Here is a 509,821-nt window from a genome sequence, read left to right as displayed (position 1 = left end):
GGCTTTAGAAGTTTTGGAAAAGTCAGCACCACCCCATCCCCTAAGTGATGAGTATGCTCATAGATGCCCCCATCTCCCCACTCAGATGAACCATTCTTTAAATGAAACCACCCCCATCCTTGCCTGTTTGGCCCAAGGATTACTTCTAGAGTGATTGCTTTCCAAAGGAGACCCACTGAAATCATGTAATACTTCCCTGTAGACATCCTAGCAATAGATACATCATGATCATTACATCACTTTCAATAACTGCTTGTTCAATTGAGGGTCACAGCCTATCCGTGACGTAATAGAGAACTGTTGGACAAATCCACCCCATGTTTTCTTTCCAAACTGGGCTGATCTTTTGATCTGGAGATCCAGTGAAGGTTGTGAGCTGTGTGGGTCATGGTTGAGTTGGGGATCACCCATGGAGAGCGGCTCGGACTCAAGTCAGGACTGCTGCCAGTTCTAATTTAAGTTGGCACCTTCTCTGTTTAACACCTCAAGCAGGGCCCTCAGTCTCCTATCCTGGTTTTAATTACGCATGAAGGCCTTCTGAATTTGATTTAGAAGGCACACTTCATTCATGGTGCAGAAGGTGTCCAACTTTTTTCAGGCCTGGACAGAGGTGTTAGATGTTTCCAATTAATCATGTAACACCTAAAAGTGAACTACAGCACTGTAGAGCTGCAAAAGACATCCTCATTGTGAAGTTCCTTTTGTTCAGACACATTCATTTTATCTGACTAATAATAATGTAATAATTTAGCTGCTTTAGTTTAGGTGATTGATGCCAGCCTTTTTTGTGACAGGTTTTTGTTTAGTATAAATCAACACAACACAAAAAAGCATACAAAGAATGGGAGTGCACACAATAAAATAGGTAAAGGCCAAATGTTACAACATTCTAAGGTAATAAAAGGCATCTTTCTGTACTGTACATTGATTCAACCAAGCCTCCACAACAACAGTTTCTGTTGCATGTTTGATTTAACAGAATGTTAGGCTTTGCTCAGGCTTGTAAAACTCATTACATATTACATATGTAAGGGGTTTATTAAGGGTTCACATACTTTTTCCATCAATGACTGTTATTGTTTAAACCATTTGTTCAATAAAAAAATATAACAATGTAAAATGCTGTGTGTATTGTCTGTTAAATAAGACTGTCTTTATTTATTATTATGACTTAGAAGAAGATCAGATCACATTTTAGGAGCCATACACGCAGAAATCCAGATAATTCCAAGACTCAAAGTTCAAGACTAAAAGGGTTCAGTTCCTCCGGCTTGTCGAGTGGAGGGTAGCTGAAACATTTCAAAGGAAGAAAATAGAATAGAAGGGAATAGTATTTCCTGTCCTCTCAGCATCATGTCCAGTCCTGAGGCCTGAGACATGCACATTTATACATCATATTATCCAGTATAAACATTTCAGCCTTTTGGTTCACTGGGAAGTTGGGAGAATACTTTATTCCACCTGTTTGTGTGAATGTTAGTATTTCCAAGCTTCTATAATCACAACACCCAAGTAGCAGAAAGCAAAGATTAAACTGAGGGAAAAAAAGTTTAACTAATTTTCCACTTTTAATTAAAGGGAAAGGACTGATTACCAGCAAGCTCTCACGTCAAACTCCAGCTCATCCATCAACTCACAGTGTTCTTCTGAGCAAGAAAAGAGGCAAAACCAAGTTCCTCCAACAGATGAATCTGTCAGTGTTTTTTTATTTACATTTCTCTCCCCATACTTGTGCTATAGATACCTTTCTTGGTTAGATGCCTGATCATTTAAAAATTAAGGTTCAACTAAAAAAGAAATAATTCAAGCTAAATTAAGGGGCAGGAGTAACACCTTAATACAAGGCAAGAAAGGGGACCCCTGGTGATACTTCAGCCCTAGGAATATACAACCCCCCTCCTTATTTTACATGGTGTTGAGATGCCCTGTATATTGACACTTGAAACTTTTCCCACAGAGGAGTCTGGTCCCAGGACACCTCTTGTATTGCTTTGCTTCTTGTAACAAATGACATTCTCAACACCCTGGAGGTGTGTGAATGGGACACCATGGTAACTAGTGTACATGTTTACCAGTAGGCCCAAACGCGAACAAGGGCAGAGTATCTTTTCATCTAGTAGAGCTAATTAAGATTGGGGTTTAAAAAAAGTGGAGTACCATTGTTAGGGCTTAATGGGTTGTAAAGTGGACCAGGCAGGGAATTTAGAGGTCATTAAAAGCTTCAGGTTTTTTTTTAAAAGTGCTCCAACTCGATTTTCAATATTAATTTTCTGAACCCCCGCCACCTCCCACATCTCTACTGTTTTTCCACTTTTTAAATTTGAAGGCGTGCATTCTGATTTATTTGTATGCTCTCCTCATATTTTGGCGAATTCAGAAAAATCTCCTAATTTCAGCCCTGATGCTGCTTTCCAAAGAAGAGCTCTCTTCTTTTTCTCAGTGTCGATGGAAGAGCCCTAGCAGGCTTTCTTTTTTTGACTTTGAGACATCTGAACGATCTCTTTCCTTTCACAAAAAACATCAAATTATAACAAAGACAGCCTGGCCCCCTTACTCCACGAAGGCAAGTAGTTCTGCTTGCAGTGAGTGACAACACTGACTCCACAGCTGTAGGAACCCAACCTGCACCTTTTCCTGTTCAGGGGCTTCCTGAGCTTCACTTTTTTCATTACAGTTTTGCAGTCAATTAGACAACCATTAAAAATAGGAGCTTCTGTCAGAATGACAATTTATCAATACCAAGTCTTCAGTTCATCCTCACTGTCTGAAACCCACTCCAAGAAAAATGTTATCTGGACAATCGAAAGTCATGCATCAACACCCTTGAACCCTTAACTATCTCTTTTCATCTGGAAGGAGCTTTTTGTTAGCTCTTATTTTAGACCACAAGCAAACAATGACACAAAGCACCAGTGTGAATTGTTTTGCTGTGGCCTTCACATAGGATTGTTTGATGTTGTTCTGGTTGATATCTTTTGCACTCTGTCCACTGAACTGATGAGCTGAAACCTAAATAAGTCACATTTGAGCAGACCTTTTGGGAACCCATTGTCTGTTTCCTTAGATTATTTTCTGTTTTGGTATTTATTGTTAACTCTTGTTGTTTTTTTCCTTGACTGAATATTTTCAGAGTGTTTGTCATCAGCTCTAGTGGATTGAGAACTTGTTTCATAAGCAAAAAGGTCACTACTGCTACAAACATATGATTAATGATGTGCTGGGGATGGAAGTACTTTGTGGTATTAATTTGCACTGTTGTCAAAGGCATTTCATATTAGCAATCACATATAAGATCTCTGTTTAGACAAGATCTGTGTGGAAAAAGTCTGAGAATCCACACCAAATTCTAAGCTAATAATCTGAAAACAAATTGTTGAAGATCTGGAAAGGAGAGGTAGCATTTATATAATGAAATTACTCCCAGATATAAACCCAGGTAGAAGCTCATTTTTACTGTTTATAAGCATTGCCCTTATTATTTAAAATCTCTGGGAGTCTCTGGGAAATAACGTCTCTGTGCCAATTTCTCTCAGCAATTTGATCAAATTGGTGAAAGAATTTAGTAGTGACATGTAAAAAAGAGCTGTAATTGCAATTAGGCTTCTGTGTAAAATATGGGGCAGTACGACTCTACAGATACTTTAATCCACTGCATAAAAAGCCCCCTTTTCCTCTTTCCTCTCTGTATTAACCTCCCTCTGCCCTGTTATTGTGGTCCAGACCTGTGCCAGTCTTTGATACAAAATGTCAAATTTTCTGTAGTGCCTCCACAATAGAGCAGCTCCATCTGAGGAGAAAGCTACCTAATAGACAGCACAGTGAAGCCAGAGATGAGTAATTAGTTCTCAAGAGATCAAAGTGTTTTTCTTTGTCCGTACAATCTCCTGCTCGGCAGTGAGCGAAACCCTGCCCCGATTGGGCCTGTGCTGTTTATGTTTCATATCGCGCTGGTTTTTTTCAACCCTCCCCCTCATCATCTTCATTCTGATGTCTCACAGGAGTAAGCGCTGTCCCCTGCATCCCTCTCTCTCTCTCACTCTCCCTTCATTATCTGTGCATCGAGCTGCTTGAGGGGTTTGTCTTTGAGCGCTTTCCCTCAAGAGAACAGTTCACTGGAATGCACAGTCTCAGCCCTCGTATTTTAGGTGGCGGGAGGGGAACACCATCCGTAATGTCTCACAATGTGATGTCACACAATATGATGTCACACAACCATTTCAGCTATGTGTGCATCCTTTCTACTTTATAACCTCCAGCCCAGCAAATAGGAAGCTTTAGGATAAAGGACTGATGCCATTAATTACGTTCATTATAAAGATGTATCAGGAACTTTCAGCAAAGATGTCAGAACCTAAAAATCTGAATGCGGTTCAGTGCTTTGCAATGAATAAAAGAATGCAGACTTCTCAGGCAGTGTTTCACGCACTAGTGTCATTCAAGAGGAAAACCTGACTCATTCCAAAGCAGTGAAGATGTGATGCAACGGCTGGACATTGAAATCTCTTAAGAAAAATATACTCTGCTGACATCATGGAATAGTCTCTCTGAAATGCACTATGCTCTTGAGTCAGGAGCAATCAGCTGATGTATTGACTAGTGTCATCTGGTTGTCTTTTGAATCAAGCTGTTAATTAGAGTATGTGATGCAACTAGTTTTGACCTTAATCAGGCAGTTTTTCCTATCTCTGAAAGCGTACCTGATTTTACAAGAAATAACAGCCCCCAAGAATTTAGTGGACTGAAAATGGTTATTTAGACATACTGCAGTAAAGTTGGCTTGACCCACTTGGCTGATGGGCACCCCCTGGCTGGGACCCCCTTGTAGAGCAAGGAGTGAACCAAGGGGAGAAGGAACTCACATATAGTTATTTTAGAGTTTGTTTCTACCCTGAGGAAATGACATTAGCAAGGATTACAATTTAGGACAGCTTAGGATGATTGAATTTGGGGGTGTTATTTATCCCAAACTTCTAATGTAAACTACATTTAAAGATTCCTGAAATTTGTGTTGGATTGCAGTACTGCATACGGTTTCAGCCAGACTGCTGTGGCAGAAGGATTATAACCACAAATGCTGACGTGTGTCCGCTGCAGGGAAACAGGGTTTCCTTTGGTATTGAAGACACTAAAGCTGAACAAGAGGTCCAGCTATGACAGCTGCCCTATTTGAATGTTTCCATGGACCTGTATTTTTCCATCTCACATCATAGGCAACCATCTCCATTGGAGAGTCAGGTCCATTTAAAATGAGCAAGCCATCTCTGACTGTTGTAACTGTGAGCCTCCCTTAGCAGGCAGCAGGCAAACTACTATAGGGGCTGCTATTTTGCCTAAGCCAACAAACTAACAGAGTTCGGTAACCCACAGTTGGCTAGTCCGCACAACTTGTTTTAACACAATCCGTCCTAATAACACCATATACAGAAGAGGAAATTTAGAGATAAAATAAGGTCAAAGAAACTGGGAGCGTGTTGTGTTGTCGTCCCAGATTAAATGCAGAACCCTGTTGGATCCCCTCACTGGACACTGCTAGTCGGCAGATCACAGGCTGCTCCTGGGAGAGGCGGGAGAAATCCCCTTCCTAATTGTGGCGGGTGATCACACCCAGGCTGCCCTGCGCTAAGAGGCAGAAGAATGCAGAGTAAACAGTGCTTTGTGTGATCCTTCCCGGCAATCAAGGCTTTGCACAGAGCAGCGCCTGTTCTGAACAAGATTAGGGCACCGAGTTCTTTCTCCCCTCTTCGGCATCACTGAGGGACTCCGCTTCGTAGCTTTGTGAGGGGTTGTGGAAGGGCGCTGTGTGTGTGTGTGCTCGGGGAGAGGGTGGGGGGGCTCTGTTCTCTGTGTCAGCTGGCCACCGTTTTGACTGGGCAGCAGAGACATGGCGACACTCTCTATTCAGTCTTCTCTTTTTTAAGGAGACTGCATTTCAATGGGCCACCAGAGATGCTTTTGAGCGTGATCAGGCCAGACTCCTGGGTGGCCTCAATGTCGGGTGGGCCTGGGGGAGGAGACAATGTCTTCTTAATTGACTCGGACACTCTGGGACAGTGCAGGAATGCGAGGAGGTCCCATGGATGCCGGTTCCCGAGGTGGGGGGGGGGGTCATTCATGTCACAGTATAATGAGAAGATTTCAGAAATCAAGGTCTACCTGCTGAACCTAGATCTTTCTGGGCTGTTTGAGCCTGCGGGTCCTGTTTATTTTCATTTATCTGGCCGGCTGAATGTCACTGACGCAACTAAAAGATGATAGAAAACAACTGATCTTTTAATGTAAGGCATCAAGCAAAACATTCCCTGACTCAACCAAGGCTAATTCTCATTGTTCTTAATTTTATCAATCCAAGCTGATTCTATTGAAGTGAAAGTAAATTTAAAAGGTACTATTTCAAAGATGTCTTAATTAATATTTAGCCCCAAGCTCTTAATAATTAAAATCATGAAGAAAATGTGCATACACTTAGGACAGCTAAATAAACATAACACAAGATGTTGCACATGTAAAAACATGTTACACATGATGGTATTTTTATTCTGAATGTCTGGTGCACACAAAAGTATGAATAGCAGTCTGTTTCCTTCCATATTTCGGAGAGGAAATGGTTAATGCTTTCTTTTTCTTTACAGACACTTTCAAAATGCCAATACTTTTTCATATTTAAATGATTTGGCACTTGAAATCTTGCATTTTCTGACCTTCCTGTCCACATGACTCCCCTATTAAGTGAGAGGCTACATCAATTAAACAGATATTGCTATAGCACTAGTTTCACAATGCACAAGCATGCACAGCCCCCCTAACTTTTCTGTGCACACTGCTTTTTGCAGAAAACTTAGAAAAAGAGGATGTATATGTAGCACACCAAAAATATAATTCATCTCAACACTTTTATTTTTCAATTAAGATCTATTGTATAGAACTTTGGTCCACACCTGCATGCAATCAGGTTTCCTTTTACAGTAGCTCGCAATTTAATCATGAAGATCAAGAGGGGGCTTCAGAACACTAAATGTAGAATAACAGGCTTCTTTATGTTTCTTTGCTTACTTTTAAAGGGATCTGCTCTTGTGGTTGGAGACACTGCTCTCATGACTTCAATGAGGTAGGTAGGGTAGGTCCCCTTTTCAGGCCATAAAGGCCCATGGGAGAAAGGGCCACCATTTTTCTCAACCATCCAGCACCAGAGGTGGAGGTGATATGGACAACATCACGCTCCGGCCAGCTTATTACCCCCAGAAGGATTAACCCCCAGTCCTCATTTGGATAGCAGGCTGAGTGGAACTGGGAGCCAACTGGAAGGAATTAGAGCAAGCTACATCACTCACCCCTACCTGGGATTGAACGTGGGATCTTCCGGTCAGGAGCTAAACGCCCTTGCCATCTGAGCTACAACGGCTCCTCAATGTAGGAAGGTGCAGGATAAAAGTCTGCGATCAGCATCCTCCTGCTGTGTCCTCACCGTGTTTAAGTGCAACTGAGACCAGGTGAGACCGACTGAGGCTGAATGAGGGTCAGCTGACAAGAGACATAGAAGGTTTACCATGAGACAGCAACCCTCTTTGTGCAAACACACAGTGTAGTGCAAAATCTAACCTTCTCCCACACAACAACACAGACCGCTGTCTAACTTGACAGATTTTTATTGTATAATCAGCTGTGTTGACAGGTCAAATATGATTGTATGATGCAGTATTCTCATAGGTTGTAGAGATTTTGTTACCTATCTGTTACAAAACATGTATGAACTGAAGTTTGCTTGTGAAAAAACATATAACAAAATCTAAACATATAGCGCATCACATCAATATATTTCTATTCCAAACTGGAGGGGGTTGACAAAGCAGGGCAGCTAGCTCCTTGTGTGATCTCCACACAACATCAGGTGTTCCCAGTCTAATATTATTATTGATGTTACAATGAGCACCCCCTTTGTCATCCAGCGTATTTACAGTAGTGAGCTTTCTGTCCCTCAGCTTCCCATAGCAGGGACTGGAAACTCACAAGGTTTCCTCATCCTCACAGTGGATCAAAAAGAGATGACGAGACAGAGCTGGAAAACACAAAAAAAGCACAATTAACCAAATAGCAGCCTGTAACAGACACCATTCCTTTATCAAAATGTTTACAAATGCTCTTACAAGCATGATAATCTGTTTTTTTTTCACATTTCCAAAGGCTTGTTTCTGGTTCTATCCATCTAATCTATTTTACAAGGAAGAAACGTGCATGGTGTCAGATTATGTTGTCAAGACTAAACAGAAGTCACTGTGAATTATGTACATTTTGGGGAAAAAATGACCATTTCACATTGCTGGTAAACAGAAGTTTAAAAACAGGCTTCTAATTGTTCTAAAAAGAAAGTAGTCACAGACACCCCTTATTAGGGCATGATACAGCTGACCAGCGAAACCGACTTGCATATACAGTATGTTACAAGAAACACCATTCAGGGCTAGATTATTTTTTAAGAGCAAGCATACCTTGCTATGGCTTATGGGAATGTTAATATTAATTAGCTCTAGCAATTTCACGTTTGCCATTGCATCTGGGGTATATGTAAAATGGATCCATGAGACAGATTCAGCCAGAGTCCTCTCAATTGCCAGTGTAACAGCAACTCCTGTGATATACCAGTCATATTTTTCTCTAATTGTCACTAACTCTCCTGTAAGGATTTGTAGAACTTGCAGATTGTCAAACGATTATTGGTTTTGCAGGTGGACAGATCAGCAGATAATGTCGACAGTAGATGTCTATATTTTCTCCTGAGTGGTTTACAGGGCTTCTGTCTTAAAACTTGACCTTATTTGATAACAGATCTTTCTAAATGGGGAGGCACAGTGGCATCATGGTAAGCATTACTGCATCTCTGCAGTGGGGCCCTGGTCAGTTCCTGACCTGGGGTGCTATCTGTGCGGAGTTTGTATGTTCTGCATGTGTTCATGTGGCTTTTCTCTAGATATACCGGTTTCCTCTCACAAAGACATATTAGTAGGTTATTACTTTGCTTCTGGGAAAACTGACCCAGGTGTAAGCGTGTCTGTGTCTGTATATGCCCTTTGATTGGAGTGGCATCCTGTCCAGTGTGTATCCTGCCTACTGCTGGCTGGGACAGACTCCCGCTCCTCCGTGACCCTGAATTGGATAAAATGGTTAGAAAATGGATGGTCAGATATTCCTAAACAGTGCCGCGTGAACCTGGCACAGTTCTGGATAGCCATCTCTGTTGTATCTTCACATGAAGCAAAGAATGACATGGAGGCAGGTGTGGAACAATGAACTATATATATTAAAGTTTGGTTGTACAGAACATTACACTACCGATCTGACATCTTACTCTCACGCTAGCTCTCTTCAGCTGTCCTCAAGCTCCCCAGTTCTTCTTGGTTTTCTCCTTTGCTTTCTGGTGCCTAAACTATAACAGCTGGGTGTCTCCTACAGCTTAGGAAAATGGGGTAGAGCCATCTGATGGACTATTACTTGTAATTTTAATATTATGTATACGTTCCTTTATATATATATATCACTTTACTTCAATCTCTTTCATTTTAACCTCTATCGAGAGCTTATTAGGTAATGAAGAATGCAAGAAACAAGGGGAGATTGCTCACTTGGTTGTAGAAGGTGACTGACATGAGGATCTCAACTTGCAGTTAACGTGAGGTTTTTAAATGTATTTTCCTGGTGTCACTAACGTGTTCTTATTGCACAATTTCTTTTAATATAAAAAACCTCTAGCATATTGCAAACATCACTCCCAGAATGTCCAGAATCATGTGTTTTCCCCACAAACCCTCAGTGCCTGTTTGATCCATTCTGTGTGTAACTTTTGTCATAGGTATATTATTTTTATTTCAGTTTCTCATTTTAATATGCCAGGGATCTAATAAAAGCATCAGTAATATCCAGGTAATTAGATTTTCATACCAATACAGTTTGGCCAATGCAAGGCAACCTCAATTGTTTTATGGATACCTATAATGTTTAACTTACAGTATTGAAAGTTTTGTTACAGTGTTACAATGTTACAGTATTGCTTTGAAGTTACTTGTAACATAAGGTCTTAAAATAGATTTTTTTCTTCTCTGTGCTGGGGGATGAGTTTTTCCCCACACTTCACTGTGCAGAACTAAATTGTTAACTATTAGTTAACCGAGCTTGCATGCTCTCCTGTTATGAAATGAAAAACAATTCATGATGGCATTGCAGTATAAGAAATCATGCACTTCAATTACGTGAAGATCTAGTGCGCGAAATAACTAAAACATTAAAAATAATTACATTTACATCTAAGAGTTTTTAAAAGTAATTTTAAACTGTAAAAACGTTTTTTTTCGTGCCCTGTTTTCATTTATTTTTAAAACAATAAAGCCTTAAACCTGAATTAAACCCTTTTAAGAGGAAAAAAACTGGAAGAGATGCACTTTTCACGGCTTTTTCCAGTCTACACCTGGTCCCCCCATTGTTTGCAGCTACTGTACTTACAAGCTGACTGACGTTTTCACTGAACATCCAAGAGCCATTACCACTGTTCATTTAATGATGGATAAAAGGTTTGGAGATATAAAGCCCAATCCACTCTCGATACACAGGAATACAGCCAACGTCATTAATCGGTCCTCATCCACATTTTTAAGTTATCGTTCTTTGCCGGTTTGTTTAGTGGTGAAAGGCGGGTCCCAGACGTATCCCGGGATATAAGGTTTTCCCTGAACTACGAGAAACCGCATGTAATTGACAGGCTGACAGGCAACATTAAAATGATTGTGCCTTCAACGGCCTCGCTCAGCACTTTTCACCTATATGGGCATCCATCAGTAATTTAGAAAAGAGAACAACGACAAATGATACTTCAGGCCAAAGTGCTGGCGAAGGGCCGTCGGGTTGATACAATATAAATCAGCTGACATAAGGGGCCAGGCCGTGTGACCTCGGCATTTCCTGTCTATTGTGTCTTTAACAAAGTAAACAGCGGTCGTCAGACTGGGAAAGTTGTCGGTCGGGGAATTTCCTTGAATGAGTCTGGTCTTAAAAAAACACCCTCTTAACTCTTTAGAAAGTAGAACTGCCATCTTTCGATTGAGGATCTTTAAGGAAAATGCAGTGTTCTTTGCATTTGCTATTTCTGAGAAAACTGGTACTTTCAATGTGTAACACTCTTAAAATATAAAAACGGAACACCATATTCTTGTTTAAAACCCCAAGTCAACGTGAAAGCAAAGTAAAAAACAGCCCAATGTAATTGCAGAATTAATGTTCTTATCAAAAAACAAGAAAAAAATATAGATTTTCTTTAGACCAATAATTTATTTCTGTGGTATGCAGATGTTGTTCTTACTTTGTAGGATTATGAAATGCCTGAAATGCCTATCCTGGAGGTAAATAAAACTACTTGAAAACTGACAACTAATGGGAGATTTGACCTCCTTAAACTCATTAATGTGGTAATTCACTTAGCCACATTAAATAGTATTTGTTAAACCAAAGCTGATGGACAATGATAGCTCTTCTAGGTTTTCTGAACACCCACTCACCCCACAAAGTGATAATTTTTTTAGTGATGTAACTAATTGAAGTCAGGTAGGATTATTGAATTTCATAGATTTCTATTGAAGTTCAAAATAAATCTGCACTCCATATGCTGTGTCTCATTTAAATTTTTGGTAATAAAGTATTTAACTCAAATGTATTCTAAGAATTATAAGAATTTAGCCTGGATCTTTGAAGAAATGAGAGGTGGTATTTTTGTTTTCAGCGTCAAAGGGTCTACTGTAGTTCAGAACATGGATACAAGACACAAGTAAGCAATTTGTTTAATGTGCTGGTTAAACAATGAATAATAAAAAAATCATATTTGATTTTTGAAATGTGTCATCTGTATAAAGGGATATAGGAAATATCTATAATGCTAATCAACTGAATATGAATACAAGGCACAGAGTATATGTTTTGATAGGTAAAGCCTGATGAATTCCTTTCTTAAAATATACAAGAGATAACAATTTTCATGTTTTGATTACCGTCTGGGATTTGCTTTTGAATTCTTTAAAAATACATAACTTCTTTAAAGATTCTCCAAACCCAACTGCATCTACTATAAAGAAAACACCATAAGTCATGGTTTTCAAGGGTGTCAGATTCATGATTTTGCAATGATTTTCTTTTTGCCTTTTCTCCCCCCAGGATGAGAAAATATGACAGGAGTATTTAATTTTAATGTATGTGCTATCCATTGTGAAATATTAAGGGAAGGGAGATTTTGAAAAACAGTTCTCCCATTTTCATTAAGTTTTGAACCTTCTCCTTTCCCCTGTAATCAGTCGATACTGACTTTATCTGCAGTTGGGGCAAAGGGATTGTGAAATGGTTTGCAAGTGTATTTTTGTATTAAAGTCAGCTTAAATGTAGTTTTGCCTTCTAGGTAAAGACAACTTATTTCTCCCCTCCACAGCTACAAAAGCATCTGGTGTACAAAACTTGTACACAACGTTTGCATAAGGTCAAAATAACACAGCAGCACTGACCAAAGAACTTCAAAACGGGGACAAAATATCAAGGAACATGTCCAGTGAAGGAAATGATTTACTCAGTCAGCAATATTCAACCGCCCCCTCTTATTCATGTCTAAAATACATGTTAATTTTTCAAAATGAAAAACACATTTTGTTGCTGCTTAAGATGTATATGAATGTCTCTTTATTGGATATGATGTCTGGCGTGTTTTATTCATTCTATTGTGCTGCTTTTTAAGTGCAGCTTGGTTACTATGACAATGGCCCTTTGGAATGGTATTGTGGACGATGATATTTTTGTCTTCTCCCTTACAATATAAATAATGATGAGGCTCGGCTTGAGCACAAAAACAAAGTCCTCCCCTCCTTAGCAATTATTTAAAAAAAAAAACATCTAGTTTCATGCAGAAGAATGGCATAGAAACACTGCGTGCTTGTAAAGTTTGAATTAAAAAAAATGAAAACTTTGCCTTTTAAATTCAGGCAGAGTTTTGAGACATTGATACATGCAGTATTACAGCAATAATCCATACATTTGTATTCATACATTTGTTAACAATTACTGAAAGGGTTTTCCTAAAAAAAAAAGTCTAGGTCTTGTGTTCTATGTGGAATCACTGGGTTTCTTTTTGTTCCACGAGGTACAACATATTTTGTTGTAAAAAGAGACCTTGCCACTGAGTGCAGTAGCCCAGAGGGGTTTCAACCAACAGCCTCAACCCAGCAGGTTCCCCCAGAGAATGCTTCTCCAGCTGGTTAAGTTGCACAACTGTATAGTATCTGTCACTCCACCTTCACTCCAAATGGACAAACAAACAAGGCTTCCCCGGACGATTTTTAGGCTGTGCTTTGGAGGGGAGAGGTAAAGTAAAGGGGCAGAAAAAAGGCCCCAGTCCACTCACCCCCCTTCCCCCCAGGCCTCACCCTCACCCTCACCTCAGACCTCCTTCTAACACACCGATTCCAAACTAAAGTTGAAGACAGTTTGAGAGTGGTTCTGGGTGTTCATCTTTGCTTAGAAGGTTGCAGGGAGGAAGCAAAACAAAATGGCAGGGGCAACTAATGTCCGTTTCCACCCCCACAACATCAACAGGCCCCCCACGACACCCCCTCCACCCACCCCGCCCTATTCACTGCGCCTTCGTTTGGATACAGGAGCTAATTGAGTCATGCTCGGTAGCTTGTCCCTTTCACAATGCCTTCATTTGCAATGCTAATGGATGGGAGACAGCTGTCATCACGAATTAAACATGATCGCTCGAAAAGCTCGGAATAAATGAGTTTGCCTATTATCTTCTGGCCTTGTCAGAGCCCCCGTGCTTGAAGAACATGAATAAATGATACAGTCACCCGGAAAAAAAATAACTGAAATGAAACAAAAACATGAAAAGAAAGCATATTGCATTGTCCTTGTGCCTGTTGAAGCTATCTTGCCAATAAAAAACTGTATTAACAACATAGACACCTATATTATCTCAATTTAGTAGTACATATAGAAAAAAATGGTTTCCTTTATTAAGCAGATACTTGTAAGAACCCTTCAGAGAGCCTTCTTTTATTCCTGTACCATATGTGTACATAAATTAATTGCAGAGTTATATTATTAAAAACATAGCAAGTCTTATATTCCTGTTTTACTGCATAACAAATCCTTAATAGAAAATAATGCCATCCAGTTCCAGAAAAGTCTCATTTATCTGTTGTGTGTATAGTACTCGTGTAATAATCATAGATCTTTGCTTTTTAAAGCTTGGAAATAGAAAGCCTATCACATGTCAATAAATTGTAGTGGATTAAAAAGTGTAGACAAAATACACTCTATTAGCCTTAGATTTCTACAGAGGTACAGCTGAGCACAAGGCTTTGTTAGTAATTGTGGATGTGTGAAAGTGTATGTGTATAAATACATGCAATTTCTATAGTATGGAGGCTGAAAATTATATTTGTAAAATATCTGGGCTTTGACATTTGCAAGGCAAAAAAAGTCTGCCGATTTTTTTTCTCAGTGAACACAACATATTTAAATGGAAAATGAGAGAAAACAGATTTTCAACTTGATTTTTCCTTACTGTATTACACATGAGTTTTTACACAAAACTAAAGGATGTTTTGCCTGTAGCCTTCTAGAACAGCTAAGGCTGGTCCAACAACATGAGAGGCACTGGCCCAGCACTGGAATACCACTTATTTTGGCACCCAGACAACAGTAGAAATCCACCAATGAATGTGCCATCTCTGGCCTGCTTTGAGTCAGAATCAGCATTCTGCCTGGGAGAAAGTACACCCTTTCTAAAGGGAAAGAATATTAATGAACACAATTTATGTAAAACAGATAAGACAGTGTGCACATTCTCACTAACTACAGACACTAAACTAGCCATATTAATCTACAATATGGGTACTTCTGATACGAAGGTTGTGTATCTACAGTTACTGTATCAGCTGTTAAAGACAGCATTCTTTTTCTAACTCAATTTCAGTGAAATGCTTGGTCCAGATGGAACAATTAGAGTGCAGATGGAATTCTGGATCCTTTTCTTTTCTTTTTCTCACAAGTCTTGCTTCACATGGCGCAGTGATTTGTTTTCTTATTAATTCACTGCTTGTTTGTTTTTACGGAAGAATAATGAGAAATGTATTCAGAATCACAGACGCTCAGATGTGCTACTTACTGAAAACAAAAGGAGAGTAATGAGACGCGGAGAACCCTTTTTTTACTTAAGCAAGATGACAGAGACTAAGAAGTGCTGATTTTCATCGTTCCTGTCAGAGTTTTGAAAATGGAAAACTGGCATCACTGACCATACAGGTCATGAGTTTCAGAGACAATTTTACTTGGTAAGATTTCTGTGTGCAGCTGAGACAAAGGTGAAATAGCAGAAATATGTTAAAATAATGTGCTTGTCTTAGTGAAACATTCTGGAATATCAATCTTTTGATACATCTTAAGAGTCAAGGAAAACAAAAATCACCATGCAAGTCTCTTAGACAGATTTGTTCTATTGCTGCCAAGAGTGTCTCTGTATAGCAGAAAAGGTCTACTACTGTGAACTTTTAAGAATTTAAACAACAATATACAACAATATACTTTTCACATTCTACAGCTAAACAAAATACAAAGTTGCTCTTGATTGAAAACAACTCTTGGAATGTCTGTCTTAGAACTATGGAGGTATTCTTTTTGCAGTTTCTTCCATAAAGGCCAGCAAAGAACATGCATGCAGTTCAAAATGTGACACGCCTATCTGAAAAAAAAATCCAAAACTGATTCTGAAAAGTTGTTCTCACTTAATGCTGCAGATGTAAGCTTTGGCACTTTTTCACTTACAGTAATTCACAGATGACAATTTTAACTTCCACTTGTTTGAACAAACTAGTGTTCAATCACCTCAGGAAAATGTTCACTGTCCAATGCAGTAAGTGTACATTCTCAAAACAATTTTATTATACTTAATAAAGTAGTGCATGTTGTGTTCACAATGACTGCAACTGTGTATGGCAGAAAAATAAATGGGTATTTTCCAATCAGATTAATACAGAAGTGACAGTATACAGAATACAAAAGTGAGACAATTTCATCCATCTGTTTTCTAACCACTTCATCCAATTCAGGGTAACAGGGAAGCCAGAGTCTATCCCGGCACACGATAGGTGCAAGGCAGGATACATCCTGGATGGGATGCCAGTCCATCACAGAGACAGCGATGCAAACTGTACTGCCCGGAGAGGCCATTTCATTAACATGAACCAGTTGGCTTCCTTGAAGAGCCTGATCCACTTTTGACAAGCTTGCTCCAGAAAGCTGCAATCTGAAAGGGTTGCATCCAGCATGAATGTAAAAGCACCTTTCGGTGGTCTCCAGATGTTGGAAATGATTCCAGATGTGTGAATAAAGCCTGTCAAGGAGCCTCCTGGGAGCAGGGTGGATAAGATGCCAGGCTGTCACCCTGGGCCATCGCAACGAGGCATGGCCGTGTAAATACGGTTGCGATAAACAAAAGTAGAAGTGTTGATAGGCATCTCATCCATTTTAATCCGTTAATTGTGTCATGAATGTTAAATAGGCTTTTCAGCCTACTTGAACTTTCACAAAAAAATGCCAGGTTTATATTAATGATGCTATCACTGGATCAAGAGCTCATTATAGGAAGTATTTGTTGTTTTCCCATCCATTGTGCCAGGAAAGGGAAATAATTGACTTATTTTTCTGTGACAGTTTTCCCCTTTATTAGATAAAAGTGGGAATTAAGAGGGAGCTTATATCCATGTTTTTTTATCCTGCTTTGTACTATTTTCAAACTCTTTTACTTGAGTTCTTTCTGGTTTTATGTTACTTATTTCTGTCTGAACTGGTACTGGTACTAGTATTCTTACTATACTTCCATTAGCTCTACATTTACAATTCTTTATTTTGTCATTGTAAATATGAATATTTAAAAGGTTTTTTTTTATTTCATAAATGCTAAAGCCCAATAAGGCAACAGTTTTACTTCAGTAGCTCATCATGCTAATATGTACTGTTATTTACATTTTAATTTGTGAGAAGGTTTTGGTGTTCATTGTACTGTTCATGGAGATGTATTATTGAGTTCAAATCATGTAATTTAATAAAAATGTTGGATTCTGAGTATTCAGTTTTTGTGTAGCATTAAATTTGTCCAAATTAATTATTGAAGAATCTGCGTGACAAACACTTAATGACCTGACTTTAATTAACGCAAGAACAGTAAGAGGTGTGACCATGCCCTGCCATGCAGACCACCTGGTTGCTGCCACCATGACTGTAGGTGGCCTGTCAGTGAGAGACATGGCTCAGAGAACAAGACAGACCACATCCTGGAAGGCAGAGAGTTGAGAGGTATATGTTTCTGATGCATCTGTGCTTTTGTTTTCATACTTTGGAGTCTACAGTACAAGATGCTTCAGGAGGAAATACCCCTCGCACCCAGAAAATGACTGTAGCATTCATATTGTAACGCTACAGGATTCACGTAGGTGCCCTCACCGCTGCCACATCAGGTCAGCTCCCCACCATCGGGGACTCAAACCCAGGCCTCCAGCGTCACTCAACAGGGACCCAGCCTCTTTCCTGTCAGCCCGACAGCTGCGGTCCCTGCTATCCACAGGGAAGGGCGGTGACGTCACCGTTCTGGTAAGCCAGCTCTCGCAAGCAATGAAGGCCGTATGCATTACAAAACACAGTATTGACAAGGAGAGTTTAAATGGTATGGAGGTGTCATGCCATAAGTGTTACAGTATGTTGATTGTGGCAGTGTTCAAGCCACCCGGTGGAGTGGTAGAAGTGTTACTCAACCATTTACAGGTAAAAACACAAAAATGAAAGATTTTAAAAACTATTCATCTTATGAAGTCTCTGGCACTTTGAATCTCCTCACAGCTGCCGAGTTGAGAACAGTGATCAAAGATGATGGCATTGCGCTGTCATTTTCTAGTTTATTCTAATTATTGTACGGTGTTAAATAAGATGAGTACGTTCTGTATAGGAATGTAAATGTTTGCAGGCTGTAAAACTAATTCCAATCCTCTGCACTCAAGTGCATGTGCTAAATTGCTGTTTCAAAGCACTGCAATCTGCCGAATGAGAGCAGTTCAATGAATCACTATATCACAGCTAAGAAAATATAGCTGATGTAGCCCCATGCTGGAATTTCTGCTCATCATAAGTCTGATCCAGAGAACTCTTAACACTGAGCCAATGTTCGGGTAAAAAGGCACCTTCTACAAAAGAACTGAGAAAATATCATTATTATTAGAGTTTTCATTGGAACTTCATAAGTTTTATCCTTAATAGAAATGTGTTTACTTAAAAGGGTATTTATTACAGAGAGAATATGGTGTTTTTTCATAGCAACATGGACTTATATCATGAATGGATTTTAAATGTATTTGTTTTTTTCATGTTTTTTGTTTTGAGCTGGGATTAGGCCATCGTGCAACAGGTCAGTTTTATCCTACTGATGATGTGTTGTGGAGATAGTAACTGCTCAGCATGAGAGGAACCACAGGTTAATTATGATTGAGGGTCTCTAAATCAGAGTTCCCCACTGGTAACATTGGTTTATAGAATTAAAACTGTTGGGATTAATTTTGGCAATACTGCATTGAAACATTCCACTGTAACTTTAATGCAAAACCTTAACTCTACTAAATGCTAAACCTTAACCTAAAATAGTAACTATTTTTTCTCCTCACTGTACCCCTATAAAATAGCCTTGCTGTATTAATATCCCATAAAATAATCTTACATGTTTCTCAGATATACTGAAGTACTTTGTAGTAATTACAGTGCCAACAAACATATATAATTGAAGCATACCTAGAATTAGAATAGTATTGTCTTAAAATGGGTGAATCCTTTATCCAAGGCAAACAAAAATACATTTCCCTTAATAAATCTATACATTAATGTATAATCACATTACCTAATTATTTATAATTGACTACAGGTATAGATACATAATAATAATACGTACAGTATAATACACAGTTCACTTTATTCTGTTTACAGTTTAATACAGTACACAGTTCACTTTATTCTGTTTTGAAGGATACATCTGGAAAGTACCAACTGTATGATGGAAATGACCTACTTTTCTTGTAAAAATTGTCTTTCCTCTGCACTTGAAAGTGTGTGATGATCATTCATGGTGATGGTTCAGTGCATTGAGAGCACAGGTTGTGATTCTAAAGGATCTGAATTTAGCTTGAATGTTATTGAAGATTGTTCACAGCACATTTGAAATATTGTTGAAGCCACCTGTTTGTATTTAGAAAATAAATCCAAATAACTTGTAGCTCGGAATCTGCAAATATCATGTGTGAATTTAAAAAAAAATCAACCTTGTCATTTAATTGCATTAAAATGCAAATGTACATGCATTTGACATCAAGTCTGATTGGAAAGCAATTTCGAATAATCTACACTCTGCTTCTGTCCAGTTCATTTTACACAATGCATGGCTCTGAAGCACCTAATTTATTCATGCTAGCACTGTGTTTGAAATGCACAAATAATTCTTGAACAGTTTACAAATGAGCTCTGAAAAATGTACATCCATCCATTTTCTAACAGCTTTATCCAATACAGGAGCCTACCCCAGCAACCAACAGACGCAAGGCCGGATACACCCTGGATGGGACAACAATGAAGGGGATTCTCATTGTTTATCTGTGTCTAAAACTCTGCTGTTGGACAACAGGACTTAAACAGCTGTCTACTTCATTGAAATGACACCCAGCTTCCCACCTTTTTCAACTGTGCTCGTCTGTTGTTGATTGCTTCTGTTTCCAACTTTGGATCCTGACAAAAGTCCATGCTACCGCCGGATTACAGAGGGCTGGAACTAAATTGGGAAAACAGCGCTGGGTGCTGCTGACAAAGACCTTGGCTAGGCTGGTAATCCTTCATTGATTCTAGCAGTTGCAAGAAACGAAGAGAAAGGGAAAGGGTAGAAGGGGGTGGCTGGAGTATTATACCCCCACCTCCCCTGGTTCTTATTGAAACTTGCGACAAACAAGTCATTTTACCCTCCTTTTGCTTCCTGCCGCACTTGCTGTAGGATACAGAAGGTAGCCAATTAGCCTGGATTCTCTGGGCTTGATTGAGTATTGTGGGACATAGTGAGGGAGACGTGTAAACAGCCCTGATTGCCATTCTCCATGGCAGCCAAATTTTTTTCTCTCTCCTGTTTTCTGATTGCTAAAAGAAGTCCGTCCAGTCTTAATACAGGGGGAAGAGCCTGACATTTGCTTGGAAGAGTACAGACTGCACTTTTATGGCTAGTCCTTTTCCTTAGGGGAGGTGCAGACACTGATGGCTACCTTTCACTAAAGACATAATTACATACTCTCTTCAGTGCATGTACTTTCCCACTTAACACTGTTTGGCCAAGCTTGCATGCAGTTAAATGAGGTGGAAAGAAAAGCTTTGCTAGGCTGCAGGCTGTCATAGGTTTCCTAGCAGGAGGTCCATTTTAACAATACACTTCGAAAACCAAAAGAGATGGACCAATGTGGTCCATTTAATAGGCAAATTTGCAGTAACAGAACACGTTTGATTGGAGTTTGATGTAATGAAAGGGGGAAAAATGTTGTTTTGTGCTGCATAATTAAAAGCTAGAAGCTCTTTTTTTTGTCTTGTTTATGTGATTTGGTAAAGGTGCTTGTCTTAGTCTGGGCAAATGAAGGCATTATTGCGAGACAGCATGGCAGAAAAATTTAACATTTTAGTCGCCAGAAGCTACTTTTAACATGGCGCTGAAAATGAGATTGCGCTTCCTGGTTCAAAGGCACGTCAGGCACCGCTGCCCAGTTGTGCAGACGAAAACAATCCTTTCGACAGAGGTAGATTTGCTGTCATGTGGACTGTGTGAATTAACAAGTGGGTTTTCAAAGCTCTTCTTCAAGAAACAGATTCCCCCCTGTTTTAAAATTGTAACATTCTGGATCTAGCAACAAATATAGCAACATCAGTATGAAAAGAAAACGAGAATGTTTTTTCTGCCCTAGAAATTAAAATAGGCTAGGCAAGGTATTAAAATAGTATTTATCTGAAGTTATAGTGTTAGTGTGCCAGTGTATCCACAGCAATGAAAGACTTGGACTGCTGCGGTAGTAGCTGACGGTTTTAGTCAGGTGCACGACTGTCTGTCTTCACTGCTCTCCAGACGTTTCTGTCTCCAGTGCAGATTTCTAAACCGGCAGGCGTTCCCTCTCTTTTCCTGTTGGAACAGCCAAGCGAGGAGGGAGGCAGTCTGTAACACGAAAGCAGCCTCCGTGGTAGCTGTATGATAATCTGACCGCTGAGCCCCTCTGCTTTCTTCACCATCATTATAGACTCCTTGGTGAAGACGTTCAAAGGGGGAATTAGTCACGACACAATCTCCCTGACCTTTTGAACTCTTTCACAAAAACATCAGCTGCCGGGCCGTGCTTTCCTAAATCCCTCCGTATGTTTGAAACAAAATGGTTACAAAGGCCTCACAAAGCCCACACAGCAGGAAGGGGAAAGGGGAGGTGACAGCAGTGCAAAGGAGGGTCAACCCAGACCCCCAGTTTTGTACCAGCACCTCTTACACCAGACGAGTTTTAATTTGTTCTGGATCTACACACACAGAGAGGCCATAAGCACTGTAAGCTAGTGTAAACAGTTAACACTCTTCCAGGTAACATACCTGAAAATAGCACTTAAACTCCCAGAAACATTTTCATTGCTCTTTTTTTTACTTCTGCTTCCAAACCTTATAGTATGTTTTCACTTAGTGAATTTTCACAGTGAATATTTGGGAAGGAGGACTTGTGCCATGTATAATATCTCATGACACAGATGCCAGAAATTTAGTTCATTTATTTAAATTCTTGTCTTACATACTGTCTGTGCAGGTCCTGTTTTTCACTAAGGTTTTACTCTTATTACTGACAGTAAAAACTTTATCATTTGATTTCTGTAGCATGCAGATTTATTGAAATACTTTATGATTTAAAATGTATTGGATGCTTGTAGCAAGGTGGTGTTCATTTACCATCCTTAGTTATTATTGCATCTCAGTTTAGATGGGAAAACATTAAAACGTAACAACATGGTCCTATTTTCCTTGAAAGTGTGTTTCTTGTTATTTGACTTGGAGTATAACACTCTGTAATTCTGTAGTACTCATAGTGACTGTTAATGATATATTTTGTAAAGGTGACCATCACCTAGTATCTGAAAAGTGATGTGCACTACATTATCTGGGCCTATGATTTGCCATTAGCTTGATTAATTAATATGAATTGCATGTGCTTACTAAAGTCATCAATAAATTAATACCAATAATTTATCAGCTTGGTAATATTTTATGTTTGTAGGTAAAAGTGATTTTTAGTTCATTTCCTCTGCATAAAAAACATACAGTATAAGCAAAGAGGAGCAGGGAAAAACATGTTTGCAACCCAAGATGCATCACAGAGAATTAGCTCTGCCAAGTCAGCCCAAGTGGTTGGCGTCACTTCAGACTTCTTGTTCGCCAAGGAGGATTCTGCCCTCCACAGTGGGAACTGAGCTACTGTACACGAGAGGCCAGGCGGGAGGGAGATGTGTGTGTCTGTGTGTGTGTGTGTGGGGGGGGGTTCAATTATATCAGTTACTAATAAGTAGAGAAGGCCAGAGGGGTTCAGTGAGGGATCCAGGACCAGCACAGTGTTTCTTTCCAGCTACATTTCTCACTGCGGCCCCATCAGCTGAGTATCTGGCTGAAATAAGCAACTATGTCTCACTCATTAGTTGATTTTCTGGTGGACTATTTTTATTTATTCTTTGCTTCTTACATTCCAAAGAGGTTGACTTTCTCCTTCTTATCAGAGAGAACCAAAACTGAGTTACACTGCTTGTTGACATCCTTCTCAGAAAAACAGTGGATATGCTGGAAGAGTCTGAATAGTTTTCTGTTACAGGCCCTTTAGCCAAATGGCCATTTGAGGGAAGTACCCCAATAAATATCTATCTGCAAGTATCAACATCGAGTATGATCTGTGTAAAAAACTGAAACAACTACAGTAGATGATGAACACTGGCAGACATAAACGCTCTCCTCTCACTAATTGAATACAGCGACTATTACAATCAACCAGCACCCCCACCCAACTCCCCACCCCCCATCCATAACAAGTTGGAAGGCTCTTTTTCACTGAAAGACCCAAATGCAAACATATATACACAGAAAAAAAATCTCATCAACCTTTCAGGAGCCCTGTGAATTCCCTGGCTTGGCAGACAGAAGGCCTTCCTATGTGTGGAGCAGGATAAAGTACAGAGAAAGGAGAAAGAGGTAACAAACCCAGGCGCTGTAGGGGCTATTTACATGTTTTAATGAATGCTCTTCACGTCCTGGGGCCCCTGCTGCACTGTTCCTATCTCAGGCCTCTTCAAAGAGTCTTCAGCTGTGAAAGGTGCACAGAGAGTGGAGCTGTGCAGTAAAGCCAGGAGCAGACATCTGTCTCAGCACTGCTTTGCTCTCAATGTATTCAGTAAACAGCTAAGGGTTACCAAGCTAGAGGCTTAGAGTGTATTCCAGGCACTGCAGGCACCAAGCTTAATGTCTTTGCTACCAGTGTGCATAAATAAAAAGGCCAATTATCTAGTCATTACCTTCCATTGAACTAAGGGACTTCCCTTAATGGATATTTTCCACCCTGGAAAAACTTCCAAGGCCTGGGCTGATTTCATTTTAAGCCATGCCATGCATTTCATCCATATGATGATGTTTGGGGTGAATTAGTAAGAGGAACTAGGTGCTATCTTTGACAAAGAAATTTGCCTGCTGGAGGGATGAATGTTGTCTCTTCAGAGTTTTGTCTGGGATGGGGAGTAGTTTCTCCTTCGTAAAGAGCCCACAGCAGACATGGGCTCGCTGTTTCATGATAGGGTTTGTTCTTTGTATATTCTAGACTGTGAGCAACTCTTTTAAGTGTACTTCTCACTGACTGTACTGATTGTATTGTATGTATTGTATTGTTGTATTATTGTATCATTTCGTTACACTGTTGCTGTGTTGACTGTGTTAAGCTGCTGTTGTACTGCAATTATCCTCCCGGGATCAATAAAATATCTATCTATCTGGGGGAGCCTTTGTTTAATTATTTTCATTTTTGCCTATGAGGCCAAGTTTGTTTTTGGCACTTTTGTACAGTGTTCACAGTGTGAATGGAAAGGGAAAGGGGATGAGAGATTGCAAAAGAGCTAGCGTTTCTGTGTTTTCGCATGCTTGATCAGAAAATAGTGGCAAGCTGGCAGAGATGAAAGAAATCTTCTGGCGTGCTTAAAGGGAACTAAATTTTAAAATAAACAGATAAACACAAAGGAATATTTGATCAATACAGGTAATTAATATAATATTATAGAGCTATGCATGCCATATTAATATGTGCGGTACTGACAAGCTACGTAACATCACACAAAGAACATAATCTGGCAGACCAAGCACATTTAGAATATACACAGCACTTTTAGGTAGATTAGTCTTTTGCATAATGAGCTGCCTGAAAGTGCAAAATATTGATATTTATACAGCAGGTGCAGAGTGAACTCAAAGGAAAAATAGATTAATTATTAAAGATAAATTGGTTAAATCTGATTTTATCAGAGCGGAAGCACTAGATGAATAGCAGTCCCCGCTGTTTAACGTACTGTATATTAGAGTATTTGTGAGTAGCATGTCACCACAGCTCTATTCATTAATCTACACTGAACCAGACTGAACATTTTCATATTTACCATTTAGGAAAGGTTAACAGTAATTGGCAAGAATGCTGCAGTACATTTCTATGTAAATTCCCCTTTAAAAACTATAAAATAAAGATGGGTGCATCCTTTGCTGGGAGCAAATAATGTATTTTCAAAAAGCAAATGTATATGTCACGTTCTAGATACAAATCAGCCAGCCATAGAAAAATCTATTAATATAAGCAGTCAGTATTAAGCCTATAAAACATCATAGATAATACAGATTGTCTTGGATCTGCTTCAATCTTGATGAGGCACAGCAACAGCCCTGATTCATTGTGTTGGTGCAAAACCATACTTTTATCTGAGTTTATTTTCAAAATATGCTAGAGCAATTGAACAATGCAGGACTGGGACATAATGGCTCTCAAAGGGTTCTGTCTGCAGAGGTTTAGCCTGTTACCCAGCTCATTAAGGCAAGTGGCATGAAAATACTGTGTACCCTTTCAAGAAAAGGGCCCTATACAAGATTATGATAAAAAGATCTAATTGACAAGAAGGCACACAATAGGTATTTCTTCTTATTTCCACTTACTCTGCATTAATAGCTTGTCTTTGGGTAAGTTGAATCTCATTAGAATGTGCATAATATGCAAGAAATTAAAGCAACATCATTCTCGTGCACAGTGTTAGGTTGCGATATTTGAACCATCTGGGTCGTACATGTATGTTATAACAAGAAAGCTGGTCTTTGTCAGTAGTCCTGCTTGTTTTCGCTCTCTATTAGTGTTAAAAACACTACTTAAAAACGACACTATGTGCTGAAACATTTTAACCAAATCATGCGTTCTAATGTTATTTCAGTCTTACTTAAACCTAAAACAGAATTTTGTTTTTTTGTTTTTTGTTAATATTGTTATTGAATCATAGTGGTGTATAAGTATTCTGGCTTCTACAGGGTTATTAGCCAGATCTGATCAGGCAATCCTGGTTCATCTGTGTACACAGAACTGAACTAATGAACTAATGCAAGATCTGCAATCTGTACACTTTCTTGTGTGCTCATATGCTTAATAGTTCATTGTTGTTGTTATGCAGCATACTTAAAAATGCAGTTCAGTCACATCACAAAATTTAAAGTCAAATAGCCCAATGTCAGAGGCAGCAGCACAATATCTCACACTGAAACTGGTGAACTGTAATTTTTAGAAGGTTTTTACATTTTTAAGAACAGATATTTGAATTAATGTAACCTTTCATACCTATTCTGTCCTTCCTGCAGAAAAAGGAATAATTTAAATGGAGCCTGAGTGCTTTTTTATTGTTACATTAAGATAAATGAATAAAAACTACTTATAAAAGGTATGGCTTGGCCACAGAAGCATATTGTACCACTTTGATCTCATTACTGCAAAACGTAAATGTAAAACAGTCTTTCAATGTGTGTGAGCAGCACATTACCACCTAGGTCTGTGGCTAAAAAGCCAGTCAATCAATTTTCAAGGGCCTAATTTTCCAAATTGCTCGGTATGTAGATAATTTAAATAGTGTGATTTTTGTCTGATGCATAGTTTTGAAGAAACTGGCCTTACCCTTAAACTTTCTGCTTTATCCAGATTGTAAAAAACAGGTCACGGAAGAAATTCAAACTCACTTTACTTTTATGATTTGAGCATAAAGTTCTCCTTTGATGAATAGGTATTTTAAGCATTGATTCCTAAAAATTTTTCAGTATATTTTAGTTTCTAGCAGTTTTCTATTATAATACTAAATATGTGATATACTTATTTTATCTACGATCTTTGGTACCTTAAAAACTCTCAGTTTAGGCAGAAAATAACTTTTAACATCAGAAAAAAATCCAAAATGTAATACAAGTCAGAAATTACCTTGATTTTATTAGCAGGAATAAATATAAATGAGAAAGGAATGCATGTTGTGCAGAAGATAGAGACACTGTGTGGTGTAAAGGATGTGAACAGCAGAATCCACACAGGGTTTAAATATCTATTAAATTTTAGGTTTTTACATAAATCCCTGCACTCTTCATATACAGTACATATATATCAAAAAAGGGAATTGTATGCATAGCTGTATAAGAATGCAGAAATGCTTTGATGGTGTGTGAAGTCATACTGTTGATCCTGAAAAATAGAAAACCTTGTAGCTTGATCTCATCAAATCCCAAGACGTTAAGCAATTCTCCATCAGGTCAGCGCTGGAATTGAAGACCCTTTAATAAACCTGAAACTGTTATACTATACCACATAGAAATTCTAGTGATTCCAGCCTATTTTAAGAAATAGTCAATTACATGGACATTGTTAGCAAACTATTTCAAATGCGTCTTTTATCAAGTGATTTGCTTTTGCAAGATGCGTTTTCTTTGAACGGGAAATCGGGCTCTCTGTCGTGTGGTGTCGTGCAAGTCGTGACGGTCTGTGGCGTTTTGTTTACAACCCTCATTGCTTCTTTCTTTCTTGCTATGCACCTGCAGCCGGCCTCTGTTAACAAAAACGTTGTGGTTCAGGATGTTCATGAGGCTTAATTGGTTGGGTCGGCTGCCTGCTTTTTATATTACTATTACTGTCATTATAGCAAAGAATTAGATTCAGTAACTCAATCCCCTCTGCCCCCCTCTTGGTACACATCCAGATTTAATGAGCTCTGCTTATGCTGTGCTCTTTTATTAAGTTAAAGGGGAGACAAACGAAGCTTTACTTAGGACAGCCCAGCAATACACTCAGCTGTCCTGTTTAAAGACTGAGTTTTTCTGCTGGTTGTTTTCTGAGTTGTACAGAATGTTGCATCCTAGCCTGTGTGTGTGAGGTGAATTAGCAGTCCATCCATCCATTCTTTTTTTTTTATCCAATAGAGGGTCATGGGGAAGCCAGAGACTATCCCAGCAAGCAACGGGTGTGAGGCAGAGTTCACCCTGGACAGGATGGATGCCAGTCTATCACAGGGCACACAAACAGACATAAACAGACATGCTATCACTCATGCCAGAAGCCAATTAACCTTTCTGCATGTTTTTGGACTGTGGGAGCAAACGCACATGAACACAAGGAGAACATACAAACTCTACACAGATAACACTCCAGGTCTGGAATTTAACCCAGGCCCCCAGCATTGTGAGGCAGTATTGCTAACCTCTGCACCACCATGCCACCAAACTAACAGTCCTTTCTTTAATACCTCACCTTGCAATTATTTATCTGTCCCAGCTACTTGTTAGCCTGCTGTGATTGAGGTTGACCCATCCAATTGTGATGCACAGACAGTTTGTGATCAAAACAGGAGGCAGTCTCAGGACCATAAGTAATTGAAATCAAGTATACATTGCAAATAATGTTTTTTTATTAATGTTATTTATTAAATACCTCAGTTAAAACTGTATTTAATCATTGGATATAGTGTTCAGTTACCCTAAATTTTCCAACACACCTATTTTATATTTAATGTTTGTGATTGTTAAGAAGTGATACTGTAAAACAGTAGTGTTTTCAACTAATATAAAAGGCAGTTTTGACTAAAAAATGACAAGGGAATGGTATCATTCAACAAAATCAATGCTTACTTGGGCTCAATGCAATGGCTAATTAAGTAACAGACACCTCAGGGCATGCGTTATACACCATATTTGATCTTCAGTGCATTTTGAATGGACCCCTTCTTAAATCTCACATGGCAGCATTTTAATGCAAACTTAATTCTGGGATTTTTCAGGTCATGAGACACACTTATTCTGATTCTGATTCTATTCTTGCAATTCGCACCTGACTCAAACCCTATTTAGCATTTCCCATTCATCTCACTGTTGCTTTTCTTGTTTTGTTGCCTGACATGTCCAATTCCACACTTCTGCTGCTCATAGAGAGGACAGTTTTTGGACTAGGCAGCAGTAGTTAATCACATTTAATTAAGTAAAGTACTGTATAACTGTTGTCCAGATTTCTACATTATCTTTACCAGTACCCCTCCCTCCCCACCAACTTCCCCCAAAAAGCTGCCTCCCTGGTTCAATCTTTGCATGTAAGAGGAGTTTGTCACTGTTGACCGTATGGCAAGAGCTGTCATTTCCTGAGACGACACACCAAGATGTTAAGTACACTGTCCCTTTATAATCATCATCCCGTCTTGTCATAGTTTTACCAAACTATTGAATTCAACATAGCAGACAGATGGCCTAGTACAGCATTTCATTCTCATGAAGCGATATCAATCTGGATACACAAAGTGGTAAAGCTTTTGGAACTTTGAATACCTGACTGAGTATGGATTTGTTAATCTTTTCCTTATTTCTTCCCAGATCACTGGGAGCAGCACAGTGGATAACCTGCCCAGTCTCAGTGCAGGAAACTGAAGTACCACAAACACTCAATACAGCGCTTCAAAAAACACTAGCGGATGTTAATGCCCCCTCCAAACTGTTGGGATGTACATTTAATCGTCTTAATTACACTTTCATGGAGAACAACTCATTAGCAATTAAGACATGATGCTCCTCTCTTTTGTTTTGAACGACAATTTTTTCTGGCAGTAGATGTAACACATTACGTGGTGCAGGATGTAGATGAGTGATCAGCCTACAGTGAATGGAGTGGTTCAAGAGTGTAACCAGGAGGATGCAGAGGTTGATCCAGAGACCTTTTCTGACAGCTCAGAAATATTTTTGTTCAGCGTCAGGTAATCGTTTTTCCTCCTGTGATTCGTCTTTAACGGCCTGTCATGATCACTCCTAAATTATCAAGATTACTGTGATAAAATGTCTTTATATGGGGTGCTTCAGTAAAGCTGTTCCACTGCAGGAATCTTCTGCTTCTCAAAACAGCCTTTCAGTGCTGGGGTGCTATCTGCATGGAGTTTGCATTACCTCCCCATATTCACATCGGTTTTCGCTTGGTGCTCTGAATTCCTCCCACAGTCAAAAGATATGCTGGTAGGTTAATTGGTTTCTGGGAAAATTGGCCCTGGTGTAAGTGTGTGTGTGTTTGTGTCTGTGTGTAATGTGTGAACTGGTGTTCTGTCCAGGGTGTGTCCTGCCTTGTGCCCATTTCTTTTCAGGACAGGCCCTGGCTCCCCCGTGACCTTATATTAGACAAAGCAGTGAGGAAATAGATGGATGGGTGGATTCCGAGAATTGAATATACACTAAACTTTTCTGTTACGGTGTAAGACCACAAGAGGATCTGGCATGAAATTACATCACCAGCCAGTTTGATGTCATTGTCAGTGAAGAGCCTTCAGCTCTATGTCTCAGCACAGCAGATGGGTTGGACCATAATGGGCTTGACATTTTGTAAATTTAGCTGTTGAAAGGTAAAAGAGTGCAGGTTTGCTTCCATGGTCAAGCCAGCCAGACTGACACCTGCAGTCTTTTGTGTGTGTTTTCTGATCAATTCTAAGGCATTTTAGGACAGTACTGTTGGTTTGTCTGATGTGATACCTGATCATGGACTTACACAGTATACTTACTAATACACAAGGGATTTACAGTGAGTATAAAGGAGAATAATGATCTAACGTCCTAATTATAGTAAGGTGTTTCTTCTAACTTTTGAGTCAGTATAGGTTATCTCCAAGCCTGTTACTAAAGCAACTGCGGAAAATTTAAACTGAAAGACGTATGCTTGGGTGTTGTAATGTGGTCAGGATTTGAGTGACTGGACAGATTTGGTGAGCTTCTAGTCAGCAGGATTGTTGTAGAGATGCTAAAAAACTTAACCAAATATGCTGAGAAATTAGCTTGAATGTTGGTTGTTGATCAAGATAAAATTCATATTCACAACTGATTTCCATCAAACACATCAAAGCCTAGGGCTGACTGTGACGTGCATTATTTGATTTTATAATAGTGCACATTTAGGTCTGTATACTGTACCCCCCAACTTCAAATTCCTAAATAATTTTAGCCTTTGCGAAATAATAAATACTACTAAATTGTGGACATGCTTATTTATTTTTCTGATTTCTATTGCACCACAAACTTAATTAGCTGAAAAGCAGAGGGAAAACACTTTAATACAATGCATGATTGTTCTGACTAATAAAACGTGCAGTATCCAATAGAAAAAATATATATAATGAAAAAAAAAATCAAACTTTGATCTAAATAGGATTTAGAAAAAATAAAATCCGGCTCTGTGTTTGCAGCAGAAACAGATCCACAGTTCCGTGTGGAAGGCAGCCGAATAAATGATTCCAGGAACACTTGAGGAAATACATGTGATGGGGGAAGAGACAAAAGCCTAACATATCCAACAGATGCAGATCTTGCTTGAGCTAATGACAATCTAAAACCAGGCAGTGCTGAGATTCGGAGGTACTAGGGACTGTGGGTGTCGTAAGTGTGCATTGCAATTACCGATTATCTTATTAAACACGACATATACACAGAAAGTACAACACCAATCTGTTTCCTTTTACCTGACTACCTGACCTCTCTTTGTGCCGATATATAATGTATGACCCCAGTGTACTGTTTCTGTGTAAGTGCGCAAATGGTTTTGAATGTAAAGAACATTCTCAGAAAAACTACGGCTTTCTATATATACAGTAAATTCACTCATAAGCAGTACCCCAGCTGTGCTATAACATAGATCAGAGAGACTTGCTATTAGCTGAAACCTTTTCTTGAGTGATTGAATTACACAAAATGCCCCCCTTTTCCAAATAAACTAATTCGCTGAGTGCAGAGATGTTCATTTCAGAGCACTGTAGGTCTAACGGTGATGTTAGATTGCAGGTCTTTCTGTGCTTTGTTGCAGAAAAGGTTCCATTTTTTTCATCAGCATGCCTGAGTTTCAAATACGGGCACTTTAATTAACAGTTTCACAGATATGTCATAAAATCATGTTACTCTAGCTCCCTTTCTGCCAATATTCCCCTAGTGCAATTTGGAATTCTAAACTCTTTTTTTTATTTATTTCTACAATTTTGGCAATGTTCCCTAGCAGCTTTTAAAATGTGTCAATATAGACTCTTTTCATTCTAGAAATGTATGTGAAAATTCTTGAAATGTAAAATATATTGAACTGAACGTTTTAATTCTAACCTTAAGCCACAGTCCAAATGATTCCTGTTCATCAAAGGTTCTACTACTTTTGGAACTATCTGAATCGTAACTCCATCTTCACCATTCTGCTGTAGAGTGATTAGTCACCTGAATTCGTAACATGCTTTGAAACAGTAGTGTATACAGAAGGTATACATGTGTATACATTAGGTTCCATGAGTTATATCTGTTGTTAGATAACATTCTCAAAAAACGCAAAATTCTGCGTACACCTTCCCTTACACATAGAAAGTGAACATGCGTATTTTATGAGTGATCTTAGTGTTCTAAGTTCCTGGACCACCCAGCGACATGAACCAGCAGTGCTTTCCTGCTGCTCTGAAGAGGAGCATATGCGTCACCTCTCTCTTGACCAGCAGGGGGCACTGAAGAGGGGGGAGGTTTAGCCACCTCAGTAGATTGCTGCATGCTGCTCGGCTGACTTGAATAGAGTGACACTAACAGCTTGCTCCTACAAAACAAGCACGTTTCTCCCAACTCTCTCCTCGCCCCTAAGACTTTGTATCTCAGATGCAGTGGCAAACTGTATCTTTTTATTATTAATTTCCTATTAAAACGGATTTTTCCATTTTTTTATTGATGTGCCATGTGAGCGTACTAGTTCAATTGATGAAAGAAACAGTTGCGCATTATAAGTTATTCCGTGTTTGTTAATTGAGCAATTCGTATTTCCTGTCTAATAGTTTAATAGAAAGAATTAAATGTGCTAAAACATTTCTAACCTCCATTAGCCATTGCTAAAGAATTGCATCCATGGCTCTTCACCAGTAGATGGCGCAATCACACAGCACTCATGAATTAATACACGAGAGCAGTTGACTGCGGTTGCGGGCAATGACTTGAGAAAAGCTGTTACTCTCCTCCTCTTCACCACCTGATCTTTGCTCTCGGCCTGTGCCTCACGAGAACTCCTCCTTCCTCATCTCGCCTCCATCACTGTAACTCTGGTCCATAGCAGAAAAAGGAACCGAATACAGATGTTTTTAGGCTCTTATATTGGAACAGCAGTGTGGAGTAGGGGTTAGAAACGTGGGATATTAGAAAGTTTTTTGGTTCAAAATGCAGTTAAGACACTGCTGTAGTACTTTTGAGCAATGTTGGAATTAACTTGTTTCAGAAACAATTCCAGTAGATGCAAATGTTAGTCACTGTAGATCAATAAAAATGTTAAAAATATGTGCTTGTGTTATGCAAAAAAATATCAGCATACCAAGAGTTGTCATTTGTTGAGTTTTGCACACAATGTACATGTCTATATGCTGCAGAAATTATTATTATTATTATTATTATTATTATTAATAATAATAATAATAATAATAATAATAATAATTGCTTACACTTACATAGCGCTTTTCTGGACATTCCTCTCAAAGCGCTTTACAGGTAATGAGGACTCCCCTCCATCACTACCAATGTGCAGCATCCACCTGGATGATGCGACGGCAACCATACTGTGCCAGTGCTCTCACCACACTCCAGCTATCAGTGGGAGGAGAGCAGAGTAATGAAGCCAATTCATAGATGGGGATTATTAGGAGGCCATGATTGGTAAGGGCCAATGGGAAATTTGGCCAGGACACCAGGGCAACACCCCTACTCTTTTCGAGAAATGCCCTGGGATTTTTAATGACCATAGAGAGTCAGGACCTTGGTTTTACATCTCATCCGAAGGATGGCGCCTGTTTACAGTTTAGTGTTCCTGTCATTATTCTGGGGCATTAGGACCCACATGGACCGCAGGGTGAGCACCCCCTGATCGCCCCACTAACACCTCTTCCAGCAGCAACCTTTTTCCCAGGAGGTCTCTCATCCAGGTACTGACCAGGCTCACACCTGCTTAGCTTCAGTGGGTTGCCAGTTGTGAGTTAATAAATTAGTTATTATTCCATTTAAACTTCTTACAGAGATCCTGTTTTATACTTAAAGACGGTTTGTATAATGGATTTAGAATATTAAGTTTTCATCAGTTGATTTTCTGCCAATATTGAAGCCCATATTGGCTATTACTGTCCATTTTGATAATGTTTATTTACAGTAATAGTAGTTTGACCTGGTCTGCACAACAAATCAAAGTTACGGAAGGAATGGGTGCTCTCAGTGAGATGCAGCACTTAAATCTGATTAGAGAAATGCATCCTCATGTATAACTCAAATTTACAGAAATGTTTTTTAGTGATGTATATATCTTAATCTATGTTGGAGACCGATAAATGACTTTAACAAATGGAGAAAAACGAGTTTTAAACACCAGAGGTTTGTAGAGAATATTAATAAAAAATAACAATGACACTATATAGAATAGCATGCTGTTTGGTAGTATCAGGTGTATTAAAATATTGTTTGCAATGTAGTAAGAATTTAAGTAAAATTGATTTAAAAAAAAACTAAATCCTGTGTTATGGCAAGTGAACAGCACATTGAAAATGTATTCATATTTTGTGAAAGGAAAAACATCCCCTGCCTGTGAAATGTATTTATTCATATGAGTGCGTCTTGATTTGTCTTTATAAAATAGTATATAAAACGTCAGTAGCAGTGTAATGATGAGTCTGAATTTCTCATTGAAAAAGTATATAACCAGTTTAGGTTTTTCTTCTTCCATAAAATACATCCATATTCGATTGCTATTGCTAAATATTAAGATGTCACACAAACTACAATTAATGTAAATTCCTAAATTTAGGATTGCAATGTCCATCTTAAGGTTGTACATTATATGGATTTATATAACTGTACACTTTCTTAGCTCAATAATTATCCTCACATTGAGAGAATTTCTGAGATGGCCAAAGGTGAATACTTTTCTAACAAATACCTCTTAAATGTTCCTCTCATTGGCTTGGCTTAACATTAAGGATAACTAAGCCTTTCACACTGCTTTTAGCAGAATATAATCAGCAGTAGATGCCTGTCACCTGAACAGAGATCATTAACAAAGTATGAGGGCCCTGTGAATGAGGAAATCTCCTCCTTCACAGTGGTATAGTTGGTCCATTACCTTTTCCCAATTATTTGGAGTATTTTTGGTGGCTTTGATATAAAGCAAACCTCCCATTCTAACTGTCTGTGACTGTACCATAGCTTGTGGTGGGAGAACTTCTTGCTTGGTGTTCAAAAGCAGCAGTTGTAATCTGTGTCTTTTTTTTCTTAACACTTAAATCTCCTTACATCTCTATTTTTGTGCATGTTGAGAATGTTCATAATGCCAGGCCAAAATGTTTCTTTTTGTAGAACTGAACAAATGAGCAATTTTTTTTCAAACCCCTTAGTCTTGATTAATTTAGTGGATTTTTCTTCGTGTGCTGCTTGAATCATATTTACAAAACAACAACAACAAAAAGGAACCGTGCTTGAAGAGCCAGGCTGCTTCTCTGCTCTCAACTTAGAGGAGGGCTTGAGCTGCTGCTGACTGACAAAGCTGAGACTCTCTTTATATTCTCAGAGTTCAAGAGTGGGTCAGGTAAGTGTTCTTGTTGAAAATTGCATTAAAATGTTCAAATGCAAAATAGTAGGTTGTAGATCTTTGCCCTTTACAAACGGATGATTTTCAACACAGGTCAGTGGAGTCTGCTTTTTTATTTATTTATTTATTTATTTATTTATTTATTTATTTATTTATTTATTTATTGTATTTTAAAGTTTCCTTTCAGGGAAAAGAGCAGAATTCATTTTTTCTTGTGCTGAAATCAAGTAAGACATACTTGGTTCTCTTGGAAGTACTATTTACAGTGTGTTACAGTACCTAGCAGTCACAATTGCTACAGATTAGATAATCCAGCATGTTCTAAAGTGAGGAAGATTCTAGTACTTCAAAGTTTACTTAGAAGGTATTACAAAGTTCAGGGACTCAAATCGTCACCTTACTTAATTTCACCCCCAATGAAGAAGAAACTGTAAGAACTACACTCTGCTCTGCTAGCTGAAATGGCTGCTATACTCACACAGTCAATAGAGCAGCAGCCCTTAGTTGTCAAAACTGGGTTGGTGACAATGTGCTCAAAGGTTGCTGGGCTAGATTTTGACTCGAGCTGTCCAGTGGCTGCTGCTCACCAACTGATCTTGAAACTGATTTTGCTTTTGTGTGAACATAAGGGAATAGGAAAAGGAGCTTAATGCTCAAACAACTGGAAAGTCTGGAACGCAGGGCTGTTGACGAGGAAGGAACAGCATCTGCTCCAATGGAATTTTTGGAAGAAGAACTATTTCCTGTTTAGTTTCCAGGCATTGACTTTGAGGCAGGAATTGGAGGTTTCATTAACTATGATAGTTCTTTTTATTGATGGTTGTTTTTGAGAGCTCAGATTGTGACCTTAGTATTGTTCTACATTTAGTGATACTGTTCAGAAATCAATTTTTTACAGGGGCACTGTGTTTCTGACCATTATTATTTTTTATTTGCTGAGCACATACCCTTGATTGTGTGTCTCATTTTCTATTTCTGTGGGCAAAGTGGGACTTTAATGTTTTTGCATGGCTTAATCTGGTCTACTAACTTCAAACAGAAGTTTATCTGTGTATGTGATGTTACCTTACTTGGTGGTACATTTTCTGCTTTGATGTTTTGTGAATTGGAAGAGGGTTCTAACAGTGTTTTGACTTTACTGTATGTAATGATGGTGCACAATGTGTGACAGATTCTTCAAGAGGAGGGAACTGCATAAGGAAGCAGTTATGTATACTTCGGTCACTCAAGACATTTATTACTCCTCTTTCACACATGGTTCGGTCTCTGATACCTATGAATGCTTTTGAGCATATGTAGACTAAATTTTCCAAGTGTGTTTAGCTCATTCCTACAGTGAAAAAAACACAAATGCTACCATGTATTTCTGTATCCTCGTGATACAGGAGTCTGTACAAATATCTGAAAAAAGATATTTGGAGATTTGCTCAAAAGTATTACTATTGAGCAGTTTCCTTGCATGCAGAGAACTACACAAAAGGTGTCTTAATTGTATTACAAGGACATTTCTAAATTTCTATATAGGGATTACGAATTGAGGGACTGGGGAAGCTGGCATACTTGAAAACTAAAATGCCAAGAAAAAATCCCCTTTGCTTCAACCCCTACAATAATTGTACTTGATTTTTTATCTCCTAACTAAATACCTGTGGGAATTTTCCAAAACCGACATGATTCAAATGATGATATAAAAGCTGGCATGGATAAAGTATTTGACAGATCGAAACTAGAGGAGATACTGTAAGTGCCCTGTTTCTAGTACAAGGGAGCCAAGGTATCGGCTTCAACAAGAATCCACCCAGTCATGTTGGTGAAGCCAATACACTGGCTTCTTTCAAGAAGCAGCTGGATGAGGGCCTGCGATAAATTAGCTACTAACTACTAAATGTGCTAGATGGACCTCCTCTTACTTGTAACCAGTTCCTATTTAATGTCTTTACTTGATCCTTCAGAAGTCCATAGTAAATGACATTGATTTAGATCAGGTAACATAGCCAAGTCAGTCCATCTCTGTAGGCATCAGGGATCAACAGGTTTATCTTTCAGCACTGGTAAAAGTGCAGAACAGTTGTGCGGTGGTTACCATTGCTGGAGTCTTTGGTTCAATTCTAGACCTGGGGTGCTCTTTGTGTGGAGTTTGCATGTTCACCATATGTTATATCAATGAATTAAATCAGTAGACTGATCTATATTCACTAATCACAATGAATATGGGTAATTTATGGCTGTGCTAGCAAAACACCAGATTTCAAGGTAAAATGACATAGCCAGGCATCATTTGGAGAAATAAATTTTAAAATAGTGCCAAATTACATAATCAATTCCAGACCTGGGGTGCTATCTGTATGGAGTTTGCATGTTCTCGTCAAGTTTGCATGGGTTTCCTCTGGGTGCTCAGTTTTTTTCCTATAGTCAGAAAGACCTACTGGCAGGCTATTTGGCCTCTGGGAAAATTGGCCTGGTGTTAGCATGTGTTTGCCCTGTGATGGAGTAGCATCCTGGCCAGGGTGTATCCTGCATTGTGCCTGTTGCTTGTCAGGATAGACTCCAGCTTCCCCATGACCCTGAATTGGATGAAGTTGTTAGAAAATTGATAGATGATTATTCATTATATATTATTTTCTTATTGATTTTATTATAGTTTTCACAGAATGTATCCCCGAAATAGTTTTTTCCTGACCTCTTTGTTGGTTATGGTTGTGATGTTGTATTGTTTTGTAATTTTGTACATTGTTGTAAAAAAGTCAATTTTGACTTGAGTACATTTCTGTTGGTCTACAGACAGAAAGAGCTGGGCTAAACTGGAACACTGCCTTGTCAAAATAGCTTGAAAGAAAGTCTTAATAAAGACATGGTGACAGCTGAAGGCTACTCTTGAATTTATGACGCACATTAATGTGTATACAGAAAAAGATACCGTAAAGTCTTTTCCTGTTTAACTACAGACACAGCAAATATTAAACCAAAAAAACAAAGCTAAAAAAATTTCACTAAGGGCAATAACATCCAAGAATTTTAATGCTTTGAGAATGTTTGGAATACTTGGTGAGATAAGTTTGACTTAACCCGCTTAGTTACTATGCAGACTCCTGGCATTAGGACAACAAGGTTCAAACCCCGTTCAGACTAAGTGAACCAAGGGGTAGCAAGGCAGAAACTAGGCAGAGAAGGGACCCCTGAGACAAATGCGAAAGGAATCCTTTGAGTTCAGTATATGTAACCAGTTTTGTAATGATGGTGATTAGTTACAGATGTGTGAGATTGACTTATCTTTGGTATTCTTTCAGAACTTCAGTTAATAGCTAACTGCTAGGTAGCAAAAAGTTAGGGGAAGAACGGTCTCTTAAGTCTTATAAGTATGATATTACATTTAAGAGAGAGTGATAAGAACATGAAATGTGTAAAATAGTTGTTCTAAATAAAGAGTATGTCCTGCACGCCTATAGACCTCTTAGTTTTAAATGCATCCACCAATATGTTTTCAATACATTGACTGGCACTGGCTGGAGTTATATTATAGCTCCCATTTTACAAAAAGTATTCTGTGAAGGAAAACTGGGGATTTGATAAAACATATAAAGCTATGAATTACTGTAAATGACTTACTGACTTACTGTAAATGAATTACTGTTGTCCGGACTCAAAATAACTGTTTTTCGTGCTCCTCGTTTATTGTGTTAATTTAGTACCAGTCTACCTTACTTTTTTAGTTGAAAAACCCAGTTTTCAACTACATTTCTCACGCATCCTAATTTATTGAGAAATCGCCACCTTCGGGTTCGGGCTGTTATGAAATTTGATTAAGTTTTTTAATTGTTTGTATTGCACACTACACACATCTTCGTTCTAATCAAAGGAATATCGTGTTCTTCGGATTCTGATGAAAATCAACACACAACCATAGAAAACTACCAGGTCTAAACAGAAAAAATGCAGGACTCCGAGTTAAAACGGGTTCTGAGACTGCTGGTCTACGGCACCCTCAAACTATTTTTAGGATATCGATAATCAATGAAAAGCAGTTAATGTTACTTCAAAATTAAATGACTTGTGATACATTTAACTGTGAAACGAAACCAGACCAAGGTTAGTTTGAGGCAGCGAAACGATATAAATACAAAAAATGTAGAGCACTGTTACGGTTAAAATAGGTGTCATGCTTTATCTTCTCAGTCGACCACATAGGAGTAAGAACTACAGTACGTAGAAAGTAGAAAACTACAAGGAAAACAACGACCTAACATTGTTGATAACATGGCTTAAATTGTGAATGCAAAATCTCCTAAATAAGGCTAAAATTAATTTTGAATTTTAGAAAATGGTACGTAGTGTATTTCCAGAAAAGATAACTTGTAACCATGTACTAGGTGGAAGAAAGTTTTTAACTGTACGTACGAATAGGAGAGCTAACGATTTAAAACGCGTCCTGTTTCTTTTATTAGGAACACGCTCTCTCCAGCTATTCTGTTATAAATCTGGGGCTTTTGTTACAAAAATTACTCTTTCATCTATTTTAACCATCTACCTTTGTCTCTCTGATGAGGGCCGGCTACTTGGGCAATTTGCCCTGATTGTGTGTCTACACGAGAGCTCAAGTGGAAAAACTAGTTTACATATCTGAGAATTTCACAAGCTCTCCGTTCATCTGCACACGCACAAGCACGAAGTGAATCTCGGTGCACGCAACCTCAGGCCTCGCAATAGCGAGGGACTGTGTTTTTATTGTTATTAAGCTTTTTTGAAGAGTTATTGCATTTCAATGGTTTAAAAATACAGTACACGCATTATATATATATATTGCATAAATCAGGTGTAACATTAATTATGAGTTCATAAAATGTAGTAGCAGGTTTTATGTGAACCCAATATGTGACATAAAGAATGTATAATAATGGCTTTAAATGAGTACGTGATTTATACTATATACATAAACAAATATATACATTTTAATTTTTAATTTATGTTTTTTAAATATCAGTCACTAATCACTTTCTTTTTCGGATTGATCAATGCACATTCCTTTAAAATCCTTAAGATATTATGCCGTTAACCAACTGCCATTTGTGTTTATTTAAACAAGACCATGCATTTCGAGTCCTATTTCCTTTAATTTCTAGTCAACATTTGTGTGTTCTGTTAATATGTGGAGTGAAAACGAGCAAAGAATTCCGACTGAATTATAATACAGACGCGCAGTGGAATATTTGAAAAATAATTTAAATAATTGAAAGACGTTTTTTGTACACAATACACAATATATTTTTTAACCAATCGGATATCGAGAAGCATTACTTAGCTTTCACGGGAAACTAGAAGCTGTAACAGCTTCCTGGTTTTATCAGATGAACTGTAACGTGCGGATGAGAAAGAGGAGGAAGATACAGAATACAATGTGCTTTTGGTTAGTTAGTACACATCAAAGATACACTGCCTGTCTGTTACATGGGTAATTTCATGTTTTAATGTTAGCATTAAGAAGCAAAAAATCGATTTCTAAGTGATTTGGGATGCCAATTAAGCCTGCACTGTACCCAGACACAGTAAATCTAATAAGTGTCAATAGGATGCAGAAATAATTAGCAACTTTCATTTAAATAGAACTGTGGAGCCTTTGGGAATGATTACAGATGGACATAATGATGATTTCAACCAAATCTAGTCTAGTCAAATTTTTGCATTTACCTCTTGGCCAGTGGCAAGATCTAAGATTTGTATGTAGAATGTCCTAGAAAATATAGCAGTAAACGTGGTGATTGATTTATAATTTTTCAATTTTTAAGTTGTTTACCATAGAAATATGTCCTCAATTCAACTTGTTAGACACTTACTTGTTAGACACCTAGGCTGCTTAATTTTGGTTTCAAGTTTTTAAGATTATTTTCCCCCTTTTAAAGTATGTTAAATTATAATATATTCATATACTGTAAGTAATATAATTGAATTGTTCTTTATCAGGGGGATAACTTTACAAAGAATAATTTAAATAGTACCAGATATTATTATTTTGTCTTATTAATTTCATTGACAATAGTGAAATAAATATTTATAAAGTATAACCATGCATTTCTGTTATGCTCTGTATTTCTAAGGTAATGAGTGAATTTAAGAGACTGTGGTTAATTGGCTTCTGGGAGAACTGGCCCTGATGTGAGTGTGTGCATATACAGTATGTGTCTGTGAGCCCTGCAATGGGCTCATGGTGTGTCCTGATTTGTGTCCTGTGCTTGCCTGTATAGGTTCCAGCTCCCATTAACTCTGTAATGGATAAAGCGGTTAGACAATATTGAGACAAAGGATGGGTATTTGGTGAAAAGTCTTGGCCATCTTTGTGTTTATGAGTTTTTAGCTTTGTACTGTACAGAGCTTTTTCATGTGATGTCAATCAATATCTTGAAAACAGTAAATCAGTTTTTGATATTTTTATATAATCAGATTTGGATTGAGTACTAGTTTCCTTCCATCTCCCAAAGACAAGCCAATGAGATTAATTGGGGTCCCAAAATTGTTCCTGCGTGCTGTGCTGTGTTATTTTATGTTGTGTATGAACCCCTGATGGACTGGAATTCCAACAAGGGTGTATGTTTGATGTGTGCACTGTGCTTCTGAGTTTATTATCACACTTATCAGAAATGATATTGGATTTATATGGACCACAAACTTGCCTTATCTCCTTTGGAGTTCTAGAGCTGTTTTGTTTGCACAATTGATACATTTGTAAATTGTAATATCATTCTATGTTTGTTTCTGGATGTTTCCGGAAGTAGAGGTGTTAAATGCAAAAGAGTGAGTTGATACAAGGTGTCCCATTTATTTCGAATGCAATTATTTTTTGTAATTAAACAAAAAAGGCTGGTAAAGAAAACCACATTTTTAAAAAAATTACATTGAAGTACAAATATGGGAGTTTTGTTTTACTGTACGCTTAACACATCACATTTTACAGCACAAAACATTTTTGCATGATAATTCCTCTTTAAAAGCAGCAACACTACTACAGTATATTTAAAGTAGAGTTTAACCAGTTTAATTCTTGTTGACACATCGTAATCCATCATTCAAATCTTTGTGGGCTCACCTGTAAAAGACAAAAAAATAACATGAGTCAATGTTATAACTGTTCTCAAATATATTAAGTATAAAAGTGTCACATATATATTGGACACCCTTGTACTTTGTCTCTATAGTGCATAAGCTGCATTTATCAGAGGAGATCAATTTTTAATGGATTTATTGGACTTTGACATGTTAGAGAATTAAAGCTTTCTTGTTTTTGTATTGGTTATGCCACAGTTCTTATTAATTCCATTAACATACTTATTTACTGGTATGGTATCTGCAGGATTATGCAGGAAATTACCTGACAACACTAGCTGGCAGAAAGATTTCACTCAATCCAAGAAAAACAAAGTTTCCATAAAGTATTTTTGATTTAAAACATTGTATATACCATATGTTTATTAAATAAGTGTTATGGTCATACATTCACTGAAAAAATCCACTGATTGGTTGTGGAGTGATTTTTGTGGGTATATACAGTAAACATTGTTGTTTATACTGCTCATGAAAACAATCAATCCAATAGAGCACTAGTAATGACAGGTGACTGTTCTCTCCAGTGTGCCTCAACCACTCATTACTTAAACTGGAGCTGCTAAGTGAATGTGATTAGATATTTCTACACTGATGCTGCATTGATCAGATTTTTCTGAGCATATTTAAAGGATCTGTTGTCCAGGAAATTCAAAACATCTCCTGAACATTAAAAAGCCTTTATAAAACACCGTTCAATACAAAATATTACTATACAAAATAGGGAAAAGTACATATATGACTTTTCTTATTTCTTATTCAGATTTGTCAGGAAATTTGTTTGTAATAATTATGCTAATAAGTACATCACTTTAAAAAGCATTCAATGCATTTTGGATTTTTTGCTGTTTTGTAAATAAATAACATTTTCTCTGTGATTATAGAAATTAATAAGGCTGGATTAACTAAGCATCTTGCCATTTCTGTTTTCATTTCCAATTCTGCCAAGAAATGATGGTGTATAAGACGTATATTTTGCCAGGTTGTAGAAATCTATGAGAACTTTACTGTAAAACACAACTATGCCACAACTGTTGTTTTTAACTGATTTAAAAGCAAACCTCCATCCCCTGTATTTAGGGGAATGACTAAGTGTTCCATTTGTACATCTTACATTTTGAGCAGTATAGCATTTTGTTTTTCATTCCAAACTATGCTCACATGTGATATGCATAATGTTAGCCTTTGTGTTAAATTTATTAATACTATTATTAGTAAAAAACATTGTATTTTAAAACTGATTAGTTAAAAGACATCCATCCAATTGAAGAATCAATGCTTATATGATATAATGCCATTCCTTTAAACCCTGCACTCATCAAGAAGAGTTTTATTCCTTTAATATAAGATAAATTAAGTGTCTATTTGATCTTATTTTTGTTTTGGTTTCAGTGGCCATTTTGTCTACATGTGCAGAATGAAAAAGAAATCTAGCTCTGGGTGGCGCAGTGTGGCCTCACAGCGCTGGGGCCCTGGGTTCAATTCCAGACCTGCAGTGCTGTCTGTGTGGAGTTTGTATGTTCTCTCCTGGGTCATGCGGGTTTCCTTCGGGTGCTTTGGTTTCCTCAGGGAGCTCCGGTTTCCTCCCACAGTCCAAAGACATCCCGGTAGGTTAATTTACTCCTGGGAAAAATGGACCTGGTGTGAGTGTGTACATGTCATTGTTTGCCTGCGTCTACCCTGTGATGGACTGGCGTCCCATCCAGGGTGTATTCTGCCTTGCGCCCAGTGCTTGCCAAGGAGGGCTCTGGCTCCCCTGCCACTCGGAATTGGTTAAGTCATTAGATGTGTTTCAGGTATGTTGATACTTGAAAAAAGACCAGTGTTTCAGAGACTTTGATATGAATTAATAGACATTACTTAATTCCTGTGATTTATTCCATTTCTTTCAATAGCAATTAATTTCCTCCTTAGAGTTGCATACTAACAATGTATTAATGCTCCATTTTATCCTTTTTTTCAGGTACCTTTCTTTTCACACCTTCAGTGTGTTTCTTGCTGCTGGCTATAGTGACACATCTAACATGGATTTATGTGATCCAAGTTCACATAATGAGTCTGGGAATAATAAGCTTACACATAGGGGAAAATGAGCTTATACCACTACAGCTTTGTCCTGTTACGTAAATTAACTTAAGAGGCATTGATTGACTCATCTGCTATGCTGATATCTGTACAAAATACCAGTGATACATTGCTGTGTCAAGTCAGAGATTAAGACAAATATACAGCATTAAAGAGTTAGGTACTACTGTATGTGATATACTATGCTCATAAAAGTATCTGCTAGGAAGAAATTGCACGTCCTGTACAAAACTTGGGATAACTCCTATTGCTATTTCTGATACAGGCTTTCTAAAGATAACATAAATGTAACAGAACTAATCTAGGAAACTTGGAAGGCAGCAGGCCGTCTTGGTGCATCGTATTGAAACTTTCATGTTTTTCCCACTCTCTTCTCTTTTACTTCTTGAAGAGATTCCTATTGAGATGCAATACCCTTCAGTTAGAGGGAAAAAAAAGAGGGCAGAAAAGACAATACAATTAAATAATTAGTGCACCATGGGACCGCAGACAATTAAAACAATTATCTAAATTAAAATGACATTATGTCACAGCTGAAAATGATGATACCGGTGTCGCCTTTTAAAGCAATTTTCATAATTCGAATAATTTAAATTACAGCATATTCATTCATTTACGGATGATGAGGGATGAGAGTGGCTACTAATGAAATACAATCATTAGCATCTAAACAAAGTAATTGAAAAGTCCTTTATCCTCCCAGCTAGGTGATAAGATGTCTGAAACATCATCACCCTCCCACATAAAAATGCAAAAACAAGTAATTAAACCATAGACAAAGATTAAACCAGCCCTACGTATCAAGTGATGTACACGTTTGAAAACACCACTGATTGCCTTGATTAGGCTGTGGTGGCTCAGCTGATTTGTTTATGTTGCATTTAGCAAGTTCTTTATAAGAACATGGCAGAATAAACTCGGATAAATGGGATGCTATGCAGGAAATCAAGATATGTAGTAATAATAATAATAATAATAGCAATAGTGCTAATAATAAAAAACCTTAAAAAATCAGTGCTTTTGTTTTGGGAATAGTTTTTTTAATTAATCACAAAAATTCTATGAATATGTATGCCTAATTCCAGGTTGTCTGATTGAATTTGACACGTTCAGCATTCGTTTTGGGGTGGATTGTCTGGAAATCTACAGAGGGGAGTTCCACATTGATGTGAAATGATTCCCAATTATGGCTCGTTGAGGAGGGAAAAAAGGACTTGTCTCAGCGCGATAAACCATGTTTTTCAAATGTCTGACACATCTTGAATTCAGTGGTGCCTTAATTTGACAGATGATTCAAAGAGTTTCAGGATACCTCAGGAATGAAGTTGTGATAATTTGCTTTAAATGAAGGCGGATGTACAAAAACTTTCCAACTGGTGTTCTGCCAGTGAAGCATATTGTTTTCCTTCTTGGAGTCTTAGACCAGATTCAAATTAAAACTTTAGCCCTCCTACCAAACCAAATTATAGATCCCAGGTACTTGACAATGGTTTTGTGTTTGCTGGAGGCTTCTTATGTCTATGTGATGGAAATACCACATGAAGTGCAGAGTTTGTAATTTGCAATTGGTGGGCGAGTTGAAGCCTTCATCGAACGCAAGCCTCAGTGTGTTTCACTCTGTTACTTAACATAAAAATCATGGGAGGCAATATTCAGCCAAACAGCTGTGAAGAATTCCTGCATGTACCTCACTTGATTGAGAAATTATAGAAATATAGAAATTATAGACATGCACACTTTAAGGAAATAGGCCTAATCATCCTAGGAGACATGCAATTTGTTCAACAGAAACTCAGATTTTCAAATCGACTTTTCATTTAAGATTAAAACATTTCCATCCGGCATTGTAAAATCCACTAAAAAAGATGCAAAGCAGTGTATGTTTGGAAAAGAGAAATATATTCCACCGAATTTAACAAAAATAGCAGACCTATTTGGAGTTAGAAGAAACAGGGCTAACGTTGTACTGCAGTGAACAGTTTTGAAAAGTTGATCGAATATTTTTTGGTGAACAAGCTAAACCCCACTCTTAGTTGCTGCCTGGAACTCCTTAGGCCATTAAAGAAGTGAATAAAAGCACATTTGAGCAAATGTAATTAGTACCACTGACATTAATATTTCATTTGCCTCTGGACTTACCTGAATGAATTATATTTGTTATTCCAGAAGGGGCAGAAATATTTTATTTTTCATTTCAAATAATTTGGCAGAGTAGAAGGAAAACTGGAACGCTGTCCTCATATTTTAGTCTGCACTGTAAAAATCATGGATGCAGTAGCTGTCGCTGTCTCTTAATTAGTAAAATGGCAGGTTGAGCTATTTTCTGTAATGAGATAATAATGGATTTTAAATTAATCTGACACAGAGCAAATCATTCTAGAAGCTAGTCAAGTTTTTTTTTATATTGGGCGTCCTATAGTAATTAAAAACAAAATTGCCGTTGATTTTCAACAAGATGCATTTAATGAAAAACAGTGGTTTCATCCGTGTATGACTTTTTGGCTTAGTGCTATCTGAACAGACAAAAACCAAAGCAAACCTGCACAGTAGCTTGTTTTTCCTACTTAAGATGATTGTGCAAACACAAATGCTACATTAGCTACCTTCCAATAGACCTGTCAGTACTGTAATCCGGTTCTAAATGATTATTTTGCAGCAAAGTAACTATTAATCATTTGTCATTCCTAATGGGAGACAGTTTTTTGTGTTCAGATTTATACTCTAATACCACACCTCACTCACACAGTTCATTACTCATGCTGTTTGTACTCTCCTACACTGTGTAATTTTTACACTAGGATGTTTGTTTTTTTTATGAATTAATTTGTCTGTCAATCCAAATGAATTTATGACAATTGCAATGACCTGTTTGGGTGTCTATATATACTGTATATAGTTTGGCAGCCATTAATGCAGTTGTGTTTGCTGGAATAAGGGTCCAGAGATGTATGTACTTGGGATTTGAGCCCAGAATTGCTTATGGAAAAGGGTTTAAGGCCCTAACCACACTGCTGTTGTAATCTTATTATATTGCACAGTAAAGCATATGCACAAATCTGTGAGTCTTTTAATTCTTATTATTAACTATACAACGCACAGGCGAGATAAATATCAATGACAGTTACACACAAATATATACTTAAATCATATTGAGGTCTATACATAGTAATAAGAAATTGAAAGAGCTGTAAGAGATACTGTGTAGAGATCGGGGTGAATGAATTAACTCATGCTAAATGTTTCCCCCTCTTCCCCCTGTATACAGTATTACTCTCTTCCCCCTGTATACAGTGTTACTGTGGAGTTTAATTTGGCCATTTCCTAAAGTTGACATTTCAGCCAAAGTTCTCTCAGGAAGGTGCACTAATGCCCCAGCATGAGGCACGCTTACAGTAGGTGCCAAGCTGATGAGATGTGAAAGCTCGGGATCCATCTGGTTTGCAGATGTTGTTGAATGCATGTTGGCATTGCCCTTCTTAAGTCTGAATTCCAATTCATTTCCCCCTCCATGCATTAAATAGTACCAGATCCCCTTTTGAAAAGTGGTGGCCTATCCACTCCAGCAAGCACGCACCTATTTTGCTCGTCAACAGGATAAACTCTATAAAAAGAAGGAATCTACAATCCCCGGAGAGCTGAATATGAAGTAGCGGTTAACGGTATGCTTTCTGAGTGGCTGCACTTCAGAATGCTCCTCTCTTGCGCCTTAGCAGAAATCCCTTTTGTTTTTCACCTGTTCCGCGGGAGAAAACTTGCTAATATTCCATCACCCATCTTAACGTGAGGCCGTGTAGTGTGTGCCAGAGGAGGAGCCGGGAGAGCAAGAGAGAGGCTTCAGACACGGAGAACCTCAAGTCATTACCCAGCCACGCTGACCTCAGGCCTCTTCACCTGGCACCTCTTCCTACTCCCTGCAGGAGTACGTGGCAGTAATTTGGCACAAGGATGCCTCCTCTCTCTGTGTCACTCCGGCCTCCTCAAAGAAAAGTGTGCCAATCTATTAGAGGCTCCTGGAAGAGTCAAGAAGATAATGTGTGGAGAGCATGAAAAGAAGCTTTCTTCCCATTCATTAACAACCCACACCTAAAGGCTGTTCACTTATTTTATTTTCTGTTTTCCCCCTTTTTTGCCTCTTGGATGAGGGGATTTACTGAAAGACTACCCCTGACGTGAAGAAAGGTCTTTTCACTGCCTTGAGATAACAGCCTGGCCCTCTAAAGGTAAATGGGACCTGCAGATGAAACTGCAGAGAAAGTCACACATGCAACAAAAGAAAAGGTGAGAGACCTTCCTTCCTGAAGGAATAGAAAGTGCATCGCCTAGCAGCCCGGCACCCTTATTTTCCAATTCTATATGTACATTAAGTGTTGCCTGTCTTAGAGGTCAACATCTTTTTTTTCTGTTTCTTTCATTCTCTTTTTTTTCCCCTCCCTGTGGCAAATGGAAATGCTGTCCTTGGATTTCAAAAGCATGAATTCCCATTTGGTGTGCCCTTGATCTGACCCTGCAAAAGGCATTAAGTTTGGCTTATATTTAAGACATAAGCAGGGCATAAGCCCTGTTGTTTTCACTGAACGGATTCTGGTACTGGCAATGAGTGTGAGGAGAATGACTGCTGTTGTAAAAATATAGGGTCCCCCCCCCCAGCTTTATAATAGAGGTTCTGGCTGAGGATCAAATGATACAGCTTGTAATGGTTTCTGATGAGCTGCATAGACGTTAGCTCTGTATTATGAAATGGAAACTATGCTCTGATTACTGAATCACCCTACAAGATGAGATTCGTAGATCAATAAACTGCTAGCAAACAAATGAACATTTTTCATTTGAACTTGTGCCTATTTCTTTGTGTTCTAACCCTATGTTGTAGGAACCTTGCTTTGTGATTTCACTGTATTTCTGCACACACTCAGTAGAGGTTTGAATCTCAGTTAAAAGGACTTGTTCTTCATCTGAACCATTGTCATCTACTATTCTGTGTTATTATGTTACAAATGGTAAGTATTGGAAGCCCCTAATTAAAGTAATATCCCTTCAAAACATACTGTAACAGTGTTTCCATGTTTGCTGTTTACATTGTTTACTGAAAGTTATCAGTATACTTTGCTTGTGAGTTTATATTAAATTCTCATGGTGCTCATGTTTTAGAAATGCAGAATTACTTGAATTATTCTAATGAAGCACTGACCTTTAAAAGTTTATGAGTGTGTTTAAAATAGCTGTTTCACTTGTTGATCGAATCATTTGTCAGGCCAGATGCTGGTCTATTTAATATGAGAACTTGCAATTAAGAATAGCTCCAAAGGACTGGAGGCCATTTAGTCCACCTATCTCTTTTGGTAGTTAGTAATTAATGAATCTGATGATCCCATCCAGCAGACTGTTGAAAGAAACCTGGGCTATATGGCTAGTTTTTTTGTTCCACATTCCCACAACCCTTTAGGTAAGGACATGCCTCCTGTTCTCACTTTTAAAGTTTCTCACTTTTTTAAATGCACTTCCACTAGTGAAATTAGCCATTTATTTTCTCTATGGTGGTTTTAATCCTATCATGATTTTCTTCCCTTCAGAGCTCCAGTTTCCTCCCACAGTCCGAAGACATATTTTTTTTTCTTATAAAATATACTTTATTCCGAAAAAAAACACATCTCAAAAAGAAAACATCTCACACAATAACACTCCACAAAATTCAAACAACGGCGGAACGGCGGTGATTGTCCGTTAACAATCCATGCAAGGGTGGGCGGATTTGCGCTATTATGAGAGTCCCTCCAAACCCTACCACTTGCTGTAAACCATTAATCCCTGTACAGGGTCCATAGGCCTTTCCAGTGCTCCTTTGCCGTGGGGAAACCCCATTTAGCAACGTCGCGCTTCATCCTCCTCCTGAGGTCCGCCAGGATCCTCTCCTCCAGCTCCCTCGCTCCCCACTCGATGTTGTGCCGGATGAGATTGTTCCTCGCGTCCCACAGGCCTTTCTTTGTGAGGGACAGCAGCAGCCACATCAGGAACTGCGTCCCCCTGTCCAGTCCGGTAGGTGCCAGCCCCAGCAGAACGTACTGGTAACTGAGCACCGCACCCGTCCCCAGGAGTTGCATGGTGTTGTCCATTCTGCCCCACACCGCCTTGGCGAAAGGGCAGCTCCAGAACACGTGCTCCTGAGTCTCCTCGACGAAACACGTGTCCCGGGGGCAATGCGGGTTCCTGGTAAGCGAGTGTCTGTAGAGGACCTCTCTGGTAGCCAGTCTCTTGTGTACGGCCATCCAGTTGAGGTCCTTCAGTTTGTTGTCCAGTTCTTTAGGCTGCATCCTTTCCCAGACTTGTCTGGGAACTCGCAGTCTTTCGTCGGCGACCAGATGCCCCCTCACCTCTTTGTACAGAGCTCTGTGGTTGGTGCAGAGCTCTGGCTGTCTCGTGGCCTTGTACCTCCTGCTCCACTTGACAGCGTGGGTGTAGAACTTCGGTCGCCTCTCTGCCTTGGGCCCAGTGTTTGACCGCTGGACCAAGTGCCTCATCGGGACGGAGAGCCACAGCCTGACAAAGTACTGGTACTTGTGGCCGATGGGCTCCCGCAGCGCCTAAAAGAGGTTGCAGAAGAAGATGGAGTCAAGTTTCAGGGGGAAATGTGGGACATCTCGACCCCCTTCCTCGACCGGCTGACACATCCAGTTTCTCGTGATGTACTCGTACCTGCCGCCCCAGACGAAGCCGAAGATCATCCCTTGCAGCGCTCGTCTGAGTCTGGCCGGCAGCGGGTACACCACCGCCAGGTACACCAAAGCCGGCAGGACGTCTGCTTTCAACACCATCACTTTCCCCGTGTAGGACAGCGACCGCGTTTTTCACAGACCCAGCTTGGCGTTCACCCTGGCGATCCTCTCAGTCCAGTTGTTGGTCTCGTTGTCCTGGCTCTGGAAGGAAACCCCCAGTATTCTGAGGGGCTCCGTGCAGAGCTCGAGACCCTCCGGCGCCGTCGTCCTGTGCTTCCAGGGCCCGAAGAACTTCAGTTTGCTCTTTCAGCGGTTGAGGTTCGACCCCGAGGCTCTGGAGTATTGCTCCATGACCTGCAGGGCCCTCCTCAACCCCCTGTCCGACCTCAGGAACAGCGTCGTGTCGTCGGCGTAGTGGGAGATCTTCAGGGTTTCCCCCGCGCCTCCCGGCATCTCCAGGCCGTCGATGACGGGGTCCCGTCTCACCGTCTCTGCTAAGGGCTCTGTGAAGAGAACTTAGAGAACGGGTGAAAGGGGGCAGCCCTGTCGTACTCCGGATTCCTGGGGAATGAAATCCCCCAGGTTTCCGTTCACGTTCACTCTGCTGCCCACGTCAGAGTACAGAATCTGAATCCAGTGGCTGAAACTCTCTCCGAAACCGAAGCGTTCCAGCACCCTGAACAGATAGCTGTGGTTCACTCTGTCGAAGGCTTTCTCCTGGTCCAGGCTGACCACCATCATGGGCACGTTCCGGTCCTCTGCCCAGGCGATGGCGTCTCTGGTCGGATCGTCCCTCCACCCCACACGTCTGGTCGCTGTGGATGATGTGGGGGAGGGCGGTTCTCAGTCTGCCGGTCAGGAGCTTGGACAGGATCTTTACGTCCACGCAGAGCATCGTGATCGGCCTCCAGTTTTTGAGGTCGGCGGCGTCTCCTCCCTTGAAGAGCAGGGAGATGACGCCCTCCCTCATGGTGTCTCCGAGTTTCCCCCGGCGGAAGATCTCCTGCGCCACTTCCACCAGATCTGCCGCCAGGATGTCCCAGAAGCAGGTGTAGAATTCCTTGGGGAGTCCGTCCGGCCCCGGCACCTTGCCATTCTCCATGGACAAGAGCCGCCTTCAGCTCCTCGGCCGTGATCGGACCCTCCAAGTCCTCCCTCACCTCCTCCGGTACTTGTGCCGTCAGCCCCTCCAGAAAAGCATCGCCTGCCTCCACCTCCGTCTGCTTTTCTGAAAAGAGCTCCGTGTAGAAAGCGGTGTCCGCCTCTACTTTGTCGCTCTAATCCAGCACTTCCTCTCCATCTCCCCGTCTCAGGCTGTGGATCACCCTCTTTTTCTGGGCTCCCCGGACCTGGTTGAAGAAATAGGAGGAACAGGTTTCATTATTTTCATAATGCTCCCTCTGTGCCTTGACCAGGAAAGCCTTGGCTTTCTCGGTGTGCAGTTTGCGGAGCCTCTCCTTCAGGTCCCGTGCCCGGGCTGAATTGAAGGCTCCTCCCCCGTTAGCCGAGCTGTACTCCTCCTCGAGTTGCCTCTGGAGTCGTGCAGCTTCCTTCCTCTCCCTGGCCGCCTTCCGTCTGCAGTACGTCTGCACCAGGGTTCGGGTCCTGTCCTTCACCGACTCCCACCATTCCACCACGGAGCTGTAGCCGTCTCTCAGATCGACCCAGCTCGCGTAGTCTTTCCGGAACAGTGCCCTGAAGTCGTCCTCCAGTATCTCCCGGTTCAGCTTCCAGTACCCACAACCGAATGCCGGCAGGCTGGTGTAAGCCATCACCGTCAAGCGCTCGTGGTCGGAATACCACGCCGGGGACACCGTCGCCGAGACCAGGGAGCAGGTCGTGTGCAGGAAGATGTAGTCCAGGCGGCTGCACACTCCCCGGGAGTTTTTCCAGGTCGTTCCGGCGTCGTTAGGACGGCACCGTCTGAAGCCGTCTACCAGGGAGAACTGCTTGAGTAGCGACTCCAGCTCTGCCGAGCTAGCGTCGCTCCCCTTCTACCGGTCGACGTTGAAGTCCCCGCGGAGCACCACCTGTCTGTTGGTGGTGCAGCAGCTGGCCAGGTCAGCAAACACTTCCTTCCGGATAGAGGGTTCCGTTGGAGCATAGACGTTAATCGCTCTCAACTTCTGCCCCCTCCAGTCGATGTCTGCGACCAGGATCAGGCCCTGCACCACCGAGAAGGAGGAAACCAGCGTCATCTCTGGGTTTCCGAGGAGGATTCCCACTCCGGAAGAGTGGACCCCTCCTACGCTCCAGCATGATTCTCCCTTCGTTTATTCCCTGGTGAATGTCAGCTTGTCGCTTTCATCCTTCAGGTGGACCTCCTGTAAGAAACAAACTGAGAAAGACTTTGAGGCCAGATCATGAAAGACTCCCTGTCTTTTCACCGGGTCTCTCAGCCCTCTCACGTTGGTTGTTAGGAAGGTTAGTTTCACAGTCATGATTAAAACTAGTAAAAGTTAAACCTCCTCTCTGTACTTACAGTAGAAACTTGGGAGTCTACATCTGGACAGTCCGAAGACATATTGGTAGGTTAATTGGCCTCTGGGAGAAATGGCCCTGGTGTGAGTGAGGGTCTCTGTGTCTATCTGCCCAGTGATGGACTGTTGTCCCGTCCAGGGTGTATCCTTTCTTGTGAATGTTTCTTGCTGTGATAGGCTCCAGCTGCCCCAGCAATCCTGAATTGGATGAAGTGTTAGATGGGCGGACTATCAGTGTCAATCATTTTCTGTCAAATTGGCAGACACAAACACTGATGTTGATTTCCTGATGAGCTCCAAAGCATCAGTGTTGAAAGTTAATGTCTGATTTAGTGTAATCACATTAGTGTGATTACCAGAACATCAGAAAGGTTACAAATGAGTGGATGCCAGTTTGAGAGGATTCAGGCTGTCTAGCTCACGTGATTGCTACTAGCTCAGATCAGAATTGATCTGAGGATCTCATCCAGCCATTTCCTGAACGATTCCCAGGTTATCAGCTTTGACAATCTGGGTGGCTAGACTGTTCCAGACTCCCATAACCCTTTATGTATAGATGTGCCGTAATAATTTGACTGTTCTGTGTGTTGTGTGAATCGGCTATCAATATTTAGGTTTCTCATGAATCTTATTCCTTAGAACACTTACACCCCAGTAACAGGTGGCTGTACAGTGTTTAACAATCAAGGACAAGAGCCCCAAGATGAAAATTATGAATGTGGAATGTTGCCGTCTATTGATCTATGACCTTTTTCCTGTCAGCCCCTGTGCTTCTACACAGATGTGTAAGTGTGTCCTCAGACATTATAATAGCTTTGCAGTGGGGAGCAGTGGTTAGAGTCCTGGACTTCAAACTGGAAGATCATAAGGTCAAATCCCAGCTGAGACACTGCTGTTGTACCTTTGAGCAAGGTACCTCACCTGAATTGTCTCAGTAAAATAGCCGACTGTGTAAACAGGTGCTAGTGTACTGTAAGTTGCTTTGAATAAAAGCATCAGACAAAAAAGTCAGTAGTCTGAAGTGACAGAATGTGTCAGTGCAGTGACCTCCCCTTCTTATGCTGGCAGAAAACACCTTCTGTGTCACAGGAAACCCATATTGAGAGGCAGTGTGGTATCATTTCTGCATTGAACAATGTAATGTTTAAGGCGTAGCCCATGTCTTGAGCATGTCTTTTCCCCCCTTCTTAGTCTCTCACTGCTCTTACATGTTCCTGAAGTTTTCATGAATTTGAGAGTCATTCTTATGGGACTGCATGATAGCTGCATGAACACTTCGCAGGTTGTCACCACTGACTCAGTAGGCTGTCGCCAGCAGTAAAGCATGTATGCTCAGCATCCATCTATTAACCAGATAGTTAAAGGGAAATTAATAGTAGTGTATTCACAAGACCTATCTGATGTCTCGCAGTACTGGTAATGTAGCGTTTCCTTCATTTGAAGGCAGACATTCATAAAGCTAACTCTTGGCTCCAGCCCCAGTTAACTATGACCCTTTGGACACACAGAGACCTATTATGCATCCCATATGCTCTAGTGTTGAGCAAACATTCTTACAGCTGCCTTTAACACTTCTTGTAAGCAAACAAACTCTACTCTTAAGTATTTACCAATGGGCAGAAACAGTGACATCACCAGAGTTCTTTTTAATTGTGCAATTCATTGTAGAATAAATCTTTATACAGAAGAAATTGGAATTGTAGATGGGAATTGATCTACAGTATATAAAAATTAATCCAGGGGACCTTATTCCCCATTCCAGTATTTTAAGAATAAATAGCATTAGCATTTTTTATGGTTGTTCCATACTTAACGCAAGTTTGTTTCTGTGTACAGCTTTCACGTTAGGACATGTACAGTACGATGCCTGGCTAGGTTGTGCATTACTTTCTTTCCATGGATACTAGACATTATCGACCTCACATGATTCTGAAAAAAGAAATTAATGAAATGAAAACTCTTCTGAATTGAAATAAGATGTTCACAGTCCTTGCAGCGAAGAACACATCTTTTGTGGCTTTTGAGATGGCAGTGCGTTATTGTTTTAGAGCGCATAAGGTCGTTATTTAATTAATAAATTCATATTCTCCGAAGTGTAGTGTGCTATAGCGCGTGCCTGATTTATATACTGCTTTTCCCATTTAAAGGACAAGGAAGATACATGGGAGATAATTAACAGGTTCCGAAGCCGTTTAAAATCAGTTCGTTGACTCGGTTGATGGCCACCTTTTGGGCTGCATTTGTGTAAACTCGGTGTGGGGGGTTGAGGGGGGAGAATCGGAAAAGAAAGAAAATGAAAAAAAAGTTTAAGAAATTACCTTTTTAATCAAACGCGGCAATCAGAACGCTACCAAACAACATTACAGACCATTTCCAGTTCTTTTAATTTATAATCAAAAGCCTCAAAACTACACAGGTCATTTCTTTTCTCCTTAATGTCCTGATGAGTGCAATAAAGAATTAATCAAAGGCCATTAGGCAGTATTTACTACAAGGCTGGAGCCAGACAAGGTGCAAGGTTCTTTTCTTTCAGCCTGCAATTTCTGGTAAAGAGGCGAGCTGAAGACACAATAGCTGAATTTGATACACACATTTACCTTAAACCTTCTCTGAGGTAGGTGCTGTAGTATAGAAAGCCGGGAGGAGGGGAGTGAGGCTAACCATTCATAAATCGCAGCTGCTGAGAGCAGGATAATAAATCTATTTTTATAACTAAAAACTCGCAATCACGCTCAGTGCAGGTCGTGGGCATCCTTATGCGCTGCATGGGGAAAAAGAAAGTCTTGCTAGAGAAAAATGCACAGTGAAAGCAAAATAAACAAAAACCGAACAAAGAAAACTAATCACACTAAGAAATTAAAGCTAGCTCATAACAGCAGGATTTCCACTGTAATTGCCGGCACTCAGAAAGTAAACAGGGGCGCTAAACAGAAATTAGGCGATGAGAAGCATTGCTGTAGTCTGATGCCCGTTAGCTCATTTTTTACTGTTTCTTTTCTTATGAAAACTACTCGGACTTCGTGAGAAAGATTTGTAGGATCCCCCCTTTTTTAAAGCGGTTGCTATTGTTACAGAAGGGTCCTTTAATCTTGGATTTATATCCTCAATCTACGCTCGAAGGTCTATTAAATAACGTAGTTTGTTTTAAATCATCACCCTAACAGCCAGTGCAAGTAAAAAGATTCTGGTTTATGCATTGCCTTTGGTCTTACTTTAAAGGAAATTACCATAGTGGTGGCTTTAAAGGAGAACATCATATTCTCAAAGTAGCATCAGAAGTAAAGCGCGTAATACGACGTTTTGCACGAATACGGTGTTCATTCTCCCCTGGGATCTCTGGTGTTCAGTTGGGAACATCAGAGATTGATCCCACTAAATAAAATGAACTAAATGACTGCATAGAGAAATAGTTTAGAGCTAATTAGCTGTGCATCAACGTTCTGCTTTTAATCAGAAAGATACACATATCTGCCAGATGGCAGCAACTTGTGAATGGAAAGAGAGCATTTCTGTTCAAGACTTGGCCCAGAGCAGGTACAGCGGAGAGCAGTTCTGCATGTAATGAACAGACCTAATTAATCCTACACAAAGGCCAGACAAAATCCCCCATTGCATTATTAATGAACAAGAAGGTATTTTTAGCTCAAATGATGGAGAGCTCTTAATTTGCACTGTTACCTGCTTGTGTGTGTAGCTCCAGCTGATGGCTGAAGGTTAATATTTTCCAAAGCAGATCAGCAACCTGTCCCATATTCATCTTTCTATTGGGTAAAATATTTGTTTCCCCCCAAAAAAAACACTTTAAATTTCTGATAAAGTATAACTTAGCAACAACAACAACAACAACAACAACAACAACAACAACAACAACAAAATGAAATATGTCTCAACAGTGTAATGTCAGTTTTTCTTTTTAATTTGAGTTCCTTGGAGGATGTAGAATCAGGTGTTTGAGCAGGTTTCCATAGACCAACTATCTTGATTTTTGTCGAATGTCAGATTTGAGCCACCCTTCTCAGTTCTCTACTGCAAACAGGGGGTGAAAAATTAGATGTCTTATTTTTTTGGCGTTCTGGAAGCTTCTATCTCAGATCATTTTTTTCTAGTAGACATTTTTAAACACTGATTCATAGCTGTACGATTCAGAGCCGACAAAGCCTCATTGTTGGCAGTGTATTTGTTGGACAGTTTCCACTGCAATACTGCAGAAACAACAGATAAAGGAAGGACAGTATGAGAGATTCTTGAGAACCGGTCTTAAATCTGTCTCGGACTAATCCCTCGCTGACTGTTCTGGGTGGAAATATTTACCCAGGTTTATAGGCACATCCGGCTTGTCCTCCACACTGTGAGTGTACCCCGTGAGCCTCTGTCAAATATTTCACCCACAAGTCAACAGTGCCTGCCCACTAACAGAGAATGATCCCTCTGGGCCATTTCAGAGAGCTGTCATTAGCCCACTGATTAATTCCCAGCTGTGGCTAACCCACTGTTTGTCTTAGACTGGGCTCCAGCTACTCAGCTAATAAACAGCAGGCTGTGGTCTGCTCACACTAGGAGGATTCTGTAAAACACCCACAGGTGAGCTGAGGTGTGCAAATAATTCTGTGCTGTTATTTCTGAAGGGAACTATACCAGATGAGGAACAATTAATATGAAACTGAAATATTTTGTTTTGGCCTAAAAAAGCATTTTACAGCAAACATTTCATTCTCATGCCACACTCGTTGTACGTACAGAAGCTCGGGCTTCCACAAAATAGTTTTCATAGGTAACTGAGAAACAGATCAGTAATGGCCAGCTGTGAGAGCTTGAGGACTTAATGATACAGATGGTTAGGAATGTAAGTGTACTTCATTTTGTAATGTGGTGTGGATAGCGAAGGCAATTAAAAAGTTTCTTTGCTACCGCCAGCTAGGTGATGAACATGGTATTCCTTGCTAGCAAGTTACGGTATATGCATATAAGATTGCAGGCTATATGCAGATTGCTAATTTTTCTCTTAATATGCAGTTCAGTTCATTTGTCATATGCACAAGAGCAATGAAATGCTTATTTGCATGTTGATATTAACATGATTGTTAATATGATATACTGTAACAGACAATATTCCACTGGGAAAAGTTCAACAGAGGCACTAGTTAGCATTCCTGTCTCAGAGTGCTAGTTCCCTGATTGCTGTCCCTGAGTGCTGGTTCCCTCAATTCCAGACCGGGGGTGCTATCTGTGTGGAGTTTGTATGTTCTCTCTGTGCTTGCAGGGGTTTCCTCCGGATGCCCGGGTTTCCTCCCACAGTTCAAATACAAACTAGGAGGTGCATGGGATTCTCTGAAAATTGGCCCTGGTGTGAGTTTGTGTGTGTTTGTATCTGTCTGCCCCGTGATGGGCTGGCATCTGGTCCTGGGTATATCCTGCATTGCGCCAGCTGCTTGTGAGCACAAGATTGCCTGCCCTTCACAAAATGTGGGAGTTATTTACTTATTGATTAACTGTAGGTAAACTGAACTGAACAAACATTAGATGATTGCCTTCTCCACAGTAAACAGAATGAGAATGACAATATATCATGGCTTGATCTCTTTGGAGACTCAGTGTGCATAGTGCAGTCCCTCTCATAAAACACAGTAAGAGTAGCATGACCTTGCAGATTGATCTTCATAGATCTCAGCAGTTAGGCAATGTTGGGTATGATCAGTACTGAGATGGGAGATCTAGAAAAGTGTCTAAGGAGAACTGCTAACCTTGTCAAAATTCCACTTGAGGCTAAATGTACTTCTGAATTCCATAGGTGAAGTACTGTAATTTCTCCTTGGGGCTGCTGGTGCCTGATGGGTTCAGAAAGGGTGAACAATTCACTTCTCCATTGTGTCCTGGGGAAGAAGACAGTAAACAGAGGTCCTGGCTTCTTCTAGCCATTAAAGATTCCCCTGCACTGTTTGTGTCACCAGTGTTCTAGTTAATTTCTAGCTCTATAGCTGGCCTGCTTCCATTTTGGCCTTCAGCTGAACTGTTGAAGTGAATTCTCAATTATCCACCCAATGTGGCTGTTGAGCTGCCAGTGCAGCATGGCTGCTGTGCATTCCCCAGGTGGGTGCTTTATTGAAACCTGGATAAAGTTAGACTCCCTTTGCAGGTACAGGAGTAGGGGAAGCTCTGGATGCAAACAACTAGATGAAATGAGATTAAAAACATGCACATGCTTAATTAGAATCTCACTGCCAGAGATTCAGAAGGATCAGTCCCAAGTAACCAACCTAACAGCCCAGCACATCAAAGCTTTGGTAAAAGGGTCTAAGCAATTAAGGCACAATTAGACCCTGTAAACACTGATAAGTGAATGAAAGAAGTCCTTTTTGTGATACCAAATGCAAATAGTTAATGATGTTGACACAGTGTGTCAAGGCCTTTGCACAAGAGTGTTTAAAAGACAGGGAGAGACCTTCCCTACAAGCATAACTCAAAACTATAGTGTGTTTCCAATGGGATTTGGGCGAGAAAGCAGTGGTAGATGTTTTTCTCTTGAAAACAATGTGGATGTTTGTTTTCAGATCTCTCTTGAAAACAAACTGTGGAGGACTTGAGTTAAACAATCTGTATCATGTTTTTCAGCCTAGAGGGAGAATATTGTACTCTATATGTTTTCTTGAGTGGCATTAATTCTATTAGTTTTTTAATTATGCTATTTTGTAAGTGGAAAAATTTTGTACCAGTGTACTGATAAGCATTAGAACCAGAGACACTTGAATTGATAAGCACGTCTAAAAACTGGCTTGATAAGATCAAAATATGCATCAGTCATTCAAGACATAAGGACACTTCTGACAATTAACCTTCGCATCTAATTAATTAGCAAACTTCAAAGTATGTCTAAGTTATTGTATGTCAGTGTGACGTTAACCTCTTAAGCCTACTCATTAGTTCTGTAATAATAAGAATAGCGTTAATGTTGGGGTGTTCTGTGGTGTTCTCTAAAATGTTTTGAAAAACTTTTGACGAGAAGGTTCCTTTCAGATTCATTTTGTAAAATATTCTTTGCCTTTAAATTCCAACCTAGAGACCCATTTGCACCTGCACATTATTAGTTATATGGTTTACTATAGTAAATAGTTATATTTCTATATTTCATGTGTTGAATTCTTCAAGGTCTTCTTTTACACCACTGTTCACCACTATTGTGGGACCGCTATTCTAAATGCATTGTTCCAGGTGCATAGATTATAGGTTGCAGGAGAGCTGGATTCTCATAAATGCAAGTGCTTAGTCAGGAATCAGAATAAATCTGTATGTTATCAAGATTTGTGCATTTACTTTTGTCATGTTTCTGTAAGCCAACATGTACACATTATACAGTATGTAAGGCTGACCTACAGTTGGTCATTTCAGGATTTGTGAAGCTGTATTGCATTTTTTTGTTTATGTCCTCCTTTTCCAGGCGAAATGATTGCTGCTTAAGTTTCTTAACTCAAATCAGAAGAATATATACCCTAGGTAAGAATGTGTCTAGTTTCTCAGCCACTGTGGCAACTCTGTCGAAGTACTCTTAAACACAGAGAGTAGGAAGAGGCAATTGAATGTGATTACAGGCTGCTTTTAAGAGACTAACATGCTCAACAAATAGCAATTGCACCAGTGAAATGTGTCCATTACAAACCTTTTTCTTTAAACGTTTTGTGTAATAAACTGTAAAGACTGGCCATGTTAAATATTTACATCCAGTGTCTTTTATGTGAGCAACAAGGACACAGGTGATTTCAGGAATGACTACTGACTGCAGCAGAAATATTGATCTGAAACTCATTTCACACCTATTGCATTTCTCTAAAAATGAAGATTTTTTTATCATTTTGAGGGGATATACATGTACACACACTTACACTCAATTGCCAGTATAATTCGAATACTCTCAGTCTCAACAGACAATCTATGGTTGGTGGGAGACCATCCTTCCTTCCTTAGACAATGACAGAACTGGGGTCAAAAGAGCAATTAAATTCCACAAATTTCCCGCCCTTTACTGTGGGCGATCCTGCTAAACTCCGTCTAAACGATAGTGCTAAACTCCTGGTACCACGTATGTACTGTAAGCAGTCCTTGCTGCACACAAATCTAACATACTTGTTTGATTGGGTGTGGGGAATCAATGTTTTTGCCTGTGAGAGTGTGTGTATGTATTATGCACACAGACTTCATGACAGACTTCATGTGTGACTCAGTAATGCACATCTGCAACATTATGCAAAACTGATCCCTTCCCTCGCCGTTTTGATCTTGCCTCTCTGAAGGCAGCCCCACAAGAGCTGATTAACGTGGAGTTTCGGGCTCCAAGTGGCTTTTGCATAAGTAGCTCTCAGTTCAATGATCTGCTGTGCTGCAGTGCTGATTCTGAATTCTTTTCCTTCAAAACACTTACCTGTGTTCATGCAGTAAACGCACACTTGTGTATTTCCTCCAGCTGGCTATTTCCCTTTAGGACTAGAGGATACTTAATTGGGAAAGGGCATATTTGTAAAGGATAATCTGAATTATGCCCACCTACTAAATTACCCAGAGCACATTCAACAGAAACACTAAGCCGGGTTTGGAGATGTTGATGTAAAGCTGGAGTATGATTCTGTAAGTGGTATGGAAGCCATAGGAGGAAGAAAGGAAATGGTCTTTATACACAGTGTAATTATACCAATGTAACAGTCATGGTATATAAGGCAGCATGGCGGCGCAGTGGTTAGCCAGGCAGTCCTGAGGCCCTGGGTTCAATTGTGGACCTGAGGAGCATTCTGCATGGATTTTATATGTTTTCTCTGTGTTCACCTGGGATTCCTCCCACAATCCAAAGTTGACCCTGGTGTGTGTGTATATAAGATCAGATCACTTTATTAGCCAAATACAATTTATTGTATTAGGAATTTGTCTTTTCACATACCCTGCTCTCCATGAGACACATAGACAGGGAGAGAAGCTTGGGGTCAGAGCACAGGGTCAGCCATTTATATAGTGCCCTTGGAGCAGTTGGGGTTAAGGGCCTTGCTCAAGGACCCAACAGAGTAGAATTCCTCCGCTGGCTGCGGGATATGAACCGGCAACCTTCCAGCCAAAGGTGTAGAGCCTTAACCACAGAGCCACCACTCTGCCCTGCCCCACTGCTTGGTTCTTGCCATCTTCCTCGCTGCTCTTCCGAATCAGCACTAAAAGCAATCTGTGTGTGTGTGTCCCTCTCCTGTGATGGACTGGCATCGTGTACCCTGCCCTGCAGCTGTTCCTTGCCAGGATTGCCTCAGTTTCCCCCGCGATCCTGTACTGGATAAAGCAGTTAGAAAATGGATGGCTTTCCTCATGTTAATCGACTGGGGGGGTGGGTATCCATAGTCAGATGGAAAGGTAGATGGTTTTCAGATAGATAGAAATATGATTTTAATGTTAAATCTGTTTAAATGCTAACACCTAGAAGAGCAAACGTGTCAAACTTGGGTTTTCCCATGTGGTATTTCCATTATACAACCAGAAAAAAGAAGTCTGTCATAAACACTTGGAGGCTTTTTAAGTATTACAGAAATGAGTTGCGTTCATGAGTTGAGATCATGCCAAAGCAGGTGGAAACTGAGCATTAGTGAGCTATGGGGGAAAAAGCAGGCAATTACTTGAGCTTCAATCAAAATTGAAAAACCTTGGGGTATTATATTCGATTCTGGCTTAACATTCGACCGTAAAGCATACTGTCAAAACATCTTTTTTTCACCTTAGAAATATCACAAGACTACACCCTATGCTACCATTAACTGTGGCTGAAAAGCTGATCAACACATTTGTATTCTCTCAAATTGACTACTGTAATGCTCTACTCGCAGGGGTATCAAAATCTACTCTGAACAAACTGCAGTATGTCCAAAATTCAGCAGCCAAAATCCTGACCAGGTCTAGTGCAAGTGTTCACATTACTCCTGTCCTGGAGTCCTTGCACTGCCTTCCGATCAAATTCCGTGTAGACTTTAAAATCCTCATGCTCACCTATTAGGCTCTGCATAGCTTGGCACCTCAGTACCTGTCTGAACTATTATCACCTTACTCCCCACCTCGCAACCTCCGCTCTTCAAATTCTGCCCTCCTTACTGTCCCCCAAGCCCGTCTACATTGTATGGGCGACAGGGCCTTCTCCTGTTATGCCCCCAAGCTCTGGAACTCTTTGACCAAGGATATCAGGGAATCACCCTCTCTAAACTCCTTCAAATCCAGACTCAAAACCCTCTTCTTCAGAAAAGCCTTTACTTAACTGGTTCCATTCTTTACCCCTCTGCTCTTCTTAGTACCACCATCCACGGTCTCCTCTATATATTTTATTTGTGTCTTATCTTGTGTATTCTTCTTATTTATTGTTGTAGTCTTCTTATTTATTGTTATTGTCATCCTGTAAAGCGCTTTGAGAAGCCACCTTTAAAGGTGCTATATAAAATAAAGTTTATTATTATTTTATTATTATAATTAGGTATCCTGTGATTCATGCCAGCTCCTTTTCTGAGATAATTTTCAATTAGTATTTTTTTAAAGGCCAGTCTTGGGACCCTCATGCAAACACAGAACTAGAATAGAGGTAAAACATATAAGCAAGTCTAGCAAGCTGTAATAGGATAAAAGTGTACAATAAATAGAGTACTGTTCTGCGAAATGACTTTTGGTAGCTTCTCCCCTCCCACCACTATTGTTAATACAGTAATACTTTCACAAGAGTGGGTTTTATGAAGAGGTTCCTACAGTAGTTAATGACAACCACAGAGATAGTTAACAAACTTGGTCTTAACATGGCTTCATTTTATTGTAAAGGAACAAGTAATAAGTTTATTCCATGCTGAAAAAAAGAAGAAAGAGAACACAATGTTTCGGCCGTGGAGCCTTCTTCAGCAATTCATTTTATTGTATTGCTCTAAAGCAAAAGCAAAGGATTTCTCATCCACATGTCTTCCCGTATATGCTTCTGCAAAAGGAAAACTGAGAAAACATGGAGTAAGCATTACAGAACATACAAAAAGAGTGTGCAGAGCCTTGCTTTGTGATTGAATTACTTAGTTCAATTTTATCTATTGGGTAGGGAAAGTTTATTTTTACTTGTTGCCCAGGTTAAATATGTAATTTTTGAAACTCTACCTTTCTACCCAGAAGATGACAGAAGATCCGGACTATCCCCCTGATGAGGCAAAGCCTCGTGTTTTAGTTCAAAACACAGAGTGGAACAATGACAGACCACTGCGCTTTTCTCGGCTTCTTGGGAGCTATCGTCATAGCAACTAACAAGTGTAAGGCTCAGATGGTGGTGGCAACGAAGAGGGGGGTGGAGGTTGGGGGGGGGGGGGGGAGGTTGGCAGGGCACCTTGAGATTGTGGCCAGGGCTAATCAGAAATGGAGCAACATGACAACAATTACACTGATGAGAGTACAGAGGAAGAAAGAGATGGAAACAGACCTCTGTAGTGTTCACAATCCAGACCCCCCCCCCCAGCCAATCCACCTGCTTTTACCACTTCGCTTGCTTCCTTTCTCTCTCCGCTGTACTGTTTGGGTGCATTCTTCCTTCATTGGTCTACTCTCTCTTCTGTCTGTGTTTGTGCCTTTTTATTCTTGCACTGAGAGAAGGTAAAGAGACAGGAAGAGACTGTGGGGACCGTATGCCGAGCACCGGTTGCATTGAACTCCCCTTTCTCTTGCTGCCTACTTCAGAAGGGTTGAAGAGGGTTCAGGGAAGATGAGTCTTTCATGAGTGAAATGTGTAATGCACACTGCAGAACAGGCTTTGGCAGGAAAGAAGAGAAACCATTAAGGCTCATTGCCAGTTCTTGTTATGTTAATGGTTTACCCATCTTTTCGGGGGGTTGCGGGGGGAGGGGGGCTTTTGACCAAATATGTTGTTAAATGCCAAGGAGAGGCTAATTTTGTGGCACAGTTGGAAACAAGCATCCCTTTACAGTGTTGTCCATTAATTCAAACATTCACAAGTGGTCTCACAAACCCTAATTTTCTCTAATCGGGGACTACCTAATGTTAATTTAGATAAGTGTGTCTGAGATTGTGACTAATCGGGGTCTGTGAAACTACTCCTCACTCATGAAATGTATAGGTGACCTAAAAGTTGCAAGTCAATTGAAATTGTTTTGGCTACCTCGAAGTTTGTTGAATAGGTTGGCAGTTCATCCAAACCTCATTTCTAGAGGTCTTGTGCTGATGCATGAATTTTAAGTGTTCAAACAATTGAGTTAGTAAGCAACTTGAGATTTTCACATATGATATATAAGTGGCATGCATGTTTGCTTGCTAGGTATTTGCTATTTACTTTGGTACTTGCTTGTAGCTCACTGGGGAGCAGTGAGAAAACATGATTATAGTAATAAACATCACCAGCTGCTGTGGTACTACATCACACCATCAACATTCCCTTCTGGAAGTGAACAATTTCAGGATCCCCAACTGTGGTCCTCAAGGGGCGTAATTCAGTAGGGTTTGTAGGTCTCTTTAAATAATCAGCAGTTGCAAGCTTTGTTTCCTCTTGATGTTATGTGCATGTCAACACTAGCTTATCTGGAGGAAAAGTTTTATTCCGTCGCAGTTCTGCAGCTGAGGTAAACCTGTGGGAAGGAAGGTGCATTAAAAAAAAATCACAAAATTCCATTGGACCATTAAGCTTCTAAAGAAGGAAAATCATTAGAAGGTGCTGTCCAATTCAGACCTTCAGGCTATCTCAACTGACATGAACATTTCTGCTACAGTACATGTAATGCTAAGGAAGGAGAGCAGTTGCAAATCATCTCTGTAGGCTGTACACAGCATGATCGGAATGAGGAGAATGTATCAGGTGTAGAATCTTAGTTTTTTTGCATCCCATAATCTAGCCTCAGTATTCCATTTAATATTAATTAGCACTGAGCTAAAAAAGGCAGTGCAGCTGTAGTCCTGGCATCAGGAATTGAAATGTGGAGATCTCTTCAAACTGTGACTCTGAGATTACACACAGTGGTAGTTTAAGAATTCGCTTGGACAGGCAGAAGCATTTTTATAAAACTGTAGGAGAAAGAGCAGAAGGTGCTACATTGTCTGATCCCACACACAAAGGGATTAGGTGCTGTCATGACAAATCCCAGCTGTGCAAATTGCAGTCTTCCTTTTCCTGGCAGAAAACAGAATGCAGATTAGTGCTGATCCAAGTTTGTGAAGCCATTAGTCGACAGCTAAGCTTATTGGAACTACGTAGGAAAAGCAAGAAGTTCTATAATGGAAAAAAAAATCCTCATTCATTGTGAGATTATAATGAACTTAACATACAATAAATGTATGGTTATATTTTGAGAGTAGCCTCTGGTGCTTATTTATGTGACTAGCTCTGGTACTATGCCTCTTTCATTGTTTGAGTGAAACACCAAGCCCAAGCCATTAGTGTTATTCATGTATGCCTGCTTGCTCCCTGTTGTCATTACATTAGCCATTTGATTCATGGACATTTTTTTGATCAGAAAAGATAATGTGCAGAACACGCTACAGTGCTCTCCCATAGATTCTTTCTGATGCCTGAAAATGAAAAACAACCAGTTGTTGATGCTTATGCTGTTTGTATGTGATATGATTATGCCTCTGCACATCCTAGATCTTGACCTGAAAAAGTGCCAGATGCATGGCTTAGAGTTAAAGGGGCTGTTCTAATATACATGGAGAACAAAACCACAGTGGAAAACCACTAAGTACATCATTTCTCATGCCTGTGGTCACAAAGCCAGAGCTGCACACTACTGAACCTCTTTTCATATGCTTCTCTGATTCCTAAAAACTAGAGAATCAAAGTACAACTGTAATTCAACAAAGCACATTCCTTTTTAAGCATTTTTGTCCTACTGTCAGATGTTATATCTACCGCCTTCTTAGACACACCCACAATTCACACGGTCAGTGGCACACCCAACCTGCTACATCTGAAACAATCTATTTCTCCACATGAGGGCAAGTACATTACCCACTGGACATGTGGAATGGACCAGAGAGGAACTAACCACACAGATGATGCAGATTACGGGATAAATCTATGCCTGATTCCACTAAAGGGTCACTGCTGCCCAGGAAAGTGTCCAGCAAACATACGAAGATAATGATAGATGAATTATATTAAATAATCAAGCTTGGGTTTATTTCGTGAAAAGGCAACTCCCGTCCGCCAACTGCCTTCTATGTTCTCCTGGTTTGCGTGGGTATCTTCTGGGTCCTCAGATTTCCTCCCAATGTCCAGAGGCATGATATTAGCTTAATTGGCTTCTGGAGAAAATTGTGTGTGACTGGAAGGTTGTGGGTTCAAATCTTGTGGCTGGCAGAGGAATCCTACTCTGTTGGGCACCTGAGCAAGGCCCTTAACCCCAAGTGCTCCAGGAGCACCGCATAAATGGCTGACCCTGCACTCTGACCCCAAGCTTTTCTCCCTGTCTGTGTGCCTGTGTGTCTCATGGAGAGCAAGCTGGGGTATGTGAAAAGATAAATTCCTAATGCAAGAAATTGTATATGGCTAATAAAATTATCTTCTCTTATCTATAGTGCTCCACGTGCAGTCTGACACAGTGAATGCCTTTACTGGAAGAGCCACTCAGCAAGGCTCCTTGTTTTGAGACCCATTCTACTTTCCCCATTTAACATACCACAGAAACTCTGTCATCATTCTGCTTGTTCCCAGTTGTGGCACCTGTTTAGTCCCGGCAGCTGCACTCTAGATTTGAACTGCAGTGCCCTCCCAGACTCCTGAGCTGCACAATCTAGATAAATGTCCAACTGTCTTGGTCCCCTGACTTGACGTTTGACACTGACTTGACACACACACAAAGGGCAAACGGGATCAGTTGAGCAGGTTTTTGGAATGTGATGGATCATCATCAGATTATTCTGTCAATTTTGGCTCTAGCAAACTGGAATCTAGCTGTACTTGTTTCTATGAGAACAATTTCTGTGCATGAAGACAAAAAAGTGTAATCAATCTCTTAAAATAGATGTTTTTAGATACAACTAGATCTGCCAGCAAAGGCCTTTGTTTTGGAGAATTGAAAACAATTTGGAAGTTGTCCTTCCAAAAGGGCAGTAGAGGGCTCAGCAACTCAGGCACACACAGAAACCACATCCATGTTGCACATTAGCAACATATTTACTAAAGTGCTCTATTACATGAGTTGTGCTAGAACTCCAGTTAGCACACTGGGGTTTGTGCAACCCCCATAACATTGCACAGCAGAATTAAGGAGTAGAGTAGTTTATTGCCATATGTACATTGGAATTCTTAATTGCGTTGATCTCTCTAGACATACACAGTGCAATAGACAACACCACACAATGCAGACAGTTAAAACATAATAAATAATAACAACAGGAACAATAAATATGTTGTGGAACAATAAATATGTAGTTGTGAGAAAAAAAAACATGGTAGACCATGCAAAAAGTGTATAGTGCAGATGTGTATTGAGTCTGAGGCATTGCGCTGTTGAGGATGTGTACTACAGTGGGATAGAAGCAGTTCTTGAGACTAGTGGTCCTTACTTTAATAGTGTGGTACTGCTTGCCAGAGCTCAGGGAGGAGAACAGTTTGTGGCCAGGATGTTTGGGATCCTGAATGATGGAAGAGCTTTATTGTAAATCACATCCTATAATCCTCTGTGCCGTTGCCAGAACCCTTTGTAGTAGTTCTCTGTCGTGCATTGTAGTTTTGCCGTACCACACAGTGATGCCGCTAGTGAAAACACTTTCTATTGTGCTGCGGTAAAAGTTAATGAGGAACTGATTCCCCATACCGTGTTTCTTTAAGCACCACAGAAAGTGCAAGCGCTGTTGTGCCTTTTTCAGACTAGCTACAGTGTTGGGACACCAAGCGGTGGATGGATATCTGCAGACCGAGGAACCTGAAGCAGCTGACAGTTTCCACTGCTGTGCCATTGATACTGATTGGGGCGTGACTCCCTCTGGGTCTCCTGAAATCCACAATTAGTTCTTTTATCTCATTGACATTGAAGGCCAGATTGCTGTCAAAGCACCAGTACAGGTCCCTGAAGGAATACCTGAAGTAGAAATACCCAAACAAGACCTGAAGAAGGAAAGCATGGGATGGATTGAGCTATCATAGAACTATCATGGAGAAAATGACCACCTAGAATCCAGAAAGACAGAAGAATTTTGTTGACATGCCCATCCCATGTTGAAGAGCAAGACCAAGAAGAGAGCACAAGAAAAGAGAGCTGGCACAAGGTGGCCATCAGCCATTGAAGATCACCAATACGTGCTTTAGAGGATCATCAGCCCGTTGCATGCATTGCTAAGAAGACCTTCTTCACCTTTCACGACAGCTTTTGAGTCATAGCTGCCCAGCCCTCTCCCTCTGCATCTGGCTATTTTTAAGCTCCAGCCGGGCTGTGAATTAAACAATAAAACTCCTTTATCACTTTAAATAATACTTCCCTTAATTAGACCAACCTTTCTTTTCCATTTTTAGCAGATGGAGATTTCAAGTTCAAAGTAGAATTTTAGGAGTTCAAATAAGTGACTTTTTGGGACCTTTTCCAGCTGCATGCTTTTGCTCTTTTTCTCCTTGTCACCTCCAGGGTTTTCACCTAAGTGTGCCACATGGACACTTTGCATTCCAACAGTGCTCATTAACACACCTCACAACAACAGTGTCATTGATGTTCATAAGCTAGTCCCTTCACAGTTTGGGGGTTTATGATACTGGACATTTATGGTATTTGTAACACATGTAAACACTCCGGTTCTGATTTAAGACAAAATAAATCTAAACATCACACAGTATAATTCTTAACAGAGTTAGTTTTATCTTCCTGCAGCACTGAGTTGCAATCATTTATGTTTTGAAATGTTTAAGGATTCTTCCCCTTCCCATCTACTTCATTTACTACTTGATTTTTATAGAGCTTGAAGGCCTTAAAATGCACTTTGCAGAATATCTTGTAGGAACTTGGCAAAAACCCAAAGGAAGTGAGTGATTTCATATGGGCATATCCTAGATATTCAAAAACCCAGAAAATGTAAGAGAGAAGAGTGCCAAAGGCTTTAGACTGTGCTTTGATTGAACTGAACTAAAACCGCAATGGTGATTTTCTCCACAAGCATACGTTTCGATTAATTTAGATCAGCTAAATGAGTCCTGTTTCCTCTAAAGGTGAACAGCAGGTAGACAAAATGATAGTAGGTAAATTGATGCTGCTGTTTGTTTATGCAATTATGTGCATATACTGTCCCTTAAATATCTCAAGTATTTACATTTTCTGCTGACACAGGTTCAAGTGAGTGGAAATGTTTTTTTTATGGTTTTAATGCACTTTCACTTGCTCCGTATTGAACTATAATGAACACAGTCACTAATGATTGCTAATGCTGTAAGGCAGGTATAGTTCTGGAGGAACAGTGTAGAATACATAAAAAGAGATGGTTTTATTCATGACCATATAATTTTCTCATTTTTTTAATTAAAGCGTTGGCTCTTACTAATTAGTTCCTAGAGCATGACCTTAGCATTAATTGCGTAAAAAGATACATAAGGTGATCTTAAATAGAAGCATTCGCATAGGCCTGTAATTAAGGGTACAATTACACTCATCAGATCATTTAAACAGAGTCAGAGTTTATCTGAGTCCTAATACAAAATGACTACTATCTACTAAATTCAGAAAAAAATATTGAGAAAATATTCAATAAATATAGAATTAATATATATTATATTTTATATACCCCTACTAATGACAACAGTGTTCATACATCATTGATTAAAATGTCAATATATAGTTGCACCTACCAAGGGAAGTAGCACAGTTTCTATAGTCATATGTCTATATGTCTTCATATGAGCTGTTCAAACTCTTTCTTCAGAAGTTTTTGCTATTAAATGTTGTGTGTTGCAAAGAGGCTGAGCCCTTTTCTCCAAAAATTAAGAGCTTGAGAGAAAGATTACAATATCTAAAACAGAGTTAACATGCTCCTTTGCTTATATCTGTTCACTGGAAAAAAATGTTGGTGCCTTTGCTCAGTCATTTCTCAGTGTTCCTTCATGAAATGATTATTTTCAATATATTTTGAGTCCAAGTCTTTTAGTCCTGCAGCAAAATTGGAATGTTCTAATTGTTGAATATTATTAAAGGAAACAAAGGAAAGAAACAGAATATTCACAACAGAATAAGAGGTTTTGATTAGTCTTTTAACTCCCTTCTTCATCATAATATCATTAACCAAACAGCAAGCTATTGCACAGGATGGATTAAGAATGCTCTGTCGCATGCATACTGAAAACCATACTCAGAGCTGTCCAGAGGGGGGCACAGTCATACAGGTCTGCAGCTCTCTGGAAACAGGCAGCACAGGACTTCAAGACATCTTAGAAATGCGCAGCTGCACTCTTGGGCATAAGATCCAGTGAGGACCTGAGACAGTGTCATCACACAATATAGGGAAGCAGCCATGCTTTTACAAAAATACAAAAATATAAGCTGCCAATATCCTTTAACAGTGAAGAATCGAATATTATAAAAAAGAATATGGAAATTATTTTTCTTTTTCTTTTTCCCGTTTACAACCACTTTTGTGCAATATATGCCAGGGACCTGTGCAATACATTTATATTTATATTTATATCTATGGTTACATCTATATTTATATTCATACGTGTGATACGATTTTCTGTGTACTGTTCTGTTCTAGTTTCCTCTTGTGTGTCCGGACTGTGAGTAACTCTTGTATTGTATTGTATGTATTGTACTATTAGTATATAATTCGTTACACTGTGGCTGTGTTGTGTGTGTTAAGCTGCTGTTGCACTGCAATTTCCCTCACAGGATCAATAAAGTATCTATCTATTTCTATTAAAAAAAGACAATGTGAGATGGTTGTCCTGATTTGGGAAATAATGTAAAAGAACATGTGTTTGTGTAAGATCTTTAACCTTTTGAAATTAAAAGAAGGACTTATCCGAGAACCCCATCAGCAAAAAATTGAGGACTGATTGGAATGCATGTTTACCTAATAGGACTTCAGGACAGGGGAAAGAAGCATTGTGAGTTGCATGGAAATACCAGGAGGTCTAGATACAGAAAACACTTAATGCAATTAAATTAATGCAATTTAATTAATCTTTTTCTGCTGTCTTTGTTAGGCTAGAAATCTACAGGCTTCAAAGTATTGCTGAATATTTTCCAGCGAGTACTATGCAGGATGTTTGTTTTGTATAGTAGAACATTTGAGAGTTTGTGATTCCCTCTCCAAGAAATGAAATATCACTAAATCAAGCCAGGGAAATTAATAAAACTTCCATACCATAGCAGCATAAACCACTGCTTGTACTCAGAGCAGGCCACTCACATGAGAAAACGTCTTGAATTTAGAAATAATGAGTTCGCTATCTTATCTTGAATCAATTTTTGAAGTCTGATCTGCAAAGTCATAATATATTTATTTGATCTGCTTCACCCTTCGAGTCGACCAGTAGTAAAATCAGCATTTTTTCAAACTGCAATGCAATGGGAATCCGATTTCTTTACCAGAACAAGATGAAGTTGAAAAACCACAGAATTCAACTGTGCTGCTTTTAGAAAAAAATTAAACAATATTTAGTGCTTTTAAAAATAAAAACTAGTTTGCAAATGCTATCTTAACAGAAGATTTACTGCATTGAGAAGATAATGTTATTTTAGTACGAAAGACATTTCCACTGAGTATTTCAAAATGCTAGAGAATTGAATATTTGTAGAATATAATATTCACAAAAAACACAAAACAAAATACCAAAAACCTGCCCCAAACCTACTCATCAATGAACAGTAATATTTTTTCCTCACATTTTCAGGGTTACAGCTCTGCAGAGCTCTCTGATTCTGTGGTCTTTGTGGATTTTCCAAGGCTCACAATTATACATCTATACTGACCCTTTGGCTTGGGTGAGGGTTAAAGGTCCAATGCATGAGAGTTGTATAAATAACAATGCTTGTGACAGATTCAAAGTGCTGTAAAACTGCCACTTCCATGAGCATTTAACACCCTGAGAACTTTGGATTCCTCACATTTTTTTTATTTAGTGAATGTAGTGAACTATAAACTCAAAGCCTTCCCTGTCTGAAGATTTAAATGCTTATTGCACCAGACAAAATAGAAAATCTCAGATTCTTCCTGCATTATTATCAATTATATTAAGAATGATTTGGTTATTTGCATGTCAGTACAGTATTTGGGTAAGATATAATTTTGGTAGTAGGTAGTAAATTTTGTTTTTCCAAATACAAACATTTTATTCTCTGTCTGGCAAGAAAATATTCACTTTGATCTTTTCAGAACCTGCACTTTTGACCAGGTTGGAGATAACAGCCTTTTTCATTTAATCTTCTTCACCTCCTAGCTGCACTGGGATCAGCATTGTAGCACATCAACTCCAAGTGGGGCAACTTAACGAGGGAAGGAGTCATACTTTTCCTGAATGAGGCAATTGCACCGTCAATCAGCCTATTGGACAACATGGTTGGGTGGCAGATAGCATCTGTGGTTGGAGACTGCGCTTGGAGACCTCTTGCGGGGAGCTTCCTTTTGTTTTTGTATACGTTTTCTTAAAAAACTGAGCTGTGGATCATAGTCTCAATGCATTTAGGCTTTGTCCTGAGTAAGTAGGTCCACATGCAGCAACTGGAGATTAACTGGAGATGCTGAACACAGATTGGTTTTACAACGTGAGCTGAGACAGCTCTGCTTGTATAGACCAATAACTTTGGTGACCACTACAAATTGATAAACTACAGCCCACACAGGCCTCAGGAGTAAATTTACCATTAATTTACCATTAAATACAGCTCACAAGCCTATAAAGACAATTTTCAAATATGAAACTTGTCCTAAAATTAAACTGTTCCAGGTTCATTAGTGGGTTATTTTAAATTCGGCTGATTTTCTCTAGCTGATGCCTTTATTTCATGGTCATTAGAGCAATTACAATAAGTATTGTGTGACTCTCATCTGATTTAGTTTTTAGACTTAACTGTAATTTTGGCAAATAATTTTTAGTTTAATTTGTACATTTTCTAATTTTATTTTGTCCACCATTGAGAATCAGCTTTGAAGAGCCTGTTTTTGGAAGAGAAGGAATGTGTATTCAATGTATTGGGCATCAAAGTTCAAGGCCAGGAGTCTCCACAGTGTCTCACAGCATGGTGGCCTTCATAGACAGCCCAACTGGGCCTGTTGAAAAAGCATGTTGACATGAATAACCCGCAAGGGCATGTATAACCAAAAACAGGAGGCTCTTCTTTACACAAAGGGTAGTGGGAGTGTGGAAAAAGCTATCCAGCCATGTTGTTGAAGGTGATACCTTAGTTTCTTTCAAAAAATGTCTGGATGAGAATCCTAAGATCAATTAACTACTAACTACCACACAGGCTAGATGGGCTGAATGGCCTCTTGTCATTTGTAACCCTTCTTATGTTTTTATGAATCACCACTGAATGAGTGGGCTGTTTTTTCATGAGCTCCTTCTGTTATAGTAAGCCACGCAGATTGTTTCCTCGTAGTTAGAAAGTAAAAAACATGAAGACAGCAAAATAAAAAACAATCTAAAATGATTTATTTCATAAGGAAAGCTTTTTTCATATTAGGGCTGTTATTATTGTTCAATGAAGTCTAGGCCTCATACTGTATTTGAGATTATCCTAAATAAAATATTTAATCTCAAAAGGATCTTTGTAACATTTTCTCAAATTAATTTCTAGCTCAGATAATTACTTACTTTGTTACAACAAATAAAAATATATATTTTTGCACTTAAATCTTAAATATTTTAATGTCACAGTGAATTGTGTACAAAAGTAGTATTTTCTGTGATTTAAAGGTACATAGATAATTAGGACGTAGTTTTTTTTAAAAAAAAACATAATACTGAGATTGTAGTTTCTGTAATTTATGCAAAACTGTGCTGGATTCATTTGCTTGATAATACGGAGTAATAATACCCAGAAACAAATCTTTTTTTAAAAATGACCAGAAACATTATGATTAAGCATTCTTTGCTATTTGCTACAAGTTGTTACAAATTTGAAACCAAAATCATACTAAAATAAAAATTGATTAGCTATATATTGCTGCAAGGCTTTTAATAAATATGATTACGTAATAAGAAATCATCAGGTTGTTTCAGATAGAATTCTGAAAAAGCCAAAAATGCTTGATAGCTTTGTATGTGGTCTAAAAATGACATGGTAGCCCACAGATTTAATGGTTCCATATTCTATTGCCCTGATCACAACTCCAGACTAGTAAGTCCCTTCTTTTCTGTGTTGCACAAGGCAGCTTTTGGCCTCTCCACTTATTGCTTAGAAACCATTCTCTCCCAATAATCAGTCTTCAGCTGCCTATATTTGAGGCCAAGCCACTCATCTTGAGCCTGACTGAAGAGCTGCTTTAATTAACCATCATACCACAGATGTTATCGATTTTTCCCCCCCCTTCTCTCCTTCCCTACCCTCTGTCTCTGAAATGCAGTAAGAACATCATTTCTCTGGAAAACAGCCAAGATGCAGACTGGCTTGTTTTTTTTTTTGCTTTTTGCTTTCCTTAGCTTCAGACTTTACTCCTATTGCATACCTTATTAGTCTCAGGAACCGCTGAGTGCAATCCTGGATTAAGTCAGAAAATATTAAATTGATTTTTGCCTTGTTGACAGGAACTGGGGTTGACAGAGGGGTGGGTTATCTTGGGGTGGAGACTCCGAATCTGAAATGTAAAACCCATGCAGGCACACTTCTCTGTGTTTTCCAAAATGAATTCATTTGCTGTCACCTGAAATTTTGTGCTTATTAGGTGGCCCCTCGACTTTTGAGTCTCGTACATTGTTGGGTTCAGAAGCTCTCTTGCAAAATTCTCAGCTACCACAACCTTTCATGCAATTGTGAAGAAATTACTGCTGAACAACATGTGTGCCTGCTATTAAATATAATAGCATAGCATTGATTATTCATGGATTCTGCAGCTTTAGAGCAGCATTATGAAGTGGCATTGGAAACATATCTAATTTTGTGAAAGATCAATAGTTTGCCTTTATCTTCCTGTCCTAATACTTTTAGCAGCAATATAATATGATTCCTTCAAATATATTTTTGGTTCTCTCTTTGAATTAGTTTTAGATTTTAATTTTAAGTTTTTTTCTATGTTTCTAAGCATCTAAGCATGGCCTGCAAAATTGTTAGTCTTTAGGTACTGTGTGATGGCCCTGGGACTTGCTCATATGGTATGACTTGGTAGAAAGAAGGGATAATAATGGCAACATAAAAAATAACATTTTTGGACAACTCTTTCATTAGACACAATATTTTCCCTTAAATGTTGAATTATTTAATTATATTTCATTTGTTGGACTATGCTCTGTTTGCAACCTTGTTCTCCAGTGCAAAACGTTAGAAGAAACGTGAAAAAAAATCATTAGAAATGTGTGACTCAAGATTTCGTCCACAGCATCCAAAGAAATAACAGACAACATTTCTGTCTGTTTTAAAATGAGGCTAGCAGTGCATGACCTTAGTTATTTAATGGACAGGTTGTTTTACATTGTTTCCTCTGCCAGTGGCACTGTCTATGCCGTGCAGATATGCAGTTTGGGTCCTAGGATGTGTGATATGCTTGCCTATAAACGCAGTGAGAAAGTCATTATGTTGTATGTGTGTGTGTATGTGTGTGTGTGTTTTCCTGCTGGAGTGTTTTGTCAAAGTGTGGCTCTTTTGATTGCCTCTTCACTGTCTGTGTCAGGTGGGATGACGCCACGCTGCCCTCCAGAAGAAAGGAGATAGGCTGAACACCGCTCCATTTCTTTTCAAAACAAAAGGGGAAGAATTCAACGGAGACGGCCATTATGGAGCTGGGTCCCATCCACCCTGCTGCTGCTAGACAAACTCGAACCAGCCATCCAAGCTAATATTCTGAGTGGATTTGAGCTCGGAATAGTCCACAGGAGACGGAGCGTGATGGACATAGGAGGGAGGTTGAATCTGGGATGGAATTTATGGCAAATTTTCCTAAATCAAAAGGTTACCATTGGAATTTCAGCAGGTACCCATTATGGAAGAGCTGAAGGCCATTTAAGCTTTATTTCGGCTATTCAGGCCATATTTTGCAGAAATGGTTTATCTTATGGAACAAACTAAAGAACCTCTCTGAAATGTCTACAGAGTGAATATTACAGCCCTCCCAAGATAAGATGCCAGTGAACTGCTCAGAGCACAGCTCAAAACAAAACACTATTCTCTTGCCTATGGGATTGGTCATTATATAACAGCTCCTCTGTCGCAATAAACTGTCTGATACTGTTTATTAATATAGTCACAAGTGATTTTATTAGAAGAATTTATGTGATTTTAAATATTTCCAAAAAGCAAGCAAGAAACAACACCATATACCTGTCAAGCTACTTCTCTGCAGAACTTGAAAATTCAACACCCACTTTTTTAATAATGGAGTTGATTGCGTGTGAGTGCTGAAGATGAGGGTTCTGCACATTGCCAATTAATCCTGTGGTTGTAATATAAAGGAAGATTAAATAAAAACCCTTTGTTTTTATTATGAAAGGAAAGATTTGAAAAATGTGGTGAAATAAGGGAATTGCTGGGACTGTGATATACCCAACGAACTCCATGGCTTTCTGGTGCTTTTTTTGTTGTTGGTCTTAACACAAGCAAATGTGTGGCCCTTGCTTGCAAGAGAAATTGGTGTGAGAACAGTATGACAGTTTCAATGTGCATTTTCTCTGTTCAATTTGATCTGCACAGTAAAACAGAGCGTGCAGCTCCACTAGGGGTCAGCATAGAGCTAATGAGGTCAGCTGATGTTGAAGCCTTGGAGAGTCCATTAGGCAATGAACAGGTCACTCCTGGACAAATCAGGACAGTCATCTGAACATATTGAACATTTGACCCTCTCAGATGTGACTGACAAATGTGTAACATTCTCAGTCTAAATATATTTGACTCATTTAACTGATATATTGGGTTCAAATACAGCAATTATGTTTGCCTTGGACACAAATATAAGGATTATATTTGACTGGGGTTCAGGGATTAAATAAACCAACCTGTTCATTTTCTGACATCTCCACCAGTCTTTGACATCTCAAGTAAAGCCAGGAATGATTGTCTATACTAGTCCTCAGTTACCTCATGTTTGTTTAAATTAATTATTTAATCATTTATTTAAAGTCATCATCATTCTGCTATTGCTTTTCATTTCAGATTTGAAACTACAACTGCTTAACATAACAGCTGTAGTCAACAAGCTTTGTCTCAGTTAAAAGGTTAAATAGGATTCTGAGAAAGAGAGGGATGATATAAATTATTTAGTTAATATAATTATATTTTTTATTTTGGTCTAAATTTATATAATTTGCTTTAGGGTCAAATTCTGCTTTTAATGTACTCAAAATTTAATTTTAATGTTATAAGTTAGTTGACCTCTCAGCTGCCATATAACACCAATATATACCTATATCTCAGATGGAGGCTGAACCCACAAGATCAGAGAAGCTGAGATGTGAAATTTAACTACACAGCTGGGAATCAATTCTGTTATGTTGTGATTTTCCAAGGAATGACCCACAAATCAAAATCATCTTAAAACATGGCAAAACGGGGCACCATGGGATTGCCATGGCTGGGCTTTAATTACATTCAGCACTTTGAAAATACCATTTCATTCCTGCCAGCCAGTTTCAACTCTGCCCAATTAGCTCTCTTTGGCTTATTAATAAACAAAGTTTGCTAATACTAATCCCCTCTATTTTGGCAATTAAGAGAGATGTTCATGTTGTTGCACAACGTGTCTGCTGCTCTCTGCATACAAGCTATGTCTGATATTTAAAACAAAATCCTGTTTTACACAATACTGTTTTTATTGTTTTACATTGACTCTTTTTTTAAGTGTCAACAGTGGTCACAGAAACTTTGCCTTTTTTTAAATGTTTCTCTGAATTGCATTTGTGAAAAAAGACTTGACATTAGACTTGGTTTTCAAATCCCGTGTGTTCTGAGCTTTTCCACTCTTCCCAGTGTGCCAGATGGAATGGTATCTGATATCTTTCGTAATGTGGAAGTTTTGCGTTATATAAAAAGCAAATAAGCATTGCAAAATAGGTTAGATTGCAATGTCAATACAGACCTGAAGAAACATGCTATCTGAAGAATGCTTGTAAGCTATAAATTCCAGCATGAGGAATACGTCTGCAGTTTTCTTAAAAACCAATTAATTTGCAATGAGAATTGTATCTAGTCTCCTGACCACAAGCGCATTTCTTTGTTTTTTTTTATTTCCCATTAGTTACGTTTCCACAGAGTCGCACTGCAAACGAAATGTTGTTCTCCAGCTGTGGAGAAATGCCAGCCCCCCTCTTCTGTGCAGAAATGTCAGGTGAGCAGATGAAAGCCTGTTTGCTTTGAGATGGTCTTAGCCTCTGCTTGTCCAGTGGACGTAATGTAGGGCCCCTTTGTGTGGGATATGTCATGCATGTCCCCCTTCCATTTGCCCGTTAGGGTCCCAGACAGGGCTACTTGAACTAGACCAACAAAGGCCTACAGTCTGCAGCCCATGCATGTGAGAAAAACAACAAAGCATGCCTCTTGGAAAGGAAAAAAAACCTCTGGCATTAAGTGCAGTTTTTCAAGCAGCTCTAAAGCAGAAAATAAAATCAGCCGCCAACCAGTTAATTATTAATCATCAGAACAGAGTCCCCCCTCCCCAGTCCCCCCTCTCTTTTCTCTACCCCAAATAGTTACAGTTTCAAGAGAAGGAAAGAAGAAGTAATTTTTGCAGATGGTGACATTCATTGGGAGGGCAATCAGATGCTGAAGAGCGACTTGAAGCCCCTCTGGCAGCACTCATAGTCTCTAGGGGTGAATGATGCCAAGATTAGACCCCAGCAGGAGGGCTGAGAGCTTCAGGTGTGAAGCCTAATGGCTGCGAGGAGCCGAGAAAGATGGCGTGCATGTTTTTTTTTTTAAATTAAAAAAAGGGAACTTGCTTCCAAAGCAGGTGCAGAAGCCTTGTTTAAAAAAAAATAAATAAAAAAGTGCCCAAGCTACTGGGTCTCGATGCGAGTGTGCTTCTTGACTCGTCTGCAGCAGTGTCGTGCCCTGTAACACATCCTGGGTCTCATCAATAAAAATCCACAGAGAGCCGCACTGATCTGGGTGGAGTTTATACTGGGATCTTAGTTCCTGTTACAAGGACTTAACTTGTCACCTAAACTGCTAGTTAAGTTTTTTGTGATGGATCAAATACAGGACTTGGTCGTCAGCGACATAAGTATTGGCACCCTTAATCTCTAACACTTTTTTCTATTATGAGTGTAAAAAATCCTGTATTAAACTACACATATTCAATGGTGATAGGTCTTGTAAGTTCATATTGACAATCATTCATCTTAGCCAGTGGTACAGTATCTAGTGAAAAAACCTTTTTTCAGACATATTTACATTAAAGCTCATTAAAGCTCATTAAAGCTCAAAGTTCATTAGAACTGCCCTCTTAAAGATATCTTCTTTTCTACAGCTTAGGCTGCTTCTATAACAAACAAATTCTGTCACTTTTTATATTCAGGTTTGTCCTAATGTTATAGCTATAAGGTTATAGTTATAGTTGTGTTTCTCCATTTGGTGTTGTTACTGTGGAAATCAATGATTTATATGGAAGAGTTTGAGATTAATCAGTAACAATGCTTGCTTAGCAATGAAAATGTCACATTATAAATATCACATTTATAAATACAGTATTTCCAGTTGTTTCATTTGTTCATTGTTCTACATTTGAATCATTTTTCTGTGGAAGAAAATGCAATTTGGTTCCAAGCACATCATTAAATGTGAACTATGTAAAAAGCACAACATAAAAGTTAATAGCTGTCTGTCTGTCTTCCTTGGGGTTTACCTAAGATTACACATGATTTTTGTTTTCTGCTTTTACTTTAATGTAGGAGAGAGGTTAGCATCTGTGAGCTCCCAATGTATCCCTTATCCATCATCTCAGTTGAGGTTGTCCCTGGTGAGATGTTGCGTTTCTCTTCTTCATTTCCTCATAAAGCTCTGACCTTGCTTTGGAAAGAGTTCTTGATCAATGTGTCCTATCCCTTAGTTCAGTGGCTGTGTGAATGAAAAGTCTGAAATACCTTTATGCAGTACAGTATATGCATAAAATTGCATTTAATTGCATATAATTATTAAGTGGTCATATATCTATTGCAGTTTGCATTCCATAAGATCTCAGATCACTTTACACATACGGTAGGAGGGAGGGGACCCATTTCATTCACAACATATGTGTAATACCCACAACAGCCATTCTGCAGCAGCAGCACAAAGACCTCTTTCACCATACTGGGGAACTGGTTTGGAAATTCTGGACGAGAATAAAGAGCTCTACCTACTGGTCCACCAACACCACTTACAGCAGCTACCTGATTTCCCTTAGTTTTCCATCCTACAGTAGTACTGACCAAACCCTACCTTTCTTAACTTCTAACATTTGATAAGAGTGGACTACAAGGTAATGATACTGTTACACCTTTATCTCTGCCAAACTGGCCTCTTATGGAGTGATGTTTCACTTTGTGGATCACAATGTTGCATATTTGACCCCTTAAACAATTTGGCTTCCTGATTTTAGGCTATATTAAACTTGTTCTTCCTGATGTTTGCTGGGGTCAACAACTGCGCCAGTACTTCTTGATAAATGCATAAATCTTGCATTGAAGGATTTTGAAGCATGTGTATAACTTGCTTTCTCTGAGGATTTAGATTTATATCTAATAGTCTGCTCTGCAGTCTTACTAGCCCGCTGTAAAAACAATTGGCTTGGCATTTCTTAATTTGCAGGAAAAAAATCCTACATACTGTATATGCACAGAGTTATATCTTCCTGGTCAAGAGTATTGATGGTTTATGAAAGGCTTTGCGGCTCCTTTGTCTCTCTGTGTCTCAGAGATGATCGGTGAATCCTTTGATACGATATTAAAAGTTAGCAGTGAACAGCCTATGATTTTCCAGATTCCCACTTTGGTAAGCCTCTCTTAACAGGAGCTGGAATGTTCCTTTTCCTAGAGCTGTGATGTAACAGTTGTTGACAATCTGAAATGCACTAGAAAACTCTCCACTGAGTGGTTTCCTTCAGAGGAAGTCATTTGAATGACAACAGGGCGCTTTCGCCCCTTCCCGGCTTGTAAACATGTCCAGTAATGAGATTTACGAGTGGCTGCAGCATCGTGTCTCAGCAAAGAACATCAATCGTAACATGAAGTTCACCCCTGAGCTGAAAAGGCTCCAAGACATTGTTTCAGGCAAAAACGTAATTGAATAATAGGGAGTATTTCTGAGGGACTGGAGGCAGGGGAAGACTTATTTTAATAAGAAGTTTGCTCTTTGCTGACAAAACCAGTTGAGTGTTGCTCCCATTTCACACCAAGTGTGTAAAAAACTTCCTTTTAACGGGTTAGATTTACACAGTATGACCATAATCTGCATTATGCCATTTATACGTAAAAATAAAACAAGAATTGTGAATTGTTTTTTTTTTAAATTACAAATCAGAACATGGAGATACGGAAGGAACAGAGATCAAGGCTATAGAAACAATATAGATTTCAGAGCACAGGCAGAGAAAAATAGGAAGACTCCTATTGCCAAGCATGTCCTCGGTTTTCAGAGGTGCAGGCTTTTCATAAGAGATACAAACCATGCACAAAAGCCATAGTAACTTCTCAGATTTCCAGTTTTTTTTCCAATTTCTTCCAAATTGGAAATATCGGGGGCCTCCCGTTGATTTCTATTGGTCACGGCAGGCCCTGTCAAACTGCTGTGCAATTGGCGTCTTGTGAAAAAGCCCAGCTCTCCCACACTTTGATTCGGCTTTTGACTCGGGCCCAGTTTCAGTGTTGGCAAGCCTACTCTCGCCAACAGTGATCAGGGATCCACTGAATCCCCCAGGGCCTTGCTGCAAGACCGCTGCGACAACCGCCGGCACTCCCAGGGAGGGAGGTCCTCCGAGCGCTCTGCTGCCTGGCGAAATGGGAGTGTGACCACAGGTCAGGGGGGTAGGGGACGGGGGAGGGGGCCTTGGGGAGAGGGGCAAACAGTGCGCGGCGAGCGCGCTGTCGAGGCGGCTAATGCCTCATCGCGGGCGACATGTTGTTGCTGATGAGCGTGGATGATGTGGGGTTTTCTCCTAAGTGCCTCATCAGTATCCTCCTCATGCTCACCCTGCTCCGGCTCGGCATGTGCCCTGACTTGATTGTAATTGCTTGAATCTGCTCCTGCTGTTTCAGGAGCACAGAGCAATCCAGGCAATAAAACAGCCAGGATAGGCAGCAGCGTTAACCCTCCAGGGTCCTGGCTGCTGAAAGGGGGGAGAACACACAGGCGTATTTTGTGATTTTTTTTTCTCCTTTTGGCGAGGGATAGATACGGGAGGGCACTGCCTTGGGGGAGCGGATGTGGAGAGGATTGTAATGGGCTGAACTCAATGTATTTGGGCATGCTTAACAGGCAAAAGGTCCTTGAGATTTCAATTGCATTTTGGGAGAAACTGGCTTGGAAGAATGACAGGGCCTTTTCAAATGTCACATTTGAGGGGGGGGGGAAGAGAACCATACATGCTGATGAATACCTAAACACATTTAAAAATACCAAAAAAGAGAAATGCAGTTAAATAAAATGGAGATGAGTTACCGGTCCCACTTTTTTGTGTTTTTTTTTCCTTACCTGTTTGCTTCACTATCTCATGCTGCTGTTCTCTGTTGTGCCATTTTAATGGCATAAAGGTATTTAGTAGACTACATTTTGAACACAAACAGCAGTGCCTTTGTACATTTGTACATTTTTTATCTGTGCAGAACAGACTATTTTTAATGGAACAAAATACAATCCGAAAACCAAAACTTGCTGCTGGATCTGACTAAAATGTACGGAAGAAACGCAATACGTTTCTTGTAAAAATGCAATATTATCTCGTATAAATGCAAAAAAAAAATTCTCTGTGATGTCAATAAGCTTCCATGAAAATTTCTGATGTCTGTACTAAATATAAAGGGATGATTTTCCCAAACTACAGAATCAACCATTTAATAACAATAAAATCAGCTTATTTGGCTTTAAAGTCATCCTAGCACAGCATACATCATTCCCTATATGAGGCTGAATGTATGCACAGTGTTTCGCTAATGTGCAGTGATATAGTGTCATTATTATGAAAGCTCAAGTGGGTTCTAATTTGAGTGGGTGCCTCAAATTTCAGAACATTTCAAACATCTAATGGTATACTTCCTTAAACCACAGCACCCTTGGTACAAATGATTGATCACAGAATATAATATAATAAATATAATTCTATAATGTAACATTCTATATATGCATGTTTGGTTAGCATGATAAAGTGAAGTGTTTACGGATATTGATCACTTGCTTGTGGTGACATTTTGATTACTTGATCGCATCTCACCACACCATGTCTTATGTTGCCCATATTTTGAGACCCATTCTTCTTCAGCAGTTACCACAACAGCTGTGTCCGTGAAACTCCCCTGCCTTTCAAGACGAAAAAGGACTTCTCCAAGTGAAAAGAATCGCCGAGACCCTGAGACCTCCTGTGAGTGCTGGCCTCTTGCATCAGTGGGCTTTAACCCAGCCCCTGTGAGATGAGTTGGGAAGATACTGGGTATGCAGCACAATAAACTATTGCTAAATAATATCCTAGAATACTAATCCAGTTGTACCTTTAAAGGCAGCATATTGACTATGTATTTACATTTTTTATGCCTTAGTTCCAGCTTATGATGCACACAATGGATTGATCTCTTACCACGATTCCTGCACATTGCCTAAATGGTTTCACTGGTTCCAGTCAGTGCTTCAGCTATGAGAGCCACAGTATTACAGGTACATTGGCCCTGTGTGATCAGACTCTGGAAAGAAACAGACAAGCAAAACATATATTCATCCATCCATTTTCTAACCAATTTAAACTAATTCAGGGTCAGGGGGAGCACTGAAAAGCAATGGGTGCACGTCAGGATACACCCCGGACCCAGGACAGGACACCAGTCCACTGCAGGACACAAACAGAAACACAGACTCACACCGGCCAGTTTTCCTAGAAGCCAGTTAACCTACCAGTATAACTTTGGACTGTGGGAAGAATCCCACACAAACATGTGGAGTACATTCAAACTCCACACAGAAAACATATATCTATATATTAATTATGTCTGGACCAAGACAAATGATAATTATGGTAGAACTGAAAAAAACTATTGAAAAACTATTGAAAAATTAATATGTATCGCTATGTAAAATAAGTAGTACTGCAGACAAAGATCAAAAGATCTGAAAGCATGGCACTAAAGCAGTATGTATGTTGTTTTTTTATGTTAGTTAAGATGTTCGTTGTGGTAATACATATTCTCATTCAGAATTTCATAAAATGTTATGTGCTTATTGGATGCTTTATTTAAATACAACCCGTAAAATTCCTGTGATGTGACCTGACAGAGGTTTCTGATCCTTAGGAATCAGAAAATGACAGAAAAAATCCCTTTTCCAAATCAAACTTTCTTTTGGGACTGCAGAAGACTTTTTAAAGCTGGAAAGACTGGTTTGACATTCAAATCTGTGTGATGCACTACCTCTAATAGCAATAATAATAAGGAGGAACATAGCCTAGGTAACCAACAGGTGGTCTTTTTAGACCGTTGAGCAGTAACACTTGGGACAAAAAGGCCATGTTAAATGTGTCAGAATCTAATGTTCTTCAGAATCAAAAGGCTGTTTGCTTTCTTTTGTCCCTGTGGGAGATTCAGTCTTGTTCCTTATTGTTCAGGTACAAATGAGGAACAGTCTTTTTTGACATGGTGCCATAAATGAATAAGGACTGAGACTGACTAGTCAGCAAGCTTTTGAGGTTGAGCCTATTAAGAGCTCGTAATTATGAATGGATATGAATCTGTTCTCCAAAAAACAATACAGTTGTACAAGACGAAAGCCAGACAAGTAGAAAACTGCCCCATTCAGCACTTGCAAGTAACCTTCAAAGATTAGATGGAAGCTCAAGAATAATTGCAAGGTTCACAATGGACTAAGACTCAGCAGTTCGTGGGGATATATCCACTCTGGGCTTTTATCAAGTCAAGGTAAAGACCGCATTCTGAGCAGCAGTCAGAATCACTGTAAACATGAGACATATAATACTGTTCACGATGGGAGGAATGGGTCACTCAAAATGTAATTACGTTCCACCCTGTGGGAAACATTTCACACAAAAGATTTTTGGCAGCGAAATGGATTTTTTTCCCCCTTATTCTGGATCGGTCAATAACACAGAGTTTGAAAAGAATTTCGACGCTCCCCTAGCTGAAAGGCAGATGCCAATAGAGAGGTTATTTTTTTATTTAAAATATATAAAAATATATAAAAAATATATATATATAAAAAAAGACAAGTAAGGTGATCGTTTCTGAAGGCGCACGCAAAATATTTTTCTCACAAATCTTAATCCTCAGTGGAATGAGAGGTCGGCAGCATTCTAGTAATGCTCCTGCTGCTTTAGCGTATCGATTCCACTTTTAACTGTTCAAAATAACAGTAAGATATTCTGGTTAAATGCATAACCTGTTGTTGTGCTTGCTGCTCAGACAGAATATACAAAGCATGCTCCTGCAGTGGCTCCACTTTGAGATAGGGCTAGCAATCCTGTACTTCTCTATATATGAATGTACTTCTGCAGCTGATGGGTCACTTGAAATGCAAACTAATGCATTAGCTGTGGCTGTTGGCTATGCTGCTTTTTTCTTCATAAATACATATTATTAAAGAAATGATGTGATGGACTGGCGGACCTGTCTGAGGTGTATTCTACCTTGTTCCTTGCTGGAATAGGCTTTGGCTATGCTGCAAACTTGTATTCGACAAAGACGTTAGAAAATGGATGGATGGATTAAAGAAATGACCAACAACAGTCAATCCTGCTACAGCAGTGATCTTCGCTCCTGGTGCTCGAGAGGCTCAGGAAAGGCTCCTGGCTTCTATTTCACCGTGAGTACTTAAAACCATCATTCACTTAATGGCCATTAATTACCACTGTTTAACAACTGACAGGTTTGGGTAATAAAGCGTGTAAGGCTGTTGCTCTTGAGGAGCAGGAGTGAGGATCACTGTACTGGAGTATGAAAGTTCCCCTCAATGAGGCAATTGACCATGACTCACCATGCTGGCCATGGATGCTTGGTGAATAGGGACAAATGGAGATGCTGTTGAGATTGCTGTTGCAGGGCAGTGTTCAAATTTCTTGTCTTTGTGCATGCATTCTCTTACAACCTTCACATTTTCCTCGATATGCTGATTTCAGAATGCTGTTGCCTTCTTGACAGAACATGTGTCTTGTCCCTGAGTGGTGTTACAGCCTCCCCAGCTAATGATGAATGCCATTCTGCCCCTGCTGGGATTTGATCATGGCCACTGAATCACTCGGGTTATTCCCAGAGAGCAGAGAATTCCTCTGCTCCCAAAGGCTGCGTCTCCCGCCGTGGGGGAAGTTAGTGTTATCCTTCCAAGGAGGTCTGTGATACTTTATTATTGTTTTATGCAGTTTTGGATAAGAAAGTTAACAAATGTTGTCTTCTCTTTTATGTATAATTGGAGATAAAACAGGAGGTTTTTAATGCTAATTCTAAAACTAATGATTTGTTTCATTCTTCGAAAGTCATGTAATAACCTCTGAAAGGCAACTTACTGTATGAGGGGTTTGTTCATCAGTGCTATGTGCTATGTCCTTTTTGTACACAGAAACCCAAACCTAAATTAGAAAGAGAAAAAATTAGAAAGAAAAGTATAAGTGCTTTTATAAAATAAAACAAAATACAGAAGAAATGGGGCGAGTATTATTGTCAGGTGCAGTATAACTTCAACATCTGTGAGGTCATCTGTGTGTCATTTGTCTTGTTTGAAAAGGATGTCTTCGCCCCTGAACTGACAGGGGACAACTCCAAATTCTCCAAGCGCCCACCCTGTCCTGGACCAGTGACTGTACTGGGATCCCTCCCCCACACTGGGAGTGACTTTGCAGATAACTGGAACCTCCATTTCCCCTAACAGGACCAAAGGTGACTTTGCTGGATGTTGCCGGTGTTCATGTAACATATGTGTGTTGTAGTCAATACAGTTGCTGTTAAAGGTTAACATCGATCTAGGGCTTACTCTAGTCTCTGCAGTGTTAAGTGCACCGAGGATTCAAGACCTAACTTGCATGGAACAGTTGCAGCTTGCATGGATTTGTAACGAACAGTTCTATTCGGACCCTATGCGGACTACACGATCCAGGGAAAAGTGAAGAAAACACGGAGGAAAAAAGTTATGCAGGTTACGGGGATGAAAACAGTGGGCATGTCCTTGGTGCGCTGGTGTTCGGGGGAGGTGTGGCCAAGGCAAACAATCCAGGAAGAAGTCCAAAGGAGAATCCAAAAGGAGGCAAAAGTCCAAAGCCAGGCAGCCCATCCTAGACAGACGATTAAAACAGGAACCAGATCGGAACCGGCGGGGAACAGGAACAGAAAATAAAACCTTAACGGGACCAGGCGCTTCCAGGTCCCCAACTTGCCTGGTGCGGAAACCAGAGCAGAGCCCGGATTAACATCAGCTTCTGGCTTTTAAGGGGGGCTGGAAGGAGGCTAGAACAAGGGGCAGGTGCACAAAATCAGGTCAGAAGTGAAAGAGCCGGAGTGCCCTTAAAGGGGAGGGACTACAATCGTGACAGGATTGAGATGTCCAGTGTAAAAAGAAGCTATCATTCCTAACCCACAATGTGGGTTGCAACCACTCTGTCCACACCAAGGGCTTGAACCCAGGACCATGCAGGGTCAGTGGCCAGAATCCTCACTGTTGCTCCATCCTGCCTCCTTGCATCTGTTTGTTATTTAAACATTTACCTTTTTATAACTTAAGCCTTTAGCCTTGGGAACATAAAGTACCAAGATTAGGCAAATCAAATGAAGCAAAAAAAAACGAGCCTTTGGTAAGCAGTACTTCACAGATCAATTAGTGCACTGTCACACAAAACCTGGAGATCCAACAGATGTGAACATTAAACAGGCAAGCAAAGTGCTAGGCTGGGAAGCTGGAATGGGAGCATTGTTCACGTTAATAACCCATTTGGAAATTTTAAGCAGGACAATTTATACTCATTAACTGATATCACAGGGCGGTGTTCAGACAATGGGCCTTACAACAATGCTCCTTGTCTGCATTGTGTCTAGCACTGTGGACATATGCTTCACGCAGTTTTGTGTAAGCAAATGTTTAAAAGGTATGTGAAAGAGAACATCTCAAAGGGATTGTTTTACTCAATTACGAGAACTTAATTTACTTAATTATCCCAGTATGTCCTAGAAACTACTCCAGAGAACAATGCAGATACAGTACAAATTTAAGAATGCTTACATGTCAAAATGTATTGTCTTTAACTGTTAATTTTAAATGAGCTTTTTTCACTCCGTTCGCAATGGGTTGTCTCCTGTACAGTTAAACTACATTTTATATATTAAACTTCAAAATATACTTTTCATCTCAGGTAGGAATCTTCGTCCGGGAGAGTGGCTTTCTCTATCAACCTCTTATTCCAACTTATGCAACATGTCCACCGGTTAGTTATACAGCAGGAACCCTTTACTGAATTATTAATGAGTGAACATCAGTTTGATTACATTTCACTACATTACCTGAAATTATTGTCTAATTTTTGTATTTCTGTGCTCTTGGGAAACCACCATAAAGCTTTGTTTAATGTTTATTTCGTCTATCTAAATTATATGGAATAATAGTTTTGTTTTGCTATTTTGAATTTATTTTGCAGGGCTCTGCAGATACCTTAAATCTGTAGTTTGAGCTGTATATAATATACTGGGATGAGTCAGATGTTCATGTTATTTCCCAGAGTTTCATGTACTCCAGCCACCCCATTTTCTCTTTGAAACGTGTGGAAGAAATACTTTTATAGTTTTACAGCAGTATGAAGTGCATTGCTTATTGGCACCAGTGAAGCATTTTTTTTTCTTTACATTTATGATACAAAGTTGATTATGTTTAATAAATTGATACAGGTATAAGAATAGCTTACAATTCCCATTAAATATTTTCTTTCACACCAATACAGCATTCATGGATATGAGCAAAACTGTCTATATTCAATGTTTTAATGTTTAAATGTGTTTTTATGCTGGGGTAGGTGTTCAGCAAGTCTAAAAATATGTTGCTGTTCAATGTTCTTTGAGCATGTCTACTTGTAACCTAGACCAGGAACCTTCTTTGTATTGCTGTTTTCTTAAATGTCTAATCAAAAAAACAACTGTTTTTTTTCCTCTTCCCCATATAGCATAATGACACCCACAGGGCATACATTTTTCAGCAGAATTAACTTTAACCTTTTCATATGAGATGAGCTTGTATGGGTTTATCAGGGGCAGATTTCGTACTGTATATAGCAGTAATACAAATCAAGGAGAGGATGAAAAGTTGACTCTTAAACTATGAGGTAAACTTGTAATTGCCCTTTTCACTTTCTTCCAAGGTTTTATGTCTTATGGGTTATAAATGAAAAGGAGGAGCTGTACATTTAAAACAATAAAGACTTCAAACATAACTGATTAAATGCTGAATACACAAATGAATACATGGTTTAACAGACTATAAAGCAGAAGCAATGAAAAGCATTTGCATCTGTAATTTCTTGACAATAGCTGTCGTCTTAGAAAGCAATTCAGTCTGGATCTGAAGGCCATGATGTGCTGCTATATTATTACTAGTATTTTTATAATAACTATTTAGCAGATGCCAAAGTGACATAAACCAATCACAATTTGTACAACGAAGCATTACAATGACTGATATTAAATGTTTCACACTGAGTACAAAATGTGATAAGTGAAGAGTGAGATTTGTCTAAAATGGCCTAACCTTTCACTGTAAAACGTCTGTCAATAATCTTTTTCAGTGCAGTGTGATGATAGATTCTAGGTTATAAGGAAACCAAAAAGTCGCAGATGCAGTTTAAAATGTTTGTAAAAGATGTCATAACGGCACTGAATATTTTTCATAAAAGTCTGCTTGTCACTTTTTATGGATGCTGCTGTGTTAGGTGGTAGTGATAAATGTATTATAGCATGAACGTCTAATGCAATGCCAGATTTTGTATGAACTGTGTTGCCAAATAGGCTTTCAAACATGTAGTGACCTGGATTCTAGATTACACAGCAGAGTTACTTCATAGTAATGTCAACTGTTTCTCTGAGATCCGTATTTATCATTTATTATTCACACTATTGTTGGCGCAATCATATTGCTAACCTCAGTTTACAATGACAGCGGGGGCTGTTGCTTGCATCAAGAGATTCACAGTCATTCTACAGCTGTGCTTCAGTGAACAAGGTTTATGTCACTCTTTTCTAGTGAAAAGTCAGCACTAACATAGATACTATTGAACCCCGTTTTTATTAAACTAAACTGTGTAGGTCACATTGCGTTCCCATCTTATCTGAGTGTGAGAGGTCTCTATCCTACAAAGTCAATTTAACCTTTATGCTCATCTGCCTTGTGAGAAAGCTAATGACTGTAGGCATTTTGTTATGCACACCACTCCTTCTGGGTATGGCATTCATTGAGAGATTACACAACTCTTTTTTTCTTACAGGTTGTTCAATGGCTCCATTGTATCATTCAAGACACCGTCTACAAGAACATCACAAGTGTTAGTCACAATATAGCTGTCTAGCTTTGCAATAAACAAAGAAGACAATCTTTATTTGCACAAAACATTTTCAAAAATTAATTGAAAATGATCCGTGTGAGAGATTAGAAGTACACACACTGAAACAATGCAATGAAGGAGTGGGGGGGTCTATAATGAAACCTGAGGTATACAGTATACGATAAATGCTATAGATATACAACACAATTAAATGTAAGGATTTCAACTGGGTTGTAATGTACTGAACCTTTTTTAAATCTCAGAATTGCAATATTGTATAACTGTAGCTTATCTTTAGGGGTGGGTATCCATCCAATGAAATCCAATGAAAAGTAGAGATAAGGTACACACTATTTCCATATCAGACCACACACCTCACCAGCCATGCGATCATCCACACATTACCAGTCGAATATTTTGCCCTTTATAAAAGGTGTAATTTTCTTAAACTGAAAGTCTATTAGGGCTGTGTTTCAACCTCCAAAAAAATCACACAATTGAGTCATTTTAAGTTCCAATAGACTTAACAGCACTCATTCTCTCAAGGTCTCAAGCGGTCTTACCACATCATGTGTTTAGCAGTACCAATAGCAAAGTACAGCATCATTTAGTGTGTACAGTATATAAAATCTACTGAAAAATAGACATATTGCTAGGTGAGCAGCACAGTGGTGCAGCAGTTAGCATTGCTGCTTTGCTGTGTTGGGGCTCTGGGGTCAGTTCCTGGAGCGCTATCTGCTTGGAGTTTGCATGTTAACCTGTGTTCACATGGGTTTCCTCCCTCAATCCAAAGACATTCCGATAGGTTCACTGACTTCTGGGAAAACTGGCCACGGTGCGAGTGTGTGCATATTTGTGTCGGTGTGTACTCTGCGACAGACTAGCATCCTGTTAGAAAATGGATGGATGGAAGATGATATATTAACCAACCTTGTGAAAACCTTCCTACAAAACAAAACCTTCAGAGCTGATGTAAACCTGCTTTATAAAGCTGACAAGAATTACACCACCTTCGTCTTTTAGGGGGCAGTTGTATTATCCTTAAAATCAGCGTTTGTATTATTCTCCATTTCAATGATTTGGGCATTTCCTTGTTCACCCTTCCTTCACATCTTAATGTGTTTCATTGATTTTTCTGTTGTTTTGGTCATAAAACGCTGTTGGTCATATTTCAGATCGGAGCTGGGAAATGCTGTTCAACTGCTAGCTCTCCCAACATGTGCTTTCAGTGTCATTTTTCTGGACTGCAGGTAAAGCTTCATGGGAGAGATACACACCTTTGTGGGAAGGGACTGCTTTGCTCAAGAGGGACTCTAATGACCAAGAACAATAACCTTGGAATATGGTTGGCATATAATTTAAATAAGCAACATCTTTGTACTTTGAACATGATCTGGATCACGGCCTTCTAGATTCCATCATACCAGTGCTCATTATTACTTATTGAACTTATCACTTGGTAAGAAGTTCACCTGTGTTTTTAGGACTTAATCATCCACTAACTGGAAAAATACCTGTGAAGCTAATGAAAGGAATTGCTCATCCTTGTTTTAAATGCTAGTCTTCCCAGCTGCTCCAGTATATGGTGCTTTGGAATCTGCCTTCCTGTCTTTACATACAGTTTTATGCTACATTGAAATGCCAGATACAAAGTCTAAAATCCCAAGTTGCTTTACTTAAAGAGGCAATTAGCATTACGTGCCTCAGGTCAATGAATAAAATCTATAGCTTAAAATAGATACTTCATAGCAGATACTAGAAAAAAAAACAGCTCTTATCCTTAAATGCAAAACACTATTAAGGTCTTTTTCATTGAGCACTATAGGTTTAACTGTGATATAAGACTGCAAGTCTTCCTGTGCCTTGTTATTGAAAGGTTTTTCACCTACATTCCTGAGGTACATACAGGCACTTTAAGTATTGGTTTCACGGATAAGTCATGTAATAAAATAACGTTCCTATAACAGCTCTGCCAGAACTCTGCCAGTTCTGCCAAAATATATCCTAGTGCCCTTTGAATTTGTAAAATCTAGTTGTAATTACTTCTACAATTTTGACAGTATACCCTAGCAGCATTTTAAATGTATAAAGTTCTTATCTTGCAGTTTGGAAGCTTTTGTTATTATGCCTGAAATTTAAAATACATTGCATTGAACATATTTTCACATACAGTTTTACTAATACAGTATAGGAGACCTGTTGGAGGATGCATGCTGTGTTTGGGCTGCTTCCATTGAATAAGAAACACCCTTCCATAAGAACATAAAATAGAAAAGGGGAAATATCTTTTTTTGGTCAGATCATTCTGGCATTCCTGTCAAAATAAGCCTTACCTCAGACATCTTTCATGTGTCACAGTCAGCTACTTACACACAGCTCCCCTTTTCCTCATCTGTGATGCCAGACAGAACACTAGGAACCATTTCAACATGTTGCAAAGAGAAAATAAGGAAGCTCAATTCCATAGAGCAGAAACCAAGGCATGATTGCCTCAACGGTAGACCAGTGAGGTTTAACAATACATGAAAGAAACAGCATCCCACTTTTAAATTCTTCATTTGAAATGAAATAGGAAATCATTGATGTACAAAGATATGTTCTTTTTGGGGTTAATTGAGTTATGGTCACCACACAGTCAGTCTTCTGTTATACTTGTGAAAAGTATGCATTGACAATAAATATGAATGAGACTAGATAACTCGTCCATAGCCTACTAAACATGTAAGTACTCTACAGATCGATGGAAAGAGATATCCTGATCAATTATCTGGGGTGACACAAATGATCATGCAGGGCGGAGCGGTGGCTCTGTGGCTAAGGATCTGTGTCTGTGGCTGGAAGGGTGCTGGTTCAAATCCCGTTTTGAGCAAGGCCGCATAAATGGCTGACCCTGCGCTCTGACCCCAAGCTTCTCTCTCCCCGCCTGTGTGTCTCATGGAGAGCAAGCTGGGGTATGCAAAAAGACAAATTCCTAATGTAAGAAACTGTATAGTTACCGATAACAGGGCTGGCAGCTCTAACAATTTGCTATGAATTTTAACATGACTCTGATTAAGTAAAAAACTCATGCCTATAGAACTTTCTGTGATATTTTTTTAGGTTATATTGTAATGTTACATAGTGTTGCTGCTTAGCCTTAAGGCATTTTCCTCTACATTGATTGATGTTAATCGCATATCAGAGACAATTCTAAAAACAGGACACTGCACTCCTAGGTAACCGCTACTTTAAACAGGATTTTACCACTTTCCTTAACCTATAGTTTTGTGTTTACTGTAAAACTGTGTATCATTGTGTCCCAAGGATTCTTCTCTCTATCATTTCAATTATTATTTTTTTGCAGGAATTACACTGTTATGATCCAAGGTAAATGGATAAACATTTGTCCCAGCTATGAAAGGTTACAGATGTAGTCACCCAACCTATCGTATAAAAAGGGGAATGAAAAAAAACAAAGATTTAATATTGACTACTGCTCTTCTGAAAAGCCTTGACCTTTCTATAGTGAAACCTTTGGTCAATAAATACCAGTCAACCATCCATGAACTTTCTAGCTAGAAGAGCTGCCTAAACCACCTTTTTTTGTTCTCCAGGGTCCTAGTCATTGTTCTCACCTCAGGCAGCCATTCCAGCATTTTATTATAACTGTTCTTGAATGTGTATCAATATAGAGAACTTTCCTTTAACAGAACAGAATACATATGCGACAGCACAGATTGAAAAGAGAGAGAGGGAGAGAGGAAAAAAATCACATTCATTATTACAGTCTGTTCGTTTTTTTTCTCAAGTTATTTTGTTCGAGTGGAGGAGTCAAGCCGCGAAGGTTACAGCCTGTGAATTGGAAATGGCTTCACAAGGAGAACTCGTCAGTCTCCATCGGCAGAGACTCATTTACTTTCTTCAATAGCGTTGCCTTGAGCGCATTAATCTTCCCATCCAGCTCCATCAGGCTGTAGGGCTGGAATAAACACAAGCAATTTAGAGTCAATCACACAGACTGCTGAAGGCTGAAAAGTGAACAGAAGGAATCACACACTCACCTGAGGTGCTGACACCTTCTGCCTTTTATGTAGATAGCCCTGTTGCAGCAGAACAAAAAAAACAAGGAAGAGGTTGGTTAAAAAAAGAACTATATAGCAACTGTTAAACAAAAATGAAGATGCATTTAAGAAGACATTTCATTTTTTTAATGAAATAAAAAGTTTAACACCATCTCCTCTGCTATACTGCAACATAACGCGTCTTATTTACCATGTTTAAAAAAAGTGTGAGAATAGTCTCGTCCAGTTAACATACACCAAAACTGCTCTAGTCAGTGAGAGCTCCTCTTCATACAGCTGCTATGCAGACTGCTTATAAAAGAATGGCAATGACTCTTGTTTTCGTCCTCCTCAGTGTCCTGAGTAGCCAGTGTTTTTCTATTTTATACAGGAATTAGGTGAAAAAAGGCAACAGAATTTGAAGATTGTTTTATTCGAGTAACTTTTTACACATGAAAAAGTTACTCTTAATAAAAAAGTTGTTTTCTGTGACATTAGCTTTTAGTGCTTTCTTGGGTGGTTCACATTCTGTTGTAAACACCCACTAAGGATATGGCTATTTGGAGCATATTTGCAACTACTGAAAAGTACCAGTTATTAAAATGGCACTGTCTTTCAGGAACAGAGTCTGTCAAGCTTTACGTAAAGCACATAAATAGGTCTGCTTTTACTATGCCATAAATAGAACAATCAATAGCAAGCAGAATGTTATAAAACACAATGGAAAATGACTGCTTCTGATGTTTGTCCGACCACAAAATCACGAAACAGTTACAATGAACATTATAGGCATGGTGATTATAGGAGTATTTACAACATTACTAAAATTCCAATAGCCATTTTTAAACACAAATGTTGAAAGTGTAGTTTACGTTTTGTTTTAAAGCTACTGATGTAAGGGAGCAACAGTGTTTTTAACCACGGGGCCTGGAATACGATCCATGGAGATGTATTTAAATGAGATATACAGCTGCCTTGAAGAAAATAAAAGTTTGTTTGCTAATAGATTACGTTAACTTAAGACTTCAGGCATGTAAACTGAACTGATGAACTATTTTCCTGCCTGGCAGACTGACCACTTCAAAGTAATCCCTAACCAAACAGAAAAGAAGGCAGCCAGCTTCAACAAAAGAGCTTGCATTGAAAACATTTTTTCTTCTACAGTAACTAACCTCCCAAAACAATTAAGCTGTACAAATTGAGTCTGACTCCCCAATCGTAGCCAAACTGTTTTAGGTAGGCTGCAAAGAACACAGCACCAGACTGGACAAGCATGCCTGACCACCTCCAACATTACCTCCCCAGACCACAGAAAAAGTGCCACATGTTTCTTGTTTATGCTCTTAATCACTACTCATTGTCAAGCTCATGAGAAGAGAATGTTCTCATTTAACATTGTATCGTGATTATCTTCAAACTCTTCTCATGTTTTTTCTATCTGCATTAACAGGAAAATGAATTCAGTGGGCGCAAAACCGCTGTTTATTTAGAGATGCACTTAACTTTCTCGTGAAACATGGAGAAAATGAGAATCCTCTTAACTGTTCTAAAGTGAGGGCTTACCCTTAGCTGTACAAGAGGAGGCTGGAAACTCAAGTAGATTCACTTGCTAAGTTAGATAGCTGAATTCTAACACTGGTATTTTTTGGAAGGAGTGAATAAAAAAGGAAAAAGATAATCACAATTTATGACTAGTAGTTACTAAATATTTTGCAGTCAGGAGTTTACATTTTTAAGAGAGGTGGTACAGGGTATTGTACTGATTATATGCTAATAAAATCCTGTACGTGTGGTTATGATCTAGAAGAAACATTCATTTTATTGCTTTATGTCCTTGAATGCATTTATCTACAGGACTGTTTCACTATATATCTGGCTTCCTCAGTTAGAAGCTAGCAAATAAGCCCCATCAGATAATTTGTATTGTTCCATTCTTTCTTCCTGAATAATTTCATTACTGATGCATACTGATGATTTGGTTACCAATTAAGAACAAGACATTATATTCTACAAAGGTTATGATTCGTTCTCTTCTACCTATTGTGAATAATAATTTCAAGGTCTTGCTTTTATTACGTTTACTTAACCACCTTTGCTTTCATATATGGACACATACAGTAGATAACAGTTTTCTGATAGGACGTCTACTGATAAAATAATTAAACTTGCCGTGCAGTTAACCATCACTATGTCCTTCTCAGTTATTTCACTTTTGCTAATAGCAAAAGGAGTTGTGTAGGTCAAGTTCGACAACATATATGAAATCATCACGGAGAGTCACATGCATTTAAACAATCAAATGGCTAAAATAAAAAATGAGGGTACTGGCAAAACAATTAGAGAGAAATTATTTTAGATAACTACACAGCCTTATCTGAATTCTACTAGTGCAGGGCCTTTTCAAATCATGAAGTGAAAATGATTAGATTTGGCTACAAATAGTGGGTTTCACTTATGCTTAAGAAATCACTTTGGCTCATGATCAAAGATAAAAAAAAATGAAAATGAAGAAAATCCGCAAATCCTGAAGCTTTGTCATTCATTCTTACTCCTTGGAAATCCATGTACATACCAAGGATTGAAAATACTCAGGAGAAAGCCCCTCCAGCTCCAGAACTCTGTCTTCCAGCCTCTTCAGTCTTTGATAAATACTTAAAGGGACTGGTCCACCTAAAATGAACACAAAAACTAATTCTCCCAGTTCAACCTGTAAATTTTATATCAACAACATACAGTATATGACACTACACAACATTAAGAACATTTTAAAAACTATGTTCTCAACAGCACAAGACATGTTAATGCAACATAATGCAACAGGAGTCAAACCTACTCCTGTCTACATCCATGGGAGTGGCGTGGAGATGGTGGACTCGTACAAGTACCTGGGAGTGCACATCGACGATAGACTGGAATGGTCTAAGAACATCGAGGCCATTTATAAGAACGGACAGAGCCGACTTTACTTCTTGAGGAGGCTCAGGTCCTTCAATGTGTGTAGTAAGATGCTGCACATGTTTTATCAGTCGGTGGTAGCGAGTGCCATTTTCTACGCAGTGGTGTGCTGGGGCTCTGGGATTAGAGCAGTAGATTCCAAAAGGCTGAACAAGCTCATCAGGAGAGCGAGCTCTGTCATTGGGTCTGACCTGGACCCCTTGGAGGTAGTGGCTGAGAGGAGAATGATGTCCAAACTAGAGGCCATCATGGACAACTTCTCCAATCCCCTCTATGACAGGCTTGCAGGAATGAAGAGCACGTTCAGCAATAGACTGATTCATCCACGGTGCGACAGGGAGCGCTACAGGAGGTCATTCTTGCCGTCTGCCATAAGACTGTACAACGCATCCACCTTGCGTCTTGGCAGAGGCAACAGCGACAGTGACCTGTTTCTGGACTAAACGCATATACACATCTACTGCTACATCTGTTCTCTTTCTTTTTCTTTTTCCCGTTTACAACCACTTTTGTGCAATATATGCCAGGGACCTGTGCAATACATCTATATTTATATTTATATCTATGGTTACATCTATATTTATTTTCATATGTGTGATACGATTTTCTGTGTACTGTTCTGTTCTAGTTTCCTCTTGTGTGTCCGGACTGTGAGTAACTCTTGTATTGTATTGTATGTATTGTACTATAAGTATATAATTCGTTACACTGTGGCTGTGTTGGGTGTGTTAAGCTGCTGTTGCACTGCAATTTCCCTCACGGGATCAATAAAGTATCTATCTAACATATTACAAGTGAGAACTAATCTACACTGGGATTGTGATCCTATCGGCTGTATTATGTGCATTCTTCAACAGCTTGGAAATGTGCTCATTGTGTGCAGGTATGAGCAAACTACTCACCTGACACCAGTGTTTAAAAACACCTCATGTCATCGACAAAGGTGACTGGAAACTCACAACAAGAAACAGAACACAGGGGGATCAGGCAGGATGAACAGAAGACCGAGTGGCAGATGTACCTGGTAGTAGCTTGAGGTGAGCCTCTATGTTCTGTAGCCTCTCCTCCACGGCAGGGTTTCCACAGTCTGTGAGAACACGGCGCGGTCCATCAGCAGCATCCCCAGTTGATCCAGGCCTGGTCTGCGGCCCGTAGGTATTCACAACCCTCGTCACTACAACACAGCAACACTGAGTGCACTGCACTCAAGAGAGCTCAACCAGACATCTGAGCTCTTGTTGTACAAATCCAGTCCATTTCACTGAAACTTTTAATTAGGTATCAACGATACCCCTTGTTTTGGAAAGCTTGTGAGCCATAAACAAGCAACTGCATTAAAACAGTTTAAAATAAATGTAAAAGTAAACACGAGACTCTAAACATTCAGGAGGAAGACATTACCTTTAACATGGCTTTTGAATCCTGGGTATGGCGTAAATACAGCGTCAGTTCTGGCACAACTGTTTTCTATAAAACAGCAGACAGACATCAAACCTCATAATAAATATATAACAGACTTTGAGTTGTGTTTTCATTATAATCAGTCATCATCATTTCAATTCATTCTTGTAAAAAAATCTAACTTTGTGACCAAAGCTTACTGTAATGTACTGTACATGCAAATTTTGCCTTGTCAGCAAAACTACTGTGCTGAGATCGCACAAAAGAGACGCCCCTCACAGAAAGCATCACACATGATCCAAACTGTTCAGGCCATGTCTCAGCACAAGCTGTGTTCTCCTCAAACCTCATTTGTTCACACCACAACTGGCAACTCTTCTGCTCATACCTATTGACTGTTCCACTATTTGCTGTCACATATGATTTTCCTTTTTCAGTGTACAGCTGTTATATTTGAGTTACTCTGTATTTACGGCACTTCTGCACTATCTGAATTCCTGTACTGCACTACAGGGGGCAGCATTTAACAGTGGTTAAAGCACTGGACTCCATACCCTATAGCTCTCAGAGTTCAAGTGTCCACTGCAGACAGATCTGCAGTATTCTTGGGTCACGGACTTTAGTCCAATTCTTCCCACTTACTTAGCTATCCAAATTGGTGCCAGCAGAATGGAGGATATCCCTGTGATGGATATAATTTCTATCCAGGAGATAGTAGGCACAAACTACTGCATTACATAAGCACTGAACTCAATTTTTTTATATTGCAATGATTTGGAAGGTTTTCCTTGTATTTAACAGCTGCATCTTTTCTCAATGTTATTCAAGCCAAATGTCCTTTGGCTTTAAGCAGTCATGAAAATAATTTCTAATTTCAAGATTAACCTTATTCTTTAACATTTTTCCTTCTACTGTAATACATAGCAAAACTGATACATTTGAGGTATTGTAAATATATTTGAGAAATATTAATGGATTTTTTTTACCCGTATTGCTTTGGGGGAAAAAAATCCAATTTCCACACAATACTGGCAATTGAGGCTTATTCACATCGCAACTATGGTCAGCTATATGTGGTTTTGTGGAAGGCTTAGTTCGACCTGACATTTAAAGAAATTAGCACTCAGACAAACATTGGCAATCTCTGCTATCACAGGCACTTAAAACTACAATCCTTACCTTGATTACAGTCAATCACGTTGCAGAATTCTCGCACATTGTTTTCATTGATCTCCGCTTGCTTGCGTTCAATAAATGCAGATATTCGCCTATCAATCTGTGAAGTGAAATGAGTATAATATTAGCTATAGTTAAAGAAAAAAAAATCAATCCAGTTTCAGACAACTGGCAGTTATGAAGATAATACACAATCAGAATCACAATGCCATGTTACCAAACTACAACAAAAATATTTACTTTTCGATCAAAGAATACCAAAGTACTGAAAATCTCTCTACGAAGTTTATCCCATTACAATTTTCAAAAGGCTTTCTTTATCACAGACTTGAGAACCATTCAGGATATAAGGACTTCTACTACAGAGAACAAATGTACATCAGTAACATCACTTTTTTTGCCTTCACACTGCACCTCTGAATCTTAAATACATTTATTCCAGGTGTGTCCAACTCTAGGCCTGGTGGGCCACTGCGTCCCCAGGCTCTCATTCCAATAATCTCTTAATAAAACTGAATTTAAACTCAATTACTTTCTTAACTAGAGCTTTCTGATCATTTTTACCTACCTCTTAGGGTGAATCTTTTATACAGCGACTCACTAAGAGAGTCTGGAATTGGGCATCCCTAGATTCATGCAAACATGTTTCTCTGTAGCATATTATTCTCATAATGCCCAAGACAAACAGATCCATGTGTCATGTCTGTCACTGCCCATGCAGCCTTGAGCAAAATACCAGTAGCCCCACTCAAACAAAAAGGAGCCCTCCCTGAGACCAAGGTCAGGAGTAAGCTCTTCCACTCCAAGCCTTTATTCTTGATAATAATGACAGATTGAAATGATCTTTACTACATGGGATAATTAAGCAATTAAGGTTCAATTTATTTTCAATGCATTGAAATCATGAAAGTGCAGGACTGTAAAAGCCAAGGTTGATATTACCTGCTTTAAGGATACACACTGTTCTTCCTTAAGGCTGTATACAAGATAAATCATGATGATGAATTCTCAAAAAGCTGGTAGATAGCTTCCCTTTTCTCTCTCCAAGATATAACTGCAAGCCCCAGTAGTGTAGTTTTCCCTGACATCTCTCTAGTAGCTTCCTGCTCTTTTCACAAAGTGAAAAGGTAAATGCTAAAAATGACAATATCTGAAAACAAGAACCTGCAAATAAGCAGTGTTTCATGTATTTGTTGATGGACAGCATGTTCACCACAAATCAAGCTCTACCTATTTATCTGCTGCAAGGGGTACTAACCACTTTGGTTAATTAGCCTAAAGCAAGAAAATCTAAATCAATAATCCTAGCCTGCATCCAAACACTGCTGTTCATACTATGGAAACAAATGGGAGATCTGAGAATATTCTCAGATGTGGCACAAACTGCTTTTTACATTTACAAGGAATAGCTCTACTGTGGTATATTACCCTATATTGTGATATTTCTTTTGCAATGCATTCAATCCGTATGTGTGGAATTACGTGTGTGGATTTCTTTTACATTTCAGTGTATTTATTCCAGGGTGGCACGGTGGCAAAGTGGCTAGCAGTGTGGGTTCAAGTTCTGGGCTGCTATCTGTGTACAGCTTGAATGATCTCCCCGGGTTCACATAGGTTTCTTCCAGGTGCTCTGGTTTCCTCCCGCAGTCCACAGACATGCTGGTAGCTTCATTGGTTTCTGGGAAAATTGGCCCTGGTGTGAATGTACGCTTGCTGTGTGTCTGTGTTTGTCAGCCCTGCAATGGATTGGCATCCCATCCAGGGTTTATTCTGCCTTGTGCTTGCAGGGATAGACTCAGCTCCCCTGTGACCCTGAATTAGAAGAAGTGGTTGGAAAACAGATGGATGAGGCAACGCTCTGGCCCCCAGTTCTTGAGTCGCCCACCTCATCTCTGATCTACAGCATTTCTGGTGAATATTTACTAAGAAATCTTCCAAATTTCAATAGAAGGGAAGAGTAGTGAAATCGTACTTCTGCCTTGCCAGCTTTGATCTGCACTACGCTGTTGTCCACATGACCCTTGGACTCCTCTGGCTCCTTATTCCCACTGCCTCCTGATGAGATGTCACTTGCACTGCGTCCATTGACTTCTGATTTACCGGCTGTACCTTCTGCTGCTATTTTGCTTTCAGTTGACATCTTACACATTAGCCGCTGGAGTTTTTTGGACACCAACTAAAAAAAAGGGGAAACAAAAAACTGTTTAATCTAAAAAAAAAAGTTTAATTATGGACAATTTACAACTATCTTTAACCAACATATAATGTTACACAACCAATCTATAATGTCACATATGTAATAGCACAGGGGGAAACAGCTGTATTTTGACTATTGAAAAATATAACTGGAAGGTTGTAGGTTTAAATCCAAGTCGGTATAAATGGGTGCAAATGTAAGTCATCAGATATAAGCATATCAAAAATCAGTTAGGTTCCGAATAAACCCATCCAAACAAAAAACAGGGTGAATATACACCATAGGGAAAGGAATTCATTTTTTAAATACTTTACTCAAATACAGTGGTGTGAAAAAGTGTTTTCCTGATTTCTTTTTTTTTTGCATGTTTGTCACACTGAAATGTTTCAGATCATCAAACAAATTGAAATATTAGACAAAGATAACACAAGTAAACTCAAAATGCAGTTTTTAAATGAAGGTTTTTATTATTAAGGGGAAAAAAAATCCAAACCTACATGGCCCTGTGTGAAAAAGTGATTGCCCCCTAAACCTAATAACTGGCTGGGCCACCCTTAGCAGCAACAACTGCAATCAAGCGTTTGCGATAACTGGCAATGAGTCTTTTACAGCGCTGTGGAGGAATTTTGGCCCACTCATCTTTGCAGAATTGTTGTAATTCAGCCACATTGGAGGGTTTTCGAGCCTTAACCGCTTTTTTAAGGTCATGCCACAACATCTCAATCGGATTCAGGACAGGACTTTGACTAGGCCACTCCAAAGTCTGCATTTTGTTTTTCTTAAGCCATTCAGAGGTGGACTTGCTGGTGTGTTTTGGATCATTGTCCTGCTGCAGAACCCAAGTGCGCTTCAGCTTGAGGTCACGAACAGATGGCCGGACAATCTCCTTCAGGATTTTTTGGTAGACAGCAGAATTCATGGTTCCATTTACCACAGCAAGTCTTCCAGGTCCTGAAGCAACAAAACAGCCCCAGACATCACACCATATTTTACTGTTGGTATGATGTTCCTTTTCTGAAATGCTGTGTTACTATTACGCCAGATGTAACGGGACACACACCTTCCAAAAAGTTCAACTTTTGTCTTGTCAGTCCACAGAGTATTTTCCCAAAAGTCTTGGGGATCTGGCAAAACTGAGATGAGCCTTTATGTTCTTTTTGCTCAGCAGTGGTTTTCGTCTTGGAACTCGGCAATGCAGGCCATTTTTGCCCAGTCTCTTTCTTATGGTGGAGTCATGAACACTGACCTTAACTGAGGCAAGTGAAGCCTGCAGTTCTTTGGATGTTGTTGTTGGGTTTTTTTCTGACCTCTTGGATGAGTCGTAGCTGCGCTCTTGGGGTAATTTTGGTCGGCCGGCCACTCCTGGGAAGGTTCAACACTGTTCCATGTTTTCGCCATTTGTGGATAATGGCTCTCACTATGGTTTGCTGGAGTCCCAAAGCTTTAGAAATTGCTTTATAACCTTTTCCAGACTGATAAATCTCAATTACCCTGTTTCTCATTTGTTCCTGAATTTCTTTGGATCGCAGCATGATGTCTAGCTTTTGAGGATCTTTTGGTCTACTTCACTTTGTCAGGCAGGTCCTATTTAAGTGATTTCTTGATTGAGAACAGGTGTGGCAGTAATCAGGCTTGGGTGTGGCTAGAGAAATTGAACTCAGCTTTCCAAAGATGTGATAAACCACAGTTGATTTATGTTTTAACAGGGGGGGCAATCACTTTTTCACAAAGGGCCATGTAGGTTTGGATTTTTTTTCCCTTAATAATAAAAACCTTCATTTAAAAACTGCATTTTGTGTTTACTTGTGTAATCTTTGTCTAATATTTCAATTTGTTTGATGATCTGAAACATTTCAGTGTGACAAACATGCAAAAAAAAAAAGAAATCAGGAAGGGGGCAAACACGTTTTCACACCACTGTAAGCATGATAAGCTTAAACTATAATGCTAAAAAAAAACCTGTAAAAAATGAAATATTCAGTCTAATCAAATTCAAGAACTATGATAAATATAATTTACAACTGAGAACCGATGACACTTCTTAACCCAAAGGGTTGTGTAGGTTTTGGTTATGGGTTTAAAGTCAATAACCAAGCTTCTTTTGAGAATTGGCTGAATAAGATCCTTGGAGCAATTAGCTACGAACTACCTAACTGGCCAGGGTATTGCCACCTATCATTATAACTATCTTTATTCTCTTACTTTCTAATTAAATTACAAATCAGAATTTTTTTCCAAATACTTTTGAAATCCTGAAACACCCACATGTTTCAAAATGATGTAGTAAACAAAAAAAGACAAAATATAGTTTTAATCTACATTTGTAGAACAATTTACACACTGATGCCCCATTTATGAGGAGAAAAGAGAGTTTACATTATAATTTAACTAGCAACAAAAAATCTTAAATGTGTTGATTTCTTACCTGTAATTTGGAAATGTGACGCTGAATGGAATTGTACAGCTGTGCCGGCTGAGTAGCTGAAGAGAACTGCAGCTTGCTTTGGTCTGCGACAATTTGTAATACATCAGCTCCTAAATTAACCTTGAAAAAGACAGGGAAGTGCATGTGCATCAGTCAATATGCCAAATTGTTTTAGTACTACTCAATGCCTTAGTCCTGCTGGAGTTCAGCCTTCTATTTTCCAATTAGCTTTTTTCCCCAAAAAATACAGAACTGGTGCACTTAGGTAATATATCCTATCATAACAAATATGCTTCCCACAGGTATTATGTGAAACCCATGAAGAAAGATGGGTTTATATCATCACCATGTCTGCCTCATCACCACAACACAAGACAGGATTTTGTTTTGGAAGCTGAAGATGTCTGTTAACTGTTGAAACACCGTTGCTTGTTATGAAGACTTTTAACCAAGACATGGTTTAACCATCCTTCCTTCTGAATCACTTTATCCAGTACTTGTAAGCAGTTGTACCAGAGCCTATCCCAATAAGCAACTGGCGCAAGGCAGGATAAACCCTAGTCGGGATGCTAGTCTATCGCTGGGCACACACAGACAGACTGACACTAGAGATAAGATCACTGTATTAGCCATATACAATTTCTTGCATTAGGAATTCGTCTTTTCACATACCCCAGCTTGCTCTCCATGAGATGCACAGACAGGGAGAGAAGCTTGGGGTCAGAGCGCAGGGTCAGCCATTGTACAGCGCCCCTGGAGCAGCTGGGGTTAAGAGCCTTGCTCAGGGGCCCAACGGAGTAGGATTCCTCTGCTGGCCGCGGGATTTGAACCAGCAACCTTCCAGCCACACACGCAGATCCTTAGCCACAAACCCACCCCTCCGCCAGGGGGCAATTTTCCCCAGAAGCCAATTAAGCTAATATCATGCCTCTGGACACTGGGAGGAAATCGGAGCACTCAGAAGATACCCACGCAAACCAGGAGAACACAGAAACCAGAATTCCAGAAAGGTCTGGAATTAAACCCAGGGCCCCAGTGCAGCAAAGCAGCAAGCTAGCTATCGGGCCACTATGCTGCTCCATTGTTTAACCTATTTACTCTTTAATTAAAACCCAGATGACAAAGCCAGTCAGCAGTGAAGCACCCTTTAAAACACATTCAAATTGGCTTGCCATATTACATCAAAGAATAACGAAGGGAAAAAAAATCTAAATTGTAGGGAGGCAGTTTCCAGAAGTTTGTTGCCTTTTCACAAAATAAACCCTAGCTCGGTTATTTAATATAATTCATCAATCCATTATCGGAGAGCCACTTATTCGTAGCAAGGGGCCCGGCAGCACAGAGCCTATCCTGGAAGCATAGGGTGCAAGACGGAACATTTCACAGGGCATACACAAGCATGCAGGGCCAGCGAAGATACATAAATAGCCTTCCAGTCTCTGGAAGGTGGGAGGAAACCAGGACACCTGGAGAAACCCCACACAGACATTCAAACTCCAAACAGAAGGTGCCCCAGTCCAGAACTTAGCCCAAGAGCCAAGACAGCCTTGTCTGGCCTCTGTTGTCCAGCTGTGCCACACTATTCCTTAATCGATTTACCCTCCCTGTTGCCACAAAAGAAGAATTAACTGCATGTGCTTCAATTTTCTAACCGCTTAATCCAATAAAGGGTCATGTGGGAGCCGGAGCAACAGGCACAAGACACCCTGGACAGGATACCGATCCATCACAGGACACATACAGACACGAAACACACTCACACCAGGCCCACTTTTTCCAAAAGCCAGTTTTTACCAGTATGTTTCTGGACTGTGGGAGGAAACTAGAGTACCTGGACGAAAGGTACACCAAAAGAATAGACTCCACTTGAATAGTATCATAGGAACGGAACCGAGGCAGCAAAGCTTAGAAGTACACCACCGTGCCATCCCTGAACTGAATACGTGCCATATAATTGCAGAACAAACTAGTTCATTCACATTTTCAAAGTACAGTACCCTTTCATTGATTCATTTTCATTAAAAAATAGTTAAGCTCAAATAGGGAGAGAATAGTACCATATAAAATTCGCATAACGAGGCGCTTCGTACTTTGCAGCAAGAGCTTCACATGAGTTCTAACGTTATTGCAAAATATTTTAAAGTCATATTGGATTTTCTAAAAACGGAATAGCAACTAACCTATGATCACGGACAATATCTTTTTTTAAAATATTGAAGCAGTTGTCCAGTCTTAGTGTGAGCAATTGATTAATGACAGCTGTAGTTTAAACAACGGAGACTTACACGTTATGGAGGCTTTTACTGCGGGGCTGCAACTGTTATACACTCGTACGTAGTTCGTTTTACAATATGTACTCTACAGATTATATGTGTACACTCAAAAAATGTTAACACATGTTTAAAATGAGTAAACAGCAAACTAAGTTAAATATAACACAGTTACAGTAACTGCAAACCTTAATTGTTCTTACTGACAAGATTCCTTCTTATGCAACATTTAAGATTACAGATACCTGTACCGAAGCACAAAACACCTCTTAAAACCCACCTTTTATTTTTAACAGAAAGCTAGCTACAAGTCCCAACAATAATTAATAAGTGCAGTACATTTAACTTGTACGTGTTCTTCTACACTAACCTCTGCGCTAAACTGGGTCAAGGCAGTGAAGATGTCACAAAGACATTCTGTAACTGTGCCTGTAGGAGATGTTCTTGTCTCGTTCTTCTTTTGGTCGCCTCCTTCACAACTGTCTGCACTGGTCTCCACCGAATCAGCCATGACACCCTTGGCTCAGGAGTTGAACGTCGTGCCTGATGATTGGTCGATTAAGTGAAGCGAAGTCGCGCTTGAGTGACATCAATCCAGAGTCATCTGCTATTGGTGGAAAGACAGGGAGGGAAGGTTTTGGAGGTGAATGCAAAAATAAGTATCAACATTTATAACATTTCACATACATACAATGAAGTGGTCTGGGAGGTACCCTGTGTTTGAGCATTTTAAAATGGAAGAGGTATTTGCTGACTATTTCGAAATGCAAAAATATGAAAGCGGTGCGAACATTATTCTTATTTAATTTGTTTAATCTTTTTTCATAAGTTGAATTGATGTAGTAGTATGTACCCCTGACGATATTTTTGTTTGGAATTGTTATATGTACTCTTGTTTGTATTGTAATGTTTGTTCTTTTGTTAAGCATAAATAAAAATAAAAAAACATAACATTTACAATTGACTTATAAAACAAATGCAAATTTTCATATATTAACTTTATATCCAACTTGCCCTGTAACCAATAATAATTTGAAGCATATGTTGGATTTCTATTCCTATTTGGATTTTCAGATTAGAAAATAATCTGTATATTTTAAAGAGTGCTAAAGTACTAATAAGTGAAGTGAAGCGATTTACGTTATTTATATTTGTCTCAGGACTTTAGTGGTCAGTCGTTTTAGCATTTACACAAAAATGTCCGGTTCTTTTTTAACTATTGTAATTCCGACTGTTTTCATCAGATTAATAATGCTTTTATTTTATACCAAGATTTCGATTCTCGATAATGGAATGTCCTAACTTAAGTGTTCTTAACTCCAGTCGGCAATCTGACTCATTTTATGTTTTAAAGAACTGTACACCTTGTAGGACTGCTGGATCGATCCAATAAAGTGTTAAAGGAGCAACCCTTTAAATCCCCTGAGCCTTAAGCAGATGTTAATAATAATAATAATAATAAAAAAATCCTACTGGATTTCAAACCATGTAGTCTGAAAGTTAGGATGCCTTCATCTAGAGAACAATCTGTTTTTGCCCAAAATGCGTAGATTCTTTACTTCTTCTCTGAATGCAAACTATTGAAAATATCTAAAAGTTACTTTTGGCATTATGGCCCAATCACTATCTTTTTCTTCATACCCTGTTTAACTGCATGAGGTTGTAGTCTGTAATCTTTAAAGAATAGAGTGACTGTAATTTTACCACCATAAAAAAAATCAGTTGGCAAAAATGTCATTGGATGTACACATGAAAATAGGGGAAAGGAATAGGTCCACCTATTCAAAATGATACTAAGCTAAAAAAATTCAATATATTATTTTTGTTGAAATATACTGTTATTGAGTGAAACAGCTCACATCCGATCAGATATGAGCCATTTGATTGTGCAGTCCAGAGGTTTTTGGAATTCTTCAGTGGTTCTGTAAGAAAGGTCATATCAGAATGAACAGGCTGGAAGAATAACCAACAATGCAGGCTCCAGTTAGAAACATGAAGGAGCCTCTCTCAGACGTTCGGATAAAACTAGAAGGTTGTACAGCAACATGGTGAGAGGTGTCACATAAGAACATAAAGTTTTACAAGGAGGATTCTGGTAGCACTCAACCACCCAATGTTTTTTTGTGTGGGAAAAAAAGTTATTTTCTTTTCCAAAGGGAATTGTATGGATGGCAATGAAAATACCATTAGGGGAGAGAATGGGGGAGAAAAGCTAGAAAAAAAGGAGCTATAATAGTCATTATTCTATTTTGACCATATTTATTAATTCCATGCATTCTTTAAGGCAAATAGTTCCATAATTGTTACATGTGGGTACATTTCTTATGATTATTTAATCATAAGAAAACAGATAAATAAATATGTTTCTCCTGCTTATACAAGGGAGAGAATGACTTTCTTTTATGAGGGTATAATTTGAAGGGCATATCCACATATTAATGTTGTGTTCTATTAAAAGGAAAATATGATTAAATTCACAATGTGTGTAAGTGAGTGATACCCCTTTTTCACAGTGTAGCACATAAGTGCAGAAGGGAATCCCAGTTTTTGTGCAGCTGTATATGGGGTTATAATACTTCAGTAAAGGAGGGAGAGCCTTTATTGTATCTATACAAGAAGAAAAACAATTAGCTTTAATTCCATTAAATAGCATACCTAATGTTGTGTGACCTGATATTATAACAGGCTGTTATAACAATATTCTATTTGGCTGAAGAGACAGACTTGCCAGAAAAAAAACAACATTTTTTTATTTAAAATGAAACATTAAAACCATAGTTTCTAAAACAAATTGATTTTAAAGATGAATTAATTTGACTGCTATGCGTTTTTGTAAAACAAATGTTTCCCAAGGTTTCAGTGTAAACGTACTACACATTTTCCTCTTCAATGGAAAATATCTTCCCTTGTGCCTGAAAAGACACAACAAAAGGGTTTTGGCAAGCAAAGGACAGTGCTTCCTCCAGAACACACCATTACGGCACCAGTTCACGGCTAACAATGAAGAAATTAGGGGAAATGCACCACACTCGGTTATGTTCCACTTAATTATTGGTGTGAATTTCCACATCTGGCTAAAACTCTGATGTGATGTTAGAACATGGCTCAGGCTGGTAATATTCATGATGGGAACATTTGTTTGCACAACCAGCCTGGTCTAACGAGAAAGATACCCTAGTATTCTCCAATGAATATATAACAATGTTGCATTTCAAACAATTTGAAGTTATTTAAAGCACACTCGTTTTCTTTACTTCAATATTTGAACACATACATTTTTCAAATACCCGCTGGGGGAGTTATATTTTTAAAATGTTATGTTATTGAAGTGGCGTTTTGCAACAGTCATAGATCAGATGTCTGCTTTCATGTTTTAGAAACAAAGAAAAAGGTTAGGATTGTTTTTTCCTTCAACACCCCCCCCCCACACCCTCCCAGCCCTAATGTAAAGAAAAAAAGCTAAAATCCACAGACTTCCCAGTAATGTCAAAGGAAACAGAGGGGCTGGAAAGAAGAAGAAGGAAGCAGTGAGTTAAGAAGTGCAGAAAACTACAGGAGCCCTGGGAAAATGTGATACAGTGTCAGTTGCTGAATACATTAAGAAGGCATACTTTTAAAAGGGGGCTTTAATGTTCTGCTGTCGGTACAGTCGAGCTTTGGTGTTCCGCGTCTAATGGTGTCATGCATTGTTTTTTTTATCATTTTGACTTATTGTTCTTGGGCTTTTGTGGAAACAGCTAATTAAAAAAGAGACACTGCTGAGGGCAAAGGGAGGAAAAGGCTTTCTGTTCCTCAGGTCCTTATCTGTGGAAGCCTGCATACAAAGAGAAACCTGGGACTTGGGGGTTCCATTTAATGGTTTTCAGGTTAATAGTAGCACAAGAAAGCTGCTGGCAAGGTTTATTAATGAAAGGCCTGTCAAGGTAGAGGAGTGAGAGAGCCAACTGAAGCACATTCTCTAGGAATATTACAGAATAAAGGAGAGACTTGAATCTGTCCTTCAAACAGCTTGTAGAAATAGAGAAGAATGGAATAAATTAAAAAATACAGTGTTTTTTTTATGTGGGGGCACAGATGTTAGGTACTGAATTGTTGTACCAACCTCTTTAGCATGCTAGAAGATTATCACCAGACTAAGGCAATGTAGTAAAATTCTCCTCCAGCGCACCTCAGGATGCTGTTTTGGGCTGTAAAAAATGTCCGTTGAGTCATTTTACCAAAATCCGTTTTTTTTTTCCAAGAAGAATGAATGTAAGAAAAGAGAACAAAAATGAAGTAGTCATTACTGCTGTTTCCATGGTAATTAACTGTCAGTGAGTTTCTATGGCCAACAATGTCAGAAAAAGAGAAAAAGGAATAGATTCCTAATGACCATGGATGTATGCTCTTTGTTGTCCACAACCGAAACATTTTAGATGAAAACTGTGATACAAATTGGAGAAGCTGGAGAGTCAGCTCGTTCACTGAACTGCGACAGCACTACATCCAAAATGCAAATGATTTTGAACACTAAAAATGGGAAAGATTATATTGTCTTAGTAATTTACATGTGGTTATTGACTTAAAAGCCAAGCCGAAAAAGTAAACAGAAAATAATGATGCCATGCTGCTAACAACTGGACAGAAAAAAAGACAATTCCTTTCATGTTAACTTAGCTGATTTCTGATGTTTAATACTATTTCATCCTAAGGAGAGAAGACAGTCCTTATATAAGTGTCTATTATTATTCCTTTATTTTTTTGGCAAAATATTCCTTAAATGTTAAGATCTGGAAGTAGAAATATTTCCTTACTTGTCATAAAAGGGTTCCTGTTGTAAAAGGGGAATTTCAGACCTGCAGGTGTTAAATCTAGTCCAGTTTATTACTTGATTGAATCCTTACCTGAACTTTTTTTTATGTTTATGTGATTGGAACCTGTGAATGTTTTTGTTTTCATTGCAAAAGCTAGAGACCTTCAGTTCCTTATGAAACTGAATAAAATATTTGTTTAGATTTTTTAGATAACGAAACAGTAAAGCAGTCAATATCTAAAGGCATATTTAAAAGCCCGTTGACAATGTGTTTAGGCACATTGAAAACAATGAAAGATTCAAGTTAATCTAATTATTAGTCAATTAAGGGCTCAATTATCAAACTGTGAGCTCAGCTGGAAGGAAAGCCTGCAGGTGTGTGGGTCTCTAAGACCAGGATTGGGAACCCCTGCTGCAGGACATGTAAAATATTTATTATGCAGTTTTAAACTCCAACCAGGAAGCCAGTGTTAATACACTCGTCAAATGCTTCCAGCTGGTGATAAAATCAAGTTTTGTAAACATTACTGGCACACAAATCACATTGTTTTGAGCAGTGTTGTATTTCCATATTGAGTCTAGTTTCCTTTTTCTTGAATCAGGACGAACAAAAGAGTAGTTTGATTATTTTCAGCGCTGTGAATGGCTGGTTATGTCCTTACTGTTGTCTGCTGTGGTGTTTAGCAACCGACAGCAGGGATATAGGTATGACACAGGCCTCATCGGTCTGTCTGGCATGCTCTTCCTCAGGTATCGCTGCACATGCTTTGCTTCAGTGGAAAAAATGGTTAACTTGGTAAAAGAAAAAAAAACACCTGTGTTGTGAAGGTCTGAGAGACAGCTGCCAGTGTGAATGCCGAGACTTTTGTGTGTATGTGTGTGTGTTAACATGCATTGTCAGATATTGGCAGAATCTGTCTCTCCCTTTGCCTTTTCTGCAAGAATGCATTGACAGAACAGCTCCCCGTTTATAGAAATGTTGTCCATCAAGCTAGGGAGTACAGAAAACACAATGGTGTGCTTCTGTGGCCAGTGACTGTGGGAAACTTTTTCTTGGCTATTCAGATTTTTCCCCCTTTTTCATAGAACGAGAAGAGGCTGATGAAGGCAACAACAAAAAAGAACAATTAGGAGAACAAAACCAAACCCTCTTACAATTGAACTCTGGAACGCACTCTGGTGAGGTTAATAATTTTTGGAGGAATTAAGAAAAAAATGTGTTTTGTTTTGTTTTTTGAGAGGAGGGGGTAGTAATGTAACACTTGTCCTTTTTCTTCACACTCCGCCTAATTCCTCACCTCCTGGAAAGAATAAACTAGTGTGTCAACACCAACCTGGTGATTAAACGAAAAAAAGGTAAACCTCTATATTCCCACGCCGTTTTCTGGAATCACTGCAGGTGCTTGACTCTTTTTTTTGGTTTGATTCCTTTCTGTTGCTTGATTCTAAAAGTTACATTTAAGATGCAGAAAAAAACAAAATGAACAGTTTTAAAGAAACATCTGAAATATCCACATAATCAATAATGTCCATTTTTCCACTGCTCATACAGCGCAAAACATGGCTTTCTTGCGGACTGAGACATTTCAGTACTCACAGATTCTCAAAAATCTTGTCTCGCTTCCTTATTTTCTAGTCAAAGGGTGCCTATTTGTGAAACTTCGCATTATAAACAAGGACATTTTTTTTTCCTTTGCCATGGATGATTTTATTGAGCAAACAAGAAGTGTCAGACAATGTAAGGAGCTTTCCATGCAGTTATCCAATCTACTCCTGTTATCAGAAATGAGTTCCTACAGATCATCTCTGGGGAATATGCCTCTGGATTTCTGGAGATGAGGGGATATCTCGGTATGAGCGGAAGGAGATCTAAATGTACAGGCCCACCTCTACGTTTTGTTTTCAGAGCTGAGTACCTTCAGTTCTGGAGTGGATGAAGGGGTTAACTGATGGAGAGCTCACTCACATTTGGCAGATGTCACTGGCTGCTGTTGGCATCTCAGTGCCTGTGAATGCCCTAAAAGACCACCATTTTTCGATGGTCCTCTCACAAAAGCGAATGTAAACTCTGGGTGGGGGGGTGGGGGCAGTGGGATAAAGACTAACAGTGGCTCCCACTCACAGGGTTCAGATCAGCCACCTGCAGAAACCGAAAGGCCTCTCTCATTTCCCCTTCTGTTCTACAGGGTGAAGAAAGGAAACCCAAAAAACAGCACAAAAAAAGAGGAAAAAGAACGAGAGACCTCCGGCGTTGAAGTCAATCATTTTGCCTGGATGTGATTGCCTTTTTTTTCCCCCCCATGTTCCTCTGTTACTTAAGGAAAAAAGTTTTCCTCTCCAGCGGTCAATGATTATATGAGTGATTGCTGTGTCTGTTTTTTTTTTCAATCCCTTTTCTCACCAGACACCCAGCTCAAGCCCACCACCAAAGCTGTGATGAAAGCTGGCGCTTACTAGGGAAAGAAAGCAGGTGCCATCACTAACAGGCACTACCTGATCTGGAGGCATCGCAGCCTGCAGAGATCACAGCTTGTGACTGCTGGAGAGCTGCAGAAGCCCGAGAGAGGAGCAAGCAGTTCCACAGGCCAGATGGCCTCTTCTCGTGTGCAGCTTTTCTTATGTTCTTATGATGATGCACTTATCATAGATCAGATAACTAATTCATCTCCCTCTCTGTGTAAGTCATTTCTTGTGATCTTATGATTAACGATCAGCTCTTATGATTATGCAGTAATCATAGATCACATGACTAATTGATCTCCCTCCATGTAATTGTCATGGCCTTTCTTGTGTTCTTCTTATTATTCAAGGGTATTTGACCTCCCTCCATGGCTAAGTCATGTTTTACATGAAGCTGCCAAAGTTGTGCATATGTACTTTTTTAAAGTATGTTTTTTATTTTCATTATTGATGCAGATTGTTTTTCTTTACTGTACCATGGGTATATGAAGTTTGTTTGTTTGTTTTTTTTACAATTTTGTCTGCTTGTGGATTTCTCATAAATTTAAAATAAGCATCCGTTCTTTTCTGAGAAGTAGAAAGGCCCCCCTTTTAAAACAGGCTTTCACATAAATTTTCTTTCTGTTCCTCGCTATTGTTTTTAATCAGTAAATGAATGCCCGGCTTTCTTATTTCGTTCTCCTCAGAAACTTTGCTCAAAACAAAAGGAATGGATCCATGTTTTGTTTTACCAAACCTGGCTTGAAGGTGGAAATGCTGCATAAAAAAATAAGAGTGCTTTGAAATGATTTGGAAACCTAAAAGAAATCTTCCATATATTAAAATGGTAAAAATGCTCATCTGTATTGATGGAAGTCCTGAAAACTTCTGAGTTTCCACTAAGGTTTCTAAAACATCTTACACTGCCTCAGTTGGATTTCCTTGTATTTTAAGTATCTGCAAAGACACTTTATGCCTATTTTACGTGTTGTGCACTCTCAGTGGGAATGAAGGTCAGTCATGATGACTGTGTAGTGTTAAAGCACTCTCTGGACACAGCAGGAAAGCTTTGTCAGTGGATAGAGACACCAATTTCCCAATGAGGTGGCAGATTTGAAATCCAATTAAGAAGCTCATTGTGTGTCCTGAAGCTATTTTCCGTGTTATCAGGCAACCATTAATTACCTTTGCCATTGAGAGTGTTTTGTATCTCTGAATCTTCAGAGATCTTTGAATCTGTAGATGTCTTTTTGTAATCTTCTGTGTTTCTGAAACCAGCCATTCTGTTGTTGGGGCCTGGTGGATATGTTGAAATGGATCTCCTCAAAAAGAAGCCTCAATGACAAATGTGAAAGACGACTAAGGACTGTGGCCCTTTTGTCATTTGACCCAGGAGTGGAAAAAAGGCTCCAGCTGGAAGGCGTTATGGGTTAGATAAGTACGTCTGTAAATGCATCTTTGAATTTCCACTGCATCAGCACAATTCATACAAATGGGTTTACAAATCCAGACAATTACTGAAGTGCTGTGCTGTAGGAAGTCAGATGTCTACATCTGTGAGACAAAGTCATAAAAATGAACTTTTGTCACAAAATGATGGAAAAAGGATACAAAATGGTGAACCAACATTTACAAAATGGAAAGGAACATTCATTCAAAATTGAAAACTGTGGTTTCTGAGAGTCTGAGTTCAGCTACTAATAGCAAAATATGCAAGTAGTGATAAATGGCCGCACCCTATCTTTTGTCCTCATGTTTCAATGGTTAAAATAAGAAAAAAGATTAAAACCCATTCTTGAAATCCATACTTTCAATTAGCACCCTTACCCTATTTATTCACAGAGATTCTAACATTATGACAATTCAAATGAAATATGAAACAAAGACCTGCTTTTATGTCTCTTTCAAATAATCAGGTTCTTTGTTATTTTTTTAAATCCAGGTGTATTGCCTACTTGTTGTGAGTAACTTGAAGATTATAAAAGCAGAGAAGCATATTTTGACACTGCACAGGCACAAGCACTTTTCCTAAGTGGCAGTAATGTCAATGTGAATTACAGCATTGTGCACTGAAAAGATTGGAGGGTGTCAAACATTGGTCCATGACAGTAAAAAACCACAGGAGGAGAGCATCACAGGCAACAAGCCTCTTCACAGGGAAATTAGGATACAATGGCAGAGCAGAGCAGGGTTCTGGAGTTGAAGGAGCTGGGCACCACTTAGTAGTGAAAACAGAAATGATGATTTACACTGTGAACATTCGAGGTTCAAGGAAGCCAAAGAAATGTTTACCCAGCAGCTTTGTAAACATGGAGGCTGTGACCATTTACTGTAGATTCCACAGAACAGCCCTTCCAGTCAATTAATGTGAAACACTGAAGCCCGCTTATTTATGAGGAGCAGAACCAAGATATAAGGCTTTAGCCAAAAATCTGAAACATGCACATTTTCCAAATAAAATTTCATCTTGTTATTATGAAGGTAAACAAAATGTTGTTGGCTCTTTAATGAAGAAAGAAAGTTGATGTCTGAACCTGAACTTTATCATTTCTGTAGATTGAGTACCAGTTATACCTGAGTATCCAGTCAAATTCCTGGATATTGGGAAAATGAGTGGAGGGAATGTATTTACCATGGGTTGAACTTGAAGCTTGAAGCTCTATAACTCTGCTCCCTGCATTTTCATATAATAAGATTTTGTGTTACATTCATTCAGGGTGTGTTGGCAGAGACCTTTTGTATATACATTTATAATCGCCAATAACTCTTTGTTACACACTTGATTTGGAATTATCAATTGTGTGTTTATTATGTCGGCTCACAGCCACAGATCTTGAGACCATAACCATAGGAGAATGAAGAACTGTAGACAGACTCCTCTGACTCACCCACATTTGAGCTGCTCATGACACAGGCCTGTACTGAAGATATAGCACTGATTGGAGGGGGGAGTGCTTCTTTATTGACAGCGCCTCATACCTGAAGGAAGCAGCAGGGGCACTATGTCAATGAGAGACAAGAGAGCCCTGGCCGGCTTATGCCTCCTTACGTTTGTGTCAGTCAGTTGTGCACTTTCACTTGGGAAATCCTCACAGTCAGAGTCAGCTAGTGACATCATTTCAAGATTCAGGTTTAAACCTGTGATCATAGAGCAAAGCCTGTGCACCATCACCATTTGAGTCTCTCACAAAGGACAGACATTGTGATGGTAATGGAGATCATTCCACACTGTTATATATTATTAATTTCTATTGCTTTATGATGGGTACCTTTTACCCTTATGTAAATATTATTCCTTTATTTGTAGCTTCAGTTTCCAAATGCTAACTTTTCAGTGTTAACTGAGTTTAAGCTGTTACTTTGAGTTCCAACAAGTAATCCATCCAACCATTTTCTAGTTCCATGGGAGCTGGAGCCTATCCCAGCAAGCAACGGGCGCAGTGTGATTAGAAATGTCATTTTCCAAACAGCAGATTACTCCCTCTCCCCCTAAGCCGTAAGTGCTTTTCCTTGCCCTAGCTCTGCTAGAGATTTTTACATCACATGGGACCTAAAAATCCCCTGGTGTCAGTGCACTAAAAGACAATGACTATCTCTAGACACGAGCCTGTTAATCTCCATGTTCTGTCACTCCTGTCAGAAGGGTAGCAGCCTGCAGGGAAAAAAATGTGCTTTGGCAAATCGCAAATAGCCCCCTTTTTGGAATATCATTCAATAAGACCTCTTCATGATGCAAAAAGGCAAGCAGCAGATTTGTACAAGTACAACAGGGCTGTCAGTCTGTCCATTTTCACTCTCTCCTGTTAATTGCTTGTTAAAGTCCAGGGTTAGCGGTTGAAATACAAGAGACGTCTTTCTCCCTTTGCTCCTGTGTAATAACCTTGATACTTTTACAGGCTGCTCTACGCATTGATTCCCTCTTACCGCCAGGCTTTCTAATTATTTGTGCCTTTTTCTTCATTTCTCCATTTATTACAGTCCCCCGCTTTTCATGATGGATTAACCTTGTCTTTTTCACAGAACTAAATAAATGACAATAATCCTACAAGAGTTGATCAAAGGCAACAAAAATCCATCATGTATGTGAACGGTTGTATATGCTTTCATATGCTCTCCATAGATGTATTACCTCATGGAATACAGAGTTTCATTAAAGCATTAATGAAAATGGTAAGCACGTAATTAACTGTGCCTTTATTGTACTTTACTACAGTTTGTTTTTTTATTGCATACTCTCTGATCTTTCATAGACCTTGTAATGATTTCCGTCTATCTTGTAAAGAGGGTCTGTTTTGGAATACCTTTACGCCGGTGATAAGAGAACACTTCCACTGCACACCATTTTCATCTCGTCATGTTTTTTTTTAAGTTGCAGTCTTAAACGAGTCAATATCAGATGGAGGATATTTCCCTTTTTGGATCCCTTTGTTGAGTTTGTATGTTATTCCTGTGTTTTTCATGGGTTTCTTCCAAGAGCTCCAGTTTTCTCCCACAGTTTTCTCCCACAGACGTGCTAGTAGGTTAATTGGCTTCTGTGAAAACTGGCCCTAGTGTGAGAGTGTGTGTGATTGTTTGTACCTGTGTATCCACCATGTGATGGACCAGCGACTCGTCCAGGGTGTACCCTGCCTGGTGCCTGTTGGTCCGTCTCCCCTGTGACCCAGAATTGGAAGAAGCAGTTAGAAAATGGATGGATGGATGATTCCGAACCATCAGTCCCTTTCAGTTTCATATTCAACACTACACATCACCACAGCCCCATGTGAAAATATGAGAGAGACAATCATTCACCTCGTGGGCCAACTGGGATGTAAAGGCCATCCTGTCTCATTGACAACATGGCAAACTTGCACGTTCCTAACAAATCATACATACACTAGCCAACTTTAACCCACTTCAACCTGGCAGCTTCTGTAATAATCCTGTGCTGGTCCTTGCAGATTGCCAACCACAGTTGATTCCAGGCTGTGGGTATTTCTCTGAGTAACATCCTTAAGTATAGATGAGGTTAGCCCAGGGAACTATTTTACACTCAGTAGTGAAATTAGGACATGGGCTCCCAAATGGATACCAAAGGGGAACTCATTTAGGCTGGAGAAAATGAAATGTTTATTTACGCAAAGTGTTGTGGGTGCAGGAACAGGCTTCCTAGCCAGGTACTTTGGAATCTTTAGCTGGACAAGCTTATTGTTTCATCTAGCTGCTAAACTGCCCAATGAGCAAAGGAGGCCAAAAAGCTCCTCTTGTTTCCTACGTTTCTTATGTTCTGATTTCAAGGTTTTTCCTTTTGTTAGGAATGGTTTTGTATACATGACATGGCCAGAAAGAGTGAAACTGAGACTGCAGCTTATAAAACCTCAAGCAGGTCAGACTGCCATTTTGTCTACTTGTGCTTGAAGTGATGTAATGTTTCTCAATTCCCTGTGTGAAGTACAACATTTATTAAGGGGGTGGCATGGTAGTGCAGTGGTTAACATTGCTGCCTCACAGAGCTGGAGCTTGATTCCTGGGGTGCTATCTGTGTGGAATTTGTGTGCTCTCTCTGTGTTTGCATGTGTTTTCCACTGGCAGCTCCAGTGTCCTCCCACAGTCCACAGACATACTGGTAGTTTAATTGGCCCTGGGGTGTGTGCCTGTGTGCCCTGTGAAGGACTGACATCCTGCCCAGCGTGTCTCCTGTCTTGCGGCTGTTGCTTCCGCTTCCCCCAGACCCCAAATTGGATAAACCAGAAAATGGATGGATGGATATATCTGGATATAACTTTCTCTCTCTACATATAATCCTCTTTATTATTTTGCCTACATAACGTCCCCCACACACACACATACGAACTCTGAAACCAATTAAAATGCTGACCTTTCATACAAAGTAATGTTTTTAGGATTTACTTCACTCAATTAGCTAAGATCTATTTAAATTCCTAACTGAGCCAACATTTTTTTCATCTCTCCATTTCGACAGTGGACCTTGGTGCCAATCAACTATTAATTGCCTTTTATATTATTAGCTGCGCTGTGCCATTACCGGTGCTTGTCTGGCTAGTCCATTACCGTGTGCTGTGCGAGTAGCAATAATCAGCACAGAACTGGAAGCCTGTAGATGTTCAATAACAGTACTTAATAAAAATCATTTAGTGCTGAAATACAAGTGAGCACTTAACCCTAAAGATATTAAAAACTGATTGTTTGATGTACTGCAACAAATATGCACAAACTTCAGGAATAAAGGGATTCAGCAGACACATCAAAGAGCAGTCTGGACCTACATAGCCCCCTGTGGCTGTGAAGTGACACTGCACTGCCGCAGTGAAGTAGTGAAGTAATACACTTTATGCTTTTAAACCATAAACATGGAGTACTTGAATCAGATCAGTGACAATGCTGAAGAGGGGGGATTTTGGTAGCACATTATTATTATCCTATCCTGCTAGTGTTACACTAATGGCTGCTCGAAACAAGCTGTTTGCCCAAGTTTGAATATCTAATCATGCCTGGTCCTGTTTTATTTAAATCCCGTAGCACTAAAATGTTTGGTTTTCCTGTATTTGTTTCTGCGCTCACCTCTCCAAGAAATTGCCTGTGTCGATCAAAGTCAGGAGGGATTCAGTGAGTGTTGTTGGCTGACAGGACTGAAGAGTTGACTACACTCTCGACCACTTCCATACAAGAGGACTGATGCAAGCAGTGAGGTTTGCATGAATTAAACTAAAAAAACAAGCAAACTCCTAAATGTGAAAGGCACAGTTAACGAGCCTTAAAAATGTGAGCAATACTAGTACTGCACCTGCTTCAGGCACATTTTTGGTCCTTTTGGGTGATACAATCAAATGATTTTACATTAATCTGGGATGAGCTCTGGAATCGCTCCAGCCCTGGTGTGGGGTGGTGTGCTGGTGTATAGATATCCTCTGTCTGTGGTTGTGTGTGACATACATTGACCTGTATCACGCAAAGCAGTAACAGTAGAAATACAACTAAGTGGCAGGACACTACATTTCAGGCAGTCATCCTCAAATTGAAGTGACCACAAGCTGTATGGCTGCTAGCCGAAATGCAGTATAGACCCTTACTGGCATGAGTGAGACATTGAAATGTTTCTGTGAGTACTTATGGGGTCATGGCTAGACACATGAAACATGTTGGTTTTCAACAAAATTGAAAATCGTCAGTTATACCATTATCTGACATAAAGGACTTTTTGGCTTCTGAGCTGGTGCAGGAGCCAGGGTAGTAACATAAAGTTGTACAAATGAATAATTTGCCAGAAACACAAATGAGGAGTAAGTTGTCCTAGACAGAAAGTAGGAGCAAGCGTTCTTTCTTAGGGCCAGGATTCTGTTATTAGTGACAGAAGATTTCTGGTCTTCTTCCACTTCAGTCTTTAATTTCCCATTTGAGCTCATTGTTTGCTTAATTGGAAAGGTTAAATACTCTCCCTGTGCTTGAAAACCTGGAATTTTAAAGAGACCTAGAGAGTAACTTTTGAGGATCTGAGTTGGGCTCCAGTGAATTAAAGCGATCAGACATCCATCCATCCAGTCTCTAGCTGCTTCATCCAATTCAGGGTTGCAGGGTAATTGGAGATTATCCTGCCAAGCAACAGGAATAAGGCAGGGCTCAATCCATCACAGGGAAAACACAGACACACTCACACCAAGGCCAATTTTTCCCAAAGCCAATTAACCTACCACCGTGTCTATGGACCATGAGCATCCAAAGGAAACCCACATGAACATGGGGGGAACATGGAAACTCCACACAGGTAGCGTCCCAGGACAGAAATTGAACTTAGGGCCCCAGTGCTGCAAGACATCGATGTTGAACACTTCGCCGCTACTATATGTCTCCCACAAACAGAAAATAAAATAAAGTCTTTATTTTATGTACAGGTGCTAGAGACACAATTAAAAGTATAAATTCAAACTATGACTAGTTCTAGTCACCTCAATAAATGCCCCAGTAGTTAAGAGGGAAAAGGATACAGTTTTTTCTGCTGCTGATGTGCTGTTTGTTGCCCTAAATATCAAATTACACAGAATCTGCCCATGGGATGAGATTTAAAAACTGGTGTTATGGTTACCCTCAAAAGCAGATACTGGTACAGCAATTACAGGTCTTTTTAGTCTCTACCAGCTTTGCACACTTGCTTGGTGCAATTCTTAAACATTCTTCTTGGCAAATTTGCTTAAGTTCTCTCAAGCTGCTTAGGAAATTGCTTGCAGATAGTGGTCATGGTCATAGTCTTACGGAAAGATGAATTTCTGCTCTAGTTGTAGGTATTCAGCAGAATGCAGCAGATTTTCCTCTAGTATTTGTCTTTTTACTTCGCTCCATCAATTTATCCTTCTGACCTAACAAGCTTTCCAGGCCCTGCTGAGAAGAACCATTCCCACAGCATGATGCTGCCAACTCCATGCCTGACTGTAGGGATGCTGTTGACTGGGAGATGTGCTGTTTTGGGTCTGTGCCACACATAGCACTTGACATTTAGACCAAAATGTTCCAATTTGCTCTCATTTGACCACAAAACCTTTTACCACATTTTTACAGAATCACTCTGGTGATTTGTTGCAACTCTGAAATAGCTTATTTTTTAGTAATGGCTTCCTTTTTGCCACCCTACCACAAATGTTTTTTGTCTGAAGTAGCCTGCATCTTGTTGGATGATGCACATTTTTCCCCATGTCAGCCATTGAGGTGTGTAGCAGATCCCTTGACTGGTAGCTCAGATTGATCTAGGCAGTGTCTGGATGACATAATGTAGCTTTCATTTCATAATTATTTAGTAGACTGTGCTCACGTGGATATTCAGAGACTCTGATATTTTTTATACTCTTCTTCTAATATGTGCCTCTAAATTAATTTTTCCCCACCTCAGTTTTATGGTTGACTCTTTGCTTGACATTCAACACCTGAACAGGAAACCTCACAGAGATGAGTGTTTTTATTCTGAAATAATAAAACCCACTATTATTGCACACAGACAGAGGCCACTCAACTAATTGTGTGGTTTGTTAAGATAATTTTGTACAACTAAAGTAATTCAGGTTTGCAACAGTAAACTGTTATACTCATACAATTATAACTTTTTTTTACTTTTCTTTCATTTTAGTTGTCTTTTTACTTCTTTCTTTTTGTTTTTTGCTTTAAATGTATGGAGCAGATTGTGTTTCTAGCACATATTCATTGTTTCTTCATAGTGTTATGACTGCAGGCTTCAAAGGAACAGTGTGAAAATGTGTAAGGCTCTGAGCACTTTTGAAAGGCTCTGTGCTTCAGAAATCATCGTGAAAAGGCTGCTCTAATCCTGAAAAAGGAAGCATGCAATGATCCATAATACATTACTACTGTAATTAATTTTTATTATTTGTTGTTGTTGTTACCAATTTACTTGGCAACTTACAGTATAATTGTACCCATTTACACAACTGAACATTTTACTACAGAAATACATGAGAAGACCAGGGCTGTGGTCTCAACGTACAGTACATCTTTCAAGGTGAACCCGATAGCCTTTCAGGAGGTTCCTGAGAGGGGGGGCGGTCAGAGTTCAGCCACCAGTCGTGACAAATACCCTGCAGGTAAAAAGCAAATGTTCCTGTAGAAAATGAAAAGAAAATTGGGTCTAATTTGAGATGCACAGGAAGTAAAACCTGTGGGAGGGAAAACAACAGGGGAAACTGATTTACATAATTCATAATGCTTGATTAATAGGAATGCTTGATATAAACAGCTCCTGGCTGCTATTTACTTATTTATATTCAAGCAAAATTTGCTTAATTTTCTTCTAGAAATATTATTACTGTCATCATGATAATTAATTATTGTTATTGCTATCAATGTTACTATTGTTATTATTTTATTACTGGCCCAATTAGTTGTACTATCATCTCCATCAAATTTGTATGGGACATTTAAGTCAGTCAAGGATAAAGCATTGTATCTGATGTAGAAAGAACACAGGAATATATATTAATACACTTAAATCTCTTGGGGTTGTCCTGAAAAAAAGTGTCATTAACATCTTCCCTTTCTTGTTCATTTAAACTCACCCATTTAAGGAGTGGATGTTGATTGGATTTTGAAAGGTAATTTTTGAGTGTATCATAAATATACAGTTCAGGTTGGTCTCTTTCCAAACTTGCCTAGGAAACATTTGTGTTTGTGCTCACTCACTGTAATTGCAGTGCATTGGTAAGGGGCAAAATGTAGGACTGCAATCCCCAACTCATGTCCCAAGAGAGGTTAAGACAGGTACTCTTTTGCATATCTTCAAAACATGCTGAACTGCGTCCATCCATCCATTTTCTAAGTGCTTCTTCCAATTTAGGGTTGTGGGGAAGCTGGAGACTATCCCAGCAAGCAATAGGTGCAAGCTACAGTGCACAGGACAGGATGGCAGGTCATCGCAGTGTACGGGCCAGCTCCACCAGACTCTTTTTCCCACAGGCTGTCAGGCTCCTCGACACCCTGGTACCTACTGCATCTACTCTAAATCTGGAAACCTAATTCTTTTTTTGCCTAATGTCAGGCGTACTGTCTGATGTATTCTTTGCACAATTCTTTGCACAATCCTGTAAAGTAAATTGCACCATGCACATTGCACTTTATGTACCCTGTCAGAAATGTCTCTGTCTACATTGTCTATAGCATTGTCTTGTCAGTATCTGTCTGTATTCGCACCGTAGACCTGGAGAATGATATCTCGCTCCTCTGTATACTTGTATATGGCTGGAGTGACAAATAAACTTGAACTTGAACCAGGGCCAATCTTCACAGAAACCAATTAACCCACCAGTAGGTCTTTGAAGTGTTTTAGGAAAATTGAGGAAAGACACTGCACCTCAAGGAGAACATACAAACTCCATGTAGATAGCACCCCAGGCCTGTAATTTAACACAGGACCCCAGAGCTGCTAAGCAGCAATGCTAGTCACTGTGCCACCATGCTGCTGAAATACATCTCAGCCACAAAATATGGCCAAGGTGCACCGTCAAAAATCAGTATTTTAAGAAATGAGAAAATTGAACTGAAACATAAAATGTGGTACTTTCTGCTGTATTTTGAGGCTGTATTTTAAGGCTTAATTGTTATATAAAAAGGCTTGCCTCTTGTTCTTCCATGTAGTGTCCATAAGTGTTCTCTTGGCTTCACTCTTCATTGTATATTCTGAGGACATCTAATGGGTTGACTTCATCAGTGTCTCTTTTTAAAAAATGTCACCCTGTCCTGATCCTTTTTCATGGGTTGACATTGTTTTTTTGTACAAACATAAATGTTTGCTTTTCTTGCTGTGTGTTCATTAATAAAATAAAACTCATGAAATAAAGATAAAGTAACCATGCTGAACCGCTTTCAACAAAAACGCATGACATGAACAGAGGTTATCAATTAAAGACCACAGAAGCTGGGAGAGGGCAGATGGTGGTGCAGCAGTTAGCCCTGGTCACTGGGTTCAATTCCTGGGGTGCTATCTGTGTGGAGTTTGTGTGTTCTCCCTGTATCCAAGTGGGTTTTTCTTTAGGTGTTCTGTTCTCCACCCATAGTCCAAAGACAATACTGATAGGTTAATTGGTTTCTGGGAAAATTGGACATGGTTTGACTGTGTGTGTCTGTGTGTGCTCTGTGAGGGCTGGTGTGTTGTCCAGGGTGTACCCTGCCTTGCACCCAGTGTTGCCATGATAGACTCAAGCTCCCCCATGACCCTGAATTGAATGAAGGGGTTAGGCCGCTGAATGGATGGAGGAAAATTTGAAGACTGGGGGCTGACCTTTGTTTTCACCCAGGAAAAACAACAGCAACAGTTTCCTTGTTAATTAAGGAGTACTCAATTGAATCGACACACTTGTCTATATTAAATATTTAATTTAACAACACATCTTATGGGTGATGTGGTTTATGATGCAGAAATCAAGAAAATGCTTAATCACTGAATGAACATTTGAAGGTTTGAGGAGCTCCAAACCTGATGCAGAAGTGAACACCACACTAAGCTGCACCTATTGAACACTGTCAAAGTCACATGAGTCCTAATGGTTTTGTTCCCAATTGAAGCTTTTCTGTGGATGTTCACTGGGTCAAAAAAATGAAGAAAAAAAATTGACGCACATTGTTAGGAACATATGTTTTTAAATCTTCTTTTTTGCATAATTGCTAGCGTCCCATAGTTGGTTATAACAGATTATTTTTAGAAAATGGAAATGTTTTCAGCTCCTTGACTATACCTGTGCCCATCATGTTTAAACAAGAACCATTAAAATAACAAAAAACATTAAATTGTTTCCTTCAACATCTGACACAGGACCTTTGGATCGATCCTTCCGCAGGAATATACAGTATTTTTTCTTTTTTTCTTCCATCTTGTTCCTAAAGCCATTGACCAAGATGGCCGCCCAAACGAGATTGGTGCACTAGGGCCTGGTAGTTTTAGGACGGTTGCACCTGTCACCTGGGAGCCTGCGCTCTCGCACTCAGGATCAATTTACATAACCTCATTTAATGGTTCACAAATCAGGCCCATTAAGAGCAGCTAACAGGAACCGAGGGTTCTAATTTACTCTGCCTTTCACAGCAGAAAATTGTGAGGCTGGAGTCAGAAAATAAAGGAGCCAGGTCTTGGCTTTGATTGTTGATTGTGATGGTAAATGTATGGATGATTAGAACAGATTTCCCTTTATTGATTTCCTGCCAAAACACAGCATGTTGCAATGCAGAAAAGGGGAGGGGGCCCAGCGCCAGCAGTGGTAAAGTGCCCAAGCTGGAGGATTGCAGCCCCTTGTGTGACATCTGAAGCACTACAGAGTTATTAAATCAGGGAGACACGGCAGGGGGTGAGGATGTTTATTCCGGGTTAAAGGGCACCGTGCCCTCTCTCAGATCACATTGCAGTGATGCACAGGCTGGAAGCAAAACAAACTGACAGCCCATCCAAAATCCATCACACATCGCAGCACAATGGGCAAAAGGGAAGCATTTACCTCAGTGCTGTGCACCACCTTATAGGAAAGGAGATTCAAAGGCTGTAATAATCAAAGGGGGTTTGTTCCATCTATTGCTTGACACAGACTCAAGAAGTAATGTTATTACGGAAATCCACAGACTAAATATCCTGAAAAAGCCACGCTGTGGGAATAATTAGACGGGATCCCTTTTAAAGATAATTGCAGCCGTTCAAGATTAATTATCGTGGAATATCACAAGAGTCACACCTGAGTAACTCTTGCCGTTCCTTTCATTTAGGAAGGCATTCTCTTCTGTAATGAAGTTGATTAAATGAACAAAAATATCCACTAATTCATAACAAACATGATTTTAAAGTAGGACCAATGTCATATTATTTTATGGACAATCCCACCCAGCCCTATTTTTAAAAATGGCTACCTTATACCTACAATAGATACATATGCACGCGAGCTGTAAAAATTATGTTTTGTTCATAACCTCTTCATTAAGTGAGCTGACCTTGAAATAAACCTATGCCACCCATTTCAACACTGTTGCTGGTGCCACAGCAAAATGTCCAGCATGCATCTGGAAATGTCAAGCATAGGGTTGTGATGTACTCCAGAGGGAGAATAGACAACAGAGAATACTGAAGTGACTACAACGAGAAAACTAACATTCTACTGAAACGCAAGGACATATACGACTAATCCTAAACTAAATATTAAAATTTCCATGCGTGATTCATTATCATTTCCTTTTGTGATTCCATTTGCTAGTAAATACTACTTTGCATTAAAATAATATTATTTTTTGCTGGTTGTTCCACATACTCTTTACACTGATTCTTTAAACAGATTTAATAGTTCAGGGAAGGTTGTGAACCAGCAGTAGCTGAAGCACGCTGGACAGCCAGATGTCAAGATGCCAAAGAAACAGAAATATATCACATCACACACAACCAAATTTGCCCAAAATCTAGTAATGACTTGTTATAAAGTCTTGATCATGACACAGAATATAGAACACAGCTTCGTTTCGTGGAACACACATGTGAGATCAAGAAAATGTGTCAAATTTGGATGCTGAATGTAAAAGCAATTTTAAAAAACTAAAATCACTGATAATGACTTTGAGCTGTGCTCTGGAATCAGAGAATTCGGGAAATCGGGAGGTGAACATTAATGAAATTATGCATCTGATTAACTCTGGTCTTTCTCATTTTAATGATGAATTATTAAGTAGTCTGCCTTTAAGATTCTCCGTATTGTATAAATTACACATGGCTATGAAATATTCCAACCTTTTTAAAAGTAATTTAATTAAAAAAAACTTTTATGTATGTATGGGATTTAGGATTCACATTGAAACCTTTGAAGTGCACAAGAGCTTTGCTAATTTTAATTTTGAAGTTGTATCTGGGCAGCTGAAGTACTGGAATGACTGACAAACACAGAAACCCACTGTTCTCAATAAGCAATTTTGGAATACATGACTTGAATCAAAACTGTTCCTGACTTACTCTGTGCCATTATGCAACAGACATGCAGTGTTAATTGTAAAAATTTGAAACAATCGATATTATGAATACTATTAAATACCTTACCCATACGCCACACTTCCACGGTACCTAATGGGCATTTTTGAGTGGTAAAATATGATCCCTTAGAATGAAAGAATGATGTTTAGTTACAGCAAAACATATTATTCCACAAGCTGTCAATACTAAACAGTAAGAAACTGGATTACCTAAACTGAAGACACAAACATCTGCTAAGAAATGAGTACCTTATCACAAACCAGTGGTTCCTGAAGCTTGCAATATGAATGCAATCTGATAAGAAACAGAGCATTTATCTACTTCATGCATCTAAACAAGCAAGGCAACTGGGCTCCTTTAATGAAAAAAACCTTTCCCAGAAAACAGCTCTCCTGAAGTCCAGAAAATGTAGTATAGACACTTTGAACACAATCTTATGAATTGAATTTTTTCAATTATGAATTGATCTGCAAAGTTACCATTTTGACCCTTATGTATCTGACTTACACTCATTGGTAACAAAAGTGGAAGAATAACACACTATCTCTCTGAAGTCACACTGGCCCTGTTGAATGATGCATTAAGCTAGTTTCTCATTATTGTAAGATCTACAAATAGCTGTGAAATATTCTAACATTTTTAAAGTTAACTTACATTTTGTATGTTTGTAATGCATGTATTTAACTTGCTTAAGAAATGCTTTGTATATCTTACTACCCCTTTTTTTTACTGATATTGTCCTCAGGTTAATGCATTCAAATAATAGCTTTTTTCATTTAACTCAGAAGAACTGGTTCTACGACAGTTGCGCAACAACTTATATAAGCCATGCTCATTTAAAAATTACTGAAGGGTATCATTAGACTTTAAACACATTGGTTCATCGACTCTATCCTTAAGCTTGAAGTTGATCATATACAGTATATATAAGTATTACGGATAGATATATAACATTTTTCTATAAGTATATATAATATTATATATAATATATATATTGCAATTATATAATATATAATATTGCTCTAAAACTATATTTATTTTTTAAGGAAAACATTAATTGACATTAAGATGCCATATCAATCTACTCTAATAAAGCAAAATATAGCATGCTATTTGTTTCTTTATTTACCATACTGTTGCATTGTAACACATGATGATGAATGATTGTTAGAATGTCATCACATAGAGGAAGTCAAGTGCCTTTAAATTATACTCAGTCAGAATTCAATTTGGCAAGGACGGGCTCATAAAATAAAGGGTGATTCAAGTTTCCACTTGCTTGCACTAAACTTGTCACTTGTAGGTGGTAAAGTGCTTGTTGTGTTTGGGCTTAATTAGTCAACAAATCAGGCCCTTCTTGATTGCTTGTCTGATCACATATGTTAACACTTCACGGCTTGATGGAGGTGCTGACAAACCATGGAAGCATCTCTTGGCCTGACAAATCTTGTGCATCACACTCATTGGGCTGTGCCAATATTTATTAGATCACTGAGACTATATACCGCCACACCGCCCTGATATAAAAAAACACACCCGTGCACACACACATGCACACACAAATAACATAAACAAATGAGCACTGGTCTTTGTGAAGTTTCTTGCAGGGTTACAGTCGTCTGGGTCTTATCGGAGGGGTCATGGAGCAGTCGGTACGAGAGGACTATAAATAAGATAAGTGCCTACTCCTACAGGATGCCTTGAAAATTCATTATTTGATCCAGTTGCTTCAGATACCCCCTTTGAGCTGTTTCACTCAAGGATAATTTATGACAAGAGCAGAGGGGTGCTTGAAAATGCTATAGCAACTGGAAGGGGTGGAAGCCTTTGGCAGCAACAATGTGCCAGAGCACAACCATGATCTGCATTAACGACACAGCACAGGATTGTGCCTTGAGATCAGGAACAACAGCTCACATACGGATGAGAAGAAAGACAGCGAAAAACCATCTTCCAGAGCCGCTGACAAGAATCCAGAGACAAAAGTGGTTTGACGTTTTCATGTGGATTGCTCATGTGGTACAAGACGCTTTTGGCATAGACACTAGCTGTCGCTTATGTCGGTTTTGCAATTCACACAAAGCCCTTTTCCTTCCTAGAATGCTGGCCTTTATTTCTCGCCCCGATATTTGGTACATTTGGAAATGTAACAAAATGCACACTATTTGCCGACGATGCTTTTCAACGAGGCTCGGAGTCAAAGACTGTAATTTTAGGGTGGATCTTTAAATAACTTGTTTTTTAGAGAGTGACTCATATTTGGGAGATTCAGTAATGATAGAACGAGATAGAATCACAGAATGAACATCAACTGATAATAAAATATGATGTTGTATGCGAATATATTTTCACCTGATAGTACAATATGTAGCATATTTATAAACAATATAAAACCAAATATCAATATGCACTATATACACAGAAGAAATGGAACAACACCTGGGTAAGCAAGTCAAAAGTTGAAAGCAGGCAAATATTTATATGCTTCATACCAACAAACAAGACAAACCTATTTGTTCATCGTTTTGTCAAAGACATACTCGCCATACTTGCAGGGACAATTTCAGTGCTGAGAGTTGTGCTTCTGAGCAAAATGTGCCCTCCGATCTCTAAAAACTGTGATACAATCTTGATAACCAAAAGCCATGAAGAGCCCAGTAGAAACTAAGAAATGTGCAGAACTATTTCTAATTTGTACAAACTTCTAAAAAAATCATTTCTTGTATAATAAAATCAGCTTGATGATTTTTACAACCATAAAAATTGGAGAAAGCATTGCATCATAAGTAAAAGATATCCAAATCCAAAAGAAAATTTGACAGTATTCACATAGTAATGATTTAGGAAAACAGGCTTTATTAACAGAAAACTGTAGGTGGATCATGTCAGTGGTCTTTTTTTGGAGACTTCAAAAGGATTTCTGTTTCACTGGTCCAGTGTAGTGACTGAGAAACAAATTCTTCACATGAGTTCTCTTCCCTGAAGGACAATTTGTACGAACAAGCAAAAAAGTAAAAAATAGCCCCTGATCCTAGGAGGCACAGAATAGCTGACATATTATTTAATCTAAGTCTTACCCAATAAGAAGATTCTTATTGTATTTCAATATTGCTAAAGAGGTTAGGAAACTATCTCCTTGATTGGGTCACTAGTTCAGGATGCTGTGTGTCCACACAATCATCTAAACCACATCTAGTAAGCACACTTACCTGAGCTGGTTTTTCTTTAAGTATGTCTGCATGCCAATTAAGTGCAATTTATTCATACGCATACAAAGGGATTTTAAAGACAATGGATTTTCAGGATGTATGGGTTTGTTTCTTTTTCAAAGGAACATGACAAATACGATACCCTTCAAATGCCTGTAACAGTTTGTCACTCTATATACATTTTGAACTAAGGGTCACATGCTTTTTTTGTGTAATGTGAAAATCAGTTCTGGCTGTGCAATATTTTCCTGTTTATTTCCTATTTTATATATCTTTAAATAGTTTAGAAAAGGAAGTACATTTGCATTGTGAATTACATTACATTACATTTTCAATAGTGAGCAAAGCTTGAAAAAATGTTTAACATGGACATACTGCGCACACATTGAACACTTAGGTTTTATGACATCTACTTGAAAAGCTAATTAATTAGAGCACAACAAAATGGCAAATACGTGAAGGATCTTTTAAAACTATCTGAAGTGTGTATGACACATAACTGAACATGACACTGAAAACTATTAAGTCTGTCACACTGTATTAACAGGAGTTGTTTTCTTACCCTTTCTTATCGATTGCTGTGCTTAAAGAAAACCTTTGTGTGGATAAAAACTCTTCAGGTATAAGGGTCTCTAGTTAAATACACATTTGGAATGAAATATCCTGGATTCTCAATCCAATCAATGGATTGTTCATAAATCAATTAGATAATTGACCAATTGGTCTATTTGCATATAACCTTTTGATTTAAGAAATAAAAATAAAGATCATTTTGATGACTCTAAGGACAATGCACAGCATTCCCATGAACAATCCATATTATACAGTATGGACATCAGATTCCAGAGATAAACAGCGCTTTTCAAGAACTGCTATTCCTCGGAACATTGGGCTGAAAACTCTGACAGAACCACTTTTAAGCAATATGAGACTCTCTACAAGCAGTTGACTGAAAACCTTTTATTTATGAATGTTGGCTTAAACAGCCCGGAAGGCAGGCTGCCAGAAATAACCTGTCAATCTCAGCTTTTCTGGAACCTGTTCACCAGATACTGGCTGTTGTTGCTAAGGGTAGTGGCGCTGTTAAATTAGGTCTAATGAACTAGTAATTGCTGGAGATAGAGTGAACGGTTTCAAAGAAAACAAGGATTCTAATTGATTTGCAATTTGTTTTGCACATCGCATTGTCCAAACCACTATTGATTACCCCCTCTGTGTTTCATGCCGCATGTGTTTCCCTTCATTAACAGAATAACAGGTTACTGATTACTTTCCTCCCTGGGTTTAATGTTGCAGTTAATGTCTACTTTGTTCTCATGTCATGTCGTGGGGCAGAGGGGAATAATATGCGAGTGGGTGGCCTGGGCGAGGGAAGTTCACTAATGCTCTGCAGCAGAGTGTTCAGGGACTCAGTGAAAGAGGGATCAGTGAAAGGGTTAGAATAGCAGAACCTCTGGATTATGGCCTACTCTCTGCTAGGGCCCAGCATGTGGTTCTCTCTCCACCTCCCCACCCCAGAAATCTCAGCATCTGCTGGGCCACTTTCCACGCATTGCAGCACTCTCGCTGTAAAAAGCTGCTGTTCACTTGCAGAATTGTTTCTTTAGCTTTCTTCCGACAACAAAAAAAAACTTTCAAAATATCTACAGCAGGCAGAAAGCTGACCTTCCTCCAAGCCTTCTCCCCATCGTGAGGAGTTTTAATTCTTCAGTATAGCACTTTGTTTTTATTGTTCCAGTTCCACAAGGTCTCTGTTACTCTCCCCTAAGCCACATACCCAGGTTATTTAGCAGAAATAGTAACTTTTCCCAAGCTTTTTTTCCCGCATGTATGTAATAGATTAATTTTAAACTGCCTGTCATAAACGTTTGACTGGTTTTTCAGTTCTAAATAAAAGCTTGCTGAGGTATTTCCGAAGAATTAATAGTGCAATCTATTCTATAGGTCACTCGGTCTGGAGTTCAAAGACGGAATGAAGGTGGTTCATACAAAACTTTTAAAGCAAATAAGTGCTCCTGTCATGCCATAACAGATTTTTAATTGATTGATTATTTCATTTATTTTATTTAATTGACTAATTAAAAGCGCATCATTCAGCACCTTGAAATAATGAACACATTGTATTAAGATTTCTAATGTTAAATCCTCATTCAATTCAAGCTTTATTGTCCCCTAGGGGAAATTTGTTTTCCCTATTTTATGGAAATTTCCCTATTTATTTGTTTTATACAGTAGCTAGATGTCTTACACAGGTTTTCGTTTTTCACAGGACACAAAATCAGCCAGGTGCCATGCTAACAGATTGATAATAAGAGGTATAGCTTCAGACTTGGCACCTCTCAGGGCTTTGATTTCTGCCATGCAGTTTTAAAAAGGGCCTTCCTAGGGAAGTCAGCAGTGGTAAAGAATCAGAAGGGCATCCAATATGCTTAATTAGATATGTGATGAAGTCAAAACATGGCTTACAAACTGAATATTGTGAAACACATTGTTGCCTTGAAACGTTTCTGAATTCTAAAGCATGTGTGCTGCCTTTGCAGTGGTCTTAGTGATAAAGGCCTTAGAACTGAGGCTGATGTGAACCTGAACTAGTGCTGTCGATGGAGAAAATTGTAAGTCGGATTCGTAAAGCACGTGCTGTAGTATACAAAGTCACGTGCTGTAGTACACAGGAGAAGTGGCTGCGCACATTTTCCTCATAAAAGTGAAAGCTGCTGAACAGGATACACAGAGAGCATTTTGCTTGTCACTGTTATGCGGACTGGAAAACACCAAGGATGCAGGCATGACCGCAAAGATTTTGCGAAGATTGCCTTTGACTCAGGGAGCCTGGTGGAAACCGTACAGAAAGCCCTCTGAAAAGTTGCCATGTTGGAGCAGAGCAGAGCATTGGCACTCAAGTGGTTAATAGCAACTGCCTGTTGAGTTTTTCTGGGAACTGGGTCCCCCTAAGTCCCCCGCCCCCATGAGAGCGCTGAATTGAATGGACCAAGGAAAATAAAAAATGATAAGCTGTGCCACATAATTGCTGGGGAAATACAAAGACTACACAAAGCAAACTGCTGTGTTGCAAAGGGAGAATTGCATGTTAGCTAATTGTTAATTTCAGCAAATCGCACTGGCTAATTACTGTGGCACACACTTGCTATTTGCATGATGGACCAGCCACCTGCTTCCCTTAGACTTGGTGACTGCCAGAGCAAACTATATAATTACTGACCAACAGTGGGGCAATTTTTTGACTACCGTCCTTTTGTGTCCTATGAATACTCCGTAATGACACATTTTATTAGGGGGCAAATAGCATTTTCTCCCCTCTTTTTTAATGCACCGGGTTTTACAAACGAAAGCATCACAACATAAGGCCTTAGCTATTGTTAGATTGCTATACCCACACACTGCAAGATTAGTTTTTTTTGGGGGGTGGTGATGCTTTTCTGCTTAGATGCTGAATTAGTCAAACATATATTTTGTGCACTTTTTTTAGGCTTTTAAGCTATTAAAAGCTAAACACAACCAACAGCCAGTGGACATTACAGAGGAATGCTAAGATAAAAGTAAATTAGGTTACTGATGGGTCGCTATTTTTGATCACAAAATCATTTTTAGCCTTTCATGTGTTACCCTTGTGGGGTTGGGTGCTCCTATTTTACGTGAACTAATAACGAACAGAAGTTTTTCCTTTTAGTCTTTACCATTTACAAGTTAACACTACTGTTACAGGCAAGAGCTGTGACTCTTTCAGGCTGGAACTTCAAGACATCAAGCAGAAGAATGAACAAAGTGACCACAATGCAATTCACTCCTGCCAGTACACATACTGTACTACTTACCAACGGGACCATTTAGAGAGTGCTTCTTTTGCTATGAAGTGCTGAACAACTTAAAATGTTGCTCGACAGGAAATATTTGTTTGGTTGGTGGATGGGTACTTCTCTTAAAACAGATTGGAATGTGGCTAATCTTGGCCCACCTCATCTGAATGATAATCAAGTTTCGGAGGGTTAATTTCATGAAGAAGAGTAGACAAATCCTTCTTCCCCAGCAGAACTCTCAGCCAGCCATACTGTCACATTCTTCACTGCAAGGCAGTAGTGGCATCTCCTTTCCTTGTTTGGTCTATTAATCTGGCATTGAGGTATAATTTGTTTTCTCTTGTAACAGTTGCCTGCCGAATGGGGTTTCATAGCAGCGAGTCTAAATAAATTTATCCAGTTCAGTAAGCCTGTTGTTAAAGCCCACTGAAACCCAGTAGGTGGCTTTAAAGTCCTATAATTAAGCCCATTATATTAAACATGTCATTTGAATTTATGCACGTTCGCCAATCTGGGCAATATGCACCATGCACAATCAATCACCTTTTAGAAAGTAAAGTTTATTAAGGATGTCAAGGGAGCAGGCGATTAACTGGAAGTTTTGAAGGAGACCTCGAGTTAACATGGTTAGTTATGGTTCAGAGCATGACAAAGAACCCCTGCTGGTACTGTACAGTCTCAGGGCTTACTTAAAATCCAACTGAAGCACTGCTCTTGTTTCTGGTATGCTACCCTTGTCTACGTGGGAATTATCTCTTGTGCGTTGCTTGTTGGTTTTTTTACTCGTAAAGACGGGCAACAATTTTTCTGTCTAAAAGGTTTGTGGTGAAAAGACAAAAACAAAACAACGTCTCAAGCTATTGCTTTAGAACCCATGCAGTCGGATGTACAGTAGACATGTCTAAATAACAACTCAAAACACTTTGCAAAGCCTGTCCACTGACACTCCTGAAATTCTTATCTCCACTCAGAATTAATATAATAATTATATATTAATATATATATAATATAAGATAAATAATTATTTGTCTGTTACATGGGCAAAAACAGCATGTTGCAGAGATTCTGTCATTTGCTTTATTGTGCTGTCTTAAAATATTTATAATGTGCTATAATGTAAAATCTATCCATGCAATAGTGCAAGAATTTGAGTTTAAAGAATTTAAAGATGCATACTTAATATTCTGCATTTTTTAAAATATAATACAATTTCCTTTTGTATTATAAAGCTCAGATTCTACATACGGATTGAAAAAAAATGCACTGTACTGTACATTCCGCCTGTTAATTGACACTAGACTGTACAAATTCTACAGATGGTTGTAGTCTGAAGTATTAGAGAAAACTGTATCTATCTGCTCGCGAGTCTAAGCAAATTAAAAAGCAAACACAAATTGTGCCGCAGAAAACCAATCATATCAACAGAACACACCATAAAATAGGGCTCTAACAATCATCATCATGCTACGCATTGGCGAAACCTCACTGAAAATAAGAAATTGCAATTTTTGTGTATTTGTAAACCTGCCACCCCCCACCCCAGATGCAGGCTAATTGCAGGCATAGCCATTAAAGAGAATAATTTTCGCTCAGGAAACAAAACCAAATAAAGAAATAGGAAGGTATGAAAAGGACATTTTCACGTTTTTGTTCCTTGGGGAAAGCTCTATTCAAGGCGCGCTGAATACACAGCGTTTCATTGCTACAATGATTATACTGAAAGGTCAAGTATTACACAGCATCTTGTATTCCACTTTGCATGTTAAGCATTGCACTTCGCCAATTGACCCTTGGGTGTGCACGCCACACAATGGCTTCAAGAACTAGATAAAATGCAGGACAATTAGTGATACTTTTTTGCTACCAGTTGACAATAAGATTTACTAAAGGAGGTGATTGCAGTTACAGTATAATTGTCCTCTTTGTAATGCACATTAAGGTATGCTCACAGTACAGCAGGCTTTATGAGTATGCTGCTATGCACAAAAAAGAGACAGAAAAGAAAATTCACACCTTTCCCTCACTTGCACTGATGTACAAAAGAAACGCAATACTCTGGCCCAAAGAATTTAATCAAATATTTTAATTGGCGTTCACAAACTAAATCACAGAAGATGTGAGCCAAATAGAAATCAAGGAACCACGATGAGGTTTCAGTATGAAATGTGACACAATGGCCAAATTAAAGCATTGAGAAATGTTGAGTGTTGACATGATCAGCTTATAGGCAGGATGCTATGAGATGTTTCTCTACTCTTCGTCTCTCTGTAGCTGCAGCCAGCTGGCAATTGATGACATTGGCAGATCTAAGCTAGCAATATGGAGGAGTGTCAAGTGTTAGGACTGAGACCTGGGGGTTCCAGGTGAGTCCCTGTGGTTCCACACTTGAGCGAGTACATTGCTTCACTAAAACTTCTGCCTTAAGAAGTACATGTGAAATGGGCTTTGCAGAAGAATCAATCCAGTAATGATCATAATCATAGCAGTATTGGGCCTAGGAGAAAAGGCTGGACATGGCAAGACTGAAGCCATGCCACAGTAATCTTGTAAGCACTGAGTGGTCTTGCATTGTCCTGCTGGAAAATTGACACCTTCAGATTGGCCTGCAGGAAGAGCAAAACTGAGCAAAAAGGTCAACCCCAATCAGAACTAGAGATGTTCTTGAATTAAAGGAGATTCCTTCCCACATCATCACTGCCCTTCTAGTTGGGTTGAACAGCACAGCAGTAAGCATGACATCATGGTGAGTGTTTCCAGACCCATTGTCCCCATCAGGTCTGTGAAGGGCATAGTGCCATTATTACTGAATGGAACAGTCAACCTCTCCATCCGCTGCCACCTGAAATGCTCTTTGATCCATAGAAGAGGGGAGCTTAATTTCTCTCAATGACCAATGTTGGATGACATATGAGCACGCAAATCATCTTCCTGCACAAATGTGAACTACAGTCATTCTGATGATTTGCAGGTTATCTTTTCTTGGCATTTCTTGTGTTTTTGCCACTACAGTCTGCAAACAATTTCCATTTCCATGTTGTTTACAATATCCCTTTATACCACCTTCTGATTAAATTATTGCAATAATGCTAACTCGACTCAACCACCAAATTCCAAGCACCTGACATTTTCATGAAAACTCATATTTTATCTCAAGGAGTGGTACCAGACAAAACATGATCAAACCTGTCTGTTCACCATATGGAAATGTACATAACAGGTTGCATCTAATCTTTAAAGTATTGAGACCAATCTAAACTGTTACATTTTCATTGGTCATCAGTGCCCTTATAAGAGGATAGATTCAAGGCAATTGACAAAGGGAATTCACAGGGGAAAACCAATACTGTTTCATACAAAACATAAAGTCCATTTGCAAACAAGACTTTACATGTAGAAGATGCAGAGAGTAACCAGAAACACCTGATCAGTGAACCAGTTCCCAGAACACAATAAAATTACAATTCCATACAGTCCTATAGGTCTGATATATGAATCTATTCTGCATCATTATGTCGAGTTAGATCAGAAAGGAGAAGAACAGATCTTGAGAAGTGATACTGGCTGATACTGAATAATTGATCTGGCTGGAATTGAAAACCATGTGAAAAATGAAAACAATAGTGCACACACACCTCTCCCAGCCTTGCCCTCTACTTTCCCCTCTTGCTTAGTACAAACACTGGCGGTGCTTGGATAATTAAATAAAGTATTTCGAATTTATCACTGGACAAGAGAAGTGATTAGACTTTATAGGTTTTACAATAATGACTTTTTATTATGACGTGAATGACTGACAATACAAGCCTGGCAGAAACTGAGCAGCAAACGACCCTCTGTCTTTCCCTGCACAGTTGTTCATTCTGATGTGGTCAGGAAGGTTCAAGGTGCATTTAACCTCACAAGGACTCTTACATTACCTTTCTTTTACACAATTAGGTGTCTTCCCCCACTAAACTATTGTGATTTCATTTAAGATCTTCCAGCACACAGTGAAAGAGCTCATTGCAAACATGGCATTCTGCTCCACTTCTTTCCAATTAAATAGACAAGAATCTTCAGAATATTGGCAGTCCACTGGGGACAGCTCACCTACTTATTCAACCTACTGCAAGTTGAATAAGTACCACAAGAACAAGCGGTGTTGTGACAATGAAGATCATCCATCACTGTATATGGTTACAACTTCTTACGTAACATCCCTATAATTTTCATTTTCCTTTTTTACACCATGACAATTATTATTATTATTATTATTCATGTAATTAAGTCATGTCTTCTTAACTCAAACTGTCACTTCCATTTTGGTGCAGCAGAGGTGCCCTTGAGTTTACTGTCAATTATGACATCAACAAGTAGATGGCATTTCTTGTTCTTGAAAGTGAGATCAGAGAAAGGAGCTTGGAGCACACTCTAGGAGCACTGAAAGGAAACTGGCATCTCAAGTGTAACAACACTGGATACATGTTTAAGCCTGTCACATTCACATTATTTAAACAGCTATAGTATTACATAATGCTAAGTTGCTCTAGGATCAGATAACATCTATAAAAAACTAATAATTTTGTAAATGAGGAAACTGAGAGGATAGCACAGTGGCTAGCATTGCTGCCTTCCAACTCTGAAGCCCTGGGTTCAATTCCAGACTTGGGGTGGTGTGTGTGTTTCTTTCTCTTGTTCCAGTTTCCTCCTTTAGTCCAAAGACATTCTGGTAGGTTAATTGGCTTCTGGGAAAATTGGCTCTGGTGTGACGGTGTGTGTGCTTGTATCTGTCTGCGTCTGCCCTGTGATGGACTGGCATTCTGTCCAGGGTGTACAATGCCTTGTGCCTGGTGCTTGCCGAAATAGTTGTTTCCTCCCAGTGACCTGCATTGGATGAGGTAGTTAGAAAATGTATGACTGGATTAATAACTGAAATGAAATAGAAAACAGAAAAAACAGTCTTATGGGAACATGTTTAGGCTAAAGCTGGAGTAAATGCCATTAACTGCAAGTTTGGATTGTGCATGTATATTATATCTCCAGCAAACCCTAACTTGCATCGTTCTTTTGCTTCCTCTTCTTATTCTGTGAGGAAAACATTGGAGTAATTGAAACAAACAAAATATAATGGTTCAAATATGAATATTAGCAAGCAAATAGTTTCCAGGCAAAGAAAAACAAATCATCATACCCTGAATAAAAACAGCCTAAAATGTACTTACTCTGTGTTGCCTATCACAGTCCCAAGATAAGGCAACATTAGCAGAAATACAACAAACTACTTTCCCTTATATTAGTAGTTTTCCAAACATTTTCCTGCAATTTAACAGAAAATTCAGTGAGGCTTTAAAAAAACAGGGACTGAATGCATCACACATCTAGAAACCAAATGGTAGTTTTCTTTCCTTCTAGACCATGGCTGTAGATTTACAGTTTATACCGATAGTAAGATTTGCCAGTACTTAGCTTTCTCTGGTAGATTTCATAATGTGGGACAATTTACTAATTCCTATATATGTGTTTATTCAGATTCCCACTGTTTCAGAGCCCTAGTTTGAAACAAAGTTAAACATCTAGCATAAACTGTTAAATCGGGGATTGCAATATTAAAAAAAGGCTCTTTTGTAACAAAATGCATTCACTGTTCAGCTGTGATATACAGTAAGTTATTACCCAGAAGTGCCTCATTTTTATCTTTTAATTATCAGTGCATGCAGAGTCATGATATTCACAAGAAAGGAATATGGGTACGTTTATTCAAAAATTGCACTGACATACTGGCTGCTCTCCATTCATTTCAGACATTTCTCATGATCTACTTTTTTCACAGTTTTCTGCTACACAGAAACAACTTCATGATTAAGTCTTGGAACTAAGAAAGTTTTCTCTGGTGATAAAGATTTCCCTCATCAAGTAAACATAACATTGAACAGGGGTGCCAAACACAGGTAGTAATCTATCTGGAACTGTTAGTTTTCATTGGTACTCCAGTTTTGTTCTTTTCTTCTATTCACATATGTCAGTAAAATCAATTGGTGCTTACCATGAGCCATTGGTAATCAATCACCAGTTCCATGTGAAGGACTCTACTGTCCTGTCAAGAAAAGCTGATGATGGCACTGTTAATGACTTCTTTCATGGCTCCATGCTCACATCATCCTTGCAAGATGAAGAGTTTTAGACATGAGAGGACAGGTGTCTCTGAACTGAGTGTGAAACTCTTCACCGAGAACAAATTTCAAACCACCACCCTTATTTAATTCATATAAACAAGAGGTGAAAGATTCATTGTTGATCCAATTGAATATCTGATCAAGCTGACAGGCTATTAATTCCTGAGAGAAGGAGGTAAAAGAGAAACCCATGTATTGTATATGAACCTCCAGTTATAATTTATGATTTTCGTTAAATGGTGGCAAAAGACCAAACGTCTACTATGACACACCCCCATATTGAAACGATGCCACAGTATTTTAGCTAACTTTTGGTCTTTACAATCACCTCTGAAACAATGTGGGAAACTAAAAATGTGTAGTTAGATTTCAGCACCTTGGACAGTTCTCTTACAGTATCTGTTCTCGAACACATCACAACCCCCTGACAACGTGGGCGACGTGGATTTTCACGAATCCAGTAGTTTAATCAATATATCACAGAAAACGAATTATATGTATTATATTTGTCCACTGTATACTACGTATTTGGGGGATTAAACGGTCATAATGTCTGCCCTGTTCTATTGTATGTACAGTGCGACCCAGACTCGTCTTTTCTGTATGTATTCAGCTATTCATTGGTTTCAGTTATCAAAACCACGTTTGTGATTGTGCGAGCTTGCTCCTAGGCATATCTTTGCTCAACACTGAAAATACATATTTTACCAAACAAAGATACAAAATAAACGTGTCTTCTCTCAGAAAGAATAGTTTGTCAATATCATTACTTGCATTAACTTCATATAGTCTGTTTTGAACAAAAACATGTCGTATTTAAGAGGTGATAGCTATTAAATATATACGTACATTTCGTAAAAAATACATGAGAAATGTATTGTATTTGAACATTTTCAGACATGTATAAACTTTTGTGAAGTACCTATGTTCCTAGGACGATTTGTTTCACTTAAATTACATGCCTCAAAATAAGTTTGACTCTGTCGGTAAAAGTGATATTTCGTGATTGCGATTTAAGCACATTTTCAACACAATTTCTTGTAGAGTGTATTTAGACACGACCTGCCCTCGGATGTGTTTTGATCTGTGCAGAGGAGGAATAATCTAACAAAAAAAAGTAGGAAGTTCCATAAAGACGAAATCTGGTGAGGGATACATCTCAAATCAAGATAATTATTTAAGTACAAAAAATAATAAATTAACTGTAATCACAATCAAATTAGTTATCTAAAAGCAAAATCCCCAAGGCAACATAACATTAAAATGTTTCGATCCAGCTAGGTGGTCTCTACATTTGGCTTCAGAAATGATCAAGACTTAGTCACACAAATGATTATCCGGAACATATAAAGATTTTAAATCCTATACAGCGCTGGCAATATACCCGCTTTCTCCTTCCACAATAAAACATCGTGCTGCATTTTAAATGGAGATAAACAAAACGCGCAAACCCTAACTCAAATATGATTGCGCTGAGATTAGCCTCTAATTGCCTGGGGTTCATGTGGAATCCGCGGGATAAAGCCAGGAGAATCAGTCTGAGTTTTACAATGTTTCTGTCAAAGGAGAGAGATGAGAGCACACACGCTTCCAACAAGTCATTTTCAACAGTTACAAGCTTCTCACAAAGACCACACAGGGAGCCTAAGAGATGCAAATGTAATCTGCGGTCATTCAGTGGAGTCGAGAACAAAAACCGAGCTAAAACCTAATAGAAATAAAATCAGTTCTCAGTCGCCGGTGTCTGTTAGATTACATTAGAAAATGACTGAATCTGCACTAAGTTTAAAGGTAAATGTCGAAGCTTTCCAATGAGAATAACGAAAAACTAGGCCTGTTTTAACCTGCAGTGGCGGAGTATGTCCGCCCTGTTCCATCCGCAGCTGTAGAGGATGCAGGGAGTGTAGGCTAAAGACTGCGTTCTTCAAGGCGCAATCCCATTGACAGAGGGAGCACTCGACATATCTCGACTCGACACTGAAATGTACGGACACGTTTGTTGGCGCTTAAACGTTTGAAGGATCATGCCATAATTATTTCAGATTTTATTTAGGAAGGCATTTCTCTCGAAAAACAAATCTTCACTGATAAGGCTTTAGTAGTTATGGCTTGTTAAGTACAACATCCATGCACTAAACGTAAGAGTAAGGAATTGTTATTGTATTCGGTTAAGATAAATGGTCCTTGCAAATTCCCCAAGCATGTCAAATGAGTTAGAACTACTTCATTAAAATGCCTTCTTAAATGTCCTGCTGAAACTATGCAAATAAATAATTTATCCTGCATGCTTCTCCTTTTTTAAACCGCTGGCCCATGCGTTTCACTTTGCTTCGTGATTAAAAGTGGAATTTAACATATATTTGCAAACTTAATCAGCCCAAGGTCACCCATACTATGCATCACTTTACTCTGTTAAAATAAAAATACGTAGGAACACACTGCTTCTGCTGAGAAATCTGTCAGCAGAAAGGTTTATATTTTCAAAAAAAATACTTATTGTTGTCGTTGACAATTAAAGCCCTAAAATAATAGACCGTAAGTTGACCGGTTACTCTAATTGAACTCTTGATTGTTATAAATGACTGAATTTGTGTTTATTAGTATGATGCAAAAGCAAAGGAAATAGATGGATTATTTCTCCCTATTCCCGTTGTACTTCTTAAAATACATTTTTATTTATAAAAATGTAGTTTCAAACGTTGCTGAAGTATTTAGTTGATGAATTCAATTATTAAAAAATATTTACATTTAACGTGAAAATATGATGAAATATTAAAATAAAATATATTGTGTAGATATTAATTTGAACTTCATGGCCAGCAAGTCAAAACAGAAGTCTTACGAGCACAAAGCATCGAAGTCGTTTTGAGTTTGCAGTTATCAGTTATCAGTTATTTTTCTTTATGTGGTTGTGGTTAACATCCTTGTTAGTCGAGAGTACGATATTTCATTAATGGATCTGAGTAATTCTGAATATCCTTTGAATTAACGCGTATTGTTTGTTGCTCTGTTTAGATTGAGTTTATGATGTCGTATTTAACACATATTTAACACGTATTTAACACATGAAAACCAATTAACTAAAATGAAGCTTCATTTAAAAACATTAAGTTACTGGAATGAAAATAAAACACTTTCGGCTATTATTTTAGCCATCGTTAGAGCGGCCTTTTGTTTATTTTAAATATCGCTAAGGGACTTCAAGTTGTCAATATACTTTGCCAATCTATTTTTGGGTCTTTCATAGATACAAATAGCTTGAATTAGAAAAAAAAACTCTAAAAACGATGTCTTTTGATCTATACCGTGAATCTGACCATAAAGAAGATTTGGAGCACATCGTCTGTAGGCATCGGATTTTGATTCTGACATTGTATAAACCCAGGACATTGCAAGACCTGTGCTCCACAAACACAGGAATGTAAATGTAAATGCGTGTTTTTTTATCATAACCTGATCAAAATCGTGACGCAAAGTCTTTACTAAATATTTTCGACTTCGTTTGAAAGATTGAAGGTTTATGTTGTCCGAGCTTCGTCTTCTTTCCCAACCTGTTAATTCATTACAAACCCGTCACAGACCCTTTTGGTAATTATAGTTCGAGCTTGTTAACAATTTTTTGACCTACCAAATTCAGAAATTAAAATATAAGCTCAAGAAAACGCCTTCAGTAAAACATTGTATTTAGTTCTTCGAAATGCTGAAAAGGGTTTTTTGGATACATTCCGTAAATTTGATTTTATTTGGCGAATGAATTACTCAAGATAGCGGAATATAGAATCATATTCTCGTGTGTTAAGTAAAGTGAAAAGAATAAAGAGGCTGTTCTTGCCGAGAGCTTAATTTTTACCAATTCTGCGTTTCAATTACAGTCGAATTCCCTCCTCTTCAGACGTCATCTTGAGCATAGCTGCATCTTATTCCGCTTGTATCATACCTCAGCAGAGCTGTTTGTGGCGCGATCCAGTCTTTTGCAACGGCTTCGGCAATAATAATAACACGAACTTTATCGCCAGTGAGTGAAATCCACACCCCTTCTCGAAGGTGAAAATCTCGCTGCTTTACGTTTCCGAAAGAGATCACTGCAGGTAGACACACTAACTCAATATTCTGGGTCATGGGGTCGTCCTCGGTAGTCAAATATTTAGATTGCTATTTGTTACAAAACGGATATAAAGCAAATAAAACTTCCAGTTTCCTAAAATATAAACCTGCATAGATTGATGTTGTTTTATATAAGCTTTTACTGTCACGCAGAACTTAAAAGAAGCTTCAGACCGCTTTTATTGTTTTTTTATTATTGTTATATAATAAAAACAGTTCCCTGAAACAGTTTGGTGCAATTCCAAAAGTTTGAGACACATTTTTGAAGGGAATGCGGCTTACAGATTTCGAAAGAATACACGAGAAAGCATTTCAGCCTTTAAGTTTCCATAAAAATGAATACGCTATGAAAGAAATGAAAAAATAAAAATAAAACAACAGCAATTTGTGTTTAAACGTAAAAACACAACACGGTTGCGTTACTGTGAACGTTGCCTAAAGCTACTTGTTGCCTGCTCAGTTTATCACAATTTGTGCAGTTCTATTCCAACAGTCTTCTTTCGACATCATTTTGAATACTTAAAAAAACGTGCAAAACAAGGTATCCAGATCGGCCTTTTTTGGGCTCAAATATACTACAGAGAAATGTCATTTGGTGCTTTTTCAAAAATACAGTTGTGCATACAGTATATGAAAACGTACCTTTTGTGAACTCCTGAAGTTTGTGAACTCCTTTAAGTTTACAAAAGTATATTCTCCAAGAGTCCTAAAGGATTCTGCAGCATTAAAATACGTGTGAGAAGCGTGTGAGGGAAGCACTGCCTGGGAAGGAGATGTAATTATTAATTTAATTCTGATGTTATCCAAATAACCTTTTTATTGATTTTGTGTGTGTTTAATAACCGCTATACACAGAGGCTATTTTTAATGTAACCCAGTACGCTTGGAATTTTGAAAGTTCCACACTTCGTATTTCTGAAAATACCCTCCATATTGGGAAACAATGTTAACGCTTCGCTTGATTGCCAGATTAACCAGTCCTTACAGTCCCCAAAGTTTTAGTCATTTTCAAATAGTCTGTAACTCCACCTCACCAAAAGCAAGACAATCGCAAAATCAAAAAAATAAATGACTTGCTAATACAACCAGACGTTTGCTTAAAGCAGGATTTTAATAAGATCCCTAAATGGAGGAACAGGTGAATTCTGAACTTGTAATTAGCTCTATATCATAATCATGTTATATATCCTGTATATACCTTATAGACCCGTGGATACACAGGCAAATACACGTATGTATATATTTTTTTCAATACTGAAACAAACGACGCAATGGCAATGTGCTTTTTAAAGAATAATTTGACAAAGGTAATACTGATTGAACAACTCTTAACCCTAAGACACAGCCATTATAATCAGGGCCCTTATTAAATTCACAGCACTTCACTGTAGGTTATATACCGGAGGAAAGCAACGAATAAGGAGTAGGACTTCAGATGCAGCTAATCGCCACATTTTAATCGTCGTATACAGGCTGTGAAGGTTCATTACTTCAACGGACACATGTTTTTAATTCAAGATCAAGGTATGTATGTATCTGGATATATGAGGCTTTAGGTAAACACGGAAAGCGGTGCAACTCCAGAGCCCGCAGAAACATAATGGTGGAAATGGAAACGGGAGTCTACTTGTGTGCCCTCAATCCCAATGGAAGGCTGCCATGGAGTCACTGAAAAAGGACCGGAGTCTCTGACGTGACCAAGTCCAGTTCACTGGAGCCACTTTCCGATGTGGGACTTTCGTAATTGACATTATTTGCTAGGTAATCATACCGAAGAAAACGCCAACCGATCGCACGATACCACGGTGACACAAAAGATAAATTAATAAAAAAGTAATTAGTGCCCCATCTCTTTTATCGTCGTTTATGTCTCGCCATTGACAGAATAAAAAAAAAGAAATCGTACTAACATCAAAAGCCATGACGTGCCCTTGTCACCATTACTTGGTATTTAATATACATGAATGTTATACAGTATATATAAACACGGCGTATCGCACTCGTAAATACATAGCAAGCCTTTAGTTATAATTTATTGGACATTTTAAACCAAAAGCGAGCAATTAATGTGGAGATAAAATATTAATTTATTTTACCACTATTGTACAATGCAGCGCATAGTAACGACATTATCCATGAACAGTCATCTTAAATGATTCATCTTCTTTAGGTTTCTTTAGTGTATTTTGAACTTTAATATCAAAGGACATATGTGACTGGAAGTAACACCGACAGGCTCCATGGGATTAAATAATTGCCTACATTCTGTTGGACATTCTGGCAAAATTTCGACAGCGGACTAAGGACCACATATAATTCAGCGTCCTCGTTTGTATCTCAAGTAACTATTTCAAACATCTTGATTTTCAATTCTATAGGAAATAATTTACAAGACGACGCGTCCGTTTTATTGACTATTTCTGTACTAATGATAACGTCATGACAGTCCTATCCTGCTCTCTCCTAAAACTAAACATCTATTGAAATGTTCTTAAAATGTTCATTGGTCTGGCCTGTAATAGGAACAATGATAATTTGGTACGCAAATTGCATCTATATGTATAAACACATACACTTTTGATAAATCCGAAAAGGGCTGCGAATAATGTGAGGCAATTGAAATTGATACAGAAAGAAAACACTTAGGTCAATAACAACGGAAATGAACCTTAATCTTCATGAACACTTTTGATTCTTGTCTAACATTACCTAATCGGGTATTTCGATAGATTTACTTTGCTCCGACTTTACAGGATGACATATGATATACGTGGCAGTATTTTAAAATATGTTTTTGTAAAACGAATGGCTAAATATTACGTTTAAGGAAATACATTGTGTTTCAAATATTGCGTGACAATATTGCCTCATTGTTCTCCAGGTCTAGTGCTGGAACAGAATTTTCATATGCGAACCGTAGATGATGCTCCCTGTTTCTAAACAGATGATTATTTATTCAAATACAGCCTAAACGTGGATGCACGTTTCACAATTATAATGGTGTATGTTAATAAAATAACGTATGATAAAGATTTTCTAAACAGTGTTATGTACTTGTATGTAAAATCATAATTATTTTCTTACAGTTAATCCTAAAAGGACCTTCGGTTGATACATTAAAAACCGTGTTTTGACTTATGGTTAACTTCTGTGATCAATAGTGCACACTGGTATCGGTTTGAACCTTTCATAAGGTTTCCTTTCTTAAACACGTATTTGCCTTCTTCTGGAATGTGCAAAAAAATAAAACCTCAATAAAATCACAATCTAAAAACCATGAGCTACTGTATTTCCTTTAGGTAGATATCGATAAATTTCTACTAAACATGCAGTTTCTAGCTGATAAATCAGGCGCTCAACATAAACGACAGAATTTATGGAATTCGTTTCTCGTCTTACATAGAGTTGAGCAGTTAATTCCGCGGACTTGTGAGAACTGAGCTGCCGCACTAGTAACTACGTAGTTGTGTCAAGCAAATATCAGCGTGAAACCCAAATCATAACATTAATAATCTCTTTCACACTTAATTTTAAATGTGCGATTTAGTTTCTCAAGTAGCTCGAACCATTCTCGCATCAATTAAGCTTCGCAGAATTACGCCACACAGTAAGTAAATGATACTTTAACACCATTAGAGAGCTCAAGACCCTAGACACTTTCTAAATAATGCATCGCTGCTGCCTCCGTTTAAACGATTTTCAAGGGCGATTCATCCAGTTAATAATTCCGATTAGCTGAGCTTTTTTCTCTACATCAAGACAACAAATACGAACTGCTCATATTAAATTAGGAATTGTTAGTACACTTTAACGAAGAGGTCGCCTGTACTTTTAAATTTAAGAAATACTTTTTGATTATGATTTAAACCATGAAGATTATTTACAAATAAAAAAATCAGTTTGTATTATTGTTAATTTCCAGTGTTTACATCTTTCTTGGCAGTGGAAGAGTGAAAACGTCATAATTAAAACACAAATAAATTACGTACACAAAATCCATGCTGTACAATTTTACTAATGAATTAAATACATAAATAATTCACACCTATCAATTATAGCTCTTTGAATGCGCGTATACTGTTTAAAAATAGTTACAAGCACATTTAAATATTGTTCCACTGCAAACCTGTAATTAAAATGCATTTTTATTACATTTTTTTTCTGAAAGCAATACTCTCAGTCTCTAAGCGTCAGGGATAGACAACATAGCAACAGTTCAACCTCACGATCAAAATATCACTGACGGCTTCTTCAGAAATTCGTTTCAGGCAGCCCATTAAATTTCAGATTCTGTAAGTCGTTAGAGGGTTTTTCCTTCTCATTATCCTTGTTTTGTGGTTTATACGTATGTGCTAAGTTATTGCTGGTTGCTTTTAATCAATTCTTTACGCGCACACAAAACTGACGTCCCAGAATCGTTGAGCCGATTTAAAGATTATACTTATGCGTCTGTGGATTAGAGACCGAATTCATGTGCAATTATTTTTGCAATATTCTCAACCTGCGTGTTGAGATTTAGACTTCTTTCAGTTTCTTAATATATTGAGTGTTTTACCCTTCCACATTTCCGCCAACAAGAGACAACCGATAGCGCACAAAAAATAGTTTATGAGGTTGTTTAAGGGCTATACGGTTGTTTGGACAGGGATTTGATTGATATGTAAATGCCTTTTGAATAGTGTTTATTTGATCTCTCCTGCACCAAAGAGCGGTGAACTCACCTTTACTGATTCGCAGGTACGCACACTTAAAGAGACGCCGCCACCACGAAAAAGTCGAGAGAGGAGTTTACCTAACCTAATCTAAAAACTACAAAGATAAGACACTGTGTACACAATAACCCATTAATATTATTATAGAGGTGGTTTGTACTCGCAAAGAAAAACGGTCAACCTGTTGGAATGTTTCGCGGGTAAAACACGGCGTTCCGAGTAGTTCTGAAAAATAATTAATGATTGTTTTAATTACTGTAATGAGTGAATGATTCACTTTACTGCAGATGTGAAAACACGAAATAAAAGTAAAACCTGGGACTTGATCTCTAACGTCGCCACCAGTTTGCATCGAGAAACAATTCAGATCAAGAATACATAATCCAGATGGAGAAAAAAAACTAAACGTCGGATATATATATTGTAACGCTTACGGCCGACAGGTACTGTGTAAGAGCCGGCGTACCAGAGCAGGTGACCTGAGCCCCCGTTGCGTTACAATATATAAATAATACGTAGGAATAGCCGAAGAGTTCGTTACACGAGCTGGCACCGGCGGACCGAATTTCTTTCATGCTAACGATAACCTTTCACAGAATCGAACAAAAGAGCAACTAAACGCTGCATTCGCAAGAGAGACATTGCCATTGTCATTTACTCGAATCCCCATCATAACATCAACATTTTAATAATATCTGAATTCGTGACGAGCCCTACAGCCTGATCCATGATCACTACTGTTTGTGGACTTTGAACAGCCCTAGACGGCAAGCTATAATAGTAAACCTACGTCTAGCTCTGTTTAAATAACATGAGTATACACTTTTTTTCTTTTTGCTCGTGTACTACAGGGGGACTATTGCACTATTTATTAAATTCATTCCACGGCCGCATTGGGCCCTTTCAAATATTTAGTTTTCCCACACGCGCACACACCTTTGGCAAATGCGTTTTTAAGTCCTATCAGACCAAAGGCCAGTAATTTTCTTCCAGAAGTCCACCGATAACCCACAACTACGCAAAATTTTTTAGCTTCCAATGGTAAAGGCAGCAATTTTTGTATTTCAGCTTGCCAGTTATTATTCGATTTTTGTCACCTGTGCTGTCAAAATAAATTATTATGTTTGTCCAGAATTTTTATTTGAATGAACAGCCAATAAATTGCATTTAATAATAGTGTATTGATGCGGTATCTTTTTCCTGGTGCTCTAACGAGCATTAATGACATCCACTTTACGCTCAAGTTCAATAAAGGAATATGAATTTTATTTTCATAATTTATTAATAGGTTTGTATGACTATATTTATGCCAAATATCTATATAAGTTACAAGAAAATAAAACGTACGCGGTCAAATAACAGTTAAACTCAAATATAATACAAGCAACCTTCCAATGGCGATAAAAACTTTATACAACATAATATACAGTTTACTAAAAACTATGTATCCAATCCAAACCTTTTACAGAAATATACAGCTACGTTTTACATTAAAATCTATTAGAAATCGGAGCCACGTTATATTACCCCTATAAAAGTCTTTGATAGCCCACACAAAGGACGCGTCTGATTTAGGAATGGACTCGCTCGTTATTTCCCCAACACAAAATTGTATTTAAATGACATCTTCCTCGGCCACGTTGGCTCTAATAGTTAAAACTGGTATAAAAGAATATGGGATTGCTTTTCCCTATTCAACGCGATGTGAATACTTCCCACCTCCACGGGACTTTCTAGTTTGCTGATTGACTCGTTACCCCCTTTTTTAACCCAGTTAGTCGTCTGCAAATCCAACTGAAAGTAAATAGGATTTACTTTTTTTTAAAAGACTTTGGAACTGCAGCAATGGCTGTCCGAGTTTACACAACAGTCTGCGGCGGGGTTATGTCACCAGGTCCTGCCGTACAACAGAGCGGAGCAAGGCATAGCGGTGCCATATTCAGAACTAGCAGAGTTTAGGTGAGACAAACCGGACACCTGGCTCTGAAGAGACGAGGGGCTGGCGGAATGTTGAACTAAATCTGGAGAATGGCCGGCGCTGCCTGCTTGTTGGCTCTGATGCTGTCCCATCGCCGTGGTGCTAGTGGAAACCGTCATAACGTTACTCCCTTGCTGATGATGACTCTGGATGGCAGTGGTCGGTGTATTTGTGCCTCCCTGGCAGGGCTTGCCGTCCTTGACTAACACTGGCACAGCTACTCTTCTGGGAGACTGCTGCTGCTGCTGGCACGAGCTGGAGTCTTGTTGCATCTGTTGTTGGCTCACCTTATCTTTGGCTTGTCGTTTCATCTTGTACCGGTGATTCTGGAACCAGATTTTGACCTGAGTCGGCGTGAGGTGGATCATGCTGGCCAAGTGTTCTCTTTCTGGGGCCGAGAGGTATTTCTGTTGCTTGAACCGTCTCTCTAGCTCGTAAACCTGGGCTTGAGAAAACAGCACCCTCCGCTTTCTCCTCGGAGTGCTCTGCAGTGGGCCCATGCTCTTGCCGACGTCTGCCAAAGAACCCAGGCTGCCCATGCCACTCATATTCATTCCGGAAGATGACCCCATGAAGCGAGAAACTGGAGAGAAGAGAAAGGCGTTAGCAAATAAGAAAACAGAAAAAAAAACGCCATGCCTTTCTCCCAAGACGCCTCACAGTTTAGAAACGTTTCTGAGAATAAAAGTTCGCAACCACTACGGTAACGTTGGTTTCCATAGTAAAAAACAAACTAGACCACACAAATAAATTGTTTCAGTCACCCCTTCTGCGTCTGCACTGTTCATATTCTGTGTTTGAAAAATTAGAAAAAAACGTTATGCTCTCTCCTTTTCTGTAGTTTACAGAAAGTCCATTTTGCATAATAATAATAAAAAAAACATTCACATACAAAGTCGTCGGTTATGATAAGTAACAACGAGGTTTGTCAGTAGGGTTTATTGCGGCTGCTTTTTCGCTGTGGGCAATACAAAATCTTGTACGTAAGGAATACTTGGAAAATCGGATATAATACAATTATCATAATACAAATTTGAAAAAACGAATCATTGAAATCAATGATTTGACACGGTGTGTTAAATATAAGCGTCCTACATATTACTGGCTGACAATTAAACTAAAATGGAAAAACAGTCATGTATAAGTTATTTTATGTGATTCAACGCTGCAATAGGCCTTAGTATACAGGGAAAAAACTCCCAGCAAAAATCTGAGGGATGAAAGCAAGAAAGACGACGGAAAGAACACACAATAACAAAGAACACCGAAGTACATCAGTGACAACTCTGTTAATTTAAGTACCTCGGTGCAATTTCCATTTTTCGAAAAGACTCACAAACTATAAAATACTGAAATTCCTAAGAGTAACACTGATTCAGTCGTTATATGACTGATAACAAATCGTTCAGTGCGTATTCCTGAGATTCATTTTGAAAACCAAATCTGACTATGTAAATGGCGCAAAATGGTCACATTCAAACCTCCCTGAGAGAAACCCGCAATTCCATCTATTTTATTTAGGTCATTTTGTTCGGTTTTGACATTCCACAGATACAACGAGTTTATCACTTTGATGTTATCATGAGTTGAAATAGTTTTCTTTATACTATTAGCGGTTCCTTCCCGAAGTTTGACCGGGTGTGCGCTGGGTGCTCTCCATCATCTGCCCATATTAATTAGTCAGACTCGAGTTCCACTTACTTGTAGAAAAGCGCGGATCCGGATTGGCTCCGTACCACCCGGTGGCCGAGGTGCTGTTTCTCATGGTCTCCTGGTAAGGCGGAAGCTCGCTCATGTTGCCCAAGTTGCCGTTGCAGTAGCCCCCCATGGCAGTGTGAGAAAGCTGGGGCACCCCCGCGGCAGCCATGTGGTAGGTAGCGGGCACAGTCCCGTTGTGCCCCATGTGGTGTTGCTGCATAGCCGCCTGAGAGACCTGCGGTTGCCGGTAAGCTGTCAGGGGAGCCCCTAAATTGTTGCCCTCCATACTTACTTTCTTGTAGCTCTCCTCAAGGGGACTCAAGATATCGGAAACAGAGAAAGGAGTCGTATGCTTGGGACTCATCGACATTGTTCTGTGGCTGGAGGGGGAAAAATTAGAAGGCAAGGCAATCTTTTTTTTTGACAAAGCCCTGTTACTGCTGTCTCAGCGTCGATCTTGTTGGATGAACACGTAAGAGAGTGGCTGAAGTCCGCCTTAATTGGATTGAGTGGAGGCTCGGGGCTTTCTTTCGTTTGTTTTAGCTAGGCGCCAGGTTTAAGGCTGCCACCAGAGGCGGGGCGTAAGCAGCCAGGGCAACAATACAAAGAAGCCCTATCCACATCGCTCCCCGGCATAATTAGCTTACGTGCTGATCACAAGGTAAACACCTTTAAGTTTTCCCCTTGTCAGAAATGTGGTTGTGTTTTCTGCTATGTTAAATGATACGGGCTGCCTAAATGCTCCGTTGCCGATCCTTTGTAAACTTTAGTTTGTGGTAAGTGAAAGTTTGTGCAAATGGCGTTCTTTTAAAACGCAGCTCCTGCATTCAGCACAGATCCGAACACGTGTGGATTGCATTGTCAAGAATATCCAAAACCTGCAGTGTGTTAGGCGAGGAAGACATCGATAGAGAGAAGGTTTCCTGTCTCACCAATTTCTCGGTTTAAGAATAAAATTCACTTTAATGTATCTGTATACAGCACTATTATTTCCGTTATCTCCAGTACCCAGATTCATAGCCCAAGACTTTTGGTTAGGTATGTTCGTATCAATCTATCAAACTTATCTGTTCTATCAATCTGCATACAAGTACACAAACACTATATATACATAAATAAAAATGAGTAATGACTTAAGAGTTTAGGGAAACCACTTAATACTGGAAACAATTTCAAAAGCTTCGGTTGAACCCCTGACTTTTAATGGATCTGAGAGCCATCCAGTGATTGCACTTGTAAACCGTGTTTGCATTATGCTTGATCGTACTTAGAAATGCAAAAGTGCACTTGCGACTGTGGAGGAAAAAAAAACCCTAAATATCTCCTGGTAAAGTGGTTGCGTAAATGATTGACCGTATTGTGACTATGTTTGATATTAGGACATAAGGATCACTTTGCTTCAATTCAGAAGTCCTCATTCACCGGCCAAGAAACCCGCTCAGGAGAACGAAGGTTTCGGTATGAGAGTTAACATCAGCGAAGTAAAACCCTCCGGCGGTGATAGCACTTCAGTGCTCCGGGAGAGGTGAGCCCACGAGCACACGAAGCTCGAGGAAGCAGGGAAAAATAAAGACAGCCCCGCGGGTTTCTTTAAATCTTTCGGGTCTTGTCTGTGCATTGAAAATGGGCAGCAACATTTGTTTCTGTTGGAATCTGAGATGTTTCGAAACCTGTTAATTTTGACGTTAAATCATAGGATACAAAATGATTTATGGAAAGAGAGCAACGATCCAGTACATGATCAATTTCAGTTACGCATCCAGTATAAAGAAAATCAGAATTACCGTCAAAAATTGGAGGTTGTTTCAACGATGTTTTGATATAATTAACCACAACGTAGCCAAATGGTATTAAACTTCACCTGATGTGCGACTTGCGGAATCGTTTTATACAGGTTTACTTTAACGCAGTCGTTGTTTAAGAGAGCTTATTATTTTGTTGAAAAGCGCAAAATCGAGTTATACTGCATTTTGTTTTCGCCCGGTTCTACTAATTTATTGATAAGTTAATTGGTTGTCAGGTTCTCAGTTCAGGGAGGGGTAATTTTTCTTCGATGGAGCAATCCCTGAAGCTTATGGAACACGACTTTTACTAGTTCAATCAAGGAACCCCAGAGAGGATATACAGTACATCAGTCACCTGCTCGAGGAAGCTGAAAATGGAAATTTAAAGCGAGATATACAAGTTCCAACACTTCTGTGTAACTTTTCTCCTGTTGCAGGTGTTAAAATCAATACTAATTAAATTAGATACCCCACTGAGAATGAACGCATATATTGTGTATGGGTGTTTATAAAATGCTGGATTATTTAGAATTGCTAGCAAAGAACACAGAGAACAACAATACAGAGGAAACGCGATACCTAAACTCATAAACCTATTAAGATAAGTATAGCAGTTTTGGGTTGAAATCAGCGAACACTAACCATTTTTATTTTTCTAGGACTGGAACGATTTCTTGAGGCGTGGAAGATCTACGTTTAGGGAAAAATTACATTACAGTGTTGATTTAACTCAATAGATTATTGTTCCTGTTGCTGTGCCGTTTTCAACACTTTTTGGGTGTATATAGGAAGGGGAATACATTGGTACATAAAAGGGAGTTTAAAATGCTTTAACCTAAGCTCTAAACTCACATAGTCAACATGGTGTGTAAATATAGATCTTGGCAAACATTATATAGCATTTATATGTAATCATTTCAAAGCACTGACAGCTGGAACTGCATTGTGTGCGAGCAAATTCAGCAAATTCAGACTCTGCCATTAAAGAAAAAGATTCGTGATAACTTCTGGAGGACCTTTAAAGAAAATACTCTATAAACAGAAAAATAACTTTGGTATGGAAAATACTGCACCATTTTAATTCCGAATAATTTATTGAATGTTATACTATAAATATATGGAAACTTTATATAACATTTGATACGATGCATGTTATATTTCAGGGTTACATGAATGACAGTTTAATTATCCCGTTTTCGTTATCTGAACAGTTAGTTTTGTCAAATTACACTGAACATTTTCTTCCAGGAAAGATTATTATCAATACCTTTGTGCTGAATTCTTTTCTCACAAAGGAGGGGGCTGGGTTGGAGTTAAGGAGGACCGATGACACCACTACTGATGACTAGACTGAAATTCCCCAGTGTAACTAGTCATCTTTAAGGTCAACTGATACCCTCGGTCGTCTATGTTAAATGTTATTCGTGCTAGATTACTAAGCATCTCAAAATACAGACAGAAGGGGCTTCAATGGTTTTCGGGTGATTTAATAATACCAATGCTTCGGCTACGCACGAGATACAGAAGAATTATTACAATAATATGAAATCCTGTAAAGTTTTGCAGTAATATAAAATGTGAAACCCATAGCGACAGAGTTTCGCGTATTTTTCTAGTAAAATAAATATCCACAGAAAATAACCAAGAGCAGCACTCGTGTCGAACTACCAGTGATTCCGCTACGACTACTACCACATTCATCAAAAAGTATAATACATCCAGGGCTGCTTAAAAGGAAATAAAGGTATCTGCTTTATTAATGCTCGACATTTTGCATGCGCTACATTTAGTTGCTATAAACCTAATGCTGGTCAACACTGAAATACGGTTTGTGATTTTTGCTAACGAAACAATTTTCATGGCTAGGAAAGTATTGTTAAGAAATGTAACTTTTCACAAAATAAGCAAAAAAAGCATAACTAATTTAACATAATATAGCCGGTACGTTATTAGCCCTTTTTCACTTTGAAGAGAAATGGTGCAGATGAGAAGGAGAGTCTTTATTGTATGCCTGAAAACGCAAAGGGCCTAAGCATCCGAAATTCCCGAAACATCTGCACATAAATTTGCATTGCGCTTGTCAGTCGCCAAATTCTAACTATACCAATGAATCTTATTTCTTGCGTGTGCAAACACTCATCACACAATTAAGAGTAATTAAAATATTGTCTTAATGGCTTACATTCATTAAATGCTATCATGCAATTCCTTGTTACCTTCGGGTTTTTTTTTTCATTAAGGCCTAAGACGGCCACATACTGTAAGCAGTAAAGGTGAAAAATTACTTAACACGTCATTCATTAGTCGAATCATACTGTTATACTCTAGAGCATCTTACTTTTCATTATAATCTTTATAAATTTTGCAATAGTATCGGTAAGAGCAAAATGTTTTATGAATACCGGTCAATATTTCGTTATTTTGTATTAGAAGACACTGGTATAACTATTAAAAGAATATTTAAATTGTAGTTGTTTTTCGCATTAACAACAGAGCGTATTAGGCAACAACGTCAAAGCATTTAAAATTAAATTAATTTTTAATGTAGCTTGTGCATAGTTCTATTTTTGGTGTAATCGATAGATGATAAAACCTCTACATAAGCTCGCAATAAGTAACGATTATGGAACAAGCTTATGCTTAACGGTATATCGGGTACTTAATACAAATGCCATAATGACACAGGTCCAGTCTTTCCTATACGATATTTAGAGTATATCATGATTTAAAAAAAAAGTAATTGGCTTTTCGATATTTAAGCAAACCAAGACAGATATTTAATTGTGCTCCATATATGAAACAAAAACGACAGGTAAATACATATTGTACACATTTATCTCTGGATAATGAACAAGAGGTGGACACGTGCTTTCATTAGTACTGGACTACTGTTTAGAATTTTGTAGTTTCAGATACTTCCAACAAGCCAGAGAATATCATTCTGAAACTCCACGAGCAATATATATATACCAAACAGCAATTTATTTTATTTAAAATAAGTGGTTAAGCAATTAACCTGGGAAATTGAAGATAATATAAATCAATCTTCAATGTAAAAAAATAGTATTTTAAGAACAATGTTTCCCGCCTTACTTTTGAGGTACAGTTTCAGTACTGTTTGTATTAAAAACCGGTATATCTCATATACGAGACCAGCCAAGGAATGAAAAGATAGGCGCCATGTAAAATAAAGATTATTACGAGCCTGTCTTTAGAATCTTGCTACGTCGCACGATTCGCAAAATTCTTTATTTAAAACTCCTTCTACTGAAAGAGGTCGTTTTTATTCAGAGTTAAGAATAAGTATGTATTCTACCATTGCAAAAGCTTAGCTAGTGGTTATTTCTGAGAAATCGCAAGAGCCCTGCACTGACTGAACGTGGATGATACATTCGATGGAGTTTAAAACACCGAACTCCAAAAATGGTTTAACTGAAACTATTCCAAACCTTGTGCTTTGGAGAACGTAGCCTTGATGTCGTTAAATTTGGCAGTAACTGGAGTATCTTAAGAATGCTCTTTACTGCTCACTCTCCCATGCAAACACACAGTGTGTAGATACTATTGCATGAGACTAATGCAATAAAAGTGATTCTAAGACTCCACTTCTTTGGAGGAGAGAGATTGCTTGATGTCTCTGTACGTAAGTTGTCCGTTCAGCCTCAGCCGCCCACAGCGCAGTTAGTACTCTTGCTAGAAGACGATGAGGTCATTCTGCTTCAACCAGCTCGCGAGATGGATGGAGGGAGGAATTTTTTCATTGTACTTTATTGTTTAAAGCGTTCGTTTCTTGAACTAAAAAGACAAATGGTCCCGTGCCAGAGGGAAGATGATATTACGTGCGATTATGAAAAATATGCTTATGAACTTTGAAAAAGCACTATTATTGTTGCTGTATAAATTGTTGCCAAACAAAGGCTTGGACTATAACACAGAACGTGTCATTCTTACACAGTAACAAAAACATTACTCACGTTTATATAAACGTGTATAAACATTTAAATTATGATGTTTTTGCATACTTTGAAAGAGAAATCTCTAATGTCGTTCTCCTCCAATGTGTAGAAGACGTTTAAGCATAGCTACAGAATCATAATCATGCTGCTAAGGTCTTTTCAAAGACATAACTAAGACAGCAAACAAGAAACAAAATTCTCCGTAAGGTAACGGAATTGTCATTTATAACGTGACATGTGGTTGAAGAATCTATCGCACCAAATGATCATGTTTAAAAACATAAATAAAAAAAGGCAAGTTTTCATTTGGAGGGATGGTTTATTTCAGGTCGATGGTGTATAAAACAATCATCGTTCGAGCAGGTTTTTGTCAATGAAATTGTGGGATTTACAGATATTATTATAGAAAGACACTTAAGATAACGGGGATCATTGCTTTAACAAAACTATGAAAATGTGTATTTTACTACGGCAGACTGGAATGTTTCAATCGTTAAAAAGAGCTTTACAGAAAAAAAAGTTTTGTAAGTATGGATGATTTTGAGATCCGGGTAAATGGACGCCTAAAAGGATTTTTAAACTACAGGACAAGGAGATTAAGAAGGTTCAGAGAACGGCTACTTTGATTTTTTGGACATTTAAAAGACATATAACGACCTCTGCTGGGGACATAGTGTAGTTTTAATATGCTCTGCGCTGTTTGTTTTGCAGAGATGAAGATTTTGCCTTTCTGTCAGTGTATTGATAGAATATTGCAATTAGTTGGTTCTCTTTAATTCACAAAGTCAACTCAAGTCTGTGCCATTGTACTGTCTTCCATACAATTTCTAACCGCTTCATCCAATTCAGGGTCGCGGAGCATCAGGGCGTATCTCGGCAAGCAAGGGAGGCAGGTTACAACCTAGACGGGACGACCACAGACACACACAGACTCCCGCCAGGGACAATTCCCCCCGAAAACAGTACGTCGTTAAATTGTGTGTAAGAAAACCGACCTACCAGGAGGAAGTGGGCGGAGCTGTGGCTCTGTGGCTAAGGATTTGCACCTGTGGCCGGAAGGTTGCCGGTTCAAATACCGCATCTGCCAGAGGAATCCTACTCCGTTGAGCAGTCTTAACCCCAACTGCTCTCTCATGGAGAGCAAACTGGGGTATACAAAAAGGCGAATTCCTAATGCGAGAAATTGTATAGGGCTAATAAAGCGATGTTATGATGAAACGCATACGGGCAAGTGGAAAACACACAAACTCCACGTCCCAGTGTTGTAGACAGCAATACTAACCACCATGCTGTCCAATATACTATCATCCTAGGCACAAATTCACATTTAGTCCTCCTACCCTTTTGTCTCGTCCTTTAGTAATAACACGAATTCTATACATAATCAGAAATATAATTCCATATTAATTAATAAACAGTCTTCCTTATATCCTCCAGGGATATAATATCCAGGGATCTGAAAGCACATATCTGGGAGTGGGTCCCAACTTTGGTCCAGGTGTGGGTTTTGTTCAACAGTTAAGTTATTCATCACAGCCTAATCGATTTCAGTTTTCTATTTGGCTCCGATGTATAAAATTGCTTTCAGCTGTTAAAAGAAACGGTCAAATGTGATTTGCAATTGCCATCAGCCCTCTACCAATTTCTGAGTTTCAGAGCTGCCCTCGTCCAGGTGTGCGGCCTGAAATATAACCATCTGGAACTGCGGGAGGAAACCGTCTCACTGTAGGTAGACGTCTCTGGTACAATCTCATTCCCGCCTGTGCCTGTCCATCACCTATTGATAATCTAGTAAGAGCTGTTTACAGCTATAACACAAATAGAAAACTGAACTAAATTAGCCTGTGATTAACAACTCCGCTGGAGCAAAAACGTGCTGAATCAGTGCTCGGGGTTGGAAATCTCTGGCCTACATGTCGAAGAAGCATTTGTGCCGTTTATTCGCGTTTTCTTAATGTTAACTACTGAGGTTTTAAAAGAAAAGAGTAACTATAGTTATAATTTACTGTAACTACATTTTACTAATTGTATGTACCTACCGTTTCGACTATACCATTATAATATTGAATTAATACATTTGATCTACTACGGAGCAAGCAACGTTTAATTTACCACTGAAAAGTATAGGAATACCAACATTTGACCATTGAGCTTTTCTTTACGCTGCAGACAAACGACAGAAAATGTATGCCTTTCTTAATACTTATCATCGTGGAATTAAACTCTACTTAATCAGTTAAATCAGTAGTTATTGTCTTAGGAGACGGTAAGAAGATTTAATATTGCAACGCGCTGATTTGAGCAAATTCACATCAGTCACACGTAGACTACAACTGAGTAACACTCTCAAATAACCGAGATATACAGCTTCTTCCCTTAGAATCAACATATTGAAGAAAATAATATAAATGTACAGACCAGCCCTCATGTAGTACGTACACTAACCCAGAGGGAAGGGTATATGCCAAATTAATTTCTCAGTGTTCGTTTGCTATAGGTGTGTACCATAGAGCAATAATTAAACCTAATTACAGCATGCAAGGTAAAGGTAATTAGAACTGTGACATGTTTTCGCGGGGATATATTACTCCACTAATTACCGAGTTTCAAAAGCATCGCCTAATTAGATAAATCAGGACCTTTTTCTGTACTGGTACACGGTTATTACGGTCAATTACCTTTAATTATCGGCGATGTTTTCCGTTAATTCTTCAAAATGAAGCATTTTAAAGAGAGACTTTAGGATTATCTAACTCCTAAGGTCATCAACCTTGGTTGTAACTTTCCGACCTAAGTGCCTGCTTTTTCTTTTCTCAGAAAGAAACATTACTATTCAATTTTCTACCGTAGTCGTTTGCAAAAATTTGATTCAGAACAACAGTATTTTTTACAATGTTAAACCAGCCTACATGAACGGACGGCACTGTTCCGGACTGACGTACTAGACGCCGATATTTATGTCGGGCATTGCAGCACAGATTTTACTTCGTAATTCGCGTATTATGTCATTTCGTATTATTTCGAGAACGCAAATAATTATCGTCACCAGAGCCAACTGACATGGTGCGCCTGCTCTTTAAACCATACGATGGCGTTCCTAACCGGTATTCTGTTTTGGAAAAAAATATCCGGCAACGGGTAACTGAACTAAATTAGGAATTATATAGGACAAATAGACGGGTTCCATGAGTACGTTTTTATGCGAATTCTGTGCTGTGTTTAGAGTAATGGAAAACGGAGTGTGCAGTCCAGACCATGTTTCTGGGTCATTACTAGTCTTTCAAAAAAACCTTCATTAGACTGTGCTTGCAGCTCGACTCATAGCATGTCATGTCAGCTGAATACGTTGAAGAACGCCCTTGTTCTATCTTTTTTTAACGTTTGATATTAAAACCATAAACATACCGATTTACAGATTCTTTATTAACAGATAATTACTGGTAGAGGGAATTATACTATTATGGTCACTAGGAGTGTTGATAAAAAAACCTGAAGTACTAAAAAGAGGAAGATGATCATGGTACCGAAGATACTGTACTTCTGAATGATATACCCTACCTACACAATTTCGCATTAAACTGCTGTGTGATATTGCCATCTAGTGGTGTAAATGAAAAATTATTCAGAATTGAAAATGATCTTCAGTCTACTAATTGTATTGCAACATAAAACTGCAAATTGATTTACGTCAATAACACAATTACTTGGGTATAGCTGTTACTTTTACTGATCGAGTATACCGATATAGTATATCGATTGATTATATTGCACCATAATCTCCAAAGTTTTCTGAGAAAGAATGGAGTTTTAAGTTCACACTTTAAACTGAAAAAAAAAACAGTCTCACCTGGGCTTAGCTGACAACGTAAAGTTACTAATCTGTTTCGATTCGCCATATCGTTGAAAAAGACTTGCTGCTTTTAAATTAAACAGTTCTATTCAATTCTGCAGGTTTTGACGCTTTAAAAAGACCCATTTCCTGATAGAAAACATCACATAACATCGATCAATCAGTCTAGTGACAGTAGGAATAGTGAAGAGGTAATTAGATATTTCAACAGAGAGTCGGTGGAAATTAAATAACATTATAAGATATTAAATTAATATTTGTTCCGTTTTGTTCTGGAAGAGCAGTTCTACACGATGCCAAGATACCGGAAATCGTTACCCTCATACTGCAGTTCTTCATGATGCCTGTAGGTGGGGATAGTGGCGAAAGTAAGGGGGGGAATCCAATATGTCCGTGCTAATGTCATTTCACTATTTGGGAAAAAACGTAGCTGAATTCTTAAATGTGCACTTTATTGGAATGTCTTGACTTTCTGATAAAATAAAATTTACTAGTTCAAAGTAATATTTCAGGGTTTTTGCAAACAAAAAGGGAAGCCATTTGAAGTCCTTCCGTCCATTTTCAGTAGCTGCCGTGCTGACACGCGAGGCTCGTGGGACTCACGCCTCGTAAAGAACCACTGAGTCTTATTGCCAATCTAAAAAAAACATGAACGTTCTTCAACTTCGCAAACAACATAAAAGGTATATCTGCCGAGAAGCAAGTTATTTGTATTGAAGCACAAGGACAGGATTGTATTACATCAGCTTTAAAGATGACTTGCTTCTTGATGGGGTTTGCCCGCAATGGCTAAACGTGCTTAAACCATATTTAAGTCCTTTTATATGTTCAGAATAACAGAAAGTCTCGCATCAACAAGGAGCTGTCTTTCCCTGCACATACTGTATCTATTACTAATATTTCCACATAAGTTGTTGCCCCTGCTTGAAAACACTACAAAGATTTTTCGTTGCAGAAAAATTATCTTTGTAAAATAGTGAGCAAAACATCTCTCCCTATTTGAAGAGCCAAATAACTTACTGATAACTATTACATTCGCACCATTATATGAACATCTGACGTTTAACTGTATTTGAATCAGTTATTTTATGTAGACCTATATTAGAGACAAAATAAAAAATAGCCGTGAAATTGCAATGAAGTGCCATGAAATTAACTGTCGCTTAAAAGCCCATTCTGACACCCTAATTTCCCTTTAAATGCAATGTAACGTTTTGTATTTTTTATCACGACAACACTGTAAAGACGAGATGCTATTGTGTAAATAATTTAACAGAGGGAGATCCTTTTACAAGTCTTTCAATGGACACATTTCCTTTCTTTTCCCTAAAAAAGACGTAAAACAGCCCTGCAGGTCGTCCGCATTAGGAAAGTGAAAGTATGAAACAGATGCTCACGCCACCGACTAAAACTCATAATTAAAACAATCTAATTTGCTTACTTGAAAAACTACAACCGTTTCCATGTAACTGGTCAACAGTTCAAGACATAATAATGACTCTCCCCATATACTGTCAATTGCTATGATATATAGCAGCAGTTTAACTCTCGTATCTAACTGGATTATGTTAATTGACGCGTATTAACGTTTCACATGTGTTCCCAACAGCTGTTGTCTTTCTGTTTGTCAGTGGAACAGAGGCACACCAGAGAAAACGCTCTGGATATGTGGACTTCCAGGTTTCTCTTCAAAATGCCTTTGAAATCAAACCATTCATATGTATTGTTTACCCCGCATGACACGTTGAGATCCTACTGCAAGATCTGGGACTCGTATACTGTGAACCTGGTTGAGTCTGCAACAGGTTTGAAAAACGTTTTTTATCTCTATGCAAAATGTTTTTAATTTGAGCTAGGTGTTACTAATTTCACCATGGATAATGACTTTTTTAACAACCCCTTTCCTCCATTTGCATTGCTTTTAAAGTCCAATGACTCTAGGAGGCGTATCAGAGTAAATTACTCTTCATTGTGGACCTAAGAACAGAAAGACTACAAACGAGAGGAACGCACTATCTAGCTTATTTGATTCCTAGTATGTAGTAATGTATTGCCAGGGTATATAGGCTTCAATAACATGGCTGGATAGTTTTGACTTGCCTCAACTCTAATAGAAAGATCTGCGTAAGGCGACGGAATGAAGACGACTCCTGAGTTTTAAGGCCTCTGTTGTGCTTTATAACAGAGGAGGCATGTTCACGGAACGGGGATATTTAGCACGCAGGCTTAGTCAGACTGAAAATGGCGCACTAGTACCCAGTGCACTGTAATCATAGTATGGAAGTGCATTGCCAGTCTGATCTAGGAGGGCATCTGTTCTGATATTTTTGGAGGTCTCTTAACAATACAGTTAAAGTAGCTCCGTTAGAGTTTTGATGCTGTGCATCTTATATGGAACTCAAAAGCTAGTTTGTGCTGCAATAGTTTTTCAACTTCACGTTTCTTCACCTGAGTCCCTGACCCGCTTTCCTTCTCCCTGTATTTGTCACCACAGTTTGGAAATTGTCAGTAATTTCCTCGGTCTTTTGGTCAGGCGAATCAGCTCTGTACAGTACTGTACAGGGGAGAGTAGACAGACCTCTCTGAGCCGTATCTGTCCACTCACTGAGCCGGTCATCACTGTGGCACTGTGGTTCCATCACTCAAATCACAACACCATCTTGTGATGTATTGAGATGGAACCTGTAGCTATGCCACCCTTCAACCTACAACTGGCATCCCACTGATCCTGCCCAGTACCTTGATGGGAGACCTCCTGGGGAAGACAAAGGTTGCTGCTGGAAGAGTTGTTAGTGGGGCCAGTAGGGGGTGCTCACCCTGCAATGTGTGTGGGTCCCAATTCTCCATGTAGTGATGTCGATACTATACTGTATAAATAGCTAATTTCTTCAAATGAGATGTAAAACCAAGGTCTCGACTCTGTGGTCATTAAAAACCCCAGAGTGTTTCTCGAAAACCGTAGGGGTGTTACCAAACATGGCCTTCTAATTATGCCCCCATTACCTGTAAAGCTCTTTGAGTGGAGTGCCCAGAAAAAGTGTATTATTATTATTATTATTATTATTATTATTATTATTATTATTATTTTTGTTGTTGTTCTTTTTCTTGTTGATAACAATTGTAAAATACTAGAGAGGGGGAGTAAAGTAACATTAAGAAGAAAGCTAATTAGGCAAAATATTGTTTAAACCTGACAATTAGCATCAGGTACACTTGAGGTTTCCACAAACGTCTTTTCCAGTGATTTCATAGATGAGCAGAGTACAGCAAAGACCGCCATTCTGAATTTGGTTTGAAAAGATGAAGAATTTTAAAGTATTTTGGTGGCATTGGGAAATTCTGAAAAAGTTTCGGGAGAAATGTTACATTCCTGTTTCTCAGGACTTAGGGTACTTAGCACAATTTTACTGCTCTTCTGTTAAATTACAGGCCCATGTTTTTACTCTGTGTTCATCTATTTTAGACACTACTGAAAAGAGGTGCCCACTTAATTACTTCTGGATGTGATGCTGATGGCAGAGAAAGGCTGTACTTTGATCAAACTGTGGAGCCAGCACTATGGCTGGTATTTGCTAACGTGCCAGGTAGACCACAAGGAGTTGGACCCAGCAATTAATTTCAGTTATCAGCAGTGGGACAGTGGACGGAGCTTCAAAGAAGTCAAGCTTTAACTTCATATACGGTATGTTATAGTTTGGAGAACTTTGCAACAGAAAAGCAAAACAGAATAAAATCCACTTTAATTCGTATTAAATGGGGAGCCATAAATTTGTCCACTGCATTTCCTTTACACTCTTGATCTATCCATTTCCCACTGGTTTATTCAATCCAGGGTCACGGGAGAACTTGAGCATAACCCAGCAAGTGTAACAAAAGCGTTCTTTCAGGACACAATCCGGGGAAGAGTGAGGAAAATGCAAGGAAAAAAGCATGCAAGGGGGCTGGAAGGAAAACAGGGGGCGTGTCCATGGTGCGCTGGTGTTCTGGGTCCAAGGCAAACAGTCCAAAGAGTGTCCATAGGGAAATACTTGACGAGGCAAATGTCCAGAGCCGGGTGGTCCACCCAAGCCGAAGACAACTGGAGTTATAAACCGGAGCGGGATCCGGTGGAGGCTCAAGGGGAAAAAAGGGGGAATGGGACCAGGTGGTCCAGGTCCCGGAATCGGCTGGTACTGAAAACCAATGCAGAGCCCGGAACAGAGTGAGCGTCTAGCTTAACTAGGGAGGCAGGAATCGGGAGCAGATGCACAAAATCAACTCAAATGTGAAAGAGCCAGAGCGCCCTTAAGGGGGAGGGGCTACAATCGTGACAGCAAGCAATGGGAGCAAAGCAGGACACAACCTGGATGGGATGCCAGTCTATTATTGAGTACACACAGACACAAGCACACAGGGGCATGTGTACCAGCGTGTACTGTGGGAGGCAACTGGAGCACTGGAAGAAAACCCATCGTACATGAGGAGAACATACAAACTCTACACAGATAGCACCCTGGGAATTGAATCCAGACCTCTAGGCATCAATGCTAAACTCTGCACCACCCCTTACACTGTCCAGATGAAACTGCGTGATTAAGCAGTTCAAGTAGGGAGCTGCGTCAGCATGCGTAGGCTGCAAAGGAACAAGTAAAGGTTTATTCCATGCTGAAAAGAGAAGAAAAGAAACACAACATTTTTGGCTGTGGAGCCTTCATCTGGTGTCACACCCAAAGAAGGCTCCACAGCCAAAAATGTTGTGTTTCTTTTCTTCTCTTTTCAGCATGGGATAAACCTTTATGTGTTCCAAATGATTAAGCTTTGATAAGGTCAAACCCTGGGCCTGCTGACATGAAGACTCTGGCAAACACAATTAACATAAAAGACCAGATTCATTGATAGTGGTTAGGATTACTCTTCATAATTTAAAAGCCATTGTTGGCATGAGGTAGATCTTTAATTAAAACACGAACCCTGACTGGGATTCAGCAGAAGTGTTTAGCCATCTTGACTGTGATCATAATACTGTTGGATTCTTATTTAAACTGGCAGCTTCGGACATCATCAAGGCTGGAAATACCCCACACACTGTAACACCATAACAGGCAAAGCTATTGTTTAGTTGAAATCAATGTTCCAACTTAACAACTGAATACAACCCTGCATAGGGAAATCTCCTGTTCTAAATTAGGGTTTTCTGCTGCAAAAATGTTTTTCCCTAGGATATCCAAGCTATGGAGCTCTTTTAGATCTCAAAGAGTGGATCTACTCAGTTGTCTTTAATATGACTACAATGGGTCTGATGGAGATCAGTACTTACTGTAAAAAACAAACAAAGGAAGGAACGTTAATTTCTTACATGACTTAGTATTCCTCATATTTAAATGGAAAGTGGACGTTATGTTTACCATACACTGCACCTTTTGCTACAGAAGTACCAACATGAAAGGTTATCTTAATCTTTCAACACAATAATGCTCTTTCTCTCAAAGGAGGGATCACAGAAGACTTTCTGTCTTAGTCTGGCATCAGAATCATACTCTGGACTATTATTTCATCAGATATTCACCCTATTGAAGACAGACAAGGAGAGACAAGATGATGAGACTGCATTTTTGGGATGCTCACTTTCAATCTAATGGTGGACAGACCAAGCCTGGGTTAGTTATGTAAAATTAGGGTGCACAGCACAAATGCACAATAATGGGTTCAAATTCAGAGCTGCATCAACATGTAGAATGTGATGGAACAAGCAGGGGATCATTTCTTAATGAAAAGTAGAAACAAGGAAGAAAACCCTTCAGTAGTGAAGCCTTTTCAAAGTGTGTGAATGCACTATATCACATGTGGCTTTTGAACTTTCAGGTAAATGTCACAAGTCATATCATTTTTACATGTAGCATATTTAATAATCGTAGTGCTGGAGTGTTTTATGTGTGGAGTTTGTATTTGCATGTGATTCCTCCCGCATACTGGTATGTTGATTGGCCTCTGGGAAAATTGGTCCAGGTTATACCACATCTATGTGTTAACTAAAATAACACTTATTATTTAATAATATTAAAATAACCTTAAAATTGGCTGCTTTTTATTTGAAAGAATATTTGTAAGCATCAAAGGCACAGTGGCATCTTTCCATTCACTATTAAACACTGTGCTGCCTGCAAAAATATTCAGTTACCATACGCGTCTTAATATCTATCAAAGTAAACTTCATTATTGCAAAGCAATAATATTTTAGGCTATTTCTAGCTAGACAGCTTGTACTTTTTCAAAGAAAGGGGCAAAACAAATGTTGATGCAGAAACTGAAATGCAAGTACTTTAGACAGTCTGGGATCTAGCTGAAGAATCCTGTTAAATGTGGTATAGTTGTAAAGATTCATTTTTGCAGACAAGATTTACCTTAATTGTATATATACAATACCAAACAACCCAGAATTGCATACTACAAAAGCAAGAAAGATCAATCACAAAGAAAATATACTTGGGGTACGAGATAAATAGAAAATATACAACTCTTCCCTCCACAGCTCATAAGCACAATAATTAACTGCTATAAGCTCACATTCCTCTAATAATAGAACAATTAGGGAATACCTCAGCAAAATAACTGGGTAAAGCAGTCTTTACCCAGGGCAGATTTTAAAGATTCACAGATGAGTGCGTCTTGGTTCTCCACAGATCTCTTCCCTCAGTGGCTGGAGGCCCAGATGGAATCACAAACATCTCAACCTGGTAAACCATCTTGTACTGCAGGAACCCCACCTGCGTTCTGAAGGACATCCACACATTAGAGTGAGCTATCTATCCCGTGAGTTTGTCTGTGCAGCTCTCTAACAACAAGGTAAATATGGCCTGACCCAGGAGGAAATTCACAAGCTGCACTTTATTTTTCCTGTCCTCTGAGAATTTAACACCATTCAAAAGATTCTAATAACTGTAATATTTTATCACTTTGGAAAAAAAGAAACAAGTGGCATGTTGAGCCGATGTGTTTGTAATCAGACCATCAGTGCGAGGGTGGTCGGTTGGAATGGACTGGGTTGGACCTGCTGCACCTCCCAGACGATTGAACGGATCAGTAGGTACCATCTGCACCTATTCTGTTGTCTGCGCGTTTAACGTCATATCGCGTTTCTGCCAACACCTGTAACCTGAAACGGTATAGAGAACAGTGAAATGATACTCACTTATAATCCTCTGGCTACATCTAGGGAATGCGTGGCCACAGTGATGTATAGAACTCTCCATTATAATTCCACATAAATTAACGTTATCTATTTAAGGTTTCTTTTCATTTATAAGATGTCCTTTTATCTCCTTTTAAGAGCCGGTTGGCTAGGTTTCTCTGTGTCATTCATTTTCATCGGCTGGTTCAAGTCGCTTCCCTTACAAAACTGCGTCTCACCTTGGAGGGAGGACAAGGCGAGGGGAGAAGGATGAGGGGAAGCGGCGACAGGCCGGTCGGTAAACGTAGGTTTCTCGGGAGATTTCCGAGATGGCTAGCTCTGTCGGAACAGCGCAAAAAAAACAACAACCAAACAATCTGGCCGTATTTATCTGCTTTTGGGCCTTAGGTTGATTGATTGATTTATTTTTTTGTGCACGGAACAACACAACGATTTAGGACTGAATTAGAAGAGAAGAAACGTTTGGAATTCAAAATAAACAATCAGCCTAGAGGATTTCTACAACAACTGAACTCTCTAGCCGTCTGGGTCACGCTCATCGCAACGCAGACTTTTAAGTTTTAGCAGTTTTAAAGGGATTTAGAAACCTCTCCTCTAGAGAAATTTTCTCGGGTCAGCTCTAAATCCCGATTGGCCAATTAGCTGTTAAACATACACTCCACAGTCTAGTCCATTAGATCTCATTCTGAAGTTGTTTTTCCCCAGAAATCCTGGGTCCTTCCCTGTTCCATTGTTATAATAACAATCCTTACACTTATATAGAGCTTTTCTGGACACTCCACTCAAAGCGCTTAACAGGTAATGGGGACTTCCCTCCACCACCACCAATGGGTAGCCCCCACCTGGATGTAACTATTAACAAGGCCAATGCTAACAATAATTCTAGAAATTAAAAGTGACAATTTTGCTTTCAGAATCTTGGTTGATGTAAGTAGATTAACTCTAAAAAGTTAAAGACTTAATGCTCTAAAGACATTTCCTAACCTAATTAGCTTCTTTTGTTAAAAAAATATAGAACAGGACAATCTAATTTGGGCTGGGATATTCATTAAAAAATAAATGTTTTTAGTTCAATGAAAGGAACTCTTTCTGGGTACAAAGAGTAATGTGACTGCATGGTGTGAGTTGCCCATCACTGTTCACAGGTAAGGAACAGCAAGTCTGTTTGTCCCAGAGAAACCCATTAAACAAACTACAGTAATGATCTTTAAATCTCTGTCGTCTGAGCTTGACAAGGATCTGCACGTTTTAGTCTGTGTCATAAGACTTCTGGAAGGAGAACTGAGTCAGAACACTCAGTTCTGCCATCAACAATCTCCTTGCCTGTGTGGAAGTACACTGTCTGAGCACTTGATGAAGCCTGTCAAGCAAAGCCAGAGACTTTCTGTCACGAGCAGTTCTTTCAGGGCCCTATGCAGACAACACGATCCGGAAGGAAGTGAGGAATACACGAGGAAAGAGGCATGCTAGGGGCTGGAAGGAAAATGGGGGGGGCGTGTCCATGATGCGCTAGTGTTCAGGGGAGGTGTGGCCGAGGAGAACAGTCCAAGGGAGTCCGATGCAAATCCAAGATTGAAGTGAAAGTCCAAAGCCGGGTAATCCATCCTGACAGACACACAGAAGAATTAAAAACTGGAGCGGGATCCGGTTGAGGGTCTGGGGAAAAAAAGGGGGTGACGGGACCAGGCGCTCCCTGATCCTGGACCCAGATGGTCAGGACGCTGTAGTGAAGCCTATGCCGTCGAGCCGCTCCTGGACTTGCGGGTAGGCGGGCTTCCAGGCATCCATGTTCCAAAGCTGAGCTTTGTCCAAAGCTGATAGGCAGGAATGTCTGGTTTATATAACACAGGGGCTGGAACTGGAGACAAGTGCTGGAGATGAATGAAAACAAGGTAGGGCTGGAGCATCCTTAAGAGGAGGGGTTTACGATCGTGACACTTTCTTTCTCATTTGCCCAAAGGGAAAATGTCCTTATTTCAGTTGATCAAATAAAGCCCACCCAATGAACAGTAAATGCATAGACACCTTCTGCAGGAATGACTATACTGGCAAAGATATCATCAGAGAGCACCGCTTCAACATGTTCAACTGACATGTGGGACAGGCAAGACCACTATTAGTGTTCTTGGCTTGTGGAACAGGGGCTGAGTTGGTACTGAGAAGAGAATGTCCTTACAAATCTCTGTCTCGGCGTGAAAGGGAGAGCTCAATCAACCACTTGAGCTCGTAAGCATGGTAAAAAATACTATAGAACAATTTACATCTTTCAAAAAAGAGGAACATAACAGAATGTATAATATAATAATAATAATAATATTTGTGATCTACATGCTCTTTTCTGTCCAACTAAAATGAACCAAGACTGGTGTTAAGCTCCAAATTAAGAATTTTACCAAATAGTGAATGCCACAGAAAATGGTATGCTTGCCTGAAGAACACAACACTGGCTGCAAAGTTATATAACCAATTTGCTTGCACTTTTCTCAAGATCATATAATCCAAACCCCAGAAATGTTCTGGATCACATTTTTGTGGGCTATAGAAATCACTCTTTTCGGCAAGAAGATTAACATGTCTCCATGAAAACTTCAGACAGGCCCATACCAACCTGTCACAAGAGCGTCTCCTATTATTCCATTGACAATCCACCAATCCCTGCTGTTGTGAGATTCCCAAATTACTCCACAGACTCGACGAGGACCTGAAAAGAATTCTGTCCCTCCAGGTCTGCTTCCCCTTCTCCAGAAACCAGGCTAGACCCAGAGGAAGCTGCTGAGCTCCCTGTCTGTCACCCATAGCTTCTGTCGTAAACATGGTAGTGTAGTATCTCAACTCCCAGACGATTGTAGGCTGCCTACATGCACGGCCCAATTGGGCCAGCTTCCTCTAAGCAGTTTTCCGCTCAAGGATGAAGAAATAGTGTTGGTGCACCCCTCTGAGACAAACAGAGAAACGTAGAGTGCACTAGTAATCTCTGTACTTGTATGTCTAATACATCAAGTCTTTTAATGCTTCAGACCCTGAAAGAGCCTATTTCTTTTGTTGGTTCCCAGAGTTCTGTTGAGCTTTGTGATGTCCTCCTCCAGGGATGCAGGGACTACACTAATTACACCATGAAACATTCTGTTTACTACTGACAAGATAATGTAATCTGAAATTCGCCAACATCCCCTCATTGTATTAGAGATACAAAAAGCTTTCCTCTCGTCTTCGCCCTTCAAATAAGTTAGTATTACATTTTAGAGAAGATAAGCTTTCATATTAAATATACCATATATTTTACATTAATATCCTTGATTTAAAATACTCCCTCCATCTCATCCTTTGTTGAATATACGTTAATAATACAGTGTCTGTCTGTCTCCCCTCGACACACACCTGTCAGCTTAATAAAAGTCCACAAAGGAATTGGGATTTAAAGATTTAGGGAGAGAAAACACTTCTCCTGCACTAAAATAAAGGATAAACATTATCCTCTAGTTGGTGAGCCCAGTCTGATGGTTTATTATTCTGATATGTTCATAACATAGCATCGCAGCACGTATTTTCGTATGCACGCGATAGTGAAAAGAACCGCTTTCTTCATCCTTTCCTCCTTTAATGTTTAAGAATAAGTATCTGCTTTTCTTTCGATCTTTTCTTCTGACTGTAAGATGCAGTCTTTTAATGTTTTGACTAAGAAATTATTTCTGTCTGAGAGTGGCGCTTACTTTACTCATGATCATTTTTTCTTTATTTTGCATTTCAGGCCCGTAATCAGTCATTTCCCCTACCAAAGCTTTAATACAGATCGGAAGGGCCAGCCGTCTGGCTATCTGATTCCACTACTAGAATCTGATTCCAGCTACTCAAGGTTAGGCTTTCAAACAGCATCACAAAACATAATTCTACCAATATCATATAATAATAATTTATCCATACATTTACGTGGCCTCAAGCAAAGAGGAATAAGAAGACCATGAAGGGGAATCGAATACAAATCTATTAAGAGGTTCTAATTTAAACTACGATGCTACAATCAGCATTTTGATTTGAGACGTAAACTCGGGGCTCCTAAACCTGATTTTTTTTTAATGCGTTCCTTTACAGTACTCTGACATTATCATTCTGTAATTGGCCTTTTCTTCTACTTTCCTGTTATATAAATAAGGACAGTCAGACAACATGCGGTGCAGTATACGCCACGTCAAATTTCAACCAAGAAACAAAAACCCATGCCATACCTATATACTTAACTGGTCTGTCGGTTACGAGATGGAGATGAATTCATCTCGTTAAGTAAATTCAATTCGTGAGCGGAACGAATAGAGATTTACTAAGAATGTCAGCTGAGTTTGCGGGGGGATTCTACTTCGCTCACATCAATTAAAACGAAGATAATTTTCGCTTTTTCGCCTTAAAAACATATTTTAAAGACCAGCAAAGAGACATGTCACGGAACAGCGACCGTGAAACACTAGTTACGTTCTCTATTGGTGTCATTGAGGAGCCAGTTCAACTGTATCCGGAAAGAAACGACGTTTCGGATCAGGGGTCCCACTGCCTATAGTTGCGAGTGCTTTGCACCAGTTAATCCTTAATAAATGAAGAAATCTTCAGCACTTGGATTAATTAAGAAATTAACAATCAATACAATAAATTACCCTAGTCGAGTGATGTAGGGCTTTTTTTGCCCATGAAAACTCAGCTTTGACTAGGAATTCATTTTCCTAAGAACCGAGACGATGGAATTTGGGTTTAAGGGGATCAGAAGGAGGTAACGCTGATACCTCTATCATTAAACCATCTTGTACAACTTCGTGTAATGTTTTGCACTTCAAAAGTACAATAGACCTATTCCTTTAACTCGTTCAAAACGAACAAGCAAACATACATTTCTAAATAAAAACGCAACATCGATCACTTGGGGATAATGATGGTCACGACTGGTGACAGCAGACTGAAATAAACACCTATAAGATCAAACTAAACTTAACTGTAAACTAACCAAAGGCATTAAAGACAATGTTTTAAAAACTATATAGATCGCGCTCTCGTAGATCCCGACAAAAAGCTCTCCAAACATTTCTAATGAAAAAAGTGACATTTGTTTTACTTGGTTTTTTAAATTGGAAACGATCCCCGGTTGTCACCGAGGTTTCCCATCAGTTAGCAGTTCTAGTTGTGTTACTTTGGTTTAACTTCACTGAGGAGGGAGTCCTTTTTGTATGGGCGGTGTGATCGTCATAGATAAGCAGCATCAGGGGATGTTACAGCAGTTAACATTGCTGCTTCTCATACAGTGTGTGTCCCATCAAAGCTTAACAACAACAATTAAAAAAACCCAAGAAATTAACAAATATAAAATTGTTTTGAGAGCTCTACATATTACTCGACAATGAAATAGCATCAGGGCACAAAAGAGACGTTTAAATGAAGAACACAAAACAGAAATGTTGTGTTTTCTTTGTTTTTAAACTAATATTTCACTATATTGTTTTCCTAAATCAACTGAAAACATGTATAAAAGCGAAGTTAAGAGACAGCGCCGACAATCGTAAAAGAGTTAACAGTTATGCATACCATGAGTGGTATTGGATATGTACAGTTTAAAATTGTGATGTTTTTGTCATTTACAACATGTTATCCTGTATGTAAATAGACCGAGTAGTTTTAAATTCTGAACAATTATATTAGTCAAAAACAGTTACTTAACTTGACATTTGTTTTTAAGTTTTATTCTTACAATTAAAAATAATTATGAAGCTATTATGAAACGAATTAGCTGTTAGTACAGTAATGATGGAATTTGTTAAGCTAAACGCTATAATGCAGGCCTGTTGTACACAAAGGTGCAGAGAAACAAGCGAAGCAGATTGGGTGTAGACATTTACCTTCCATGTGTAAGTTTACTCACGTTTTTTGAGGAAGATTTGCTACCGGCCCTTCTCAAAATACTGAACCGACTCACATAAATCATCCCCACGTGCAGGCCTGCATAGATAAAGCTCTTTTGTGTCTAGTTTTCGAAGTTCCCAGGCTTATCCCTAACGAAATTCTGCAATACAGTTCCCAACACCTTCAGCCTCATAGAATCGTTTTGTTTCTTATATAATTCTATTTATACACGTAAAAATCTATTTTATTTATCATATTTATATTGTCCAAACCATTACGTCAATTAATATTATTTAAGATTAATAGTAGTGGCCTACTAAAAGCTTGCCGTGAAATATTGATGCTATTCCTGACTTTGTGCAGCGTAGCCAATTAACTAACTACTGTAATTAAGCTGATTCATTATCACCCCGTCCGTTCCAAAATGTGACATTTAAAGCAAATACATTTGGTTACTAATATAGATTAGCTGTCATCTTTCTGATATTTCAGTATTAAAGGTCGATAAAATCCATAAACAAAAAGTACTAAATACAAACAAATAAGTTGCCTTCTGCGTTTTAAACAGAGTCGTTTAAAGGTATTTACAAACTTTAGATGATAAAGATGAAAACTTTATCTAATAACCCGGTCCAAAAAGCACAGGTTCATATAACGTTTGAAGACTTCTTCGGCGACAAAGAAGTGTTACTCAATTCATCGATAGCGGGGCTCTATTACCACACTTAAGCATATTACGATATTAAAGATAACACAAATAAGTGGTTCAAGGTTTTGTCGTTGGAACAATGTACAACGTTTCTACAACAAACAGCTTTTTGTGTTAGCGAAATCTGATGTCACTTGTTTACCTGTCCATAAAAAAGTCAGAAAATAACTCATAATTATGAGGAGAAAAGAGAAGCATTAAGCAATTACCATCCTTTTCATTAGACCCATATTTCTCTCTCGAGTCTAAATAACGACTGGGAACACCCTTAAATGGCCGCTTTTGTCACCTTCAAGACTACAATGTTCTAATATACCATTGTGCTCTTAAAACCCATAAATTTGTCACTGGGGGCTGATTAAACACCAGAGAATTGAAACACTACGGATTTTGTCTTAGTCCCTTTGGGTCACACAATAGTCTTTTCAATACGAGACACAAAAAGGGAGTTTGAGAGGCGAAGCTCCAGGGAGACCATCCTAGTTATAGTCCCCTCCATATGGAATACAAGGTGGCCAGCAGGACAGAACAAAGGGCCAGGTGACAGCGGAGACTCACCACTCCGTCCCGTGGCAAGCAAGCATCGAATTAGGGGCGGAATCCCGGATTGAAATATTTCGCTTCTTCCTTTCGCTTTCGTACTCCCGACAGCTTTCTTCCATTAAAGTTTTTGATGCACATTGCTGAAAAGTAAATTACTCAACCTCCGAGGTTCAAATGAAAAATTCCGACTGAATAGCCATGCTGAGAAATCGTACCTGGTAACGAGTTATATTATAAGAAGAAGAAGAAAATAAATAAATATGCTCCATTTACAGTTAAATTCCCAAATAGATGAAAGCATTGTTAGCAGTTTCATCACTATTTCAAAAGGCAAAATATGAACTACCCCGTGAGGGAGTTTCAAAAATCGGCTTTTTAAACTGCGTCGTTTTCAAAATATTATATTAAATGTAGTAGTTCAGGTGGGTAGCTGCGTCAGCATGGGTAGGCTGCAAAGGAACAAGTGATAGGTATATTCCATGCTTTTTTTCCAGCATGGAATAAACTTATTACTTATTATATAAAATATCAAGTTATCGAATGGTTGAAACATAAGTAAATATATTCGCTATAGTGTGAAATTAGTCTTTTTTATGTGTCAGCCGTAGAAACTGTTCGCTGTAGAAAAATAAGGAGTTATTAAGCAAAACAGCCATCTTCATAAAGAACACACGACTTGGAGTTACAAGCGAAAACACAGTGCACCTTGTTCTAATAAATGCATTTGACATTCTTGTGTCGGAGGATATTTTTTTATAGAACAACGGTCCTACAAATGTTTTCTCATATGTGAACTTCTCCCATAAAAGAAAACCATTTATGAAAAAAAAACTTGGTAAAAATGCCAGAACTCCTAGAATATTTTGGGACTTTCCATGTCATAAAGTCATTTTTTCTCTCGAAAGCATAGAGCGTAAGGTGGCTCTACACCCTGAAAATAACGTCGGAGCATCGCAGAGCGCAAACACAGGGTCCTTTCAGGAACACAGCCTACTTAGCCAGCATGTTTCTGGAATAAGGAAGGAGCATATAAAAGGAAGGAATAAGGAAAAGAATCACGTCACAAAGAAAACATGCGAACTCCACATAGACGTCGACCCAGTCTGGAACTGGATCCAGGTGAAAAGATGAAGCAGCGACGGGGGGCAGTATATCGCCCTTCTAGCAATACGTTGTATACTAAACTAAAACATTTTGCCGATATGGTGTGTATAAGACTGTAAAAGGAATGAGGTTTAACTTTTTCTCTGAACCATATTCTCGTAACTTTGAAACGCAGCTTTACCATGAAGTCTAAACGAAATGTACAGTATTCGTCAACCTCATTAACGATGTTTCAATATACGTGTTTTGGTTTATTCTGACAAACGAAGGGATATTCATTTTAAACATTTGCTTGTTTTTCGGGTGTGAAGTTTAATTGACTGCACTTAATACATACTTAAAACTATCTGCTAATGTTTACCTATAACGATTTTGCTCTTGACAGTCATTGCTGCTGAGAATCAGAGCATCGAAGGGAGCGGCACCAGTGTGAGGTTGTGTGATTGGAATGGGACTGGTGATACCTGCTGCACCTCCCGGGCGATTGAATGACTCAGTAGTTACCATGCAGCAGGTACTACCCGGCCTATTGGTTGTCGTTCCATATACAGAACGTTCCACCCTCTTCCATTCCATGTTCTGATCATAATCGGATCGGGTGTCATGTCAGGTACCCAGGAGTTTGCAATATTGCTGAGTCAGAGACCCATTTTTGTACGCAGTACTGATGCTATTATCACAATTCCCCCTTTTTGTTGTGTGTTTTTAGCGTTTATCATCTTAATAAAGACACATTAGAGGAATCTCAGAAACTGGTGGGTAGCAGGCACTGCTAATTGTGTGCAAGTCCACAAAACCATCAACGAAAAGTAATCCAAGGAGGAAACAAATCGATCTGTTTTTTCTTCAAACGAAATGCAGCCATTTCTTTGTCGATTTTATTTACTAGAAAATACTTAGATAAAAATTAGTTTAGACAATGAAAGTCGCACATCTGTTACACAGACTACGACTTCAATTTCGGTTCGTAAACAAATAGCATTTTTTCTTAAAACAATGATCAACCTGTTGCTATTATTTAGCATTGGTATATAGAAAACTCGTGATTTCCATCTAAATACAAAATCACAGGCTGCAGACAGATCTTTTCTGAACTTTCAGTAACACAATGGTTTCTGCTAATGGGGTCTCCTTCGAAAACCGTTTTGATATATAGCTCTGAACGTCAGTGTCAGCTGCAGTCAATTTTGTTTTTTATTCGAAATAGCAAGCAAGAAATATTACAATTTATTCATTTACCCCTTTGAACGATTTATATATATGACGGTGATGCACAATGATATTTATTGTAACCTAAAAGGTGTTAAAATAATGTTACCAAAGGATATACAATGAATGATACGAAAAAACTCTTTATTAAATTTAACCGAAACATTAAAATGCGTTTAATTTTGGTTGCCATTTTGGTTGTAACTTCAAAGAACAAGATGTTGAGATTTTTTTTTTTATCTTACAGCGACAATACAAGAAAGACACCGTGCAGCTGCAAAATACTCTATCAAAGATTTAGTGCTTTTCAGAACAATTAAAAAAAAGAAGACCAGGTCTTAGGAATCAGCAGTTATGATTGTACACTGGAGTAGTTGGTAAAAGTAATGCTATTGAAATATTTTCATTGATACAGACTATAAAGCAAATGCATATCCAAAATTGTGCTTTTCTTAATAATTCCAAAATCTCCAATGACACATTAAAATAAAATCTATCATTGCTATTGCTATTAAGAGTAACCGAACTCCTCGAAAAACATAGCTCTTCAGTAATAAATGAACCTGTGCAAAAAAGTTCATAAATGTCCACATCAAGCTGAAGTCTTTGTTCCGAGAGGATTTTGCTAACGCGGGTAGTTTAATCCCAACAGACAGGCGACAGTGATTACTAGTTACTGTAAAATTAATCAAATGCAGTTCAAATGCTTTCTTGAGATTATAAGCTGCAATTCAAAAGCTGTACTGCAGTCCAAGACCCGACAGGTACCCCGGTTACCAAGCCCAGTGATGCCTGGACGCTGCAGGGCTAGTTAAGTGCTGATAGCCGGGAATCAATGTCAGGGGAGCGGCGTGATGAAGGGGCTGGTACCCATGGAGAGCAAAGGACGCGGGCGGTGCTGATGTGGAGATGCCGCAGCCAGGTTTGTCCTGAAACTGTGCCGAGTCGATGACGCAGGTGTGGCACGGTTTTCCGTCCCTAACCAGCACCGGTACGACCACCCTACGCAGAAGCGGGGTCTGGCTGAGGTCTGTAGATCCCTCGGTCCTGGCTCGTTTCATTTTGTATCTGTGGTTCTGAAACCAGATTTTCACTTGGGTCGGTGTCAAACTGAGAAGATGGGCGAGCTGCTCGCGTTCAGGGGCGGAGAGGTAGCGCTGCTGCCGGAATCGCCTCTCCAGCTCAAAGGTTTGGGCTTTGGAGAAAAGAACCCGTCGCTTCTTCTTTTTTTCGGCTTCTGTCTCTGAACTGGGCTCTGCTTTCTGGGTTGAATCTGGAAATGTCTCTGGACAGCTCTCGTCAGATGCTAGAAAGACACAAATAGTTTATACGACTCTCTGTAGGCAGTACTGTAAATGCATTTTAAAACAACGTAATTAACCACATTGGACGTGGTTAAGCGCCTCTATTGGATGCAAGTATCTTAAAAAAACGAATTATGCTAAAATGTCGAAGACTAATCTAATTTAATAGAACTATGCTTTAAATGTTTGAGAGGTTTTTAATCTAACGGAGTAAGTTACCTACGAAATGTCACCTTGAAGTCTCAGTATCTCCTCGCTTAAAAAAAGTGAACTTACAAATAAATATATCATTAACATAAAATAATCATTCCACAGAAACTTTGGCAAAGTAGAACATTTAATCGAGAAATATTAGTACACAATCGTGTAATAAAAAAACATTACAAATATCTTGATCTAATTAAGCTGTTGAATGATTATTCAGTCTGGAAAGTGTGTTTTTTGTGTAAAATTAAAATATCTCCAGATACTTACATAGGCAGTGACTTCTGTCACCTTCTGACCACTCAGAATATGAAGAGGCAGAACAGCTTTCTGGGGAATGACCCGCCTCATGCTCCGGTAAATCCAGAATACTACGAACAGTAAAACTGATTTTTGCAGAAACAGACATCATATAGCGATGCGTTGACGGTGCATACAATCCTTAAAAATAAAAAAAAACACCCAGAAACGAAATCCGACGACTCCGCTAAAGGAGAACGAACGGAGAATAGGAGGTGTGCGCGCTGTCAAATCGCAAACTCGAATATTCGCGTCGTTTACGCTGCGGTGTTTATATAAACAGCTCTCCGCACTCCAAACACTGGCGGCTTTCAGATCGTCCCTCTCCGTTGGACACTAAGCACCTGAATGACTCAAATGCCCAAGCCCCTGTGAGGGGAAGGTGTAAGAACCCAGAAGAATAATACAGACACTTCCCAATGGCAGCAGGAAACACGCTTTATCATTACATATTCAGCCTGATTAGCCAAAAGTGGGAAACAGATAATGGTAATTGTTGCGGCTGAACTACTTCTTGGGTGGTAAGTGACAACAACCAACCCCCCTCCCCAACTAACATTACAGCTATTTGCATACAAAGTGAACCATTAGCAGGCTGACTATATTTGATTTTACCAATTCATTACGGATGTTTCTGATCTTTTTTTGCACCAGGTGTATGTATGTATTCCACAGAAAGCTCGCGGAACGATCCAATTGGAATACACCCTAACCTAAAAAACATTCATATTTTACATATTCACATTTTTCAAAGGATATTTGCACAGGCCCTGTACGGTCTTGGGATTTTTAAACTGATTCGGAAAAACAAGTCAGAGTCTAGTGTTTTACTCGTGGGGCCCACAGTAGTTGAAATAATAAATCATTCGAAAGAACGGATTTTTTTTTAATAGACTTCCACGCAATCGTCTGTTTGAGCAACCAAGTCACACTGAATTATTCCTATTTTTGGTCCCAAACCGTGTAGGAATAAAGACGTTGAAGGTAATTTCTAAGTAAAATACACATTTTCTCGACATACAAACTCTTTATGAAATATGATTAATTTGCCCGTGTTTTAAACAGTCCCTCCCTTCCCCGCCATATTCTTCAATGCCGGATTTCTATGATATGTCGTAGGGTAGGTATGACGCAGCGAGATTAATTTTTAAAATACATTTCGAGGTCGGTATACAGGACTAAGAGGTCTTGGCCAATGTCCTGCATATTTCTTGAAAACGGACGGCCTGCTTTAAGGTTCCCAGGCAGCGCTTATTGCAACCACCTATCACGTGTGCCAGCCGAGAGTAGACTCGTTATCTTCCGTGCTCCGCGATCGGCCTCACAAACATCCTGGGTGGTCGAACTAAAGGGAACACAAATACACGCCAACTGCGAGGCCAGGAACAAAAGCGGGAAATGTAGCCCTAAGTCTTGGACCCGTTGGAAGCATTTGTTCCAGTCAAGATTTTGCATTTGTTCAGTGTCGGAATAATGCGTGATTGACGCCTCCTTACAATGTGCTTTAACTTTCTCGGATAAATCCGAGCTTGTTCCTTGTTGTCATGGTTTTCAATGGGATTCAATGGATTCGGGCCACTATCGACTGCTTCACGTCTACTGCAGCCAAGTCTATACACAGTTATTAGTTATGCGTTTCCAAACGGAATTAAAAGCCTTTTAATTTCTACTATCAAACGAAATCGTTGGCATCAAGGTTTTGACTTTGTGAATAGGAGGATTAAAAAAATCATGACAACGTTTGAATAGTTTTTTTATGACAACTGACTTTCACATCACGGGATTATAAATTAGATGTGCTTCACAACAGAAACATAATTCACCGAAATTTATGGTTTATTCATATGCACACGGTAGTTGGTGTTTCCCCCTTTTTTAACACAGATACTAACTTAAAAATGTAACGGTGAGAGTTTTCAAACGACTACAAGGAGAGGGAAAACATCTCCCTTTTTAAGGATGCACACAGTGCCTTTATTCATTAGCTACTTAAATTCGTTGACACACAGATTACTGTATGCTAGGTAGGCCCGTCACAAGTGTTGTTAAGTTTACCAAGGACTCTCAATTTAAGTGTAAACCTCGCAAGGGAAAGAAAAGTCATGTTCAGACGTTGAAATTCCTTACTTCAATGACCTCTCGTAGCCTCTTAATCTATTAAACACCCATAGACAAAAGTGCGCTTCGCGAAAAAAGTAAAGGGTACTTTTAAACTATTAAGGACTCTTCACCATCAAATATTTGCTTTGGTTATTAGAGTCCTTTTTGATGTTTCGTGTAATTCAAAACGTAATAACATTCTTATATCAAGTGTCCAGACACACTCAGGGACTTTGAAGAATATCATATCTGATCTCACCAGCAATCAAAATGGCATTTTTGTGTAAAACAAAACATGCAAACCTGAATTACATTTTTACTAGTTACATTTACCAAGAGCACCCGAAAGGTTGAAACAGAATGCAGAAACAAAGGCAAAGCCCTTTCATTAATTCAATAAAAACAAACGACAGGACAAACAACAAACACAAAAATAAGTTAGCAAACAAATAACACTGTTAATCGGATAGGCGTGTAACTACATTGTGAAATATGTGACTTAATTTTGGACGTTTGGGAGAACTGTTGAACGAAATTAGAAAATAGGATTCGTTTGCTGTCCGTTACAAGCTGTGAAAAAGGGTCAAAATGAGTATAATATATTAATTTCAATACAGCTTTCTCTGCAAGATATTAATATCTGGTCTAGGAGATTAAAAAAAACGCGAATCCAACTTGCTATTATTAAACTCGATTAATTTGCTTCCATTATCATTTTTGTTCTAATCAAACAATATTTTAATTTTGCAATAAAGACTTAAGATTAAAAGTTTGAAAGACACCATGGTATTGAATCTACAAAGTGGGTGATCTGAAATTTACAAATTGGGCTGATTTAGGCAGATCTTAATATCTCGGACACATTCATGTATTTTGTTTAAATACAAAGTCATTCTGAGTTATATGTTATTTAAATTTAAATTTATTTACAATATATACCTTCACAGGTTTTAGAGTGCTTTTTATTTCTAATTTAAATATTGTAGATATCTGGAACGAGAAATAAATAAGATGAATATTTGTACAATTTGTTTACTAACGATAGGTAGATTATTACAACACGCTTTTACATCATAACAATGAACAAGAGAATAGGTTAAAAACAACATAATTTGGTATTCAAACAGTGACAATTATTTTATTTTTCACATTTCACGTTTCATAGTGAAAAACACGGCAAAACGAAAACTTGGTACAGTAACACGTTCCGCAAAAATCTGTTCATTTTACCGCTAAATTGAGCTGTCCCCGATTATGATTAAGAGCTACCAGTTTTTGAAGGAGGTACCAAATAAAAAAAACTCGCTCTTGTCTGTATACAGATACTAAAGTTTCGTATTCCATCTTCATATGATATCAGCTTCATGGCAGGAAGTGGACTAAGCGAAATTGTTTTTAGATCTTGTTTAAATCTCTAACGTGCAAGCTTAGACTCGTGGCTACATAGCGTAAAGATGTGTTACTCTGTGAAAATCAAAAGAAACTGACATTATTTTGATAGGACACATCAGAGTGTCACTGTTTTTAAAAGAAGTACTGTAGGCCTACTTCCTGTTATGGAGATTTAATGATCGTAGTATAACCGGGTTTCTGACCGCGCACCTGCATTTCTCCCAAAAAAAGACTGTTCTATTCAAAAGCATCACCTTGGTGACGAGAGAAAAATAGAAACTCCGGGGGCTCACCCCTGACCCCCAGTGGCATTTTTTAAACGAGAGTTGGAGGAGACCAGCAGAGGTCCTAGTGTTGATTTAGTTTGTCGTTAAATCCTTGGAGTGACAACGTACCCATTCACAGAGAACTACTGAGAAAAAAAACACGAATACCGAATGGAATAGTGCCAGATGCATTTATTTTCATTTATTTACTGCACTAGCTGCTGAGCTCTGCCATTATTGCTCTGTAAATTGCAGAGTATGTCGTACTCATTGGGATCATATTTTTAAGAGTTCTCATAGATGAAAAGGCTGTGGCATTGCTAAATGTTTATTCACTTGCTATGTATTGTTTATTGACATGAAACGGTTTCTTATTTAAAACACCTGTAATGCAGACACCCGATTTTAATTCCTTTGGTGCTCGAAAGCTAGTAAAAAGTGGCCACAGACATATCTAATTTAGCACTTACCCATTAAGAAAGAAACACAGCGGTGACACAGCTCCTATCTGTTTTCATTACAAATAAGCCGTAGTAAATAAAATAAAGATAGCGTACCTCAAAAAGGTGCTTGTGTTTTTTCAATAAATCAGAAATGTACGATACTCTCAAAAGTATAATCTGGAAATCAAAAGAGAATAACATCAACATTAATGATTTTTAAAACGCAGCGTATCATATCTTAATTAATAAACTTCGGTGATGTGATCACAGACTTATATAGTATGCGTATAAACACGCGTCTTCATTTTAAGTTCATTTTGTTAGTCATGTTTAATTTGCCAACATCGAGAAAAAGGAAAAGGCGGAGGGAGGAGGGAGAGGAAAAGAGCGAGATTACGAGTTAAAATAACCGAAAGTTTATCATTAGGTGCATCTCGGGTGTTATTAATTTGTTAGTACTCAATTCAAACAGCTATTGTAACCTTGTTTATTTCTGTGGTCCAAAAAACCTAATATACAACGAATAATATTAAAAATATAGATTCCCATTACATCCTAATACTTAATTTTCCCATTGGCCAAAAATAAATCAATTTTATTATCGATATGAATATTTTATCTTAGATCCTACATTTTTAAAGATCAAATAAACTCTTTGGAGAAAATCAGTTTTTTCAAAAACCCCTCTAGCTCCTGACTCCGTAGAGAAAAACCGCCCGGCCCTCGAACTGTAGACACACAGCTCCCTCTAGAGGATACTTAGTGCTGCACTCTTCACTCAAAGTAGTTGTTTCAATAAGTAGGCCTACCAGAGTATCAATATCTTTAACAGGAACTCGGACCTCAATTTAGTCGGTAAAAGTTAACTAATATGTAAAAATAATATAAAAAACTTTTACCAGTTTTCACAGTTTTGCCATTTAAGATGTATAATTGATCTGTTTCTTTTCAAATAATCTATATTTAAGCATATAGTTTATTCTTGTATTCTTAAACCCTGATTTTAATCTTAATACCCTTACTTATTAGCAAAGCCTGTGCTTGCTTGTGTGTAATAGTTTGTTACAGGGGAGTAGAATTAAGAATTAAAAGACATTTAAGTATGAATCTAACAATAGCAAGCCTACACGTCATACAAGCCCTGATACTTGGCGGTAGTAGAACGATGTTTATGAGCAAATTGAAAAGATAGGGTGCCATTCAGTCCAACTTTCTTGTTCTTAGCATTTTATGAAACCAAGGATATCATCCCTTCTCAAACGATCCTAAGGCGTGACCTTGAACGCCCACGATTCTTTGTTTAAATAAGATCTTACTATTTTCAGTAATGATTTCTGCTGTCTTCCACTGTTCCTATTTCATTGGTGAACCTGACGTTGTCCATTGTGTTCAGGACTAAAGAGATTCAGCACCTCCATTCCCAGAGATGTCTTTTTTTTTGTCTACAGCTAAGCCCCTCCTTTCTCTGAAATGTGCGGGGTTTTTTAAGCCCCTTTTACTTATAACATTTTTAAGAGCCATGATTATGGCATAAATTTGGTTCAAGGTTATTTGTATGTGTTCTTCACCTCCTCCAGATGTAAATCAGTTTATAACTAAGAGAAAAAAAAGTCTATTGACTTCTGCAGCACAGGGACCAGAATGTCACTGTTTATTCTATACATCATAGAATTGTGGTCCTGTTTTAGAGGACTTCCTTGAGTTATCTAGAAGATAACAATGTCAAATGAACAAAAATAGCTGAAGCACATTTACAGATTGCTTCTTCAAGGCTACAGCTATATAATATAGAGCATGGATCTCCAATCCTTGTCTTGGTTACTCTTATAGGTCACTTGTTTTCAAAGGTTGTCACACCTGTAAGCTGTTGACGAATCAAGCAAGTAATATGTTCAATTAAGTGCTCTCTGGTCCTTGAGAGCTGAAGAGCACTTAGATTCTACACCCACTGCACATGATCACTATATGGTGGCATGCTGGCACAGTACTTAGCACGCTGCTTCCTTTCTGTGCTGGGTTTAATTCTGGACCTGCAAGGAGTGTAGATGTTTTTCCTGTTTTTCCTGTGTTACTCTGGATGCTCCATTTTCCTCTCACAGTGCAAAAAATAGTTGTAGATGAATTGGCTTCTGGGAAAATTAACCCTGGTGTGAGTATATATGTGTCTGTATCTGTCTTCCCTGTGATGAACTGGCATCCTGGCCAGGGCATACCCTGGCTTGTGCCCGTTGCTTGCTGGGACAGGCTCTGGCTCCCCCGTGATCCTGAATTGGAAGAAGCAGTTAGAAAATGGATGGATGATCATTAAATTACTAGGTGTCATGATTGTAATCCCTCCCCCTTAAGGGCGCTCCAGCTCTTTCACATTTTAGATGATTTTGTGTACCTGCTCCCTGTTCCAGCCTCCCTACAAAAGCCAGACACTCACTCTGTTCCTGGCTCTGCATTGGAACTCGGACGCCCAGAAGCCTGCCTATCACCAAGTCGCCCTACGTCCGCGGCTCGGAGGGCATTCACCTCCTATTGGCGTCCTGAACCAGCCGAGTCCAGGACTTGGAGCTCTTGGTCCCATTCCCCCTTTTTTCCCTGACTCTGACGGATCCCGCTCTGGTTTTTAACTTTGTCTTGTTCGTCTTGGATTGATCACCCGGTTCTGGACTTTTGCCTGTACAGGATTTCCTTTCGGACTGCCTTTGTACTGTTTGCCTGGACCACGCCCCCCCAAGCCCCTTCGTCACACCCCCCTGTTTGTCTACCAGCCCAGTTCCTCATCTGGTCCCTGTGTCTGTTCACTCCCTTCTGGATTGTGCTGTCTGCATAGGGTCCTGAAAGACGCATCATAATACTAGGAACTGAGATGAAGAGATAGGATCCCTTCATCCCAGTTAAAATGCGGAAAAACTCATGTGTAATGCTGGCAGTGATGGGATCAGGGTTATGATGACCTACAAAACCTACTAAATTGGGACTCTAGAAGGATCAGGTTGGTGACTCCTAAAACAGTTTCTCTCAATAGTAACCTCTCCTTTATAATGATGACCCATTGTCTGCTGGATTACAAGTATTAAATATGCTTTTTAAAATAATCACACTGAATGCTCTTAAGGTTGATAGAAGTGAAATATCAGCAGATTAAACAAAAATCAAAAACACAAAGATGTCAATTGCATAAGTATTCACCCCCTGAGTCAAATATATGGTGGAAGCACCTTTGGCAGCTCTTGCAACTGCAACTCTTTTGGGGTTTCATATACCCTATCTGAGAACAGGTCACCTCTTCAGGCATCCAGCTTGACTTGAGTAGAAACAGTGCAATGTGGAAAACATTGTCTGCTGTCCAGGCATTGCACCTCAAAGTATTCTCTGTTCCTCTTGCTACTGTGTCATCTGTCAAGGCCACAGATACAACTCAGATATTGAGATGGGGGAAAAATTGGGTATAACTGAACACTCACATTCTTTGGGAAGCATTTGCGTGTTAATAGTAAATTGGTGAGTCTTTCAAAGCCTTCTTTCAACATAACTCTTGGTTTTAATAACATTGCATATAGATGTCTTTATGAATTTAGGACTAAAAAATATTTAATTATGGACATTCTGAAAAATAAATATAGAGTTGTCAGTTGGCTAATATAGTGTCAGTTGGCTAAATTTTATTTTAAAATTACTTTGGCATTTTGTATGGGATCTACTTTCTCATTGAAATTTGAGACTTGTAATCTGTCTCTCAGTGTTGCACACACTTGATGTAATACGTCGGACAATCTGATGTGTCTGAAATGATTTATTTAAAGAGGCAGGTCTTGTTTCTCAGGCCATTCAGCTGGAATCTATGTTCAGTACACATAATATGTAGAGCAAAGACTTTGCAGCTAGAAGCTAAAGTATTTGACCTTACTATAAGGAGCCAGTAATGAAACAGTTTTAAAACAGCCCACTCTCATAGTGATGATTTGATGGTGTGAGTAAACAGCATCTACCAAGTATTCTGAATCTCATTATAATACAATAATTTTCTTTGCAGCCTCTTCTTCGAATGAGGGCTGATGAGCCCTATTCTTGGAGATTCACAATCCATTTGCTAAATGCATTATCACACTTAGAGATGTGCAGGAGCCACAGCCAATCACAGCAAGCAATGGGCTCAAGGCAGGGTACACCCTGGACAGTTTGCCAGTCCATTTCAGGGCAGGGCACACACACTCACACTAATGTACCAACCAGTATGTCTTTAGACTGTGGGAGGAAACTGAGGCATGCAGAGAAAACACATCCGAACACATGGAGAAAATACAAACTTTTTCTCCACCCCACCATGATTACCTGATTCTTAAAAACTTGAAATGTGATTTTTTTAAAGAGATTTGAAGGATTTTTTTTTGTTTAGATTAGAAACTCAGATATGACAGGAAATGCCAACTGTGGTTCAGTGAGCTACATTGTGTCAGCATTTTCATTAAGAGTAATTTACACTTCTAAATTAATCAAATTAGGTGTCTAAAGGACGATGATGAAAGGAAAATCCATAATTCCAGCTGAATTGTGGCTTTCCAAGACCTGGAATGGGAAAACATTCTCTTATATAGCCACACAGCCTCAAGATCTTGGTGAGCTTATCCTGAAGAGGGTAATAATAATAATAATAATAATAATAATAATAATAATAATGATGATGGTGATGATGATATTTACAGTGAAGTGTTCAGTGTTCTGTTTTACTAAGAACACTTTTTTAATGTTTAAATATTTATCCAAATCCTAGAATTCAGGCAGTTGAAATCTTTCCCATAATCAGTAGGACAACAAATGTGCAGGTCTATATCTTAATTTTCTACTGCTTTGCTATACTTGAATTGCGTCCGAATGAACCACATTTTAAATTAATCAACTAATCCCACCCAGCAATCCAGGACACTCGGTGAGAGAGGATGTGTTTAAAATTATTCCATAATAAAATCAGAATGTATTGGTTTTAATTTCAAGATTCGCATAATATGCCAATCTCACAATAATTGAACAGCAATTTATGAACGTTCTTTTTCCTTTTTTTTTTGCTCGATTTCTACGTTCATTTCTTTCTGTCCATTTTAGTTTTGGGACCACGTCAAACATGTTCTGTTTTTGATTGCTGGGGCAATTGTTATTTGATTAAAGTGTATGTGCACTGTACACCTCTAATGAACCAATACAAATAATGTAATTCAACAATAACGGCATTTAGGTAAAATGTGCAACGATATTTTTTTAAGTAATCCTTATGTCAACAATATAATTGATAGTTAACATTTTGCCCGAGACCTTCAGAGACAAATGCTTAGTTTTTGTATATACTGTACTTGAAAACTCCGAAAGTCTGGAATACAAACCCGTTGTATTTTTAATAGATTTTTAAAGAGCGGACAAAACCCCGAAGACTTCGATGTTCATGTTAAATTCGGTTTTCAAAATTACTTACTTTGATTTCCCCTTCTGAAATCTAATTTAATTATTCCGAGGAGGAATCGCAATGTTTATAGCTCGGTTTCCTGAACGAGCGCTGTCGGAGTACAGATACTACATGTAACCAATGGGAAATATGTCCAGGACACCGGGGTTAAACTCCTGCTCTCATCCGAAGGACGGCTCCTTTTTACAGTATGGTGTCCCCGTCATGCTACTGGTGCATTAGGACCCACAAAGACTGCAGGATGAGGGCTCCCTACTGGTCCAACTAACACCTCTTCCTTAGCTTAGCTTTCCCAAGAGGCCTCCCTTCCAGGTACTGACCAGGCTCACACCTGATTAGCAGAAATGGGTTGCCAGTTGTGAGTTACAACGTGATATACTGTAGCTGCTGGCTATAGCTATATGGCTAAACATATATATATATAAATGTTTTTCTTCGTTAGTCTTCGCAATTCTTATTCTTATTTATAGGTGCGTCTTTTTATGGCATATAGATCCGTTATGCGCGTTACTTAATTTTTACCACGTATGTAACTAGAAAGCAGAAAACGTTTGAAAGATGGGGTTAAAAATAATGTTTTGAAATCATATGATGTATCATGTGCAAGGAGACCTCAGCCTGTTTGCGGTCATATTAGTACTGTGTTGCTGTCAAACCCGAATTACCGAGTCAGTCACAAGAAACTGTTAATTTGAAAGGTGGCGTTTAGGCCCGGGTATTTACACGTTTAACGTGGATGTGAGAAACATTTATTTTTATTTGCTTTGCCAACACTGATTGTACCCATCGGTCATGCTAAAAAACACCTTGAATTGAATTGAATTGAGTTGAACAGCGCTTATTGCCCTACCGAAAAGTTCTGTTGTTTGCAAGAGGTAATTTATGTGGTGAGTCTGAACTTGGATGGTGCTTTTTTACAGTCTTCACTGCCATTACAGGATTAGAGGACTAATACTACTGTTAAAGCTTATGTTAAACTAAAAATCAACAATTTATAAGAAAGACAACGGAAGAGTGGAGAGGGCTATTTTTCTCAATTGTCGTCTTTCAGAATGCATATTTTGGTTTCACACAGATAACCGTCTTTACTTGGAATTGACAACCATCTCTTCGGGACTAAACAATCCTTAACCGTAATTCCATATCATTCTGAATTAGATCTATATTCTACATGGGTGTTGGTTTTAAAACCTAAAATAAGTAAACGCTGTGTTTTTTTAAGTTCAGATAAAAATAGTGAATCCCATCTTCAAAATCCAAAGGGATGATCCTACAGTATGTATTGTATATAAGACGCAACAAATTTTAAACGTTAACACTCGTTAACTCAGCAGGTGGCGCTGCATTCTAGTACAGTACAGCATCTAAACTAGTAATCCAATTTTTGCGGCATCGAGCTAGTCTGGGAACCCAACATTTTGCTTCAAAGCATTTTGCTACAAAGTGCTTTTTATCTCTCTTTCTTCAAGGAGATGACTGGGTTTTTATCATATTAACAAATGCTATGAATTAAAATCATGGTTAAGAAATCGTTAAGAAATCAAGACACACTAGTTGGCTTCTTAAAAACAGGTGATTCAGCTTGAAAAAAGGGTTCTTACTAACTCAGTGTATCAGTATTATTATTAGCACGTCATTTACATTTGTGTTAGAGGAAATACAATTTCGGACTCACAATACAATAATAATGATTTACATTTCAACACGTTGTCTGTTGATATTAAAATAAAAAAATATCGTGTATATTTTTTTAAAATTCTGGTTGCTTTTTCAATGCCCTTTAACCTGTAAGTATAGAACGAGAGCGTCACACAGTTGTGAAATCATACAATATGATTTTGAAGTTACTTAACACTGATACTTAGATTATTTGAAATACTGTAGGTGACAAAAAGTAAATTTAATCCTGGACAAGCAGGAAATGTAATATTTAATGATGACGAAAAACAGCTGACAAGACTCGCAGCTGTAAAAATGATAGATTATTAAAAACATCATAACCTTGTTTTTGTCCTCTTAAGGAATTTACTCCATTCAACTGAATTTCAGAAAGCGTTTACGTTTATGTTGAATCTGGCAGAAATATTTGTGTTAGCCAAAAATCAGTTGAAACTTGGTAAGAATACACTGACGTGCTCTAACAGCGTGGTGTCGTTTTATGCGTTGGCGTTTTATATACAAAAACATACAAACATATTAGTAACTGAAGTCCCTGTACCAATGCTTTATAATATCGTGGTAAATATTGACTCAAGAGAAAAGAGAATGTATATCGTATGTGATTCCCAATTACGTTAAATATTTAATGCACAATTAAATATTTAATAACAAAATCCGTTGGAAAGAGAATAACATTATTTTCTGCTTTTAAAGTCGCTTACGGAAATTTTAGAACCATTCCAAATGACGCTTTCTTATTGTCACTTCACACGCTGATAATCTTGCTTCTTTGAAAAAAGTTTTTCTATTAACGTAATTTCCTAATGAATTACGTTACGTCTCAGTGAATCATACACAATTAACGGTGCCGCTTTGCATGAGATATATTGAAGACTTGTTGAAAAGGTTCTTGCGCATCTGTCACCTACACGACAATGGAATTTGGGATTCGGGTAGTTTAAGAAACATTTGTTTAATGTACAGTATGTGGCATATGCATTATATTAATATAAACTAGAGAAAGCGTCACCCTAACAGTCCACTAATCCCGTTGCGACGGTAAAAGGGTCCTGAAACTAGCCTCAATTTTGAATGAATGAATTTATTGATGGAGGGTTCAATAAATAAAAAATGTTTGTAAACATGTTGTCAGCTAGTTCATCATTTCGCCGATAAAACACCCATTCATTATTTAGCGTGCATTATCTGGTTTCGATAAGCACTTGCTTAAAGTCTGTATTCACTCTCAAACACTTACCTTCTGTCCATTGTGCCAAACCATAGTTTTTATATTAGAAAAGAGAGAAATGTTAAATCGATTTCCACTTTCTCAGAAAATAATGGCACTTTAAAAGATATACGCAGTGTGTGCGTGAGTTAAGTCCGCCACCTTTCCTTTTCATTTATTCCTTCTTCTTGGCAAAACAAAGGCAGCCTATAGAAAAGCGAAGTAATTCATATAAATTGACAATGAAATGAACTGGTAATCAAAGTTCTTAAAGCAGTAGGTTATCTGAACTGCGTGTAGAAATATCCACACTAGAGTTCGGTGGAATTGGTTTTTAGTGTTGAATTTAGAAAGATTGGAAAACAGGTAAAATAACCATTTTGAAGATTTCGTTGAAATAATAAAAAATAGACACACCGTTAGATTAAATGGAACTAAACAACTAAATTGACACAAAAAACAGTTTCGAAAATCAGAAAATGACGGAATATATCACGTGAACTCAAATATCCATTATACAATCATATCAACGCTAACCTAAGCCGTATGTTAACAGTCTTGTTAAGAAATCTCGTGTTAGTAAGTTTATTTCCAATTATTGTTGAATTTGTAACATTTTAGTATAGAAAATGTGTTTATATCAGCTTAGTGTCCAGACTGTATACTGTATAATCTTCCAATGGAACGTTATTCGAACAGAACCACAACATCGTTAATAACACATTTTGTCTTCTCAAGAGAACTTTGTTAATTAAACGACTTTATTATGTTTCTGTTCTATTTTTATATATGTGCGAATTTTAATTTTACTTCTAAATTCGCATAAAGGTGGTTTTATTTTATTCTGGAAATTTGACATCTGACAAAAATCTGAACAATAGCACGATAAATGATTCTCGATAAAACTGTTTTTCAATTGCCTTATAATAAGTTAAACGTGTAGCACGTTTCGTGGTAAATCACAGCAAACCTATATATGTATATTTCTATATGTCGTCTTAGCAGTTAGACGCTTGTCAGAGAGATGTGCCATAGGTATTTTAGTTAAAGATAAACCTCATTAACAATATTCAAACCTAACAAAAACAACGCGGACGATGATGGATGACAGGCTTGACAGTCATTGGCAATGGGATGAAGATGGGATAAAACATACCTTTAGTGTTCTGCGTCTTGACTTATTCTCCCCAACTGTCTGGTTGTCCAACTGCAGATATTTTTCCGTTATTACTTTTGAAGGGATATCCTACCTCGGTCAGCAGTACAGACGTTGACTAATGGAAAAGGTACCACTGGCCTGATGGGTTAACATACAAAAGCAGTAACTCTTTAATATGTGCAAAAGGCCTTCAGACCCATGGCGTCCTTCTCGTAGTAAAATTTTATTGATGATCGTTGGAAAGTTATGGCGGCTCTAACGTTGTAAAATTCGTAATAAAACAGAAAGCAGTCATTAGTTCACCAGACATGTCTTTATTTATTTTTCGGCTGAACACTTGCTGCACAAAACAGAAATAGTAATACAATTAGGTTGTTATTGCTTTGTGACGCTTTACACAATTTTGTATTACAAATACTTCTCCAGACAAATTCTGAAATAAAGGAGGCAGACAAAGGGAGCGCTTGCACTGATTAAGTTGTTTAGTCACCGAATACAGGAACGAGGAAGGCTAAGCGTACACTCGCGCATTTCATTTTTTTTAGAAGAGTTAGGACAACCAGCAAAACAAAATTCGAAAGCAAATTCCGCCAACGACGTTTGATATGTGGCATTTATGTGGTGCGTGTAAGACCGTGTGTGCCAAACACCATGTTTAGCAATGAAAAGGAGGTTGTTTTAACCCATTAAGTCGAGTCTTTGAGGGAAACATTATTTAGAAACAATGTGGAAGTGCGTAGAAAATCGAGAACGGGGAGGCACTTCTTTACCCAAAGGGTTGTGGGAGTCTGGAACAAGCCACCAAGCCACATTGTTGAAGCCTGTACTCTGGCTTCTTTCAAGATCAGACCCTCGAATCAAACTACTAACCTCCAAAATTCTAGAAACAGATCAAGGAATTGTCCTGCGTTTTAATCTGTGTTCTTTTAAGGTGAAACACACCGATTTAAACTACTCCGTGATAATAGGTAAATACCACACGCTTTACCGACTGAGATTATTGAACCGATTTTCATCTCAATAAATTGTAGAGGCCCACTATTTCAACTAATGATTCCAAGTACGTTTACAATGATAATTGCTCAAAAGCGGTATTTCCACCTAATGTACGAGTTTAGTTTTGCATTATGCATATCCTAATGTGACGAAATTATCTGAATTACAGAAGATGAAATATTAAAGCACCTGGCCACAAGATTAATCTTCTTTTCTGAGACTGCGTACAGTTTTCAGTTAACTTCCAACAATACAAATACTCAGCCTAATTATGATGTTATACTGCTCTGTATTTATGTTAGGTGGATATGTATAAAGCTTTAATTTGTGTTTGTGACTTTCGAGCTAAAAGGTAAATGTGTATGTTTTCTAAAAAAAATCATAACGTAGTCTGTAAACTTATTACGTATCAAAAACAAATTTCAGACCAGAAAACAAAAACTGTAAAATATATTACTTTGTGTTCTTAGAAATGGTTTTATAAAATAAAAATAAACATTCCCCAGGAGAAACAAAAACGATTGTTCTAGTACCAATTAGTATAGTTACTAACTATACTATTTGTTTAGCTAATTAGCACGACAGCCTTGACATAAATTAATTTAAGAAGAATTGCTTTGGAATATTCAGCTACTGTACTTCGACTATCTTTATTTTTGTTGCGAACGACGACGGGACACATTTTAAGTGAACGTATGACAATTTTATTTCCTTTCACTAAAAATCGAAATGCGAAATATTTCTAAACAGTATTTACGTTTTATATCATTTCCAGCAGACTCAGCAAATGAAAATTCAATTAAATTCAAAATACTATGTATTAACTTGTCTTGGAAAGGCTAAGCTTCGAATAAACTGGTTACCGTAATAATACACATTCCATGAAAAAAACAGGAAAACCCATATAGCTGAAAACCTTACTAATACAATTGTAATATACAAATAGTCAAACTTGTTCAATAAAATAAAATGACTAAAATGACTAAAACAGAGTATAAACACACGCATACACAAGAAACAGCTGAATAATTGAACTTTGGGAAGTATAAAGAAACACTTATCTTTATTTTACTAATGTATAGTGTACATTTAAGCACCCACTTACAAGAATCTGACATTCTTCAATATTTAAACAGGCGGTCGGACAGCAAAATTCACTTTTTTATCTGGAAAATTTAATCACTGCCAGAATCTCACATAGCACGGCTCCCTCGTGGGTAACAAAACCATTAATACTATCTTTGGTCAGTTGGCATTTATTCCGATATATTTACCCGTAAGGATTAATAATCAGCATGACTTCTAAGAGGCACGGGAATGAAACCTGTCTAACTGGCCTTGCGCGACTACTGCTGATTCTCTCTGTCATTTATATCGCTTTTTTCTTTATTTGATTTTGATAGTTATTGTTGTAAATAGTCTAATACAGCTAAAATAACATTCAGAATAACACGAAGGTCAATTTACTGTGAATTTACAAGATACAAATGTATTGATGCATTTTAGATGAAGACAGTGCTTTGGTCATATATTTGCATAAGCCTATCGTTGAATGTAATTGTAAGGCGACGTAAAATGTATACCTACGTAGATGTACTATAGTACAGTTCAAATGTATGAACGAACAGTTTACAGGCTGCAGTACCTTCATGTTATGACGAGGTCGCCATTTAGTTAAGAAATTACCTCTCTACGGTAGAAAAGAATACAAAAATGACATTTATAAAAAATATATAAATGTCTTTATGAATGTAAACATTTCCCTTTTTAATATTACATCTGATCGTAACTTTATTAATTAAATTATTTTATAAATATTTTATTATTCAAATGCTACTGGTATATACAGCTGACATTTCGTATGTCTATTTAATGTTATTACATGTATTTTAAAGAGGCAGACTGGAAGAAAGAAAGAGTTTAGTGGTGTGGATACGATGTTACGTTACGTCGGCCTTACGCATGTGTGTGTCTTTCAGTTTACGGTGAAAATATGAACCTCCAATGTGCTCAAATCATCCTTATAATCTATAATATTATTTTCATTGCAAAGAGAAAAGAGCAGGGACTTTTCATATGCAAACGCTTTTATAATCTTATGTAACATCAGACTAGTCTACAATGATATATTCATTGTATAAAAGCGCAATTCACCGTTTGCAAGTGACCTATCAATTCCAAGCTATTTGCCACAAACCACAAAACTGTGGCTTCAGATTAAACCGAACATGTTTTTTTTTTTAAATAAAAATAAAACGCCTATCGTGAAATGTTAGAGAGGGAAATGCATTTTGTCGTTCAAAATGCATTTTGTAATTCGCATTGGAAACCATCCATTTTGTTTAAGGTAGTTGTTTTTCTAAGGCAATTGTCTATTCATGCAGTGAACACTTCTGTTATAAGAAACAGGACAGTAAGACTTCTGCGTGCTGAGATAGCATTCATTTTTTATTGTAGGCGGTGAAAATCCTTCAGAAGTTCACAAATAAGGTCACAAGGAACAAGGCGAATCCTGCCTTCAATTAAAATATATTTTATAGCTATGCTGTGTTTTTAAATTGCCTTTTTAAAGTGTCTTTTGGCAGCTTGATGAAACCGATCGGACATTTTTTTGAAACTACACTGATGTATTTTCTATCGACCTAATTTTTTTTTAATTGTGTCATAGATGACACTCCATTTTTATTCGTGGTCTTATGTTTTTCAAGGCGATTTGCAGATGAAACGACAATACATTTTCACCAGCTGAAATATATAGATACCTCGTGCCTGAACGAAGTGTGACTTTGCTTTTACTTGAAGTGCCTATACTATATTTATATAACGATGAGGGTTTTAGCTCTTATTGAATTCTTTGTGAAGTCGAAATGCTGTTTCTAAAATGATTTCTTCTTCTTTCCCTCTTAAAAAGACAACTGTGCTCTTTCAGAATTTGTTGTAATCTCTTGTTGTCTCAAGGGAAGCCAAGAGCGATTAATTTCTTGTGGTTAAACAGAGTAACACCCTCTGGCTAGCTCGCGACTTCTCAGTATTTATCAAATATTTTAAGAGTGGAATATAATCACGGAAGTTTTTATAAAAATATTTCCCGTGTGGTGACTTACAGTATTAATTTAAGACTTGACATAATAAAATAATACAAATAATATTGATTACAGTCACTCATCCTGTGGTAAAATATTATTTCTATTTAAGTCGAATTATGGTGTCATAGAAAAAAGGGATGTGTTGCTGAAGAATAATGATAGGCATATAAAGACTAAATATAACTAATATATATTTTCTTGGGCTTGGGCAGCGTTAAGATTCCATATACATTCCATTCTACATAATTTGTTATTGTGTTCAGCAGACTTGTAGGCTGAATAATTCGATAATAAATCATTTTGCAGTCAGATTCCTTAGCTTTCTTAAACGGCCTTCATTTGAAATTGATAGCTGCGAATCGGTACCATCCTTGTAAATAAAAACAAGAAAGACAAGTATAAGTTAGTTCATTTGCATTGAGATGACAAGTGTAAACCCCCCTAAATCTACTTCAATGCTGAAAATGCCGCTCATTTAACGTGGCTGAAAAGCAATGTCAATTTGTACAGAGGACACCGCTGCTTAAGAGATCTCATTTAGCAAGTTTAAATGTGATTAAGACACCAGTTTACCCGGCTGTATTTATAAACTTGGGATCATTTGGCTTCTGCGATATATCCCAGACATGCAACTTTTGCACCTAGAATGACACTTTCTTGCATCTGTTCACTGTAAAATGAATGAAACGCACCTCTCTCTTCTTTCCAGCTACACCAGTAGAGGTGTCTGTGTACTGCTGTCTTTCGACTCCTCTCGAATAAGATCCCGCCCAAGGTAAATGTTTTGGTTGTTGATTCCCGGCAGTTCACACAGCTGTTTCTTTCACGAGTCCGCTTCTGTTGCTGAAAGACAAGGACGGTGGAGTTTCACAGCAAGCAAGACTTGCCCAGGAATCTGTACTCGGCTGACAATGGTCCTGCGATAATTTCTGTCCAGACGATCAACCGTTAATATTGTATAGAATTAACTACATCTACCTAAGAAGTACATGACAAGACCATCATCATCATCACCAAAACATTTTAACATTTTTTAAATCCCGCTGTGAGCGAGACTAATTAATACGATTCGAATTAAATATTTCTAGATGCTTTCCCGTAATTAAGTTTACTAAGTAAATACTTTATGTAATAATTAAAAAGGGAATAGATTCAATAAAATAAGTCACAAAAGTAGAAATGGTGCATTAAATCGCTTCATTTTAGAAATAAATACAAAACATAAGAAAAGCAAAACTTTTCCACTTCTATCAGAACACCTCACGCACAGATTGAGAAACATCTTGTTATTATCTAATACTCTTGATACTTAAGGAATGCATGCTTCTTTCTCATTACTAAATAAATATGCTGTAAATTGTATATATCGCTAACGTGCTGTTTTCTTGCATTTTTAAAAAAAGGTTTTCAATGTATTTCTCATTTTAATCTTGGCATGGAAGGAAAGCGATCTTAAGTATATAACCCACAGACGTAAAAACAAAATGACGTGCGAAAACGCGTTTTATGACATTCACGGAATCTATGTTTCATGCATTGCTTGTATGTAACCAACAAGACAGCTTTATTGTCTTATTCATGATATTAAATATGGCCAGAGACACTAGATGTTTTGATCCCAGCTGAAATACACGCAATGCTGGAGATTTTCAATTATTTAAATCATGCTTAATAATTGTTTTATATTCTATTTTATTTTTTCGTATATTTGAAGTTAACTGACATTTATTTAACAACGTACCTACAGAATACGTAACGTTTTGTAACAAAAACCTAATTTTAGCCGAACCAGTTTGGGAAAATGTTAATTGCTCTGTGGTTAAGTTGGTATCTCCTGCCTACCCCCCATTCTTAATTTATATAGGGGTTCCCTTGTTTTGTGATGCTCAATTACTCTCCCAGATTTATACTCTTCCTTGAAAACATCTCTTAGAAGAAAAAAAATGGAGAAAAGTGAAAGTAGAATTTGACCTATTAGAATTATAGTCGATTCAAAGTACCCCAGGACAGTGCATGTAGTTTTTTTCATAAATCAGCAAACCTGTCTCCCCAGCCTCCCGTCGCCAGAAGACGAAATATACGGTCAGTCCAAAAGCGTGGACGAATTAATTGCTCACAACCGCGACCACCAGGAAGACATGAATTAAATAATGTCAAATAAGTCATCCTTGATATCAAACCCTGAGTGTCCGGAATCGTTCGGCTGAGACCCCTACTCTCCTCTGGCTGACAGTGGATGTGACCTTTGTTATTCCAGCCCACACTAAGCACCTCAATGGAAACAAGTTGAGCACGTTCACTCCTGACAAACATTATCCTTGAGCCACTGGAGACCCAGACACAGAAAACGAGCTCTTCCGACAAGGATACATCAGGAACACACATTGAGAAAGAAAGCGAGAGGGATAACAGAGGAACAGAAATCAGGACTGCAGTCATGTCAAGAGATCAGGTTAGGGAATCACTAGAATCAAAACATAAGAGGTGAAAGGCTTTGGGTGAAAAGACACATCTATAATTGTAAAAATAAAAACTCGGAAGTCACTGCAAGACATTGCTTAGAAATGAAAGCTAGCTACTCAGAAATATATAATATAGAACTAAACGTCATATATATATATGTGTGTGTATTATAACTTAGAATATAATGTATATAATAGGCCAATATATTGAAACTGCTAAACAGATAAGATCGGAGAAATATAAACATCTTCTGTATCCAGACCTAGAAAATGAAAGAAACATTATATATTCAAGAAATAACAAAGAAATTTGTTACATGAATCCATGAAGCAAGCGCAAATGTATATTTATATCCAGGCGTACGTTTATTCATATAAACAGCAATCGATGGTGCGTAAAAGGACTGAAGGCAGTTAAAATTCCGAAATTAAAAATTCGACGAAGCTGAGTATTGGTTCGTAGTGTGCACAGGAGTCGAACCAGTTCGAGACACTCCATTAATTGAGGCTTTTACACTGTTCAAACCAAGGTTTATCGAAAATAGATAGAAAGCCCCTACAAGATGCATTTTGGAATCTTTCACCTCATTGCTCCAAGCTCCAATTCTTTCTAACCTCCACGCTCAGTGGCAGAGACACAATATACAAAGGTAGTTTTACAATTGACAGAGTGTTTAGTTCGGTCAAGTAATGCATAAACGCACAGAAATATATCTTACATGCACGATTTAAATAGACCACAATTATCTAGAAAATGTTGCACACATTTCTACCACATTTGTTTTGGATCCCCAAAATGCCTCCTTTTGACCCTCTGTACTGTACCACGTGAACTCACTTTTGTAACTTAAAAGTCCTATATTTTAATTCAAATGAGAAAATATTTCGTTACCTGGAGGCCAGATAGTAAACGTTTCAGTCTGGATCAGGAACGAATATGCAGCTTAGTAATCGATGACTATTGAGAAAACAAAAAACGAATATAAACAAAAAAAAACACTATCAAGAGTTAAACAGGCATCTTGACATGGAATTGTATTGCTCACAATATGAAACTGTATTCATCAGATGCATATACCAGCACAAATAAGTTTCCGAATTACTGCACTATTTAAAATATTGCTATTCTATATTTCTGTATTTCACACAAGCACTACGAATCTGAACAAGAAAACAAATAAGACGAAAGCCAAATCTTTATTGCATCTCTTGAGGTGTTTACATAATGGAAATTATATTTTAAAAGTATTCATGCAAAATCTGTTTTTATTCCTTTTCATAGGAAGTACAAGCTGTTTTCTAGTAATGTTAATATTCAGTACTAACTGAAACATTAGACTAATGCCCACTTTTTGTTAAATTTAAAATATAAAACAAAATAATTAAACAAACAAGAAAAAATATGCAGCGCTAATTTTTCAAACGATCCGATTGTACATTATTTGGCAATAAATCTTTTCGGTTGCCTGCATCTTTGAATTCACCTAACTCAGCTTAGTTTACATTTTATTTTATGACTGCAAACACTGGAGTCTGATGGGTGCCTAGTGTAGCACCGAAAGCACAGTTACCATCTTTCAAAAATAATAAGATCTACTTCAAAATACATGTAGACAACTCCATAATACAGGCTCACTGTCGTATAAAAGAACTGAGTCAATACCACATCAGGAAATATTTAATTGTTTTGATTTTTCTCAATAAAAATGTATGACATTTCTTTAGAATGTTTCGTTCAAAATAAACTTTCTCTGACTTCTGCGTAAATGAAATACTACGTCGCCGATGGCTTACGTATCTCCATGATCCAGTATTTTTACGATTTGTTTAGCCAACATGGAATGACAGTTTAAAACAACATTATAACGCGTTTCGTTGTTTGAGTAAACTTACCATCCCTACGTTGTAAAATATGGATTTGAATAGAGGTGGGAGATCTGGCCTGCCAGGTCGAAAAAGATCGAGGAACTCTTGCCACAGAGCTGCGTGTCATGTCAACTTCCCTGGCCAATAGTAACTCGATTGGTGTCAGACTCCAGCTTTTATTGGCTGTCTAGCAATGCCAGGGAAAAAAAGTTTTAAAAGTCCGGCCCATCTTTGTATTAGATTGAAATGTAAGCCAGTCGCCTCTCTCGTCAGGAAACAGATTCCGATTTTACCTCTCATGCTACAATCTTTATTGCTCTTCCAGTGGAAAAGCGACTTTGCTCTCTTATCACCAGCGTCCAGGAGAAAAGGATTCCTGGCCCCCTGTCCCATTGAAAAGCGTAATTTACAGAACTCTGTAGTTATTGGTGGACGAAACGCAATGGGTAAGTAAATTCACCGGGAAAGCTTAGCTGTCAATTGGGATCAAAGACGGATTCCAGCTTGCTTCGAACCAGGGGCATTTACAAAATCTCGTGAACCGTGCGCCAAGGGTCGTCAACACCAAGACCGAAATGCCTTTCATGAACGTTAACATAATATAGAGGAACTGTATTTGAAATATTATTTTGTAGTTTTGTATTCCCGTACGACAGATAAAAACGTCCACAATTTTGTTCTGTGATATCACTGTCCATTTTCTCCTATACATGTTTGCTTTCGCAGTATGGACACTGCAACTTTGCTTTTTTCCTTTGTCGTTGTTGTTTTCATCATTTTTTTTCATAGAATTATATCATATATCACTGAACATTCAATGCAATCATCTGCTTTGAAGACGCTTGCTACATTTTCACTTTAAACTAATAACACGTTGTGATGCTAGTTGTGGAATTAAATGTTTCCGAACCGAAAAATAAAATTTCTTTAAGTGCAGTATCTTCACAAATTTAAATCGTTGTTTTCAGTATACCTAGTAACGGTTGATTTGTTGATTCTAAATGTGGTTTTCTCTTTTTTTTGTCTCTCTCCCACAATCCAGAACCTGCCTTTGGGGAGGTAAATCAGTTAGGAGGCGTTTTTGTCAATGGCAGACCACTGCCTAATGCCATCCGCTTGAGAATCGTGGAACTTGCACAGCTGGGTATCAGGCCTTGTGACATCAGTAGACAGCTCCGGGTTTCTCACGGTTGTGTCAGCAAGATTCTGGCCCGATACAACGAAACTGGCTCCATATTACCGGGAGCCATCGGAGGAAGTAAGCCGCGCGTCACTACCCCTACTGTGGTCAAACACATAAGGACCTACAAGCAAAGGGACCCTGGTATTTTCGCATGGGAAATTCGAGACAGACTTCTGGCAGATGGGGTGTGTGACAAATTCAATCTCCCTTCTGTTAGCTCGATCAGCCGGATCCTCCGCAACAAGATTGGGAATCTGTCTCAACAGAACCAGTACGAGTCCACTAAGCAGGCGCCGCACCCTCCTCCACAGCCGACTCTGCCCTATAACCACATCTACTCGTACCCTACTCCAATTGCTGCAACCGGGGCTAAAGTGCCTACTCCGCCCGGAGTTCCAGCCATCCCCGGACACATGGCTATGCACAGGATATGGCCCTCCTCGCATTCCGTCACCGATATTCTGGGCATCAGATCAATCACAGAGCAACAAAGTAAGCCATTCATTGTGTGGTCTAGCATAAACTGCATGCTAAGTACTATCACAATACAAGACAGCCTTGATTCTTCTTATCTCGTATCAGTGAAATGTGTAGTCCAAGTTTTAGTCTTCTGTTTTGGGTTTCTATTTCAGATACACGACAGCTTCTAAATTAATTCAGAATTTGTCGTAAACGAACTAATAATTATCCTTAGCAGCTTCTGTAGCAGCTAGAAAATTATGCTACATAAAATACACGGCTATACCTTGCACTTTTACAAGTACTGGTGCTGTTGTGATGTTACGGGATCCTGAATGGAACAAATTGTGGAAATTAATAGTTTTTACGCTGCGTGTTATTTCAAAGCTAAGCGCTCAAGTAACATAACTATAGTTCAAGCAGTTACATTAAAACAGATGGTTTAGGGCTTGACGTTATAATTAAGGAGCGGATGTAGAATATTAGTACCGGTACAAGGAAGGATAGGCGCATAGAGTAGATTCTCTTAACATTGGAATAGGGTGTTCAAATATCGCTTGTAGCTGTAGCTGAGATACAAGTAAACTTTGCCTTCCATTTTTACCGTCCGGAACGCGTGCCTGTTCAGTTATAACAATTATTTTCGGTGTATTATGTGTTTACTAGATTTCTCACGCATTCATCGATGTGTGTGTAGCTGCCTGTGCTTCCCTTTTCCATTTTCTTGCTCATAAAAAGGGAGCACATTTGTTTGGAATTAGGAATGAAAGTATTTTAGACTTTGGCACGCGCTTATTGTCACAGCCATATTCCATAATTTTAAAAATAACCTAAATAAAATAAAACGCCATAGTAGCAGATGGACAATTTTTTGTTGAGGCAGAAGACATTTACAGAAGCAGCAAAACATAAACGCCACGACAACTTTGTTTTTACAGACGAACCAAAATTAAATTCAGGGAGATTTGATAAAGCTGACTTGCCTATGATGTGTATTTCACGTATTCTTTAAGTTGTGTCATGTATACCTATTGATTGGTAATACGTCTGTCTTAAATGCTGTATGTTGTCAGAAAACATTGACTACATAGTGCTGATAGCTGCCCCATTTTTTAAAGTAATATGAGACCTCGACTTCAGACTTTCTAGCCTAGGCATAGCTGTACTAAATTATTTAAAAGCGACGCAGATTCGAACTGAACAAGATATACGGAAAAATACATTCTCAAAGGGTGTTTTTACAAACAACTCTTGCATTTCCAAATGATTTGCAGATGTTTGTGGCAGATTTTGAAAGCCGAAATAAACTGTACTCTACCTTCAACAAAGCGAAACATTTTTAGCACTTCCGTGAAAGTTCTACGATAGATATGTTTTGATTTTCTAATAAAATTTCAATCTAAATAATAACGAGAATTTTGAATTTAGAGATTTCTTATATATCAATTTCTCTATAAAATTGGGCATTACATTCGTTGATCCAAAATGTCAAGCTTCAGTGCTGTAATGGGCTTTTTAACACTTTTTAATAACACGCCTACATAATTTATAGCTTCAAAATGCATTACTGCTACAAACGTCTACTGCTTTGTATCAGTTTTAAATTCCTCATTTATACTAATCTAAGCGGACATACAAAATAAGCCTAACTTAGTAGTAGTCTTTTTTTGAAGGAAAGCTAATGTAGGCCTTATCTAGGCGACCTTTTTAGAATGAACGAGGAATTTTGTTTTTTTTTACACATAGACTAATTTGTGTGTACATATGTTGAGACTACCTTGCTCTGTAAATTCATATTTAAACAATATTTTCCAGTTTCAAGCAGGGATACATGAAACTCCAGGTGCTTCCATTTTTACAAAGTTAATTAGAGTTCTAAGAAATATTTTACTGTATACACGCAGGCTACTATAATTTAATGGAATGAAGATGTTCACTGCATGACCATATCCTTTTGACCTGTTGTTTTAAAGCATGTTAAGTGTTTATTTTTATTTTAACCGTTTTAATTCTAGCAGTTCATGTTCGAAATTTGTATCAATAAAATCTCGAATCACTCCCATTTCTGTTATCTCCGTAAAAAAATAATTTTGTATATTTTCGTAATTCAAGCTAGTCTAAAATAGAAACAGTTTATCTGTTTGTTCAAATAGACGAGTCAAGCGGATATCAATTTTTCGTAAAGCTATGGCATTAGGAATATATATATATATATCTGCAGGACCTCTCCTGTTGAATTCTCATTCTGAGCGATCATTTTAAATTAAATTGTCAAAGGTACGCGTCTGTTTTTGTACATTTGTTTAATTGTTACACATGGAAATTAAAACTTAAAAAAGTGTCCTTTTTAGAAAATAGACATAAATGGACTAAGAATCATACTACTAATCCCTAAATTTGCTGTGTTCAGATTTGATGTGCAAATCTCCTCAGTTCTGGTATTTTACTGATACCCTCTCCTATGTCTCTCCGTGTGCTTTGCCTTCAGTTAGTGACAGTTCCTCCTATCCCAGTGCCAAAGTAGAAGATTGGAACACACTAAACAGGACTAATTTTCAGCCGCCAACCTCGCCTGTACTCAATGGCCTGGATAAAGCTCACTTAGAACAAGAAGCAAAATACACACAGGTAAAAGCCCACAACTACTCCATTTATATATAAATTACTCTGTATTTATCGTCTAGTGAAGTAGCTCCAGAACTCGGAATTGCAGATTCACTTCAGACCAAAACTTCAAATGTGTGCGTGAAACTGATGAAACTTAAGTTTTTCTTGATAGTCTGTTAAAATGTTTTCAGCTAATGCTCAATTTAAAGTAGCACTTGTGTGGTTGTATGGTAATCTTATCTATAATGTGAATGTTCATTACGTGAGTACGTTTGTGTCAGTTTGTATGTGTGTAGGCCTCGAAGATAAGTTTTGTTATCTTGGTGTTTATTTTTTGCTCACAAAAAAAGTTAGTAAGTAACACAAAAAATAAAGTTACGAATGAGATAGTGATTAGACTCGAATAATTAATAGTTTATTTATATATCTTAAACTATTCATTGTGATCACAAAATGACTCACTCACTCCGTTAAGGATTACTGAACATTTACTGTATGGAACATGACAGCTAATAAGCTGTCACAGAGGAGTCATGATTAGTCGAAATGTTTTTTTCCCCTCAGTATAGGACGGGAAATACCCACTAAAAAACGAGTGTAGCCAACAGGTAAGTGTAAAAGCAGTGGAGCGGTTTTCGAGTGTAGTGAGGTGGTGTAGTGAGGCCTCTAACCTGTTCTGACGATTCACAGCAACTCAAGAGGAACTGTCTCTAACTGCCTTAATAGTGCCGCCGTGTGTAGTCAATCAATAAGAAGGTGAATTTCTGAATCCACGTGAAACGCAACGAGATCGCAGCAACAATTGTCTGCGACAAACTGTATTGTCGACGTGTATGCGTTAATAGCCTAACAGCAGTTCGAGATACCGAGATCCATGCATTTTGTTTGTGGGCTATTAGATTAGAAAATAAAAATAAAATAACAGTGTGGGCAATACTCCAATTATCACAGAAACGCACACCTTAGCCCACTAAGAGAAAAAAAGAGGATAAAAAAAAACCTTGTTTGGAAACACGAAATCACGTAACATTCGATTTTAATTACATTAATATAAGGTAGTTATGGTATTAAACTATTTGTATAATACAGAAAATGTTTATCATAAATAATTAAAAAACAAGTAAAGAAAATATAGACGACTGAAAATCACACATAATTACTCTAGAAACTACTGTATTTACGACGGATGCCATTTTAAGTTCGGAGTGATGAAATTAAAGCTTCCCTTTAAATGAGTTTCCTAAAGGATATTGCTTAAATAAAGATCTACACTGCAATTTATGTTATTTAAACAGGTAACAGTAGCAATCAACGGATTTATTCATACATCAATTACCTTAGCCTACATGTTTATATGTTTCTAACATTTTAATAAGATCTTCATTTATTTCGTTAAATGTGTACTACCCTAAACTTTTAAACTAATAAAATAAACAGTAGGTCATAGTTTCGAAGACGATTCTAAAAAAAATAAATTGATAAATAATCACAATAATACCAATTAAGAATCACTAAATTTTTTATATAAATACATTAATCTGATACCCGGTCTTTATCAAAATGAGACAACGTAAATCTTATATACGCACACTAGGACTGTGAAAGCAATAGACAAATGCGTATATATTTTTTAAACATAGAACGTATCTTGACATTTAGATATGATTATGGTAAACCAATTAACGGACTTGTTTAAATCCTGTTTTGTGTATTAGACAAATGCGTCTCTACAAAGACGTTCATAAGATAAGAATCTTTTCAAACAAGGGCAAACTAATGAGCTAAAACACAATATGGTATTCTTTCGACCTAAGCGTGTTTCAAAAATGAAATGTTTTAGCTACAGAATTGCATATAACACATTTTTTAAATATGACGTGTAGTATGTCGTCTAGCCTATATCAACATTAAAACTATCACAGAATAATACACACAATACTCGTGTGTATTACACAACAATACTCATACGAGACAAATGTCTTTTTAAAAGTCTTTTTAATACAATAATAAACCTTTACTGTTCAAGAATTAGTACATGTCTTTGATGTACCTTATTGATATAAAGTTACAATTGACTGAATGAGAAATAGCTCATTTTAGGGTATAACCGGGATAACCCCAAAATAACGTTCTTTTTATTATCTGCTACTGGTCTATTTGTTGTCCATTCTGTACTGTGTACAGCCTTTAATGTAATTAAAGTTTATTTGATAAAGGTTTATAGATATCAGGCGTCAGAAATATTTCGTAGCGCATGTACTGACATCTATAATTGGATTGTTTACCCAAATATGTGGTGTTCGAGGAAACAGGGTTTGTGTAATCTCGAGAGTTAATAGTTTAAGGTGAAGCAACGTGTTTCGTAGGTGTTACTGAGGACCATGAAGTCTAGACTTAGACTAGGAGGAAATCATCCTGACACCGAACGCAATTGGTTTTTTATCCTTTCAGTTTTGTTCCGCTTTTCCATTGTTTTTAACCGATTCACTTTTGTAGTAAAGTATTATTCTATGTTCCTGTCTTAATTCAGTGTTATGCACAGAAATTGCAAGAAACAAAAACACACAAAACAGCGTTTTTTGCAGTGTTGTGAGACAGAGATCCATACTTACTGTAAATGTACGGATTCCTGTTAGTTTCTACAATACAACCATAAATGCGTTGCTGTAATATTTCTGTTATTTCTTACCTACCGTTTAGTTACTTGTTCGTCTATCATAAATGATCAAATGCTTAATATGGCAGATCTCATTAAACGTTGTCATTTATTATTTACAGACCAATATAGAATTCCCGTGTTGTCATATTTCAGCCACAGCCACGCTTTAACTCCTTCTCATCTAACTTTCGCGTTATTAGCGTTATTATCTCCCTCACATTACTTAAAAGATTAGGATACAATCATGCACTAACTTAAGTTTTAATGTGTAACACTGCCACTTTAAAGTCCTACAATTAAGGTCAATTTACTTCACGTGCTGCAGTTGAATTTCACGGCCAAATGTTTATACATTGTTTTAAATAATAATAACGCTAATTTTCTAATACAATAAAACAATAAACCACCGTAAATCGCAGTACTGAAACCATAGCTCGGGACGTGTCTTTCAACACCTCAGTTACACTGACAGCTGAGTCACAGTTCTTACTGAACTGGCATAACTTCCGATAGGCAGCAACTGAGATTGATAACATGCATGATGGCCAGACTTATCTATACCTTTTGCTCGTTAGTAGACCTTTGGCAGGACGTTGCGAAATCTTCGTTTTTTAACCTTTAAAAATAACATGAAGGAGACACTAAACATATTAAAACTACATTCACTCTGCTTCAGCTAAATTTAGCTAAAATCCAATTGATGTATAGGGCCTGGTTTGGCGGTGACGAGTTTTCATTTTTTTCCCTGTTGATGGTTTTTAGGATAGCAGCTTCATTCTAATGGCATTTTCTATTAAATTTGTTTTGGAAAATAAATGTATGTGCCAGGGACCGAGTAGCTATCGCGCAGTCCAAAATTCATACTGCAGACATAAAGCAAGTCGGCTTTTACTTCAATTGTCAATTACATGCTTTTCCAATTCGTGCCTGGTGCTGGTTTCTCATTCAACATGTAGATTACTTATCCCAAGAGACTCCATATGCTGCAGTGATTTATGGGTCCCATTCTGAATTCACAATTAAATCATGGCTGTTAATGAGTTTCCTACCTGGAGTTCACAGTGAGTTGCTTATGTTGCTGGGAGACGCTTTAATTATTTTGCTGTTTTGTTTTTGTTGAAGGCTTCCTGAGCCGGTTCTGAAGAACGAAAATCCAACATGGACAGGAGCATTAGTTATTTTTTTTCTGAAGCATGTACTGTAAGCTATATTGTAAAAGCTGAAAGCATGATGAACAAACCCAGCGCTGTACACCGATTCAAAGCTAAACGCCGACACTAAAACGCATATTGCTTGCCATTACGTAAAATGTTTATGAAATTCCAAAACGCTCTAGCTTTTTAAAAAACGTTTTAGGGGCGGCTCAGAGGGTACAAGTTCGTTTTTCTTCGGATGACGAATAGACTAAATAAATCAGCCTGAAATAGGTCAATCTTTCTCTTCAAACCAAGCTCAGTAATAATGATACACGGCCCATTAGTTAACACAACATATTAGATTTTAGATACATTTACGGGCGCTTTTGCAATGTTTGGATATTGTTATACCAGTAGGGAGTAAGCTAGTGGATAAATTAATCTATTAAACTGGGTGATGCTCTCGGGTGGACAGTATACCCCCTCCTGTTGCGACTCCAGTACTACCGAAGCTATGCTGAGCGCTTTTTATAAATCAATGAATGGTCATTTGCTGAATAAGGTAAACTAGACTTTCTTAACTGTGATCTTAATATTTAAAATTAAGGCACAAACTCAGAAGGGGAAGTAGGCCTAATTTCTACATGGCGTGCAGTTAAACCCGTCTCGAATAAACAACTGCAAGTCATTACGAACAGTTGTACTGATAATAATTGTAATGCCCATGTCTAAACATCTAGATGTAAGTTATTTTTCATCCTTTGTACGAAAAATGGTTTAAGGTTTAATCTCATCGAAAACAGGCTTTCAGAAAAATAAAGCCGCGAATGACAAATTACTGAAAACACCTTGTTCATAATTTGAGGCAATAGCAAATCATATAGCAATTCCACATATTTAACGTATTATAATACGTAAACACATTTAAATGCCTTTACATATTACATTAGGAAAATACACCAACTATTGTTCAGCTCATCATTCACCATTATTTACGATACAAATAGGTTTATGGACTATATTTCCCAGAAGATAACGAGGTAATGGTCTAAACATTAAGTCTGACCTTCCATGTCATAGCTGAAAGTCTGGAGCCGGTGATAAACCATCCGTGAGAGTGCACAATTTTAAAGTGTACACAAGGAGTCATACTTCGGATGTCACAAATATATAGTCTGCGCAACACACTGCCCTTTTTTAATATAATCCACTCCCGTGAAAACAGCTTGATTACTTAATAGCAAATATAAAATAAAATAACCGTCAAGATGGCCCAGAACGCCGAGAATGTCTCGTCAAGAACAACTGCCTGACTAAAACAGAAACTGGGAGCTGTTAGCCAGCTAAGGTCAAAATTTAATTTCACTAAGCAGCAGTGTTACTGTCCAACAAAAGCGGAAGACTAGGCAAATATCACCAAAGTCTGTAAGACACAAGATGTGTTTTTTTTTGCTCAAGCTCGGGGCAATTGTAATACTGTTATAATTTTCTAATTATCACGCAAGCAAGCAAAGATTCTTTCATTTAAGTTAATTTAATTTAATTCAATTTCCGACATGATTTGAATACCGCCTACATCTAAAGTTAATACTTTCCGGTATTGTCTTAGAAGAAGAAAAAGCAGAAGAATAAGATGACTTTGTATAGCCTATGTACAGTATGTGTCTTTAGCAGGTTATCTGATACATTAAAATCCCAGTCGGTCTTTCATGTTTTAGCAACCTACACATTATAGTCAAGTTAACATATGAAGTGAAATGAATGACCATAAAGTGTCTCTTTATTCAAGAGAAGCCTACTTCCTATCTGCTTCCTATGGAGTGTCCAATTACATTTATAACAATCGAGAAATACAAATAGATAATTTAGGAGGGCTTATCAATAGGCCCACATTTTACACAACGGCTCTTCGAGTATAAACAACACCATAGATTTGCCAACATAAATTACACTAATATATGCAGCATTGTTACTTCTGAAACAAAGTAACATTTACGTCACTAAATTTCAAAGAATGTATTAAAAAAACAGCAATGTAGTTTTAATTTGAAGAACTTCAACGATTCGTAAGCTTTTCTTAAGACTCATAAAACTATTTTCTGAAAGCCTGTTCTCCTACATTTGAACGCCCTCAAAGTGAAAATAAAAAATGCATACTGTAGGATGGGTTACGATTGTTATCCTAACAGTACATATCTGTAAATCGATATTATATTTCTGATGCTCTGAATTATGTTATGCTTCATAAGAAAACAAAGTACTGCGGAGTACTGGGGGATGCATCTAATCTCTTTTCACAGCATCGAATTAGAATGGAAAAGAAAATTAAAACGAACTTGAAATAAAATTGAATTAAATAATTTTTATTATTTTTGATTTGTCATACGTAGAAGGGGGCGACGTGGAAGAGATTCAATGCAAATATGGATTAATAAAAATTTGTTTATGGATTTTTTTTCTGCCTTAAATATACTGCCTCACCATGGAACAGGGCAGTTGGTATCCTGTTCAATCACCAAAAGATGTCTGAGGAAATTGACAAAATGACACTAGATTTTGCATGTTAGTTCCTAATAAGGAGGACAAATTATTGATTAATCTTGCATTCTAAAAATATAATACTTATAACAGCCAAATTATCTTTTATGTCATTAATGCTTAACTAAACCAGACTTATATATGTTAAACATTAGCATATATTATGTCAAATATGTATAAATGCTTCTAATATTACTGAAAGGGTGCTGGCCTAGCATAATATGGCACAAAGCATTTGGTTTTGCTCCATAAAGTAAAATAAGACTCCATACTTTGATCAATGGAAAACAAAATACAGTTAAAGTACAGGCATTATGCCAAAACAGAAGCAATATCCATCCCTTGGAGTATCTATTCCCCAGAAACTGAAGAGTGTCTCTAATAGAAACTATCTTCAATAGCTTCGCTAAGTCATAGGCCACCCAAGATATTTTTTTTTCAGGCAATGTTAAGTTCTTATGCATTGTCACTCTGCCAGAAGTCAGTCTGCATGTCTCACAAGCCCTCTCTCTCTCTCCTTTTCTGTCAGGCGCCGAATGGATTGCCCACAGCGAACAGCTTTGTCTCAGCACCCAGCATGGCTCCCTACCACCCACCCACCCAAGTGTCACCTTACATGGCGTACAGCGCCACCACGTCGGGCTATGTGACAGGCCACACGTGGCAGCACCCCAGTGGCAGTGCCCTCTCTCCCCACAACTGTGACATCCCCGCACCCCTTCCCTTCAAGAGCATGCCCAGTGCCAGGGAGAGCAGCCACCCGGTCACAGCCTCCGTGCTCTAACGCGACGCCCGGCCCGAAGGCAGAGCTCGGAGCGCACAGGGTGCAGAGAGCGCACAGAAGAGCACACTGCAAGCCCAGTGCTTCCCTTCTCTGCTCTCCGACTGCTCACCCCATGGAACTTTTTGGGGGAACTTCCAGAAGCTTCTCATATCTTACATATACCCCATCCAGCTGCATAAGGACCTGCCAAAGGCCAATATCTTTTTCTTTTAGAAAAGATTTCTGCTCCTCCATTCCTCCCCTTCCTTTCCACAAGAAGGAGAAGCATGGAGTTTAACATCCTGTGCATTCCAGCACTGGCCATTACTGAGCACCTAATGGAACATGCTAACTCTAGAAGATATGACCCAGGTGGCCAAACAACCCTGCTGTTTTAAAGCATTAATTTATACAAAACACAGCCCATGGGGCTGAAGGCAAAGACATAATTTCCTTCTAATCTAGTTGTTAAGTCATTCAGTATATCTAGGAAAATGCAAGTCCTTTTTTTCTACTTGTTCATGTGCACTTCTGCCAATTTTGTCAAATGGCATTCTGCAACCTAAAATAAATAAAACATTTTTATATATTATGGTAATTTCAGTTTGCATACAAACTATTTCAGGGTCTTATTTTTTAACATTATCATTATTGTTTTTTTTATCTTATGCTCCTTGAATATGAAAGCGATTTTCTCCCCACTAAATAATCTTAAGAACGTCTAAAAGAAGATTCTTCAAAGTGGGTTATCAGTTAACATCAATCAATAACAAAATAAGATTTTTTGTAACTTTGGCCAGATCACCTTTATTTATTACAGACAGGAGAGTACATTGAGCAAAAAGTGTAATTAGGGTTAAGTAACATGAAATGTGTTTTAACTACAGTATGGAAATTCTCTCCATTAAAATGGAGGCAGACCAAATGTTTTTTTTCATGATGTGTGTATAATGAATTTTAAAGATTAGCTGTGCAAACTCAAACTTTGTACAATAAATCTGAATGCATCATAGATAAACAAAGTAGCTCTTTAGGGTAATAAGGCCCAATTTTAAGTGTACATGGGTGTCACATAATAAATAACACTTCAAAAGTGTGACAAAACCTGTACCTGAAAGTGAATAATGCATGTTTGATTATAAACACCACTAAAAATGCCATTCTACTGCAACTGTTATCCATACTGTTTTAAAACAACTACTTAAAATTGACCTTGATAAAAAATGTCAGGATATACAGAATTAATCAAAAGTAAAAAAAGCAACATGTTCTATTTATGTCTGAAAGGAGTGGTGTAATTGTGAAGACTGTTGAGTGGAAGAAACTACAATGGTCCTTTCTGAAATCAAAGCTGTACTTGACTGACGATAAAGCTTTATTATTAGATATATTATTATGTATCTTGTGTTTTTTGTAAATACAAAGAACCAGATTTATTTTTCTAAACTGCTGTTGCGTGTTTGCTTTTGTTTCTCATGCCTTCTCCTTCACCTTTAGATTCTGACACAATGGTGGGCTGACAGGTGGGCTCTCCACCCAACCTTGGCACGTCCGTTTAGATCTTGATCTTCAAAGAAAGGTTTTTTTTTTCACGAGGGCAGGGCAATCAGCAATGGGGCAATTCACTCTCTGTAAAAGAAAGAAGCTTCACATACCCAACATTTCACATCGATTTACACTTATGTCTATATATGTCTGTATGATGAATAAACAAAACACAACACCCAGATCTAAAAAAATTAATCAAATATCCTAAGCATAGATATTAAAACAAAATCAGAGTAGAGAATCAAGGTGGATTTTTTAGAATGGAAAGTGCCATACTTGTCCTTAGCACTAACACAATCCTGTGAACACTGATGCACAGACTTATTGAGTTTCATAGGCTGGCCAGATGGGGTTGTCTTATGTTAATGGTATTGGTGAGGTGGTTTGACAGATGTTCTACTCAGCAGAGATCAGGAGAAAATGCTGCCCATGGCACAATCTCAACATTGCTTTTGTTAAAGTCTTGCTATTGTGATCCATATTGTGGCACTGTATGGTCTTCTCTTCCTGGAAAAATGGTAATTCCAGGGTGGCTTGCTTGAACTGAAAAACTTTGGCTGAAGAAGTTTTGCTAAATATTAAGACTGTTATAAGACAATAAGACAATGTGCAGCGAAGGAGTTAAAGGAGATTAGAGCTGTTGATTTATACAGTTCTTCAAGATTCAAGGTTCCGGGTTTGATTTGGACCTTGTGCCTCTCTCTGTATGGAGATAACTTGTATAGAGTGCTCCCTGTGTTCATGTGGGTTTTCACCTAGTGCTTCCATTTCCTCCCACTTCCCTGAAGACATACTGGATAAGTTTGATGGTTTATTCTAAATGCATAATCTTTCATCCATCATATGGCATCCATTCAAAGGGCAGAGGAATTCCGTGCTCTCAGCCCTATACGTCTGGGATAAAACCCCAAATGGCTGTAGCCCTCATCAGGTTAAGCAGCCTTCTGATGATGAATGGCGACTGTGATTAGAGATTTTACAAGATTTTAAAATGAGCACACAGAACTCTGACTGATCCCCACAACTTCTACATCCATAATTATCAAGAGTTTTCATAGGCTCCTGTGCTCTTTGTTCAGACATGCATGTTTGGTTTTCTGCTGTATATTCTGTTCTTGGTGTTGTGTCCGGTGAAGCTCTATAAAATCTGTAAAGACTTCACATTTTGATGTGGCAGGGCATGGTCTCTACTGAATTTACAAAAATCTAATGCAGATAAACCAATTAAACTAATTTCAAGCGAGAACAATCAATTACAAATACATTTATAAAATTTAGTTCTTTAAGACATCACTACAGACATTTACTATATACAGTATATATAGTAGACTACTTAATACCACAAAAATGTGTTGCCTAGTGTAAAATTAACCTTGTTACTAATGCTTTTCTGGGTTGTACAAAATACTGAGTCTAAAGGGAATGCAGACAAGTTGATACTCCTCCAACAGCTTACCAGACTATTTTTTTTTCCTTAAAGCACTTAAAGTCTGTTCAGTGCTTAAAATATTTGGTCTCACAAAATGTTTCATAATGTAAAAAGACAATGGGAAACTGCTTTCAGCTTTCCACAGTTCATCATTCTCCCAATAGGACAAAACAGATCCATGACTCAAGATACGCTAAAACGTTTTGTCACTTCTGTCTTACTTGCTAGTCATTTGATACTTTGTATTCACTGTGGTGATATATGTACACCTTTTGTCTTCTCTGTTCTTCCTTGCAGGTGATTCCTTGTTTTAAAATTGATGTATTTTTGCTGAAGGTTAAATCACATTTAAAAAACAACAATTTTGGATTACCTGGTGTACATATGCTGAAATATGTTTGGTCCTTTTTCCATAAAGTGAGGTACTTGTACATTCCTCTCTGGGTGTCCATGTACAGTCCAGATGTGCAAGATGTCTATGTGATAGCCTAGGCTAAACATTAGACGTTATAACCAAAGAAATATATTCTAGGTGGCTTTTAAAATAACCTACAAAGAAAAAATGATTAAACAATTTGCTTTACATAGAATTTAAACAGGAAACACCTTTCTAATGTTTTGATACTTATGCAAATGCAGATGTTGGGTGTGTGGGACATAACATTATTTCATTGGGCATTATTTTGATATTCCTCACAGGAAGCATTTGATAGCTCCACTAGAACCAACTTCTATTATTAAAGGACCAAAAGCAAGGAATATAATTTAAAATGATAAAAGAGGCCCTTCACAATCACTTGATAATCTGAGCTATGGATAAACATTATTATTTCTTTCAGTGTAGCTCAATCTGAAATATATTTGCATGGGGATTTGACGTATGTGCTTGGGGTAACTGTATACTCTTAAAATATGTCAAAAATTATTTAGTTTAACATGAGCATGTAGACAACCTTCACAAATTAATCAAAAGAGAATGAGCAAAACACAACATATATTGACTGTTTCCCATGACTATTTGTCAAAATATGATGCTTGTGAAGACAAAATAGCTTTTAAAATATTAATATTGACACCCAGCTGTATACTTTGTGTAATCTACGAGCTAGAACCTAATCTAACATCTAGTTTATTTTTTAAATTGCACTGCGTGAAATATTCCTCTCTTGTGTTTCTTTATCATCTGTTTTGATGATAATAATGTTAAAAAAGATCTTACTGAAGTTTATGCTGTTGGTAAAAACATTATTTTGTATTTAAATAAGCATGATTCCAGTAATGATGGTTGAATCAGTGTTTAAAGATAGATGGTATTTGCTTTGGACTGCATTTCTGTGCTAGATCAGTGTGTCTGTTCTCTTGTTCTCTTTTTATGTGCTCAGACAAACAAAGGAAGGCTTCCACATGACAATTGTGATTGCACCTCAGTCGCATTCTGTTAAAAAAACATTTAAAATAAGATCATTTCTTAATGTTTATTTCCAAAAAAGAGGGCAAACAGTATACTTTCAGCCTGGTTAAAAATACTGTTCCATTTGTGCTTGCAGACCAAACATTTTCATTAATATGATATTCAAAGTCAGCAAAAAGCTGCAGATCTCATGAGTAATCAATTTAACATTTACTTTTTTTGCACAAAACAGTCGGATTTACAAATTTAGATCCAGAAGTTAATGAAATTTTGCTGTAGGGATCATAGGAGGCATACAGGCATATAGGCACAGATTAATTAAAACTGATTGCGTCATTACTCTGGAAGTTAGCTGTAAGGATGTTTTGAACCCCAAAGCAATTCTGAACGTGTGATTTCAACTAGAAGCTAAACCTCCTAAAGTCCATTGGGCTTTAATAGTGGGCTTTAATATTTCTGCCAGCTGCAATAATAAAAAAGAAGAGGGTCTCTCAAGACAGAACAGATACAACTAGTGGCAAAATGTATAGCTCTGGAAACTACAATGCAATTCTGAAGGGACAAGAGACTGTAGTGCAGTATTGTGCAGTATCTGCTTGACTGTAATTGGATGTTGAACTCGACTTGAATCCAAATGTTATTTAACAACTGTGACATCTTCATAAATGTTACTGAGAGACGGTGTGCATAAGAAATCGTTAAGAAGATAATACCAATGTGCCACATGTGATAAATGTACCAGAATGCTACTCTATTATTCATCTCTACAATAGCAGTAAATGGTCAATTAAAGAACCAATATTGCTATAACTTCAACATAAGAATGTGCATAAGAATTAAACTTATGGTTGACAGCCTTTATGAGTGCAGGAAAAATGTGTTGCTGAGGTCATGTTTCTATAGTAAAGACATTTGGCATAACAGTAATAAGCTTCAGGCGATCTTAATAGAGTCTTAACTGCAGTTTGGGAGGGATGATGACAACCAAGTCAATTTCACTCCAGCTGTTCCTAATCATAATATTTCTCAATACTTTTTCTTAAAGCTACTCATATCATACACAAACCTCTCTCTTTCCCATCTCTCTTCACGCATCCTTGCCCAGCCCACCTGTGCCGCTGTCCCTTGGTTCACTCCTTGCTCTGCATGGGGGCCCCGGCCCCCTCGTCCTCTGGCCAGGGGGCTGGCCCCTCAGACACAAAAATGAAACCAAACCTCTTTAAACCTAAACACTCAATACACATCCTCAAATGCATCTATTTCTTGAGTGTTGTGCCTCATGAAATATGTTGAGGGTTATTAACATCTTATATCAAAATTATGTCGACTGCTAATGTCTACCAACTGGCTCACAACTCACTGGAGCCGTAAATTCAGATGCTGAAAACGTATCTTGAATGTCACAAAACAAATGGCTGTACTCCACTGCTGTTTATCTAAAAACAGTATAATTAGCAGCTGTAGATATAAAATTATGATTCATATTCTGTAAGTGATATGTTACAGAAACCTATTTATTTTCTGATCATAAATGGTGTTATTTAATAGACATTCAGGAGGAACATTAATGATAATCTTGTACTTCTACTCTCCTACATTCTACATTCTACTTCAACGCTCCCCTGCAACTTATGCACTCTTAACTTAAGAGGTTGGCTCCGGAAAATAAAAAATATTGAAAAAAATGCTAAAAAACACATCAAGTAAGCCTATGAGAACTAGTTAGTGAGCCTATACATTTGTCTTATTTACTTTTATTTACTGTTTTCATACTTGTATTTTCTATATTGTATTACCATAAAAGGTTAGTAGGGGGTTTTATAAGGGTTAAAAGGTAAAATTTGACTATACACAAATTTGTCTTTATGTGCTATTCAAAATCCCTAACCCTTGCATAAGTTGTGTCCTTGTAAGTCAGCTGTCCTCACCAACTGCCCACAACTCTCTGCACATCTTTTCTAGCTCTCCTCCCTTCATCCCAACTTCACTTACACAGCTGCCTCCCTGTTTCATTCCTCATAATCAAGGGAGGCTGTGACAGCTCTTTTTTCCTCAACCAGGAATATTAACACCAGAGTAATAAGTATGCTATATTTATATGCTATGTTTGTTTATATGTGTTGTTTCATTCCTTATTAGAATTTGACCAAACTAATGACTATTAAGTTTAAGGAACTCAAACCCCATTTTGTATGCATACAATTCATGATATAGGGACAGTTACCTGTGTTTTCTTCTTATTATTATGTGACATCATTTGCTAGGATTCTGGGGAAAACAAGACCAAAAGTTACAATTCAGATGAAAAGAAGAAAGAAAGGCCTCATTGAGATATTGTGCCCTGTGCCTATTCTAGCAGCACTGTACAGGTTGGTAACATTACTCCAATGTCTTTTTATTCCATCTTGCTTGTCAGTGTCACCAGAACACTGCAGAACAAAACTGAAGAAAAGAAAACATCTCAAATGGCCTTCCTGGTTAATTTGAACTAGGTGCTTTGCATTTAAGACAGCTCTTAAAACAAGAAGCATCCATCCATCATCCATTTAACTGCTTTAGGCAATACAGGGTTGTTGGGGACCAGAAGTCTATCCTGGCAAGCAATCGATACGAGGCAGGTACAACCTGGATGGGACACCAAGGCACATGCAGACACAGACACTCACACCTGGGCCAATTTATCCAGAAGCCAATTAACCTACCAGTATGTCTTTGGACTGTGGGAGGAAATCAAAGGACATGGTTAAACCCACCTAAACAAGCTGACAACATACAAACTCCATGCAGACAGCACCCCAGGAATTGAACACAGGGCCCCAGCACTGAGAGGAAGCAAAGCTAACAACTGCACTACTGTGCTGATCAATAAGAAACATAATTAATTAAAAGCATAATAAGAAAAGTCAGAAAATAAGATAATGATAATACTGAAACACAGATCAGAAATATTCAATATTAGACATTTAGAAATGCATATGCTTATAGTTTCTAAAAAGTTAATAAAGTAAAAGCAAAAAAGTTATCACAGCTTCAGAAAATTTAGACAATCGTAACACTTACCCTGTCTAGAATTAACTAGAGTAATTAGCAGAAAAGACACACCTATCTATGTGTGTCCCTGATTTGGTCCCTGATTGTCAAATTAACTGGAATAGCAGGTTAAGTCAGTGGTTTCATTTCAGCTGCTGGGATAGTCTATCAGAACAGCAGAGCATACTTTCCTTCATGTCAGTTAACCCTCTGGACCTGAGCCAGGAACTAGCCTCTGCTACAACAGACTTGCATCGCTCTGTGCTGTGGTTAATCCAGTAACGACAGCTGAAAGGGCAGAAACACTTGGCTGTTGTTCTCAACAGCAGGATATGTCCAGCCAGTAGCTGTAGTTTTTCAACCCCAGCCTAACTCTTCATACATTCTGGTGCTAGGCAAGGTGCTATTGTATTTGTAAACCAGATCAGTGAGATGTGCTTACAGATTTGTGTGCTTTTTGAATACAAACACAAGTACTTTATTCTTTTCTTGCTGATGTGCATTAGCAGTTTAAAGATCCAAGAAAGCCATCACGACTCTTCTTGAATTCTATCAGTTTTGCTGTATTCACAGCCTTGTCTGAGCACGTTTCAACACCCACACACCTTTGTCTCATGTTATAATACTTTTTTTATTAAAACAATTTCCAGAATGGAACACAAATTGTGCAGCAGGATGATGTAGTAGTTAGCATTGCTGTCTCGCAGAGCTGGGGCCCTGGATTCAATTCCAGACCTGGGGTGCTATCTGTGTGGACTTTGTATGTTCTGTCTGTACTCCTCAGGTTTCCTCCATGTGCCCTGGTTTTCTCCCATAGTCCAAAAATATTCTTGTAGGTTAACTGGCTTCTAAGAAAACTGTCCCTAGGTGTGATTGTGTGTGTCTGTGTGTGCCCTGTTATGGACTGGTGTTCCGTCCATGGAGTACCCTGCCTTGCCTCCATTGCTTGTTGGGATAGACTCCAGATCCCCCCTGAATTAGAAGAAGAGCTTAAAAATGGAAGGCTGGAACACAAATGTACTTTATAAATGACAATACACCATTTATAGGAATTGAATCACTTAAAATAGCCAAACATGGATGTTGGCTGTATATGGGTTTGGCATCTATATGGGTTAGCTCAGCCAGATTTCAGATATTCTAAACTGAAAGAATAGTGATTCAGTTAACTATGTTGTTACCCAGGACAACATTTCATATTAAACCATGTTTTCACTGCAAAATTCTATAAGATAATCAAATCATTAAAACTTAATAACTGTTTTTGCAACATTACTAGTAACATTTAAGTAGAAACAACGGAGAAAATACAGTAAAGTATTTGCGAGTACAATAATCCAGCAATAAGAATTACTTTTGAAAAATCAGTAAAAACCCCAAACTATCAAGACTTTTTAAGACATTCTTCAGTGTTTACATTTACGCCGACCATGTTGTTAATTATTATAGTGCATTTTGCAGGAAATAAAGTAATCAAATCATTTACTGTATAAAATCTGATTTCTTGTTAAAACCCCAAGAAATTGAACTATTAAAAAAATCTTCAGGCTTCACTTTCTGAGTCTTTGAACACTGCAACCACAGAAATCAAGATTTCAATTTTAAAACTCTTTAAAGAAATTTCAAAGATGCCTCATTGCAAAACTATGAATAGCTCCTCCTTTGTGAGGAATGTAGCTATGTAATTAAAATATTCATATATTTTAAAAATATATGAATATTTTTAATTTAAACATTTTAGGGCAAATTCTCAGTGTTCTCAGGACACAAAGTCCTCCCTTAAGGAAGGGGAGATTTTTGTGGCACACAACTACTAACCAAGGCTTTTATAGAAATCTTGATCTTTTCTGTCCGGTTGTGCCTTTAATTAAATGGTCAAATCATGGTTCAAAAGGATGTAAACAATAAGACTGTTTTTGGAAGTATGCATAAAGCCTTTCTTATTTTTATAAGCCGTCTTAAATTAAAAGTAATGAAATGTTTTTTAAGCATCTTGTTTTTGTTGTTCTGCTGAAGAGGGGCAAAATTTGTTCATATTTTTTTAATATGGGGTACATCTTAATCTCATCTGGCTTTTGTACTAAATTCATTATTCCTTTCAAGAAGAGCATCATTCATGCTACAATTGGCAAAGACTGTGAACTGTAAGATACTTAATCATAATTAATTAAGATCATAATTAATCAAGGTCAAGTTTAGCATGTGTTGAATGTCACGTGGCTATGCTTAATATGACTTCACAAAGAATTGGATCAAATATTGACATTATGTGGACAGTTTACCACAACCATTTTCTAATCTTGAGGTATAGGAAAACAATGACAGACTGTAGCTGGCAACATTACTCCAATATATGGTTTGCATACTACAATAAAATGATGCTTTTAAGTAAACAAATCATATACGTAATTTGGCATTTGTAGCACAGAAGATAGCCTACTAAGACACTAAACTACATTTACATTGAAGCCTAGCAAAAAACAATGTAGCTAATATGACTGTGCCTATTCTAAAAACATAGTTTTACAACCATTAGTTAAATGATGCTTTCTAAAAATGTTATCACATGACAACATTGAAGGAACTGCTATGCAGTACTATGTTATTGAAATTCTCATATGTCTTTATCAATGCATTGCAGAAAAATCATAAACTATAGTAGAAAGCATACACTTTAAAATATTGGAGATTAAGCTAACACAATACAATGTACCAGTCAGAATACATTTTGAATATTGAGTTCAATTTTGGTTAAAAATAGTTTCAGAGACTATCACATTCTATTTAGTGTCAAATATCATTTGTTAAATAATCAACAAGAATGGTGATCTGCTCAGTTATGAAGTGGAGAAAGGAAGGCGATCTGATAATCGTAAATTATAACATTTAATAAGACCAAAGAAATGCAAGATAAAAACATTTGGTTAAATGTATGAGTACACTCAGTCCTCATTAAAGCACACTCATTTGACTGAAATATGTGCAAGTGACCTCTGGGACAGTTCCTAATTCTGCAGTGTGTGGCTCATCACCTCTTAAGTATGTGTGGAAACAAAGGAAGTTTGCACAATCTATAGGATTTTATGAGGTGCCTGGTGTTTTCATAAAGTGAATTTACAATAATAAAACATATACACGGTCTTGAGTACATAATGTGTGGAGTTTGCATGTTCTCCTCCATCCACATGGGCTTTGTCCCACGTCATGCAGTACTGGTTAACTGACATCTCTGTGTGCATGCGAGCAAGTACACCCTGCATGGAGGGAATGGAAGCCCATCAGGCCTGTAACGCCAATTCTGGCTGTGCTTCCTGGACAGGGCGCACAACTCTAACCAGGAATTACAGACCTTCTGATAATGAAAAAATCTTCTATTGTTACTATTTAATAATAAAAATAAGAACACACACACACAATTGTCAGAACTAGATGTAACTGTAAATTATTTGAACAAACTCATAAATTCTTCACTGCTGCAAAATAAGAAATTAGTGTGCAATAAATGTAAACATGTGACTGACTTCTGTCATCAGCAGAGGACAATCGCTGGTCTATCAAAACTTTAAGAATGCTGAGTGATGGAATGAACTGAAAACACAGTTACGTAATAGAAGGGGTTTACTCTCGGATAACAGCACTTGACATTTGCAAAAACACGGCTTCTTGAAAGATTAACCCCTGAAACAACCAGCTCCCACATTCTGAAGCAACTTGTGCCAGAAAAAAAGATCACAAACAGAATTTCTTGCATTTCTGCCATTGTGTCAACCTATTAACGCCGTCACTGATAAACAAAGCTCAATTCCGAAAGCCCCACGGTGAAAGACAATGCTTCTTTTAAATCTTCAAGCAGATATAATAATACCACTTGGGTTATTTCTTTGCATTGCATTGTTGGCGCGTGGGTGATGACAGCACAGACCTATGAATTCATGGAATATGGCAACATTGCACAGTGAACGAACAGCATTCTGACTCACAGTGAAAGTGTGCAAGGAAATAAGTGCGCAGCCAAGGGTGGAGAGGATGTGCTCTGTGATTATGCTCCAACTAAAACATATTCAAATCCTTAAATCAGGGAAGCTTTGATCAGTGCATGTAGTGAAAAGGGCTCATATGACACTTTCTTAGAGTAGCTCCTTTTTACACTGTAAAGGCCAAATATCAGTGCAGAGAGTTTCTCCATGTGGGAAGCTCATTGTGCCTTGTGAAGATTATGTCACACACCACCAAAAGGGAAACAGATTGATGCTTTTTCCCCCCAAGTTCCTCTTCTCATCAGATTCCCAGTGAAAACGTTGGGATCAAAATACCTGCAGGCACTTAATAGAAGGATTTGGTTAAATCTGCTTCAACTAGGCAGCAGCAGGAAAACTAAAGCCTGCACAAAGCTTTAGAAGGGATGTCCTACATGGATCACCCTGAAAACACAAGTGAAAGGAGGACAGAGTGGGATCTCAAATAATAACTTCCCATTATTGTCAAATGACTCCTGCTTGGGAAAGATGTTCAGCTCAAGCTCCAGGATTTCTAACGAGAGTCCGCATTGTACTGGACTACATCTCATTCACTTCTTTGCATCTGTCTCCGTTTTACACAAAGGTCTATTCCACATGATGGAAGCTACAGAGAGCCTTTCAGGGTCATTTGATTTAATCACATAGCTTGTTGTTTCATTTTAGTCCAAATGAAATAGTTTTACAGAAGGATAAAGTAATTTTCCAGTGTTGTTTAAGCAAGAAATACAGTTGCACTAGCAAATATATATTCTGTACCACATACCCCACAAGTCCATTAATCCATTGAACTCTGCAAAATGATTTACACTTTCAAACCATAATGCAAACCATTATGCTATCAGCATGGTATTCAAGGCTATGAGTAGTTTTTGGCAGAAGAGAAAACCTGATTAGTGATCCCTTGGTATTTTGTGAATTTGAAACACGAGGCTGCAGATTCGTTTGTCTTTAAATAACAAAGAAGGTGACGATTGCCTAAAAAAAACAGACAACTTCATTCTTAATTCCCATACGATACCAGAAGTTAAATGTATTGGAAACTCTGACTTATGAGAAAAAAATGCCTTTCCTTAGAATAAGAAGAAAGAAATCCCAACTACTCTGTAAAATGGCAAGCATTTGATGCCACCTAATTTTAGCTTTTTGGGTATTGGTATTTCTTAGCATTGTTATTTTAGCATTTGCTGAGCTATTTGATACATGAATGACTTTGAGTACAAAAAGGATAAAAGGAGGTAATTTTGGCTAAAGCTTTCTTGACAGCAGTTTATGATTTAAAAAACAACCAGTTTAAAATGAAGTATATTAACAGAGAAATAACTCCTTAAAATACTTATTCTTGTGTAGACAACATTATTTCCCATAATTAGTGCAAAAGTAATTAGGTTCAAGATTGTCCAGGAAATAGTACCTGCTGTATATAGACTAGTACTTTGACTGCAGTATAACGCAAGTAACAGACAATTAATTACTACAGGAAAAAATGCAATTATCATTGTCATATTATTCAACACCCTGAATCTTACACATGATCTAATTTTCTTGTAGTCAGGAATAAGAAAATGGTTTAGGTAAGTTATATTTAGACACAGCATTAAAAAGCAGCAATGACAAAAGGACAAACTGCAGTCACAGTAATGTAGACTGCAATCTCTATCATACTGCACTCAGCTCTCACTACAGGGAGGAGATACTTCTCAATAATAGCAGGCAAACAATGTTACCCCTATTTCAGAATTCCTAGGAGGGATTTATATCTTTTGAAAGACAAATGAGGTTATGGCAGGTTTGACAGACATTTTGACAAATATTTTACAACTGTGCCAAACAAATACACCGCATAACATTATTTATTTTTGCTGCTGTAAGGGAATATCATGCAAAAAACAGACAGCTTATAAATTCCGGGACAGTGTTTTTCAGTTGCAGGCATTATTTTTATCTGATATATTACTCACATATCTGTCACCAGACCCCTCGCTTGTATGCCTCTTCTATTTGGACCGAATCAAGCACATCCAAGATGGAGACTTCATCAATTGTAACCTTCTTAGGGACTTACATTATATGGTATATTTTACCGCAATACAATTGACAATTGTAATATTTATTTCTAAGTGCGCACTGTCCTTCACACAAACCTTCCCAAACAGAATTCCACTTCATTAATAAGAAATCATATTTACAATAAAATAGTACTTTATACAGGCCATCATCGACTTATTTAAGAGTTCGAGAGATTTCGAGAGTCGTGAATTTACCAGTGTAGTACTTCCATTTCGAATACCATCTCATAAATACGTTTTTGACTTGTGTCATGTTTGGTTTACACACAAATGCAGAGTTGAAATGAGAATTTGTCTGATGAGAATTTGGCACAATATTACTTTAAATAATATACCTCTCCGAAGAAAGGCATGAGGAAAGAGATTTCCGAAGAAACAATGACCAGGTAAAACACCTCGTGGTTCCCAAGTAAACAACTAGGAAAGGAGATGAGCAAAACAATCTATAGATTTTTAAGTTGTACATTCTCTTCGGAGTGACCTCGCATAGAAAGACAAAACTCACGAATGTGTCGAAAGTTCGATTTCGTTTTTCTCTAAAACACTTTACGCTATACACCCTTTAAAATAACGATATAAACTGATTCACTGAAGAAACGTCGATCTTTAAGGATGATTTGGTTTTACCTTTCAATAACCAGTTACATTGTACACGTTTGTTATCCAGTTGTTTCTTATGTATTTATAAGGAAATTCTCTTTTCTTAATTGACGCGTTTCTTAATTGCTTATATTTAGTAACAAGTTTCACAAACATACATAAATACTTAGTTACATTTGAACGGTCTGTGATCTACAGGGGGAAATCGAAGAAGTGCTTATAGAAGCTATTGTCCATGCATTTTTTAAATGCACACGCTCATTAAGTTTACAGGGTGTTAAACACACACAGTTCAGTTGAAAGACTGAGACGAGAAACTTGAAATATCCCGGCTGGCAGAAAGACTCTTGTCTCTACCCAAATGCAGATCTGCAGTCTGAGAGAAAACGAACAAAAGCAGGTAATGATGGAGCCATTTTAAGATAATTTCTTCTGTACACAAATAAATCCAAATACACCTTATATTTCATAAAGGTAAACAGGCAATGGTGCATTCAAATTTGAAATTCCCGGAAGTGTTTATTTTTGCATTTCTATTCAAGCATGAGTAGGCTGCAAAGGAACGACTAATAGGTTTATTCCTTGCTGAAAAAAATAAGAAAGAAAAAACAACGTTTCGGCTGTGGAGCCTTCTTCCACTGCTGAAACGTTGTGTTTTCTTTCTTATTTTTCTCCAGCATAGAATAAACCTATTACTTGTTCCATAACATTATATAGCCGCCTTCTCGCCTTCAGGTCATGCCTTTGCCCATTTCTCACGCACGTGACTTACACCCTTGCAGCAGTTTCCTAGCGAAAGCGAAGAGGGTGAAAGTGGAGGCTGTTGGTTAGACTGTGCTTCTCTCAGCTAATGGAGTTTCGCAAACTTCTAATACATCTGCCCATCTTTCGCATTCATTAGGATCTCACAGCACATCTCAAATAACAAATTCATGTTCTCAGGCCAGTTTACCTGCCTGCTGCTCATTGAGCCCTACATAACATGTGTTTTCCCAGAGAGCTGCTCTTCCCGAGGTCAGTGAGAGGGAGATGATACGAATTATGGAGGCTTTAATGGGAGATTGCTCCAATACTTCCGCCCTACAGTCTAAAGATAGTCTCCACATAATACAGGGCTGTCAAAGTCAATCCATTTCTCCTGAAGACAATCACCAAACGGACTTTGACATTAAATAAAACGAAACGAGACAATGTCTTTTATTTGACAGACTAAATTAAATTGCTACCAAGCGCATCACTGAAATCAGATGTGAAAAGTAAGGAAAAGGGATAAATTGCAAATCATAGAGAGATACATGGTTTGAAGATAGTATTATCTGTTAACGAAAAACAAAACTAGAGAGCCAAATCAGGCTTCACTGAAATAAAAAAAAAGTTATTAACATTACGTTTGAACAAAACTAGCGAATAATTGTTCTATTGACAAAAAATCAAGTGATCAGAACAACATTTTTTTCAACAACACAAGTTTCCTGAGTTGAACTGGAAGTATTACTGTGGAATAAAGACTGAAAAGAATAGACATTATCCATAGGCAGGCCTTTCCTATAAGTACATTGTTACTCACTGTGAGACATAGTGTGCTGGAAATAATTCTGGAAAGAGAGGACAAAGCGGGAATATAATTCAAGCTACATTAAGTAATTATGTGTTAACATAAGCACAAATAATTATTACAAAAAGAATGACAAGGACAAATGAACATCAACATTTGACTTGTAAGCTTGACATCTTGTTCTCGTATTCTCATACAGTTTATGAATGAACGACTGTGGAATGATGTTCTTAACACTTTCTGCAATTCTTCCACATTGTTTGGTTGCCTTCTGACTTTCTCAGCATTCATGTAACCCAATATGGCTTTGATGGTGTTCATATCAGGTGTTCATATTTGTGGTACAGGCCCCAGCATCTGTACTGTAAATAGTTCAGAACAGGTTCAATTCAATTTCAATTCGAGCTTTATTGTCCCCTAGGGGATATTTGTTTTACGGCACAGTCGAACACAACACAATGGCAAATACACATCATCAAAAGGGAAGAGAATACAGAAGTGTTACAGGAGAAAAGAAACAAGAGACAAGGTAGTTACTCTGCACTGTTTAAGAGTGTGATTGCAGTGGGAATGAAAGATTTTCTGAGTCTGTTGGTTTTACACCTGGGGGCACAGAGGCATCTTCCAGATGGGAGAAGTGTGAATTTACAAAGGAGGGGGTGAGACACACACTCTGTGATGGTTTTGGCTTTTTAGTCACCCTCTGTTTGTAAAGAATGCTTAAATTGATTTGATTATTCCAGATTATTTTGCCGGTTATATTCACTAATTTACCCAGCCGATTACAATTACCAGTACTTATGTTGCCAAACCAACAACATAACAACAACACAGGCGCTCACCCTGTGGTCCATGTGGGTCCTAATGCCCCAGTATACTGTAAACAGGCACCGTCCTTATGGATTATACATAAAACCGAGGTCCTGACTCTGTGGTCATTAAAAATCCCAGGACATTTCTCGAAAAGAGTAGGGGTGTAACCCCGGCGTCCTGGCCAAATTTCCCATTGGCCCTTACCGATCATGGCCTCCTAATAATCCCCATCTATGAACTGGCTTCATTACTCTGCTCTCCTCTCCACTGATAGCTGATGTGTGGTGAGCGTTCTGGCGCACTATAGCTGCCGTTGCATCATCCAGGTGGATGCTGCACATTGGTGGTGATGGAGGGTCCCCGTTACCTGTAAAGCTCTTTGAGTGGAGTGTCCAGAAAAGTGCTATATAAGTATAAGCAATAATTTTATTATTATTGGTTTGTCACCACAGTGGCAGTATGTGGAAGACCAATGAGACCCATTAATGGGGGATCAGATTATATCGTTTTTTGGCAGTTTGGGTGCCTCCAGTTTTTGCACTCCGGCGTAGATAATGCCCCAACATGTAATTTTTTGCAGTTTGTATGTTCTCCCTGTTTGTGTGCGTTTCCTTTAGGTGCTCTGGTTTCCTCCACCAGTCTAAAGACATACTGGTAGGTTAACTGGCTCTAGGTGTGAGTGTGTGTGTGTGTCTGTCTGTCTTGTGATGGATTGTTCTCCTGTTCAGGGTGTGTCCTGCCTTGTGCCCATTACTTGCCAGGACAGGCTCTGGCTCCACTGTGATCCTGAATTGGTAACAGTTGTTACAAAATGGGTAGATGGATAGACAATATTATTCTAATGTGCACTTTGCATTATATATCCACTTTGTCCCCTCTTACAAACCTTAATTCTAAAACTGTATAGACAGGAGAAGGAGTATGCATAAATACACATTCATATATCAAGCTTCTATTATTTTTTTTAGCAATAAAGTGTTTTCAGTCTTCCTTAAAAAGACATTTAGAACTTTTAATACATTTCTAACAGTACAACTGAACCTTTTAGTTTTAGTTTGTACAGCATGAGTAATTCAGGAATTTGTAAATATACTACTCACAAAATGTTCAGGATTTTAACTCATTCACTGCATTTTCAAAAATCTCTCATAAGAGCCAATCACATAAATGTAAAAGATCATTACCTTATTACTGCCAACAAAACACAGAAGATGACAATTGTGGAATTTTAAAGTAAAAATAGGGTCTAAAATCATATACCCCCATAATCATAAAATTCCAGAATGTCAGTATCAGAAAATACCCTTACAAATGTCAATAACAGACTGGCATTGATGGTGTATATTGTTCAATAGCCTACAAATCTGTTTTTTTTGTGGAGAAATATTTACATTCCAAAAATAAAAATAACGATTCTTTGCCCCACATGAACCCCACTTACCCATCCCCAAGTGGTTTCTCCTACAGGTCTCAACCCTCAAATAGAGTCAACAGCTACAGTGGAACCCCCATGAAACAAAGCTTTGACTGCATTCAGGCCTCCACTATCCCCTCACTGGACCCATGGATCCCAGCACTGGTCCTATTCAAAAGATTCCACGTGTAAATGGAATTCCACATACAAAATGTCACCCCATCCAGTTCCAGGCAATCATGTGGTTGAGGGTTGAGATCAGACATTAAGCCAATTGAACCCTAAACCCAATCAGTCAGCAGAGGTGCTTGCTGTCATTTCAGTGCAAGGTGAACTGACCTTCATCATGATACTGAACTGGAGCCTTGATAATGGCAATGAGAGATTTGTGATCACCAAATAGGTTATTATAACTAACCATGGCTTGATCTGTCAACAGCAAAGTCTGTTATCTAATGAGGTCTTTTTCTCATCCTTTTGGAAAGATTTTTTTTTTACCAAGACCCAAAACTCCCTACCTTTTTGTGAATAGCGTATATAAATAGTGGAGGATTCTTGCATTTTGTACTCCTGTTGTAGTTACACTCGTATCATTACATCTATCAGCAATTGTCTCTCCTTTTATAACAGACCAGACATTGATGAGGAAGTCGTTTTATTAGCATGATGATGGCCAAAAGTGTTCTGGGAAAATAGGAGTTTATTTGAAATGAGAAAACTCGGGCAGTTCTGGGTATTATTGTGAAAATGTACGTATTTCAGGTGCTGCTTAGAATTTGGAGAGAATTACATTTTTACTAGTAGAAAGTAACTATGTTCAGAGAAACCAATATAATTAACATTCTTTTAATTATATTATACTATATTAATCAAAATTAATACATTTAAAAACCTGCGTCAACTCAGAAATTTGATTATATTTATTAATTAAAATTATATTAAATTAATTCAAATGCTTGTGTTCGATATGGTGTTGTACATTGAGAATAGCAATAAAACAGGAATTCTGCCGTGACTGTGCAAAGAAAATGGTCCAATTCTGTATAAAACCTTTAACATAACTCTTATTATGCAAGAGGGTTATCCACTTTCACCCAAGATGCATCAGGATTTATTGCAGAAAGTTTTTTCAAATGCAGAGATCAGATTGAAGACATCATGAAATCTGGCATGACATTTCTTTGTTTAAAAATAATGTGTTTCCAGATTATGCGCATGTTACTTCGATAACGAAAGACAATGTGAGAATGTGTGAGGGCCAGAAAAAAAACATGCTGTACAAAATTTGGTATCTTCTTAAGTTAAAAGAAATCACTGGTCGGATGGTCTCAGATTCTTCCAAACGGGAGGAGAGTCCTTCACCAATTCTTCTGTAGCCACCCATATGTATATTCATACACTAGTAGCATCACTGCTCCCCCTGGACAAAAAAGAGAAGGTTGTTAAAGTACACCTAAACTAATGAAATGCTTTAATGCTACTGTGATTTGTCAACAGTATAAGAAATCCTTTAAATAACTTTGCAGCCTAGTGGAAAGTTTTGTCAGAAGGTACTCTTAAATCTATAATCCATTGTCTGGGGTTCTCCATGTGGCAAAATGGGCATTGAATGAAACTTGTGATGTAGAGTCTGGCGATCAAGTCTGGAGGTAGTTTACTCCAACAAGAAAGCAAAATTGCGTGGCAGAATTTTTAGAGAAATGGAAAAACATCTATTGTGTGATAATTTGCACTTTCAATCCTGATGGGCACCATTGCTCCCTTATTAGAAGTGATGTCTGGGACTTTCTTGAGGACCCTTATTTAACATCAGCCCATACATGGAGCACAGTATTAGAAAGAGCATCTTCTTCCACTTTTAGAGTATGTACAAACCATTTAATCCTCAAATGGTTACAAAGAGCCATACAGCAACTCAGAAATGAAAGACTTGGTTTAAAGGATTAAAGGATAGTCTTACACCTCTAGGAGTCTGGAATTAAAGCTGGATGCTCCAAAATATACATTAATGTTGTATTATGAAGCCACACTGAATTTTTCTATTTAATCATAAAAGCCACACACTGTACATGCTCAGTGCACTGAATAATGAGGATGGTCAGAGACACATAAATGTGCATTTGCAAATGAAAAAGTACCTTCATAGTTTGTCCTACAGGTATGCCCAACAGGGTCCTGTGGCACTATTCCCCGCCAAGCAGAGACTACACACTTCCAAGATAAATACATATGATTGAGCAAACAGATTTCACAGTCAGGACAGACAGTGGCTCAATGAGGGACACTTTTTTAAAGGAATAATCTATCCAGAGAAAATGCCTATGCATATAGACATCTAGCAGTCTTAAAGACACGAGCATTCCAACAGTCTGGTATAAAAAACGTAAAAAAGAACTAGCCCTGGAGATGCTGTCTCTAGACAACACAGCATTAAAGAACAGCATTATACTAAAAGTAAGTATTACCTGGTCCAAGTCGCATTATTTTAGGTATCAAGCCTTTGTATAAAGCTAAATACCTGCAACAGAAAAATAAAGCTTTGTTAGATGGCTGTTTCTTTGGTGAAGTCTGCATTTGAATAAAAATGAGGAGGGAGATCTGAAAAACAGACGGTGCTCTGATACTATTAGGATAATATAAAAACTTTAAGCAGCTTCAGGTTGACTTCAGAGTTTTACAGCTATACAAAGAGAGTATAATGTTTGCATTTTAAAATTAAGATTAGGTTAACATTTGTTTTTAAAAAATTGCGATTGAAAACATTTTTTGCCATGACTAACAACCCTCAAAATAGCTTAATTCAAGAAAAGACATGAGAAATCAGCTGCAGACAATTCAGGACATTTGTATATACTAGCACTATATATGAACAGGTAGCTATGAATGACAATGTCTTGCAATGCATCACTGATATAAAAAACACCAATAGTATGTCTGATTTTTTCCCATTCTTCATTTCTTCCAGTATTTCCTCAGCTTTTGTTTTTATCTTTTGTTTGGAAATTAATGGTTAAATTTGCTCAACAAAAGAGCAGGTATGCAGTTATTTGACAACCATGTAGTTTCCTAATGTGTTCAAGCTGATATCATTTCAAGCCATATTGAAAAGCAAAGCTCAGGCTCAAAGCTTCCATCTCCGGCTGCTACACAATTTCCCTTCTGATCGTGAGGGCCCTTTAATAAGGCTACCGTCCGGCTTATTAAAAAAAACTGAAATTGAACTGTGCAGCTCATTATGACTTGCAAAATGCTGAGCTCCTATAGGGCACACTAATTAGCTCGGACTGCATTATATTAAACAAGCTCGACTTTTTGATGCTTGGAGATGGTTACCACTAAACCAAATCCAGGCCTAGTGCATTTGATGTCAGAAAACAGCTCATGCATAGAATGAGCCAAAGTTGCTTTTCCACAAATGAGAATAGGAAGAACAATATTTGCTTATGCAGTTAAACATTATGTCTTTAAACACATCAGAAACCTTATAGGAAAGTTGAGTTGTGCAGGAAAGAATTATTCTCTGCACTACAATTTTTTAAATTGTATATTTTCTCACTTTTATTTATATCCCATGTCACTTTTGCAAAATACTATGTGCTGAACCACAATTCAGGATAATTTCTTAGCATCACTTCTGCCAGGCACAGCACATGTAATGGTAATTTCGTAACCACAGTTTTATTGAATTTTCAAAAAGAAACTAAAACAAACATGTATATAAAACAAATGGGATGAGGGGTAAAATCTACAGTTTACTATATAGAATTGAAAACTGATGTATTGTATGAACACTAAACAAAGAGTAAAAAGGGTTAATTAAGCCAATTGGTCAAAACCTTAATATCCTTCCCACTTCCTCTTGGGAAATATCTACAGAGCCCACCCCTTTGTGGTCATCATTCTCAACCCTTCTTCCACCCTAACCTCACCCTTGCAGCAGCTCCCTGGTTCATTCCTCGAAACAAGGAGGGGTTCTGATTGCCTGGTCCCTGTGGTCAGGGTGCTGTTCCCCCAGCTAAGCAACTTAAACCAACAAAGCAGCTGATTCAAATCATGCCTATTCTCCCTCCTAGACTAGTGTTGGGGCCAAACTGCTGAACACAATGTTAACATGGTTGTGCATCTTGCCAGGAAAGAAATATGTACAGTATATTAAATACTATAGCCAAGTGTGACTGTAGAGTCCAGGGTATCTGAATCTGCCCAGTCTGGCAAAATAGATGATTTGTGTGCAGTATAGCTTGTCAACACATTGCATGTGGTAAGTGGCAGCAAAGTGAGAATCATCTTTGAGCAGGAGAACTCACTGGCACAAAACAGGCAAATTTATAAGTACATCAGTAACATTCCCAAAAGCACCCAATTACATGGCATTCTCAAACCATGTTCTGGAAAGTCACTCATTCACTGAGTATGTTTAAGATATCGGCTACTAAGAAAATTGTTATTTTGAGACAGACACATTTACATGTAAAAGGAACAAGTAAAGGTTTATTCCATGCTGAAAAGAGAAGAAGGCTCCACAGCTGAAATGTTGTGTTTCCTTTCTTCTCTGTTCAGCATGGATAAAACCTTTTCTTTTTCCTTTGTAACCTATGCATGCTGACGCAGCTACCTACTTGAACTACATCGACATGTATGTACATTTTTCAATATTTGAGCTGCAGAAAGCAAGGTTTTTCAGCTTGAACAAAAAAAGAAACTGATTTACATGTCCACGCACACTACAGTACAACCCCCGGCCTTGGTTTGTGCCCCACATCATCACAAAATTAGCAGTTCAGCCTCTATCCATTATGCAGCAGATAAATTCATAGACTATGACCAGCTTTCAACTCTTTCAGTGTAATGGGTCTCATAGTGTAAGGAGACCCTTGTGGTGATGTCATGGTGGTGGGAGTGGGAATTGTGGGGGCTGGCCTTTTGGCATAGTGGGGTTGCCTGCTGATTTTGAGGGCACAGGACAATATGCCTGTGCTAGGAGGTGCCTGACAGACATGGATGAATTAATCTGAAGTCCAATCGCACATGCTAAATCAGCCATATTCTTGCAAAGCAGATCTGGGCAGTAACATCTGTCACTGTGCTGAGCTAAGATCTGCACTTACAGTATCAGGCAGTAGTTTTACAAATAGCCTCTCATCACTGAAATTGAGTCAGCTGAGGAACTCAGCTGCCACCCAACAGTTTGAACTGCTTTCTCTCGTGTCTCCTGTAGGAGAGACACACCTTTTTAGAGCTTAGTTGAGGAGCAAGTTCTTTTTAACTGGGGATCCAAGGATCACTGAGGACGTTCAAAGTGTGCTTTGCACACTGAATCTAGCTGAAAACTGACATTCTCCCTCAGGGGATCTGTTTTGATAATTCTTATGGTGGATCTACAATAATTTGATAACTAATCAGCATCATTTATAATAATATACACTGTATTCTGACCACAAATCAGGGGTCTTAATTAAGAGTAAATCCTTGAAAACAGGAACCCCGTTTGCCAGTAAAGTTGAAATCTTCCCAACTTATAAGATGAGTGTGTTTCTAGTTCTCCTTGGTCTGTTTAGAGGTCAGTGAGGAACTGGGTTCGACAGCCATTGGAAATACCACAACAAGAGACAGAACTGGCAATTCCCATTTTTTAAAACAGTCAATGTGGCTGATGATGCCAGTTACATTGTTTTCCAGGGTGATATTGTCACAGATACACACGTGTCAAAGGCTTAATGTGTTTTCAGTTATTACTGACTGTGCCAAGAACACCTCACCAGTGAAGGCTTCACTGGAGATGAATACCAGCTCACCAGATTGCAAGCTTGCCATGATGCATGGGGCTTTACAGTTGGAGAGTTTTATGATCTTGTTTGTTTTCCAAAATCAACAAAGCAGACACCTATCAATTATAAAAGAAATAGTGGGTGGTAAAACACAGACAGCAACAAAATGGCCTGAGGGCCAGGAATTTACTTAACAATGTCTGAAACAGAATGGGAAATATTACTGAATTGAGGTGGAGGTAGGAAAACATAATATTATTTTGGATTTTGGTCAGAAGGATACCAGCAGGTTTAAGATCAGTTTATTAGATCTGAAAGGACTTTTTAGCCAATATTTATAGTTAGTGAGAGTATTTAGCTAAATTTTGGCAGAAGCCTGATCTTTGCTGCCCTACACCAGTCATTTGAACAATCAGCACAGCAGTTAAAGACACTGACTCACCCAATCCATTTTCTTAAGGCTTTATCCAATGCAGGGTTGAGGGGAAGCCAGAGCTTATCCTGGCAAACAATGGGCTCAAGGCAGGATACATCCTGGATGGAACACCAGTCCACCACAGGGCACACACAGACATAAACACTCTCAAACTCAAACCAGGGCCAATTTTCCCAGAAGCCAGATAACCTATCAGTATGTTTTGGACTGTGGGAAGAAACTGGAGCACCCAGAGGAAACCCATGCAAACATGGAGAGAACACACAAACTCCACGCAGAGAGCACCTCAAGTCTAGTACAGATCCCAATGCTAAGCACTACGCCACCATGTTGCCCCTCACCCAATGTGTTTCAGTCACTTTGTTGTCAGTATACCAAGACTAAGGAAAAAGCTTTACTTTCAAAAATTACACATTGAAAGCAGTATGAATGAGTTGGAAAACACAAATGTACACTTGTGTCTCAGAAGAAAAAGGGTCTAAATCTAGGTCTAAATTCTCTTTTGGAGAAACCACATTGTGTGACCGAAAGAACCCTGCTATAAATTGAGTGAAAAACATTAAATGCATATTATTAATGCAAAAGGAACCATGTCTACTGTTTAATCAGTCTACATGAAAATGCTCTCCTCATGATGCCTGCCTTCCGGGCTTGCAATAAAATAAATTCAATATGCCACAAAATATTCAATTACGTTTCAGATGATTATAAACATGGTTATCAGATCACAGAGCTTTGCCTCTTGGGGCTATGAATGTAATTCAGTCCAGATATTTAAACAGCATCGTGGTATTTCGTTTCCATGCAGACTCTCTAGATGAACCTCTGAAAAAATGTATGGACCTGATAAGGCTCACATGTGCTCTTGGAGGCACAGTGCAACATTGGTCCTGCATTTCAAGAACCTTCCATTAATCCATTAGGGTCATTTCTGATTAATTTCTGTGGTTTCTTAAGCATTGTTACAGCAAATGCCTTCTATGAGTGTCCTATGAACTTTAAGCTATTATCATATATCACAAAAATGCACCGTATTAATTTTTGCATACATTAAACAACCACTAATCTATAAGGGGGGTTTGGAAATCATATTTTATTCTCAATTGTCATTATGCATATCTGATGCATATTGAAAGCTTTAGGCCAGCTGCTTTATGTAATTTGTGCAGAATAACAGACGTATATGGCAAAGCTATAATAATAATAATAATTGCTTACACTTATATAGCGCTTTTCTGGACACTCCACTCAAAGCGCTTTACAGGTAATGGGGACTCCCCTCCACCACCAGTGTTCAGCATCCACCTGGATGATGCGACAGCAGCCATAGTGCGCCAGAACGCATCAGCTATCAGTGGGGAGGAGAGTAATGAAGCCAATTCATAGATGGGGATTATAAGAAGGCCATGATTGGTAAGGGCCAATGGGAAATTTGGCCAGGACACCAAGGTTACACCCCTACTCTTTTCGAGAAACGCCCTGGGATTTTTAATGACCACAGAGAGTCAGGACCTCGGTTTTACGTCTCATCCGAAGGACTGCCCCTGTTTACAGTATAGTGTCCCCGTCACTATACTGGGGCATTAGGACCCACATGGACCGCAGGGTGAGCGCCCCCTGCTGGCCCCACTAACACCTCTTCCAGCAGCAACCTTAGTTTTTCCCAGGAGGTCTCCCGTCCAGGTACTGACCAGGCTCACACCTGCTTAGCTTCAGTGGGCTGCCAGTTGTGAGTTCCAGGGTGATATGGCTGCTATAGTGAGAAGGACAGTGGTTAGGTTGTTAAAAAGAATCAGTGCACTGTGAATTGGTTATGGGTGTGGGGATAACACATGTGTTTAGCCCAACATGACAAGATCTGAGCAATAGGTAGTAAGTCTGAACCTGGCCCAGGGAAGGGAGTAAGCCAGTCACATTCCAGAAGGGATAGGACTTTTTATGTGCCTAGATGGCCCGATGTCTAGATCCAGTCTCAGCTCCGAGACAAGGACAGTGACAAATTTCAACCTGATCTCGGAATACAGGACTCACCCCTCCTCTCTGTAGACAAGGGCCATGGTTTGAAAACAGCTCCGGTATTTGATCTCGCCAGGGACAGGCTGGGGACCCTGGATGCGACTCTTGGCCACGTCGAAGGGAATGTTGACACACGAAGAGATGGTTCCAGAAGCCAGTCCAATTGCAAACTTCCGCAAAAATTCCCAGGTTGGATCCTGTAAGGTGGAGGAGAGGTTGGTGTGATGTGGTTGAATTGAGCTCATTTTCTTTAGTGATTGTCTTGGGCCGACAAGGGAAAACTGCTCAGTTGAAGCAATGAAATTTCAACTTTCAGTGGGTTTTTTGGGCACTTGAGAAAAAGAAAGGAGAATCACATATTGTCAGGAACTGGTTTCTACGAAGAAAAATCAGAGCCTTTTGAAACATTATACACTTTAGTTTCCTTAATCCAAAAGAGGGAAGATGTTTAAATGAATTAAATACCCTGGGTGACTTCTGAATGAAAACTTTGCAAATTATCAGCAAAAATAAACTAAAGGATTCTAACCTGTTTTCAACAAACAAAACTTAAGCCACAAAATTGATAAGGTGTGAGTACCACAGACAATGGGTTCTCTTCTCAGAAGAGCAAATTTCTGATTAGGAGAAGTAATTATACTGAAATTACTGAAAGAACAGGAATCAATGCATACAGTTGTCGGGAGGTCAATAAATTAGAGGGTTGTTTGCCCTTTTAGACTACACTCCTGGCTGCGAGTAATTAACTCAAAGCAGAAATTATTACAAAAGAAGTGGTGTAGCCGACTACTGCACACTGCAATTCTTCACCGTTGGAAAAACCCGGACAAGACGTGTGCAGCTGTGCAAGCTCTCTCTGATGGTGCAGTTTCAATGGAAATGGCCATTTCACTTCCACGCCACCCAGTGCCACGGTAAAAAGAGAGAGAATTAATGGAAAAGCCTGGATGAAAGCCCAGCCATTTTATGGTAGCGAAGCATATTAGTGTTTCCTTCTCTCTTTGACTATCTGATTGGCCTCCTTTTCACACATGGTCTAAATTGCTGAAGTTCACATTTCCTCATGGAGGATTTATAAACACAGTTCATACAGGCAGACTGGCGAGGCATATGGGGATAATTTGTATAATTGGGCTCCACATCGTATAGGGGTATTACTGTATCAAAACAGTTGAGATCCAAAGCACTCTATTAGCTAATTGGCCAGAATATTTTACAAATGACAGGAGCTTCCACCTTGCTGCCTTCCTGAAATGCCTGTTTGTGTACAAGACCCCCAAATGGTAAAATAAATGGAAAGCTAATCCCAGACTGCTGTGTTTTTTGCAGTTCCCCAACACCCTGCCCCCAACCTCTCCCTCCCCCTTCTTTGTAAATTATAGGTCGCTTGCTGCTCTAGTTCAGATCTGCAAGAAATTCCTAGCTTTGCCTTCTTAATGACTGGAACACTGGAACGGCTACAAAACAGACCTTTTCATATCTGGAGATGGGGGTCAGCCAACCTTGAAATTGTCAGGAGATTTTATCAGCACTGTAGCTCCCGACCTCAGATACACTATGCTCCTGCCACCACTGTAATGTCAGTGACAACTTGAGTCACTGTTACGTGCCTCCACACGCAATTGAACGATCTTGTCAGCTTTAGCTGCAGTACGGTCAAAAGGCAACTTAACATTTTAATGAAATCTGTATGGATTTATACAGAAGCATATGTATACGTTGTCTTTGGAACTTTATAGCCTCCCAAAAATAATTTTCACTCGGCTTTTGACAGGTCTTAACTATAGCGTGCATTATTCATACCTTTGTTATGGACATGATTGTATAAACACATCACTGAATGGTACATTCTTCTGTCAGAGGAGAGAGGCAGTGGTACTAAAATCAATCTGCCAGGTTGAGGGGTTACAGGCATGATTCTCTACTGGTTGATTATTTTGTTTCTTTAATTCTTTTCAATATGCTCTTTAAGCATTCCTTCATATTGAATATAATTCATTATTTCAGTAGAGACAGAAGCTGCTTTTTGATCCAAATTTCTAAACGAATATACTCTAAACTATTGTTTCCTCTGTCAAGATTTTTTTAGTCGCATTAGTGGCAATTAGTTTAGAATAGTATTGCTTGTAGTATTAGTGAAATGTTTGCTTGAGCGCTTAATTTTACCAAGTTTTTCAAGAAAGCTAGCTTGAGGGGACATGAGGTTTTGGGTCTGCTTAGTAGATGACAAGTTTGTTAAAGAAAGGAAAAAAAGCAACAGTCTTAGCCATGCCTAAACTGTAATCCCCCTTAACAAAATCGAAGTCTGTTTCCAATTAGTTAATTTAAGTCAATTTAATGCTCTGGTTTATACATATAGAAAAGCGGATGGTAACTTTTCCATTAAACAAAATTAACGTCTGTTTAGAAGTCAGGCTCCTTCAAATCTGTAATGTGAGCCTTTGGTGATATATATATAAAGAGCACACAGGAAGGTATTACTGAGCCTTGTGCTTTTATACACTTACGTTGGTTATTTTTCTATAGGAATGTACTATTTATATTGTCTCTATGATCTGACAACTTACTTCAATAAAGGAGCTTTGTTTGAAGGCAATGTATATATATTCATATGTGCATAAACATACTAATAATAGATATTGACATAATTAATAAAGTTTTTTACAACCCTCAGAAATGTGTTCTTTAAAACTTGAATATGCACTTGAAACACTTGAAAATCCATGTATGCACTTTTATTGTTGTGTATGTTCTTATTTTCATAGTGAAAAGTCACTTTGTGGTGTTTTTTTTAAACAATCACCTAATTTCTACACGGAACCTGCTGTATCTCCACTCAACCTTTCTATATTACAGAGCATGCTCAATTGCCCATCAGAACAAAATGAACAGCTCACATTAGACATTGACATTGGAAATACAAGTCATTAACACAAGAAATATTACATATGAAGCCTGTGATACTTGACTGATCTGTACTACTTTAGGAACACATAACCTCTCAACTGATCAGGTAACGCATCAAGGCTTTCAGACTACAGCCTGTTCTGTACTGTGGCTCAGCTCTCTCTCTCTTGCAGAATGGACACTCTACCTGGGTTATTAATAGGCTATCTGTGAAGGTGTTCCCATTTGTGTTCAATAGGAGCTATTCTGATGATTTTCAGGAGGGTAATTCCTTCAAGGATAAAAGCTGGATCCTTTTTACTGGTTCCAGGAAATTGTTCACATGTTCTAGCAGAGTACAAATTAATATATGTAAACACAGTGTCCCTGCAACTATAATTCTCCTGGTTCAGCACCGCAGCACAGACTCAGAAATGGGGAACAACAGGACACCTAAAGGGGAAAAAAAAGGAAGTCTGGGTGCATTTTACCTGGCTGGCAGGGATCATATCCTTGACGTTGAAGTAGAACCCAAAGTAGATCATGTTAAAGACCCCGTGGCGGCCCAGAGTAGATGTCAGCCCCTTGTTGAGGCCTTTCAACCCAAACCCATTAGCGCTGATGATGTACCGAGCCTGAGCAAAGGTGGATGGTTGCTGCAAAGAGAATGCCGAATTAAATGGACAGCACCGTCGCTGGCTCCCAGGACAGCGAGTACTGCCACAGGGCAGTATTCAACAGATAAAGGTTCAGTTTCACAGCAACCGACATTCAGATTATCTGATTGGCCAGAGATCTGAAATGAACTACTACATTATAATAATTTAATAATATTAGGTCCACCATCTTCAAATATAAAAGTAAAGTAATAATTGCCTTTAAATGAAAAGTAAAATGTTTTTTTAAGCATATACATTTTATATACTTATACTTTAGCATAAAAACCACAAACATAAGTAGAAGAAAGCAGTGAAGGTTAAGATATTACTACTACTACTAATAATAAGTCACACTACAGTCACTGATGCAGTTTAGTGTTTTAAGTTTTAGTCCTGTTATTTATAGATGTATAAAGTAATTTACTCATTTCATTTAATGTAATAGTAAAGTATAACAGCATTAAACATAAAATGTAATCATCTTTGCTGAATAACGTGTGTTACAGTATTTGCAGAATGATTATTATAAATCTTACTAATTTATTATTATAATCTTACTAGTACAAATAACCACTGCTTAGGGGTTCTAGACTGAAAGCATTCTCAATGTTAAAAACACAGGATTTTGGAATAGTCTAAACATGTTACAGAAATCCAGTTGAAGCCTGATGTGTTACAATTCACAGGAACCCGTGCTGCCAGACACTATAAGAGCCTTGTACAGGGGTAAAACCGTACGCTCACACAACAGATCTGGATAATTACCACTGTAAATGCATCCCGGTTGGCCTGCAGGCTCACTTTGACCACCTCAAAGGGATTGACCACTATGGCCTCAGTCAGGCCCGATCCCAGTCCGGCCACCGACAGGGCCTGAAACAGAACACAGAGCACAGACGTCTTTCACACAGTGTGGACAGTGGAGTGAGTACACTGAGAAAAACTGGAGCTGTATGGAAAGAGACATCTTGCCCGATATTTCTCCTCTCTGCAAGAGCTGATGGTGAATGAGTAAGAAACTGATTACTGACTGTAATTCTGACAGTACCAGGTCAGGGTTTTCCACCTGCCACCTCATCCAGCTAAGCTAGCTCAATGTCGTAATTGAACCATTAATTCAAATAATGGAAGCGTGAGCATATGTGAAGCAGGCGCTGTTGTTCAGAAGATAATTCTGGCACTGCTGTTAGTAATAAACAGCAACCGATTCTCCCGGAAAACAGTTTGTTTTTCTTTACAATGAGGATTTGTAGGTTTACTGAACTGAGACCAGGAAAAAACCTCACAGGGAACAATATCACAGTTTAATCAAGTTCCCAAGAAACTGTGTTTTAACAGTCATCCTCATTTACAAACAGAAGGCTATTCTGCTTTGTGATCTTTGATAAAGAACAGGGATTATTCTTGTTCTCATCAGGAAGAAGACGAAAAAGGGAAGCAAGGCTAAAAGAAGAAGTAAGAGAAGAAGAAGCAGGAACAACTGGAATGAAGAAGTTGGAACATGAAAGCCAGTTTCCTTAGAAACCATTAATAAAAGTAAATGCTGCTGGCATTTGCCAAGGAAGAGAATACTTTTTCCAAGCAGGAGTGAATTTGTTTAAATCAACTAGATAGGCCTTAAATCAACAAGACAGATTAGGTTACACTGGAAACTTAAAACAGGCCATCTCACCAGATCTGCTTGGCAAATATTTGCAATGCACCATATTTGTCATTGTTTTATTTGTAACATTCAGAATACTCTTAATAAACCAATACCATCCCAAACATGAGCTGTGAAAGCCCGCATCACACCATATGGGTGGTGAGCCCTTTGGGAAATGAAAAAATTACACTTTTGGGCAGCATGTTGAGTATCAAACTGAAGAGATGACAGATTGCAGACCAATTGAAAATTAATAATATATATATAGTTAAATCTATAATTAATAATGTCACAGGTAATGTCACAGTCAGCTGAAGATTCATCGTAATTGAACAATGTTTCAGAACACCACATGGCTGTGCCACACACAGAGCAAACCTGGAAAATATTATCTCTATTTTGTTTTCGCACATAATTTGCTTTGGGAATGGGATGTTAGGAAGCTTTTTTCAGGTCTTTTTCAAGTGCATCGAATGGGCTATATCACAGTCAGAACAGAAAAGGTATTGAGTAGAATGAGAGAAGACATGATAATGTAAGAGGTTGAGTTAAAGTGGATCTGTTGAATGTCCTACAAAGCAGGATACAGCTGAAAAGCATATACGTAGTTCTCCTATGGTAATTATTTCTAATCCATTTTCTCTGTGCCTTTGTTTTTTTGGAGCACTGTAACTTAAGAGCACACTGTGGGGACACAGGTGGAAGGGATCTCTGAGAGGTTGGGCTGGGCCTGTCATTACTAACTTGTGGAAAACTGAGAACTATAGTTCTCACTAGATCTTTAGTAAATATTTGAAGGCACTTACCATCTCACTGATCCTCTCTTATCTGTTATATTTAAAATATCAACAGCAGATTTAAGCTTCTCTCTAGTTTTTTGTGGTTTAAAACGTACCATACCCTCTTAGTTCGGAGGTGGCTGTAAAACTAGGGGCATTTTAAAAATTTCAGGGAGGTTGTGTCAAATGTAAACTATTTAGATCTTTTTCCTCATCCACATAACAAAGGGAAGACTGTCCTGGACTGCAGTGCACTGTGGAAGGATGCTGAATCGTCTTGGGGAGAAAAAAACATGTATCAAATGGGACTGTTTAAAAAGGAGAGAAAATGCTTATAATCAGGACTTTGATAAGAGACCTTCTCTTAGTATGTTTCGTAGAAGATGAATACTTTCTGTACTGATGAGGGCAGTTAATATAATGAGATTGTGGTAGGTCAGTCATACTCATTCAGAGCACACTGTTATACTAAATGGCAAACTTTATTATGAGGCACATAACTGTTTACATTGCTTTGTTCTTAATGTCATACCTACTGAGTTCCCTCTGAAATATGCAGCACAGTATTTATAGAGCGATTATTAACTTCTTGTGTTGTTATAAATCATCCTTGCTCTGCCAGTCTACAAACATTGCACACAATACAAACATGTCAGGTTATGTGCTAATTAAACATTTTTTCTACTGAACATTAATAATGTTGCATAAGAGTAGTATTTCATGCTGAATACTCCACAGGGGGTACAAACATGAATCTCCATGAATCTTTTATGGAGAAGAAGATGGATATGAAAGGAAAGCATTGCAGCTGGAACAGCATTTCTTACTTGGGAGTATCAACATACTGTAAATATTTGGGAGATCCATAGTTACGTTAAATTATTGTGTCATGTAAACTGAAGTAATACAGTTCATCTTTTATTGGAAATTAAGACACGTCCCCAGTTGCCTTTGCTTCCCAAGTCATATGGTGCAACTTTTGCCTTCGAGTTTTAGAAACTGAAATCATACTGTGGCATGCAAAATCTAAACAAATATTTTCTTTAATGTGGTGAATTAAATAAACATCAAGGTCGAAATGCCAATCCAACAATGGTTCTTTGGAGAAAAGAGAAATTAAAGCCTCAGTGTTTCATTATATATGGAGCTTGATTTGTTATTATGAGAAAATGAGAAAACTGCAATTTTTAGAATGCGAAAAAAGAAGTTTTAAGCTCTTAGTTTTAAATCCCAGCAGCTGTACAATTGTTTTTTTTGTTCAAGATAGCATAATGTTTAGTGCCCTTGTGTCCATTCTTTTAAAAAGTAAAAAAAACAACAACCAAATCTGGGTCAAGACCTTAGCAGTTAAATACATTCTACTTTGTGCCTCCTGAAACCCCCAGTTGCTGCATCTGAAACTCGCTACTGGACACACACACACAAAACGTCTTGTTTGTCAAGTAAAGAAAAGACAGGGCACCAAGAGTATTTATTACTTACCAATCCAGAGGACAATGGGGTGAAACTCAATAACTTCTTATACTGTTCAAAGGTGAAGAACTGGAAAAGGAAACCAGAATGTGTGATCTGTCAGTTACAGGAAGTGTACTCAGTATCCTATTCTTGCCAACTCCTTCTGCAAACAGGCTTCTCTTAGCACTGCCGGGTGAGTCCCCAGGATAAAAGTGGCCATCATCTATCAAGAGTGGGGTTTGCCAAATCCTGACCTGGGAGAAATGGGAATCTGGACAAATTCTTGGAAACCTGCTTCTTGAAGAAACATAATACCCCCTGACAAAAAAAAAATCACTCCTAGGGAAGCAAATGATATTTGTATTTAGAATCCAACTGTGGTGAATAGTGTATGTTCAGCAGTTGTTGAAACTATAGGGGTTCCGTTCACTCCGCGCATATATAACAAGTATATAATGAAAAATGAAAAGTATATATAAAGGTCTAATCTTATTACACTACTTTTTTTACACCCAATGTAATATAAAGGAGCAATTCAAGTATCTTCTTTTTATAAGAATATTTGAATAGCTCTTTTAAAAGCAACCACTGCAAAGTGTTTTGTAAGAAAAAGAATTTCACAATAAATATAAATGCACAGCAAAGTATAACAGGTTGGTTTAATAGTGTTGGGCTCTAAATATTACTTCTAAAATGCCTGAACAAGAAATTAACACCAGGAAATGTATTTAGATTAATGAGCTCCTTTTTTATGTAGAGCAGTAGCACATTTGATATTTATTTATTAAAGTTATTTTCATGTTTTAAATTCAAACACAGATTAAACATAGCAGAGATATCAGGCCTGGAAATCTTTTCCTCACTCAAAGAGAATATTCAACAATGTTCCAAGCTCTGAGTGAAATACTGTACATCTTTCAATCATACTATATGGGAAAATGCATGTGCTCCGTGCTCTCAGAACCTAAACAAAAAAACTTGAATATACAAAAACTTTAACCAGGCCTGAGAAAATCTTAGCCACTTCTACTCTCTTCGATTTCTCAAAAAGCACTAAACCTCAAGAAACTGTTATGTCTTTTGATGAGAATTTAGCACTAGCCCGACCAGATAAACCAGTCAGAAGTCCCTCAGAGTGGGTGCTAAAAAGTTATAGAATTGTTTTAAAATAATTGGCACTCAACTTGCCAATTTTCTCCTCATATTAAAGATAATGCCCAGAAGTAGTGGTGTAATTTTTTGGGTATTGTTATCCATTATTTCAAGTGTTTGGTTTTAATTAGGTAGGTAGAAAATAGTCATTTTGTTTGTGAAAAGGATGTTAGCAAAATTAACTCTGGGACAGAATGATCTAGAGTCAGCTGTCAGCAGTCAGCTGGGGTTGCTAGTGGTCCAAGGAACACCTTTACTTTAAACGTTTTCTTGTTGGTTTGAAATTATACATAAAATGTAAATGGAACAACTTGCTTTGAAATACATCACTGAAGAATAGTGTGCTCACCTGTGACATCATTCTCAAACTATGTAAAAAAAGCAGGTTTTACCTTTACAGCTCTTTTCGGAGTCTCTGCTAGGATCGGGGGCAATATCCCCTTGTAAAATCCCAACATCCTGTAGAAATAAAGGAAAAAAAAAACTTTTGTAACTATCTAACACTTTTAGCTCAGGCTGGCATTATAGTTTGTTAAGGACCATCTTCCTCATTCTTTCTTTAACTCCAACATGTTACAATACTAAATTACATATTACAATAGCTATTACAAAGGCCTTCAATCAATCCACAATCCTTGATGATTATGACAGTTCATGGTCAGTTTATGTTTCTGTGAAAACCCTTGTGTGAACTTAATAACCTCAAAATTAGAACTAATATTGATCCCTAAAGAAATGGTAGATTAATCAACTTTTTCTTTATTACCCAAATATGTGAAAAGGGCAATAAATAGCAACCGAAGTACAACTGTACAATGCTCAAGGAAACAGAGTTTAATTTGAAGGACTGTTGGTTACTTTATAAGAAATGCACGTTAAAGACTAGATGACTTCATATTTAGAGGAGGTTTCAGGGGTTTTGGGGTATGAATGATTCTAACACACATCTCTTTAGTCCAGTCAAACTCTACAGCAGAGAATAAGTATTATTTCTACAGAGAGCTTTATTTATAACACACCAGGGTAAGGAGAATGACAACCCATTCATAAAGACAGGACTGTCAGACCCCCCTCCTCCCCTCTAATGAAGAATGAGCCAGGGAGCTGCAGAGAAGGTGAAGATCAGGTGGAGGAGGGGATATGAAAACATAATGCGTGTGTGAGTCAACAAGAAGCATGAGTGGGTGAGATTTGAGGCTGATCTCTTCCTATTTTTTTTAACTCCATATAGGGTATGTATTATTTATCACTATCAATGATTAATATTTACCAGGCTTCAGATGGAGGCTTCCAATCATTTGCAACATGTTAGTCTGTCATTTGTGAAGCACAAAAATGTGGTCTACAGGTGATTCCTGAAATAAACTGTTACTGAAGGATCAGGTTGGTGAAAATGAAAGATGATATCAATGAAAGCTGGCTATGTCTAGCATGAAACCCGAAAAATGCTGCTGCTCAGTTCACTTTCTTCCATTATTTGTAAATTATAAATACATTTATTATAGCAACAGAAACCAACTTTTTTACACCATTTTTTACAGTTGTCAAAACATGACAAAGAGTTATTTTTCTACCATGTAACAGGCATTATTTCTGAATGTTAACACAATAAGAGACATGCACTTAGTTCTGAAATTACAAAGAAACAATCTATTCACAGTGAAAACTAAGCATTCACATTGTCATAACTAATTAATTTGTGTATTAGGTGTATTAGGCTGGTACTAATAAAAATATTTGAAAACAAAAAATACATAAAACAAAATCTATTGTATCATTCTTAAGACCACCCACAGATTTAAAAAATGCTAAAGATTATATTTTGGTGAGTCAAGAAATTCTTTAGAGTAGGACAGAAAACAGTAAACATACAGTATTTATTTCCCTTCTTTAACAAATCTTGCGACTAACAGAACAGGAATAACAGGTAGCTTAGTTTAAACAAACACTACACCCACCTTCTGCAGATAAAACAAACAAAAAAAAAAGAAAGCTACTCTATCTTTTTTTTCCTAGGGAACAAGCTCAAAGATACCAGGTCTTCACAAACAAGAAAAGGAATTTATTTAGGCTTAAGGTACTCTTTTCTTTCTCATTTTTTCACGCCTTTCTCCCAGTCCCTGCATTTTTTGTTTCGTATCATTTTGTATCACCACTATCATTCACTACACAATATATCATACCTTTTCAGTAATAATTTTTTTTTGAACACCCATTTCATCTATTAAATGTAACAATGTCTGCACTTAGGTGAAGCACCAACCTGGGTGACTTGTGGCTAGATATTTAAGCAAGTGTAGAAACCTTGGATTTCTGTTCAAACCCAATGTACAGAGCCAGGGTTGAGCACAGGGAAATTTTGTTTGGCTTTTTTTGGCAGCAGTTCATATATGACTATTTTAGTGTCAATAGCTTGAATTCCGTGCCTATTCTGTGTGATTATGCACCTCTTACAGACCTCAAGCTGTTCCCTCAACTAAATAATAAGATTTTGCCGTTCTGCAGAAACTCTAGGTGAAAGCAAATACCATTCTGACCCAAATATGTGTCAGCCAGAATCTCTTCTAGCTCCTTCTCAACTTCTTCAATAAGCACATATCACTAGGACTTGGCTTTTTAAATTTGCTTCTCAAGAGCTTTGAGGAGATATCCTTCATATACATGCTTGCACTTTATCCCACACTGTTCTTAAGTAATGGGCATCATGGGACCGCAGTGGCAGCACTTGGGCCCTGAGTTCAGCTCCTGGGGTGCTATCTGAATGGAGTTTGCATGTTCGCCCAGGTTCATATGGGTGCTCCGGTTTCCTCCCATAGTCCAAACACATACTTGTAGGTTAATTGGCTCCTTTAAAAGTCTGTGTGTACGCACCTCTATCTGTGTGTGCCCTGCAATGGAGTGGCATCCCATCTAGGATGTTTCCTGCTTTGGACCTGTTGCTTGCATGGTTGGGCTCCAGATCCCCCATGACCCAGTTTGAAAATGGAATGAAAGACATTCTCACACAAATTTAAGCTGCATTACCAGTTTTCATTCACCTGCTTTAAAATTAAGACTTTACTGTACTGTCCACGTTTCTAGGTACTGTAGGTAACTTCCCTTTTCTTTTTGTTACTATGCAAACTCTTATTTTGTTAAAACAGAAGCCATTCATGAGTAATGGTGGTACACTAGTAAAAGAAACACACTGAATATTATTCAGAAGCAATTTTCTGTAACATTAAATTTCTTTAAATCTTGCAGCATCCCTTTCTTTTTGACCAGTGTACAGATTCGATTAGAAAAGTGAACAAAACTTGGGCACAGCAGCACAGACAGGACTGATATGCATGGTTTGCATACTGCATGGATGGAGGTGGTAAATGAGGCATGTCAAAATGCAAACACACCTGAAGGGGCATCATGTCAGCCGGCATTACAAATCACGGTGCAGGCCATGAGGCCTATGAGACCGGCCTGCTGCCAGGAAACCAAACTCATAACCACTGGGTGGAAAAAACGTGATGGTAGCGTGATGAAGGTGGCAGCGCAGGGTACTGGCCACTAACAGCTGCACAATAGACAACTACACACACACAGCTTTAATGCACTGTTTCCAAGTATGTGTGTGCCATTGTTTTGTGTCTGTGCCTGTCAGTGCCTGTCATAGAACGCATGGTGACTGCTTTCCTTCCTCCATTCATCCAGTTAGCAGGCGATGCTCTTCACAACCCCAGAGCATGGTTCATGCCATCAGGAAGGCAGAGTTTTGTTTCTGCAGGTGCATATGTAGTATGTGTTGTGGAAATCCATTTAACATCATTGCAAGCACTAGTTAGTTCAGTAGTTCAGCTAGACACTAATTAGAAAAGAGACGTGGTTCAAACAGGGAGTTTTACTGGGGTAACTCGCTTGGCTAAGGTGGTCCACAAAAGGAGCCAGTCAAGTGTGATATTTAAACGTACTGTAGGCGGTTGGAAGTGGGCGAGATTTGGGTATTGAACTTTTGTTTAAAACTCAATATCATATGTCTGACATGCTGGAACGGAGTGATTTATACAATTAGTAACCGATACTTAATTTTACAAGGTTTTCAATGTGTTGTGCATGCTTTTATATTGCTTACATTCACATACACAGTTACTATCATTTTCACGTATTGCCAGTAGGAGTAAACATGAAGCTAAGTAAGAGTGTACCTTTCTTTTTCTTCATTAGTAAATAAGGCTATCCTTAAGTCAGTTCTTCCCAAAGACAGACACTGAAAAGTAGCAGCTTGCTGACATCATTAAAAAGCTAGTAAATGACTCATTTTCTAGGCTAATAAATAAAAAAATCACAGACTCAAGACTACAGACTACTGCACAGCAATGGAGAAATACAGCACCTTGCAAAAATATTCCAATATTCCAGCCCTCCTCCAATAATGTCCTGTTTTGTTGTCACAAATAATGAATATACATATATTTAAAAAAACTAAAAACTAAACCATGAATGCACAAACTGAAACTTTATGGATGATAGACTATAACAAAAGTTATAGTTAACAAAAGCTGCAAAGACAAAGTCAAAACAAAAATACGCTGATTTCATCATGATTCACCTCCCCAGTCAATACTGGGTAGAAGCATGTTTGGCAGCAATTACAGCTGTGAGTCTTTCTTTACCAACTCAGGTAAAGAAAGACAGGATGGTGCAGTTTCCCTGAATGACTAATTTCCATCCAACCGCATCTTCCAATTTAGGGATGCAGGGAAACCGGAGTCTGTCCTGGCAGGCAAAAGGCACAAGGGGGGTACACCAGTCCGATGCAGGGCAGGCACGCCAACCTTGCACTCACACCTGGGGCCAGTTTACCCAGAAGCCATTTAACCTACCGGTTTATCTTTGGACTGTGTGAGGAAACTGGAGTACCCAGAGAAAACCCATGCAGTCATGGGGAGAACATACAAACTCCACACAGATAGCACTCCAGGTCCAGAATTGAACCCAGGGCCCCAGAGCTACAAGGCAGCAATACTTACTACTGGGACATTATGCAGCTCGAATGGCTCATTTCATCCCAGTTAATACTTGGACAAGATGCTGAAAGGAGGCCAAGTTGCCGACCAGTCAGGATTATACTGGAAACCATTTGGCTGGAGTGTAAGCTCTTTGAGCAGACAGAGCTCAGAGTGAAGCATAAAAGGTCAATACAGGCAAGCAAACAACAAGCTGGTTACTAAAATTTGTTTTTTGTGGGCAGAAGAAAGGAAAACAATAAAAAGTTGGCAATGAATCTTGTCCAAAAAACTGAATCACATGCAATTTTTATATCCATAAAGCTTAAATTTAATGTTTGGCATAAATTCACTATCAGAGGATACTAGTTTAACATAAAAAATATCACCAGCACTAAGTGCCCAGTTGCAACATTGTGGTAAAGCATGAGTATAAGTGGCTTTTTGAATTGCAGTTTGCTTGCTGATGAATAAGCATATGTTTTCTTCTTTACTTCTCTTTTCTAAAACAAGCAAAAATAAGTAGTTCTCCATGGATATCCATTTTTCTGCAAAATTCACTATTACTTGAGATTGTTCAACAGACAATAATTAAATACAACATTTTGAAAGAAAAATCATTGGTCACTGGCTTTGTATTCTAATTTTCAAAGTACTGTGTAAGTCACATAAATACAGTATATTCATTTTGTTAGTATAAGAAGTATTGTCATAACCATTATTGGCAATTACAATATTAATAGTTGTCACTTATTCTGTACGACCCAACATGTTAATTTCTTTTAGCTCATTCAACATTGTATGGAATGTGTAATTGACATCAACCCTGTTCCAGTTTCTGAATTTCCCTCATTCAGATGTACAATGTGAGCCGAAATGTAGCCAACTGGACCTCAAGGAGAAGGAAAAAAAAGAAAACACTCATTGTGTAAGTATTTGATACATTATCATTCCCACCTATGTTTGTTCATAATCTGTTGGTTATCTATGGAAAGCTTTTCAATCAGAAATAAGGGGACAATTTCTTAGTTAAGACGCTGAGGAGAGACTGCTTAGAGGTCTGTGTGCTGAAATAATATAGCTTAACTTGGACTTTCATAGGACTATGAAACTAAGGACTAAGTGCGGAAAAAGTCTCAATTACATGCATGAATTGCACTGGCGATTGAGAACAAGCAACTAGAAAACACAGGCTTCTTCTCGATTGAGAAACAGTGTCTTATGTTCTTGTAATAGTTGAGCTTTGAAATGGAAAGTAAAATAGTAAGATGGGATAAATATCTTCAAATGTGAAGCTGTGCCTGAGGCTAAACAGGGATATTTGTAACACCTTGACCTACACAGCTAACAGGTGTCTCTCAGATGAGTTTATTCAAATGCATCTGTAAATATTCACACAACAGCTGTCTGACTGGAACGAACATGTTTTTCAAAGCAAAGCAGAAGAAAAAAGTGAGTCAGTGTTTGGTCTTATTTTTTTCAGTTTAAAGTCCCTATTTAGATTGATGCATTTCACATTTACCTGTATAATCATACTCCCTGTTTCTACTCTTTAAAATCTGCAACAGAATCAATTTGCAATCACAATACAACCAACTGGATAAAGCATTCCAAGAATTATTCTAGAAATACCTCCTCTTTCCATTCTGTAGAACACAAAGCTGAGTGCATTTAAGAGCTCTGATAAGCAGACCCTTTTCAAAACAGCTGTACAGAGTTGAAAATGAGACCTAATGATTGATGTTGCCCTATTTGCAAATTACCAGCCTCCCACAAAACCAGTGTGTTATCTTTCTAAACCTTCCCAAGTAAACACTAAATAGTACATCATACAGGTATTAGAGTAGGTTTGACATACCTACCATGTTTTGCTTATCAAAACAGGTTTAGACTGAGGAGTAACCAAAGATGTTTTTGTTTCATGCATCAAGTGAAGTAATTGCTTAAGTTACAGTGAAATTAAAATTATTTAAGTCAATTTTCAATTACCATTGCCGTATGGCAAAAAAACAAAAAACATTGTGAATCGAACACACAACTATGCAGCTACAATCCCATTGGAGTTGAACGTCTGAACTAGGATGTCAGGACTATGATTTTCATAGCTGTCACTGTATTTGGTACATCTGATAATCTTGCATCAAGTTCTTCACGTGGTACTGAGTGTTTTTCCCTTGCATTCATTTTTCCTTAATTCCAAGAAGCAAACAATGTGAATTCCAGAAGCGTCTAGAAACTGCTGAAGTCTTTGTGAAACTACCAGATGACTAAAAAATTGGATAATTAAATAAACTGCATACATTTTTAATATATTTAGAGGGTACAAATACAATTGCTAAACACTTTGGGGGCTGAAAATGACATTTTATAGATGCACAACAAACAAGTTACTAAAACTAAAAAAATAAAACCTTTCCCTAGGAGAGTAATCATAGTTTTGTTACTTCGTGTTATTAATCATTAGCAGAGGTCATTTATACGTGTTTAACACACTATTCTTGCTCTGATAATGTATTACAGGTGATAAAGAATGTATATCTTATTAATAATGTGTTTTTGCAACCCATAATGTTAAGTGTAAACTACACTTTCACATTGTTTACAGATATATGTGTTTTTCAGGTTAATAATATTGTTGCTCCTATATTTGAGAAAATTCCTGTTAGCCAATTATATTGGTTATCTATACTTTCCGACACATTTTTAAGAAGTACCACATTACCTATTAAAGGTTATTTAATTAAGTAATTTATGTCAGCAACACCAATCAGGTATATTACTTTTGACTGGTACCCCAAATTTTGAATCCAAATAAACAATTGGCTAATTGTGCTTTCTACTGTCATTTGGGCACTTGCTTAAAAATTAAGTTTCAAGGTCCTATGCTATGGCTAAAATGGCTTCTGCTTTCAACAGTGTACTCTCTTTCTCATATGCTGATATTTAACACCATTACAATGTATACAGTGCTGACACTGGTGCATGGCCATCATCAGTAAACCTTCCCAGTGTTTTTGTGAAAACACACACTGAAGTCAATACGGGTATTCCAGTCTGATCGGAGTTAGGGGTAAATATTTTGTTTCAGTGCTGCAAACGACAGAAACAGCAATATGATGATTATGTGTGGTCAGGTTTTACTCTGTTCATCATTTTTCATTTCCTGCATATAGGCTCAGACATTTGATTCCTTCACAAAATAAACAGAAAAATTAACAAACAGGGCAGGCTTCACACTCAGCAGTGCTATTGTAGGCTGAAATCAATTTAAACGTGTATACACTTTCTCTTTTGAAAATAAAACTTAAAGAGCTATTTTATTTTCAGCAGCAGCTGTGATGTAAGGACAAAGCACAATACCCAGAGAGAATAACATTCTCTTCTTGCTTCCTGTGTTAAACATGTAACATTTATTCTAAAATACGGCAATATATTATATTTAATGTTATAATATTATTCTTATATATTTTATATGATATATGATATTTTAATTCTATGTAAAATAGAAATAACATTATGAAAAATTGTATATTATAGTATTATTTCTGATATTGCTCCACATTCTATGCTTACTTCCCAAAATAATGTCTCAAGACATAACACATTCTAATAACTCCTTTAAAAACAATTAGTACTGAAAATGAACATACATTACCAATGTTTAAACATTAACAAGAGCCACAGATATTCTCATGTTGATGAGACATCAATCTCCCTTTTATTACAATAAATTTGTCTTTAAACAAATAGTTCCTTTCACCCTCATATTCCTTTGTTTACAAATTCTCCAGATTTCAGCCAGAAACAGGAGTACCAGGAAATACATATTTAAAAACAAAATAAAACTGAAACCAAGATTGTTCATCTGTGAGGCTACCGAAAAGAAAACATATAATCTTTTTTCTTGGATTCAATTTTCATTAAAAAATATAGGTATATACGAATGAAGCAAAATGTTCTGGAACAGCTGTTTATGGCTGGAATGTATACATTTATAGTATTTTTAGGGTTCATCATTTCATCCTTAGGCTCTCCAATGAGAATGCTTGGTACTAACCAAATTAGGGGTCATTATCATTCTTCATGCTCTTTTGCATTTGATTAATTTGGTTCTTTTGATTGCTCTGTTAGCTTTGCTCTCATATTAACTATCAATAAACTAGGTGTTAAACTGTGATTTCTTGCTTCTGAGAAAGACGTTCACAGAATATGAACATATTATTCCTATAAATGAACGCAGATCTCCTGAGGCTATTCCTTTGCATCTTAAAAACAATACAGATATTGGCATATGTTTCAGTATTCTATTCTTGTCTCTCTGCTTTCAACACTTTCCACTGGGACGTCTTGCTCTATTAGGATGTCCAGAACTTTACAAACACATTGTGACTGTTCAAGTGCATTTTGCAAGTTTACCATTCTATTCACAGGATGGATGACATGGGGATCATTTTTCAATATCATCATCTTCAGCTCATCATGTTGCTTTTGTTGCATTTGGAGTGGGTTTATCATTCCATCCAGTCATTTAAGAACTGCTTCTTCCAATTCAGGGCTGCAGGGGAGACACAGCCTATCCTGACAAGCCACACAGATGTGCTCACAATCACACGTAGGTCTAAATGTCACAAATGTCAGTTAACTCTGTCGTTTCGTACAGATCGCCCAGAGGAAACCCACGCAAACACAGGGAGAACATACAAACTCCATGCAGATAGCCCCTCTGGTCCAGCATTGAAACCAGGGCCTCAGCTCTGTGAGGCAGTAATGCTAACTACTGTGCCTCCATGCAATGGATTTATACCAATGAATATCAGAATACCCCAGTGTCTCACTAGCAGACTTTGTCAAGTGAGACAAGGCATGTGAGGGACAAATGAGGATGTTGACTGTAAACCAATCCACTGCAAATGGGTCTTCAGTGTCAGGCTCTTCTTGTTAAGTGGTGGAACTTGACAGAGAGGAAAACCCCTTGGTCCCTGATATTCAGACATTTACCTGCTTGAATGTCATAGCAGATTACACATTTCTGATCTGGAGCAGAGCCTGCTGCTTTATGACTTTACTGTACTTAAAAATTCCAGCCTTGTCCAGTTTTATCATTGGGTCCAAAGAACTGAATTTTCAAAGGCAATTAAGCATTTAAAAAAAAAATAAAAGTGTTCAGGTAACACTGTAGGTGGACTGTCTCTAGGGTGTTATTGTTTGTTATTTTTTAGAGCATTAATCCTGTTCTCATGCTGTACTAATCCCCTTGGGATTAATTCACCCTGGCAATGATAGCCCAAATTCTCTAAATGCAAGAGCTGTTCAAGTCTGAAGTTGTACTACTGCTTAAATACAGGAGCTTCAATCATGACTGGAAAATGTATCCCATATTATACTGGAAAGCCATCAGAGGATGCTCACTCTTTCTAGAAAAATGGGAGGCATACAAAATCACCTGCTTGATTAGTAAACAATCTCTACTTTCCATTGTGAGTCTCTTGATGAAACAGTCCACACTCACGTCAAGTGAAATCAAAGTCTGACTCCAAAAACCCATGACATTCCCTATTAATAGATTGTAAAAGTGACAGCAGTACACGGTGATGTAAAATCCTATTTAGGAAAAAAGGCTAACACAGATGCAGCTAGAGCAGTATTTACCATCTTTACCGACTGTCTTGTTAAGGATTTCACCGGTTTATTTTTTCCACCTGCCCTCCCTCCCCAGTGCTTTCCTTACTCTGCCATCTCCAATATTTACCACACTGAATGCCTCAGTGGAAGTGACAGGGCACGCTCAATAGCAATTGCAATTAGCCATACAAACAAGCATTTCCTGTTGCAGCCAAGCACAGCTAGTGGTCCTGCCCCCCCAGCAGGTGGAACCGAAAGAGACTGAGATATGGGGGGGAGAGAAGGGTGCCTTCTTCTTGTTTCTGCCTTCACCCAGTTTTAGAATTTCTATCTTGAGCGTCACCCCATCTCTATTGCTGACTTGCAAACACACTGAAACAAGAGAAATGAAATCTAACCAGCTCCACCTTGCCCGGTATCACACTAAACAGGAAACTGTATGTGAATTAATTAGATATGCTTTGATGTTACACACTCTACAGCTTTATCCTGATGTGAGTTTGGCACAGGTAGGATACTTTCTATACACTTTGCTTTTCTAACTAACTTTAAATGGAGTATCTAGTACTGGATGTTAATGTTTTCCTTTATGACTTGTATTTCTGCTACTCAGAATTTTTAAAAAAATCAACCAGAATAGACAGTCCAATTCAAAGCATCAACAAGTTTTTACAATGCAAATATTCTTTTAAAAATTATTTTTAATGTGTCCCAAATATTTTGAAAACTGGAAAGAGCTTCATATTGACTTTAGGAACAGGTGCACAAACACCCCATAAAGTGTTTCACATAAGCATTAGGAAACTCTACACTAATCGATGGCGAACAATTTGAATATATTGAATTTGAATCCTGGTTTGATTTAAATGTAAACTATACACAGATCCACCCAGATTTACAAACCAAATGGGATTAAACCTGATTACAGAAGCTAAGACCCAGCTGTGAGATGAAGGTGTAGTTTAGGTCTTGGATGTTTTGCGTAGTTTGTTTCTTATTTAAATAAAATGATACAGGATTTCATCACAGCAGATACATTTGAACTTGGTTTATCTATTCATTTTTTTTTCCAAATAGCTGAATAGTTGAAAAAATAGTGAAAATGGCAAAATTGTAACAGTACACAAAAACGACAGCAAAATGTGATTCTTTATCTAAAACACAGAGATCTGGGCACATATTCTTACAGATGAGTTTAATTTCAAAGTTGCAGTGTCTCTGACTATGTTTTATGGATTTTTATGGAAGCGAGAGACCTTCCATTTACAAAATAATTTGAATTCATTTTCCTAAAGTTTTTATTAAGGTGAAATGCAAGAATTTCTAGGTAGAGAACTCGAACCAATGCAAAACATTATTTCAGTTATATCATTATATCAAACCCCGTCGTTTGAGATGTTAAATCGAGGTCCTGACTTTCAGTGGTCATTAAAGATCCCTGGGCATTTCTCGATAAGAGTAGGGAGTTATCCTGGTGTCCAGGCCAAATTTCCCCGTGGCCTCCAAATTGTCCCCATGTCTGATTGGTTTGAGATTGCCCTGCGATGGACTGGCGCCCCATCCAGGGTGTACCCTGCCTTGCGCTTGTTGCTTGCAGGGTAGGCTCCGGCTTCCCCCGACACTGTATGGTATAAAGCGGTTTGGCAAATAACATGACATGACATTATATCGAACAGTATAACATTTTAGGGCCACATATTCATCGGTTTTCAGTGCTTTGAGTTTCTTGAAAACTGTTCATAAATAAAATTGTAATTATTAATAATATTTTTAGAATTATTATTAATGAAATAGTCCAGCCTTGTGATGAACTGTACCCTGCCTGGTGCCTATTGCTCCGGTTCCCTGTGACCCTGAGTTGGAAGAAGTGGTTAGAAAATAGACAGATGGATTATTAGAAACACTAGTGTTTCACTACAGAAACATAGGTTTTGTTAGTTTACTTAAATCACTACCCAATTTAGACCCACGTGTGAGGTTTAAAGTGATCTAGTTTACCCTTAATTGAGCTATTATAAACCTTCCTTCCTAAAACTGAGCCACTGAAAATTTAAAGAGACCTACTGCTCAAAACAGTTTCCTAGATGTGTTTTCACTAACTCTGAAGTTTGTAAAATGCAATGCTAGCTTTTCTTTTCGAGAAATCCTGCACAGCCAGAGAGCATCATCTACAAAATATGTTTAGTTCAAAGGTAAAATAACTGTCAGTTCATCCAGGAATAATTCATTTCTATCAAATACATAAAAGCTTTTAACAGTTTGGGAACTGTATATTTAGGAGACAAACACAATATATTAAATATCAATGCAGATATAGAGTACGGTGGTTTTATGGAAGAATATCTCTTTGATAAAACAGAAAAAAAAACTATGAAATACTGCTACCAGCAGGACAACATTCAGTTCTGGTTTGACATTGAATTATGTCTTAAGATGCCATTCAGGAAATGGTCTACAATGACAACAAAAGCTCATGTCGCAGATACTACCGCAATTTTATGAAAGCATGATAATTTAAATGTTGTAAATATAACAAATTTGGAAGGTCACTTAGTCGTTTTATCCACAGCAACACAACCTCCTCTACAGCTTTCTAACAAATTACAATGGCTTCCTCTTCAATTACAGTACATAAACTGACACTGAAATGATATGGAGCAACACAGAGGAGTGTTATCTGTTATATCAGTAATGCAGGACATAACTTTAAAGAAGTCTTCACCACATTGATCAGGGTAGCATGATCCCATCTCACACTGAACTTCCCTGTTACAAAATACGTCACATGATCTTACCTAGTTTTACTTGTGGTTTTTGCTTAATAAATGTCAAATTCCAGGATGTGTGTATTTCAGCTCAGAAGCATTTTTCATTTTTCTGAGAGATCTTGGTTCATTTTCATGTTAAACAGTTTTTTTAACATCGTCTTTGGGACTGTTCTGCCATTTCATTTACGAGTCGAGACAACTGAAGGGAGGACAGTCACCAGCCTTGAAGCCTAAATCACATGCTCATGTGTTTTTTTTCTTCCAACAATTTGAGACAGCTGCCTTCCTCTCTAAATAGTCTAGATAGGTTTAGGACCAGTAAAGGCCAGTGAAATGTCATTACATATAATGAACATCCAGTGGCTTGGCTTGGATTAAAGAAGACCTTTTAGGAGACTTCAAAAAGGGATGTAGTTACCCCTGTATAATATTATAGCTTTCCAAATTGGGATCCACACTGAGAACATTTATGACCAGATGTCTATTTGCTTTATTTGAGTTAACAACACACGGCACTCTAGAGTTCACTCGCCTCTTCTGATAAAACAACTTAAATCTATTCACTTTTAAAAGACCATGAAGAAGCAACTGAAAGAGGAATCTAAGTTTAAAGGTCATTAAAAAAGGGAAAGGAATGAGTTTGTCGGGGGAAAATGCTTTTAAAATACATGACTGGGAGGGCTTTCTTTTCCTAGAGGCTCTCGGGTAGAAGGAATGACAGGTAGGGCATTTTAAGTTAACATTTCATCTTCATTAGTTCACGTAGTCTATCAAGAACAGAAATTCCAATTCATTTCAAAGTTCTGGAAATACCCTTTTTGTATATTACATTTTTGGCTTCACATTTTATGCCAATTTGTCAAACAAGTTTTTGGAATTAAATACACTCAGCTGTCTGTGGGGTTGAATGATGAGAGATTCGCATGTCAGAAATGCATTTAGTCTAGTGATGAGCAACATAAAATGAACAACTGAGGTTTCCCAATTAAAATAACTCAAGTTATCAACAGCAAGAATCAAGAACTGACAAGTGATACATCTCTCGCAATTTATCATAAATAGCCCCGTCTGGCACTGGGTTTTTGCAATGCGTTCTGCCTGAAGGAGAAATGCCTCGAATCAGTTTCAGTACTCCAATAAACTGTTTTGCAAACCTTTCACGCTCAACAACATACCTTGCTTTAATTTGCCATCGGTTTTCTTGTTGACAGTATCGAGGGATATTTAAACAGTAATATTAAGATGACTATTAAGGCTACCAAAAAAATTGATAGTCCACAAATGACACAAATGCTACTAGTATTACTTTCCATTCAGTCCTATTCCTTTTTTGTAGGCACATGTACTGTATATGACATCTTACTATAAAAACGTAATAACCACATTGGAGAACTCTTTTACCATAACAAAATATTATTTTTGTCATTATTTTTGGAATTCTTTAAATTAAAAAAATAAAAGGAAGTTGTCTGTGATCCACCAAAATGTAGTGAGCAATAAAAACTGCTACCAAGGACTGTAGTCACATGTACAACTAGGCTGTGTGCTGAGTACAGATGTCAAAGTTTGGACTTTTTCAAGACTAATTATAATGTTGAAACAAAGTCTACATTTTCCCTCTAAGGCCTGGTGCATATCAACTGAGCCCCGCGTCCTACCACTGAAGGCCGTTTATTTTTAATAATAATTTAACAAAAAAGTCCCGATATTATTTGTGTAATATATGGTTAAGTGGTTCAATCTGGTTCTTGTTCATCATGTTGATGCCAGAGGGTGATAATAGTCTTAGCAAAAATATACTATATATGATAATTGTTATGTAAGAATTTGGAGCTTTGCGAAAAAGAAACAATTCCTGTGTACAATAACAGACAGCTGCACCTTGGTGTGCTGAAAAACATAAGTAAACCCTGTCAGACCAGGATTAACAGCCCCAAATCCATTTTTTTTCTGAGTGGGAAGTTCATATTCTTTCTAAGTAAGAATTAAAGTTTGACAAAGCATGGATTCATCCTATTAAAAAATAGCCTAATTATTGAAAAAGTAAACATGATTAAATTAGCATATGCCACAACTGAACAGTAATTTGAAAGATTTTCCCATATTTGCACTATATATACAGTATAGAAATGTGATAACTACATTTAAAAATTCTCTGTTACATTTACATTTACATTACAATTAAAATGAAAAACCCTTTAGACTTAGAGAATCAGAGAAGCAGTGCTAAAATTCAGACCCACTAAGTGGGTAATCACTGTTATTTGTCTACACTCAATTTCACACAATGTATCTGAACACAGTTGGGATGCCATGTTGTCCTCAAATCTGCTCGTTAAATTAATGTTGTTGGAATTAAGTGAATAAAGTGATCCATCATATTCATATTTCAGAATTTGTTCAGAAGTACAAAGATGAGGAAACTTTTGGAACAAGTTGTGGTGGTCAGATGAGATGAAGGTAGACCTTTACCAAGCCATAGAAAGGTAAAATTGTGATGAAGGAAATTAAATTGCAGATGCTTCAGATAACACCATCCCGCTTGTGAAGCCTAGTGGAGGTAGTGTGATGGCTTGGGCATGCATGGCTGCCTCTTGAACTGGCTCACTGGTCTTTATTAATGATGTAACTCATGATGGCAGCAGAATTATTAATTCACAAGTTTACAGAAACATCTTGTCTTCTCAGGTAGAAGAAAAGGGCTGTGATTCACCTATCAGTCATTAGAGTGACCCAGAACATACGGCCAGTGCAACCATGGAGGTCAACAGCAGAAAAAAGGGAAAATCCTACCCTGGCCAAGTCAATCTCCAGACCTGAACCCCAGTGTGTGGGTACTTTACATGCTGAAAACTGAAGTCAGAACATTGTATGAACAAGCAAGAACTCACAGTGGCTGAAGCACAGCACATCAAATGATTCCAAAAAAAGGTTTAAAGGGATATTCAGCAATGTACAGACATTTATACTCTGTAATTTATTTTATGTCAATATATCCCAATATGTATGATCATTTAAAAATCAGTGGTATCAACACAAAATATCTGTTAGAATTTGGTCAATCAAACATATACATGGAATTACCTAAAAAGATATAATGTACTTGTTTCATTCATATTGATATTAACCAATACCAACAACATGAAACAATAACAGTTTTGACTTTGCTGTTTCTGTACATTTAGAGGGTGATAAAGTATAATGTTTGATCAAGAGATGTGTTGGGTCTTAGCCCTTGGGTGAAAGTAAGTGGTACCACGTCTTCATTATGTATCAATTTATACAAAGCCGACCGTTGTCTATACTTCTGTGACACAACTTTAATTATAATATATCCAAAAATAATACAGTTAACGAAACAGAACTCAAAGTGACTTTTAAGACTGGATTTGAAAATGCTAAAAGGACAGAGAGCTCGGTCTTTCAGTTTTTGGAGTCTCTTTTCAGAAACTGAAAGGTCAGAGTGTGAAGAGTGCAAACAAAAAGTAGTTATACAGGGATTAAAAGAAGACTGAACTGTCCACGCCCTTAAAAGTGAGCAGAAGTATTTTCATTTAATTTGAATTTAAGGCTAAAACAGGCAATATTTAATCCTGAATTTAAAGTTTGTTTATGAGCACTTGAGTTCTGAATAGGCTGTAACCTATTTAACAACGTGTTTGGTAAAAAATCATCAAATTACATTTATGTAGTGTAATACAACTGTCTGCTGGAGGACATTAATTGAAAATTTCCAAAAAGTATTACTTTATTTCAAAGTAACATAAACAATATTATCCTTTGGAAGTGAATTATTATGATGCAGTTATTAAGACTCAGACTGAGTAATTGCAAATGCATGCTTGTGGTAAATTAGTTCAATATTGCTTGTTCTGATCTTATAGGAACAGTATGTGGAATAACTGGCATATAATCTGCTGATCTGGAGACCCGGTGTGAACTAAGCAATTTAGTTACGAGATCTCCCCTTCATCACGCACCTAGGCCATTCCTGTTCTGCACAAAGCCATTTATTATCTCTTTATCATGGAAGCTGTCAAACTCGGCAGAGCTAGCCTCAGACAGTTAGGGTAAAAACACAAATAGCACACCAGCAGGTCATACCTATGTTTCTCGTAAACAGATGCACTTCACGATAAGTATGGCTCCATTAACGAACAATACAATTTCTTCAAACTTTCCATGCTCAGAAACATAAAAAGGTCATGGCACTTTAGAGACAGACGTTCTGACAATTCACAGCCATCAGAGTACTAACTACATATACTTATCAGATGTGAAATAAGTAAGATGAGTTTATAACCTGCATCCTAAATGTTCAAAGTTGACTGCTGGTATCCAACTGTTCCAAAAACATCATTGAGACTTTGCATTTTGAGTTAGATTTGGAGCTCAGATTTGGAGTTTGAGGCACATGGCTTTTTCTTAAAAAGAAAAGATTCACAAGCCATTTTCCCAACGTCCCTTTAGTCACTTACTAATTTTGCACTTGATGTTCATTTGGCAATTTGCAGTGAATGTAAAAAAAGAGAATCATTGTCAGAAAGTCTTTTATTACTAATAAGGGGCGCCACAGCCTGGAACCTATCTGAGGGGCATGAGGTGCATTTGGTTGCACATCCCTTTGAGGTGCTAACTTCTGCAATCCATTCAGCTCATCAAACTCTTAATGTGATAATTTGTGCTATTTTGCCTTTACTGCAGCCAAAGTTAGTTCTTATCTGGGAGAAGGTGTGGGTAAATTATTAAATTATACCCGTCATTCATATAAATCTATGAATAAACAAACACAAATTGCAAAAATAACTTTTGGCTTGGCTGTCACAAGACTTTTTTGAGGGGCCTGTATGTCTGCAATGTAGACATTACATCTTGACGTTTATACCACACCCAAAAATAGAGAATAATTGCAGCATCTTCATTAGCATGTTAACATCTGTATATATAATACATAAGATAAACAGGGTGGCACGGAGGTTAAAATGACTGTTTTGCAGTGCTTGGGCCTTAGGTTCAATTCCAGGCCCATGGTGCTATTGGTGTGGAGTTTGTATGTTCCTACTGTGCTCACATGAGTTTCCTCTTTGTGCCCCGGTTTCCTCCCAAAATACATACTTTTGCTTCTGGTCCCCCACGACCCTGAATTAGACAAAGCCATTAGAAAATGGATGGATGGATAACATTCTTATGTATTTCATTATTAATATGTCTACTCTGGAACACCCTACATTTGATGGTTTCTTTTTCTCTCAACTTTCGTTGGCACCGAAAAACACTTCTTGTTAATGCTACAGTGAATTAGAGCTCCGCTTCTCATCAGCACCTCCTCTCAACTTTCCTGAGAACTGAAGTCAACACTCCAATATGACATTTTAAAAAAATAAGACAAAGGCGTAACAGAAAACCTGGCAAACAGAACCCATATTCATCACCTCTCAGAAACCCGATACGAGTCAGGCCATACCGGCTTTTAATGGCTGAAGCCCATTAGTGATGAGACCTGCTGACTGCATATAGGGAGCCTGCCATTGAAGGATTGCTGAGCAAACAGCAACTGAAAAACTTGCACGCAACCTCCTTTCAACAGGCATGTGTGTGTGAGAGAAAGAGAACTGAGCTCACTTCCCACTACCTGGGAAGCCCTTCGCAGGCCTTGTCATTGCTAGTTAGGCCTCACAATCTCCTTTCCCACCCCCCCACCCCCTCACTCTGAGCTGCCACTACCCGCCCGTCATGGAAGGCTGACTTGAAGACAGGACGATGCTGGTCTAACCTCTGTAACTGCCTACTCTTCATGGTTCAGATCAGAGCAGACGACAAAGCTCTCTGCAGTGGCTGAAAACACGCTGTCTCTCTTTCTCATGACTTCTGAAAACCACCCTCATCTAGTTTTTTAGATTTTACCATCATAATCCCAATTTATGGCAGTGTGACACTTCCTTTACTTTCTCGCTTGGTTGCTGTTTTTAGAGCTGTTTTCTGGTTACTCCTCTGGCTCTCAGTGCACGTGTACAATTCCCAGTGTTCACCTCTCTGTGTGAGAATCGGTTTTTGTTTCGGGTCAAAGAAAGTGAGCTCTCAATCCAGTACCTTCATTTCTGGATGATGGGTACACATAAGTTTCATTTTCAAAACATGCTAACTTGACATTTACACAAATTTAACTGCAGTGCAGTGGTTAGCATTACTGTTCTGCAGTGCTGGGGGCGCTGTGTTTGATTCCTGGGGTGCTATCTGCATTAAAAAAAATGTTGCTATCTGACGCATGATTTCTTGCATAATCTGTTTTAGTTCAGGCATGTGGTATGGTAATAATAATAATAATTGCTTACACTTATATAGCGCTTTTCTGGACACTCCACTCAAAGCGCTTTACAGGTAATGGGGATTCCCCTCCACCACCACCAATGTGCAGCATCCACCTGGATGATGCGACGGCAGCCATAGTGCGCCAGAACGCTCACCACACATCAGCTATCAGTGGGGAGGAGAGCAAAGTAATGTAGCCAATTCATAGAGGTGGATTATTAGGAGGCCATGATTAGTAAGGGCCAATTGGAAATTTGGCCAGGACACCGGGGTTACACCCCTACTCTTTTCGAGAAACGCCCTGGGATTTTTAATGACCACAGAGAGTCAGGACCTCGGTTTTACGTCTCATCCGAAGGACGGCGCCTGTTTACAGTATAGTGTCCCCGTCACTATACTGGGGCATTAGGACCCACATGGACCGCAGGGTGAGCGCCCCCTGCTGGCCCCACTAACACCTCTTCCAGCAGCAACCTTAGTTTTTCCCAGGAGGTCTCCCATCCAGGTACTGACCAGGCTCACACCTGCTTAGCTTCAGTGGGTTGCCAGTTGTGAGTTGCAGGGTGATATGGCTGCTGGCCATATCACCCTGCTGGCTGCTGGCTGCTGCATAATATTTCAGCCTAACCCTGCCTATTCCAGTTTACTATTCAGGAGTTTGTGGTTGTTATTATAAAGTTTAAATGGGATCCAGTCAAAGGTTGGAAGGGACAGATGTGCCTGTAGCTTTTGATACATCAGTCACAGTGTTTCAGTACTTCAACCCCTCCAGCTGCGTATTTAGTATTCGAAATAGTGTTTTTTAATGCTGCAGTTACTGGCACAGTAGCACAGTGGTTAGCACTGCTCCATTGCAGTGTTGGGACCCCAGGTTCAGTTCCTGGGGGGCTCTCTGCGTGGTTTGTACTGTATGTTCTTCCTGTGTTCACGTGGTTTTCCTCCAGGTGCTCCAGTTTCCACCCACAATTCAAAGATGTACTTCTCGGGTAACTGGCTTCTGGGAAAAAGTATACTGTCCCCTGCAAGTGTGGAGGCTGGAGCTCAGTAACGCCAAGGTCCATCACACATGTCAGCCGTGATTTGAGCCTATTTCTCTAGGCCAGCAGCCAGTGTGCGTTGTCAGACTCAGGTCATTGTTCTCACACCAGGGAGACAGGCACTCTGTAACTTCCCATACTCCAGCAGACTTGTCTGACAGGTTAGTCCCTCATGAAGAAAAACACTCTTGGTAAAGCAACTCTTACCCAAACGTCACTCCCAAATGATAAATTAACTGTCTACATGAAGTCACCTGGGAGGCCAGGGTAAACAGGTGAATACTGGACGCGTTTTTAATGAGAATGGGACTTTTTTCAACTTGAGTCAGCTCTCACAGTGGTGTCCAGTTCAGAGTGTGCACCTTCAACATGTGTTCTCACTGTGACGGGAAACAGAGAGGGCACAATGAATGTAAATGAATCCTAGCAGGCATGTAAAATCACATCGGCGGTTAACTCTCACATCTGAAAATGTCTGACACGACCATTTGCTAAGGAAATTGAACATTTTGTGTTTGCCATTGCTCATGTTCGTTCCCACCAGACAGAGACTTTGGGTGCCGATGTGCAGTGAAGCAGGCATATAATTCTTGTGCAAGTAATTAATCAAATGTACTAGATTCTGCCAAATTCAGCCAGCAAGGAGACAAGCCACCATGTCAAAGGTGGAAGCATTATTCAACGGTACAGTGCAGATTAATTTAATTGTACCGGCATGAGCCTGGTCTCAGGATAGATGAATAGCTCCACCGCTTAAGTGGATTTATTTAATGGCTTAATTTAAAGAACCAAAGGGCTAGCTACAGAATCCAGTACATGTATAATGCACTGAAAATAAATAAGGAAAAAGCAAACATGTAATAGTCAACTACCAGATCACAAAGAGAAAAGAAGATCTTAAAAAGGATCTCAATCCATGCAGGTCGTAAACAGTGATGCATTCCATGAGTGCAAAGGTAAATTTTATGATGCTACAGATGATAAAATCTGAGGTTTTTGGATGAAGCACCACAAATCTCCATCTTTTATGCACTTAATTCTGTTGTTTTCCTATCTTACAAAAGCAAAAGTGACTGCGTGCTGTCAAGTACTGTATAACCCTTTGAGCTGACAAAAAAGTCTTTCTCATACACATGCTGGCCATTTTATCAGGGCTGGTGCTTCAATAAGCATGTTTACATGCAGTAACAGCAAAACCCAAGTGACAGCTCTGAGAAATTAATTGCTTTTTAAACGACACCAAGGCAAAAGAGAACACTAACTTAAAATGCTGATTCGAGAAAGTTTCTCACTTAAAGCCATCCCTCCTGTCCTTGACATACCCTTAGGACATACCCTTAGCCATTCTGACAGCCCGTTTCTGAGAGACTTTCCCAACATCTGATGTGTTAGTTGTTATGAATTACTCTTTATCGACCAATCTTGCCTTCAGCCCATTCACACTCATTGGCGTGTGTGTCTCTCAGTATGCTTGTGTAGAGTCTGCAATGTAATTACTGGGCTGTAACGTATATTGTATTTTTTTACATGTCCCCATATTAGATACCCAGAAAGGGAATATTATAGAATGTCAGCCATCATTTACGAAAGGATCAGATGCACCAAGACACACTACAGACAAATTAACAGGCTTAGCATTGTAAAAACATCTATGTAGCTACACCGAGCACAAACTGGGAAAGGCACACACCCAGCAGCAGAGCTACATTCATAGTGAAAGCGATCCACACGGAAGACCAGCCAGGAACTGATCAATTCAAATGTTTTCATAAATGTTAATAAATAGCATGATTAAATAAATTACAAAAATGACAGAATCATCGAAAATAAAAAATAAAATGAACTCTCATGATGATATGTACAGTATACGAATAGATGCTTTCAAACCAGGTCACTTTCAACATATCAGAAGTATTTGGAAATTCCGACAGTCTTAGAGACAAGAGTGGAAAATATTGGAGTGAAAAGGAGTGTAGTAGTGTGGATATTAGCTATGCATCAGAAGCTCTCTGTGTTCAGGCAGTGTTCTGCCTGGCTGAGTGCACTCACGAGCATGTCACTTTTCCACTGCTTTGAATCAACACCCCCGTCGAACAGCCAGCAGCTAGAAAAACACCATACAGAAAAGCCCATCTTCACTTTGCATAAAAAAATATTGACAAAATACTGGAGGACGTAACTATTTTTCACCTGTTCAATGAACCGAGAACAAGTGGATGCACATCTGAAGGAGGGAATCTGCTTTCAGGTCGGTAGGTTTTTGTAAGACGAACATTTAAGTAAGCCCCCTAAATCTCTTCAAAGCCCAATTGTCACAGTTGCATTAAAGAACAAGAGCTAAGGGTCTGAAGTGACGTACCTTTACCCTGCAAAAAATTCTGCTGGAAGACAGAGTTAGAAACAGTTTCAATGTGATGTGGAGCACCAGTCCTCTCTCTGCACTTCTGGTGTCCCAGTGAGAGACATAGGCTCAGTTTTTCCAAAAGAGTCAGCAAAAACTAAAAGAGTGTACTGTAGATGTGAAATTTAGTGCTAAACCATTGTCTGATACCAGACTATTCCGTGAACTTTCTGTGTGCAATTTGCTGACACGTGACTTCTGGAACATTACGAATGTCAGTTTGCACGCATTTATATACAGTTGTAGGCATACTTATTGACACTCCTCTTCTTCACAATGCTATGCATGATTTATATAAGAGGGGTATATGTTGCTTTTTAAACTATAGATATTTGAAAATGATCCATTTTTTCTATGAAGATCTATTTTGTATTTATTTATTCTAGGGAGTGATAGTTCAGATGATCTCTACGCACTGGATATGAATACAAAAGACTATTTTTGCATTTAAGACAAAAATACATCTAAAATGGGAAATGAATGATTAGATTCCATTGTTAGAATTCTCTAACTCTCTCATTGCCCTTGACAGTTATTTATCTTCCATTAAAAGAGACCCATTACTCCTGAATGTACTCCACTGTACTGACAAGTGCAGGGTTTAATAAAAGTTTTATTACATGCCCTTAAAACCTAAAAGAGCTTTTTAAGAGGGAGCAGAGACGGACGTGTTTCAATTGTGAGGTGATGTGAAGGGGAGTAAAATGTGGAAGTGCGCCTTCCTCAGACAGCAGCACTTTCCCTGATGAAGGATTCGGGTAAGTCATTCGATTTTGGTTGTACAATTCCAATTACCCCAAGAAAAACATCAAAGCAAACATCTGTCAAATGAAAACAATTCCCAATACTTTTCTTTGCTTATATATTGATATTATAACTACTCCTTTCTCTTTGGCTTGTTTGTTTCATTAAAATATTGGTCTGATTCCTTTTTACATTAATGTTTAGTTAAATTTCTAGAATTCCTCAGCATACATGTTAATTGCTCAATTATTCTTGAACAATTAGCTTCACTGGATGGGGTCTCTTTGATAATCTGGCATTCCTAAAGTAAAGGTAGGAAAGTCAGTTCTTTCTTATAACTTCTGAAGGATGGGCTAACAGGTATGGTGCGATATTTGTTAGCTTTTGAAACAAGCCAAGGGATGTCTTTTTTAGCAGCTGTATATGCAGGAACATTTGGTTTGCATGGCAAATAAGAACCTAAGCAAACAGATTATAGCAAAATAACATAAGCACTGTTAGAAATAAAACAGCAACAAACTGCCGATGGTATTAACCACTTAATTATATATTTTAAGTGTACTTTTATTGGGAGATTTTGCAGACTGGCTACATAGTCTCTCCCAAACACAGTAAAACACATTCTTCATTCAATATAGACTTATCAGGTTTCTTCTGCAATTCTGTTTTTTTATAGGAAAACACATCTGCGTGTGATATTGTCTTTCAGCTGAATTTTTGTTGTCAGTTAAGCGTAATGTGTCAATCAATTAGATTTCCAAAGTGTCTCTGGATTGATACAGTAGGTAGGGTAAAATCAGAGTTAGAAAGGTCAGATAAGAGGGGAAATAATTTGTAAGTGTTGGGTTATTAATCTGGATGAACCACACTCCAAAACATGCTCAGGCAGGATCCAGATTTTCTGGAAAGCTTGACGCTTTCACGGTATTTATTTAAGCACTGTTCCAGTGTTTATGTATTGTTTTAAAAGAAATTAATATTTACCTGACAATATTCCGTTTCTGTTTCTGAGATGGATAAATGACGTTACAAGCTGTCTTGTGGTCAAGCGTAATTTCCCTTTAAAGCTGGGAAAACTATGGCGGTTCTGCCAGCAGTGAGGAAGTACGGACTGAGAGTTGGAAACTCGCATTGCAGCAGGGTGCTGGATAATACACTGAACTGTAATGAGCACTATCTTAAGATGTCACTCTTTACATTAGAGCAACATCAGTGTGAGTGAACTACAGCAAACATCACAGTACAATTCAGTTAAGTGAAAGGCGAGCGAACAAAATGCAGCATTTTTAAACTGAAAAATTAGCTGTTTATTTGCAGAAAAAGGAGATGAGTTTCTGATATGTTATCAGGATTATTTTGTCACCACCAATAACTGTTTTACCCACCACTTTCACATTCTGGAGAATCTGCTTTGGATAGTAAAAAAGGGATCATTCAAAATATTAGTTTTCAACTAGATTAAATACAATTTCACAATGAGGTCTGTTTAGGAGACTTACAGACTTAGATACAAGAACTTGATGACTTGCATAAAAGGACTGTTTTTTTTACAATGATGAATTTGCTGTTGGACAACAAGGTTGTATTAAGATGTTAATACTAATAAATAAAGTTCGAACAGGACCGATATTAATAGTAACTATGACACATGGACTGTTCTGAGCAGAGCTATGCAAAGGGGAGGTGAGAGGGTGAGAACTAGATATAAACCAATAAATGGATGTTAAGTTACTTCTTTAAAGAGTGAAATTTATTAAATGAAATTTTGCCTCCATAATACAAACATAGCTTTTACAAAGAAGGTAGATAATTTCCACATCCAAGCCACAGAAACTCGTAGCAGGAACGCTGAAGAGCAGGAATAGCTGTTGAGATTTCAGTGTTGAGACTTCTTCAGGTGCCGGCACAATAGCTCAAGCTTTTCTTTCTGCTTTTTAGTGTGGGATTAACCTCTGCTTGTTGCTTTTATTGTTGGTCTGTTACTTCTTGTAAGAATGTTACTTTTCTTTGTTATCTTTTTGCATTTTTTGTTCTTTTGGGACATCCTTGTGCTTGTGTTTTCATTTGCCTTGCCAGACAGGCTGCCACACACAATCCCTACAATAATGACATCCATCCACCCCTGTTCTAAACGCTTTATCCAATAAAAGGTCACGGAAGAGCCAAGGCCTATCCTGGCAAGCAACAGGCGCAAGACAGGATACACCCTGGATGCGATGTCAGTTCACTGCACAACACACACAGACACCAATACGCATCGACTCACACCAGGTCCAAGTTTCTCAGAAACCATTTAACATACCAGTATGTCTTTGGAGTGTGGGAGGAAACTAAAGCATCTGGAGGAAACCCATGCAAACATGGGGAGGACATACTGTACAAACTCCATGCAGAGAGCACCCCAGGAACTGAACCTAGGGCACCAACACTGCAGTGGAGCAATGCTAACCACTGTGCTACTGTGCCAATTACTGGAACATAAAAAAAAAACACTACAAAAGCTACAGGGGCATCTGTCCCTTACAACCGAGAAGCCTCTTCATACATATCAGAAGAGAACCAAAGTTAGACAGGATCCCATTAAAGTTTATAAAAAAAACACAAAGTGCCAAGCTCCTGAAAAGTAAACTGGAATAGGTGGGGTTAGGCTGAAATATTACCAGATGAACTTTGTCAGATGATCACAATACATGCCTGAACCTGGACAGATTATGCAAGAAAGTTATCACATATCAACATTTAAAAGGACTGATTTAGGGATGGCAGGCTATTATAATAAAAAATATTTGATTGTTCATCTGGGTATGAAAATATGAACTGTGTCACAACTGCTCAGGTTCAGTTTGGACTTCCACTCCTTAAAGTATGGATCACTGTTCAGATCTCATGAGATTAAAGTGCTTGGCTTAGCAATTACACTGTTGACAGTTAATAACTGTGATAACCTGCTGCCTGTTTTGATGACACAAAATGATAACAGTGTTTCACCTAAGGCCAACAAGACCTGGCCTTTTTCACCATTTACGCCCAATTAATTGTGACAGATTACACATTTTCATATCCAGATGTATCATTTAAGTTTATTTATTACAATGACCTGCAGCACCTTAGCAATTACTCATCTCTGATTGTTTCTTCATCCTGGTATTTTACATGTCAACTTCTGACAAAAAAAAGATTTGTGTTAATTCATCTTCCCAGGTTACTACATGCAGTTTTAAAAGCTGAAAAGCTTCTTCCGTTAGTGATTTCTCATAGCTGTCTTATGTGATCATGTCTTATGTGATCAACGCGTATTGATGAGAGCTATAAAACTGATGAAGCTTACATGCCCGTTTGATTTATGTTTATTATAGTAAATAAAGGAAAAGAGAAGTGGATTTGCTTTAATTTGGTGTTTTCAATCTATGAAGATTAAAGATTGCCTGGGCTTCCAGTTTAAAACATTACATGTCATTTTCTGCAGACTCTTTTTCCCTGCGTATCAAATTCCTCCCATGAAACAGCTCATCCAGACTGATGGGAATGAGTATATTAGGCACATAAGTATGCACAACAGTTTACTGGTGTGAATTTAAATGAGATTAACATACTCTTGAATGGTGAAAAAATGTGATCAATCCAGTATGATTTAAAAAACACTTTAGCCACAATATGATGAACAATAAATGCAAGCTTATTTATCATTAGGCCCACCGTGTGTTAGTTATTAGCCTGAAAATCTGAAAATTGCAATGCTTACAACTTCTGTTCTACATATTCATAAGGAAACAAGATTCAGCAAAGTAGCATTGAGTCCACGGCATCGAAAGTATGTCGGGTCAGACACTTCATAGAAGTGAAGCCGTCTGTTTTTTACCTGTTCTATTTAATGCACAGGCCCTGCCTTTTTACAGCATAAAAGACATGAGCAGTGAGGCCCGTCGATGGGCATGTGCCCCTTGAAATAGTGCATGTGTGAAAGAGAAATTAAAGTTCAGTAAGAATTCCCTACTGTCACGAGCCAGAGTTAACCTGCACTCTTGCCCACTTCACACCAGATCAGTTTTATGTACACTATAAAGCTGTCAGCTCTCAATAAACAGATGTACTCCCAAGTGGTTTAGCTCAGGTCTGCAAACTGTCAATGAAAACAGGGTAAGCTTTCTAGTACAATGTGCTGCTTCCCAAAAATCTCCTTGCATCCAGATTTTGTACAACTAGAAATCAAAGGACCTGGTTCCATATTCCAGGGTTAAATCTATAGTTTGATTATCACTATACTTTAGTAGTTTGCTTTGAGCACATACAAGAGTTAATGTCAATTAATCAAAATGTTGTTGGCAACAGAAACCCCAAGGAAAAAAAATCCATATACTGGAAAAGTTTAAATGGGCAAACAGCAGTCTCTGAGCATAACCAAAAAATAAATAAGAGAGAACTTTTTTTCTTCTTTTTCCAAATATGCCTTGGTTTGTATACTGTGCACTGCCCCTGCTGAAATGCCAAGGTCAGCTAAAAAATGCAGCTTTCATGGTTTAACTGCGCACTGATAAATCTTTTGCGGATCCCAACAGACTTGAGGTCTCTAAAAGGAATATTCCATCTATTGTTTGCCAGATACATTGCTAGCATAGATGAAAATAAAATTAACAAGACCAATTGACTTTACTATTGATATACTGACCAAGAGTTCCTCTGTGGAGACCAAGGCTCCAGTTTACAAGAGCTTCCTGAAACTCAGTACCGTGCATTGCAAATGATCTGCGCAATACTAAGACTTCACAAACAGAAGAACAGTCCAAAGGCCATGTGCATTGAGGATACAGCACTTCTTTGATATAGGAAAATGATATTCTGGGACTTTAAATACAAAAATCAGAAATGGTAGTAGTTTAATTTTATGATTTAACTATCCTTAAAATACTTATTCATCTGTAGGAATACTTTTTTCTGTGTGACTTCAAACTCTTGAGGGAGTGAAGAGTTGTGCAAGGAGGTTATACTTAATATGTTGCAAATATCGAGGTATTGCTAGCAAACAGCACATAAGAGTATGTGATTGAAATGATATACAGTATTTAATCTATACTATACACTTGTATGTCTATCAATATTGTTCATCCAAAGTTACTACATTTCTGAACTAAATCAAAAGCATTTCTTAAAAGTAACACTCAGTTTACATAATGTAAATTACAGTGCCAGTAACAATGGTAACAGTTGCACTTAATAAGCATTAGGACATTACTGGAAAGCTGCAATACTTCTTAAACTGGGGAACACATATACACCTAGGGGACATGATTCAATGCACATGGTAAATGCAAATTAAGAAATGCAATTGACATAAAAATTCAATGACTAACAACACAATGCACATGTTGTTTTCGTGATGGAAATGTTCTGTGTTGTATAAACACAGCCCTGTGGCTTCTCTGAATTTTAATTCTACAAACATTATAGAAATCAAATCCCATACAAGGCAGTCAGCTGTTGCTGGTTTTATGGCCTGCACAGCAATTATAACAGTACAGGTCTACAAAAGCACAGAAAAAGATGCAATATCTAAAATCTCAATGGCAAGTTGCAGTAATACTGTATACCTTATGATATACTGTAGTATACTATGTTTTAAATATTTCAAATTTGTACAGTCTAAATCAGAGAGAAAGACTACTCAAGTCCCATTCTAGTATAATCTGGAGAACTAGTAGTAAAGCATGGATCATTTAAATTACAGCCAAAGTGCTATCTCTCTTGAATTCGTAGCCATTGGACTTGTGTGCTGTCACAGTTGTCTTATAATGTAAGAGGAACATTATATCAGGGTGGTGATGCAATAGCTAAGATTTTCCTATAACTACTACTTCTAGTGTCCACATCAATTTCAAGATCTGACACTTTGTGGCAAGAAAATTTTGCGAAGGGTAATCCCATCATAATTCTACCACACTCACCACAGAAACAGTAGTAATGTTCAAACGAAACCCCTCTGAAACATAATAAAGGCCATAGATACCAGCTTGATGAGAAGCATTTTATTCGCAGTTTACAAAAAGGTCTATCAGTTCACTGGCGATTGACAGCTTGTGCTTATGGTAACAGAGGAAGTGTTGTTATAATGGAACGTTCGATCCATTTCTGTTTGACATGCTAAACAGCTGTCATGGCTGCTATTGCTCAGGGCATTGACACGTTATAGCCTGACCCTATCCACAAACAGGCAACACAGCCCAGCAGGTGATTTGGAACAAGACGTATGTTGTTTCTTTTGGAAAAAATAAGAAGCCGGTGGTTTTCCAGTGCTGAGTAAACAAGACATTGGGAAAAACAAAAACAAGGATGCTGAAGGACAGTGATAAGGATCTGAAGGGTAATAACTTTCCCCACTCACTCCCAATAAGCACATGACCACATTTTGTGAATTTGAATTTAGTGGTGACAAATAAGTGCAAAAAATGAGAATGAGCAGAATACATAACAAGAACAGGAATATAAGATACTGGGAACTGGATCCCAAGAAACCAATACAATCCTGAAGAGCTCCTATAAGGTAACACTATGTTATGTTTAGAGAATGTTTATAAGAGCAAACTGGATGAGAACACCCAAAGACCAGGAGAATCTTTGGAAGCTCTTCACCCAGCAGTGGATCGACAGACTCATGACAATATGATTGAAAAGACCTAAATCACAGCAGTCCAGCCCTGGTCCCTGGTTTTGGAGAGCTGGTGTGTCTACAGGTTTTCATTCCATCTCTGCTCTGAATGAGCTAAACCGTCTGTTTACTAGTTTAACTGGACCAGTTTGACAGCTTCTCCCAGTACTTCTGGCACTGCTGGTTTAAAGAGACCATGAATACCTGTGGACACACTCCAGGTCCAAAATTGGACACCTCTGATCTGAATTTTTTTAAAAGATCCAAACAAGCTATAATGTCAGGATCCATAATGTTAATGTTCAGCAAATTTAATCTTATTAGCTTTCATTTATTTGGCATGACCTTACATTTAAATTTACTCATCATCAACAATTCTGAGGTGACAATGTGCGCCAATCCATTCCCTTCTCTCTTCATAAAAGTGCTTTGCATTTAGAACTGCAATTTCTATTGTTGTCATAATAAAAACTCAAGTAACCTACACTACACAATGAAATTACAGTTGAATGTTGACTGACTTCACTTTAGTCCGTAACTTGGTATTCATCCACCGGTACCTTCTATATGTTGAATACAGGTGACACCTTAGAAATAAGGAGTTTTATAAGGAAGGATATAAAGTTCATTTCATGATTTAAAACAGACATAAGGTTAAAAGCTTACCCTTCATTCCGGAATATGGTCCTGAAGCAGTCACCAAGACTCTTGTAACTGTTTGGGTCACTTCTCCCTCTCTGGATTTGAAACCTAGAAAAATAATGATAATAATGAGTGATTATGACAGCATAACAATTCCTCAGTAGGACTGATGAGTGAGAATGTTCTAAGAAAGGATATAAAGAGCTTTTCAGTCTCTAAAATGAGAAAGCAATTTCAATAGTATAAAAATTTCTCCCTTAATTCAGTGGGGGTGGCCTAATGTGGCAGGTAATCTGTCAGTTTTATGATTCCATCCCCATGCGAACGCTGCTGTACTTCCCTTCGATAAGGTTATCCAGTAGCTACGGCCAGCCCAGCTATAAAAGAGAGGACTAGCGTTGCATCTTGCAAAAGACTGGTATTCCCTTCATGGTGGGGGGAGTCACAAGCCCTCTAGTCTGCTTAACTTCACAAAAAACCAGGATGTTTTGGCCTGATGATTTGCTATGGTTCCGAATGTGACTTAATTTTTACCTCTTAATTCACTTACTAACAAGCAAGGACTTTTGCCATCAGTGTAACTGTTTTTTTTCTTCAGTGATCATCAAATGACATTGATAACCACGCCAATTCAATACTGACCGAACAAGAACAAGGCACATGCAAATAAGCTCATTTTTTTTCTTTCTTTTTTTTTTAGAGAGCATCCACTCGGCCTGTGCATTAACCGCAGTTAGAAATAATAAATAAGCCAGTATTCCCTGGCTTTCTTTTTATGAAGAAGACCAATGGGGCTCTCCCCCAGTCTAAAACCATACGATGTCAATTACAGCCATGTTATGAAGGCAAAACCTGCTTAAGGCTGGAATTCGGTAACATTGTAACAACCTGCATGCCTTTATGTAAATTTTTACAGGACTCTCTTACAACACTTCCCCTGCATTGGAGAACTTGAAACATTTACTTAACCCAAGGTGACCAATTAGTTTAACTTTTTTTACAGCAGGGTTTTGTTGCTGGCTGGTACTAGCGAACACGCTAGTAACACTTCTATGGTTACGTGTAAATTTTTAATATGAAATAGTCCTTCGCAAACCCAGTTGGAGTAGCAGCAGAGCAGGATAGGCCTGGCTAGTTAACAGAAGCCGCTTCACGGTGTTTTACAATGCTGCCTCTGGCATCGGGTCGCTGTCCCGATCATGGCAGTGGGGAGCTGCAAGAAAACTACATAAAACCACATTAAAGACTGACCTCAACCCCTTATAAAGCTCTCTGAGGTTCTACTGAAAAGAAAGAAGTGACAGCTTTGTTACAAAATCAATTAAGAAGACAACAGGCTTTTCATTTACTATGCTGTAGGACAGAGTCGCAGAAACAGTAAAGGAGCTAAAATCTCTGGAACACCTTCAGGAAAAGTTCACAACTGATCACACACTGCAGTGAAATATTGTTTTTTCCAGTCTTTACCTTAACATGGAGATGGCAATAATGTATTTTATATGATTATTGATAATGACATTTATTTATGTGCAAGGTATTTACACATTTGATACTCAATACACCTATCAAAAAATATCATTTCCGATTTTGTTTAAGATTTTTTAGAGACACTAAACTGATGGTTTGCAATTTGTCACATTGTTAAAAAAAAAGCAGAGACCTTCTGGCAAAACTGGAAGTAAACAATGTATTGTTTTTGTTTTCATTGTTTTGTACTCCGGGTATGTTTGTTTTATTTGCTTGTTTCTCATTAAATTTGTTTCTGAGTGCCAAATGAGCATTTATGATGTGTATGATGTGATGGTAAACAGTTAACACCTATATTTGCCACTTTATGGACTTACATTAAACTCTATACCAGGTAGCTTTTTCAACAGGTCATGTAAAAAGTATAATCATTTCTGTTCACCTCTCTTACACACTCTCTTTCCTTGGCATATGAAAGCCTGAACTGATTGCGTTTCAGAACGTGGCTAATTAGGAATGCCAGTGAGGGATACATTTAAACCCCAGTCAATTTCTGTCAGCAGCTTTTTTAAACTGGATTTGTTTTCTGCACTGTTGCACTGATGTGCATAATCTGTGGAGAATGTTCGTTCATTACAGAACCACATTCTGGACCTGAATTAAAGTATGCTTGAAAAGGAAAGAGGAGAAACACGGTTTTGATTAAAGAAGAACAAGAAATAACTTTTGAAAGTAAATGATAGACCTCCTCCAGCAAAGCAGAGGTTTTTTGGCACTTAGAAGGGAGGAAGGACTACTCTCTTCATGAGGCCACTTCATGGCCGCTGTCTGGTCAAAAGGTCACAAGGTAGCCATCTGACCGGGTCTCAGAGTGCTCCATAAAGACGACTGGATCCGATGTGGAGGCACCTCGCTGGATTTTATAACAAAAAAGATTAACATCCTGGAGGGGCGTCTCATGGAATCCAATTTTGTGGATTCCCAAATAGCTTGTAACCTCTGCTCAAGAAAATAGTTAAAACAGTGTCATAAACGGACTACCAACATGTATAAAGACAGAGCTTGAGAAGATTTAAGACCAGTGGGGCTTGTAAACAAATTTAAATCAGCCTTAATTAAATGCATATGACATCTGGTCAAAGACCGAATCTTTTTTCTGCTTTTTTGGCCCTGTGTTCTCTGCCCTGTTATCCAGAAGACCAGCTTACTTCTCTATTAGCCCTTAGAGCAGGAGACTCTATTTGCACGGTCCCACAACAGCTATTGAGCCCTGCCTTGACCTCCAGGTCAGCTCATTTCCTTGCACCTCTTTCTTACCCTGCCGTAAAATTTGGTTGGGATACAACAGTCAAAGGGAAAGAGATAAGTTAAAATGTTCTGATGAATGAAAGAATAGATCATCTGCTGATGCTGTGCTCTCCTTGTACACTGTCTCACAGCCCCAGCAGTGAGGGATTCAGATCCATAAAGTGAAAAGGGAAGCAAGAAGGTCCAGTCAGCTAAGTGTGAGTAACACTATAGTTTCATGTCAAGGTTTGTTTGAAAGCATTCCCCCACCAACAACACGGCAATCCAAACAAAGCTAATGTATTCGTGTTATTTGACCATTATTTCCATTTGTGTATATATCTCAGCCATACGCAAATCTACTGCCGAATTCAGAGATTATTTGATTCATCTCACCCTCCACATAAGCTACCGCAAATATTTTAAGAAAAATATATTTAAAGATATGCATGTCTTGAAAGCAAGAATTTGAAACCCAAAATGTTTCATTGAAAATGTTTCTACAAGGCTTAATCTGATATTGTGATACAGTGTGTGTATTCAACACACACAAATTATAATTTTAGGGTTTTTTTTAAACTTATTTTCAAAGCAATGGCAAGGGCTTCATTTAAGGTGCAAATGTAACTTTTAAAGAGAGTACACTTGATGCAAAAGATGTACATTTTGATTTGTCAGTTACTGAAAAGCAAAGGCTTCTATTCCTTCAAGCTGATGTATTCAGGGTGACCAAGAAAAGGGGAAGACATGACATTGTAAAACTATAGTATCAGATACAAATTAAAGATTTCTGAAGCTGGCTGAACAAAACCTATTCTTGTACAGTATCTTGTTGGTTTGTTTCAAGTATTAAGACATTCTCCTGGAATTGCTTTAAGAGTTATGAACAGAGAAAACCTACAGCAGACCAATAATTTCAGAAGATTAAATTAATCCTAGAAATTGTGTTCACTGCATCTTCTGTTGAAACACATTTATAACACAATATCACAAATGATACAGTGCAAAACTGAGGACCCCAGTGAAAGCACCACATCCCAAACCCCTCAGAATACACTGAAATATTCCGCAGAACTAGAAGTACTTGAAGGCTAAGGTTGAATTGTATCATTCCAAACCACCAAATGTCACTGCAAAGCAAAGTGCTAATTTCATTTGACTATACCCTTCTTTAATTTAAAATATTGGAATATTTAGTTTTATTTCTCATATAAATGTTTCATTTTTTAAAATCTAGAGCTCTGCAGTTCACACTAAATCTAGAGCTTTGATATTTTGCAACCCTTAACTCTTGATTTATAGAAGGAGACGAACACTTGAGTTTTTAAAAAGATGTAGCGCTCCAACCAATCCTGCTGTCTCCTGTGGGTGGATTGAGCAGTAAATCCTGATGGAGAAAGAAAGGCCCTGGAATTTCTTATCACTTCCAACTCTTCCATCGGAAAGTGCACAGACATTCCACATTCTTTAATAAACACAATAAAAAGCACAACCTCTCAACTCCAGATCGCTCTGTATTTAACACTTTACCCTCCCGTTGGTACAGCATGAGTGGGCAGAGGTGAGGGCAGAGTGGCAGAGGTGCTTCTTGGGTGAGTGCAGCGCTCGGGGCTAATAAGCTTGGAATCTCGTATAAAGGTCGAACAGTTAGAAGTCTGTAGTGCAGCCTAAATGAGCAGAGACTGCCCCTTTCACACTTTTATAGACACTGCACAGAGTTTAAGAGCAGAAGCAGGGCCCTGTCCTTTGGAGACCTTTAAGGATAATTAGTTTTCACAGGTTTGATAGGGATTTGCCACCAATACGTAATTTTAAGCAGACAGAATAACACACCTATAAACGCGAAGTACAAAGTGAGTTCTGTGCGTTCTGAGAAAGGCACAGCCAATTCATGTTTAAGAGACAGATACAGTACTTGCTTTCCACATGAGAAAAGATGGTCCAGTTGTTTTGAACTTAATTTGTCTTCTGAAGTCAATGAATGTCTCTCACTACAGAAACATACTATAGATTCACTTCTAAAACGGAGATTGGTCCTGCAACCCAATCCATTACGTTTGCTGATGACATTTACTAACATCATTTGTTGCCATCTGCACATCCATGAAGCTAAAAATTGTACTTTGTTTGTTTGAAAAATTGTACTTTCTCAAAAGGACACATTTTATTTTATTCTCTTATTTTGCCCTTTTTCTATCCTGGTCTATAAAGATTCTGCTGCAGAGAGTGAACTATACCCAACCGCCTTGCTTACTTCCAGATGTGGTTCTTATGTTGTTGAAAGACTTTCTGAGAATATCCATGTTTGAATGTGGATATTTAACTTATTCTTTCAATTCATTTGAATTGCCTAAGCCTTTATGAAAAGATAAACCTTTAATATGCCAATAGATTATTAATCATCATTTTGTTTGCGGTGGTGTTATTAAACATAAATATATGGAATTCCAAATGGCATCATAAAATACAATATTTTTATTCTTCTCTTAATTTCAAAGATTTACAGAAACAAAAACAGGAACACTGCTGGAACACTGCAATTGGCAGTAACAACATACTGTAGCAGAATCCTCAAATAATCAGTAGGCCAAAAGAGTTTAAGAAAGTATTGATTTAGTAATAATAATAAGCCTAACCATGGGTTTCATGATTTCTTAGTTTCTTACAAAACTTAAATGGGTAATCATCTTTTTTATTTGGGAGCTTTACATTTTTTCATTTGTTACAGCACTGCCGTTTGACACCTGGGCCACAAACCTGGATGTTAAAATACAGTAAATATAGTACAGCAGAGATTTCCATGGCAGGTCTGTGGAAACATTTTTATCAGTTCAGCAGAGAACCTATGAAGACACATGCTTAGATCAAACAGTAGAATAATTTTAGTAGTCAACAGATGCCTTTTTTCCTATGGTTGGTGGAGAGATGTGCATCCCTCTGCAATGCCCTTAGCTGTGTCTTCCAGAACCTGCAGTGCCTCTTGACCAACACATACAGTGCCTTGCAAAAGTATTGGACTTTTTGTGTTACAACATGGAACCATGATGTATTTAACTGAGAATTTTAACATTCATCAACACAAAAGTATTCTATAATGTCAAAGTGAAAAACAAATCCAGACATTTTACTAAATTAATTTAAAATAAAACAAACAGAAAATAATTGAATGCACATGTTTTCACCCCCCAGAGGTAATACTTGGTAGGACCACCTTTGGCAGCAATTACAGCTGTGAGTCTCTTTGGCATTGCACATCTTGACACTGGAAGTTTTGCCCAAAACTTCCTCTGAACAGGGGTACCAGGACCCACCCCTAGAGCCAGTCTTGGAGATGGAGTTCACTGGTGAGCACCTGAAGGCCAAGTCACCAGTTTAACCTGGCTGACTCAAAAGACGGCTGCCTGGAGCCACCTTAAGAAGGCTCAACACCCACAAAAGAAAGGGTGAGGGTCAGGTGCAATGCCTGACGGATCGTGATAATGATGGACATGACCTTGACAATAGAGACTGTCAAGACTACTGGGCTACTGGGACCTAATAAATTACTTTCCTGGCTGGGGGAAGAGGCAGGATGCTGTTGATCTCACCCCCACAGATAGTATTGGCTCTGGAACCAAACTTCTCCAATGAGAGAAGATTGATTACTAGTCTGGAGTAATCCAGAATCACTTCACAAAACCAGAGCTGCACAGAGGGTATTTCTTCTTCTTGGAGAAGTTGGGTTCCATGCTTGAGAGGGAGCCACCTAACAACTGCATAGTTCTACTGGGGACTTACATGTGCATTATTGCAACAAAACAATGAAGATACCCAGAGGGAGATTACTGGGCTGACCCCCAGTGGTGATCTGTTTTTGGACTCCTTTGATAGTCATGGATTATTCACAATGCAAACCATGTTCAAACACTGTCCATAACTGAAACTGGTTCCATTGGAGCTCTACTGGGCACACTCAAATGCATGGAGACCTTGTGAGTGTCCCATGCTGGAGAATCTATTTCTCTTGGCAGGCATGGAAAAGCTTCCCAGACAAATTTCCCAGAAGGAGATGGAATCTCCTGGAATGCACTTGAAAGAGAGTTATGATTCTCTATACTCTGCATTCTTCTACAACAGCCCTCTCCAGAAGAGGACTGCAATGGGGTGATAATGTTGATTTTACCTGGATGATTGCTATTAAAAATATAATGCATATGTAATTAGTTGAAAATGTAATCTTTCATTAATAGCTATAGTCAATAGTTAAATTACATATTCCCTTTCTTTTCAGAATTTGTCTAAAATGTTATAGAAAAGCTTTTTTTCAGTTTTTTATTGTCAAAAACCACATGTACTGTAAGCTTTCAGACAGAACAAATTCTTACAGAGGTGAATGTTTTAGAATTAGCTCTGAAAATATAAGGTGGCACAAATGCTGATATTCAGTCATACAAAGACACTTCCTTTTTTCTAATTTCCTGTTGATGTTCTGTGAGCTGTGTTTTTAAAGCACAGGCATTTCAACTCAATTGTAGCCAAACAAATGACTGAATTCAGGTGGAGGGGAAAGGGGAAATATCAGAACAAAATACACAGACAGAAAAGTAGCAGAGGTATAGGCAGGGGAAGAAGATATCAAAATAAGTGGGCAAAAGAGAAGAGATGAGGAGCAAGGAGAGGCGGGAAGATGATGTGAGTGTTAATATCAGCACCGCCGTGCCGTCTGCAGACTTTGAGGCTTTGGCTCAAGCAGTGGGTTGAATTTCACTCTCACCACAGGCCGACTGCTGCCTTGGGGCTCTGCAGATAATGAACCTGCCAAGGGATTAGCAAGGAAACACTTGTGTTTTTATAAAGTTTGTCCACTTCCCTTAAGAACCAAGTTCATCCTACATGACATTTACAAATGACTTTCCCTAGCTTAGCCTAATGGGAGTTTTGCATTTGACCCTGAACCAATAAGACATCAGATACCATCACCCATATGACTAAAATATGACCTCAGATATTGAGGAAAGGGCTTGGCTTGCAAACCCTCATACTAACGGTCAAACTAGCCGAGTGTTGATCCGACAAGCAAGGATGGTGAAGCACATGCAGCAGTTAGAATGCAAGTTATTGTTTACAAAATAAGCTCCTTAAATATACAGTGACAAATGTACACATTAAACCTGCTGTTACTGTGGACCGCCTATAAAACAACATTAAATCGAAGAGAAGAAGTGATTGGGGAAGGGTCAGTTATTTTCGAGATCTATTCCAACAAAAAATACTTGCCTTCAATTCTGCCTTGTGTCAGGTCTGTGTAAGAAAACAGCAACAAATCAACTGACTTTAACAAATCAGTTTCAATCCAATGAAGACTGAACAGTTTAATGCCCTAACAGGTTGGTTGCTTGGCATTACCAGCCAGCTGTAAATAACACAAGATTAACCCTCCTTGCTGTTTCTGCTGTTTTATTCTTTGCTGATTTTATAAAGCGATGCATGCAGGAAATGATCATACTCTCACAGTGAGGGTACTTCATCAATAAGCTTTAGGTGATACCTACAAACAAAGGAGTCTGACCTTGTGGTGGCCTTGTCAGATGTTAATTGTTGTATAAAAAGAACAAGGCCAGTACTAATAAGAAATGTTAAAGTGGGTAAAAAGAAAGCAAATTAAGATGAAAAGCAAAAGAAAAGTTTGGGGAATGTCAGTTCCTGGCTGTACTCAAATGGTAGTAGAAGGTGAAAATGGAATTAACCAGCAAACAGCTACTCCTGGACCCTTGATGGCACCTGCAGGCCTTCAGCAATGTCAGTGAGACTTGTGATGTTACTCCAAGTGGCGGTAGCTCACCCGTCAGGCACTTTGGAGCTGCCAGCACAATGATAAATGGCTCTGCAGATGGACATGTCAGCATGTCTTCCAGTTTGCTACTGGAGAGCAGTCTTATGTCCACTGGTGATCACAAAGCGGGTGGGTATATAATTAATAAAAGACACCCCAATTGGTCAGTGTGGTGGCTGTCTCACAGGACTGTCTTGGGTCATGGGTTCAAATCCAAATGGGCACCTTCTGTATAGAGTTTGCAAGTTCTCCCTGTGTCTTCAATGATATTTTTCAGGCTCTCCATTTCCTCCCACTTCCCAAAGACATATTGGCTTGGTGGACTGGGCTCTCTAAATTGTTCCCGTCTCATTACCCCACAATGGAGTGGCACTGTGTCCAGGCTGTAGTCCCACTTTACACCGTATGCATCTGGGATGAGCTCCCAGATTCACTGTCACCCACCAGAAAAAAATAATTGTCTTGCTGATGATGGGTGGATGCACTTTTTGTCTTCTAAGTAGATTCAGTTCTTGCTTTCCTTTTTCAATAAATTGTTCCAAAATCTAAGTTAATCTATTTCTTCCCCAGAGGTGGGTGAGGAACAGTGTTTAAGGTTCTGAACTTATATCTGGAAGGTTGTGTTCAAATTCCCAGTCTTCCTTAAGTAGTATATTTTGCTTTAAGTGTGCTAGTGTCATAAAACAAACTGAAACATTTCCATGGTAAGTAACATGCTGAAACCAAAAAGGTTTAAAGTCTCTGGACAATCCTAATTTTTAGATGCACAAGAGGGTTAACAAAAACATGGCAACTGTCCCGCCCAGAACATTACAGAGCGCACAGCCCCTTTGATTTCCTGCTCAAATGTGTGAGCTATCGCTCACTCTCTGCCCCCTGCCCTACCGTCTGTAAAAATATTGCAGAGACTGCATGGGCTCAGGCAGAAGCACAAAAAAATGAAGCTTTACCGGGTTCTTAATATGTTTAAAATGGCAGATTTTTGTACCATTTCTCTCATCGTTGTAATAAAATTGTTTTCCTAGGGCTGACTTCACTATGCCCTTTATAATACCTGCAAACGAACAGGTAAAGGTTTATTCTATGCTGAAAAGAGAAGAAAAGAAACACATTTTGGCTTTGGAGTCTGAAGACTCCACAGCCAAAACTATGCATGCTGATGCAGCTACCTACTTTATAATACCTGCCCTTAATGTCCCTAATAGGGCAGTGTCTCCTGAATGGAGTTAACCGTTTCATTCAGAAAAAAACTAGACACCACAAAAAACACAAACTCCACCAACAGCTATTGCTTTGAATCCAGGCCACAACTACAGTAGATGGATCAGTATATCCTGCTTGCAAAACTGCTGTCGGTCCGGGTTTGATTTTAAATTTCCATGCAAACATCATGGGTGAAGCTTTAAAAACTAAAAGTCACCATAAGGATACTTTGCTTTGTGTTAACAGGTCATGTCACGGCAGTCAGTAAAGATGTAGTATTAAAGGTTACACTTAATGAAAGGAACACGAGTTTCACTCATGTTTACTCAAAATGTATCAACATATATTTAATCTTTGAGCAAAATGCACTATACTGTAGGTACCTGTCAGACTTCAACAAGAATGCTACCATATTGTCAATATCCACTGTTTTTTCTGTTTTCACTGGGAAAAAATTCATTTTGAATAAAAACAATCTGAGGGAAAAAAAAATCTGTGCAACTAATGGGAAGAAGAAAACAAAAAATAGATGCAATACCCGTTTAAAATACACTTCACTTCAAATATGTTGATGATTTTATATAAAAAACAAGGTGGAACAGAGTTTTTAGGGAAAACAACATTGTTTAACACAAACATGTTTAATTTGGAACTTCCTGTACATTGTACTTTACAAAATAAAACTGTGTAGTTCACATAACCTGTAACAGGCTTACATTTTGGTGACGCACATTTTGACTGAAACGCGGTGACCGTTTAGAAGAGGAATTCAGTAGTTCAGTCTAATTCTCTTCAAACATGCTGTCGCCGTTTAAAGACATAGTGTATTTAATAGTTTAATACTTAGCATTAACCCGCATGGCTGAGAAATCCTCCCCCCTCACTTGCAAGGAATGAACTATGGAGGCTTCTGTAAGAGTGAGGGTGAGGTGGAGGGAGGGGTGTGAGAGAAAAGATGAGTGTACAGGGATTCAGCAAGAAAAAGGGCCTTGGATCAACAAAGTGACAAAAGCTAGTATTCAGGTTTACAGTGACCACTAGAGTTCTGCCCAGAAACATCATGTCATGACTTCTGGAACATTTCTTCCAGGTTTTGGAAACACTGTTCAACATTTTTTTTGCTTTGATGTAATTCTCTGTAGCTAATTCATTGGTGGTTAGGAATAGGTCAAGTTGTTTCTTGACCTGTCCCAGAGAGTCAACTTCAGCAACATAGGTGGGTAGTTTTTATGTCATTACCTACTAGGTTTTGCTTAAAGAACAGATACCTTTTTTCAGTTATAGCTGTTTTGATAACTGAGATTTTAAATTAACAGAAGATAATTTCATCCTCTTTCAATATGGTTTTACAGCACAGCTGAGTTATTGTACTCATTACAGTGGTGATTCTCCTCTTATTTGTCTCTGTTATTCCTTATGAACCATATTCAATAACAGTCCAAAAATCTGTGATTTGTGTCCTCCCAACTGGTCACAATCATATAACAATCCCTAACCAAAGAATCCCACTACAGAACAGGAAACTGTGATTTTTCATGGAAAAAAAACATTAAAAAAAACACTCAATTCCTGGGTTCTATATCTTCAATGGAGTTTTGCATTCCTGCTTCTCAGGATGAAGAGGAGGAGGCTACAGTGCTTGAACTCAGTGTGGTTCTATGGAGGGAGTCAATACTGAGTGCCTGCACTGTTACTAATTACTGTAATGGAATGTTCACTTATGCTGATAATGACTAGACACACACACACAAAATAACTAGAGAGCTTGAAATAATGTGCATAGAACACCTCAGGCAATGAGCAGAGCCGTTGTTTTCTTAACGATGCAAAATGATCTAAACTTAACAAGCTGAAATAATAGAAGACTAAAAAAATAGCTTAATGCAACAAATACACAGCCTGTTCCGCTCTAATCCAAGTCAAGAACAAAACGTCTTTAACTCATAAGGGCTTAATAGCTAAAGTGAAACAAACGTGCCTTTTAGTACAGTACCGCATAATATGAAAAGTATTTTATTTGGCAAAACTCAGAATGAGAAAAGGTCATGCAGTGTTTAAAAAGAAGCAAACAAAAAGTACAGTCTAGTCGTCAGGTAAGCAACAAAACAGGTATGAAAGGTTGAATAAAAAACCCTGAGATATTGTGGCAAAAAACATAGCAAAAAGCACAAATTGTCTTGTATTTCATCTGTCCTGCTGTTTCTTTTCATAAGCTTTCCTTGGAAATTACAAGGCACACCTGGGGGTAACAGGAATGTGCGCAAGTGAAGTGGGAAGATGAAGTTGTCCCGATTGTCTCTCCCACTGTACAGTGAGGATGTCATCAGTCAATGTCAAGCCTTCATCAAAGTGATTTTCCAAAAGATCGCTTTCAGACAGAATTACCTACTTTCATGCTTGCTGTGATCAAATAGAGCTCATGTTCTCATAGTTACCTTATGGCAGCACCAGATTTTTTTAATCATCAGCTGGTTTAAACAATAGTCCTTTCTCAGCTAAATCAACGTGACCTGGTGCGCCATTTACAATCTCCTACTTGAGACACTAATTTCTAAATGCCCTTAACACAGAGTGCAGATTGTTCTGTATCCTATGCTTTATTTATGCTGCTACTTTCCCCTTCTCCCTCAAACCTGAAGAAGACACCATAGTTGAAATGTTGTGCTTTTCTTTTCCTTTCAGAATGGAATAAACCTTTCCTGTTCCTTTGCAGATTAATCAGTATGTTTTTCATGCACAAGCTCTGCTGCACACTGAAATTAAATAAAACCTAATCTGCAGAGACTTAACCTCTCCTGATTTAAATTTATTTGATATTTTTATTTACATGTCTTGGGTCATTGACTGTTTGCAAAAAACAGTTTAAGCATATTTGCATGGCAAGGGAGAATGCCGGGTCTGTACTTTAGAATATAACATAGTCAACAACTGCAGTACAACAATAAAATGTTGATGTCTTTCCCCAGCTTTTTTGGAATTTGATGACACTACAGCTCATAAAAACACTGAAAATCTAAAGAGGGTTGCAGTGCGGAAATTTCTGTTCAATCCTTCGATGAAGGTCAGTCTGACAGGTATTAAAAATTATATATAAGAATATCATCAGTTTAGCTCAGCATAATACAAGTACTGAAATCTCCTTTAATCCATGACATTAGTGTCAGCTAAACCCTAATGCAGAATTATTGCAATTATTTCAGTTCAGTATCAGTTCTTATAATGCAGAATCTCTGCCACATGCCATCTATAACAATTTTTTTTTTTTAATTGGCTTCATTACTCTGCTCTCCTCCACACTGATAACTGATGTGTGGTGAGCTTTCTGGCGCACTATGGCTGGCGTCGCATCATCCAGGTGGGTGCTGCACATTGGTGGTGTTGGGGGGGAGTCCCCATTACCTGTAAAGTGCTTTGAGTGGAGTGTCCAGAAAAGCACTATATAAGTGTAAGCAATTATTATTATTATTATTATTATTATTATTATTATTATTATTCACCTGCCCCCCTTTATAGCCAGTGATGCAGGGAGTGTTGTGCTGTCTATAGACCATGGAGCAGCAGAAAAAACCCACCCACACTGCTTTAACAGACACACAGCACGTGTTCGGTTCTGAGTTGCGTTCTCTCAAAGACACTTAAGATTGAGGAACAAATATGGGGGAGTCACCAGGGAAAGGCACACTGATCCCCTTGTTGGCCATACAGAATGCAACAGCTCTCTCAGAAACAGAGAGCATGCTTCTTCAACTCCTTGCAGAAGCTGTTGGACCCAGACAAACAGTCATCATAAGCCAACACAGAAGAATCCTTTGGACAGACTGGCACATATGGTCATCTGGTCCCAAACCCACTCAACTTGTAAAGCTCTTAAAAGATGTGCTGTGCCCCTGATGACATCCTAATGGTCACTGGGGAGGTGTATCTTGTAGGAATGTATTCTTGTTTGGGAATGATTACTGGGTTTGTGCTAAATGAACATTTGAGACAGAGGTACAGCAATATTATATTGATTCTCACCGTCGTAAATTACACCGAGATTCTGATTTTAAAAGGCTACAAAGAGTTATTAGAGTAAGATCAGTAAAAGTGAATACATTCTGAAAAATTTATTCAATTTATTATTTATTCAGCTTTATCTTTTCATTAATTACAACAGGTTGAAATTTCTGACATTCCTTTAAACTTTGCTGACCATATATACTCAACTTACTCATCACTCACTGCAATATTGCATATATTTTGACTCCCTTATTAATATGTATCATAGAACCAACTGTATGTATTGAACAATATAACATATCTTCCTATTTTTAATTCACTCCTAGGTCTCCTAAGGCTCCTCAGTTATTTTATATCTCTTGCTAAATTGCAAAGAAACAATTGCATGTTTTTCCAAATGTAAAGGACTTTTATCAAGTAGGGCAAATCTGTATCTGGCCTCCTTGTAATGTTCTTTTCATCTCCCTGGCATGTGTTACTCTCACTTGCTTTCCATTTAGTGTGCGCTAAAATTGATCTGTTTATTGGTAGCATTCGAGATTAATGTTGCTGTTATTATGATTTGAGCAGTTCCCTTTTGCAGAAAGAGACTGAATTCTTCACAAAAATTTTTGAATTCTTCGCAAAATCACCTGGCTAAATAAAAGTAAATTAATAATTAGCTCAATCAGGAACAAAGGTTGGAAGAATTACCATGTGATGATCTACAAATCTGGTTGCAGGAAAAACTAGCAAAAGTGAAAGTGTTTTTGGAGTTTTTCCAGGTGCTAAACTGGGACCATAATAATCAATTTTCTTGTTTCCTAATTCAGTTTTGAACTCGGCCCTTAGAGGTGAAAGACTAGTTTAAAATCCCACTTAGAAGAAAACAAGTTTAGATCAAAGAAACTACATTGTTTATGAACTCACATAAGTAAACAGCATGACAGCTACTTGCACAAACCTAACACCAAGCAGAACAGCATCTCAATTTCTGCAAGCCAAATAATGAGAAAAAAGATCTACCAGGACCCACCGTGATCCAATTAAAACCTCCAGTTACGGGAAGAAAAAAAAAGAAAAGAAAAACTTTCACTTTTTAAGAAAAGAAAAGAGACATAAGTGGGATGAAGGAAGCTGCAAAGTATCATGTAAAGGCTAGAAATCAGCCATCAGTGTCTAGCCAGGGGATGCCAATCCTCTGTAATACGATCCCTACATAAACCATAATCTCCTTTTTATTTCCCCTAATGAGGCAGGAGTTAAAACAGTTGACCTGATCAGACTCAGATGGTAGCCCTGGAGGACTGAGCCCCCTGCTGTAAGCTTGGCCCGACACCCTTTGTTACCTCCAAGTGAGCTGCAACCAGCCTGTGAACCATGTAACTAGGTGGTTTCCAGGTTAATGAAAAGCTGTAACTCCATCCCTGGTGTCTCTGTGGAAGTCCAGGGCCCAGAGCACATGTGACAGACAGCCGCATTCCTGCCTCTGTCCACTAACTAGGCTTAATGGATTCTGGTGGTAGCATTGTGGGGGGGACGGGGGACGGGCATAAGTCTGGTCTCAATGCAGGACGAGAAAAAGCTGCCTAATTGGAGCTTGTTTTTGCTTGGGCACACTATAATGCAGTTAAAGACCTTGTACATTACAGAGGTGATAGAAAGTCAGTCATTCTTTGATTCCAAGGGGACCTTCAATAATAATACAAGGCAGCCAGTTTAAGCCAAAAAACTGTCCACACCAACAATAACTGTCAAACACGCAAACTTTTTTTTTCATTTTAGTCTCTTAGCTGTTTCCATTTGTTGAAACGTAATTTTTGATATCCTACAAGCACTATACAAGACAAATGCTACTTCCTGTGCACATCCTGAGCTTTAGTGTTTCTGATCCCCCATATTTGATAACAAGGCAAAACTTTTTTTTATATATAAGTTAAAAAATGTTTTCACTAAAGTTCCATTAAGGGAAAGACTGCTCTGATGATTCCCCTTAATTCCTCTCTAGAGGGGTAAACGTTTAATAAATCTTCCCCACTTCTGCAAGCTAGCTAATATCTCATAATCACTCACTTGATTACTGGGTTCCTGTTAGCTACAGGGCTTTTCTTCCAGCTGTGAAGCCTTCACTTGAATGATTATAGAGACATTCTTTAAGATCAATGATAAGTATTTGATATTTGTGCACCAACCACCAATGTCATTGTCTGCAAAAATCACAAAAAAATGGTGTTGAGCATTAATTCAACAGGAGCCACAGTAACAGTACACTAGTGATTTGCATGAAATACTTTGGTCTTTTCACCTGTAAAAATAATATTCTTTGAAAACGTGCATAATAAAAAGATGGGGAAGCTACACAGCAGGTGACAGAGGAAATTGTGGGAGAATTGTTTGTTTACCATACGCCCAAGGATGCAAAGCTAAGCTTGTAGTTTTATGTTTGTGAATAAAATCAGTTTCTGTTTATACAAGTAATGTTTCAAAGACAAACAAAACAATAACTAGCTGCAGTGGAAAAATAAAATTGTCCATTTCCATACAAGCACATTTGTTTTTGGAAGAACTTGAGAAAACATGTGGTTAACTTGGTTAATTGTGCAGTTTGCCACTCCTTGGTTTTCTACACTGCCTTACAAATTGTCATGTTAAAATTGGATATCTTTGGAAAACAAGATCTTTTTCCATGACTTTAGTGAAAAAGACAATACAACATTTTCTCAAATTGTCAGGGATAATAAGATGTGATATCTTGACATACACAACCAGAGAAAATCCGAAAGTTTTACTTTGAAAATGTAATACACATTTCAAAAACATAGAAGTCAAGCAACCTATTCTCTTATTGTCCATTTTTAGACTAGTGCACAGAATGTTGATACATCTTTAATAGTCACTTGAAATTCACATCACATCATTTAAACATATCTAACTATAATAACCCAAAAGTCTTTTTATTTGTAATCCAAGCCTGGTTGAGATTAGTTACCTTTTAAAAAAAAATCCTACATTCATGTAAAAAGGTCAAGACTGCAAAATGAAGTAAACAACCCAAGCTGCAGTAAAAACAAATCTGAAAAACAGAACAAAACAAAAAAAAAACGTGAGAAGGCTGCCAGCAGTTTGGTATTTCTTCAATTTACCACAATGGAGGACAGCAGCGTTGACCTTTTGAGAGAAATTCCTTTCTCTTCTTCCAGACAAGGAGAGTTCTAATTGACAAAAGTAGCAAATGTTACAATACTTTGATGACTGCCCTTCATAAAAAAGGTTCAGATGCTGCTGAAATTCTCTCACTTTTGTGGGAGTCTACCTTAGACCAGGACATTTACAGTGCATAGCTGTTATAAGAGCCTTTGCTGAATATACATCCATCGAGTTCTCCTATCAGACCTATACACCAGCCTCCAAACATTTCCATGCTGGACATCAGCTCCATCCAGTGCGTTTCCAATTAGTTTAAGTAACATTCGGTGTCTGCAGCTACGACAGCTTTCTGCTTAGTTTTGACAAAACTAAGTAATGGAGTTAGATAATGGTTGAAATGTTTTTTTCAGAAAAGGGACTTTGTAAATACATCACTTTCTGAATTCATACTTATTCAACACTCTGGGTTGCAAAGGAGCCGGTGAATCATATTTTACCATACAGATACGCATGTTTTTAATATGGACTCCTGATATTTGACTGAATTAAGAACAGACCCCTGTACTACTGTAAGGGAAATACGGTAATGCTTAATTCATTATGCTGAATCTAAAGTACTGCCTTCTGACCTTTCAGAACTCGTAACTTGTTCTGCACCTAGAAACAGGCAGCTATTTAAGGTGTAAAGAAAGACTATGGTGGTTGCGGTTAATAAACACTGTAGTGGGCTGGCCCTTCAAGCACATTTTATAACGCTGCTGAACATTATACTAGATTTACAAGGATAGTGAAGAAATGGTAACTGCTTTCTTGTCCCTCACTGTTCTTGTGTGTATCTTCACATGGGCTATTCCTCTGTGTTCTAGGCACTCAATCCAAAAGGTATTTAAAGGTATTTAAAGCACATTTAGAATTTCATATTATTGGAAAACCAATAGTCTAGCTTCACTGTGTCAGAATAAAATCACATTAAATTAAAACATAATGTTTTAACTTTGTATAATGAAGGGAAATGAATTTTGCTCTAGATTTAATGCTTATGAGTGGATGCATATTTTGTTTCACAAGTTCACTAATTTATGAGTGTATACGGGGAGCACTGCGTGACCACATTACCAAGTTGCCCTGTTGTGGGCAATTGCACAGTGTCAAATTGAATAATTTAACCTTAAAAAACAAAACAATAAGGCTGCCTCGCATTAAGGGAGTATTACAAAGAAAACAGAAAGTGTACTTTTAACCCCCAGATATGTGGTAAGATTCAGATTTAGGGGTTGTGATCTTATACTGCCCTCACTTTGCAAACCGAATGGACTTCACCTGTAATAAACGTTTACCTTCAGAGCCAGGTCATAAATCCCACTTACATATATGGGTATATGATATCTACTCATGTATATCCCCAGCATCCTGCTTCTTCCTTTTTTTCTTAGCGGTCGCTTTCAAAGAGCTGCTTGCTGACTTTAAAAGGCACGCCAAGAAGTTTATTTACCAAGAAACTGCTGCCGTAAATGACAGACAACCAGCAAAATTTATTGACATATCCAGGATTTATGGAGGAGGTCAATCCTGAGTCGTGCCCGTGGTCCCCTAGTGGCCTGCCAGAGATCATAAAGCTTTAGTACTGGGCCATGATCTGTTTACTGCACACCGTATGGGTGGGGTGTAAAGTTTTTTATCATTTTTGTTCCACAGCGCCAGCGGAGACACATCCGGCGTTTGCACAAGCCGAGCAGACGGACCAAAGTTCTCAGACTCGAAGTGGCAAGGCTGGTTTGATTTGGAAAAAGAAACAGTTACATAACAGATACAGAGTTTTGTGACAACACTGAGGAGACAGAATTGAGATTCCAAAGAACCTTACGTTCTTGTGAAGCTGACAGAAATTTTCCGATTATATACACCATGTGCAATCACCAAGCTTGTTCCATCTTAGATTTTAGATTTGACTTTTCCCAGCTAACTACAAGTGTGCTGGGTAGGTACTTTAAATCATTTTAGGATCTTTTTTAGACATAACAAATCCTATAGACAGATGATGTTCAATACTGCTGCCAGTTGTTGCAGAACACTGGAAGGAATAATAATAGTATAGTAATTTACTTTGTGCAGAGATCTTTTATAGACCCTGGCAGGTATATATAGATTATATTTAGTTGCTGTTTGGTATGGGAAGCAAGCTCATGACACAAAACCTTCTAAAGCCTGTCTGTGAAGCCCTGTTCAATGCTGAAATATGTCCTCTTCCATTTGCTTCCCATTAAATCTTTTCTCAAATTGCTTTTGTTGGAAGAGTTATTAACACAATAGAATAACACTGACAGAAAATGCCACAGAAAATCATTAAGATCATTAAAAAGACCACAACAATTGAGATATTAAGCTGCCAATGCAAATGTTGTTAAGTAAACAGCCCCGTAAAAAGAAGAATATAACCATAAAAACAGGATTCTTTGTCTCCAAGTCTTTTTTTCTAAAGCCAATACACAAATGGAGAAGCACAGTGGCTGAGGGACTTTCTGTACGGAATTTGATTCCACAGACATGGTGTTTGCTTGCTTTTATGATTTGATGTTTGTGTGATCTGCAAGGGACTGGTGCCCCATCAAGTTATATTCCCACCTTCCTCCCTGTGCTTCCAGGATGAGCTCCATTTTGCTATGGTTTTCCTGGCATTAGCAGTTTTCCCATAATGGATCCATGGGAATCTATGGATAATCTGGTTCAACATGTGGAGAAGGCTACAGTTCCACTCTGTTAATGACTGCTTTGTTTTAATTGTCTGTCTAAAAGCTGTTCCCTTTAACATTCTTCCCCCTGTTTTGGATTATGATAGTGGAACTTCCACAGCTGTTTTTCTTACTGAAAAACCAGAAGGACAAACTGGAGAAGCTAAAGGTTTTATATTATGGAGGAAAATGACCTCACACCTCTGTATCGCAGGATGGAATGAGAATATAAAAATAACTACTATTTGTTTTCTTTTGCTAATCTGCTGTTGTCACAACGATCTTTAGCCATGTGGTCAGAGGTTTATGACAAATGAGGGACAGGAATTCCACTGAAACACAATACAGCGCACAGAATGCTTGAGTGAAAGCAGAGTCTACAAACACTCTTCTTCATCATATAGTTATATGGCCTAATCCATCAAAGCTTTAACATTATTTAAAAAGATACATGGACAGCATGGAGTTATGACAGTTAGTATTACTTCCATGTTTGAGTCCTGGACTCAATTTCAGATCAGCACATCTTCTGTGTGGAGTTCTGTGTGGAGTTTGCATGTTCCCCTGAGAGTGAGTAGGTTCCCTGGTGTCTCTAAATTGTCTCTGTATGTGTCAGTGTGTGTGGCCTGTGAACTGGCGTTCCACTCCCCTCCCCCTCAATCTGCCTCCAAAAAATGGTTCTGAAGAAGGCTGGTATCCTTCTGACTGTGCTGCTTATTTACAGAAAGCATTTTTTGTTTTCCATTTCTTTTGTGTTATTTGATTTCAGGTGGAGAAAGCAGGTAGATTCTAGGTCATTTCATACTTTTTCTCAACTCAAGTACAAACTTACAGCCTAATCTAAAATCTATAAAGAAATAAAAGTTTTAGAAAACACTAAAACTACGAATAGTTATTACTAACACTTATGTACTTTTGCAAATTAAAGACAGAAATTGCAATGCTTTAGCATACCATTGCTGTGCCCATTTTCAAAGGCAGGCTACTGCACACGTACCAGTTTCACTGACGGCTGCAGTAAGTGGGTTTGGGGGATAAATATAATTGCATAACATGGTTGGAGTGTTGAAAGAAATCGAAACGAAATCTGATGAGAGGGAAGGGGGACTAATCAGCTGTTCAAGTGACTAGCCAATACAGAAACAGCTCTCAGTGTGTGGGCAGAAGGATCCTCACTGGACCATGGAAGAAATTGCTGTTCTGACCTTTCTCAGCAGATGTATGCTTGATTATAGTTGTTCTACTCAGAGGGATTTGCACAATTACAGAAAAACCATCAAAACTGCATACTAAAACAGAAATTGTAAAAAAGGCACCTGAGAAATGGACATTCAATGTTTAATTATTGAACTTTCCAAGATTACCCTTTGACTTATCACCCTTGCCGTTTCAGCAGCAGCTCAAATTCATTCAAACATCATAGCTTTGGGAGGTGGAAGGAATCACATTTAGAGACAACGCATGTGACCTTGTGTGGGAACATACAAACTCCACACAGAAGGTGCCCTGGGTCAGATTTGAACTCAGTCCCCAATAGTATTTAGGTAGCCGAACTAATCCTAATGCCATTGTACTGCACATATTCAAATACTATTTAATGAAATTTTAAAAGAATAGCATTTAAATGTTAACTGCTCCTTTTGAAGATGAGCAATGCTTTCCCAGAAGGGGTATGTTTTTCATCCATATCATGCTTAAGTGTCAATTAATCAATTATACTCCTTCCGCAAAAGCTTCCGAGACACCAAATTGGTGGCTGCAGCCACTTATACAAGATTCCAGAATAAAGAACAAGAGGTGAAATAAAGGTTTTTGATCACTGCTAATCTTCAAAAACACAGCTTTCAAATATTCAAATATTTTAAATTATTTGAAAAAATAAATTTGAGCCGACTTAGGTATCTTTTACCGTATTTGTGATTCAAGCATTTTTTCTGTTGAAATGTGTGACGAATGATAATAAAAATATTTGAAATGGCTATGTGTTTCTCGCATGAAGAAACATGAATCCCTAAAATAACAATTCCTAAGTCCTTAAAATACTCTCTCCCTCACATACACGCACTGAAGGATGAGCAATTCCATTTAAGTCAAATCATGAAGACCTATGACCTTCATACCCTAAACCATCCACTGACGTACAGGAGACCCACACACTCAGTCTTGCATTAATGTGTTTGAGATAAACACCCAAGAGAGTAACAAGACCCGAGTGCATGGATACACAAAGCAAAACCCAGATCAACTTCTGTTTGGCCAAAGGAAGGAAATGTTCACAGCTGGAGCCAATTCTACACAAATTGATCAGAGTTCCTTTCACCTTTCCTGAAGAGGAACACTGCTCCACATAGGATCTGTTTGGGAAACACATTTAATCAGCTCTATTCTTGGCATAAGAGAAAGAGTAAAGTAAAAAAAAATGTCTCCACTGATTGTGGATCTATCAAAAGGAAAGCTATATGGGGATACAAGGTGCACAGGAATATACCAGGAATATGCAGACCTTCCAACAAGGCTGGCTGCACTTCTCAAAATGGATGGTATATCAAAAATCGTTTGACACACAAACAAAGAAAAATAAAACAAGATGTTGAACAAGATACAATGAGATTCAAGCCATTGTGCATTAAAGGCACATGAAAAATAATAGATAAATGCTGATCATTTTGTTTTGTGGTCATGTACATGTACTGTAAGAAACAACTTGTTATACAGACAAATCCACTGTATGGTAACAAACAGAACTGAGGATACAGAGCTTAAAATAAAAGAACAGGCAAGCAATCGTACTTTAGTGTGACTCCAAATGAAGTTTTGGCACTTTAACAGTAAGAGGAGTAAACTATTCTCTCTGTACCCCAATTCCAACTGGATCTGATGATATCATATACAGTATGTGGAGCTGCAGTGAATATTTTTTCCATCTAGTTTTACTGTTTTGGTACAGTTTGGTACACTGTACACAGATTGCTGGATATACCCCACACAATAAAATCCTGAGTTAAGCTACAATTCACTTAGAAAGCTAATATATGTTTAATTTGTGAATGTTAACATTTGAGTGCATTACTTCTAGGCAAAGCATTTTCATGGTCAAAATATCTATAACAAAAAACAGAATGCTGTTTTTCACATAAAAACATTCATAAGAATAGACAACAATGTAATTCATGTTGTTTTTTGTTTGTGTTGCTGTCTTTTCAAAATTCCCAGAAAAAGACCAGAACGTTCTTTGTCTTTTCTGCTGGAAATCAGGGGAATGCAATCACAAGGCCTACCACAGCTCCAACAAGGAAGAGCCACAGAGCACCAGCAGCTCCATAATATCTGTGGTCAAGCTAAATAGGGTCGCCAGCACCCATATCACCCTGCAACTGACAACTGGCAACCCACTGAAGCTAAGCAGGTATGAGCCTGGTCAGTACCTGGATGGGAGCTCCTGGGAAAAACTAAGGTTGCTGCTGGAAGAGGTGTTAGTGGGGTCAACAGGGGGTGCTCACCCTGCGGTCCATGTTGGTCCGAACGCCCCGTTATAGTGACTATAATATACTGTAAAACAGGTGCCGTCCTTCAGATGAGACATAAAAACGAGGTCCTGACTCTCTGTGGTCATTAAAAATCCCAGGGCATTTTTAAAAAGAGTAGGAGTGTTGCCCCGGTGTCCTGGCCAAATTTCCCATTGGCCCTTACCAATCCTGGCCTCCCAATAATCCCCATCTATGAATTGGCTTCATTACTCTGCTCTCCTCCCCACTGATAGCTGATGTGTGGTGAGTGTTCTGGCGCACTATGGCTGCCGTCGCATCATCCAGGTGGGGGGTGCACATTGGTGGTGGTGGAGGGGAGTCCCCATTACCTGTAGTAGCACTTATTATTATTATTATTATTATTATTATTATTATTATTATTATAATAAATGCTTCTCTGTCACAACATGCTGCATATTCCAGCATACCTTGCGTTCAACAGCTTCGGGCTAACCCAAGTAATGAGCAGTATGTGAGCAGTTTGAGACACAGGCATATCATGGTGACTGGAGGACGCCAAAGACACCCTCACATCCATGAAGACAAGAGGTTGCTAAAACGGAGATAATGGAGTGAACGGAGAGAAAGCAAAGCGATAAAGACGGAAACAGGTGATCAAAATCAATATTGGAGCCAATATACTTATACAGTACATCCAATTATATATTTTACAGTTGGGTTAGCCCTTTGCTCTTAAACTTTGGTTTACAAACTCCACCAAATACAATTTACATGAGCATAATACATACAACTCTGAGTGCTTTTCATGAAGGATGATGGATTTTACTGGACATTTATTCAGACATTAGGCATCAACGTTTCCATGAATCCAAAACCACACATTGCACAGCTGAGCAATGCTATGCTTTTCACTCAGCACCATGCCTTCATGTCTGATTAGCTGTTCGCTGTCTTGGCATTGGCTGCTGTCTCTGAACTCACTCAGCGTTGTCATCAACATACTAAGTCTATCATTCCTCCTTTGGGTAATGCTGAGGGAAAAGCATGAGCAGACTTGCACTGGCAAGAGGTTTATAGGGAGCTAATAATGCACTATCAAAACAGAGCATTTTACAAGTAGATTGCATTACACCAATACAAATTAGACACACCAATAAAACGTATTAGAAAGAATTGAATCCGGCTGTGGATTCCGGTAGAACCTAACAGTATGTCTATGAACAGTACTTGCTGTGCTTTTTGAAGAGGTAAGTGTCTATGTTAGAAACCAATGGACCATACAACCTGCACAGCTACAATGTTATCCGTTATTTTCAGGAATTCTAACAAGGTTTATTGGAAAAAGCTGAAAATGTAGTTGAGGAAGGTTGAGGATCAGACAGTACAAGCCCCCTCCCCACCTCCAGGGACTCTCTCATATGGATTCAATATCAAGAATAAGCTTCCATGCCAAGGACTACAGAACTGTAAGATACAGACAATGTTCTTAATTCACCTTGAAGAATTAGCTGGGGCTTTTAAGAAAAAAAAAAACATTAAGGAGGGTTTCTATAATTCGTTCTTCAGCATTAATTTCCCAGCAGATCTTATAACTCAGTCAAGCACAATCAAATTCAAGATGTCAGCTTGGATTCCTTGCAGTATGGATGTGCGCTAGGGGGCGCTTTCCATCGGATGTCCCCCAACAGCTCAAGAAAATGCAATCTACTTCAGGCACATAATGATTAGGCCCTGTGAGGACATAACAGAGAGAAACACCCTTCTTGCACTGAATGCAAGGTGCTTTCCCGAAAGAGACTGCAACTTCATCTGTTGCAGGGTGGGTGGCATGGTGGCACAGTGCTTAGCATGGCGGCCCTGGGTTCAATGCTAGACCTGAAGTGCTATCTGTGTGGAGTTTGTGTGGTCACCCCATGTTCCTGTGGATTTCCTCTGGGGGCTCTGGTTTCCTCCCATAGTCCAAAGACTGGTAGGTTCAACTGGCTCTGATGTGAGTTTGTGTGTCTGTGTGTGTGTGTGTTTTTGCCTGTGTGCTCTGTGATAGGCTGGCGGCCTATGCAGAGTGCGTCCTGTCTTGTGCCTGTTGCTTGCTAGCATAACTTCATGCTCCCCCACAGCCCTGAAGCAGAGGTTATAAAATGAATGGCTGAATGGATCACGCAAAACTATGCCAGTACTTGGACAATGAACAAAAAATCAAGGATATGTTACTTAATTGTATTTGCCTAATTCTTATAGGTAACATTATTTAAAAGTTGTTTTAATTTGCTAGTATAACACCTTCATAGGGGGTACATAATATTATCTTCATTTATTACTATTTATCAGAACTGCTCAGTCTCTGACCACCTTTTACCTTCTCCTCCAGATTTATCTGTAGAAGATAAATCCTCTTTCACTCAAGACAGTATCAGTGGACATTTATGTGGACTGATCATCATTCTTTACTGTACCGAATGGCTCTTACCTACATGTAGCTAACTGCTGGGTGGACATGCACAAGCCTTGGCACTTGTAAGAAATACCTGCTTCTTAATTTTGACATTTGTATTTTTTACTTTCTGAATTTGAAAGTAGCCCTGGATAAGGGAATGTTTTAAGCAAATAATTAATAATAACTTTACTGAAGTTCGGAATCTTTTTTAATTTTCTTTAGACAAATTTAGACATACGGGATACATTACTATTTATGTTGAGCCAAACATTATGTTAAACCCCAACTCCGAACCTAAACCAGACATTTTTTATAGTCTCTGCTATGATTTATATTTGATATCATTAGGAATACTTGTATTGTTTCCTCCTAAATTCAACACAGAAGGAACATGACATCACAACCCTGCTGCAATTAATAGCTAAAGGGAGTAAACTCTGTCGATAACATTAAAGTTTAAAACTGTATCCATTTTAAAACCTCATCTTATTTTTTTAACATTTGGAGCATCCCGCCATAGAGCTTCTGTATCTTTCTAAAGTGAATTTTGTTGCAGGAGCCACCTGTATTGATATGAAAGACATTGTGCCGTGGGGGGGTCTGTCAAATTCAGCATTTGAAACTTTGATACTTGGTACTCTAGTATTGTTAATGATACACAGCTTACACTGTAGCACAGCAACACACAGCAACACACTGCCATGTCTCCCTCTTGGGTGTATGTTACCAGTCTATGAGATATGATGACATATAGAGCCAGTGGAATGGCTGACTGTACAACCAGCGTTGAGCAGGGCTGAGGTCACCATCACCAACAGGCCAACATTGTGCTGCATTGCTGTTTTGTAAAGTCTATTGATCTAGAACACTGAATACTGTAAGTTCTGTAAAACCTACAGCTATGTCCTTATGTTGCGTCTCTGTGTATTAACTAGACGGAAGTCTACGTACTGTATTCTTACAGACAGGCATGATGGTAAGGTTACAGAAAATATCAGGCAAATCTGTTCTGTGTGTATGACGGTGTATCGGAAAGTGCTTATTCTCAGAGCCGGGCTTTGAAGGGAGACAGACCTCAGGGTGAAAATATCCTGATGCTATGATCCCTCATCCAGGACCTTCACTTTAGGAATGTCGAGGGAAGACTGACATTGTTGATTACGGCAAACACAATGACTTGACTCTAAAACTTCGGCACTTCTTATCTTTCAAGCACTTGATGAATTCCAAAAGTGGCAAGCTCTGACACTGCAAATGGTGAGAAATCAGCTTCTGATTCAGAAGTGTCCCAGGACCAAGAGAGTGTGGCTCCAAAGCACAGAAACTCACCTGGTTTTCACCACATCCAGCGGGTGCATCAGGCAGATCTCCACCAGACCTGCAGAAGAGACAGAGAGTGTTACAGTATCTGTAAGGGCCCTGTCATTTTTAAAATGTACAGACTTGAAACAGAAATAATCCATCCATTGTCTAACCACAGGGAAGCAGGGAAGCCAGAGCCTATCCCGGCAAGGCAGGATACACCCTGGATGGGATGCCAGTCCATCAAAGGGCACACACAGACATTAACACAGAGAAGCACGGGCTTTGGGAGGAAACTGGAGCACCTGACAAAAACTCATGCAAACACAGGGAGAACAAACAAACTCCACACATATATTACCTTTAGAATTGCACCCAGGGCTCCAGCACTGTAATCCAGCAATACTAACCACTGTGTCACCATAAGTTACCATGGGACTAATATTTGAACTTAATTCTTAAACCAATGACCTTTTGAGATAAAGTTTTACATAGTAAGTACAGCCTTGCAGTAGTCATCAGCTTTGATAGAGACATGACTGGTCTGATGCAAAACAATAAGCACAAGATGGAGCAGGCACAAACACATCCACGGCTGGTTGCTTACAATGATACTGATGCTCAGGCACAACGTGTGTACTTATGGCAGAATGGAGCAACTCCAGTTCTCAAGGACAGCCCTTACAGATTCTTTTCAATTAGCAAAACAGATGAAGAACACCTGAGAAAACAGGTCATTTGACTTCTAACCCAAAGAATTACTGTACAACTGAAGAAGTGCTGTGGAAGAACTGAATGACTCCCTCATATTTGACAGTGTTTGTTTAAAAAAAATGTAGCAAAGGATGTGACACACTGAAGAACACTAACCATCACGTTTTTAACAATGAACCTTAACAAATCATTTCAGTCACAAGGCAGCATCAAACAGGCCAGTCACAGATTGAAACCAGTTAGAGTGTGATATTCCCCAACCCCTACGGCTCCGCAGTTTGATTTGTGAGTGTTGCAAAATATTTCTAGTTTAAAAACAATCTTGTACTTATAGACTGTTGTACTGCTCTGCACTGCAGCCCTTTTCCATGTCAATTGTATTGTATTTGTCCTGCACTTTATGTTTTGTATTTGTACACAGTTTCCTGTATTGTGTAAACAACACAGAAACTAACCCCTGTACTGAACACGCTTAAGACATGTCTGATTTTTTTTTCTATCAAGCATTTGTAAAGCACTGTACGTTTGTAATGCAAGCCTTATAAAATGGCTTGGATAAAGGCTCCAGCCAAAATCCACAATTTACAGAAGCTGCTCCCAAACAAATCTTGCCTCCTTGCATTCACCCAAGATGGATTATGGAGTGCAGAGTTTTCCTTCAGCAACAGAACGTGCATTAGGAAGTAATCTGCTGTCATAAAGCAACTCAGAAGCAATGTGGTGACGTGGCCCGGAAGTGTCGTGGTGAGGAACAGGGGCCGGGGAGAGCCAGAAGTGGTTTACCAAGACATGCTTTCTAAGTAAACAGATTACAAATGTACTCTTTGAGGTAAAATAAATTAAATGTAGCACCCTTTCTTGTCATGGAGTTTTCTTTTATCTAGATTTACAGCTCTACTAATTGGGTAGTGGATGGAATGGTACTGGTGACATTGTAACTTGATTATATGTATGTGCACCATGTTATTTTTTAATATAAAAATATCACAAGGTTAGTGGAATTTGGTGCCTGGCGTATGCAGTGTGTACAATCTGGTCTAACCTGCCATCCTTTCAGGCCCCTCTGACCCCCCACCCTGTGTTGCCCCCACAAGCATCAGTCCTGTGGAGTGACAAACCCATAGCAGTCTCATCTGAGAGCACGTGCCGTGTCAAATACTGATTCTGTCACATCCACTACTGAAACTCGAAACCCAGCAGTAATCCCTTCCATCGAGCCAGGAGATTTAGCAAGGAAGCAATATTGACTATTACACACTGTCCTCTTATACAAAATCAGCCTGGTGCCAGATTTCAACACCTCGGAGTGCCCAATTCACATCCCAACACAAGGATCAGACCCATAAGACAAAAGTTCATTCAACAATAACTGCTAGGCATAATCAATCTGACTCATGGGACCAGTGCAGCACATTGTGGTCTCGAGGACTTTAACCACCCTCTCAGGCACACCTTTACGACCAACCAAGTTGTAGGGTTGCAAGTTCTCCAAACTCCTCCTCTTTCTCAGGCAACTGTCTCAGGAAATCTTTAATACCTCTGATACAATTTGATTACATGATCACAAGGGGTAACCCTACCAGCCTGCACAAGGTATATGACTCATCAATACTCTCCTTGCACATTGCATGTAGATATTTTCAAGTCACTGTCACGGTTTCATTGTATGCCATTTTGATTTCTTGAAGCAGCCCTTTTGCTAACTGACTTTCAATCCTCCAGTGCATGTCTATAGGCAGTTCCTAATGCCAGTAGCGGAAGAGTAATCTGCTTGATTTCAGGATTTTCCTACAATCTTAAAGTGGGGGATTTAACATTTTTGCCTTGCATTTCAGTACTGCCCTTAACCACGGCCTCCTCTTGTATTGTTTGACCCTTATAAGAGACGTTTTGGGATAAAAATGAAATGTAATTATTTTAGTTATACTCTGCCCTTTTATGATACATTTCTCTTTTCCAGGACCATAAGAGAGAACAGAGGACCAAACTGGAAAGAGTAAAACTTCTTTTAATTAGTTCAGAAGGATTAATTCTACAAAGAAAATGTGATAGTAAAAACATTTAGGAACTGTTTGCCTACAGGAGGGAATATCAACTGGTGTCTCTGTAGAGCAGAAGAGATCTGTTTCCCTTGTCTTCTCTCTCAGGCTCAATGCACAGAAGGGGTTATACACCCCTGGCTATATGGGAGTCTTATTTGAGGACCCCAATATCTAAACTACCCTTCAGAATTTTCAAAGATGGGGAATTACAAAGGGTTTAGTTCTGTCTGGCTTGAAAAGAGGACTACAAAAGCAGAAACAGACCATGGAGACTGAAGCCATAACCATTTAAGAATCCACATTTATTGTTAATATTCCAAAGGTGGTTGTTTTGAAAAAAGTCAAAGTAATATCTTAGGGAGTAGCAGAGGTTAATGCTGAAAGTGTGAAGAAGAGCTGTCATACCTGAAGACAGCTCCACAGAAGAAGGCTTGCAATTTTTTTCTTCTGTTTTACCATTTAACGTAAAATTAGACCTTCTATTTCCTTTGAAGCTTGTTTGCTTGTGTAACGCCCTGTCATTATAGAATAGCTTATCTGAAATGTACAAGTTTCAATCATCGGAGAAATAATGAATTCATGATGGGAAAATCAATTTTTACTCACATGAAGAGTAGTTTTGTTATAATCCTCATAGATACTATTAGATGTGCTTTATATATAAACTAAATATTATTAAACATTTCCATGATAAGAAGGGTACTTTTGGACAAATAGAGTTCTGTTTTTAAATGATGATCTAAAGACCAGACCAAAAGATGATCTAAAGACCAATCACATACAAATCCTGACTGTGAAAATGAGACTTAATATAATATATATGAATAGTAATGATATTTTATTTTTTATTAATTTAGCCACTTTCAGTGTCAGATAATATCACCTGACACTAGAAAAAGCATCTTGTAAAAATATCTTTCTTAGAACAGGTTTTGTATTTTAAAGGCCTGGAAAAAGACATCCCCTTTCTCACCTTTTTATTTGGTATGAGAATCTTATATTTATCTTCTAGAAGACTCCTTAAATGTTGACATGATGAGGTCAATTAAGTAATTTTCCTCCCCATATTTTAAAGTAGTGTACAACAAGGGAGAGCGTTTTTTCATTGTAGTTTGAGCTAAGAATGTATATATAAACACACGCATCCAGCACATCCAGATCATCTGGAAAGCCTTTTATAATTCACAAAATGAATGCAGCATTATTTTTTTGTCATCTGACCACGAATACATCACACACTTACCACAGAACTTGGCTCACAAAATGAGCTAGAATAACTTATTTTCCATTAGCAGATTATTTTGTTTAAATTATTTGTTGAACTGCTTTTTTCTTTTAATATTTAAAGAGCTGTTTTTTTTGCAGAAGTTTAAAAATGCAGGAACACATAAAAAATAATGTTATTTAAGAGACATTTGGGAGGAGGTTTAATAGTAATCTTGCACTTGTACTCTCCTACATATAAATATTGCCTGGCTGCCCAAAACTCTGTGCACATTTTTTCTATCACTCCTCTCCCCACCCCAACATCACCCTTGGAGCTGCCTCCCTGGTTCATTCCTCTCAAGTGAGGGGGGCTGTGAGGGGCGTTTCCTCAGCCAGGCGAGTTAACACCAAAGTATTATGTAACTTTTCCTTTATATTCTTTGTCCAATTTACAGAAGATATTAGAATAAGACTGAAATACTGAAACACAAAACAGAGCAAACACAAATGTAGTTCTGTATATGTCTGCTTCACACACCATAGTGCAGAACATCATGCAAATGCTTGATGTCTGTACTGCCAGCATAGGATTACTGTGGTTTTGGTTGGTGCTCATTTTAATGTGGCAGGGCTGTGTAGCACACCAGTGGTGCCTTCTGCAGGCAGCCTAGCCCCAGGAGTAATTCAGAGCATGCTAAATTAAGACGCATGTGAAGGAAGCCGCAGAAATCTGCCCAGCATCTGCATCAGTTACTGTATGACAGACTGAGCTCCTTCGGTGTTTACTGCCATTCCAGCAGATGCGCGTCACTGACGTTCCATGTGCCTTGACTTTTCATGCTTTAACTGGAATAAACAAATGACTTCAAATCATACAGCACATGCTAGCCTTTTCACATAAAGATGCCACCAAAATTAAATTAGGCAAATTAAAACAACAAAGCTTCAAGATTACTGGTGCTGACGGAATATGGCCACATGAATGAAGCTCAAAGACTGAGGATGGCAAATTGACTGCATGTTGCCTCTCAATTGAGAAGAGAGCGCCCTGAGATCCACATTCTGTGGTAAGTGCTTGATGTATTCGTGGTCAGATGACAAGAAATTAATGGTGCATGCATTTTGTGAATTATAAAGGGCTTTCCAGATGATCTCGATGTGCTGGATGCGTGTGTTTATATATAAAATTCTTTGCTCAAACTGCGAAGAATTATAATGAATAAAACCTTCTCCCTTGCTGTACTGTTGTGTTGTCAAGCATATTACCCTGCTATCCATTAGCAGAGTGTAACAATGACAAATGTCTTCTGAAAGCTTCTGAAATCATGTGCAGCCTACTGACAACTAATGATAGTTGTCGAGGAGATCTGTTTTTGGATCTCCTTGTTTTTCCTGAATGGGCAAGAAGCTCAGTTGTATTTTTAACATGTAACAGAAATGACTGCTCACACAGTTCATACTGGACTTGTTATTTCAACACTACACAGTAAGTACTGCCTCTCCTGTCCTCTTGTTTATTTGGGACCTACAAGTCTACTTATGTTAAGACTACTTATGTTATGTTCCTCTTGCGATTACTTCTTGATTGTTGTAGTTTTCGGCACTATTACCTTTGAGAGTCATGTCATGTTGTGTTTAACTGTCCCATGACTTTCTTGTGGAGGAGGCTCTAATCTTAGAAGGGTGAATATCGTAGATAGTAGCAAAAATATGGAACCAGGGTTTCTTTTTGTCTGTTGTGCCTTCCTAATCTCCTGGGCTTCACTATTTTGTCTATGTCCTCAAAGACAAATAAATCTACAACTATTTTCTAGAGCCATGTTGAACTAAAATATTCATGAACATGTTCCTGTGTACAATTATTTTTATATACCTCTCAAAGAGTTAAATTTGAGCAAACATGTCATATCTGTCTTTCGCTGAATACATTAACATGCACCGACTGCATTATCAAACTACTGATGTCATTAGCAGTTTCATAATCGTCAAAATATATATATATACTGCATAAAAATCTAATAATAATGTGCCATTGTGTTTGTTTATTAAACCAGATTATATTTAAAAAATGTGGATGGAAACATACACTCCACGGATTGGTAAAATTGGTTAATAAATTCTAAACGATCAAGTTTATCAAGGCTATCATGCTAAACATTCTGACTTGAAGCCTGTCAGTGTTTTACAAACCCCAGTAAACACTCTCTGACTCCAAACATTTAAACCCCCTGACCAAAACCATTTTATTCCAATTCTCAGTGCAGACCTGCTATTTACTTTAATGATTTCCTTCACAAATTCACGATTGTATATACAGCTGTTCCCCAATATGTTTTCATTTTAATTTGGCTTTTTTAAATATATTGACTATAAACAGAATGGCAGGTCCCAGGGGCTTATTCAGGAAAACTCTTTAAAAACAAAAGTTTATTTGTACGTTGTGATAACCAGGGAACTGGAGGGTTAATCTTAGTCCAGAAATCAAGATTTAACATCTCTTACAATGAAGCTTTAAAACTTTGATATCTCAATTCACTGTGTTTGCTTAATGAACGGTAGGTATATTTGCAGAGGTTTGACGAAGAATAACTTTGTGAAGAAGGGGGTGAAATTTGCTAGGTTCACTTCTTCTTTAGCAGAGATTAATTCTAAACCATCTCCCAGGCCGGGATTACAGACATGTTTCACTGAAAGCTTCAATCTGAAAACAATGTGTTCTGTCAGACACTTTTTGCCAGCTTTTGTACCTTATTTAATTTGGACAACCATCACCATTTCCTCCAGCGAAGTAAAAATGTCATGTTGGCATGCTTAAGACCAGTGCAAAAAATACTTTAAAGTCTAAGGTGTGCCAGTGGATTGAGTCCCAGAAACAAATGGTGGATTGGGGTTGAGTTTCGTGCTCCAAAAATACCTGTACAGAAAATTTGTAGACAAAATGAATAAAGATAAACAAAATATTTTCTAAATCAAAGACCTACAGTAATAGATGATTATTTCAATGCAAACATGCAATGTGCAAAGTACTCTAGGACATATTTTTGATTGAACAACAGCTGTTCCAATGCAAATTCCACAACAATTTTCTCTCATCTCAGTTTATTGTAATTAAAGACTATGAATACAAGTACTCATGATCCAGTGATTCAAATATATTCTAACATATATAAAAACCTCATGTGTTTAAGGTGCACAGGAAATACAGAATGACTCAATGCCAAGTCTTCACAATCTTGAGAAAAGAACACTGATAATCAGCCGCTAGTAAGTTAAGATTTGTCCCTGCTCCTCTACTTCAGTGTATAGTTCAGCATATAGCCTTCAACTATGCTGAAATACTCTGGAGAGGTATGCTGGTAAAAAGGAAAAAATAAAAGGTAAAAAATGTAGCCAGAGCTATCTGCAAACAAGACATCTAGAGATTTGGAATAAATCCAAGAGCAATACATCCATTAATTTTCTGAGCAGTACATTAGGACAATTTGTTAAAATGACATTTCTGAGCTCAATCTATTCTCTAGCTTTCACGCATAAGTCAAGTCACCATAACATTTGCAAAAGGCCGATTAATTAATCATCACCGCCAGCCCTATTCTAAAATTAATCACGCTTTAGTAAAACGTGTTTTCCTTTCTCAGCCTCTGACACAGTGCAGAGGCGAATGATAGTGCAGCAGATGTCTCCACATTACGAGGAGACCCCTCTCCTCATGCCTCAGTCTGGAGGAGCCTTAAGCAACCTGGGCACTCAGTTTCTATTTGGGAACAGCATTTATCCTCTTGAAAGGTACAAAACTGGCTGTGGCGCAAGTAGCAGAAAAAACTTACAAGCCTTTGTTTGGTAGAGTATGTGTGTTTTACGCAAACAGGGTCCAGCTCTTGTCCCTCACTGTTTCAAACAGGTTTTTCTGGGGGCAACTGGACATTTTCCAGGGAAAGCCACCAGGAAATTCTAATCAATAAAACTTAAACATGAACCTTTAACAGGAAAAGACAAAATGTTGTAATTTATATGTTTTAAATAGCATGAAATATGTTTTAAATAGCCCATAGCCTGTGGTCTGGCACATAACACTGAATAAATGGTGGGTTGCAAATTAAAGCTGCTGCATACACTTAAGCAGTACTTAAGGAAGAAAAATAACAAACAAAACATCCTGATTACATGCTCATTTTGTCCTGATATTATCAATGCACATACTCTTGTTGCATCGATTCTTGTCTGACATATTTTTATAATATACTGTATGTGGTTTTCTCTTTGTGTTTTTATGTAGATTCTGTATTTGCATAGATCTCAGTTTTGAAAGAAATTGTTTCTTCTAAGGCTTCGTAAAAACGACTGGGAAGGAAGTGTGCTAAGAGAAGCAAACTAGTGTTGCCACTGATGAATCATGAAGGTGTGACGCTGCAATATTTCTTCTTGTTTCATTTCACTCACGCTTAAGAAACCTTTTCAGATTTTTCTCTTCTCACCCAGTTGCCATTTAGGGAAGGTCATTTAGGTACAAACAGTGGCATTCAGTTGCCCAAGAGATATATAACAGGAAACAGAACATAATGGCTGAACAAAGTTGATTTTTCCTTTAAAAGTTGCTACATAAAATCACAGAGACACTAGGCCCACCAAGAGTTTGAGAACATTGCCAGGAAACTACCAGTACCTGGTTGCCAAATAAACATTTAATATTTTTAAATCAATACTACATCTGATTACAGGGGTAATCAGCACCAGGAATGAACATTACTAACCGTATAACAGTTACTGTGTTATGCCTCCAAGTTATTACAAACCACCACTTGTGTTCTGTGTACTTGTACATCATTTAAGTACGTACTAGGTGACTTATGAGTTTGTCCTCAATCTCAAAAACAATCTTATAAATAATGGAACAACTCCAAACATTTTTAAAAAGCAATAATATGAGCCAGATTAATTATATGCACACACCTGTTTTTGACCCTGTAACAACAGCCTTCCTGGTTTAAAAGAACACTTCTTGTGAAAATACTGTATGGATTCTCTTGGATCATTAGAGATTCTTCCACCAGAGGCAAGTGGACAAACCGGTAATTGAACGCAGGACATAAAAATGACAAGGAAGGGTCTATTATTTTTTATTGAAAATTTTGGACAAACACGTCTGGATGTTTGTAAAGTAGAAATGCAACAAGAGTTGTTCAGCAGGTGGTAAAACATGCCGTGATATTACATTAATTTGGAATCTATAGTGACAAGCGATTCTGAGCTGAGATGGCGATGTGTGTCGAATTGGGTACAATCTCATCCAAGAAACTAATGAAACCCTTCAGGCTCAAGACATTCAAACACTAAACACCGTGTATGCGTCTGAAAATAGAAGGGATAATTTGAAAGGAAGTGTGACCAGCTTCACATTGAACACAATAAAATAACTCTGCTCAGAACACTCTGCAAGAGAAGGCCCGTTAAATTGTGTCTGTCCATATCACCCTTAGGTGAAAAGTGTTAAGTATTGGACATGAGCTGATTATACTGAGTACTATGGGTGTGTGCTGACACTTATTGAGAGAGGTGACTGCAAAGAAAATTCAGACCTCTGCTTTCAAATGAAATCATATCAAATGATATAAGAGATATGAATGATGGCATTGAAGATTAGCTTTTGAAAATAAAATTTAACAAAAATCCCCTGGACAAAACTACTGATGTTTGCAGCACAGCTATATCAGATTTTGTGACGTGTACTGCCGGAATAGGACACCGCTCAAAAAGGTACTTTGTTGCAATGATCCCACAGCAGCACAAAGGCAGACAAGTGCTTCCACTGCCTGGGTGACAACATGATTGAAGAGAGAGAAAACAAGCTGGCGTGCTCACAGAACTTTGCTGTGAAAATGGCCAGCCCCATGAAACCATGAAAAACAACTGTCTGGCTTCCAGGCATTTTGCTGCTTTGTGTGAGAGTAGAGATTCTGATCACTTGCACCACCAGTATCACAGGGGCAGGTGAAAGAGTCAACCTGTTGGACTTCCCTTGTGAAGTGAGGACGGAGTTGCATGAACTTCCCGATCAGAAAAGGTCTCCCTTGGCAGTTAGTTACACAGGCACTGAATTGTTTCGCCAAACATGGCCAACATCTCACTAACTGAGCCAGCCAAACCTTTCAATATAAACAGCACGAGATGTTTGGTTGCTGACAGAACTGAAGGGTTCTGTAAACTGTTCCCTGATCCAGCTGAAAAAGCCGTTGCCCAGTATACAGCTTTGGCAACCCAGCTTATGGAACGATCAGATGATGCTTCAGTTTACAAAACATGACCTTTCAGTGGCCAAGGATTACTATATACTGACAATGAACATTTATTTCACTTTTAACTGCTATACTTCTTTACAAGTCAAGTTCCAATCTTGACTAAGAGTAAAAAATAAAGTGCAAACAACTTTGAATTCCACTCTTCATTCTATATTTCACTAGGTAGAGAGAGCTAAATGTTTGGACAAAACGTCCTAGTATGTCTAGTATGTCTTGGAGTCTATGATTTCTCTTAATAATAATAATAACAATAACAATAATAAGAAGAATAATTGCTTACACGTACATATAGCGCTTTTCTGGACACTCCACTCAAAACGGTTTACAGGTAATGGGGACTCCCCTCCACCACCACCAATGTGCAGCATCTACCTGGATGATGCAATGGCAGCCATAGTGTGCCAGAACACTCAGCTATTAGTGGAGAGGAGAGTAGAGTAATGTAGTAATAATAGAGGGGGATTATTAGGAGGCCATGACTGGTAAGGGCTAATGGGAAATTTGGCCAGGACGCCGGGGTTACACCCCTACTCTTTTCGAGAAACGCCCTGGGGTTTTTAATGACCACAGAGAGTTAGGACCTCGGTTTTACGTCTCATCCGAAGGACAGCACCTGTTTACAGTATAGTGTCCCCGTCACTATACTGGGGCATTAGGACCCACACAGGCCACAGGGTGAGCACCCCCTGCTGGCCCCACTAACACCTCTTCCAGCAGCAACCTTGGTTTTTCCCAGGAGGTCTCTCATCCAGGTACTGACCAGGCTCACACCTGCATAGCTTCAGTGGGTTGCCAGTTGTGAGTTGCAGGGTGATATGGCTGCTGATCCTATCACAGACAGATATTTCACTTTGAGCATGAATATTGTCACAATGTGAGCTTTATCTTTTTTTATTGCAAACATAACATTGATGAGCCTGTCCAAAAAGCCTTTCATTCCTTCATAAGACAAGGTCCCAATTGTCATATTGATCTAGTTTGGCAAATATGAGTCACTTGCTTTTGTGGTTCACTCTCTGAAAAGGTTTCTTCTTTGCAACCTGGCAATGAATGCCACAGGCAAAGTCAACTGGTAGTTTCCATGGACATTGTGTCCATGTGTTGGAGATCATCAGCTGTTTCTTATCGATTTAAAGATGCCATACAAACTACTTATCTGACAAGATACTTTTCAGTCCTCTTTTTGACACAGTTGCCTCCATACCAACTTAAATCTTTTAATAATGGACACTACAGTGCACTACACTACACTACAGTGCAAAATGGAAGATTCCAGCTTTTTCTACTGAAAAAGGATGGAGGATGTTCGGTATTGGGCAAGAGCTGATTATACCAAGCGCTGTGGGTGCATGCTGAGAATTATTGAGAGAAGCATTCGATTGCAGTCTATGGAGCACAACGTCAGCCAAACTTTGACATGCCAGCATGACAATTATATAAAACATGCATCCAAACTGACAAAGAAAAGGCTAACTGCGCACAATGGGTTGGATTGGCCATCTCTAACTCCAGATGTCCATCTAATCAAACATTTGTGCTTTGAAGTCATAAAGGCAGTTCACAAACTCAACTAGAGCAATTCTGTTTGGAGTACGGATCAGAAATCCTCCCTCTGAAGTGCCATAGGCCAACAGCACATTAGAGGAGGCATCTTGTTAGTGTTGTCTATGCCAGAGGAGGATTTACAAAATATTAACTACAAGGATGTGAATAAATACGATCTTTATAGTTCCTGGAATATACGATTTTGCTCTTTGCAGCACTATAAACATTTTTAGAATTGTTTTAAACAAAGTGGGCACTGAATATTGTAATTAAATTTATCTAATGTACCTACCTGTCTTGTAAAGTTTTGTCCTAAATGAAACCACTTGCTCATGGTTGATTAGTACACAACACTGCAGGCATAATCAACCAAGACTACTCTGATAAAGTGTTTTCACTTATCACTGCAAAAGCTGAGTTATATTACACGTTGATAAGTTCATGTGAAATAACTTTTAAGATCGAAGCTCTCAGACATCTTTTGCTTGCTGATCTTTTTTGGACTTTCTCTGAGAATTCTATAAAATGTTTATGATATGGAATACTAAAACTGTATGAACTTTTCCAGATGCAGTCAAACTAAGGTATTGTCAAGTTTTAGCATAACCTCTCTTGGCTTGTACTTTATGCTCCCTACTATAAACATTCTATTTGTGTTTTTTATTGCTTCTTTACTCTGCCAAGTAACTGAATTTCTCCACCCATCCATTTAGCCGCTCACCCTGGATAGCCCATTACAGTAAGATGGAGCCCATCCTGGAAAGGAAGGGTGTGAGGTAGAATGCAGGACACCGGACAGAGGGAAAGGGACAATTCAGAACACAAAACCAAATTCAAGCAGCGTGTCTGTTAGAGGTGGGAGGAACCCAGACAAAATCCCCACAAATGCAACAAGACCATGCAAACTCCCCATAGATGGGATCAGACTCAAACTCAGGACCCAGGCTGAACCTAGAGAGGAATTCATTGCATCACCCAAATCTCCACATGCACTAACTCTGCACTACCAATGATGTCTGACTTACATGTTGTGTTTTCTTTCTTCTCTTTTCAGCATAGAATAAACCTTTACTTGTTCCTTTGCAGCCTACGCATGCTGATGCAGCTACCTACTTGAATTACATTTATTTTCCTTCTGTTCATAACTTGACAGTTCTAAATGTCTTTTCCCATGTCTATTTCTGAGTATTATCAATCATAATTTATACAGTTCTACCTGTATCCCAGGTACAGATATTCTGCAGCAGCTGCAGGCACAGGTATGTAAAATAATTTGGTAAGTGCACCATGGTCTTTGTGAAATATATAAAGATGAAGTACCTAGCTTTGTTCATTCCTGCATTATTTGTCCAAGAAATTGATTCCCCCAGTTTTAACTTTAAGAATTGATGTCTTTATATTTGAGGCACTAATCATTAATGGAATCACAATTCATTTCCATCATGTTTTTAGATTAACCATTTTCAAAAAGTCAGTGATTGCATAAAAACTAGAACACAGCATGGCTTGGAATAAATGCTTGTCCCTACAATTTACAGTAGTGCAGAGTCCATGCAAATGAAACTGTATAAAAGGAGACTTGTGGCTCTTAGCCACTTACAGCCTTCTGAAATAATGCAAAACATGACAAACACAATAAATTAGAACAATAGACCTTTAGGGTCAAGGATGTTAGTGAGGGCACTGAAGCAATTTTAGTTGGAGTCTCCTGCTTCATCTCTACCCACAAGGATGTTAACTGCAAGATACAGAGTGGATTAATTTCATTCAGGACCAAAGCATTTGCATGGGTTACTAAAGCTTTTCCAAGCAGCTTTTAATAAACACAAATACAGATCTTAGAGCTACGGAAGGCTACTTTGCGTGAAGTGCTAGCAGATCATTTTACAATCCACAATGATGGCAGAATGCAGTGCAGCTTTTGATGACAGAAATCCAATAAACACAATTTGAAATGATCCATAATTAGTGAGTGCAAGGCTTTCAAAAGACTGCATGTGTAGCTGGGTGAGATCTATCATCAACCTGCAGTCACTGTGCTTTGTGTACTGTCACTCATGGGACTTAACAGCTGTCCTAAATGAAGCCAAAGAGCAAACAGTTTAAAATTATTTTAGAATAATATAGTGATATCTTTAAATTAAGCCAGGAAGTGGCTGCCATGTAACTGCTTGTGAAGTGTGACAAAAACATAATGAATATTTGAAGGTTCAAAAGACCTCACAAAATGTGAATGCTTCTAATGTCTGAAACACGTTGCCAGTACCATTCAGTCCTGTTTTGTCAGCCTGCTGCATATCCTGAAGACTGGAAAAATCCAATTGCTCTCATTTCCCTCCAAATGGTATTTTTCCTTAAAGTATCATCATGAACAGTGACAACCAAGCCATCAGTCTAAGGAAGGCCAATTTCATCATTTAATATAAACAGTCTACAACTGAAATTAACATCAGTGTCTAATAAAAAGGTCTTTTGGAAATATGATACACAGACCTCTAAGTTCTGCTATTTTGCCCCAAAGAAGAGGTACTACAATGAAACATGTATTGCCCTTGCGACAGCCTCCTTAGTATAAATGCTTAAGACTAGAAAATGGCTTTATATCACTGAAACATCCTCACATTTTTCAATGGCACTAGACTTTGCCTACAGTACATGTAGAACTTGAAACTGCCTCAGTAACAGCAAGTAGACCATGGAGGTCAAATCTAGGTTACTTTGTGAATATGCTATGGCAGCTGCTCTCCATTCATTGCATATTGAACCAATCTCCATTCGAGAAAAATATGTAGGCAACGCTCCCTCCCACACATTCTCACACACACACATAGGTTGCGATTCCCCTGTACATTCAGAACACAATTTCTCCAAATTAAGAACAAAGCCTACTAAACCATGGACACTGTGCTTCTATAACTCTCTGTGGCTGGTGCTGCTGGAAAGGGACAGACATTGCTCTCCTGCTTTGACATCGTTAACGCTCATCTAATGAATCAGGAGGTAGTGGGGGCCTGCATTTTCCAAGACTGTCACTTCTCGGCTCTCTCTATCCCTCATTTCCCCCAGAGGGCCCTAACAGTTTTAAAACCAGGCCTCCTGGCCCGTATTTAACGGCCTTGTCCGAAAGGGGTCTGAGGTTGGAGCAGATCAAAGGTGTGCCACAGACATAAAGAACAGCTGTCATTCATTTGCCTCTAATTAACCACATCTGACCAATGGCGCTCCAGAGAGGCTCTCCTCACCTATTAGAAGTGACCTGTCTCTGAAAGGTAAGAGCGAGCTTGCTTTTTGTTTACACCTCCAAAAAACGCTTTCTTTTAATGAAAAGCACATACAGTAGCTCAGATTCTGTTTGATGACTTGCACGAGAACACAGTAAAGTTTGGGGAAAATCCCAGCAAAAAAAACAGTCAAATCAATTAAATACACCGGCCTCTACACGAAAGGTTTAGCTTTCACTCTTCATTAATTTTCTGATACTTCAAGAAGTTTTACAGCAGAGTAAGACTCAATAAAGCTTTTTCTGCAGCATTTTCAGCACTGGCTTTTAATTGGCTTTAAATTTCATATGACCTGAGAGTTTTAAACAGCAATGTTGATGCTGATACATAAATAACAAGAACCAAAACCAACATTTTTCAAACAACCTCACAGCAGTCTAAAGCTGAGACAAAATATTTTTTCTTTTTCCAATAATCCATCGTCTTTTAACAACTGCTTAGTAAAATACGGAATTGCAGTGAACGGGAGCTTAACCCAGCAGCAAAAACACAGAACACTGTGGACAGGATGACTTACGCTCCATCACTGAGTACTCCCATGCATACATATGGGGACAATTTAGAGATGTCAATTAACCTAGACAGCATGTCTTTCAAGTGTGGAAGGTAATAAGAGCACTTGACAAAAAATCCATACTGCCACTGGCAGAACATGCAAACTCCACACAAAAGGAGTCCAGGGCTGGAATTGAATTCGGGAACAAGGAGCTAAGAGGCTGCAGTAGTAGTCTGTAGAAACCACACCCCTGTGCCACCTTTTAACAATAATTTAATGGAAAATTAAGAAATTATGAATTTGAGGCATTACAGCATTAAACACCATATTGTGTACCAACTAGTTTTAGCAACGAAATGGCACTGTCAGTTTCAGTACCTGAAATAGTGCCTGAACCTGCTTACGTGGCATATTTAATTTAACACTTTAAATCCATATTTAAACACTAATGTGATCTCTAAGTTTATCTACTTAAGATAAGGTAAAATTAACACTTTGCTTTCTCAATTTCGTAATCTTCCCGTTATGCATGTGCTAAGTCAATGGTTTATTTATAGAACCTTCAGTTTATAAAGGCTGCCTAATCCTGTTTTCATTTGTCTACAAAAAGCTGGGATGAATAGCACTGAATTTTGTGATCAGCATGTGATCAGAAAATCTTGAACAGACATTATTAGCCTTAATAATACCACATACCAAAAGAAACAGAAAATATATACACTATTAAACATTGTGGCCATTTTGTACAGACTCCTCAGTGTAGACACATTAACGTTCAGTGTGTACCTTTTATCTGAAAAATTGTTAAGTGTTTTAGTATTGACACTATGTGTTGCATTGATGTCACAATTCCTCTAGCGCCAGAAAACCCAAACAGGACTCAAACTGGTTCATCTTACCCAGTCTGACCAAGTGCAATAAAGATGTCGGACAGGAAAATTAGAACATTCACAATTTTGATCTCAAAAAGATTTTTGGTTAGATTTTTGGCAGGGCTTTTCGTAACACAATGATAACTTCAAGAAGCCATTACTTCTAGTCCACTTTACCTAGCTTTTTTCCCCAGAGAGACAAGCCTGCATGGGATGATTATAGTTGTTTAAAAGATCTCATGCTTTCATCAGATTACATTACAACAACAATAAGCCATTCTGTTCCTCATTTCTTGGCACACACATGAAATAAAGACATTGTCACACCATAAATGGCTTATACATTTTCACTTCATATTTTTTAAGGTAACAAGGTAAGGTATTCATGTGATTTTGCAGCATCATAGTTCGTCTCATGTCTCCCAAATCATCATCTGACAATTCAGAGAATAAAGAAACAAATTGCTAGTGCCAACATATTGTTTAAGAGTCTTCTTCTTAAAGCTATTGGGAAGAGCAGATAACCACAGAAAAGCTGACAGGGAGATTTAGGGGTGAAGCTGATACTGACTAATGAGATGAAAAGGTGATTAGCACATTAATCTTTCAGTCAAACAACTGTCAGAAGTTCCTCTCACACAACTGTCATTCTTTTATTGTCATCACAGATCTGGTCTCATGCCTCATTTCTCAGTTTTCTGAATTGTAGTTTCACTATTTTTTACCCTATTTCACAGAACCTCAATCTCCCAAATCTCCCAGAACCTTTTCCAGTAAATCCATCAAAGTATTTTCCACTTCCTGCTGGCCCGCCTAATTATGTTCAGATCTGTGCTCATTTCGGCTTCACAACACAGCTCATGTTTCTCTGATCTTCAAGAGCCAGATAATAAACCTATTGGCAGCAACAGGCAAGGACAAGAAAAACACAATTGGTCACCAAAATCAGTTTTCATTAAATATATTGTTGTATCTTCTTTTGCTCTCTCATAAAGCATCTTTGTTAATATACCATATTTATTTTCATTTTCTCTGAATGACCAGCGCATGAACTATAACTGCCCACAGGACAACGTTAACCCTTGCTTCATTCTTTCCTCTTTAAATTTAATTATAGCTAGTGTTAGTTTTACCATTTATGCCAAGAATTTATCAAGTGCAGATACCGGTTTTCCATTATTATTTTTTTTTGCAGTCTAAGAGTAGCTGTTATATAACTCATACAAACTACTTTTAACTATAAATGATGAAATGACAGCTCTGTTTGAGAAAGCCTCACCTAGTAGCTCAATCACTTATATCTGCAAATAAAAGCAATTTTCAATTGATATTTTATTTATCTGGAGAGAATCCATGCACATCACCTTGTTTTTAGTTTCAGCACACTCACAGAAAAAAAAACAAGTTTTACAAAACAAAATAGTTAATATTTTGAATAAAACAAGAAACCTGGAATGCTAAGATATATAAAATACCTTTCTGAAATATACCTGATAATATCCCCACAAAACCTGTAACAGAATCCTGAAAAAATACAAAATAACCAACAACTGCTGGTCACATAAATGAAATTACTAAATACTTCAGCTCATACGCTTTGGGCAAATTGTAATGTGAGAGGAATGGTCAAAGCTGGCTGCCTATCCACCACACAGGAAATCAAACACTCCTGTGTGATATCTATTGGGGTTGCAGGCTGAACACACAGAAACAGGGACATAGACATAAGGACGTATGGGCCTCTTGGAGCACTACAGCGTATGAATTGAAAAGCAAAAACCTGAAAAAGAACTAGCTGGCAGAGCAAAACCTTAAGCTCTTGGTAAACAGAAGGCACTACACACAATCCACTGCAGCTAAACGAAATGGCAAACACGTCAGGGAAGCAGCTTTATCCTTCCAGCTCCCCTTCTCTCATAAAAATGTTGACAGATTGCAGTCAGCACTAAGCACACGGCGGCCCTTACTCGATAATGGGCTCTGACTGTCTGTCAATGACATGGGGTGCCTGAAGACCCCCCCCCCCCACCTCCCCTTCTCACCCCACCCTTTTCCAAAGGAAGACTAGCAGCCTGTGAAACAGCAGCACTTCTGCACAGTCAACACCACAGCCAGCTCCAGACAACCCCTTCTTCTGCGCTAATCCATGCACTTGTTGCCGAGTGCTCGTGTAGAAAAAAAGTCATTATTATTATTATTTTCTGACTTTCATTGTGCACTGCAGGAGCACTGCAGTTATTTGGCTAAGATACGTTATAATTGTCAATTATTTTTCTTTCAATGCTCCCCACCCCCCTTCATACTACTACTACTCTCACACTGTGCCAAACTACGACTTTCCTTCTGTCTTATGAGAGAACAACGCGCACACATCCACCGAACTGATGGCTCATGTCACAAACCGTGAGCCCCGCAAAGCCTATAGGGGAGGTAGCAGCCAACAGAGGACTGGTGCAGCACTCGCTGACTAAACTGCAAAGCATCAGGTAGAAAAGTATGGTGTTTCTTAAAACAACACCGTAATAAAAGAGCTTTTCCAGCAATACAAATGTTCTAGTGCACAATACACTCATGGCTCTAGGTGGAAGCACCAAGCGGAAAACTGGGGTGGTGCGGTAGTTAGCATTGCTGACTTGCACTGGGGCCCTGGGTTCAATTCTAGATCTAAGGTGCTTTCTGTGTGTGTAGGTTTCTGTGTATGTTCTCTACATTCTCTGTTTTCCTTCCACAGTCCAAAGACATTTCCAAAGACGGGTGGGAAAGTTGACTTCTGGGAAAATTGGCCCTGGTGTGAGTGTGTGCATGACTTGTGTGTATGTGTGCCCTGTGCTTAACCATCATCCTGTCCAGGGCACACCCTGCCTTGCGCACTTGGCTTGCCGAGATCCCGGCTCCCCCCTGACCCTGACTTCAATGAAGCAGTTAGAAAATGGATGGTTGGCAGCTGCATACCTGAAACAGTGCGCAGAGTCCAGTGTTCACTCTATAATGGTCTGAAGCTGTGTATTGTACTGCTGAGTAATTAACAACTAGTGGGGAGGAGAAAGGGCAGTGAAGACAGCAGTGGCTTACAGCACACTCTGTTGAGCACTAGCTAATTTACCTGCAGCAATCAATAGCACGGCTGTATTCTGTAAATCCTACTGAAGACAATGACAAGCCTATCATGACACTATGGAATAATAGATGGATTACAGAGACAGGAGTTCCCTCAGGGTTTGTAGGAGATTAGAACCACTACAGTGGCTCTAACTCACTGACAAATGTCACTGAACAGTAAAAAGGGATCTCTATGCCACAACACAGCCTTATCTTTTAATATGAAACAATATTATGAGAGGAGGCAGGGCTGCCATCTGGACCAACGTCTGTAGCTCGTTCCGCTCTGCCACAGAAAATATTTTACTTTCCATTGTTTCAAAAGGTTACTCGCAAATCGCAGTCATATCGAGCATGTGTCAGGCAGGAGTTTGTCCCAACAGCAGGGCAGCTCGAGTGTGGCACTGGCATGAGGTCTTCCACTAGATCCAGCAGATAAGCCACGACGAAAACTAGGGAAAATCTTAAACAATAAGCGATTGCTGATTACACACACAAAATGCAACTTAAAGCAAAAAAATTAAATGAATTAAAAAGGAAATACCTTTCAAGACAATGGAGAAAGTAGTAAAAAAATACAGTGTATGTTATTGGCATAAAATTATTTAGTGTGCAGAATCTCAAACATTTATTAACTTAACAAATAATCTATTTTCAGTTCTTATTTTGAAATGGCAATAAATTATATTCCACATACACTGCTTTTTTGTTTCTAATTTATTTACCTATGACAGATAGTTTCACCCTCTTGCAGTCCATCAGTGTGAAGCAATGCCCTGTTCAATTTTTAGTGGAACATTATATTTCATGGCTTATAATATGGTTACATATAAATCCGCATCAATGCTTGCAGTACTCCTATTTTAATTAACCAAAGAACATAAAAAGTTTAAGGGGAAGCAAGTTTGTCATGCACAAACCTATAGTGGGTTAGGAGCTTTGGGGCAATATATTTTCAGTCATGTGTAACACTCAAATACGTCCCCTGTTACCTCATCATAGAGGAACGAGAATTCATTTGATTTTTTTTCCCTTCAGTTTATAAAGGCTGTCTGTTTTCATTTGTCTACAAAAAGCTGGGATGAATAGCACATGTTATGAGAATAACGAGTAACAATTTTACAACATCCATTATCTCTTAATCATTTACTTAATAACAAATAGTAAACTTGACAGAACTGAAAATCATTCATTTATATTTAGATATAATCTGACGTACAGTGCACTCAATTATATTGGATGGTTTTTTTAAATGATTTAAACTGGCAACTTCTGTAACTGTCTTCTTAGTCTCACAGTATAATCTCACATTCATAGCACAGTTTGTGATATAAAAATCAATGTTGTTGCTTTATGATATGAATATGAAAATGGTATTTTGATGGCCTTCACCAGACTCCTTAGAAATTGACTTAATATCGGACTGTTTTCTAAAGAACTTAATGTAAACATGCAACATTTACAATGCTTGAAAAAGAAGATAATAATGAAATATTTTATCCCTATGTTTGAAATAATTTAATCAGTTTCCCGAGCTTTGCTGTTGCAGTTTATGATAGCTCCGAATCTTTAAAAGCAGGATATCATCACACAACTCATAATACTGAGCCTGACAACCAGCATGGAAATTGTTAGTAACAGAACAGTCTGTAATCATTCTCTACTGGTTCCCTGCTGAATGTGCCTTACAACTTTATTTTAGTGGGATTACAGTGCCAAACTACAACAGTTACATTCACTGTGCTCTTGTGAGATTTCCATCTTCACATTGCCCTCCAGTACTATGTAATACTGTAGTAGATATTAAATTTAAGTAGATAAAAATAACAAGACACTGACATACTTTTTCAACTGACAATCTGATCTGAATTGCCTGTTCCTGGTTGCATAAGGGAACTGAAAAAGAGGTGCCTTTCTTTGTTTGCCACATAATTTTCAACTATAACTTATTCATTAGTGCAAACAATGACATTTCCTTTCAGATTTCAATACTGTTTAGCACCTGGGGTTCCACAGTCAGGCATAGTGTCTTATATACTATTACTTGATCATTGAAAATATTTTCTGTGTTTAATACAGACAAGATTCAACTGGAGAACAAATATCTCCTATCCCACAGTACACTGCATCCCTGGTATTTCTAACTTTACTTCTAAGATTTAGAAAAATGTGGACATTTTCATACAACATTTTATAGTGGAATGCTTTTCAGGGGATTAATGTAGGGACAATAGATTATGTATCCTGAGAGCACACGATGCTGAAGGCCTAAGCAAACAAATTCTTCTTCAGAATTGTTGGCAAGAATCAAAGATCATAGCTACACTGAACATCCACACATTCATTTGGAACAACAAGAAAGCTATCTGCATAATTCCTCATGGTTTCTGTACATACACACAGGGGTTATACTATACTGGCCTCATCAAGAAAAAATATTCGTTTACTCATGTTGCAAATGGGCATTCCAACAGCGGCTGTTCTTGTTTGATTTTAAACTATTTCAATCTCAATCAAAATCCTGTGATTGAAGATCTATATAAATGGTATATAAATGTGTTTAAATATATGACATGCTGCCATTAGGAGATCACCCCTGATAAGGGTCTGACAGTTGAAACAGAATGAAAAGCTCAGAAGAGCAGACACAAACACCTCCACATCTGGTAGCTTGGCCTTGTGCAGCTTGGAGGAAATATTGCTGATGGCCACTTATAGCACAGGTTTAGAGGTACTGTTGGCAAACTTGATAAGTCTGCTTATTAATGCGCTGTAATCTGTATGCATATGCAGTACATACAAAAGTGCATTACAGTGTGGAAACATACTGTATGTACTGTACAAGATATACAAGAGTTGTGGTCAGTATTTAAAGATATGCATATACAGTATACATTTGTTTGTTCATTTTGAGTGCTAACAAAAAAAGTTAAAAAAACAATAAGACATGGCATATATTAACATTATTTGTTGTTTTGGAAGATAAAATATTATTAAGGGGGAAAAGGTTTATGTTAGCAGTATTCTTTTTCGATTTTGGAAACTCTTTTCTAAATGACATTAGGAACAGTTTAAGTTTTTAAAATCTAAAGTAAAAACACACCTGTTTAAACCGACTACGTTTTCTGAGCTGGGCTGAACGACCGGCAAATGTCCGAGTTTATCTGAGTACAAATCATGCCTTACACCACACTGGCTAGAAAGCAGAATAAACATACTTTTCACAGTTTGTGAGCTCAGAATATGGAATATGGGAACTATCACTCTTAGCACTTATCATTATTGTAGACAGCCACATCATGGTCATTACTGCCCAGACTTGTTTGGAAAATGGAATACTGAGAAGCTGTTACTTTATTTTTAACTTTGAGAAAACATTCACTTTCCAGAAAATGTGTAAGACTTTTACATTTTTCTGCGCGTATTACAGAAAGGCCATGGGCAAGTGAGGTTTTTAACAAACAGTTCTAAATTGATTTATGTGGAAGATCCATCCATTTGATTTTCTAAAAAAAGTGTCGCAAGCCATTTTGCCTTCTAGAAAAAGTAATACTGTACATGTACTTCATGTGCCCAAACTTTAGCCAAATGAATTGAGGACATTTGTTAGGTTTCCCATTTATACAGTAATTGTTAGATACTGAATACACTATTCATGTGCCACTAGTTTCTAAAGGACTTTGGCTCTATTTACAACAAAAAAGTAAATATACACTCACTTTCAAACAAGGAAATTGTATTTCATAAGAGCTGGAAGCATATACTTTTACAGAAAATTCTGTCCAGAAACAACAGGGTAATATCACCAAACTGCCCTGAAGCACCTAAGTTTTGCTGAAAACATATAGTACACCTTCAGAAGAATTTGAAACTGAATTGACTGGATGTAAATTATATCTCTTTTGCTCTTCACAGAAATACAGAGGCAGTCATTTGGAATTCCACTGACACAGAGTGTTGAACAGCATCGAACCATGCATCTCGGAAATACATTATATTTTATTTAAAGGTAAAACAGCAAAGAAACTATAATACCCAGGATACCACTTGTTCAGATATAAAAACTGTAAGATTAATCAATATTTTCACTAAGCATAATAGAAGATGTTTTCTCTATTTTATTTTCTGTATTTGTATGTGAAACTAATTTTGAAGGTGCAAAAACTGTCGTTAATGCATTTAATGGGAATGCACTGAAAATAATAAAGCTAGTCTTCTGCAGGCTGTAAAGAATAAAAGCTTCACCCAAGCCCGTAGACTTGTTGATTCTCTTACCCTGGTTGCTAAGACCTAGGCCTCTTTTTAGCAATTCATTTGTTTACTCAGTTTTGCCCACAGTTCTCATTAAGAAAGAAGTGGCTGAAACCTGAGTGATGGGAAACGATATCAGGATATAACCTTGCATTTTGTTTATTGCTATTTTTCTTCTCCCCCACCCACCCCTGCCAAAGAAAACACAGCCGGGTTCATCATGAGGTTGGTTAACACCTGCGCAAGGTATTATGGAAATAAAGCTGACATACGTCAAAACAGAAATGTGCCTGCTCGATATCCAGCTGTGCCAGGCATTGCAGGCTGGTGTAGCTTTAGCTGCAAGTGAATGAGCTTCAAAAATAAACAAGGCGACCTGTGTGCTCTTTTAGACATTAAACATCCGCCAGAAATGTCCATGACACTCTTGGCACAGTAGTGCCTCTGTACTGAAATCCCCCTCTTCAGAATGAATCTCCCCACCATATCTGCTTCAAAGGGGGCAGGTAGCCTTTTCACCAATTATTCCCTCTGAAAACTCTTATTTTTAATCAGTTCCCTAATTAACTTCTGTATATCTTGACGTCTGCTTTGAAACAGTGCAATCTCCAATGCAATGTAGCACAAACAAGAAGCAAACTCCGTTGTCTTCTTTTATAAATGGAAACTCAAATCAAGGCTCGTGCACTGTAAACCAACTATCAGAAGTTATCCAGCAAAACCCTACAATCTATTGTTTGCACTCTGTAGGAATGCTTTGTGGCCAAGGGGACCTGTAGGGTTCAATGATTAATCATGCACTGTGTTTTGTATTTCTATATTGTAATTTGAAATATATGATACTTGTAATTTGGAATAAATAAACTATAGATGTGTAGCATGCCTCATCATAACAAAAAAATGCAAGGTTAACTTAAATTATTTATCTCACGGATAAGGTGGTTTTGGACTCCTTCACTACACTATTTAACAGAACCTCTGAAACTTTAATGGAAAACATTTGTACTATATAATTCAGAAGTGAGTTAAGGATTTGTCATCTCTAAAGAAAAAAAGAATATTGTATTGGCAGTTTTGCTCCCAATAGTATTCACTTGTGGGAAATCTTCTTAGGGCTAAGGTGAAAGAAAAATCATTAGATTACCTTACAGGACATAAGACATCAGTGTCACGCAACCTCCTGTAATTGGTTTTATTAATCATCAATTTTTAAACACGTGGAACAAGCTGTTTTGAGCACTTAAACAGGCAACTTCTTTAATCAAGGCATTGAGAGACTGGTATTGGAAAATACCAACATAATGTAGTTCTTAAGAACTATTGTACAGCTGATCATTTCTGCCTGACATGAATCCAATCAACTTGGTACCTTCATCAAAACTCACATGAAATAATTAATCATCGTAGGTCACGAGATTCGGATAACGCTTCTACAATTGAATCCATTTGAGCAACCATGCAAAGGTGTTCCAGCATTCCTTGGTTGAAAGTGATAACCTGAGCGTGAGGGTGAGCTGGTCAGACCCCCAGTATGATACAAGCCCAGGGGTGACGCAGGGAAGGAAAGATTAATGACCCCTTATTTCTAAAGGGACCGGAAGTCTGAAAGTTTATTTTAAGAACATAAGCACATTTTCAGAACTCAGAGGCCATGTAGTTCTTCTAGCCTGTTTGATACAGTAGTTAAAAGCTAACTGAAGCGAGGATCTCATCCAGCCATTTCTTGAAATGAAATCTGGTGAAACCAAGGTTGTTAGTTTCAACAACATGGCTGTGTCCATCTTGCTCATCTTGCTTGGTGGTGCTGCCTACTTGCCCAGAGGAGATTTTAAACATCGCTTCGGTCTACATCAGGCCTTGAAAAGTAGGTGTTCAAGAACAGCACAGAGCTACAGAAAGCAGTGCTAAGGTTTTACTTACTGTAGTTTTAGTTAAAGGGCAGGGACACTACACTTCAAATAGAGAACTAAGATATGAGAGTCATATGGGAAGCCAGGATCAGAGAATGAGGACAGTTCCCCTACTGGAAAAGTGTCCTAAGGGCAACATTATTCCAGATCCAAACAAGCTGTATGCCTCTCAAAAAAAAAAGAAGTGAATTCATGTATGTGACATCTGTACAGCAAGCAAATAGCACATATGGATCATGCAGCACTGGCTAAACTACTTCCTCCTTCTTCAAAGGCTGTTCTCATTTACATTGAGAGATAATATTTAACCACAGTTCTAGAGCTGCCTTTGGCAGTCACACCTACCATGCAGACACTTCCTATTCTGAAGAACTTTTATTAATCATTTTAACTATGGATTTTTGTCCAGCTATTTTGTTTCATATAGTATTTGTTCCAATGCACAGTCTGAGCGGTCAGCACCTAATGTGTATGGTATATGTCACTTCCTGTGATGAAAACCACGTGTGTATAATACATCATGGGGCCCCGACTAGCTCTGTTGGTAGAGCATGAGACTCATAAACTCAGGGTAGTGGGTTCTTGTCCCACGTCGGGCGCCAGGTCCTCCATGTTGGAGGTTGGGCACAAGTCTAACAACCCTGTCCTGTAAAAAGCATAACCCGGAAGCCATAACGGGCACACATCCATAATACATTATAGTACTCTATTGGGTTTTGATTGGTGGAATTGGATCACATGATCTTTGGTTAAGAACTCCACTGTGTCTCAGGCATGAGAGAGAAGACAAGGGAAACAGCAAAAGACAACACTACAGCCAGGCATCAATGACAGCGAACCTTGGTAGAAACTCAATGAACCCCTTTTCAGCTCTACAGGGAGAAAGGGCAACAAGACACTAAATGTTTTTTACTTTAACATTTTCCGTGTTGCATTATTCCTTCTCTAGTCTGTAGTAATTTAAAGATTATTTTTCTCATTCCAGTTTGGACCTCGGTTCTCTTGGTAAAGTATTAATTAATTAATAATTGGTAATTGGTCTTATCAGCAACAATGATGAAACCACCTACAGGAGCGAGGTAGCAGAGCTGGTTGAGTGGTGCCACAACAACAAGCTCACACTTAACATCAGCAAAACAAAAGAGATTATTGTGGACTTCAGGATGCACAGAGGACGTCACACACCCATCATTATTCACGGGGCTTCAGTCGAAACTCTCAACACCTTCAGGTCCCTCTGCCTCCAGATCACTGAGAGACTGAGCTGGTCAGAGAACACTGCTGCCATCCTCACTAAAGCCCACCAGCGCCTCCACTTCCTGAGACAGTTAAGGAAGTGGGGGATGAGCAAGACAACACTCACCAATTTTTACCGTAATCCCATTGAGAGTGTCCTGACCAGTGGTATTACGGTGTGGTATGGTGGAGCCACAGTTCAGGACAGAAAAGCCATACAGAGGGTTGTGAGATCTGCACAGAAAATCATTGGGACCGAGCTACCCTCCATTGACCAGATATATCTTAACCGCTGCCACAACCGGGCTCGAGCTACACTTTGGGACCCAATTTATCCTGGTCACAATCTGTTTTCATCCCTGAGTTTCTGGTAGGAGGTATCACATAGACACACTCACACATGGGACAGTTTTCCCAGAGTAACCTAACAGTATGTCTTTGGATGGTGGAAGGAAACCAGGGCCACTTTGCATTCATCAACATTAAATTTAATTTTCAAATTGTTTCCCTAAACTAAGAAGTTTTAAAATCCCCTTCCTGCTTCCTCTTTTTGAAGCTACCGATATTTTTACTTCATCTGCAAGTCTAACTTGCTAACTACAGTATATCAGAATCTAAATGATTAAAATAGATCATAAAGAGACAGAGCCAAAAATCCCTGTGGCACACCACTGCTTACATCTGCCCAATTAAAAGTTTTAGCCCTTAAAATGACAATGTTTCCACTCCATTATCTGGTTCGTAATCCATGTATATACTGTACAGTACATTACCTTGGATTCCCATAACGTTTAATTTGAGAATTTACCTTTCATGAGGGTCCTTACCAAAAGCTTTCAGTAACTCTACATATCATGTATTATGCTTTATTGTTATGAAATGTACTTTTTACTTGTTCAGATAATTCTGATACGTTCAACAAAATCTTCCCTTTCTTAATCCTTTCTAAATTCCATCACTTGCCACTTGCATTATCTTTCCTCCCATCTGCCATTTTCCAATCTGTGGGTACAGTTCTCATTCTTAATAAGAGCTGAAATAGTCTAGTTAGGGGACGATAAATAACATGACTGGAAAAATACCATCAGACTGCAGCAAATTATTGTTTTTACTAAGTTTTAGTTCTAGTGAACTAGCTCCTGCAGAACCTCAGAGTGAGTTAAGCTAAATGTACCCTATACTGTTCTGTTTGAACTCCTTACCGAGGGGCATGTTAATGATCTGTTTTTTATTGTTAAAACACGTGAAATATTATTTTAGCATGTTTATCATTTTTTCATCTTCTGTTATTAATTCGCTTTTATAACAATTTAGCTTCCAGTTTTTAGTTATTTCATTGTTTATTTTTAATTTATTTGTTTACGAGTTGTTCTATTTACTCATTTCACTGCAATGAGTATTTGACTCTTTTGCCTCTGCTGCAATTGTTCTTTTCTGCCATTCTCTCTTGGCAATACATTTCTTTTTTCCTTTTTAAAAATGAAGTTTTTAATAAACACAATTTAAACAGATTTTACAAAATCACTCCGGCAATACTGAAATTAGAAACGTTCTGAAGCTTTCAATTTTTTTTTAGCATCACAACACGAGTTCATCAGAGTTAGTTGGCATTGCTTTCTTTGATTAATACCACCTGTTGGGCCTTTTAATTCCAAATCCAGATGTGTTTCATTTCTGTGCTGGTGATTTGAAGGAGACAAAAAATCTAACTTTAAAACCTTAAAACACACATATATTATGCAAACAAAGCTCTGGGCCTAGGAAGGAACTGACATTAGAAAAGAAGGAGTAGAAACACCCAGATTATGTGACAAGCAGCCGTGAAGAAGCATGTTTTGCAACCAAAAGGCTATGTATCATTCTGATAGGCATGCACATGAACAAACCAATAAATCACTCTGCTCTACAATCAAGCTTCCTGTCTTAAGAGAAACATCCAAGTAACCTCCAAACAGACTTAATTCTTTTCCCGAAAAGCTCAGAGAGGGCTTAGAAAAACATTGGGGGCCAGCTTTGATGACAACAGGATTTTATTACAGCCCCATCAAGTGTGCACTATCTACTTGCTCTGCAAACAAGAAGCATTCCAAAGCTGGCCAAGCTACTGGTATTGTAGCTTTATCTGTTATCACCTCTGTGGTGTCGGTTTCCAGACCGTATTTTCCCTGTTCTCAGGTCACAAGCAATGAATCACAAGAGATGAAAGGAAAGTTTTAGGGTGACCATGGTGGGGAGGAGTGAGGGGGTGTATGGAGGCTAATAAGACAGCAGGAGCACTAAGAAAAAAAAACAGTCTTTTTTTAACTCTTCTTGTAAGCAGAAAACTGTATACACCAAGATGAGTTACACAAAGCCTCCCATGTTTCTTTTGAATCCTTTTTTAACAGCTTTTCTCTTGGGTATAGCACACTTCCTGGAGAGACACACAAGTTCTTCACCTGACAGCCTCAGTCTCAGGCAGACCTGCCAGGGAAATAGAAAGGGTTTCTGTCCTTCACCGCCCATCATACATAACCTTCACCTCTCTTATGCTCATTTACAGCCAACCAAAACAGAAAAATGCTAACCTTCTCTGTTCTTTGTAAAGAGAAAACTCCCTCATGTCATTTTTGGTGGGAAGAAGATAAAAGCCTAATGACAGTACTTCAGCAGGAAGAGCAAAGTGCACTGGCTACAGCTGAAAATGAGCATGTTCTCGCTGAATGTGCACACTAACCCTGTGGAAACTCAACCACTGTTAGTAATGTCCCACGGGTCACTTTAGGTAACAGAAAATCTTGTCAGTATAAGATAAATGCACATTGTTAAAAATTAAAAAAATAATTTAATAAAAGTTTTCTTGGACAGAAAGACAAAAGCAGCTGAGTGCTGGTAAGCTAAACCAAATAGACATTTTGCAATTAGCAATGCAGCAGTTTTAAAGAACATCTTTTTTATTTACACTCCTTCCCCTGAGATCTCTTAGGAAATAGCTGGGCAAAATCCCTGGATTTAGAATCTACTAGCAATGAGATGTGAAAGGTAACCTAAATGGTCTTCTCACATTGTAACCTTTCTTAATTTCTTACTCTGTGAAAAAGCAATGGTAAGCTTCAATTTGTAACACGGAAGGTTATCAGGTTAAAGTGCTTAAACCCGGTGAATTGCACAGACACAAATATTGTACAATACTATTTGAACTGGCTGATGTAAGTATCTTTCTTTCATACAAGCATTTTGCAATTCAGGTGGGCACTCCTGGTAAATGCAGAATGTCAAATCAGAAAAGGGTTAGTTCTCTATGTTGGTTTAGTTCATTTTCTAGCCAACCTGAAAAACCCAGCTCAAGTGTCCAGGCCATTTCTGTGGCAACTCTGATTTTGGCCTAAAAACGTGCTGACTGATAACAAAGCAAATAAAAAAAAATGTCTTTCTGCCTTTTTTTGACGGGTACAGATAAAATCTCCTGTGGTTGCTCAAGGGCATATCACTAGAATCACATACAAGCACACAACATTACAAGGAAGAAAGACTAAGTAACAATAATAGAGAAGAAATACAGGTAAATATAAATTAAGTATGTGTGTAAGAGTGTATGTATAAACATTTATGTGTGTGTATTTAAGCGTGTGTTTGTATTTACATATGTGGGTGTTTGTGTGTAAGATTGCATGTGTAAACATGTACTGTATGTGTGTCAACATGTGTAAGCGTGTGTATACACATGTGTATGTGGGTTTATGTGTGGAAGATGTATGTGTCTGTGAACATGTACTGTACAGTACAGTATGTGTGTAGCCTATCTATCCCAGACCTCAGAAGAGGTCGTAAGACAAAAATACAGGGGAAGTCTTCCTTTAGGGGTATGTGATATTTTCCATCAGATTCGTCATCTGAATTCATTGCCATCAATACATTATGTATTACAGAAGATAGGGTTAATACAATTTGTTTTTTGTTTTCCTGCCCAGCAGAAACCTCACACCACGATGTTGACGGTTTTTTTAGAGCTTTCCACTTGTTTCCGAATCTCCCAGCCCTTATTTGCATTCTGAAATTTCATTGACTTTCTCTTCCAAAGGGCCTGCCAACTCATTGTCAAGTCAGATGCAAATCACCCAAGGGTCGCCCAATCTTTTACATCTGAGTGGAAGAAAAAAAAAGGATAAAATTATGCAAATTTTGGTGCCAACTATGTAAACAGGATGCATCTCTGCTCAATGTCTTCTGAATCACACTTTCCATATACATAGAAAACTATTATACAAATAGAAAACTATGACAAACAAAGCCAAGTATGAGAGAAAAACAGACACAGGGAAGATAAGGCTGCAGAGACTGGGCTTAGATATGATTGTGACAACATGGCAGTAGACCTGGGCTCTGAACAGTGGGTCCCAGGTTCGAAGGCCATATGTGCCACTAAGCACTCAAGCTCATCCAGATTCCTCAGTAAACCCACTGTAGAAATAGGCACCAAAATTAGTTTACAAAATAAAGGAATAGCAATCACAATAGGTTCCTTCTGATAACAACACACACTACGTATCATAAATTACTGGTAGTGAGAACCGAAAGATGTACAGTATGTATTAAGAATCAACTCAGTAAGTCAATAAAGGAGATGCAAAAATGCACTGCAGAACGAGATGTAGAAAGCATTCTACTCTGATACTAGCCCTAGTATTAGTTAATCCCAGATGATCCAGCTACACAGTACTGTAGGTGAAAGAGCAGGCAATCACCTGCAGTCACATGCAGAGAATTTATCAAACTGTATTAAAGGTTCGATGTCATTTCTTACTCTTTTAAATTGCATTATGTTCATATTTAAAAAGAAATCTTGTGGCCACTGTAAATCAAAACATCCCTGAAGTACGGCAAAATTTAACTCTAAATTATACCTCCCACTAAGAGAACTCAATGGGTTCCTCTGAGCAAAGTTGATAGATACAATACAGACACACACATGGTGATCTGAAAAAGTTATAAGAAAGTTGAGGAAACCACACATAAGAGGACATATAAAAAAACTGATGCTCTAGCACGTTACTGACTGCAATGAAAGAATATGAAGACATCCATTTTTACATAGACCAAGTTTACAAGAAGCAAATAACATCAAAAACTAATTTTCACTGGATTCCTAGCATGGCAGGCCTAATATTTTTTTCTCTTTATGGGACAAGTTAATGAGAAAAAATGATTTAGGAATTCAAAATCCACAAAGGCACTGACAGAGTCAACTCAATAGACTTCTGCAGAACAAACACTGAAATATCAGCACCAACTTTCAGAGGGCACATGGCATGCTTCCTACACAAAGGACTGGACAAGCCACGAGTGAACCCAAAACCAATAGGATCAATTAGCAACAAACAACCAAATGAGCTTGATGGGCCAGGATCTTTCCTTTTCACAAAACTCTTTGTATTCCCCAAAAGCCCCTCTTTTCTCTTCTTTTACCTCTTCCAGATCTCAGAATTTCCAGATTCTGTGTGCCACATTCTTTTATAAGTGAAGCTCCTCTAAAGCAGTGCATGGGTGTGTGCCATTAAAACTCTAGATTAGATATTGAAATCCCACAGTTTGCTGGTAAATGTAAATCCAGTCCCCTTCTGGAACATCCATGACCTACTGTATGATTAAAAAAAAGGACATTTAGACTGGAAATAACCTGTTCCAAACACAGGGTCTTAAATGCATTCTATCAACAGCACTGCCCTACATTTTGTCATCATGTGATTCATTTATTTTTTCAATTCTAGTCTAGTCAACCATATTAAATATAATTGAAGAAAAACAATGATCTTGCAGCTGTAAGATCAGGTGCTGCTTCCAGGCCTCTTGGTGCACATTGAGAACAGTGTCCCTTAGGGTGTGCTTTAACTTCCCACCTGCAGATTTCAAATAATGAGCATCCCTTATCACTTATAATTGCAACTATTTTGCAAAATTATTAGGAGAATTACAAACATTTTATTGAATCATCCCAACACAGGTAAATTAATTATGCTGATTAAAATAGGTTACAAACAGGGCTGATCCACAGGGGATCTACTGTGAAAGCCACATAAGTAGTAAGCAGTGTGTGTGGCCACTGCTGGAAACAGTACAACTCTACTGTGACACATGCATTGCACCAGATTGCTGATGGGAGTCTGTTCCATTCCTGGACAAGCATGTGCCTGTTCACTGGTCTCTGAGTCCTAGATGCCATTTGTCATCGTAGCTCATCTCACAACAGTTGAATGGGGCTCAGATCTGACAATTAGGACATCCATAGCACAACCGTCACACCCCCATCTCACAAGAAAGACATCTTCCAGGTGGATGCAGCACATTGGTGGCAGTAGAGGAGAGTCCCCATTACCTGTAAAGCACTTTGAGTTGAGTGTCCGGAAAAGCACTATATAAGTGTAAGCAATTATTATTATTATTATTATTATTATTATTATTATTATTATTATTATTATTATTATTATTATTATTATCATCATCATCATCATCATCTTCCAGAAGCAGTATGAGGGTGTGTGTTGTCCAGCTGGGATGTTGTCATGTCAGGATGAGCCCACAGGAAGGGCAGCAAGTGAGGTTCTGGGATCTGATCAACACAATGTTGTGCAGTCAGGTCATCACACTTGGACCATCCCATCAATCTTGGTCACGACTTTTTGGCTGCCAGATTGTAGAATCAAATGCTCAGATATTCTTACAGATGAAAACCCTAACAAAATAGTTGGAATAATTGTAAACACCCCTGAATTTGAGCTTGGTGGAAGCACCTTTCGATTGAATTACTGTACAGCCAGGTTACTCAAAGCCACTACTAGTGAAAAACATGAAGAAAGCTTCACACATGGCATTTTTCTGTTTTTGCTCATCAAGCAATTAAAATCAGCTTGTTAAATATCAGCTGAACATCTCTACAGAATTCTGTTTCTTTATAAAAATGGAAAATAATGTTGAGTGAAAAGAGCTAAACAATACAAATACGTTATATTGTACTTGACGCAGGGTTCATATTTTTCCAACAGACAAAACATTACAAAACATAATTCGAATAGAAGAACACGTGAGATAATTTTCCAGCTCCCTATTTTAAAAATCTATCCTCCACATAAAAAGCTGCTCATCAGCAATAGAACATTCTTTTATGACAATAGTGTTTGTCTTAATTTAATGGCACATTTTACATACAAGAAAAGAAAAAATCGGTAGAAAGCATGCAATTTGGAGTACAAACTGGCACAGTGGCCGAGATCTTTCAGAAGCTTTTTAATCTGTAGTTGTTTAGGAGCCCTACTGTAATTACCCACTGTGGCACAGAAATAATTGGTTTTTAAAAGACCAATTTTGTTGTGTGAATCTGACATCCTTATATTTGCTATATTCTAAGTAGGAATAAAAATGACTGTCCAAACAGAACAACAAATTTGTATTTGGGAACTTTATAACTTTTGGATAAACCATAAATAAAACATTCATAATTCCACAGAGAGCACATCAACATGTTAAAAGGAGAGTGATAAAAACAAAAAGCAATGGCCAAAGCATTAATAAACATTGTAGTAACTTGCTGATATGCTCACATTTGTGCTAGTTGTCTTTCTTTCCGATTGTCAATGGATCATCTGGGATTCAGAGAGAAACATTTTACTGAGCCTGGGGTATCTATAATCTGGGACAGTTCATCAAGTTTGTGTCCAGTTACATAAATGTCAAAACGTCAGTTTCAGACTAGCAGAGTCATTTCATGTTACGGCATGATATTATCACATTTACCTTTGGGAATAGTACAGGTTTTTAAAAGATACTTTTAAAACTCTCAGAATTTATCTACCAGTCCTAAACGTTTGCAAATGTGGTATTTTCTGTGTGCAGAGATGGAAAATCTAATCCGGCACATACAGTAGCAAAGATGAACTCTCCTGGTGTGCTTGGAAGTCTAGTGTTTTGTCTTCATGTTTTGTGCAATGGAGTGATCTTAAAGCAGCAGGAAAAGGAAACATTCCTTGTTGCTTCGGTGTATCTGTATTTTTTTCTGTCTCTTTCTCTATGGAAAGCGATTGCAGCTTATGTCCACATTCATACACTCCTGCACTCTGGGCAGGATTAACCTTGCTAACTGAAAACTTCTACAAGCCCTTGTGAAATGGAGGCCTTTACTAAGGATAAGCAGTTGTGTTTTAAAATACACAAGCACTGGTAGATGTGAAATGGCATCAGCGCCACGCTACAATGGTAAGCTAAACAGATCCGTCTCTGATAAAGAAAAGTGTTCTGAAACCTTTAGCCTGGCTACAGTCCCCCCAGGGGAGACTTCCTTATCCAGAGTGTTTAGAAGATGCACACACTTTCCCCACCAAAGAGCCATTTTAGCTCCTCGTTTAACCACCTTCACTTGAAAAGACCTGCTTTGTGGACTGAAAAGAACCTATCGTGCAAAACTGCAGGCTTGGCAACAACTTTGTAGATGAACCGTGCCACAGCCCCTGACGTCAGGTCCGCCTGTGGGAGGAGTGTGTGCAGCAGCCTGAGCGCTCTGGACTTTTTCCACCTCCTTTTGGCTGCACATCTGGGTGGCGGATCAAGGAGGGACATTTAAAGTGTTCAAGCTTCGTCGCCATTCTCTCTTATCAGGGTGAAAAGATTTCCATCAACTCTTATCAAGGTCCCTTATCTGAGGGATCGCACAACAAAGGGAAGAAGAGCTGTGCTGTCACCTAGTGGACAGTGGGAGAGAGAGGAAGAGACAGGAAGAGACCTATCTGGCATCTAGCAGGATTGCTGCTGTAAACAGCACAAGGTCTCTTACTCCACAGGAGTCCACAAATCAAAAGGTCATAGATTTTCCATCACTTCTATAAACAACAACTGCTTCAGAGTACATTACGCTCAAAGCATGAGTGAGGTGTTTTTGGACAACACTGCATAACACTAACTTTCCTGTTATGAAACTGGACCAATAACTTTCATAAAAAAGCTGCGTACATGCTTCTCAACTATTTACATTTTGAACAGCACGGGTTCCAGTACTCTTTAAGGCTTTGAAATGACTTTAATTCAAAAGGGCTGAAATTAAAAAGGCAAAAGGCATATTTTCTGCTTCATCCTCCGAAGCTGATCCAATAAAACAAATGTCCTTGGTAGCTCTGACTGACCTTGTGTTAAATGTAATGAAATTATTCAGAATAAAATCGTCAGATGAAAAAAAGTTTTACCATCTGCTACAGGGAAAAGGGCTGCACACAAAAGCTTTTTGTTTCAGAAGTAAAAAATATTTTCCTATTGCCTTAACTCAGTTTCCATTTTGAATTCAATTTCTCTATTCCAAGAATTTCTCAAGCATTTTTAAAATAAGATCTGCACCCATCTATATGTACCCAAATTGTAAGTTGTTAAAAAAGTAAAAAAAGACAGCAAAATGTGCATTTTAACAAATATTGAAACACAAACATTTACATATATTGAAGTACAATGATTTTCTCACCACAAAGTTATTCACTATGTCAGTTCAGTTGCAGTCACATTATACAACTGTCTGTACAGTTATTGCTTACTTACATACTAGAGAAATACCAGTTTACTTAGATGTTTTTGTAAGAAATAAACTCACAAAAAGTGTCTGTACTGTATAGTAGCCAATGTAGTAGCCAATAATTTTCATAGGCTTTAGGTTTTTTTAACTTCTCACTAATCAAGATTAAAATATCAAGAGAAATGAAATAAGGACAGTTCCTCCAGGGGCACTAAGACTTTAAAGGACTCAGAGTAACAGAATTACCATGTGTTCTCTGTCTAACTTTAATACCATTAACCATCCAACTACTGTACCATAGTAGGCAATGTATAATGTACAGACATACTGTACATTATAACTAAGATATATACATTTCACGTTAAAGCATGTGATTTCATCTGAAATTAAAATGATCTTTTTAAACAATTTGAATTCCAGAAGTCTTTCAAAAAGGAATTCCATATCTTCTAAGCACTTGTCAGAGGTTGTCATTGTTTTAGACTACAGCAGTTTCAGGAAAACGTGCTTTGTTATGAGATGATGAAATCTGAAATCAGCACAAACCCTGCCATCCAGCCCCAGTTTAAAGATTCAATTAAACTGAATCTGGACAGCAGGCTGTTGAGTGAGGAAGCCCAGCACACAGTTAAACAGGTACCTGAGTCCATAAAAGGTGATAATGGACTCAATTATTGGCAGGGAACAGCAATAATGAAGTTTTAGTGGGGCAGTAAATGCTTTAATTACTTGTTAACACCAAGTGTCTTTCTGGAGCTTAAGAAGCACTGGTAGCTCCCATGTGGCTCATCCAGGAGAAGGAGCATGAGATTATGTCCTATAAGCTAGAGCTTTCTAGTGCCAAACCCAGTGGTGGGGCAGAACTCACCAAGCAGCATTTCAGTGAGCAACAATGTGAAAGTCAAGTGTACTGACAGTGCCTATTAAAGCACAATATTGGTGAGTTACAAGACTTGTGGGAGCGTCTACTGAGAAATTTCTAGGACCAGCCAACAGCATGCATGAGACAGCAACTGCCAATAGAGGAGACCTTGCATTCTTCAACCCATAGTCTCTCAACCTCCACTCTGTCATTTCTCTAGCAGTGCGAAAACAGGTCACTCAAACTTGGCCTAGTATTGCATAGTGACTCAGTCACTCACTGTGGTTGAATCAGTCATGATGCAAAACAATATCACACAAATACTGCTTTCGTACAAAGATACATCCATATTTAAAGATATTATACATATCAATACGGTTGTTTTTGTGGGTCTGTAATTTTTTTAATCGATCAAATATATCAATCTAGATAGCTGTGTCAGCAGATAAGGTCTAACCTTAAATATGAAAGTATGATGCTCTTCATTTAGTTTTATGCACTAATTGTTAAGTAAAGTAAGAGAGCTGGTATTGCAGACATGGTAGAAAGAAACAGGCAGTCCTTAATAAGCGATATGTACTGTATCAATATTTGAAACTGAGTTGATTAGCACTTAAAAGCACTTAGAAGTTGAATAGCATGTACAGTAGAAGGTGATTTCATATTGCAGCAGAATGAGATGAAAGTAGATTCTAGAAGTTCATGAAAGAAACACTCTCCAGAAAAATCACAGTTATACACTTGTGTTGCAATAAGCACAATGTGCTCATAGATCAATCATTATACCCTTGATTGCTACTTTTTGGAACCTCTGTGGTGACAAAGGCTCTTACATTTTACACTGTTTCACAGTTCATCACTCTCCAGTTACCAAAGCAGTAAAGCTACAGTTTCTTTTCTGCCATTACAAAACAACAGCGCTGCTGACTGTAATGGAATTCAACATTGCACACGAAAATTAGTTACATAATTACTTCCTAATTTAAGGAGGTCAGTGGATTTTTTTTTTCCAAAAAAAAACCTGGCAGCACTCCTGTGGAATCATTGAATATTTTTTAAAAGGCAATTTCCTCCAAAACTCTATGTCAGATGTAAATTGTGCAACAGTGTTATCCGTAAGACAGAGACAAACAGGAATAAGTGTGCCCTTGCTTAGAAGACAGGACTGATCGAGGAAGACCAATAAAAAATACACACACTGCTGTAGAGGTTCAGTATGTGTTGTGCAGACATTACATCATTTACCAAATACTATCAAATGAATTAATGTACAAATATCAATAATACGGCTCCGGTTGATCCAAGGAAAAAGTGCCGTGTTTGTGCAGGACAAGGGGGCCTGCAGTGCATGGGGGTAAATACCAGCCATGCAGAGAAGGTGTTATTGTTTTGGGCACTGGCTTTGCTATGACAGATGTTTCTTAGTGAACTATTGACACTGAAAAGCCCGGTGAGAGGACTTTTCTGTTCAGCATGTGTGTCTGTTAGTGTCTGTTCTCTCCAAGAAAGTGTCTGCCTCGGAATGACTCAATTAAAAAATGATGCCCAGGTGATGAATGTTTTAACGGACAAAAACGAACTACACTCAATTTAATTTGGATGTCCAAAAGGAATGCAGAGTGTGCATTTATTAAGGAAAAGCCATGATAATTTTAACATTATAATTTAAAGAATAATAAAAACTACTAAATTAATTATATTAAGACAAGAATAAAAAGGTTATATTAAGACAAGAAGACAATATTTGTACAATATGATGCAAACATAATATAAATAACACAATTTTGTTTAACTAGTAGTTTCAGATATTGATAAAAAACTTTTTTAAACCGAATTTCAAAAACCAAAGTACATTTTATGCTGTCTTGCTTTTCGAGATAGACAATCACAGCCACCCAATGTTACTGTCATAGCTTAGGAAGCATAGGAAGGTATGAACTAAAAAGCAATAATTCTATATTTTTACTTAAAGAAAATAGATTTAATAATTAAATAGCTAGGACAAAAAGTAATGATAGGGGAACCAAGTCAGAGCTGTTCACATGAATAAGTATTTATCTAACAAGAGAGCAAGATGTAATGAAAATTGCTTTCAGAAAACAGCTTTGTGTTTGTAACGTTCCTTATGCTGCAGAAGAAATGCTTTGTTCTTACTACTAGACCCATAATTGCATTCATGGATCACTGAATAAACCTTGCCTATTTTGTACTGTACATTTGACTCATGAAACCCGATTAAGGAATATCGATTATGAGAGCAAAGGCCACACAATCAGATACTGTACATCCTGTCTGTTTCTGAAAGATCTCAGCACTAAAGAACAGCAGTAACCAACATCTGGGCAAAGAGAAAATGGAACAAGCAGTACAGTACACTTCCAAGCTGGGAGGTCTCTTTAATGACACACTGGGGACACTACCACTTTCCTGGCCTTTCGCCGTTTCATCAATGGAAGATCCTGATTTATGGTTCCTCCACTGAATACACATCTGTGACAAGGCTGAGAAACTCCTGTCCCTGTGGAACAGGCATCCACAAGCTGAACATCAGGCTGTCCACAGACCTTGATTTGTGCAAGGCACTGTTTCAGCTGTGTAGGTAAGCCAGGTTTTATATTGGAAAATATAAACACTGCTAACAATGTGGAACCCATGGCCTTTAAAATTGCTTTAAAATACAGATCTAAGAGTCAGGGAAGCTTCTAGTAGAGGCCTCAGTGGACATTACATCACATTCCACCATGCCTGTCTAGGTCGATAGGCTGGGATATTCCAGTAAATGCCTTTTTTAACAAAGTAGGGGGTGGTGTTAAGAGTTAGGTATCTTAGCAGACAGCTTTTCTCTACATCTTTAATAAGTTTGCGCCTGGATGTATGGCTATTAATACAACATAAGAAACAAAGCTAATTAAAGGAGCCCATGTTACTCTTTTGGTAGGTTAGTAGCTGGATTAAATTAAAATTGTGTTTAGTTATTTTACACAAATGCCCAGAGTTTGGGCCTGACCTACATGGCTGGGGCATTTATTCCATATAGTGTAAGTATTTGTGCAAAGTAACCTTTGTAAGTCATTCTCCATCCATCAGTTTCCAATTGTGATGTGTTGCACTAGTTGCTCTTTGTGTCAGCCTTGTCTATTCCCCCTAGGACATCTTACCTTAATTCTATCTCCTCTCAATCTCCTTCTAGGCTCTAAAAGACAACCGCTATACTGAACTTTTACTTTAACTCTCTTACCCTGTCCTTATATGATTATCCCCTGAGACTTATCTTGTTGAATGTCTGAAATCGAAAGTTTTAATATCATTTTTGTGGTATGATGATCAAAACGCAACAAACTATGCAATACTGTAAGTCAGATCTTACCTGTGCATTGTAAAGATTATGTCCTGCTCACCCTAGATTCTGCTCTGTGGGTTGAGCTAGCTGTGTTGTGGCATCCAGCTTCATCATTGTCAACCTGTCTCCCTTTGCTGGCTGCTGGAGAATCCAATCAGCTGGGCACTTGGAGCACCTGGAAGTTAGTTTACAACCACACCCGTCCCAGATGCTCTCCAGTATAAATACTCGGACCTGATGGGCTTGGTCACTGAGCCTGGACACTGAGCCTCTCAATCTTTGTTGCTGTATTTCTCTTGCTTTGCTTACTGTGTGTCTCTCGGCTTTGAACTTGGACTGAACCTCTACCGATCTCCCAGACATTTCCTAGCTCTTTCCTACAGTGCCTGCCTAGTTACAACCCTTGCTTGTTTCATATTTTAACCCTGGCTGTGTTTAGTTACATCATGCTCTGATGCAGCCATGCCACTCTTACCTTGGTGAGAAATACTCAATTCATGTGCATATACAGTGTATTACCGTGGACTCCTACTGCTTTTAATTTGAGAAGCAACCTTTTATAAATTACTTTCCAAAAAGTTTAGATTAAGCTCGAAGTGATTCCAAATCTATATTGGTTATCCTAGAAAAAACTCCCATATCCTAACCTTTTTGCTGTAACAGAAATAAATCTGATTGTTCTGTAGTTTCTTGGTTCAATTCAATTATAGTTTTTTTTTACAAAAGTGAAACTCACTCTATAATAAAGAGGTTCTCAAAGAACATCTAGAATAACATACACTGAAATACTGAAATAACTCAATTTCTTTAGCCTAAACTAGTGCTAACTTGGTAAAACAATTGACAGTAGAAACCCTGAAAATAACTGTGTTCATCTAGACAGGAACTCAAGACACAAGATGTCCTTGCTGCAAGAAAGACTTTTGCAGCAGTGCAAAATAGTGATGGTGGTGGTTCTGGACCTCTAACAAGACAATTTGTGGGTTCAAATCCCAGATGAGACACTCTTGTACCCTTAAGCAAGGTACTGAATTGCTCCAATAAAATACCAAGCTGTATAAATGAGTCTAAATTGAAGCTGCTTTGGATAAAAGCATCACATACTGCAAATAATTGAGTAATTCCGTAATCTCTGCTTTTCTGTGAACATGTAATTTTTGAAAAACAAGAGATTTCAACTTTTTCAGTCCCTTAAAGAAGCACCTGTGCAGCAGTCATTTTGCATCAAATGGAGAGAGACAGCAAAAAGAGAATTTAAGATTTCAGATGTGACTCTGGATTTGATGTGCTAGTTCCACATCTTACAAACTTGCTTAGGAAGTGAAGTACTTGGGCAGCAGTGTGATCATAAGAACACAAGAACAAGCAAAGATCAAAGGCATTTGGCCTATCAAGTGCAGTCTGCCAGATGTTTGCTACATCTTCAATTGTTCTTACTTCTCTTTTTTAAATTAATTGCTGATTCCACAGGTCCAATCCTTTTATTTTGCCATATTAGGAACAGGTAAAGGTTTATTATATCTTGGATAGAGAAGAAAAAAAACACAATGTTTTGGCTGTGGAGCCTTCTTCTTCTTCAAAACATTATGATCCTTTTAATAATAATAATAATAATAATAATAATAATAATAATAATAATTGCTTACACTTATATAGCGCTTTTCTGGACACTCCACTCAAAGCGCTTTACATGTAATGGGAACTCCCCTCCACCACCACCAATGTGCAGCATCCACCTGGATGATGGAACGGCAGCCATAGTGCGCCAGAACGCTCACCACACATCAGATATCAGTGGGGAGGAGAGCAGAGTAATGAAGTCAATTCATAGATGGGGATTATTAGGAGGCCATGATTGGTAAAGGCCATTGGGAAATGTGGCCAGGACGCCAGGGTTACACCCCTACTCTTTTCGAGAAACGCCCTGGGATTTTTAATGACCACAGAGAGTCAGGACCTTGGTTTTATGTCTCATCCGAAGGACGGTGCCTGTTTACAGTATAGTGTCCCCGTCACTATACTGGGCATTAGGACCCACATGGACCGCAGGGTGAGCGGCCCCTGCTGGCCCCACTAACACCTCTTCCAGCAGCATCCTTAGTTTTTTTCCCACCAGGTCTCCAATCCAGGTACTGACCAGGCTCACACCCGCTTAGCTTCAGTGGGTTGCCAGTTGTGAGTTGCAGGGTGATATTGCTTCTTTTCTTCTCTTTTCAGCATGGAATAAGCCTTTACTTATTCCTTTGAAGCCTATGTATGCTGACGCAGCTACCTACTTGAACTACATTTATTGTGCAAACGTTATTACAAGCATTCAACATTTAGATCATTAATATAAATTCGGAAGAACTGTGATCCTAGTACAGACACTTGTGATACCTGACTAACTATATCACCTCATTGTGCCTTCATCCCTTATCTGTAGTTTTCTATCCCTAAACCACTTCACAATCCACATACATTTCCCCAAATGTCTACTGCCTATAATTTGAGAATTCATATTTTATAATGAAATTTATCAGATGCTTACTGAAACATCTAAATACACCATATTGTATGCTCACCATGTGTCCATTAAAGTTGTGGCTTGTTCCAAGTCATTTAACAAGTTAGGTGAGTAAGTCCTGCATTCTCTAAGTCTTATTGACTATCGATTCTTTAGGATCCAGTTCTTATAAAGGTGATAATCTACAGTATATTAGTTCATAATTGTTCCATAACAATCTGAAAAATTGCTACAGGTGTATACAGTATTTTGAATCATCAGTTGTGACTACCACACCAATTATTGCATCCATGTAACACACTTGGGTACAATTACTTTCAGTTTTGTTACTCTTTTTATGGATGGACATTAGCAATTCTCTTTTCATGGGTACTACAGTTGTTGTGAGCAACTGATGGAAGAGTTGTGTGTATTATTATACAGTACATTACACATAATATCTTCTTTCCTTAGGTACAATTGGTAGGATATAATCAGGCACTGGACATTTGTCAATCTTGTGTGCTATCGGTAGTCTTCTGTGCTAATGCTGTTTAACACGGAACATTGTATTTCCACTGTGTGTGGCATGATGTCGATTTCATCCATGGCAAACACTTTAGTGAACAGAGTACGCTGCCCATTTTCAGCCATTGCATAGACTTTATTTACCTGGATACATTTTATTTTACATATAATTATGTTGCAGTTGTATTATTTATTTTATTCTCCATTACAATATTATTTTCTATCTCTCTTGGCCATTCTTTTGCTCCTGTTTCTGCAATTTGTTACTCCTTTTCTTTACCTACTGTACATCCTCTTCTTTTAAAAAAGCATTTTAGAAAGTGCTTTGTCTCCCCTTATAATGTTTGTAACTGATTTACTAAACCATTTAAGCTACAGTTTTTCAGCTGTTGACTTGTTCTTGGAATAAATCTGTTCTGTGCTTCAAGCACAATCTTTTAAATCTGTTGTCATCCACTCTTCACTGACTCCATATCTATTCTCAGTCTTCTTCTTTTCAGCTCTGTCACAATCTTTCACACTCTGCTTTCCTAACATTGCAAACTCATCTCACAAGCTCCACATCACTGCACCATAAGACTACTGGAGTCAAACCTTAAACCCTTTCGTAACATAAATCATTTAATACAATGTGGGTGTCTAGTGGATATTCTTTTTTCTTGTGTTGTGCATACTATGTTCATAGTATTGCGGTCTAATTTCCATCTGGTCTATCTGCCTTTAAAGTGGAGATCTAGAGACCTTAAACCATTGCTGTGTTTTATTAAATAGCCCTGATGTGTGCTTACTGCAAAATCATTCCAATTTGTATTGCTGTATGACAAACATTTGAAATCAATTTCTGCTTTCCTCTGCTGTGTTTGTGTTTCACTGAGGGCATATTGCCAGTTTTATACAATAAAGAAACTTCCTTGTGTTGAAATGATGGAAGACAAGACCCATAAACAAAATTGGATGTTAGTAGCATTGTTGAATTGGAAAAGAAATCCTGGAAGTACAGTATATCAGTAAGCTTTAATGGGTGGTCAGTTAGAATAAACTTAGTCATTCCGGTCAGCCCAACGTTGCGTCAGTGGTAAGTGGAAGAAACAAGGCCACACAGTTTTAGCAGCTTTTTATTTTGTGTTCATTCAGCCTAGTTATAAGATACAAGATCATTCACAGCAGAAAAGTATTTTTCACCAAAAAAGTTTAAAAGTATAAAAACCACCTCTACGGACAGCAGATGGAAGCTTTACTGTATATGTCCATGTAACTGCACTTGAAAAGCAACCATTCTGATGAATATGTTTCTGTAATATGCAACATGGACAACACAGTACCTACACCAAGCATAAAAACAGAGCCTAAACCAAAAACACACTAAGAAGTAAGCAAAGACATTAACAGCCCTAACAAGAGCCCCGAATTCCTACTACTGTGCCAGGTTTCAAGGTATTTGGCGGAAAAATGCAATTTTTCCAAAAAATCACATTAGAACTGTCCAAATTTAAAGAAATAACAGGGTGCCAGGAATTCATTAAACACCTGCTAGAGTCATTAAAAAGTAGAATCAAAAACAAAAACATTATACAGTATGTTAAGTTATAATGTTATCAAGAACACACACATATCCGATGTTTCTGGCAAAACTGTAATGATACAATTATACCCATCTGAAGCAAGAAAGCTGTGGAGTAAAGTCAGTAAAATAAAGCTGCAGGTTCTTTTTTGGCTCGGTCCAGTTGTTGAATACAGAGGTGCTGAAGCACCAGCCTTTTTATATTTGACAGCCGAGTATGAGAATAAATATTGTGGCAGACAGAAAGAGGGAAAAAAGTATTGTATTTCTAGAAAAAAATCATTACCAAGCAAATAAGTGATTGTAACGAGGTAATGATTAAGAGTTAAGGTAAATAGACTGGAGTTCTTGGCACAAGTACAGTTGAGGACCACCTCAGGGGTGCCTGTTTACCCGGGAGACAGATGAGAGAAGTTAAACAATACTGCTTGGCTGGCCAGGGAGGACAGGATTCTGCCTGCTGCTGTTCTGGAGATTTCCGGAATCAGGAGCACCTCTTCACTCAAACCAGTTGAGATTGTTACCTATTGGTGCCTTATTGATGCTCCTGTCCCCCAGATCAGAGGGGGTAACACAACAGAATCGCTGGGCAGTTTTGGGGAGGGGCATTCATTTCATTTTTCATGCAGGAGGTGAGAAAAGACACCTCCTATACTGTACACAACTATAAGCAAAGTAAAGGGAGGTCACTGGCATTCCACCTGATTAAGTACTGTAGTTTGCAGGATTCTTGTGGTTTTGCCCTTAATAAAATTAAACTTTATCAATCTGAAACCTGATTACCTTACTTTTGTACTATGCAACTCCAGGACCCTGCTGCATTCTGATAGTGTAAAACAATCTGAGGTGATCATCAACATGAGATATCCAAAATCAAAACTGGCCCTGGCTGTAACGACCAAGGAATTTCTGGCATTAAACAAATACACATCACATTTTCAGGTCTAACAATGAAGATCCTTTATTGAGGCTGCCTGGGCTCTCTTGGCCAGCTGCTGCAATTGAAAAAGGCAGAAGTGACAACGCAAACTCTCCAATTAAAATGGTACAATTCTTCACTGATATTTCGCTGCAGGAGTCTAGTCTGAACGTAACGCTATGTTCCAGGGTCATGAATGAATGCCTGCAGTATGCATACAGCTCAAGCAGATGATGTCATCCCACAAACACAGAAAGTTGTATCTCTATGTCATAGAGAACATTTTGTTTAGATGTAAAGAGCTAGTGTAATTTCTAGGAAGGTGTTATTTGAATCAGCACTGCAACAAGTAATTATTTGGAATTGGAGCAAGAATTTTCATTCATTGCGGTTTATTTTCCTCATGCATTTTAGTTTCAGCTTCAAACATTCTCATTCATCATGCTCCTCCATCCATTTTCTAACTGCTTTATCCAGTGCAGGGCTGTGTGGGATGCCGAGGCCGAACCCAGCAAGCTTCAAAAAGCACTTATAAATAGAAAATATGCTCAGTTACAGTACTTGAACTGCACGGCTCTCGATGGCTGTTCCACCCGACCATTGAGCTTTTTGTGCTTGGATGATCTAACAAGCACTGATAGGCAGAGGGACTGGTCACAGAGTAATGAAACATGATGTGTAGACGACAGCGTGGGGGGGGGGGGGGGCTGGGGAGGCCCACATTGATCCTAACGATTGCCAAGCGGCTGTGCTTCCCCAGGCTGAAAACAGAGAGGAAATGGACAGATCCATTTAACAACATGTCAGCCCATAACAAAACAGCGATTAATCACCGCTAAATTGTAAGCACCTGTAGAAGTGACGGGACCCCACTTGCAGCGTCCTGTTGCAGCAACGTGCTTCGGCGTTCTGGACGGCAGCCGTTGCCATGGAGGTCATCATGCGCTGTCCTGACACCCAGACGCCGGCCACAGACCCCTGGGGGCTGTTTCCGCAAAACAAGCTGTCCACACTCCAGGCTTTGTGTTGAGTGGAAAAGGCAAGTGAGGGTGATGGAGGGTGTGTGTGCTTGGGGGGGCATAAGATTTGGGAAACAAAAAAGGTTTGACTCTGCCTAACAGTTCTCTGGAAATTGGTAATTGCTTCTCTCAATTGGCAAAAAATGTGCTTTTTCTCCGCTGTTCTCCATTCTTGTTTAGTGATGCACTAAACTGCCCATATTCTGAGTTACATCAGATGCTTTTTACACCCTGTGTAGGACATACACTGTTTAATATTAAACTGCTGCTGTACTTCGGCCTCAACAATGAGGGATTGTTGAGAGATTTGTAATTCCTTCTATGATGAGCACTGGAGATCCTAAAGTGTCCTGTCTCCATTGCAACTACTTCATTAAATCTGGGCAGAACCACAGAAACATAACCTTTCAGCAGGTCTTAATCAAGGAAGGACAGACTTTATTCTGAATAGAAACATTTTGTGGTGACCATGATGGCTAACAGGATCTTTAAAGGAAGCACTGATCATTTTACCACATTCACAGAGCTGGGCTAAGAAGTGTGGAGTTGATATCACTGCAACAGTAAAAGGTACATTTTTCTTTGGCTTGCCCATTGTAAGTTTAGATTTTGCAGTGGAGGGTGTATAATAAGAGCACCAAGTGTTAAGGTGAGAAGTTTTACAAATGTTTTTACTGCTCCCAATACGTGTATGCAGATAGAAAGAAATTATTTTCTTGGATATTTTCTGGCTAACTATCTCACTCACTGACTGATGGACTAAAAGCATTACTCAGGAATCTTTTACCACTCTATCTTACAGAACTGTCTTCTTTCACATAGTGGTCCTCAATGATCAAATTCCAGCAACTCATGTCTTGATCCCAGTTCAAGTTTTCCCTAGATTGCAGAAGGTTAAAACGGCTATTGTAGAGCAGTGTGATCCATTTCAAGCTTTGCAAGATGCGTGGGAAGGCATGAACTGAGGCAAGAGAAAAGCAATACACTTTAGACAATTTAAAGTTCACATACCTGAAAACATTTGAACCTAAACTTAAAATATCCCAGCATTCTGGAAAGCCTGGAGTTTGCAAAACCCGAAATGGACCAGACAGCTACTGTACATAATGGTATCTATTTTCTGGAATCCCTAATACTTATTAGCAGCTAATTTGCCACGCTGTGCCTTCGGGCTTTCTCTCTGCAGGCGAAAATGAATGGAAAGAAAAAACAAACAAAGGAAAGCCAACAGGAAAAATGGCTCGAGGCCAGTGAAAGTTATTCAGAGCTTCTAGGAAATCCACCCGGCAGAAGCATGAAGGGCAGAGAGCCAGCAGCAGTGAGCGGTGACTATTAATTGCCTTCTGGACTTTGAGATGCACCACTTTCACCACTTGCACAGCTTTTAAGCTAGAAGGTTTGCTCTGGAAAACAGCAGTCAAATTCAGATATTGTGCCATCACCTTTTTCTCAATTCCCAGAGATGAAAATAACTTGTACTAATCTAGGGATCAGCTATTAAACCTTTATTGTCTTTGAACACAAAGAGAAAATGTGTTCAATGTCTTACCAAAACACCAGAAGGTAAACAGTATTAACTTTTCTACCACAGGACAGGGGTTTCTCCTTTCGTCTCTTAACCTCCTACTGTAACTAGTCATTACTAGTCACCTGTGAACTCCTGAGATATATGAAACTCATCTCGATTTCCGCTGTCTATTTCATCACTTTTATAAGCTGGTGAGTCTTACTGTAAGTCAATCACGTTTTGGTGAGTATGTACGCACTCAGTAGACAAAAAAAGCTGAAGAGCTGTAAAATATATTTTAACATGGTAACCGGTTACCTTACTGGATTTCCCATTTTCAGTTTCTTTTTGATTGCAAATACATGCTGTTAATCTCCTCCACCCTGTGTTTTACAATATGCAGCTCTTGACGGTCTGGGTGTTGTGCATGTGAAGTCTCACCTTTATGCACTGAATGATTTCCTCAAGCCCTCTATGGAAGATGCCCACTTCATGTGTGTGAATGGGGGTGACGACAAAGATTTACAACTGGAGAAGATCAGAAGGCAGATCTTAAGCTACGATCCCTTAAATTACTTAAAAGATACCATTCAAGCAAACATACAGTAGTACTATTTCTTAAATAAGACTCTCAGCTACTTGCCTATCAAGCCACTTCAGTTACAAATATGCTCAAGAAACCACACTTGACTTAAATCAATATTGGTGTGCTCACTATGGATACAGAAAAAGAAGAAAAAGATTGTTGCCCTTAAACAATCAATAATTAAAAAAAACATTTCAGTGATTTTACAAGTGTTCAAAAAAGAAATATTCCTGTTAAAACAAACTGCCTCTATCCCTCCATCTAGTTTCGCTTTGCCTTATTCAAATGTTCCACAGCTCTGTTTCAGTTTTCCAGTGTGAAATCAGATACAGCAGACTTAGAATAACTGAAAAGCGCTGGGCGATATCTGCTTCTCCATAAGATGAACATAATACTTACAAGGACGCCTTTGTTTGTACTTGTAAAAAGTCTGAAAACACTATCTATATCAAATTTTTTGACAATGCCAACTTATCAGGACTTATTTGCATTCAAAATGCCAAGTATGAAAAACATTTTCTGTCTTGGCCTGCACAATTTAGAAGAATTGTGTACATCTAATCAACCACTACTCTCTTCATAGACCTCATAATACATTGATTAGCTGAGGTGGCTGTCTAACCTTTAGAGGAAGTACAGTAGGCAACCCACCTGATGAAATAATACTTGCTTTCAAGTATTTTAAATTAACCAAAGAACTCCAGAGTGAAGGACACTTTCTGTAGCAAATGTAAGAGTGCTTTTTTATTACTAAGTCAATACAGTCTTTAGCTATTTCATTTGAAAAAAAAGGTTAATTACGTGTGCTATTTCTTTAATCACAGAAATGTTGTTCATTTTGCAGTGCCCAACTAAAATCATTGCATGTTTTTTTGAATGATTTAGTTCTGAATAAAACCACTGTTTCTGCATTTACCACAAATCAGTTTGCTCTTTTTCCATCCATAAGTATGGTGTGTTACTGTAGGTGGGACTTACAGAAAAAAAAAATCTTTATAGTACTATCCTTCTGACTGAAAGTCCAACAGTTGGTTTTACCAGGGATAAACGCCAATAACCATCAATTTGCTTTTTCACAATCTCCTTTCGACAAATGAAGCGGAGCAATTGACCCCAGAGAGGAATGACTTCGTGCCAGTTTCACACACTCCTCCAACCATTTTAGGTAGAAATTAACTCACCTTTCTTGCCAAACTTCTCTTTGTGAAGAAATACACACAAAAACACCTTTCTTACTTGTTCCAGACGTCTCCCACTAGCCATTAAGATGGTGGCTTTTGACCTGGCGGACAAGAGGCTTCCCAATTTTCTTGTCAGATAAAAAACGGTCAAGGCTGGAACAGCCAACAGCAATATGCCAGTTATGAGTGTTCCTTAGTGCCATCTCAAAGCAGCTCTATATTTATCAACAAGGAGCTGCCGCATTAAAACAAAAAGCCCTGATGAGTAACACAAATGTGGCACAAAACATCAAGTACAAAACAGAGCAGACACAAACACATCTGAGGAGCTTTGCCTTGTGAACCATGCATGGCCTGATGAAGAAGCTCTAGCAGAAGACCAGTATTTATCAGGCAAGTGTGAAGAATTATGGTGCAAACTACACAGTGTTTTGGATGTTCTATTCTACCAACCCAAGCCAACACTGGGAGGGGCAGGGAATATAAAACAGGCTATGTGGGAGAAAAAACTAAAAAAGAGAAATGGGCAGGGGAATGGAAATGACCGGTAGAACTGTCGATGCTGTAGGATTTTCTCTCCCCTTACTGCGGAGGGGCTGCCAAGGTTCTGGGCCTCTTCCACCTTGACGAGCTTTAAAGCAAATAGGCGGGCTTTGAAGAGACAGCTGGCCACTGTAAATTTCGCTGACCCTCGGTGGCGCTCACCGCGAACCCCCCTTCTCCCCCGCTAGCTGCTCGTCTCTGCGGAACTCATAGGACAACCTCGGAATCCAGAGACCAGCGCCTGACCAAATGAAGCGGTCTCGACAATGTGTGAATTTAGAGCCGTCGCTGCTGTTGTCTTTTCCCTACTGCACTGGCAGAGAGGCCTGCCTCCCCACCGCGAGGAAGACATAAAGTGAGTTTCATGTGGTCCCAGGGAGAAAATCAGTGAGACGATTGTTATCCATCCCCGCTGCAAAATCACTTACAGCTACCACACTTGAAACAGGCAGAGGGAGAAATGGGTATGTAACTCCATGTGGTTTACCCATAGTTTTAAACACTTTCAAAACATATACAGTTCATGTTGACCTTTTTAAGCCCACTGCTTCTTAGCAATGCCATGAATAAAACAATAAGAGTGGGCAACAATCTTATTTGCCACTGATTAATATTCCTAGAACTGAATTGTCAAAAACAATCCTATTGTAAGTTAACAAAGTCAATTTCAATGAAATAAAATAAAAGGTTAGCAACAATATATGCTGATCATTACCAGGTGAAGTTTAAACAACTGGGCTTGGTAGATTAAAAAAAAAAAGCTAAGAATGCTGTCCTGAATGACTAATGTGTTTTTAACGTGCTGCCTTTCATAATTTCTTTGAAAAAGCCCTGCTTTACAGCTTGAGCTAAGTGAGTTATGACCCTTTTTTCTTAGTCTATATATAATATCAATTTAGCTGGGCTGGCCTTGTTTTTAATCACCTAGCCCTCATAAACAACCCAAACCACTGAAGGCCCTCATGCAGGGACCCATCCAGGAAAATACCTAATCCTGTAGAAATGCCGGCACTAGTTTATTGATGCATTTTGGATCATCTTAAGAAAACCTTGGCAGTTCCTTGCCTGTAGGGCAGTGTCGGCAAGTTTGACATGGAGAGCGCAGGAGAGAGAGAGTGAAAAAAAGAAAAGCATGTCCGACACTGCAAGCAGAGGCCCAGGGTACCTGCCCATGCAATTCCCTCTCTCCAAATGTTTATTTTGGACTAGACTGTCGGCCAACTGGTTGCAATTGACCCTCTACAGGGACGAGTTAGGATATGAACATGAGACTTTTCCTTTTAAAAAAAAAAAGCATGCACACACACACTTGCACACATTCATCCCTCACCCCCACGCTCCCTCAAAACACACACACCAACACATTATCAGCCTTTAGATCCAGCCTTCCTTTCATTTCCAGCCTCTATGGTTTGGAGCCAAGCAGCTTCTGTCAAAGGGGGCTCAAGGAAAATAACAGGGTGTGGAGAATCGGGTTCAGGGGCTGATGCAACACAGAGTGAGAAGGGGACACACAACTTTCATTTGTGGTCTATAACACAGACCTTTTCTAGACGACGTGACTGTTAAACATAAAATTTTAGTGCCTGTTTGAGTCTCTTGGAATTAAGTGATGAAATGTCATTATGTAATACAGTACATACATCTCAAGCATTTGTCTAATTACAGTCTAGAATGTCAATGCAATATTAAGGGGGGTCCTTGTGCATATTTTCAAAGCAATACAACAAAAGTGAGAAAGCACAGTAGTACAGATGAAACGGAACTTCCTAATCCCCATAAACTACTCCATATGAGAACACCACATGCATCTGAAATGTTCCACAAATGGAAAAGCGTTTTTCTCTTCAAATGTAAGCGAGGTGTATTCTCTCACCAGCGTTAACGTACAAAAATTGACATTTTCAGATCTCCTGCCTGCAGCTGTACAGCCGCTGCAAGACCAAAGAATTTTATTGACCCTGGCAAGCAATTAAGATAAACAAAGACAGTGATAGTGGCAGTAGTGAAACTAGCAATACAAGTAGGCTTTTGCATAAAAACAAATATTGTGTGTCCAACATGTTAGAAAGGAAGTGCAAAATATTTCATTCAAAAATCCCAAAATACATTTTGGAAAATACGCTAAGAGTATCTCTCTAGCCAGCCAAGTAGAGATTTCTGTTCATGTATTGCTTTTTAGTTTTTCATTCTCAAAGCACACACACACATCCTTCTTAAATTATGCTCATTACTAGACAGAGGGTACACCTGAGTCTTAGCATAACAGTTTAGAGCACATGGAATGCCAAGTTGGCATTTTACTGCAGGGCAGTCATTAGTCAATTTGTCATATGGCGCACAAACACAAATTGCTAAATTATAACTACGGATGTGCAAACCTCCAATGGTTCTCTACCTCAGGCAAACAAAGTATTTCCAGGCTCAATAAATTTGCCAACAGAATCTAAGTTGCTGCAGTCTCCATAACTCACAGCGATGTGTTGTGTCAACAGGAGTTAGCGTTTTATTGCAGACTCCTAGCATTAATAAAGATTGATCCACAGTCACGAAGACAGGAATTTCTGTATCTGCTTTTGGAAAAAAAAAGTTGTTGTTTTTTCCCCATGAGGAGAAAGATTTCTGTCACGGAGCACAAACTTTCATTTCAGACCAGCAGTGAAGAAAATTCTGGGTAACGTTGTGCAGTGACGGATTTGTGAAAGCTGACGTGGACGTGTACAATTGACCGCATTTATTCATTCCAAAAATGTATTTTCGACCTTATTTTCTAGTCGCTTCATCCTATGGAGAGTCTCAGCAAGCTAAAGCCTTCACATGGGACACATACACACAGAGGAAATTAAGTAATGTCAATATTTTTTGTTACGAATGAATGCGACTATGGTCAGTTGTTGCAAAAATCCAATAATGTCGGCACCAAACATTGAATCCAATCATGTCTAAATGCTGTTAAATCTGAAGACATAATGACAATTCTTCATCCAAACTTGGCACTACTGGATAAAGTTTTGTTAACACCCATCAACAGGGAATCAAGGTATCGCCAGCAGTTACTCCTAAGTTACTCTTCAATAAATACTGGTTCAACATGACAATAACTTGCATTAAAAGTATGAAATATGACTTTTTATTCTTACTTCTCTCCAAAGTAAACATCTTACGCAATAATGACTGCTGTCCCTGAAAAGGTGCTTCACTTCAACATCAGATAAAAGTAAGAAAGAAGCTTTACTCAAGACAACTCCACACAGCAAAGAACCATTTCTTCTCCATCAAGAAAAATCATGACTTTACTTAACAGTATTTATTCTGTTACATAATATAAATACACAACCATCCCACAGCCTTTTTTTAACAACTAAGAGGAATCAGAGACTGTGGCAAATGGAACAGAATCCCTAGAGGCTCATCTGGAAAAATACCCCATCTCTAATAAAGGACAAACCCTCCCAGAGTTGGGATCAACGGGTCCAGCCACGTTGTGCTGCTCTCCCATTTTTGTAGGGACTGGCACCTGACCCAGACTCTACTTGGGTAGGAGGTGAACGGTATGGAAGGTGTCTGTCCTCTTAGTAACAGGTAGACCTCTCTTGGATTTTTAAACCAATGTTTGTTTTCAACTATAAGTCAACTCTCGGCTTTTATGAATGTTAAGATACCAATGTCAAATATCAAAATACTGGTTTTCATAGGATGTTTTAGGATTGATGCAGATGGTTTTGTTATTAAGGTGAGTTTGAAGTTAGAGATATGTGCCTTGGACATGGTTTATCATCAAAGAGGAATTATTGAGCAACTAAACGCAGGGTTATGCCTCACAACTTGCACAAAGCTGGTACAACACAATGCAGATTTACATCATGCTACAGTATGTTGTTAAACTTTACTTATAAATCATACTTTACAATCATTTGACAGAGTTTTGTTACCTCTGTGTCCTTCTATGAAACACATAAATCCAATATGAATAAATCAATAGTGCCTGTAAGCTGTGCTGCAGTATAGTTTTCACTTATTTGGGAATTGCCAAGACCCTCTTCCAGCCCCTGTAAGTAATAAGCAACAATACAACAGATGTTCATGGACCAGAAAGTAAGGCAATTACTGTAGCGACAGGAATGATCAATTCAGCAAACACTCTTTTAAAGCTATCAGATATTGTTATCCTCCTAGAACTCCAAATACACCAAACCCCTCTGGAAACAGGCAGCGCCTGAATCAGTCTAGATAGATTAAGAGCAAGGCCTGCCATGCAGTGAGTTGATTTGGAAGGCAGCGGTGAAGTCCTCAATTTCATGGTCAATGTAGTGAAGCCTCCCAGAACAGCAGGGCAGGAAGTCACAGTCGCAGAGCAGTGCTACCATACAAACGTACGGTTTTTGCTGCTGTTTGGGATCCACCAGTGAATCTTCCGTAAAGGGGATGTGGTAAAAGCATTGAAAGAGGCCCTATCAAGAGACGCAGGCATTGTGTATTGTACTGAACAAGGAAGACATCTGGGCAAATAAAGCCTGTTGTGACTCTGACGAGAGGTTAGCTCTGTCTGCTGTTCAAGACATTTCTTCCAGACAGACCTGTAGCATTCTCTTTAACAAACTGCTTGACAAGCATCGGGGATTCGCAAACACAGGAAAAACAGCAAATGAAATTTGAAAAAAAAAAGTAAATAAAAAGACAACTACCCAAACACCCGATGGCGTTTAATAATATTTAATATAGACAAGTGCAGAGATTTGCGTGCAGATAGTAACATTTAAAATTACAAACACAAAATGGGAAATATTGAGGAAGAAGAAGCTACATCATTTAGGGAAATCTTAAAATTGTAAAATGCACTTGTTAGACCACATTTAGAATGTTCTGTACACTTGTGTTCAGAACATTATAGAAAAGATGTTTTGAAATAAATCCAGAGAAGAGCAACCAGGGCTCTCCAGTCCTAGGCTAAAGGAAAGGTCCTACACTGATCGGATCAAAGGACTGAGCTGTATAGTCTTGAACGTAGAATATTACAAAGGGACCTGATACAAGTATTCAAAATCCTCAAAGGCACTGACAAAATCAACCCAGTGGACTGAAACATGAACTAGAGAACACATGGCAGTGAATTTCAAAACTGGGAACAGGAACCCAAAGGGTCCTTACCCAAAGGGTTGCGGGAGCATAGAACAAGTTACCCATGTTGCTGAAGCCAATGCTCTGGTTTCTTTTAAGAAACAGCTGGATAAGATCCCCGGATCAATTAGCTACTAATTACCAAACAAGCAAGATAGGCTGAATGCTCTTTGTTTGCAATGTTACTTAAGTTCTAATTCATGACAGGACAGTGCTTTATTCATAAGAGTAACACAACAAAATTTTATGTTTTCCCATTTTTATATGAAAAGACAATATATTCAATATCCAATATAGCTTAATTGAACAATGGGAACTTATAACCAGTTAGTTTTCATTTGTAAACCAGCTACCAAAGGCTTTTAAAAACTGAGTAAAAAAATGTTTTTACCTTGCAGCCAACATAGCCCAGTAATTACATTTGACACAGTATTATTTGTTTTTGTAGGAGCTGTGGTATGTTAAATCAAGTAAGGAATACAGACAAACAAAAATCCCAAAATATTAACAGTTCACATATATTTTTCTGTCTTTAAGAGTTTTCAAATGTAATTTGCATTTCTTTTCCAATAAATGAATATAAAATTAATGCACAGGTTTTTTAAAGCACAGCGATTCTCCTTTTTGGAATTAAAAGCCTATTTTGCCATCACAATAAACAAACATGCAGATTTCACATTTTCACCTTGGATTTTCAGTTAAATAATTCAAGGAAATAATTTTGTTGTATTTTTTTTTCTTCAGTGGCAGATCACCCGACTTGGCAATCCCGAAACAGTAGTAAAAGTCAAGTGTTTGATTGCCTCACAGAATCAAAGTGTTACAACTCACTAGCAAAGAAAATGGCTAAATGACTCTACAATTACAATAACTATGATCTCTGACCCTTTACCCCACCTCGCTATCCCTCTATTTGTGGTGGGACAGCCCATTTATGAAGCATTAAGCATTTACCAGACATCTGAAGCTCAGTGATGTACTCTGGGTGTTTACATTCACTGAAAGAATCCTAACCCAATGTATACCATTTAAGAGATTTTTAATAATACTTTTTAAAACCTTCCCCCAGCTCTCGCTCGGCTGTGAAAAAGGTTCTGTTGTTAAATGTCTTTTTTCCAGGAACCAAACCTCTTCCATGGCTAGAAGGCAGTAATTTGTTACAGGCATGAGGGCTGAAAGGCCTGTGTTATCTGGACTGGGATCATGACCAAATCATATCAGAAGAGGCAATGTTTAAATATAGACATAATTACCGCAATCATTTCTTGCTGTCTTTTTTTTAACCTTTTTTTTAGCCTTTCCTTTTCATACATCCACTTAATCCCATCTCTTAGTGTGGGCAAAAGCCTGACAGTTGCATGACAAGGAATGTTTCCCTTTGTAAAAGCCTACTTCCTCCTTGTGTAGTTTTAGACTAATTGAAATGTTTCCTATTGAGCTCAATCAAGGAGGCAATTGCCTAATTATTCGCTTATGCCTCACCAGCCCCTGAAAAAAGGGAGAAAGGAGAAAAAAAAAGAGAACAGGCCAGTTGAGTCAAAGTCCTTCCCTCTACTTTTACTTTTCATTACACAATCATTTTTTTTTGCTATACTTTTAAAGAGGTGCAGTTTACTGCAAACGTACCAAATCGTAAAACGTTTTACATTCCTGAAAACCGTTTTCTGTGCTGTTTCTTAGAGTTGGGAGTTTATGTAAAATAAAATCTGATTCTCTTACAGTAATAGTTACATGAGTTGAAATCTTAGAAGTGAACCACATCACTCAGTCAAATGTTTTTCTATAAAGAGTATTGATACAATCTGACTTTAATACAGTATAATGTAAATCCAGACACTAAAAAGACTTTTGCAGTGAATTTCTAAAAAAATCGGAATGCATTAATGCTGTAAACTCCAGACTGAATAAGAATGTCCATCTCCTCTGCAAAGTCTTTAAAACAGCTCCAAGCTTTTAATTTGTTTGGTAAAATGAAATCTGAGAAAGCTCAGTTTCCAAATCTATCACACCATTCGCACAAAGTCTCAATAAAAAATTCAAAGCTTTGTTAAAAAGCTGTGGAAATAGCAGAAACAGAAACAAAGCTACGGAGCTAAACATTTCTGTATCGCCTGCCATATAATCTGAATATGTTTTTCTTAGTCACTGAAGTAATGGTGCTGCTGATAAAACCATAGAACATCACCAAGGTGACGGATTGCATTTTCATGGGAAACAAATACATCTTGTGGATCGACAACAGAATTAGTCATGGGCAGAGATGTTTTAGTTTAGCTCAATGTTCAATAGCATAAGCGTGTATTACTGCACATCCAAGGTTAATTTAAATAAAATTAACTCATTTTATATGGCATTTTAAGCTTATTAAATGCTTTGATTATTTATTTCAAAAATTGATGAATTTTTTGTAACAAATGTACATGTGTAATACAATATAAGAATCAGAGTTTTCTAAGATGATGTTTGACAAAGCACTGCACTGCAAATTCAAATCCTCTATTTCACCTAATTTGTTTTAAAAGTTGGACAGATAAATATATCATATGCAAAAAAGATCCTAACACTGCCAGGAAAGCCAGTGGCCCCATGCCTGCTCTGCTCTGGAATCACTTAGGAGAAGAGCAATTCTGGGACTTATGGAACGTCCTTCACTGACAGGCTGAAGCCTTTTTATTCTTGAACAGAGAAGACTATGCAGGGATCTTGAATACTTGAATACAAGTATTCAAAACCCTCGAAATGATTTACAAAGTCAACCAAGTGGATTTCTTCTAAATGAACAGTGAAACACAAACCAGAAAAACCTAAATGGAAACTACACAGAAGTGCATTAACAACCAAAAGCATAAGGTAGTTTTCTACCCCGCGGATTGTAGAAGTTTGGAACTGCATGAGATCGTTGGATCAATTTAATACTAACTGCCAAATGGGCTAGGTGGGCCCTGTTTACTAAAAAATAAAATTCACGTGACATCATAAAGGAAGTGTACAAATGTCTACCATCTCTCAAATTAAATCTATAATTAGAAGGAAAAAAGATACCGGGGACAGAATATTTGTTTTCACAAAAATAAAACTTTACCCTCCTATGCATCAATGCAAGAGATAGCCCTGACAGGTGGGTAGAACATCAGACTGGACAGTTCAGCTAAGGTTAAGTTAACAGACCCACAGCGCTCCCCAAATAGAAAAGCTTGTTGTAAAATATTTCAGTCCCCCCAGAAAAAGTAAATAACCTGCGACATGGCTGTTTATTTTCTAATTTCAGCTTTGAACTGGATGTAGTGTTGCTACAGCATTAAATCAATCATTTAAATATATGAATAAATCAGGCCCTGTCTATTCTTAAGAACACATACCATAGCTCTATTCACCCAAGCAAGCGAGGGGGCCATATTTCAAGAAACATGTGCACCACTGTTGTCTAAACAACTCCTGCAAGATACTGGCCACCGCAAGGCCCAAAGCTCTGACTTGAGGTCATGGAAAGCAGCAATAATGCTCTCTTTCACAGCGCTGAAAACCGAGGTGCTTCAGGCCCATACACGCCATCCTTTATGACCCTCTGAGGGAGGAAACATGGCGCAGTCCATTCACACGAACTGGGTGGCCAGTCAGCTGATCGCTAATGGGCCGCTTACCATGGAGGGAATTCTTACTGCATTCTCTTAGCAGATGGCGGATGAATGAAAGTGCAGCAATATAGATTTTTATGAACACACACAAACCTGAGCAAAAGATGGCTCAGGACAAATGTAAAAGTAATAAAATACTGTAGGTTTGAACGTTTGTTTATGCGGAAGCTCTCTGAATGCTTTGGGGGCCAATCAATCTTTCAGCACAATGAAAGATTTTTGGCATGATTTTCTGTTTTAAAGCACCACACATACCATTTTAACTATTTTTTACTGCACTTCTTGGGTCAAAATCTTTTGTTTTATTCCTAACTAAACAAACAGAGTCTCAGTCAATACCGTTGACATGTTCTGTTGATGTGTTGCAATTACACAATGAGCTTTTTTGCCTGTTTAGTGGCAAGTTTAGTGCTTTTAAAACTAAGACACTTCTTTACACAAATTGTTGTGAGAGTAGTGAACAAGCTACTTAGCCATGTTGCTGAAATGTATACTCAGCTGCTTTTAGGAAATTTCTTACTGCAATTATTTGATCAATTAACTAATAGCAAACAAACAAGCTACAGTAGATGGATCAAATGATCTCTTATCTTTTTGCATGTTCTTATGCCTTTGTCATACTGTACTGTACCAAGCATTCATTGAAAGAAAAGCTAGAGAAAGTCTGCCAGTTTGGCAAAAGCCTGTGTCTCAGAATGCCAGAAAAATAAGACTCTCTACCCTAGTCCTCTTCTCTCGTGAGAGAGGAAAAAGAGAACAAGTAGGAGAGAGAGTAAAGAAAGCACTAACTTCAACGTTTTAACTCAGTCTAGATCACCCAGGTGGCCAGGGTCTCTGCAGCCTGTACAGATTACTCAGCAATAATGTAACACATTGTGGAAAAATTGAAACAAACGCAAATGTGATCAGCCGAGCTATCCCTGATTGGTACCACGCTGTATGATTAAATATAATTACAAAAACTTTTTCCAAATGCTCTAGCGGTTTGAAGGGGAAGGAAGGATTTGCAACTGGCTCTTCTTAGCAAGAGAGAACAAAAAGACAACTTAAAAATAAAATGTGTCTGCATGCTGCGTTCCTCGATGAAGAGTACATCTACGAAGAGAATTCTGCCTTTTTTCCTGTTTAAAACAAAGCACAAGTGGATTTGCCATAAACCTGTGGCCTTCTGCTATGATTACAGGCAGGGGAGGCCCTAGAATACCTGCCAGTCGCTTGTGCCCTAGGCGAACCCCCCTTCCATTAGCCAAACTGGTCAGTAAAACTTTATTTACTTTTTAAAGTAATTTTAAAACCAAGGTTGAATAATTCAGTTAGTTCAACGAAAATAAATTAAAATAGAGAATATTTTCAGAAGAGATTTTTACACAACAGCTAGATAACATTGCAGGCCTATTTCATATAAAAAACTTAACATTAAGAATGTTAATTATACATTTATTACAAATCTAAAGTCATCACAAACTAGTTTGCTTAAGCTGCCATTAGAATGAAAGTACAATATATAGAAAGAAATAAGAAACCTCTTCAATGCACTTAAAATGAGTATTTACAAAATACAAAAAAATATTCTGTCCTCTTAAAACAATTTTTGTCCCTTATGTTTTGCAAATTTTGCAGATTTGTCTGTCCTTTTAGATACAGTTTTCCAGTGATTTCATGTTCAATTGACATTGTGGCAAATCCGACAATTGTTTTATACCAAAGCAAGTATATTTTTATTAATTTTAGGTTTGAGAAGCTATGCTCCCCAGTATCTACAGAAAGTAGCAAAGTTAAAAGGTTACAAGAACTATGAAAACGTTTTCACAAATATACTTCAGTACTTCTCCAGAAGTGGAATGTCTGAAGTCTTCTTGAAACTGTCTGAAGCTTACCCACAAATCTGCAGTATCAGCCTTTCCAAGAGTCAATGTTGACTCCAGTTTTTACACAATTCCCTTATCTGTTTTGTTGTTCTTTCACAAGCTGTGGATATCATATAGAAAGCGAAATGCTGACAGACAGCAACTTACCGTAGGAATTTACTGTAAAATTGTTTTTGATTTTTTGCGGGATTTGAACTGGCAACCTTCCAGCCACAGGTGCAGATCCTTAGCCACAGTGCCACCGCTCCGCAGTTATAATCCTGAATGTCCAAAAGTGAAAGGGAGCCTGTTCTATAAATCCATCACCTAACCCAAGACCAGAACAAGGTCCACACAGTCCACCCTCAGCTAGGTAAAGAGCTCAGATTCTACCTTTGTTTTTTTATTTATTTTATGACCTCTTAAGCTCAAACAATGTTATCCAATGTATCCTAACAATTAATAATAATAAACCATATTTTATATAGAGCATTTAAAAGCGGCTTCTCAAAGTGCTTTACAAAAAGAGAAAAAGAACACAATGAAAGGAGATTACACAGAATTACACAATTACTTTGGAATACAGAATGAAAGCAAAGGAAGACACGAGACCAATTACATAAAAGCCCTTCTAAAAAAGATGTTTTAAGTCTTGATTTGAAGGAAAGGTTACTCTCTGATACCTTTAAGGATAGAATTCCAGAGCTTAGGGGCATAGCATAAGAAGGTCCTGTCACCCATAGTATGTAAACAGGTAAGGTGGATAGACAGGAGAACCAAATTTGACAAAAGAAGGTTGTGAGGTGAGGAAGGATCACAATAAGTCAGACAGGTCCTGAGGTGCCAAGCTACTTAGAGCCTTATAAGTGAGCATGAGGATTTTGAAGATGACATGAAACCTGACAGGAAGCCAGTACAAGAATCCAGGACAGGAGTAATGTGATCATTTGCAATGGTCAGGATTCTGGCTGCTGAATTCTGAACATATTGAAGTTTGTTCAACGTGGATTTAGATACCCTAGTAAGTGGGGTGTCTTAGTTATCAATTTCCGAGAAGACAAAAGTGTGGACCGGCTTTTTAGACACAGTTAGAGCAAACATAGGATGTAGTCTGTCAATATTTCTGTGGTAAAAGAATGGTGTTCTTTAAATAACAAAAGCATCTTTTAGAGTCTTACATATAAGCCAGTTATTAACTATACAGCGCTGTATAGCTAAGATTTTATTACGCTTACAAATTCCCACATTCTGGATTTATAAATCTGGGAGACGCTAACTCACGATATCATTTGTCTAAGGTAGTGACACACAGCGGTGTACCCAGATGGGTGTCAGTTGCCACCGCTAAATAAGTCTTTGTCACCCCAGCTGCCACCCCATTTTAGGCATCAGTTAAAATCCCATATTGTCAAACAACTACAAACAAAAGAAAATGCAAACATAAGAAACAATTACAATGCATCTTTACTGTTTATACTGTATACATAGCCTATATTGTAAATGGTTGGTGTTGGCAAAATCACTCCCATGCAGCTCGGTGAAAGCTGTTCTGTTACTTTAAATTATAAATACATTATGATGCAGAGAGGAATAGTAGCACACCCTTAAGTTGTACATCCTATTTTAGAAGGCATATAATGTCAATTTAAAAAGCCACCCCTATAGGTGTCCCTGTCACCCCAAACATGAAATCCTGGCTACACCACTAATTAAACAATAGCACTACAAAGAACAATGGCAATGTACCCTTGCAGAGTGCAGTGATGACACAGTGAGACTGAAGTTTAGATTTTACAGACTTGTAAGCATGTTTTATGCATGATAAAATTCTTAGAAATGTACAGAAATTGATTATAATTCATATCCCCTCCTTACACACACATAAATTGAAATAATTACATCTTTATTTGTATTTTAACATATTTTTAAATACATATTTTAAAATATTTTTTCTATTCAAATCTGGCACCCTATTTAATTTGGCAACCTAGGGGACTGCCTAGTTGTCTTGAATATATCAGCCGGCCCTGATTACAGGAAAAACACATTTCTAAAGACAGAACTGAATCTTATCTAATAAATCCGACCCTCAAGAAAATAGGTGTATTAGAGAACAGAAATGAAACCTTTCTTGTTTGCAGTCCTTGTGTTTATTTTCTCAAACGGCGCATATCAACATGGCCGTATGTGAAGACCTGGTGGTGCTCACCAAAGGCTAGTCTTGGATACAAAGACTGTGACCTCAAGGTCTTCAGTCCCAATCCCACACTTCCTGGACTTTACCGATCAATTACTTTCCCATTAGCAAACTGTGAGGAAGGATTTGGATGGTTAGAGGTCAGTTCACAGCAAGCAGGTGTCCATACTGCGAAACCCCCTGTGTAATAAAACTCCCAAAACTCCACTGTTGCTGAGACTCTGATCCACATCTTAGCTAGTGTCTTTCTTTCCACTTGCCCATGAGAAGTTTACAGTGTTCATTGACTTACTGTAGGAATTCCAAGCCATTAACGTAATCAGCTGACTGAATTCTTTTTTGCCACATTCGAGGAACAGGCTGCGAAGCATTCTGCACTAGCCAATGATCATTCTCAACTTTACCAAGAACAGGCAGCACTGGTACGGAGATCTGAACTGAAAATCAGCAATTAATCTGTACAGCAATCTAGCAGCAGACTGAACATGCTCCAGCACAGGACAGCTTTTAAATTGTCTGAACAAGTTTACAGTTTTGCACTTCCATGTGGGGTTAATTAGGGAAATAGAAACACTATTATTCATAATGCTATTAAAATAAAACGATGACAGCATTTGATTATTAAAATCTTGGAAGTGTGTATGTATGCAAGTGCAATTTCATCTTAAATATTCTGCAATCAAGATATGTGTGTGGAAGGAGAAAGAATGCTTTCTGAAGGGCTTGACACTGAAGGGGCTTTTCAGATTAGAATCGGGTCGATTTTTTTTTCGTTCTCTCAAAGCAATGTGGCAATGGAGGACAATTTGCACTCTATCCCAAAATGTTTGTGATATTAATAAAGACAGCTTTAAAAATAGGGGGGGGCACAGTGGTGCAGTGGTCCCCATTGCTGCCTCGCAGTGCTGGGGTTCAATTCTGGACCTGGGGTGCTACAGTATCTGTGTAGAGTTCGGACATTTTCCCTGTTTTCAAAAGGGTTTCCTCCTACAGTGCAAAAAAAAAAATACTGGTAGGTAAATGGCTTCTACTGTAGGTGTGAGTGTGTGTTTATGTCTGTGTGTGCCCTGCAAAGCACTGGTGTCCAATCCATCTTAATCCAGTTTGAGCTCATGAATTAGAGATCCTGAATTAGAACAAGAGGTTAGAAAATGAATGGATGGACTGCTATTTACCACTAACTTTTGTCTTTCAAGAAATGTAATGAATTCAAAGGAATTCGGACAAAACGTTCAACAATGACAATGGCAACATTTTGCCATTACTTAAGCAATATGTAAGTGATGCTTTTACAATCCATTTAAATATTGGTCTATAAACATAAGTGAAACCCAGCACACTACAAAACAGGATGATAAAAGCTGTCTAAACTATTTAACAGTCCCTTCCTCTGACAGTGACACACAAAAAAACTGTAAGGTCGATATTCCCAGAGAAAAATGCTGGCAGGAACGAGACTAAACTATACATTCTTCCCATGGAGTTCTTGTTTACATAATATAAAATTCAATTTTCTATTTAATTCTTAAATTTGGCCCATCTGCACAGCAACATATAATGTTCTAAATATATACAAAAGCATGGAAATGCCTCACTCAGTCCAAGACTGTATCCTGCGGTACAGGCATTTTCATCAGTGTGTTTGTCTTCCACACAAAATGAATATCAGATGCTCAATTCAGGGAAAGGGCAAGCATAGCACAAGGCGATTTGTGTTCGGAAAAAAAAGTGTATAAAAGATCTTTATCCCAGATAAATTAGTGCTACAATGTCTAGTTGATTAAGAACATGCTGTATGCCATATCACAGGTTGTTAAGATAAAGTAAAAGACGGAAGAAGTACAATACAGAAATTAAGTGGAACTGAGCACTGGAGGTCTCTACAGTGCAAAACCTAGACACATAATTTGATTTCTAACGTAAAAGTTGCCCTGTTTGTTGTTGGGAGACGGACGTTTCCTCGGCTGTTTCCCGTCGACACCGCTACTTAGGGAGACCATATTAAACGGGAAATCAAACGACGTTAACGAAAGGTACCCATTAGAATCCCAGCGCTGAAGAATTTGTTCGTCTCATTAAGCATGTAATGTTAATACCACATTCGCCATTAATCTGAAAAGAGGGAGGCAAATGCGTGCATGCGCAGATCATATTAAACCTGGAAAACAAATGATAATTACATGCAGCACAGATATGCAAGGGCAGTGGTGAAATTCGAAGAAGACGGGGGGGAACTTGATTAGGATGCTAATTAAAACCATGACATCGATTTAAAGAACGGACTGAAATGGAAGTCCTCTGAGACTGATGAGCATAATTTCAAGATCTGGGATGATTTGCTTTGAGGGTCAGGCTTTTGTATTACCATACTTGAGTGGGAGACAAACATGTCCACAAACATTTAGTATTTCTCGTCAAGTGAATGAGATCAGTATCATTACAAGGACTTTGATTCAGTTTTAACTTTTCCAGTTCAGGATTTATTTTCATCATCATCATTCTGCGGGGTCTCCTTAGGGGAACAATTAGTGCAAGCAGAAAAAATCCAGTCTACTACTCTGAAAGTTTTCCCTTAGCACTATTCATCTTATTATTACGACAATAGTTTTTTTGAGTGAGAAATGCCTGCAAGAAAATGTACTGTATAGTGTATGCACTTTCAATATAATATTTTTCCATCTGCTAAATTTGGGTAATAATGTGTTCCTTCCCTTCGTAAAACAAACTTTAGAAGCTTGCTTCCTGAATTAGACAAGCACTCGGAAGTATTTATGACATTATATCTGTGCTGCAGAGTATTACTCTTTCATGTTCTGTTATTAATTAAACAATAATATTACTTAATTTATAGACATTCAAACCTTTTTGCTGCAATAGAAATGGGTATTACCACGGTGGTTAAACAGTGGGTAAATAACTCACTGTTTAACCTTAAATGGGCCCCAATGACCCTCATAATCGCATCATAACTGTGCTATAAGACGTATTTCCTATAACAGAGCCACTGAATTGAAATTACACTCTCACCCATAGTACAGAATGTCTCTGGTAAGGAGCAAAGGCATCTTGCTGGGAGGATCAGCTACATATGTACTGTACATATCTGAGCTATCCTGAATTAGTTATTAAACAGAAATCTGCCATGTGATAGATCCTGATAGGCCTGAGGCAGGTGCACAAGACAGGTTTATAATCACATGGGTGGAAGTACTGCAGTACCACTGGACAGCGATGCTACTCCTGGAGGTGCTCACTCTAATACTGCTGGATTCTGCTGATATCATTTATCAGATTTGTATAATTTTTTCCATCCTTCAACTTTCTAACAGCTTTACCTTAAACAGGGTCACAGGAGTGCTGGAGCTTATCCTGGCAAGCAATGGGTGTAAGGCAGAATACACCCTGGATGGGACGCCAGTCCATCTCAGTGCTGACACACACACGCACCAGGGCTAATTTGACCAGAAGCTAATCAACCTTTGAACTGTAGGAGGAAACTGGAGCCTGGAGGAACCCACACAACCGTGGCAAAAACATACAGACTCTACACAGATAGCACCCCAAGTCCAGAATAAAACCCAGGGCCTCAACACTGTGAAACAGCAGTGTTAACCACTACACCATAGTGCCACCCATTGTATCATGTTTATCCCGAAATAATTCCAACTACAAATTCACCTAGAAAGAGGCAAGTGTTGCTAAATTTGCCTTGAGTGGCAGGATGGTGCAGAAGCAGTTAGCAGGTTTTTGGCAGTGCTTAACCTTTGACCTCTGCTGTCATCTGAGTGACACTGCCTAGGAACAGGCACAGCTCGCACATCCCTGCTGCATTAAGATGACTTAAGTTATTGAAAGGAACAACGTTTTTTAATAAGCCAGGATATTTACTTCAAAGATGGGAGTCAAGTGCAGCAGTGAGTCACAACAGTGGCTTCAGCAGCAAAGCATTTTAAATGGGATTTAATTATAGAGAAAAAATGTTTGGAAGATGTTTGTATTCAAAGTTTTGCGCTATTCGCCCCATTCTGTACTTCCAAGAGGAATAAAGTTTTATCGAAATTGGGTTAAATATAAAATTCCTTAAATATGATTCTGATCACACTTGTTTTAATCACCTCACTTTACTCTCTGAGGATCTTGAAATGCGACAGAGCATTGCTGATTCACGGCGATGATTCAAAGCGTGCTAAAGACAGTTTTATTTTACAGGCTCAATACTGCAAATATTCAACAAATGAATAAAGGCTAAAGACCAGCGACAATGAATTTTGTACAGCTCAGGTCAGTAAGGAAAGCACTGGGTGATGTTACGAAACTTCAGTGAAGCTGCTCTTTCCCCGGTAATGAAAGCTGACGAGAGAGTAAATCAAAAGGATTGCAGAAACAAATGAAAGCAGCTGCCTGTCCTCAGTCTGATTGCCCTTGATTTAGGTTAAGCGATTATTGCCCCAGTGTGGTTTGAAGGTTTCTCTGTGTTGCTGAAACAAGATAGCAGACAAAACAGCAACCAACTGCTCCATTTTCCTCAAATTTACTGCCCAACAATACCACTGCAAAGCACTCACTCCAGACACATAATCAACTTGAGAAAAAAAACATTTATGAAATTGTGCCTGGTTACTTCAACTTGCATGTCATATTTCCTTACAGGTTGGTGAGCAGACTACATGTTCTGTGTGTTTCACAGAGTTGTCGCTTAACTGAACTTAAGTTAATCAATGGCGTTTAGACTTGGAATGAAAAGGCCCTTTTCTTTAAAGTAATGAAATTCATACATGAAGGACCAAACCAGGCATCTGCATGAGAAGACTGGGAATATAACAGATTAAGACCTTATGGGATTTTAGTCAAGACCAGATTGTCACATTAGAGAAGCATTGTCTGACAAATTAGGTAATTGGAAAGGTAAATGAGTCCCAAGATGTGCAGCATTGTGCAGATTCAAGTATAATTTCCAACAGAATAACAATTGCGTTGAAATATTAAATGCATTGAATCCGAAAATGCTATAAATTCCAAACCACCTTCACAAGTTGAACTGCAGAACAAGACAACCTAATATTCAAATATAGTCTTCGCATTTTTTACAAGGTATTCATGCAAAAAAGAATTCATCCTTTCCACACATATGTGATTCAGAGTGTTGTATTGTATGCGAAAAAACTAAACCTAGGAGCATAAGATATTGCTTAATCACTAACTCCACATTTGACTAACTCCATTTTGGCTGGCTCCGTTTTAAAATCTTCTCAATAAAAATTATGCTATCATAAATTTGCATTTTTGCAGTGAAATTACAAACTGTCATTGTACGATACTCTATTAGGTAAAATTCAAATGCCCATATGATACCATATGAATTCTACAAAGGATCCCTCATGACAGAAAGAACAGAATAACATTGTTATGCTTGTATCTACCATAAGGAATGGCTCGGGAGAGACATCCAAACAGGTATTTCTTTGCGGGGGATAAAAAGCATTGAAGTAGCAAGACTGTGTATATTCTCCAATTTATATACAAGTTCAAAGTTGTGCTAACAAACTGCAGAGGAACAGCTGGATTACAGTATAAACCGTAGAATCATTGTACATCATTGTACTGTATATTGAGGCAAATGTAATGTAGGTTCAAATGCATAACCTCTACTGTTCCAAATTTATAAAGCCCATAGAACTGTGCAGCTTGTCTACTGTTTCTGAATCGTGGCATGTAACACATGGCCTATGTACTGTAGCACCATTGTGGAGAACAGAGAGAGATAATAATATTATTGTCATTTCTTTTTCCATTACATGATTTGTAAAATAAGGTAGCAACAACATTATTTGCTACCTAAGTCGTGATCACCCATGACACTTGTGAAACAATTTTGAAGTAGAACAAATCTAAAATCAGGGCCTTACAGCAGTGCTGTGTTGGCTTTTTTATGTAACTCAAACACAGTGTCAGCCTTAAATAACAGTATGGATTCCCTGGAGCAATCATCTCAAGTAAATGTTTTCTATAGATGGAAAAGTAAAGAAAACTTCAGCACATGGGAATTTTCTTCTTCTTCATAGTGATGCAGAGACAAATGTGGATGTCTCCTCTTCTATTTCCTATATTTTTTCTTTTTTTTTTCCCCAACCTTGCTTAAGACAAGCTTAAGTAATGGTAAAATACTTTGAAACTAAGAATCAAAAGACCATTCCCTCAAAAAATGAACTAAGGAAGTAAGGAATAATGAGCTTCCAGAAAGCTACAGATACTTAAATATTATTCAATGAATGACTGACAAATGGAGAGCAATAGTAATGGTTTATGGCTCAGAAACATACAAAAGCACCAGTGTTTTTATTAGGGATACAGTACATGATCTCTGAGAAACTCACAATGTGATAATTAAGTATCAATGAAGTCAACTAGTTACCGACCCAGAGGATTTGACATATGGTATTTTTGCTAGTAATAATAAACACCCAGACTTTGCTGTCTAAGAGAATAAAAAATCTCATAATATCTGGCCTATTTTTCCACCATATAAATATACTGTTTGACTAATTTTGCAGAGCAAAGTTAAGAGACATTTTGGGACATTAACCTTTATTTTGTAGGAATCCAACACAATGTCCCATGTTGTTTTAAGCCAGAAGATATATTCTTTTGTAGCACATTAATTCTGGGATAAAGTCCTGGGATACTATCTTCGGATACAGTCCTGGGATACTATTTTAGGATGTGGGCCAGTTTACTGGTGTGTGGCTGTGTGTTCACAGCTGCACCTCGTGCTTGAGTGCTTGGCACCAGCCCATCAGGTGTCCTTAGTGTGGCAACAGACGCGTCACAGAACGGTTCCACATGATTCAGCTCACAACATCCCCACCATCGGCACCCTGGTCTGCGGCCTCGTGCCTACCCAATTCAAAACAGAATCTGGTTTCGGAAATTATTATTAGCTCTTATTATTAGGAGCTATTATTAGGAGGAAGGTCTTCATTGTTCCCTTGGTGAGATAGAATCACGAGGGAACCCTCTTTTCAGGTCTGAAAGGAATTCAGGCAAGATGACTTTCATACCTGCATTTAGTCCATCTTCCCATTGGACACGAGCCAAGGAAGGGGAAACTCACAAATCTGGCATTTCGATTTCAGGGGTGTTTGTTTGGGTGTCCTGTTGTCGGGCCAAAAAAATTGGTGTCTATATTTTTAATTCCTTCATAACTCAGACTTAAAAAGTGCTTAAGAGAAATTAAAAAAATGGAAACTTTTATTATAATAATTTCCTTTAGATTGAAATGTTTGTGAGTCTCTAGCTTTGGCAAACCTGTTCCTTTGGGCAAACCACTCTGAGGCCTTACCCTGGTGATGTGCCACAGAAACCGTTTTTGTATTGCATAATAATCCTTGCCTAATGTAAGATCACTTTATTAGCCATACATAATTTCTTTCATTAGGAATTTGTCTTTTCGCACCCCAGCTTGCTCTCCATGAGACACACAGGCATGGGGAGAGAAACTTGGGGTCAGAGCGCAGGGTCAGCCATTTATAGTGTCCCTGGAGCAGCTGGGGTTAAGGGCCTTGCTCAGGGGCCCAACAGAGTAGGATTCCTCTGCCAGCTGCAGGATTTGAACCAGCAACCTTCCAGCCACAGGCGCAGATCCTTAGCCACAGTGCCACCACTCAGCATGGAATAAACCTTTACTTGTTCCATATTCAGTACATCTACGTATTCAAGCTTCTCCTGTTGGCACATACAGTTAGTTTAGGTGGAATTTTAACTTCTACTTCTACTTGTTGGTAGGAACTCCTATTTAGTACAATTTGAAAATATGTCCTTAATATAAAAATAATAATAAACATAAACATTAATTAACATAGCTAAATGAATTAATCAGTAACTTTCCAATGAAGAGTGTAATTGCAAAAATAACAATCTATAGAATTTTACAGTATTAGTAACACTGCAATTATGTAATTGCTATAGTTTGTACCAACGTACTAACTTAATATTTTGTCTGACATTCACATTAAATCTATATAACATAAACATTAATTGAATTGAGTGTGACGAAGTAGATAGATTTACAGTGCCAAAACATATATTAACTGCATAATGCAACTGTGACTTTCATAAAGCAAACAATTATCACACTTAATTAAGGGAGCACAGCTTTTTATTCATTCATTTTGTTCACTCTCTGGCTGTTTTCTTGTTTTTATGTTTTTGGTTTGTTAAAAAAATTCAAAACATCATGAATAAAAAGCTTAACAAAAGCCTTCTGTTAAACCAATTCTCCATTTCTTATTTCTGATGCACTTTCCCCACAGTTTAAACCCAAATATCTTATTCACAGGTACAGTAGCTTCATCAAGATTACAGTTCCTATTTTACATGCATACTTTGTTTTTTATTAGATGCATGATACACTCTTTACTTGTCTACAAAATCTACAAAATCTCTGCAAGATATTTGCCCAATGAATTTTCTTTTGCTGTGTTTGATGATTCTCCTTTTTACTAGTTTAATAATTATACCATAATCTAGATCACTGATTTAATCAAGAGGAGTAGTAGTCCATACAGATCCCTGTGATACTCCACTGTATCACTGTACTTCTTCTTTTTCACAGCCTAAGTCCCAGACTGTCCTGGGGTCAGCTGCTTTGGTTGCTCTTCTCCAGTTGTCTCTGTCGAGCACATCTTCCTCACTCACTTCACATACCTCCATATCTTTTCTCACATAATCTATCCATCTCTTTCTAGGCCTGCCTCTTCTTCTGTTACCTTCCACCTCAAATTCCATTACCCTCTTTGTTACTTCCTCAACGTCCCTCCTCATGATATGTCCATACCACTGTAACCTCGCCTCTCGAATCTTCTCAACCACATCCACCACCCTACATCGTCTACGGATTTCTTCATTTCTGATCTTATCCTTCACTGAAATCTGTAGAATCCATCTCAACATCCTCATTTCAGTTCTTCTCATCAAGTTCTCTTCCCTCTTTCCAACTGCCAAGCATTCAGCTCCATATAGTAGTACAGGTCTAATCACAGTCTTGTACATTTTGCACCTTAACTTTCTAGGAATTTTCCTGTCACAGATTATTCCAGTTATTTCTCTCCACTTGTTCCATCCAGCTTTCACTCTTTGTTTTACTGCCTCCAGTGTTTCTCCTCCCTTTACCAGTTTTGATCCAAGGTATTTAAAGCCATCAACTTGTTTCAGTTTTCCTCCATTTGTCTCCTCAACATTGGTCATAATATCTCCTCTTCTCTCCATTACCATTATTTCAGATTTTTCTGCATTCATTTTCAGTCCACCCTTTTCCAGACTCCTCTGCCATTTAAACACTTTCTCCTGTAGTTCTACTTCTGAATCTGCCATCTGCCATGTACTGTATCACTGTACATCATCCCTTATTTAAATGTTGGGTATTAACCATTAACCAGTTCTCCTTCCAAATATATTCCCTGAATGCCTACCAAACCCTCTATTTAAGGATTAATATTTTATATGGAATTTTACAAAAAAATAATCTAAGAATTTCTAAAAAAATCCTGTCATACATTTTGCTTGGCAGCACAGTGGTGTGATGGTTAGCACTGCTGCCTCATTGCTCTGGGGCTCTGGGTTTAATTCTGGCCTGGGGTACCTTGCATATGGTGTTTGCATGGTCTGCTTGTGACCAGATGGATGCTGTGCAGGTTAATTGGCAACTAAATTTAAATCCATATGGACTTACATATGATCCCCTATTACAGGACTAATATTTTTTTTCCATAGCCTTGTAATAGACTTATATGTAAGACTTATTGGCCTGTAATTGTTTGGTTCAGTTTTGCCAGTCAATGGGTATTACCTCTGTTTTTAGCCGATAATTACTAAATCAACATCACTTGTTTAAGCACAATTGGTATATATGAATACCATCAGACCTGGGAGATTTAAAGTGCCTTTAATATCTATTATTCTTCTCCCTCTTCTATCTATGATCACCTGCCTCTTGTATTATCCATGTTAATATTTAGTATATAACATTGAGTGAAAGTCATGGGATACACTAGCCACTTTGCTTTCATCATCTAAAACTTTTTTATTTGAGACACTTCATCCTTTTATGTTCTTTTGCTCTTGTAATAGTGTAGTAGTGTAATCACTCACAGTAAAAACTAAGGAGAGCTCATATCTCAGTTTTAACTTAAATGCAATGTTGTTCCCTGAAGCAGTTGAGCAAATCTATAGTCTGTTTTTTACTATTGGAAAACCAGCCTATAGCAACAGATGGCATATATAAGGCATCTGGTATTCTTCTGTGGTTACTGCTCACAGTATATTCCACTCTCCGGCTGGAATAAAGCAGCACTGTGACACTGGCTCTTACATCAACTCCAGAAGGAGCAAATAACACTTGAAGATTTAAAACTCAAATTTATTAGTACCACTCACCACATTCTCAGACAATAAAATGTCTCGGAGAAAAAAAAAATCCTCAGCATTACATCGACATCATCATCATCATCATCATCCTCCATGGACCAACTGCACTTTGAATTTGTTTTTCAAAAGAAAAATTAACTTGGGAATCCACAGCCCACCAACATTACTGTTGGATTATTATTTCTTCAAGGTTTATTTTAAACTTGCAATGGTTTGGCTCATTTTTTTTTATCCAGGACTCATCTTTCACTTTTGTCTTCCCCCCTCACACCCCAGAAATGCAGGCGGAAAGGGTTTCCCCACAGTCACCCTGGTCAAGCTTCTGGTTGACCTTCTGAGCCTCCCTGTGGCCCCTAAAACTCCCGTCCAGCCTGACCCCAGACAATAGGCTGCTTTATAGTTCTGGTCTGGCTCAGCCCCACCTCTGCAGGAAGACCTCAAGCTGGAAAGCACACAGCTTTGACAACTGTGGTCAAGGTGCCTGTGTTCCCGGCACTTAAAGACACTGGGAAATGGATGAGAAAGCTAACTGGGCTCGCATCTGGTCTCCTAATGGGCCACCGATGGTTCCCAGCCTGCAGAGGAATTAGCACTGTTGTTTTATCATCCCCTGTGTTACTTGTGCTGTTTATGTACAGCAATAAATGATTTTTTAAAAACATATTTGGGTCATGATGTCATGTACCACCAGCACTGAGACTCATTTTATAGTGCTTGGAGTCAAAATATACCCTTATACCCAGATGTGTGAGGTAAGATCACACTCACTCTCTCTCCCTTTCCAGTCTCTGGAGGTTCTCTATTTAGCAAATGGCAGGGGGACAGGACACGTACGTTTTTAAAGGGAAAACGGAGAAATATTTTATGGCCTGTGCTCCCTGCTCTCCAGTAAAATTCACACCCGGATTTTCCTACGCGGCATCTCCGACACCTCAGCCAATGATAACACCAAAAGCTGAAGCAGCAATCCAAACAAATGGTGCTTTTCAGGAAATGCCAGAATTCTACTTTATACATCATCTCCCCCCCCCCCCCTTGCCAAGAGAGAGGCCTGGATGGTCTACCGCACTCTGCAAAACAAAAAAATACATTTCTCCAAGACTGCTAAAGGGATCAGCCTGCTGCGAGCGCTCCCTAACATGGAGGGACTGAGTGATGACAAGGCTTGCTGTGTTGCTCTTGCCTTGTTTAAACGATATTTGTGTTGCATGTTGCTGACCCCCTGTTCACACTGCCTGTCTAAATTCATGAACCATACTTGAAAAGTCTAGTGCCAAGACCCCCACGCCGATATACCTGCTCGTCTACGGGCACAAATGTAGACTCACACTATTGAAAATGTTTGGTTATCATTGGACTGGACACTGGAATTTACTGCCACATATGGTTTGGACCACAGCCCTGTAAATATGGAGCCAATACAGATGGAAGATGTACCGCTTATGGCTTTATTCCTTAAATCACAGCGTACTAGCAATGGAGAAAACAGTAATGGTCTTAGCATATGTGAAGTTTGCATAGGATCCATGCATAGGCCATAAATATGCTTGTTTAGGTTAGGGCTATATATAATCCTATTATAAAATGCAAACAGAAATTATATTCACTGTTCATGATGATCTCTTTAGGCACCTGTTATTAATAATATTAAAAATATAATATACTGTAAATGTAAGTCTAAGTTATTACGTGACACCACGTGCCATTTTAAAAAATTTTGAATCTCAGCAAGCTCCTTTGCAGGAGATAGCACCAAGAGTAGGACTGATGTGACTGCAAGCCCACAGGCACCCAGGAGGCTTCAAGAGTTTCTGTTTCACAGATGGATCCCTGGTGTTGCGCAATCAATTGAACACTACTGAACGAGGAATCCTAGACCTAGACCGCTGGTGACATGACATTCTTCTAGCAATATCTGGGTCATTATAGAGTTCTACAGTACAGTAGGTGCTTCTACTGGCGAACAGCTCAGGAACCCTACAAAAAATGCACCTTAGAACTTACTGGCACAGTGGTTAATATTGCAACTTTGCAGCACTGAGGCCCCGGGTTCAATTCCTGGGATGCTTTCTGCGTGGAGTTTGTTTGTTCTCCCCTTGTTCAAGTGGGTTTCCTCTGGGTGCTCTGGTCCCAAAAATATACTGGTACAGTAGGTTCATTGGATTCTAGAAATACTGGTCCTGGTGTGACCATGTGCATGTCTGTGTTTGTGTTCGTGTGTGCCCTGTGATGGACTGGCATCCCATCCAGGATGTATCCGGCCTTGCACCTGTTTCTTGCTGGGATAGGCTCTGGCTCTGCCTTGACCCTGAATTGGAAGAATTAGAAAATGGATGGATGGAGCTCACTTAAGCTTAAAAACCTGATGCTAACTGGAAACAAAACAGACATTAACACTGTGAGTTACACTAATACGGACTATTCAGTAACTATCTTTTTCTCCTATACAAAAATACTAAAACACTGACCGCAATGCAATGCTTTAAATGCGAGAGAGGAACCTAAGCAAATGTCTGATTAGATAGATTATTTCCAATTGGTCACATGATTATTATTTCCTTCTGCCAACTCCAACTCTCCCAAGGATACATCACATGTGCGATCGTCATTAGAGTACGCTTAAACCTACAGTAACTCAAAAACATCACTGTTTTACAGCAAAAAATGATTCACCGTCTTAAGCAGAGAATGGTTTTTCATTGTTATACTTTGTTTTCAAGAAATTATATATCATGACAAATTTACTAAATAGATATGTGGTGTCAAAGCAACATCAAGCAACAGTAGGTCTTGAAATTCTACCTTTTTATGAACTTGTGGTCAACTTCTAAAGCAGCAAGCTTACTATTACCATTATTGTTATTATCACCATTACTGTAGCAGCATGAATAAAATGTTGCCCTATAACATAATGTATTATTATATTGTTATACTGAATATATACTGTATATATTATGGAGTCCCAGTGCAGTACACAAGTCTCCTCTCATTTGTAACCTGAAACCTTTGTGTTCAATGCCTGAAAGGTGCTATTTCCCTCTATTTTAAAGCAGACAATATCTGCTTTGTGAACTTCAAGCACTGAGAGTTGGAAAGAGCACACATTAACAAAATCACTGGAAAAATGTATTTTTTACATTTCTAATTTGTTTTAACCCCTCAATGTTCACATCACATAAACTGTTTAATTCCAAAAAGAGCAGTGTTTTTTTTTCAGTTTTTTGGGTGTGCAGAGTTGCTTTGTGGTAACAAACCACCATAGAAATGGCCAAACAATGTCTTTATCATTTTGTTAAGGTGTTAGTAATTCAGAATATTGTTTTTTGAAAATAATTATTGAATGCAATGCAGAAAATCAAATTCATTCAATCAAAATGAATTAACTTTTCAAAACTGTTTATTTGTTCCATACAGTAGTTTAAAGATTTCTAATATGGTGCTCCAAGGTGTCCCTTATGGATTTTTTTAAATGGACAATTGTAAGTCACAATAAGAAATGAAACAATGTTTTCCGTAATGCTTTCACCATGCAGGCAACAGAGCGTTAATTAAACAGTCATAGCCACAAGTGGGAAGGTGTAGCACAGAATTTTTTAAATCCCTATCTCTCATTATTCACTGGTCATCTCAGCACATGTAGTACAGAAGATTAATCATTTCTATTAAGCGGAAGTGCTCAGAAAGACCTTCTCTCCTCACAATTAAGGCGGCAGTAAAAGAACCATACTAAGGGCTGCTTTTTAGCTGAATCAATACTTACAAACCCCCCAAAATTATGCTTTAATTTCTTCATACATCTTTGGTCATGAACCTTAATGTAACAGTAGCTAGTCCAACATCCTTATTCAAAGAGTCTATAATGCTTTTGGTAAGGAAGTGTTGAAAGATGGGGAAAGCAAAACTGAGTACTGCTATTACAGCAGAATTTAACCTATGCGTTTCAAAAAGCAGCAGAGAAAGTAGGCAAGACTTGGCTCCCAATAAAACTGCTTTGTGTGCATTTTTTTCATAGCTCATTGCAGACATTTACACATTGAGTTTTACTGTACAGCCAAATTAAAAACGGAAGTCTGTTATATGTAATCTGAGGGAAAAAAAAATGTTTTACCAAGCAGAAATGGTGATTAGTTTTTAGTACTATTTAGTACTATGTAGCTGAAGCAGAGTTTATAGGATATGCAACAGTGTAAAATGTAAGAGTCCTTCTTATTTAAAATCTAAAATTCAGTTCTTACATTACAGCAAAGAACACTTTTCTCATTCTCCAGACAGAACAACATAGCACAAGTCAACTTCTCTCCCCTTTCAAACAGCAAACTGTATTTTGTACTGAACTTTTTATTTTGAGTCACTGAGCTTCACTGTGTCCATAACTATTTTGGGACTTCCCCTGGGTCACTGTATGAACTAACAGAATGCTGGCTTTATTCTGACATTTTATCTGTAGAAAAATTATCTTTGCAGGGCCGATTACACAAATATCAGACTGTAGTGCATTTAATCTCTCCCAGTGAGGCCAGGGAAGATACAATCAAGCAGACAAGCTGCCCGATTCCGACTGTGTGAGCAATTTTAAAGTTTGAGAGCCTCACTGATTTAGTAGAAAAAGCTAAACCGCACTGAGATATCATTTAGTCTGAAAGTAAAACAAGCATTGATAACTTTTTTGCTCCCCCCTTCGTTTGAGGAGATCCTATCAACCAAACCGACTGGATTTCTTGGGTGACTTCAAAGCTTATTTACAAAGTGTTTAGAAAAATGCAATGGAAACAGGAAAATAATGTTCTGATTTTGTAAACTTTACAACATCTGCTTTTACTTAGTGCCATGATACAGCGCAGTTTCCTGATGCTGCCTTTTTTTTTTCAAACTAACTAAAACACTATTCACTGTACATTTTCCCACAGTTTCTAACACTAGAATATACTTCAGGCATCAAAATAATGGAGTACTATAGCCAGCAGCATTTTGTTTGTACTGTAAGTGCAAAATGAGAAAACAAATATGTTCAAGACCTCCTGTGATTTTGACATTTTTCAAAGTTGTCTGACAACAAACTGAGGTTCTGTAAAGATCACAATGTAATGAAGCTGACTGTTAAGTCAGATGGCTAGTGGATCAGAAATAGTTTCTAAGTATTTTATAACGTGCCACTTCTGCGTGCTTCACTCTGTGTGATTTATAAATATGCTAAAGAGTCTGTATTGAGAACAACAGCGATACATGTCATTGCTAAGAGAGAGCCTTAGGCAAGTGGTGTCATTGATTAGAATGTGAGTTCTGATCTTATTACATGAAGCCATGTTAAAAGATTAAAGGATCATAATAAACTTGACCCAGAAATGAACTTGCAATATAAACAGACAAAATAACCACATCACCAAAGGATTTACAACTACAGTATAATTTTCAAGACCAACCTAATATTAAAGCAACAATTGTCAACTGATGATGATGAGGGTTATGGAAGCTAGAGACATGGAATCCTTTCCTTTCTTGAAATCAATTGCCAGTACAGAGCAAGAGAGAGTCACTTCTCTCTGCAAGGTCTACCCTAGAACAGCCTGCGTTCTAATGGTAATACTAACAACCTCACGTTGCCCCTCAGGGCAAGCTGTACCGCTTTGCCACTTAGAACTCAGTTTGAGGATGTACAAATTCCTTTCCAGTTTGTATTCATAGTAAAGGAGCTGGAGAGCAAAGAGCAATACAAAGACATGGAGGTTGTCAGTGCTATTATACAATGGGATCATTACAAATTGCTGGGGTTTCAAACAGCCCGAAAGCTCCCATTTTGGTTAATCGCACTCCCATTTCATACTTGACAGCTCTAATTAGAATTCAGACTACAGTATGTTCTTCAACTGCCATTCTGACAGTGGTACGGTATGATAAAGGATATTGGGAACTGTTTTAGTATATATGCATGTGATATAGGAGTATGGGCTAGATAGGCTGCTAGTATCCCTGGCTTGACAGCTTCTAAGATGGTTAAGAGGAGTATATTGGACGAATCAATGGTGTTTTGGCAGCACAAATACATGCACAGGTGTGCAAAAAAGGTTAGCAGCTGCTACAGTAGGAAAGCACAGTAGACAGAGGTTGCAGAAAGTTTCTTACAGCACACAGAAAATTGTGGATGAAATAATGCTGGCTTGCACCAAAAGTATTTTTCTCCTAGGAGAGAAATGCGATGCAGATCAGGAATTAGCCCAACATCTGAATCATACAGTAAAGAAGACTTTGATATTAAGCAGTACATTCAACATCAGCTCAGCTCAAAATCAGAACAAACTCTGAATGGGGTTTCCATGGCTGCTGTTTGTTAAATGGGTTCTTTTCAACATTTGTAATGATTTCGCTTCTTTAAAGGAGAGGTAATGTAGCCCCATTTGTCTTAGTGAAGTACAATACTTACTGTATGTTTATCCTATTACAATATTGTAAACTATGAAGTTAACGCAATACAGATGAAGTGTTTGCCATTGGGTCCTGTAAAAAAGGTTTAGTAGAGCAGTTGGGTAAGTTTGCCTTGTTTTCAGGTTCAGTGCAATGTTCTAAGCAACAAGTTTAAAAATGAATTTGCTGTTTACTGTATGGCCAAACGTCACATTACTTCGAAATAGCTTAAAGGCATTAACACCTCTTTGTGGTTCATTTCAATGGACTGGTTAATGTCTTGCGATACTTTTTTTAAATGTCACTTTTTCTTTCACTGCATCTCAGATTATGTTCACAAAATCATATGAGCCAATGATAAAAGGTAATTGCCTATACCTAAGGTATAGTGGCTGGTAAAACCCATATTAGACCCTGAAAGAATGAAAAACTATCAAAACACAGCATCTTTTTTTTTACTGTGCAGGAGTGACACAGCCCATCACCCTGGGCCACATTCTCAAGATAGAAATTTCAGAGCTAGCAGAACAGAAAAATGTAATAAACATACCACAGAAAGGACTAGAGATAAGAAAATGTACAGGAACATGTGAAGTTTAGTAGCAATATTGGATGGGTTACAAAGTTTTTATGGTACATTAATTCTGACTCAAACAGACAAAACCAAAAGTATTTGGGAAGCATTTAACTATTTAAACGACAGAAACAGCAATTCTTGACTTGCATTTTATATAAGGCCTTCTTCAATTCCAATAACAAGTAACAGAATGTAGTTCTAGAAATATTAGGAATAAAAATCTGAAAAACATTTATAAGTGATCCGAGTGCTGCAGAACTTTTCACTGCTATGAATAATACCAAATATATTGTTCTTTTAGATTGAGTGTAAGTATTTGCTTGGGGTTTGTGTATATAATTTCTTTCTCTATTATGTTAACTTTGTGCAGAATTGAGGATACTACAAAGGTACTAAGACACATTACAGTATTAATTTCACAGGACGAACTGTGAAAATAAGACTATTGTAAGACTGATGATGCGTTGTTGCAATAGTAATCCTGCTCAGTACAAGAGTACCCAAGGCATTCGGTGTCAATTCAATCCTTTCCGAAGTCACACAATTCAAACTACAAACAAGTGCTTTCTGAAAGGATTCCATTTCGTCCATTCGGGTAGGTTAGTAAAGAACAGAAGAATAAAATATTGGTTTGAATTCAGCTAGACTTGGAAGAAAAAACACAACATGTCGGTTGTTGAAATGGGGGCAAGTAGCCTAATACAACTACTTCAACCAAGTACAGATCTAATCAATAAGAGGAATTAAAAATTTAAGAGATGTCATTACCTTGCTATCTTGTTCACAAACAGTAGCAGGGCATAGGCAGCAGGAAGGATGTATCCCAAAATTACTAGTTTCAAACAATTAGAAGCACAGTAAATCAGTAAGCATGACAAAGTTATTACCACACAAGACAAACATCCCGACCTCTATAAACTTTGAAAATGCCTCATCACACCAAATCAATGAGCCTAATGAACTAGCTGTAGATAACTTTAAACTTTCCATTCAAGCAAATACCCAAGATGACCCTCCTGATCCCCAAAGCAGTCTGAATGTAAGCACGCCTCAAACAGAAGCTCTTTGACCATCTTACTACCGTTTTTACAAGGTACCAGGCGGAGTAACTGACTGAAAACTGCTTCAATAGCACTGTAAAAACTCCAGAAAAGCTGCAGGGAGTGATGTTTAAATCATAACACCATTGAATAAGTTCCATCTTTCTTACCCTTTCATTAGGTCTGGCATTTGCAGTTTGTCCAGTACATTTATATAAAATGTCTAATGGATCAACCACATCTTATGAATAAATGAAGCTTGTTAAATGGCCAATACCTGTAACTAAGCTGCCTATTGGTTCAACCTATGTGTATAATAAAGCCATTTGGCCAGGCTAAGTAACATCAAGATGTCCATTTCCTCTCTACATGGTATATGCCCTCTCTAGATCAAATTTTAAAATGTTTTGATGCAGACAGATATATGTCTGGTACAGTTTATGGGCTAAATGTTCCAAACTCATTTCCTCAAGTTTTCCAGAGGTTCCTGCGACAGGAAAAATAGCAGACGAGGAAAACAAATCGAAAGACGTTGAAGCCGAAACAAATTAACATGAGTGACACACAACAGAAGGGGAGCTGCCGCGATGCTTTGTTTCTAGATAAACCTCTTCTGGAAATAACTTCATCTGAAATGTGTTTTACAGAACAACAAAAAAGCACACCATACACTTGTATAGTTTACAGTGAATTTCGGAAGTCCTCAAAATGCTATAATTACTCTCAGCAAGAACAAGGCTTTAGTAAAAACAATGCGGTAACAAAATAGCGTGCTAGAATCATTGCAAAAATCAGATGTTTGTTCAAAACTTTGCTTAATTGGGACGACACAAATTAGCTGCATTATAACAGAGAAGTGGCACAAGTAGCACATTCTTTTGGTCTTTCAGGATTGCATGTTAATTTCTTTAAGCTTTCCGACCAATAAGGCATTATAAAGCGATGGAACCACAATGTTATTTTCAGCGTAGGACTGGGTGATTTTGCTTTCCCGAAATCCAAAGGGATGCATTTTAGGAACAGCACTTCCACTTATGAATTTACATCAAATCTTTTCTCTGAAGATCCTAGTCTGTCCCATTCCAGGCATTTCAGACCAGGATTATGGACAGCGAAAAGGACCACATGCCTGTTTTGGGGGTGTTGGTGGTGGTAAGCAGATCAGAGGGTTAAAAGTTGCTAATCTTTAGTTTGCTGGTCTCTGAATAAACACTAATTTCATGCCCCACTGGACTCAGGTTGTGTCTTTCCTAATTGTCCAGTAAAGTGACATCTTCCATCAGCCAGACCCCAGCCAGACCCTCCCCCCTCCCCCTACTACCTACCCCCTACCCCTAACCCCTTTCCTCTAGCTTCACCCATTTATTTCCGCCTTGCCCGAAATGATGATGAATGGTCCAAGCTCCATTCAATTACTGCAAATGTGCAAAGAAACAGAAACAATGCAAACTGGCCGAGTGCGCCGCATTCTTCGGAACAATTTAGGCTAATTAGCATCAACTTCTCCCCCATTCATCATGCTCCTTAAGAAATATAAACAAACTGTCAGCTCTAACGTAACAAACAGATCACCCAGCTACTTAACACAAATTATTCTTACATGAAAAGCTCCTTCTCAGGCAATATTCTCCTTCAGGGCATCTGGGGAACTAAAAGCTATTAAAATTGAAGACATATGTTCCAGTCAACTTCAACTCCCCAGATTGCAAGGGCTGCTGTTGTGACAGTTTTCAGTCAGACTACATGTTGCAAGTGGGCTGACCAAGGGTAGCTCTGCAGGCACAGTGTGCAGCTTCACAAAACCAAGCGTATTTGAAAGCAGACAGCCTCTCATAAAACCCAAGGCCGCTAATTTCAAAGGTGACAAATTCCATGATGCTTTCAGCTATAGATATGTTTGTACACACGTTGGTTCCCCTAACAACCTCACTGAAAGTGCATGTGTGTGAAACGTGCTTTGAAGCAAAAATTCTTGTAAATCCGAGGACTTTGTAGGGAACTTTAGGAGTTGCTGTTTCAAAGGTCAATAGTTGGTACAACACAACAAAAACAAAGGGGGAAAATGACTCAAATGGGTAGCAATTGCGTCACAAAATGAGGTGCAGCTTAAAACACAGATATCAAAGAGTATGTCAGAGTCACTCGTGTTTCATCAATCAAAAATGGGCTTTACTAGTCCATGTGAAAACCATATCTGCATGTAGCTGTGGCCTTCTTTTGCTTCAATACATTGTGAGTAATCAAAACATATTATATTTACAGACATAATTTGCACAACAGATAATTCACTGACTCTACTTAATTCAATAATAATTTAAATTACTTCAACCTTTAACCTGTTTACTTAATCAAAATAATTCAGATTTGTTTTGATATATTTTTAAATACTCCAGAGAATCTCTAACAGATGCCGGTAACCTCAGGTAGCAGTGCCCTCCAAAAAAAACACACACACACACACCTTGTGTTCACCTTGAATTCATGGCTAATTTCCACTTTTTCCATTTCCTTTTTGGAAGTTCTGTGCTGAGTGAAACACTCAACTAATTAACTTAGTGTTTGAACAGGCAACTGTCGTTATTAACGTTTGACTGCAACACTTTACCCACTGTGCCAAAGAAAAGGTGACGCCATTCAATACCAAGGGGTAAACTAGTGAGGAATGTCACGGTGGGCTGGAAACTTTACCTAAATATGCAAAAGGAAAAAAGACAAAAGGAATGAAGAGATTAATTAAGTTAGCCTGTTTTAATTAAACGGGTTAAATAATCTCAACCTTTCTCATGAGCTGTTCTTGCTGAACAATGCTTGTTCAGGATCACAACTCTGATGTTTTAGGGTCAATGTGAAATAGTGAAGAGGGGAAAATATTAAGCTATTTTCTTGGTTTACACAAACAAAAATATAGTCTGCTTGAACTTCAGATGTAAGATGACTTTGTTTATTTTACTGGCTTTACTAGTGTAGGTATAGTATCTGTACATACAATACCAATTTTGCTCTATTATACCATTCTATGCTCTACTTTATCATAACAAACAAAACAATGTAAGACCATAAAATAACATATGTTGTGAAACAGTACTTTTTTAAGGACTGTTTTTTTGGCAATAAAATGAGTGCCATGACATTGCAGGTAGCCCTCCTGGAATAAGTGTAAGTTACACTGGAAAATTAGCACTGGCGGTTTGAGGCCCTGAATTACAGAAGCTCTAGTGACATAGTTACAGTTATAAGGCAATCTAATCAACATACATTTCCATGATATTTCACATTGGCAGTCCAGCAACGGAATAAAAATAACTCTCCCCTGGCAGTCTTTTCCAGGTAGACACAAAAACTGCACTATTCAGCACCACCGTTTTTAATGCTTGGCCTCATTCTGCTTAAACAAAATAACCACTGAATGCATCCAGCATGGCATCATGGGGGTTAGCACTGTGACCTCCCAATCCTGCTTTGATTCCAGACGTGGGCACCTTCTATGTTGAGTCTGCATGCTCTCCTAGCACTCACATGGGACTTTGCCAGGTGATCCAGTTTCCTCCCATCTTCCAAAGACATGCTGGCTGGGTTACCTAGTGTTTCTAAACTATTTTTGTGTTAGAACCAGTATACACTGCAATCCAGATCATTGCTGTAGTCCTGGGAACTTTGGGATTACAGTGGTGCTACTGGGTAACCCCAGTGTCTGCTGCATTTTGCTCTAAATGAGTTCTTAAACAGAATCTAATTTATTTTCTTTTTGAGGCCTTGTTTTCAAGTAATTAAAAGCTGGACAAGATTTGGAATTACAAGATTTGGAAAAACACTGACTCATTGCTGAAATTGTCTGATACACTCCTACCTGTGATCACCTATTTAGAACTGTTCAGTCAGAAATGAGGAAACAAGCTCAAGTGGAAGTGTGAGTGCAGAGGAGTTCTGAGGGTTTTGAAAATAATACACATTGACTAGGATATGTTTAAAACCAAGGACTGCAGAAAAAAGACTAAACCAGCACCTAACTGTAACCCTAAATTAGCTTGTGATTAAGGGCTCAGCTGGAACAAAATGCAGCAGACACAGGGGTATGCCAGGAAATGGACTGAGAGCCACTGGCTTACAGAAAAGAAGGTGCATTTAAATATGCAGTAGGTACTGTACATACTGTAGTGTATGTATTGTATGCTTAAAAGATCATATTCTGCACAGTGATCTAGAAAAAAAGCAGATTTCAAAGTCTGTTGCATGCACAGTAGCACTGGTAAGCAAAAACTTACTGTCAGGTACCTAAATAAGGAAAACAATCTCCTTAAAAGTAATATCAAAGAAGCTCAGCTGCAATAGTGTTTTAGAATGGCACTTGGTGAATATAATTTCTGCTATCTTTTCCCTTTCAGCAGAAACAATTAATCAGTTTCCTGGATTTTGCATTATAAACAGAGGAAAATCTGCATTGAAAAGTAACCTCTTTTCCAAATTGCAGAAGCTGATCAACTGGAACCCTTAAAGAAGTCATTTGATGAAAGTCTCGAATCAATCGGCTTGACCTAGCAAAGAAGTAAAGTGGGCTGGTTGGTCACCAGTCTGTAGTCTTTCTGCGATCACACTCTTACAACTTGTGGTAGATCCTTATGATCTACCTGCCATCGATTTATTCCGCTTCTGTTTGTCAGTTGTGGAATGGACAATCTCATCAGACACAACAAAGGAGTGTTACAGAAGAATGCAAAAAGACAAAATGGGAACTGGGGGGAATAAATGACAGAAACTAGATGCTATCGAAAGGATTTCTAAAAGTCTCAGGCAATTATGCACATCTTTGTTTAAGCCTAATTCAATTTTCATAATCAGATTAAAAGAGCTCTTAGATTTAATTCAATTTGTTCGGTGAGACTGTTGCTCTTAATTTTCCTATCCCAGCCTCCTCCCAGGACAACTCTCTTTTTTTTTACCCCAGGTGATGAAGAAGCCACAGGTGAAAGGTCCATACAGGTAAGATAAATGGTGGAAGCAAGGCAGGCTATCCCCCCTCGCTGAATCATTTAATGTGCTTTTCTTTTATTCTCAGTCTTCTCCCACAAACGGTTTGCTTTTTCCTCCACAAACAGTAATGAGCCCTAGGCCTACAATCCCAGTGTGATGACAAGCTCTCCCCCAAGTTTGCATTCCTTTCCTTCCATTGGCATTTGTAAACCAAAGAGATAGATGTAATCAGCCACCCTCATACAAGAGGAGAGTCAAAAAAACTGGCAGAATGTTCTGGCATAAGTCTCAGACCACATTAGGCAGTTCTCAAATGCAGTAATACAAGGAGAGGGAGTGTGTGTGAATTTGTGTGTTAGGGAGTGAGGGGGGTGAGATGAGATTAGGTCTCAGCAGCAGAGAGCTACAGTACAACAAAGCTGAAAATACTAGAGTCCACACCGTAGCTTTGAAAATATATATATTTACAGATTAGCTTGATATTTTAACACCCTTCTCCTCACACATTGTTTTTTTAATTTAGGGGATTTACATTGTTGAACTAAGTTTGGTTCGCATCTGTATCAAAAAGAAAAAGTTAGCACCATATACAAATAAAGCAAACTAAGACACTACAAGTCTCCTTTAAATGTAAAGGACATTGTATGTGGCATTTGTATAACATTTCAGAAGCATATGATGTCTTACAGTTCTTCAAGCTGTTCTTCTGCATCTGAAATTATTTTGAGCCAGATTTTTGAATGCCTAAGTGTTTCAATGTATTTCAAGTCTGCACCACAGGCTGCAATTATACCTTTCAAAGGGCAGATTAGAATTAATTATACTGAATTAAGGACTATTACAGTACATGTTACTTGTGGTTTCAGAAATATCTTGTAGACGTAAATTAAGCAGCATTTTTTATTTTCAACTATTTAGGCCAAATGCATGTGTGTACAACAGTATCATCAGATAAAAAGATAAAATATTGAAGAGATTTCATACTGCAAGTGTAACTGTATTTAATCCATCCTGTATAACGTAGTCTATACTGCATTTGACAGAATGATAAAATATCTACATTTGCATGACTGTAGTTCTTAATAAATTGGACAAAAGTCTGATGAAACAGTGGTTTTCGTTAAGAAGCCATGATACTTCCTTAGTTATGAATGTACCCTGCAGAATAAGAATAAATTAATGACCAAAGGTACATTTGGGAATTCTGATGGCATATTGAGAAAAATCATAAAATTATCCAGCCGAGGAGACAAAAAAAAATGCCAGCAGAAAGCTAATTCAAACTCACTGTACTGTTGAGGACCAGCAATGGGACTCATTAAATCTTGGGACTGGATTCAGATACTTCTAATCTGGGAGTTTTCAGATGCTCTATTTCCAGAAAAAAAAAACGACCCTAATCTGCATCCTTGGAACAACTCACAGGCTATCCTAAACAAACCATTTGCTGAGGACGAGAGTATTTGTGTCAGGAAAAAGGTAGCTGCCTTCCGCTGTTAATTGCCTGCTAATTATCATGCATGTTCAATTCTTCAGGATCGAAAGGTGTTATTATAGTCTTAAATTAAAAAAAATAACCTGCCACTGCTGAGAAACACAAAGTATAGCAACAGTTGAAGATAAGATCAAGTCAGGCCATGCCAAGGAAGAGAGAGGAGGCTTTGGCCTCAGTGGCTTTTTTTGCCATTCGAACTTAAAGCAATCAAAAAAGATGAAATAGAGAATGTACTGTAATATACTGCCATGCTGGATCAAGAGGCACCTTCTGTGAGGCACCATGAAATACGCAGCTGTTCATTAATTTACATTAAAAAAACAAAGTTAACAGGGTTTGCAAGCGCATATGCTTAAAGACTTCAAACCTTCTGGGAAGGGATCAAAGATGTTGAAATGTCACAACTTACTGGCTCTAGGCTTCGCTGTTTCTGATTAGCCTGGTAGACGTTATCAGTAGGCTTTGACTTTTTAAAAATATTAAATTTAATGTGAGGAATTTAAACAATCTGAAGGAGAAAAGGTGAAATCTTTATTAGGAGCAACTTAAAAAGTACATTAAAAAGTAAACACTTCACAGCTGATTAATGATGAATCAGGATCTGGATTTATTTCAGCTTTAATTAGTTTGGTTAAAACATCATGCATTTAGGAAATTAGGTCATTGGGGGCAGTGGTTTTATTCCATAGGTTTGATACCAAAGAGAATAAAAGAAACTAGAGTAAAGCCATGTGACCGGTCTGCATGAAAACCACAAGGTCTGAACATCAGCATTCCTGCTGCATTCACGATTCCCTGCTGATGAGCAATCAGGCTCATTAGGGGAGCTCTGTGATGTTCACGAAGATGCTAAGGAAACTTCCTCCCCACATGTGTGGCGGGCAGCGCACATGTCAGAACCGTTTCCCTTCTCTGCAGAGCTTCTGCAGGAACAGATGCAGACAAGACAAGAGAAGGAAACACAGTGAGATCCTTCCCTGAGAGAGGCACTTCTTTCCTTTCATCCCCGCCCGATCAATTTCAAGACGATATTTACAGTACATACCCAGGCTCAGCCACCCACAAATACGCGCTCATGTACCGGTAATTGTAAATTACCTTCCTTCGTCCAACGACCTGTTTATACTCACACACATGGAACATCCAAATATAGGGGGGAGTTATAGTGAGCTCTCGTACAACAGGTGATTAAAAACCAAATTGAAGGAAGGAAGTGATTGCAATCCAGAAGCCACAATCCTTCACCAGTGGTTTTTCTTTCATCCTCAATTCTCTGAGCAGCAAGTACAAAACGCATTCGTACATTGTTCTGCAGCCACTGAGCAGACAGGACTAACACACTGCAAATTCAGGAGTCAGGATTGTCTTCGCAATTTCAGTGTCTTGTGGAGAGCATTCATTTCTCATGACGATGTTTTAGTAAACAATTGACTTCTGAAGAAAATGTTTGTAGTGATCTTGTTTTATAACCCAAATATTAGTGTATTACCACTGTTCTTACAAGTACCTGTATTGGATTTCTGATGTACTCAGATTGATGTATTGTATTATTATGGTACTTAGCGTTGTTGTAGTCTGGGGATAATTAATAATAATTGGTATCATTCCTGTGCATTTCTGTTAACGTGGCAAAAGGTGCTTTATGAATTAGGCCCAAAGCAACTGACAGCCACAGGTACCCATTTACCCTCACATGCATCAGTTGCATTCTGATGTTACAGTACCTTGTGATACTACACAATTGTATCTTTCAATTTAAATTACTAAACCACTCCCTCTTCCTAAGCCTACTGTACCTACTGTATTAATGCCTGCTAAAAAAAGGCTCCTAAAGCGGAACCTGTCACCAAAAAAATGTTAGGGATGAACGTTTCTAATCTTGGGATACAAATAACTTGACCTTGTTTTTGTCTAAAGACACATAAATGGAGGGGGGGGGTCAAAACTAGTAAAATTATCTCTAGAAGGAAAACATGGCAACATTCATGTCAGGTTTTAAAGTAACAGGTTGCAAACTGGGCCTGAATAGAAGACTTTTTTATTCATTCTTTTTTTTGCCAAAGGTGGCAGAATAGGTTAAAAAAATTAAACGGATTATGCATGAAGCAAAAAGGGGGTCATCTGGAGCTATATTATTAATTTTGACCTCTGTGTCTGTTCACCCGATGGTTCTATAAAATGTACAGACATTATGGGTTTATGTTGCCTTACTCCACAGGAGCTGGGCTGCGTTTCTCAACGTTTCACTTGAAAAATAAAAATAAGGAGTTGGCTACATGTTATCACCGTGACCCATTCGGCAGCTAAATTTAGCACGCATTGCATTTTGTGTCTGGCTCATTCGGTAAGCATTGTAATTGAACCTGAATCTGCAAAGCACCCAGGCATTCTGGGAAGACTCACACAGAGATGAGACGTTTTAGCCGAGGTGAGGGCTCTCTGGGAAGGCCGAAACAGTGATGGCTGAGGTTTCAAAACAGGCTGAGGCTGCGTTGCCGGCAGTGGCAATGCTGGCCCAGCTGTATTCCTCCTCCCCCACCCCCCCAAAAAAATCTTTCGGCATAAAACTGCCATGGCTGCAAATGGCCCAAATCGCTCCCGCTCCTCCAGACTGTAATTTTGCTTCTTCTGTGGGATCTGCTGCCTTATCTAGTAAGCATCTGGACCAAGGGCCTGTCATGTTGTGCCAATGAGAGGTCCTCTGTCAGTGTGCTCATTAGTCAGCCTCAGCAGACCCACCCCTCTCCCCCTGGATACACATCAAAAAAGCAGCCAACTGCCTCAGTCCCTCACTGGGTGGTCTGAGCATGGCCCAGTGCGGCCCGTGGAGCATGACATTTCGTGCAGATGATTCGTCACAAATACTAGGTATAATTTATTCAAATTAGGTGGCAGGACAGCAACTTTTACATCATGTCCTTCCAGAAATATACTGTACCAATGGCAGCTTTCTTAAGCTTAAAACCCAACCGTGTGGCTCCAACAACAGTTTTTACACAAAATGCACAGAGAACGTGCTAGAGCTGTTCTGTGTGTGCACTTATTTACAAGACATACAATTATACTGATCCACCAATCCAAAATCTTTGGTAATTTTGTGCTAGAGCATTTTTCGTTTTATTTTCATCCTCAACCAAGTTGCTCCAATCACTAGTTATGCTCTAGGCATACAAACATTTACAGAAAATATTGAGGAACTCACTGCACGCTCTATATGTTTTTGAAAACTTTTATTGGTTCGAGAAGTATAAAGTCTGTGTTTAAATCCAAAATCCAGCAGATTAATTCAAAAATAATACATAAATACATACCTTTGAAATATGGCAGACACTGTAGGACAGGCCAGCTAACCATGTCTGTAACTAATGGTCATTTGGCCACTTAATTAAGAAACTTAATATTAGAAATATTAGTCTTAAGATTTTGCCTTTTGCAATTTATGCAGTTTTAATTGAACTGCTTCATTCTTTTAGCTGGGTGGCATGGTGACACAGTGGTTAGGACTGCTCTAACTCTGAGGAGTTCTATCTTTGTGGTGTTTGCATGTTCTTCCAGTATTTGCAAGGGCTTCTGTTTCCTCCCACAGTCCAAAGACCTACTATAGGTACATAAACTCCGGGGAAAATTGGTCCTGGTGTGAAAGTGTGCATCTTTGTATCTTCTGTATGTGGGCTTTGCAATGGACTGGCATCCAGTCCAGGATTAACCCTGCCTTGCACTTGTTGCTTGCTGGGCTAGGCTCCAGCTCCCTATCACCTGTATCGGATTAAATGGTTAGAAAATGGATGGATAGACTGATTTTCTCTGGATAGACAACAGAGAAATCCCATGACAGACAGAAAAATCTGTTGCACGGACCTCTCAGCCATGTTTAATACTCTACCTGGACAAAAGATGAGAGGAACACAAGTATCACTGCAGACAAAATTATCTCAATGAAGATGATTAGAAACAGCAGAGCAGTGTGCTGCCTCTACAATAAGGTTTCTTCTTGTTTTAACATACAGTAGTTGTGGTCTCGGGTTGAATGACCTACTCTATCATTTACTAGCTATAGTGTCACAGGCAGCACAACATTGGATGTCTAGCAACTGCCGGGATGACATAACTTTGGTTTGGAATGTGAATAAAACAGAAATATTAAATTAGATAACAAGACGCATTAAAATAAAGTTCAAAATAATTGAGGAAGTGACTGTGACCATATCAAGGGTTCAAGGTCCATGTCAAGGTTACTTGAATGCCTCCCCTGCAGTGACTCAGCAGCCACAACATGACTGGGGAATTTCTTCCTGACACTTGCAGCCTCTTTGTGTAAAAAAAGCTCTCCTGTCCTCAGTCCTGTAACAAATACACTAAATCTTCACGCTCTAATTAATCAAGGGTAACGCTATGCAAAATTCATGGATAAATGCAAATGACTAGCTGCACGTTCTCTGCAGAACCTGAAGATGTTAATTCATTGAATTTAGCTCAACTAAAGACTTTTTAGAACAAAATATTATTTGAATGTGGTAATGTCAAAGATTGACTATGATACACATAGAAAATCACATTTTGCATATGTAAATAGGTATATAAGTAAATAATGTTTGCAAATAAAACAAATTAAGTCCAGAATGTGAGGAGTCATTTTACAGACAATTATGTGTACTGGTAAGCATACTGTATCCACAAGACCTCCACAGAAAACAGTAAAAAAAACACAAACATTTCTTCAAGACATCAGAGAACAGCAGCATCATAAAATAGTTAAACAGTGGAATACAAATAGTGGAGCTCTGAATGCTTTTTCTTGTGTAAAAGAACAACTTCTGGTTTACCCGTCTCTGATACTGTTGCCCACATACAAGACACTCTTCCGTTCAATCCAGCTGCTGTGTTGGGCCAAAGTCTATCGGATTTAAGGAAAGTAATGGTCATTCTCTCTGGCCAATGTCTTCCTCAGTGACAATGGAATCCAAATGAAAGATCAGTCAGCAAGAATACTGTCATATACTGCGGTTGTTACTGTCATGGGGTTTGGTATTTACCCTTGCCATACAGTTTCATCCCTTTTGTTCCTGATTGCATGTGTGCTCATGACGTCGAAATGCCTCTTCTCTGCTTCCTAAACAGAAGCTGAGAAGCTGAGAAGAGAAGAAAAAACCCTAAACCATACCTGTCTAATATATACAAGCCACAGTATATGGTACACAGGTGACAAGCACGCCTTTCCCAGCATTCATTGCTTCCCTAGCTTCCCAGCATTCATTTCAATCCCTCCTACCTGGTCACCAATCATGCAGTGGCTCTTCACTTCATTCCACCTAATGGGAATTTTTCTTTTCTAGCCTCACACTCAAGGCCAAGCTCTCATCCTCTTACTCAAGTAGGTCAAGAACTTCATGATCCAACTATAGCAAAGATTCACCAAGAGGGGGAATGCAGTTGGCTAAACATCACCGGGCTCCAATGACCTTGAAGTTCTGTCAGTGAGATACACATAGTGACAACTGCATAGTAACAACTAGCTCTGTTGTTAGTGCTATAGACTTACACTGTGAACACAAAGGTGTAGTCTGGGAATGCATTAAAATACTAATTTCTCACATGAAGTGTAAGAGATTTCATGGTGGGCCTATGTTCATTAAAAATCAGCGATACCAAGTTGTGGATGGGGCCATATAAAAAGAACATAGTTATTGCATTACGTTTTAAGAAGAACTAACAACTTTGCATTTCAGAAACTGTGATCTGTAAGACATTTTTTCTCTCTGTTTCATACATGCAGATCAGCTTTGCAATGAAGGTATTACCAGAATAACTTCAAATTCAAAATATTGTATTATGCTAACTGACTTCTTACAGTCAACGTACCTTAAATTAATCTTCTTCCCAGAAGGGCAGATTACACAAAGTGAGTCATTCATGCCGCATGAGGGGCTTTGTTTTGTGGTTTACCATGCTGTAATTTGGGACTGAAGCATGCAGGCCCTTCTTCATTTTCCCTCTGTGCAATATGCGGTCATTATAATCCTCTCCTTCTTTATAAGCCAATGACTCAATGCTTTTCAGTTGTGCTTGCTGTTGGGAGGATGGAGCTGTGGGTCGGTCCCATCACACACAAATGCGCTTACCTTTCACCTTGAATACGCCGAGCACAAACATTCAAGTGAGAGAGTAAATGAGTTTGACAAGTACTTTATCGCAATCAGGCACGGACAGTAAGAACAGATGACATAGATTGACTCACTCCTTTAACTTGAGAGGGCAGGCTTCAGTTTGGAGCTGTTGCATTGTCTAGTTTTTCATATGTGGCCACCCCTGTTGCTGCCCATCCAATCCTCTCCTTATCATGCTTTGCATCTTGGATTCTACCCAGCACCACCATGCAGCATTCATTCTGCATTATTCACTGCTTTCTGCTCTCAGATTCCCTTCACTGCCTGCCTTTATCCAAACTGCTTGTGCCGTTCCTGCACCCTGGGTGCTGACTGATGTGTATGCTGGCGCACACACTATACAAATTCCCAGTCTCTACTGCTTTTCTTTGTGCACCACCTGAAAGGCTGAGTTCTTGCATGCAAGTCCCTGCGTACTTCACATTTTCATTAAGATTAATCTCGGCCTAATTTCCATTATATCTAAAAAAAGGGCTTTTCTAACTTCCGGGTCATGGTTGTCGGGTGAGCCGGAGCCTATCCTGGCAAGCAATGGGAGCAAGGTGGGATATACCCTGGATGAGATGCTAGTCCACCGCGGGGCAGACAGACACAGACACGAATACACTCACACCAGGGTCGATTCTCCCACAAGCCAATTAACCTGCTAATTTATTTTTGGACTGTGGGAGGAAACTGGAGCACCTGGAGAAATCCCATGCAAACACAGGGAGAACATACACACTCCACATAGACAGCACCCTGTCCGGAATTGAACCCAGGAACCCAGGGCTCCGAGACGGCACTGCTAGCCACTGCACCACCCAGGGCTTAGAGCGGTCAACTTTGATTTTTGATGACGTGACACTACTTTAAAGGGAGTCAATTCATTTAGATGAATTAGATGATTGTGAAGTGAGTCTGTTTATCCGTGACTAAAACATGTCTAACAGGACACAATGGCCATTCATCCCCAAGCTTATGTCGCGCATTTCATCCAAACAAAAACTTAATTTAGCCTCTTGAAGCTTTGAGTTGTTTTTACCACGTGTTGAATGTAGCATAGAGCTGCCAACAAATGTTAGGTACAAAATATTTGTGCACAAATAATTACCGTATTACACACTGTCCTCTTAAATAAGGACAAAGTAGTAATAATCTTCAAAGTAGTAATAAAGAGAGTTTAAAAAGAAGGTTGACGCTTAATAGACACCCTAAAATGAAGCAACAGCGTTAAATAGAAAAGATGCATTATGTCCATGAGCACACTCTGAACTTTGCATTTATCTGTTCGGATCAGTGAAAACAACTCAAATGCAAAACCTTGCACTGTTCAGTACATTTCACACTGGTCTTAGAGACCCCTACAATCATTGTCCCTAAACAACATGGTTGTTAACTGACCATTCTTTCTTGTTAAGGCCCCTTTATTTCAAGAATTCAGTTTGTGGAACAAATTCCCATTAAAACAGCAAGTCATTTTTTTTTAAATCAGATAACTATCTGGACCAGTGACTGTCTGCCTCACAAATGCACTGAGCAAACATACAGATCACCATTGTGCTGCAGTATTTGTAGCCAAGAACCGTTTAATACATTGGAAAGGATTGGTATTGGCTTTTTAGTTATGTATTGTCTGTGTCCTCATTGAAGAATAATATCAAGAATAATATCCAGTGGAATAAAAATATATAAAAAATAAGAATGACATTTCAAAGCACTTTCATATTATTAAAACTGATAAATCCTTGTTTCTCATCATAGCCACTACTACTATTTTTGCAATAGTTCAATTCAAGTGGGTAATGAGGCCATTAAAATTGTAATTTATTTGTAGAAACCTACAGTAAGTCCCATGATAAGGCTGATTGTTAAGAAACATCGAAAAGCAGCTCTCTACTTCCCCCTAGTAGTAAATAGTTGGTACTACATCTTTTGGCACCACTACCCTGCATCCAGGGGCCAGAACAGCAGAATGAAGTAAACCACAGCATCACTCTTCAATTGATTGACACCTTGCACAGAAGACAGGAGGAGGCAAACACAAGACCTGAGATAAAAGTTTATTCTTCGATAACACAAACCTGGGGTGTCACAGGTACAAAAACAAATGAATGCACAGACATGCAGTTTTTAGCAGTAATATACGAGTTGGACCCGGGGTTAAAGAACACAAGCATGAAGCACTGCAGTAGAAGTCCTTTTGGTATTCAATGCCATCTTCTTTTATAGTCCTACTGACCTTAACCAACACTAAATGATGATTATTTTGAAATCCCCCACCCCAAGTGAGCAGGAATCATCCAAAGGGAGCTGCAGTGCTAACGTTCCTGTCAGTGCAGAGATATGTGTGCTGCTGACATAGGAAAGGTACTTTTTATAATAAGCTGTGATTGTGCAAGTGTGACCACACACAACCTTGTGTCTTGACACCTGCATAGCTCCTTTTTATACTGTGTTCCTCACCACATGTAATCTATAAAAGAGCAAGTAATAGGTTTATTCCATGCTGAAAAAAAGAAGAAGAGAAGAATAAAAGAAGAAAAAAAGAGGTCATTTTAACACAATTCAATTTAGCAGAGATCTCAGAGTATTTTCCCCAGAAAATAACAGGCTGATATTTTATACACGTACACTTATTTTTATTCAAGTTGACTCTTTAATTAGCTTCCTTTTTAGGACACAATCGTTTTGATTAGTTTATTTCACCAGACTAGGTTGAATACTGTTTATGCTCTTACAAAGGCATTTTGGAAATGGGACCACTTTTTGAAATTGAAAATGAAAAAAATCAGAGCACATTTTTACCCAGTTCTCTCCTTTTTATTTGGAGCAACCTGGTTCCAACAACACATTAACAGAAAACTGTTTTCTGAATCCCATTTCAGTTCTGGATTTCTAAACGTTTGTAACTCGGATTCTGTTCAAAAAGTGACTTTAGTTAGACTTTAGTGTGGTTTGGAAATGGTGCCTTTGAATACATGATCAAATCTCTATAATGGCTCAGTCTAAAATAAACTGATACAAATGGTCTTAAAGAAGCACTGAATGTTCATTTTTTATTCTCTTGTCAACTTTCATAAATTATATCTATAATGTTTTTATCATATTTTTAATTGCCTTTCTTTTCACTAGGAAACCTGATATAATAGTCTATCCTTAAAACATTTTTAAAAAAATCAAAAACACTTTAAAAACACTTTAAAAATTGAGCAGATTATTACCCATTGTTTGGCTGTTCTGTGTTACTGTGATGGACAGGCAGGTGATAACTTCAGCCAAGCAGCTCATCAGACCAGTGTTTATCCAATCTGGCACAGCACTGAGCAGACAAGAACTCTGAACTCCCTAATTTGGGAGGGATACCAGTCCATCCCAGTGTTACCCCCAAGCAAAGCTGCTAACATTTATACAGCTGGGTGGAGCTGAACCTGGACTCTGGAATGTGGGAGTCTGGAACCCAAACCACCTGCCCCCTCATCTGCCAAAGAAAAAGACACCCGAAGAAGGCTCCACAGCCGAAACGTTGTGCTTTCTTTCTTCTCTTTTCAGCATGGAATAAACCTATTACTTGTTCCTTTGCAGACTATGCATGCTGACGCACCTACCCACCCAAACTATTATATATTATGACTTGTAAGCTTTGAGCAGGAGGTCTCAGTGTGTTTCATTCAGATAAGCTATTTCATAATTCTGCAGTGTTAAATTGTTTACTAATTGTACGCTTACAAGCATAACATTTTGAATTTCTGGTAAAATCATATATTTTTTCAGATTGTTTCTCAACATTTGTTTACATACTGTATATGTTTTGGGGGAAATGTGAGCTGCAATGTGTGTGGATCAGAATATTACAGAACTCTAAAATACTAGTTTTCTTCACTTACTGTCTGCAATAGCCCTTTCATAGTACACAAGGGCCAAGATACTTATATACAGTAAGTATTCAGACCATTGCACAGTTTTTACATTTATTTGTTTTACAATTTGCAAGTCATGTAAGTAGCAATCACTATGTTATACAGTATATACATTGAACTTCACATATTCAAAGTAAGAATAATAAAAAAATAAACAGAATATGAATGAAAAATTGAAAAGTCATGACTGCATAAATATTCAAGTCGTTTTGCTGTGGAAAATTAATTGAGGTGTGAAAAATAACCATTATAAGCCACAGAATTAGCTAAGTGGCCTCAAGTCCTTGTGTCCTTGTTTGTCTCATACGATTTTAGAATAAATATACTAGTCTCTGTAAGGTTGCTCTGTCAGTAAATTTCAAGCCAAGATTCAACCATGAAGACCATGAAGCTTACAAAGCAACTCGGGGATAAAGCTCTATAAAGGCATAACTCAGGTCAAAAGCAAACATGTCAGCAACTCTTAATATCTCTTTGAGCACGGTGAAGTTCATTAAGAAATGGAAGGCACACAGACACTGCCTAGATCAGACTATTCCTCCAAACTGAGCAACAAGGCAAGGAGAACACTGGTTAGGGATGCCACTGTGAGACTAACAGTGACCTTGAAAGAGCTGTGACTTTGAGAATCAGTGGCTGAGATGGGAGAAACTGATGCATCAGTCGACAAAATGCCCTCGTCGATCTACAAAGGGGGCTTGTATAGAACTGTAAAAAAAACATCTCAAATCCTACCAACACACCTAAGCACCTAAGTGATGCTGCGAACATGTGACAAAAGACATGTGAAAATTGTAAATTTCTGGTCTGAATGAAAAGCGTTACGTCTGACACAAAGCCATCATAGTGCATCACTTAGCCAGCACCATCCCTACTGTCAAGCATTATGGCGCCAGCATTACATTATAGATTCAGATTTAGTGCCGGGAAAGAAAATCACCTTTCAGCTGAACAGTTACCCAAAGAACAGGGCTACTGTTACAATGCACTGGCATAACAATAAGAAAGTGAACGTTTTTGATTGAGCTAGTCCAAGTCCTGATTAAAATCCTATTGCGCATCCGTGGAAAGACACGGACCTTGCTGTCCCCAAGTCATCTCCAAGCAACTCGAGAAAGCTTGTGCAAATGTTCCAAGACAAATGGGCAGAAATTACAGCACATCAGTGCGCAAAGTTGGTAGATACCCAAAAAGGTTTGTGGTTGTAATACAGTAGCTGCCAAAGGTGATCTGACCAAATATTGAGTTCACTGGCATGCAGGGCCCCTGCTGTAGCTCTAGGTTTCTTGGGGCCTTATGCAAGATCTTGCAAAGGAGGTACTCCAGATAACCATATCCACATACACTACTGTTATCAGCTCCCAATACAACCTTATTTTACTACTTAGAACAAATAAATAACTAGAAAAATTATTAACCAGTTTTGAAGAACATCTAATAAATACATTACAAACAAGAACAAGAAGCACACATTTCAGAAAGATAACGTATTTTAACAGTGAAAGTAATAAATAGGAACTTTAGTAACAATAAATACAGGATCTCGGTTACATCAAAATTCTAGTAAATCATAACTTACAAGTTACTGCCCTGAAACCTTTGTAGAAAGGAATTGCAGAAATAAATATATAAATAAATAATAAATAAGTGCACTCAATAACAAGGAAGGCGAGATCAGTAAGGCTGAGCAAATGAGAAACGTTTATAAAAAAATATAAAAACTCCATAATTAAATCACCTAGATTTTCTGGAGGCAAAACCATTACATCTTCATTCAATAGTAATTGACCCATTGCGTGATTGATGCTCATGATGGCTGAGACTGTCTGAGACTGAGACTGTCTTGTGCCAGGGCTGGCCTCAGGTATGTTTTAATCAACTTGAGCTCTGAAAAATCTCCTCTTTGCTCATGCTGCTGGGAGAGTGACTGCAACCCCAAAGGGCTACAGGTTGGGTTTACAAATCCCCCATTTAATGAAATACAAGAGAACAATGTGTTGATGAAGTGTAATCAATGAACAGTATTTTGTACTGCACATCTGCTTTATACACTTTTGTTTGGCTGGGCAGTACCAATTTTTAGCCAGGAGACCAACACGGCAGGTGTACAATTGCAGGAAACATGAACCGGTCAACTTCTAGTAAAACACCTGAAAAGATCTATGTGTCTAGCTTGAAAGTGTGGCTTGTCTACCATTCCTTAGTTGCGTGGATCAGACAGACTCAAAAGCAGGTGAAATACAAACACATTACAGCAGTGACTTTATTTGATATAACTCTGTTTTTCAGATTGCTTGTCCTGCTCTTCTGCACTTCTGAAACAGACTTGCAGTACAGTACATACTCGATTCTGATTGGTCATTTTTTGACAGGTCTTCCATTGGGATAACCCACAGCAGCAATAGAAAGAGCTACTACAGGTAATGTTTTGCTCACATTTGAACGTTTCAATTGGAAATATGTTGTGTTGCACATTGAGAGGTCCCCTGGCAGCCTCGGGGCCCTAGGCAGTCGCCTAATTCGCCTAGGCCAAAGTCCTGTCATTTCCTGCGACTCATTATAGAGGCGGTAGCCTTCAGTTTGAGCATTCAGGTACAAAATAAAATATTAAACTTAAAAATGTGTATGCTTCATTTTGTAATTTCACAAAATGGGACATCATAGGAAGGCCTGCATACAGTATTTTTGCAAGTCACTGTATTTCTTAACTGACACACACCAGGTCAATATACATAGTGTGAAAAGAAGACCAATCTAGTGACGTTCTCCTTTTTTCCATGAGTCAACATTTATCTTTTTTCCTTTCCACTTGTATAATTGTTCTAATTTCAAACATTATTAAGAAACCCACTCTTTTTCTCTTTAAATATGGAATTTGTGGCTTTCCTGATGTTACTGCCAGGCCTTCCTTTGAAGGGATAACAATGTTGTAAACAATTTCAAAACAAGTCTTTCTTTTGGTTTTCTTCACATTATTAAATTCAGTTTTATCCTGCCAGGCTTTTTTCAAATGTCATCTTCTCCTACATTTGAAATAATCAAAGTGACTATAAATCTGATCCCTCAAATTAGGCTCTGTCTTAAACCACACTAACTCCAAGACTGCGCTAAAGATTTTTCCCTCCATAAAGTCAGAATTGGCCCTGATGCTCAACAAATCACATTATGATTACTGTACTGGCATAACAATATGGATCTTGATACAGTTAACAACAGAAAATGCTTGCTTCCCAGATACTAGATTGTGGTTTGATTGGGGGGAAAAGACACAATTACAGTCTGGCAACATTACAGTGTACTCCTGCATTCTGTCATTTGGTTATTCCGTAAATTGTGCAGCAAGGACAAATTTACCATCTTAATGAAGAAACTGTTTATTCTTTTAAACATTTTGAACATGTGGTGGTGAACAATTAAGATGCAATTAACCCTGGTTTGCACACATTTATTGTATAGCTCAAATTCTCATATCAGAATCTGGGATCTTTCTCTGCAGTCATTAAAATTACCATCTAATACTACTTTTAATTTGGCTCATTATTAAGATAATGTATCCCATATGAAATGGCTTACTAATTTTTAACAGTCATAACAATCTAATAAGGATAGGGAGTTAGGGAAAATCAGTCTCACTCTTCTTACTGGAGAAAATCTTCAGCTTTAAGTAATACTATGTACTAATTTAATAATTGCAATGGAGTAACAATTAATTCATAAAGAATAGATGAAAGGTATGCTTTTAAATGAGTTTAGAATATTTGATTAGAATCAAATAAAGCAAGTGCAAAATAAGTGGTGGCATTGCAGTGTAACAGGTTGTACTACTGCCTTGTAGTGTTTAGAAAACAGATGGATGAAAATGTAAAATAATTTGAATACAAAAAAGAGCCAGCATAAATGCAACATTATTTAGCCCCTCCTAATAGATCCACATGCTTTTTCTAAAATGGAGAATTAAAAGCCAGTTTGAGTGAGGAAATTCATATTTCTAAATGGCTTGAACTCTTTAGGACATTTTTTCTAGATGCCGGGCTGTTGCTTTGATCCACAAGGCAGAAACCCTCAGAGGCTTCATGTCCTGTTTAAAAGCAGACATCTGTAATTTCTCTGTGCAATCTGTAACAGGGTGAGCCAGAGTGTAAATTAAACTAGGATTTTTGTGAGTGATCCTTTGGTGCTTGCAATGTCAGCATCGTAGTTTGGAAGGGTCAGCCTGGATCTTTTAGTGCCCTGATCTTCAGTACAGGGTGAGTCAACAGGTACTGGTGGCAGCTTTTACAAAAACCTTTTCAAGCCTTATTTATATGCTGTTAACAACTACTTTGGCTGAATTTAATTATGAAGTGCTGTTTGTCAGTTTTTACTTTGAGGTAAAGTAAAAGGTTTTGAGGCTTGTAATGTGAAATTATGAATTCAAAGGGTTTTCCCAAAAGTTAACCTGATTATGTTCCCAAATTGCATCAATGAATTTGGTTAATGAAACATTTTTTTTAAATTCTGCTTTGCATATTCTCAAGTTCTCTAGCCATGTGCGGTAACATTTTTCAAGGGGCCATAATCACAATGCAGGATTCCCCCCACATCATTCTTGGTTCCATTTATTCCACGTGAAATAACTGCATGGGAGGAAGCGCACTTGGGGAAATCGGATCAAATTATGGAGGACACCCTATGTATCCCCTGTTCTTGACAATGTGTGGGTTTCCATCCTGTTTCTTTTTTCCACAGTTATAACCATGCTTTCAAACGTTTGGTTTCTTTCTCATAAAACATTTAACAAAGAAGTGCTTTGTGAGTTTAGACATGTTGTTTTCATGTGGTTACACAAACTATATACAGTAAATCTGCACTGGTTCATTAGAATACTCTGCTCAACTGCTCGCAAAAAACATGTTGACTGTATTTTTATTGCTTGCAGTATGGAAGAAAAAAAGTAATTCAATAGTTTTTTTTTTCTCCCAGAATAATTTCCTCTAAATCAGCTGTCTTGTCAGTGCTAACCCACACATTAACTAGGAGGGCAGAATCCCTGTGGTTATCCCCCAGATCCTGCAATTATGCCAGTCAGGTGTTTGCTCCAGAGGATAAATGGTGAATGGAAATGTTTGCAATCAAAGCTAGTAGAATATTTCTCTTTTTTTCTCCTAACTCTCAGATTAGTAGGAGGAGATCAGCTTTACAGGAAATGACTCCTGTACAGACAACCCTATGTTACCACAGTCACCCAGTCCTTAATTTTACCCTTATGGGTTCCAAACAAACCAGGCAAGCAAACGGCATCTTATTTTTAGAGATGAATCCAATCCAAATGCCAGTCGATTCGAAGCTTTGCGGGAAGCAAATCGGAAAATTACGGATTACTCTAGCCGGTGACTGCTCTCCACTGCAATGGAATTAGGGAGAAGGGCAGAGAACACGAAGTCCCACAAAACTAACACACTGCATGAAAACATCCAACTGTACACTTGCGTTTGCTGACAGGGTCATTCAGATTTTGCCCCCGACTACTTAGTCTAAGTGCTCAATTAAGCGTGGCTTGTTTAGCTGATTTCCACGTCCCAAGTCTTATTGCTGCCATGTGGAGCATGTTTTTTTTGGGGGAAATGGCGAAAGGGTCCTGAAACGCTCCTGGATTTTGGGTAGGCTTGTTTATCTTGCCCAAGTGCCCCGATTCTCTCCTGTGCCTTTCAAAGCCACAAAAGTCCACCTCTTCCCTTTTGACGCGCCTGATGTTGATAAATTTAATCTCCGAGCCTGGCCCCTAGGACTGGTAAGAATATTGTTGGGATTTTGTACAATGGAACTATCATGTGCGTGGTGCTGTGTGTTATTTCTTATTACAACAAAGAAAATAAACCTTTGGTCATACAATAGTAGAAGTCACACTGACAGATAAATGCTGCACTGCAAAAGCAGGTATATTCCACATCATATCACTCTGAGTTTGTGACATTTGCAGCAGTAAAAGTATGGTACCTTGCTACTAGTACTTTTCTAATAATAATTGTTATCTCAATAGCTGCACGCAGTGAAAGGTGCTGTATCCAGCACAAACACTATACTGCTGCCTTACTGGAACTTGAATGATGAAGGCTCTGAAAACATGTAATTTATATTTTATCTCACCAACCAAACTCTATTTTGTACATTTTCTTGAGGTTATTATTTAAGAATTAAGCACTAGTACCCCTTATGTCATTTGACTAACAGAATCAGCCTCTAATTTATTCTTATAGTGTATAAAAGAATACTGATAAATTTAAGGTTTTTATCCAAATCTGAAAAACACATTTGCCGACATCATCAAATGTTGTGATAGCATCAGTCTTTATACCAATATCCACTCCAGCTCTAGACAAAGATAACTACATTGTATTAAGCCTAGGAAAATTGTAATAAGCAAAATGAAAACATACTATTAAAGTATTCATATGGGAAGCAGCAGTCATGACTGATGTTTTTCATGGAGTCATAAATAATGAAAATTAATTTCTTTATTAATTATAAAACGAGGCATGCTTTCAGGGGCTCCAGAAATCTTACCGTGTGCCTTGAAGAACATTCACCTAATTAGAGTAACAGCTGAGTAACAACCATATGAATACTTTAATAGTATGTTTTCATTTTGCTTACTTCTTTCTTGACCAAAAGAAGACAGCATAATCTTCTTAATGTGCTGCTGAGCCCCAGCTGTAAAAAATTCCTATGTTACTCAAAAGTTGTGCTCTATGGAATTTGACTGTGCTCATTCCAGTGGAGTGGCCTTTAATAAATCTGTCTGCACACAGGCATTGTGTGTCACTAACTAGCATTTTGGCATAAAGCGCTTATGACATCACCTGAATTTAAACGATGGTATTGTTACGCAAAGTGTATATACAGATGATACCTAGATACTGTACAAATCAGATGGCCAAGTAGCTTACACTACTAGAAAACATTCTCTACTTATCAATTTCTGTTCAGTAGTGCTGATGGGAGAGACAAGGACCAAATACACGTAACTAACTGTAATGTAACCAAGAAGGATTTTAATTCATCACATCCTGGATCTGTCCCAAATTCAGAAACAACAAAGATCTGTTTATCAAGGCCAATTCGGATCCACTGTGCCACTTTTTTTAATGCTACAATTGACTAATTTTAATAATTGCCCCACGAAAATGAAAGATTGCCACGGACCATCGAATAGCCTCCCATGTTGAACAATCATAATTATCCAGTAATTCTGCTCTTATGGTAACAGGATAATTATCGTTATTGCTTACAGCAACCAAACATAGATGATAAATGGCCGTTTCTTATGGGAAGGTTTTTTTCTTTTCGTCCTTAAATAAAAGCAGCCGATGTTCTGTTTAAAGCCTCCCTCAAGTACGTTTTAAAAGTTCCTGGGAAAACTGCGCACTTTTTAATTCCCTTTGAATACCTTTCGCTTTGTGTTTCGAGGTCGCTCAGTCAATTAATTGATCGGCATGGTTATAAATCACTGATTAAGATAATGTCACCAGCCCGCTTTTGAGCAATACATTAAGACCTACCAGAATAAATCTTTCTGAAAGCTTGTATGGGGATATAACAAACAATGTCATGCAGTCGCTTTGCTACAGCAGTGGATGGGTGCAATCTGGACTTCCACTTCAAGTGTGCAATGCATTGCTTATTATTACGTTATTGTTTTAAACAAGTACAATTATTCATTCCCAGAGAGCAGGAGACTAAGTTGTATGGGATGTGAATGGTGCAAATTTCTTCAATACAAATCAAGCTAAAGCAAACAAAGGCTTAACTCAGGTTCTGTTGTGACCAAGAACATGAGCCGTTTAATTAACTATTAAGTTAAACTTCTAATGAGAAGAAGACTGGTGCTTACAGGCCCTGGCCTCAACTCTATACAGGTTTGTCTTCTTTTTCATTGCAAAACTGCAAAGTAAATCCTAAATCAGGGCTTTCATTAATCTTTTAGGAAGGTGCTCACGATGACATCCAATTAACTGGAATGTTTGTTCTCTTTGCTTGAAAAGGTTGTATGGAAGGAGAGTTTTCCAAAAGAGAAGACACAGAGCTCCTAACTTTGCAAAAATTATTAACAGACAGGCCTTTTTGCGTAGAAATACCAATTCATGTCTAAGCCATGAAATCCAGGTGTGAACCAACAAGTAAAACTCAAAACCTTCCTTAAAACCAAGCACATTAAATAATCATCAAAAGGCATCTGCCAACTAGTTTACGTAGAACTCTGTTATTTCTCCATCAAGACATAACAGATTAGTTATGGGGAAGAATGAGTCTACAGTTCACTTGATAACAGGTACCCACATCAATACCTGTATGCATTAATTCCAAAAACACCTGGGCGTTACTGTACGTGTCAAATTTGCTGCATCTATTCACTCCTACATGAGACGCAAAGTCTAGCATATAAGGAAAGATTTAAAGAAACGCTAGAGCACCCTTCCAAAAACAACATTACTTCAAACATGAGGTCATCTAAACATCTGTCTACAACATGTCCACCGGGAGTTCAATCAAAGCCTACTAAACCAGTACAATTGTTTCTGGAAATAAATATTAGGACTAATTCTGGCTCGACTGTGGAGGCCGATCAGACATTTGAAAGGAAACATTTATTGCACACATCTATGTCAGTGAATAATCTTAATAAAATTCTAAGTTTATTTTAAACAATCTATATTCATTTATTTACGTTTGAGGAAGTATTTATTTACAGCAGCCTAATCTTAGGCTCAGGGTCCTAGTGCATTATATTAAGGAAGGCTGCAAGCTCACTTTAAATAAACTTTAGTCTTCTGGTGCATGGAGAGAACTCATTTAAATAACAGGAGAATAATGCTCACCATCTCTGAAGACTGCACTTAATACAGTGCTTAGCTGAACCTGGTAATCAGTTTCAGCTTTCCAAACAGCTATGTCTGCTCACAGTTTATGAAATCTCATTTCATCATGAGTAATGATGAAACATGTCTGTAGGAAAAAAATGGGTAAAATTCTCCTCTGGTTGAATTTTATTGGATACAGAGAACAGCAAAACTGCTAATTACAGTACTCCATGTTAGTGTGTCCCTAATGTTGCACAGATTACAAAGGCTCAGGTTGCAGATTGGGTGTCTCTGTGTCACAATCAAATTTTGACATTTCTAATCTAACAGAACTGGGCTTTCCTTTTTTACTGCTTCAATCAAGTACATAAAAGTTTCCATGTTTTATAAGTAGAGGCTGTGTGGGGCTATTTGAACTAGTATCAAAAGGACAATTTAGCCAACCATAAATCTGCCGTGGTAAATGGATATCAAAATCAAATTCCCCTTAAAGCTTAAGTCAACATAGAAAATGAGCCTGATACAGCAGATGTAAAGGAAGAACCTTTATCTTTATTCACCAAACAGACAGGGAGATACATTGCCAAAGATTCCCTTCATGACTGTGTGCCTAGCAAGACTGCACAAGTTAAGCCAGTGTACCTAAGTCTAATCTAATGTTTACTACCAAGCTGCAATTCATCATCAATACCCTGTTTAAATATTACTCTTTCATTCTGTTTGTCTTTTCCAAAAGTTTGTACATTTTCTTTTGACAGTTGCGGCTTCGACTTGAAAGACATAGTTGGCTCAAAAATCCCAAACGATAAAATGGAAAACCCCCTCCCCCCCCCCCCCCATTTTCACTGTCCTTACAACTCGGATATAAGGAAATTCTACTGTTCAATGGGAATGTGATGATAAAAAGTGGGATTTAGGCCTTCATTGATACATTTTGAGTGTGCTTTTCCTTTTTCCAGAGCCAGCTTTTCTTCAAGAAAAATAAAGCATTCTGTCTTGATATACTGTAAGTCAATGTGGTTTAAATATTGTAAACACACTGAATACTAACCCACTAGCCCAACCAGTATGGGAAACATGCCTATTCCTGGTAAGGGTCATGGCCACCCAGAGTCTATTCGGAAAACACAGGGCACCAGGCGGGACTGCACCCTGGACAGGATGAACAGCCCATCATGGCGTGTACACGGACATACACAAGCACACTGGGACAAGGCCGACACCAACCTAGCAAGCGAGTCACTCAAGGAAATTAGAAAGAAGCAACCCCATGGAAAGAGGCCACTCAAAACACAGAGCAAACCCACCAACACCACCCAGAATCGAGCCAAGGACCCAAGAACTGTGAGGCTGCACCTCTAACAGCCAGGATACAATCACACCTGTAGACGTATTTTAATCAGATTTTGTGTCCTACGTTTTGCATTACAACAGGTTTGGAAGGCTCCAGCTTTCCCACCGCACTCCGAGTCTGTTAAACCGTTACTAGATTTCCATGTCTTTAAGATGTGGTTAGCATTCCTGCCTGACAGATCCAGTATTCCAGGTTCGAACCCGGCCTTGGGCGTCTGTCTGCATAGTGTTTATTTTTCCTCCTCATGCTCGCGTGGGTTTTTGCCAGGTGCTTCAGCTTCCTCCTCCCACCCCTGAAGGCATGTAGGTTACATTAATTAACGTCTCTAAATTGCCCCCTCCACTCCCCAGGAGGAATGCAGGTCTCCTCACTTCAGTACCTGACCATGAGAAAAGTAGCTTTGCTTCCAAATAAATCAATACATATAGTCCTCATAATTAATATTATTTGTACAGTGGGCGATACAGAGGGTAGTTGCCTCACAGCCTTGGGGCCTTGGGTTCAATTGCAGACCTGGGGTGCTATCAGAGTGTGTTTGTGTGGGTTTCCTCCAGGTGCACTGGATTCCCCCACAGTATAAAGACATACTGGTAGATTAAATGGCTTCTAGGAAAAATGGCCCTGGTGAGTACGTGTGTGTTTGTTTCCATGTGTGGTACAATGGACTGACATCCCATCCAGGGTGTACCCTGCCTTGCATCCGTTGCTTGCCGAGATAGGCTCCAGCTGCACAGCATCCCTGTATTGGATAAAGCAGTTAGAAAATGGACAGAAGTACATTTTCCTAATAAATATATTCTTGTTTGATCCCTGAAGAATATAGTCTGAATAAGAAATATTTCCCCACATGCTTCCTAATAATCCATGTCATTAAATTCAGAAATAATACACAAACACAGCATGTATATTTACAGTACATCCAGACATCAAACATGGCAATCCAGGCAAACATAGACTAGACACATATACTGTATGCATTTCCAAAGGGCAATGTTTTCACATACGGACAAGTGAAACGATCTACGGTTTAATTTGCGAAGTCTCTGCTTCAACCACAGAATGAAGAGTAATGTTAGACAAGACACGACATAACATCTTCACCGTGGCAAACACAACTATACATTAAGACAAACTGATACCCATTCTGACAGGCTCTGGATTCCTGAAATCACTGGTAATGACGTTTCTAAAAGTGCAAGAACAAACAAGAGAACAAGTGAAAATTAGGGAGTTTTTTTTTTCTACAAGGGTAAAAGTGTAGCAATTACAGCTATTTCAAAAACATACCAAGTAATTGTCACGCTTCCTAGTGTTAACTCTTTCAAGCCGGGCAAAGCACTGAAAAATAACCTTCAATTCTGAACTTTGGGGAACACTTAATTTGAAGATTATATGTACGTCCCATCACATCACCATGCACAGGTGGTTAAAGAAAAACAAAAATTCAAAAAAATAATTAAACTTATATGGGCATATTTAATAAAGTAGAGAATTTTAAAAATGTTCAACTGCCTGTAGACCGTATGGATCAAAAATGCTTTTTGTGTAAGTTTAAGTTATCTATTTTGTACATTACACTTACAATGTTAGTGTTTTAATCAGTTTCTTCTTACTAAAGCAAAACGGGAAGCAATGTAGCAGGTAAGGCTCTGGAAACTCCTAGGGTTGTAGGTTCAAGCCCCTGCTACTGACAATGCTGTTGTTCCCTTGAACGAGATACTCTACCGCAGTTGCTCCAGTTCACCCAGTTGTATACTGTAAGTGGGGACCAGCAATGCTGGGAGTTGGCTCTGTGATAGACTGGCGTCCAGTTTGAGTGTTACGATAGGCTCCTGCTCCCTCATCCTCCTAACACGGAAACCAGGATAAGACCTGGCCCGTGAGTTGCTAGGGAAATTACCTCATCGTTATATGAAACTACACAGACAGGCAGGATTCTGTGATTTTGCTTAGTGGTATCAAAACTGATTTTTAAAAATCACTTTCATGTAAATATATATTTTTGTATTTTCTTACATGGGGTTCTGAATGTCAGCAAGACCTAAAGCAATCATGCAGATTCACTGAACAAAACAGAGCCACTCAGTGTTGCACTAGTTAAACACATCACCTCAGTGTCAGGCAGTTAACAGAATATTGTCATCTACTGTATCACGGAACCCAGAAGCAGTTTCTTTAGCTTGGGCAAGAATATACTGTAGCAGTGAAGTAAAAGACACATATACTGCTGCTACCTGCCAGCTGTGGACTAGACCTCTACTAGAATTATCCGTCTGTAGCTGAGAAAAGGGTGTTCCTTTTTTCTTCTCTCTTTATTCATTTTAATTTATGTTAAAATACAAGTCCTGAGAGTTTCTTTGTAATTCATTTTAGGTAGTTGTGCCGAAAGGAAAAATAATGACCTTATTAGATGCAAATTAATTTCTATCGCCGCAACTTTACATTGTAAGCAAATTAAAATATCTGACATTCGTTCCAAATGTGCTTGACTGCATTTGAAATGTTTCAGTTCCTGATACTTTATTGAATAACACACGAGTATTCGTTTGCATTCAAAAGAGAGTTAATTTTTAATTCAAGGAGAACTTTTGTTCTTTCCAGTGTTTGAAGTTTAACCATCAGGGCTACAAAGACCACCTACTTTTAGAAGGGATAAAGAACAACAGCGCCACCTTCTGGGTCACCTGGGATTTAAGGATAACTTGGGGAACAAAAGTTATAAATAACTTCAACTAAAGAAAATAGTAATTATTCTATTAGCATGAACATAGTAATGATTTCATTTGTAAACACACATTATTCTTCATTATACATATATACAGCTGACTTGCCTGCCTATTCTTATTGGGTTATGAAAATGTGTGAGCTCATTGTAAAAGTTGCAAATACAGTACTTCAAAGAACACCGTTAAGCTCCAGGGAATTCTTCCACTATCTTTAATAATAACAACTAAACTTTGCTAGTCACCTAATTAAAATCTAAGGTCCCTTTCCTTGATGCTAATCAAATGAGTAAACAGGTGATTATTGTTACTGATTTCAAAGTATGTAAAGTAGAACAATGAATAAAGAAAAAATATTAAAACATTTTATTTCTTCAGTTTTAATATGGACTACACTATTATGAAGCCTGCTAGCAATACACAAAATCAATATTATTTTGACAAATTCAAAGGCTTTACTTTTTAGGAGGATCATTGAATCGCTATGCCATCACAGTGACACACAGGGTGTGCTACAATTACAGCTCTCGGTGCCAGTCCCAGTGCCACACACAGTACGAATACTGGCAGAGTGGAGTGATGAATGGGGCATTGAACTTGTAACTGACAGGTTGTGGATTCAAACCAAGGAGGAACACTGGTGATGTACCCTTTACTCAGACTGTTCCAATAAAACATGCTTCTGTATAAGAAAGCATTCTACATAGACTGTAAATGAAAATGTATTTTCAATTCACCTACTTAAAGGAGAATTCCTATTAGTGTCTTTACCATGTGATGATGATTACTATGAGGTGTTAGCCATGTGCAGTAGGCCACTCTTAGCACCAGTCACTTAATGCAGGTGTCTCCAGTGTTGGTCCTGGAGGGCTCCTGTGTCTCTGGGTTCTCTGGATTAGCTGGTCTCATTTTGTAGCTTCTCCCAGATCTTCGGGTCCTGCTGCTTTAGAGAGATCTAGAAAACCTGCAGTCACACCAAATCGTCAGGTTTGCCCACATCCGATTTAAAAGTGACATCAGCAAATGTAAACTGATATATAAATGAATCTGCAACAGATATGCCTTGTAATAGAATAAATCTACAGGCTGCATTCTGCCCCTAAGCTACCAAGTTCTGGACTCTTGCCCAACAATGAAAAGCAGATTTTACTGGTACAACCATTAGGGGACACCGATTTATTTTCTATTTTCTCTTTTGGCGCAATGCTGAATGGGATTTTCAGTGTCTAATCAGGATACACTCTAACTGCTTATTTCACTGCACCTAACACAACAACAACAGTCATAAGAAGAGTTACAAATAAGAGGGGGCTGTTTGGCCCACCTAACACATTTAGTGGTTAATCCAAGTATTCAGTGCTTCACATCAAACTGTGTCTTAATTAACAAAACATTCTTGCTACCAGACTTCTTGGACTAATGTTCTTTAGAAATGAACTTTAGCTAGTCCTAATTTTTGACTGAATAATACAGAATACCATAATAAAAAAAATCTGGCAAAACTTCCTTAATGGTGCTCTCTCTTACCACTGATCAGTAGGATGGTTAGTTAGGCCAGTAAATAATTTCAGGTAACACAAAAGGTGGTTTCAGACAGTAAAGACAAATCAAGTAAAATAAGTGACCACATATTCTCCTGCCCTACTTCTGAAAGCCCCAGTCCAGCAGGTTTTCTAAGTAACCATCCATCAATTTTCTAACTGCTTTATCCAATACAAGGTCATGGTGGAGTCGGAGCCGGAGCCTATTCTGACAAGCGACAAGTTCAAGGTAGATAAAACCTGGACAGGACACCTGTCCATCTCAGGGCAAACACACAAATACGCACATACTCACACGAGGGGGGGCAATTAAACTACCAGCTCATATCTGGACTGTGGGAGGAAACCAGAGTACCCAAGGAAATCTACTTGAACACAGGAAGAACACAATCTCCACGCAGATAGCACCCCAGGAATTAATCCCAGGGCCTCAGTTCTGGGAGGCACCAATGCTAACCTCTGCACCACCATGACACCTGTATCTAAGTATCCATTAAATCCCTCATTAGTTAAGGCTTAGAAAAATACTATTTTGACCAACTGCAGGCAAATCTTGAATCAAGTAATTTGCAGGCCATTGGAAACACAAATCTTTAGCTGTCTGAACACAACCTGCTTAAAACAATCAGTAGGTTACAGGTGTTCCTGACTTGTAAAACTGAAAGATTTGGGATAAGCTATAAAACCACCTGGGCTCTCCAGCAGTAGGATTGAAAATCCTACCAGTTTCTTGATACCACCCTGCTACAGGTTCTTCCAATTGCTGAATAAGCTACAATTAGACATAAAAAGGGTTGGCCTACTGTCACATTTCATCTCATATGGCAGCTCTGTTGGACCTTGAGATCGCTGGGGAGCCTTGAGGCTCAGAGGGGACTCTTGAGACATGAGCATATTGACAAACCACAATGGAAAGAAAATACCGTGCAAGGAGACTATTTTACCAAAGTTCTTCCAGATACACAAAAGAAAACCTACTCTCGACAAACCAACACCAGCTTTCCCCATAGATTCCTTTATAATTCAAACTATTGTAAATCAAACCCATGTGAGAATGCGAGTCTCAGGTCTTCCCAAACTATCTGAACTATCTGATCAACCAGTTCACCACATGTGAACCTATTTACAAATAGAGGCCTGGGTGCACTCTAGTGTAAGATCAGCTGAACCTAAGGAAACTGAACATTACTCTATTCTCCATGTATCAGTAGTAGAGATAAGAGATAAGACCACTTTATTAACCATATACAATTTCTTGCATTAGGAATTTTTCTTTTCGCATACTCCACCTTGCCCTCCATTAGCTACACAGGCACAGAGACGGGGAGAGAGAAGCTTGGGGTCAGCCATCTATACAGTGCCCCTGGAGCAGCTGGGGTTAAGGGGCCTTGCTCAGGGGCCCAACAAAGTAGGATTCCTCTGCCGGCCGCAGGATTTGAACCGGCAACCTTCCAGCCACAGGCGCAAATCCTTAGCCACAGTGCCACTGCTCCGCCCCTAAAGTATACAGTATATCCTATTGACTGATTGCTCATAAATGCTAGTTTATTAATATCACCAAGAAAGAAGCAGTTTTAACAATTCAGCCTTGCCAATGGCGAAATGGCACAGAATGCCAACACCAGAACCTCGGTAAGATATGGTCTTGGACAACTGATTTTGGAAAATGCTTACAGTGGCCTCGCTGTATCTGTTAGACAGGGAAAAAAATAAATCTTCCATTTCATAGCAGCATATTTACTTTCATTTTTTAATGTCCCATCTTTTTTAGGTCAACAAAAAAAGTGGGACATTTCAAGCTTCTCTTATTTTTAACTAATTTGTTTGGAGACCAACATTATTTTAAAATAGATCGTTTATTTAGCCTATTCAACCTAATTACTGCTTGCCTGCCACAACCATATTTCAGGAGTTCAAAAATCTGTAGTGACCAATCACACTTTGAAAGCACATTACTCAAATCTCACCCCATTCAATTTACACCTCTGGCACCTGGTCACCTACTGTCCCTGTTTATTTACTTTTGGGAACACTACTATAGAAACAGGGTATCACATAGTCCAAGTGCAAAAAATAAGACAGAAGTGCAACTGAAGCGCTGAGTGCTCAGCTTTGAGAAAATCACTGGAGCAAACAAAAAGCCCTCCTAATTACACTGCATCTGAACAAATGTCTACTTAAGCGTCCGGAATCCCTCCCCCGGGTTTCCCTTCATGAAAAGAATTTTAGCACCAGTCTGTACTATATTTTTCAACAAACAAGCAGGAATACACCTGTCGGCTTGGTCCACCAACAAAACCAGTTTTACTTGCGGATCAAGAAAATAACCATGTCCTGCAAGAATAGAAACAATGCCTTCTGTAATGTAATCTGTAGGTTACTCTAAATACAGTTTTAATCCCAGACAAAACAATGATGTGCTGGCATGCAAGACATTGTCCTTCCAATTGGAGCCCAGGATAGCTAAGGCAAATTAAAGTCCTCCCCACTCTTGCCTCCTGCCTTTAAACATGATCTTATGAAAGCTCTACCGCACGATTGAAGACTGCTGAAGGAGCAAGGTGCTAGATTCCAGTTGCTTCACGATTCTCAGCAGTTTGGGCCTGTCCCGGTTTAACCTAAGACAATGTCTTAAGAATGTAAATGAACAAGAACAACCACTGATAAAGACCTCTCAGCAAGGATGAAGGAAAAGAAAGAGGAGAAAGTCAACAGCCTAATGTTATTTTTTCATGATCAACACAGATTACCTAAAACGCTTACAAAAGCTCAATACCCCATTTTATTTAGGATTTGCTGAAAACATTTAAAGGACAATTCTAGCTGTTACATAGAGTTTAAAATGACCTTACTTTTCCAGAAAGAAAGCAACAGGGATGATATTTAGTGTTACACACTGCAGAAATATTTTATGGGGAGACTGAAGATCTTCTGCAGACTCAAACCTAATATATTTGTTTACTAAATGTCTTATTAAAGCTTCTCTTAAATTTCGCCTCACCTTTATAATTGGTTTGAAGAAATCAATAATATAATAAACACCCACCACCCCACAAAAAACATGTTAACCACCATGAAAATGTAAGATAAATGTGCTTCCTTCCTTGGTGTTGATGTAGTTTGAGAGCTTCACAGAAAATCCCTTTCTAATTGCTTCCCCACAAGACTTGTGAACAGCCTGGCGTTGCTATAGTCACACACTTTGTGGATCAGGTGTTAATGATTTCCACAAAATTTAACTAGCATTTGACAAGAGGACATTCTTGCTACTGTCAGGATACTTTTTCTATTAAATGAATGCAGTGTAAAAAGGAGCAAAAAACAACTGCAGTGCTCATTGTAATTTGTTTCTTTTTATTAAGGCTGAGATTGATTTTTATCTGCAGAAAGATTTTAAACCCACAGTATCCATTTTCCATTTATTTCACAGTTTGATTAAACCTGTCAACAACTTCTCAGGATTTTTAACACTTGTGTAACCCCAAACCTGTAGCACTCCTTGTTTGAGACCTGTGTACAACATACCTATTAGACCAGGAATCAATCCAGTTAATCGCAGTGAGGATGGTGCAGGTTCAGCAATAAGCAGCCAATACACTCTCAGTTCAGATTTTCCCTGGTCCTTGCTCCCTTTTCTTCAACCATGAACGTTTCAGCTTCTGTTCACAGCTCAATCCCCCAGATAGTACTTCTTAGAAACATACTGTAGGTCACGATGAACCAACAGAGATTAACCCTCCACTGCCTGCTAAAGGTGATGAAGCACTAATGCAGGAACAATCACACAAGACCAAACATCTCATCTTCTCGCCTGTAAAGAAACAGACAGACAGCCAGGTCCTTGTTCTAGGCTTTTGGAGTAAATCTGAGAACTTGCTAGGAATTTTAAATCTGTGGTAGATCAAAGCCATTGTCTAGCAACTACCATCAACCTATCTTGCATGGAAAGACACTTCTTAGGTCTCTGTGAACCTCGAGGTTTAAGTGTTTATTGTTGCAATGAAGAGGGCATCACAGTGGCATGTATTTAGCATTGCTGGCTTGCAGTGTTGGGGCCCTGGGTTGAGTTCTGGAGCTGGAGTGCTATTTGTGTGGAGTTTTTTATGTTCTGCCTGTGTTCGGACAGGTTTCCTCTGGGTGCCCCATTTACCGTCCACAGTACAAATACATATAGTATTAGTAGTAATTGGCTTCTGCAAAAAATGGCTCTAGTGTGACAGCATTGTGAGTGCAAGCATGTCTGTACTATAGATGTTTGTCTGCCCTGTGATGGATTGGCATCCCGTCCAGGGTGTACCTCCATCTTGTACCTGTTGTCCAGTTCCCTCATAACCCCCAATTCAGGATGAAGCAGTTAGAAAATGGATGGGTGGAAGTTGGAATGATAGCCAGAAAGGCCACAAAATAATTAGCATACTTTTATAGCTTCAGAGTGCACCAATGGGTTTCCACTGCACACTGTTCCAATAGCAGTAATTCTTCTTGATTCTTTTTTATTTATAAAAGGTCTCAGCTCCAATCCTTAGCCCATCTAATTTCATTCCTGATACAATTTCTGTGGAAAGTTATTTTGTAAGGCACAATACTCATTAACTATTGACATTATCACCATTTGCAAACATTTTAGTTCTGGAAAAAAAAACATTTTTTCCCAGCCTTAAGCATTTTAAACTTTAGCTGTGCAAAGCAAGCCATGAGACAGCATTGTTATGGAAAATACTTTAAATCGAATTTCATTTTCTGAAGTCTGAAGCTGGCATTTAACTAGAGTTACAATAAAAATACTGGAAGGAGATAACTGCACTAGAGCAAAAAGTCACAAAAAGTCCAACATCATCATATAAATGAATATAGGAAACAGTCACTCATTGACTTAGTAACTCTCCAAAAGAAGATGTCTGCCTGCAACTAACATCTAGTCACCACTTGTTTTAACAGATACGTTAACATCTTCTTAGCAATTTTAACACTTGTACATCATGCTTTTAGAACTGAGTCCCCTGTAGTTTTTTAAACAGTCTAAAAAGCTACATAACACCTGAGAAAAATCCAAGATGAATGGAGAACATTTAAAAATAACAAGGTGACTTAAAACCCCCACTGGCTTGCTGGTTTGCCAAGGAGTTTTCTTTTAACATGTAGTTTTATTACATTTCTGTTTTAATCTTCAAAATGCTTTGGAAATTGGATTCATCAAGTTCTATGTTTTTAACTTCATGTGAAATATCTTCTTTATTCCTGCAGCCCACACGTCTCCTTCTATAGTTATTCATAGCTACCTACTGTATCTACAGTATAAAACAGTCTAATTGCCTAAAACTAAAAGCTATACCTCAGTCCTTTTAAGATTGTATAGTGGTAGAACTCTATATAAGGGTCAAGCAAACGTTGAAAGGGGACTGCTTGTGCTTTCTGGACTTTAAATAATTACATTTTGTTTCATGACGCTGACCTGTGTCCCCTGACGTGGAGTGTTTGCAGTAATGACCTTGACTCTTCACTGTAGGACTGTATTTCTCCAATTTGTGTCTAAAGGGACCTTGTTTATCCAGGTGCCTTTCCCAAGCCTGAAACCTCTGTCAAAGTCCCTCTATGTCATTCGGTACAAAGAGACGACAACAACAAACAGCACATTTTGAAATGTTCTAGTCAAGCCCTCTTCTATCACTAATGTTAGCTCTTAATAATACAGCTCTGAAGTTTATACAGTCCTTAATATTTGGCTAAGGTAACTCATCCATCCATTTTGTAACTGTTTCATCCAATTCTGGGTAACCAGGCTTGCTGGAGCCTATCCCAGCAAGCAACAGGAGCAGGGCAGGGTACACCCTGGATGCGATACCAATGTATCGCAAAGAACACACATACTGTACACAAACACAGACACACACTCATCAATTTTCCCAGAAAACAATTAACCTACCAGTATGTCTTTGGACAATGGGAGGAAACCGGAGCACCCAGAGGAAACCCACACCATCATAGGGAGAGCATACAAACTCCACACAGATAGCACCCAAGGTCCAGAATTGAACCCAGGGCCTCAGTAGCATGAGGCAGCAATGCTAACCACTGTGCCACCGTGCTGTCCAGGCAACTTATGTTCAAGACAATCCATTAACTATAAAAACAATATTGTTTTTGCAGTGTAGAACAAAGTGAATATAAACAGTAAAACTCCAAAATGGATAAGTATTCACCTTCCTTAATATGGCAAAAGTTCAAGTGCACAAAAGTACTTTCACAAGTCACAAGTACTTGTACTCTGTGCAATAATAGTGGTCCACGTATGATTTCAACAATAAATCCACAGGTTTCTCAGTCAGGCAGCGAATTTCAACCTGATTGCACTATGAAAATCAAGAAGCTTTCAAAACAACTTCTTAAGAGTTATGTGAAATCTTCACTTTAAAACAGCATTCACATTGTCATGTCTCATTCAACAAAACAGGAATGGAAAGAACTAACTGCTTTCGCAAGGCAGTGTGAATCCAGATTTAGTGCAAAGAGATACACTTTCCACCCTTGCAAAGCATCATTGCCACATTTCCTCAAAGAAAACGGCATGCAAATATTGCTCTCAGGGATCTCTTAAAACAGGAAGGGGCGATTTTGGTAATAGATATTGATAATCATACCTTCAAAGTTCGTACAGAGATTGTAAAGTACGGACCCAAAATCATTTTAACACTTCAAGAAACTGAAAACAAACCTCTGGTAATGTAAAAAGAAAATGCTAGTTAAAGTTAGCAGCTCACATTAGCACTTATCATTTTTGTCTTTAAATATACGGTTTTTTTTTGGCTTTCTAGGTTGAAGCATCAGGGTTATTAGAAAACGTTATTTGTGGTTTTACACATCAAAGCAATCTACATTATTTTAGAAGCGTCAGTGGTTTCCGATCACTGTACTGAATTTTGAATTTGAAGGGAAAAAATGAAATTCTGCACTTTATACACAGAGTCCGTAAATATGCAGTGGGTGGAGGAATCAGCCAGGCACCCGTGCATTGTTTCTACCCAAAGCAGACCAATTCAGTTGACAAAACATCTACCTGTTACTTTTACACAATTCCTGTTGGAACCTATAGCCGAAGGCTGTATTAGTTCAGTTCATTAGAGTACCCTACACATTACTCGATTACACACATAATAAGAATTAGCAAATGCTAAAAGCACTTAAAAAGTTTGAGAACCGAAAGTTTTTACATTTCATTTTACATCTCAACAACATTTTACATCAAACACATTCTTGGCTTCAGAGTTATCTTACGTTTTATCATCATATACCACATAATACTTATTTATTTATGTTTGCGTGATAAACACTATCACTGTGTTATTTTCTTGACTTTACATATATACTAATGATAAAACGTTTTTTTAGATTCTAGGCTTATTTTTCAAACGCTCCGCCCAACAAGCGGAGGAACTGAAATGTTACGCGGAACCCAAATGTTGAAGCTGTAGTGCTAAGAAGTCTCCAGTTTGTCAACACGTCCATCCGGTAGTCTACTGGATTGCTTTTGTTATGAATTAAATTGTTTTGTCGTATTTAGACACATTACGTGTTTCTTTTTTTGCTCGAGTTCGGAAAATGCTTTGGACTATTGCCGGAGTCGAAGAAACAGACACATATAACGAAACTAAAATGCTCTGTCATTTCTATTACAAAAGCATTGAAGGCGAAAGTCACAGTATTAAGTAAAAGTATTTTCATTTTGAAAGACTTACCCGCAGAACCGCCAGCCATGATTTGGTGAGACGCTTCCCTTAATAAAGTCTGCTTCTTACCAGACATTTTTCCAACGTTGTCAAAGCTGCAGGAGGGAAAATCAAGGTCCGTGTAAAAAAGCCAGCCACCATAAAACTTTGAAAGGAGCCGGACTTCAAACCTTCCAAACCACGTTAACGCTTAGTGGATTGTATTCACGGGGGAAATTTAATGTAATAATCGTGACATATAACAACAAGTTTGTTGTTGTGACACATGCAAAGGCGGGATGACAGCGAGTTTCTAGAGATCCGTGTGTGAATTTTCGTTACCTGTGCGTCTTCGCTGTTGGAAATAAAAAAGTTTAAAGTGAGACGGAAGACCTCTGTTAAGTACAATAGTTTCAGATGGAAACACTGCAGTGTTACGTCTTCGCTACTTTCGAGCTGTTGAGTGTAGTGATGGCCTTTTAAGCGTGCAATAAACAGCTTAAGCAACAAAAGTTACTTATAGCCCTCTGCTGTCAAAGAACAGTACAGCCTCGGAGCACGAATTTCCCACTGCTGCTGTAGATAGCTAAAGCAATTAAATAGGATATGAGCAATTTGATTTAATGCAAGAACTATCTCCGTGTATGTACACTTTTCATATCTCAGTTAATTGTAAGAGTTCCAAAATACCAACTGTAAAGTAGAACGTTTTGATAGAGTTCTAGAGTTAACCTTTTCTTTGTTCTGACATATTCTGATACACCAATAAACAGTCACAGTCTACTGATTTGAATTTGGTTTTATTTTGTTTTATGGCTTTTACAGACAGCTTCTAGATATACAGTGGGACAAATGATATTAATCCTTTATTGCCCAAGAACATAAAAAATCTCATAAATGATCTGATGTAATTTGGCCCATTTAGCTCTGTTGTTTTTGCTTGTAGAAAAATGATCTAAGGATGTCAAACAGCCAATTCTTGAAGAAAGTTAGGGTACCAGCTTAGGCAACATGACTGGACAGCTTGTTCCAGACTCCCACAACCCTTTGTGTAAAGCAGGTCCCTGTTTTGTAAACACTTCCTCTTATTGTTTGGTTTGTGTTTCACCATTGATTCCGGATAACACATGGAACTGACTTGGGAATAAAAAATACCTATAATATTTCTTTATTAGCCCTATACAATTTCTTGCATTAGGAATTCATCTTTTCGCATACCCCAGCTTTTCTCCATGGAGACACAGACAGGAGAAGCTTGGGGTCAGAGCGCAGGGTCTGCCATTGTACGGCACCCCTGGAGCAGTTAGGGTTAAGGGCCTTGCTCAGGGGCCCAACAGAGTAGGATTCCTCTGCCAGCCCTGGGATTTGAACTGGCAACCTTCCAGTCACAGGTGCAGAGCCTTAGCCACAGAGCCGGCGCTCCGCCCACAGCTAATACTGTAGATCAATTAAGCATTGAGATCTGGATTTGAGGGTCACTTTTCTTACTGACCAATGTTAGAGAGTGGAGTGGAAACCATATGGAACATATGGAAACCACAACCCCTGTGACTTTTGAGGATAAGATCTTGGTAAAGTCACAGGGGTTTTGGTTTCTATCTCTTGTGTGTTTTCAGAACCAACTGATCGATTTGTGTTTTTGTAAATCTAGCTAAACACAACTAGAAAACCAGCAGGAGTGGACCTCCAGGACTGGGCTAAACCACCAGTGATCGCTTAAAGTATTGGTAGAACATTTGTAATAACACAAATACTGTATAGCCGTTTCCAATGAATTCTGTGGCTCTCAGAAGCTGTTGCGATCCTCTTTTCACCATCTTTTGACCGATGGCCAGAGGAATACTATGTAATTTCTCTCACATCTCCGTTTTTCTTTCTGCAGGAAAATGAGCTCTCCATGGTCTCCAGGACTCTGAGCGGGCCATGAAATCTTTTCAACGCTGTTCTCCTCAAAGTGCTGTGTTACGCTCCCTGCAGAGAGAAGCTTTTCCAAATGCACTGGTAATTCAGTCTGTGCATTTCATGAAGGAAAGAAGGTCTTGAAATGTTTGAAAATATTTTTAAAGTTGGAATTGCTTATGGGCGGGCGGCACCATGCCGCAGTGCTAAGCTTTGCTGCCTTGCAGCGCTGGGGCCCTGGGTTCTCTCTGTTTCTCCCCGTGTTTGTGCGGGTTTGCTCTGTGTGCTCCGATTTCCTCCCACAGTCCACAGACATACTGGTAGATTAACTGGCTTCTGGGAGATTTGGCCCTGCTGTGAGTGTCGGTGTACCCCTCTGTCCTATCCATGGTGTATCCTGTCCTGTGCCTGTTGCTTGTAGTGTTAGGCTCCATGTCCCCCTTGACATGGTATTGGATAAAACAGTTAGAAAATGGAATAATGGATAGATTTATTGTGGTCAATAAAACAGAAGCTGATTTAAAAACTTTAAAAACTTGGTTACAGCACCAAACATGCTGCAAGGCATTGGCTTTCCTTTAACAGAAGTGTACCACCTTTGTTTCAAGTTTGAAATGGATGTATATCAGGTGAGCAGTGAATTAAATAAGAGCTAATTGTTCATTTGGGACTTGAGGTTGTTAATTTTATTTTTAAATAAATGTAATTTACAGCTTGCTTTTGGCAGGATAATATCATTATTACTGTGACCTGCTTATACTCTTGAGTGTTCAGGGAATGACTCACCCTGTCATTTGGTCCCAGTTCGTGCGCTATGCAGCAGATGTACATTAATGGATTGACTTGGCTAATAAAAGTCCATTAATCTAAAAAATCATGTTTTGCTCATTAACAATTTCATGATTTTCCTTGGTTTGAAGTCCAACGTACACATGGTATTTCAGACTGATTTCTACATAAACCAGTGTGCACTGTACTACTTTTTAAAATAATTTTGTAAAACAATTCTCATTTACAACGGTATAATATAATTGTTTTGAAACACAAAATACAAGTCTAAACAAGAATCTGCACTTTTTATTACATCTTTACAAAATGAGCAATTGTTCAGAAAGATGTAAGGAAAACAAACAAAAACTCTATGCCTGTTTTAATCCTGATCATAAGAATTACTTTGCATTTATATGGTATTTTAATATCCCAGAGGATACAAAACGTGTTTTACGTAAGGGGGAACTCACCATTATCCACTACTCAAGTGTACCTGGGTTTCACATGGCACCCATTATGCGCCAGTAGCCCCATTATACTGTGGATCAGATGTTAAAGTGAGAAATTGCTCCTCAAATAAAAAGGATTCCAGGAATTTAGCTAGTGGACCAGGGATAACACCACTACTCTTTCAAATAGTGTCAGGGAATCTTCAAAGACCAAGTAGATCATGATCTCAATTTCTCACCCCTGAAGGACAGCACCTCTTATAGGACAGAGTTCCCTGTCACCATACTGGCATGGGAATTCTGCTCCTGTGGCAAGAGCTCATCCTACTAGTCCGTCAACTTCACTGCAACAACCTGGGTTTTCCTGAATGTCTCCAACCCCAGTACTGACCAGGCCCAGCATCTAAGATCTGACAAGATCCAGCTACAAGATGGAAATACTGCTGCTATGCTATTGTCTGTCACCAGGATTCTTCAAGAGATGGTCCGTTTCTGGTATTGTGTGGTCTTGATCTGGCTGCAACCATACCTGCTGGGCTAGCAAACTACTCATCATTGAGAGCTCCCACTCTTCCAGTTGAAGCAGGTCCTATGAGCTTGCCATTCACAAATTGACTGACGATCCTGTGAAGGGTGTGTTTTGGAAGAAAGCATGCCCTCTCCTACCCATGCTATGTTGCAATGTACAACTCTGTAAACCTGAGCCAATTAACTCCTGCTTCCATCCATTTTCTAACCCATTTATCCAATTCAGGGTTGCAGGGAAGCCGAAGCCTATCCCAGCAAGCAATGGGAGCCAAGCAGGACACACTCTGTGATGGACAGGTGTCCCATCCAGGACAGACATAAACACACAGACTTTTCCAAGCAGCAATACTAACCACTGTGCCACATGCTGCCCCCATTTGACACATCACAGTAGCAAATATGAAGTGGAGGCGCGTACAGTAACTAAAACCAAACTACACCACATGGTCATTTTTTCATGATCTTAAGGCTTAATTATAATTACTGCTTGTGACTTTGTGTGATGATCAGTGCTTTCTCTACACAGGTAAATAGAAAAATTGTCAACACAAACAAAGAAAATGGTGCACAAAATCATTTATTCCATCACATTCAGTTGCATGCACAGCATCTATTGCATCCCTGACTTAACACGTCCTCATTTTACAGAATATGATACAGCTGTTTTTAGTGTCAAGTCATGTTAATAAATTCTATTGCTATATTAAAAAAATCCAGCACCTCATGAGACCAAAATGCTCTAGTAAACTTACACTAATTATTACATTGTGCAACAGAACTAAACATTTTCACTACAACACAGCAAAACAATAATTAAAAATTGCAAATAAATAGGGCCATTTGCCACATTACAAAAGACAGTGGTTTGATCCAAACAAGATTCAAGTATTTCACACAAATAGGATTTGGACAGACCTTGGAGCTTCTTGATAGGTAGGAAACTAAACTAATTTGAATTTTAGTAAGCATCTGCATTAAGGAGATGAGATCCTCTGATTTTGTTCCATTAATACAGGTCACAGCACAGCCATTACAGATTTTCTTTGTTAAAGAGATAAGATCCTATTCAATCTATTTTTCAGAAAAGCCTCGGTGCATTATTGCAGGTATTTTAAAAGAACTATAGTCTATTTTATCTGATCGTGTACAGTACATGGCCGACTGTTAATGCATTTTCATTGTAGACAACATAGTGATGCTCCACACAGTTTACAGAAAAATATATAATTCTACATCTGAAAAATTCTATTTCTATTTTACTGCTGCTAAAACACCAGAAATGTTTTATTAATTTCTGTAGGAATTGTTCTCATGTTATGAGATGTCACATGTGGCCAGGATGAATTGACAAGAGTATAGCCAGTCTAAGCTGTGCATAGTAGATTAACATCCACATCTTTACTGTGTGGCTATACGGTATAACATTACAATATAACTGGGACTATCTGAAATAAAAAATGCCCTTCAGGCAACTGCAAAACCAAATACAATATAAAACCTTTCTGTTTGGGAAGAACTCAAGCATGTCTGTAAAATAATAGCCTTAAGCTATCAATACTGTCTAGTAACTAAAGGATCTGCAGTTAGTTTTACTTCAAGTTTGAGTTGTCTGAAATGAGCAACTTGGTTTTTAAATCTTGATTTGTACCATATACAACAGAAAAAAAACCTGTTAATTATATTAAGAACATGTTAATTATTATGTGCAAACAGCATGAACGCACTATAATTTTAAGGTCTTAAAAGGTGAATGTCTTTTTGCAATATGTTTTTCAGCGTAACACCAGATTTGGCTCAGGCACATAGCAATTTTAACATAACTGTGATAAATAAAAACTATCATATCAGAAGAGTGACAAGAATGTAGTCTTCTCAAAATCACTCTTTTACAAATGTACACATTAAACAATTTTGTGGATAACATCATCACTACCTGATACCTGTGCAAAGTAGAGAGCACTGCAATGATGGACAGGTGTCCCAGCCAGGACCGACATAAACACACAGACTTTTCCAGGCAGCAATGATCGCACTTAGTTAAATCTCACATAACAAATCTTTTAGTTGGTTACAGTAACAGCTACAAATCTCCCCAAGGCTTTTACATCAAACCTAGTGGTTTTTCATGTGACCACAAAGATGAAAATAAACTGCAAAGTAAAGGCCTCTGCTTTCATTGGCTGAGGTCAGCACTAATATCAAAGCACCTTAAACTAACACAAGGAATTCCTTCTCTGTTACTTTTATATATGAAGGCAGTTTTATATATCTTTAAAAGTTCCACTGCATAACTTGCTTACCTAAACTAGGCCTTCTGCTAATACAGCAATGGTCACCTTCTGGTGCATATTTCCACACTATATGGGTTGAACTCCGTATAAACAGAAGTTAACCCCAGGTGTGGAGCGTCTCTAGTGGTCAAATAATTTGGTGTTCGAGGTGCTTGGCAGTCACATGAGATGACTGAAGTCAGTGGTTTTAAACAGTCAGTGGTTTTTCAGCGAACGCTGACATTTCGATTGTTCACGTTTGAGAATCGCCCGCAAAATCACTCCAGTGTAACAGAATTTCAAGCAACGCCACAAAATATATACAGAACATGCAACCAATTAAAGATGACTTATCAGCTTGTCTTCTACACTGGCTGTACTTCAAAAGGAACTGTTTTTCTATCAGGTAGGCCTACAACGTTTGTTTTACAAAACAAAAAGAATAAAGAAAAAAGAAACAGACCCCAATAAAGACTTCAGTCTGGGATTTGTCAGAAGCAAGTGGAATGGAGTACATGTGCTGGTTAGTGTCTAGCGATGCACCTACTACAGAACCTATTCATCTCAACGGCATTGATGGAAATTCTCCATAAGTCTTTATTTCGGGAAGACATAAAGTGATTCAATACAAGGACCTTGTAACAAACTAGGATTGCTCCCTTTCTACATTTTACATTTATTCCCTACAAACAAATATCAGTGATGGGCATGTGACAGTGGACAACTGTCGTTCAGACCCTTTCAGCTTAATTTTTCAGGAAATGTAGGTATCAAGGTAGTATTAGAAGTCACAGTATAAAAGGTCATTTGGTCATGGCTTCTCATGTTGATGCCCCACAACAAGTCTCCTGATTAACACTGTTGATGTTAATAGACTGGTAGAACCCCCTATCTTTGTAGGTGTGAATCCTCCACCCCAAATCCCTCAAATTAGAAACAAGGCAGAGGAATTGATCCCTAGATTAGCCCCTCATCACCCCAGAAGTGACAAATATACAATTCTCTTCTCCTTCCCCCCAAAAAAAATTATCCAAAAAACACCCCACTAAATGCAAACCATGTCAAGAGAATGGGGTCAATCTTGTTACGACCTTTAATGTAACAAGATTGTTAGGGCCCATGTAAACATAGCACTGGCTCCAATGAGAAATCCATTCAAAGAATCACTTCTCAACAATTGCAAACCTTCAAGAGCCCTCCCTTCTTGGTCCTGACATGTCTCGTGTGGCCCACTACATCTTGAGTTCCTTTGGCTGCACGACATAGATGAAATTTGCAGTCCCTATGTTGTTATCACTGAATCATATCTGACTTCCTGCTATGTCAGACATGGTTGCTCTGGCAACCAGCTCTTTACAACAGCGTGGGTCCCTTGGTAGTGCGAGGCACAGAGGGAAAGTGTCTGTTGTCAATGTCCCAGAGCCTCTTCTCTCCTTTGGTCCCGTGGGCAGGAGTGGGAGAATGAGGGGAGGAGGACAGCAGATTGGAGGTCCAGTAGTTGATGTAACTGGCAATCAGAAGAGTTAATTCCAGGATCTGGAGGAAGACAAAAAGGTTTCTCAAAGAGGAACTTGCAACCCCCTTTCTGCTGATAACTGACTCTCATTAAATAAATACAAAAGGAAAGCCTATAGCCTAAACGCCTAGTTGTCATTAAAACATTAAGAATTAATGTTTAACATTATTAACATTAATGAACAGAACACGCCAGTAAACGTTAAAGACATTAATAGTCATTATTAGCTAAGGATTCTTAACTAATTTCAAATGGGGTTAAGAAAAGATTCCCTCTGTGGTTTACAGAACGTCTACCTGAAATTGTTTTAGTCCAGTTTTATGCTCTCTTGCAAAATAAGATTGGAAGAAACCGTTAATGTAATGGCAGCACAAACACCAGTACAAGTCTAAAAAAATAAAATAAGAAGGTTCAGAATATGTTTATTTTATAGTTCCAGTACAGGTAACTTAGAATAGCTATGGGTAAACCTCTAAATGTTCAATAAAGTACATTGATATGTGTAGTTAATGAAACCTGATCTAGATTTAAAACAAACAAAACATGGACTATTTGAGGAACAATAACAATGTTTTTTGTAGAGATTCTGAGACTTCTGCAAAATGTTTTCTTTGCTCCAGTGGTAAACCACACTTACCTTAGGCTTTGCCATTGCAAACACTAGTTTCTCAAGGGTTTTCTTTCCAGAGTTTCGGTCTTTAGCTTGGCTGACCACTATCATAAAATCATCATGGCAACCTCCAAAGGTGACCACGGACTGATATGAATAAGTCACCACCAGGTGCTGGAGCAGAAAGAGAAGGATTGTTTTAAAGATGCAGTGCAGTACAGAAGTTCGGATGTGTAACCACTAACTTAAACGTCATTCTAGTGAACTAATTAAGATTTTATTAAGACTTATTAAAATAATAACTTATTTTTTCAAGTTCAACTTATTAAAATAAACTTTGTTACGGATTCAGATTTTGTATTCTGGTTATTTTTAAAAAGCATGCAATGCCAAACCTATGTAACTCGAAAGTTCACAGCTCCTGCAGTTGTGGTGCAAGACTTAATATTTATTATTCCTCAGCTATTTAAATTCTCTTTAAGGAAGCATCAATCAAATCCAAGTCTGTCAGTTCCTTCTTTTGTTTTTGCTTGTTTTAGGGGAAGAGGTCCAATTTTTTTTTAAACCCACATGGATAGAAACAAACTCAGCTGCTCAAAATGTCACGCCAAGATTTTATTCCTACAACAAACAGTGGCTGTGGTCTAATTCATCTGCCTATGATGAGATACATGGATGTGTAAAGAATAAAAGTGGAAAATAAAGAAAGCCTAAACAATTCTGAACATTTTACAATTGACTAAAAGGTTGAGACTGGCTGTACCCAGATATACCCGACGAAACCAAAAGGTGCTTAAATACAGTAAATTAAGTATGAAGACTATTAGTAAAGAGAAGCTGCTGGATTTAAACGATGTTGTTTCGCTACTTTAATTACACCTAAGTTACCCAGTCAGACACAAATAAGACAAAATGTAAAAAGCAGCTTATAAACAGACGTCTTTCCCACACCATGGTGTTATACTCCAGCACGCTGAGTCCGTCCTCGCTCACGGCCAGCCAGAGTGGAGCCACCTCTAAGGGGGACGGGGGGACAGGCTGCAGAGACAAGGACAGGTTTAATCAGAGAGAATTATTCATTCTGTGTGTTCAGCCTGAGCCTTATGAGGATTAAAGAGGGACAATCCGAGCATGGGGGACCTCACGGATGAGGTCATTGTGAGGTCCAGTTTTGTTGCTGTGGGTTACATCTGGGAAAAGTTTTCTCACACAGCTTTCTTAGCTGTGATAGATGCTAGCCTGCTGCAAATAAAGGAACATACAAACCCAGTTTGTGGTTGATTAATACTTCCAGTTTACTGAAGAGGTGGAAATTGTAGCCCCATGTGAGATTGTAATAATAAAGTGTTATCTGACAGTATGTATGAAATAGGTGTATGTTCAAAAATGTTATGTACTATTACCACATGTGTGTGTTAATAGTGAATCTAAGCTAAAAAGCTCAGAGTAGAGTTCGACAAGAATTTGTGGGTTAAAACATTGTAGTAGAAAACATTGCTGCCCCTTAAATGGACTACTTAACTTCCTGATATTTGTTGCAAAGAACACAAGGAATCTTACAAATAAGAGGAGGACATTTGAACCTCTGTCATGCCTTCTGCAGCCAGAGGGCGCTCCTTCTCTGTCCTGTCCCTAGTTTCCTGTGCTTTTCTGTCCTTCTAGTCTCTCTCTCTGGGGTTATATATTTCCGGGTCTCTCATTCACCTTCACTCAGCATTGATGTTCGGATGTCCTGAGACCCACTAGCACCAGGTCGCCCCACGTCCGCTGCCTGCTGGCGTAGGTTTCTATACGACTACTGAACTGCTGAGCCCAGGCTAATCCCCCTTTCCGCCGCTACGCATATGGGTCTTTATCCACTCTCCTGCCTCTCCACGGTTCGTCCCTTCCAACATCCGTGACAGAATGCTGAGCCTCCTACTGACCACGCGAGCGGTGCTTTTTGTTTTTCCACAGTATTTTTTCTCTGGGCTTTTTTTTCCTCTCAGCTCTCCTATTCTAATTGCGGGATGTTTTTTCCGACTCCTGTGCCTGTGAGTGGGCTGCGGCCTGGCTTTCCTCTGGTTGTCTTTCCGGCATCCATGAATGAATGTTGAGCTGACCCTCCTGTCTGCATAGCTGGATATCATTCCGGTCATCCATGCCTGTTAGCGGGCCGTGTGCCTGGCTTTCCTCAGGTTGTCCACTCTGATATCAGCGATAGGATGGTGAGCCTTTTTTCCCTCTTCCATTCTAATTGCTGGATAACACCATCCTGACATCCATGCCTGTGAGCGGGCTGCGGCCTGGCTTTCCTTGGGTTGTCTTCTGACGATATCAGTGTTAGTCTGGTGAGCCTTTTTCGCCGTTCCTCCATTCTTATTGCTGGATATCACTCCGGTCGTCCGTGTCTGTGAGCAGGCCGTGTGCCTGGCTTTCCTCGGGTTGTCCACTCCAATATCAGTGATAGAATGTGAATGTGCCCTTTACCCAGTCTGCAGTATTTTTTCCCAGGTTTTTGTGCTTTTATTCTTGTGTTTTGATTTTTCACTTCCTGGTTTCCCCTTCTCTATGGTCCCCCTGTCCAGTGTGTCTTGGAACTTTTGGTTCTTATCTGTTTTTTGTGGTTTGTTTCCCTGGTCTCCCAGGTTTATATTTGTACTTGTCTTTTTTGTTTTAAGCCTCCAGAGCTCTACCTGACCCCCCTTCCTCTACCCAATAAAGGTTTATACCCTGGAGGAGGGGGCAGCTCTCAGTCATGGACTCCCGGAGGTTTCCTTTCAGTTAAATGAGGTTTTTCCTCCCCCTAGTGCTGTGCAGCTCACTTATTTGTATAGGCGTCAGGAGCCCCCCATGAAGGGGGAGGGGGTACTGTCACGCCCTCTGCAGCCAGAGGGCGCTCCTACTCTGTCCTGTCCCTAGTTTCCTGTGCTTTCCTGTCCTTGTGGTATCTCTCTCTCTGGGGCTATATATTTCCAGGTCTCTCATTCACCTTCACTCAGCATTGACATTCAGATGTCCTGAGACCTGCCTAGCATCCAGGTCGCCCTACGTCCGTTGCCTGAGGGCATTGGTTTCTATACGACTCCTGAACTGCTGAGCCCAGGCTAATCCCCTGTTCCGCCGCTACGCATATGGGTCTTTTTCCGCTCTCCTACCTCTCCATGGTTCGTCCCTTCTGACATCCGTGACAACCTCTAGCTCATTTGGTTGCTCTTAGCTAAATGACCCAGGAATATCATCTAGCTGTTTCTTCCAAGAAGCCAGGGTATCGGCTTCAACAACATGGGTGGATAACATCTTCCAGATTCCCATACCCCTATGGGTAAAGTACAGTAGGACCTTTTGTTCTCTGTTTAAAATGAACTTCCCTGTAGTTTTCACTTGTGTACGTAAAATCCAGTGCCAGAATTCTGTGTGCTGTTTTCATTCTAGCTTCAGCCTGGAATTGACATGCCATTTCACATTGCCTTTGCATAAGGGGTGTAAATTTCCAATTGGCCCTTACCAATCGTGGCCTCCTAATAATCCCCCTCTATGAATTGGCTACATTACTCTGCTCTCCTCCCCACTGATAGCTGATGTGTGGTGAGCGTTCTGGCGCACTACGGCTGCTGTCGCATCATCCAGGTGGATGCTGCACATTGGTGGTGGTGGAGGGGAGTCCCCATTACCTGTAAAGCGCTTTGAGTGGAGTGTCCATAAAAGCACTATATAAGTGTAAGCAATTATTAATTATTATTATTATAAGGACTCAACTGATCAAAGCAGGTGACAGCACACTCCTCTCGTTCCTGCTTTGACAGCGATAATAACCACACAACAAAAAGAAATGAAAAGAAAACACGTTTTTTTATGTAACTTGCATTCACTACAAATTTGCCTTGTCTGTCTGAGGCTGTGAGAAAACAGGATCCTGGCAGGAGTAAAAACAGGAGTGCACAGGGCCGCATTAACGCCCTTTTGTCCTAATTGATAAGGCCAGAAAATTAAAAGTGGGGAAAATGAAACTGATTTCTGTCTTTTCCGCCTGTGCTGGCGTTTACCTTTGCAGTGAAGAGCTTGGCTCCAAACAGAGACCACTTTCGGGCCACCGTCAGGTAGATCCGCACGCACTCTGCTGCACTGCAGCCCCGCAGGACCATCCACTTTGTGGCCAGTCTGTCAGCCAGCCGCCTGCCAACCAAATCCAAAAGCACATTCCCTCAACTCTGACATTTTCAAAGCAAAACGCACATTTAACATATTGTTCACACCCACCCACTGCGAACCTTTGACCATGTCTGATCTGCACCTATTTCTTTAACAGTTTTCGCTGGTGTTCCCCACGATACGTGATTTATCACCATCCACGGCTGCCTAAAGAGGAGCCGCCCAAAAAACAAGTCCCCTGTGAAGATGACACACTGTTTCCATCGCGGGAACAAGCAACTGTCTGGCAGGCTGCAGTGATGTTAACAAGCACTGTGCAGCTACCGCCAATCTGTCTCAAACTCAGTACAATAACAGACACTCGGGCCAGGTCTGCAATGGCACTGTGTTCCTTCAGATTTCCAGGGCACTTTGGAAACTGATCCCTGTTCTGCATGATCTCACTATTCCCGATTGTCTTGTAGGGCTGATCTCCCCTCTGGCTGAACTTGCTGTTTCACACATGTCTTCCCCTCCAGCTGGCTGCACTGACATCGCTTCCAAACAGAACCTGTCTGCCAAAAGTCAGATATTTAAACATTTTAAACTATCATTTTAAAGGCTTCGTTTCTGTTTTGTCATTCGTCATCTACAAGACACAGCCTCCAGCCCCTGCTTTTTACACCAGTAGCATCACGGTTTTACAATGTGTGTAAAGAGAGTGGACAGTGAAGTGTCCGTCTACAAAACAAATTCCACAGCAAAGCAGTCAATGCAAAAAAAAAGAAAAGAAACAAACTACTGCCAACTCTAAAGAAGAACATGTGATTCTTCTGAGGATGCACCTTGCTCAAATTGCTTTTTCTCTCTTAACTGGAAGTATAAATACTGTGGGGTGCCAAGACACATTTATGCTTCTAATCCTGGTTCCACAGAAACACAGTGTCTACTGATTTTAGTTCAAGCCGAGCTCTACATCTCCAGTACTAGCTGATAACTTATGTTAACCTCTTGCAAATTTAGACTTTCATTGAACCTATTTCCATAACCAGTCAGTGTCAGATACTGTATATCCTACTTCAAGGGCGCTGTTTCTAAGACCTTCAGCACACAAAGCTTTACACAGCCTCTCCTTAACTTACTGAGACTTCTGACTGATCTGACACAGGTGGGAATGACACTGAAGGCAGGCACATAGGTAAGCAGCAATATCACCTTGCAGTTCACAAGTGGCAACCTACTAGAACTAAGGGTGTGTGAGCCTGGCCAGTATTTGGATGGGAGACCTCCTGGGAAAACTAAGGCTGCTGCTGGAAGAGGTGTTAGTGGGGCCAGTAGGGGATGCTCACCCTGTGGTCTGCGTGGGTCCTAATGCCCCAGTATAGTGATGGGGACACTATATTATACACTATGTTTTGAGTGCTTATGATGACTGGGTAGACATCTAGAATTCTCCTGAAAATCAGACAGATCCACTGTGGGTTCTGAGTTTGGGTACCTGAGCTGTTCTGGGGTGCAGTCCTGTCTATAGCGCCGGGGATAGAACCGGTCCAGAGCCTGCAGAAGGAGCTGCTGCATCTTGGCCTGTGAGGAACCCCCAGGGCTAGAAGGTACAGGCCGGTCCAGGTCTCCATGTTCCACCTGGAGAGAGATATGGCCACCCCTTTAATGAACCTGGGAGAATCTTTATAGAGAAGCCCAGTGAAAGAATGGACAAACCCTTTCAAGGAAAAACACTAACACAGTGAAACCCAGAAACCCAGTAAGCTAACAGTTTGAGAAAAATGTAAAATGTACTGAAAGTATCATAGATAGACAAGTTCCTCAGAGAAACATCTGTAAGCGATATTTACATGTAATTCATGACCAACTACAGTCAGTGTCAAAAAAGTTTTTAAAAGGCTTGTTTCATTCTAAACACACATGCAACTTTGCCAGCACATGCAGTGTACCACCATAAAACCTAAGCTTTAGATCTCTGGTCTGGTTATGCAGCCAGTGATGATGGTGCGCCACTTGGCAGTATGCTTCCCTTTGAACTGAAATTCCAAACTAATGCCCAAGTGTGCAGTTGGGAAACGTTTTGTAGAAGGTGTTATATTTCAGATGAGGATTTAACTGGAGTTCCCGTGCATGCTGTGGAGTTCTTTTGAAGGTGTAAACCCTATTGTCAAACCCTGTTTGGCCTAATCCAAAAAAAAGGCTGGTCATTAGATCCGTAACAGGGTTCTATGCACACAGCATGTTACAAAAGTGACATTTTGATGTAAGGCATTATGGTAGCACAATAACTGTTGCAGTACTAGTGTACCATTGATTTCTCATATTTATAAACCAATCCAAACCAAACCAATCCATTTGAGCTTTCTAATGAAACTGAAAATCATCATCTAATGTCAAAATATTAAATTATAATCTTTGATGAATTGAACATACCAAGAATGCAATCAAGTACAAGCAGTAAACATTTTTTACAGAGGATTAATTGCTGTTCTGTTCAAAACAGAAAACAAATCAAAGATCACAATGAGTACTACAGTATCTTAACAAATTTAACAAATTTAGATGTTCCTTCCTAGAAAAAAAAACTAGACTGAGGTTAATTTTTCACAAAACGTCTCAATATCCTTGAAAGAAACATCACATTATACTGTAGCAAGTCATAACAGAGGATCTCACAAGAAGAGTGGACAAAAATTTAGAATGCCTACAGTAAGTTAATATATTTTAATATGTACAAAGCTTACTCGTGTATCACAAGTTGTGTTGCATATGAATTGCACACTACTGTATATCAGGTTATTTTTAAACTACACATCCATATTCCTTGATCTTGAAGGCCCAGTGTGGCTGCAGGTTTTTATTTCTTCTTAGTTCTTAATGAACTGAAACAGTTACTGGCTTAATTGGAGCTTCGCCCTTTTCTTTAGTTGCTGTTTCAAAGGGCCCCAAAAAGCCTGCAGACATACTGTAGCAGTTCTCCAGGACCAGGACTAGGCAGTCCTGTCATACACAAACAATCCCACACCTGGGACATGAGGGCAGCCATTTCCAGAGCCAGCTCCTTGTTGACAGGGAACCTGCCGTGCACCACTTCGTCATTGACCTGATATGCCAGCAGGAGGCGCTCTCGCTCCATCTCCCCTTTGGCCTGGGCACGGAAACACATCCTGTGCAGAGCAAATGAATCACACTCAATAGTGTGCTGTCTTGTCCCAGTAAGCAATACAGTGAGAGTTTTCTTCAAGTTCATCCTGATTTTCCCTCTTATGTAAAATATAACAATCTAAAATGGAAATATGAGTATTGAAATAATAATAATGCAGTATTGTACAAAGCGGTGTGTCATTTCACAACATAATGTACAGCTAAATAAACAATAACAGCTAAGACAACATATAACTCTTAATAAGCTTTTTATCTTTTTGACATTTTGATATATCCTACCTATGCATTATGATAATGTACATGAACAGCAAAATGCCGTTTCTTTTCTTATTGGAAATCCATTTTTGCAATGTAGTTTTTAACCAAATTGGAATGATGTCTTTCAGCATTCCAAAATAGCAGTTTCAAACTGGCATTGACCATATTTATAATATATTACAAATATATTAATTTATTTAAATAATGTTAACAACGAGTTCTTCAAAATTCATTTTTTTTCACTAAAATTCTGCTTAGTAGAAACAGGCAATGCATTAAGGCAAACAAGGGGGTCTGTGAATGAGAACCACCAAATAAGTGTACCTGCTCTTATAGGTCAGCCGAACAATCCTGGTTCCTTCATATTTTCCTGGGTGAAGTTCCTTCAATGCCTGCTCCCACTTTGAAATCACATCACAGATCTACAGCATGGATCAAAAGAAAATCTAACCACTTTGGCATAACAAACAATGTACAGACACCAACGAACCGAGCCAGCAGGTTTGCAGAAGGAAGGACAAAACCCAGTAAACACCCATGTGAACACGCACAAGAGCTGCGAGGCAGCAGTACTAACTGCCACACTGTCTGTTTAGAGTATTTGGTCAAACATGATTCATTATAAGGATATAATAATAACAATAACAATAATAATAATAATAATAATAATAATAATAATAATAATAATTGCTTACACTTATATAGCGCTTTTCTGGACACTCCACTCAAAGCACTTTACAGGTAATGGGGACTCCCCTCCACCACCACCAATGTGCAGCATCCACCTGGATGATGCGACGGCAGCCATAGTGCGCCAGAACGCTCACCACACATCAGCTATCAGTGGGGAGGAGAGCAGAGTGATGAAGCCAATTCATATTATTAGAAGGCCATGATTGGTAAGGGCCAATGGGAAATTTGGCCAGGGCACCAGGGTTACACCCTTACTCTTTTCGAAAAACGCTATTTCGAGATATAATATACAAAATAAATTTGACCATTGACCATTGTGTTTTATAACTCAGGTTGAACATCTGCCATTGATCAATGCCTTTTAGTTGTAAACCCGGGGTTTCACACTGGGTTTGTGCAGATTAAAGCCACAGCAAACCCGTGTTGTTGAAGGAGAGGCGCCGTGTCCATACCTTGACGTTCCCTTGCAGGCAGTGCTCCAGGTCCTTCCCGGAGGGGTCGTCCGTGAACAGCGCGAATCCCGAGAGTGCCGGCTTCCTCATCCCTGCCTCCTGGTTCAGAGTGTTCAGGAACTCATCTACTGTGGTGGAGCCGTCAAAGCCCACAACCTGAAGAGACATGGTGGGGTTGCAGGGGGATCATTGTACAAACTCCGCCCATCAATTTTCTAACTTCTTCATCCAACTCCGATTAGAGGGGAAGCTGTAGCGCCTATCCCGGGAAGCCATGATTGTAAGGCAGGATACACCCTGGATGGGACACAATCCATCGCAGGACACAAAGAAATGCAAACACACACACTCAAACTACGGCCAATTTTCCCAGAAGGCAATTAACTTATTGACATTTCTTTGGACTGTGGGAGAAAACAGGAGCACCCACTGGAAACACACGTACTCATGGGGAGAACAAACAAACTCCACACACATAGTACCTCAGACCCAGAACTGAACTCAAGGCCCTGGTGCTAAGAGGCTGTGCCACCATACCATATGTCTTTTTGCTCAACAGAGGACAGCAAAAGACATTTTGATCTTGAGATCAAAGCTGTCTGTTTTAATTTATGGAAATTTAATACAATGATTTCTGACAAGAAAAGGCCCTCCAGCCTAACAAATTTCCATTACTGTGTGCATTCCAGTCCTGGCAGTTGTGTTGAGTTTTGTGGGTAACTTTTAAAATCCCTCATAAAATTTGAAAGGTTTCTATGAAGTCTTTTTCAGCCTAGTCTAAAAAAAAAAGATTTTATTCTACAGTCTTATCTGATAAATCAAAATCCTCAAAGGCACTGACCAAGTCAACCCACTGGGTTTCTTCTGAAAGAACCGTGAAACATGAGACAGGAGGCACAAGAAGAAACTACATGGAGGTGCATTTAAAACTGAAAGCAGAAGACACATCTGTACACAAAGGGTTGTGGGAGTATAGAGCAAACCGATGCTAGCTCTTGCTCTACTGCATTCTGCCAATTGTACTGTACCTGGTAGGTGGAGTTCATGAAATGGACAGGGATGCTGAAAGGCAGCGAGTGGTGATAAGGGTTCCTCAGGAGGATGGACATGATCTCCAAGCGGGACGGCTTGGCTTCACGGTCTCCGTTCTGAAGCGTACGTTCCACAGACCTCTGACAGTAGATGGCATACTTGCCAACTTCATTCCTAACATGGCAGAAGAGAAAAGAGAGACTGCTTGTCACCAAGAGCTGCCAGTCAAAAATAACCCAGTTCATACAACTGTTTTCAACTCAGCTTGGCCACTAGTTATTCTTTGTTATTGGGCTGACACTTAAGTGTGGATATGCAGTTGTACTCAGAAGGTCAGAAGGCTTTGGAAAACAGTTTGCTGTGGCTTTCGGTCCTGACATTTTGTTTAAAATTAAAATTCATTCTACAAACACACAACTCTTCGATTTCCATTTTAATTTTGATTCCTCTTTCTGCAACAAACCATCCTCAGGCAATACCTTTTTTTTCTCCTTTTACTGCCTCAATGAAATCCCCAATGTTAAAAGCACAAAAGGAAAACATTCACTCAATATATATTTCAAATGCTTTAATAAAAATGTGTAAGAGGAATATAGAACAAAAAAACTTAAAGTACTTGTCCTACACAAACAGGCTGAAGGAACTGAACCTTTTTAATCTTGAACAAAAAAGACTATGAAGTGACATGATGCAAATATTCAAAATCCTCAAAGGCACTGACATAGTCAACCCAGTGGATGTCTTCAGAATCAATAGTGAAACATTAACCAGAGGACATAAGTGGAAGTGCATTTAAAACTGAGACATGAGGTAAGTCTTTACCCAAAGGGTTGTGGGAGTCTGGAACAAGATACACAGCCATGTTGTTGAAGCCGATACCCTAGCTTACTTCAAGAAAAGGCTACATGAGATCTCTGAATCAGTTACTGACTTCTAAAGGGGTTAGATGAGCCAAACTGCCTTTTGTTTTGTTATCCTTAGTTCTAAAGGAAATTGGGTTCTCAAAATCCAGGTCTGACAACCCGAAAAAAATATTTTCTTTTGCACAATAATTTGAATCCTGAGAACCTTAAGTCAAACTGAATTAAAGAGTCCTACTGCCCCTGACAAAGTAGCTGTATTTGTGAATTTCCAGTGCTGTGTATCCTGAGCTCCCTAGAATTGTTCTCATAGCAAAAAAACAGCCAGGAGAGAGTCTGCCACCTCCTTGTCAGCATACCTTGGGTCGGCGTGGCGTTGCAGATACACTCTCAAATACCAGAGGAAGTGATGCTGAGGCAGAAAGAGAGCAACACACACAGACAGCAGCTGCCAAACCTGGAAAAATAACACACAGTGTGGGCATGACAAAAAAGAGAAGGCTTTGGTATCAAATCACAACACAGTAAAATGCAACAGTGGTGTAGGAATGCCCTGCTTCTACGAGGACATACTAATGAGGCAGGTGTGTGTGGCCTCCATGGAGATATTGACTGGTGGGCCAGCACAAGAATATAGAGATGCCCCTGTGTCCTCAATATCTGGTCAATCAGTCAAGCATACACCACATGCCTGGTGGCTGCTTGACTGTCAGACTGACAGTCAGTCACTCTGCTTTAATACCAGCCCAGTTCACAGTTAGATAGGTATTTTACTGTCCACCGCTGTGGAAATTTGTCTTTGGCTGCTCTCACAGAAGGACAAAAAACACAATCAAAACATAAGAGTCCCATAAAATCTCTTTTAAAATCTCTTTTATTGTGATAAAATCACAATAACAGCATGTGACACATAAATAGATGGATAAAAAAATAGGTAGAGGGAAGAATACATTTTCATACTTTCATTGAGTAGTTTTATTGCAGAGGGGACAGAGGACTTCATATAAATGTTTTTATTTGAATTTGGTATCCTATATCGTCTTCCTGATGCGAGTATTATGAATTGAGAATGGAGTGGATGTGTGGAGTCAGCTGTAATGTTCTTTGCTGTACTATGATATAAGTCACAGAGCAGAGGCTGCTGTTTCCCAATTATTTATCCTGCCATTTTCACAATCCTGAACAGTTTGGTTTTGCTTTTCAACCCCAGGTTTGCATGCCAAACTGTCTTGTTAAATGCCAGGATGCTCTCAACAAGGCAATTACACAATTGAACTTAATAATAGGATTAAATCAAACTGTTTTTTCAATGGTTTTCAGCGCTTAAACACATTGGAGGTCAACTTTAAAGCTATTGCTTAACAGCTAAAATATCATCACAAACCTCTGGGTAGAAACATACTGTACTTACAATACAAACATTCTAATAAAATAGCTTGTTAGTTCAGTTAAGGTTTTAATTAAGTTAAAATTAAGTTTAATTAAGTAATTAAGCTCAGCTGGATTGAAAGCCAGCAGGTGTCTGGGCCTCTAGCACCAGGATTTGGACTCTTGTTCTAGAAACTCTACTTTTCTTTCGTAAAGATTCTATTGTAAATAATAAAAAAAAAATTCTAGAAGTATGAACACAAACTGACCCTCCAGCAACCTGCTCAGGACCAACCCTGTTCATAGCATCTACTTTAAGGTTCCAAAAACACATGCAAACCTATATTAAAACAGATCGCCACTAACCACATTACCCATTGGTCATTAAGAAGCATGTTTGCGTTCACTCTTGTAGCGTTTTGAAATGCAAAACAGAAAACAGCAGCATATTTTTAGCGGCGTATTATCTTTTCATCCAAATCAACTTTACCCCCCCCACTTTGAAATCATCAATTGCTAATCAACTTTGCTTTACTGCTACTGTACATACGCAGCAGTGCGGTAGGTCAGCTTGGTCCTGCTGCTTTGGGAAATCCCGATTTAAGTTGGCTTGTGACAGAGCTCAGACCACAACCGCCAACTTCTAGACTATTGGGCTCAATCTGCAGGTAGCAAGAGGTTTAAATGGAAGAGCTGCTCAAGGGAATTCTCAAAACCCGGCAGCCATAGAAAGATTTGTTAAGTTACGTAAAGTAGGGATCACAACTCGAGCCCTGGAGGACTAGAGGGTTTGTGGTTTTCCTTTCACTTAAGCCCATAATTGCCTAATTGAGCTCATTATTTGTTTAAGTGGAGAAACTGCAGCCTTTCCTTGTTCTTGAGAAACTGGAGATATAAATAGAATTAGACAACCTGCTGGACAGAGCCCTTGCATTGGACTCTGATGTACAGTATATTATAATAACTTTAAATTTAAAACACAAAATGTGATTTCTATTGAATTATACTACAATATTATTTCATTTATCAGAGTGGGAAAATGCCTTTGTCTTTGACTGCATACAGTATGCCTCTTGGCTCAATTTACATTTAAGGAAATTCCTTCTTCTAAAGCAGCCATTTACAGCAAGTTTCCGGAAAGACAGGGAAGATGCTGGTTTCGAGAGGAGCTTCTACTCTTCCAGTTAATCCTGCACCCACCTGGATGAGAGAGTAGTTCTGGGGCTGCCGGTGGCTGGTCTGTTTGATGAGCTGACAGTAGATCTCGTTCTGTAACTCTGGGTGTGTCAGGCATACTTGCAAAGCATTCTGGGCCAGGGACATGTGATAGTCAATGGAGGGTGACTCCACTAGCACGTTGATGAAGAGCTGACAAGACTGTAAGAGAAAAGGTAATTTTTGCCATTGGCAAATGAGTATTCCACAATGGAAGAACCTATGCAACTTTCATTCTTCCCTGCATCCGTATCTGAATGGGGAGAGAGACTAGTATTTGTTTGAAACTGGATTCCGGAGGTCCTTGAGAAAAAACTGGATATGACATTTGGAATGATCAATACGGCATGGTATTAAAACCAAAATGGCAAAGAAAAAGAAAACAACCTTTACCCTTCTTGTACATTCTCTTGAAATTTGAATCTCTCACTCTTAGAGTGCTTTAACAGTTTGTGACAGCAGGGGTCAGCCCATCATCACTGACACTTCATATTTCAAACATTACCCTGTCTTTCCTAGCATAAAGCAGATTTTAATAGCACAAAGACATATGAAGACTAAGCAATGTATTCATGCTTTGGCATAAAGTTTAATTCAATTCTGGATTACAAACATCAGTAAAAAAAGTATCCTTTAATAATTTCCCTTGCCCTTTAAAAGATTTTCCGAAATCCCTTAAATTAAAAACAATACCTCATGTTCAGTTTTAAAAAGTAAATATTTGGCTAAATGAAAAGATTGTGAGGCAAATTAATCTGTGAGGCTTTGCAATACTCTTATATTTTCCACTGAAAAACAATAAACTCACTTTCTTCCTCAGCATTCATGCGCTGGTAAGAAAATCTGGTTAATTTGTTTTAGCACATTGGTCCAATATTGCATAACTAAACACTCTTGCAAACACACAACTCTAACCACTGTAGGTTTAACACTACTACACTATAGGAAATCCACTGAATTGCAAACATAATCACAACGAACAGCAATTATGCAGTGGCTGAGAACATGAAGAAAAGTACATCTCATTGGAGTAACAGACACTGCTGTAATCTCCTGCTGCCTGGCTGACTGTCAACACTGTCTGTGAATGATATCTGTGGGGTGGTTTCTGGGACAAGTTCAAGGTTCTGAGATACCCATTCAAGTTTTTGGTCTGTCAGATGTCTCAGGAAGGAGAAAAAAAGCCACCTTTTACCCATCTTTTCCCATCCATTAGCTAGGACTTAAGGCCCGGACTCACAGCCACAAAAGTGCCCTGCCCTGAACAAATAATACGAATAAATTCATGTGGCATAAGAAAGAGAACAGAACCATTTTCAGAAGAAAAGATAGTGGAAACATTTTTAAAGCAGGTAAATTGGACTGCCAAAATAAGGCATGTTTTTTTCATATTTTTTATACAACATGAACATATGACTTAAACAGTGCATTTATAGAGCAGACAAGAAAACTGCTTTCTTGAAATACAGTTACCTTCAATAAAGGGCAATTGTAAACCACATCTGAACAGCATGTTTATAGTGAGCTCACCACACCCCAGCTATCAGTGGGGAAGAGAGCAGAGTGATGAAGCCAGTTCACAAATGGAGATTATTAGGAGGCCATGATTAGTAAAGGTCAGGGGGAAATTTGGCAAGGACTGCCAGGTAACACCCCTACTCTTTTCAAGAAACGTCCAGGGATTTTTATTGACCTAAGAGACTTAGGACTCTCATCTGAAGGATGGCGCCTTTTTATAGTACAATGTCCCCGCCACTATACTGGGGCATTAGGATCCACACAGACTGCAGAGTAAGCACCTCCTACTGGTCCCTCTAATACCTTTTCCAGCAGCAACCTTTGCCTTCCCAGGAGGTATCCCATCGATGTACTGACTAGGCTCACACCTGTTTAACTTCAGTGGGCTGCCAGTTTTGAGATGCAGAGTGATATGGCTTCTGGCAACTAGTGATACCACTGCTTAGGACTCTTTTTATGGCTGTTCTATAATGCAGTAAAGGAACCTGACTAACATGCTGGGATTCGTTCAGCACATTCTGAAAACCAGTTATGTTTCGAACGTGACATCCTTCCAGAACCTGCTGTCATTTTTGCCTTCCTAATTCATTTTATATTAGTAATAAAATAAATGTGAAATAAATAAAAAAAGGTTAAGTACCCAATGTCCTCCTCACAGACTAAAGAAATAGATTCTTCTCTGTGGGAAGAAAGGGCATGCATGTGAATCAGTAATGACAACGTACATGACCTTCCCTCAAGCTCTGTGGAGGGATATTGGGGTAAGCTTGTAAACATGTACAGATAAGTGCCTGCCCTACTGTTTCTACATGCCCTGAAGGAGTTTTCGAAAGTCTCAGTCAAAACAGAGAGCAGGACTGTTGTGAGAAAGTGACCTCACCTTGAACAGCTTCAGGGCCTCTGTCTGCAGCGCCTCTGAGGGCAGTGTGGTGAGTGGGGACAGCAGACCCTCCTTACTGTAGCACAACACAGGGTGCTTCCACATCGGGGAGTCTGGGGGGCACACAGCACATTATTACACTCTTCACAGGGCCTCAGCTGGATTAGAAATCATTGAACCTCTTACCACAGCTTATCCACCACACAACACATTTCCCCTGCTCTGGCACACATAGAGTTACAGTGATCTAATGTCACACCAGACTAAATGTGATCTACAGACACGCAACCATGTTTGTTTATTTGGTGAAGTTAAAACATTTTAAAATTGCAAACTTCAGCATCAAATTAAGAAAAACAGACAGATGGGGCTATCATATTATTGGGTATAATTTATATACAGTACTGCAAATCATCTGTATCAGGTCTACTGCTTCTTAAGTTTTATCACACAAATCAGACCATTTCTGGACTTTTCAGAACCAATTTTCACTCCTGGTCTTGTAAGGCTGCTGTGTCACCTGGTTTTCACTGGACGTTTAATGACTTTTTTGAATCACCTGCTCACTTACAATGTTCATAATAACCTTACAGTGTCGCAATGTTTTTTTACTCATCAACGGTCACAGGTTTATTTTTATATTTCAAGTCACCATACTGGAGCTTTGGGTTAGAAATTCTGGTCCAGAAGGAAAGAGCTACCAACAGGTCCATCAATAACCTTCACCAGGCCCAGCCTTGCTTAGCATCTGAGAGCTCACCCAGTCAGGTTACAGGATGGTGGACCTACACCCGACGGTTCAGGCACACAAGACGATCACAGACAGTCAATCACATCAGACTCAAAAAGTGGCACCATCTGGGCCGTGGGCTTGTGTTCCAGACAAGCCTCTTTAATGATTGAGTCACACAAAAAAAGCATTAGGCCTTGCGTCAGAGGACGAAGACCGAAGTACAAAAGGCGGTTTGCTTACCAGGGTCCCCATCTCGGTCGAGCAGTTTCCCAATGAGCTGCTCACATTCGGTGCCAACCTTCAAGTTGCCACTGCTTCCTGCCGCCACAGTCAGGTGGTAGAGCCAGGCGTCCTGGATGAGAGGAGAGAAACATCTTGAACACCCATCTGTTCACCGTGTGTACATATTGTATGACCTAAAGAGGAGCCATTTTGTCCACTTCTGGGTGATATATTGGAACATAAGAACAGTTATAAATGAGTGGAACCCATCCAACCCCTTTGGTACTGTAGTTAGTAATTACTTTAATTAATACCAAGATCTTGAAAGCAGGATCTTGAAAGAAGCCAGGGCATCAGCTTCAACAATATGACTGGGCAGCTTGAAAAGAAGTATGTTTGTAGTGTTCTAATCTTCATTAGGCATCCATTCAGAAAATGTTTCAAATCACTCACTATAATTCGCTTTGATAGGTCAAGGTCAATTTCCAGTAAATAACAAAATTTCATGAAATATAAGGGATGTTACTGTAAAAAAAAAGTTTGTACAGGTTGTATTAATTAGTATTGTTATATTTTTTTGTTAAGGCACCAATACAATCTACCCATTTTTCTTCTTCAGAATGGACAGTGAAACATAAATCAGGGGATGCAATTGAAGACTGCAGAGATGAGCATTTACAACCAACAGCATACGGAGCACTTTAGTTCAGTTCAATTAAGTAAAGATCTTTCAGAGCAAAAATCAGAATATCCTTCAGCCCTAAAGATTCCAGCTTAACTTAGTTGATCCATAACTCCTATCTCCACAGGGGCTCCCCCAGCCCATGGCAGGAGACCCCTGCTCCAACAGAAAGGAACAGCTGCTGGGGCACCCACCTTCTCCTGCTTGGTGCCGATCAGCAGGTAGGTGGGGCTTTGCTCCTTGGGGTAAATGACCAGGGTGTAGTGAGAGGACAGGAACCCCCGCCCCCCGGCCTCATAGTCCTCGTCAGAGTCACAGGATCGATCCACTTCCTCCACCCGCGCCTCCCTCACACGCAGCTTTCCCAGGGGGAACTGATCCAGGACACACGGGGACGTTAGAGCACAGGGCACCAATCAAAGACTAGACTGCAGGTCGCTTTTGGAGTGAGGTGCAGTAAACACAAAGTCTGCAAGCTCAAAAGGAAAGTAAATGCAGACTAACGTATAAGAGTTTATTCAGGACAAAAAACAATAGGCAGTACGTGCTTCTTTACACACAGTGATGCCTAGGTACTGTATGTTTCGCAAGCTGATTCTTGCTCTTTTTTTGCAAGACTGTACTGGGCTTTGAGTTTCATGATAAATGATCTGGAACATAATTTTATTGGAGTCTTTCAGATGATATGAAGACATATGTTTAGATGTTATCCATTTTGGAGTGTTTAATAAAATGAGCACTAAATAATTAGCGATTTTGGTCCAATCACATTCTTTGTGAAGGCATTTTCACAACATTGATGGGATTTGCATGATGAACTGCCTCCCCTGCAGAATTAACATCACAGTTTGGCTGTTTTTCGGGTAACAAATATTTGTTTTTTGAAAATCAAACTCAAATCAGTATGGATTGAATCACATAACTAAATGACAAATCTTGAAATATCAAACAGGCAAATAAGTGGATTAGTCATGGCGTGATACAAATGGTGGCAATGAACCTAAACGAAGCAAAGCAATTACAATTCCAATAATCATGCTAAAAAAATGAAACTAGCTCATAACAAATTCTACAGGAGACACTTTGGATCCAGGGAACAAACAGAAAAGGTAATGGAACAAGTAATCACAGAAAAACATGATCACAGATTATGCCTTCATTCAAAAATGTCTTTGGACAAACTTTAGAAGTGCATGTCAAACTAATTTATCCAATCCAATAACTGTAGCCACTAAAGAGATCTCCCACCTTATCATCCTGATTGCGGTAGTAGTAAAACACTTTCCCAATCAGAGAACACCATACTAGTTTAGAGTGGCCATGTTTCACCTGTTGAAGAACAATAAACAATAACACAGATTTTTTAGAACAGCTCAGAGTTTTGTCACATCATCAACTCTACATTCAAGCAAAGAAAAGCAGAGCTCATTATATGGTCAGATGAAACTAGTGAGACTCTTGATTTCGTAAATGTACAAAAAAGACTTTTTGAAATCTCTCACCTTGGTGAGCCAGCCTCTGACAGTGGGCTTGGCAGTAGTCTCCATGACGACAGGACTAGCGGCCTGCACCTTGAGGATGTTCTGTAGAACCCGAATCCACTCCTCCAAAATATTGGGAGAATCTGCTGTCAGGTAGTATGTCTTCTTCTCAGTGATAAGCTTAGGAGAAAACAAAGGAGTGTAACAAAAAGCATAATAGTTCCCATTTTTCCCATTTCTGTTTTTTTGTTGATCTTTTCAACCTTATTGTAAAATGTTCATACAATATGCCCACTTTAAAGTTGATAAACATTGGCATGCTGACAGCTCCAATGTGCCTTACTGGAGAGTTAGCAATGACTGGAGGAGTGATGTATCTCTCTCAGAGAGCACAGTAAAATCTAGGCAATAAAGCAAAGAAGAAAGCAAATGGCTCATCCTGTGACAATTCTCTAGCTTTAAATTCATTCATTACAGTCATTAAGATTCCATTTTTCTTGGGCACGGTACGGTCAGAACAGATCTCACCTGGAATGTCTGTGCCCCCTCCCCTCGAGCAATCCTGCACGAAGAATTCAGTTCAATCTGCCCCTGAGGTTTCCGGATGACATCGCTCTGAAAACATGAACACAAACAGAGGAAAATTAACATGCCCTCCTGAGCAGCCATCTTAATCTTCATCCTTATCTGGACACTCATTGTTAAAGTATAGCCCTCACCTCGGCAACGAGTGGCAACCAGATCTAGCACATTCCCCCCATACATACTTCACATCAGGTGGAGAAGTGAAAAAATTGCTTCACCCGTTGAATTCTTGGGAAATTTAGACCAGATTTCTCTAGTCCGGAGTGGAATTTAACAGGACTCCAGGATTAACGCTTCTAGTCTTAGGGGTCAGTGCCTTGGGATTGTAGTGATTTGGTTAGGGCCTTCATTTAACTTCCCAACCAAATGATATTTGATGCACTTTTGTAATGCTCTCTGTAGCTTTTAAGAAGTTACTGGATAAAACCGGGGAAAAAAGACAGAAAGAATTAAGTTCTAAAATCAAAACAAACAAATTTCCAGCTTTCCCAGAGTAAAATTATACTGCTGTGTTTTGAAAGCATAAGATGTAAATGTAGTTCTATGAAAAAACAACTTTGTTTTTTACATTTAGGCAGTTGTAGGAAATCATCCATCCATCAATTTTCTAACCACTTTATCCAATTTGGTGTTGTGGTGGAGCCAGAGACCACCCCAGCAAGCAACAGGTGCAAGGCAGGGTACGTGAACAAAACACCACTCACTGGGCAGACACAAACACAGACAAGTACACACTCACACCAGGGCCAATTTTCCCAGAAGCCAATTAACCCACCAGTATGTCTTTGGACTGTAGGATGACACAAGGAGAACATGCAAACTCCATGCAGATTGCACCATCCAGGACCCCAGCACTGTGAGATAGCAATGCTAACCACTGCACCACAGTGCTGCCCATAGTTTTAGAAAATCATCTGGAATTTTTTTTCAGTCAAAAATCCAAAGCAAATAATAACCCAGAGCAAAAACTTTTGTAAGTTTCTTTTCATAACTTTAACCTGGGAATAAACTGTTTGCAATGTATTGTTCATGCATTACAATCATTTCCAGTCTACAAAAATGTAATGTTAAACACAAATTGCTGGTTTACTCACAGGGGACTTGTAATATAAGATTTCACCATTCCTCAAAACAAACCAGCGTCGTTTCCATGCTTTCACCTGGCTCCCCATTTTCAGTAAGTACCCAGACTTCTCCAAAGGCTCCTGCTGGACATGGAAAGAGATGCAGGTCAGAAATCCTCACAACAGTATTCTTATAATCCTGTTTTATAGCAATATGAGTCATGTTAAAATTGTGTAACACACTAGTTAGGCTTCATTTAGAATACTGCGTAAAGTTTGGTCCCCATGATAAATAAAAAGATAACTGTTCTGGACATAACCAGCTACATTCTGGGGCTTAAGGGAATATCCTACACTGACAGGCTGGAGGAAATGAGTCTTTTCAGTCTACAAGGGCACCTGATAGAACTTTTCAAAATCTTAAACGTTATCGGTAATGCAAAACACAAACCGGTGGGCACAATTGGAAATGACATAAGAGCATATAAAAGTGTGAACCAGAGGAATTTATTTGCCCAAAGAGTGTAGAAGAAGCTGCCTGACTGAAGCGATAACCTAGTTTCTTTCACGAAACAGCTGGATGAGATCCTTGGACCAACTAGTTACTAACTACCAAACAGGCCAGATGGACCGAATGGATTATTTTCTCTCCTAAACAGAGGGAAACAGCACTCAGCTCAGCACACTCACAGCACAGGCACTCTCGCAGGAGTAGGTGGACGTCCGCAGTAGCTTGTGCTCTGGCTCGGAGTAGTCGCTGTCGATGGAATAGGCATCTGGCGGGATGGCGTAGTCACTCTCCGAGCTCACCGACGACATTGACACACCTAAACGAAGTACAGTATTCAGAGAGTCCATCTGGCTCCTTTCCTCTGTTTTGTCACACTTTCACAACGAGTCACAAGACTTAATTTTTTAGTTTTAAAACTGCTTGCTGAACGTTTTTTGATCATGTAAGGAATCTTAAAAGATATGAAAAATGGAAAAAGTGCAACAGTGTCTAAAACCGGCCAAATCATTATTTTATCAATACTGTTGTAGCAGCAACATGCATCATAATTGATGAGACGAAGAGTGTTCGATCAACCTAAAGGTTCAATAAACCTAAAAGAACTGCTAGTAAACAAGATCAGCTCATTCATAATTTATTACATTTAATAAATATACACATAACTGCTTCAGAAACAGCATATCTTCAATCACTATATATACGGAACTATTTTCTACTTGTAAAGCGGATCTTAAATTAAATGCCACTGCCTAGTGATGCCTTTTTCCTGAAGTCCTCTCTTCTCAGAATATTAAGTTTTTGCAGCTTTCTTCCGACACGTGTCTGAAATGAAAACAGAGTTGTGTCGGGACAGTGGCCTTGGGAGACACGCACCCCTCTTAACAGCGCGTGGGCTGCCCGGAGCGCTGTTTTTCTTGGCCTCGGGGCCCAGGGCCGACGTGCGGAGGCTGGCGAGTGAGCTGGTGTCGTCCTCTGATCCGGAGGATTCATCCAGGAAGGGGATGCTGCTGATCTGAGTGGCTGTCTGGAAAAGAACGTACAGTAGCTAGAGTCAGGCACACAGGCACTCCCACCTGCAGGAACACTTTTTTAAAAAGCCAGGCTGCAGGAGAAACCAAACAGATGCAAGCGTTTCTGCTTCACTGACGTAGATCCAGAAGCAGGTGAATCCACAGAAACTATTTATCTTAGAGCTGTTTCACCAAAACTAAGGCTCTGCTTCCAAACTATTGCTCTTTAAATGCAGATACAACCTTGCTATTGCCTGGTAAAGAACCAGACAGCACAAGCAGAAATGATGCGGAAGTGCATTTAAACTGAGAAAAGGAGACATTTCCTTACCCCAAGGGCTGCGAAAATGAATATGAACGAAGCTATCAAACCTTGCTGTTGAAGACAAATACCCTGCTTCTTTCAAAAAACTCCTGGATGAGATCTTTGGATCAATTAACTACTAACTACCACACAAGGTAGATGGGCCAAATGTCCTCCTCTCATTTGTAACCTTTCATGTGTTCTTATACATGCAGTAATAAAGACCTGTGATATGCCTTGTCAGAAGAACTAAAACAAGTCTACTTTATAGTTTCACTTTGGCTAACTACTTCTGGAGCAGGTCTAAAAAATTAATGTCATTTTCTGATTACCAGTCTTAAAACTGGAGTGCCACATGTCTTCCCTTTATTCCTCCTTTGGCTTGACGCACAGCCTAGAATACACCTTCTATATTGCCTTTTCTGTTCATAAGGTCATCAATCTAATACTTTTGTCCAAAAGCTCTTGAAATCCTGGCAAAATCCAGGATCTGTCTTCTGAGAAGCACTTCCAAGTAGTTTAACATGCTGTTTATGACGGCAAATAACATTAACACGTGGAAAAATCCCATCGATTCCAAGAAGTGGGATAAATTAACAAGACTTCACAGATCACAGTGGGTTCAAAAAGTCCTGTTGCCCAAATTTTCTATCCTGGGAAGAAAGAAGTTTCTAACCAGTGATGGAAGAATGAGGATGATCTGCCAGGGATGCATTTAATTCCTGTCAAGCAAACCCATGTTACAGAGAATGTTACAAAGATCAGCAGTGATAGGTTTGTGAAAGAAACAGCGGAAGATTAATTATCATTGTTCTGTGTTTCAGCTAGTGGTATTTGCATTTCCTAAACCACAAAGGAACAAGTAATAGGTTTATTCCATGCTGAAAAAAAGAAGAAAGAAAACACAACATTTCGGCCGAGAAGGCTCCACGGCCGAAACGTTGTGTTTTCTTTCTTTTTTCAGCATGGAATAAACCTATTACTTGTGCCTTTGCAGCTTATGCATGCTGACACAGCTACCCACCTGAACTACTATTTCCTAAACCACTGTTGTTTTCCCACTGCCCCCACATTGCCCCCCGGTCTTACCCCTTTGAGAGTGGTATACACCGGCACACTGATGTTCTTGTAAATGAGGTGTGTGAACGGGCCAGCAGCTGCATACAACGGCAAATGGGAAACTAAAACAATGAAGGGAGAAAAACACTCACATTCTCATCTTAACCAGGCTGTGTCCAGGGATATAGAGGTGCAGTTTACGTCTGTTAAGGCATCTAAAACACTACATACAGTATATAAAAGATACTTGTACATGAAACAATTACACTGTGCCTACTCTCCAGGCGTGCCTCTACTTTTAAACAACACAATAATTATAAAAAGGCCTCCAACTGGCAAAACGGGATTCTGAAAGAATAAAGGTCAACCCCCATCCTGTGTGAGCAGAGCCGTCTTTTGCAGTTAGCCTGAGTTTACAGATTCCACCCCCCTCCTTTTGGAAACCAATTTAAAGCAGCTGAGAGATAATAGCACAGTTCTGCCCCTAATTACAACTCTGGCACATCCTTTCATCAGCCACAGATTAAAAGGCTAAACCACCACCCCCCATACACACACACAAACACACACACTCCACCCCCCATCTTGTCATTTTAAAGCTCTAAGGGTTCGTAAAGCCCTGTGACTGGGAAGGGCCTCTGTGAACAGATCACACCTGCTCAGGTGCCCACCCACCTGGGGAGTGGAAACTTAAACAAAGCCTCCTGTCATCAGAGCTGCTGCAGCTCCTGCCTTCAGGCTGGGAAAACTGCCTGTGCAGAATGAGAGATCGCTGACAAACACCCCAGTCAGAAGGAAATGGCCTAAGGCCTTTCTCCCCTCATATCCTCAACACCATATTTAAGCCTTTGCCTAACACTGTGGGAAGAACTCCCACAGCTTTGTAGATGGTGGCATTTCTAACAGACACCATTTTTATTTTTCACCTTCTGCAAAACCCTGCTGAAACACATCACTTTCTAGAGCTATCCCCGAGTCTAAACAGCTGAAGGACATTTTGGTTATTTAGGTCTTTATTTTGCATTTTATATAACTCTAATAAAAATACATTATATATGAAGCTGAATTATTTTTGGTGAGAAGAAGTGGTTTGGAGAAAATAAGTATGCTGCTTCAAGGGGAGACCGCAGATATTTCTGCATTGGATTTAAAACCATAAAACCAGTATTGAACATCATTAAAATAATATTGAACAGTTGAAAATGACTTACCACCCGTCTTAAACTGCCCAGATTACTACAGTACTTTAACGGTCTTTAAAAGCTTTGGAAAACAGTACTGATAATATTTGGAGCACAACATTCAACCTACTTCCAGTCCTCACAACCCTTGTTACCTGATGTCAAGTAACATTATTATTCTTTAGAAATAAAATCTTGTTTTGCATTAAAACCGTATACATTGTACTTTCAACTGCCCTTTGCTTAAAATGCTCTTTGGTAGCACTTTTACTTTTAGCTTCAAAGTTTGCACACTACAAAGTTATGTACATACAGTATGTCTGGGATAATCAGAATGGTTTACTTTCGTTTGTTAGCTCTTATTGTAACCCAGAAGTGATATAGTTACCTCGGCTAGGGGACCAGTTTCCCAGAGTCACCTCTGACAGCCGCATCCCTGATTTGGCCACAGCATAGATCCGACCTTCCTACAAGAAACACAGGAGTCATGTTTCTCCAGATCCCATCCTCTAACTTCCTCTGCAAATTTCTGGTGTTGGGTGGGTTAAATGATCATTCTACAATTCCTGAAAATGGGAAGTCATATACCAGACTTTCGAACCATTCCAAAGCAAACATTAAGCTTCATCGTGATGCTTACCATGTCACATAATGAAAAACATACACTAGGATCTCAATTCAACTTCTTGATGAAACTTATTTCACTGCAAGATACTGGATATACAGTACCACATCCTCAGTTTTAACAGTCTTGGGGTTGTTATTATTAGTCAGTTGGTTAATTATCAGAAGAATTATGCAGTAGTTTTGTGATTAAGACATACAACAGGTCTGATTCTATTGCTTAGGTAGATATTTTCGAGATTTGAGCCTAATGAGCCAGAACTTGTCCTGGTTTCTAGTAAGAAAAAGAAATATCCTGGTGCTTGTTACTAAAAGCATGCCAGTTTTGTATGGTCTCCAAAGTTTCTCACGCCAAAAAACAAGCACGTGGACTAGAGAGATTTCTAAACTGCTACCTCTGTCCTCACTCTTCATCTAAACAGATCTGTGTACATATCTGTACCACATTCAAAAACTGAAACCAGGATAAAGTACGGAGCCAGCATGCACATTCCCAGACATCGCTTCCAACACTCACCCAAGATGGGAACCTGTGCAGAGGAGGAGTAGGAGGCTTCAGGGAGTCAGTATCAAAGAGTTCCAGTTCCTCCGAGAGAGGAATGAAGGAGACCCTCTCCTCAGCCAGTTCACTTTTGTGCTCCTCAATGTCCATCTTGTCAGGAACCTCATCGATGTCAGTTTCCTCTGGGCCCTGAGCAGCTGGAGCCAGAGGCTTAAAGCAGCTGATGTCAATGCTCACATTGATGTGATGTAGCTTATCAGTCCCTGGCTGCGGCTGGCTGTAGTGTTTCTTGGCCAGCTGGATGCTATCTCTGGGCGTCAGGGGAGTTCGCACCTTAGGCAGAGTCATGCTGGTCCCAAATGGGGCTGCGGGGCAGGGGGAGACGAGCTGGAGGGAAGAGGCCAAGGAAGGGGTGGAATGTTTAGGGGAGTGGACTGGGGTGTTGACGGGGCTCGGGATGTTGGTTTCACCAGACGAGGAGGAGGAGTGCAGGCGCTGGGAACGGAACTTGCTGTTCAGCTCATCGGAAGAATGGTCCCTCTCCGAGCCCCGCGACGGCCCTCTCTTCTCCACTGGGCTGTGGGCTTCCTTTCCGACCTCCAAGGGATGCTGTTTCTCAGTCAATGACCCTTCCGGCAGCTCTGGCCCACAGATTCCAGCAGCTGGGTCACTAGGAGTGTGCGGGCTGCATGCGCATGGAGGCTGTGGGCAAGGGCTGGCTGGAGGATTCGTTGTGACCTGGCAGTCAGTCTTGACCAAGGCAAAGGGACTGTGGACCCTCTCTCCTACTTCCTGGGTAGTCTGCTTCCGCACAGAGCAGGGAGAGCGAGGCAGGAGATCAGCTTTCTCATGGGAGCCCAGCAGGGGAGGAGAAGGAGAGGAGCAGTTCTGAAGGGATTCAAGCCCATCAAGCCCCTTCTTTTTTAAATCTGTATAACAAACAAACAAAAAAAGCATCTTCTTTAACGCTGGACTACATGCCCATACTATTGATGCGATTTATTTTGAGCACAAAGATTGAGACAGTGAAACAAGCTTTATTTTAATGAAACTCCTGCTCCAAATTCTGCAGAAGTAGAGCCTTTGTGCCGTCTTGAAAATGGGCAAATCTCAACCAGATGGTTGGATTAAAATTCAAAGGCCCATTCTAAATGATTTTGCCAAATGGACAGATCAGTTCTGTTTATGCTTTGAAAAAAAGAACGAATCGTTTATTCTTGGAAAAATGCAACACCCCAAATCACAGGGGATATCAGATCAATCAAAATGCCATTAACAGATGATTGTAAAAAATGCTAAGAACATTATGCAGTGTGAGGCTCACCCTCTCCACTGTGGATTTAAACTACTCCCATCTGGGAGACGTCTCTGTGTCCCAAGGTGTAATGGTTATAGACTCAGGAAATCTCAGACAACGTAAAACAACTCTTAACTCCTGAAACACCGCTATATTGTCTTCTTTCTGGGTGATGTCTGTCTGTTTTTATTTTATTGTTGTGCTGGATTCTGTAGTAAAACAAATTTTACCCTGGATGATAATGAAAATTGTGAAATTACTGAATTTCTTTGTCAAACCTTAAACATCAGGCTTTCCAATATTTCCCATTAGATCAAGCAATTAATGAAAATCCCTACTCTGGGTGTAAATGTTTTGACAAGAGCAGATTATATTTCAAATTGTAAAGCTCCCATGATGCAATTAAGGATTTCTGGGAAGAAAGTGTTCTCAAACTATTTCAGAGACATGAAGGCACCCCACTTGTTCCATAGCAAGGTGGCTATAATGTCTCAGTCTTTTCAAATGGAACTCTGTACCTTGTGTATTGAGCGTTGGAGAAGGCAGGAAATGAGAGGGTGAATGTTTTCGACCTTCCTCGAATGCCAGGGGACTAGAAGGGCTGGTGGATGCAAAGAGGGGGCTGGAGTGGCTGAGGAGCCCAGATTGAGTCTCTGGAGTTGGGGAGCGAGGACCAACAGGGGACCCTGGACCTTCTAGAAGTGCTGTGCAGAAACAAGCAGGGGTATTTTCTAATCCATATTCATAAAACTACGCATTACCACAAGCTATTACAATTTTGTTTTTAATGCAATGAAAATGCCGCAGAGATTTAATATATTAGGAGCCCCATATAAACAGTTCTGACATTGTAAAACTAAGAGCTTGTTTTTCCTTTGTAAAGAAAGTGTAACAGAAACAACAGTTTGCATCAGATGACAACTACACACTAAAAGAAAAGTCTCTATATAAGCTAAAGGCTATGAATAGTTTTTGCTCACCTTAAAACAGTACAAATCCTTGTTTGTACTGGTAGCTTGAACTTAAAATTAAAAAAACAATAAAAGATTTTCTTAAACAATTTATTTACCCTGAAGCTTGTCTTGAAGAACCAAAATCTGCTCGGCCTGCTTTAGGTTCGCAATCCTTAACTGGTGATTGTCAATTTCCAGCTGTAAGGACACATTTAATCTCAATTTAATGAAAGTAAAACAGAAATCTTAACAAAATGATGCATTTGGATTTGCAATGATGCATTTTCATCAAAGTGTCAAATGACACTTCATCCAGGACGACTTGTATTTGCACCTACTGTATACAAATACAACAGAATATTTAACTCAAACAATTCCAGTGAAGTAAGGTTGTTCAAGGGTACAACAGCAGTATGTCACCTGGGATTTGAATCCACAACCTTCCAGTTACAAGCAAAGGACCCTAGCCTTATTTAGGAAGGGAATTGGATATTTCCACTCACAGTATTTCCTTTGTGTAACTGATCAGGATCCTTACCTCACGCAATTTGAATGTCACCCATTCCTTAATTTTTGCTGCCTTTTCCTCAATGATCTTTGCCTCTTGAGCTCTCAGCACATTCTGAAATAAAAACAAAACGTAAATCAGTGTGTACTTTTCTCATTACAGCAGCTCTTGATAACTTTGGACAATGAAAAACATATAAATAAAGTTAAACAGATGAAAAAGTCAATAAGTATATACTGTATCACAACATTAAAAAGGAACTGGAATAGCAACATTAAGATTGTAAGTACCAAAACTAAAACTTTAAAAACGTAAATGTACAGTACATAACATTTCTTTCACTTGCCTTTGGGATTTTAAACATTAAAACTGTCTCCTTTTTAAATATTTAATATAGTTGTTAAAAGTAATATACTGTAGAAAACAACTCCTAGTTTTTCACTATCCTCAAAATTTGCAAAAACAATTCAGATAGAATTGTTCTTACCTGTTTCTCCAACTGTAACTCCAGTCTTTTGATCATCGTGTCCTTTTCTTGAATTTGATTAGTCAGTTCTTGGCATCTCCTGTACAAGGAGTTCTCTGATTCGCTGGGCTGTACATTTGCCAATTTGAGCTTTTCTTCCATTACTTGAACCTACAACAGTAAGCCACATCTTCACTTCAGGAGCTTTGCTAAAGCTGCGAAGTGATTCATTAAGTGCTCAGAGAGGTTTCCATTTAACACAGGGTAGTGTAAAAGAACACTGGAGCAGTAAAGAAGCATACCACTACAAACTGCACCAACAACAAAATTCTTATTCTGTATAACCTCAGGATATTGCATTTGATCTGTGAAGACTTGATCACCCTCTTCAGATGCTGAACACTACACATCACTTCACTTTCAATAACAGCTTATCCAATTCAGTGTTATTGTCACACACAGCCTATCCCAGGAAGCAATGGGCACAAGGGATACATTCTGGTTGGGACAGCAGTCCATCACAGGACACACATACTGTATAGGTAGGGATCCGCTTCATGCACCACTGGGTGCACATACAGTACTGTATGTGTCAGCGGCCCTGTTACACATCAAATTGGGTACAGGAAGAAAAAAAAATGCTTCACCAAATAAATTTGAGGGGGAATTGTAAGGATCCAAAATGAGAAAACTCAAAAGTGGAGCTTAGTCGGGTTTAGCTTGTGTTTTATTATCCGTGTCACGTGATCTTTTATTACCAAGCAGTGAGGAGCACATTTTAAGGTCTTGTGCAAAGGAAGGTACATCAGCCATGTGTAGGTGATGAGATCAAACTACAAAGATTTAACACTGGTGATGAATGAGGGTTACCAAAAGACAGGTAATACTAGGAGTGTTCCTTCTCTGTTCAGCAAGGAGTGCCTACTACAAAACACAGCTACTACAAAACACTGCAGAAACTGAGCTCTTTCAGGAGTGGTGAATGTTGTCTCATCCAGCAGCTGGCGTGGCAGAAAACCTCTCCCTGTGCCTTCAAGATATTTGCACAAACAAGGAGTTGCAAGTGTTCACCATTAGCTGTGAATTTAATTCTCCAACTGGGATCAGGTGCTTAACTGTAATTAACTGTTCACCCTATACTCCAGTAGGAGAAATTAACACGATGCCTCAAAGGGGGGGAATAAAGTGTTAAGTTTTAAAAGCTGGCAAATTCCACAAATTATGTTGTTCTAATTTTTTTATAGGCAACAGTTGACCACGTTTCTGTGCCAGTTCTTCACTTGCAGATTCCCCCCCCCCAGTAATAGTTTAAATATGTTAGAAATATTTGACTAGGCCTCTGAAATGCAGCCACTCCCTCCTGGAATATGTAAGAAAAAGATTAAACCCTTGGGTTGTTTCTTCTCGCCATCAGTACAAGGCTGGAGGCACGCCCCTCAAAGGCACTCAAACTGTTCCATCCAAAACCAAGAACAATGAAGCATTTCAAAGAAACTTCTTTCCCCCAATCTTGTCCACTTTGCAGGGACTGTATATTTCTGAACTTAAAAACAAGAAAAACATTAAATGCACTAAAGTCAGTTTTAATCTTCAAATTCTGGCTGCAAAATGGTTTAATCACAAGATAAAATGCCATTCTTGGCATGGGTTGCATGAGAATTTACAGTCATCTAAATTCAAAATTAATTTTGTAATCCAAATTCATGGCCCCCTGTATAAGTGATCACTGCTGTGTCCCTTATTCGCTTGCACATTAACATTCAAATGGTGTGGTACAGACAGGCAGGGATGTCAGGCAGCTGCTGTATGGTTTTTGAGGAACCATGCTTCTGCTCCAAGTATCAATCTGTACTTACAATAGGGGTGCACAGTTATGAACCTGGGGGGCCTGTGTTTCTACAGGTTTTTATTCCTTCTTAGATCTTAACAACTTAAATCAGCTCCCTATTCTCTAAATGGGAGCAATTGAACAGCTTCTCCCAGCTCATCAGATGCTGGTGCTTCAAAGAGACCTAGAAAAGCTCCAGACACCCTGGCCCTCCGGAACTAAGATAAGATAAGATCAATTTATTAGCCATATACAATTTCTTGCATTAGGAATTTGTCTTTTCGCATACCCCAGCTTGCTTTCCATGAGACACACAGTCACACAGACGGGGAGAGAAAAGCTTGGGATCAGATCGCAGGGTCAGACCAAATTTACTGTATACGGCGCCCCTGGAGCAGCTGGGGTTAAGGGCCTTGCTCAGGGGCCCAACAGAGTAGGATTCCTCTGTCAGCTGCAGGATTTGAACCGGAAACCTTACAGCCACAGATCCTTAGCCACAGTGCCACCACTCTGCCCACTCCTAGAAACTAGGATTGCCCACTCCTGCTTTACACACCTGTGTTCAAGCAATTGGTGGTCTCATTAGATGTCAATCTGACTGGGACGTACCGTGTGACTCACACCATACATAAGTTAAAAACATCCGGTCTTAAACTCATTTACAACCACAGACTTTATTTCTCAGCCAGCACTTCCGAGAATACAGCTAAAGTTTTCCCAATTTAAGGAAGGCCTAAAAAATTCAATTGCAGGTCTGAAACTCCACAGCTTGCAAATCTCTCACTCCACCCAATTTTTCAAAGAGCTGAAAATGTTTTTTTTAAGTGTAAATAGGACAGTAGTTACAGGTTTGTATGGAATTAAGAGATCGGTTAGAGCAGGGGTTTCCAAGAGAGCATTAGATAGCACCAATCCAGCTGGACTTCATAGGTCATCTGTTCCTCAAGACTGGTAACAACCATAAGCTACAGTACTGATGAATCAAGTAAGTTATCTATTCAATTGAGAGAATTATGGTCATTGAGGACTGAAGAGTATATTTTAGTCCTAAATGATCCCTCAATTACTTAATTTGACATACAGTATCACCTGTTTAATTAATCAGAATAGAATTGCTCCATATCTTTAGAAACCAGTATATTATATACAGTAGTTATTGGTCAAAGCCTTCTGTACTGGGGCTCTACAAGACCAGAGGCGGAGACCTCCCATTTAGAGCTAAAAGCCATACAGAATATTTCTCAGGCTAGAGTTAGATAATGCACAGTTCAGGAAATCTTCCATGAATTAAAGCCACTGTTCTGCATTTGAGGCTATGCATTTCTGTTATCAAAACATCAATGAACAGCATCTCAAAACTTTTCTCTACAGTTATTTCCCAAGGCATTAAAAAACGTTGTGAATACAAATCTAGCAACAAACAATGCAGAAAATGTAGTTGGATGTCATTTTGAAAGATCAAAATATGCAAGAAAAATATAGTTCATGAATGTCCAAGCACTTGTTCTTCATCAAATTTTAAATTGGATTAAGATGCAAAGTTTAGCTTTTTCATCTCACCTCATTTAGATAACAAAAAAAGCTCAGCTGAAAAACAGTATCTCATACTCAAATCAAAACCAAGGAGCTTTTTCCAGATTTGTAAAAACACAAACATAGTGTATGAATCAAGACTGACAGCTGGAAAGATGATCTTAAACCTGATTTGCAAGCAGCAAGGTTGTTATTTTTTCTAATTTACACCATCTGGTTCTGAAGAGGAGGGAGGACGTCAAATGCAAAAGACTGCTGTCTCCACTGTGAAAGCTGTAGTCGGCACAAGATCAGACCCTTAAACAGATGACTGCTTGTAAATAATATATAATATGCTGTTGCTTACAACAGACAGAAACATGTACAAACAGATATCAGCCTTCTCAAGACCAAATTAGATCCTTTTTTTTCAGTGTATTTGAAGCATCAAGGCGTTCCGTTCAGCTTCAAACGACACAGCTCTTTAACTGCCAAAGGCTTCCACTGCAGAAATAGAGATCCTTGATCCACTTCCAGGTCATAGTTTCAGGCAAATTAAGAGTCTATATTCTATTATACCTTGTGGACTTTCTTATTACAGTATTTCTTATTATTATCCATGTTTTATTATTACTTTCCATCCATTTTCCCACTTTATCCAATTCCGGGTTCCGGAGCCTATGCCAACAAGTAACAGGCGCTAGGACTGGATGCCAGTCTATTGAATGGCACGCACTAACACCTGGGCCAATTTTCCCAGAAGCCAATTAGACTACCAGTGTGTTTCTGGGCTGTGGAAGGAAACTGGAGCTCCTGGAGGACAACCTGTGAACATGTGGAGAACATACAAATTCCACATAGATAGCACCCACCATCATGAATTGAACCCATAACCCCAGTAATGTGTGAGGAAGCACTTCTAACCACTGCGCCAACATGCTGTTCTCTTATTCTTAGTCTTAATCTTAGTATTAGCCTTAGTCTTAGTCTTATTCTTATAGTGCTGAATACCATTCCCTAGAAATAAAAACTCATTATACTTGGAAACAATAAAATGAAAATGTGGCCACTAGACATCCGTGTCTTACATTATTGTTGTGAACGGACACTGGACTTTTAGGCTGTATACAGAGGCACCAAACATGTGTGTTACACAAATTGTGAAACAAGCTTTGTAGGACCTGGGTGCATAAGAACAATGACATTTCCAGTTTTCAGATATTATTTGGAGTTTTTGAATCCTGCATTTAAGTTTCCACAACAGCTATGTTCTATGGGACCTGGGGAAGAAAATCTACCTGTTTCTCTGCACTCTCTGCCCGCTGGTCCGCCTCTGTAACTCTCTGCTCCAGCTCCTGCATCTGTGGAGAGAGGACAAAGCAGAGCTCAGAGGAGCAGCGAGACAAGCAGAAAAGCAGAGGATGCCTTCCTTCATCTTCACATGTCCAGTGCTGTGAGGTTTGCTCTCAAGATGACTCAGTCACAGACTGTGTAGTTTGGTGTGGGGGCTGTCAGCATGCGTTGGCTGCAAGGGAACAAGAAAATCTTAAAAAGCAGAAAGAAGAAACACATTAGCTGTTGCGCTTTCTTCAGGTGTGAGGGAGAGAGAGGAAGGTATACTGTAGTAGCAGGACAGAGAAGGTGCAAATGGGCACAAGGGTGAGAAAGAGTCTCCACCTGAAGATGGATCTGGGAGAGAGGTGCAAAAAAAGCTGAAATCTTCAAATGAATGGAAAGTTTCTAAAAAAGAATTTATCATTGAGAGAAGGGAGAAAGCGTAATCCAAGTTTAAGGAGAATATCAGCTTTTTGGAATAAGAGTTCTCAAATCCTTGCGAAATGAAAGGTCAGTGTGATCAAGGCCAGGCAAGAAATGATCATACTGACTATACTACACTGAGTCTGCCAAATCTCATTTACTATCTCTAGTAACTATCAAGATACTGTATTCTGTTCTAATACATACATTGTATACATATATCAATGTAAATTCAGGATTTCAGAACCCCCTGCTCAGACTACGGCGCATTCCAAACACAAGTGAAATCCTATCGCACTTGTATGCAAATAAAGCGACTAACTTGGAATGTACAGTAGGTCAGAAGAAAGGTATCTATAGGTGTATTGCAGTTACTGCAGCAAATCGGTCATTAGCTGGGACTTCTCCTGGTTGAGAAGAACTGTTCCCTGGGCCACGTAAGACTTGACATATGTAAATGTGACTTTATATGAAAACCTCCCATAGTGACCTTGATAATTTTTTCAAGTTCAGGGAGCTTTGGGGGTTAGATACAACACAAGCAAATATCAGATGAACAACACGAATGAGCATAATGTGAACACCACCAGTTTTACACTTCAGTCTCACTTTGCTTTCACACGTGTGGTAACCTCTGTATGTCATCTCACACCTTGTCTGTGAAAATTGTAAATAGCTCGTACTGCAGTCAAATACCACGTGTTTAATTACTGAGCATTACACTGTAAGATAATGAAATGTATAGTACAGTATTTATAAATTCATTAAAAGGATACTGCCTCACCATATGAACAATCACCATATGAGTTTTAGGTTAAACAAGATGTAGTATTTCCAATCTGTTTTTTTCATTTAATGTTCTTCCAGTCTTAGGAGCTAAGCTCTCATAAATTATTGCATAGAATCTTCTTTACTCTCATCCTCTTAAATAAAGAACTGACTTTATATTTTATTATTATATTTACATTTTAAGTTTTTTTATAATAAAGGCTTTACATTTTTTAGTGTATATAGTACAGGATAGTACCTAATGTTTATGCATTGCCTAACACCTGTTACAATGTAACTACTGTAACTGTACTGTAAATGAGCAGGAGTATAATGGTTTTTCTACCTTTTGTTTATGCAGTTGCTAATGACTTGAAGCATGATACTTGAATAATTAACCAGGAATGTAATTTTTCTCATACTTCATTACTATTTTGTGCTGTATTAAGGGGAGGTATGGGTGTTTGATGGACATTTTCGAGGTCTGGAACAAGTTGAAGATTGCATGACACATAAAGTGAATAAAGTGAGTATTCACTTTATGAGCAGTTTACAGGGAATGGATGAAGCTTGTATAAAGTTTGCTGTAATTCTCTTTCTCTCCAAAGTTCCATTTATTACTTACTGTAAAAAACTGTATATTTTGTCATGAATGCTTTGTTTTTTAATTCTTCACATTAAAGAGTTTTAAAACATTTTTTCTTTATGCAAAATATTTTTGTTTATATAGTAAAAATCATGAATAGTAATACTCTATGGTATTAAGGCAATGGCTGAAAGTGTGTCACTTGCGACTACGTAAAAACCTGTGAAATGGAACCTTGATGTACAGTAGGTCAGGAGTGGGTGTACAGTACCTACAAGCCAAAGCACATCATTAACAAGTCACAAACATCCGGCTGGAAGGAAGTGAGGCTCTCTTTTCCAAAAGAGACAGCCTGGCAGCCTGTTTCAGAGTGAACTGTGCACAATCAAAAGAATACTCAAGGTAAATGTGGTTAAAAAGATACTCTTTGTAGAGTGCCGGCAAGTGGGCAAACATAAGAAAAAAAACCTTCCCTGCTTCCATAGTTTACGGTTACCAAGCATTCCTGACGATTTCACAGGTCACCGGGCAGATGCCCATATGCCCGCATTCTGAAAGTGGGATAAGCAAACACGCACCTCCTCCTCTGCCTCTGACCCCTGCCCTGGTTCTACGGCCACATCCAAAAATAGCTAACCTCTGAGAATCTCCCAAAATACACAGTGATTTCTGTCAGGTATTGTCTCCCTCTCTCTCAGCAGAATAAAAGCCCTTTGATCCTATCAAGCACAAGTCCTTGGATTAAAATGTCTAGTCACTGATGAGTCTTATACATAAGTAAAACACAAGTTTTGTTAAACATATCAGTTCTGTTGTATTTTGCAAGCCATTCTACTACAGTGCATTTGCCCCTTTTACTCAGTACAACCACATTACAAGTTACAGTGTCAGAAATCTTCCGTTCAAGTGCAATCGCATTAGTGAATCTCTTGGCTTACAGAACATTTTAGGCACTAAGGGAAATTGGTAGTTTATTTTTCAAGCATAACTGTGGGCAGGTATAGTTGGAAAGTGCTTCAGATAATTCAAAGCTCCAGAGCACTTTGTGACACTGTATTGTGTCCTCCCTGACCATACCTCCAGTCTAGGGTGCTAAAATGGTGGTTCTGTATAAAATTAGAGAAGAAATCCTCCATACACCATACAGTGAGTGTTACAGCAAAACACAACTGTGACTTAAAAAATCGAATTCATTCAGTTTCACTAATGAGGGACCATGGTTCCAGAAGGTGCAATGTTATTAATCCTTTATCAGAAGATTAATGATCTTTATGGAATGTTCACTGCAAAATGTTTAAGCACTGCTGGTTGGAAGAGTTAGCAAAATTTGTCATTAAATAGTTTAGATCTAGTCTAGGATGCACTGAGGTGCATAAAAAGAGGTCAGAAATTGTAGCTTACTGCTAATTTTAGTTTGTTTTCATTTTATTGTGCCTTAGTCTAGTTTTACTGGTTAAGTACCTTGAGATGATGCATCATGAAACTTAGTATATGAAATGGTTCTTATTATTATCAAGGTGATATGAAGAGCAGAGCTTTGCTCCATTCAGGTTTTGAGAGCCATGGGCTCTTCTACAAATCACATTCATGATGCAATTGAATTTACATTCTCTTTTTTCTTCATTCACATTGAGGAATGTAAAAAACCTGCAGAGGTGTTATTCTGGTGAACTGCACAGTTTGGGAGACGGCAGAGCTCATATCCCTCCAGTAGGAGGGAGTAGTAGTGGTTTCTTCACTACTGGCGAGAGGAGGGGGAAATAAAAACTAAAGGAAATGTGCCGGTTCTATAATATGTAAAGTGGTTCCCAGCCTAAGTACCAGTCTGCGGTGAGATGGCTTTTCCTCTCAAGCAAGCCACAGGTATCTCTCCACAGTTCTGCTTTTATTTGAAACAGATGCAGAGCCGAGTCTCCAATGTGAAACTACTGAACCTGTTTTGAGTTAAATTCCCATATGTGGAGGACTGGTTTCAGCACTTCAGTAATGACAGTCAACTGTGCTTTGTGTTCCATTTAAACCATTTAAAACATTTACACAGAAGAAAAGCTAATTGTCTTGCATATAGGCATTCACAACTTCCTATTCCCATTTAATACAGTCGGGTTACAAGAGCTAGCAGCCATATCACCCTGCAGCTCTCAACTGGCTACCCACTGAAGCTAAGCAGGGTTGAGCCTGGTCAGTTCCTCAATTTCCCTTGGGGATCAATAAAGTCTTATCTATCTATCTATCTATCTGGATGAGAGACCTCCTGAGGAGCTATGGTTGCTTCAGGAAATGGTGTTAGTGAGACCAGCGAGGTCGCCCACCCTGCGGTCTGTGTGGGTCCTAATGCTCTGGTATAGTGGCGGGGACACTATACTGTAGTGGGCACCGTCTTTTGGATGCAACGTTAAACCGAGGTCCTGACTCTCAGTTGTCATGAAGGATCCCAGAGCATTTTCTCGATAAGAGTAGGGAATTATTCTGGGACAAATTTACCCTCTCTGCCTTTACCGTGGCCTCCAAATTGTCCCCATGTACGATTGGCTTGCACTTGCCCTGTGATGGACTGGTGCCCCGTCCAGGGTGTATCCTGCCTTGTGCCCGCTGCTTGCTGGGTAGGCTCCCTACGACACCGTAAAGCAGTTTGGCGAATGATATGACATGACATGACATTCATGTACAGAAGTAAATAGGGATTTTGAAGAAGGAGTCTAAATGAATTGTCATTCCATTCATTTGAGGCATTTTAATTTATGATTAGCTGTTCGGGACACTGCTATTAGAATACCATTCTGTAAAAATGCCTAACAGGATTTCAGAACCCCTGCTTATGCCAAACAGAATAGAATGTTCAGAATATGGTGTATTCAAAACGCAAGTGAAATTCTATCATACTTGAATACAAATGAAGTGACTCACTTGGAATGTAGGTCTGAACAAACATGTCACCAGGTGTATTGCATGATTTGAAGTACTTTAAAATGGTTGTTAAAAATTACTTTACACTAACAAGGGATCAAAAAACACTTGTAAAACAGAACAGTACCAGAGTTGGGCAGCCCTGTTTTACAGATTGTATGAGCCCATCTCCCAAGTGTTAGATATCATTGTTAGTGTGAAAAATAAATATGGAGGCAGACGTCAGGACTAAGGTATCACAAAGTCAAATACTGAATAATCCTGAACAAATTAAAAAAAAAACTGCTGGTCTAAAGCTCCTTAGAGCCCTCCCACTCCACCATCCTGAAGCAGATAAAAACTGGTTCACTAAAGTTGCTCTCAACGAATAACCTGAAACCAGTAAGGATATATTAAGGGCCTGGAATTACCCAGACACATTTCTTAGGGAGGAAGGAGTATTACCAGCTAGGTAATGAGCCCACTCTGCCAGCAGAAGGGCCAATAAACCACCAGGGCTATTAGCAAAAATGTAAATTTAAACCAAAACAAAAAAAAACAAATTATATAAACCATAAAACACACATAATCTTTACATACAGATGTTATGTACAGTAACAAGACAGCAGGTGCCATTAGCTTATTTCATCTTGTGTTGCTGTCTTTAACAAAACTCTTGAAACAATTTTAAAACAGCAGTATCTTTCTTGGATACAGTCTAATGTTTATTTCCCCTTTCACTAATAGGAACATATTCAAGAACATGAAAACATTTGCTTTGGTGTTTCCTGGCTTGAAATGCAGCCCATTTTAAATATCCAAATTATTTTTACGTGACTAACATCTTCGTACTTGTTCAATAACCTTCAGCAAACTGAGAAAGAAAATGTGCTCTGGAGCAAAAATGAAAAAAAAAAAGCTTTGAAAGTCTTCCTGGCCTGGCCAAAAGCTTATGCTTAACAAGCAAAATCGACCTCCCATTTCCTTCATTCCAGCTCCCAAGTTTTGCAATAAAACCACACTGGACCACCGTGTATGAGTCCAGCTCACGTTATTATATAATCTTGAACATATATCTTTAAAGTCATCAGTAACAGCCACCCCCCTCCCCCAAAAAAAAAAAGAACAGAGAGAAAGGTGGCCTGTTTTAAAGTGGAGGACAGCCCTGCAGTCTCCAAAGGAATAGGACTGTGCTTCCCCACTTTCCAAGAGTTTTTCCTTCTCTTTCAATGGAATTCTGCCTTCTGGCCAAGATTTTTAACTTCCTTCACCTCAGAGGCTGTCTGTCAAGGGCTCTGTGTTCTGTCATAAGAACTTAAAAAAAGGTTACAAAAGAGCTTGTTTGATTGCTGGTAGCTAGTTGATCCAAGGAGTTTATTCAGCCCTTTCTTGAAAGAAGCCCAGGGTATCAGCTTTGATCTACTTCCTACCATTGGGTATATAGTTCTAGAATCATTTTTTTATTTAAAAAAGTGCCTCTTGATCTCTGTTTTAAATGTGTTGCATCATTTTGCTGTGTGTCTATCTGCTTATACATGAGAAAGGAAAGAGTTTGTTTTCCTTCTGGATGCTTAAAGTACAGTATGTGTTCCTCCTATTATAGACAACAAGTTTGTGTCACACACAGAACCAGAAATATCCATATCCAGTCAATAGTCATGGCAGAGGGAATGAAAGACACCCTATTTAGAGTCCAAAAAGACATTGACAAGTGCTGAGCTCCACACAAGTAAAGAACACCTTTATACACACACAATGGAGCAATGGTCTTCCATATGTGCTCCATTTTTATACACTGCTTGTTCAGGTTCAAGTTTTTGAGAAGGGAATATGCTCTTTCCAGAAACCCTATACTGGGTTGACGTAGGTATGAAGCATATCAGAGGACTGACATTTAGTGTCAGTACTGCACAAATAACAGTCATTCTTACAAAACTAAAAAGGAAAAGGAATAAGCCTGTCCAATGCTATCAGAACACTTTTCATCTGTATGGTTCTGTATCTTTCACCAATGACCCTCAGCAAGCACTGCATAAGCCAAGACTTCAACTGAAAATACCGTATGTGAACACACTGACAGATATTTTGTATTTTGATATATTGGGCAAAGCACAAAATGACCATGGGCTAAGTAAAACTAGATTAATTAAGGTTTTCCCTGTATACTAAAACATAGAAGCAATAACACAAGCACTTTGATCTGATAATTAAACTTCCAAACAACAATTTTAATAGAAATACCCACTTTACAATAAAAGTTTTTGCCAATTCAAAAAAAGTCTTTTTTTTAAAGAATAGCTAATATGCAATTTTCATTCTGTACAAGGTAAGATTTCAAACTGTGGGGAGAACAATGTTGAATAATTTTTGTTTGCAATAATATTCTGTCAGAAAAAAAACAGACCAGTTATTATTGTAAAAAAATACAATATTGACATGTTCAATGACTGACTTCACATTTTAACAAGATCACTTTGTTCATGTTTTGATGTATTAATAAATTAAGCATTTTTAATGCCACTAATTATATAATTCTATTACCAGGCTTGTAATGTGTTTACAACTGATATCTTCCTACTCAAATAAATAATAGGATTTATTAATTTGTTACTGTTTACAGAAAATTATATTAAAAAGTAATACAATCACAGATATTTTCCAAAAGTCACAGATATTAACCATTAGCTAAACCACCATAGAAATGTTACTACTATGCATCATTTTCTATATACAACATTTTATCAAATAAAATATATCTTCAAAGGTCAACTTATATGTAACCCCCACTACAAGACCTTAAAATGATGAAGGATCCTATCTTTTCCTGTAAAATGCTACATGTTTTATTATGTTCTACATACAGTATTTACAGCTTTACAAGGGACTTTTCCACAGTGAAGCATGGTGAGTGACTAGCTCCCCTCCAAACAAGGCTCGTGTTTGCTGCCAGGTTAATAACAGGAAACAGTATAGCTACTAGGCAGTTTATAGTTACTAATTAATAATACAACTTTTATTTTCCCTCATTTATGAGTGGTTTAAAAGAAAACTTCCAGCTAGAAAGTCACCACCTCTTATTTTGAAGACCACAGTTTCTGAACCCAAAAGGTTCTGGTCCTGGGGGCCACACACCTGCTGTTTGTGTTCCAGCCAAGCTCTCAGCTCCACAACTGAATCGTCAATTGACTTAATAAGATTAATTTGACAGTTTCAACTTTTCAGAGTAACTTAAGTATTTCAGAGGTCATCTATTAACTACTGAATTTCATAAGTTAAATAAAATCTCAGGTTTGAAAGCTGAACAAAAACACTGGCAAATATTTCAATCAACCCACTAGTTAATTCATTTAATGCTTCCACGAAGTAATTTATGCAGCAGGAATGAAAAGCAGCAGGTGTGTGGTCACTTAGGACCAGGATTGAGAACCCCTGGTCGAGAGGTCAGGATCTGACTTCAATGTGAGAAAGGACAGTGCAGCTGGGATCAGAAGCTGTAAAGGTTACCTCTCTGTCCAGTACCACTCCAGGCCATACTCCTCATCTGCCCTACAACAGCAGATCCCCGTGAGGACTGGTTTATTGACGTTTCCATTTCTGTGGCGATACATAAAGGCTGCCAATAGCTGCATGCTTAAAGGTAAAATAAAATAAACAACTAAACGGATAACTACAGGACTAGCTCACCTAGGAAAGTGCAACTCAACAGCATATTATCCTACAGAAGAATAGGTTAGATTGGGTTTATGCATTGGTTACCCTGTGTAGAACAACTCGGGTTCTTCCACTAAAAGCAGTTCAGTGAAACTGAGTTTTTCAATTAAAAATATTGACAGAGGAGGTGTGGAAAGAGGTCTAAGAGAATGCTATAAATAACTTTCTATATCAGGATGAAAGCTATTCAGTGTAAGATAACACATATAGTACCTATAGTTTATTTCCCAGTACTCAAAGTATATTCTGAACAGGTTTATCTGCACTCTATCCTAAGTGCAAAAAGGACTCAGTATGGCTGTATTAGGCTGCAAAAATACTGGTGGGATATCTCTCATGAAATTGAGGTCAGTGTCTGTCTTATTTAGCCTTCCAAACAGCCATAACTAATAACATTAAGAAAATGCTTTACAATATGCTATCATTCTGTGCATTCTGTGCTGTGGATCTCAGATAAGATACTATAGCAAGTTGGCATAAGAGCATAACAGAGTACAGTATGTCCCTTTAGATCACTTAACTTTTGGATGAGATGTAAAACCGAGGTCCTGACTCTCTGTGGTCATTAAAAATCCCAGGGTGTTTCTCAAAAAGAGTAGAGGTGTAACTCCAGCATCCTGGCTAAATTTCCCATTGGTCCTTACCAATCATGGCCTCCCAATAATCCCCATCTATGAATTTCCTACATTACTCTGCTCTCCTCCCCACTGATAGCTGATGTGTGGTGAGTGTTCTGGTGCACTATGGCTGCTGTTGCATCATCCAGGTGGGGGCTGCACATTGGTGGTGGTGGAGGGGAGTCCCCATTACCTGTAAAGCGCTTTAAGTGGAGTGTCCAGAAAAAATGCGAAATAATTGTAAGCAATTATTATTATAATGATTAACTTGTGCCTTACACTCAAACCTTCATGTCTTTTATAACATGTAGGAGCCCTTCTTGGCACTTATTGGTCCAGAAGTTACATAATGTAATAAAGCTCGCCTATTTATGACACGTACTGTATGTCCTGAGCCCATGTATACTGTATCTGTAAAATAAACACATGTACTTAAGTTGAGCCCTTTTTTCTCTTTTTCTCTGTTCCCTTTCGTCTCTTTTTATTTTATATATCTGTAGTCATGGAAGAAGAAAAGTTAATAAACATAGTTTCAATACATTTTCAATCAAAGACAATAATGGGAACCTTTTAGATGACAATGCGGAATAAATAAATATATCATTTAGATGCTTACCTAGAAAAAAAAATAATATTATTATTTCAGTTTATAGTAAAAATATCAGCATAGAAGAAGCAGACATATTGCTGGTAAGGTATTAACATAATTTATTATAAACAAACTCCAAGGCCTCTAAACTCCAAGAACAAGAAATGTCATTCATAGACCATTAACAAACCTTTTCCTGAGGCTGAATTGACTGAGAAAGTACTGATGCAACACTTATGAATAATCACCAGCAATAATGATTTTTTTAAACATTTTATTCATCAACTTTATTTTACTCGTTATAAAGCAAATGTATATACTTACATTCCTCTTGTTAAATGTATACGTACAGTACTTAACAATCAAGGACAGGAGGCGCAAGATGAAAGTTATGAATGTGGAATATTACTGCCTATTGATCTATGATGTTTTTCCTGTCAGCCCCTGTGCTTCTACACAGATGTTTTAGTGTGTCCTCAGACACTATAATAGCTTTGCAGTGGTTAGAGTCCTGGACTTCAAACTGGAAGATCATAAGGTCAAATCCCAGCTGAGACACTGCTGTTGTACCTTTGAGCAAGGTACCTCACCTGAATTGTCTCAGTAAAATAGCCGACTGTATAAATGGGTACCAGTATAATTTGCTTTGGATAAAAGTATCAGACAAATACAGTAAGTCAGTAGTCTGAAGTAACAGAATGTATCATTGCAATGGCCTCTCCTTCTTCCACTGGCAGAAGACTGTGTTAAGAGACAGTGTGGCATGATAGAGACATTATGGAATTTATGTCCATTATACAATGACATAATGTGTTCAGTACAGCAGTTTGGTATGGTTAATGTCGGATTTTTGTGTAACGTCATCTGTGGAGTTAGTTAACTGCTCAAAGTCCTGAAAAAACAATATTTCTAGCCAGTGTACCCTGAATTATTTAAAACTGAACATAAGAAGTCCCTGAAAAATAACAAATATATCTAGCTGAGGCAATAATTGCATCTATTAAGTTAATTAAGAGCTAGAGTTCTGGTTAGGCAGGAAACCAGAAGCCTCTACATCTGACCAAGACCTCAGTTTGATTTCCCTAGTGTAACAGATCAGGCAAAGGGGATGCCCTAGAATAATAATAGTCATCTATAGTCATAATACAATAATAACTGTCATTTTATACCACTGCACGTTTGCTTAACTTTAAAATAGAGTCAAGTTGTTTTAAGGCTAATGAAGTATATCTCCCCTAAAATACACTATGTGCACATTTTTTATAAAAGAAAAAACAAGATATTTTCAATTATCTTATGTGCCATGTTTTAATGACTGTAAAGCAAAGCTTCTGATATTGCTTTTGTGAAAAGAAATATTGAAAAATAGCAATTAATATGAACTGAGTGTTGCACTGTGTAATGTGCATTAAGCTGCTATTTTTTAATGAAGAGAATGTCTTATACTGACAGGCTGAAGGAGCATTTGAGTCTTAAAAAGAGAAGACTACAAGGGGACCCAGTTCGTGTTTTCAAAATGACAAAGCAAACCCAGCGGATCTCTTCCGAATGAACAGTAAAAGACGAGCCAGAGAAGACAAGTGGAAACTAAGTGAAGGTACATTTTAAACCAAGAAGAGGAGGCACTTCTTTACCCAAAGGATTGTGGGAGTCTACAACTACAAACTAAAACTTTGGCTACTTTCAAGAAACTGCTGGATTAGATTCTTGGATCATTATTAACAACCAAACAGGCTAAATGGGCTAAATGTCCACTTCTTGTTGGTAAACTTTCTAATCTTCTTATTCTTCTTAGATAGGTCAAAAAAGTCTCCTCTCATTCCTAATAGTTTTTACATTCTTAAATAAATACAAAGGCTTTGCATCAGAAGTGAACCAAACTGTCATTAACAGCGAACCACTGGCAGTTGAAGGTTTATGTGTATAAATACTCTCTCAGTAGTAAAGGATTAGTGTATATTTATGAGTCCATGGATTTTTTCCAAGGCTCTGTTACTTCATTGCTAAACCTATAAAACACCCATAGGCCTAATCACACCACACTGTAGTACGGTAGTAATAATAAACAATGTGTCCTTTTAGAATGTCACCGCAGTTGAGTGAATAATTTTTCGAGGAAGAATGATTTCCTTTTCCACTTATGAAACAGGTTTTAATGAAAACAAGTTCACACCATGGTGTGTAAAAGTTAGTTTGTTCCCAAAAGACATTTAACCCTTTCCATTCAGATGACAGGAATGTGTGCCACTGTTAAGATTTGTGCATTCTTCATAAATGAGAAAATCAATTATTTAGATACACAATTGGGTGTTTGTGAAAGCAAAGAGATTTAATTTAAAAATACTCTGTACATTGAAAATGTTTAAACTTTATAGCATATGCTTATGAGACCACAGGATATATCCTAGACTCTGTTATTTCACTGCAAAGCTTATAAAAGTTCCATAAGCCTAATAACACCACACTATACCACTAGTAATAATAAACAATGTGTCCCATTATAATGTTACCACAATTAAGCAAAAGATTCTTTGAGGAAGAATGACTTCCTTTTCCATTTATGAAATTAAAAAGTAAACAGTTGGACCCTCAACTTGAACATTATGCAACAGCGTATTCTCCAGGCTCCTGTCTGTCTGACATTACTCAAAGCCCTAGAGAAGAATTGTTTTCTCCAAATCTTGATGTGATGCAAGAGTGTAAAACTGGTGTTTCTCCGGTAGCAAAAGAGACATCAGACAGACAGCAGTCTCCATAAGACTGTCACATAATTATTCAGACTAGTTAGTGGCTAACTACTGTACATGTTTAAGGAGCTCAGAACACATTAGAAAATGTGTGCATAATATGCAAGGGCCTCCAACTGTCTTTCTCAAAAACCATTAGCAAATTGCTGTCCATATTCACCCAGAAACGGGCTGAGATCACCCTTATTTTTTACTTGATTTCCTTCACACAAATTGTGCTTATGGAAAGAAATGTTGTAATTGTGACATCTTGGGCAGTAATTGTGACAGCACATTCTGATTCTTTGTTCTTTTTTCAATTTTTAATGTATGAGCTCCTAATGTCACTGTAGTATTGTGAAGAATAATTGTTCAAAATAAACTTGACCAGCATGTGAACAATGAAAAAGAGACACTTTAGATATTGAAAACAACTGTAATGATATTGAAACAACAGTAATGCACTGATACACTCATATATTTTGGAGTTCTGCTACAATACTTTCTTTTTCAAGCTTTCAGTTCAGTTGCTTCTTCACCTTTATAGAAGTTTAAGGCATGACAAACATAATGTAACTTTTCCTTTAATTGGTACAGCATGATTGTCACCTGCAGTAAAAACAGATTGCACTATTGGACATACAGTATACAGAACACAATATGCATTAAAAAATGTCTTAAAAAATAGCCAAGACGCAAACACACTAAAAAAGTTTTCCAGCTCACTGTACTGTAGTTAACATCAGTCACTCACCTACACAGACATACAGCAGACAAACATAACACCATCTTATCTAATTACACTATACATGGCAAAGCACATGTTTATTATGGATTACCAGAGCTGGTGCTGGAGACGTAAATATACAGTGGCTGTGATCAAGTTTTCTTGTGGGAAATCCCTACTTGTTTGGAAACAGACATCTGAAGAGGGCATGTGTTTGCCCCCTTCTTTTGTGGGAGAACCTTATATCTTATTTATTAAAATACAAGATAAACTTTAAAACTGAGATATGTTGTATTTTATCTGTGGCCTGAATCACCGATTTCAAAGACCAGCGTTTTGTAAAATTCTAACACAAAATCATCTGTGCCTCAACTGTTTAAGTTATCCCAAAAGAGGGTGGGAAATGAGAAAAAGGTTTTATTTATCACAATCTTGGTTTATAAAAAGAATTAATGTTTCACAGCTGAAAGCCAGTACCCCCTTAAGTGCAGTAATTATGTACAGCATAACAAGGACCAAATGTCAAAAGTGTATGAATGTTTCTGCATGAAAACCAGAAAATGTATTTAATACTTTTGGTGCCAACTAAAATGTGGCCCAGGTGTAGTCTCTTAGGCATATTTCCAACTGTCAATACATTTTAAGAATGCTTTTTTTCAAAATAGGTATTCTGTATTTAAAATATATGCAGTCACACTAAGGAGGTGTTAATTAATTTGGCTAGTTTGGCTAACAAACCTTCCTTGCATATTTGAGAGACAGAATAGATAGTTTGAAGAACTCTTCCTCTCTCTGCATACACTGAAGGCCCATATCTGTCACATTCGCTTGCTGGGATATTCTCCAAGAGCCCGACAGAAATGGACATCGCTCTGCGCAGGTCAGGAGCTGTGGTGGAGGGGGGTTGGGGATTGCACTTTTCACACACGTTTTACAGGCAGCAAATGTGGAAGAAGGGCTCCTCTTGGAATTACTGCTGACAAAAGGAAACTACAAGGAAATAAAACATAGCAAACATACCGAGACACCACAGGGCAAGGGGGAAGAAACAAAGTGTGTGGACAGTTAAGTACAGAAATCTTTAAAAGCTTCTGTAATGAGAGTACTGGGCTGAAATACACAAATAGGAGATATGCAGCTATCTAGGGCATGATAAGATGTCTTGGCAAGTGTTCGCAATTCTCCTTATTGTTCAAAACTGGAAAAAGGTTGCACCAACCTCTCTGAGGCACACTGGGTAAGAAAAACATGGTGCGCTTTCTGTGCAATGGAAAACAAGGAGGCTCCAGTGACAAATGCCATGCAACCTGGAAACCTGTCTAAAACCACCTTTGGCCAGCTGAAGTTCTCATCAGCTTCCTGAATCTCCTTCACCTGCATTAAGGATCTCATTAGAGGAATCTCCATTCTTTTTATAATAAGAATTCCTGATCCTGGTCCTGGAGGCCCACACATCCTCTGGTTTCCACAAGTTGTTTGATGAGAACATTTGCAAGTTGTTTTTTTCTTACTAAAATTTAAGTTTTAAGTTTTAAGTTATAGAATTCATGGCATTTTGTGGTACTTATGAAATCAATTTATCGTATTTCTTAGGTTCATTAAGGGTTGAATTTGGTAATAGAGAGCCTGGCTGGAACAAAACCCGGAAGCGGTTTGGGCCAGGACTAGGACTGGGAACTCCTGGGTTAGATGACACCACAGGGAGGCTAGCTGGTACCTGACACTGGGTATTCCTTGGAAAACAGCAGTCAAGTGACAGAAAGTGAAAACAGCTGGGTCTGATCACTAGTTGTGTGATGGAAAAATGAGGTGACCACTTACACAAAGGGAGACCCCATGGTTTTCTCAAGGTTCAAGAAGCCTTTTGAGTGTGCTATTTACTCACTGCCAAACAAGGGAAACAAATTGCTGATTTTAAGATTAATACAGTTTACAAACTGTACACAAAGGTTGTTGGACATCAGTCCTCGAGGATTAGAACTGCATACTTTTGAAATTACATGCCAATAGAAGTGTTTTAATTATTTAAATCATCCGCTAATATTGTTTGTGTAGATATATTGTTTGTGTTCACTTCGGAAGATAGGAGGAAATGTGGAGAATCAAATGTTTTAAATGGCTGCATAAATAGTCATCATTCTTTCAAAACTGAGAAATGTGCAGTTGAAACTTGGAGTTGATGAGACCTTTCTCAGTCTTATCAATACAATCTGTAACAAATGCCGCAGCTCATAATGTCCATTAAGTTAATGGTCTTCCTATTTAGGGAGGTATACATTTCCCTTCATTCTTTAGTATAAACTATGAGAAAGCTGATCATTTCTCCGCATTGCCTTGTGTGATATAGTGTTAGAAATCTCAAAAATGTTGTTAGGCTAAGCACATACCCCTGGGTAATCTAACTATGGTCCTTAAATTCCCCTGTCAAGGTTTTATAGGTCTTTTAAAAACTTCAGCTACTAAACAACAAGGAAAAGTGTCAACTTGTCCAATTAACCAAATAATGAAGTCTGTATGGTGAAGGTCCTGGAAATAGTACCCTTGAAATTGGGTGTACTTGACACTCAAGACTGCCTTAAGAAATGAGTCAAATAAAAGTATAAACAAGCTAAAAGATCAATTAAATCCTCAATTAGCACTTGAGATGTTCAGCACGGAAAAAAAACAGCTGGAGTTCAGCTAGGAAAAAAATAACAGACAGTTGCTTCCAGGATCAGCATTGAGAACCACTGTTCTAACCAACAGCAGAGCCACTTGAATAACAAGCAACTCTGCCAGATTACCACTGAAAGTGTTGCTTAATCTTTCTGGTCTGCAAAACTAACTTCACTGCCCCCACTCCCCCGCCAATGGCCTGCTTCTCCCCATAATTATTAACAGCCCCTCATCTGCCTACTAATGGTAACCTGAGCAGGAGTTGAATCATTAATTGGCAACTGCAAAGGCTGAGATAAAGAAAAGACATTGGTATGTAAAAAAAAATCACTGTGTATATTAGATTAACAGGACAAATGCCTTTTAATTTCAAGAAGACTCAATCATCCAAACACCTTGCAGAACGATACAGATATTCAAACAAAATATTTAGGGTTGAGTTTGCACCATAGATATATTTTTTTTTTCTAGAAGAAATATTTGACAAAGTGAAACTAAAACACTTAAGTTGAAAAATGAAAGGAGAAAAATATCAAATGGCCAAAAGCAAACCAGAAGTAAAAGAACACATAAAACTGCTTGGTTGTAGAGATCTGAATCGATGCACTCCAGGCTGTGAGCTCAGTACATCATCCTAAGAAGCAGTTTGTCAATAGTCCTGTATATAGCCAGTTCAGAAGAATATATTCTAAAGTTCAGAAGGATTCAACTATAGTGTGAAAGAGTGAGTGGCTTCCTGAGACACAGGTGTAGAGATGATTCTCTAAGTAGGAGCTGTTTTCTCTTTCAGCGGCGGCTTAAAGATATGGTTGATGTTGTGCCGAATGATGAACCTGATACCTCTTCCCACTAAATTCCTCCCTTGAAAGCATGCAGGAAGAGGCCTCCCAATGGAAACCCATACCACAAAAGATCAGCCAAACAAGAACCCAACCCTCCTACACCCAGTTGACGAGTCACTCAAGTCCAGGCCTGGCTAACGACTTTTCGGTCTCTATGGTTTAAAAACCCGACTAGACCACAGCCTGTTCAGCCACAGTGCTCTTCAAAAGCATGGAATTCCTTCCCTGAGCCACCAAATCGAGACACAAGCAAGGACAAAACAGAAACTGAAATCTGCAGTCGAATGGACAGTGGTAGAGCTCACTCAAAAGAAACACGATACACACTTCCTCCTTCACATTCTCCACAAAATCTCAGATTCATCTTCTGGGGAAATGAACCATCATTCGTCATCATATGAAATTTGCTTTTCTTTGAAATCTGTTTTTTTTGTAACTTTAAGTAGTATTAATGTGCTCTCAGATTCATCTTCAGGGGAAATGAACCATCATTCGTCATCATATGAAAGTTGCTTTTCTTTAAAATCTAGTTTTTTTAAACTTTAAGTAGTATTAATTTGCTCTTTAAATAAGTTTGGTACTTCAGTAAAAGCTGAGAGAAAAATACATTTTCTGAATTTATGTAGAATTAAATGATTGTGTATTGTGCAAGTGGGAGTAGCAAAATAAAATTAAAAAAAAGGCCAGCTCAAGTGATGTCTCTACCAAATTTCATAGGTTTTGTACTCTGCTGATCTCTGTTCTATAAACTGTGCAAGGACAAGTGGCAGTCAGAACAGATTTCAAGAACCAATCCACTGCAGTAACAGCTATTTGCAGTTTTACAATCTTTTAACTGCTGCCATGACAGGGAGTTCTAAAACATAACAACAGATCAGAGAAAGTGCACAAAAGCATTGAAATGGATGTCTCTAGGCTTTCTTTATGATCAGGGTCAGTTTGGGTGAGCGTAACACATCTGGACATGCAACAGCTAGCTTTCACAAACTGTGTTAAAGAGGAAAAAAAACTCAGCATATCATTGCCTCTTAAGTGCAAAGCCCAGTCATTAATCTCCCAACCAGTCAAAGGTTCTGAGTTTTCTTCCTCCCTCTGCTTGAATAAAGGTGGTTAATGTGTACGTTACTCAAACCCTAGAAACCAAATCTTAACCTGCATGAGCAAAATAAAAAAAAAGGTTTGTAATCCTTAATCTTTCAAACCTGGTTCAAACCCGGCTCAGAACAGATCCCCTGGCTATAGTTTAATCTCAAATTGCAGTGTTTTCTGTCAGGGCAAAAAAAAAGTCAATGATCCTGTGAAGGGAAAATCCAAGGCAGGCTTGGATCTGCTGCAATTGACAGGAGAAACAAGCAAAATAAATGCTTTCTGCATCCATCACCAGACACCAGTATTATCTAGGACTTATATTTAGACTGTAAACATCCTGCTAACAAGACAAGAGTCTGCATTTCTTGCTTAGAATGGACTGCAGAACACCTCTTTAAAAAAAGGGCAGCACTTGCCTGGTGTATTTTTTTTCACTTTGTCCTTCATGGTGAAATGCACAGTTAGCACAAGCAGACTGCTTCTTCCAGTCACGCTTGCAATCTTAGCTTGGCCTGGCTGGTATTTTATTTCAGTTTCATTTCACTGAAAACTTTATTATCCTTCTGGGAGACACTTGTTATACAGCAGGGACCAAAAAAAACAATCCAACAAAAAACAGACAAATATCAATGACAAAAGGATACTTTACAACAGTGTTTCAGGAGATAAGAGAGTTGTTTTACTTTGTTTGAGAGTGAGATTGCAGCAGGGATGGAAGATTCCCTGGGTCTATTACCATTACACCTGAAGTCACAGAGGCATGTACCAAATGGGAGCAGTTTAACTATATACGTTTAATATTTATAAAGATTTTATATAAAAACTGCAGTCTTGACCTGCAAAAAATAGTGCAGCCTTTATCCTGATGTCAGGTCTTACACATATCTCAGCTTATATCTCAACTACAGGACAAGGAACCAAGCCTGAAGAATGTGAAGGAAAATAAAGGCAGGAAACTACAAAGGCTATCTGACTCTCCAGCCACTCCAATGTGGATCCAGGAGGAAAACAAAACTGATGATCAGAAAGAGAGGATTACAGGCACATCGCTCATGTTCTGTTCCACAGTCTTTCAGCTGCTCAAAGGCCAGTGTTTCCAGCTCTTTTTTTGCTTCCAAAGACAAAGTTTGCTTACATTTCATGACTATTCTTTTCCTAACATTTGTGAGTATCTATATATGTAATAAGATTACAGTTGGCTCAGAACCTAAAAACAGATGATGTAATCACCCATCCATCCGTTTTCGATCCGTTTTATCCAATTCAGGGTTGCGGGGCAGCCGGAGCGTGTGCCAGTAGCAACGGGTGCAAGGCAGGGCACACCACGGGACGCTACTCCATGACATGACAGACACACACATGCACATGCTCACACCAGGGCCAGTTTTCCCAGAAGCCAACTAACCTACTAGTAGGTCTTTGGACTGTGGGAGGAAACCCACGCAAACATGAGGAGAAAGTACAAAAACAGATAGCACCCCAGGAACTGGGCTCAGGGCTCCAGTGCAGCAAGGCAGTGATGCTATTCACTGTACCACCTGGTCGCCCATGATGTAATCAAACAATCAGAACTCTTCTTACTCATACTAGAAGAACGAAACCTTGAGGATACAGCTGGCTTATTTTAAAAGCACTAACTTCCAAGTGTCTAGAAAGGAACAGCTTTCTGACACATTGCAACGGATGTCCGCAGACAGCAGATCACCTCACCTTCTCTGCCAGCAGCTCGCGGATCTTGCCAGCCTGCAGCCGGAACTTGAGCAGCTGGGTCTCCAGGGCAACGCAGCGCTTCTGCCAGTCCACAGGGCCGCCGTTCTCCAGAACATCTGCCATCCTGCTTCACCTTCTCAGCTCGCCACCAGCAAGGCTCCCTGTCCTGCAGCCCTGGGAAAGAGACTCCCCATTACACAACAAACAGCCATTCCCCGACGTGTCCAGGAGGCAAGGCTGGTGAAGAAACCCCAACAAAGACAGATTTCAATTCTTACCACTTGCCTCACCTCCCTCTCCTTCTTAACATCAATTTCTATTGCCTCACTTATTCGTTTTATGTATTTGTTTGCTTTAATAAACAAAAGGTTGTGAGTTTAAATAAATACTTACATATCTTAACATTTCCAACAACTATACAGACATGGCAGCAAGGTTGCCTGATAAACTGTAGTAGGCTGTTCAGCATCACTAATCTGTTCAAGTAGGGAGCTGCGTCAGCATGCGGAGGAAGCGAAGGAACAGGTAAAGGTTTATTCCCTGCTGAAAAAAAACACAACGTTTCAGAAATGGAGCCTTTTTCACACACCTGAAGAAGGCTCCACAGCCAAAATATTGTGTCCCCTTTCCTTTCGTCATAGAATAAACCTCTAACTGTCACTCCTCTGTTCCTTGCTGAGCCACTGCAGCACAGGAGTGATTTCACAAGATGCACAGCTGAGATACTTTATGTCGTTTGACTTTTCCCATTGTTATGGCTTTTGTAGCGTCTAGAACTGAAATCCAGGACATCCATTTTTCAAAAGAGAGAGTGTTTTTTGACAGACTTAACACTCTAGTCTAGAAGATCTCCACATCTTACGTAACCTCTGGATTCTCCATTTTCTAACCTCTTTATCCAACATAAAGTAGCAGGAGAGCTGGGGTCTATTCCTGTAAGAAATAGACACAAGGCAGGATACACCCCGGACAGGACGCCAGTCCATCACAGACGAAGACACACACATACACTTAACCAGGGACAATTTTCCCAGAAGTCAGTTAAGTTAACAGCATGTCTTTATTCTGTGGAAGGAAACCCACAGGCACATGGGAAAACATACAAAGTCCACACAGACTACACCCCAAGAATAGAACCCAGAGCCCCAGCACTGCGAGGCAGTAATGAAAAACCCGCTAATTAATAAGGTTTTTATAAGAGTTGATCATGTGAGTGAAATAACCTGCAAGTTCACACGTAGACACTGTGGGACTTGGCCCTGCAGAGAGCCCACATTTCATTGATACTATAGACTGGAAATGAAATGCAGGCCTAAGAGATATGGAATATATATGGAAAACTTGTGTTCTAAAGTATCTTTAAAACCTTTGACAATGGCAGACAAAATTAGTCGAAACAAAACTTAAACTTCATTTTTTCAATGGGACTAAAACCTAGGGGCTTATTCTTAAATCACTTTAAGCTAACATTTGCTGTAGGCCCACTTTTAATCTCCGTGGTAACCTTCTACTGTATCAGGCAGCTGCTCTCTGAAAAGAAAACCTTGCCACTTTCCAAATAATTCTCCAGCCTTCAGGCATGGAAGTCTGGGAATTTGTTACCTGCATGATCCAAAGTAAGCGCTTTCTGGGAGCTTGGTTATTTTTTTATGCAAACTTTCCACCTGACCTGAAAGACATTGGTGTGAATTAGCACCGTTGGGCAGCAAGAATTAGCTGAGTTATGCGAGAACAGGGATTAAGCAAAGGCAAACAGAGAGAGAGAGAAAAGTGAAAAGCTAAGCTCCTTTTTTATAGGGAATATGGCTTTGAGGTATGGTTGAGCCAGGAAGCTCTCGTTATGCTCCATCTTCACACAATAAGCCCGCCTAGCGCTTCCTAATTACAGGGCATGAGTAAATTGAAGTGAGCAGGCCACAATAGGCCGAGTGTCCTTCTGCATGACAGTCTCATTACAGTGGAAACAAAAGCAAAGTGATCCAAAAGAATGAGTGCTTGGAAAAGGTGGGATGGAGTCTGGGGCCTCGTTACCTGTGAATGACTGAGCAGCAGCTATTTGACGAAGTGAAAACACACATCAAATGGGGATCTTAGACAGTCTTATTGGGTTTCCAGGATGCAGAAGGCAATTCAAAAGCCAGGCCCAGAGGTTGACAAACAACAGGATGTCTTGTCCTAAAAGCTTGCTTTCTTGTTCCCAGTTTGAGGACACAAACTCATCTGTGGTCAGTAAAAGCCTCGCACGCTCTTTCCACCCTTCTGAGAGAAAACAAGTCAGCAGTGCCCAGTGAGCAGTAATAAATACGGCAGCAAAAAGATGACGCAAACCCAGGACTTCCATAGTCTATAATCACTTCTCCCTGGGACTTACAGGACAAGCAATTTGTGGTAGTGTGAGGAAGCTCTAGTAAAATGGGCATCATTATAACACTTTTAGACAAGTCCCACTTGAGATATTTTTAGAATAACTCTGACAGAAAAAAATGTAAGAACCAAAGCACTGACTTTAGGCAAGTCATTAATGGTTGTGGTGATATAAAGGTTAAAGGGTCTTTAAATTGTGTTAAAAACAGATAAAGGCATTATACTGAGAACTAAAAACAAAATAAACTGAATGCATATTATGTACTATAATGTACAATAGAAAAACAAACTGTGACAAGATTTTAGCATGATTTGGCAATCGGTGAAATCAGATGTCCATAAGCCAAATACTCTTGAAAGGGGGAGTTTATCCTGGCACGTGCAAACAAATAATAATAAAACATTATGTCAACCAAGGTTCCACACCCCTTAAAGACTCCCCTTCTGATCTGACTGGGGAATACAGGAAGGGAAAAGAAAAATTAAACAGCAGGCAATCGTGTTTGAAGACTGGACTAATCTGTAAACGAACTTTACAACAAGAAACCGCAAAGCGCAAACACAGATTTGTGAATCCACAGCATTCAGAATTCATTTAATGCAAGAGTCATGAAGACAGATGATTTTTTGTTGAATCAAAAGGTGTCTTCTAATCCAAAAACAGTCAATGAATTTCTGAAAGTTTAAGGAATCAAAAACAGTACGAGATGACATAAGTATGGTGATCCAATTCTTTATATTTCAAAATAAAGATATCTGATCAACTTTTGTGGTTTCAATATTCTTAGATATTTTCAAGAATAAAATGTTTTTGATTTTTATTTGAATTTGAAGAAATTAGAGCACACTTAACAAGACAGTAAAATTTTAAAAGTTAACTTATATATACTGCATGCTTTGTGTCAAATTAGCTAAAAGACTACAGAAAGTTAAAATGAAATTTTAAAAGTTACATTCAGGGGACATGTCTATTCAGGTCTTGTTTTTTTCTTTCTGTTATAATTACAGCCCATTATCCCCTTGTTAAGCTCAATTCCACCACTGTGATAATTAAAAACCAGGCTTCAGACACGCAGTCAGAACAACAGTTCACAGCTAAAAGAACTCTTACATTTAAATAACTCCAAATGACTTTCAACTAATTTAATAAAACTCTGTGGGAGGAAAACAAAATGCTTTTTCTTGGTTGCCTCTTATTAAACATAGACTTATTTCTTTACAAAACTGGGAAGCAAAACTGGCTCCTTAACAAAACACTCAAAACGGGAGATGTGGATGCTGGAAACCGCAAGATTATCTTGGGTTCGTTAAGCATATCGGTTGCGGTAGGCTTTAACTGTGATATCGGGGCATGACTAAAGGCCTAGAAAAAAAAACCTAATATGATAAGAAGAGGAAAAAAAGACAGCAGACTCAGTCGAAGATTATTATTGTTTTTCTAGAGCAAAAGCGACCCGAGGCACAGATTCTGCCAGAGGGGGCAGAAACAGAGGTGCAGAGCAGCAGAGACAGGCTACAGAAGACAGACCTCTGACCAGTCTCTGACAGCTGAGCACAAACAGACCATTTGCTAGTTAAACACAGTTTGCAGGGATGTGCTAATTCCAACTCCTCCAGTTCCCGTAAGCTTTGTAACACCAGGGAATGAACTGCATCTCATCACAAACTCCAATTCCCCCACCCCCCTCCTATGGTATACTAGCCCAGGATTTAACAGAGCTAGCTTTAGAGTGCATGGAAACGACCTGATTCAAAATCCACGAACAGCATGACTCACAGCCTGTGGCAGCGACACAAAATGAGCTCCGCTTTCTCTCAAACATCACAGTTTAAAGCCATGTTTAAGTGGCAACACATTCTCTTCCTTCTCTTTTTTTTTCCAGGACTGTTGTGTTTTCCCGCTAGATTTGCGGCATCACATTTTCACGATCTAATTTCAGCTGACATGAAGAGAAATTCTGATGTCACTGTTCTTATTATGAAGTGGCACAGAAGTGCCTTTAAAAGTAAGGATACAAAAATAAATGAATTTAGTCATAAAATGTCAGCATTTTGTAAAGAATCTGAACAAAACATTGTAAATTACCATGCAAGTGTTTTACTTCAGTTAATCTGTACACCATCTTGCTTTTTGTGAGGATCACCATTCAAATTACTTGCAGCATTACTTGCATCACCTTTGATAGGTCTTAGTGTGGATCTGATACTGTATTTAATAATCTCATGAAAGATAAAAGACCAAATCACTGTGGTGAGTGAGGTAAGACATTGCTGTTCGAGCTGTGGGGATTCAAGCATGAATCCTTAAGTTCATGAAAGATGATTTTTTACAGACAAATACTGCAACTGATACAATTAAGTAACAGACAGCTGAGATGGAGAGGAAAACAGTCTGTTCTGCTCAAGGCCAGAGTGGTTCATAACTCTGTGCTATTTATTCATTGGACTAAATTTCAGTACTTTTACTCTGATCTTTATTTTGCCTTCTTGTCCTGATTTGAGACAACAACCCACTTGAAGCGTTTTACAGCATTTTTCTAATGTGGGGCTATGAAGTCGCACAATGCACAGTCGAAATAATCTGTTTTTCCAAAACACCATTCACTTGTAAAGCACTTCAAAAAGTAGCAGCAGGTCAAAAGAAAACAGTCAAAAGGCTAAACCTCACTCCACAGCACAAAGTCAATTGCATCCTGCACAACCCTACATTTACATTGAGAGGAAGGCTGTGCCGACTTAGATTGCTAGTTGAAAAACCAAGCTGGCATGAAGTCCTTTCATCTCCAGAAGTGGCTAAACGTCTGCCACTCACTGTGCCAGCAAAACAGCCCATGAGCTCCACACTATCCTCACAAAACAGTAGCACAATCTTATCCTATCATTATAATAATTTGCCAGCCTGACAGTTATCTTGGTATACTTAAAATGTCTAAAATTAACATTTTAAAAAAGCCCACAACTAGGGTGCTCAAAGAGGACTTGTCTGTTTGGGAAACTTAAAGCTCTACGGAAAAATTCACTTTGATGCAAGTTGTTTGCCCTCGCTACTTTAAGACAAAGTGTCTCTAAGTAACAGGGACTCGGCCACAATGCCAAAACTCATTTGCCATGTAAAGAGAGCCATGGATGTTTTATTCCTTTTACTTTCTGAAGTTGACCTCAATAAACACCTTCAAATGTCAGTCACCCCGAAGGAGGAGTCAACTCATTATCATAAGAAACGGGACTTGTTTGTCTTTTCAACAGCTGAAACCTGTAAGTCACTGCAGAGATGGCAGCATCCACCCACAGGATTGTTTGTTACAAAGAGGGCAATTTAGAAACCCCCTGAAATGACCTCAGCTGCAATCAGTTCTGGACTTGGTCAGGAAACCTGTGACACAGAAATAGCACACAAATCCTCCTGATGCTAAAATTGACAGTGATTTAAAAATAATAGCAGAGGTCAATAAGAAAATATAACACTAATTTGTTCATATCATACTGTTTGTCTATGCAACCCGCACAGATAAGACATATCATCACTATTCACCTCTCTTCAAATGTCCATTGGAGCCTGCTTAAGAATGCAAGTAGATTTTGGATTAAAACAATAAAACTACCATGTGGATTATATCTGAAGCGGGAAATGACACTTCCAAAACCCGATATTGGTACAGCTGACCCAGCAGGTCTTAAATGCCTTTCATGCCCCAGAGAGCTGGAAAGAGATGCTTGAGGTACACAGACTAAGCTCTGCTAAACCGTTTACTTCCCAAGACTAACTCTGTGTCTTGAGAGAATCATTTGCAAAACTGTACTTTTTCCCCGAATCAGCTGTATTCGAACCCTGGATATGGAAATAAATGAGATACCTGTTACTTCAGGAAGGATAACTACTGGGAACAAGTAATGGTTGATTCCATGCTGAAAAGAAAAAAGACACAACGTTTCGGCTGTGGAGCAGGCTTTCGGTGTTACTTTAAGTGCCATATGATTACTACTCCACTATTATATTTGGATCTCCAGAATGTATAGAGCATGCCGAGAGTGAAAGAAAGCATTTCAGGCTAGATCCAGTGGTATATTTTGGCGAAGTTAACGTGACTAGAGGGGAGTGAAGAAGTTGATACCTGAATCTAAAAACATGAAATTCCCATTCACTACGTCCAACTGGCTACAGCATGACATTACAGGTTTTGAAGATCTCCCACCTTTGAGCTACACAGTGTCTCCTCAGACTGTGGTGAATCCTGAGGAGTCACTGTGGTAAACTCCTGTTACATCCTAATAGCAGGCTGAAAGATTAAGAGAAGTTATTACACAGCCAGCCCAAATAATTATTCTTCACTGGAGCAGTTAGACCAAAACTAACATGAACCAAGCCACAGATATGTGGGATTTAGAATCACTCTTTGAAATTAGAACTGTACCTGATAATTAAGTACCTTAGGAAGCTATGTATATATGTTTTAAACTTTAAATCCAAATTAAAGCTTCTGGCTTTCCAGGTTTTAACTTATAAAGACAAGAGGCTGCTCTTTATACAATGAGCATTTTGCACAAATGTTGAATTCTTAATCTTCCCAAAGTATTTCGGAAGATGCACACCAGACAATAAGGCACAGTTCCTCTGGCCAAAGATTTGTTTCAAAAAGGTCACATCATACAAAATGCTTCCATCTGTATTACCTCATCATTAAAGTGTTTCACAGGCAATAAGAATTTAATTCCACTTTCACATGCAACATAGGAAAAACTTTGCCTTCTCAAGCATACCAGACCTGCCATTTCTATGTTTCAGGAGGACAAACATCTCTGGAAACAGCCACTGAGAATTATAACTATCCGATAACTAAATTCAGTCAATTAAACATTGACAAATATTTACACTAGCTGTCCTACTGCCACGTACAAATGGGAATTCTGCATCAACCAATGGAATAAATGTAGAACAACAACATTATCCTAATAAAAAACAAACCTTAGAATAATAAAAATGTCACCTTCAAGCTCCAAAATATTTTGGAGATTTTGCTAGTTGAACAATTAATTAAAATCAAAATGAGCACTATTGCTGAAGCCCTATTGCTGAGCACAAAAATGAGCAATATTGTTGAAGAAGCAGGAGCTATGGATATTTAACCATGTAAATTTTCTAACATCAAGTCTTGCTAAAATGTCTTAAAAATATCGCTTTGTCAAAATAATTGTATATTCAATTAACACTAGCAGCAGACATGCACTGGCAACAAACTTAAAAATATATAGACTATAAACATGGAAGGTAAGACTATGTATTAGAAATACTGAAATGTATATAAACATGGAAATGCATTGCTGGTAATAACTAAAGGCCAGCACTGCTTTCAACAACAGTCAAGTGCAAACTGGCCCTTATCAACTGCAAACTTTCACTTGGCAGGTAACCTTTATATCCAACAACATAAATACCATCTTGTGTGTGATGTGGGTGACAGAGAGAGTAGAACAGATTAGCATGCAGGAGGTTAATTACATAAACTTACGTTAGAAAAGAATTTTACACTCCCAACTTCCATCCATCACGTTGCAGATCTCTGTACCGGACACAGTGACCAGTGCTCTACAGATTTTCACAACTACTACAACACGAAAAATGCTGAGACAATCAAAATTGTACACCTCAAAAGTAACAGAACATCCTAAAAGAGGACCTTTGTATTTTTAAAGTTTCAAACTAATTTAAAATAAAGTCATTTTTAAAGGTTTAAGGAAATTTTCATTTTAGACAATGCTGAACTGAGCATGGACGCCTATGAAAAAGTTATTTTTTTAATCCATAGTTTGCGAGCTAAGAAAAGCAGAGAGCTGTTGAAACCAAAGGAGCTGTTACTTATTAACTCCCATTCTCCTGCCCTTTCTAAAGCGGCAGCAAGTACACAACAGTAAAGAGCTGAAGCAAATGCTGTACTTTTGCACAGACATTTCAGTATGAAGCTGTTCTGACAACCTGTTCAGTTCACCCCCTAGGCGTGAGCCCTGTTTTTGGAGATGCATTGACCCACAAGGAGAGCAGAGCTATCTCATCGACTCATCAGCGCACTCGACTAATGCCCCGAGAGTCTTTCGTGGGATTTCTGAGCACAAAGTTGAAAGCAGTGATGTCAGGGATTAGAGCTGTTATGATGTCACCCCGCGAGACATTTCAATTTTATGTTGCTGTTTTTCTCTGCAAGATCCGGATCAGCTTCCTGGGGATTTGGCTTTCATGGCAGAAATCAGCAGTCTGGATCTCAAGCTAATGCGTGTTAAATCTGCTTCAGTTATAGAGCATGCTGGGGATTGTGTTTTAATAATCCAGGATCAATATTCAGCTCGCAGGCACATGGTCCTCATCTTGATTTTATTTATTTTTTTACTTCCTTTAGTGGTTATTGCAAAAAGGACCATACAGTACCTTTATAAAGTCTCAGAGTGATAAAGCCAGAGTTAATATAGCGCAGCACAGTGAAATCACAGCAATAGCTAGTCAAATCATCAAGGGCCTTGTTTACGTCTGATGCAAGCTGTGGAGAAGAAGGTAAAGAAAAGCACCTGCTAAGCAGAAAGTTCTAAAGTTATTTTGTAGAATGTAACTTGGGAATCTTTCATGGGGCCCTGTGTGTTGAAGTTTCTAGTGGTCAAGAAGCTCAGAAGGTACGGAGGTACCTTTCTGGAGCACATCCAGCTGAGTAGCACTAGAATCAGGCAAGTCCTGGTTTCCTACAGAAAGGTTTGGTTTCCAGTTAGGGCTCTGGACTCCGAACTAGAAGGTTGTGGGTTCAAATCCTGTGCAGGAGGGCTCTAGAGTACTCCTCTCTGATATCTTCAGTGAAATGTCCAACTCTACAAATAGAAGCTGTTTTAGATTAAAAACATCAGCCAAATAAATGAATAACAACAGCAGCCTTCAGATTTGTAGACATTTAATTCCATGTTGAAAAGTCAAAAGACAGAAGTGAAAAAACAATGTTTTGGTTGTTGAGTTTTCTTCAGAGTACGTGAAAAGTCTCCCAGGCATTGATCAATGAAAGCCTGAAGTATTTCAATATAGCACACAGCTAGGCAGTGATCAGTTGGGGTAAGGGGTGACTGATTTATCAATTGGAATCACCAAAGGAACCAAACTTTTCCTTTCTTCTCATTCACATACACAAACATAACTCTTTAAATAACTCTAGTTATTTACATCCAGCATTGCAGCATCAGCACTGAATGCTTTCTACAATATAATCACGTAACCCTAACAATAAACTAAAAACAGAAACCTGTACATCTTTAAATGGCTGAATACCAGCAAACCATATCAAGTAAAAAAAAAAACAACAGTATTCTCAGATTATTACAAAGTTGACTAAGATTTAGTTAGAAAGTAAGTGAAGACCAGACAGATAAGTTTGGCCAAGTGAATCAAACGTCAGTCTATGTATTTATCCAACAAAAGACTGAACTCTTTCTCTAAGCTACAATGCCTCCTCCATTAGAGGTGAATTATCCAATTTTTCAATACTAGCTCTACACCAATCTTCTGAAGGACTGTTTGTCACAATGCACAATGATGCACAGTTCTATTACTGTAGCGTGAAGCAACCTGGCAGAGGCTAGCACTATCTATTGCACCACACACTGCACTTAATCAACAACCTCCAGGGGCTGTGAGGATTGGAAGCCCAGTCTGGTGATCAATGCACCAACACAGCAAACACTTTGCATTGTTTAATGTAAAGAAAACAACAGCCATCACCTGGTTCATGTCACATGCCGCATTAGTCTTAGAAATGTAGTCACCACTTAAAAATATACTATGATCTTCTCTCAACCACCCTTTCAAAATGATCATTTTGAACAGAACCTGAGAAACCCAACTAATGGTGAGAAAACATCCTAAACTTTTCTCTTCTCCTTTCCTGTTTCAGTATCTTTCTAACGCATTCAGAAACTCTGGCCAAACACCTTTTTATACTGTATGCATACTGTTATACCACCCTACAAAAAGATAACTGTCCCACATATCCCATGCAATAAATATGAACATTACGTCTAATTGTAATGCCCCATATGACATACAAAAGATGGATGTCGGTGCAGCTGGGTGGTGCGGTGGCTCTGTGGCTAGGGATCTGCACCTTTGGCTGGATCGTATCCAGCAGCCGGCAGTGGAATCCTACTCCGTTGGGCTCCTGAGAAATGCCCTTAACCCCAACGACTCCAGGGCCACAGTATAAATGGCTGACCCTGCGCTCTGACCCAAGCTTCTCTCCCTGTCTGTGTGTCTCATGGAGAGCAAGTTGGGGTATGGGAAAAGACAAATTCCTAATACAAGAAATTGTATATGGCCAATAAAGTGATCTTATCTGATGTCTGCAACATTGTGGCTGTCACAGTTCCTTGATCAGTCAGTCCATCAGGGCAGCTTAACTTTATTATTCCTTGCTGTGTACCATCATAGTCCTTAAAATGTCAACAGAAAAATAGGCAGGTCAAACACGTTTAACATGCACCTGGTGAGAAACAAAATAACGAGCAAGTACAAACCATACTCCTTTAAATCTGTTTCTTTCATCTCAATTACAAATGCTGTCTCTTAACAGTTGTATTGTTAGACCTGCTGGTAATGAAATTCCTGTCAATGAGTCTCCCACCTTTCTGAGGAAGCAGAGTACAGTAATAACAGGCTTTCTGTAAACTGCCCACAGTTATTATCAGTGTCAGAACCAGCCTGCAGCAAATATAGCTCAAGACATTCCACAGCACTGAGGTGTAAACATCTTCAGCACCAGCTCTCAGAAAGCAGTCAAGAGAAAACACTGATTCACACACACTTGTAACTAAGAATATTAAGGAAGCATCAATGTACAGTACTTGCTCAAAACTCATGGGCAGGAAATTATAGTGTGCTATTGTTTGAGCTACTACAATAACACGATCACAACTTCCATTTAATATAAGCTTTATCAGAGACAAAGATGTAACTGTGTGTGTTTGTCAATAACTGAAATTGTTATTACAGTGTCATAACATCCAGGCTTCGGTTGCTCTTCGGCACTCTGACAATCTGTCCAGCCAAGGAAAAGTCTCTAAAGAATCCTACAAGTAAAGGAACACTATTTTGGGGAGGTGGTTACTGACCTTAACTTGGATTGTTGACCTACTTAGTAAATAAACAGAACAAAATAACAGAACTAGGTCAGCTTGGCAAATATATTTAAATGACACCATACTGCATGATGTTAAATTAGTACAGTGCAATTAAATGTTGAAGGAAAGGAAAATACTTTGTATTAAGGAAAAAGAACAAATTTTATTGTGAATAAGATGTACACCTGATACAGAGGCTAAACCATTGTCCCAGGAGCTGATAAAGAAATCTTGTACTGTGACTATACAAGAACTGCAGATCAATCACTAGATTGATATTGGATGTATTGTAGCTGCTTTATCTGGGTAAAAAACGCAACGAAGGCAATCACTATATTCTCAAAAGGGCGGACTGACTAAATTAATTTTAGAAAATGTCATGGATCAGACCCAAAGCACACAGCTATTTAACATGCAAATTAGATAATGTAATATACATTCCTGCGATAATTTAAAAGCAGAATTTAATTTTAATGGCGCTACGAACCAATTAGGCTACTTTAAAGCAGGTTCTAAGCAAACAAGACAAAAATATCGAACAGGCACCTGTATGTATATTTTTAAATGGCTATCTATATTTTTATGTTTTTAAATATTATGAATGATTTGGTCTAAAATCAAACATATAATCAACTAACATACCTATTTATATTACAGGATTAAAAGTAGTAAACATAAAAACCAACAGATAAGAATAGAAGAAAGTTTTGTTCAGGTAGAGATTTCCATGGAGACACGAACACCGCGAGTCTCATTTTCACAACTTTGTAAAACAAAGTGTTGGCAAATTGTAATTCGTGTACTCCCCGAACACAGGAGAATTAATGGTAATTTACAGGCTTCTAACAATGAGCAGGTGAATCAGAAAAATGTACCATCTCAAGATCATAAAATTGCTTACTGTTCCCTTTAAAATCGTCCAGATTTGCGAATTAGCTAAATTCACCACTAGAAATCTGAACGGGGATTTGACTCGATCAGCACTCATCTCAAAACTCGACGTCTACAGTTTCATTGGATTTGCTGCAAAGGCAGAGTTCAAAATGTAATCCCAGTCCACCAGCCTCTCACGTACGAGTACAAACCACGACACTCCGTGCACCTTCCCAGCATAACAAAACTTTTAGGATCCGCATTCTGCTATGCAACAGTATGAAACCTCAGCAGTTTATGAGAACAATTGAATTACCTTGTGGTTGTTTTTTATCCGCCGGATTGTCACATCAACACCTTCATGCAATCACATCACTGTACCCCCAGTCCCTTCGCCAGCTGGGACTCGCTCTGCTGTGTGAGTGTCGCTCACCGGCGTGTAGACTTCAGAGCAAGGTACCGCAGCGCTGCTGTCCTCATTCAACAGAATCATCCCCGATCCTTAAAAGGGGGAGATGTGGTATCAAATTACTCTCAAAGCCAACCCCTCACTTTGTATAAACACCACAGGAAGTTGCATCATAGCTCAGGTTTATTCAGTATTTACTACAGTGAGATGTTTTGCGCTTGTACACCCCACTTACACATATACCACCTTAATAAAAACTAAAACAAACCCATAAATGACGTTACCGCTGAGTATACAGTACCAAACTGCGTCTCCCAAAACGTTCAGTAATTTATTGTTTAAACCAGGGAATGAACGGTGATGCGTTTCCATCATGTTAAGTTTCTTGCGAATCCCCACTCACCTCACACGGAATTTGTATTTTCCTCTTCATGAGTTGATTGATTTTTATCCTCATTGCTAAATATTTTATCTTCCCGTCCGTTATAATGTACCGCACTTGTCACTAATACAGATGGTAAATCTGGGGTTAACATAAAACTGTTTTGGGAAATACATTTAATGAAACATATACATACCCACAAGTATCACAGAGGCACTAATTAAAGGACATTAAAAAAGAAAAAAAATATTTGTAGAAGAAATTTCTAAAAATGGGTGAATATTAATGTATGTTTTTTAAAACCTTATAAACCTTATTAATGAGCTAGCAATACTTTTGCTATACATAGATCAGTGACAGAAAAGCACTCCGTGGGACTTTGGGTGAAACATTTCCTGATCTCCCACAATCAGAGCACTGATGGGTCTCTCCTACACTGCAAGGCATCTGATTGATGGTCATGTCTGCCATACATGACATTTGAAAGCTGTCTTTCAAAACACCAATTTTGAACGGAACAGCCTACTTTATCTCCTGAAAACCACAGGCTTAGGATCCAGTAAACCAATACCAGGACTTGTATAGTCTCTAAATCTTTGACATAGAAGAAACAAATGCGTTACGCATTTTTTGAGTTTTTAAGTATACTGTATTATTAAGTATTACGTTTTGGTTTAACCCGCTTGTCTGAGGGCCAGCCCCCCGGCCAGAGGACGAGGAGGTTGGGACCCCCATGCAGAATGAGTAGTGAACCAAGGGACAGCGGCACCAGTAGAGACAGAGTAGAGTCGGAATGCTGGAGGCAAAATTTTTTTTTTCCGTGAGATACTGTATGTATATATAGCAAATATCAGAAATGCTTATGATTGAAACAGCAGGGTGAAATTGTCTCACTTGTCCTCATCCCTCCTGAACTGCAGGGAAGGACTTCCATTTTGTGAAAACAGGTGCCTTTTTCAGCAGGTAGTGTAACAAGCAGGACAAACTGCTCGGTTTATAGAACGACCAGTACAGCGTTCAATCAAATCTTCTAGATTTACGGACAACTGCAGACATGAACCCTATTAATATGTGCCTTCATGCTGTTAGCATCCATCCGCTTTCTAAGCTGCTTTATTTGACAGATTGATACACAGGAAGCCTGGGCCAAACTTGGCTGGTAAAGGGCATTAAGAAGTCTGGACACTCTGGATGTGACGCGCCAGTCCTTTGCAGGGCACATACAGACACAAACATGCATTCAGACCAGGGCCAATTTTACAGCAGTCACTTAACTACCAGTCTGTCTTTGGACTGTGGGAGGAAACTGGAGCACCAGGAAGAAACCGGCGTGAACACAGGAAGAACATACAAACTCAACACAGATAGCACCCGAGGCACTAATCCCATGGCACCAGCCCTGCGAGGCAGCAACTCTTAACAACTGTGTCACTGAGCTACTCCACGCTTTTAACATTTAGAATGTATGCATTCTCAGTGATTGTTGAGCAGAAAGGCCTTTGAATTTTTATCCAAGGTCGTTTCTGAGCAAAGCCCAAATGTGGTAGCTGAATCAATAAGTGAAACCAAATCTTTGTCATAAACGTGGCCATATAATCTAGGATTAGACTGGTGATCAAGTAGAGCAGAGATCAAACAGCTGCAGATTAATTGTGCTCCAAATACATATTTTATGTGCATTTTGTACTTTCTATTTGCTTATATACTGTATACATGTCTGGGTTTGATCAACTGTACTGACTCTAAAACAGGTTTTGGAGAGATGATGAGAGATTTATAACTGTGTTCCCAATTTAAATGCACAACTGTTATGCACAGTTTGACTTGTTCTCTCCTGCGTGTAAACTATATAATCTTTTTAGGGGCCATTTTATTTCCATTGTATGAGAACATTAATTGCACAGATTATATGCGCATCAGTTCTTAAAAAATGGAACCCTTTGTTTATTTTTTCTTGGAGAGCTGAAGATGGAACTACAGGAAAAAAGTGTGTGATACCAAAAGACACTACAATCACACCATAATTGACTGAGCCACAACCATAACATTTGAGCTGTTTTACTGCCCCCTGCTCCTGAAATCAGAGATCTTACAACTACAGTTTACAGGGTGTACCCAAAATCAAACCCAAGACTCTAAAGCTGTGAGGCAGTCGTGGTAACTACCCTGCAACTGATTCCTGAACTGTATGCTGCAATTGCACAGTTACGCGTTTCTGTTTTTTAACTTGTTTGGATTTGCCATTTTTAAACTTTAGTCGTTTGTAGCAGCTTGAAGAAGTGAATACTTTTAAACGGCACAAACATCATCTGGAACTTCTTATGGTATTTGTGTATTTATGCTACAATCTTCATGGTGTGTAAATAAATACATAAAAAGGTTTTTATGGCTTTTATGCCATAACTGAAAAAGAACACAGAAGTTTTATGGCTTGCAAACATTTAATTAAAAACGAAGCCTTTTTTTCTGGTGTGACAATTCCCTGACAATTTTATGACTCTGCTCTACTGTGTACAGCTCAAGCGGTCAGTTGAGTTCCTACCACACCCTCTGCAGAGACAATTTTAAAGGCCTGTACACCAGCCAGCAGACGTCTGGGGTTCTGCGCCTGGGCTTTCTGCAAGACGTTCCAAAGACTAATGGTCTGAGAGACAGTTAAGAAGCAAAACACACATTTGCTGTTTTCCCCTTGTAAACTTTCTCCACAGAAAAGGGGACCTTTAAAATGCCTTTAAAATTCTCTCCCGTGACTTACCATTACTGGAATATATATATTTTTGAAATATATAAATATAAAAAATTGCTCTTCCCTATATAAAAGGAGTTTACAACAGATTAATCTGATCTCACCCACTTCCTCTCTTCTACCATAATATATCTATCTCACCTTCTGGACACACTCCTCCAACCACCCCATCTTCACCAGCTCCCTGACTCATTCCTCGCAAAAGTGTGTGAGTGTGTGTGTGTGGGGGGGGGGTCCTTCACCATCTGCAGGACAAATAGATTGAGAATGGTTGTATGAATGGGTTTGTTCCACACACCAGCTTCGTTGTCTTAAAAGCAATGGAAGATCTTAATCTCTCCGACATAAGAGGCAGAAAATGTGTTTTGTTTTTGTTTTGGGACTCCCCTTACATTCCCTCCCATATTTGTTAGGATGGGCTTTCCTCTGTGAAGCCTAGCAGATTCTTCTCTCCAAGTTCTTCCTGGCTCAGTTTTTTACAACACGCTACAGTTTTTAATACTGACCTTGAACTCAAAGCTTGTGGTGTGAGCTGTTTGCTGAAGTTGCGTTTCTGCCTCAAACTTCGGAGTCGGTTTGAGCTCATGTAAGGTAAGCAGGGACTGTTGAGGAATGAGTCAGTGCTCTCAGTCAAAACAGAGTGCTGTTAACAATCTGTGTGCGCTGTTGCAGTACCTGCTTGCTTGAAAATACCCTTTCTTTAACAGCTTTCTGATACCCTCTACAGGAAAATTTCCTCAATGGGATATCATAGCCGAATTGAATATAGTAAGGCCTCAAGTATAACATTGTGTAGACACTTGGTAATCATGGTCTAGAATAGATGTTGCTGCTCTGGGTTCAGTCTAGAGAAAAGGAGTCAAATATATTCTGGGACTTAAGGGGCATCTTTACACTCACAGACCAAAGCAACTGAATTTTTTAGAGCAGAACAGAGAGGACTAAGAAGGAATCCCATAACAAAGTATTCTGAAGTATTCAAAATCCACTGACAAAGGCATTCCAGAAAATTTGTTCAGAATGAACAGTGAAATACTGGGGCACCAGTGAATGTTATGTGAAAATGCATTTCAAGTGAGAGCAGCAGGCAGCTTTTTACCCAAAAGGTTGTAAGAGTCTGTTAACCCAGCCATGTTGTTTTAGGCTGGATAGCTAAAAAATGGCTGGATGAGGACTTTAAATCAAGTAACTACAACTATCAAATAGGCTAGACAGGCTGAATGGCCTCCTCTTAGCTGTTACCATTATTATACCTTTTTTATGCCTTACCTTTCCATGGTTTGCTTGTTTACTCGTGGTACAGCTCAATCCTAGTTCAGTGCTTTCTCAAATAACTTCGCTGTCCTCATTGATGGATTAAGAATTTCTCTCATGTGTTATTTCTATAATTAAAAATAAAAAAATTCCTTTGATTTCATGTCAACCAATCTACAGTATCAGATACCCTTTAGTGCCATTGTTGACACAAAGCCACCACATTCAACATAAAACAAGGTGTTTTGGTCAGACAAGTTGCTATTAAAACTCCACTCTGAAGTAAGTCTCCCAAGAGCTGAAAAGTAAATTTTATATGAATCTCAACTAGGCAAATAACCTGCTGCCACATTTTAGAAAATAAATGTGGTTGTTTACATCTGTAACATTTTTATTTTGTAAAAAAACAAAGGCTGTTAATTTATTTTTCAAAAAACAACATTCCAATACAGATGTGTCTTTATTAGGGTGGCATAGCTGTTGTACTTGCTGTTATGTAATAAGAAAAAGAATCTTGACATTTGTGATAAAAGTTTCAACTTTCATTACTAAG

The 509,821-nt window shown here is 38.7% G+C and overlaps 6 protein-coding genes and 4 long non-coding RNA genes across 16 annotated transcripts; 3 read left to right on the top strand and 7 right to left on the bottom strand.

The window, feature by feature from the left end:
- Window positions 1-7,819: 7,819 nt before the first annotated feature.
- On the bottom strand, window positions 7,820-10,853 carry LOC107077848 (uncharacterized). Its single transcript, XR_001478830.2, has 3 exons — window positions 10,489-10,853; window positions 9,028-9,138; window positions 7,820-8,053 (listed from the first exon to the last, which is right to left on the bottom strand). It is a non-coding gene; the product is annotated as an uncharacterized lncRNA (long non-coding RNA).
- A 74,634-nt stretch (window positions 10,854-85,487) lies between these two features.
- LOC107077847 (uncharacterized) lies at window positions 85,488-88,175 on the top strand. The gene is made up of 3 exons (XR_001478829.2): window positions 85,488-85,574; window positions 87,570-87,725; window positions 88,061-88,175. It is a non-coding gene; the product is annotated as an uncharacterized lncRNA (long non-coding RNA).
- A 7,794-nt stretch (window positions 88,176-95,969) lies between these two features.
- Window positions 95,970-109,433, bottom strand: mbip (MAP3K12 binding inhibitory protein 1). Its single transcript, XM_006632700.3, has 9 exons — window positions 109,262-109,433; window positions 106,622-106,741; window positions 103,972-104,175; window positions 102,003-102,099; window positions 100,824-100,889; window positions 100,444-100,596; window positions 99,040-99,137; window positions 96,468-96,506; window positions 95,970-96,385 (listed from the first exon to the last, which is right to left on the bottom strand). The coding sequence occupies exons 1-9, from the start codon at window positions 109,400-109,402 to the stop codon at window positions 96,278-96,280; spliced, it is 1,026 nt and encodes a 341-aa protein (XP_006632763.1). The 5' UTR covers window positions 109,403-109,433; the 3' UTR covers window positions 95,970-96,277.
- A 44,471-nt stretch (window positions 109,434-153,904) lies between these two features.
- nkx2.1 (NK2 homeobox 1) lies at window positions 153,905-156,865 on the bottom strand. Its single transcript, XM_006632668.3, has 2 exons — window positions 156,276-156,865; window positions 153,905-155,157 (listed from the first exon to the last, which is right to left on the bottom strand). Exons 1-2 carry the CDS (start codon window positions 156,640-156,642, stop codon window positions 154,484-154,486), a joined length of 1,041 nt encoding a protein of 346 aa, XP_006632731.1. The 5' UTR covers window positions 156,643-156,865; the 3' UTR covers window positions 153,905-154,483.
- A 25,727-nt stretch (window positions 156,866-182,592) lies between these two features.
- nkx2.9 (NK2 transcription factor related, locus 9 (Drosophila)) lies at window positions 182,593-184,671 on the bottom strand. The gene is made up of 2 exons (XM_006632699.3): window positions 184,251-184,671; window positions 182,593-183,778 (listed from the first exon to the last, which is right to left on the bottom strand). The coding sequence occupies exons 1-2, from the start codon at window positions 184,390-184,392 to the stop codon at window positions 183,246-183,248; spliced, it is 675 nt and encodes a 224-aa protein (XP_006632762.2). The 5' UTR covers window positions 184,393-184,671; the 3' UTR covers window positions 182,593-183,245.
- Window positions 184,672-198,267: 13,596 nt separating this feature from the next.
- LOC107077842 (uncharacterized) lies at window positions 198,268-206,516 on the bottom strand. Of its 2 annotated transcripts, none has more exons than XR_001478824.2 (4): window positions 206,411-206,516; window positions 205,410-205,475; window positions 202,748-202,898; window positions 198,268-202,425 (listed from the first exon to the last, which is right to left on the bottom strand). It is a non-coding gene; the product is annotated as an uncharacterized lncRNA (long non-coding RNA). The 2 variants fall into 2 exon arrangements; XR_011190244.1 differs by lacking the exon at window positions 206,411-206,516 and adding an exon at window positions 206,312-206,358.
- A 128-nt stretch (window positions 206,517-206,644) lies between these two features.
- pax9 (paired box 9) lies at window positions 206,645-219,174 on the top strand. Of its 2 annotated transcripts, XM_006632698.3 has the most exons (4): window positions 206,645-206,829; window positions 207,426-208,058; window positions 210,514-210,653; window positions 217,495-219,174. In XM_006632698.3, exons 1-4 carry the CDS (start codon window positions 206,682-206,684, stop codon window positions 217,747-217,749), a joined length of 1,176 nt encoding a protein of 391 aa, XP_006632761.2. In that variant the 5' UTR covers window positions 206,645-206,681; the 3' UTR covers window positions 217,750-219,174. The 2 variants fall into 2 exon arrangements, with proteins under 2 accessions (XP_006632761.2, XP_015206650.1); XM_015351164.2 differs by lacking the exon at window positions 210,514-210,653.
- Window positions 219,175-233,774: 14,600 nt separating this feature from the next.
- Window positions 233,775-431,843, bottom strand: slc25a21 (solute carrier family 25 member 21). The gene is made up of 11 exons (XM_006632667.3): window positions 431,662-431,843; window positions 431,350-431,435; window positions 310,426-310,474; window positions 283,576-283,659; window positions 252,802-252,868; window positions 251,285-251,344; window positions 248,144-248,251; window positions 247,211-247,375; window positions 243,849-244,030; window positions 238,079-238,131; window positions 233,775-237,033 (listed from the first exon to the last, which is right to left on the bottom strand). The coding sequence occupies exons 2-11, from the start codon at window positions 431,414-431,416 to the stop codon at window positions 236,972-236,974; spliced, it is 897 nt and encodes a 298-aa protein (XP_006632730.1). The 5' UTR covers window positions 431,417-431,435; window positions 431,662-431,843; the 3' UTR covers window positions 233,775-236,971.
- On the top strand, window positions 431,079-434,092 carry LOC138241035 (uncharacterized). Its single transcript, XR_011190243.1, has 2 exons — window positions 431,079-431,374; window positions 433,202-434,092. It is a non-coding gene; the product is annotated as an uncharacterized lncRNA (long non-coding RNA).
- Window positions 434,093-435,526: 1,434 nt separating this feature from the next.
- On the bottom strand, window positions 435,527-509,599 carry plekhh1 (pleckstrin homology domain containing, family H (with MyTH4 domain) member 1). Of its 5 annotated transcripts, none has more exons than XM_069193395.1 (32): window positions 509,284-509,599; window positions 508,156-508,259; window positions 504,794-504,978; window positions 492,103-492,276; window positions 472,737-472,799; window positions 468,120-468,269; window positions 467,663-467,746; window positions 467,241-467,322; window positions 466,690-466,875; window positions 464,890-465,803; window positions 464,137-464,215; window positions 462,598-462,689; window positions 461,068-461,218; window positions 460,374-460,510; window positions 459,714-459,827; window positions 458,563-458,649; window positions 458,056-458,214; window positions 457,802-457,882; window positions 456,748-456,927; window positions 455,890-456,001; window positions 454,917-455,029; window positions 452,504-452,680; window positions 450,295-450,392; window positions 449,072-449,249; window positions 448,044-448,199; window positions 447,223-447,320; window positions 446,501-446,642; window positions 444,971-445,113; window positions 443,388-443,517; window positions 440,314-440,400; window positions 439,390-439,536; window positions 435,527-438,772 (listed from the first exon to the last, which is right to left on the bottom strand). In XM_069193395.1, exons 4-32 carry the CDS (start codon window positions 492,223-492,225, stop codon window positions 438,590-438,592), a joined length of 4,446 nt encoding a protein of 1,481 aa, XP_069049496.1. In that variant the 5' UTR covers window positions 492,226-492,276; window positions 504,794-504,978; window positions 508,156-508,259; window positions 509,284-509,599; the 3' UTR covers window positions 435,527-438,589. The 5 variants fall into 5 exon arrangements, with proteins under 5 accessions (XP_069049496.1, XP_015206727.2, XP_006632760.2 ...); XM_015351241.2 differs by having other exon boundaries at window positions 492,103-492,268; XM_006632697.3 differs by having other exon boundaries at window positions 459,714-459,824; window positions 509,284-509,598.
- Between the last annotated feature and the right edge of the window lie 222 nt (window positions 509,600-509,821).

The sequence above is a fragment of the Lepisosteus oculatus genome, chromosome 8 (genome assembly GCF_040954835.1).
Source record: "Lepisosteus oculatus isolate fLepOcu1 chromosome 8, fLepOcu1.hap2, whole genome shotgun sequence".
NCBI classification, from domain to species: domain Eukaryota; kingdom Metazoa; phylum Chordata; class Actinopteri; order Semionotiformes; family Lepisosteidae; genus Lepisosteus; species Lepisosteus oculatus.
Note: the sequence above shows the minus strand (reverse complement) of the source record. Positions and strands in the feature narration are given on the sequence as shown.

Bases quoted from the DNA above. Each gene is read 5' to 3' on its own strand.
- mbip (XM_006632700.3), bottom strand. From the start codon at position 109,402: ATGGCTGATTCGGTGGAGACCAGTGCAGACAGTTGTGAAGGAGGCGAC. The intron at 100,890-102,002 runs GTAAGGATTGTA...GCTGTTTTATAG, and splicing joins CGTGATTGACTGTAATCAAG to AAAACAGTTGTGCCAGAACT. The intron at 99,138-100,443 runs GTACATCTGCCA...TGTTCATTTTAG, and splicing joins TCACCTCAAGCTACTACCAG to GTGGACCAGTCCCTTTAAGT.
- nkx2.1 (XM_006632668.3), bottom strand. From the start codon at position 156,642: ATGTCGATGAGTCCCAAGCATACGACTCCTTTCTCTGTTTCCGATATC. The intron at 155,158-156,275 runs GTAAGTGGAACT...TCTTCTCTCCAG, and splicing joins GGATCCGCGCTTTTCTACAA to TTTCTCGCTTCATGGGGTCA.
- nkx2.9 (XM_006632699.3), bottom strand. From the start codon at position 184,392: ATGATGTCTGTTTCTGCAAAAATCAGTTTTACTGTTCGTAGTATTCTG. The intron at 183,779-184,250 runs GTAAGTATCTGG...GTGTCTTTCTAG, and splicing joins TGACAGAAGTCACTGCCTAT to CATCTGACGAGAGCTGTCCA.
- pax9 (XM_006632698.3), top strand. From the start codon at position 206,682: ATGCTACAATCTTTATTGCTCTTCCAGTGGAAAAGCGACTTTGCTCTC. The intron at 206,830-207,425 runs GTAAGTAAATTC...CCCACAATCCAG, and splicing joins TGGTGGACGAAACGCAATGG to AACCTGCCTTTGGGGAGGTA. The intron at 208,059-210,513 runs GTAAGCCATTCA...CTTTGCCTTCAG, and splicing joins ATCAATCACAGAGCAACAAA to TTAGTGACAGTTCCTCCTAT.
- slc25a21 (XM_006632667.3), bottom strand. From the start codon at position 431,416: ATGTCTGGTAAGAAGCAGACTTTATTAAGGGAAGCGTCTCACCAAATC. The intron at 310,475-431,349 runs GTAAGTCTTTCA...TCTCTTCTGCAG, and splicing joins CATGGCTGGCGGTTCTGCGG to GTCTGGTGGAGATCTGCCTG. The intron at 238,132-243,848 runs GTGAGTCCTGTA...TTTCTGTTGCAG, and splicing joins CTTGTCTACAGAGAGGAGGG to GTATTTAGCTTTATACAAAG.
- plekhh1 (XM_069193395.1), bottom strand. From the start codon at position 492,225: ATGGCAGATGTTCTGGAGAACGGCGGCCCTGTGGACTGGCAGAAGCGC. The intron at 472,800-492,102 runs GTGAGGTGATCT...CTCTCTCCACAG, and splicing joins GCGAGCTGCTGGCAGAGAAG to ATGCAGGAGCTGGAGCAGAG. The intron at 456,928-457,801 runs GTGGGAGATCTC...GTCCTGGATCAG, and splicing joins ACCGCAATCAGGATGATAAG to TTCCCCCTGGGAAAGCTGCG.